The 446,320-nt window shown below is 40.2% G+C and overlaps 13 protein-coding genes and 4 long non-coding RNA genes across 26 annotated transcripts; 8 read left to right on the forward strand and 9 right to left on the reverse strand.

Moving 5' to 3' along the window:
• The first annotated feature begins 1,448 nt into the window (after positions 1–1,448).
• cpne5a (copine Va) lies at positions 1,449–180,973 on the forward strand. Of its 4 annotated transcripts, XM_057860861.1 has the most exons (22): positions 1,449–1,584; positions 18,142–18,345; positions 44,800–44,840; positions 53,285–53,331; positions 61,017–61,120; positions 70,738–70,777; positions 72,413–72,427; positions 72,599–72,675; positions 105,274–105,337; positions 118,896–118,999; positions 119,087–119,191; positions 123,517–123,558; positions 123,647–123,722; positions 127,567–127,620; positions 127,933–127,994; positions 148,089–148,135; positions 148,589–148,770; positions 150,038–150,165; positions 158,842–158,944; positions 175,176–175,233; positions 177,547–177,620; positions 177,716–180,973. In XM_057860861.1, exons 2-22 carry the CDS (start codon positions 18,233–18,235, stop codon positions 177,902–177,904), a joined length of 1,725 nt encoding a protein of 574 aa, XP_057716844.1. In that variant the 5' UTR covers positions 1,449–1,584; positions 18,142–18,232; the 3' UTR covers positions 177,905–180,973. The 4 variants fall into 4 exon arrangements, with proteins under 4 accessions (XP_057716844.1, XP_057716853.1, XP_057716873.1 ...); XM_057860870.1 differs by lacking the exons at positions 1,449–1,584; positions 72,413–72,427 and having other exon boundaries at positions 17,864–18,345; XM_057860890.1 differs by lacking the exons at positions 1,449–1,584; positions 18,142–18,345; positions 44,800–44,840; ... (2 more) ...; positions 72,413–72,427; positions 72,599–72,675 and having other exon boundaries at positions 70,746–70,777.
• A 19,879-nt stretch (positions 180,974–200,852) lies between these two features.
• On the forward strand, positions 200,853–206,451 carry lhfpl5b (LHFPL tetraspan subfamily member 5b). Its single transcript, XM_057822425.1, has 2 exons — positions 200,853–201,283; positions 205,597–206,451. Exons 1-2 carry the CDS (start codon positions 200,875–200,877, stop codon positions 205,839–205,841), a joined length of 654 nt encoding a protein of 217 aa, XP_057678408.1. The 5' UTR covers positions 200,853–200,874; the 3' UTR covers positions 205,842–206,451.
• Positions 203,148–249,325, reverse strand: LOC130907384 (SRSF protein kinase 1-like). Of its 4 annotated transcripts, none has more exons than XM_057822393.1 (16): positions 249,133–249,325; positions 238,811–238,865; positions 233,016–233,143; positions 232,786–232,894; positions 232,590–232,677; positions 232,385–232,472; positions 231,082–231,188; positions 230,686–230,851; positions 230,583–230,608; positions 229,943–230,168; positions 229,561–229,866; positions 229,374–229,474; positions 224,855–224,962; positions 224,614–224,683; positions 214,184–214,276; positions 203,148–208,515 (listed from the first exon to the last, which is right to left on the reverse strand). In XM_057822393.1, the coding sequence occupies exons 1-16, from the start codon at positions 249,308–249,310 to the stop codon at positions 208,331–208,333; spliced, it is 2,034 nt and encodes a 677-aa protein (XP_057678376.1). In that variant the 5' UTR covers positions 249,311–249,325; the 3' UTR covers positions 203,148–208,330. The 4 variants fall into 4 exon arrangements, with proteins under 4 accessions (XP_057678376.1, XP_057678369.1, XP_057678385.1 ...); XM_057822386.1 differs by lacking the exon at positions 214,184–214,276 and adding an exon at positions 214,014–214,106 and having other exon boundaries at positions 205,125–208,515; XM_057822402.1 differs by lacking the exon at positions 249,133–249,325 and adding an exon at positions 242,720–242,826 and having other exon boundaries at positions 205,126–208,515.
• Positions 249,326–250,565: 1,240 nt separating this feature from the next.
• mapk14a (mitogen-activated protein kinase 14a) lies at positions 250,566–278,731 on the reverse strand. 2 transcript variants are annotated; one of them, XM_057820492.1, is made up of 12 exons: positions 278,337–278,731; positions 270,737–270,866; positions 270,404–270,462; positions 263,112–263,223; positions 262,961–262,990; positions 262,541–262,588; positions 262,348–262,462; positions 260,073–260,144; positions 253,548–253,627; positions 252,684–252,762; positions 252,218–252,391; positions 250,566–252,034 (listed from the first exon to the last, which is right to left on the reverse strand). In XM_057820492.1, the coding sequence occupies exons 1-12, from the start codon at positions 278,453–278,455 to the stop codon at positions 251,970–251,972; spliced, it is 1,083 nt and encodes a 360-aa protein (XP_057676475.1). In that variant the 5' UTR covers positions 278,456–278,731; the 3' UTR covers positions 250,566–251,969. The 2 variants fall into 2 exon arrangements, with proteins under 2 accessions (XP_057676475.1, XP_057676486.1); XM_057820503.1 differs by lacking the exon at positions 253,548–253,627 and adding an exon at positions 255,281–255,360.
• Positions 278,732–285,567: 6,836 nt separating this feature from the next.
• Positions 285,568–317,089, reverse strand: elapor1 (endosome-lysosome associated apoptosis and autophagy regulator 1). The gene is made up of 22 exons (XM_057820479.1): positions 316,956–317,089; positions 313,340–313,460; positions 313,080–313,260; positions 311,181–311,328; positions 310,898–310,978; positions 310,472–310,577; positions 310,183–310,332; positions 303,929–304,017; positions 300,028–300,208; positions 299,825–299,953; positions 299,494–299,584; positions 299,307–299,412; positions 299,092–299,229; positions 295,977–296,261; positions 294,223–294,399; positions 293,987–294,137; positions 288,716–288,809; positions 288,448–288,549; positions 286,857–286,983; positions 286,368–286,546; positions 286,015–286,180; positions 285,568–285,928 (listed from the first exon to the last, which is right to left on the reverse strand). Exons 1-22 carry the CDS (start codon positions 317,025–317,027, stop codon positions 285,842–285,844), a joined length of 2,961 nt encoding a protein of 986 aa, XP_057676462.1. The 5' UTR covers positions 317,028–317,089; the 3' UTR covers positions 285,568–285,841.
• On the forward strand, positions 285,878–287,904 carry LOC130906324 (uncharacterized). Its single transcript, XR_009061294.1, has 3 exons — positions 285,878–286,023; positions 286,109–286,187; positions 286,912–287,904. It is a non-coding gene; the product is annotated as an uncharacterized LOC130906324 (long non-coding RNA).
• LOC130906319 (uncharacterized) lies at positions 308,069–321,150 on the forward strand. Of its 2 annotated transcripts, XR_009061293.1 has the most exons (5): positions 308,069–308,184; positions 313,315–313,481; positions 319,888–320,075; positions 320,195–320,593; positions 320,724–321,150. It is a non-coding gene; the product is annotated as an uncharacterized LOC130906319 (long non-coding RNA). The 2 variants fall into 2 exon arrangements; XR_009061292.1 differs by lacking the exons at positions 308,069–308,184; positions 313,315–313,481 and having other exon boundaries at positions 319,629–320,075.
• A 12,843-nt stretch (positions 321,151–333,993) lies between these two features.
• Positions 333,994–383,871, reverse strand: smc5 (structural maintenance of chromosomes 5). The gene is made up of 24 exons (XM_057826964.1): positions 383,501–383,871; positions 373,824–373,965; positions 373,638–373,690; positions 372,506–372,668; positions 369,910–370,044; positions 369,636–369,776; positions 368,147–368,308; positions 366,338–366,409; positions 363,495–363,750; positions 363,277–363,431; positions 362,698–362,811; positions 358,857–358,951; positions 357,326–357,458; positions 357,062–357,238; positions 356,482–356,651; positions 353,249–353,372; positions 349,295–349,417; positions 349,096–349,197; positions 348,900–348,995; positions 344,134–344,238; positions 343,926–344,045; positions 338,961–339,140; positions 334,290–334,385; positions 333,994–334,225 (listed from the first exon to the last, which is right to left on the reverse strand). The coding sequence occupies exons 1-24, from the start codon at positions 383,647–383,649 to the stop codon at positions 334,097–334,099; spliced, it is 3,192 nt and encodes a 1,063-aa protein (XP_057682947.1). The 5' UTR covers positions 383,650–383,871; the 3' UTR covers positions 333,994–334,096.
• On the forward strand, positions 379,571–379,948 carry LOC130909986 (uncharacterized). The gene is made up of 3 exons (XR_009061815.1): positions 379,571–379,619; positions 379,704–379,792; positions 379,875–379,948. It is a non-coding gene; the product is annotated as an uncharacterized LOC130909986 (long non-coding RNA).
• Positions 383,872–389,442: 5,571 nt separating the features above from the next.
• Positions 389,443–390,707, reverse strand: LOC130909086 (gamma-crystallin M2-like). The gene is made up of 3 exons (XM_057825163.1): positions 390,549–390,707; positions 390,106–390,348; positions 389,443–389,760 (listed from the first exon to the last, which is right to left on the reverse strand). Exons 1-3 carry the CDS (start codon positions 390,555–390,557, stop codon positions 389,488–389,490), a joined length of 525 nt encoding a protein of 174 aa, XP_057681146.1. The 5' UTR covers positions 390,558–390,707; the 3' UTR covers positions 389,443–389,487.
• A 1,144-nt stretch (positions 390,708–391,851) lies between these two features.
• LOC130906657 (gamma-crystallin M3-like) lies at positions 391,852–393,571 on the reverse strand. Its single transcript, XM_057821194.1, has 3 exons — positions 393,528–393,571; positions 393,179–393,427; positions 391,852–392,151 (listed from the first exon to the last, which is right to left on the reverse strand). The coding sequence occupies exons 1-3, from the start codon at positions 393,540–393,542 to the stop codon at positions 391,876–391,878; spliced, it is 540 nt and encodes a 179-aa protein (XP_057677177.1). The 5' UTR covers positions 393,543–393,571; the 3' UTR covers positions 391,852–391,875.
• A 219-nt stretch (positions 393,572–393,790) lies between these two features.
• Positions 393,791–394,778, forward strand: LOC130906644 (gamma-crystallin M3-like). The gene is made up of 3 exons (XM_057821170.1): positions 393,791–394,072; positions 394,165–394,428; positions 394,500–394,778. The coding sequence occupies exons 1-3, from the start codon at positions 394,037–394,039 to the stop codon at positions 394,776–394,778; spliced, it is 579 nt and encodes a 192-aa protein (XP_057677153.1). The 5' UTR covers positions 393,791–394,036.
• A 3,769-nt stretch (positions 394,779–398,547) lies between these two features.
• LOC130906649 (gamma-crystallin M2-like) lies at positions 398,548–399,573 on the forward strand. The gene is made up of 3 exons (XM_057821180.1): positions 398,548–398,558; positions 398,693–398,935; positions 399,304–399,573. The coding sequence occupies exons 1-3, from the start codon at positions 398,550–398,552 to the stop codon at positions 399,571–399,573; spliced, it is 522 nt and encodes a 173-aa protein (XP_057677163.1). The 5' UTR covers positions 398,548–398,549.
• A 1,399-nt stretch (positions 399,574–400,972) lies between these two features.
• Positions 400,973–414,670, reverse strand: elk1 (ETS transcription factor ELK1). 2 transcript variants are annotated; one of them, XM_057821159.1, is made up of 11 exons: positions 413,748–414,670; positions 410,470–410,678; positions 409,236–409,400; positions 408,986–409,150; positions 408,809–408,928; positions 408,303–408,716; positions 407,789–407,927; positions 403,731–403,849; positions 403,569–403,652; positions 403,399–403,500; positions 400,973–403,107 (listed from the first exon to the last, which is right to left on the reverse strand). In XM_057821159.1, the coding sequence occupies exons 1-11, from the start codon at positions 413,770–413,772 to the stop codon at positions 403,009–403,011; spliced, it is 1,641 nt and encodes a 546-aa protein (XP_057677142.1). In that variant the 5' UTR covers positions 413,773–414,670; the 3' UTR covers positions 400,973–403,008. The 2 variants fall into 2 exon arrangements, with proteins under 2 accessions (XP_057677142.1, XP_057677132.1); XM_057821149.1 differs by having other exon boundaries at positions 408,986–409,153.
• A 613-nt stretch (positions 414,671–415,283) lies between these two features.
• On the reverse strand, positions 415,284–420,588 carry uxt (ubiquitously-expressed, prefoldin-like chaperone). Its single transcript, XM_057829423.1, has 6 exons — positions 420,417–420,588; positions 418,391–418,472; positions 418,247–418,314; positions 416,655–416,762; positions 416,418–416,481; positions 415,284–415,861 (listed from the first exon to the last, which is right to left on the reverse strand). Exons 1-6 carry the CDS (start codon positions 420,515–420,517, stop codon positions 415,799–415,801), a joined length of 486 nt encoding a protein of 161 aa, XP_057685406.1. The 5' UTR covers positions 420,518–420,588; the 3' UTR covers positions 415,284–415,798.
• On the forward strand, positions 420,581–445,231 carry hdac6 (histone deacetylase 6). The gene is made up of 29 exons (XM_057829418.1): positions 420,581–420,658; positions 422,773–422,861; positions 423,049–423,177; positions 423,299–423,384; positions 429,584–429,668; positions 429,741–429,781; positions 429,883–429,979; positions 430,058–430,155; positions 430,232–430,336; positions 430,415–430,483; positions 430,577–430,703; positions 430,885–430,950; positions 431,046–431,105; positions 432,037–432,126; positions 433,573–433,679; positions 433,918–433,985; positions 434,296–434,428; positions 434,503–434,631; positions 434,915–435,083; positions 436,017–436,222; positions 436,295–436,487; positions 437,548–437,697; positions 438,807–438,984; positions 439,136–439,275; positions 440,520–440,741; positions 443,224–443,337; positions 443,413–443,559; positions 443,713–443,841; positions 444,057–445,231. Exons 2-29 carry the CDS (start codon positions 422,784–422,786, stop codon positions 444,123–444,125), a joined length of 3,285 nt encoding a protein of 1,094 aa, XP_057685401.1. The 5' UTR covers positions 420,581–420,658; positions 422,773–422,783; the 3' UTR covers positions 444,126–445,231.
• Positions 443,271–445,007, reverse strand: LOC130911833 (uncharacterized). The gene is made up of 3 exons (XR_009062485.1): positions 444,574–445,007; positions 444,045–444,115; positions 443,271–443,825 (listed from the first exon to the last, which is right to left on the reverse strand). It is a non-coding gene; the product is annotated as an uncharacterized LOC130911833 (long non-coding RNA).
• Positions 445,232–446,320: the final 1,089 nt, after the last annotated feature.

The following is a 446,320-nucleotide window of genomic DNA, read 5'->3' on the forward strand; positions in this document are numbered from 1 at the left end:
ATCACACACTTGACTTGCATCTATGCAATGAAATGAATAATGATTAAAGGGGATGCAACAAGGTAAATAATACAGTGGGGCTCATCATACAATTCCCAGTGCATAGGAAAAAGGTAATTGTTTTGTGAACGATTCCCACATACAGTATTCTTGAAATCGCATCCAAAGAAATGCCGTGTTATTGTTGTAACTTCATTTGGACTTTAGAAATGGTTGCGTCTGAAAGCAACACAAGACATTGCGTTAAAAGCAACATACAAAAAAATAATTTAGTCATTCCGCATGTCAAATGTTCACAAACGAATTATCCCTCCTCGTGATGTGGGTCATGTTGACCCATTTTAAATAAAACTAGATAAAATCTTAATTATTTCCATAGTTGCTTGTTGTGTTGTTTGATAAATAAAGTACTAACTGAATATTTGAGAGGGGGTGCCCTGGAACTTCGTCCAGCATAGCCACGAAATCATAGTCTTGTTGGTGGCTTTTTACACTCCTTCTCCTAGGATGCTGGGTAACTTGGAGACGCTATCCAAGCTGACTTTAGACAAGAAATATGGTCAACTTTGAAATGTTTTCCTTCCAGTCACAGAGCATGTGGATGTAAAGCAACCATTCAAACTCGCATTCAAGTGTGGGTTAAATCAAGGAATATAGTGGTAGCCGAAGTCTAGAAACTGAAACACTACATGCCATAAAATGTGTGAGCATTTTTAATGGGACAGTGGTGTTCATGGGGGAGTTTGAAACAGTCCTGAGAATTCTCTGTGTCACTCAACCATCCAGATATCTGTTTCTTAAAATGTTTTATTGTGACACAATGTTATTTGTTAGTCTGTCTATGACATTTACGTTTGCATTAAGCTTGCCAATTATAACGCAAAGTCGATGTGGTTGTTTTTAAAGCACAAGGTGGAATACTCTTTTATTTTTAGTTTGAATGTGAATTTTAGCTCAGAATAAATAGCTTCAAGTCTCTTTTGAACCATTGTTTACTATCTGCTAAAATGCTGCCGGGTCTAAAGTGAGTTTAGCAGAGTTGACTGCTACCATACAGTGTTCATATATCGTTTTTTCCCGACTGGGGAAAACAATGGCTGAGCGACGGCTTGTACCTTGAAAAACTCCTATCTAAAGGCACCATTGTACTTGGGGACCTCAGGTAAATAATGGAAAAGAGGCTATTTAATTTGACTGTTAAATCATAAAGGGGAGCAAACTAACAAAAAGCATTTTTTTCTTTTTTTTTTTTCTTTTTTTTTTTTCAGAGTTCCTGTGGCGCTTCCATGGTGGTGTACACCAGAGGCGTGGAGCTGTTATTTCTTTAAAAAGTGTCAGCTGGTGATGGCTACTCACTTCAGGATGAGCTCCAAAAGAAGAAGGCTTTTGGCTGTTTCTCCCCAGAGATTTTGTACCTCCAGAGGCTTACAGATGCCCTCCAGAGGCTTACAGATGCCCATCAAGCACAAAGCTTCCCACTGCTCCAGTAATGAAGAACAGTGTAATGGGAAGTCTGCTCGAAGTCCTCTGGCACGGTGGGGGTAGGGGGAGCGGTGTGAACAGATAGCAGAGGGGTTCCAGCTGGTGAGTGAGCCCTCATTATCTTGACGTGAGAAGGTGTCGCATTAATCGCATCGTCACATGTGCATCGACAGTAGTTCACAGCGTCACATGCGGATGACAACAAGCCCTTTTAGTTCTGACAACGGTGACATTTAAGCCCATCCTGCTCTAAAATTTAATATTTAAAGTAGAAACTGGCCTGAAGGTTGGATTTTTTTTATTTTTTTCCTTTAGTAATTATTTTCAGTTGTTTTGTAGGTACTGGGTATGTCTATCTATTTTCACATACTGCTCAAATGGCCATAAAATTCACAAAAAAATTGAAAAAAATGCTTGAGATCAATATCAAATCGAATCCAAACCTAAAGAATCAAAATTGACAGCTTTAAAAATATACAAATCGTGTACTCGTTCTGACCGGCCTATAGACCCTACTCACATGACGTCACAACCACGCCTCCGCGCCATGTTGTCCGTCTACTCGTCATGTTTACGCATTACCGCTACGTAAATTCCTCCTATTATGGCGTGTTTTTCTGCTCGTTAACATTAATAATCATAATGGTGAAGGCGTGTGTGGCGGTTGGTTGCAGTAACAGAGAAGATAGACGGAGAGACTTGAAGTTTTACTGTATTCCGAGAGACCCGGAGAGGAGAGCGAGATCGACTGCCGCAATTCCACGAGAAAACTGGGCACCAAACGATCACCACAGATTATGTAGTAGTCATTTTATATCTGGTAAGATGCATTTAATATACTGTATATTTAGAGGGTTTTGGGCTGACAACCACAATTAAGATCATTGCGAAGCTAATCGCCAACAACATACAGTTTCATATTCAAGATGCTTATTTCTTCCACCATCATTATATTTTGAATAATATTTAGCTGGTACCAAGTGAAAGAAGCTGGCCTCGTCTACGGATCATCAGTTAAACAGGTGTGTCCAAACCTTTTGCAAAGGGGGCCAGATTTGGTGTGGTAAAAATGCGGGGGGCTACCTTGGCTGATTTACATAGAACAATATATTTAAACAAATTTTAGCAAGCCCTTCTGTGTGTCACATTTGCTTTATTATTTTTTTAAATTCATAATTTCAACAATCTCGTCTTTGTGGCGTTCTCTTTCGACACTCGGGCTCTTGCAAAATACTGCTGCTGTGAAATTAAACTAGCTTCAAGTTGCTATAATTTCTCTCTGCGTCTCTTCCCTGTAATGTTGTCGTACATGTCAGCGTGTCTTGTTCGATAATATCATTATCACGTCACATCGAACTCTTTGAAAACAGCGACTGTCTCTTTGCAAATGAGGCAGACACAGTTGTTGCGTGTTTTATTGAAGAAATAGTCCAATATCCACCTATCCTTGAAGCGTCGGCCATCGCAGTCAACTTTTTTTTTAATGATTGTCGCCATTTTAGAAAATTGGAAGTAAAGGGTCACACGGGGTAATGTTGCTTAGAGTGCTGCTCTTAAAGTTTTTCAAACTTTTGTGAGAATAGGCTGATTTTGTGTGGACAAGATAGTTGTAGATATCAGGGTAGCAGATGTCAGGCAGAGAGGGTGAAGACAGCGGGTCGAAAAATGTCGATTTAGGCATCAGATATGGATCTGGCGAATGGATAGACTGAAGCTTTTCCACATAACGCCTTTTAGGCAACGCATCCAATGAGTTTACAGCGTCTGAAAGCACCGGGGCTTCCATGAATTGCACTGTAAATTGCACGACAAATTGAAACCTTTGAGAATACGGATAAACAAAGACGGACAATATGGCGGCCGGGTACAGCGACACATCATTCTGTGACATTGGTGAGTAGGGTCTATTGTTTGCATGTTCTCAATCATGTCTGCATGTGCTCATCATTGACTGGCGTCAAGAAGGTTCATTGTCTATTTATGCCCTGACACTGGCTTGTGACCAGTCTTATTTGTCTATATGTAACCTGTAAACTAGCCCCATGTGTCTTGACATGGATTACTGATGAGTCCTCAAACATTGGCTAGCAACCAACCCTGTGTTTGTCTATTTGTGCCATTATACTAACTGAAGATTAGTTCATTGTTTGATCCTAAATGTTCTGACATGACCCTAATAAGAAAGAGTGCTACTTTAAAAGTGGATGGATAAAATATTTTATTTTGAGTGTATTTACAAGTTGAAGGAGGTAGCTATGTCCACCAACAGACGGCAAGCTGGATCATTTATGATGAGTAGCGCTGAACTGCTCCTGGTGGATCTGGCTCAGCAGCCCCTTGCCGCATCTCTGTGTGGGAGGAACTCCGCCATTACGCCTCGGCGGTTGCACCTGCTGCGAGCATTACCTCTCGCACGTCCGTGGGCGAGCGTTCATTTCCGGTCGTACTCGCACACTGGGGATAATTGTGATGATTTGCATTGATATAGCTCTGGGAGAAAAGTGTAATGAATGTCCCTCTTGCACAAGATGGAAAGTAAACTTTGATCAGGAGAGCATCACAAGGGCAGTAGGCAGCACATCCACTAGTTTAACTACACGCATTTGGAAATCTTAAAGTGTTGATGTACGCATACTGGCAGTCATTTTCGCAAGAAATGAGATTAGCGGATGCGCTACCGTCACACGATGGTGATGATGCACGAATGGGGAGCTGATGCTGAAGAGGCCCGGAAGAGAAGATTCACGTCTAATGTATTTCCTTTCATTGATTTCAATCGGTGCCTGTGATGTTTGCCGCTTCCTTCAAGCTGGCAACCCAGGAATTTTCCTGCTATGGATTGTATCGTATAGTTCAATGGAAGGCACTCGCTCTCAGAAAGTGCACGCATGTCATCTTTGGATTGGCGACCTTTTTTTGTGCAAATAATGCACATTGTGCTCATTTTTTTCCTGAGGAATATCTTATTGCTATGCTTAAGGTTAGTTTGACTTTTCAAACAATGGACCGTATATGAATAGCTTTGTGTATGTGTCAAAAGTGTATTAAGGTAAATGTGATGCATTACTATAACCAAAAATTGCAGAAGTTAGGGCTTTGCAACATCACATCAGGATCAAATGAATAGAGAGATTAATTGAGATAGCGGGGCATAGAGGGTGGGAAGAAATGCATAGAGGGGAGGCATTGAAACCATACATCTGTGGGAAAAAAGGATGGAGGTGAAGCAGGAAGAGAAGGAAAGGTTAAAAGACGGTTTGAAACTGGGGGAATCATTACAACTTTCCATTGGGGAAAGAGGAATGGAGAGAGAGAGGACAACATTAGAGAAGAGGCAGAGTCAGTGAGGGAGTGAGAGTGGGAAACAGGTATAGAAAGCCGGGAAGAGAAATGGGAGACTGGGTGAGAAAGGAGCTTCATAACCACTCTGTAGGAATAGATAGGGATCAAGAGGGAAAGAGATAATGTTTGAGCGTAGAAGGGAGAGCGAGCGATATGAGTAGAATGTGGGAAGGCTGCTAAAGAGAGGGAGCGAGACATTGAAACACATTAAGAAAAGAGTAATAGAGAGGGATATTGACAGAGGAAAGTGGGAGAATGAGGGAAGAGAGCTCCACAGTTCTAGAGGTGTTACAACGGGGTGTTTGGTGCCAACCCATGGTCAGGATGGACAAACGCATCTGATGTCAGCGGCTAGTTATTCCAAAAAGACAACAATCTTTTCTCCTGCACTCAATGGGCATACTTGTGTGCAGGAGAACCGTACGTATGCATATGTATGGAATGCAAGTGTGGCAATGCCTGGGCCGAGGCCAAGCTGAACCCCAAGAGAATCTACCATTCTGCTCGGAATTGTAATAAAAGATGGCGATTCTTCCGTCTGGGCTATGCAAAATATTAGCTGCTAGGATCATTTCAAAGCAATAGCCTTTAAATAGAACAAACGGCCCATGTTGAGTTCCACTCGCATGCAGTTGTGGCCAACAGACTGCGCTTGAGTTCCGCACCACTGCAGTGCAGTAGCTCCTCTACGAAGAATAAAATAGGAGCATGAAGGGGTGCAGGACTCTTGCCCTCAGAGCGTAATGCAGTTCTATTTACATTGGACAAACCTCACACTATGGAGCCATCGTCGAATCCGTCTGTCTCGGGTCCGTCACTCAGTAGTGATGTGGCCAAAACTGAAAGTCTACTAGCTTTAATGACTGGCTGACTGTAAGCCATTGGTTTTGTTATAATTCAAATTTTGAAAAGCATGAGAATTTTTTACATTCCTGCACACATTGGTCAAAAAAATTGAGGTTGTTGGGCTTTGGTTGTTTTCCAAACAAAGGAGTCTGCCCGATTTATTTCCACATGAATTATTGTTTCCCTTTTTTGTTGAAAATAATGTATCAATTCTTAGGATAAGTATGAAAAAGTAATTGAACCCTTGGAATTTGCTCCTTCTTTAGCAACAATAACATGAGGCAAAGATTTCTTGCAGCTTCAGATGAGACATTCACAATCATCAGGATGTATTTTGGACTGTTCCACTTTATCAAACTGCTGTATTTCAGCCAGATTCCTTGGATGTCTGCTGTAAACTGCTCTTTTGAGGTTATACAAAAACATCTTAGTTGTGTTGCAAAGATGGAGATTCCTTCTCAATACACAAGTGAGGTGATGAATGAGCAGAATTCTATGGGGTCAGATTAGTCTCATAAGTACTCGTACATACATTGTGGGATTCGTAAACACATAGCACGCGAAACACACACGCATTGTGGGATTCATACACACATAGCATGCGAACCACACGCAATTGTGGGATTCGTACACACATAGCACGCGAACCACACACATTGTGGGATTCGTAAACACATAGCACGCGAAACACACACACATCGTGGGATTCGTAAACACATAGCACGCGAAACACAAACACATTCACCAAATGTGTGTGTGAATTGTTTTACGCGCATTTGCAACGTGCTTCCAATTACAAATTCCCACTTACGAATACAAATTCCCACTTACTAATGTGTGGATCGTTTTGATACCCGTCATGCGCAACTGAGAAGAACACATGCATTTTTTTAACTGGAGCCCGTCTTCAGCCAATCAGACGTCTTCTTCTTAAACAGCCAATCACAAGGGCTGGGCTGTTTCGTTACGTCACTGCTGTGCGCTTTCAAGTCCGGTGTACTGAGTGACAAGTGACAAATGGGGAGCTTTTGTAAAAGTAGGAGCCCCGTTTTTGACAGCTCAACTCGACCGCGGGGACTATCGATGCAAGGTGTCCCGTCGAACAAATGTAGCGTACGTGTAGCATACGTTTAACGGTTTTGCCTTTCTCTGTCATTGACAGCTGAAGACGTCCCATCCATTTTGAGTGGGAGGACCTCCCATGCACTTCAAATGTATTGGATGTCAACTGGTGAAAAACTCATTGAACCGCTCAGCAGAGGGATGATGAGAGCAAGATTAGATGTCTAGTACTGTACTATATGTGGCACATTTTTAACAGGCTTTTTTTCCGCTAAATAAGTCTTTTTAAGATTACTTTCTCCATTTCAAGCCTATTTGAGAGTCATACTTGGGAAAATTCAGACTTCTTAATGTATGATTGTGATGTCTATGCTTAAACCAATTTAAGACCATTTTAAAAGGAAAAAATAGACATTATAAGCCTGTTAAAAATGCTACCTACAGTGACAGTATTTAAAGGATGGTAGTCTATTACGGATATAAAAAAATATATTTTTTGAAAGACTTGGAGCAACAGAGCTTTCTTGCCAAATGAATCACATTTGATACACTTAGGATTTAGAACTCTTTCCTCAAAAAAAAAAAAATTAAAAAAAAGGATGCAAGTCAACTCATGCATCTGCATGTTCCATGAGAAAAACAGGATTTAACAAGGAAAATAGATATTAGAGCGCTTATTACACATTTTTCTTTACAAATTTGGAAAAAAAAAGGTTTAAGACCTTATTTTTCACATTTTGTGATTCTCTGACAATTGCTTCATATTGCAGGCATTAAGGGGTTAAGACCTGCCACATGAATTTTACTACCTTTTTAAACACTTTTTTTTATTGCGACAAACCTAATAAGTGATCAATGATGGCAAGAGAGGATAAAGCGCAGCAGCAAATCCTCAGATCTGTTCTTTGGATGCCTTTGAAAGTAAATAGTGACATTGAGAGCAATCAGGAGTTCAATTATGTGAGGTGAGGAGACCAAGTAAGTTTTGAGACATTTTTTTAATTTAAATAGACATCTCAGACTCCCAGCCTGTAGGAGGGCACAGGCTAGATCTCCTCGAGCCTTCAGAACTTCGGGAAGGTGGGTCTGGTTGTGCCTGAGATCTCCATTGGCCATATACTCTTCCGCAAACTGAAATGGCATTTTAGGCATTCTGTTACATATCAGTGCTAAACAACAACAGCAGCAAAGTTTTACTGCAGAGACTCCGAAATCTTAAAATCATTACCTTTAATGTGAAAACCCCACAGCTACTGTTGTTCTGCTGCTTGTTATGGGCCACAGTTTTGGTAGTCCAAGTTTCTATTTGGAACTCACGGCCCGCCAACCTCAAGAAGTTCCTAATTATTGTTTTATAAGCAAAACAATGAAGATGAACATTGAACTATTAACTTCCATATTAACATAATACTAGGAATTTAAACTTTCTGAAGCGGTTACCTCCAATTCCGCAAGATTTTGCTCATATTTGTCCTCGTTACTCAAGGGATCGTTGATCACCAGTGTTCTCTTAGAAATGTGGACAATCTATAAAAGGTTAGTTCCTTTGTGTAATTCTGCACAATGACAGATTTATGTAGTTAACTTACTAATGAAATTTAACTTCTGTATGGCATCAGCTAAATTAATAGCTATATATAATACATTCCAGAATCGGTAGGTCTTAAGAAAATATAAGAAACCCACTAACCACTAAAATCCAATGAGCGCATACAGGACAGGACAAATACACTTTTTTTTTCAACAGGGAATTTCCTCTGAAGAACATACAATACCAAATTATTGTTATTTTGGGTTACTGGCGTTAAAATAATATAGCTAAATATTGGCATGAAATGGATTACCTTTCTAACAGGCTGAAATTTTCCCAAAAGCAGACTCCCAGCTACCACAGCAGAGAGTTGGTGAATGGGCTCCTGTTAAAAAAAGGGGTAACAACATTACAACTATACTCCGGCAAAAAATAAATGCATTGAGAAAAACTATATCCAGCACTTGGCTGCTGCCTTTCAATGAGGATATGCATGTATGCATCAAATACTTGCATAGCAAAATAAAAAAATTGGCAAAAGGCAAGAATCTTTGTTATTTGCTAAACACTTATTGCTCCCACTGACTTCATCAGACAGCCAGCCGTTGCCTTTTAGCGTATGAAAAGATGTGTCGTATAATTTATACGGTCCAACGACAGCCTCCACCTTGCCTTGATCCTCTGCAGCCCACAGTAATTTAACTGAAAACACAACATTGTTAAATCAAAAAAGTTATTATTTACGGCACTTGACCAGATGACCATCCGGTCAAAATTATCTACTGAATAGGCCAAACCACCAAACAAATCCTGTCGGTCGTTCACCAATTTTGTAAGAGCTGTACGAAGTAGAAGGGTACAATTAGATATACATTTTAGAACACCAACAACAACTTGCCGTTTTATGTTTGCTATTTGTCCTCTCATCCAGCCCATTCGTCTTAGGATGATATGCAGCTGTAACACTCCTTTCAATGCACAGGAGGCACAAAGGTTATCGTTGAGCTGAAAAATTGATACATTGTAAATAAATCCAATTAAAAAAATAAAAAATAAATAAAAAAGGGGGAAAACAACAATGCCAAAATCCCACTGTGAAAATAATTTAATGCATTCAGATACCTAATTGACAAATTCTCTTCCTTGGTCGGACAGGATTCTTTGGGGGCATCTGTGTCTATAAACAATTGAGCAGATACGTTATGCCACTTCTGATGCTGTTTTGGTTTTTAAAGGAAAGGCCTCAACACACTTGGAAAAATAATCGGTGGCAGTAAGAATGTACTGAAAGCCATCCTTGGTTTTTGGGAGAGGCCCAGTCAGGTCTATCCCAACCAACTCCCAAACAGCAGACACCTGTGAAAGGCAAATCCAATATTGAACATATCTCTTACAGCTATTCCTACAAAATCTGAAGAGCACCATGTTTTATCTTTGAAGTTTTTAACTTAATCTGGGTAGATGGCTCCCACCTTGATATGAAGGGAACACATAAAAACCTAATTTTCACGCATGTCCAAATATTAAATACATGCGTGACATTAGACAAAGCTGTTTCCAATTTTTCACGCATGTAATAAAAACCAGAAATACATTTCTTTATTTGATTACACACGGTCACTATGAAAATATACCTTAATGCTTTGTAATGGCTGTGTCACACACAGCCAAAGAGTTACCAGTCCTCTGACATCCGTCGCATTCAGAGACCTTAAAACAAATCGTCATGAGAAACGGGTCAGGTTAATAAGATCTGAAATAGCTCACCAAAATTAGTTAGTGACAAAATGCAGAAATAAACCATCACATACCCATCAGTCAATGTCCACCGTCATGCCATCCCAATAATTTCTGGAGTACATTGAGGATCTGGTTTTAACAGTGCCTGTGTGTGCACCAATTGAAGCCGAGTGTACTTCATTAAACAGTGATCGTGCTTCTGTTTGGGACTGGATCACATATAAACACAAATACACACAAATAACAATTATATAGCTGTATACACACACACACACACACACACACACACACACACACACACATATATATATATTATAAATAACAGCAACATCACAAATACTTTGCCTACTCACCCTTCAGTTTGAGCTTCTGCATATATCTTCTTAAAGCACATTTCTGAGATTCACTATAAATTAGGGAATTCACCCCTAGACATAAAATTGAAATCTCCTGGAACCTCTTCTCCATGTTGTACACCAACTGTAAAGCACATGCACAGAAAGACAAATTTGAAAAATGACTTCCAAATACTTTATACATACACTCCCGAAAACAATGATTAGCAGTTAAGCTTTTTTGAAAAATTTTAATACATATAGGACTTAGCCTTCTCAAAATATAATGGCTTAATTGGGTCACTAGCCATTTGTAGATATGGTTAATTTCTGTATGATTTCAAGCACGAAACTCCATTAAAACCCAGGTGACCCAAATGTTTAATGCTTATATCATACAATGCTAACTTCCGTACGCTGTTAACCGGCTATAATGTAAAAATATCTCTCTTGAACAATAACCGAATCGCCATTAAAACTTTGGCGACCAACATGTTTACTGCTTAGACGTTAACTTCATTACGCTTTTGTCTTGCAATATCATCAATATTCCAATTCAGTCTTTCGTGTATATGTATTTGCTTACAGAGGTTAGCGGACAAAACGCACTATACAATGAATATACTTTAGAAATATTACTCCCTTCCAACGACAACAATAGAAGCAAGGAAGCTAGTGTTTACTCCTTATCATGAGACGTTAACTTCGTTACGCTTTCGTCTTGCAATATCAACAATATTCCAATTAAGTATTTCGTGTATATGTAATTGCTTACATAGGTTAGTGGTCAAAAGGCACTATAAAAAGAAAATACTTTAGAAATTTACTTACCCGCACGACAACCGCATGAACTGCGTTGTAGTCTAAAAGGAATCTCCAGCCGGACTTGAAGGCGCACAGCAGTGACGTAACGAAACAGCCCAGCCCTTGTGATTGGCTGTTTAAGAAGAAGACGTCTGATTGGCTGAAGACGGGCTCCAGTTAAAAAAATGCATGTGTTCTTCTCAGTTGCGCATGACGGGTATCAAAACGATCCACACATTCGTAAGTGGGAATTTGTATTCGTAAGTGGGAATTTGTAATTGGAAGCACGTTACAAATGCGCGTAAAACAATTCACACACACATTTGGTGAATGTGTTTGTGTTTCGCGTGCTATGTGTTTACGAATCCCACGATGTGTGTGTGTTTCGCGGTCTATGTGTTTACGAATCCCACAATGTGTGTGGTTCGCGTGCTATGTGTGTACGAATCCCACGATGTGTGTGTGTTTCGCGTGCTATGTGTTTACGAATCCCACAATGTATGTGTGTTTCGCATGCTATGTGTTTATGAATCCCACAATGTGTGTACGAGTACTTATGAGACTAATCTGACCCCATAGAATTCAACATTGTTAACATGTCAAAATATTCTCACCCCTTCCATTATTCTTTTCCATTTTCTGGCTCTTTGGTCATCCACCTCTTCAACTGTCAAGCCACGGTTTAATGGTTCAATGAAAATAATACCGTTCAGTGCGTTCAATATGGACAATTAGACCCTGATATAGATACAGTATAGAAGTTAATTGTCTGTTGCAATGTGGCAATGAGTCGTCAACTATGATGTTTTTGATGGTATGACTGTTTTAAAATACTTTAGAAAAGGCAAAAATATAAAAGCTGATGATCGTGACCACAGGATACTGATTTTGAAACTCAATAGTTTGACAAAAACAGGCAAATCATATCTAAGGTGACGGACTGTCAGTGTCTGTGTTGCATTTGAACTTGCCTTGCATGCCCGAGGCACAAGTCTCAGACAAACAGAAAACTCATGACTCTAATAAAAGTAGTGACTGAATTTAATGATTTAAAAGTAATGTGTCTGCTCTACCAAACGCCCATGTAAAAGTAATACGTATGTTAGTATGCACTCATAAGAATGTAACGAGAACAACTTATTTGAAAGGTTAGGGCAATGTTTAAATGTACCATAATACATTGCCTGTACAGTTATGGGTAGTTTCAGGATGATGACATTTTAGACCCTGGAATGAATTACAAATGGAATTAACCACAGTGGGCAATTTTGTTGGAATGTTGACCAAATGAAAGTTGGAACAGTACTATAGTTTGCTGTGTTTTTCTAACTGGCAACTAACCTAACACTTGAAAGCATTCATTTAAAACAACAAAGTGCTCTTTAACCATTAAAGCACAAATAAAAGCATTACTATGGAACACAAACAGAACTAAAAAGAGTCAATAAAACTAGAAGATAAAAGCACAAAAAGACTAAAAGCAGTATTAAACTAAGTGCACCTTTGAAAGTGATTTAATGATTAAAGTTGGCTGGGACAAAAGCGTATCAAAGTTCTTCCAGAAGGTGACGATGGCAATGATTAGCTGCCAATCATATAATTGATATAATTTTGGATAAACATAGCCGCAAGCAGAAAATAACCAGACCTCATATTCCCTTTAGGCAAAATCAGTTTTAAATGTACATTTATATTATGATATTCTGTTAATATATGACTGTATGTTCTCTTTTTTATTGTTCTATTTACAAATCATTGGGCTATTTGTTTGATGAACAAAGACTGAGATTGTCAGCATATCATTCACTCAATCACTAGGTCTCAAGTCATTAAATTGTCGGCTTTTTCCTGCTTCACTGCAATCACGCTTTGAAGATCAGCGGACTATGAAATATGATGATTCCTGCATGCATGACAGTTCTCCATAAATTGTTCATTTTTGTGGTGTATATTGTGAAGTGGAGGGGCGGCAGCTATGATAGGTGAGAATCGCTAAGTTACTCATGTTGGACGTGCGGAGCATTTCAATGCGAGTCATCATTTCAACCTTTTTAACTGTACTGCACATATGCAATGCTTTATGTCACACTTAATTGTGTCAATTTTCATTCAAGTAATAGTAAAAGCCCTAGGAAACAATTCAATTCTCTGGACCACACATGTCTGAAGGATATCATATTAAAACCTAAGATTTACAACTAAGAAGTCATTTGATTGAAGGTGAAACATCTGCAACGGCAAATAAGAATTCCTGTTGCCTTCCCAATTGCCTTGTTGCTGTTATGTTGTAGCACACAACATAATCATGTATCCAGCTCAGCACGCATTTTGTGTTTTGTTGATTTATCCCAGATGAAAATGACTCATACCGAGGCCATAGTGAGTTACCTTCAAACGGCTTAAAAATCATTTAGATGCTCCGCAGGCATGTAATAAACAGAAGCGTTTTTATGTCGTTGCCACGACAACCATGGATCGTCTTTCCAAGAACATTGGGGATGCACACATCCTCAAAAATTTCCCCAGGGGAGCTCCCTAGTGTGGGAATTCCAGATCTTGACCAGTGGCTGTCATTTTGCTTTGACTCGCACGCAGGGATTAGCACGCTTACTGGTGGGAGTGAACTCAATTTATATATTTCCCAAGCAGCAATCTGGCTGCTTGTTAATAGTTCTGGTTTAAAAAAAAACAACAACAAAAAACAAAAAAAAAACAGCCATTTTAAATTTGCTCCGAAACAGAATAAATGAATGTGTATAATGTGAAGTAATGTAAACAAGATAAAGAACAGCATTTACTGTGTGTGGCTGTGTCAGACAGAGCGTATAACACAACTCATGAGCTGACATTCTTAATCCTCTCCATAAAAAGGCTAATATTATTACAGGTTTCTGATTACCTACAGCATTTTTTTAATTAAGCCCTAACTTTTGATAATACGCCTTCACCCAATGTTTTCCAAGCGAACGCTTGCACTTTAGAGTATGCAACTGCATTTATGCAGCTCTTCAAAAGCATGTATTAGCTTGATACAGATTTGTGACAGTCGTGCTGTAACTCCTCACAGTGACCTCCGTGAAGTTGGCACCCCTTCAGACGCAAATTTATATAAAAGTTATGTCAACCGTTTGTGCCACGTTTGTGCTTGTTTGTGCTGTAAAAAGTTTCGTTTGTGCTCCGATTTTTTTTTTTTTTTTGGATTAAAATGGGGGTCTGGTTGGCTAAAATGGCGTCAATCGTTTATGCTTCATTAGTGCTATAAAAATTTTCGTTTGTGCTGCTATCATTTTTGGAGATATTGAGATATTAATTTCGAGTGATGACAGCATACAGCCTCCCATTTATTGCAAAATGGGCCGGAATTGTTGCCATTCATTGATGCTACGTTTATGCTGTAAAACATTTCGTTTATGCTGCAATCATTCTATAGATATTGACATATTAATCTTGAGCGATGAGGTCACTCGCAGTATCCTAATCCCACAGTTGACAGAGCGTACTAATAAATATCTCAAAAACAGTAGCAGCACAAACAAAATATTTTACAGCACAAACAAGCAAAAATGTAGCACAAACGATATACATTATTTTTATACAAATTTGCCAACTTCATGGAGGTCTCACTGTGGTGTAAAAAAGATAGACTACTGCCGGCTACTGTACTAGTTTTACTCTGGAGTAGTCATATACAGTAGTCTTATGGTTTTATTAAAACCATACTTTTCCTTTTTTATTCTCTAGAAATTCAGGGAGTCGAGCATATGTCTCAATTTCCCACCGCACCTCTAGTGTGCATTCAGTAATGGAGTCAAAATGAGCAGGATTGCGAATATTTACTTTGTTAGTTGAGGTAAAATTTTATGCCACAAAAATTTCAAGATTGCCACCACTATGGTGTCCTGATATGTATTTACAGTATGCCACTTTGTGTTTATATATTGTGTTTGTGTGTCTGGATGTGTGCGTATATGTATCCGAATATTACATCCAAGTTAAAATCCTTCTATTATACATTCTATTAAACACATAATGAATGTTAAGAATTTAACATTAAAAATTCATCAAAAGGTCTTTTTCATTCCAAGGTAGTTATGTTTAATTGATGTTAGGATAAGAGAGGGTCCTTGGCAAAGTCACCTCTGTAACAGATTTCTGAACTTATAGATGTTCTGCAGTGTACACCTGTCACAAATAAAGGTCCCCTCATTCAACCGTGTAAATCAAATGTGGTACTTCAGCACAAGTTGAAGGTTGAAGAATTTTCTGTTCATTTAAAAAAAATAAGCCCACTCTTGCGCCTATGAGTCCTCAGCCAGTTACCGTAGATCTCGGACGTCAAGCTCCACGTTGCACCACGTAAATGACTGCTGCAACGTTTTTACTCTTCCCAGAGCTGTAAAGCACAGTTTAATGAGACAGAAAGAAACAAAGACAGAAGGGAACCTCACTTGATGATTCCAACTATAGGAAAGGAGTGTGAAGCTTTGGGAGAGCAAAAAGTATACAGTCAAAACAGCATCAAAGACACTTACGTTCGAGAAACAGTAGTCAGACTGTTTTCACTTAATTTTGCCTCAGGTAGGTCATTTGAGAATGAGCACTCTTTATTTATTTTTTAAGAGACATGTTGGACATTTTGTCTCTATTCAAAAGAGTTGGTAAATGCCTTTATAACTTCAATAAGAGCATAACTTCGGCAAAATACCCCAAGGACTATTGACAATAGTATTTTTAGTTCTTCCGATGGTGAAGTTTCAATGGTGTGCTGTGTATCTGTCTCATGCACTCTCAACGTGGGACCTGGCCATTGATTTTCCGGAATCTATACACCAAACCATATGTTTGTGAATCAGCCTGCCTTTTTTCAATGGCTGAGCAATTTTCTAAATTGTGTAAAAAGGGTTCAACCGACAACAAGGCGTACTCTACATTGCAAGCGTTCGCTTGGACAACATTGGTAGAACGCATGTTATTACAGTTTCCCTCAATTGTTTTGGAACGTTTCTGTGATCAGAACTGAAATTCTCAAAACTACTTCTTCAACCCTCACAACATGTCGCACAAGTAGCAAAACAACATGGATTACCTGCAAAAGCGATTTTTTTGTGAAAAAAAAATGTGTCTCGCTCAAAATTAAATTTCTGTGTCAATGAACATGTCAGTGCTGTCAGAATGACAAGTCCTTGTTTCATTGTGTACGGACAAGACAGTCAAATTGCTTAGTCATGCTCTCAATTGAACAGTTACTCTGGTGGAAGGCTCTGATGCTGAAGATGGTGTATGTAAGATTTGATGAAAATAGCAAGTTACACCTTTGTGTGTGGGAAATGGATTGCAAGAGACTGGACAAGATTCAGTTTACACTTTTATTGTTTTTACAATGTCACTGCAATACAGAAAGCAAAAGGCAGCACTGAGTATCACAAAGAAAAAAAACAAAAGCAAAATTAGAAATTTGAACATAAGACACTTGGCACAACTACACTTTGAGTGCTTCATGTCAGGGCCCCCCCCCCCCCCCCCCCCCATTCTTTTTACACATCTTGACATTCCTCATTGTTGGGCCACAAATTTTTATCCACGTCACAAAGGATGTCCTCCCTTGCTATACATCGTGGAACGAATCTTCTTGAATGCCTAATCCAGCCTCTGCAGGCATCTGCTGTGATGTCACTGCATGATGCATTCATGCCATCAAGAAGAGTCATCTGTGTGAGAGGCTGGTGATCATACACTTGCCATCTCCTTGTGGAGAAAAAATCTTCTATGGGATTGGGGAATGGGGAGTATGGTGGGAGGATTCCATAACCATTCTGTTGTGGGTTGAAAACCATTCCCTGATTATGTTGGAGTGGTGGCAACCCACATTGTCCAATACTATCAAATATTTTGGCAGCTTAAATAAGTTACGTAAAATAAATAAAGAAAATGCTTAGAAACAAGCACATACATGTTGACATATTCTGACATGTTCATCGATTTTGCATGTAAAGATGTATGCAATGAAGTAATGACTAAATGTCGTGGGTGATGAGACTATTCAATAGAGAGCCTGGGTCATCCATTTTGACCATCATGACAGATACAACTGATAATGTAGGAAACAGCAGAGAATTGTACAAAGGCATCTGCATGGATGCATGCATAAAAACATCCCCAGCTTGCTCAAAGAAATGAGAAACTGCTTTTTTGATGTTTTTTGATAAGAAGTAGTTCTGAGAAATTCAATTCTGATCTGAGAAACATACCAAAGCAATTTAGAAAAACTGTAGAAGTTGGGGCTTTAAAAAAAAGAACGCACATGTGGTATAATCGCTTTTACACTGGCATGCTTAAGGTTTTATTTTGAAGGCCTAATTTATGACAGGATGTGTTATTCCAGTGTTGTCCCAACCTGCATGGGTGTTGCCAAGCTGACTGGGAAAGTTTAGTTTGAGGTTAGTTTTTAGTTTGAGTTTTTAATAAAAGCTTGTTTTGTTTAATACACTTTGTTAATAATACTGGGGTCTTTCACTATAGTCTTTGATATTCAATTTCAAGCTCCCTTTTTTAAAGCACTGCATGGTGGTATTTTCATTTTTTTTTTAATATGTATATTTTTTATGGGAATGAACTGATAAATTCACTGATACTTATCAAAGTCCAATTTACTTGCTGTCTGCAAAATATTCCCCTTTTATGGACGAACAAACATGAGAGAAATCAGGCATGCATATAAATCCCAAAGCCCTTTTCCTCCCGTTTATTTATTTTCTGTTCCAACCAATTTAAAGTCCCGTGACGATCCATAAGAGTGAATCGATAGCTTGGATGTGCGTCTGCATTCATGTAGGGGAATGCACACAAGGAGGAGGCAGCGGTGGTGGAGGAGAAAGAGGAGGGTGGAGTTCGCAGCTTGCCCTCCACCACCGGCGCACCTCCGCGTCAAAGCGCGCGTTCGCAGCCTGCCGAGCGGTACTGAGGCTGATGTTAGCCTGCTTCAGCCGTCAACTTTCCTAGGTCTTTCTCCCACGGGCAGCACTTCGGAGGCTCGACAGTACCGGATCTCAGAGCTCGATTCCGGGCACCCTGGGCTGGCTCTCCCAGCAGCATGGAGGGCGACGTGATGGATAAAGTGGAGTCCACGGCCACGACGGTGTGTGACTTGGACCCCAGCAGCGGGAGCATCCCGGCAACCAAAGTAGAGATCACCGTCTCGTGCAGGTCAGTGAAAGCATGCCATTATTCAAATAGACTTTTACACCACTGCAATTTGCTTTATATTTCATTTTAAAAAAAAAACTCCAGGGAAACTCTTGGCATTTGATAATGCTCTGATGATTTTTTTATTTTTTATTTTTTAGTTTAAACATGACTACAATGTTAAATTATTTTGACCATAAGAACCTTTCTTACATTCATATTGTAAAGGTTTAATTACATTTCACGTTTCATTTTCTGTCTTGCATGGAAGCGGTGCCAATGTTAAATTGCAATATGTTATAATTTTATTTGACCATTTACGGCATTTGGTTAGAATGTTTACTCAAATTGATCTCAATAATTAATCATTATCGTTATATTTCAATAATCTGTCATTTAATTGGTATTTTTTAGAATTATTTTCACAACTGTTTGCTTTTTCACGATTGCATTGCAATGTCTGAACCATTTTCTGGTGTAAAGTTGTCCTGTTGACCAATATTTGGTTCCAGTGATTTGAAATATATGTATATAGCCTACATTTGAGTATCTCCAAGTTGATTGCCATATTTGATCAAATTTGTGTCAAAGTTGACCAGTTCTTAGATTTGATTGCAATATAAAATTATCTTGGTACATTTTGGCTATGTCTAAAATGTTATTGCAGAATTACATCATTTTTATCACATTTGGAACATTATATTGCAGTATCATATCCAATTTGAAGTAATAATTTTCAGCATTTGTCCGTGTTATATAACGTGTTTGAGTGTTGATGGTATCGACCGTGTCAGAGTTTGGTTGCCACACTGCAGGTGGGCTCCCCCAGCCCTCCTCCCCATGGGGTCGTAAGTGCCTCACAGGCCTGGGAAGCATTTGACATACAAGCTCAAGCGCTCAAATGGTCCATCTCTCATTTTGAATTCAGACTCCACTAGACCTCCCCTTCAAATATAAGCTTGCATGCTGGCTGCGCAGGGTGGGGCAGGGCTGCCTCGACTGCTGCTCTCCATCCTCACATTGCTTTGCGTTTAAAACATTTTAGCTCAGTGTACTCGCTGGGCTATGATCATGTATACATTATTCATTCATAGACCCATAATGGATGGGTTTCATTTCAAGTATAAGAAAGACATGCACGAGAGGAGCCGAGAATGAGTGTCACACCTTTCACTGTCTCTATTAGCCTCTTGTTGTTCATCCTCAGATTCCACCGATTACTGGTGTGGCCCGCTAACTTTGATTGAATTGCTGTGGTGGAAACCAACAGCGAGCAGATGTGTGGTGTGTTTGTGTCAGAGCCTGCGGGAGGGTAAGAGAGTATGTGTGTGTGTGTGTGTGTGTGTGTGCGTGTGTGTGTGTGTGTGTGTGTGTGTGTGTGTGTACTTTCAGGTATACTAGTCAGCTAACCAGCTCTAAATTATGAAGCATTTTTTGCCTACACTCTAATATGGAAGAGCACGCCGTCAAAGTTTTTTAAATGAGCATGTACGGATTAATTTGGTACTTGTAAATTGAGCAGAAATGAGCCCTCGACACTTGTTTGACCAAGCTACTCAAAATAAAGCACACATGCCTTGATGCATATTAGGACATAGGAAAAATATTCAAGGACCCATGCATGTAATTGATAAAAAAGTTTGACATCTTTGGCTTAAAACAGCCATTTTGATCAAATTCTTCAGTGGGGCACTTCTATTGCAGAGGCCCAGAGGCGACACAAAGGACATAGAAAAAAAGTCAACTGAGAACCAGACGAGGAGGCCAACTTTTGCTGGTCAGCAAGCCAAACAAGGTGTTTCTCAGCCAGCCAGCAAGGTGATAAAGAACGGCAGAAGCTGGAGGTAGTTAAACAAGTTAGCCTAGCTGCTCGCCAAAAAGAAATTACTGCAATGCTTCTCAATTGTTTTCTGTTAAACCCCCGCCCCTCCACACAGGAAGACTTAAATGTTTCACGACTCCCCAACTCCCTGTCGTCACTGTAAATTGTGTCACTTGTCTATAAAATTATTACAAGTACATCTCAGCAAAAAACTGTGTCTTTATTAACACGAAAGAAAAAAAGTAATATTGATTGATTTAACATAAAGTATAACTTTATTAACATTGTTTTGTTTGTAATAGAAAAGATTTAAAGAGCATCAATTTGCCTGTATTAACAAAAAAGTCACATTCAAACTAAACATGCACTCAAGGTACACTTTTTTGAACATTTGAGACTGTAAAACTTTAATAAAATCAATACATAATAAATTCAAATTGATTAGCAACAATAACTCAAGAGTACAATATGCCAACCAATTTGACCGTGAAAAAAATGATATTGTCATTGGACCGAAGTTTTTATTTTTGCTGCAGGCAGTATCAGCTAATTTGCTATGGTGTGTGAATTATTTTGTGTCAGGCAGGTGGACCCAAATGCAGGGAAAGGGAGGCGAGGCAGATGAACGAACGTTGCAAAAATGATTTAATTAAAGCCAACAAAAAACAAAGTACAAAACAAAGGCTGTAGTGATCCAAAGAAAGCACAGAGGCAAACAAAAATGTCACTAGCAAAAGACTGGTTTAAAAAAAAAAAAAAAACTTACTTGGAACACGAGGGCTTGGATAGACGAGAATAATGCTGACCAGAACGTGGACATGAACATTGACAATGACGCAACAAGGAGTGAAAAGAAACTGGGAGCTTATATGCACACACAGACAAGGAGTAACCAGACAACGAGGAACAGGTGGGTGACACAGGAGGATGCAGGTTGGAGGATACACTAGGAGCAGCCACAACAGGTGAAATCAATGGGCAATCACAGGGACGGGACATACTAGGAGGTAACCAACACAAAACCTAACAGTATCCCCCTCAAAGGACGATCCTAGACGTCCCAAAGGAAAACAAGGTCCCAAACACGGTGGGCAAAGGGGTCCGGAAGAGGGAGCAACGCCAGCCCATCAGGGCTAGTCAGGCGGGCGTCCGGGGCACCAGACGTGGGGCGATCGCACGGGTCGACCGTGCGGGCGTTTTGGGCGCCAAACATGGGGCGACCGCACGGGTTGATCTGGCGGGCGTCCAGGATGAGGTAGGACTCGGTTGTTCATGCTGCCAAGGCGTGGCAGGAAGCGGGGAGCAACGTTGTCAGTGCGACGGCCAGGAACCAAGTCGTCTGTCGGGTCAGGAACCGAGTCATCAGGAACTTCGGAGTCATGTGGCGGACCAGGGATGCCGGAGACGTGTGGCGGACCAGGGACGCCGGAGACGTGTGGCGGACCAGGGACGCCGGAGTCGTGTGGCGGACCAGGGACGCCGGAGTCGTGTGGCGGACCAGGGACGCCGGAGCCGTGTGGCGGACCTGGGACGTCGAAGTTGTGTGGCAGACTAGGTACATCTGAGTCGTGTAGCGGACCAGGAAAGGAGTCGTCGTCATCGCCTGCTGGCTGACCAGTAACGTCGGAGTCGTCGTCGTCATCTGCTGGCGGACCAGGAACGTCGTCGTCGTCGTCTGCTGGCGGACCAGGAATGTCGGAGTCGTCGTCATGCGGCGGGTCAGGCATGGAGAAGTCGCCGCCGTCGTAGTCGGGCGGACCAGGCACAGAGGGGTGGCCGTCGTCGTCGGGCGGACCAGGCATGGAGGAGTCGTAGTCATCAGCGTCGGGGTTGCGTCTGCTGGCGAACAGCAAGGGGGTCGCCGAGGGAGCCAGGAACAGTTGGCGCGGGCACTGGACTGCGAGGAGTTGGCGCGGGCAGCAGACTGCAGGGAGTCGGCGCAGGCACAGGGCTGCTGGGAGTCGGGGCGGGGACTGGACTGCGGGGAGTCGGCGCGGGCATTGGACTGCGGGGAGTCGGCGCGGGCACTGGACTGCGGGGAGTCGGCGCGGGCACTGGACTGCGGGGAGTCGGCGCGGGCACTGGACTGCGGGGAGTCGGCGCGGGCACTGGACTGCGGGGAGCCGGCGCGGGCACTGGACTGCGGGGAGCCGGCGCGGGCACTGGAATGCGGGTAGTCGGCGCGGGCACTGGAATGCGGGGAGTCGGCGTGGGCACTAGACTGCGGGGAGTCGGCGCGGGTGGCCGGGACGTCAGAGCGGACACAAGTCGTCGCCGATGACGAGCACACCGTGGCTTTTGGATTGTGCTCTCAGATGGCAGAGGCGGTAGGACAACACAAGCCTTAGCCACATCATGCCACCATGAGCCTTGGGGAAGCCGCAGACCACCACGGGGGATCCCTGATAGATGACCCAATGGGATCCAAGGTAAATGTCATAGGCGGAGATCTGAGAGTGGGACACCGGACGAGGAAGATGGACAGAAAAACGGTCAGGGGAAATAGAGGGCAACTCAAAATCGGGGTCAGAGTCAGTGTCAGAAAGATCGTATAAATTGGGTTAGGGTTAGGGAAAATCTTCTTCAAAATCAAAAAAATCAGAATCCAAAAAAATGTGGCGAGGCAAAACATAATCAGGGGAACAGGGGAATGGTCGTTGGCGTGTACAACGGTGCCGGATTTTTCCCGCTGGGTCCACTATTGGTTGCGTCATTCTGTCAAGTAACGCGGGCAGACAGGTGGACCCAAACGCAGGGAAAGGGAGGCGAGGCAGATGAATGTTGCAAAAATGATTTAATTAAAGCAAACAAAAAACAAAGTACCAAACAAAGGCTGTAGTGATCCAAAGAAAGCACAGAGGCAAACAAAACTGTCACACTAGGAGATAACCAACACAAAACCTAACAATTTTGCACTGAGCAACTTGGTATGCCGCCTTATACAGTGAGGAAAATACGTATTTGAACATCCTGGGATTTTGCAAGTTCTCCCAGTTAGTAATGCTGGACGGGCTTGAAATTTTCATGGTAGGTGCTTGTCCACTGTGAGAGACAATCTAAAGAAAAAAAAAATCCAGAAATCACAGTGTATGATTTAATGATGTAAACCATTTATTTGTATTGTACTGCTGCAAATAAGTATTTGAACACCAGTCTATTAGCTACATTTGTGTGCCTCAGACACCTGTTAGTCGCCTTTAAAAAAAAAAAAAAAAAAAAAAAAAAAGTCCAACGAATAAGTGGAGTGGAGGTGGACTTTTTTAGTCTGAATTTTTGACCTGTTTGAGGAAGTTAGCTGCATATAAACACCTGTCCACTCCATACAATCAGAAAGACTCAAATGCCTAACATGGTCAAGAACATAGAGCTGTCCAAAGACACCAGAGACAGAATTGTAGACCTCTACTAGGCTGGACAGGGTGACGGGGTAATTACCAAGCAGCTTGGTGATATAAGATTCACTGTTGGAGCAGTTATTAGAAAATGGAAGAAGCTAAACATGACTGTCAATGTCCCTTGGACTGGGGCTCCATACATGATCTATAACTCGCAGGGTCAATGATCCTAAGAATGGTGAGGAATCAGCCAAGAACTACACAGGAAGAGCTGGTCAATGACCTGAAAGGAGCTGGGACCACCATTTCCAAGGTTACTGTTGGTAATACACTAGGACATCAAGGTTTAAAATCATGCATTGCAAGGAGGTTTCCCCTGCTTAAATCAGCACATGTCCAGGCCAGTTTTAAATTTGCCAATGACCATTTGGATGATCCAGAGGAGTAATGAGAGAAAGTCATGTGGTCATATGAGATAAAAATGGAACATTTTGGTCTAATTGCCACTCATACTGTTTGGAGGAAGAAGAATGATGAGTACCATCTCAAGATCACCATCCCTGAGATTTTGGGGAATAACCTCCTTCCCTCAATTACAGCATTCAAAATGGGCCGTGACTGGGTCTTCCAACATGACACTGGCCCGAAGCAGACAGCCAGAATAACCAAGGAGTGGCTTTGCAAAAAGCCTATCAAGGCTCTGGAGGGGCCTAGCCAGTCTTCAGACCTAAACCCAACAGAAAATTTTGGGAGGAAGCTCAAACTCCGTGTTTCTCAGGCTACGTCTGCACTAGGACAGATAATTTTCTCCACGGTATTTTGCTGATTATATTTATACCTGTCCACACTTCGTTTAAGGTGCGTTTCTGGGCTCCCCTGCTTCTGCAAGGTACGCCTGCACTTGCCAAACTACGCATGCGTAAAAAGGAGAAGCCTCGTGTGTTACGTCATCGCCCGCACGGTATACCTCTGAACCGGAAAGTCATTCCTCGCCCACGGCAAATTTCGAAATTACTACACCTTCTAGACTGTCATTATTTTGTGATCACTGTTTTTTCCGTGACCGCAATCGGACGCATCATGCAGGAGCGAGAGTGGAAGGGAAAGCACGCTCGGCTTTTACGAGCAGGAGCCGAGTTGTGATTGAAATAATCTTTATAAAACAACGAAAGCCTGACACCATTACTTGGGATGTTACAATCGATGCTCAGTTGCGCTCTCACCACTTGGAAAATAACAAATAGAAGCATATGTTGCCGCCAACCAGGCTGCTTGTGTATAAAAGTGGCGATCCTGGAAGTGGCAACAGTTTTGACAGGCAGAAATGTCTTGGGAAAAAAAACTGATCGCTCGCCTCTTTGAATGGGGGTACCACGCAGGTCACTTTTCGGGGTTTTTTCCTTTTTATATACAGTACGTATGTTCGGTCGGCATTGAATTGGGAGGGGCCAGCCCCGCAGCTGGCTGATGTGTGACAACTCGGGGAAACGAGCTCTGTAAAAAACGCTCATCTGTACGTCATCCGCGATGGGAGGACCTCAAATGGGGACTGAATTGAAGCATATTATTGAGACGTAGTTTGAAGGTTCAAGAAAAATGTGTGGAGAAAGAAAGAGCAGGAATCATCCGCCTCCATTGTTTACATGCTCTCATGCCGTACTAAAAACAGCGACGGCGTGACGTCCCTTCCTGAATATCCGAATGTTGTACGGAGACAGCAGTCCATATTAGGCGCCGCGTAGGCGGCGGGTAACATTACCCGCCTACATTATCCGTCTAACAACTAATCCGGATAGTAGGCATACTAGTGTGGCTGACATGCCGTATAGTTTAACTAATTACACATTTAAGGTAATTATCCGTCCTAGTGTAGACGTAGCTCCAGTGACAGCCCAGAAACCTGATTGATCTAGAGAAGTGTGTGGAGCAGTGATGCAAAATCACTGCTGAAGTCTGTGCAAACCTGGTGAAAAGTTACAGGAAACGTTTGACCTCTGTAATTGTAATAAAAAGGTTACTGTACCAAATAGTAACATTGAATTTCCCAGGTGTTCAAAAACCTATTGTATACAATATAACAATATATAATAAGTAATACAAATAAATTGTTAAAAAAATCATACAGTGTGATTTCTGGATTTTTTTTTCTTTAGATTGTCTCCCACAGTGGACAAGCACCTACCATGAAAATTACAAACCTGCCCATTATTTCAAAGTGGGAGAACTTGCATAATCACAGGGTGTTCAAATACTTATTTTCCTCACTGTATGATGCTAACAGTGCTCGCTGGTTTACTGATGTAACACTCACAAAGCGATTGTCGGCAATAGTCATATTCAATATTCGCTGAAAAATATCAAGCGGCTTACCAATATGATTGGGGTCTAATGACTTTAAGTGACGTCTTAATTGATTTGGCTTCATGTTGTCTGCTGCCAACATTTTTAGACACAGTAAACATGTTGGTCTTTCCTCATCTCCCACTGTATTGAAAGTTAAGCCAAACGCTACACACACTTCATCATATTTCCTCGTCTTAACTGTTCATATCTCCTGCAATTTGCTGTGTGCTCTTCTTTTGTTCAAAAATACTGTGCACATTCTGAAAATGAGAGTGCCACCGCCATCCACTGAGTGGATGTGTAATTACGCTTAATTCTAGTACGGCAAAAAAAATATGTTCTCCAAGGTAACATGTGCCTCCCCCAACATCGCAGGGGACGCCCCACTATTTGAGAAGGACTGAATTACTGTAATAAATTAAATGTGGCGACCAGTACACAACCAGTGTCGGTAGGAAAAATAAATGAAAATGCTATCATTACGTAGCTCCCGACCCGGTCTTTTTTCACTCCACTTGCTTGCTTCCCCCTAAGTCACAGCCCACATGTCCAGAGCATTTATTAAAGGTGCCGCACATAGTTACGGACATTACATTGATATAGCATGATGTTTAGTCATGTGTTTGCATTTTTAAATAAACACACAAAAAATTTATATATATTTGAAACTCACCTGGAGGAAGTGAAACTGAGTGTGTGTAGTAGAAAGTGAATAAACTCCAAGAAAACTGTAGGCCCCCCTTATTTGTGTATGGGCACACAGATGCACTGTTATAAGAACAGTACAGGTTTAAATCAGGCTATAAGCATAATTTATTTGCTAAATGCCAAACATAAAATTATTTGGGTAGTGTGTGTGCCCTGTTCTAATGTCACAAAGCAGGCTTATTCATATTGGGTTTTTTTTTTTTTTTGTTTTCATATTTAACCACTTGCAGCAACAATCGTGCTTCAAAACGAAAGAATAAGAAAATTTAAGTGTTTTGTTAAACATTGCTTGTTTGGAAAAGGTTGCTATTTATTTAAATATATAAATAAATATGTAATTACATCAGCTGTGTGTTTTATTTCTTTTATGAAATCAGATTGTTCCATCAAGGCAGCCGGTCTGGTAGTTATGTACGATGCAAAATATGCCCTTTTCCCCCTCTGAGCACCTGCCCCCCAAATTGTCGACGCACAGGAGTCAAATTGTGGAATTCTGTATCGTTCCAGCCCTAATATTTTGCTCATACCCACTATGTGTCCCTTCTGGCCCATGATTATTTGTTTTTTTTTTCCCCTCCCTTTGTACTTCAAGCTTGCTATCTGAGTTTATGCCTAGGAGCATTGTCAGTCTGAAGCTCCCTTGTTTGTCATTAATGTCTCTCCGAACAAAGACTTGCCTCTGGCCACACTTTTTCCAAGATAGAAAAATAATTTCTGCTGCCTTGAGTAAGACAGGAGAAATGGACTCCAGCGTTACAACTCATTTCCATGCTGGTCAGATCTCTGGGGAGCAATGCTACACACTAAAAAATACAGACAGCAGTGGTGCCTTAAGATAAGAGTAACCCAACTAATGGAGTTTTGAAAGGTGATGTTTTCTTCAGGATACTGGCTTTTGTGTAATGTGTGTGTTTTGGGACATGTTGCGACCCCTGAAATCAGAATCTATTCCCCCCTGAACTGTCCATGGACACCACTAGGTGAGTTTTGAAGAAAATAGAATCTTACTTTGTCAGTATGATATGTACATATACGTGCTTGGTGAAAAGTTTCAGGCATATTTATACCCTCCAAAATTTGAATAACTGATACAAATAAATAATAATAATAAATGACAATAATCTCAACACAAAGTGTCAAAGTACAGTATATATGGAGACAAAAGAAGCAAGTGGGTGTTGTGTGGCTGAGAGGCTACACACTGCTGTGTTATTTATTTTGTCAGTCTGAAACTCCATGATTGCAGAGCGCTTGGAATTGAATTGTAGCGTGCAGCCCTGCAGGCGATCCTGTATTATCTGCCAATATTGCAACAAGAGACCCTTGGAAGAAAGAAAAAGTGTGACGAAGGGTGGGCGTCAGACAAGAGTCTTATCAAAGCATGTGCATATCACCATAAAGACACATTTCTCTGCGTCGAGGGTTCTGATTGGTTCTGCTCTCAGGTCAGCCAGTCATCCTAGCCTTGAGCGTCCGCCTCCTGGTGCCGAGGGCTTTGCTCGAAGCTGGCATTAACAAGGCTCATCACGCAGCAGGTTCGACAGTCTGGTCTCCAGAAGTGGAGGATCAGGTCACATGACTTGACTTTGACTTTCAAAATAGTATTCATGAGACTTGCCTTGAATTAGACCTGAACTACATGACTCAACACATTTATTGTGTCATTTTGAGAACCACTATTTACTGTACTAGTCCACGACCCTATTTTCAGTCCTTGGTTTGTTTTTTGTTTCATCATCACATCATTATACATTTTCATTTTGTTTGATGGTGCGCCATGACATTTTTCTAATATCCAATACGGTTTGTGCCTTGGCTCACTAACACTGGAAACTTGGAAACACTGTGCTTTATAACCATTCAGTCACAGTGATTGATTGATTAGAGCAGCCCAGCATCCAATCAATACATTCCATAGCTGGGAGGAGAGAGGGTGTGGGGTAACTAACACAATCAATCTGCTCCCGCGGGAGTCATTACCTTGGACGTGACCGCCAACTGGAGGAGAATCCTGTCTTTCCCGCTGACACTTCCTAGGTTGAACAACAATGGAGGTTTCACTCTGTTCTGTACACAACTACCGGAACACAGTTATTTAGCATGCCTTACAGTTAGAAATACTGTATATCTGCGATATTTAATAATTTACTCTACTGACTGTTGTCCGTAACTTTCATGATTTTAGCGTGTACATAGAGAGAAATTCCAAAGTACGGCATTAGTGTGGCACCATAGTCTGCCATATATTACAATGTCTATAATATTTTGGTTAAATAATTGTCAAAAACATCAAAATTGCTTTGTATTATTTTAATACACTGATTGTGTTAAACTTGCCCATAATATTGTATTAAATCAGTTGAAAGCCCCAGGATCGACATGAATTGATGCGGAATTTGTATTTTCGGCGAATGCCTTATCATTGTCCCAAGAATCAATATTTTGTCTCATATCATCATGAATTTGTTTGCCTATACAGTGTGATCCCTCGTTTTTCGCGGTTAATGGGTACCAGAACCCACCGCGATAAGTGAAAAACTGCGAAATAGCGACCCCACCCCACCCCACCCCTTTTTTTTTTTCTTTTTAACTTGTCCTGTTCAGCTGCTTGGATACAGGAGAATTTTATTTTATGTATATTACATTCTTTATATATTTTTTTTGTGTATACAGTACACTCCTTAGAAAAGTAAATGCAATATTAATATACAATAACATGCATAAGATGAATAAAATGTACTCACCACCACGCTGATGATCTTGATAAATGAAGAAAAACTCAAACAATGGATATGAAGGTGAAGAGGATTTATTGAGAAGCTTGAGAGTCGCGCGATCTTTGAGGCATTTTCCATTTTTACAATCGTCTTGTTGGGAGGAGTCACGACTCGCTAAGTGTCCCTGGAAAACAACATTAAGGCGGTCTTTCGGATTTTCACCTCGTCTTTTTTTATGTAACGAACGGTTGATTCGTTTAGTCCGTAATGGCGTGCAACAGACACATAGCTGTGGCCAACTTTAAGCATGTCCAGTAATTGAACTTTCTCGTGCACCGTCATCATTTTTCTTTTCTTCTTGGGTTCGCTAGAATATTGAGCAGGCGGAGGACGCTTTGGAGCCATTTTCCTTCGATAGCAGCAAGGTTAAACACATCTCGGCCAATCAGCTTGCGATATTCCCGAGTGATTACTGGCCAGCGAATCAGAGCGGTGGAATATGAGTTGGGCAGGCTCTCGTCGCCTTCTGTTAGGGAACGCGCAGATTTTACACCATATATTCTCCATTACAGTATTTTAAGTTTTTTATGCATCTATATGTATTTTTTTGACTGAAAAAAAATCTGCGATAGACTGAAACCGTGAAATTTGAAGCGCGAAGTAGTGAGGGATCACTGTACACGTCCTACTCAATACTTGGTGAATTAATTTCTGGTCATATTTTGCCTGGAATTTGGGTGGTGATCAGTCTGTTATGCCTGTGCTGACTTCAGCTAGCAACCTGTCCATAGTCTACTGTATGTGCTACATGATGGCTGGCGACCAATCCATTGATTGTCAGTATCTGCGAAGACATGGACTGGAGGTCAGTTATTTGCCAATATGTGTCTTGACAGCCTTGTCTGCAACACATCATTTGACCATACAATACTGTATGTGCGCTGACATACTGTAGGGTTGATAAGTTTCTACCATGTTCTACTATTTGGGGAAAAAAAAAAAAAACACCCTGATACCAAATGGTGACAAGTTCATTTCTTGTCTAAGTGGCTTAAAGGTTTTTTTTAGCTCGCAAATTTGATGGTGTTAAGGTCGCTGGTCAAAGGAGTATGCAGCATAATTAATTAATTAATTAATTAATGATTAATGAATAAATCATGCATGAGCGATAGCTGTATACTGTACATACAGGTGTCAATGTTTTGAATGCAAGGATAGAGAAGTTATGGAGCATGAATACGATGTCAATTTGTTCAGTGGAGTTATTAGTGAGAATAGCTTAAGTTGACTACTTGATGTCACCCTACAATATAAATTCAACTACACACCTCCATAACTGTTTACAGTGCTTGTTGCTTCATCTTGTATCATTTGTAACACAGAGCAGTCGGAAAGTGTTGACAAGAATGACAGGAAAAAGCCAAGAGTGGAAGCAAGGCGATCCCTCTTGGCTCAGTGGGCTCAAGCTGCTTTTGTCACTATTTTCAAATAGCCCGAAGGCTCAAGAGAGTGTGTTTTTGGACTCCCCACTGGTTCAGGAAATGTGAAATGACTGACAGGTTTACAAGTGTTACATCATTGGAAAAGGCTTTTCCCTCTGTGGCAGCTTGAACTTCTCAGAGTCAGCGGATTTGTACACAACAAAATCTCCTACGTTTTTTCACATTTCACTCCATCAAAGTTAGACAATAGCCAACAGGGCATTTCTGTCTAACTGGCTTAGAACATGCACATTGAGCCTGCTTTATTGAAAGGAGAACTGAAGTCTTTTTGGGAGTGGTTGGGTAAAAATATGTTTAAATGTCCAACAACAAATAAAAACAACAAGCTACAATGCAATATTTTAGCAATTGTGGATTCAAACTACCATGTCATCAACCCGGAGCATAAACGTGACTAGGTCTTGTTCCATGACATTAGTGAGGCCGATTGTGATATTAACATCTGATGCCGGCATAGGGTAATATTTGTCATGGCAGCTCCATGGGATTAATGAAGCTTGATTAATGATTCGGTCCATTTGTTTTTAGGTTTTTTGCATGTAAAGACTTTCTTAGCCAAACTATAAAAATTGCTATGCAATTTCTTTTACGTTTTAGCCTTTAATAATGCAACGCAAATTTCCATGGAAAACCGTCATTTTAATCAGACAGGTTCCAACACTATTTTACCTGTTACCTATCATACATGCAATCTCTTAGCTTGACTAATTAAGCTTGACCAATTAAACATAAGTTATTTGGAATCTTAGGCTAGGTTCATACCACAGGTCTCAATGCACGTATCCGATTTTTTCATGTTTTTCCGACTCGAGTGAGGCATTAACTTGGCGGTCTGATCGTGACAAGTCTCATAGAAGTGGACCATTTCAAATCCAATATGGGTGACATTTTTCCAGAATGTGGCGGGCGCTCTGAACTGTCAAGTCTTCCGAATCGGAATACAGTACATGCAGCAATTACGTCAGCAAAGAGCGAGAAAGACGGTGCTACGGTAGCAGTTAGCACCTTGCCAGCCTTGAACACGGCTTTTGGGGAATGGTCGGGCTTGACAACATTCATCAAAAAAATAAAATGGGTTTAGGATAAGCCTGAGAATTCTCGGTTTTCTCTCTGTTCCATATGAGCAATACTTCAACTTGCTTATACGGCCGAGAGTCGAGGCAAACTGTCCGTTTGTGTGCGTGTCATACACGGACAGTGCGTGCATGCTACGAATCCATATAAACTTTCAATCTACGACTAAACGTGGATTATTTATGTCAGTTATTTGTGTCCTCTTTTTGGAAATCAAAATATGATCACCTTTGAATGACGTTGAGCCAGCATGTGTGGTTATTTGTTCTGATGCTCCTGCGCATGCAGGTCAGCTTCCTCAGCGCATCTCGGGCTACGAATTAGTGTGCATGCGTGATACTTGAACGGGCACGCCAAAATAACAGATATGACCAAAAAAATCGGATTTGTGCATCAAGACCCTCGGTATGAACCTAGTCTTAGAGAATCAGGATTGAAACAGAAGTTAAATGCAAAATATTTGCTTATTTTATGAATATATCAAGTACATGATATATTAAAAATGCATTCACCAATATGACACGTTCAAATATTTTTTCCCCATAATTCTTGTGTGCAGTATTTAAAATGTCATAATGAATGTTTGCTGAAATTCTTCTGTCAGAACACAAAAAGAATGAAGAACTTTAGCGAATTTCTAAAATTACTGTTTTGGTAGGGTTGTTGTCTCTCAATGCAAATGTTGAGTATGTTTTCTATTACCATGACAACCAGGACAAGAGAAAGGGTGTTGCGCTGAAATGAGGGTTGTTTAGTCCTGCCAATTTAGTGAATCATTCACCTATTTTATCCACGTTTCTGACCCTACAAGCAACAATTTTCCAAGAATAAATAAGTAACAACATAAACAAAAGCGGCTATCAACAAATCTACCTACTTTTTCTGATGTTATTGGAGACTTGTAGCAACTCTGGGACTACCTTCAGAAATGTTCTCCCTTCCACATCCACACTGCAAATGAAGCCACGCCTGGGTCATTCAACCATATCACTCAATAAAACAAGCAACCATAAAGATTCAATTGTATTCTCAGTCACAGTGGCGGCACTTCATCACCAAACCTTCAAATTACATTGGCAAGTGCTGTAGTGTAGTCCAATGGTCCTCAGAAAACATTTATACTAATTACCACCTAAAAAAACTTGGTCAAGTAGAGGAAGTAAAATAGTATTTAATGCTAATGTGAGCCAGTGTAACATTAAACTCCATTAACATTAACAGTGGAAATAAATATGGGGGTTGGGGTTGCAGGTTACGTACATAACTATACTGTACTTTTAAAATTATGATTGCAAATATTTGAAACCTAAAGGTTGAGTACAACTGAGCTTACTTAGGGATTGATTCTCTCATGTAGCACTGGTGGTACTGGTTTCTGCAGAAAGTTGTCAAGACTTTCCCTTGGAGATTGGGTGACAAGGGAATAGGGAATCAGTAGGGAAGCACAGTCAAAGTAGAAGAAGAAGCCAGATGGGGTGGCTCAGGCAACTGATCAGGATGCCTTCTGTATGTTTCTCTGGTGAGGTGTTCTGGGCATGTCCCACTGAGAGGAGGTCCCAAGTAAGCCTGTCGCAATATGCAATAATTACATTTATCGCGCGATAAATAAAAATGAAGGCGGTAATTTTTCCGCTGCGATTTATCACCTCGCGTGCACGTGCGTGCGCGCGTGCGGCAGACGTGCTGTTAAAAGTTCGGATTCCTCGTTACCAACTGCGCAAAACGCATCTTCGTTCCAGCTCCGGCAAAAACTAGCGCCGGAGCCAATCTTTCCCAATATATACTTTTGTTCAACGTATACCGGCCACGTCAGTGCTCCGTAGTGACTGTGGACCATCTATGGTGCGCCGGTGTTGTTGACGTGTGGGCGCTCCTGTCAGGAGTGACATTTCACGCGGGGCGGCTATTTTTCGGCACAACGCCGGATATTTACAACGAAGTCCGCCAAAACATTGTTACCTACTTGGCTACTACGAACAACCTCGCTTTGACAACGAACAGCTGAATGAAATTAAGAGCGCTGTGCTTCAAACTCATCCTGTTTATGAAAGTCAATTGTCAGTAATGCTGTTGTTGTGTAGAAATGAGCAGATGTGACTTCAGCGGCGCTTGCTAACTTTTTTAATGCGCGCACACACTCGATGTCATGAAATGGCAAACTAGATGTGCTACATTCCATGCCATTGGCTACGTGAGCCCAGAGTCACTATGGGACACGTAGTCCATATACCACATCGATGAATTCTAAACTGTCATGACTGAATGGAAGTTAAGAAGGCAAAATCAATCCATACCAGTGACTATAGATAATGTTGCAAAAACTGTTAATTCAGTACGTGACACAGATGGATTCGGACCACAAATAAGATGTCTTGCTCATGTAGTAAACCTAGCTTCTAAGAGCTGTAGCAATCAACAGTGTGCCCTGCCTCACTTTACAAACAGTAAAGATTGTTCTCAGCACTTTTATACAATTTTTTTTTCAGATCAGTAAGAAGTAAGCACATAAATATTATGCACTAAAATGCATGTTTATACGATGGCAATTTGATTTTTGCTCGTTAGCAAAAAAACAACAACAACAACCAAAAAAACGAAACAAAAAATATAATTGTTATTTTTTTTTTTTTTTACAGAGCATTAAATGTATTTAATCAGATCGAAAATCGTGTCCCCCGTATCAAAAATCGTACCGAACCATGACTTAACTGTATAGTTGCATCCCTATCGAACACCATTGCAGAAGCTATGACGGGAAAAGTTTTCATTTGCCTAAATGCTTAAGTTATTAAGTGCAATTTTTTTTTTTTTAATAGATTTTATTTATTCTGTGTTTCTGTGCGGTATCAATATTGTTGTTTTTTACTTAAGAGGCATGGTCTATTGTTTTTAGTTGTGATTTCTTAAATATTTACCCTTAAATTCAAAAATACTTTTTACCGCGTTTAAATGGGTGTACTTGATCTATTAATATATACTGTATTCTCACTGTGTTATTGTAAATTGGTTAAAAAAAAATTGGGGGGGGGCGCAATAATTTATGAGAATAATTATCGCGCACTAAAATTTGTTATCGCGACAGGCCTAGTCCCAAGACATGTTGGAGAGTGTGGGTCTCCCGATTGGGCCAGGAATGCTTCAGGGTCCTCTCAGAAGAGCTGGGAAAAGTGGCAGGCAAGAGGAAGTCTCTACTTACCTTTTAAGGTTGCTGCAACAGTGACCCGACCTACTATAAGTGAATGAATGTTGATGGATGAATTGAGGAAGGTTAAAAGTTCACAGCAGTCATGTTCATGCACACACTGTTGTATGAATAATACAGTACATGTAGCATGACAAAAAAGCATACTTGAGAGCAACGTACAGTATCATGCTTTTAAAAATGTTTGCTTAGCATCTGTATGGTCCATGTGGTTACTGAGTAACCTGAGACATCAGTAATGTATCTTTTCTAAATCCTGCTCTTCTTTCATGGAGAGTAATGGCTTGCCATTTTCAAGCACCTCGACTACGGCTGACTACTTCCAGTACAATCTGCTGCCTCATTGGCTCTATGAAGGACAAACGAGGGCTTGAAAGTCAAGAGAGTTGGAAAGTTCTCTCCTGACATTAGAGACAAGGGGAAGACAATGAAAGAGGTTTGCTTTTCCTTCACTTAGCTTTCTTCTGCACCCCGCGGCCTTCTCTTTCCTTTTCAAGTGAGCACAGACAACGCATCTCTACTCACTTAGTGCTCTCTCAATGGAGCTCAGTCTTTGTCCAACATTGCCTCAAGCAGCTTGGGAGCAATCAAAGTAAATGGGAGGGATGGACTAACAGACGGACAGTCAAACCCTGGTGGAGGTCAGCTGAGCCATTTGTAGTGCACATTATTTTATATATTCCTGTTTGCCTCAAGTTGAATTTTTTTAATTCAGCAAAAATATGAATAAGTGAGAAGGGACATAAATGAAAATTGAGGGAATAAAAAAAAAATGTCTGTTATTAAGTTTGAAATGACTGAGGCATAGACCTATTGTTTTCCAGCTCAGACTGATCTACAATTAAGCACTCTAATCAGTTTACATGAAGTAGAGCAACATGGTGGTACTTTTCGTTTTAATGGTACATATTCCAATCCATCCATCCATTATCTTCCGCTTGCTCCGGGGTCGGGTCACGGGGGCAGCAGCTTTAACAGGGAAGCCCAGATTTCCCTCTCCCCAGCCACTTCAACCAGCTCCTCCGGCGGGATCCCAAGGCGTTCCTAGGCCAGCCAAGAGACAGTCTCTCCAGCGTGTCCTGGCTCATCCCCGGGGCCTCCCGCCGGTGAGACATGCCCGGAACACCTCACCGGGGAGGCGTCCAGGAGGCATCCGAACCAGATGCCGAGCCACCTCAGCTGGCTCCTCTCAACGCGGAGGAGTAGCGGCTCAACGCCGAGTCCCTCCCGGATGACCGAGCTTCTTATCCTATCTCTAAGGGAGAGCCCGGACACCCTGCGAAGGAAACTCATCTTGGCCGCTTGTATCCGGGATCTTGTTCTTTTGGTCACAACCCACAGCTCGTGTCCATAGGTGAGAGTAGGAACGTACTGTAGATCGACTGGTAAATTGAGAGCTTTGCCTTTCGGCTCAGCTCCTTCTTCACCACTATTCAACCTTTTTTTGAGTAATTAACAGCTTAAATCTAAAACATCTTTAAAAAATATATATATTTATTTGCAGTAGTTTTTATGAATTGGAGTGATCCAACTCACAGTATTTCACTATACGAGGAGTCATTCAGATGATTTTTTTTTTTGTGTGTGTTGATGTGTGAGCTGAAATTTAAAATATGAGTGCTGTATGGCGGCAGAGGTTGGGAGTAGAAAGTAGGACACCAGTGTTTCGAATGTGATGCTGCAACGGAGGTGAGTAATCTATCTGAGGGGGAAAAAACTGAATAGGCATCTTGCGCACGCGTGGAGCTTGAAAAAGGACATCATCATTATGGCGGGGATTCCTTGAAATGGAGAAAATGAAGCGTGTCAAGGGGGAACACCGGGATCCCTGCTTGTTGTATCACACTGACTTCAACTACAGCTAAAGCTTTCGCTGCTGCAATTACTACCAGAGTACCGAGAAGCAGAGAAGTACAGTGGGGCAAATAAGTATTTAGTCAACCACCAATTGTGCAGGTTCTACTACTTGAAAAGATTAGAGAGGCCTGTAATTGTCAACAAGGGTAAACCTCAACCATGAAAGACAGAATGAGGGGGGAAAAAAAAGAGAAAATCACATAGTTTGATTTTTAAAGAATTTATTTCCAAATTAGAGTGGAAAATAAGTATTTGGTCACCTACAAACAAGCAAGATTTCTGGCTGTCAAAGAGGTCTAACTTCTAACGAGGTCTAACAAGACTCCACTCGTTTCCTGTATTAATGGCACCTGTTTGAACTCATTATCGGTATAAAAGACACCTGTCCACAACCTCAGTCAGTCACACTCCAAACTCCACGATGGCCAAGACCAAAGAGCTGTCGAAGGACACCTGAGACAAAATTGTAGACCTGCACCAGGCTGGGAAGACTGAATCTGCAATAGGTAAAACGCTTGGTGTAAAGAAATCAACCGTGGGAGCAATTATTAGAAAATGGAAGACATACAAGACCACTGATAATCTCCCTTGATCTGGGGCTCCATGCAAGATCTCACCCCGTGGCGTCAAAATGATAACAAGAACGGTGAGCAAAAATCCCAGAACCACACAGGGGGACCTAGTGAATGACCTACAGAGAGCTGGGACCACAGTAAGAAAGGCTACTATCAGTAGCACAATGCGCCGCCAGGAACTCAAATCCTGCACTGCCAGACGTGTCCCCCTGCTGAAAAAAGTACACATCCAGGCCCGTCTGCGGTTCGCTAGAGAGCATTTGGATGATCCAGAAGAGGACTGGAAGAATGTGTTATGGTCAGATGAAACCAAAATAGAACTTTTTGGTAGAAAAACAGGTTCTCGTGTTTGGAGGAGAAAGAATACTGAATTGCATCCGAAGAACACCATACCAACTGTGAAGCAGGGGGGTGGAAACATCATGCTTTGGGGCTGCTTTTCTGCAAAGGGACTAGGACCACTGATCTGTGTAAAGGAAAGAATGAATGGGGCCATGTATCGAGAGATTTTGAGTGAAAATCTCCTTCCATCAGGAAGGGCATTGAAGATGAGATGTGGCTGGGTCTTTCAGCATGACAATGATTCCAAACACACAGCCAGGGCAACAAAGGAGTGGCTTCGTAAGAAGCATTTCAAGGTCCTGGAGTGGCCTAGCCAGTCTCCAGATCTCAACCCCATAGAAAATGTGTGGAGGGAGTTGAAAGCCCGTGTTGCCCAACGACAGTCCCAAAACATCACTGCTCTAGAGGAGATCTGCATGGAAGAATGGGCCAAAATACCAGCAACAGTGTGTGAAAAGCTTGTGAAGTTTTACAGAAAGCGTTTGGCCTCCGTTATTGCCAAAAAAGGGTACATAGCAAAGTGTTGAGATGAACTTTTGGTATTGACTAAATACTTATTTTCCACCATGATTTGCAAATAAATACATTAAAAATCAAACAATGTGATTTTCTGTTTTTTTTTTCCACATTCTGTCTCTCATGGTTGAGGTTTACCCATGTCGACAATTACAGGCCTCTCTAATATTTTCAAGTGGGAGAACTTCCACAATTAGTGGTTGACTAAATACTTATTTGCCCCACTGTATCAACTAGGCAAATGATCCCAACATGATTCTTTCTATTATACATTATTTCTTCCATACCGCTTATCCTCACATGAGTTGCGGGCAGTGTTGTTAATCTTACTTTAAAAAAGTAATTAATTGCAGTTACAAATTACTTCTCCCAAAAAGTAATTGAGTTAGTAACTCAGTTACCTTAATGTAAGAGTAATTAATTACTTGGCAAAGTAAGTAGTGTTACTTTTCATGTTTTTTTTCCATTTAAAAAAAAAAAAAAAAAAAGAATAAATAAAAAACATAAGTCACACTATGTTAAGTTCAAAGTGTTTTTGGGACAATTCACCCTAGCCCAATTCTTTACCCTAAACTTAGACTAGACACAGGGACATTGTGGATATTGTGATAACTAGATAGTAACATTTGCTATGTTTGGAAGTCATTTAATGTTGTGAATCAACATTTAAAGTTGTTAAAATTGTTCTCGTTATTTCATTCGTTCCCTTCTGTCTACTTTCTACATGTGAAAGTTTTAAAACTGTTTCATCATTTAGAGATAGATTCAAGTCAAGATTTTGCTGATTTAGGAGTATTTAGATATAAAGTTACGTAGGTTCGCTAGGAAGGTTCTCAACAACAGAGCCACCCGCCGGCAAGTGTATCATTTTGCATCTACTTCTCTATACATTTGGTAACGCCGCCAAGTCTGTCATTTTGCATCTAGTTCCATATACATGTGATATCTAACATAGCATCATGTGGGCGTAGATTGTAGGCTGTCGGGTACAGTCAGGTATTATTGGAGCCACCTAGCCTAGCATCGCGTTTGCCAGTGTTGTCAAAGATTACTTGAAAAAGTAATTTTATTACTGATTACTCCTCAAATAATAATCTAGTTACTCTACTGATTACTTCATTATCAAAGTAACTAAGTTACTTTTAAAGTAATTTATTAGTTACTGCTCCCCAATATCTCCCTTTTCTGCCTCAACATAAAAATGACAACAGAAAGATTTCATCGCATGCAATTGAATTTTTCAGATAAGGCTTCATCTTCGACTTAGCAGGGGTTTCATTAGTCGATGGAGTTGATTTCAACCACCATTGACTTGCGCTAGCTTAGCCACTCTGGAGCCCTAAAACTAACAAATAACTGACATACTGCATGGAATTTGTTCAAATAAACTCCAACGATTAATTAAACCCCTGCTAACTCAAAAATGAAGCCTAATGTAAAAAAAATCTGAATTTCCCCTTTAAAATAAAGACCTAGCCGTTAAAATGCTGTCTATAAAAGTTGTAAAGCAATAAAACAGACGATAAAAACGAATGAAATGAACAAGAATCCTACAAAGTATTTCATAATGGATAAAAAATATTTTTTGAACAGCTTATGTGACTAGAACCTTTGAGACTGTTGTTTGCGAAAACTAACAAAATAGTAACGCGCAGGCACTAAGGAACCTAACTTTAATCAGATCACTGGCTTGTTGTCAGTGGCGCCTTACAAAGTAACGCGTTACTGACAACACTGGCGTACTCCCTTCTCTTCTTCCCACTCCCGATCTCTCTCCATGGCTCTCACTTTTCTCGCGTCATTCAACCAATGTAGTAAGCATAGTAATGCACGCCTTTGTAACCTCAGAAACTGTAACGGCGTTGCAAAGATGAGAAAAGTAATTAACTAGATTACTCACTACTGAAAAAAAATAACGCTGTTAGTAATGCCGTTATACTCTAACGCCGTTATTAACAACACAGGTTGCGGGTGTCCTGGAACCAATTCCAGCTAACTATGGGCAGGTGATGAGGCACACCCTGAACTGGTTGCCAGCCAAACCAAGGACACACATTGGTAAACGATCTATCACACTAACAATCACCCCAAAGGGGAAATTTCAGTAGTCAATCAACCTAGCATGCATGTTTTGGGGAAAGGGGAGGAAATAGGAGCACCTGTAGAAAACCCACGCAGGTGCGGGGAGAACATCCAACTCCAAAAACTTAACAGGAAGACTGAGATTGAACTCTTGATCTCAGAAAAGTGAGCATCGTCTTAACCAGTCAGCCCTGACATGATCCTGATTTGTATGTCTCCATGCTTGAAAGGTGTGTTCTTCTGATTGCATGACTTCTCACTGTGCTGGCTTTTCAACGTGTTGTGTGTCAAAGCATTAACAATGGTGAGACAGACAGTTAAACTCCTTTTCATACACCAAGAAGAGTGTCCTTGCCTCTTTATTTGCTTCCACAAGTTGACTACAATGAACTGTAATGAAGCAAAACAAAATTTGAACACAAAAACTGATTCACCATTACAATACATGACTTGTAAATTCCATCCGGATTTCACAACAACACCAATGTCCTACTGGTAGTTCTTTTCTTGCTCACAAACATAGCCAAATGTAATTAAAATGTCACTCTTTTATATCACTAACTTACAATTATGACTCAGTCATTAAGTTCTGAAAGGACCACATGAACTGAGAAAGACACAAAAGCACACAGCGCAAGGTGGTAACTATGCAGTCACTTTTGTTTTCATTCCATAGATCAGCAGCCCACAACCTTATTTATGCCATGTGCAAGATTAAATTCCACTTACCATTTCACTGAATCTAGTCAAATTTAGTTGAATAATCAGTGTTCCAGGCTGCCCCTAAAATTTGACATCGTTCAAGTTAATTGCAGATCTACTCGCACCTGTGCGAGCAGAAAATTGTCAGATAAAATTAAATAATAATTATTATCATTAATATTAAGGAATATTTTTGGTTGCTGACAAATCACTGCACCACATTAAAGTCGCCAGTTGTTGGCAATGCAAAGTACTGTATTTATCAGTAATACAGTGAAATGGGTGGCAATGAAAATATTACCTATGTGAGTTCATTTATGTTTTGCTCCTTTAAACTTTGTGCATGCACCCCTAAAATATTAGATTAGGGACAACTGTGCTCGTAGTAAAACACAAGTTAGTCTGGAGTCCAGAGTAATGATGAATAATGTTATTAAAAATTACTGCGAAATCACTGAGTATTTTATAAATTTCTAAACCTTTGCGTGACATACTTTTGGAAGTGCCCAGGGAAATCTAGTCATCGGGGGGAAGAAATTGTAATTCATCTTTTTATTAGATGGGATCGCTTACAGTATTTTCACTTAAACAGTCCCTCACTGAGCGACAAATGCTAATGCAGAGTGCAGAACATCTGCTGATCTATTAGCCACAGGGACATCTGTTCTCTTGACCTTCATTGTGGTGGCACCAGGTGTCTCCTCCTTGCTTGTCTCCTCCCACATCTCTTAACTTATTTGGGTTTTCTTTTTTATCTCTCTAGGTCCTCAGTTGCAGTAACTCTCAAAAGAATGTGAAGAAATCTTTTTTTAAAAAGAAAAAAAAAGTTGCTATTCTGCCATTTTAAATATGGAATGCAAGGGAATTTGATTTAAAAGTGACTTTTTAATATAAAATCTGTCTGTCTGTATCCCAATCTAATTTCTAATCTAAGAAATGCTAATAAAATTACAATTAAATGCAGTTGAGAGTGTACTTTTGCTTAATCTGTTGGGAATCCATTTGTTCCAAGCAGTGCAACAAAATCTCTTTCATCTATCTATTCCTTCACTTTTCAAAATCAAATCCATTTCAATTTACAGATAACACATCTTATCAAATAGCACTACTGGTGTAAAAGACCAATAACAATAAACTCTCAGAGAATATTTACAATCTTGTATGCAATTTGGAAGGGAATTATCATTTGAAGGGTTAGCACAACTTTATCCAGTTTGACATTGCCAACGAGAATTGGTTCTTCCCTTACTTGGATATATAAAGCTTAAATAATTAAATAATAAAAGTTAGGGAACAAAAAAAGTGTGTTTGCCAAACTCTGAGAATAGTAACAATGAGTGAGGGATTCAAGCAATGTTTACAAAAATAAATAAAATCTCTAAGTTCAAAACTACATGAAAATTAGCTGCGAGAAGGGGTATTAGGTGCAGGGATGTACGAAGTGAATTTATACATTTGCGTAAGAACAACTCGGTGCATAAATGTGTTTAAACTTGGTATATTGACAGCATGGTGACATACAGTATGCTGTTTTTTTCCTTTTCACCGTTCAGCAGTCGTGTGTTCAAATCCGAGCGCTCACCCCATTTCCCAAATACGTGTAGTGGCCAAAAATGGCACACTGACATAATAATTTAACATGTGCAGGTATGTTCCGAATAAACTGAACAAGAGGCTAGGACTGGATCAAAACAATGTATTTATTTTGAATAAAAGAAACAAAAGGCAGAAACGGGAAAGTGCATGTGCAGAAGATCCTTGTTAGTGGGGCTGGTATAATTTAAAAGCAAACAATTTTAATAATCAGTGGCCTGCTTAAAAGAACACCGAAAACACTGCAACACTACAAGCCACTTTGGTTAAAATCACAGCAAACGCCAGCCCCACAAACCCTATAAATTGCACAATCCCATTAACTTCATAAACAAATAAAAACTATAGACTCGTAAAATACTAATTAGAAAAGGGAAAAAACAGTGACATGCCAGGGTCCTATTAGATTAAGCAGAAATAATCATTAAGGCATTTACACAAAATATTAAAATACATTGCTTAAATACCTCCTTGAAGAATTGAGAACACACATTTTGCTGATGAGGCCAAACAGGTGCCTGGATGCTAAAATTGAATGCCCAGATTAAGTTAATAACTGTGACAACAATTTCAAATAAAAGAAAATATTACCTTCTGCTATCTATAGTGAGTATAGATCCACGAACGCCCCACGCAGCAGTCTTTGGCGTCCTCGATAGCGCACCTGTTGTGAATTGCTCTCTCATAATCGCGGGCTTGCCTCAAGAAAAGTGAGTCAGCGCCCCTTGCTGGTAGCTCTCTTTTTAAGGGTTCCCCTGGGGCACTTACGGCCACAAGATTTCCCCCAAGGTCCTAGTGCCCAACCAGTTACATGCGCACTCTCGGTTAATACAAGACACACAATTGTCCATAGGTAGGAACATGAGTGTTAGCAGTTGCTTGTCTATTGGTTTCCACCGATTGGCTGGCGACCAGTTCAGGGTGTACTAACGCTAGTGAGGATGGATGGATGGATGGATGGATGGATGGATGGATGGATGGATGGATGGATGGATGGATGGATGGATGGATGGATGGATGGATGGATGGATGGATGGATGGATGGATGGATGGATGGATGGATGGATGGATGGACTGTATACATTAGGTGTGAAGGTATTTATGTTGTTGTAGGGTATATGCTATACTTACTGTTTCCAATTACACTTGTTGATTGAAAAAATAATTAACATAGATAATGGTAAACGGGTAGTATTAAAATAAGTGGGTCTCTACTGTATATTGTTCCTTGATGGACTAGCAGGTTACAATGTTTAAGTGTGAAATATTCATATTCTCTTTTTTGGTTTTGTTTTTTTTTTTTTTTCCAACTGCATGTACAGTGTTTAAGTGTGAAATATTCAAATCCTCTTTTGGGGATTTTGCTTTCAACTGCATGTTCTAAATTGTGCATTTCCTCAAATATGTGGCTTTAATTTTGGCTGAAGGGATGAAAGTGGCAACTCTGGAGGGCATTGGATGTCAAGGTGATACACAGCTTTGCCTTTTCTTGTCTCCATTGATAATGACACTAACAATATGCAGGAGTCAGGTCGTCCCGTGGCTAATACCTCTAAAGCCGCTTCCTTTAGCACCGCACACGTTTCTGTGGCAGAAGAATTGGGAATGACAAGAATGCCAACAGTGCCCTGTTGCTTTGTTGGATTCTGTCCGGAAATCTCATCTCTATTCATTGAATTTTCGCCGGTCTTGAGAAGGGTGAGGATTGTGTTGCGCTGCCAGCAATTTATTTATTGGTACGCTCCTCTTAAAAGTCCTCACTGAGAACTGGATATCACATTACAGAGTTGATAGCAGGATCCCTGAGAGTGAAAGACATCGTGTCCTTTTGTAACTTTATCATTTAGTCTTTTTTATGTACCCCCACCTCCCATCTCAGTTCACACCCAAAAACGAAGGTCTGTCATTTGATATGATGCCAGTTGATTGACACTAGTAGCGGAAATACACAAATATGGGTTTGGGAAAAAAAAAAGAGAGAGAAAAAAGTCAAAAACCTTGCAATGAATTCTCTTTGTTGTAAAGTGGAATGTTATAATCAATTATCATGTCAAGCATTGTAGAAAGGACCATTATGACCTGATTCTCTTCCTCTTCTCTTGCAGAAATCTCTTGGACAGAGACACCTTCTCTAAATCCGACCCATGTAAGTTCTTGTTTGTTTTACAATGCTAATTGCAGTTTAGGTTTAGGTCTTTGACAAGCCGTTTCACGGTCACAGATGAACCGGTCTCACTTTTGCTGAGCTTCACTTTATTCCAAAGTGTTTCTTTGACACATTCGACATATCATTTGAACAGCAGATCATATTAATTCATTATAAATTAGTATTGGTCACTAGGGATGGGAATTGATAGGATTTTTACGATTCCATTATCGATATTGCTTAACGATTCGATTCTTTATCGATTCTCTTATCGATTCTAATTTGGGGGGAAAGAACAAACGTTTTGATTGGCATCGAGTTTGTTTATTCAGAAGTCACAACCTTACAAACTCACAACGAGATCAAAAGAGGCCCAAAGCCTCAATGTTAACTGTGGCAATAAGTGGCAAATACACAAGAATGTGTAACATTTTACTGAAACATTTATCTAATAGAAATAAAAAATATTGGTATATATTGGCAGATAGGTTTTTGCTCTGCCTTGGGCAATATGTGTTAAAGCAGGGGTCCCCAAACTTTTTCCTGTGAGGGCCACATAACTTTTCCCTTCTCTGATGAGGGGCCGGGGTCAGTTTGTTACAGAAAAAGTGTGACGATTGCAGAAGTGCATAAATGTAAAAAATTATTGTTTTTCAGAAAGCCACAATCAAATAACCCTTTCTGGATTCTTTATAATAATAATAATAATTAATAATAAAAACACTATTAATTAAATAGATAATAACCAAATAACCCTCTCTGAATTCTTCAAGGAAAAGGCCAGAAAATAAATAACACGATTGAGAAAAAAAAAAAAAAAAAAATTCAAAATGGCCGGACCAAATGTGGAGGCGGGCCGTAATTGGGCCGCGGGCCGCAGTTTGAGGACTCCTGGAGCGCGCATACACCCAAAGAAGAAATGCCGCATCCAAGTGAGTGAGAGAGGGAAACACTTCTACGAGCCTACGTTCTTTGTTAATGTTAATATCTACAGAGGCAACGCCTATATGTATCATCTTTTGTATTGTTGTTGTTGTGTTTCCACTCGCGATCGGACACTTAAATCCAGTTGTGTAGTGGTTTGAACGATGTGCTAATGCTAGCGAACGAATGCTAACCATACTGTTATTAGCAGCTAATCATCGCTGATTTACGTTGATGCAAACCTGTTTGTTATTGGGGGCGAAATTGATTTGTTTCATTTCTATTCTTAGTTTCACTCTTCAAGTGATGGTTGAATAAAGTCAGCAAATTATACCAACGTCTTCTGCATCGTCATTTGGGAGTTTAGCTAGCTGTATAGCCGGGACTTTTTTTTTTTTTTTTTTTTTTTTTATAGCCAGGACTGAGCCTTATCCTCTCTGTGAGGACAGCGCAATCGTATTCCCTCCCGATGCAGTTATCTCCACCTTGCAATGACTGCAAGTCGCTTTGTTGTAATTTTTCCTCGTGAAGTGAAGACACACTTTCGAGCGTTTGAACTTACGTGCTGTCATTGTTAAGGCCGAGTTATACTTCTGCGTCAGACCTACGCCGTCAAGGAAGAATCGAGTTACGACCCTACGCCGTAGCCTGACGCGCACCTCTCGATTTTTGTAACCTTCGCGTCGCGTAGACGCGTAGACGTAGCGAAAACGGACTGTGATTGGTCCGCTCAGACTGTTGTTTCCGGGCGAAAACACCGCCATTGTAGAATAGAATCAAACATTATTTTCTACACGCAAAAATGCACCAAGCCGACGGGAGTATCATCGAAGAGCAAGTCTCGTCAAGAAATTATTATTGTGACTGCCAAATGGCAAGGTCGGCGATCGAAAAAATAAATAAATGGAAGAACCACCGAGACGTGGGTGGTCGGAATCGAGTGGCCACACGAAGCGGTGACACAGTCGGCCAAAAACTGCCAACTTTTTTATCACTTTATGTCGTATTTTTGGTTGGTGCACTTCATCATTTACTGTGTACATATGTTTCAAGTATATGAAGAATAAAGCACAGATTTGGTGTCAAAAGAGTTGTTTTGATCTTTAATTTTCAATAACAGACAGTTCACACACACAATACATCATCACTGATTGAGAGTGCCTCGGTGCTTTTTATGATAACCTTAAAATCAAGCCTCCCAACGCAGTTTGGGAAGTTCCCTAGACGCCAGAAATCTGCTATGGCTTCCCACTGGCTGGTTGTAGGACACGGCAAACAAATCAGGCTGGAGGGCTTTGCAGACTTTGAACGCAGTGCTCGACTCCAGTTTGAAGCTAGCCGCCACAGCTAGCTCTCTCCACCCGAGTCTCTGTGCGGCATCAAAAGTCGGCCAGACCGCCTCGAAACCGTCTTCTGCGTCGCCTGCCCGTCAACATTTGTATGTTCAATATTTATTCAGTGTTGATGAGCAGAATATTTACTTTCAAGAGTTCCATCTTGCATTGTTTATTTTTTCTCCGACTAGCGGAAGTAAACGAGCACGCCCCAAAACCGTACAAACATAACGCCACATCCCTCTAGTGGCTTGGCGGTGAATTACAGAGCAACGCGTTTCCTCACCGCAGAACTATCGAATGTCGAATGACGCCGTAGTCGCTACGCCGTCACCGCAACGCTGGAGTATAACTCAGGCTTTATGTTTATGGCTGCAATGCTCGTGCTTACCCGTCGTAACCTTTCATTTTCACACTCTTTCCTGGTGAAGTGTAGTCAAACTTTGGAGCGAGTGGTTCTTGGCGCCATGCTAGTTCGATGCGTCTGGACAACAACTTACACGTCACGACGCAATACGCGTCTTTAGGAATCGTTAAAGGGATCGTTAAGGCTTTTTCATTGTGATGTCGAGGCCTCGAAACACTCGGAACCGGTTCCGAATTGGAATCGGATTTCGATTCCCATCCCTATTGGTCACTATTGCAGATGTTTATTTGAAAACTGGCATATAATTTGCACAGAGAATACATTAGTAATTAATATTTGTTATTATACATGTTATTAGAATGTACTGTAAGCCTGATCTTAATTCATTTCAACCGTAGATCAAAATGATCTAAGAGCATTCAAAGGTTAGTCTAAAATTGATCTAAAATAATTTACAAGTCAGCTTAAACGTGATCTAAACATGTTTTAAGAGTACAGTGGTATGAAAAAGTATCTGAACCTTTTGGAATTTCTCACATTTCTGATAAAATTACCATCAAATGTGATCAGATCTTTGTCAAAATCAAACAAATACAAAATAGCGTCTGCTTTAAATAAAACCACCCAAACATTTATAGGTTTTCATATTTTAATGAGGATAGCTTCTGCAGCTGGGGGTCGGACCGCCAAGGCCCCCGCCTTTGGCTGCCGCCCAACTCCCTACGCACCCGACCCCTTTGGCCCATCCCACAGGAGGTGAGCCCATGGGAAGGGGAACCCACGTTGCCTTTTCGGTAGGGTTGGGAATCTCTGGCATGAAGCAGATTCGATATGTATCTAGATACACAGGTTACGATTCTATTAAAAAAAGGATACATTTTTAAGGCCGAGCGATTCGATACGATTCGATACAGTGTAAGAACGATACGGTTCGGTAGAGTGAAAACGATACGGTAGTAAATATTTGTTGTGTGTTTTTGTACAGTATTTTAAACATATAAAAAGACCACATTTCTAATATAGCAAAATTAAACAACAAAATTTCATACCGATGTTATGTTTTATTTTTTTAATGAAAAAAACAAAAAGGCTTACTATATGACCGTCATTTTGTTGGATGGGATTGATAATAAAATAAACTCGTGACAGACAACAATAAAGTGCAGTATTTTGATTACTGTATTTCCTAGTGTTTTTAACACAAGCGGTAAGTAATTTAAGTGCTTTCAACTTTCAACGTAAACATCATACAAACAAAAAATATTAATTATATGCAGCAGCTCTAGAAAAAAATGAATTAAACCTGCTAGTGTTATCATAAATAAATAATAAATTATGCTTTACGACTGGTATAATTGGGGGAATAAAAACATGGCAGTTTAGACAGACAGGCCAATAATCATTACTTTAACCTAATACACAGCAAAGTCATTCACTTATGCCTGTGCTTCCTCATTTTTTATTCCTCATCACTGTCCATATCATTTTTGAAGGTCAGATTTTTCATGAGGAAGATCAACTAATCCACATCTTCATGTTTAAGTGGACTGCGTTTCGTGGAAACAATATGCCGCCCTTTCCACCATTGTAATGGGTTATTTTTCAGGGTTAAAAACTCACGATCTCTGTACCGCTCCACACTTCACACAAGCCCTGTCCCATGCGAACAGATCTGGCTGCCTTCATCACTCCAAAGTCCGACTTTTGTTTTCCTGGGTGCGTTAAAAATCAATCGCTGCACGTCGCTGGCGTCGGTGATCACACTGTCCATTGCATTGCATGTTGCTTCGTTGCCACTACTAGTTTCGTTTTGGGTTGTGAAGAAAATGCTACGGAGCGTGCGTTACAGTGGCTTCGTTAGCTCTCGCGTTGCTATGACACGCCCGTGACGATCGGGTAATGACGGCGACTAGTAGCGGTTCTGCCGAAATGCATGGGAAGTTGAGGCAACCACGACTGTGAGTAGTGCTTGTCCATATTATTTCATGCGTGCGGTCTCGATCTAAGTGCGCTGTGTGGTGAATGACACAAGTGCAGCATGTGAAGTAAAAACTAAATTATTATCATATTAAGCAATGCATTGAACTAGGCATTAGAAGCCGATTCTTGTGCTCGCGATAGCCGAATTCTATCTCTACTATCGGTTCATTGAATATTTATTGGCTGATTACTGTCGAATGGTAACTTTACTATCGATACATCTGTATCTCTCATCTGTAAAACCGGATATCCGGTCTTATCGGTTTATCGTTCTCAAGCTTACTTTTCGGGCTGTGCCCGCCGGGTTAGAAGTTCGGTCAACCATGAGGGACTCTGCGTCGAGCCGCTACTCCTCCACATTGAGAGGAGCCAGCTGAGGTGGCTCGGGCATCTGGTTCAGATGCCTCCTGGACGCCTCCCTGGAGAGGTGTTCCGGGCATGTCTCACTGGCGGGAGGCCCCGGGGACCACCAAGGACACGCTGGAGAGACTATGTTTCTCGGATGGATGGATGGATGGATGGATGGATGGATGGATGGATGGATGGATGGATGGATGGATGGATGGATGGATGGATGGATGGATGGATGGATGGATGGATGGATGGATGGATGGATGGATGGATGGATGGATGGAAACAATAGCCACGTTTACATGCTGACTTTTATTCATACCGATTCAAATCATTCCGAATGGAAATTTCAGATCAGCTGTTTACATGTGTCTGCCTTTATTCCGAAAGGGCGTTTGACAACTGCCGTCTGACATGCACAGATTAATCAAAACAAAGCGTCACGTTGCAAAACATGGAAATCGATCGTCGGAGTGCTGCTGTTTTAACTTCAGAGAAGAACTGTCCCCATCACACAGTTCCTCCTCAAAACCCACGTCCACGCCGTGGACATCGACGTTGGCCAGTGGTCGTCCTCCCATCGCTTCGTCCATCGGCTCGAAGAACGGAAAGTTTGTGGGGTCGTATCCACTTCTGCTGTTTTGCTCTTTTGCCTTGTAGTAGCCGGTTTTCAGCGTTTTCCACCGGTTTCTAATCTGGTCAACGCTCCGGTCTATTCCGGCTTCGTGTAACCTCTCGTGAACTTTTTTAAATAGTTCACTGTTCCTCGTTTTACGCCCGTCTAAGCGAGCAATTATATTCAATTATTTTAAAGTTTGAATTAAATACAAACTTTCCGCCGGACTCCAATTAGGTGCACTGTGCTTGGAAGCCATGTTGCAAGTGACGTTACTTACGTCACCAAGTGACGTCACCATGTCAGTAAGGAGCATGTGCAGAAAGAACGCAACCAGACACCATTCCGCTTCCTTGTTTACATGATATAATTTTACTTCTAATCGGTTTGGGAAAAGGAATATTCCACCCCTGTGAAACGGAATGAAATTCCATTCGGTTTGGGCCTGTTCATTCCGAATGATGTGTTTATATGGAACACATTTATTCGGTTTGAACATCTAAACCGATTGTAATTGGAATATTTGGCTCCATGTAAACGTGGCCAATGTAAGAAGGGGGGGAAATAGGTGCCTGTGCCTAAGGAGACTTAAAGAGCAATTGAAACCAGTTTTTACAAAACAATTTAAGTCAGGTGTGTGCGCAACCACTGATGAGTGGTTTAAAGCTGCCCTGCCCACTATAAAACACACTCCTGGTAAGAATTGCCTTGATGAGAAGCATTGTCTGATGTGCATCGTGGCCCGTTCAAAACAGCGGTCTGAAGACCTGCAATCAAGGATTGTTGATTTGTATAAAGCTGGGAGAGGATACAAAACCATCTCTAAAACTCTGGATGTTCATCATTCGACAGTCAGAGAAGTTGTCTACAAATGGACCGAGTTTCGCACTGTTGCTTCTCTCCTAAGGAGTGGCCGTCTACCAAAGATGACGCCAAGAGTTCAGCGCAGAATACTCAGAGAGGTAAAAAAAGAACCCCAGCGTGTCTGTTTAACACTTACAGAAATCACTGGCACAGTCCAATATCTTGGCACACTTCAACTACATGTAAAACTATGGCCAAGAATGGTGTTCATGGGAGGACTCCAAGGAGGAAGCCACTGTATGGGAGTAACACACAACGTCATGCGTGGAGGAAAAATGGGACAGCTCACTAACATCAACACCTCATCCCCATCGTGAAGCACGGTGTTGGTATCATGATTTGGGGCTGTTTTCCTGCCTCAGGGCCTGGACAACTTGCAATCATTAATGGAAGAAGTTTATCAGGATGTTTTGCAGGAAAACTTGAGGCCGTCTGTCAGACAGTTGAAGCTAAAAAAAAAAATGGATGGATGCAGCAACAAGACAATAACCCAAAACACAGAAGTAAATCACCTTCAGAATGGTTTCAGAAAAACAAAATACAGGTTCTGGAGTGGCCAAGTCAAAGTCCATACTTGAACCCCATTGAGATGGTGTGCCATGTCCTAAAACAGCGAGTCATGCCAGACATCCCATGAATCTGACTAAACTACAGCAGTTTTGTAGAGAAAAATGGGCCAAGATTAGTCCTGATTGATGTGCCAGACTGATCTGCAGCTACAGGAAGTGTGTGGTTGAAGTTATTGCTGCCAAAGGGGGGCAAAATATTAAATGTGATGGTCCATTTGCTTATTTTCCCCCTTCTGTCATTGTTTGCATACTATCCTCATTAAAATATGAAAACCTATAAATGTTTGGGTGGTCTTAGTTAAAGCAGATAGTTTTTTCATCTGTGTAATTTTGACAAAATCAGATCAAATTTGATGGTGACTTTATGCAGAAATGTGAGAAATTCCAAAAACTTTAGATACTTTTTCATACCACTGTATGTTGAACCTGCTTGCTGCAGCGCCAGCCCCTCTCCCTATAGCTTACCATAGTTGACACTCAGCACAAACCCAGTATACTCCAAATTCATTTGATTTGTAGTCTAAAACTATTCTAAACCAATTTAAACTTACCCTGACATTGATCTAAATGCAGTCCATGGTCTCATTTAAAAATCTGCCTCAATTGAAATTGACCTATTTGAGAGTCAGTCTCAACGTAATCTTAATTTATTTGAGACTCTGTCCATACCCCGCTCAAAAGCGTTTGAAATACGTACAGCCAAAACCTAAATTGGATCCATTTGAAATGCAGTTTGAACGTGACATAAACTCATTTGGAAATTCTCTCAACTAACGTGAGACACTAAAAGGGCTGTTACAGCACTTCCTTGGATTCTTGTAGCAAGATGCAGAACGAGGGTGACGTTCTACATAATAATAAAAGAGATTTCGAATCCTTGGTGAAGCCGTGGTGAAGAAAGATCTAACAGTCAACCTAATTTGTATTCAACAACGTTGCGTTTAGCCCTTCTCTACTTCATTTGAAGTCGTAAAATTAAATAGGAGGCCAAGGAGTCCCACCGTGAAGAAAATGTGTTTTGATTACACGCCTTTAGTTGTGGACACAGGTGGCCTTGAAGCAAGTTTGCTCGCTCGCTTCACATGACTTTGATGCATTACAACGTCACAAGACGTGCGGCTTCATTGGGTGTGGCATGGTAATGAATAAAGAAAGTCTTCAACAAAGAGGGGGAAAAAGTGAGCTTGGATGAGATGTGTGATTTATTTTCAATGTTGCCGGTCGATAATGTGTCAAATAAAATAATGTTCAATTGAAATAACCCAACTTTTTGCCAAAAAAAATCACTTGAATTGTCCTCCCCCAGCTTAGAGTAATAGCAAATGGCAATGACATTTCTCAAAAGAGGTTTCCTGTGGGCAGTGTAATAAGTAAATTGTGTCTACCTCACACTTTTGAGGGTCAGAATTTTTATGTTTTGGTTTCTTCTTTCTCCGCAGTGGTGGTGTTGTACACACAGGGTGTTGAGTGCAAACAGTGGCGAGAGGTAAGACCCCGAACCACTCACACCTCCCTCAGCTCAGTCCACATGAATCCCCTCTATATGACACATACAACTGCCTGTTCTGTGTTTGCATGTGGTAACTGTACAATGCTGTGTAATTACTCCAATGTGTGCCTCAGCATAAGAATCTCTCATGCGCTCCCCCAGGCTATTGGCCACTGGGCACCAATAAACACCTGTAGTTAAATTATAATGACGAGGAGGACATCTCTAATTGAACAAAAGGCCAATTAACGATTAAGGTTCTTGTTCGTCCCTATGGAAGTACATTAAACTACTAATGGTCAGCACATGTGCCTTTTCAATATAAGTGGACTAAGTCCTAGTTGGACTTCTAGCCAGTATGGTAGATACTCTTGTCATGAAAAATGATATGATTTGTAGCTTGCGTGACTGACAGTATGTGATGTATTTGAGTTAATCTGTTTGTGATGTTTGACAAGAAGAAGAACCGAATGGAGGTATAGACTTCTAAATTAGCCTCTAGGTAGTGAACTATCATATGCTTGTTATCGGTGATCGAAAAGGAGAGTGGTTCATGCTTCAGTTATGTTTTAAATTGTTTTTCTGACAATAAACTGTGTTACTATATTATGTTCAAACTGTCACATGCTACACACGTTTTTTTTTTAACTACTCTGCTATTTTGATGGATCATGGTTTTACAGTACATTGTTTCTGTATCGATTCCTCCAGTAACATAAATTGGATTTAAAAAAATAAAAAATAAAAAAAAACAACTAATAAATAAAATAAATTATATTTGGGACCACCTACAAAGTTTCATGAAGTCCTTTAGACATTAAACTGCAAAACAAACAAAATATAATTCGACAAAAAAAAAAAAAAAAATGAAATCATGCTTGCCCAAATGTTTTTAATATATTTATTTTTTTAACTGTACAGTCTTGTTCACCATTACTGGTGTGATGGGTACACGCAGGTCCACGTGTGTGAGGTGGTGCGTGAAAAACCTTCCCTCCGATGCCTTCAAGTCGGGACGCTGCCGGCTGTGCCGTTGGCTCGAGCCTTTATGGCGCAGTGGTTAGCGTCTCTGCACTGTTGATATGGAGCATGTTGTGCAGCGCGGCGTGGGTTTGCATCCCAGCCTGGTCAGAGAAGTGGGAGCGGATTGCGTCGGGGCGTGGTGCGTTTCAAAACCGGTTACACTGGTGCCGTGACCCGGATCGGCAGTGAAGGTTTTCGGGGGGGGGTGAGTGTGATGGGTACACGCAGGTCTGCGTGTGTGAGGCAGTGCGTGGAAAACCTTCCCTCCGATGCCTTCAAGTAGATACGCTGACGGCTGCATTGTTGGCTCGAAACTTTATGACGCAGTGGTAAGTGTCCCTACACTGTTGATATGGAGCGTGTTTTGCAGCGCGGCGTGGGTTCGCGTCCCAGCCTGGTCAGAGAGGTGGGAGTAGATCGCGTTGGGGTGCGGCGAGAGGTGGGAGTAGATCGCGTTGGGGTGCAGCGCGTTTCAAAACCGGTTACACTCGCACGCCTTAATTGTTCAGAAATGAATAGAAATGTGCTAAATATAAATAATATTTTAACTGGGGGTTTGCATGTTCTCCCCGTGCCTGCATAGGCTCTTACCAGGTACTTCAGCTTCCTCCCGCATCCCAAAAACATGCATGGTAGGCTTATTGAACTCTCCAAATTGTCCGTAGGTGTGAGTGTGTGCGTGAATGGTTGTTTTTCCCTATGTTCCCTGCGACTAGCTGGCAACCTCTTCAGGGTGTAACCTGCATCCTGCCCGTTCTTTGCTGGGACTCCAGCACCTCCGTAACCTGTTCAGAAGATGATTGAATTAATATTTTAATTGGAGGTCCAAAGAATTTTAACAAATGAAAGAGAAAAAAAATGTTTCATGATTGATTTAATGATTCATTTTTTTTCCCAGAAGATATTCCACATTATTGGACTTCAACGTCATGGGTGCCAACAAGAGTGAGCAGGACTGTATTTGATTGTTTAACTCGACAGTCACCCATTGAGCTACTTTAATAGATTCTCATATTAATTAATGTACACTGGTAAAACGTAGGTGTTGATTAGGAATTTCCAATGCAGTATTAGAAATATTTTGGATTTTTTTTCGCCCCCTAGATTCATCTAAAAGAAAATGCCATCCATTCATTTTCTCCTGCTTATTTGAGGTCGGGTCGCAGGGGCAACGGCCTCAGCAGGCAAGCCCAGACATTCCTCTCCCCAGCCACTTCATCAAGCTCTTCTTGAGGGAGGGGGGTCCCAAGCCATTCCCAAGCCAGCTGGGAGACATGGTCTCCCCAGCGTATTCTTGGTCGGCCCTGCGGCATCCTCCCAGTGGGACATGCCCCGGAGGCATCCGAATCAGTTGCCCGAGCCACCTCATCTGGCTCCTCTCATTGTGGAGGAGCAGCGGCTCTACCCCATACCCCTCCTGGATGACCGAGCTTCTCACCTCATGTATCCCTAAGGGTGAGCCCGGATACCCTATGGAGGAAACTCATTTCAGCCGCTTGGGTACAGGATCTTGTTATTTCGGTCATGGCCCACAGCTTGTGACCATAGGTGAGGGTAGGAACGTAGTTCGACCGGTAAATAGAGAGCTCCGCCTTTCGGCTCAGCTCCCTCTTCACCACGACGGACCGATGCAAAGTCGAAGAACCATTCGGACCGAAAAAAGCCAAGCATAGATTATTCATACTTCTGTTTTCTTTAGTTGAATCTATTTAGATGACCTTGTTTGAGAGATTAAGTCCGAGACCAACCTATCTCAGACCGCAGTTAAAGTCAAATAAGTATTTACACAAACAATCAAACATATAGTTCATATATATTGTATATGGATGGAGATATGGCTAGAGATAAGCGCACAGAGAGCATGCAAACTTTATGGACCCAGAATTGAACCCGAAATGAAGAACTGTTGTACAGATGTTTTAACCACTCGCTTAGGGTGAAAATTCTCCACCTGGAGCTCAGAACCTTTAGGCCTGCTGTTGCTGCTGAAAACCCAGTCAAGCTGTGAGTTATTGATAAAGCTGAGTGGGCCGTGTAATGGGTTTTTTGTTTTTCTGAAGGCTTTGTGGGTTTGTTGGAGTCTCTTTGGCTTAAAACCAAGCCATGATCCAATTATTTTTCTGGACACCAGGCCCTCCAGTTGGCTGACATGCTTGTGGACATTTTTTAAGCATGTTTGTATAACGATTTTAGCTATTTCTTTTTTCAGCACATAATTTATTGCTTTTAAATTTGAACGCAACCACTGGAACAGAGTCTCAGGGCCAGAATAGGTGTTGCATAAGTGTATTCAGCAACAACAGCTCAATGAGTAGATATGAGGACTGGTAGAAGGCGATGCATGTATTACAAATGAGTATCCTGCCTAAATTCATGTCTTTGTCTTTCTGGGGTTGCTTTACAAATCATGCAACCCACCATTTTGTTCCACTGCACTAAAGTAATGATGATTTTATCCCAAGTTATTTACAGATTATTTAGTATTACAGTAAATCTGCGACAGTTTAGTTCAATACAAAGCTGATATACCAACAGATGCTATGATTTAATCTGGTGTATGAATCAAAATAGATTGGTACACAGGTGTACTGTACATGCATGCACCACATAACAAAAGAGCATAGATAATAGCGTAGATGAATGAACTAAAATCCTTTTTAGCGCAATAACCTCCCCTAACTCCAAAGGATAGTGACAGTCCTGCCATGAATAGCAAAATCATCCTCGGTAAATATATAAACTATTATCCATTAATCATTGCAATAATGTCATTATAAAGTAATTTTCCGTTACCCTAAATAATAAATGACTTACAGATTGTTACATTTTAAATTGTCACCTGAATTTTGATAAAAATAACAATTGCCAAGAAAAAGGTTCGTTGTTGCATTTCTATTAGCAACTCAGCATCACAAAAATACACACCCAGCAATTTTTTTTTTTTTTTGTAACTTCCACTAACAACCAATGCTAAACATATCTCCTCCTAAACATCAAAAGGTCAATTGAGATACTATACCACTCTAACATAGTACCTGAACTCACTACTTTCCTACTAGCCGGGGATTTAATGCAATCCTTTGGAATACAGTATTCAGCCTCTTTCAGACATGCCCTGAAGTCCAGGAATATGACAATGATTAAGCGGTTCATGCTTACTGTATGTGTGAAAAGAAACTGCAGACTCCTCTAACATGGTCATTTACTGCCTAGCAACCAAGTCACAATCCAGATCTTTTGCGGTTGCTTTGTTGTCTTAATGCAGGCGGTTATGTTCTGCTTCAGACCCATAGGTTAATAAAATAGCTATCATACCATATCAGCGCACGCTGAAGTACTCAACATAATTTCCTTGTTCTTCTTCACCGCAACACGGAATAACAACTTTTGACACGCATTAAGCAAAGACTATAGAAATGATCAAGATAAAAACTCCAATAACAGGTAAGTCTAATAACTGCTCGATCTTTTTCTTATAAGAAAAAGACAGCACTACCAAGCAGGGGGGGAAAGTAACAAATTACATTTACTCTCATTATTGTAACATAATTCCCTTTCACACACTCCGAAACACCAGGGATATCGCGGGATTTAACCGTGCAGCAATTGTATGTGAAAACAATTTCCTGACATGGAGATTACGCGGACATTTCACGGGTCGCATCTTAGTATATTGTCCGGGACTTTCCCGGGAAGTGCTGTGCATGAAAGCAGGCGTTAAAGTACCCGGTCACAGCACAATGGCTGATGACGTAAATATCCTAGCGAGCCCATTGTCGAGGAAGAGAGTCCATCGTCCATCTTTGGAAATGGATACAAAAGTGTGGTTTATGTTGTTGCCGATGTTAGGGTCCTCAACTGCGGAAACAAGGTTGTACCTCAAAGCAGAAAACAGCGGAGGGAAGTGTTCAAGGGTTTATTAGATACAAACAAAAATACACACGATCGCAGAAAAGGGGGAATAACACAATGGGTCCGTGATAGTAGGTCGACGGGGATCAATAATACTAACCAAAGCGGTAGGTAGAGAGCCGATAAGACAACAAAACAAATACACTCAAATACCGGCACATCGCATGGGTTTTCAAAACAAGGGCGGAAGAGGTGTCGTATGGCGCCTAGCAAGTTAATACCTGAACACCCTTCTCTTGGATTGCCTGGTCTTAAATATATCTTGATGAGCTTGAATTGGCTTCAGTTACGTTGTCGGGAATGCACCCACAAACGACTCTGTAAAAAAACACGATTTGATTAACATTGTGGCAGCAGATGCTGACAAAAAATGGCGTAATGTCCAGGGTTATAATATCGCGCCAGCAGCCCTCCCCGCACCAAGAGCGCTAGTGGGCAACACGGAACAAGTGTGTGAAAATGTCCAACCCGTGTTATTCTTGGGACATCTCTACAAGCGTGAAAGCAATGAGGCGAATATATCCCGCTTCACCTTACACGGGAATTTCCCTGGATATATGTGTAAAAAGGGCTTTAGTGTTTTTTTTTTTTTAAGTGTAACTTCAATATCAGTAATTTTACTTTACCCAAGGAAATGTTAATGCCCGCTAAAGGAAGGAACATTTCAAATATGGCGAAACATTTATGAGACTATACTACCTATTTCTGTTTAAATAAACTCAAAGGATATCAGCAAATATCAGTTGCAACCAAAAAGGAGTTAATATGTGTCTAGCTAGAATTGGTGAAACGAATGCCGAGGGACATAGCATTGCTAATTATACAGCAAAGAAAAAGGACGTTACTTTTGTGATCATTTTATGAGAAGTTCCTATTACGTCTGTTATTTTGTTTCTCATCCCAATTTTTCTTGTTGTTAAAAGAAGGAACTTTGCCCCAAAACCTGTGTTATTGTCACCCACACACCCCACCACCACGAACAAAAGTAACAGAAGTAGCTTGCGCTACTTTTACTTTGCGTAGATTTTTATATCAATAGATTTACTTGAGTAAAATTTCATTGATGTAACAAAACTTCTAATTGAGTAGATTCTTTCGGTATTCTGTCCACCCCTGCTACCAAGAACCAAACAACAAACAAGTGTTCATCGCAGAAAAAGCTCACTTTGTGAGTGCAGTGTGTGGTATTTATGGTGTGTGTTTTCTAAGAGCTTTATTTTGATCAACTTTGTTTGTGAGAAGGTGTCATTGTTCAGTCTGGTTTTAGAGTGCACATCTAAGGAGAGCACAGGTTCACGCCATCATATTTGAAAGGTGTTGCTGAGCCAGGAAGCTTATGGAATATTGTGCTATATCTGAAAAGAAAAAAATCTGTAGATTCTGGGTTGCATTACATGTTGATGTTGCTGTATTTATATTTTAAAGTGGCTTTAGTGAGTTAAAGAAAGATAGGTTCCATGCAAGAAATGTGAATTTAATAATTTTAAAAATTATATACTCTGCATATGTTATGTTCGTGGGCTGATAACCCCAAAACAGGCACGTGAGATAGTGAGGGTAGGAATTGAAGCAGTTTATTATTCACAGAGTTGTGGAATCTGTGGCGTGGAGAGTCGGAGTGAAGGAAGCATAAACAAGTGGCGTAGACGAGATCCTGGAACAAAGCAAATAGGTTGATGATCAGATGAGTCCACACAACGTAAATAGTCACAACGTGAAAAGGCACTAACAGTGAACTAAAAGAGACGACCCAGCGACGTGGGATGGGATGGCAGACACACCGACACACTTGCCCAGCCAGGGGCCTAACAGTATATTTCATAGAAGATGTTTAGATTAAATAAATAATGATCTAACAAATTATATGAAACTGGATAATTTCCCTCGGCACACTCTCTTCTTATGGTGCTTCAATGCCCTAGTGATGATCTTGGAAAATAGATTAACACATCATCTCTCACTTGCCAGTTATTAAAAAGGCAGAACACTCCTTGATTTATCTGAAGCCAAGCCTTCAGAAAACAGGACAAACAGTGTGCAGAACGACGTGTTACTTCCTGTGCTCAATCTGCTGTTGATTGCCTGTTTCCTTCTCTTTTGCCGTCCTTGTTGCTGATGAAGTCTCTCCTGGTCAGCACTGTGGTATCGCTAGGAGCGAAACCACACATTTATGTCTTTCTCCTTTTCCTAAAAGGAGTAGAGGTTACATTGTAACATCCTCGGACTTGGCAACATCCCAGGTGCCGTATAGTAACAGCATAGTCTAATGTGTAGTTCACTCCACTGAGCCTTGCTAGGAAGTGATCAGGCAGCAGTGGTGTCAAAGCACTATTAATTAAATTACGGTAGTGTATTTGTAGCCTGTTAAGTGTTTTCCTTTGCATCGCTTTCTTTCTGCAATTGGAGAGTCATTGAGTGTCACTAATCCAATCCCAGCTGATGAATTCACACTGGAAGGGGTGGGTCAAAATATATACTGTGCTATACAGTCAACAGATACATTCAAGTATACAGTAAACATTAAACTAAAGGTTTTGCAGAATTGTAAGTGAAATATAAATGCAATGCACTTTTACCACTCCATGTATTCTTAAAATTTTAATTAAAAATTTTGAATTCTGAATGCCCCCATTTTCACTTTTATGGATATTGTGGTCTATTTTATTATGATACTGTACTGTCGTTGGCAGATTATTAAAAATATGGTAGTCTTACTGTATTTGACATCTCTCTGTGTTTTGATGCAGTTTGGAAGAACGGAGGTCATAGACAACACGTTGAACCCGGACTTTGTCAGGAAATATATTCTGGACTACTTCTTTGAAGAGAAGCAGAACCTGCGCTTTGACGTGTAAGTTATCCACTTTGATGTGCTCCTCTGAGGACACGCCAAAGCAGAGGTCTGCGTAAGCCGCATGTGTGCGCTACTCCAAGTCTTTTTTTTACAACAAATTCAATAACTTACCCTCTTGTGTTTGCTCACCCGCAACGTCTTGAGAGAGTTAGTTAATATCCATCCATCCATCCATCCATCCATCCATCCATCCATCCATCCATCCATCCATCCATCCATCCATCCATCCATCCATCCATCCATCCATCCATCCATCCATCCATCCATCCATCCATCCATCCATCCCTTTTCTGTAGATTAAAGTGTGACACGAAAAAGCATGTTTATTTCATAATACACGCGGTATTTTATGCTCCTGAATGAAATGGACCACTTGGATGTGTGTGGAAGCGATCACTATATTTATTTAGTTTTTTGAATCCCGCGCCATGAAAATGAGTGACTTCCGGCAACAGTCTGGAGTTCAGAAAGAAGGGGCTGTGACGTGTACGGAGCAAGGAGTCCTCTTCACTATACAGCCGTACTGTTGTATGAGAAGGACTAAGGAATCTGCTGATTTTGCGGATTAATACCTTTTTTTCTCGCATCATGCCAGCCAAACGGCTGCAGAAAAATTTGCTGTAGGAGTGTTTTGGGGTTTGGGGGATTCAAAAGGTTCCCATTCACCGGTGGATATTGGCCAAAACAAGCCCTACTACTTACGAAGAAGTGGGTAAAAATCGTGTTTTGTATTATGTCAAATACTTGGATCATTTTAATAAGTAGGTGGCTTGCATTTTGTGACATGCTACATGTCCCCTCGGCCGACAACCGGCGGCTTTTCACACATCCCCCGCCGGAAGAGCACTACTAGTATACTCGGCTTATTCCCCTCTTCAAGTGCCCGGTGTTCTGTCAAATTTTCCAACCGATCAGAAATTGCAACTTTGAGTTAAAAGCAGCCGCGAATACAGCGATTACAAAGTAAACACAAACTTTCTTTAAATAAAGGACGACTTACATTTGATCATGGATTGGCATGTAAATGTTCAGCGGTCATTGTCCAGCTGCTTCCTCGGCGAGCTCTCCTGTCCGTATTAGCAGGGGAACGAGAAGTAAATTGCCCTCCGTCGGGCGGTTTGCCGATCGGCGAAGACATTCAACAACCCAGTCGTCATGTGAAATTATCCGGGCTAGTTATGTGTGATTTTCCGCTTCGAAGACTTTGAAACATCACTCGGTTCGGGTTAGCGTTTAGGCTAGCTGACACACCTCTTGGTTAGTTTATATTCTCCGAAGCCGGGGAAGGGAAATGACATAAGCCCGATTTAGGTGGCATAAAATATCGTTCGGGAGGTACGACAGCAAAGGTGACGTCGACAGTTTTGAACATTATGGAGTAATTTTGCCATGTAATCTTGAATAAATGCATTTTTATTATTTCATATTCCATTCAGCACAAGACTGTTATTTGTCATGAGCATGCCATTTATTTAGCTATTGGGGAAAAAAATACTTGGATAAAAAGTAATATCCTGTAAAAATATTGGAGTAGAGAGACTGAAACAATAACATTTTGCGGCTCTCTTCGTCACATTTTCCTCGTTCTGAATAATTCCCCCTCAATGGGCTGACTGGTCCTTCTCAAGCCATTTATTTAGCTATTGGGGAAAAATACTTGGATAAAAAGAATATCCTGTAAAAATATTGAAGTACAGAGACTGAAACAATGACATTTTCGGCTGTCTTCGTCATGTTTTCCTCGTTTTGAATAATTCCCCCTCAACGGGCTGACTGGTCCTTCTCAAGCCATTTATTTAGCTATTGGGGAAAATACTTCGATAAAAGAATATCCTGTAAATATTTTGGAGTAGAGAGACTGAAACAATGACATTTTGCATCTCTCTTTGTAGCGTTTTCGTCGTTATGAATAATTCCCACTCAATGGGCTGCATACTAAATCAGATGAAATCGTGACTCTGCTGACGTCATCCACCTGTTGGGGACCCTAGAGCCCTATAATGGTAGGTGTGGCTAACCGGCAGATTAAAAGACTAATTTCTCGTCATCTGCGCTTTGCTAAATTGTTGTATATAGTCGAATCGTCTCAAAATATGATTCTAATTCACATAATAATCCTATTTATGACTTTTTTTCTCGTGTCGTACGCACTGAATAGGACACAGTTGACCATTGAAAACAGGCTTATATACAGTATTTATTATATCATTATTATATGAGGAAGATTTATGTATATACTAGTACACGAAGGCTAACTGAATATGCAATTTACAGTCCATTGTAAGTAATTATGACATCGTGAAGTCATAATGTTTTAAAATTGTAAACTGCAATATTTCTCTTCTTTTAAATTTGCTTCTCTTTTTAAAATTTGCTTTAAATGACTGATATGAGCATTGATGAGTAACTGTCCTGCCAACAAGGGGTCAGCTACTGCACATAACAGTGCTCCAGATATTGCAGTGCATTCTGGAACTAGATAGTGTTTTTAGTGCTTAAGTTACGTCCTGATTTGCCAACTGGCCAGTTAAATTTTAGTTTAAATATTAGCGGTCAAAATTATTGACTTACAGTTCTGCATCTCATGATGTTAAATATACCCCTGTGTCCTCATTCACTCTTCCTCTAACCTGACCCTCATTTTTTCTTCCTTTCGCTTCTCTCCTGAGGAATTATTCATTGGCACTGTGTCTCAATAGACAGCTATGCGGGTGATACATATTTCATATTAACTTTTATCCTTAATCTCTCCCGCTGTCAAATCTACGCAAGTCTTAAAGTTACCAAGATCCCTTGTGCAGACCCTTTTGCACGCACCACAGACAGACAGACAGACAGACTGCACATGTGCATACAGTTCGTACAGACACATGTACACACACACCCCTGCACATTTACCAATTTATGCATTAAAGTTGGTCAGATTTGTTTTATTGTACAAGCTGCAAATGAATATGACTGACAGCGATAGTCGTCCAATCCATCTGGACCTTCCCAGTCCAAATGGATGTCTATCGCAGTCAATGGCAACCACTGATCAATTCATGATATAACAAAACAAAAAAAAAAAAAAAACGTCAGAAAAGTAGGTAGGTTTTTTTTTTTTTTTTTTTTAAATTCAGTTTCACTGTTTAAAATGTTAATATTCTAAAGTTACTGTGTAATTGACCCTACCATTATTAAGTGAATTATTTTAATTATTTTCAGACTTACATTTACTCCTTTTTCACCTGCTGAATGTGCCATTCCCTGTTTTTTTTTCCTCAAACGCACGTTTGATTGGCTGATGACTTCACCCCCGTCCCTCCACTGCCCCTCTACACATGCAACTCTTACAGTACAGAATTACATTACACGGGAGGGATATTATAAGTTTTCTTTGTCCAGCAGCCCGGTGTAAGTAATGTAAAACGTAATTGTTGTCAAACACGCCACTAATTTTTTTGCTACTGAAAGTCCAACCTGTATCACAGATTAGCATTACCATTACGTTAAACTGTGTGAGCTTGCTAACGGAGTAGGAAGCTCTAGGAGAAGTGTCCATCTGTATGTGTATTCTACTATGTTAACGTTAATTAAACTGTGAGAAATATAGTCAACTCTGCTCAGCTGTAAGAAATTTAATGTAGCAAGGTTTACCCCCCTCTCCCCAGTTTTTATTTTTGTTTTGCTTATGTGGTCTTAAAGCAGCCCAATGGAGCTTTTATTTTTTTGCTGAGTTTGGCTGTGCTTGTGGACAAAAGTAGTTGTGTTTTTCCTGAAAGAAGGCTCCATATTTAATTATTTTTGTTATTCCCCGAATTTTTTTTTTTTTTTTTTTTTTTTGTATTTAATTTATTTAGACAGACTATTTTGAGTGGTATTAAGACAAATGTGTATTATCTTATTAATTTGCCTTCCTGGATACTTAAGAGATGATTAACAAGTTTGTCTTTCTTGAGTATGTTAGTATAATTTTTGTTCAAATAATGCAATATCAATTTGCTAATAAAATCCGGACATTTGTTCTGGAAGTTTTCAAAATGTTTCTTTTGCAGTTTTTGAAAATAAAGGTTTGAATCAAACGGTGTATCACCTGAACCAACACATATGTACTGCAGAAATCCACCTCCTTAAAATTGAAAAAAATAATAATAATAATAATTAAATTCCCTTGTTTTCAGTTTAAATCTGCTAGAAATACTGTAAATGAAATTATTTGCTAGTGCCTCAAGTAAATTTTACTCAGATTTCTTGAAATAATATAAAATAGCCAGCTGAAAATAAGCTTAACAGACCTATTTTAACTAAAAAATATTGGATATTTAATCTTTAAAAAAAAATGTTTGCCAGAAATGTTCTTAATTCTGGCTAATGATAGCACCAACATATTCATAGTGGGTGCTGGCGTTCAATGTATTTGTTGTTGTTTGTGCTTCTTCTCTCTCTCTCTCTCTCTCTCTCTCTCTCTCTCTCTCTCTCTCTCTCTCTCTCTCTCTCTCTCTCTCTCTCTCTCCCCTTCTTTTCTTCTGTTCTCCTCCTGTTTGCTGCTTTCTCCTTAGTAAACGAGGTACATTGAATGATCACAATGGGAGTATGTCAGACTCCCATGTGATATATTAAAACTGCTTAGACCAATTGGACACTCAGAGCTCCATTCTCTGTGACAAGCAGGTGAGCAGGACAGGTCACAGAAAAAAATGAAATGTTCTTAACTCAAGAATAGATATAGTTCAAAACATTATTTGAAAGCATCTTTTTCTTGATTTAGGTGAAAAATGACCGACTTTTAGATGTATAGGCTTAATAAGAATAAATGGTAATATTTACTCAAAGTAAGTGGAAGAATCTGACGCATTAATATGTTAACTAGCCTTTAAAACTCAAAACAAGATGAAAAATTAACAGATTAAGATGTTATACTGTAAACTTGCAGTGTGAAAGTTAGTATAGGTAAATACAGATTTATTTTGCATCAATCATCAAGCCTATCAATTAATTAGGTTCTTATTAGACAGAAATGTAGCCTTTCACCCAATCTGTTTAGTGTTGTTTATGTCCCGTCCCCAGCAAAATGTGTACATGCAGGTTATGATTAAGGTTATATTGTCCCTACCTACATTGAGACCAAACCTACACCCTTGCTGTCAATGGCAGCCAATGGCTTAACATATAAATTCCTGTATGATACTCATAATCCGAAGGCCACCTCAGGTGGTAGGAGTCCCATTGAGCAGGTCAGTTAGGTGAACTTTCATTTTCAGAGCCTCGAGAACCAAACGAGGGCTCAAAATTCCTCCTGAAACTCAGAGGTATGTTACACAGAGTGCCTCCTTTGCGGCACAAGGTCCCTTGTAGACTCGAAGATCTCCTGGGAGTTTTGTTCACTTAAAGAATTCATTTGCATGCTATCGTGATGGAAGTGCGGATTTGGACAGCAGGGAACCTCTCCCTTTACAATTAGAGGGACTCATTTACATCTCTCTTTTATCACAGGAAAAGAAGGAGGGGGGCAAGGCCTTCTGGAGTTTAATTACTTTTACTTTGACTGGCGGACAAGTGACTTAAGGCCTCATTTACACAGGAATCATTTCTTTTTTTTTAAGGGGATAGATTCTGCATTTTGTCTGTCTGCCTTAAAGCGCAAGACAACATATAGTATAAACGACATCCATATACAACACATTTGTTCAAAGTATATAAGTATGCAAATTGCAAATTTCTTAAGATGCATTCGCAACAGCCGAGTTTTATTCTCGTCTTGTGATGGATTTCCATATAAAGCCCATGTAATCACATGTTGAAGGGCGACAGGAGACCTGACGACCAGCGATGCGCATCAAGCGCGAGGTGAAATCACCGTTTTGACCAAATAAGCCCCGTCCCCCAATGTTACGTGATGAATGTTCACGCCACAAGAAGTTGGCCTGGGGTTATCTTTCTGCGACGGATTGCAGTGATGATGATGAGGAAACGGCCAGTCAAATACTTTTTCTCAGTCATGTGACTTTAGCCGCCACGTAACTAGCTGCAGGACAACATTCGGTGAACAAAGTACAACAGTACAACGAATGAAATCATAATATTACAAGATTAATGTCACAATATTACCAGATAAAAGTTTTAATATTAGGAGAATAAAGTCATACATTGTAATAGTTCGGGATTAATGCCCTTATATTACATATTTTTACGTAATATTACAAAAAAAAACAAAAAAACCTTTAATGTTATGTCATTTAATTTACATAATATTACGAGGAAAAAGTCATAATATTATATAACTTTTTTTACTATAAGTTGCACCTGAGTATAAATCGCACCATCCATAAAATGCCCAATGAAGAGGAAAAAAACGTATATAAGTCGCACCGGAGTATAAGTCGCATTTTGGGGGGAAATTAACTTGATAAAATCCAACACATAGAACAGATATGTCATCTTGAAAGGCAATTTAAAATAAAAATACAATAGAGAACAACATGCTGAATAAGTGTACAGTATGATAATGTTACATGATGCATGAACAATGAAATGTGAACGTGGCCGTTAATATAACATAGCTACTAAGAGTTATTCAGATAACTATAGCATAAAGAACATGCTAACAAGTTTACCAAACCATCATTGTCACTCCAAAACACCAAAATAACATGTGAAATGATATAATAATGTGTTAATAATTTCACACATAAGTCGCTCCAGAGTATAAGTCGCACCCCCAGGCAAACAATGTAAAAAAAACTGCGACTTATAGTCCGAAAAATACAGTATATATGTATATTTTTCAAATCTTACATAACTTTAATCGATTCAATCTTTTAATAATACATAAAGTTGTTACATAACCTATTTTTACGTTAAGAGAACTGCAAGTTTTTTCTTTCTTTTGTGGACTTTGACTCTTGGCGACGTACAAAACTGCTTTTGGCTATTTGCATATCGCAAGCAACACATTTTCATGTGAAAATTTAGCTTTGGTGTGAACGCAGCTTTAGACTTCTGATAAATGAGAAAATCATTTCTAAACACAAAAATGACATTTTGTGATGTCAGTTATACCGACCACATACACACTGTAGACTCGAGCCTAGGTGCATACAAGAATGACATAACAAGAAAGAAAGTAAAGTTCAGGATACTCATATTTCATCCGCTAAAATAGTACCGGAATTGATATAATGTGTGCCCTCATGCCACTTCCTGGTAATAATGGCTTTATTTATGTTTTTCTCCACTATTACACTGCTGGCCAAAAGTATTGGTACCCCTGCAATTCTGTCAGATAATGCTCAATTTCTCCCAGAAAATGTTTGCAATTGCAAATGCTTTGGTAGTAGTATCTTCAATTATTTTGCTTGCAGTGAAAAACCACAAAAGAGAATGGATTTTTTAAAAAAAAATCATTATCATTTTACACAAAACTCTGGGCCGGACAAAAGTATTGGCACCCTTTGAAAAATCATGTGATGCTTCTCTAATTTGTGTAATTAACAGCACCTGTTACTTACCTGTAGCACATAACAGGTGGTGGCAATAACTAAATCACACTGCAGCCAGTTAAAATGGATTAAAGTTGAATCAACCTCTGTCCTGTGTCCTTATGTGTACCACATTGAGCATGGAGAAAAGAAAGAAGACCCAAGAACTGTCTGAGGACTTGAGAAGCAAAATTGTGAGGAAGCAAGGCTACAAGTCCATCTCCACAGACCTGAATATTACTGTGCCTACCGTGCACAGTGTAATCAATAAGTGTAAAGCCCATGGCACTGTGGCTAACATCTCTAGATGTGGACAGAAAAGAAAAATTGACGAGAGATTTCAACGAAAGATTGTGCGGCTGGTGGATAAAGAAACTTGATTAACATCCAAACAAGTTCAAGCTGTCCTGCAGTCCGAGGGTACAACAGTGTCAACCGGTACTATCCGTCGGTGTCTGAAAAAGGGACTCTACTGTTGGATACCCAGGAAGACCCCACTTCTGACCCAGAGACCTAAAAAAGGCAGGCTGGAGTTTGCCAAAACTTACCTGAGAAAGCCAAAAACGTTTTTGAGTAATGTTCTCTGGTCAGATGAGACAAAAGTCTAACTTTTTTGGGAAAAGGCATCGACATATAGTTTACAGGGGGGAAAAAAACAAGTCCTTCAAAGAAAAGAACACGGTCCCCACAGTCAAACATGTCGGAGATTTTCTGATGTTTTGGGGTTGCTTTCTACCTCTGACACTGGACTACTTGACCGTATGTATGGCATTCTTAAGTTTGAACACTACCAACAAATTTTGCAGCATAATGTTGGGCCCAGTGTGAGAAAGCAGAGGTCATGGGTCTTCCAGCAGAACAATGACCCAAAACACACTTCAAAAAGCACTAGAAAATGGTTTGAAAAAAGGACTGGAGAACAGACAATGAGTCCAGACCTGAATCCCATAGAACACCTGTCACCTGTAGAGAGATCTGAAAATGGCAGTTTGGAGAATGTACCCTTCAAATTTCAGAGACCTGGAGCACTTGGCCAAAGAAAAATGATCTAAAATTCCAGCAGGGCATTGTAAGAAAGTCATTGTTGGATACCGGAAGCGGTTGTTCGCAGTTATTTTGTCTAAAGGTTGTCCTACCAAGTATTGGACTGAGGGTGCCAATACTTTTGTTCAGCCCATTTTTGGAGTTTTGTGTAAAATGACAATGATTTAAAAAAAAAAAAAAAAAAAAAAAAAACATCCACTGTCTTTATCCCTGATAATGTTTTAATTTTTCTTTCATTCTCTTTTGTTTTTTCATTGCAAGCAAAATAAATGAAGATATTACTATTAAAGCATTTGTAACTGCAATCATGTACACATGAGAAAAATGATATTCTGTATTTTTATTAATTTATTAAACAAGATTCTTCCCACTGGGATGTACATTAGAAAGGTGTTAACTTTCTCTTAAACCCTTTCTTACTGTTTGGGACAAAAAAATGACAGTTTAATTGTCTTTTCCCCACCCACTTTATAACATTCCATAGGGTTACCCAAAAACACACACAAAAAAATATATTTTAAATTTCATTCTTTTTTCAGGTGATACAAAGTTTCTGCACATTGAGCTTTACAAGGTCAACCATGACCGGTATCCACTACAATAGATTTCAAACTATTATATAGAGCTAGAGGAAAATGTTGAGAATCTTGAAACTATCCCTGCCATAAATGTTTATATTTTTATGGAGCAGTGGTGACAACAATCAAAATGGAACTAATAACAATCCCAAAATCGTACAGTTTTCACCACAGTTACATAGGTTGGCATAGAAACATGTACCTGTTTGTCTTGGGATGATGAATCTCAAAAGAATAAAACAGCAAATGAATGATCATACAAGCTAACTAAAAGGAACTGTTCTTCTTTGTAGTTGCTTGGGGAAAAAACAGTTCTTCACCCAACCTAGTCAAATTGGTCATCACAACTGAGCTCAGCTAACAAATATTGTCTTGGTTAATTAATTGTGTAATAAATGGGTATACCGGTGCAGGAGATATAAAATTTTTTGCATAGTCTACAACACATTGAACATCATGTTGAATGGTTCACAGCCCTGTTGGTGCAAAATAGAGCACTTAACACGCTGAAGTGCTTTCTTTGTGATTTCAGGTTCGATATTGATTCTAAAAGTCCTGATCTGGCCAAGCATGTAAGTAAAATGCTTTATCTGTGGACGTGGAGCTTAAGTGCATGTTGGAGCCCCTAAATGTGATTCATCATGTCTTGTTTTGTACGTGCTTGTCTCAAACCTTTTGCCCTGCCAAATCATTTCCATAGTCTGGTTCCTTCAAATTTCAACATCGAGAAAAATATATTCTTTTTGCTCTAAACGCCACCACAATGGATTTGAAATGAAAAAAAAGCAGATGTGTTTTCAATGCAGGATCATATCAAAAAACAGAACAACAGTTTATAGCACTTTTTAACGGACCAAAACTATTGGGACATGTTAACAATAATAAATTAAATTAGGACTTTTTGTAACATAAATTTCACCTGACAGAGCTTTTCATCCCTGGTGATGCTCTGCCAGCCCTGTACTACAACTGTTCATAGTGCATTTTCATTCAGTTTTGTCTTCAACAAACAAAATGCACGCTCTATCTGATGCAGCTTATATGATTGATTAGTTATTGCATGACATTCCACTTCTTTGCCTGAAAGCAACTAATGAGCTTTGAAGTATTTGGCCAAATATTAGCTGGTTATATTGCCCTGCATACTTCAAAATCAAATCTGCCTTTAAGTTTGTGAACGTTTGTGTCATTTCAATTCACTGTGATAATATTTAAAGTTAGGTTTTTTTCACCCAATATCCCAATATTTGTGGACCTGACTGTATTTCAGACAACAATGCCTCACATGTTAAAATACGTCATCAATTCAAAGTTATAGTTGGTGCACATACTGAAGCACTCGCAATTTCCTCACTTTAATTTGAAAGGAGAAAAGCTCCGAGCATGATTGCAGAAACATTTCAGCTCGTTTGCTTTCCAATTTCATTGTCGAGGAAAAAGAATTAAACAATTCTTAAAAGGATTTTATGAAATAATTTATATTTAGAATGAAAAATGTACAAATGTAGGTCCATTCCAACCAACTTCAGTCCAAATCCATTGTTTGTACCATTTAGCCTCATTAGCCGACCAACCAAAAGAACAACTGATCTTCCTATCCACCAACCTACTATTTAATGTCCATACTGAACCAACCTACCTAATCAACCACCACCCATATAATCTCCATAACTAACCTTCACTACCATTGACGCCAATCGGTGTCCATCCCATTTGAACTGCGAGGAGTGGCAGTCAAAATGAATTGGATGTCTATCGCGGTCCATGGCAGCAAATGAGTCAACTATTTCCCTTCCTCACAACCTTGCTACCTAATGTGTATTTTGATAGAATAACTTTAGCTTTGCATTTGACCAAACAGTCCAACATCTGCCCTTCCTTTTTTTTCTTGTGGATTGATGTGTATATGTGCTATGGAGGCAGATGGCTGCTAAAGCCTTTCCAGCCTCAATTGCTTCGTATGCTGCTTGTCATTTCCTCACACTTCCTATTGCACCCTCATACACAAGACCTCAGCATTATGCCAACCCAATCTTTCCCAAATCAACCTTTTTTCTCTCCGTCATGCTTGATGATGATTTGAGTGGCTTGTGCCTTCTGTTCCATGATATGCTCTCTTGTGTCGCTACTACTGCTGCCCGGTCTCTTTCTTTCCTTCTCTTCCTCATCCTACTCTTCTTCCTCCTTCTTCTTCACTTGGGAAAAAGCCGGCCGACTTTAACGTACGTGTCTGCCTCAGATGTCTTCTCAATTCTAACTGTACAATGCCTTTAACAATGCTCAACTCCTCTCTTTGTTACTCCTGCCTGAACGTACTGCCTGAACATGCTGCCCGCTCCTTTGCACCAACCTGCACCCTTTCTCCATGGCACTTACTGTCCCCCTCATGGCAGGACTTCCTGGGACAGGTCCACTGCACACTGGGGGAGATTGTGGGCTCTCCTGCGAGTCGCCTTGAGAAGTCTCTCACGTGAGTTTACGTTTATGAACCCAATTTCCACTAAGCAGTAAATTTCAACACTGGCTGGTGAATGCCTTGTAACATATTGTTGAATTACAACCATGTTCAGCCTCACATCTTTTATAATGAAGTCTCAGAAGTGTTTTAAAACCCTCACAGACATTGGCCACTGGGTCTTGCTCCTTTGGCTCTATACTGAGCATTTTTCAATTTAGCCCCCTTTCTAAATACCCCTGTTTTGCCGTGAAAGAAACCAGTTTAAAGCCTGTTACAAACTTTGGATTTCAACTCTATACAACAAATGTAAGGGGGCTGACTTTTTGTTGTTGTTGTACCACTAGTCATAATCAAATAAAAGATGAGCGGGTAGGAGCCTCTTGAACATTCGTGATATCTTTCTAATCTTTACAAAGTCGGCCTGTTCAGGTTCCTGCCTATAGACTGATGTAGAGAACATGTACCGCAATTACGCCAACTATGGGCTTCATAAATGCCGAGAGTTAAACATGGCAGCTGTCACGGCGACGCTTTTACCATTGAAAATTGTGCTTTAATTGGAAGCCAGTGCTCTCTATGGGCAACATAACAATGAGTTTGTCAGTTGTATTTTAGAGTCGATGAAATGTTGACATACTAATGTACGTTATGATATGATATTACTTAGATAGACGTCCGATCCATTTGAACAGGGAAGGACTGGCAGTGAATGATTACTGCAAGCCCTCCCAATTCAAATGGACAGAACAGTTTTTGTCGTCAATGTCAATAAAACATGGTCATTCACTGCTATCCCTCCCTGTTCAAAATGATTGGATGTCTTTCCCTGTTAATTGCTGCCAATAAAATAAATGGTTTCGGCAAACATATCAGCCCTCTGAGGGAATAAATGAGTTTTAAAGTTTTTCAAAAAAATCATCAATCAAGTCCGTGCTGTGTAGTTTTTGCTGGATGTCAAGTTTTTGCAGTCAGGATAAAGTCAAGGCAATTATTAATATGTCTGCACAATACTTGTACCTATACCTTTCTGCAATATTAGACCATGTGCTTTTGAACAGGGTAGCTAATTGAACACGACCGAGGACTTAAACAAAGAAATGACTGTCATTAGCAACCCAATGTAGCGTAAAGACTTGATTTTAAGCCACTATGAGCCACATACTGCAATGCTGCTTGATAGGTTTTTTTTCCCTTGTTTGAAAATGCTGACTTTCCTTGGATGTGGTTGCCTTCACGTATTAGGTGTGATGGTCTTTAAAGGGTATTTCCAGTTGGATGAATTGATGATGTACGGACGGAACAGAAAATTGACAGACAGACTGATAGATAGACGGACAGATAGGATAAACATTTACACTCAGTTCATCTCTATGCAATTTCCCTTCTCCCCACAACAAAATACAGTTCGCGGATGCTGTCAAGAGGTCTTATGTAAGTGCCCTATGGTGATGATAAGAGTATGCGAGGCAGCACACCTCAGGCTGCGAACTCTTCAGTTTGCATTCTCCTACTCAAATGACGCCACATTTGCCCATAGACTTCATAATATATTGACATGACATGGGGCGCAGGGCTGACCTGTAAGGGGCCTATTTTCAAAAACTTCAAATGCAAATATTTTAAAAACCAAAGCTGCTACCGGCCTAAAACCAAAACAAGCACCTGACTTAGGCATACAATACCGTTCAAAAGTTTGGGGTCTAAGCAGGGGCGGACTGGGACTAAAAAGCAGCCCTGGACTTTGACTCAGCCCAGCCCACAAGAATCGCTATACGAAGGGAAACACAGACCCCCTAGGGGTCCGGGGGTATGGGGGGCATTCCCCCCCCACACACCCACCCCACCCCCGGGAAGACTTTTTTTTTTTTTTTTTTACATTTTACTGTAAAATGTATCAATTTCGTGCACTTTGAGAGAAAATGAAGAAAATGTGTCTAGACTGTGACTGTCTGACTTGGGGCACTCAAAGTACTGCAAGGCTGAACTGGAGTTGGGTTCATTTTCTGTACTAGCTCTATGATCAACCTGAAAAAACAAATGAAAGAATTTATTTTTCAAAGCAAGTTTTATGTATCTAATTTATTATAATATATCTCTATATATCTATGTCTATAAAATGATTTCATTGTTAATGCCTTAATTCAGTGGTCTCTAAACTATTCCACATAGGGCCGCAGGATTTCATTCCAACAAAACAAGTCAACACCTATGCACCAATCTGGTGTTTTACAAGTGCACTCAGGTGCTGCTTGTTTTAGCAGAAACTTCATTGGTTAAACTATCGGTACTCGATCGGTTGAAACAAAAACCAGGCCCCACAGCGGCCCTTGAGGACCGGTTTGGAGACCCCTGCCATAATTAATCTTGCCATACAAATAATAAATTTCAATGAAAATACCAATAAACATTTCAAGACAAATCCTGGATACATAACCTTCATTGGAAAGTATTAACCAGAAAACAAAACGATATATACATGATTTAAAAAATATATCAATTTATCTTACTAAACTTTAAAAGTAAAACCATTCATTTTATTAATATTTTGTTATATTTCTTATGAATTAATATTGCTGCTGCGTGTGCATACATTGTTTTACAGCTAAAATATTTTTCTTTAGGAGAGTGATAGGAGGACTAGCATACTGTAACTTGACACGATTGCAAAAGGACTAGCTGGCACTAACCCTTTGATTGTCATTTAAAATGTAGCTACCTGGTGGATAACAATTGCCAGTATACCGAGCAAGTGACCCTCTTCATCCCGTTTTACTTGCCCTGCGCTTGTCTGGGGAACTTCCACCAGCTTATCATTACACCCTTCCTCTTCTTTTCTCTCTCCCTGCACCGGCTGCACGTCAGAGCGGCTCCCGCTACCCCTCTCACCATTGCCGGGGGCTAGGCTGCTGTTACCCGACGTGGCCGTTGCAGCCAGACTGCTGCTTGCGAAAATATTTCTCAACTTAAGACATTTTAATGCTTTGCTCTCCTGTTTCTTTAATTTTTTTTCTCCCTAACCTTCTCCGCGCCACCCTTTTTTTGCCACCACCATCCATATTGTGCATTAATGCTCGTCGCTAGTTTGCTTCCACAAAGAACCAATGAAGGGTACTTTGTGTTTTCTTCGTTCTTCTATCAGACTGGCGATGAACAGCCAAGTGCATTGCTGCCACCTGTCGGATTGGATGCGAACTGAGTCTGTAGATAATGAGAGGCTAGAGGGGATAAAAACAGTGATGTATAATGAATGGCGGCCGCCGGCCGTCCAGGGCACCGGCCGTTCTGTGATCCTCCAGAACCCACAGATTACCAGTCCGCCCCTGGGTCTAAGCGACCCAAACCTTTGAACCGTAGTGTACATTAGGGATGCAACGATACAGTTAAGTCACGGTTCGGTACGATTTATGATACAGGGGACACGATTTTCGTTTCGTTTCGATTCGATTCAATACATTTAATGCTCTGAAAAAAAATAACACTTGTATTTTTTGTTTTGATGTTTTTTTTCTATTTTCCTAACATACAAAAATAACATTGCTATCATATACACATGCATTTTAGTGCATATAATTTATGTGCTTACTTCTTACTGATCTGAAGAAATTTTGTATGAAAGTGCTGAGAACAACCTTTACTGTTTGTAAAGTGAGGCGGGGCACACTGTTGATTGCAACAGCTCTCTTAGCAGCTAGGTTTACTACATGAGCAAAACATCCTATTTGTGGTTCGAGTCCATCTGTGTCACGTACTGAATTAACAATATTTGGAGCATTATCTATAGTCACTGGTATGGATTGATTTGCTACAGGTCCTGCTTAACTTCCATTCAGTCATGGCGGTTAATAATTAATCGATGTAGTACTGGTATATGGACTACGTGTCACATGATCACTCTGGGCTCACGTAGCCAATGGCATTGGATCTAACGTAGCACATCTAGTTTGCTATTTGATGATCTCTAGTGTGTGTGCGCGAGTTTTGTTGGCGAGAGCATTAAAAAAGTTAACAAACGCCACAGAAGTCACGTCTGCTCATTACTGCACAACACCAGCATATGACAATCGACTTTCATAAACAGGACGAGTACAACAGTACAGTGCTCTTAATTAGCCACTCATTGTTCATCATGTCCATCCAGCTGTCTGTTGTCCAAGCGAGCTCGTTCGTAGCAGCCAAGTTGGTAACAATGTTTTGGCGGACTTCGTTGTAAATATCCAGGAAAACAGTCTTTGTGAAATATGTACAAGAGGGGATAGCGTATCAGCAAACCCAAAATGCTGCCACACAGCAGATCTGTACGACGCTGAAGCCACCTCTCCAAACTTCTGTCTTTCCTCGCTATCCATGATTGTTGTGTCTGTTCCCTCAGCCACAAACAAATGCAGCGTGCTTCACTCCGCCTTCCACACAGTTTGGGGGAGGAGAGGAGGAGGAGGGCTGCTCGCGAGGAGGAGCTCAGAGTTTTTCCAAGGCACAGCCCTCAGTTTTCCATGCACCCCGGGAATATCAGCGAGCGCACGCAAGAAAAAAATTGGAAAATACATTTTGGGAGCTTTCCATTTGCATCGAATATTTTTGCGTATTGAATCGAAGAGGGCGTATCAAATGGTTTAATATAAAGCCGAGTATTGTTGCATCATTAGTGTACATAATGAAAAATTCCATGTGATACATTACAGTTCAAAAGTTTGGGGTTGCTTAGACCCAAAAATTTGAATGGTAGTGTATATGAGTCTCAATGAGCAGTGGCATCAAAAATTCATTCCCTGATAAAATCCCGATTAATTATTTTTTATAATAGTATAACAAAACTTAAAATGGCTATACATTTCTCAGATTTTACACTAGATGCACAAAAAAAAACAAATGCAGAGACAATCACCTATATTTTCAGGATCAATAGCAATAGCAACTAGTTTTGAACAGCTAGTAAACTCACTCAATTTTCACATCAGTAAACTTAATACTTGAGGAAAACATAGAAAATCAATTATAAATAATGTAAGATTATTAATCAAATCTATATACAATCACAAAATAGAATAGAATAGAATAGAATAGAATAGAATAGAATAGAATAGAATAAATTAGAATAAAATAGAATAGCCCTGTATTGTCATTATAGAGTTGTACAATGAAATTGTGGGGCATTTCCCTTTACAGCGCAGGATAAGTTAAAAACTGAAGAGTATAAAGTATGAAATCTAAATAAACATCAATATAAAATGCATATAAGATATTCCAATAATCGATGTGGTGTTACCGGGATGTGAGCCTCGTCTTTCAACAATCACATAGTCTCTTTCTATGCCTTGCGTTTTCTGGTCAGCTTCCTCGACTTGTACAAGTCCCTGTTCCTCGCCGTCTCCTTTCTGCCCTCCTCGACTCTGCTTCTTTTCCTGCCGGTCGGCCACTCCAAGGCCTTGTTCTTCCTCGCTTCTTAAGTCACATCCTTGGAGAAGTTCGCACCAAAACAGTTGAAGAGGGACACCCAGGAACTCCAGCAGGTGCCTGAAGCCTAACCCTGCGCTCCTTCTTGTGCTTCCTGCACATTAGGGAGTCCCACAGCGACATTCCGAAGGACGCCATGTGGCGCATGGGGAGAGATGGCCGCATGAGGACAGCCCGGCCCGTCTCCAGCTCTCCCTGGTCCACCGGAACATCTCCAGGTCGTCGGCCGTGTCCCTGTGTTCCTCCTTGCCCGTGGTCATGGCGAGGAGCCTCAGCCCGGCGAACGTGTTTGACGACCGCCATGACGAGCCCGACGCTGTTTCTCGATCGAAGAGCGCACCAGCACCTTCTGGGTTAACTTGTAGCTGGCCTTGACAGACTTGTAGTTCTCCCACCTGGCCAGCACCTTCAGGCTCGAGAATCGGGCTGTCCTCATCCTCTCAGGCTTCTAAAAACATGTCTGTTATAGAATGATAGGTGTTTTGAGTCATCTTTTTTATAAAGTGAATAATGTTGGCCACTCACTAATGTGCAGCTAGGTAAGTCACTGTGGCGGCCCCCTTAGTACAACAAAGAGCTTTTTCCGCTGAAAATTATTGTAAATTAACGCTTAAATCCCTGACTTCCTTATAGATATGGACATAAAACATTCTCAATTCTTGTTTAAAAGCAAAAAAAAAAAAAAAAACGGGCAGTTAGTATTTGTTTTATGTAAATATGTCAAATATGCTGCTAGTTAAGTCAGTGTGGCGGCCCCCTTAGTACAACAAAGAGCTTTTTGAGTTGAAAATTCTCGTGAACAAATGCTTAAATCCTTTGGAGATATGTACGTAAAACAGTCTTGATTCTTGGTTAAAAGCAAAAAAAAAGGCAGTTAGCAGTTATTTTACGGAAATATTGCGAAGTATAATGCCAATGCTGGAGCGGCTAGTTTCTCCCATTGATTTTTTTCACAACATTTCAAAATGCATGCAAGGTATGAAAAATATAATAATTACCTTGAATCCTCAGACAAACCACTCCTGATACAACTTTTCCTGTAAGTATGCAGTACAGCTTTCGTAACTTTTTCTAAAAAAAATCCGGTGTTACATCGCTGCATGTACCAACTGCTAATAAATGAAGCGGGGTGTGCTACGGCCCTCTTCGGGAAGGCGTGGCACAGTGAATGGCAAAATGAGTCAATGTCAATAAAATTATGAAGTCTATGATTTGACTTAATAATAAATCAGTTGCTAACCAGATAAATATAGTTTTTGTTAGATTTAATTGAACGTGTTCTATTATGAAAACATGAAAACCAATATTTCTTGATAAACAATAACTGAGCTTCATTTCCTTGTCATGTATCTTAGCGTTCTGAAATGGGCTTCCAAGAAATGTAAGTAGTGAGGAAATGTGTAAGCCTTGCTTTTAAGGCAGCCCTCTCCAAGGCACGTTGCATCAATGACCTGCTTTCAGAGGTCCTTTTCCCCCTATTTTACACACTTCACCTCTCATTTACTCTCCCCTCTTATAGGCGCTTTCCTGGACCACTCTATTTCAATGTGCTTTCTAAATCCACACCCTCTCACCTCCATTTTATTTTTTTTCTCCTGACCATCATGCGTATTTGTCCTCTACTATCAGCGCTGTAATAATAAGTATTAGTAGCATTAGTATTTGTATTAGTATTCCAAAAATTATTGAGACAAAATATGCTTGGCGGTGACCCTAATTAAGATAAGCACATAAAAAATGGATGGATAAACCACGGCATGAGGTTTTTGTGATATCGGCGTCCTTCAATCTAACACTAGAGGTAAAGTCATTATTCAGTAATCAAAATAACAGGGTTACATATTAATTTAATGTATAAGGAAAGAAATGAAGCTAGTGTATAATTTGGTGTTCATGGTTGTTGCTCACAGTTGAGCAGCTAGAAGGCTAAATGAAAGACTGAAGCAGGTGAAAGAGACATCCAGTGGTTGGAATGCTGTGTGTAGCCCGAGGGAAGTGTTTGCATATGTTACATGATAATGGAGTTCATTATACAGATGGCATTAACCTTTTACTGCAAATTACATACGCACGTTGGAACATATGAGTGCCTCTGAGAAGAACATGTATATGAAGCCAATTCAAATGCTGTATTGAGAGGTTATTACTATTTGGTTTTAGTTCAAAATTTGTTCTCAAGGAACATGATGTATTTCATGAAAATGCCTTCTCGTTGTAAAATTACTTATTTTTTGGTTCATAATTCATTCTCATTGTAGCCCGCCTTTTGCCCAAAGTCAGCTGGAATAGACAAGGCCGGCCCAGCCTATACGCAGACTGTGCAGCTGCTTAGGGCCACCACTAGGGGGCCCCCAATCTGGCAGCCTCGTTTTATACGTTAATAGAGCATCGTGAATAATGTGGCGCGCATTGCCGTTTATCTATGCAAACATCCATTTTCTTGTCATTACAATCTGGCAACCTGGGGAGTGACGTTGAACCTGCTTTGCCATGATTGGTGCTCAAACTTGCTTGGAAAATAGATGCACGAATATGTGAAGAGAATTTATTCTGGAGCAGAGAAACGAAAGAAGAAAATCGGAGAATAAAAGAAACAACAGTATCAAGGTAATAGAGCATTTTGTTGATGTTGTTGTTGTTGTGCAAGACAGTCCGACTTGAAAGTTGTTGTCAGCTGAGCTTGTCAATATGTCGTACTGGTAATTGCCATTAGCCGCAGGGTGAAGGCCCGGAGCTAATCAAGTAAAGCCGAGCAAGTTATCCCCTGTCGGGAACGGCAAATGTAAGGCTTCTGCTGATTGTAGTCAAACTAAATATTGGCATAATATGCATTTGGACTGGAGAGTGTAGATATAGGCTACGTCTACACTAGGACGGATAATTGCCTTAAACGTGTAATTACTTGGGACTATACCACATGTCGGCTACACTAGTATGGATAAGTTGTTAGACGGTTAATGTAGGCGGGTAATGTTACCCGCCGCCTGCGCGCCGCCTAATATGGACTGCTGTCACTGTACAACATTCGGATACTGAGCAAGGGACGTCATGCCGTCGCTGTTTTTAGTGCGGCATGACAGCATCATAGACAATGGAGGCGGACGATCACGACGTGGCATTGCTGCTCTTTTCTTTTCCACACATTTTTCTTGAACCTTCAAACTACGTCTCAGTAATATGCTTCAATTCAGTTCCCATTTGGGGTCCTCCCATCACGGATGAGGTGGAGATGAGCGTTTTTTAGAGCTCGTCTCCCGAGTTGTGTCCGATCAGCCTGCTGCGGGGCTGGCCCCTCCTAACTCAATGCTGACCGAACACGAGTACTGTATATCAGGGCCGGCCCAGGCCATTTGGGGGCCCTAAGCAAAATAATGCAAAGGGGCCCGTATTTTTGGGCCACCTTTTCGTCACAGTATACTGTGAAACCCATACATGCAATCCAACCCATACGTCCATATTTTGTATATTAATCAGATTTTGTTGCACTGTATACTTAAAACTTCTCCTCCTAAATGATTGTCAGTACTTACAATAGATAGCGCCAAACCTTTTTCTAAAAGAGGAAAGAAAGAAGTTAAGGAAGAACTTTTTTTTTTTTTTTAAAGCTTGTAATCAAGTATCAAAACTCACAAAATTCAAATATAGCAAACTGTATTTAAAAAAAAAAAAAAAAAAAATGCCAGATTGGGGGCCCCCAAGTGGTCAGGGGCCCTAAGCAGCTGCATAGTCTACGTATAGGCTGGGCCGGCCCTGCTGTATATAAAAATGCGTAGAGGAAAATAAAACCCCGAAAAGTGACCTGCGTTGTACCCCCAGTCAAAGAGGCGCGCAATCAGTTTTTTTCCTAGACATTACTGTCTGTCAAAACTGTTGCCACTTCCAGCAGCCTTGTTGCGGCTTCCAGCCACCCAGCGCCACAACATATGCTTCTATTTGTTATTTTCCAAGTGGTGAGAACGCAACTGAGCATCCATTATAACATCCCAAGTAATGATGTCAGGCTTCCATTGTTTTATAAAGATTTATTTCAATCACTAACACGGCGCCTGCACGGAAAAGCAGAGCATGCTCTCCCTTCCACTCTCGCTGCTGTGTGATGGGTTTAATTGCGATCAGGAAAAAAACTGTGATCACAAAATAATGACAGCCTAGATTAGAAGGAGTAGTAATTTCGAAATTTTCCGTGGGCTAGGAATGAGTTTCCGTTTCAGAGATAAACCGTGCGGGCGATGACGTAACACATTAGGCATTCTCCTTTATACGCATGCGTAGTTTGTGCAAATGCAAGTGTACTTTGCAAAGTACAAAATGATGATTTCCCCAAATGTACAATTCAAGGTAATGCTTGGCAATGTTGTGTACATAGTTATGAGATCAAGAATCAAGAAAGATGCATATTAAGTTACAATTTTAATACATATTACAAAAATATGGGCCCCTTGGCATTATTTTGCTTAGGGCCCCCAAATGGCCTGGGCCGGCCCTGGGTATAGACGCTAGCAACCCACGAACCTGCCAAGGACAGACAGTGTGGAACAATTGGTCGATGGATTCATAGTAACATTTAGGTTGTGCTCACTGTGTAAAATGTGTTGGGGTTTTTTTTGTTTCGGTTTTTTTTTTCCATACACGTTTGTGGGCCGGTGGTGAAGAGGTCCCATCCCATCATCTGGCACAAACAAGCGCTGAATTTGACAATCACCGCTCATCAATCTACCTGTATAATTTGCACCAAAATGAAGCGAAGATTGTGAGCTATAATTTTCTTGAGGTGCTGTAGAGAGGGCAAGGTGACCCTATGTAACATGATATGAATTCCCTTATTCAGGCTGACACTAAGGTGAGGGTAAAGGCTAAAACACGTCAATAAATAAAGAAGTTCTGTAATATCAAAGAAGAAGAATGACTTTCAAAATGTGGGATGTTCTGCCCTGTCGTAGGGAATTGAAACCATGTCATGTCGTTCTCAGAAGCAGTAAGGTTCGCGTACAGCAGGAGGAAAAATTAATGTGAACTCCTTTTGAATTACTTTGTTGCAAAAATTGGTCATAGAAGTTGGTTTAGTCTTCATTTAAAAGATAAAAGGTTTGCTTAAAAGAATACTGCACAAACAACGATGCTTCATGTTTTTAATGAAGATAACATAAGTATTTGAGGGTTCGGGAGCAGAAGACGAGTTAACCCTATTGCACTTTACCAAGTGTTTCCTTTAGTTGCTGAGGAGACACAACCACCAGGATGAACAGCTCTCTTGAGGTTATGCCACCTCAAAGCTTACGTGTCAGTGTCTTTGCTCAACACTTTGTTGAAGCACCTTTGGCTGAAATTACTGCCACACCTGTCTGCTTCTATTTGGGTCAATTGTCCCATTCCTCTGTGCAGCTCCTCTAAAGCTCCATCAGTTTGGATGACGAGTGCATGTATACAAAAAATTCAGAGCTCCTCAGTGATGTTCTATCAAGATTCAAGTCTTTGCTCTGACTGGGCCACATTCACAGTGGGAAAGTAGATTAGTGGTTTAATCCCTCTCTTGTGCCTTGTGGCAACCTTGTGGTCTCTTCTTGGGGTGGGATGCGGCCCTGAACGTTTACTGTGGCACCAAGCCAGGTTTGCTCCCCACCATGCCCTCTAATTTAACGCTATCACCGTTGGTCATATTTGTTCACAAAGACCAATGTTGATTCATCACCTGAGCCTTTGCAATGAAAACATTTTGTTTGGGGGGCCACTTTCGAATTTAATTGGTTCTGGAGTTGGAGTCACTCCACATGCTTCAAGCCACACAATTATTTTTATTTAAAAGGAATGCATTTGACTTGTTAATGTTTGTATACAAATAGTTGCCCTACCCATCAAGTGTGAAATTGAACAAAAAGGTGAATCTTTAGTTATCCGCTTATTTCTGAAGAATGATTCTGAGAAAAAAGACATTGCAAGTAATAAACATAACAATCACCCGCACCCTGGGTTTCTAAACCAGTGACACATGCAGCCAAGCTGGCCGAAAAACCACTTTTACTTATCGTCTGAAGCCCGCGCATAAGATTGTTGCCAGGTTTCTCATTTGAGAATGATTTCATAATGCAATAAATAGAGGTGTGCAAAATTTCCGATTCTTAGATTATTCGCGATTCAGCCGTGGAAGATTCGAGAACGATTCACAAACATCCAAATTCCGATTATTGAAATATGCCAAGTAAAGCAGAAGTACGACACACTCAGCGCGCCGCACGGTCTTCGGTACGCATTTAGGGACGGAGCGAGAGTAGCTAAACATCATGCTTCTCATTACCCGGCCCCTCGGGTAACACCAATGCTCAACTCACGGCTCTAGCTCAACTCATGCCACGAGATTAAAAAAAAAACAACAACAACATATCTGACTGCTGCCGAAAAGCTGCTACAAAGTACATCCACATTATGTTACGGTAGATATCGTTTATATAGGACTAGATGCAATTTAGATTCGGTATCTTTAGCAGCACATCTATAAAAAGCTAGATACGGTCGTTAGTAAACGGCCGCCATCTTAAAGCAGTACACTTCTCTGCAAGGCTGTTGTAGCGAACCTTCCAAGTGAACCTAATTACCTTTTTATCTAAAATACTCCTAAATCTGTAAAATATTGACTTGAATCTATCTTTAAAATAGTTTTAAAACTTTTACATGTTGAAAGTAGACAAAAGAGAAATTATGGAATAACAGGAGCAATTTTAACAACTTTAACAGTTGATTCACAACATTAAATTAAGTGAAAGTAGTTTAAAGCTGCTGTTACAGAATGGGGACTGGAGTTTTTTATTTACTGTTATTTTTGTATATTTGTTTACTGCTATATGTTAACTTGATACTGAAATAGTAGTTTGGTTTAGCCTGAGAGTATTTTTGAACAATTTTGGAACTATTGTACAAAACAATTTAAAAAAAAAAAAAAAAAAAAAAGGGGGGGGGGGTGCATCAATAATCGTTTTATAATCGAATCGGAGCCTCTGAATCGTAATTGTAATCGAATTGTTAGGTGACCAAAGATTCCCAGCTCTAGCAATAAACAATGTTGTTGGTAAGAGGTAAAATATTACAGTGGTGGCAGGGTAAACAAAGATGCAATGAGTTTTATGGGCTTTACAGATTAACAATAGTTATAACACCGCCACATTTGTTTATGCATCCATCTATGGTGTTTCCTATTACTGTATGTACAAGCAGAGTGAAAAGGGTATTCTATGTGGTTGTTTTAAACACACAATTTGCAATTATTTTTGTTTTGTTTGACAGTAAAACCTCAACTGGGTTTGTCAATAAACAGTTTGGAGCTTCTGTCTCTACAATCTGCACTGCTTCTTATTGTTTTATTTTTTATATTTTATTGTTTTGTTTTTTTACGCTGGATGGAAAAACAATTTTAATACCTTTGGGACATTTTTACAATGACAGTAAAGCCAGTCTGATTCTACCAATTTGCTCCTCATTGAAAAAAAGATTTGAGTTCGCTGTGACTCAACTTGACTTCAAAAGTCCAAGCATAAAATAACCCGTACAACAAATAAAACTAAACTAATAAAACTAAACCTAAAAACTATTGCATTCGATTCAGATCCTTCTCAAAGCACCATTGCATATAGACAAGTTTCTGAGGTACTTCCGCTTTATTTCCTTATGTCTGCCTACCACTTCCGTTTCAATTTTTTTTTACCATTGAATTCAATGGCGCTGAAGTGGCATCACTCACTAAAAACCCTGAAAAACCACGATTGGGAAATCCTTCTGCTATCTCAACATGGGAAGACAACATAAACAAGTGGCCGAGGGTAACCACATGTAAAATATTATTGTATTTTATTTACTCTATGGCAGTGGATGGAGCGCCGAGGCATTCCAGTAACTCCGCAGCCACAAAGTTGTCTGTGTCCTCATACATGAAGACGGAAACTTTTGTCTTCATAAAGGCAGATGTAGAACCAAGCCAGTGCCTTAATGCTCCGTACCACAAACCACTGTGGTCAAGCCAGCCTAACACCGGAGGGAGACGTCCGAACTGCAGGCTGTCCCGCGAGTCCCGGTGTTCTGCAAAGTTGCATTTTTTGATGGGGAGCAAAATTTGTCAGAACACCGGGCGTTCGTGTAGTCATGCTGCCGCTGTCTCATGGAAGGTATGTGCTCCAAAAATACGGAACCTAAAATCTGGTGCATGAAACGATTTGTTGCCTTTGCTATTGATATTACGATGATGATTGTAATCATGATCTTTAAAAATATTTACTACAACTACTGCTGCTAGCCTATTGCTAATCAGTACATGTAGGATGGCTCCCCATAAAAGCAAGCATTACAAGTTTTTTTTTTCATTTGTTTACAGGTGGAAAATGCTGTTATACAAGGGAATATGAGTTGATGTGCCTCACAGCAACACTTACTGTACGTTGATGGACATATATCGAGCTTACGTCATTCTACCGGGGTTGGGGGGGGGGGGGGGGGGGGGGGTTGGGGGGTTGGGGCTGGAGGCAGTAGCTTGCCTTGAAGCGGACCGTCAGCTCGATCCTGAGATCCAACTATGAGCTTTTTAACTGCCGCAACTTTAAGATATGCTATTGGAGTTGAAATTACTGAAGACAGCGGGATAAAGTCTGTCTGGATACCGCCGAGGGTCTCCGTGATGTCAGGTGAAAATTTGGAGAAGCTCCCTTAAGCTCTGCTGTCTGATAACACATTCCTCGTATGCTCAACCTTTGTTAATATTTTTCTAATAGTTTTATAAATTGTGATTTACTGACCTGATTTGCTAATGCACCAGTCGTTTTAGATAAAACAAGAAATGGAATCATGTTGTCTAAATGTTTTATTGCGATCAATGTCTGCAATAAAAAACAATGATATACTATTTTTATTTATATGATATGTATATACCTTGTAGTATTTCCTTGTAAAAACAAAATCCGTGTCAGCCCTTCTGCATTCGGCAAATGTAATATAATTTGTAATTTCACCTCATTTTGATCACTCAAGTGGCAGGCGTATCAATCTATACTTCACGTCAACACAGGTTGACAGGTTGTTATAATTTTGTCGACGAATGATCAACGAAGTGATGAGAACAATCATCCGATGTCATCTACGTCTCATCTAGGTTGTGCTGAATCCATTTTTGAAGATTCAATGGGTTCCTCTGGTTTGATTTCGCAGTTTTAACGGCGTCAACACACTGCTAACTGCAACCGCAACTCAGGAGGTTTTTCTAAACCGTAAGTTCAAGGCAGACATTGTCCAAGATGGCGCCACCCATATTTTTGCCCAGGAAACTTGTCTTTAGCATTGTGTATTTCTGTGGCTAGTCTACGCTTCAGCTTACAATCTTTATGGACACTATCATCTTACCCAATTGCTCTCTACAGTTGAAGGCGTGATAAGTGCTTGGTCTCACACTTGGGCACTTGCTTGTTTTTCATACTCTTCTTCCACTTATTGAGGCAAGCAGCCAAAATAGCAAGGACAACAAAACGATAATATAACAAATGTCCAATGGGTCAATTAGTGTTACCAACATAACAGGAGGCTTAAACCAGTCCAATGAACACATATAATGTGTTGTAGGTGTATGATTTATAAATGTATGATGGATTATGTGAATTATGGATTCTTCCTAGCATGTTAACATGTTAACACTGCAAACTTGAAGACCACACCCCGCACCAGCTGCTATATTTAAAAAAAAAAAAAAAAAAAAAATCATCTTTATCTCTTGCACGCTCACACTCGGACCGTTGAGCAGACAGCCCTCCCCTCTTCCTCTAGCGTGACACATTGCAGCATTGTTAAATATCAAGAGCATCCCTCATCTTAATGACCTCGTGTGAGCAGCATCAACAATTGCTTCCTTCTCTCTTCCTCTTTAATCTCAACTCCAACCACGTTTCAGTTCAGGAATTTAACCATTGCCAAGCCCGCTGGCCTAACATGGGGCTGTCTGCAGATGATAAGATTACAAAATTGGAGCCTATGGGCAGAAAATGTGCCACCAGTAATTGAGTTGGCATTGCGAATTGAATAATTTGATATAGTAGAGCCTTCATCATTTCTGAAGGGTCAAAATAACACATTTATCATGTTAATCTCCCCTCCGTGAGTCATCACCTTATCGTGGTGGAGGGGTTTGCCTGTCAATGATCCTAGGAGTTATGTTGTCTGGGGCTTTAAGCCCCTGGTAGGGTCACCCATGGCAAACAGGTCCTAGATGAGGAGCCAGACAAAGTATGGCTCAAAAAGACCCCTATGATGAATAATATAAATGGACTCGAGTTTCCCTTGCCCGGACGCGGGTTACCGGGGCTCCCCTCTGGAGCCTGTCCTGGAGACGGGGCTTGAAGGCAAGCATCTGGTGGCCAGGCCTGTCCCCATGAGGCCCAACCGGGCACAGCCCGAAAAGGCATCGTGGGTTCCCCTTCCCATGGGCTCACCACCTGTGGGAGGGCCAAAGGGGTCGGGTGCGTATGGAGTTGGGCGGCAGCCAAAGGTGGGAGCCTTGGCGGTCTGACCCCCAGCTGCAGAAGCTACTCTTTGGACATGGAATGTCACCTCTCTGGCAGGGAAGGCGCCTGTGCTGGTGTGTGAGGCAGAGAAGTTCCGACTAGATATAGTCAGACTCTCTTCCACACACAGCTTGGGTTCTGGTACCAATCCTCTTGAGAGGGGTTGGACTCTCTTCCAATCTGGAGTTGCCCACGGTGAGAGGCGCCGAGCAGGTGTGGGCAGACTTATTGCCCCCCGGCTTAGCGCCTGTACGTCTAAGTTTACCCCGGTAGATGAGAGGGTAGCCTCCCTCCGCCTGCGGGTGGGGGGATGGGTTCTGACTGTTGTTTGCGCTTTATGCAACGAACAGCAGCTCAGAGTACCCACCCTTTTTGGAGTCCTTGGAGGGTGTGCTGGAGAGCGCCCCCTCTGGGGACTCCCTCGTTCTTCTGGGGTACTTCAACAGTCACGTGGGCAATGACAGTGAGACCTGGAGGGGTGTGATTGGGAGGACCCCCCCCCCCCCCCCCCCCCCCCCCCGATAAGAACCCGAGTGGTGTTTTGTTATTGGACTTCTGTGCTCGTTACGGTTTGTCCATAACAAACACCATGTTCAAACATAAGGGTGTCCATATGTGCACTTGGCACCAGGACACCCAAGGCCAGAGTTTGATGACGGACTTTGTCATCGTGTCATCGGACTTGCATGTTTTGGACACTCGGGTGAAGAGAGGGGCGGAGCTGTCAACTGACCACCACCTGATGGTGTGTTGGCTCTGATGGCGGGGGAAGATGCTGGCCAGACCTGGCAGGCCCAAACGTATTGTGAGGGTCTGCTGGGAATGTCTGGCAGAATCCCCTGTCAGAAAGAGTTTCAACACCCACCTCCAGCAGAACTTCTCCCTTGTCCCGGGGGAGTTGGGTAACATTGAGTCCGAGTGGGCCACGTTCCGCACCGCCATTGTTTGGAGCTGTGGCCTTAAGGTGGTTGTTGCCTGTCGTGGCGGCAATCCCCGAACCCGCTGGTGGATACCACCCGTAAGGGATGCCGTCAAGCTGAAGAAAGAGGCCTATAGGGCCTTTTTGGCCGGTGGGACTCCGGAGGCAGCTGACAGGTACCGGCTGGCCAAACGGACTGCGGCTTCAGCGGTTGCTGAGGCAAAAACTTGGACATGGGAGGAGTTCGGCGAGGCCATGGAAAACGACTTCCGGACGGCTTCGAGGAAATTCTCCATCCACCATCCGGCGTCTGAGGAGAGAAAAGCAGTGCACCATTAACACTGTGTATAGTGAAGATGGTGTACTGCTGACTTCGACTCGGGACGTCGTGAGTCGGTGGGGGGAATACTTCAAAGCCCTCCTAAATTCCACCGACACGCCTTCCTTTGAGGGAGCAGAATTTGGGGACTCTGAGGTGGGCTCTCCGATCTCTGGGATTGAAGTCACTGAGGCGGTTGGAAAGTTCCTCGGTGGCAAGGCCCCGTGGGTAGATAAGAGCCGCCCGGACTTCCTAAAGGCTCTGGATGTTGTGGGGCTGTCGTGGCTGACACGCCTCGACAACAGCGCGTGGACATCGGGGACAGTGCCTCTGGATTGACAGACCGGGGTGGTGGTCCACCTTTTTAAGACGAGGGACCGGAGGGTGTCTTCCAATTAAAGAGGGATCACACTCCTCAGCCTCCCTGGTAATGTCTGTTCAGGGGTGCTGGAGAGGAGAGTCCATCGAGAAGTCGAATCTCGGATTCAGGAGGAGCAGTGTGGTTTTCGTCCCGGCCGTGGAACAGTGGACCAGCTCTTCACCCTCGGCAGGGTCGTCGACGGTGCATGGGAGTTCACCCAACCGATTTACATGTGTTTTGTGGATCTGGAGAAGGCGTTTGACCGTGTGCCTCGGGGAGTCCTGTTGGGGGTGCTTAGGGAGTACAGGGTACCGAGCCCTTGGTAAGGACTGTTTGGTCCCTGTATGACCGGTGTCAAAGTTTGGTCCACATTGCCAGCAATAAGTCGAATTCGTTCCCAGTGAGGGTTGGACTCTGCCAAGGTTGCCCTTTGTCACCATTTCTGTTCATAATTTTTATGGACAGAATTTCTAGGCGCAGCTAAAGCGTTGAAGGGGTCCGGTTTGACGACCTAAGCATTGAATCTCTGCTTTTTGCAGATGATCTGGTGCTGTTGGCTTTATCAAGCTGTGACCTCCAACTCTCACTGGAGCAGTTCGCAGGTGAGCGTGAAGCGGCTGGGATGGAGATCAGCACCTCCAGATCCAAGACCATGGTCCTCAGTCGGAAAAGGGTGGAGTGCCCTCTCCGGGTCAGGGATGAGATCCTGCCCCAAGTGGAGTCGTTCAAGTATCTTGTGGTCTTGTTCACGAGTGAGGGTAGGAAGGAGCTGGAAATCGACGGGCGGATCGGGGCTTTGTCTACAGTAATGCGGACTCTGCACCGATCTGTAGTGGTGAAGAAGGAGCTGAGCCGAAAGGCAAAGCTCTCGATTTACCAGTCGATCTACGTTCCTACCCTCACTTATATCACGACCCACAGCTCGTGACCAAAAGAACAAGATCCCAGATACAAACGGCCGAAATGAGTTTCTCCCGCAGCGTGGCCGGGCTCTGTCTTGGAGTTAGGGTGAGAAGCTCAGTCATCCGGGAGGGACTCGGTGTCGAGCCGCTACTCATCTGCGTAGAGAGGAGCCAGCTGAGGTGGGTCGGGCATCTGGTTCGGATGCCTCCTGGACGCTTCCCCGGAGAGGTGTTCTGGGCACGTCCCACCAGCAGGAGGCCCCGGGGACGACCCACAACACGCTGGAGAGACCATGTCTGTCGGCTGGCCTGGGAAGGCCTTGGGATCCCGCCGGAGGAGCTGGTTGAAGTGGCTGGGGAGAGGGAAGTCTAGGCTTCCCTGTTAAAGCTGCTGCCCATTCGACCCGACCCCGGAACAAGCGGAAGATGATGGATGGATGGATGGATGGATGGATGGATGGATGGATGGATGGATGGATGGATGGATGGATGGATGGATGGATGGATGGATGGATGGATGGATGGATGGATGGATGGATGGATGGATGGATGGATGGATCATGTTAATCTTTACATTTATGATTTCATTTTTATTTTTTCCTGAAAGAACGAAATTCAGCTAAATTTAGTCATTTGAAGTGAATATGTTCCGCAGCGACACTCACAACTATGAAACAGTCTGTGTTGAACATGAACGAGTTCAATAAAAGTAAGGCCATTAACTTCATATTCCAGGTAAACATGAACTGAATGTGGTCAATTTTTTCTTCGTTAATGTTTTTGTGAACGCGCTAGTCTTGTGCATTGAACAGATGTCAACTTGCAGTTTGTTTTAATGGGCGGATAAATGCCAGTGTATGGCACCCGCAGCCAGCAACAATCGCGGAGTGCTTCATCAAAATGCAATGTGTGCTACAATGGCACACTTAATTGGAACTCACAGTTGCAGCCCCATTTCCTCCTGTCGCAGGGAACAATAAGATATCATCCATAAATACAGTCAAGAATGTTATGTGGTTTGTCCATTCGGTTTCAAAAACCAAATACGGACTCCACTTATAGCAGTGTTTTTTCAACCTTTTTTCTGAGTCACGGCATGTTTTTACATTGAAAAAAATCTTGCGGTTGGAAGAGAGGAGCATAAAATAGGATTGTTTGCAGACGTCATATTGGTCTACTTACAACAACCAAATGAAAATTACCGAAATTGATGAGGCTATTGGAGGATTATGGGAAATACTCGGGGTATAAAGTCAATATATCCAAAACACAAATATTGTCATTGAACTATGTGCGGTCACAGGAGATAAACGATAAGTACAAAATAAATTGGAAAGCTGGATCAATAAAATACCTGGGAGTGAATATAGTGAAGGGACTAGACATCTTATTTGAAGCAAATTATATAAAAATCAACCAAGAAATATGAAAAGACTTAGAGAGGTGGTCGGACATGATTACTGATTTGAGCTCAAGGACAGAAGTGGTCAAGATGAATGTTTGCCAGAACTTTTGTATTTGTTCCAGTCCCTTCCAGAGAAGGTTCCAAAAAAACAATTTGTAAAATGGGACAAGTGGATCTCACGGTTTATTTGGAGGGGGAAAAGACCAAGAATTAGGTTCAAGACTCTGCAGCTGCCAAAAGAGAAAGGCAGACTGGCTTTGCCAAGCCTGCAAGAATACTTCTATGCAGCACAAATCAGACCTTTGATTTAATGGTGAAAGAAAGGTTATTCTGCAAAATGGAAATCTATAGAACTAGGGAAAATAACTAATGAGATGCGGAATTTAATAGCTCATAAGGAACAGATTTTTTTTAAAAAAACTAAGTAACCATTTGGGGGAGATTACTAAGAATACAATGGATATATGGAAAACTGTGATGGAAAGATATGATCTGGAAAGGGAAACAAAAATTCTGAGTGGGTTTGCATTCGATGAAGGTTTCACACCAGGACTAAATGATAAAGGGTTTAAGAGTTGGGCAAAAAAAGACATTACAGCACAATGTAAAGTGGTCAGAGGAGGCAAGCTGCAGAGTTTTGAAAAATTGAGGCAGAGATTTGGACTGGAGGAGAATAACCATTATAGATATATACGATTAAAAGACTATTATGACAAAGAGGTAAAGAGTGTAACTGAAAATTAGATTATTAAGGTGTAACTGAAAATTAGGTCATTAAGGTGTTCAAGAAAGCTTATGATGGGGGAAAAATGTAAAGTTATCTCTGAACTTAATGAAGCATTCATGTCATGTAAGACACACACATCTCTATAAAAGAAAAATGTGAGAAAGAACTCAAAGTACAAATAACTGAGGAAGAATGGTCAAAGATGTGTGAGACAATGTGTGAGACACAGTGCACATCCACTAGGGCCAAGGTTTGGAGAGAATTTCTAAGTTCAAAAGTTTGCTTTACTGTCAATTCTACAATTGGAAAAACATCGTATGGTTCTTTATAACCCCTTTGCTAAGAAAAGAAATTGCATCTGCCCAACAACCGTGCTGGAGAGCATGTGGGCATATGCATGTGGGACACTTACATATATTCTGGTCTTGTAAAAAATTAAAAGACTATTGGGATACAATTTGGAATTATCTTAGAAAAATAATAGGATATGGGATTCCAAGAACATTCAAGGTACTTTATATATGCAATCTAACTCGGGAAACAATACAAAAGGACGATGAGTACCTTGTCCAGGTGTTGCTGACAGCAAGCTAAAAAGTAATCACGAGACTGTGGTATAAAGCTAACCAGCCAACTGAGGAACAGTGGATGTGTAAAGTGGAGGAGCTATGTGAAATGGAGAGAATGACATTTTAACTACAAATACAAGAAAGAAAATTCGAAGACAAATGGAAGAATTGGAAAGACTTTAGAAAGAGAAAAATAGGACACCAATTTTAAATGATAATAAAGAACTTGGACATGTGAACAAGATGATTAAGGAGAAACTGAAGGTTAGGTCATGATACTGTAAATTAGTGGTATTATTTATTTATTCTATTTTTATCTTTTTTTTTGGTTAGTGTGTTTTGTTTTGGTTTGGTTTGGTTTGGTATTTGCCATGTCAAGACACTGGGTGTAAGTGTGTTTGGGTTTCAAAAATTCAATAAAAAACAAGTTTAAAAAAAATAAAAAATCTTGCGGCACACCACAAACCAGAAATTTTCCAAAACTACTTTCTGCACAGTATATTTACGTAATTATAAAATCATTTTTCATTATTTGATGATGACTTTTTAGCTTGCTTGGCACCATGGCGCTGTTGGATAGCTGCTCGTGTCACGTTCAAGAACTGCTCGGATTTCTAGCCATCAGCCACCTTGCTGTCCTCAACAAGGTGTTGGAATAAAACAAGGGGAGGATAGACGGTCGTCACATACGGATTAAATGGAAAGGGCACTTTCTTGACAAGTCTAATGAAATGATGTACAGTAGACGTGCTGGGTCCACATTGTCGCGGACAGCAAGGTGGCTGATGGCTAAAAATCGGAGCACTTCTTGAACGCGACATGAGCTCATCTGCACATGAACAAAACCTGCCACCTACTCCTTCCTTCCTATACTGCAACTCTGCCCGACGACGTGAAAAAAAAAAAAAAATGCAATATTGGATAATTTCTCGCGGCACACCTGATGATCTCTCACGGCACACTATTGTACTGCGGCACACCGGTTGAAACAGCATACCTGAAAAAGCACATGGATTTATATTATGCAGATAGCTTTTAATGAAGTTGACTGGAAAATCAAAGGACATGGCAACGGCGAGTCATACCAGACTATTTTCCACCTTAAAAGCCTCATTTGTCATTTTCTAGCTTCAGCTTGATGACCTGGTTTTGCCGTGTATTGATTGTGTGACAACAGTGGGAAATGCCTGCGATTTTAGCGGAACAGCTCACATCAACACATTGGGGAGGGGCTAGAAAGGAGTTCATTTTTGGAACCATAAACTTAGTTTAAAAAATTTTAATGATCATCATTATTTGAAAATTTGTGAACCGAACTTAAAAGGTTGACGTAGAAAATGGAATTTTCTAACACCTAAAAGTCTTGTAGATTTTACCATGTTCCCCTGTTGCAATCCCGCTAATCCATTCCAGAGTCACGAAAAATACTGTCATATTTTACAATATTTATTATAGGGCTCCATGATATTACACCTCGTAAAAACATACCGTTCTGAAATATCCATCCATCCATCCATTATCTTCCGCTTGTTCCGGGGTCAGGTCGCGGGGGCAGCAGCTTTAACAGGGAAGCCCAGACTTCCCTCTCCCCAGCCACTTCAACCAGCTCCTCCGGCGGGATCCCAAGGCGTTCCCAGGCCAGCCGAGAGACATAGTCTCTCCAGCGTGTCCTGGGTCGTCCCCGGGGCCTCCCGCCGGTGGGACATGCCCGGAACACCTCTCCAGGGAGGCATCCGGGAGGCATCCGAACCAGATGCCCGAGCCACCTCAGCTGGCTCCTCTCTACGCGGAGGAGTAGCGGCTCGACGCCGAGTCCCTCCCGGATGACCGAGCTTCTCACCCTATCTCTAAGGGAGAGCCCGGACACCCTGCGGAGGAAACTCATTTCGGCCGCTTGTATCCGGGATCTTGTTCTTTCGGTCAGGACCCAAAGCTCGTGACCATAGGTGAGGGTAGGAACGTAGATCGACTGGTAAATCGAGAGCTTTGCCTTTTGGCTCAGCTCCTTCTTCACCACTACGGACCGGTGCAGAGTCCGCATTACTGCAGACGCCGCACCGATTCGCCTGTCGATCTCCCGCTCCCTCCTACCGTCACTCGTGAACAAGACCCCAAGATACTTGAACTCCTCCACTTGGGGCAGGATCTCATCCCCGACCCGGAGAGGGCACTCCACCCTTTTCCGACTGAGGACCATGGTCTCGGATTTGGAGGTGCTGATCTTCATCCCAACCGCTTCACACTCAGCTGCGAACCGCTCCAGTGAGAGTTGGAGGTCACGGCTTGATGAAGCCAACAGCACTAAATCATCTGCAAAAAGCAGAGATTCAATGCTGAGGTCACCAAAACCGGACCCCCTCAACGCTTCGGCTGCGCCTAGAAATTCTGTCCATAAAAATTATGAACAAAATCGGTGACAAAGGGCAGCCTTGGCGGAGTCCAACCCTCACTGGGAACGAATTCGACTTACTGCCAGCAATGCGGACCAAACTCTGACACCAGTCGTACAGGGACCGAACAGCTCTTACCAAGGGGCTCGGTACCCCGTACTCCCGGAGCACCCCCCACAGGGCTCCCCGAGGCACAGGGTCGAACGCCTTCTCCAGATCCACAAAACACATGTAGACTGATCGGGCGAACTCCCATGCACCCTCGAGGACCCTGCCGAGGGTGTAGAGCTGGTCCACTGTTCCATGGCCGGGACGAAAACCACACTGCTCCTCCTGAATCCGAGATTCGACTTCTCGGCGGACTCTCCTCTCCAGCACCCCTGAATAGACTTTACCAGGGAGGCTGAGGAGTGTGATCCCTCTATAATTGGAACACACCCTCCGGTCCCCCCTCTTAAAAAGGGGGACCACCACCCCGGTCTGCCAATCCAGAGGCACCGTCCCCGATGTCCACGCGATGCCACAGAGACGTGTCAGCCACGACACCCCTACAACATTCAGAGCCCTCAGGAACTGCGGGCTGATCTCATCTACCCCCGGGGCCCTGCCACCGAGAAGCCCCCCAACCGCCTCAGCGACTTCAACCCCAGAGATCGAAGAGCCCACCACAGAGTCCCCAGACTCTGCTTCCCCAAAGGAAGACGTGTCGGTGGAATTGAGGAGGGCCTCGAAGTATTCTCCCCACCGGCTCACGACGTCCCGAGTCGAGGTCAGCAGTACACCATCTTCACTATACACAGTGTTAATGGTGCACTACTTTCCCCTCCTCAGGCGCCGGATGGTGGACCAGAATTTCCTCGAAGCCGTCCGGAAGTCGTTTTCCATGGCCTCGCCGAACTCCTCCCATGTCCGGGTTTTTGCCTCGGCGACCGCCGAAGCCGCAGTCCGCTTGGCCAGCCGGTACCTGTCAGCTGCCTCCGGAGTCCCACAGGCCAAAAAGGCCTGATAGGCCTCCTTCTTCAGCTTGACGGCATCCCTTACCGCTGGTGTCCAACCACCTTACGGCCACAGCTCTGATCGGCCGCCTCAACAATGGAGGTGCGGAACATGGCCCACTCGGACTCGATGTCCCCCACCTCCCCCGGGACAAGGGAGAAGTTCTGCCGGAGGTGGATGTTGAAACTCTTTCTGACAGGGGATTCTGCCAGACGTTCCCAGCAGACCCTCACAATACGTTTGGGCCTGCCAGGTCTGGCCAGCATCTTCCCCCGCCATCGGAGCCAACACACAACCAGGTGGTGATCAGTTGACAGCTCCGCCCCTCTCTTCACCCGAGTGTCCAAAACATGCGGCCGCAAGTCCGATGACACGATTACGAAGTCGATCATCGAACTGTGGCCTAGGGTGTCCTGGTGCCAAGTGCACATATGGACACCCCTATGTTTGAACATGGTGTTCGTTATAGACAAACCGTGACGAGCACAGAAGTCCAATAACAGAACACCACTCGGGTTCTGATCGGGGGGGCTGTTCCTCCCAATCACGCCCCTTCAGGTCTCACTGTCATTGCCCACGTGAGCGTTGAAGTCCCCCAGTAGAACGAGGGAGTCCCCAGAGGGGGCGCTCTCTAGCACACCTTCCAAGGACTCCAAAAAGGGTGGGTATTCTGAACTGCTGTTCGGTGCATAAGCGCAAACAACAGTTAGAACCCGTCCCCCCACCCGAAGGCGGAGGGAGGCTACCCTCTCGTCCACCGGCGTAAACCCCAACGTACAGGCGCCAAGCCGGGGGGCAATAAGTATGCCCACACCTGTCCGGCGCCTCTCACCATGGGCAACTCCAGAGTGGAAGAGAGTCCAACCCCTCTCGAGAGGATTGGTACCAGAACCCAAGCTGTGTGTGGAGGAGAGTCCGACTATATCTAGTAGGAACTTCTCTGCCTCACACACCAGCTCAGGCTCCTTACCTGCCAGAGAGGTGACATTCCATGTCCCAAGAGTTAGCTTCAGCAGCTGGGGGTCGGACCGCCAAGGCCCCCGCCTTTGGCTGCCGCCCAACTCCCTACGCATCCGACCCCTTTGGCCCCTCCCACAGGTGGTGAGCCCATGGGAAGGGGAACCCACGTTGCCTTTTCGGGCTGAGCCCGGCCGGGCCCCATGGGGACAGGCCCGGCCACCAGACGCTTGCCTTCGAGCCCCACCTCCAGGCCTGGCTCCAGAGGGGGGCCCCGGTAACCCGCGTCCGGGCAAGGGAAACTGGGGTTCATTAATGTTGCTCATCATAAGGGGTCTTTTTGAGCCATACTTTGTCTGGCCTCTCACCTAGGACCTATTTGCCATGGGTGACCCTACCAGGGGCTTAAAGCCCCAGACAACATAGCTCCTAGGATCATTGAGACACGCAAACCCCTCCACCACGATAAGGTGATGACTCACGGGGGGTACAGCGGAACAGCTCACATCAACACATTGCTCACATCCATTCAAGAGTCACGAAAAATACTGTCATATTTTACAATATTTATTATAGGGCTCCATGATATTACACCTCGTAAAAACATACCGTTCTGAAATATCGCATCACCAAAGCTATTCGTTAGCTGTCATTTACAAGTTACAGTGCCCTGCAAAAGTATTCGGCCCCCTTGAACCTTGCAACCTTACGCCACATTTCAGGCTTCAAACATAAAGATATAAAATTTTAATTTTTTGTCAATAATCAACAACAAGTGGGACACAATCGTGAAGTGGAACAAAATTTATTGGATAATTTAAACTTTTTTAACAAATAAAAAACTGAAAAGTGGGGCGTGCAATATTATTCGGCCCCCTTGCGTTAATACTTTGTAGCGCCACCTTTTGCTCCAATTACAGCTGCAAGTCGCTTGGGGTATGTTTCTATCAGTTTTGCACATCGAGAGACTGACATTCTTGCCCATTCTTCCTTGCAAAACAGCTCGAGCTCAGTGAGGTTGGATGGAGAGTGTTTGTGAACAGCAGTCTTCAGCTCTTTCCACAGATTCTCGATTGGATTCAGGTCTGGACTTTGACTTGGCCATTCTAACACCTGGATACCTTTATTTTTTAACCATTCCGTTGTAGATTTGGCTTTATGTTTTGGATCATTGTCCTGTTGGAAGATAAATCTCCGTCCCAGTCTCAGGTCTCGTGCAGATACCAACAGGTTTTCTTCCAGAATGTTCCTGTATTTGGCTGCATCCATCTTCCCGTCAATTTTAACCATCTTCCCTGTCCCTGCTGAAGAAAAGCAGGCCCAAACCTTGATGCTGCCACCACCATGTTTGACAGTGGGGATGGTGTGTTCAGGGTGATGAGCTGTGTTGCTTTTACGCCAAACATATCGTTTTGCATTGTGGCCAAAAAGTTCAATTTTGGTTTCATCTGACCAGAGCACCTTCTTCCACATGTTTGGTGTGTCTCCCAGGTGGCTTGTGGCAAACTTTAAACGAGACTTTTTATGGATATCTTTGAAATGGCTTTCTTCTTGCCACTCTTCCATAAAGGCCAGATTTGTGCAGTGTACGACTGATTGTTGTCCTATGGACAGACTCTCCCACCTCAGCTGTAGATCTCTGCAGTTCATCCAGAGTGATCATGGGCCTCTTGGCTGCATCTCTGATCAGTTTTCTCCTTGTTTGAGAAGAAAGTTTGGAAGGACGGCCGGGTCTTGGTAGATTTGCAGATGCTCCTTCCATTTCAGTATGATGGCTTGCACAGTGCTCCTTGAGATGTTTAAAGCTTGGGAAATCTTTTTGTATCCAAATCCGGCTGTAAACCTCTCCACAACAGTATCTCGGACCTGCCTGGTGTGTTCCTTGGTTTTCATAATGCTCTCTGCACTTTAAACAGAACCCTGAGACTATCACAGAGCAGGTGCATTTATACGGAGACTTGATTACACACAGGTGGATTCTATTCATCATCATCGGTCATTTAGGACAACATTGGATCATTCAGAGATCCTCACTGAACTTCTGGAGTGAGTTTGCTGCACTGAAAGTAAAGGGGCCGGATAATATTGCACGCCCCACTTTTCAGTTTTTTATTTGTTAAAAAAGTATAAATTATCCAATAAATGTTGTTCCACTTCACGATTGTGTCCCACTTGTTGTTGATTCTTGACCAAAAAATTAAATTTCATATCTTTATGTTTGAAGCCTGAAATGTGGCGAAAGGTTGCGAGATTCAAGGGGGCCGAATACTTTTGCAAGGCACTGTAGAGCAATGTGGTTGTTATTAGTTCACAACATGTAATTTTTTTATGCTACCTGTTTTCCTGTCATAACTTTTAGCTTGAATAAACAGTGTGAGGGTTTTTTTCAGGTTCACAAATGATTGCCAAACTTTTGTTACTTATGAAATGAGATCAATCTCAAAATTTATATGCAAGTCAAAACAAAAATCGAACTCTTAGGATTTATCACATATCAAAGCAAGACTCTATGCGCACTGCTTATGTAATCCAAATACAAGATGTAGTTACAGAGATAACCCATGTTAATAGAAGCAACACCTGGCCTAATTTAGTGATGATTCTCGATAAAGATCTGAATTTTAAGTAGCATAAAAGCTGCGACCAAGTCTGTATTTATGATACCACAAGAGGAACCTCTCTACAATCAGTGTCAATTACATAATGTCCATGACTATTATATTAGAAGCGGCGAGTACTCACTATTTTTGTTTTTATTTTGTTTTTTTAGCAACTTTCCATTGCCTGAATTGCCTGTTTTTTTATGTTAGCTTTGATACAGTTGACTGCATTAGTCACGTAGCGTATTTAAATTGTCCTTATTTGATATACAGTAACTACATTTAAGGATTAAGGGTGAAACCGTACATGTATTTGTGTTGAACCGTTTCGGTATGGGGTACTCGGTTCGGAATGGAGGCGTACTGAACGAGTTTCTGATGTCATGTAACCCTTACTTTTCGAGGCTGTGAGTTGATCGGGTTACAGTTTCTTTGTGTAGATTATTTTTACTTCGTCTTCTCTACTATAATGAGGACCAACACGGTAGGACAGTATGTAACCCAGAAACGTCAACGGCGCGACAACGTGGCCGCCGCGAGAACGCAGTGAAACGCAGGCATTAAAGTCAGTCAGCCAATGCACACCAGTCGCAGTGTGGCCGCGTGTTAGACGCGTCCCAGAAGTGGCTCAACGCGACGCACGCGAAAAAAACCGCAGAGTTTATTCTTTGACGCGAGACGCAGCCCTCCTGCGTCAATACTTCTAGCTAGGATCGGGCAGACCTGAAGTCACTCGTGCAAAAATACGGTGGATCCGGTCAATTTTCAAACTAATATGCAATCGTAACCCACTTTTTGAGTCCATCGGATCTCTTGAGCGGTAGATCGGGGCAAAGTTGACTTGTCTTTGTTGATTTACTGCTGTCTTCTCTGCTATAATAATAACCAACACAGCCCCGTGTTCAATACAAAACCCTCCTACCACAACAAAATAAGTAGGAACTAATATTCATATAGGAACTAAAGTTATACAACATAAACTATACTGTACAAAATAAATGAATACATCACATTTGTAAAATATAAACAAATAATAAAATAAATAATAGCCCATTTAAATAAAATAAATTGAAATGAGCTAAAACACCTGTAATTAAATAATAATAATAATACACAGATCCTGCTTACACAATTAAATTTATTAATTTCTGTGTGGCGCTTTAACTTGAGAAAATCCTCCAATAAAGCTTTTGAAAACTGTTCATAAGGGGGAAAAATGATTCATTGAGGCATTTCATTTGTAAAATACATGTTAAAATCTTTGTCATTGGGATTGCTTTTCTCTTTAGCACAGGACTTCTCTTTTTCTTCTTTCTTTCAGAAAGAAAGCTGACCAATACGCGGGGTCTGAAAGGCAAATTGTTGTTGGATTATTATTTTTAAATACCCGCTACTTTTTGAGCAGAATTCTAGCTTTGTATAGGCTAATGTTCCTATTGTTGAAAGCACAAAAGTGTGTAATAAACAACTAGCACATTTATATTTTGCATTTTGTTTTCTTACTATACTGAAAATGAACCGAACCGTGACCTCAAAACCGAGGTGCGTACCAAACCGAGATTTTTGTGTACCATTACACCCCCATTAAGTATTTTGCCAGAGCCTGTATGCATCCAAATAAAACAAGTTTAGAGCGCACGGTAGTACTTTGGGTGTCAAATTCGACTCATGTAGACGTTTCGCCGATGTAGGAGATTTTGGCAGAACAACGGTCCAAATCTTTGCAGGAGAAGTTTTTTTGGGCCACTCAGAGTCTCGAGCCTTCCTGTGAGCAATTCATCACTACACTTCGAGATGGCATGACGAGTCTCGTGAGTAAAACCCGGAAAATATCTGCAATTTATGCAATATATGGCGAGGATAGGGTGGTGCTATATTTCCATGTTCAGAGTGCTGGCGAAGCCCCCTGGTAGTTACGTCATCAGGTAGCGGTCAGCAGGACGGCGCGTCCCTCGTTGCTAAGGTATTGCTATGGCCGTAACTCTAAAACTACGCGGTCATTTTTTTTTATTTTTTATTTTTTATTTTTTTTTTATGTGAGTTTTTGAGAGTGAATGATGTATTTAATACAATTCAACCGAGTTGAACACTCAAGAACGAAATCTGAAAAGCTCTTCAGCTGGCCTTTAAAGTCTGAATATATTGCACGGAATGCTGCTGCTCGAGTTGTTACTGGTACAAGGTAACTGGATCACGTCACATCAGTCCTAAAATGTCTATATTGTCTTCCTGTAAGTCAAAAAATAGATTTAAATCCTTACTGTTGCATTGCAAAGCTTAACCCTAAATATATTCAAGACTCCCAGAACTCCCAGGCTTATTGAGAGTTTCAAAATTCTGCTTTTTCATACATCAGAAATATGACCTCAGGTTTTCACCATGTGTCTTTGATATCATGTTTCATTTTGATAATATATGTGTTTTATCACTTTTACTGTTTTCTTTTAAGTTATCTTGCTATATGATCTTGAGTTTTGCCTCTGCGTATATCGTCTGTGTGCACAGAATGTAGCTTCTTGCATACACGCATGAGGGCACGCATGGGTGGACATTGCAAAACACAATACTGTATTACCGCGCTTCTGTAATGCCACAAAACTGCAGGCTCGGAGGGTTAGACTGCGTGTAATAACGCATGACTGAGCTCAAGTGCAGAGCGAACTGCTGAAGCTACAGAAGCTGTTGCCTTGCACTACCTGCAGCAGGCTACACTTGTGGAGCATCTCAAGTGCAGGAAGCTGTACGTTTCACATCATTTCATCATCAAAGTGTTGCAGGAGCGTTCACATCACCAGCCGACATTTCACAGAAGGCACAAAGAAAATAACAAAAGGAACCAGGTACACCCAGAGTATCTGTATTTACTGAATGAGTTCCTCTATATACAGGAGCTTTCGTCACATTATCTGAAATTTAAAAGCAGTCTAGAGTGTCTTAATATTTAGGTGAAGATGTTGCACGACATGCAGGTTCCTGTAGTCCATTACAAAGGTGTGAACATGAGTTTTAAGAAGGGTGAAAAGGTTCTACCAGTCTAGTGGTATTTGTTTTACTACATTTTCTAATGTTGATCCAGGAGGTTCAGGTAGTCTACTACATGGTTGTAAGTTGGCTCCAGAAGTAGTAGTGTTGAATAGCAGTTTTTCACACGCTATTGTCATTGTGTGCATGTTTGCATTACTTGCCATGGTGCAATTAGCTTGCGTAGCTAATTTTTCCAAATCTTTTTCTTTGTTTAAACATGTAAGAAATGGACAGGTAATTTGAGATTAACTTGAACATTTGATTTCACATTTAAGTGGGTAGGCGCTCCAGAGTCACATCTATTTCATTGCATAACTTTAAAAACTTTAAACTTTAAAAAGTCCTACATAATATTTCTTTTTCACACTCAATAACATACAGCCTCTTGAAAAGATCCTTTTAATGCCGACTCATCTTAACGTGACCGTGGTGACAGCTCGGCCATTATGGCTTGGCCTCAGCAGTGAAATGTTTACTAGCTCTTTGGAGATTTCCATCTAACGATGACTCGTCTGGAAACATCAATAATTCAAGGGCACTTAATTCACCTTGAAAAGGGTCCCTGTGGAGCTTGAAGAAGCAACTAGAGAGTGTTTGCCGTCGATGCTTCATTTGGTATTCTCGTTTCATTAAAAGATCAGGCGTAGCAGGGGCGTATTTGAGATTTGTAGTATTAGAGCTGCTTAGCCCCTCATTACAATGTCTAACACACAGGATCCTAATCACGTCATATTTTCTGATCAGATGAATCCTGGGTACATCAGACAATGTCACTTTCAAAATGGATGGTGTTGTGGTATCTAAAAATATTCAAACGTTTGTGTAGACTACAAATGACTTTTATTCCCTCCAACACAGAGGCCACTGTGCTTGATTATGTCAGACATTTCCTGAAAAGGCTTCTAGTTTTAAGATTAGGGAATGGATTTCTTCTTGGACTCCAGCTGACCCGTATACCTAATGAAGACAAGCACTATAGAATAAAGCCTTTTTTCTCCGATGTCTGAAAAACCCTACTAAAATAAGCTTGGAAAAGTGGCTAAATATGAATTCTCTTTGGAGCAATTGATATCTTAATTCGTTGTTGGAGTAATAAGATTTTAAAGACACCATAGCCGCTCTGGTGTTCAAATAAGTCTTCATACAGATTTTATCAGGAAGATAGGGATCATATGGGCTCATCTGTTTCACCATTTTTCCACCACATTGCGTCAAGATGAGGACGGGGTAAAAACAAGACATACGTCAATGTAAATGCAGCTGCTGTGCTGAAGCCAAATCATGCGCTCATTAGAGCTGTCGCACGATTTCGCCAGTGTCTTCTTGTTGCAGTTTTACATGACAAATGCGTGCCTGAGAACGAGTTACACTGCTTTAACTCGCCATTGTTTTCTTTACTTAACTGTCCGCTGTGACATATGCCCTGGTGATTCTAATCATTTGTGTTTTTCTTTCTTTCTGCAGTGGAATACCCGGGAAGAAATGTGGGACCATTATCCTGTCTGCTGAGGAGTTGGGAAACTGCAGAGTAAGTTTTCAGCTCAAAACATTACCCTTTCAGGGACAGTGGTCACTACAGTGGACATCTATTCAAAAGTTGTATTAGCATAATTTATTCACGGCTAGCCCAGGTCACAGAGTATGTGTTGTGATAATTAGTCAAAGATGGAAAATGTTATAGAAAATACCAACTGACAGCAATGAAAATCCAATCCATTTCAAGTGGGAGCGGGTGGAAGCAATCACTTCCAGACCTTCCCAGTTAAAATAGATAGGGCGTCTATTGCCTTCAATGGCAGCCAAGGAGTTCAGCAATGGGATTTATAAAACAAAACAAACTAAAATAAAATTGCCAGAGCAATATACACTCATTTAAAATGGTCTTTGTTCTTCTCTGTATTTTTTACAATTTGTTTTAAATTCTTTTTTGATTTTTTTTTTTTTTTTTTTTTCAATTTAATTTCAATGTATTTACATTATTTATTATGGGTTTTTTTTGTTTGTTTTTTTAATTTTATTTTTTTACTGTTATACTGTCTAAATAATTATTTTATTTCCAAAATGGATCCTTCAATTCATTTATTCATTTTTTTAAATGATTGATTTTAATTGCCAATCGCAACACTATACTACAATTGAATGTCATATGAGAGCCACAAAATATTGTCCTTCGGGCCACAGTTGGAAGCTGGGCGGCAGGTTCGAGTCCCCTGTCCTCTATGAATGTCTTTTTTTTTTTTCTTCTTCTTAATTAAGTAAAATTTGCATTATTCATGCACCAAAGGGTTAAATGGAAACATGATGCATAGGGCAGCATTCTAGATGAGTAGTGGGTGTGATGCCCAGTTCTGTGATACTGGGTTTTAATCTTAACTTTGACACTTAAGAAAGCTTCGAAAAATAATAATACAATTAAATTAACATATTTATTTCACCTTTTAAATGAATGCCTTATGGGGCACTTACTTTCTGTATGGAAATTTTGTCTGTTGTGAGCTAGATTGGTTCAATAAGGGTGATTCAAAATAAATCACATTAAGTGCTGCCCGGGAAGCCCTGGAAAGACTTAATGTTCACAACTAGTTTCCTTCGCTCTTGGCTATAAAATTGTCTATGGTGCTGCATGCATTTACTCCTTGAATGTTTAATGATACAAAGACAAGCAAGCATCAAATGATTCAATATTTTCATTTTGGATACACAAAGTGTAGCTGCTGTAGTTGTTAAAAAATCTCATACCAATACTCAATGATTTTTTTAAACAATCTCTTAAACTGATGGATTTATTTTTCACACATTTTTATTGAACTTGTTTAAGCTACACAGCGAATCCCTCCATTATTCACAAATTCCACTTTCTCTGTTTTCTTCAATGGAACCTGTCCTGCTCTTAAATGTGGGTTTCTACTATTTTTACTAGACCCATGCCACATGACTGCCTTAAAGTCCTGAGTAATACAAAACAAGACTGCTTTAAAGTCCTGACCAATACCAAAGAGAGAATTTTGCATCTCAATTGCAAGACTAGGCGTAGGTATAATATAACCTGGGTTGTTTACAGAATTCATGAACAGTCTTCAAAATTTTCAACGTATTTGCTGCCATTGACAGCACTAGACAGATGAACGTTTGTTCATCTCCCAGCTTTAATAGATTGAACATTTACTAGTGATAAACTAATTCAAATTTACAGCCGAAGGATGAAAAGCGCCAATATGATTGGACGTCTATCATTGTCAATGGCACTGACAGTGTTAAGAGTCATGTCAAAAGTTTAAAAATTTATTAAAGTGTTATGGGTCATATTTTGTGGAACAGTATTTACAGTTTAGACCACATGGGCCATATTTTCATACACCTTCTAAATTGTGAACAGTGCGAGTGCGAATGGGTGATTTAGACAAGGTTCTGGCCATTTTGTGGACTGATGCAAGCCTGCACTTTGGAAAGAGAGCGCGGCTCATTCGCACCCAATCACCAGGCTTTATTTCATTCCCTTCCTAGGTGGTGTGCTTGTAGGTGCAGCCCCTTCCCATTTGAAGCCTTTCACCTGATCACTCTTGGCCATATGTGATCCCCCTCACTGACACTCCCGCTCCAATTTTGCCACAGCTAGTAGTATGATTTTAGAAAAACTGTGTAATAAAGATAATTATTATGTGGTAAATGTACCTATTTTTACAGTGATCTAGCGGGTTTAAATGCTAGTACGTTGGTGTGTTAGCCCCCCATTTCTTTTGCTGTCATTACTAACCATGCTACCACTCTTATTTACCCTTTCCTTTACCAAAATTGTTTAAACAAAAAGGAAAAACGGAACATTTCAAGATAGATCTTGGCCAGATACTGTAGATGAACTGCTTACCTAAGTAGATTGCGGGCTTTTGTCCTGGAGGTTGAATGTTTTTTTTCCTTCCCACACATTTTCTACCCAAAAGCGAGGACTCTTCAGCCCTTTTCACACATGCTGAAAACACCGTGAAAATCGCGGGAGTTGAACGGGCAGCCCTTGTTTGTGAACGCAATTTCCCGGGTCGACTGACACGGATATTATGCGGAAATTTCACGGGCAGCGTCTTAGTATAATTCCTGTGAAAGTCCCGGAACGAGGCTTATGTGACAGCAAGCGTTAAATCCGCATGTCACAGCATGATGGCTGATGACGTAAATATCATGGCGGGCCGATCGTCACTTCCGCTTTCTTTGCAGTAAGACGAAAAGCGGTAAATAAACGTCGCAATAATCAACATAGCAATTTGGAAATAGCTAACTTAAAATGAAAGCAATGAAATTAAATTGCTACTGGATCGTAGAGTCAAGGAAGAGAGTCCATCATCCATCTTTGGAAATGGATGAAAAAGTGTGGTTAACGTTGTTGCTGAGTTTAGGGCCCGCAACTGTGGAAACAAGATTGTGCCTCAAAGCACAAAACAGCGGAGGTAAGCGTTCAAGGGTTTATTAAATACAAACAAAAATACACACGATCGCAGAAAAGGGGGAATAACACAATTGGTCCGTGACAGAAGGTCAACGGGGATCAATAATAATAACCTAAGCGGTAGCCAGACAGCCGATTAGACAACAAGGCAAGGCAAAGCAAATTTATTCATATATCACAATTCAACACAAGGCAATTCAAAGTGCTTTACATCACATGAATATCATAAAAATCACATTAAATCAATAGAACGTAAAAACAAAGACAATCGAAACAAGAAATTAAATTATACATAAAAATCGCATTTAATCACGAATAGAATTTTTTTTAAAAAGTACGACTACTATTAATAATAATAATAATAATACAATTTTGTTGCTGACTAGTGAAAAATAAATTTCATTAAAAATGAACTCAAACGTCATTGACATTTTTATAGGCTGAAGGCTTGTCAAGTTGCCACATTGTTCAGCATGTGTACACTATCATTTTTCGAAGCCTCCAGTTTTGATTCTGAATCGATTCCGCCGTTATTTGCAAATGGATTACAATGAAATTTGGTAGGTATGTACTAGTATATTCTAAGGATCTGTAAGCATTCATCCATGGAACCAGATTTTCTTATTTTTTTGTATCAGGGCTGATTAATTTATCTTGGACTTAATGATGCCTGTAGGTTGGGAGTTCGCCAATAAAGGGGCATGAGTGCTGTTCATCACAGCCTTCAGCCTGTTGTAGCACACGAGTGCTTGTGTTCAAATTTGTTTCCTTGTGTGTTTATAATATTAAAGGTTTGTTCGTTCCAGAGTCAGTGTTGAAAAGGTTTAACGTTACATATGTAGCGAGAAGGGAAAACTTGCTCAATCGTTCTCCATTTTACAAAAGTTTGGTTCACAACTTTGTCTTAACTTTTAATTTTAAGCCAACTGTACATTTAAGTTTGAGAGCGCTGATTAGGACTATTGAAAATAGCACATGTAAGCATTTTTATTCAGGGGGCATCCTGTCTTTCAATGGCATTGTTTCTTTTATGTCATTTTAGGGTATTTGAAAGGGATAGGTAATGCACCAACCTTGTCAGGCTCCTGAAGGGTGTGTGTGTGTGTGTGTGTGTGGTTTCCCGGGAACATTTAGGAAAGGCTATGCTGCATGATTCAAGCCTGTGCCAAAGTGATTTAATCACTGATGAAATCACTTGTAAATTCTTTTTCAATCTCCAGGGGTTAGTTAATTTATCCACTTAGCCACATTTTGTAGAATATCAACCTGAGGCTGCGACTACACGGGTAATTGACTTGGCTCTTTGCTAATATTTCCTATTTTAGTGCTCACTGCTAATACACACTTCCTCTTGCATCCTTCATAACACTGCCGGGATTTCTGGAGGATCTAAATACGAATAAAACAGGATGACGCCCAGCAGTTACAACACACAGTCATCATTTGTTTTCACTTGTTCAGAGTGTGCTGTACAGCTTAGGGGCCATTCCATGTGAAGTCATAAGTCATTAAAACTGTAATTCAAGTACACATCTTTGAACAAAACAATTGCTGGACACTGAAGACAGCGTAAATGGTTACAACACCTAAAGTTTGTCCTAATTGTTTTTACCCACAGAGTTGAGGAGACAGCTCTTCTTCTAAATAGTGTCCATATCAGAGACCAACATCAGTCATTTTAAAAAGCATAATATGAAATTAATTCACAATGGGGATTATGTGTGTACAAGCATAAGCAGAGTTTAAGGGGGGGGGGGGGGGGGGCCTGGTGGCCGAAGAGAGTCATTGCATGTAATTGACTTTCCTATATATATAAGTTGTAAAGCAATAAAACAAACAACAAAAATGAATGAAATGAACAAAAAAGATTTTTATAAAGAGTCAAAATGATTTTTTGAACAGATCATGTGACGAGCACCTTAGACGGTCATTTGCTTTGCATATTATTTTCCACAAAAAAAAAAGTAAAAAAATTAGGGGAGGGCAATTTTATTTTTCAAACGATTTTTTCCTTTGAAAATATATTTTTGATTGAAGCAACTTTTTGGGGAATTGAATTATTTCGACACAAATGTCATACAAAAAGGATTGCTCAAATCAAAGAAAACTGACAACATTAAGCGTTCAAATGCAAATATTTGAGTCTCAAATATTTTTTCCCATTCAAACTTTTTTCTATTATTGAAATTTTTCTTTATTTGATTGAAGGGATTTTCTTTTGAAAATATATATTTTTTTGTTTGAAGCAACTTATTTTTTAATTGAATAATAAAGACACAAATGTCCTAGCCAAAATGTGGCCCAAACGCAAAACAACATTACTTCAATCAAATAAGTTGCTTCAACCAAAAAAAATTTGACTTCGACCAAAAAAAAATACAATTTAAAGAAAAATAGCTTTCAAATGCATTTTTTTGTGTTTCAAATTTCTTTTTGCATTCAAACACTTTTTTTTTTTTTTTTTTTTTTTTATGATTGAAGTGACATTTTGTGTTGAAAATATGTATTTTGATTGAAGCATTTTTGGATCGAATAATGAAGACACAATCTACCTCCATATGGCTCCGCCCAGGGGATACAATTTTTTTAATGGGGTAACTACATTGGCATGACACCGGCGGGCGTACCATATTCAATGGATGACGATCTTGGCGAAAAGTATAGCTGTCCTAAGCAGCCTGATTTAGAATTCCCCTCAAGAATGATGGGAAACAAAAAATGGTCATTTTCAATTTATCATTAAAAATATTCTTGTAAGTTAATTTTATTGCTGACACTGCTTTTTGGGGTCATCAACATGTTGTGCCCCCCCTACCCCAAAATTCAAACTCCGCCTATGTGTACAAGTGCCCCATGCTAACTTTGATCAAATTTGACAACTGTAACTGGGTTTATGGATACTTACATTTAATAGGGCACTTAAACATCATATGTGTCCTTTAAATTATATTTGCCAACATAATGTAAATGGGTGGATGCTCAATAGGACAATTAGAGAATGTGAGATCATAGACAACTTAAAAAAACTTAAAACTTTAAAATTCAAAAATTTTCAAAACCAAAGCCGTTAGCAACCTAAAACCAAAACAGGCACCTCTCTTACACATATATGAGTCTAAGTGAGCAACAGCATAAAAAATTCAAAGTCGTTCCCTAATAAAATCCCGATTAATTATTTTTTGTATAACAAAACTTAAAATGGCTATAAAATTCTCAAATTTTATGCTACATGCTCAAAAATCACCAAATTTAGATATAATCACCTATATTTTCGGGATCAATAGCAATATTTAACATATCTTATAGGTTTTTGCCCAAATAGCGACGTTTTCAACAGCTAATAAATCACCCAAATTTAACATAAAAAACTTAATACTTGACGAAAGCATTCAGAATCATCTTAATTTTACTCAACAAAGGCAAATTTTGCAATTTTCTATATACAATCACAACTTACAGTGCCCTCCATAATTATTGCCACCCCTGGTTAAGATAGCGAATATAAGCGAAACAGTTGAAGCGGTCCCAGTTGAAGCCTGGGACCGTGTGCTTTGGTCAGATGAGACCAAGATTGAGCTTTTTGGAACCAAACACTCTAATGCCCCTTTCCCACTGAAACTAGTGGGTCAACGCGTGTTTTTTCCAAGCCGATGCTACCCGCTAGCAACTGGCATTTGGCACCTTTCCCATTGACAAAAAAAAGCCGTGTCTTTTTTTTTTTTTTTTTCACCCATCTAACCCCCACTCCTCCTCAGCCGTGCTTAAGGTTACGTGACATCACCACGCTAAGATGCGCGACCGAATTCATTCGGTTCAAGGAAGTAAACAATGCAGAGCAACATGGCAGTAAAGGATCAACACTCTGCTTGTGCTGAGGCAATGTAGGCGACGTGAATTTTGGTTTGAAATTGAAAGGAGTCTTGTAAGTCACAGAAGGGGAAGAAGAGCCTTTGTTTCATCTGTTATGGCTATTGCTAACGCTGCTACACCGACTGCTCGCCGTATGTTGATCCGGCGACTGGCACGTTGTTATGACGCATCACGTAAGAGCCTACGTCACCACGTAGATTAGGGTGTTGACTGTTGACCCGGGGTTTTGCTTTCACACTGCATGACGATCAGAGCCGAGGTGATTTTAACGCGGGTCGCTTGGCGGGTTGATTGACACGGCTCGAGGCGGGTCGTTGCACCTTTCCCACTGCCACCAAAAGCCGATTGTTAGCGGGTTGACACGGGTTTTTTGGCCAGTGGGAAAGGGGTATATGTGGGTCTGGCGTGCCACAAAAGATGCGCATGCTGAAAAGCACCTCATACCCACTGTGAAGTATGGGGGTGGGTCAGTGATGCTGTGGGGCTGTTTCGCTTCCAAAGGCCCTGGGAACCTTGTTAGGGTGCATGGCATCATGAATGCTTTGAAATACCAGGACATTTTAAATCAAAATCTCTTGCCCTCTACCCGAAAGCTGAAGATGCGTCGTCACTGGGTCTTTCAGCAAGACAATGACCCTAAACATATGGCCAAATCTACACAGAAATGGTTCACCAGACACAAAATCAAGCTCCTCCCTTGACCATCTCAGTCCCCAGACCTTGTTTTGTTGGCAAAAGGGGGTTGTACAAAGTATTAACACCAGGGGTGCTAATAATTGTGACACACATTATTTGATGTCAAATAATTGTTTCTTTATGTGGGATTTTTTCCCCACTGAATAAATGCACTTGTATTGAAGGTTGGATTTTTCTCTTTTTTTCCATTAAGGCCCCATATTATTTGAATAAAAAAATATATTAGAAGCTAAAAAAGACATCTTAACCAGGGGTGCCAATATTTATGGAGGGCACTGTATTTAGGTTGAATTCCGATGTCACGATTTCCTCAGCACGTCTTTCTGGCCGGCTATGTGGCCCTCGCCGGTTTTGGATTGAAATTTTACATAAAATTACACATAAAGGCCGATATTTTTTTTGTATGCACACAGAAATGTCTAAATTACTATTTTTTTGCCCAAAAACGGGCAGTTGGCTGAAAATTACCTGATTTTTTTTTTTATGTAAAGTTACGCTATTGTGAATGGATACAAAATCCAACATGGCGGCCATCACAAAACAAAGAGCTTTTTAAGTTGAAAATTCTTGTAAATAAATGTGCAAATCCTGGAATTTCTATACATATTTACGTAAAACAGTTTAGATCCTTGTTTAAAAGCGAAAAAAAAAAAGGGCAGTTATCAATCATTTTACATAAATATTCATTCATTCATTCATTTTCCATGCCGCTTTTCCTCACGAGGGTCGCGGAGGTGCTGGAGCCTATCCCAGCCAACTACGGGCAGTAGGCAGGGGACACCCTGAACTGGTTGCCAGCCAATCGCAGGGCTTTTACATAAATATTTCAAGCTAAAGTTACGCGAATTATTTCCATTCATTCTTTTCACAAAGTTTCAAAGTTCATGCATGGTGGTATTTTATATAATAATTACCTTGAATCCTCGGCCAAATCACCCTTGAGACACTCCTGCCTGCTTGTATGCACTAAAACTTTTGTCCAGTTTCCACCTAAATCAGGCGTTAGAATGCAGCGTGTCTTTGACTTTATCGCAGTTAATGCTGCTACGACGCTCTGCCTGGCCTAACCCCCTACGGGAAGCCGTGGTGCAATGTCTGCAGGAACTGTCTTGTCAACTGATAGTGAAGCCTATGATGAGATGTTCGGTGAATCAGACACAGAGGGAGATTATGAATTTGTGAGAATGGATTTATTACTTGACCGTTACAGCAACTCGTGATATAGACCTTTACACTATTGCTGGCAATGACAAAAATGAAAAGGAAAAAACACATCAAAGATTCTGATTCATTTTGCCACCACTGACTGTTTCAATCCGATTTTGAATATTTTCAAATCCCTGCTGTGATGACTGCAAACATAAATGTATGAGTGGAAATAATAGTGATGGTGTGGAGAAGCTTTAATGAGTGTGATGAAATCAGCATTCTCTCATTAATATGGAGGACAGTTGGAGGTGTCAGATAAGCTGCTCAATCATTGCCTTACTGATGCAGGTGTGTCACCTGCGCACTCCATCATTGCATTCAGCATGTGAAACCATAAAACGCAATTAAAACAAGATCACTTCTCTTGACTGCTACAATCATCCTGTGGTCACATTTTAAGATTTAGCAATATGGCCTTGAAATGAAATTACATTTTTTTCTCCCTTTGCATGTCGAAAAGTTAAATGACATTCAAAACAAGTTTTTCTTGTCTCCCACTTCGAGGCTTCTACCCTGTGACTGGTTGACAATTTTTTAACTTGTAGTCACAGATATGAATTTGTATATGGCGGAAAACACTCAGGTTACTTGAAGTTCCGCTCTGAGACCCCCAATTTGGCCAACATGTGTGATATATCATTGGAAAGCCTAAAATCTAAATTTTCTGGGGGAAGAAAAATTTTGAACAGGAGGGCATTTAAAAAAAACATTTTTTTTTTACATAGCAAAACCCTATTTGGAGGTGAGAGCACGCAAGAGCAGAATTAAAGACGCCATGACTTTAACAAGATATTATCGCGTACTTACCTTGTTTCGATCCAAAAACTCCATGTAGCATGTATCACCAAGTGTCAAGACTCAGCTGTGAATGGCCACTGCTGGATTTTGGGGGGGATTTTATGGGTGAAACATTGTAATATAACAAAGGTCGCGATGCAGAAATCGCAGACATCAAGGAGTTTGTTTTTTTTTTTTCTTTGTTTGGATCAATTATTTATCATCTAACATATCGTAGAAAATGCAACAGTAACAATAAAAATACAATTAAAGCGATAGTTATGGGGTAGATACAGTATCTGTGACTTTTTTACAGACGCCATTTTTTTCATTGTGACGTAATTTGGTTAAATGTGAAAAATATGCGAGTGAATAATTTTTTGAAGTCTTTTTTTTTTTTTTAAACGAAATATTAGACATCAATTAATGATTCTAAGCTAAAAATGACAGCAATTTTGAATCATAAATATAATTAATTACCTACGTTTTATGGCTGGGTTGAAACAAAAGCGGTTGAGCGACGTCTGTAAACAGGGGTTTCCAGGGTAAAACGGACAAATTAAAAATTGTTCGCGGGCTTAATGCGCCATTAATCTGCTATGGCACCATATAGGCATATTGTTCTATCAAAGTTGTTCAATCAAACAAGAGGTCTTTTGGCTTAAAATACAGCAGTTTCTTTTAAAGAGGAGTGCAAGAGGATAAACTGCTTTTTCAGTCTTGTCTGTGTTTTCCGCCACATACAAATACAAATGTCTACTCATCCATAGTACATCTTTTTGACAAAAATTGTACTCCATACACTTGATTGCTGCCACTGTGCCCATATCAAAATCCGTATTGAGTCATTACTGCATTCCAGCTCAGCAAAAATACAGCAACATTATTTTTGTAACATGTTTTTTTTTTTTTTTTAACGACAGAAAAATACCTCTCTATTGTAAATACATAAATATAAAACCATCTTAAAATCTAATGAAAACGAATGCTGGCAAATAAACTTGTTTTATGAAGCACAATTAAACCAAAAGCATCCCTGCAGTCACAGTAGATCAGCGGTGTATCCATGCATTGTGAGTGATGTCAAGTGCTTTGACTCCTGCTCTGGTTGGTCATTTGCCCCGCAGCTAACATCTGCTCCGTGCTCCTATCGTTTTCTCATTTTGTATTTTGGTGTTAGGGTGCTTTTCCCGTTTAATAAATGGATGAAAGTGCCTTGACTGGTGACCTTCTCTATTTTCCACTGCTCGTCGACAGTTGTTTAGAAGCTCAATGGTCTCTGTATGGTGTAATTAAAAAATTTTTAAAAACAAAACATTGAAGCGGTATGTAGCTGCGGTCCACTGTAAGTAGACTTTTGGGCTTCCTTGTTTACCTGTTCACCACACTGTCTCATTAGTGCACAATATCTAATAGCGTGACCAGCATCTGATTGCAAGAGAGTTTTAGGGCCAAGTTCTGTCTTTTTTGTCTTTGTAATGGCAGCCCACATTGAAATGGTGCCCAAATGAGTGTAATTACGCTAATGCCAGCCTTTCCGATGTATTATTATCTACACTCACACGTATCCTGTGCATTGTGTAAGGAGGTCCCTCCTCCATACACACACGGGTGCTGACATATTCTTTTGTGACTGTGATCAACAAGGTAATTCCCATTTAATAGCCCTCATCCTGTCTTTTAATGTATTAGCATCTTGATATTATAATAGTAACAATAAAAAAAAAGTAAAATAATGTATTACTAATGGTTTGATGAATAGTAACTAATTACATCACCTCTGATTTATAGTATTTTGATTATATTATTTGTCAACAAGTTTTCGTTAGTATTTAAAATATCTGTTACTATCCACTGCCTAAATGATAATTGTTAACGGATCTATGGCGTTTATGTTAGCACTAAGCTAAAAGGACATATAGTGTATCACAAAAGTGAGTACACCCCTCGCATTTTTGCAGATATTTAAGTATATCTTTTCATGGGACAACACTGACCAAATGATACTTTGACATGATTAAAAGTAGTGGTGGTAGTACCAAATTTATTTATTTATTTTATATTACCCTAACCCTCAAAATAACTCAAAACATCTAAACCCCTGGCAACAAAAGTGAGTACACCCCTTGGACGGGTGGGCTTTCTTGTGTACCGTCTTCGGAAGAGGCTTCCTCCTGGGGTGACAGCCATGCACACCAATTTGATGTAGAGTGCAGCGTATGGTCTGAGCACTAACAGGCTGAGACCCCCCACCTCTTCAATCTCTGCAGCAATGCTGACAGCACTCCTGTAACGAGTCACATGACATTTTGGAGTGAAAATGACAACAGTACTCAATTTAGACATTTAGGGATGTACGCAGGGGTGAAAGTGGGCCAGAACGGTCAGGAACGCAGTTCCGGTATAAGACTCAGGGCCAGAACGCAGTTCCGGTATAAGATTCAGGGCCGGAATGCTGTTCCGGTATAAGATTCAGGGCCGGAATGTTGTTCCGGTACACTGTTCTTTGATTCCGAAAATATGACAGCAACTGTCAAAAACGCTATGTAAAAAAAAAAAATGCTAAGCTGCCACACATGCATTTCATCTCCAAGAAAAAAACAATCTACCATCAACAGATTTATATACACAAGTGTTAACAACAAGCATAATAAATGCTTTTGTAGCGTAGTCCAGTTCCACCAATATTTATTATTGATTTTATTCCACGGACGGCATGGAGGTTTCCCCAGCTGCTGCAGTTATCTGAGTCTGATGATGATGAGTCACGTCAATGTGCAAATGCACGCAGCAAAGCAAAACGCCTGGACTCATTTATCCGTTCAATTGACTGGGATACTGAGATGGTTAGCTCTGATTGGTTCAAATCTGCATTTTTTCTGGAACAGCAAAATAAAAAAATTAAAAAAGTTTGTTGAATTGATGCGACAAAAAAAAGGGCAATGCAACATAAAATGGATAAAATCTTTAAGAGCAACGAAAGAGTTGAGGAGGCTTATTTATTATATTTAGTTTTATTTGCTCTGATGGGGAGGTTCAGAACATCTTAGCTGTCAATGTGCACTTTGGACTTATACTAGTATTTGTTCGTTTATGTTAGGCTACTTATTCATTTCCTTATGATTTAAAAAGTCAATGTTTGCGCGATCTTCAAAATATATATATATATATATATATATATATATATATATATATATATATATATATATAATTCCATTTTACTCTGCATGATATACAGTTATTTATATCTTTATTATTCAAAAAAAAAAAAGGTAAATGTTTACATTGACTTCAATTTTAATATACATCCTATGTTCTTAAGTAGGTGAAATTGAGATTTGGCATTTAGTATTTGAGGAAATGAGGGAAAATAAAAATTAGGAGATGGAGGTTGGGGTTATTGCTGCTTTTGTTAACTTTTGTTTTGCAAATCATTGAAAAAATACAATTTTGAATGAAAATCGGTTTTTATATGTGTTATGGAAACGACTGTGCTAAAACAGTTTAAGAGGTTTGACACCCCCCCCCCCCCCCCCCCCAAAAAAAAAGGAAGAAAAAAATAAATAAAATTTTGGGCTTCGGGGCGACCTTCACGTCGGGTAGTTCCGGCAAGATAATCAAATGGATGTACTGTACGTAGTTTCTAAGGGGTGTACTCACTTTTGTTGCCAGGGGTTTAGATATTAATTGCTATATTTTGTGTTATTATGAGGGGAAAATAAATAAACTCTATTATATAAGCTGCACACAGACTACTTTTCATTGTGTCAAAGTGTCATTTTGTCAGTGTTGTCCCATGAAAAGATATACTTAAATATCTGCAGAAATGCAAGGGGTGTGATACACTGTATGTATCATATGTCATAGTATATGATGCATGAAATATATCATGCACACAAAATGTTAATTTGAGCAAACACCACAACAGAACAGAGACAATCGAGAAGACTGTATGGCAGACATGCTAACCACTGGGCTATTGTGGTTCTTTGGTCTAGTAATGTTCAACAGATTGGACCACTCTCACCATCAATGGCAGCCAATGAGTGACAGTGAAAATTCTTTGTAATGTTCCTTTGTCTTTTTCCTCTTGAAGGACTACGCCAGCATGCAGTTTTGCGCCAACAAGCTGGACAAGAAAGACTTCTTTGGCAAGTCGGACCCCTTCATGGTCTTCTACAGGAGCAATGAGGATGGCACGTAAGTTTGCCTCTTGCTTTTCAGCGTAGAAGCTAAGTCAGAGATGGGGACATACTTGAAGAAAGCAGATGTGTTTTTGATCTTCAGATTCACCATTTGCCACAAGACTGAAGTGATGAAGAACACACTGAACCCAGTGTGGCAGCCCTTCTCCATTCCCGTGCGGGCGCTCTGCAATGGAGACTATGATAGGTAGGTCCAAACATACCACATCATTTTGTCACAAATTAGTTTGCAGAACCAAAAGCCACAACTGGCCGATCCACTCAGTTTTACAACCGTTGTTCTTCACTATGAATGCACTGAAGTCACATTGGCTGATACTTAATTTTGTATCCACATTTTGAAGACGGAAAATAAGAGGAGAGTCATAAACAATGTGTGTGCTTACATGTGTGTAAGCCTGACGGTGGTTAGAAGTGGTCAGACCTTGCCATCTTTTGCATGCTGGGTGTCACGAAGTGGTTTTTTGCTCTGTTGCCCTCTCTGCTCACCTGCGACTTAATTGGGTCAGACAGATGGAGGCTAGCCCTGACGACACCTTTGAGGATTTGGAAGAGCTGAAGGCTCCTCTGTCATTTACAACCTTGCCTTCTTTTCCCACACTAATGTCTGACTGGTTGCCGTTGTTGTTTGTACGCTATGATTATTTAAGAAATGTAAATTCAGTCAAATGTTTGAATTGTTCTAACCCAATTTTTCATTTTGTTTTTATCTGAGACAGCATTTTGAATTTAGGTCAGCAATACTTTTATGAAATGTCTGTGTTCTGCAATACATTACCTGACAATGAAATTTTACCATGCTCTTGCTACTCCATTTCTAACATGTCTGCATGTAATTTATCCTATTCCACACCAAGGAGCACATCGAAAAGTACACTGAAGAATATAAATGAATTGTGGGGGTTTAGGTAAATATTTATAATTTATCAAAAAATGTTTTTATATTTTGTGATTAAAATGCCTACTTTTTAAAATATTCAAAATGTACTTATCTTTTAAGATATGTAACAAGTCATACATAGTTAAATAGACTGTTTTGTGAAAAAGGCAAAGGCATAAAAAAAAAAAAAAATGGCAGAAAAAAAGCTTTTTGTGTGTGTGTGATGATGTTTTTTAAGACAAAGTTGTATTTCACATAATGATTTACTATCATTTTTAAGGGAAACAAAACACATGTAACACATGTTTTTAGAAAAACAAAGCCTTTTTTCAAGGAAACATTATTAAAACATTACACTGATAAAAATAAATTCACACCAAATAAAAAGTATGAATGAATTTTGAATACATCCATCCATCCATCCATCCATTATCTTTCGATTGCGCCGGGGTCGGGTTGCGGGGGCACGGCTTTAACAGGGAAACCCCTTTTAAAGAAGACTTCGCTCTCCCTAGCCACTTCAACCAGCTCCTCTGGCGGGATCCCAAAGCATTCCCAGGCCAACCTAGAGACATAGTCTCTCCTGCGTGTCCTGGGTCTTCTCCAGGGCCTCCCGCTGGTGGGACATGCCCAGAACACCTCTACAGGGAGGCGTCTAGGAGGCATCCAAGCCAGATGCCTAAGCCACCTCAACTGGCTCCTTGCAATGCTGAGGAGTAGCGGCTAGACACAGAGTCCCTCCCGGATGACCGAGCTTCTCACCCTATCTCTAAGGGGAGCCCGGACACCCTCCGGAGAAAACTAATTTCGGCCGCTTGTATCCGGGATCTTGTTCTTTCGTTCATGACCCACAGCTCGTGACCATAGGTGAGGGTAGGAATGTAGATCGATTGGTAAATCGAGAGCTTCGACTCTCGGCTCAGCTCCTTTTTCAACCGGTGTAGAGTCCGCATCACTGCAGACGCTGCACTGATCCACCTGTCGATCTCCCGCTCCCTCCTACATTCACTCGTGAACCAGACCCTAAGATACTTGAACTCCTCCACTTGGGGCAGGATCTCATCGCCGACCCAGAGAGGGCAGGTCACCGTTTTCCGACTGAGGACCATGCTCTCTGATTTGGAGCTCACAGCTTGATGAAGCCAACAGCACCACATAATCTGCAAAAAGCAGAGATGCAATACTGAGGCCACTAAACTCTGACCCGCGACAGGACACCCCGAGGCACACGGCCCAACGCCTTCTCCAAATCTTAACAATGTATGATATATGTGGGCCGAAATAGAAAACAAAGAAGAGGGCAATTTACTCAACCCCGATTTTGGCAGACTTGCATTGGCTGTAACAATGTATTGCACAAACAGTTGAGGGCTAAGAGTGGTGCCCACATGAGGTTACCTTCTCTGGGCCTGATGATTGACAGCAGAAGCAGATCACCCAAACTATCCTGAAAGCAACTCGAAGAGTGTCAAAGTCTTTGCTCATTCCCAATGAATGCCCCCCAGCTCGCTTAGTGGGTTACCAGCCCCCGAGCCCAATTTATTTAGGAAGCTTGCAAAATATTCTTTCTCCCATGAGGTAGTTTTCTATATTAGGCTTTTCCCCAATCTTACTCAGTTTTTGTTAGTGTGTTTTGAGTTGCAAAGGCCTGGCAAATTTCTACAAAGTTCTCACAAAGTCTCTGGTAAATTTCCTAAAGGGGGGTTAATTAAGGGAATTTGGAAAATATTCTAGATTAGATAATTAACGTGGAGAATAGTTAATGCAGAACGACAGACATGACTGTACTTAAAGATGGGTGTTGATTATTATACTGTAGGTCGGCCAGTTTCAGAAGGAAGCCTTCGCCAGTGATTGTTGCAGTCAAGTGTGTAGACCTGTCAATGGCCTGTCTCTGTCTTTGAAGACTTGACCAGGAGCTCATTTAACTCATTGGCTGCCGTTGGCAGGGAGTTAATATGGAATGGACATCAACCACTGCCAATGACAGGCAATAAATTAAACTTAGATTAAGGATTGGTTCAAGCAACCATAATTCTAGTACACGCACCTGTTATGAATTTGTATGTTGAACATGGAATTTTCTGATATTTGGATGAAAGCCGCCTCTCAGTTTGCTTTAATTTCGAATACCTAATATGGAATTAATTAGCTTTTACCTGAAACAACAGATGTCAAAAATACTGTATTATTTTTCTCAGTTCACAAAAAAGTCGAGCTCCCCAAGTGGTAGATTAAAAGAATTGCATTGTAAAGTTGAGTTTTAAATATTTTAGTAATGTTTTTAAACAATGGTTTGGTCCGCATTGCTGGCAGTAAGTCGAATTCGTTGTGGGGGTCCGGTTTGGTGACCTTAGCATTGCATCTCTGCTTTTTGCAGATTATGTGGTGCTGTTGGCTTCATCAAGCCGTGACCTCCAACTCTCACTGGAGCGTTTCGCAGTCGAGGGTGAACCGGTTGGGATGAAGGTCAGCACCTCCAAATCAGAGACCATGGTCCTCAGTCGGAAAAGGGTGGAGTGTCCTCTCCGGGTCAGGGATGAGATCCCGCCCCAAGTGGAGGAGTTCAAGTATCTTGGAGTCTTGTTCACAAGTGAGGGTAGGAGGGAGTGGGAGATCGACAGGCGGATTGGTGCAGTGTCTGCAGTGATGCGGACTCGGCACCGGTCCGTAGTGGTGAAGAAGGAGCTGAGCCGAAAGGCGAAGCTCTCGATTTACCAGTTGATCTACGTTCCTACTCTCACCTTTGGTCACGAGCTGTGGGTCACGACCAAAAGAACAAGATCCCGGGTACAAGCGGCCGAAACGTAGGGGTGTCGGGGCTCACTGTTAGAGATAAGGTGAGAATCTCGGTCATCCGGGAGGGACTCGGTGTCGAGCCGCTACTCCTCAGCATTGCGAGGAGCCAGTTGAGGTGGCTTAGGCATCTGGCTCGGATGCCTCCTGGACGCCTCCCTGTAGAGGTGTACCGGGCATGTCCCACTGGCGAGGGGCCACGGGGAAAAACCAGGACACGCTGGAGAGACTATGTCTCTCTGCTGGCCTGGGAACGCCTTGGGATCCCGCCCGAGGAGTTGGTTGAAGTGACTGGGGAGAGGGAAGTCTGGGCTTCCCTGTTAAAGCTGGAGCCCCCTCGACTGACCCCGGAGCAAGCGGAGGATGGATGGATGGATGGATGGATGGATGGATGGATGGATGGATGGATGGATGGATGGATGGATGGATGGATGGATGGATGGATGGATGGATGGATGGATGGATGGATGGATGGATGGATGGATGGATGGATGGATGGATGGATGGATATGTTTAAACAAGCTTTTAAATTGAACGAGTCAAAGATCCACATGACTTTTATTATCGCATGCACTTTGCGTCTTATGAGTTGAGCTCAACATTGTATTTTTGACAGGTTGAAAAACATCAAGGTACCACTTCATTATTTCTTTTGAAAACTGTTTTAAAAGATGTTTTCTTTGTGTTGTAGTTTTAATAAATGTAGTCTAGAGTGAGAGTTCATTTTTCTTGCCATGAATCACACTTTGGGGCAGCCTGTTTTGCTTTAGTGTTACACATTCTCGCCTTGACAATAACAAATGTGTTCATCCTGTTGTTTGTCATTTTCTTTACAGGACAATCAAAGTGGAAGTATATGACTGGGACAGAGACGGAAGGTCAGAAAAACACACACAGACACACACATTGCTGCATTGGCTTGAGCTGTTATGAATGCCATTTTTTGTGTTTGTCATTCTCTACCAGCCATGACTTCATTGGCGAATTCACCAGCAGCTACAAAGAGTTATGTCGGGGTCAGAGCCAATTAAACGTCTATGAGGTGAGTACAGATTTACACGGTCAGGAAACACACACGTTTACGCTCTTGGCCTGGACCAGGCAAACTTTTTTTGTTTTGTTTTGGTAGATGTCAGCTCATCAAGAGTTATCAAAGAGAATTAAGTACATTCCAGGTCCTTCCAAAACCAAAATTCATACAATGTGTGTTTAGTAGTGTACTAATCAAATAGGATGTCAAAAAAGGAAACCGTTTTTACATATTGATTTAACGCTTCAATTCAGTTTATTGTGCTGCTCCTTCTTGAATGTCTGCCTTGGTCACTGTAGGGCAGTATCGAAGTGATGTGGACACAAAAGAAAGAAAAATAATAGTTTCACAATTACTGTGACTCTGTAAGTTACTGTAGTTTAGATCATTTTCACACAATACATTTTAAAGTACTGTAGTTTTTAGTCATGATAAGTCTCCAAAATGCCATTTATTCTGAAATTTGTGAGAACATATGTAAGTAATCATACAATTTTATTTAAACGTAGGGCTTTTGGAAGAGGTTATCCGAAAGTGATTGTGTCAATATGACCCATAACAGGAGGGATAAAGAAAGCATAGTCCAACATTGGAGTACCTTTCATTCGCATAGATTTTATTCCAAAGAAGGATATCCAGCAGAGTTTGTGCCTGGAGAGATCAATCTCCACAATTTCTGTGTGCTGAATCCCAAATGGCTTCTTACTTTAAAATCAGAGCCTACTTTGCCCTAGGAAGGTGACAGTGTCGTTACACCCACATTTAATGACAGAGGACTCTCTGGGTCATGCTTATTTGAGCTAACCTATTGGAAATGAGCATCATGCCGCTTCTTCCCATTTACCCTGGCAGAGGTTAAGTGGACAGGGCAGCTTTGTACTGCAATGTTCTAATACAAATGAGCAACAGAGCCGTGCGCCATCATCGAACTTGGTTGGGTTGCCCTTGAGGATACAGTTGAATACCTATCCAACCTTGCTAACGGAGAGGGATGTGACAAAAAACATGAGAGGAAAACATGACGAAAGCATAACAACAAACCTTTAAAAAAACAATGCCACAAAAACAGAGGTTTTATGGAAAAACATGACAGGAAACGTTTGGAAAAAACGTGATGAAAAAAATGACTGATAAACAAATCAGAACATCTGAGACCAAAACGTAACTTAAGAGATGAGGGGAAAAGTGTTTTGACGGTATGTGTGAGTGTGGTTGTTATGTACACACAGCTTGGAAATAGTTTAATGACAATAGCATTCGATATGTCAATCGTAGCTTTGCAAATGACATTAAGTATAAGCAGTATATGAGTACAAATGATTATGCACCGCTTGGAGCGTGACTGTTTTGACGACAACGTATGATTGTTATGCCTCACTCTCCATGGAGCGTGATTGCTTTGACAACAAACAAAGCTGATTGTTATGCTACAATAGCCTTGTGGGTGATTGCCATGACAGCTTGGAGAGTGACTGTTTTGAGAACAAAAGTGTGTGATGGTTGTTCCACACAAAGCGTCGAGTAAATGTATCATTGACAAGAGTGTGTGATTGTCATGCCAGACAACATTCTTAATTAATTGTGTTTAATTTCTAGGACATAATACATATAGCACAGGGGTGGGCAAACTATTCCACAAAGAGCCGCTGTGGGTGCGGGTTTTTGCTGCGAACCCATCAAGAGGACACCTTTTCACCAATCAGTGGCCTATTCTACGAACCGAGTTCAACCTCCCCAGAAGTAATCCAGTTTACCATCGGGTAACCGGAGTTGACAAAACCTGGTTGTCTAGTTTGTGGTCAATCGGTGCTACGACGCTGATTATGAGGTTGATTAGTCGAACCTGTGTCAACCCAGAGTTACTGCGCGTTCACATAAAAGGGGGCGGTGACCAGAGTTAAACACTACTTGTGACGATGGCACGGGCACCTTACTTCACGGAGGAGGAATGCGCGATGATCACCGCGAAATCCAACACCGCTTCGGCGAGTAGAGCGCAACGGGTCTGTTGACAGCGAATTTACAGATCGTGTGATTTGTGAATGCGTCAATATGCCAGTTTACTTATGTCCATGAAAAGAAATAAAGCCTGCTGTCAGGACAATAAAATAAGATTTGGTACATTAACAGTAAGAAATAATTGTCACACATCACCACACGAAACAGGATGATTGTATGTTTAGTCCCCTTGACTGTACGAATACGTATGTTCTTTTTTTTAGTGTGGGCCTAAAAAATCCAGCCCGACCCGACCCGAGTCCGATCAATAAACTTGATTTGCAGGCCCGAGCCCGACAACCCCCCCCAAAAAAATTATGTTATATTTGTGAGGACTCAGGAGAAGAAGGAAATGCGGGGATGCGATGCGTTGTTGCGTAAATAAAAGCCCGTCTTTTGTAACGATTTTTCACAGTTAAACAAGACTGTAAGATGCATATTCAATAAACATTTATATCTTTTATATTTGTGCGTCTGTCCTATCAGTGGATTTGACATTTAATTTAATCTCCTCGAGTTGGCAGAAAAAAACGCAAGTTTTCTCAATGTTTAAATAGTCTACATATTTCTATGATTATTATAAATGCATCAATTTGAAGCGTTTCCATACCCCACTCCGAATCGCACGGCATACAGTGTTCTTACGCAGATATTCAGCATCACCGATGGAATACATATATTGTCCCTGGCGAAAGAGAGCACGGACAGGCACACACAATCTGCGCGGTTGTGAGGGCCTGACTCGGCGGGTTACATTAGTGACGTCTGACTAGATCAGTTGGCACAGGTAAAGAATTCCCTCAGCTGAAAATCTATATCTTTCATGGAGAACATCTTCCGGGTACGCCAGCGGATTCTGGCGGTCCCGAAATACCCATGCCCTCCGGAGAGAGCCCCTCACAATCCGCGCGCCAATGTCGTATGGGTCGTCCAAGTACGCTGTCATTGTCAGGAGGACACGTCCGCGGAGGAGTGCTGTTTAAATAGAGCGTGGTTAATTGGAATCCTGATGTTAAGCAAGATCTAACTCTGACACGACCAGGTTTGGCGTGTGGCGTGTGTTGCCATGGCAACACTTCTCGGTTCCAACATATCCACCTTTCGTAGTCTCGTATAGCCGCGAACTTACGTCGCACGTGATAAAGTTACTCTCGAAGTTACCCTGCTAAGCCAGAAAACCGGCTTCGTAGTATAGGCCACAGATATCTCAAGGAGAAAACAAAACATGTTTTAAGGTGCAGTAGCCCTATGCTGGATTTCGACCTACTTGAGCATTGTAGGTTGTTTTTTTTTTGTTTTTTTTTTGTTTTTTGTAGCTGAGCTAAGACTGATGCCCACCCACACCTGGCATCCTGGTAACACCACTGGTTGGAACAAAAACCCCTGATATAGCATGAACACATTCATTGAATACAGACTTTAATTGTAACTCAAGAAATAGTTGCCTGCAATTTATTGCTTTATCTCACTATGGCAAGAAGCCTTGTGGGAGCCGGCAGTCTTCTGTTTTACTTTGCTCCAAGAACAGGCAAACCCTTTTGTCAAGGAAAGATTTCTCCATCGCTGAAGCAGCTTGCTTTGCTTATCACCTCGATGACACATCATGTGCATTGTTCCTCACAATATGATTTCACAAGAGAAGCACACCCCTGCAACTCTGAATAATGTAGGTCTTGCTGTGCGGAATGATCTATGCTATCTAATCCTGACGCCGCTATTGGATTTGGTGTATGCTTCATTACCCCTCCTGCATGGCACAGGAGGGCAAAGATGTTTTCATTGTTTATGGCCCGAGGCGGTAAAAAAAGAATCGTTCACATAATCATTATCCCACTTTTCTTCCCTGTCTATACACAAGGTGGTGAATGCCAAGAAGAAGCTCAAGAAAAAGCGATACATCAACTCCGGGACGGTGAGTACTCCTCACAGCAACCTCAGCTTTGTTTTAAATCCGCTCATTCCCAATGTCACGGTTTACAATGCCGACAGTTGGCAGGATGTTGTAATCATCCATAATGATACTCGTGTCCGGGGCCAAGTGTGTGTTGATGAACGCATTAGTCATTGATATATTCATCAGGGATTATAACATTAGAAATTCTAGCCATGCATCAAACTCATTTAACATGGATGAAGTGTTTTGTGCGAATGTGTTTATGTAGATGAGTAGGTTTCACTCCAATTAATGAGCAAACATTAAATCTTTTGTCTCCCCAATCATCAGGTGTCCTTGATGTCATTCAGTGTCGAGTCAGAGCACACGTTCTTGGACTACATTAAAGGAGGGTGAGTTTTCCGGCTTGTCTTTTAACCGCAATGGTGGGTCTGGGAAATTCGTTTTTATACATTAACTTCAGCTTATCACTCAGGATCAACTCTGATGAGGCTAAACAGTATAGAAAAAAAGTTGGAAGGATGTTCTTCCAATTCCAGAAGGTGGGGCGTGGTCAAGGGTTAGCATTGGATCTATCTATAAAGAAGAAAATCAAGTAGCAGGGGTGTCTGCCACCTTGTCTTTTTTTTTTTTTTTTTTTTTTTTTGTTTATGTTTTTTGTGGGGGGTGGGGGTGGCAACTACAGTCCTCATGTTTGTTGAATTTGTTGTATTTTTTCTTTTTAAACTGGGAAAATCACTGGTAATTTTGCTGTGAGACTAACAAACCATGGTGTTTTTAAGAGTTGGCTTGATTAGTTATTTCTTTCATATTTTTGTCATAGTTCATGTCAACTCCAGTATTCTTGGTCTTGGTTCATTTGTTCCTTGATTAGAGGACCAGTCAAAAAGGGGTGCTCGCAGAGAGCACTCTAAGGGTTGATTAGAAGTTAGCTCATCTCTGGCATCTGGAAGCTCATTAGCTGGTGCTGTGAGACGTGTGACTTGACTGTGACAAATGCAATAGCAAGAAAGTTCACAATCAATAATGTGGATTTTAATTGAGTAATCTAGTCTTTTCAAATACATTACTTGTAACTCATCACAGCATCTGCTGCACAGTATGGGCTGCCGAAGCACTTATGCTTCCATGGTTTCTGCCCCCAATTTGAGTTAATTTTTCCTCAACATGATGAGAAAGCACTTTCAAGATGTTTGGAATTCACCTTTACGCACAGTTGTATTCAGAGCCGGCCCAGGCCATTTGGGGGCCCTAAGCAAAATAATGCCAAGGGTCCCATATTTCTGTAAAATGTATTAAAATTGTAACTTAATGTGCATCTTTCTTGTTTCTTGATCTCATAACTATGTACACGACATTGCCAAGCATTACCTTGAATTGTACATTTGGGGAAATCATCATCTTGTGAAGAGGACGGCACTCCACCAAAATTTAGCCCAGGAAAATATTCGTCAACAAAAACGTGTACTGTGGGGAGTGCACAACTAATTAAGTAAATTCCCCATGGGCTGATACATGACATACTACTTGATAATAATGTCTGATATAAATGAAATGACCACACTGGGACAGTTAATTTTCTCCAGGGTATTTTGCCGACTATTTTTTTATACTTGTCCACATTTCGTTTAAGGTGCGTTTAAGGATTTTCGATTTTCTTTTTCTTTCGTTTCTCTGCTCCAGAAGGATAAATTCTCTTCGACATATTCGTGCTTCTATTATCCAAGCAAGTTTGAGCACCAATCATGGCAAAGCAGGTTTAACGTCACTCCCCAGGTTGCCAGATTGTAATGTCAAGAAAATGGATGTTTGCATAGATAAACGGCAATGCGCGCCACATTATTCACGATGCTCTATTAACAACGTATAAAATGAGGCTGCCAGATTGGTTGGCCCCGAGCGGTAACCCTAAGCAGCTGCATAGTCTGCGTATAGGCTGGGCCGGCCTTGGTTGTATTGTAATCAAGTCTGACTAGTTTTGATATTTGACAGAAATTTAAAAATTGGTTAAATTTCGTTCTTTCACCCTAAAATTTGGTTATTTAAAAAATTAATACATTTGTGGCGGACCCATATCTATAAAAAATCGATTTAACATATTGCAGTATATTTCAGATCAGAGAAATTGCCGAAAATTTTGAACTGTGATAGTGTCCATGCCTTTAAAAAAAATGTTTTTAGGAAATTGGTAAAATTGTATAAGAAGTAGCTTGATGTGTGTCCATCTTTGCCTGACACAATTATTTGTTCACAAGATGCTATAAATCATTCATTAGAATATCTCCTTTTAGCTCAGTCCAGTTCATCTCCGATGTGAATGACAAAAATAAATGATGGGCAAGCTTGAAATAAAGGCCGGAAAACCAGTTGCACATGGACATGTTTCTTTGTGCCCTGTTTTTACCTGTCTTCCGCCTGGCTGTTCAAGGTGGAATGTCCCAGATCTGTCCTATTTCTCTCTCGCTCGCTTGTGATCTCGCTCACTCTTACATGCACATGCACACGCACGCATACACACAACATTTAATAACTGTTTTATTCCCACTACTGCCTCCTTCTGCTCCAATTTGTTCCATCAAGTTGGAGCTCAGAGTTGGGCATGTCATACAATACAAATTGCTAGTGTACTGTCTTCTGAAAGTATCATAGTTATTTATATTAAGATATTAGCATCTCCGTATTGTGATTTCTTACACTGATTCTGTACTACTTTTGAGTTGCTTTTACCTGGAAAACTGTAGAAGGGTTTGTCTTCAATATATTGATGGTACTTAACAAGATAACAAATACAAAATTTTATTTGCGCATTTTACTATAGCTACTTTCACTTTAATAGCTTTTTTTTAATGAAATCCATCTATTCATACATTTTCTGTTCCGAGCCGCAGTGTTGCTGGAGCCTATCCCAGCTAACTATGGGTAGAAGGCAGGGTACCCCCTGAGCTGGTTGCCAGGAAATCACAGGGCACATATGGACAAACAATCTTTCCTACTCTCAATCACACCTGTGGGGAATTGGGAGCGTCCAATCAGCCTAACATGAATGTTTTGGGGATGTGGGAGAAAACCTACACATGCAAACTTCACATAGGAAGGACGCTACCCAGGAATGAACCTTTCAGAAGTGTAAGGCAGAAGTCCTAAACACTAAAAGCCGCCAAATCCATTTACAACTTTGCAATTGTTTAACTATTACCACAAAAATAAACACTTTGAATTTTGTTGCTCCAATTTGCTTTGTTGCTCCAATTATTATTGTTATCAATATTTTTTTTTTTTTTTTTTTTTTTTAAAAAGACACCCAAAATGTAAGTGCGAAGTATGTACCCTCTTGTACTCGTCATGTACCCTAATTTTATGAACATTCCTCCAAATCATAATGAAACTATAAAATCACGTTCCCCCTGCATTAAAACAGTGGCGGATTCTGGTATTTCAAGGAGGGGAAACTCAAAGTGTGTCCGCCTGTGAATGCTTCGTCACGGTGGAGGGGCTCAACGGCACCTACTGCTTAGTAGGGAGAGAAACTAGAGTGACAGAAATCAGTCTACAAACACAAGCAGCTACAAAAGAAAAAAAAAACACCAGAAATTAGAAGCTCGATTTTTCTCTAGTCATTTTTAACAAAGAAAGTGTCATTAGGATGATTAGTAAAGTCTCAGAACAACGAAATGAAAATTGAAAAACCCTTCCCGCGGCTGTTCAACAACAAGATCGCTGATTCACTGTTTTCACTGTCAGTCAAAAAGGGATTCAGCCTCAGAAAGCTCATCAAATCATCATGCAGAGAAGATGAACGTCCGGGCCAGCCAAGCCCCGCCCTCTGCCCATAGACCTCCAGAGACGCACAGCTTCTATCGGGTGGGACAAACCCAGCCTTTATCCAATGACTCATCTTATTTCGCAATAGTGGAACAATGCACTCTCATCTCTGTTTACCAGTGGATTGAACAGTTCAAAAGCGGTCGAGGACAAGGAACGAGCAGGACACCCAGCCGCATCCACTACTGATGCAAACATTGAACAAGTCCGTGTCTTGTTTCTGAATAACTGGCAACTGACCATTGATGATGTGGCAAACCATATGTACATTAGTCTTGGTTTTGCATATGAAATTATGCATAACGAACTCAAAGATTCCTTAAATGGCCGTCGTTTTGCCATCCATCAACAGGTGAAGGAGGCTGTGCATACATTATGTGGCTTGATGCTCAACTGAAAACTTTTCTTTCTGAACGGCAAATTATCTCACTTTTGAATGGATGTAAAAGACTGGACATAAATGGAATTAGTGACAAAATTTGCCAGATGACACTTAATGACATCTTTCATGAGCATTCCTAAGTGCCCATGATAGTGCCATGTCGTATGACAGTCTTAAGGCTGAGTTATGCTTCCGCGTCAGACCTGCGTCGTCAAAGAAGACCCGATTTACAACCCTGCGCTGTAGCCTGACGTGTTCCTATTGAATTTTCAAACCCTAGCGTCACGTCGACGCATATGACGTGGCGGAAATGGACTGTGATCGGTCCGCTCAGGCTGTTGTTTCCGGTTCAGCGCGAAACCACCGCCATTGTAAAATAGAATCAAACATTATTTTTCTACACGCAAAAATGGACCAAGCCGACGGGAGTATCATCGAAGAGCAAGTCTCGTCAAGACATCATAAAGATTGCCAAATGGCAAGGTCAGCGATTGAATAAAAAAAATGAAAGAACCACCGACACGTGTGTGTTCGGAATCGAGTGGCCACACGAAGCGGTGACAGTCGGCCGAAAACTGCCAGCTTTTTATCACTTTATGTTGTATTTTTGGTTGGTGCACTTCATAATTATTGTGTACATATGTTTGCTGTCAGTCTGTGACTTATTTACGTGTCACACTTCAAGTATCTGAAGAATAAAGCACATGTTTGGTGCCAAAAGAGTTCAAAAGGGGTTTCAACAACAGACAGTTCACACACGATACATCATCACTGACTGAGAGTGCCTCGGTGCTTTTATGATAACGTTAACATCAAGGCTTCCAACGCAGTTTGGGAAGTTCAATAGACGCCAGAAATATGCTATGGCTTCCCACTGGCTGGTTTTAGAGCACGGCAAACAAATCAGGCTGGAGGGCTTTGCAGACCTCGGACAAAACGCTGGACGCAGTGCTCGATGCCAGTTTGAAGCTAGCAGCCACAGCTAGCTGGTTTCCACCCGAGGCTTGAACTCTCTATGCGGCATCAAAAGTTGGACGACCGCCTCGAAACCATCTTCTGGAATGGAGTACCAATACTTATTTGACTTACCCTCATAGATCCAGTTACTTTACACCAGGACAAGTGTGTTTGCAAAAATCTTTGCGTTTTCGGGCACATTGAGCCCTCCAAAATGCCAGTTATTTGTTAGAATATGCTGTTCGTGTTCTAAATTGCAGATGATCGTTGATTGTTGTGAGGATACGCGATAGATTGATGGATGTGTTCAAAGTTGTTGTCACTCTAATCATTGTGTAGATGAGTTAGGAGCAGATTCACTGCTAATCCTATGGACTGCCAGGCTGATTAGCGAAGGGATCAAGATGATGAAGAGACGTGACGAGTGAGGTGCTTCGTGATGGAACAAATCAAGGCGCATTATCACGGCAAAGCAAACAACAGACGTCCATGTTTGTTCGAGGCTAGATGAAATTGAGGTCTCGCTTCCTTCAACCATCAGCACTTTGTCTAATTACATCTTATTTTTTCTTTGGAACACAAACCAATTAGGGAATGTGTGCAACCTTTAATAACTGCAGCCATCTCCAAGGCCTACACACAATACTCGGTTGTGAAATTAAACCTTACTCCTGTGATCTAAGAGTCTCTTCAATGCTCATTAAAAAAGAAAGGATTTGCCCCATGGGACCGGCAAACGTGTAATGGGTGCATAAAGGGGCCAATCTAGATTACGCGTATGCCAACAGTTGAAAGAACAACTATTAAAGCCCTTTGGAATGAGCTGAGTGAATTGGTAATAATTCAAGCCACAAATATACTAATGTAGTAAAATACAGTTTGTTAACAAACAGAAAAATTGTATGATTTTTTTTTTATGTTTGTGGGGCAACATACTACTTAAACCTGTAGGGTCAAAACTGTGGCCTTGGGGAGCATCTTCGGCATACCACCCTTTTTATAGCAGCCTGCAGCAGATAATAAAGACTGTCTCATTTGCCTGCAGCTTAATGAACTGCTGCCTTAAGAGAGAGTGGCTTACTTCCAGGTTTTTCGAGATAGGAGATGTGACTTGACCTTTTTTTTTGTTTGTTTGTTTGTTTTTGTGTTAAAAGAGTTAGAAGTGCAATTCAAACCCCCACCGACTGAAGACAGCAGCACGTTTCATAACATCAGGTCACTGTCGATTCACATTGGTTTCCTTGCAATGGAAGGACAATATCATTTGGGGACTGTATGCACCTTTAAGTTGCAAGGAAAAAGAACAAAGAAGGACAATAAATTAGATAGTTGTTGTTCATGCCCGTATTTTCTGTGTGTGGCTGCCTTTTGAAGAGGTTGTGTTTTTATACAGAGCAAAACAGTTGTGGGGTATTTTACTTGTGAAAAAAACCTCTTAAATTTAGGATTTGGGGTGTTTTTTGAGGGTGCTTAAAATGATTAGTTACAGCAGCTAAAAGAGTGATTGCTCGCTCCACTTCCTGCTCCGTGCCATTCTTTCAGTGTGTGTATTGCAAAGTTTTCGGCCCCTAACACACTTCAAGCCATTTTCACACCCTACGCCATACCTTACATTTGTCACGCAAATAAGCAAAACTCAACTATTGTCATAACGAAAAAAAATCATTGTGTTTACTTTTGACTACAGCCATCTTTAGGTCTATGACTGCCAGAGAACCACGTATACGTAGACACTACTATATAGAGTATCGTTGAGTAGGCCTGCCTAATGAAGCCTTCGTACCAGACAGGGACTTCTATCTTGATTATAGTGCATTTAATCATGCTGTAGAAATAGGTGCTATTCCACTTGAAACTTTACGACTCTGCTACTAACATCAGGAATATAGGGCTAATTCTGCAACTCTCTACATAATGACTTCTCCAATAACTAATTGGAGACAAAAAAAAAAAAATGTCAACTAAGAGCTCAATTCATACTGTATGTCACAGACTATCTGTGCACAAATGAAAACTATTCTCTTATATTCCCTTTTTGACGAAGGAGAATTTACATGTTGGTGTTAATGTGACGTTGTGTGTTTGTCTTCACGTATATATAATACATACAATCTAAGGGCGTATTCACACCGTCACTGTTTGGTCTGGACCAGAGCCATATAGAAAGAGGGTTGTGACACTCCCATAGGGATCCATTTAACGATTTTACTTCGGGGTTTTCTGAGTAATGGAGCCTCGAAAAGTTCCAAACATCACTTCGATGAGGGCGGACCCCAATCAGATAATCAAACAACTACGTGATGTTATCAGTTTTTACCATAAATGTCGCAATTGGCCTTGTCAGTTCCATCGAAAACCATTACGGCGCTGCTTGTGCTTGGAACTTTTCTGGCCTACATGAACCATGTGACCACCCTCGGCAAAATCAGATCGTGTCGCAACTCTTTCTACCTGGCTAGGGTCTGGACCAAACCAAAAAGGTTTGTGGTGCGCACCTTTTGGGCTGGTGTGAATACAAACTAGCAAACTCTGGTGCAGACAAATTATCCGTTCTGAGGCCTCGCCGGAGAGGTGTTCTTGGTTCGCTTCCAAGCGGACTGTGGTGCGGTTCGCTATAGGTGTGAAAGCAACAACACCGTGGTCCAGACCATAGCTGAAATCACATACCTCTTTGAACGTAACAGACTTCCGTAACAAGGAAATGTTTGGTTGGCATCACAGTCTGTGGTTAGCAGTACATCAGCTAATGAGTCAGGGTTCAACATGAAGCAAAGAGGAGCTGATTGTCTACTGTCCTTGTAAAATGAGCGTGACATCCAAGGCCGCCGATGCCCCAAATTTACCACAAACACTTGTAATTGGATAAAACAAATCATTATGAGCACATTTGCAGTACTCTGAAGCTCTGTGATTTTTTTCCTTTCTTATTTTACCGTGTTACCCAACCCAGACCATTTTGCCCAATGACTAAATGATTTTTGCACATGCGTAGGTTTGTTGTCAAATCCTGGGATGCTTGCTCAAATTGCAATGTGAAAAGGAACAGCATAAAAAAAGTCCAGACCAAATTTGTTTTGGTGCGGACCAAAGAAAGGGAACTATGGCCTCTCATCGTGTAAATACACTCCAAGATCCGTCATTCACATTTTAACCTTGACGTTAGTAGAAGCTCAGTTAAAAACTCTTTGTCTTCCTGCATCATCTGGTAAGTGACGGCAATCTGCTCACGAGAATGTTTGTCTTTCCCTGCCAGATCACAGCACATAGGTGTAGCTGTTTTACCATTCCACACCTGGAACACATTTTCAAGCCTGGAGGGCGTTCCCGCTTCAGAGACTACAGCATATTGTGTTTGTCTTAGCGGAAAACAGGAAGTCAAAATGACATCCGTGTTGTATAAGACACAACAAGCTGGTGCAAGGATAGGATTTTAAATGGGAAGTATTGTATTATAAATACAACAACTTAGCAGAGTGCAGCTTGGGTTCAAACAAGGCACTAACAGCCAAGGCAATGGCTTACTTAACCCAAAATTGGAGCACATTTTGGCTTAAAAATTTTTGAAAAATAGGTATTAACTTTTCTGATTTTCTGCTTCATATTCATCGATAATAGGTCAAATAAAAACTTGATTTACTCATTTTACAGATCAATGGTTATGAAAGGATGTTTGGGGTATTTTAAATATTTGGCATAATTCCAAGAACAACAGGAGTTGTTTATTTGTACTAATGTTATCTTTTTCTCAGGGGTATAAGCTATTTATCTAGCTGTGACTGCTCACCAAGACGACAAACTTACTGATGTAAATAAAGAAAGAAAAAAATCAAACATAATTGTCTTATCTGATTTATCGACAAGTTTCCGAATTACTTGAGCTCAATTTCCGCATTTCTGCTCACGACTTCCATTTTACACTTTCTCCATCCAAAGCAACAGTTGAGCTGGAGTAACATTACCTATCAAAATCCCTCAAAAAGGACTATTTCGAAATATCGCATCCATCTGCCGTCATCATCATGGGAGGACAACATGTTCATGAAGGTAGATGTGGAACCAAGCCCGTGCCACCACAATGAACGGGTGTTTATGTAGCCATGTTGCCGCTGGTGTTATGGAAGGTATGTTCTTCCGATCCCTGCATTTTCATGTGTCCGGTGCTCAAAAAATAGTAAAGCTAAATTATTTCGCGTGAAACGTCTTGTTGTCCTTGATATTGTTATTACGATGATGATTGTCACACAGGTGAAATGTTGTTATAATTTTGTCCACGAATGAAGTGATAAGAACAAACATATAATCTTTAAGGTCGATCCCTAGGTTTGAAGCACATCCTTAACTTATTGTCTGCAGCTGGTTTCGATTTAAGGCTTATGGCGAGGTAGATCCACACTGGCGCTTTGAAGCTGGACGCTGCTGAAAACATTCCACTTCCAACCATATATATATATATAGGCGCTTCCAGGAGTTCTCGCACAGCATAGAAAGTCTCAGAGTCTCATCTACATCGTGCTGAATCCATTTTTGGAGATTCAGTGGGTTCCTCTGGTTGGATTTTGCAGTTTTAACTTTGTCAACAAAATGCTTACTTCAACCGCACTTCATGTTGTTCTGTCTAAACTGGAAGTTCAGAGCAGAAATGATCAAAGATGGTGCCGCCCATGTTTCACTCAGGAAACCTGTCTATATGCATAACGGTTGCATGAGGTTGAGTAATACATTCATTCAAAGATAACTATTTTTTAAGGATATGAAAAACAGAAGCAAGGAAATTAATTTGCTGTCAGTTATTTTGTAATACTGTCTGATGTCAAGTCTTGCATATCATATGATTACTGCTTTCTTCTTTGTCTTCTTCCAACATGATATAAACGTTATGGTGATAGGGTTTCATGCATGTCGTGGAACACACGTTCCACAGATAATAATATAATAACTCATTAATTTATCTTTCGTGCTGTTAATTCTCACAATAGTCAAGGGGGTGCTGGAGCCTATCCCAGCTAATTATGGGCTGTAGGCGGGGTACCTCCTTAATTTTTTGCCAGCCAATCGCAGGGCACATCGAGACAAACAACCTTTCACGCATACACTAATACCTTCGAACAACTGGGAGTCGTCAATCTGTATAGAGTGCATGTTTTTGGGATGTGGAGGGAAACCAGAGTACCCGGAGAACATGCAAACTCCTCGCAGGAAGGCTGGAGCCCGGGATTGAACTCTTGATCTCAGAACTGGGAATCTGACTTGCTAACCACTCAACCAACATGCCAACATCATATCATATTGTATCGCGTACCTGTCAAGTTGTATGGTTTTGGCGTAATTCGTACAAGTGAGCACTGATTTTTAAATATGTACGCCGTACGTTCGAAATCTGTAAGTTTTTCGCGCATTACATTTTTTTTCTCCATTCGGATTTTGTCACCGTTTTGGCAACGAGACATTGTGCGTTACTATGCGTAACTACGTTGGTTGAATGACACGAGATAATTCAGAGACACAGAGAGAGAAGAGTGTTTGTTGTGACGCTGTAGCAAACGCGATGCTAGGCTAGGTGGCTCCAATATTTCCTGACTGTAGCCGACAGCCTACAATCTACGACTAGATATCTCATGCATATAAAACTACATGCGAAATGACAGACTCGGTGGCGTTAGTAAAAAGCCACTATTTAAAAGCAGCAGACTTCTCAGAAAGGCTCTGTTGTAGTGAACCTTCCTAGCGAACCCAAGTAACTTTTTATCTGAAATACTCCTAAATGGGCAAAATCTTGACTTGAATCTATCTTTAAATGATGAAACAGTTTTAAAACTTTCACATGTCGAAAGTAGGCAAAAGGGAACTAATGCAAAAACGGGAGCAATTTGAACAACTTTAACAGTTGATTCACAACATTAAATGACTTCCAAACATAGCAAAGGTTACTATGTTTTTTTTTTGTTTTGTTTTTTTTGAGGGGGGTGGGGGTGAAAAAAAAAACATGAAAGGTAACACCAGTTACTTTGCCAAGTAACTAATTACTCTTACATTCAGGTAACTGAGTTACTAACTGAATTACTTTTTGGGAGAAGTAATTTGTAACTATAATTAATTACTTTTTAAAAGTAAGATTAACAACACTGGTCATAAAGATGAAGTCTGCAGAATGAAAAGTGAAGAAAGCGGAGATTTTATTCTGCCAATTTGTTGCCGAACACAATTTGCTCACAACTATTGCTGATCACTTCTCAGAATTAGCAAAAGAAACGTTCCCTGACTCAAAGATTGCATCGGTAAGTTAATTTTTTCAAATGACATTTTTTTTTTTATAATTGGACACACTAACGAACTACCTTCAAGTCAAACTGAATTGCGAGCTGAAGTACCATAAAGTGCAGCCATCAAAATACATGATAGAAATTGCCAAAAGTGCTACATACAAATATAATAAAAGTCACTGTTAAATTTTAGTAATCGTGATGTAGCTGGAGATATTGATTGTTCTTTGTTTGCACCAGGTTATATGTTACAATATTACCCATAAATTCATATTATTTAAAAAATTGAGTTTTTGTTTCATATTGCACACTATATACAACGTCGTAAGATTATTCACGAATTTGTAAGGGCATACGTCACTATTTGTAAGATTGCCAACGGCCGCGGGTTGACAGGTACGGTATCGTATCATATAATGATCTCCATGTGCTATGATGTTTGCAGATGACATTGTGATCTGTAGTGAGAGCAGGGAAGAGGAGGAGGAGGAGGAGAAACTAGAGGTGTGGAGGTTTGCCCTGGAAAGGAGGGGAATGAAGGTTAGCTGTAGCAAGAGGGAGTATGTGTGTATAAATGAGAGGGATCCAAGTGGAAGAGTCAGGCTACAGGGAGAAGAGACCAAGAAGGTGGAGGCATTTAAGTATTTCGGCTCTACAGTCCAGAGCAATGGAGAGTGTGGAAAAGAAGTGCAGAAGCATGTGCAGGCAGGCTGGAACGGGTGGAGAAAATTGTCAGGTGGGATGTGTGATAAAAGGCTTTCAGCTAAACTGAAAAGAAAGGTTTATAAAACTTTGGTGAGACCTAGCGATGTTGTATGGTCTGGAGACAGCGCCAATAAGGAAAAGACAGGAGGCAGAGCTGGAGGTGGCAGAGATGAAGATGCTGAGGTTTATGGTTGTAGTTAATGAGGACATGAAGGTAGTTGGTGTGAGAGCACAGGATGCAGAAGACAGGGTTAAATGGAGACAACTGATTCTCTGTGGCAAACCCTGAAGGAAAAAGCCGAAAGGAAAAGAAGAAGAAAAATATTTGAAACGTATGTTAAAACAAATGTTCCGATAGTCACAAGAGACAAAATGAAACAAATAACTCTCAAAATACTTTAATTTCAATGTTATTAGTAGTTCTAGTTTAAATTAATCTTGTACATTATTGCAGTGTCACAAAAAAAGAATTTTAGGGAGGTACTTTAGTTGTTTTTTGTCTGTTTGTTTTTTTTTTTTTTCTTTAATTACTTTCAGGCGGCAGCAGAGTGGTTAGCATGTCCGCCTCACAGTTTTGGGATTGGGGGTTCAATCCTGGCTCCGGCCTTCCTGTGGTGTCCTCCCATATCCCCAAAACATGCATGGCAGGGTGACTGAACACTCCAAATTGTCCATAGCTGTGAGTGTGCGTGAATGGTTGTTTGTCTGTATTAGTCCTGCAATTGGCTGGCAACCAGTTCAGGCTCCAGCACCCCCGCAAACCCTCGTGAGGATAAGCGATTCAGAAGATTTCAAGCATTTCATTTTTATAGATTTTGTCTCAGTATAAGTAAATGTACTCAGAAACTGCATGTTTTAATATTTTGTATGTAGAATATGTGAAATTTGAGGGATGACCCGGGAAATTTCCCTCAATTCTGGAATAAGCCTTTACTTGACTGGACTTTCTTGATTTGAACAACAGACACAAGGGACTTGAGATGTGAGACCTCATTATCCAAGTATTATGACACTCAAAAGCTGTTTTGTCCCACTTATGTAACAAGTGTGGTCAGAGAACCAATTCAACTCCAGCCCAGTATACGGCATTATGTTTTTTAAATCTCCGGTTTTGTTTGTGAGTGTGAGGAATTCACAGACGGTATTTGCTCTACTCTAAGCCAAGTATAGCAAATTCTGGACAAATAGACACATGTGCACGCCGTCCTGTCAAAAATTTGTCACTTTCTTTTCCAAGGCTTTGGCTAGTTGAGAATTGCCATAAAAATGTGAAAGGAGGGCGCACAGTGTTCTCTGCTGGGGGAAGCAATTTGATACATGTGTTATGATCAGGTAGCAGGAAGTGATGACGGCACATTTATTTGTCTGCGGTGCACAACATCAGTCAAAGAAGATTCTCCATGACTTTTATAGTTGACTAGCTAGGGAGGCAGGATAAAAATAGTAATCCCAGTTTGGCCATTAGTTGTTTGCAATAAGAGCCAAAAGCCAGACAATCCTGCAGCATCAGTCAACATCGTTCCGCATTGATTTTCCCATCGTGGAATCATTTGTGGGCTCAGCTCCTCAACTAATCCCCAACGCACCTCAGAAGGGAAATTAGGAAATCCGCCTGCGAACGCCAAGACAGCGTATCTGCTGTTGATGTATGTGCACATGCTGATCCCAGTAGGGCCTGAGCCTTCACCAATCTCCTTTCCTCTCGATGACCGGCATGTTCCTGTCATCCACAGAAAGTCCTTCCACTTTAAGTCATGAGTAATGTAGAAACACACATTCCATAGAGAGATTGTATGTTACAGTGTAAGGATCATTCAAAATTGGAAGTCAGGGACTGATCTGTTAACCACTTTTTCATCATGATAATGATTCAAAATGCATTTCTGTAAGATTTTTAGGATGAAATGGAAATGTATGGATGGTTTTGTAATGCATCATTTGCCCCTTAATTACATTTTTTAAACCTAAATCTATCTTATACCCAGCAAACACAACATGACTAAGAAGTCTTTGCCTGTAGTTGCTGCAATAAATTCTAAAGAAAATACAGTATAAATAAGATCCTTGGTGTCTGCTGGCATTGGCAGTAAACGCAATGGAAAGTGTCACAGCTCTGCTGCACGAAATATATTTAGTGTATGAAGCCTGGAAATGATACTGCAATTCCATCACATTTTTTTTTCCAGAGAGATCATATTCCGAACAATTCATATCATTAGCAAAATTATCAAATAATGCATTTTTCACATTAAAAAATCGACTTATTTATGTCAAAACAACAACCAAATGGCGTACCGCAAGCAACACGTCACTACCGCTCATTAATATTCATGACGTTAGCTACTGTTGCTAAGGGAGGACACGTCACCTTTTGTCCCCAGTAGGAAATGAATGGAAATCGTGTACGAAGGAGATGTTTATAAAGCTAAACCTACCAATTCTCTCCGAAAATGATGTCCCTGGTGCCAAATTCACTTGCAAAGATGTGGAAGTACATAAAAATGTTCAGTTAAAGAGATGGCTTGAGTGTCGAGGGCTGAAAAAGACAAAAAAAAACGAGCCGACCTTAGCATAGTCTTAGCTTTTTTATCGACACCTTTTTCTTACACGACTGACAATGACATTCTCCTGTTTCAACAAGCTATCCTTTACCACCAGCCCCGTCTTTCCTATATATTATATCCTCTGGTTGTCCTACATCTCTGACCGTTCTTGGGGGGAATTTATATTTTGTGTAGCGATCGCAAATGCTACTCCGTGACAGCCAACGAACACTTATAATTTTTTCGTTATTAACAAATCTTAATTCTATAATTTATTTACACTTCCTCCTTACTAAAGTTGTTTTTTTTATTTTGTTTTGTTTTTTTACAACAGAAACGCTAACAGTGGCACTCAGATACCATTGTAATTGTTTTCAGATCATTCATTGTCAGACAGAAGCAGTACGGCACAACGTCATGCTAAAAAATAAATTAAAAATATGGAAATGGCTTACCTCTTTGTCATCTGAAAGACCATGCCAAGCCAACAAAATGTTTACTGCATATGAAATGTGAATGGATTCACCGAGCTGGTGTTAAAAGTCCGCGCAAGTTGATTCAGTCTTCACATTTTTTCCTCCAGAGTTTTTGGTTTCGGGAAACGTGTGAAGAAAACATCCTTCGTATGTCGTAATGTCTAGAGTCGTTTCTACAAGTTCCAAAAAAGCAATGTGTGATTGGCACGTTCGTTTTTGATAAGATTACCAGAGAAAAGTAGCACAAATAACATTGTTTCTAAGCGAGGGCAGGTCTATAATGTCCCACTTTGGCTTTACTTCCGCTTTACGATGAGACGTCACAGTCTAGAAATAGCATGCGTGCGGTACGCCATTCAAAAAGCACTTCCACATAAAGTACCCCGCGCTCCTTTTTTGGCATATTTTAATAGAATAATTCATTCCATGGTTGAAATGTTAAGCTCATTAAGCCCATTAAGATATTATTTGGTGTGTTCCAAGATTTCATTTTCTTCACCACAATTTTCAATTCAAACAATTCCAACTTCATGTTGTTAAGCCTCTTAGAACCTTGACATGCTCGTTTTGCTGCCTGTTTGCAAAGCAAATACAACTCAATGGCAGAGCAGAATATAACAAAAAAGCCTGATAATGAGACATAGTGCTATATCAAATAAGGTTCTATCATAGTAGCCTACAAAGTACAGCGGTACCTCGACATACGATCGCTTCGACACACAATCTTTTCGACATCCAACGTAAAATTTGACTCGCGATTTGTTTCTACATCCGACGAAATGCTCGGAATACAACGATTTATGACAGCATCGCAATTTCATTGTTTTCCCGCAAGACGGACGCACGGCAGATTTTCTTGAGAGAGAAATCAACATGGGTTTCAAAAATGTTAAAGCAGGTGGTGAAAAAAGAAAAAAGGTGAGGCTTACCATTGAAATGAAGATGGAAATGATAGAAAAATATGAGCGTGGGGTGGGCGTCCGTGAACTGCTAGACAATACTCCTCCGACCTCCGTTCGCCAGTCTTTATAAGTTAAGGTGACAATTATTATTGTGGTACCATCGCCAAAGAGATCGCTAGCTTCGTCAGGTTTTTCTCATTTCTCATTTATGTCAGGAATACGCGGGCAGGCAGGTTGTGTGTACCCAAATGCAGGAAAAGGGAAGCGAGGCAGAATGGCGGTGCAAAAGGTTTTAATTAATGCCAACAAAAAACAAAGTACCAACAAAACGACTGGGGTATCCAAAAACTCTTAACAAACAAAAGTCAAGCTAACAAATCAACTTACTTTCAAAGCCTGGCGAGTAACACGAGGAACTGGGGGAAAAACGCAGGCATGAACGTGGACAAGTACATTGACAATGAAGCAACAACGAGTGACAAGAAACTGGGTGCTTATATATACACACGCAGACAAGGGGTAACGAGACAACGAGGAACAGCTGGGTAACACAGTAGGATGCAAATTGCAGGATACATTAGGAGAAGGCAGAACAGGTGAAATCAATGGGCAATCACAGAGACAAGTCACACTAGGAAAAAAAACAACACAAAACCTAACAGTACCCCCCCCTCAAGGGACAGATCCCAGACGTCCCCTAGAAAACACAAACATGGCGGGCAGAAAGAGAGCCCGGCGGAGGGAGAAACGTATGCCCATCAGAATTAGTCAGGCGGGCGACCTGGTCGCCAGACATGGGCCGACCGCAAGGGTCGATCGGGCGGACGTTTGGGCCGCCAGACGTTGGACGACCACACGGGTTGATCAGGCGGGCGTTTGGGCCGCCAGACATTGGGCGACCGCACGGGTTGATCAGGCGGGCGTCCCAGACGAGGTAGACCTTGTTCGTTCATGCCGCCAAGCCGTGGCAGGAAGCGGGGAGCAGCGTCATCGGGGCGAGGGCCAGGAACCAAGTCGTCTGTCTGGTTAGGAGTCCTCAGGAACGTCAGCGTCGTGTGGCGGACCAGGGGAGTCAGGGTCGTCGTCGTCTGCTGCTGGTGGGACAGCAGCGGCGGCGGCGTCAGAGTCTGCTGGCGGGACAGCAGCATCGTCGTCAGAGTCTGCTGGCGGGACAGCAGCGTCTGAGTCTGCTAGCGGGACAGCAGCGTCTGAGTCTGCTGGCGGGACAGCAGCGTCGTCGTCCGAGTCTGCTGGCGGGACAGCAGCGGAGTCTGCTGGCGGGACAGCAGCGGAGTCTGCGTGGAAACTAGGAACGGGCGGCGCGGGCAGTTGACTGCGGGGAGTCGGCGCGGGAGGCACTTGACTGCGGGGAGTCGGCGCGGGAGGCACTTGACTGAGGGGAGTCAGCGCGGGAGGCTAGGACGTCAGCATGGTAGCTTCGGGAAGCACGACATCGGCACCGCAGCATGCTGTCGGCATTGACGACCACGTTGAGGTTTTTAGAGAGTGCCTTCAGGTGGCAGGGGCGGCAGAACAGCCTCATTAGGCCGCCTTGAGCCTGGGTGACCCTGTAGACCACCCCGGGAGGGTCCCCGATAGATGGCCCAACAGCACATGTGTCAAACCGATTCCAGAAAGGGCCTAGTGGGTGCTGGATTTTGTTCCAACCGATAACGTGTAGAGAGTTTAACCAATGAACTTCCTGCTGAAACAAGCAGCACCTGACAAAGTTTAACTGATTACACATGTAAAAGATCTAATTGGTGAAAAGGTGTCCTCTTCATTGGTTGGTAAGCAAACCTGCACCCACTAGGCCCTTTCTGGAATCGGTTTGACACCTGTGCCCAACGGGATCCCAGGTAGGAGTCTCTGGCTAGGATCTCCGAACGGGACGCAGAGAGCGGAGGGTGGAAAGAAAAATACTCAGGGGAGACACACGGCATGAAATCAACTTTAGAATCAGAGTCCGAAAGAAGATCACATAAATTGTGATCTTCCTCAAAATCAGAAAAATCGGAATCCAAAAAAATGTGTCAAGGAAAAACATAATCAGGGGAACGGGCGGATGGTCGTCGGCGTGCACGCCGGTGCCGAAATTTTCCCGCTGTGTCTACAATTGGTTGCGTCATTCTGTCAGGAATACGCGAGCTGGTAGGTTGTGTGGACCCAAATGCAGGAAAAGTGAAGCGAAGCACAGTGGCGGTGCAAAAGGTTTTAATTAATGCCAACAAAAAACAAAGTACCAACAAAACAACTGGGGTATCCAAAAACTCTTAACAAACAAAAGTCAAGCTAACAAATCAACTTACTTTCAAAGCAGGGCAAGTAACACGAGGAACTGGGGGAAAAACGCAGGCATGAACGTGGACAAGTACATTGACAATGACGCAACAAGGAGTGACAAGAAACTGGGTGCTTATATATACACACACAGACAAGGGGTAACGAGACAACGAGGAACAGCTGGGTAACACAGTAGGATGCAAATTGCAGGATACATTAGGAGAAGGCACAACAGGTGAAATAAATGGGCAATCACAGAGACAAGTCACACTAGGAGAAAACCAACACAAAACCTAACAATTTATTTCAGAACTTGTGCAGCACAACGGGCTAACTGTCCGTAGCAGTTGACCGCATCAACAACAGGACGTTAAAAGAGAAAGTAATATCTCAACTGCACTCTCTCTCACTCTGTCGTCAGCCACGTGGTGCGTTCAGGTACAACACGCAAAATACATCTGCCACATTAGAGCCCGATTTGTTAAATTATTACAGCTTTTATTATTATTATTATATTATTATTCCGATTTTAATTCATAATTTATTTGTTTTGCTCTTTGTAACTCTGTTTGCAATAGTAAAGGCAGTATTTACAGTATTAAAGATTTAGTGTAGGTCTATTAAGGATTGAATGTAGGTTTTCGAATATAATGGAATTATAATGTATTCTTATGCTCAACATACGACAAACAAGGTCCTGAAACAAATTAACTTCGTATGTAGAGGTACCACTGTATACAGCATGTTCGCATAACAACTCTTAGCATTTTGGTAAATCTCATTTACTCTAAAAAGCACAAGACGATGAAAATTTATGCTACTGGATTCCAAACAGCATCGGCTTTTCCCCTGGTTAGCAAACACACAAGTACAGGTATTTTACTATTTCACTTGTTTTGTTTTTTTTCTTTACATTTTCTTTACATTTCAACTCTTTTTGTCCTTCCACAATTCTTTTCTGATTTAAAAAATTCAAAAGCTCGAAATACAGTATTCAAGAACATAGCATTTGTTTTTTTAGTTTTTATTTTCAACACAAAAAAATACAATTGATTAAAAAAAAAAAAAAAAAAAAAAAAAAAAACATATTCAAGTGAACGAAAGCTTTAGCAAGAACGTTCTCAATATTTCCCATTCAAACTAGATCGCACATTCAGGAAGTCTTTTTTCAAATTCCCCAAAATCCTGAAACTAATAAAGATATTTAACACATGGACCTAATCCTTCCACATTTTTCAACTACTTCAACTCACTGCATCTTCAACATGTTTAGCTTATGATAGTAGACAGATGCACACATTTTTCAGTGTTCAATTCCATTGAGACTGTCTTTTAACTTTTAAATTTGTGGTTTTCAGTCAAACATTCAATATTTCTAACCTTTTAATTAATTCTCCAGCATTTCAATTAAGCCCTAGCCTTTTATTATTCATATGGAGTTCCTACAATTACACTCTGTAGTTTACGTATATCAAAAATGCATCTGAAAGCTATTCTGACAGGCCTCTTTTAATCCAGACACCTCAATCAAGACTCTTTCCCTCAGAAGTGTCGTCGTGTTGAATTGCGGCGAATCAGGGAAACGGGATGCCTGATTTCTAATCGGCCATGCTTTTAAAAAAAATCACTTCATTCAATTGCAGAGAGAGACGTACAAGTGAGGCTATGCTGCGAGAGCCCATGTTAATGGTCTCACTTGGCCTAGAAATGTCATGAAGGTGTTACTTAGGAGCGTATATGAATAAGCTCATTTAAGAGAGCAGCCATGCACAGGCACTGTCTTGCTTTTTATTCCTGGGGGGGTGGAATGAGAGCTGAAAGTGGTTGGTGTTTCACTCACATCTCCCTGGAGGTTGGTTCTCTGACCAGACTGTTGAATGGAAGGTGAAGAAAAAGAAGAAGAAGATCCCCATTAGGTCATGAAAATGCTATTCGTGTCCCTCCTTCTTCCGATGACCCAAAGCCAGGTGCTCAAACTCTTTCTGCCTGAGCAGAAACCATGGATAGCTGGCTTCTTTAGACATGTTGTCTGTTTTGGATGGATGAGTATCAAAGTGTGCTAAATAAAAGAACAGTCAGTAGTTGTCGTTATTTGATGGATGAATCCGACTTCCTTTCTGATTAAAACAACATCTCTTTATGCTTGTGACTTTCAGAACACAGATTCACTTCACGGTGGCCATTGATTTCACCGCATCCAATGGTATGTGTTTCTTTACAAACTGATCACCATACAAGTTTTGTCATGAATAGATTTGGAATGGGAACTGTCCTAAATTTTCCTTTGTGCTTTCATTTGCACTCATTTTAATTAAAGCTCACGCCGACATGAAAGCTGTGTACTGATATGGTAATTAAATAAAGCCCTCACTGGGGATGAGATCATTTGGTTTTGATGCCTTTGAACGACTTGAAGTTGTTATGTGAAGAGATGCATATACAGTCCCGACAGTGAAAAATTGAGGTATTCTGTAATCGTCCTGGTGCAGCAGCTGTCATATTAGTGAAATGTAACAAGTAGAAACCTTCCCGCTAATCATATCATGCACACTCGGTTCCGCTCGGTGCGAGCCGCGCCAGTGCCGGCGTCTGTCTGATCCCGCGTTTGCTTTTGAGGGCTGGCATCACATCATTGCCTATTCTCTGGATTTGACAGGCAATCCGTCTCAGTCCACTTCGCTCCACTACATGAACCCTTACCAGATGAACGCCTACGCCATGGCCCTGAAGGCAGTGGGCGAGATCATCCAGGACTATGACAGTGATAAAATGTTCCCTGCTTTGGGATTTGGTGCTAAGCTGCCCCCTGATGGGAGGGTCTCCCATGAGTTCCCGTTGGTGAGTCACCTTACATGTTGAATGTGTGACCAAAATTTTGTCTTCAGCCATGCTGCTTCAATTTTTTTCTGTGCCACTTTTCAAAACAAAAGTTGCCATTGAATCCAACTCATTCTTGGGTCAAAACGGTCACTGTCATTAAACATAAGCCACAGCATGCCTTTGGTGGCAATTGCCGTCCAACTCATTTGAACTGAAAGAGGTCAATGGTACGGAAACAATCACACCAGCCAGTGTACAGTATATATATTACATTATGTTTTTATATTACTATTCCTTCTGTTCCTTCTTTCTCTCTGTCCTCCCTAACCCCATTTCTGCCCAGCTGCATTCTCTAAATAAACAACATAATATAAGCAACTTCAATTGGAGTACACCAAACTCCCATTTGGCACATTAAAACTGCTTCAGCCTTTAAAGACAGTCATTTACCATGTCTAAGCAGCTGAACAAAACAGAACCCAAAAAGGATTGGACATATAACTTTGCCAATGGCATTTTTCATGCCAGCTCTCCCTCTCAGCCCCAATCCAAAAAAAAACAAAAAAAAACGCTACGAAGGAAATTTGATGGCCAAATCATATGTAATCATCATTGACTTAATCCTTTGATGTTTGCTGAAAATGAGGTCTTCTGAGAGTTTTTATACCCTCATCAGTATACATACACGGGCAATTGGGGATATGTGTGCTTTCCACGTATTCTGCGCATAATTCCAAGTAAATGTATCATACGTCTTTTCTAGTGTAAATGAGTTTCTGCCGGGCTGACTGGTTTGTGAAATCAATTTGCCATCTCTCAGCCGGTTGCTGATTGTAGACGCTAATGAGGGGCTGTCGGCATCTGCATCGCGCTGTTTTCATTCAAATCAACAAATTAAGATTCATGGCAGTGTATCATTATAGGCTTTCTCTGCCACTTCCTGTGAGTACCTTTCAAAAATCAACGTTCATTCCTGAAATCCAACGGCGAATTTATTGATTATTTTGTATGCTTACATCATGTTCTTGCATTTTTACTCATAGAACTTTTTCAATGTGACAAATATTTAGGGTCAGGCAGCACAGTGGCTTAGCGTTTAGCATGTCTTTCTCACTTGGTTGGTGTTTAAACATGTGAAGTTTTTGTTCTTTTTGTTTGCCTGGATTTCCTCTCCTTTCGTCTCTTATCAACAATGGCTTGACCATGACTAGTCAATGTCAAGGCACCTATGGGTGTAGACCAAGAAGTTTTTATATGTCTTTGCTTATTTTTTATTTTTCATCAGAATGGCAACATAGAGAACCCCTACTGCAACGGCATGGAAGGGATTCTGGATGCATACCATCAAAGCCTTAAAACGGTGCAGCTGTATGGACCCACCAACTTTTCTCCTGTTGTCAATCATGTGGCGAGGTAACAACACAGCAACCTCTCGGTTCGCTCAGTTGTGATTTCAATCGCTTAACAAAAAAACTGGACATTATTTGAAAAATACGCCGTGCAGAAAATGCTCATACATAACTAGATTACGATTGTGGAATTGTTTTGTTTTTTTAACGCTGTGTTGCATTTGGCAGCCCTTTTAATTTATGTCTTTGTCTTTTGGACGTCTTTTGTCAACGAAATTTCATACAAATTTCGTCTAGTTTTAGTCAACAGTTACTCAAAATTTTTTCGTCTGTAAAATTCAAAAGTATTAATTGTAGCGTCTACAAGGACAACGACAACTTTGTGATGATAATACACACGCAGCAGGAAAAGGAGTTCATTATTTTCAATTAAACCCGCTTAGAAGCCACGAACTGTATGTAAAAGAAAAAAAGTCCCAGCATTTAAGAGGATGCTCACCATGCTAAAGTTAATGCTAATGGTAACGCGAATGCTATGCTGACACGACTGGTTACATTTAGTGTGTGATGTTCACTTAGCAGAGACCTTTAAAGGCTAAAGCAACATTGCATATTCTCTCTTGCGAAAATAAGATAATAAATCTTACCATGTGTTTCCAAACAAGCAAGATGGAGTGCAGCCTAGCTTGAAACACATCCTAAACTCCAGTGAGGAGAGTGAGAGAGGCACATGTCACATAAGTGAAACGACCCAAACACTTCTATGATGCAAGCTGACGTTGTCCACATACAATATGAAAATGCGTTAATTCACGCATTGTGAAGATATGACAGAAAATATGTTGCTTTTTTTGTCTCACCAGATGACAATTAGCATTAATTTCGTTATGTTCTAAGCTCCAAAGCCACATTTTTAGCTTGTCATCATCATGAAAAAAATTGTTCGTCAACAATATATTTTCGTTATCATCACTATTGACGAAAACAACACTGCTGTAACATGTCAGAAAACAGGGAATGCAATCTTGATTATTGTTTTCTCATAATAAAATAGATTTCATTTTTCTAATGAATTATTTTGATTAAACATAGATCATTAGTTTGCTTTCATGGAGGATGACATAAATCTGCACATATTTCCTACCCAGATGTTGAAATTCCGAGGATTCGGCAAATTTGGAAAATGGTTAAATGTGCATAATTTGGACATTTTTAATTGGAGGTGTTGTTTTGTGTCATGTGTTCAGATATTAATGTTATTTTGAAGGAGCGGTAAGTTTACACTACTTTATGAAATCTCCACTTTCTATTGCAGCAATTCAAAGATAGGATAAAATATTGATAGAAATGTACAATATAATATAGTGTGTTTATATATGGAGGAAAAACAAGGTTGTCGTAATTATATTATATTTTACAGAAATATATTTTTCTGGAGCTGTAAAAGGGGCCCACTCGACGTGTAACATATCATGCTTGTTAATGCACACTCAAATAAATGAGCTTATAATGTGACTGAGAACACCGCACGCTTGATTCACCTCTAATAAGCATTGAAAATGAGGAAATTAGCAGCCAATGAATTTATTGGCCGGATACCAAATTAGGAGGAAAGATGAGTGACCGTGCAATAAACACGCCCTATTGAGGTAGAATTTGGCATCATTAGGAACTGTCATATATGGGATCATTTAATACTGCACTTCTTAGCATATGTAGTCAGAAATTTCAAATAAATGTTGAATGTGTAATTGAATGCTCTAGGTGAAACCTACTTTTTTTTATAGGTGAGAGACATATGTAATGATGCATTTTTTTTTTCTAGACTAGAGCATCTTGGATATGGTTTCTATGGCAACAGATGACATGGTTAACATGTTATAAAGAAGCTTTATTGTACGTAGTGTAAAAGATTTTTATAATGGAACACACAGTGCAGAATTCCATTTGAAATGCGTGGTATAAATTATAAATTCACGCAATTCATAAATAAAGACTGGATGTGCAAAATGCATATTTTGATTCTAGGATTGTGAAGCAAAACAATTAGAATTGATTATTTTACCCTTTGTTTTACCCTTTATTCAAAATAGTACATGCTGTAAAAGACAATTCAAAAATTTAATCTGAGAATTGTATCATTTTAAGGGCAAAATATGTTGATTTTTAAATTTATGGATCAACAAATCTCAAAAAGGTTGGGATAGGTTAGAGGGTGAAAAGTCATTTGCACATATAATGGAAAACTACAAGACCAATTACCACTAATGAGGTCTATCGGACGCATGATTGAGTATTTAAAGAAGCGCTTCTCAGAGTGACAGTGTTTTTCTGAAGCCAAGATGAGTCGAGAATCACCAATTCCCTCTACGTTGTGCTGCTGCGTAAATTATCATATATTATTATTACAGATGCTTTCTCTGGACCATTGGTCATTTAAAATGGAGTGTTTCAAAGTGGAAAACTTTTCTTTGTCAGATTAGACGAATCACGATTTGAAGTTCTTTATGTAAAGCTGCAATGCCATGTCATCCGGACTAAAGAAGACGATGAAAACCTAAGCTGTGATGTTATGGGGTTGCAATAATGCATATGGCATGGGCGGCTTGAACATCTGGAAAGGCACCGTCAATCATGGGCACGTAGGAAAAGGATTTGGGTATTGAAAAGGTCAGCGTGCAGTGCAGATCTTTCACCTATACGAGAAAATTTGGTGAATCATAAAGCATAAGGTGCGGGAAAAAAAAGGCCCAAGACATTTCAACTGTATTAGATAAGAATGGGACAGTATTCCTATTTCTAAAGATGAGAATTTTCAATGTTGTACTCTGAATAAAATATGTATTGAAATATTGCTGTTCGACATCATTGCAATCGATTTGTATTCACAGTTTCCAAAACTTTTTGGAATTCGGTTTGAAAGTGAAATAGATTTTTTTTTTTTTTTTAATCTTAAAAAAAGGAATTTTGGCATTTTCACTCAAATATGATAACAAAATGGATAAATGTTTCTTTACGCATCTGTGAATATTGCGAAAGAACTGCATTGTTACATTTTTGTAATCATTGGACAAATGTCCTAAAAATGTACGCATTCAAAATTTTCTCCTAAATATTTAAATTTCATGGTTATCTATCCATGAAATTGCTGTCATCATTGGCAAAATAGCATGTATTTTCTTTCCCCTATGATTCTCTTTTTTATCATATAGTGGATGAAATACTCTGGGATATCATGCATTGGTTTGGGTGCATTATTTTCATCATAGTTAACAATGCATAAATGCTCACATACAGTATACACTGTATAGTCAATGTTCATAAATTTTTCCAATACGCTGTAATTGGTTTCTCCCAATATTGATATTATTACATAATAACTTTTTAATTGTGTTGCAGGCCTCATTGGTAAAATATCGTTCACATTTTTACATCAATTATCCCTGTAACCTGAGTAATAATAATAATTTCAAGCAAAATTTCCCAATTTAACACAGCCCCAATACTCGCTATGTTGTGGTACAGTATTTGTACATGTTTTATTACTTATTATTAAGCAGCACTTCAGTGTCATTATCATGTCTGCTTTACTTCTCAATATCTGGGTCTGACTCGTAGCAAAAAAAATAATAAATAAATACCCTATTTTTCGGACTATAAGTCGCACCTGAGTATAAGTCGCACCAGCCATAAAGTGCCCAACGAAGAGGAAAAAAACCTGAACGTCTGAAGTATGCTCAAACTGTTAGCTCTTTTAAATCCGGGCTAAAAACGCTTTTGTTTAGCTCTGCACATCCATAACTGTCTATATATTTCAATCTACTTGCTTTCTATTCCTCTTGTGCTTATCTCCATTGCTGATTTCAATTATTATTAGTTGTAGTAGTTTTTGTTTTATTTTTATTTTATTTTTATTCTATTTGTGATTAAATGCGATTTTTATGTATAATTTTATTTCCAATTTTGATTGTCTTGGTTTTTACGTCGTATTGATTTAAATTAGGGCTGTCAAAATTATCGCGTTAACGGGCGTTAATTGATTTTTTTAATTAATCACTTTAAAATATTTGACGCAATTAACGCAGATGCCCTGCTCAGAGAGATTTAAATGACAGTACACAGTGAAACGCTCACTTGTTGTGTTTTATGGAGTTTTGCCGCCCTCTGCTGGCGCTTGGGTGCGACTGATTTTATAGGCTTCAGCAACCATGAGCATTGTGTAAGTAATTATTGACATCAACAATGGCGGGCTACTAGTTTATTTTTTGATTGAAAATTTTACAAATTTTATTAAAACGAAAACGTTAAGAGGGGTTTTAATATAAAATTTCTCTAACTTGTACTAACATTTTTCTTTTAAGAACTACAAGTCTTTCTATCCATGGATCGCTTTAACAGAATGTTAATAATGTTAATGCCATCTTGTTGATTTATTGTTATAATATACAAATAGTCCTTATGTACCGTATGTTGAATGTATATATCCATCTTGTGTCTTATCTTTCCATTCCAACAATAATTTACAGAAAAATATGGCATATTTTATAGATGGTTTGAATTGCGATTAATTACAATTAATTAATTTTTAAGCTGTGATTAACTCGATTAAAAATTTTAATCATTTGACAGCCCTAATTTAAATTTGATTTTTATGATCTTCATGTGATGTAAAGCACTTTGAATTGCCTTGTGTTGAATTGTGCTATATAAATAAATTTGCCTTGCCTAACCGGAGTATAAGTCGCATTTTGGGGGGAAATGTCTTGATAAAATCCAACACATAGAACAGATATGACTTCTTGAAAGGCAATTGAAAATAAAAATACAATAGAGAACAACATGCTGAATAAGTGTACAGTATGACAATGTTACATGATGGATGAACAACGAAATGCGAACATGGCCGTTATGTTAACGTAACATAGCTATTAAGAGTTATTCAGATAACTATAGCATAAAGAACATGCTAACAAATTTACCAAACCATCAGTATCACTCCAAAACACCAAAAATGTTATGTGAAATGATATAATAATGTGTTAATAATTTCACACATAAGTTGCTTCCAGAGTATAAGTCGCACCCCCGGCCAAACTATGAAAAAAAACTGCGACTTATAGTCCGAAAAATACGGTAAATACTTTTAGGTCACGAGTGTGGTCACACAGGAAAACATTATCATTTCTCTTATACTTTTGCTCAAAAGCAAAGCGGTGCGAGTGTCAGTCGTCGCAATGCGTTTTCACGCGTTATGAATGAGTTTCCGAGCTGACCCAGTACAACCGATGTCACTCGATGCTGATCGCTCTCACTGTTGAGCACGTGTGTCAATAAAATGCTCTGACTCACCCTTGGATCTCTCCACAGTTTGTTTTGTCCCTTTGCAAATGTTTTCAGAAAATGAGAAGGAGAAAGTAATACTGCAGCACTTGCATAAACAGTTGAGTCAATTATTCATAAGCCAGCCAACACGAGGCCATGAAAGTAGGCCACATTTACTGAGCTACGTCTCTGCTGGCTTCGCTAAAAGTGCCTGGAAAGACCTCAGCGACACGGAGGCTACGGCATATATCACTTATTTACATACCATAGTACACTTGTATAGCATTGCTAAAGGAATTGATGTTATATGTTATTGATACTCCTCTCACATTCATGCGTTTCTATGAACTTACTGGAAACTGGAAACGTACTGTTTGGTCTACTTTCTAAAATAAACTGCCAATTGGTATCAACTTTTAAAAACATGTGTTAAGTAGCATTTTAACATTAGCTCATTCACTGCCCTTGACAGTAATAGATGCAACATGCATTTGAACTTGGATGGCTGGCATTGAATGATCATGTTCTAGTGCCAATGAGGAGATAAGACATCTAATCCACTCGGACTTGGACGGACTGGAAGCGATCGAATTATGTCCTTGCAGTGCAAATTCTCTCTTTTCATTTTAAAAACTATTTTTCAAAATATACATTCATACATTCTTTTCCCAAGCTGCTTAGCCTCAGGAGGGTTGCGGCAAAATACATATTTTAAAGAAAAAATTTCACTTATGGAATAACAGCAAATATTCTTTCTTGTTTTGTTTTTTTATTTAAAAAGACAAAAACAAAAACAGTATCTGTTGTCTTGATTCTGTTGTCCTTCATGAAAGCAGACTGATTACACCTTGTTACAGAAAAAAAAAATCCTGGTTTGTAATCATTTTATTTGTGTTGCACGGGTCCAAATTAAATGAAAAAGTACCACTAAAAAGGTAAAAGTTCAGTTTTGCTTAAATTCGAGGATATATTCAAAGTTTCATTTTTTACGTCCTATTTATGCAGAAAATATTTATGTTAAATGTCATTTCTTCGTGTTTCAAGTCAAGCTAAGTCTAGAAAATACAGAGGAAAATGTACATATATAATTAGAAAGTACAACAGTTAGGAAAAGTGGAAAATAGAATTTCAAAGTCGTGACCGCAAACCCAAAGTATTTGGAAAACAAAAGTGTTTTTATATGTCATTGCGACGAAACAAAGAAATATCACTTTGAACCTGGGAACAATCATATTATTATTTATACATTAAGTATGTAGTTTATGTTATTAACATTTTGACATTTTTCAAACTATTCTTTAATGTTCTAATGATAACATGCATTTATCAGGTTTAATATACACTTATTGATATTATATATAGAGTGAGGAAAATAAGTATTAGAACACCCTGCGATTTTGCAAGTTCTCCCACTTAGAAATGATGGGCGGGTTTGAAATTTTCATGGTAGGTGCTTTTCCACTGTGAGAGACAATCTGAAGGGGAAAAAAATCCAGAAATCCCAGTGTATGATTTTTTAGACATTTATTTGTATCATACTCCTCCAAATAAGTATTTGAACACCTTAGAAAATCAATGTCAATATTTGGTACAGTAGCCTTTGACTACAATTACAGAGGTCAAACGTTTCCTGTAACTTTTCACCAGGTTTGCACAGACTGCAGCAGGGATTTTGCACCACTGCTCCACACAGATCTTTAAATCAATCAGGATTCTGGGTTGTCACTGAGAAACACAGAGTTTGAGCTTCCTCCAAATAATTTGTTATTGGGTTTAGGTCTGGAGAATGGCTCGGCCCCTCTAGAACCTTGACATGCCTTTTACAAAGCCACTACCTGGTTATACAGTACTGGCTGCAAACTTCAGGCCATTGTCATGTTCAAGGACTCAGTCATGACCCATTATCAATGCTCTAACTGAGGGAAGGAGGTCATTCCCCAAATCCCACAATACATGGCCCTGGTCATCCTGTCCTTAATACAGTGCAGTCGTCCAGTCCCATGTGCAGAAAAACAGCCCCAAAGCATGATGCTACCACTCCCATGCTTTACAGTAGGGATGGTGTTGTTGGGAGGGTACTCATCATTCTTCTTCCTCCAAACACAACGGGTGGAATTAAGACCAAAAAGTTCAATTTTGATCTCATATGGCCACATGGCTTTATCCCATTACTTCTCTGGATCATCCAAATGGTCATTGGCAAACTTAAAACATGTGCTGGTATAATCAGGGTAACCTTCTGTGCCATGCATGATTTTAAACCATGACATCTTAGTGGATTACCAACAGTAACATTGAAAATGGTGGTCCCAGCTCCTTTCAGGTCATTGACCAACTACTTCTGTGTGTTTCTTGGCTGATTCCTTACCATTCTTAGGATCATTAAGACCCTACGAGGTAGATCTTGCATGGAGCCCCAGTCCGAGGGAGATTGACAGTCATGTTTGGCTTCTTCCATTTTCTAATAATTGCTCCAATGGTGGATTTTATATCACCGAACTGCTTGGCAATTGCCCCGTAACCCTGTCCAGCCTTGTTGAGGGCTACAATTCTGTCTCTGGTGTCTTTGGACAGCTCTTTTGTCTAAACCATGTTAAGAATTGGAGTCTTCCTGATTGTATGGGGTGGACAGGTGTTTATATGCAGCGAACCGCCTACAACAGGTAAAAAAGTCTGACTCCAAAAGTCCAGGCGATAACAGGTCTTTGAGGCTCACAATTCAAGCTAATAGACAGGTGTTCACATACTTATTTGCAGCAGTAGAATACAAATAAGTTGTTAAGAAAAAACATATAGTACACTGTGATTTCTGGATTTTTTTTTTTCTTTAGATTGTCTCTCACAGTGGACAAGCACCGCCCATGAAAATTTCAATCCCGCCCATCATTATTAAGTGAGAGAACTTGCAAAATCACACAGTGTTCAAATACGTATTTTCCTCACTGTATATACACAAAAAAAACTGTTAAAATTGGGGGGCGTGACTCTACTTCACGAGTTTTCACTTTACGGGGTTGGTTCTGGTCCCCATTAACAACGATAAGTGAGGGATCGCTGTAATCAAAAGGATAACTTTGTAAATGTATTCTTTTTACTTTGGAAAACAAGTATACAATTCTGTTAAACCTAGCATTAATGAACTTGTTTTTTATGAGTGAAACAAATCGTCCTCAAATCACATACAGTAAATAATCAGTGATTAGTCAATTTTTTAGAATAATCATTTGTGGCAGCCCGAGTAGCGACCAGTACAGTACATAGTGTACTTTGAGCGCCTTGAAAGGTGGAAAAGCGCTATATAAGTATAACACCATTTACCATTTACAAGCACAGATGTTATAGAAAAATGATGGAATGGAATGGAAAATGGATGTTGAGTTTTTAACGTTCCACTGGTGTGATGGTGACTCTCCCTCAGATATGCGGCAGCAGTGCAGGACGGCTCCCAATATTTTGTGCTTCTCATCATCACGGACGGCGTCATCTCAGACATGGCTCAAACCAAGGAGGCCATCGTGAACGTAAGTGCAGCCGTTGGCTTTGCTTGACTTTTGAGGGCTTCCCCTTCGAGTCACCGGAGATAGGCGACTTTTTTGTTTTCTGCTCCACTTGTTTCCTTACACGCTTGTCGTTGATGTTTCTTTTCATCCAGACCAGTGGGGAGCCTGAGGTGTCAATTGGACTTTTATGGATTAAAATACAGCACCTAAAGGGAATTTGTTTCATTTGTCTAAAACGGAGTCCATGTGTAGTGCGGGGGATTGTTGCGGGCATTGTTGGTCAAGTTGCTTCTAATTAACCATTACTGTAATAAATATAAAACATCATAAGTACAGTTTTTTTATTTTTCATTTAGGTGTTTCAGATATTTCTTTAGAAATATTTCCATTCCAAATATGGCTCAAAATTACTATGCATTACTAATGTGATACTTGTACACACACTGCGGGTGGTGTCACAGTAATTAGTGGTGCAGCTATAAAGACTGAGATCTCTCTTGTTCAACGATGCATGAACAGGGACTGAAAAGCATGACAGCATGTTCAGTTACTCAATTAGAAACTCAATTTCATAAGGAGAGCAGGAATGTGTGTTGACCGAGAATTAGTTCACAATAAAAAAAGAAACATGTAAGAGAGGGATTGGTCATCACGTTGTTAAATATGAGTTGTAACCTGAGCGTGTGGATTAAATCACGGAAGATGCACATGACTTCCCATAGACCCCCAGCAGACTGGGTTTAAAGGGAATTTGCGACTGTTAATCAAACCATTGGAACAGCCACACCTTCCTTTTAAGATCTTGTCTGCTGCTCTGCTCAACGTCGTGCTGCTTCACCTGGAACTCAAACGTTCACCTCCGACAAGCTATCATGCCTCTTGTGTGTGTGTTTCTGTTACAAAGCATATTTGATACTAATTTAGCCCTGAAATATTGATTCAGTTCTGGTTAATATATTCACATCTATGAAGGCAGCCTACAGGGTTTCTCGCTATCTTTGATGTTTTCCCAAATTTAGCATTGTAGATGATAAGATCTCTTGCCGACTCTGACGACGCATTTGCATGCAGAAATGAAGATGAACCCAAGTAGACCTGACTTGCAAATCAGATGTAAAGCTGTCATGAGCCACGAAAGGCTGATATGGATAGCAATCTTTCTTTTTTTTTTCTAGTTGGACACCGTGCAGAATTTTTAACTCTTTCAGCGCTATTGACGATGATTGATGTTCAATCATGAGGCTCCTTCTGCTGTGAATTTACATGAATTTGTCACATTCATTCATTCCCTGGCAGGTCTCCCACTTCAAATGGACTGGACTTCTGTGGCCGTCAATGGCAGCCCATGAGTTAATCACTTTGAGGGGGAACACAGTTCTGTGCATTTTGTTCCTTTTTGTACAGTAAGCAGTGTTGTCAGTAAAACGTTACTGTAATCTGATTACTTTCTTTCAGTAACGAGTAATCTAACGCGTTCATTTCTCCAAACCAGTAATCTGTGTGTTACTATTTTATTATTGCCTCATAATATATGTAGAATGAAGAGTACTGTAGTCATGTACAATGAGCATTTTGAATAGAAAATGCTAGAAAAAAAAGTTCCCGGTGTGTGTTTTCTATGGTGACCGCTCGAAGCTACTTGCTGTTTGGTCTCGAGTCACTAAGTGTTAGTGAGTCGCTAAGTGTTTTGGGACTGAGAAAGGCGTGGGCCATGCTGCCAGTGCAGGTGCACATTTGAGGCGAGTGTTGAGATGTGCAAGGGAATGATGATCTGTGTAGATCCATGAATGAACAAGAGTATTTTTCCTTCATTCTGGAGGGTATCAGCAATAGTTTGGACCCCCAACATGCGCGGCCGTTTCGTAGCTTTTGTTGCAAATACAGGCAGTCATCGCTCAAAGTTGGCAAGCATTGTTTACATCATATTCGTGTTGCACATTTATGCTGTGAGGTGACGTGTTCCTTTAGAATCTTTGGGATGTGGTGAAAGTCTGATTGAGTGCAATGTGTGCCACGTTTTGTGGCCAAATTGACAGCGTGTGTGTATGGCGTACTTCCGGGTTGTGCACATGCATCCACGCCCGCTCCCACCTTTGTGTTTATTTCATTGTGCAATTCATTTGTGTGTTGTTGATTACTGTGCAGTCAATTTGCATTGTTTTACATTGGTACTGATATGCTGTTAACTCCTAAACCCTAACCCGAAGTTCAGAATTTTTGACATTACGGTTAGTCTTCGAGTTAACGGGGATGTAACTAGTCGGTGGAATTGATTTCAACAAATTCCATGGAGTTTGTCAGTCATTTGTTAGTTTCAGGGCTCCGGAGCTGCTAAGCTAGCGCGAGTCAATGGTAGTCATATATTTATAAGTCTAGGGGTGCACGATATCCATTTTTTGAAACCGATATCGATAACCGATAATAATTTTTTTTTTTTTTCAATGTGTATTTACAGTTGTTGAACCCCTGGAGGTTAAAAAAAAAAAAAAACTAGTGGGGGATTCAACATAGATTTGCCTTTGACCTAACCAGATATTTCATGATGACATGAACATTATTATAATGAACAAAACAAAGACAAAAACAATCTCGACTTTAAATAAAATGCCAATATTTATTTTTTTAAATAAATGTAATTTGAGTCATTCACAATCAATTAGTCAATATCATTGAAGAGGAGTTCCCTGAACAATGAGTACTGAACTAAAACATAAACCCAACAGGTATTGTGCTTTGTCATTAAATAAAAACATATGGTGCTACAGGAGAGGAGACTGTTGTGGTCTTGGTCAATGAAACAACTTAACCTGGCAATTATGGGACAGCAAGCCTGTCAATAACCAAAAGGGCTCTCGATAACATGTAAAAATAACACTTTAAAATGCAAATGCAAACATTTGCTAATTGCCATAGTAAGGTTCATCACTCAATGATAGAAAAATAAGGCCTCTAGAACAGTAACAAAACTTTGCATAAGACAAGGCTAGGATTCAAGTAAAGAAATTCTTACAGGCAAATGTTTATAAATTTAACTGAAACAAAAATTGCATTAAGACGCTTCACAGTATCCAAAAGTAAATAACTATGACACTGAAACGTTATAAATTTAGTGAAAGCGCATTCCTCATTATCAAATATGGCAGAACAAAAAGCATTAATGGCTTGCCTTATAATAATCCATATAAACGGCAGGGAGTGTACCCATTTTCAATAAAGCATGAGGTTTGTTCTCTGCACAGTACAAAATTCTTGTCCAGCCACTGCGCCGTCAGACCAAGCATGCTGACAGGACTAACATTACACGTACATATGTCCGTGGTGAAACCTACAGTATATGTGCCGAGCATGGTTGCCGATCAAAGTATGGAGGAGTCTGGCATTCTCATCATATTTTAAACATCAAACATAAACATTCATCTAAAAAGTGGCGGGCGGCTTTGAGTGATGAACGTGGGCTCCAAATGACGAAGTAGCCGCCTGAATCCTATGTTTTATACAGGGGAAAAGGGTTGGTCGTCTAGCACCAACATTTAGCCACACAGCTGGCTTTGAAATTGGATGTGCAGCTTCATTTGCAGCCCGTGCGTCGTCGTACTCTTTTAAAACACCTTCGAAGCAATCGTGAGCTTTTAAGTGGCTTATTAAGATGTGTTGAAGCTCGACACCTTTTTCCCTCCTCGTGGAACTTCGGCTTTGCATGTGTTACAAATTGCAAGTGAAGCGTTTTCCACTGAAAGATCCCACACTACCGACGCCATGCTAGTTGTTTTTTTAGCCAGCTGTGCTGCACAGTTTTGCCGTCACTTGAGCATTACAGAAAGGCAGCACTTGATTTCTTGTATGACTCCCTCTTCCCAAACCACACACAGTCACTGATACGTTGTACTGGCAAAACAGGAGTGGAAACAAACGCACACATCCCAGTCCGCCAACACCGTGCCAAAAATATTATACGCATATTATCGTTCCTATTAATAATGTTATGGGATTTATTGGGATGATGTCATCATTTCTATTATTGGACTGATAATTATCGGACCAATAATTATCGTGTACCTGTAATTATAACAACAGTTCATATAGATACTGTAAGTTTGCGCTGAGAGAAAAAAATATGTTGTTTAAAAAAAAAAAAAATCTAACAAAAATAAGCAGTAACTCAAAATGTTACTCATTACTTGAGTATTCTTTTCAGTGGATACTTTTTTATTTGCACTTGAGTACATTTTTTGGATGACTACCTTTACTCTTACTTGAGTAATATTATTTTGAAGCAACGCTACTCTAACTTTAGTAAAATTTTTGGCTACTCTACCCCTCTGCTTTTAATACAGGTGAGACGAGGAAAGACCAGTCCGTTGTTTACTGTGTCTAAAAATGTTTGCAGCAGACAGTAGTAAGCAAAATTAAATAAGACGTCACTCAAAACATTACACCCCAATCAAATTTATAAGCCGATTTTTTTTTTTTAACAAAAACGTGCCAAATATTGCCATCAATCATCCCGCTTTGTGTTACACCAATAAACCAGCGAGCACTGTTAGCATCAAAAAAGGTTGCAAACCATGTTGCTCAGTGCAAAATAACCCCACACCGTAGCAAAACTTTACTGCCTGCAGTAAAAATAAAAACTGTCCCTTTGTCCAGTGACACTGTCATTTTTGTTTTATTCATTTTTGCTTTTTAGGTCAAATTGTTTGGCATATTGTCCTCATGAGTTAATATTGCTAATCAAATTGAATTTATTATTATTTTATGATTTTATTCAATTTTATTTTTCAGTATCAAATGGTCAAAAAATGTACCTTGAGTGTATTTTTACAGTTTGCATGTGACTTTTTTTTTCTTTAATCCAGGCAAATTGATGTGCTTCAAATCTTTTCTGTTACGAAAAAAATAATATTAATAAAGTTACACTTTATTGTAAGTTGATCTACTTTATATTACTTTTATCTTTAATATTAAAAAGGACACAATGTTATGCAGAAGTGAGTGTACTTATAATAATAGTAATAATAATAACTTTATAGATAAATTATACTATTTACAGTGGTGGCAGAGGGTTGGGGGGTGCAAAATGCTTATGTCGTTTGTGGTCATTTTATATATATATATATATATTATATATATATATATATATTTTTTTTTTTAGCAATTTAATCGGGATTTTTTTTTTTTATATATATTATGTTCTTAAAAATAAAATTAGATGTAAATGTCAAATTAATTAAATCAAAATGAAATGACACATTGGGTCAGGCCCCAAGTATCACTTTCGAGATACTGTTGCCCCTACCAGTCAAAATGGATTGGACCTCTATCACAGTCAATTGCAGGAAATGAGTTAAATGAATGCCATGTAAGGGTTAAAAAAAATCACTCTATTCCAGAATACACACAGTTTTAGGATGTAGGCCAAGTTACAAATGCACACAGGCTGAATATATTATCTCAATATGCTTTCTAAGGATGCAATCTATCCATGGAAAAGCACCATAGAAGGGCCAACGAAGCGATGTGAATGTAAATGCAAGAGTTAGAAAATAAAGATGGAGGAGATGTAGGGAGAATAATACTGTGGACATTCTCCATCTATTGTTAACAAGCAATCTCCCCTCCCTCCCCCAGCTCTTCTAGCCCCCTCGGGAAGGAAGACTGACCTACTTTTATCACTTTAAATGTATTTCCACTACAAGCGTATATCATTCATTTACAGCCTCATTTTAAAGGGCTGAATTCACGAAGACTGTGTGCACTGCAACTCAAACAGAAAAAAACATTTCCATAAATCATTTATGTTCATGCTAAATGTTGACCGTTTTACAACTGAACTACATATTGGGAGATTGACAAACAGCGGACTAATTGACTGCCAATTTTAGGCCAGATCAAGGCCGGTTGTAGGCAGGCACGTATTAGGGGGGCAGTTAGAAATGCATAGGGGGCATCATATGTGGGCACAGCGAGGCACTTTTGGAATTTCTCACAAGCAAAAACATTTTTACCACTTATCTGTCACAAAAAGTCAGAAATGGCGCTTTAAACTACAGTGGGGCAAATAAGTATTCAGCCAACCACTAATTGTGCAAGTTCTCCCACTTGAAAATATTAGAGAGGCCTGGAATTGTCAACATGGGTAAACCTCAACCATGAGAGACAGAATGTGGAAAAAAAACAGTTTAATTTTTAAAGAAATTATTTGAAAATTATGGTGGAAAATAAGTATTTGGTCAATACCAAAAGTTCATCTCAATATTTTGTTATGTACCCTTTGTTGGCAATAACGGAGGCCAAACGTTTTCTGTAACTCTTCACAAGCTTTTCACACACTGTTGCTGGTATTTTGGCCCATTCCTCCGTGCAGATCTCCTCTAGAGCAGTGATGTTTTGGGGCTGTCGTTGGCAAACACGGACTTTCAACTCCCTCCACAGATTTTCTATGGGGTTGAGATCTGGAGAATGGCTAGGCCACTCCAGGACATTGAAATGCTTTTTTCGAAGCCACTCCTTTGTTGCCCTGGCTGTGTGTTTGGGATCATTGTCATGCTGAAAGACCCAGCCACGTCTCACCTTCAATGCCCTTGCTGATGGAAGGAGATTTTCACTCAAAATCTCTGGATACGTGGCCCCATTTATTCTTTCCTTCAAACAGATCAGTCGTCCTGGTCCCTTTGCAGAAAAACAGCCCCAAAGCATGATGTTTCCACCCCCATGCTTCACAGTGGGTATGGTGTTCTTCGGATGCAATTCAGTATTCTTTCTCCTCCAAACACGAGAACCTGTGTTTCTACCAAAAAGTTCTATTGTGGTTTCATCTGACCATAACACATTCTCCCAGTCCTCTTCTGGATCATCCAAATGCTCTCTAGCGAACCGCAGACGGTCCTGGACGTGTACTTTCTTCAGCAGGGGGACACTTCTGGCAGTGCAGGATTTGAGTCCCTGGCGGCGCATTGTGTTACTGATAGTAGCCTTTGTTACTGTGGTCCCAGCTCTCTGTAGGTCATTCACTAGGTCCCCCCGTGTGGTTCTGGGATTTTTGCTCACCGTTCTTGTTATCATTTTGACGCCACGGGGTGAGATCTTGCATGGAGCCACAGAAAGAGGAAGATTATCAGTGGTCTTGTGCGTCTTCCATTTTCTAATAATTGCTCCCACAGCTGATTTCTTTACACCAAACGTTTTACATATTACAGATTCAGTCTTCCCAGCCTGGTGCAGGTCTACAATTTTGTCTCTGGTGTCCTTCGACAGCTCTTTGGTCTTGGCCATAGTGGAGTGCAGAGTGTGACTGACTGAGCTTGTGGACAGGTGTCTTTTATACCGATAATGAGTTAAAACAACACATTCTGTCTCTCATGGTTGAGGTTTACCCATGTTGACAATTACAGGCCTCTCTAATCTTTTCAAGTAGGAGAACTTGCACAATTGGTGGTTGACTAAATACTTATTTGCCCCGCTGTATATAAAATCAAATCAAAATACAAGTTCCTATAAAAAAGTGATGTTTTTTTGTGTTTTTAAGTCATCTGTATTCCAAAACAAAAATTGGGACATCCCTTGATGATAGTCAATTCACCTCTGCTCATCACCCTCCAGCTCTCCTTCACCTCTACCTGCACTACTTTGGACAGAAATGGGGATGCTGTATATCACTCTAGCTGTTTTGCAATTAATCAGTGTTTCTCAACTGGTAATTTGTGACCTAAAATAGTTTATGTTACCTAGGTGGGTTACCTAGCTTACTTCTCTCATTCCTCCTTGCTGTGAGCAAATAACTTTCTAGTATCCATTTGCAAGAGTAATGGTGTTTGAGTCAAATACAAATAAAAATAATACAGCTTGTTACAAATTATTCTGACTGATGTAACAAATAAAATGCTTGTAAAACAGCTGGAAATTATGATGAGCTCACATACAAAATTATTACAGGTTATATCTCAAAGAGGCAATTAATCCATACAGATTGATCGATTTTGGTCATATAAACAAATAGCAATAAATAGCATCAGTATTGATATAGCTCAAATACCACATACCATATTCACACAGTTTTAGACAAAGCTCTTGAGCGAGAGCCTCTGACTCAAACTGCATTTTGCATATAGCCAGTAGGCTAAAAGACGGCAGATAATCTGCTACTTTAATTCAAGACCAGAGTAGTTTACCTCAGTTAACTGCCTGATAAGTAAAGAGTAAAGAACCATTTAAATTCACAATTAATTGGAATAAGCGACCAAACAAACATCAACACGTACAGTAGGTAATAAAAACGATCAACAAGGATGGGCAATTTATCTGGCTCTAATCTGAAAAGCAAGTGGGAAAATGTCATTTGGACCAGCCATCGACTATATGATTAGCACATGCTAATATTGATGCTGCTTTCATGTGTTGGAGTAATCGAAAAAATGACTTTCTATTACATGGTGTCTATAAAAAGCGCCAAACAGTCCCTCAACTAGTGATGTATCGTTGGAGTATTAAAATAGGCTACACCTATTTGTAGCAATTATGTTTTTATCCCACATTACGACTTTACAGTACATCAGAAAAATTTCCCAACTTGGGAACTCAGATCTACCCAAACACATTCACACAGCATATTTCCTGAACGTGCGAACAGGAAGTGTCAACTCATGCCTATCACAGCCAAAGTTACGTGCATAAATTACCATATTAAGGAGCCATGTGCAGATTTTGTATATGGAGTGATTGTACTGTATATTGAGTGTAGATCAGTCTGTCAGTTTGTCATATATTAATTTTGTGAGTGTATTAAAAATTTCCTTTCTCAACTTCTAAAATTTTGATTTTAGGGGGCACTGCCCCCTCTTGCCCCTGCGTAGAGCCGCCCCGGTCCACTCATACCAAGTGCTACCACTAGTGTTAGGTAAATTTCTACCAGGAAAAAGTAAGCGATATGATTATTATTTTATTTCTTACAAAAGCTGTCAAAAGTGTCAAAGAATTTTGATTTTCAAAGGTGTATATTACATGACAATTGTGTCAAGTAAAGCTGCGTAAACGGGAACTCATTTACGTTAAGATTTCTTGGACCTCAAACCACAACTGCCAGACAGTCGGCCTTTATGAAAGAATGTCTTCCCTATTAAAATTTTAGTACTTTTATCTCAGTGTCAAAAAAAAAACAACCTTGTCAAACAGCTTCTCGCCTGTTGGTACATTGAAACATGTACTGTAGTGAGTGGTGTGTGCCGCTGAGAGATGTTTCATCAGATAAGAGTTCTCACTAGAGACAAGGACAAACAAGCATTTTCTCTGAGACCTTCTGTTCATTTTGCATGTGTGTACTACTGGTATTTCCATCTTGAAAATGCCACTTTTAACTTGACAGACCATTCTTTTTGCGCGGTTGTTTGAGCGTCATGAGGCTGTCAACAGCGACACTCATCTCACTGAACTGATTGGCTGTGCAGGCAATCTAATTGAACCAGGACATTTATTGCTCCAAACTATTACCTGCAGGTAACTTGCTCAGTTTTTTTGATAAAACGGCCATTTTTTTTTTTTTATCGTAAGAGCCCTGAAACATTTGTTTCATTAACTTAGCCATTTTTGAAAAAAAAAAAATTGGTATGAATATGTGTGTGTTAATTTTCTTTTACTCATTTTTTTATTAAATTATCTCAATAATTTGCCGTTTTTATTTTGAATAATGAAATCAAAATGATTACTAGAGTAAATAACTATAAATTGACACTTCTATACAAACCTGTCTGTATGTTCAAATTTGGTCAGTTTTATATTTTTAACCACTCGTTGGTATTAGCCTGTCCCCACATTATGTTATCTTAGCACTGTATAAACCAACTAATAGTGTTGGATATAATTTGAGAAAAAAACATTACTGACACTGGAATCATCATGAAAGTCTATCCCACTCAGCGGGACTCATGCAGCATGACGTTGCTTCAAGACTGAAAGTTTTAACAGGTGAAAATAGTCAGCTCAGATACATTTGAGGAAGCCTTCTTTGCTAAAAATGTGTAGCTGGACTTATAACGAGCAGAAGGAAGTGCATTATCAACAAAGGTAAGTGTGTATATGCGCCATGTGCTAAACCAGAGGTTCCCAAGCTATGGCCCGGAGGCCAACTAAGGATACTTTTTAATTGGCCTGCAGCAAATTATGAAAACATCATTGAAATGGCTAAGACAAGAAGCTTAAGTTCAGCACTAGATGGAGGTAGTAACTTAAACAGTGCTTCTCCAATAGTTAGGTGTCAAAACCTGACAACACCTTTCCGATCCTGTGATCAGATCAGGGAATTCCTGTTAGAAAAGTTCATTTTCTACATGAACAAGTTCAAATTGCAGTTCAGAAATTTTAAAATGAACTCTTCAGTTCATAGTTCATAATTCAAAATTTTGAAGTTAATGGTTAAAAAAATGAATTTTTGTAGTTCTTCCCATTAATTGCTGTAAGCAATTATTGACAGTCGAAATTAGAACCACAGACAGCAATTATTTTATCCACTTAAACACTCAAACTGTGTCAGATTTATCTTCATAGAGTGGTATGAAAAAGTATCTGAACCTTTCAGAATTTCTCACATTTTATGCATAAAATCACCATCAAATGTGATCTGGTCTTTGTCAAAATCACACAGATGTAAAGAGTCTGCTTTAACTCAAACCACCCAAACATTTATAAGTTTTCATATTTTAATGTGTCGGACCGAGACAACGAGGTGGACTCAGTTGCGGAGTTTCGGGCAATTATTTTGATAACAGAGGTTCTTCCGCTGACATGCGGGGATGAGAAAAAGTACAAACAGTAAGCGCTCCAACGGAGGGATGAGTCAGGATGACTAGAAACAAAAAAAGTTCAAACACAAAGTACTCCAAAAGGGAGGAAAGGTAACACCATAAAATGCTCCAAAAAGAGGAAAAATTCAGGATTACTATGATCAAAATTTAAAAACACAAAGCGCGCTAAATGGAGGATAAATATACAGGATTACTATGAAAGCTATGACAAGAGGCTGCTGTGACTTACTTGAGTAGAATGACACTTCGCACTGGACAAGGGGAGCTAAGGCAATACATACATAGGAGGTAATGGGGAACAGGTGTAAACAATAGGTGATTAGGTGACCACAGGAAGGGCAAGTACGCAGACACGAAGAGGGTGAAGCCTTCAAAATAAAACAGAAAATGACATGACATAATGAGGATAGCATGCAAACAATGACAGAAGGGGGGAAAATAAGTAAGTGAACCCTCTTGACTTACAGAGCAATCGAAACCGATTAGTTACCAAACAATTTAAGTCCGGTGTGTGCTCAATCACTGATGAGTGGTTTAAAGCTGCTCTGCTCACTAAAAACACACACCTGGTAAGAAATGTCTAAAGGTATAATGTATAAAATGTATAAAGGTGGGAAAAGGACACAGAACCATCTCTAAAAGTCTAGATGTTCATCAATCGACAGTCAGAGAAGTTGTCTAAAAATGGGGAGGGCTTGGCACTGTTGTTTCTACCCCAAGGAGTGGCCATCCACCAAAGATGACGCCAAGAGTTCAGCGCAGAATACTCAAGGAGGTAAAAAAAAGAACCCTAGAGTGACTGCTAAAGACTTACAGAAATCAGGGGCACAGTCCAATAGCTCTGTGCACACATCAACTATATGTAAAACTATGGCCAAGAAGGACTCCACGGAGGAAGCCACTTCTGTCTAAAAAAAACATTGTTGCTCATTTAATGTTTACAAAAAGGACACTCGGACCAGAGATTGCGCTAGACTTTTTCGTTGTCTGTCATTTTGAATGACAGTGTCATAAAAATCCGGTCATAATCTATTTTTACCCGTCACTTACATTTTTAAAATGATAATAATGGCATGTTCAATAGTATTTAGTTTTCATTCATTTTTAATTAATATTCTGTCCGAACAAGCTTAACAAGAGGCAAACAGACAGCGAAGTGCACCAATCAGCGACGGGCAAACATGCCGTTAGCAAAGCGACGAGGGCAGGACGAGGGATGAGGAGTACGGAATTTATTCAACATGGCTAGCGCGAGACACTGTTGTCAATGTCTCGTGTCGATGTGTTTTAGCTAGGGCTGTCAAAATTATCGCGTTAACGCGCGGTAAATAATTTTTTGAATTAATCACGTTAAAATATTTGACGCAATTAACGCACATGTCCCGCTCAGAAAGTATTCTGCCTTTTGCTAAGTTTTAAGGCAAGGCTTTTTGCGCTGTCCAACAGCGAACTCTTGTGGTCGCTTTGCGACATGGTTTATTATTTTCTTCTTTTCTTTCTTCATTATGGCTGCACGACGTCTCGGGCTGATAATGTTGTGCTTATATGATCCTTGGACAACATTTGTCCGTAAGTATGGTTGTTGTAAAGAATGTACATATTATGTTAGTAAGCGAAATGTTATATTTTTTGTATGAGACGCTTTTTGTTTATGTTTAGTGAACCTGTATAGCGTGCAAAGCTAAAGTTGTTGCTAATGCAATGCTTGTGTACTTTTATTTTGTAGTTTTACGACGGTCTAAAGAGGACAATGGTTTGAGGCCATTTTATTAATAAATCAGATGAAAAAGGAAGAAGTCTAATTATTAAGGCGTCGTTCACTAGCTGTCTAGCTTTGGAAAAAGTAGACGCTTCGGAGTGAGGACAGCATAGACAGATTTAAATGGCAGTAGAGTGAAATGCCCACTACAGTCCTTATGTACCGTATGTTGAATGTATATATCCATCTTGTGTCTTATCTTTCCATTCCAACAATTTATTTTACAGAATATATATATAATTTACAGAAAAATATGGCATATTTTATACTGGACTGTCTCAGGAAATTAGAATACACAATATTCTAATTTTTTGAGACAGTCCTGTGTATATATACAGGACTGTCTCAGGAAATTAGAATACACAATATTCTAATTTCCTGAGACGGTCAGGAAATTAGAATATTGTGTATTCTAATTCCTGAGACAGTCAGGAAATTAGAATATTGTGTATTCTAATTTCCTGAGACAGTCCTGTATATATACACAGGACTGTCTCAAAAAATTAGAATATTGTGTATTCTAATTTCCTGAGACAGTCCAGTAGATGGTTTGAATTGCGATTAATTACGATTAATTAATTTTTAAGCTGTAATTAACTCGATTAAAAATTTTAATCGTTTGACAGCCCTAGTTTTAGCTCATTTAAAACTGAATTTACCGCGGATTGGAACATATTCTCGGCTCTCCCGCCATCCGTGTTGTTGTAGAGACGACTTTCGGCGCGCAAGAGTGACGTTGCTCGTGAAGAACACGTCACGCAAATAAACAAATCTGATTTGTCGATTTATTTTTGTACCTACTCGAGAGGCTGTGTCCCAGACTTTTCTCTCTGTGTTTGAAAAATACAGGGAGAACAGTCTGGCCGTGCCAGGCAAACACTCAGTTGCCTTGACATTTTTCCGAGTAAGGCCAACAACGTCATGCATCAAGAGAGACAATAGCTAATTAATATGCTCACTCGCCACCATGTGGTCTGGGGTGTGAATTGCAACCTGTCAAAATGACGGATGGACTTCAGTTTTTTCCGTCACCGTTTTAAAAAACCGGTCAACGACGGAAAATATTCGGTCAACGCGACCCCTGACTCGGACACTCAACAGAAGTTTTGGCAAAATATTTGATGGACTGATGAAACCAAAGTTGACTTGTTTGGGAGTAACACAGAACGACATGTGTGGAGGAAAAATGGAACAGCTCACCAACATCAACACATCATCCCCACCGTGAAGCATGGTGGACGGAGCATCATGATTTGGTGCTGTTTTGCTGCCTCAGGGCCTGAACAATTTGCAATCATTAATGGAAGAATTAATTCAAAACTTTAATAGGATATTTAGCAGGAAAACCTGAGGCAGTCTGTCAGTCACTTGAAGCTTAAAAGAGGATGGATGCTGCAACAAGACAATGATCCAAAACACAGAAGTAAGTCAACTTCAGAATGGTTTCAGAAGAACAAAATACACGTTCTGGAGTGGCCAAGTCAAAGTCCAGACTTGAACCCCATTGAGATGCTGTGGCATGACCTAAAGACAGTGATTCATGCCAGACATCCCAGGAACCTGACTAAACTACAGCAATTTTGTAGAGAAGAATGGGCCAAGATTAGTCCTGATCAATGTGGCAGACAGAGCTGCAGTTGCAAGCGCCTGGTTGAAGTTATTGCTTCCAAAGGTGGGGCCACAAAATATTAAATGTGATGGTTCACTTACTTTATTTTTCCCCCCTTCTGTTATTGTTTGCATACTATCCTCATTAAAATATGAAAACCAATAAATGTTTGGGTGGTTTTAGTTAAAGCAGACATTATTTTCATCTGTGGGATTTTGACAAAGATCAGATCACATTTGATGGTAATTTTATGCAGAAATATGAGAAATTCTGAAAGGTTCAGATACTTTTTCATACCACTGTATGAAGATTAATCTGACGTAGTTTCAGTGTTTGGGTGGGGAAAGTGGATGTTTTTCATTTCAAATCTGCGTCGCTGCTGACCTGTTCGTAAAACTCACTTAAATATTAGTACTGTGCCAGTGTTCTGTCAGATTTTGTACCCCATCGGAAATTGCAACTTTGTGGTTCTGCACATTCGCGTAATCTTACAAATGGTAGCGAATCAGTGATTCCAAAGTAAACACCAAAAACTTTCTATGAATAAAGGAATTATGTACTGACGTTAGGTCATGGACGCACATGAAGGAAAGTTCTCTCTCACCACGTCTTTCCAGTGCTGTTAAGCATTTATTTACACAGTATTCATGTTGCAGAAATATGTTTATGATGCAACTTGTTCAAATATTATCCAAAGATGCTAAATAAAGTCCAACTGAATGTGAGTGAATGGTTATTCGCGGCCATAAGAGCTTCGGGAGCAAAAGCTGCCATATTTGCAAAACAACACAGCTGTGACAGCCTCAGGCAGCTTGAGTTGCCAGGTTGGATAGTTTTCTGCCATTAAGGCTTTTTGTTTTTTTTTTAATAGTGTTTTTAGTCTATGGGCCTATCTGCAGTTTTGTCGGAAAGGCTCCAATTCTGAACTCAAGAATGTGGTATGCGGACTACGTGTTCTTTGCTGAAAAACACCAGTACTTCACAATGAACGAGGTTACGAACAACGCTCACAACCACAAGAGAGAGCGCGTTCACAGCAACGTTCATCAGACAAAAATGTGACGCGTTCAGTTCACGTTCGCCCAAAATATGAACGTGTTCATGAACAATCGCTCATTGAACGCGTTCATGCACAGCACTGGATATACAAATATACATACTGTACATATACATGCATACATATAGTACATATTAGAGCTGTATGATATGACGATGTACTGTATATCGTCATGTTTAACAAATCAAAGTGGAAGGATCTCAACTTGGCCCTTCCATCTTTCGATTTTTCTGAAAGCGTTTGATAACCCCTACCCCAAGTACTAAATGGAGGACTATTGGCCATCTGCTATTACAGGGCCTAATCCCTGATTTACAATGTTTATACCTAAATGAGTTTCCTATTTTCCATTTCAAAATCTACATAATTGAAATACTTAACGGTGGTTATAAAGCCACACTTTAGGGCCCTTGTTGCTCAATAATGTATTTTCTTTCAGGCCCCCAGATGCTTCAGACTAACTGTGCTGTAATGCGCTCTGAAACGAAGCCATGAAACCTTTATGATATCATCTATCATTCATGTTTCGCTCCTTTTGTGTCCATTATTGTTTGTTTCTGTTCTTTCCATGGGAATCCGTCGACAGTTGTAATCCTCTAAGGGCCTGATTCACTAAGAACTCAATAACCCCTGTGGTATTGTGTGTTTACTCTTGACTGTTTGTACATGCTTGTTGGCAACAGGTGTAAAAGAAGTGGCTACTTTAGGTAGCTTTAAGGGTTTTACACCGTGGAACATTTGGGAGAGTTCCACAGCGACAAGAGGAAGATTGAAGTAAAGTAATTGGAAGTGTTAGAGTTGGAGGCAAATATTGCTGAACTACAGAAATCGATCATTCCAAGTATTTTAGAGAAGCCAATAACTGCCTAAAAGCCAACGGGTATGTGACAATTGGATATTTCTAAACAATTGAACAATGTTCTCTCATAGTTGCTCTGGCCTGACTCCTACTTGTGACAAGCTCCAAATCAGCCCAATGTGTATAACGTTTTACAACCACTGTATTAAAATAAACTTTTTGTCACTCCCCACAGGCCGCCAAACTTCCCATGTCAATCATCATTGTCGGGGTTGGACAAGCAGAATTTGACGGTGAGTCAGCCAATCACCAATCATTGATGGTCCCTGTAACGTTGTATGGGCCCAAATCCCCAACTAATAATAATACAGGTAGTCACCGGGGTACGAACGAGTTTCCACATAAATCGGAATTAACGCTTTACGTGCACCTAAATACCCCCTAAACCTCAAAATAACCAAAAACAATCCAAAATCATAATCCAAAAACATGTATTACCCTATTGGCCCGAATATAAGATGTTTTTTTCATTGAAATAAGAGTGGCAAAAAGGGGTTTGTTTTATATTCGCGGTCTAGACATTTTACCCATTCACGACGCTAGATGACGCCAGATATCATTGAAGCGATGTTCTGTTATGACAGATCACAGCTAATCTCCCCATTCACGGCGCTAGAGGGCGCCAGATATCAATGAAGAGATTCTCTGTCATGATAGATCTCAGCTACTAGTTTACCCGGTTTGCATTATTTTATTGCAATGTTTTTCCTTATTAAGATTTGTTTCAAGACTACAGTTACAGTTAGACTTCACTTTGATGGTTAATGGTTGCAATTTTGTTGTTTTATCACAATAGATTGGTTTATTTATATTTCAAAAACCAGAAGCCATTCATTAATGAATGTGATTGCACTTTAGTTTACATATTTAAATGTTCAGATAGGCAAAATAACATGCTTTTTTCTCTCAAATATATTGTTAAAATCATTTATTTCAGATGTACTGTAATTATTTTCTGTATAAAAATTAATTTGGTGTTCAAAAAGTCTTTTTTTCACACTTGAGTCTTGAAAAAGAGGGGGTCATCTTATAATCAGGGCCGTCTTATATTCGGGCCAATACGGTATATGTCATATTAATAAAATAAAGTAAAAAGTAAGATACTGTCTTTACCATTAATACTGAGAGGTGGCTGTACAAGACACTAGCCACTTTCAAAAATACACTGAACTCCAGTTAAGTCCCAGGATTTAACTGGGTCGCCCTTATGTCTGAAAGCAATTTCCTATGTCAACTGACACGAACATTAACCAGGTATAGTTTAATGTCCAGGGCTTAACCAGGACGCGACATGTAAAAAAACAGCCGGTCAAGTCTCGTTTCACAGCGCGAAGGCTGATGGCATATATACTGTATATTATGGCGGGCCGATCATCATTTCCTCTTTCTTCGCAGTAAGATGAAAAGCGGTAAACAAACATCGCAATTATCAACTTGGCAAACTTGGAAATAGCTAAATTAAACTGGAAAACATGACAAAATTAAATTGCTACTGGATCTTAGAGCCGAGGATGAGACAGTCCATTTTCCATCTTTGGAAATGTGTGGTTTATTTTGTTGCCGATACCGACCAAATATGATGTAATGTCCAGGTTATAAAATCCCATCCCCTGCCCCCCCTGCCCAGAGAGTGACGAGTCGCACAGGTCTGAAAGTGTCCAACCTGGATAATTCTTGATACATCTCTGTCTGAAAGCCATAGCGCAGGCAAATCCCGCGTCACATTACACGGGAATTTAGAGTCTAAAAGGGGCAACTGCAGACTCTGCCCCGGTCCGTAGTGGTGAAGAAGGAGCTGAGCCAAAAGGCGAAGCTCTCGATTTACCAGTCGATCGACGTTCCTACCCTCACCTATGGTAACAAGCTGTGGCTCGTGACCGAAAGAACAAGATCGCAGATACAAGCGTCCGAAATGAGTTTCCTCTACAGGGTGTCCGGGCTCTTCCTTAGAGATAGGGTGAGAAGCTCGGTCATCCGAGAGGGACTCGGTGTCAAGCCCCTACTCTTCCACGTTGAGAGGAGCCAGTTGAGGTGGCTCAGGCATCTGGTTCGGATGCCTCCTGGATGCCTCCCTGGAGAGGGAGAGGGGTTCTGGGCATGTCCCACCGGCGTGAGGCCCCGGGGACGACCCAGAACACGCTGGGGAGATTATGTCTCTCGGCTGGCCTGGAAACACCTTGGGGGAAAAAAAATAAAAACGACTGGAGACAAAATGGCGGACGAGATTCCAGCATCGTAAAGTCGAAATCCCGTAAATCGGGTATGTCGTAACCCAGGGATTATCTGTATCACCATATGGTGAGAGTACGTATAATGACAGACTATTAGCTGCATTGCTATGTCACAATAAATGGGAACACATACATAAATGATATAAATATAGGAGGTTTATTTTGCTAATATGCTTATTTACCTTGTTTATAAGATAATTAATTCCATGTTGTCAACCCTCCCAGTTAAAACTGATTTGACCCCTGTCACCGTCTGAGGTAGCGAATGACTTATTTCCAGATGTTCATTCAATGCCGAGTTCCTTTTTTTTGTAGCCATGGTGGAGTTGGATGGTGACGACGTCAGAATTTCATCACGTGGGAAATTGGCAGAGAGAGACATTGTACAGGTAAAAAAAAAAAAACAATCAAGTTGTGTTTACTGTAATGTATGAAGTGAAGGGTTGCCGTTCTGACAGGTCTTTTTTCTCCTCGGACATTCCAGTTTGTCCCCTTCAGGGACTACATGGACCGCACAGGCAACCACGTGTTGAGCATGGCCCGGCTGGCCAAGGACGTCCTGGCTGAGATCCCAGACCAGCTCATATCTTACATGAAGAGCAGAGCCATCAAGCCCAATCCTGTCCCGCCGCCATATTCACCCTGCCAGCGCTCCCAAAGCAATGCAGTGTGAAGCCCCTTACTCCACTTCGTAGGGAGAAGAATGGCTTAGTAATGAAAATTCAAATCAAGGAGCGATGAGACTCCTTTCCGGAACAGCTTGCGATGTTGAGACGCTCGCAATGGAGCATGTATTGTTTGCTGTCCAAGTGGTGAGTGAAGTCACGGATTCCGAGAAAACATGGCGAGGAATGGCGTTAGTAGATTATTAGAATGTGCCATCTTGTATCATGTTTGTGATACTTTTTGCAAATGATCCGTATAGAAATTCCAATGTATTGTTGATTTATTCTCTTGGGGTGAGCTTTTAGACAGTAAGGCTTAAGTCTTTTTTCCCCCTCTAGTTTTCCATCCTATATTTTATGGCTTGTCTTATTATAATATTGATCCCACTAAAATAGCATTTTCTATTTTGATAAGGACTGTAATATATATACATATGCATATATATTTAAAAAGCATGTGATGAAAAAATATACCGTACTGAGCATTTTCTGAATTTTTTTGCAGCATTTTGAGTGCAAGTTGTTATGAGCTGTTGACATACAGAATCTTAATATTATTTCAATATTCTAATATTAGTATTGATTATATAATATTCTAATATTTTTATCAGAACAATGCACTACCCAAGTCAAAAGCACAAACGTTACGATGTTGATAATAAGCTAAATATTCCTCTTCACCAAAAGGATGATTTCACCATTCTTGGCATTTTTTGATTGCTCTTACACACAGAAACAAATTCAAATGCCAATTAACTGACCTTTTGCAAAGCACAGTTTGCTCAATCACAGCGCAGAAGGGACAGGGCAAAGGTTTCCAGGAAATATGACTGTCAATAATTTTTCTTTGGCATTTTTTAAAGAGTCACATAAACCAACATTGAAAAAGTGATGCCAGTCCCACAGTTCCAATTGATCTCACTCTCCAAAAATAATGACATCATTTACATGTTTTAAGCAAACAAGTGTCTAAAAAGACACATATATTGATTATTATTTACCACATTTAGCAGCTTACGCAGACGCTACAGCACATTTTATGTTATTTCTCCAACAGCGAACAGTACAATAGTACCTCAGACAGCGCGAGAAGCAAACAGCAAGTGTCTCAAAGACATTCTGCGACCTTCAGGTCATGTTATGCCGCAAAAGTTGAATTAAGGACAAAATGCCCTAGACAAAAACTCAGCTGAAGTGGAGTGACGAATTCAGTGACCTCTACATTGGAGAGACAAGTAACCCATACACTGAACATGAAAGAGCAGCCTTCTCGGATCCGGAGCGAGCGGTCTATTTGCATCTCAAAAAGAAGAGAAATTCTTTTGAGGACGAGAATGTACACATGCAGGGTAGATAGGGCTGTCTGGTTTGAAACAGGAATAAAAAAAAAAAAGGTCATCTTTGTGAAACTAATCCATTGAAATCGAGGGGGGAAAGCAGTGGTGTTTCTCATTCAGTGCCATTGACAACAATAGACGTCCAATCCGTTGACTTGGAGAGCAAATGATCACTGCCAGCCATTCATCTATCACCGTTAATAGCAGCCAATAATTTACGACTAAGAAGATTATGCAAATCACTATGCAATACAACCCTATTTTTGAAATTGCGTAACTAGGAGGAACTCCACATTCAGTATTCAGAGGTGGGTAGAGTAGCCAAAAATTTTACTTAAGTAACTTCTGCGTTACTTCTAAATAGTATCACTCTAGAAAAAGTAGTCATCCAAAAATTTACTCAAGTACAAGTAAAAAAAGTATTCATTGAAAAAAAATACTCAAGTAATGAGAAACATTCTGAGTATCTGCTTACAATGTCTGATTTTTTATTTTAAAAAATTAAATTAAATAAATAAATAAAAAATAATGGTATATTTTTTTTCTCAGCACAACTTCGTCTTTAAGAACTGTTATTATATTGTACTATAACCTATTACATGACACTTTAAGGCCAGACAGATGACACAAAAACCACCGAATTCAGCCCAGAACAACACTATGAATCATCACCATTCCGAAGAGCATGAGTGCCCTCCAGTGGGGAAAAAACGTTGTTACCTCTGATTGGTATTAAGGAGTATTGTGGTTATTGTTGTGATGTCTCATTGGTGAAACTAAGACAGCCACTGTCAGCATTTCTGGCAAAAATAAAGTCCATCCATCCATCTATCATCTTCCGCTTGCACCGGGGTCCGGTCGCGGGGGCAGCAGCTTTAACAGGGAAGCCCATACCTCCTCTCCCCAGCCACTTCAACCAGCTCCTCCGGCAGGATCTCAAGGCGTTCCCAGGCCAGCCAAGAGACATAGTCTCTCCAACGTGTCCTGGGTCGTCCCCAGGGCCTCCCGCCGGTGGGACATGCCCGGAAAACCTCTCCGGGGAGGCGTCCAGGAGGCATCTGAACCAGATGCCCGAGCCACCTAAGCTGGCTCCTCTCAACGCGGAGGAGTAGCGGCTCAATGTCGAGTCCCACCGGGATGACCGAGCTTCTCACCTTATCTCTAAGGGAGAGCCCGGACACCCTGCAGAGGAAACTAATTTCGGCCGCTTGTATCCATGATCTTGTTCTTTCGGTTACGACCCACAGCTCATGACCCTAGGTGAGGGTAGTAACGTAGTTCGACTGGTAAATCGAGAGCTTCACCCTTTGGCTCAGCTCCTTCTTCACCACTAAGTACCGGTGCAGCGTCCACACCACTGGAGACGCTGCACCAATCCACCCGTCGATCTCCTGCTCCCACCTACCCTCAATCGTGAACAAGACCCCAAGAAACTTGAACTCCACCACTTGGAGCAGGATCTCATCCCCGACCCGGCGAGGGCACGCCACCCTTTTCTGACTGAGGACCATGGTCTCGGACTTGGAGGGGCTGATCTTCATCCCAACCGCTTCACACTCGGCTGAGAGCAGCTCCAGTGAGAGTTGGAGGTCACGGCTTGATGAAGCCAACAGCACCACATCATCTGCGAAAAGCAGAGATTCAATGCTGAGGTCACCAAACCGGACCCCCTCAATGCTTCAGCCGCGCCTAGAAATTCTGTCCATAAAAATTATGAACAGAATCGGTGACAAAGGGCAGCCTTGGCGGAGTCCAACCCTCGCTGGGAACGAATTCGTCTTACTGCCAGCAATGCGGACCAAACTCTGATACCGGTCGTACAGGGATCGAACAGCCGTTACCAATTGGCTCGGTACCCCGTACTCCCGGAGCACCCCCCACAGGACTCCCTGAGGCACACGGTCGAACGCCTTCTCCAGATCCACAAAACACATGTAGACTGGTTGGGCGAACTCCCATGCACCCTCGAGAACCCTGCCGAGGGTGTAGAACTGGTCCACAGTTCCACGGCCATTACGAAAACCACACTGCTCCGCCTGAATCCGAGATTCGACTTCCCAACGGACCCTCCTCTCCAGCAGCCCTATACCGGGGAGGCTGAGGAGTGTGATCCCTCTATAATTGGAAGACACCCTCCGGTCCCCCTTCTCAAAAAGGGGAACCACCACCCCGGTCTCCCAATCCAGAGGGACTGTCCCCGATGTCCACGCGATGTTTTAGAGGCGTGTCAGCCACGACAGCCCAACAACATCCAGAGCCTCTCGGAACTACGGACGGATCTCATCGACCCCCGGGGCCTTGCCACAGAGGAGCTTTCCAACCACCTCAGTGACTTCACCCCCAGAGATCAGAGAGCCCACCTCGGAGTTCCCAGACTCTGCTTCCTCAAAGGAAGGCGTGTCGGTGGAATTGAGGAGGGCTTCAAAGTATTCTCCCTACCGACTCACGACGTCCCGAGTCGAGGTCAGCAGTTCCCCATCTTCACTATACACAGTGTTAATGTTGCACTGCTTTCCTCTCCTCAGACACCGGATGGTGGACCAGAATTTCCTCGAAGCCGTCCTGAAGTCATTTTCCATGGCCTCGCCGCTTGGCCAGCTGGTACCTATCAGCTGCCTCCGGAGTCCCACAGGCCAAAAAGGCCCGATAGGCCTCCTTCTTCAGCTTGACGGCATCCCTTACCGCTGGTGTCCACTAGCGGGTTCGGGGATTGCCGCCACGGCAGGCACCAACCTCTTTACGGCCACAGCTCCGATCAGCCGCCTCAACAATGGAGGTGCGGAACACTCGGACTCAATGTCCCCCACCTCCGCCGGGACAAGGGAGAAGTTCTGCCGGAGGTGGGTGTTGAAACTCTTTCTGACAGGGGATTCTGCTAGACGTTCCCAGCAGACCCTCACGATACATTTGGGCCTGCCAGGTCTGGCCAGCATCTTCCCCCGCCATCGGACCCAACACACCACCAGGTGGTGATCTGTTGACAGCTCCGCCCCTCTCTTCACCCGAGTGTTCAAAAGTCCGATGACACGATTACAAAGTCGATCATCGAACTGCGGCCTAGGGTGTCCTGGTGCCACATGCACATTTGGACACCCCTATGTTTGAACATGGTGTTTGTTATGGACAAACCGTGACGAGCACAGAAGTCCAATAACAGAACACCACTCGGGTTCTGATCGGGGGGGCCATTCCTCCCAATCACGCCCCTCCAGGTCTCACTGTCATTGCCCACGTGACCATTGAAGTGAATAATAAAAATAAAATAAAGTCAATATGTAGAATAAAGAGGAATAATGTAAGGACTCTAGAGTAGTCCAAAGTAGCAGAGTAAGAGTAGTGTTTCTTCACAAATCTACTCAAGTAAAAGTAAAATGTATTGCGCGGTAAAACTACTCTAAGAAGTACATTTTTCTCAAAAAGCTACTAAAGTAAATGTAACGGAGTAACTGCAACCCGTTACTACCCACTTCTGTCAATATTTAGAAGTGAAGAAGAAAACTCATCAATTAAAAGTGAAACATCTTCAATAAACAGCAAGAGCCCTTCGTTCAACTTTTGTGGACTAACATAGCCAGCTATATATACAGTATGAAATATACTCACTCACAGAGGAACACAAACACCCCCTGGCTGAAAGTCCTGAGGGTGTTAAAGGGAAAGATTTTGAGTGCACAACAAACACACATAAAGTATTGCGAGGTACCGCTGCATTTCACAAATTTGCTTAAATGATTCTATTATTCTATCTCAGTCACTCGATCCAAATGTGCCTAAATATATGAAAACATATCCAAATTCATGCAGCCAGGTGTTATTATGCCATGTGGAAAATGAGACTGAGGATCAAACTGTTGAACAATGACGGCGTCACAAACACACACGCACGCACCCACACGTCAATTTTTTTTAAATATACAGCATATACTTTCTGCTCTTCACTTATACAAGTACAATGAAAATAAGAGTTTGGCAAAGCCTTACTTGTACAATACTGAAAGTCAAAACCTGTTTACAATTCAACTGTGGCTATTGATAACGTAAGCACTTAGGAGGGGTTTGTTTGGGGTTTTTTTTTTTTTTTTTAACAAAATAACTAATTCACAGTAATAGGACGATGTCATGTTGTATCATTTGGTACACTTTTTTTGGATCTTTTTTGTAGGGCATTTAATTCTGATGCTGTCCATATTCTTGCATAACAGAACATATGATGAGATTCTTTATTTGCTAAGATTCATGTGTCAAATAGGGCCACGATGTATTGAGACTGACATACACAAATACCTCGACCAAAAGCCATTAAAGTAGGTAAATTAGATGAAAAATCATGAATAAGAATGCTAACAATTCAATCTTTCTATGTCATGGGCAAAATAAGATATTTTAAAGGAAAAAAAGCTTTCAATAAGGAATATTTTAATAAATTTGACTTTTTGGAATGAGGATGAGAATGTGGATGTCTGAATAGATTGGTCATGAAAAAATGTGGACGTCATCAAAGTCACAACAATAGACAAACACAGTGTATATAAACTAATATCACACAAACACAATGATGTTTCATGTTTTACTGAAAACATTCATAATGCAGTGTAGGATTAGGAATTAATTAGACTTTAGCAATTACCATTCCGTTATCAATGCTTACTTATCGATCTTATTCCATTTTGACTCTTATATTAATTCTTACTAGGTAATTTGATGAAATAATTGCTTCCAACTCTTGAGTAATTGTTGAGTTACTATATGGGACAATAAAAAGAATTGATAACCAGTCACGCAAGCAAACAAGCAATTCTTGGGAATTGTTTTTTGATTGATTTGAAAAGTGTGTTAATCCCACGGAGCTCATTGGTGTCAGCCATCTCGAAATCCAATTCAAGTGAACCATTCAGATCTGGCAAACTGTGTTTAGCTGGAAATCTTTGCAAAAGGATATCTCCGAGCATTGATGTTCATCAGTCCATGGGAAGAACGAGATTTAAGCCCTATGGGTTCTCTTTTGTTCATTCTGTAATCAATAAAATCATGGGAAATCCATTGTTTATGGTATTAGTTTGAGAAAACTGGGTTTGCTGTGACTTAGATGATCAAATCCCATTTTGGTGACTTAATAATGTTGAACTCCAGGTCATTCCAAATGATTCATATCCTTTTTTTTGGCAATGAAATCCTTAGAAATGCGGTAAAAATAAGATTATTTTTTCTTGATAGTTTTAGATAAAGAAACACAGGAACATTACGTCTGTTCTTGACAAAAAAAAAAAACGTAATAAACGTAATAGGAGGGTCTTCTTTTGTCCACATTCAATTATTAGCTCCAACATACAACTATTGTTCATGTTGCCATAGAGAGTGTGTAACAAGCAATTTGACACTTATGCAATTTCAAAGCATTACATGATGGTGGGGAGAATTTTCATTGTACGTGTGAAGATGTCAGTCCTTCAATTGACTGAGCTGTCAATGTGTACATAAACTCTGCAACTTTTAGATCTTGTGCATGTGTGTGTGTTGGCAAAGTTGGCAAGTCAGCCCTTCATTTTAGCCGATGAGCACGTCGGCCATATTGCTTGACTTCTTCTTTTAGAGATAGTAAGTTGCCGGATGGAGCATGTCATATCTCTTCCTCTGTTCTCTAGTGACACAATTGCAGTAGTTCTCAAGACATTTTACCCAAGTACCACCTAAAATATAAATAAGCACAATTTGAACAAAAATATAAAACGGGATATCATGATTCAATTAAAATATGCACGCAAGGTATGATTAAAAATTGTACTGAAATAAATGCGCCTGCGTGCCACACTTGGAGAACCACTGTTTGTACTGTACGGCTTTTCCACACCACACACTCCTGATTTTTATCCCGGCTGTTAGCCATACCTCTCCAGGTCTCTGACTTGCATGCTGATTAAATTTCCAAGCCAGATGTTGGACATGATTGTCGTCATGCTGTGGTTTGTGAAATGCTTTGTAATGGATTGCCTTAACCTCAGATTAAAGACAAATGTTGACCATTTTGCTGATTGTCGTCACTATGGTCAAACGGGATGTGGGACAATATAGCGATAGGCCTAATATGAATGTCAGTGTACAATGAAATGAGGAATTTGCCTCCCCTCCAGTGTTGTCTTCATCAACGATGATGATAAGGAAATAATTGCAACAACTAGCACTTTTTTCATGACGATGACGAGACGATAACAAGCTGAAATTGTGTTTTGGGAGACTAAAACATAAAGAGACAACTGCAAGTTTTCGTCTGACGAGAGGAGAACAAGACGAAAATGCGACATAGTTTCCGTCACATGTTCACAATGTGTGACATGTTTTGTGTAGTCAGCCTGCATCGTAGCAGTGTCAGGTTGTGTCACTCATGTGACATGCTGCACTCCCCCACCTCCCACTCCCAATTCGCCAGTGTCCTCTGTAATATTTGTTTTCTTTTCTTCCCCAGAGAGAATATGTAATATGCTTTAGCCTTTAAAGGTCTGTGCTGAGTGATCATCACACCAAATATAAGTCGTAGCGTTAGCATAGCATTCAAGTTAGCATTAGCCTTGTGCTAACGGCGAGCATCCTCTTAAACTCTCAGACAACTTTTTTTACATACAGTTTGTGGTATCCATGTGGGTATAATTAATTGAAAATACAGGTAGTCCCCGGGTTATGACGTACTCAACTCTATTTCCACTTCACGATGCCGGAGTCTCATCTGCCATTTTCTCTCCAGTCGTTTATTTTTTGTTTTGTTTTTTGTCGCATAGGCCTAAACAGTACCTTATTGTACCTCAAAGTATCTTATTTTTTTATTTTACTTTATTAAAGGGAACCTCGGACTTAAAGACTTGCAGGCTCTAATAAGCCACAATTGTTCTCCTTTACTAAAATATGTTATTAGAAACACATAAAATATTGCCATTGATTGAAAAATCTAATATTAGTATATGTTTTGACATACGTAGGGCGGTATGATTTATGGACGCTCGGGGTGATTGTCACTGGTACTCGACGAATATTACCGGGTTATTGCAATTCCTTCTACGCGGCGAGATGTCCAACACATGCGCTCATCGGTTAAAAGCAGCGAGTAGTTACTATTTGTGTTTTTATTAAGTCTTTTATGACCTTTTCATTTCCCTCTCATACTTTTAAGCATTGTGTTTTCTTGTGGTAGCTTTAAAGCAGATTGTTGATCTGTTAATCACGTTAGTCATGTAGCATATTTAAACCACCTTTATTTGATATTACTACGTTTAAGTATTTTCTTAAGGCATCTTTAGTATGTTCTGTCTTTATACATCTAAACAAAACAAGCTGAAAGCGCACGGAAGTACTTTGAGGTTCAAATTCGCCTGTTGTAGGACGTTTCACCTGTGTAGCCCATTTTGGCAGAACACCGTTTTTGTCCCTACTCTTGTCACGTCTCATCCCGTCTTTCCTGTTCACTTTGCTTTTGCTGCTCAATTTGTGGGATATCGAAAGTTCTGTCATGCTCATTAATGTTCCTCTCGGGTTCAAATTGAAAACATTGAACAGATGACATGTTAATGTCGCGAGAGTCATACTATGGAAACATAACCATGTGACGTCATCGCCCTGCCACATCAACAACAATGGCGACCTAGTAGTTAAAATAATTTTACAAATTGTAAACACGTAACATAAAAACGAAAACGTCAAGAGGAATTTCAGTATCAAATGGTTTAACTCGTAATAAGGTTTATCTTTTAAGAACTACAAGTCTTTCTATCCATGGATCCCTTTAATATGACACATTCTGTCCTCACTAAATGTGAAGTTGTTCAGCTTGACAGACAGCAAACAAGGCAATTTTGCTTTTTGAAGCTTTTGACTTCCTTCACTTTTGACAATTTCTAAAGCTGTAACACACATATATGTACACTAATGTTCAAAACAACACGCATTTTAACAATGAAACAGTTGACACTAAACAATTGGTGTTCGAACATCCACCTAGTCTGACCAATATGTAAATTTCATAACTTAGCCGAATTTGCCTAAAAAAAAGTATTTACAATTCTCATCGCAAATCGCTCAACCATCACTCCACAAACTGTAGCTCTAAACTTAATTACAAATGCATACACAAAAATATATTAGCGAAATTATTATTAAACAATTTACAGCCTTATGTGGGCCAAACCAGAGCGCAGTTGTTCTTTATCCATGTCAGACGAGAGTCTGCTCGTCAGTCATAAGGTGACAGTCCCGCCAGACCCAATGCTGCCACCAGAGGGCAGTGTATCTTCCATCATTAAACAAAATACAATACTTTTGGACTTTTTGGATCGTTATTTTGAGATTTAGGGTTATTTAAAGGATTGATTCCGATTTACGCAGAAATTCATGTTCGGTCGTCAACATAGGAACGGAACTCCTTCGTAACCCGGGGACTACCTGCAATGTACTGTTATCCTGCTGAGTGTGTATTATTACTAAGTTGGCGTTGTCCTTGTAGACGCTACAATATGAGCTCGTCATGTTCAGTCAAAATAGTTGGAAACCTTTATTTATTTGATTATTTATTTTTGGAGTAATTTTAAAATTTATTTTAAGGACGAAAACATTTTTGGTCAACTTCGACTAAAACTAGACGAAATTAGTCTTGGGTTTTCGTCAACAAAAACTAGAGGACAAACACATTTTGTGATTACTAAAACTAATAAGTACTATCCAGGGGTGAAAGTGGGCCAGAACGGTCAGGAACGCAGTTCCGGTATAAGATTCAGGGCCGAAATGCTGTTCTGGTACACGGTGCTTTGATTTTGAAAATATGACCGCAACTGTCAAAACACTACGTTATTAAAAAAAAAAAAAAAAAATGCTACGCTGCCACACATGCAATTCAGCTCCAAGAAGAAAACAATCTACCAACATCAGATTTACATGCACAAGTGTTAACAACAAGCATAATAAAATGCTTGTGTAGCGTAATCCGTTTCCACCAATATTTATTATTGATTTTATTCCACGGACGGCAAGGAGGTTTCCCCAGCTGCAGCAGTTATCGGAGTCTGATGATGATGAGCAGCAAAGCAAAACGCCTGGACTCATTATCCGTTCAACTGGCTGACATACTAACATGTGATCAGCAGAGATGGTTAGCTCTGATTGGTTCAAATGTACATGTTTTCTGGAACAGCAACAACAACAACAACAAAAAAAGCTTATTGAATTGATGCGACAAAAGAAGGGCAATGCAACATAAAATGGATCAAATCTTTAAGAGCAACGAAAGCGTTGAGGAGGCTTATTTATCATATTTATTTTTATTTACTCTGATGGGGAGGTTCAGAACATCTTAGCTGTCAATGTGCACTTTGGGCTTATATTTGTTCATTCATGTTAGGCTACTTATCCATTTCCTTATGATTTCAAAATTCAATGTTTGCGCGATCTTCAAAATACATTCCATTTCACTCTGCATAATATATGTCATTTGTCCTTATTTTTCTGATTGAATATTATTCATATCTTTATTATTATTAAAAAAAAAAAAGGAAATGTTTACATTAACTTCAGTTTTAATATATATCCTATGTTTTTAAGTGAGGAAATGAGGGAAAATAAAAATTAGGAGATGGAGATGGGTTATTGCTGTTTTTGTTAACTTTTATTTTGCAAATCATTGAAAAAATACAATTTTGAATGAAAATCAGTTTTTGTAAGTGTTATAGACGTCACTGTGCTAAAACAGTTTTCTTGGCATTTCAGTAGTTTAAGTGGTTTGACACCCCCCCCCCCCCCAAAAAAAAAAGAAAAAAAAAAAATCAATCAATAAATGAGTACAATTTCACATCGGGGAGTTCCGGTAAGAAATTCTAGCCACTTTCACCCCTGGTACTATCGCCCAAAAGACAGACACATTTTAAAAGGGCTGCCAAAAACAACACCGACTCCCTCTCAAAAATTTACCATTTTTGCATTCTTTTACCACTTTCATGTTCGCCATCATCAAACATGTAAATATCAGACCCGGATAATCCAAGTAAACATTCGGAAAATGCAGTTTTGTAATTGTGATTTCATTTATCGAGGGAAAAAATGTTATCCAAAACTATACACCTGTCTGAAAAAGTCATTGCCGCCGCAACCTAATAAGTGGTTAGAAATTAATCTGTCACATCTCGAACTGCACATTGCTAAACCTCTATAATAGGCTTTTTTACAAAGCCAGTGAAGGTCTCTCTGGTTGCCTACACTGCACTGAACTGCAGCTAGGCCATGAAAAGTTTCTTGACGGTCAATCAAAATCGGGAATATAGAAACATTGCATTATTCATTCTATGAAAATTCTTTTTTTTTTTTTTTTTTTTTAATAAAAAGCGAAATATTAATTATATCCCGAGAAATATAATACACTTCAAATAAGGGGTGTGACAAAATATCGAAATGGTGATATATCGTGACACTTTGTATTCCAAAAGGTTATCGATTGCTCCTGCAAGAATCGAGATATCATTTTAAAAAGGTGTCAATGTCTTAAAAAAAAGGAACCAACAAATTGCCAAGGCTGCCTTGACGGTGCTCGACACCCAATCCATTTAGACTGGGAACGTTCGTTCATTCGTAACCAGAGCATTCAGTCATTCCATTTGTAGGTCACTTGCTGTTCATTTAAGGGCATTTCCAGGTCATTTCCTGTTGGGTTTGAGTCACTGCCTATTCATTTGGGTGATTCCCAATTCCATTTTATGGGTCACTTCCTGTTCATTTTGTGTTACAGAACAGGAAGTGATCCATAAAATACCCCAAAATCAACAGGAAGTATATGAAAATCAACAGGTAAATGACCTCAAATGGCCCAAAATTACCACATTGCTTGGCATTGGCTGCTACTGACGGCCATAGACGTTCAATCCATTTGAAGTGGATTGGACGTCTACTAGTGATAAACTCATTCCAATTCACAGCAGAAGCTTTTTTTTCTGTTTATTAGTTGTTTTTAGAATATCCCAGAAGGATTTCCTGACCAATGTTTTGATAATCGTTGTATCGCCGTATCGTCACATCATCGTTATCGTGAACTTTGTATCGCAAACCGTATCGTATCATGACGTACCAAGAAGTTCCCACTTCTACTTCAAATATTCACTAACAAAAATATTTTTATGTGGAAGAAAAAGAGTGATTTCCGTAGTTGCACTAAGTATTGACTGAATGGTGTTGGAGGTTTTGGACATTTTTTTTAACACAATGATAAATACTTACAAATTCCCTGCCTAATGTTAGCTCATAACATAATTGATACAGGTGAGTTGGGGATTTTTAGATCTTGACAGAAACAGTAAGTAAATGACCAATTATTTGGGCAATTTCTTTCACAAAATTTTTGACCACGTCGCAATGTTTATTTCATGGGAAGGGAACTCTAAATCGATGAAAGGAGAAGAATTTAATGGAACCTTTATTGAGGGAATGTAGATTTTTAAAACTTTGACCAACTGAAACAGTTTTGCCTAAATCTCTCTCTGCGACTTGTGACTCATTTTCCTATGCCGTGTCACATTTCTATGCTTGTCATTCTACAAAGTCCTCCAAGCGAATTAGCTGAAATGAGCCCCAGTTAGAAGCGGGTATTTTTTTCAGATGGGCCATTGACTTCACTATCAGTTGCCACGTTTACATGGAGCCAAATATTCCAATTACAATCGGAATATTTGTTCAAACCGAATAAATGTGTTCCATATAAACACCTCATTCGGAATGAACAGGCCCAAACCAATGGAATTTCATTCCGATTCACAGGGGTGGAATATTCCTTTTCCCGAACCGATTAGAAGTAAAATTATATCATGTAAACAGGGAAGCGGAATGGTGTCTGGTTGCGTTCTTTCTGCGCATGCTCCGTACTGACGTGGTGACGTCACTTGGTGACGTAGGTAACGTCACTTGCAACATGGCTTCCAAGCACACGCACAGCGCACCCACACAACTTTTTAAATGAACGGCGTATCATTCTGAAGTTTTGTTTCCACTCGAAAAGTTAAAACAGCAGCTGATCTGACGATCGATCTCCATGTTTTGCAACGTGACGCTTTGTTTTGATTAATCGGCGCATGTCAGACGGCAGTTGTCAAACGTCCTTTCGGAATAAAGGCAGTCACATGTAAACGCTGGATCGGAATAGATGAAGTGACATGTAAACAGCTGATGTGAAATTTCCATTCGGAATGATTTGAATCGGTATGAATAAAAGTCAGCATGTAAACGTGGCTAGTTGACGGGACACCGGGCTCGGGGCCGATCCGTAGGGGGCCTATTTTCAAAATATTTAAATTCAAATATTTTCTCGGAGTCTCCGGGCCAGAAACAGCAGGCTCAAGGACAGCTTCTTCCACCAGGCTGTCAGGGCTCTGAACTCCCTCCCTGCACTACCCTTTCGTACCCCTCTACCTTCTGCCAAATAAGGTAACCCCCCTTCCATCATTCCCTGCCACCCAATGCACTACCCTACTTTAATATTAACTCAGGACTGTTATATTCAGCTGCTATTTCGTTCTCTCTTGAAAATGCACTACCTAACTTCAAGTCACTTTTGTACATATCTTTTGCACCATATTACATTTTTAAATTATTTTCATTTTGTTTGTACATAGTCCATTTGCTATTTTATTTATTATTATTTTTATCTACAATTATTATTATTTCTTTATTTTTTTATGCTCTGTGTTTTTATAGGCATGTTTGCCCGTGGGAGAGGGGAATACAATTTCATCTGTGCTGTATGTTCTACGTATATGCATATTTGACAATAAAGCTAAACTTGAAAAAAAAAAAACTTGAACTTGAAACTGCTAGCGACTTAAAACCAAAACAGTATTATTAATATTATTATATAATTTTATATATAGTATTATTATTATTATTCCCTTAGGCTTATATGAGCCTCCATGAACAGTGACATAAATAATTCAAAGTCGTTCCTAATAAAATCCCAATTAATTATTTTTATACAAGTATAACAAAACCTAAATAGGCTATAAAATTCTCAAATTTTACACTGAATGCACAAAAATCACCAAATGCAGAGATAATCACCTTTATTTTCAGGCTCAATAGCAATATTTAAATTATCATATACCGGTAAGTTTTTGCCCAAAATAGCAACTTAAAATTTTTCAGTGCAAGTGTTCAACAACTACTAAATCACTCAATTTTCACATCAGAAACTTTAATACTTGACGAAAGCATGTAGAATCATCTTAATTTTACCCAACAAAAGCAAAATTTGCATTTTTCTATATTCAGTCACAACTTATTTAGGTTGAATTCCGATGTTACTATTGCCTCAGTACGTCTTGCCGGCTATCTGTCCCTCGTTGTTTTTAGATTGAAATGTTACATAAAATAAAACACGTAAAAGGCAAATTTTTTTTGTATAGATGCAGAAATATCTGAATTACTACTTTTTTGCCAAAACACAGGCAGTTGGCAGAAAATTACCTGATCATTTGAATGTAAAGTTATACTAATGTGTATGGATACAACATGGCGGCTATCAGAAAACAAAGAGTGTTTTAAGTTGAAAATTCTTGTGAATAAATACGTACATCCCGGAATTTCTATAGATATGAACATAGAACAGTTTAGATTATTGGTTAAAAGCAAAAGAACGGGAAGTTATCATTCATTTTACATCAATATTTCAAGCTAAAATTAAGCTATTGTGTAATCCAACGTGGCGGCCATCGCAAAATAAAGAGATTTTTAAGTTGAAAATTCTTGTAAATAAATGCAGAATTTCTACAGATATGAACATAGAACAGTCTAGACTCTTCGTTAAAAGCAAAAAAACGGGCAATTATCATTCATTTTACGTAAATATTTCAAGCTAAAGTTACGCAAATTTTTTCCATGCATTTCTTTCACAGCGTTTCAAAGTGCATTCATGGGGATATTTTATATAATAATTACCTTAAATCCTTGACAAGATCATTTTTAAGACACTCCTGCCTGCTTGTATGCAGTAAACCATTCGTCCTTTTTCCACCTAAATCCGGCATTTGAGCGTGTGTTTGAGTTCACAATGGAAGCCAAACGCTCTGCCTGGGTCGGCCCCCAACGGAAAGGCGTGCCGCAATGTTTATGGGAGCTGTTAACTGATGGTGAAGTCTGGATGGGCGACATCGTGTTGCCAAGTGTTTTGTCTTATGTGAGAAAAGAATAGTGTCAACGCTTGGTGATCATTAGGAGGATTTGCTAGGAAAGAAGCAGGGGTGACAGCTTGCTTTTTATTGTGTGCAGCTTTATTTCCCCGCCCCCTTGTTGGATGGTCTTACATATGATGGTATTATTGCCAAAATATATTGCAAATTCCGTTCCCATCCCGAATATTCTATAGGGATATTTGTGTTGTGAACAACATTATAAGCACATTATAATGAGATTTTCATTGCATTGTAGCATGTTTTATTTATATCTCTATAAAACCCCTCTGAGAGATGATGAGCATTGCACTTTGCATTGCATACAATGTTGTTTCTGCCCCTAATGAAATGCACCGTGAACAAATCAAGGCGTACACACACCTGGAAAGTGGAAGACTGCAGTGGGAGCCATAAATGAGGAGCTTTAGCTTTTCTGTCTTTACATGGAGCTAAAACCTCCCCTGACCACCCACCTATTTTAGGCCTCAACATTGACAAGCAACCAGGAAGAAAAACAACAGCTAATAACATAGAATTAAATTCTTCTTGTATAGAACGTTTTACATGTGCAATACAAGAAAAACAATTGACGTCATAGTCAATTATACCTATTGCAAGGAAGTCATCTACTCTTAGTCTATTTATTTGAAAGAAAAATATGGCATAACCTTTGAATTTACTAGACATTTCTGCATAAAAATGCTACAAAATGTGGTCTGATCTTCATAATGTTTGAAAGCACCGATTTCCTTTCACCATCCAATATAGAATCAAATTTAAGCGAGTATCATGCCGATACAATACAATATGAATACAATTCACGTCGTAAAGTTTCAAGTACAGTATCTTCATGATAATGTTACACCAAGCTTGACTAATTCCACAATTTGTTTATGAGCATATTTCTTTCATTAATCATTTTTCAAATGTACTTATGTATTTGAAAATGCAGCAGCAGTGTTTGGTGTAGTTTAAAGCTCCACGTTTTCTCTCTTAACCTGGACAATTCTGGCTTGCAATGCCTCATCATAAATGCCTTGTACAACCGCTGGCAAAACTTATGGAATCACTGGTCTCAGAGGATGTTCATGCAGTTGTTTAATTTTGTAGAAAAATAGCAGATCACTGGCATCAGGCCCGGATCTAGGTTTACCCACCAGAGTGGGCACTAAGAAATCTTGAGGGGGCACCCCCAATGCAGGCTTTTTTTTCCCCTCTGCATTTCTCTGGGCTTGGGACCGGTGCAAGGAGGACACTGACTTGTGTCCCGTTGAGGCTGCATTAATTTTTGGGGGGCTTATTTGTTGTTGTTTTTTTGTTTTGTTTTTCCATTCATCTATCGACTTATTCTCGCAGTCGGCATGATGTCACGATGACGTCATCTCGCATAGCAACGTGTCGCCATTTTGAGATGGGGGCACGCACAGATAAACATCCGTAGACAAACGTCTGAAATTCATAAATTTCAGCTATGTTTTGCGTCTTTTTTTCATAAAACGTCTTAAACACGACTTATCACGAGTCACTGCCAACAGACGCGAGGAGGCGATACAACTTAAAATTAGCGTGTATTGGCCTGCAAATCTGCCCATACAAAGTCGCAGCTGATAGCTGGATAAACAATCCAAAGGAATTGCCTGCAGTGGAGTTCGGAAACATCTACAACTACCTCAAGTCACCCAGTAAATTGACCTTTATCAATTACGTGGAATATGTACTGTGTGGAACTAAGAAAACTGGTAGTATATATAGAGTGATTATTTCTGCCGTAACCGGTAATTCGCCTCCAAGCGTTATTTAGCCGTGAACACGTCACGGCAAAATAACCAATTCCCACCAGGCCAATAACATACCGATTGATCGATCAGAGCATTTCACGGCAAAAGAAAAATAATGCTGGTAATAAAGGTTACGGTAATAATAACAACTGCCTAGTCTATTGAATCCTAGCAGCTAATTGGGGCAACAACAAAAAAATGATTAAAGTTTACTCACCAGTAATAAAATGTCGGCTGCAAACGTAAATATGCCTGGATTTCGGTTCACACTGGTGAGAATTGTCCATGGAACCGTCTTCTTTTGCTTTTCCTCGATTGATTGCTTTCAGCCATTTGCTTGTCCTTTTCTTCTCACGAGGAAGAATGAAGAACCTCAAATGCGGCTCCAAACTCTTCCTTGTGTGACAACCCGCTACACGGCAACTTTATGTTATTCCGACGGAAAAAAGACCGCAAATAAGACAAAAGTGCAACGCGTTTGTACTACAATGCACGACAGAGCAACTGCTTGTGACTGTTTTGCCCCCATTTCAATATGGCGACGCTTTGTTGTTGGTGGTGACGTCTTTAATGCCCGGATGTCCGACTGCGAGAATGTGTCTGGAGGAGAGAGAGGAAGTGCACGGATAACAAACGAGGTTGGAAAAACAGCTTGTTTTAGTGATTGCTTGTTCGGCGTGGTTGAGGCCCCCCCATACATCCGGCCCCAACTGGCATGACACAAAACTAAATTCATTTTGAATGGCAACTTTCTGGCTTTAAAAAACAGTGAAATATATCAAGGAAAATAAAAAAGATGTGGTTGTCGATAAAAGTTACTTTTTAATACCAAGATGAAGGGGGGAAAAAATGGAATCACTCATTTCTCGTCTGCTGTGACAACATCCAGTGGTGTTACCAGGATGCCAGGTGTGGGTGGGCATTAGTCTTACCTGGGGGGGCAAAAAAAAAAAAAAAAAACAAGCGACATTGCTCAAGTAGGTCAAAATCCAGCATAGGGCTACTTCACCTTAAAACATGTTTTGTTTTTTTCCTTGAGATAACTGTTGTTGTGATTTGGTCTAAACAAATAAAAGTTGATTTGATTTGACTTAGAACACATCCATAACTAAACAGAATGAACATGCAGGTGACAATGATTTTTTAGGTAACCTATAGTGGTTCCTTGGTTTTATTATTATTATAGTTATTCTTTGTTATAGTTATTCTTTGTTCCGCAGCCCCTTTGAGCTCAATTTGATCGCCTGAGAATGCTTCAAAATGCATCAACATCGGCAGGCAGGTCAAGACAGGTGCAATCTTTGTTTCCATGTAAAGACAAATTCCAAGTACACTATGTAGTACCCCCTAGCAATCATTCTTTGTCCCGCCGACACTTTGAGCCCTTCTTTGACCCCCTCAGAATGCATCAAAACTCACCAAACTCAACAGCCAGGTGAGCACTGGTGAAAACTTTGATAAATGTAAAAAAAATAATAATAATAAAATAAAAAAATCAAAATATACGTAAATCTGCGACCCTCGTGAGGAATAGCGGTATGGAAGATGAATGAATGAATGTGTGTAGCGCCCCCTAGGAACAAAACCAACATTTCTTTTTTTTTTTTTTTTTTTTTTTTTTTAAAGGTGAAAGAGGAGGTAACAACGCAAAGGTTAAAACTTAGAACACATCAGTACTATATGAATGGGATACCATACGCGGTGCCCAGACTGCCGTTAGAACTACATTCAGTTTTCTTTGGGTGGGCAGAGCGTGTCCGTGGGTGGGGACCCCCCGGTAACACCCCTGATGACATCCGAATCAATTTTAGGCCTGCCTAAAAAATCCTGGCAAAAATCCAGACAAAAAAAAGTTTCTGGCTATAACTCACGGATTCAGCACTCAATTGTTCTCAGCTTGTAACACAACGTGGCTAAAAACATACATTAGGCACAGGGAAAATGTAATTCATTATATGCTGCATCAAACTTTTTTTTAACAGCGACCGCTCCTAAAATGACAAACATCCTTGGTCGCAGGCATAATGAGTTCTTCTCCAATCGTGAAAGGTTTCTTGGCTTTAGCAATATGGGTCGCCATTAAGTATAATGCTCTCAGTGTATTTGTTTTTGTTGCCTCGTTTGCTAGCTTTTAGCCACATATTATGCAGAATGGACTTGGATTAAAGGCCCCTCTTCTGTTTCAGCAGGTGTCCTTTTCCCCGAAAAAAGCTCTCCAATGACGTCGCCGCTCGCAGCACACAGCCAACAGCAGTTAACGTTACTGTTTAAATTGACTGAAGCTGGGCTGCTATAGGTGTGCAAACACCCCAGTAATGGCGGCCAACCATGAGGTGGCGAGGTAAACAAATCTGTACTTTTATTAGTCAATAGAGTAGACAGGCATATTGATGTGTCAAGAAGAGGCACATGCCAGATTGTGGTCTTTAACAAATAGTTTATTATTTCTCGATGGCCTGGTAGCATGTCACTACAGACAGGTACCGGTCCCCGCCCCGGTGGTTGGTGATTACAGCAGTTGTTACCACCAAACTTGTTACCACCAACCATATATCATTTATCAAAAGTATTGATGTTTTGAACTGAGAATTATGTGCTAATTCTTAGTGCAATGTTAGAAAACTTAAGTGAACCCCTGGGTTAATTACTTATCCAATAGTTGTACAGTAGTTGAGTTGTAGATCCAAGCTATTGTAGTTGTTAAAACACATTCGACACACACAAAATATGAGTGGAATTGTCACCTTTTAATAATGTTGTTCCATTCCATCTAATGATAATTTGCTTGCACAGTGGAGACATTTTAGTGCCTCTACTGCTGCTTTGTACTCATCAAAACAGGCACTAACCTGACTGGCTCGTTCCCTCTGGTTCTGAGTACATTTAGAGCTACACTGCTCCCTTCTGGACAAAATAGTCAATGAATAAAAGAAATAGAAGTCTTCCATGACACAAGATTTCCACATGGAAACCCTCCCAGTTCAAATGAATGGGAAGACAAGCACCGCCAAACATGAGCATTCACAGCCAGTCCTCCCAGTTTACATGAAGTGGACATCCATCTTGTCAATGGCAATAAAGGAGTTAAATACTGTGAATTTGAAACGTAATCATGGCAAGAAATTAGTTAAATACTGTGAAATTACAAAGCTATTTACATTAATAATCAACGACACTCAATTAGTTTATACTTTTTTTTGTTTATATAAATATATATATACAGTGGGGCAAATAAGTATTTAGTCAACCACCAATTGTGCAAGTTCTCCTACTTGAAAAGATTAGAGAGGCCTGTAATTGTCAGCATGGGTAAACCTCAACCATGAGAGACAGAATGTGGAAAAAAAACAGAAAATAACATTGTTTGATTTTTAAAGGATTTATTTCCAAATTAGAGTGGAAAATAAGTATTTGGTCACATACAAACAAGCAAGATTTCTGGCTGTCAAAGAGGTCTAACTTCTTCTAACGAGGTCTAACGAGGCTCCACTCGTTACCTGTATTAATGGCACCTGTTTTAACTCACTATCGGTATAAAAGACACCTGTCCACAAACTCAGTCAGTCACACTCCAAACTCCACTATGGCCAAGACCAAAGAGCTGTCGAAGGACACCAGAGACAAAATTAGACCTGCACCAGGCTGGGAAGACTGAATCTGCAATACGTAAAACGCTTGGTGTAAAGAAATCAACTGTGGGAGCAATTATTAGAAAATGGAAGACATACAAGACCACTGATAATCTCCGTCGATCTGGGGCTCCATGCAAGATCTAACCTCGAGGTGTCAAAATGATAACAAGAACGGTGAGCAAAAATCCCAGAACCACACGGGGGGATCTAGTGAATGACCTACAGAGAGCTGGTTTGCTAGAGAGCATTTGGATGATCCAGAAGAGGACTGGGAGAATGTGTTATGGTCAGATGAAACCAAAATAGAACTTTTTGGTAGAAACACAGGCTCTCGTGTTTGGAGCAAAAAAGAATACTGAATTGCAACCGAAGAACACCATACCCACTGTGAAGCACGGGGGTGGAAACATCATGCTTTGGGGCTGTTTTTCTGCAAAGGGACCAGGACGACTGATCTGTGTAAAGGAAAGAATGAATGAGAGAGTTTGAGTGAAAATCTCCTTCCATCAGCAAGGGCATTGAAGATGAGACGTGGCTGGGTCTTTCAGCATGACAATGATCCCGAACACACTGCCAGGGCAACAAAAGAGTGGCTTCGTAAGAAGCATTTCAAGGTCCTGGAGTGGCCTAGCCAGTCTCCAGATCTCAACCCCATAGAAAATCTGTGGAGGGAGTTGAAAGTCCGTGTTGCCCAATGACAGCCCCAAAACATCACTGCTCTAGAGGATATCTGCATGGAGGAATGGGCCAAAATACCAGCAACAGTGTTTGAAAAGCTTGTGAAGAGTTACAGAAAACGTTTGGCCTCCGTTATTGGCAACAAAGGGTACATAACAAAGCATTGAGATGAAATTTTGATACTGCCCAAATACTTATTTTCCACCATGATTTGCAAATAAATTCTTTAAAAATCAAACAATGTGATTTTCTGGATGTTTTTCCACATTCTGTCTCTCATGGTTGAGGTTTTCCCATATTGACAATTACAGGCCTCTCTAATATTTTCAAGTGGGAGAACTTGCACAATTAGTGGTTGACTAAATACTTATTTGCCCCACTGTATGTATGTATGTATGTATGTATGTATGTGTATATATATATATATATATATATATATATATATATATATATATATATTTTTTTTTTTTTTTTTTTGGGACCGCCAAGGCCCCCGCCTTTGGCTGCCGCCCAACTCACTACGCACCCGCCCCTTTGGCCCTTCCCACAGGTGGTGAGCCCATGGGATGGGGGAACCCATGTTGCCTTTTCGGGCTGTGCCCAGCCGGGCCCATGGGGACAGGCCCGGCCCCCAGACGTTTGCCTTCAAGCCCCACCTCCAGGCCTGGCTCCAGAGGGGGGCCGCAGTAACCCGCGTCCAGGCATGGGAATTATTTAATTAATTAGTTTAATTATATAATTAAAAAATTTTTTTTTAAATAATTAAATTAAAAATTTCAAAATTTCAATTCAAAAAAACGTTTTTGTCCCCCCTCAGGTAACGCACACCTGGTATCCTGGTAACACCACTGGTTGAAAATGAAGGAAAATATAACATTGATTCAGTGTTGTTCCAATATTACTAATAATCGAAGTGACGTTTAGGTTTTTTTAAGGATGCCATTGTTGAAACAACATTAATGGAGAGTGCAAAAGTGATGACAAATCAACGTCGGGTCTTGATTCAACAATATAAGATTGACAGCAGAATGTTGATTCAACATCATTTCAACGTCTGTCTGCTATCTGGGTAATATTTAAATTTTTGCAAGTGGCCTTTTCAAATAAATTTTCAATTAAGAATAAAGAATATGAAAACATTGTTGTATCTTTAATTCGTTGAGAAAGTTATTTTTGTTCAAATTAGCCACTCCCGCACAAGCCAAAGCATACATTCAAATTCAACACACACGCCACACAACACCATGCAATAACCACACGCCCACGTCACACGCGCCACTTCACGCCTCTGTCCAGCGTGCTGAAAGCTGACGCCAGGCAGCCGCGAACTCAACAGGTGTGCAATTGACGGAAGGGCGTCCAGGCGTCAAAACGACATGGACCTGCTTCCTGCCCAGGAAGCGGCGCGCATCTACCACACAAACTACGTGAGGAACTCCCGGGCCATCGGCGCCTTGTGGGCCGTGTTTACCACGTGCTTTGTCATCATCACGGTGGTGGTGTTCATCCAGCCCTTTTGGATTGGCGACAGCGTCAACACGCCGCAGGCGGGCTACTTCGGCCTCTTCCATTACTGCATTGGCAACGCGCTCACCTCGGAACTCGTCTGCAAGGGCAGCCTACTGGATTTCGGTTCCATCCCGTCGCCTGCCTTCCGCACCGCCATGTTCTTCGTGGCCACTTCCATGCTGCTGGTGGTGGGCACCATGGTCTGCTTCAGCCTCTTCTTCTTCTGCAACGCGGGTAGCGTCTACAAAATATGCGCCTGGATGCAACTGGCCTCAGGTAAATAGGCAATTTACAAAACAAAATAGAAAAAAGTTTTTATTTTATTTTTATTTTATTTTTTTATTTTTTTTACTTTTTCTTCCTTCCTGTGTGGAGTACCTTTGCATATTCTCCCTAGTTTTGCATGGGTTTTCTCTATGACACAAGCTTCCTTCACCTTTCCAAAACATTTATACAGTTTATCCGAGTAAGTTTTATCAGTTAAACTTCATTTCAATGCTTCATATGACAGTGTCGTAAGGCTATCACAATCACGACACCTGTCATGATCTGAGGCTTCGTGTCCCGTTACGCAAACCAGGCAATTGCCAAGGGCCCCCAGCCAGCAGGGGCCCCCAGAGGGCCAACAGATTTAGCACACGCTTTATGCACTGTCGCAGCGACAAGTGTAGGGAGGGTTTCAATACCATGGAATCATTTGGCAGATTATCTAACGATTCTGTTATCAATCCCAATCAGCACTAACCATGTCACGTAGATTACACATGTTTAAGAAAGTCCAATCAGCTATTGATACCACATAATTTTTTAAAGAGTGACTCGCCAAGTACTCTCTAGAAAGTCCTTGCCGAGTTGTTTTACGTTGATTTTCACAGGCCACCTCATTATTGATGTGACTACTTAAAGAAATGGTGATTTTTCCAAAAAAGACTATTAATGGGTCTATCGTATTCCTCGTCAAATACTCTATAAGAAAAATATAACATACAGTGGGGAGAACAAGTATTTGCACCTAAAATAATCCTGAACGATTTTATTAGCAATTTTAATATGCCTTTTAGCAAGGTTCTTTGGGTATGCGTACGTTCCAATAGCAACCAGTCCTGTTATTGTCCTACGTCACAAGCGCTCCGTATTCTGGGAATGAGAATAGGCGTAAGGTGCGCATTTCGAGCAGAGGATGGCCACCTGTTAAAATGTGTGCGTCGATGAACAAATGTAATTACATCCATATGAGTCAGTGTAAAGTGCTTAGTTTTCGCCACTTTTATGGCCAAGATGACCGAACGTGCACACAGCGCGCACTCGCACCCCCCCCCCACCTTTGTGTTCATTATACTGTGCAAGTTATGTATGTGTGTCACGTGACTCAGAGTGAGAGTGGGAGGGGATCTGGTCTTTTTTTAATTGGCAAAATGAAGAGAAGTTATCCTTCTGGAAGTGAAAAAAAGAAAAAAAAACAGAAGAGGAGAAAAGGAAGCAAGACAGCGGTGAGTGTACTATGTTACTGTAGTTTTATGTCCTAATATAGTAGAAGCACTGCAGACTAGTAGTAGTATTTTAATTTTTAAAAAGCGCTCTATGAGAGCGAGGCGTTATTAGACTTTTATAAAATATGCTATTGCTCCAAGTCCAACTGTCCACCCTTACTCGCACACGCTCGAAGGGCCCCATGTTGCTTGTTGCCTGGGGCCCCCGGGGAACCTTGCTACGCCTCTGGTCATGATTATATGAATGAATGAAGTTATGTTAAATGTCAAATTATATCACGATTATATGAATGAATGCTAAGTTATGACAAATGTCAAATTATGTCACTTTTGATGCAAAGTTGACATTGTTTCAAATGTGTGGTTAGATTAGGCAAATGTTTTTGGTTAGATTAGGCAACAACACATCGACACACATCGGTGGAGATCAAATCCACTTCAATTGTGATGGCTGGCATCGAGTGATCATGTTTAACTGACGGCGATAGACATAAATCCTATTTCACGAGGGTATGATCGCTGGCGGCCCTCCCAGTCAAAGTGAATTGGACGTCCTTCGCTGTCAGTGACAGCTGTAAATTGAGGACATTTGTCATCAGCATTCATGTTTATTGCTGGTGTCATGCCATGATTATGACAGTCACAAGAAGCATTCAAATAAAGTGTTGCCATTTTTAGGGTGTTCGTGCATCCTCTAAGATGAAGTTGGCTCTCAACATGATCTTTACTAAGGAAACAAAGGCGAGGCATACTGGCTTCATGTTGCAGGAATGCATTGTAACTTTGAGCGTCTGGTTACAGTGCGCACACTAACACCTCTGGGGGGTCTTTAGTTACATGTTAGTCACCTTCAGGTGTCTCTTCAACACATTCGCACCTCCAACAATACTGTGATGACAAGACAAAAAGTCACAACCTAAAGCTTCAAAAACATTTCAATCCCTCTGACAAAGCTATTGGCTACTTACCATTGTGTTAAGATGTAAATATTGTACTGTGATATGAAAAAGTATCTGAACCTTTCGGGATTTCTCACAATTCTGCATAAATTCACCATCAAATGTGATCTGATCTTTGTCAAAATCACACAGATGAAAAAACGGTCTGCTTTAACTATAAACCACCTAAATATTTATAGGTTTTCATATTTTAATGAAGATACTATGGAAACAATGACAGAAGGGGGAAAAATAAGTAAGTGAACCATAGATTTAATATTGTGTGGCCTCTGCTTTGGCAGCAATTACTTCAACCAGACGCTTCCTGTGTCACGTTCTGCTCCTGGTCAGATTTAGTTTTTTTACAGAGCCGGCTGTGAGGGCGTTCCCGACATCGCACCTGCAGCTAATTCTTGCTCATCAACAATAGTATAAAGACGCAGGCGATCCACTGGAAGGGCGCAGAGATATTTCTTTGCTGGTCGCCATTCGACATGTTGTACTTTCAAGTAGCCTTGTATTTTGTTATTTTGCCCCAGGCCTAGGGTTTTTGACCGTCTGCCGCCTTAGTTTTGTATTCCTCTACCCTGTGCAGGCACGTGACTGTATTTTGTTTTATTGGCTCTCTGCCTACCACCTAGGTTTACCCTCGCGTTTATATATATTGATCCCCGTCGACCTTCTGTCATGGACCCGTTTTGTTACTTTCCATTTTGACCATGACTGCGTGTTGTTTTGTATTGTATTTAATAAACCCTTGTACGCATCCCTCAGTTGTTTGTGTGAGGTCCAACCTTGTTTCCGCGTTTGCAGATCACAACATCCTGTAGCTGCAGATCAGTCTGGCACATCGATCAGGACTAATCTTGGCCCATTCTTCTCTACAAAACTGCTGTAGTTCAGTCAGATTCATGGGATGTCTGACATGAATCGCTGTCTTTAGGTCATGCCACAGCATCTCAATGGGGTTCAAGTCTGGACTTTGACTTGACCACTCCAGAACATGTATTTTTTTTATTCTGAAACCATTGTGAAGTTGATTTACTTCTGTGTTTTGGTTTATTGTCTTGTTGCAGCATCCATCCTTTTTTTTTTTTTTTTTTTAACTTCGACTGACTGACATACGGCCTCAGGTTTACCAGCAAAACATCCTGATAAACTTTTGAATTGATTCTTACATTAATGATTGCAAGTTGTCCAGGCCCTGAAGCAGCAAAACAGCCCCAAATCATGATGCTCCCTCCACCAAGCTTCACGGTGGGAATGAGGTGTTGAAGTTGTTGAGCCATTTTTACTCCACACATGACGTTGTGTTAAGCCCAAACAATTCAACTTTGTTTTCATCAGTCCACAAAATATTTTGCAACAATGTTTAGACAGCAGTGGCTTCCTCCATGGAGTCTTTCCATGAACACCATTCTTGGCCATAGTTTAACATATCATTGATGTGTGCACAGAGATATTGGACTGTGTCAGTGATTTCTGTAAGTCTTCAGCAGACACTCTAGGGTTCTTCTTTACTTGGGTATTCTGCGCTGAACTCTTAACGTCATCTTTGGTGGACGGCTACTCCTTGGGAGAGAAGCAACAGTGCTAAACTCTCTCCATTTATAGACAACTTCTCTGACTGTCGATTGACAGCTTTGTACAAATCAATAATCCTTGATCGCAGGTCTTCAGACAGCTCTTGTGACAGAGCCATGATGCACATCAGACAATGCTTCTCATCAAGACAATTTTTTACCTGGTGTGTGTTTTATAGTGGGCAGAGCAGCTTTAAACCACCCATCAGTGATTGGGAACACACCTGACTTAAATGGTTTGGTAAAAATAGGTTTTAATAGCTCTTTACGTCTCCTTAGGCAGAGTGTTCACTTACTTATTTTCCCCTCATTTGTCATTGTTTGCATGCTATCCTCATTAAAATATGAAAACCAATAACTGTTTGGTTTTAGTTAAAGCCGTTTTTACATCTCTGTGATTTTGACAAAGATCAAATCACATTTGATGGTGATTTTATGCAGAAATGAGAAATTCCAAAAAGTTGATACTTTTTCATACCACTGTATACTGCAAAAGCAAGACCCCTTTTGAGGAAATGACAGGCATTTGTTCGAATAATGAAAATACATGAAGCAAATCTTTTAAATGTCGATGGTAGCTGTTTTGATGGTGATGGGGTGCATGATCTATCCTGACGGCTGGGATGCCCCTGAGGTGAAGAGGATGTGTGGCCAGCGGACCGACAAGTACAGCCTGGGGAACTGCACGGTGCGCTGGGCCTACATATTGGCCATCATCAGCATCCTAGACGCTCTCCTGCTGGCCCTTCTCTCTTTCACACTGGGCAGCAGGCAGGACAAACTGCTGCCAGAAGATTTTGAGCTGGATGGTGCAGGTAGGTAGGAGCCCCTTAACGGCCTTTGACGCCAATGGACTTCCAATCCATTTTGACTGGGAGAGTTGAGCGCAATCATTCCCTGCTAGCCCTCCTAATCAAAATTAATTGGGCATCTATTGCTGTCAATGGCACTGAAACAGTATGCTTTGGGTTATTGTCCATTTGAAAAGCAAAGTTGTAGATCAGTATTTGTAAATAATGTGCTTTGCTAATGTCATGTTTATGAAGAGCACCATTCCCTCCTAAAGCAAAACCCCACATGGTTCTGATATTCCAGTTCATCTTCCTGATAGCTTATTTGATATTTAGATATTAGTATATTTTCTTTTCCATGATCCTAGTCTTTCATGAGTAACGTCAAAAGCATCCAGATGTTTCCCATTAACTAAAATGTCCATAAACCAATCAGATTTGTCTAAAGGCATGCTTAAGATGTTTAAATTTCCTCAGTAAACTTCAAGAAATGGGAAAAGGCCTTTTGAATATACTGTTTAGCAACATTGTTTTACTAATTTTGCTGCCGAAAAACATCAATCTGACAAATTCTAAAACACTTTTTAGAAATATTTCACTGTAATATTCAAAAGAAGTACTAAACACATTAGGTATAATGAATCAAGCCTATTTATTGCTGAACGCTTCATCATATAAATCCAGAGCCAAAAACATGGTGTCCACATGTACCAGGTTGCCCCCCTGGATGTACTGCTCTTCCATGATGAGACATGAATCCTTAGTACCAGTGTCCGTTTGAAAATGCTCACTTGCAGGGATTTATGTGTTCATGTATTGTAAATTTAACACAATGACTTCACAAGGCCCTATTATTGAATACATATGATTAAAACTTGGAGCAAATTTGTTACGTCATTCAAGTGAATCAACTGATAGCTCACTGTAATCAGTTGCAAAATAGTAGTTCTTTGTTTAACATAAGTTCTCTGTCGCCAGATGAAAGAACACTTTGTTCATTTGCCCACCCCTGCACTACAAGAGGTGTTATCTACATTACTTTCACTCGTATTAGTATGCCATTCCACTAACTTCTCCATTGTCCTCAGTGTTCTGTTTCACGTACTCAACACGTGATATGTGAGACACACGCTTAAAAACAATGCAGACAAGATTACTGAATAACAAAAAAAGAAAAATAGTCCAGACTAATTTTTTTTTTTTCCCCACTTTACAGAAAACCCCTGATGGACCTGAGAGACGTTGTATGCAGCGATGTGATATTTTTTAGGATAGAACACTTCACATGACCTGGTGCTGTAAGCAACATTTTTATTCTAGGCCGAGCTTGTCACTTTTTCTCACACATACACACACACACACAATGGTCCTTGTAGGCCACATATATGCACCATCACCAAACATCAGTCTGTTTATTAAAACACAGCTACCCAGCTATGTCACGTTATCTAAGATATACGATTTGTCCAAAACTGTACATAACTGTAATATATATTCATAGAAAGGCAAACTCTTTGGTACAGATATACAGTATACACCCCCACCCCCAATTCGATGGGCTTCCTGTTGCACTCCTGAATTGTCAGTTAATTCCCAACTAAACAATTTAGCTGCATGCATTTACCACAAAACACATCTTTGATCAACTATCTATGGCAGTGACATATACTGACAGGAAGAACTTTTAGTTGTGTGCATTTTTTTTTCCAATAGAAAATATGTGCCTTGGCTCAATTAAGGTGGGGGAACACAGACTCTGGAAGAATACCAGCATTCAACGACGATGAAAGCGCTTCTTTATTCTAGGCTAAATTGAATTATGGCTAAAGAAAAACACCAAATAAATCTTGAATGTGTGGAAAAATACTATATTTGCAAATCCTTTCAGAGTACACTTTCAGGTGAATGCAGTTCAAGCACAATGTTAGTTGCGCTCATTCACATATATTTGCACCATTCTCAAATGAAATGGAGTTGAAAGGAGTTCGCAAATTATTGCAACCATTATTAACTATTACAGAGCATCAAAACATCTGAGGAGGCTTTTGCATCAAGAGACAAGAAATCCGTGTCTAACCACAATAATTCCGGGAGAAATGTTGCAAGATGCAATGTTGCAGTCAGTGTAAATGCCATCCCCGTGTGCAATTTCCTAAGCCTTCTTTGAAAATACAAAAAATGTTTATCATACAGGTTTAATTGAAGATAAAAGACCCAGTTAAAAAGAAAGACAGCACTAACGATGCTGCGGGGACAGTACGGCTACATACCCATGGTTTGTCTGGGTTGGTTTTAGTGCAGGAGTAGAACAAACAAAGAGGAGTCACTAGCGATACAAGAACTGGTTCTCCAGGTCGATCACAGCAGTCGAAGCAGACCGGGTAACATCCCATCACGCTGAGGGAGAACCGACACGCATGGAACTCAAAGAACAACAAGAGAAATAAATATTCATATGATATGCCCGAACTGGAAAGTGATCTGTTGCATTCTCCGCAGAGATTGGAAGGGAAGAGGTCCACTAGAGGGCCAGCCAGGGGTGACGGAGGCAGTCCGCCGCTGTGGCCCTCTTGTCGGGAACCAGCTCTAGCATGGGAAGCAGAAAATCGGCAAAGCATTCTGCCTCTTGGCGGGGCCATTCGTACTTGTCCACCAGCACCTCTAGCAACCCCCACGGCTTTAGCTTGGTGATATGTTTCAGGTCCCCTGCAGAAATACAAATACTTTTGAATTCCATTTACTGTCTGAGGGAAGTCATTTACTGTCAGAGAGAATTGTTTAAATGTAGTTAGCCTTGCACAATATATTGTTTGAACATCGCTATCGCAATGTGCACAAGTGCAATAGTCCCATCGCAGGATGTACGATAGTTTATCCGTTTAACAGGCAAACTCAGGCATGAAAATGGGTCAGGGGTTTAAAAAGGTGAGAAGGGTGTGGGGGAAATACAGTTCTCCCACTTGAAAATATTACAGAGGCCTGTAATTGTCAACATGGGTAAACCCCAATCACGAGAGACAGAATGTGGGGGAGAAAAAAAAACAGAAAATCACATTGTTTGATTTTTTTTTTTAAATTATTTGCAAATCATGGTGGAAAATAAGTATTTGGTCTAGACCAAAAGTTCATCTCAATACTTTGTTATGTACCCTTTGTTGGCAATAACGGAGGCCACACGTTTTCTGTAACTCTTCACAAGCTTTTCACACACTGTTGCTGGTATTTTGGCCCATTCCTCCATGCAGATCTCCTCTAGAGCAGTGATGTTTTGGGGCTGTCGTTGGGCTACACGGACGTTCAACTCCCTCCTCACCCCGTGGCGTCAAAATGATAACAAGAACGGGGAGCAAAAATCCCAGAACCACACGGGGGGACCTAGTGAATGACCTACAGACAGCTGGGACCACAGTAACAAAGGCTACTATCAGTTAACAAAGGCTACTATCAGTAACACAATGGACTCAAATCCTGCACTGCCAGACGTGTCCCCCTGGTGAAGAAAGTACACGTCCAGGCCCGTCTGCGGTTTGCTAGAGAGCATTTGGATGATCCAGAGGACGACTGGGATAATGTCTTATGGTCAGATGAAAGCAAAATAGAACTTTTTGGTAGAAACACAGGTTCTCGTGTTTGGAGAAAAAAAGAATACTGAATTGCACCATACCCACTGTGAAGCATGGGGTTGGAAACATCATGCTTTGGGGCTGTTTTTCTCCAAAGGGACCAGGACGACTGATCTGTTTAAAGGCAAGAATGAATGGGGCCATGTATCGACAGATTTTGAGTAAAAATCTCATTCAATCAGCAAGGGCATTGAAGATGAGACGTGGCTGGGTCTTTCAGCATGACAATGATCCCAAACACAAAGCCAGGGCAACAAAGGAGTGGCTTCGTAAGAAGCATTTCAAGGTCCTGGAGTGGCCAAGCCAGTCTCCAGGTCTCAACCCCATAGAAAATCTGCTGAGGGAGTTGAGCGTCCATGTTGCCCAACGCCAGCCCCAAAACATCACTGCTCTAGAGGAGATCTGCATGGAGGAATGGGCCAAAATAGCAGCAACAGTGTGTAAAAAGCTTGTGAAGAGTTACAGAAAACGTTTGGCCTCCGTTATTGCCAATAAAGGGTACATGACAAAGCATTGAGATGAACTTTTGGTACTGACCAAATACTTATTTTCCACCATGATTTGCAAATAAATTCTTTAAAAATCAAAAAATGTGATTTTCCGGGTTTTCTTTCCACATTCTGTCTCTCATGGTTGAGGTTTAACCATGTTGACAATTGCAGGCCTCTCTAATATTTTCAAGTGGGAGAACTTGCACAATTAGTAGTTGACTAAATACTTATTTGCCCCACTGTATGTTCAACTGTACAACTAGGGCTGTCCTAAACGACTAAATTTCTCCAGATTAGTCAGCCGACTATTTTTACGATTAGTCGACAAATGACATAATCCCCCCCCCCCTTTTTTTTTGGGACAAATTGAGCAATGAAATTTTTGATGACACTTATTAATTCACAAAAACTCTTTTGGAACACCTAAATTCTTTAATAAAGAACAACAATAAATCACAAATAAACAATGAGGTCAAATGCTGATAGCATTCACGCTTGCAAAAAATGGAATTTAAACCGATTCAGAATACTGTCTTCGCCTTTGCAACATGATTCAAAACAATTCTTAAAAAATATATCTAGCATTAATATTATAGTACACAACTATACAGTATATAAAACTATTAATCATTGCCAATCAGATTTTTCATAAAGGGTGTAGTAGAATCTGAATTCTGAAGTATGTGGGATTAACTCCAGAAATCGTTATTTATATGACGAATATGACATGCTTTTATTTTGAAATGTTCAACAGAGGTACGTTCGCTAAACCGCTAACAGTTAGCTTTACACTCAAAAAAAGCTCTTTTTGTCATTGCATGTGGTGTCAGTAATCAATTTTTTTTGTTTGCAAATGCTGTTAACCAGCGATTTTTAATGTTTGAAGTGTCACCTTTTAACCGCAAGTTTAGGTTTTGGAGAAGACTGCCAATGTTTTATAGCAGGCTAAAGTAGGTTGTCTTTTTTTCCCCATTAGCCTCAATGTAGCAATGCTAACGTTTTCATTATGTGTGTGTGTATGTTTCCTTATTTTGTATGTTTGAACTTTAATTCTACAGCGTGTTGATGACCAATAAACTTCTGTGAAAGGAACTTGAATCTAATATGCCATCAAAACGCACGCGTACACGCACGCGCATATGTATGCACGCACGCACATGATGATTTAACGCAGCCATGAAAAACACTGCCCTCATTTTTATTTACCGTGCGTAATTCTCTCTTTTTGGTTCTCACTGCCCAGACTTTTGCTCTCGATGTCAAGCTTTCTCCGTTGCTGTAAATCTACTTGACCAGTGAGGATGCACTTGACAAAGCCCGCCCCCCGTTTTGTATCAAATTTGCAATCGCAAAAACTTGGAACGCACAAGAAAAGACAAAGCCAAAATCTATTTTGTAAGGAAAAGTATAAGGCGGCCTAAGCAAGAAAGCTTGACATCTAGAGCAAAATTCTGGGCCACGAGAATAAGTTTTATGTTTAGATGCATTTGTTTAAGTTCAATAATTTTACTTAAAGGCCAAATGTGAAGTAAGGTTGGCCAACCATGTTTTTTAATAATATCAATGGCTAAACAATTATAAGCATTTTTTTTTTTTTTTAACGGAACCCTTCCAGATTCTGTGTTTAATCCATAGCAATGCCCTTGACAACGAAAATCCTTTTCGTCGACATTCTTCGGAATTGACGGCACACAGAGAACTGCGAGGGAAGTCCGCCATACACACAGTATTGTTGCATTGCTTCTCGGTAAGATGCCACGGTGGTGTGTGGCGATGTATTGTTCTCAATCTAAAGAAAAGTTGTATGAGTGGCTGAAGGATAGCAGGGCACGTAAATGGACATCTTTTGTTCGTACTAAGCGAATGAATTTCACGCCATTATCGAGTCGTGTTCTCTGCTACAAGGACTTCGAAGATGCCTGCTTCCTCAACCGGTCCGCTTATGATCAAGGATTTGCAAAAAAGTGTGATTTTTGGATAGATGACTGATGACTTAGTCAAAGCAGAGCTGCCAACTGTTGCGGAACAGTGCTTAATTTGTAAATCATAAGGTGCCGGAACGCAAAGTACATATGACAGCGCAGGGATGACGACACGTGGACAGGTCCCGGAACATATTGTAATAGCCCGAATAGGGAAATAGAAAGGAGAGGAGTGAATGATGGCTTCCTTCACTTTATTGTGGCAACAGTTAAATAACAAATAACTAAAATAACAGCGGACTGCTGCAGCATGCGACCGCCAACTTCGCTCTCACGCCGCACTCTTCTCCTCACTTTCCGCTACGTCACCACTCTGCTGTCCGATGGCCCCTTCACGAGCCCGCAAACAGTTACGGACATTACATTATGCAGAAAATGGTGCTGAAAACAAAACGCAAATGCCCACTTGCCATGCTGTGAGACTTTCCTCTTTCTTTTCTATGTGCTTTTCTGACTCGTTTTGAACCATCTTCCTTCTTTTTGAAAAAGACAGTAAATGCAAGTCTTTTTGGCATGTTGAAATATCGTTTTATCCTGGCTGCTTGCTCCCAAGATGCCGCAAATTTCAAGTTTTTTTTTTGTTTTTTGTTTTTTTAAATGTCAGGAGTGTGATTTGTTGGTCCAGCTTCTCAGTGCACCATTATTATTTTATTCTATACTGTAATGTCGACTTGTAACTGCGTGTAATATTCTGTTATGTTTTTCGAGGTACCCTGAAGTACACGAAACATTCCTTTTGTTTTGGTCACGTGACGCGGGAGTGTGATAGAGAAGCACAGGCTCTATCTATCGCTCCGCACAGCCTTCCGAGAGCCCCAAGCTGTGTTCGTACTGTTAGCGCCATGTGTTAATAAAGAAACAAAGTTGTCAGCACGTCGTGTGTTCGATACCTTTGTCAACAAAAAGCTCATAACAAGAAACTATGCACGAACCGTTTAAGAGACGCTGGGACTGGAGAGCTGTGAGTAGTAGGAGGCGAGGGGGAGATGATGAGAAGCAAAACTTTGCGGTCGAATGTCGAATGGCAGTCCGCTATTATTTTGTTTTCTTACTGTTGCCACAATAAAGTGGAGAAAGCCATCAACGACTCATCTCATTCTTTCCCCCCAACATTCTTATATTAGTATTTTATATGCACGAGAGCTGCCGGAGCTGCCAAAATGAACATGAAGTCTGATTTTTTTTTTTTTTTTTTTTTTTTAAACAATGTCATCAGATAGACAGAAACATAAAATTATGTGCAATTGCCTGCATCTTCAAATCATGAAAATAATAACAGCCTATATCTTACCAATCTTGTAATCTCGATGGGTCTTGTCTCCATTCCATGTCAGGTAGTCCAGGCACATTGTTTGCATCCTGATTAGCGTCTGGCTAATACATGTTAGGTCCAACATAAAATTCCAACCTCCTCTTCTTCCTCCAACTCTTCAAAAACTTGGATCTCCGCCATTGCACTCGATCTATCGCTTATATCACTGTTTGAATCATTGTTTGAAGGGCTTTGTATGGCGGCCGTATGGAGCGCTGCCATCGCTGTTCTCGGTGTGCCGTGTCACTTCCGGGTTCGTCCCCTTTCAGGCTCGAACTTCGGAAACGCGATTATTTTGTCAAATATACAACATATAAATTATTTTTTTCATGCTTTATTTGTTGGACAATGTTTAATTACTTTAATTGTGACCCTATTTGGCATGTTATGAAATTACTTCACATTTGGTCGTTAAAGGATAATTTTTTGCTTGGAATTTAGGAAGTATTGTTTGAATCTTTTTTGACAGAAATCTAATTCCATAACGCAATATATCGAAAACTCACAAAGAGTCACAATGTCAATTTTTTCCCCAATATTAATCAGCCCTATAAAGTACAACTTTGACTTATAAGCACACTAACTTTCAGAACAGGGTTATTAGGTGTCAACAATTGTTTGGAGTCTTAGTGTCTTAGTGTTAAAAATGTTATCGTCAGGTGCTGTTGAAAAAAGCTCTCTAAGTTCCACATTATTTAAAATACAGAACTGCATTTAACATTTGAGTGACGCTATTGTTTGTTTGTAAATTTGAATATCGTACATGTGTATTTTATTTAGAGATATATATTTTTACCTTTCTTGGTGAAAAAATCCTTGGAATATTTTCCATTCATTATGAGTTTTCGTGGGACACTCCCCAGCAGTTCAATGATTAGCGCTATATGGTCTAAACCACACAGTGGTGGAAGAGGGGGAAACACAAAGAAAACATGGACAACAGTCAGTAACAGACAAGTAGCATACCTTTTTTTGTGAAGTATTCCTGTGAGTATTTCCCACTCAGAGCATAATGGCGAGGCACTGTACCGAGCAGCTCGATCATGAGCGCAAGGTGGTCTGGAGACAAGGCCCGTCAGAGGCATAGCAATGAGGAAGGGATGGAGAAAAGAGATGGCAAAACAGTCATGTGTAGAGTGCTTGGCAATGGATGAGGATGACAGCTTGACATGTAAGCAGTGCATGAATTGGAGGACTGAACTCTCCAATGGCATTTGAGTATACAGGAAAATGATTTCCACTATAGATCCAAAACAGTTGCTAAAAAGTAGGACCTTTGACAAGTCATTTCCAACTACTGTACTGTGTGGTTTGCTCTCTGAAAGAAATGGCCACAAGTTTCTCATTTCTTCTCAATATCGCAATAAAAGTACGAGACATGTTGGTAACTCTCATGAAACTCTGAATTAATAATATTATATCTTGTTGGGAAGGCTAGGCTATTTAATTATGGTGAGAAATAGGACGACCTTCATGATATACCAAAGGGGGAATGAAAAATTGTTATTTATATTAGTTTAGCCAGTATTGTACTGGTTTGACCACAATTTATCCTTGAAAACAGATGTTTAATTAGTGTTAGAATTTTGATGGAGAAGGCCTGAGGGAAAGGGCTCTATGAGGACTCTCTGTTCTAAAATGTCAAGGATAGTAGAATCAAATGTTGAGGTTTCCGAGAGGAACACCTCTAGGAATAGTGTTAAAACCCATAGAGCTAGGAAAACAGCTCAAGACATCTGCTCTTTGTAGCACAATGTAAGGTCTGGGGAAGAAAAACGTTCAGTTCTTGACAGTGCTCTCACACCTATAAAAGCTGTATTTCTTCGACCGTCGCAAATAAGTCATGCATGCACAATGTTCTCACCATTCCTACTTTACACATATAACATTTTACACTAATGGTTGACCCCTACTTAGCAATATATTGATCACAAACACATCTTTATGTTAGCAGCTACCGAGCTAAGTTAAGCTTCCCTGAGAGACTTCCACGTCCAGAGGTGTCACACATAAGTACGGTATACACATTCACTATTATTATTTTTTCACTCCTTGCCTTCCCATAGCTATTCTATCTTCAATCAAAAATGTGCTTAAAAAAAAAACATGCATACAGTTTTGTGCCAGTCCAACCCAAGCAGCATTACAGAGTGGAATATGTATATGGGTGCATGGACAAGATACCAGGGGGGAAAAGAAGGATGTCTTGGTGAGTTTTCTATTGTATGCTATATGAAATTAAGCTTGCTATAGGTTTGATGGACTGGCATACAGAATTCCTAACCCTAATTCCAAGTTATTGGGTTATTATGACAGATTTCTAACACTTGCCCATATGTCAAAAGAGTGTGATTTATTTTATATTAAATACTGCTGCTTGTCTAGCAAACATATTTTTCCAAGTATCTTAGGGTTATATTGTAATTTTCTGTTTTACAACACACCATGGCATGATTAGAATGGTCAGTTTCTGATTGACCAGGGAATAGCCTGATACCTAACATCGATGGACAAATACAAATCTCAATGGATTGTTTCATTGTTTCAACACATTTAGCCTTGGTGGATGTATATGTTATTCTTCAAAGCCTTCTAGTAGTGTATGACCATGATTACTAGCGATGTCTCGATCACATATTTTTGCACCATAGGCCAAGTCACCAGATTTTGACAATCTGCCGATACAGTCCCGATTCGATACCGAAACAGGCATGAAAATGGGTCAGGGGTTAAAAAGGTGAGATGGGTGTGGAGGAAATATGTTCCGGTACACTGTACAACTAGGGCTGTCCCAAATGACTTATTTTCTCCCGTTTAGTCAGCTGACTATTTTTATGATTAGTCGACCAATCTAATCATTTTTTTCCTTTTTTTTTTCCTTTACTAATTTAGCAATTTTTTTAATTCAAAAAAACATTTTGGAACACCTAAATTCTTTATTAAAGTTTAAATAAACACATAAAGAACAACAATAAATCACAAATAAACAATGAGGTCAAATGCTGATAGCATTCACTCTTGCAAAAAATGGAATGTAAACAGATTCAGAACACTGACTTCGCCATTTCAACATGATTCAAAACAATTCTTTAAAAAAATATATCTAGCATTAATATTATAGTACAGTACTATATATAATAGTATTATAATCATTGCCAATCAGATTTTTCAGAAAGGGTGTCAGTTTAAAGCTATTCTTAGTGTAGACTCTGAATTCTGAAGTATGTGGGATCAACTCCTGAAATCGTTATTTATATGAAGAACATGAAGGGCTTTAATTTTGAAATGTTTACCGGAAGTACATTCACTAAACCGCTAACAGTTAACTTTACACTCGAAAAAAAGCTCTTTTTGTCATTGCATGTGGTGTCAGTAACAGGGGTCGCGTTAACCGAATATTTTCCGTCGTTGACCGGTTTTTTAAAACGGTGACGGAAAAAAACTGAAGTCCATCCGTCATTTTGACAGGTTGCAATTCACACCCCAGACCACAGGATGGCGAGTGAGCATATTAATTAGCTATTGTCTCTCTTGATGCATGACGTCATTGGCCTTACTTGGAAAAATGTCCGAACTAGCATTCAGGTGTAGCAAACACGGAAACGTTAGGAAGCTTTGGAGAGCATTGTCTAAGGCTACGTTCATTCTACAGGTCTTAATGCACGAATCCAATTTTTTCGTGTTTTTCCGACTCGAGTCAGGCATTAACTTGACGGTCTGAACGGGACAAGTCGCATAGAAGTAGACCATTTCAAATCCGATCTGGGTCATTTTTGTATGTGGTTCAAATCCGATCTGGGCCACATTTTTCCAGACTGTCGCGGCGGACTGTACCGTCCAGTGTCCCAAATCCGATTTCAGCTGTGCGTTATTGGCGCCTAGCTTGCAGTGAACACGGCTTTTGGGGAACAACAGTCATAAAAAAATAAAAATGGGTTGAGGATAAGCATGAGAATGATCGGTTTTCTCTCTGCTCTATGTGAGCTATATTTCAACATTTCCAAACGGCCGAGAGTCGGGAGAGGGGTCTGGCTGCAGCCCGTCTTGGAGAGTCGGGGCAAACTGCCCGTATGTGTGTGTGACATGCACGACAGTGCGTGCATGCTATCGATCCATATAAACTGTGAATATAAGCCTAAACGGGGATTATTTATGTCTGTTATTTGTCTCCTCCTTTTGAAAAGCAAAATATGATATCCCTGGAATGACAGATGACTTGTCATTTGTTTTGATGCTTCTGCGCACCAGCGCGTGTCGGACTGCGAATTAGAGCGCTTGCGTAATACTTGAATGGTCTCAATGGACAAAAGCAGTCTGAACGGGCACGCCAAAAAGATGGATATGACAAAAAAATCAGATTTGTGCATTAAGACCTGTAGTATGAACGTAGCCTAATTGAATGAGCAGGGAGAAACAGCTTGGAGTCAGAAGTACGTGCGCTATTCTCAAACCTGAACGCACCCCGAGTCTTGGATGACAAATCAACAGAGCAGAGAGTAGACACAACATGGCTGGTAGTTTCTTCAATTTATTCAGAGTTGAGTAAGTAACGCACCGCTTTTGACCAACACTACTATTGAATATGTCATTGTTATCATTTTAAAAATTTAAGTGACGGGTAAAAATAGATTATGACCGGATTTTTATGACCCTGTCAGTCAAAATGACAGACAACGAAAAAGTCTAGCGCAACCTCTGGTCAGTAATCAATTTTTTTTCATTTGCAAATGCTGTTAAACAGTGATTTTTCATGTTTGAAGTTTCACCTTTTAACCGCAAGTTTAGGTTTTGGAGAAGACTGCCAATGTTTTATAGCAGGCTAAAGTAGGTTGTCTTTTTTCCCCATTAGTCTCACTGTAGCAATGCTAACGTTTACAATGTTTAACATGGATGTTTCCTTCTTTTGTATGTTTGAACTTTAATTCTATGGCGTGTCGATGACCAATAAACTTCTGTGAAAGGAACTTGAGTCTCATATGCCATCAAAACGCAGGTGAACACGCACGCACAAATGTATGCACGCGGCGATTTAACGCAGCCGTGAAAATTATCGCCCTCATTTTTATTTAGCGTGCGATAAATGAACTCATTGCATATCAAGACAGGCTTAGCAACTTCAATAAAACATGTCGTTAGTTAGTTACATGGACTAACCAACTGGGTGACGGCGTTTAGGTGTTCGACAGTAAAAAAAATCTCCCACCCCCCCTCCCCCATAAAAATTTTCTCCTCAAGACTAACCCAATTCAAGTAGGTCACCCTATTTTTACTTCAAAATGGCGAATTTCGCCGAAAGGTGAGGGATTTTCATGCCTGCCTAAAAAGGAAGTGTGGTTCAAAAAAGAAAAAAACATTTTTAAACATCGTATCTTTTGAAAAGTAAACATCTTTGTGAAAGCAGGGTCCCCCCAGGATTGATAAATCTAAATTCAAGACTTTTAAGACCTTTTTTAATGCCATTTCAACTGAAAATTAATACTTTTCTCGCACCCATTGTTTAGATCATATTATATTATATTAAATAAATAAAGCACTGAACATCAAATTTAACCTCAATTACTAAGTGTGTTTGACAAAAGAATGCACATATATTGAAGATACAACTAAAACACATTTAAAGTAACATTACAAAGTCTGTCAGAATTGTTTTAAACACACACACAATAATTATGGACAGAAAGAGGAGGAGGACAGGACTCAGACCAGCTATCTTCTGTAACAGGCTAGACGCTAATGCACCTGCCAAGACCCCAGTGAACATGGCTAACTCTCGAGTTAAAACGGCGAAATTCACATTCATTCGAAAGGCAAACCGAAATGTTTAAGCAGGTCCACTGCCTTCGCATGACCCATAAACTGCAACCTAAAGTATCTGGATGTAACTTGAGCCCCATCACATACTCCAAAACAACGGGAATATCGCGGGACTTAACCGTGCAGCAGTTGTGTGTGAAAACAATTTCCCGTGTCGACTGACATGGGAAGCAGTGTGCGTGAAAGCAGGCGTTAAATTTCCGGGTCACAGCAGATGGCTGATGACTTAATATCATAGCGGCGGCCGATGTAACTTCCTCCCTCTTCGCAGTAAGAGGAAACGTGGTAAACAAACATCGCAATTATAAACATAGCATGCTGGAAACAGCTAAATTAAACTGAAAACATGACCAAAATTAAAATGTCAATTATAGCATGCTGGAAACAGCTAAATTAAACTGAAAACATGACCAAAATTAAAATGTCAATTATTACGTAGGGCCGGGCCAGGGTTCTTTCTTGCTAACTTTTTGGAATAACTATATATTAACGATGTATGAATGATAAACTAAGGAATAATTGTTATATAATAAATAATTTGGATAAAAAAAGAAGGCGCTGTATGGTCATTGCAGAGCCAGAGCGTGCCTATACGCCCTTTTTAATCTTCCCCTCTGCGAGTCCGCAAAACCGCATCTGTTTATTTATATTTGACAAACTTTTCCAGCGTTATTTCGTTGTGTAAATAAATTTATAATAATCATAAAAATATGTAGTCTATTTAAACATTAAGAAAATGTGCGTTTTTTTTCTGCCAACTGAGAATTCGTTATAAAAAGAAAGGCTTTTATGCAGACATCGTCACAAATGTTATCACACAAAACGTGGGTCGGGCTTTAATACCCGGGGACCAGTTCGGGTCGGGCTGGACTTTTTAGGCCCGATTTTACCTCTATCTTAAAGTCTTGATGAGCTTAAATTGGCTGCAGTTACGAAGTCGGGAATGCTCCCTCCGGAAAAAAAAAACATGATTTGAGCAAAATTATGTTTAACAAACTTTTATAGCGGTATTTCATTGTGCAAATGCATTTATAATGGTCTTAAAAATATGTAGACTATTTAAACATTAAGAAAATGTGCGTTTTTTCTGCTAACTGAAAATTCGTTACAAAAGACAGTTAAAACATCGGGAACGCTCCCTCTGGAACAAAACGCAATATGACCAACATTGTGACAGCCGATGCCGACCAAAAACGACGTAATATCCGAACAGATCCCCAATGGACTCATTTGAAGTATATGAATGGTGGTTATTTTTGGTGTTCAGAATCCACAATACCTCTGCCTGCAGGGTTTTCGTTCCACCGACAAACGGACGCATTCCCGATGCAGAGGTGGATGGATTCTCCGTTTCGCCGGTTGCATTGGTTTGGCACGCACGAGTTGCATTACGATCGGTAGTGCAGTGCATCGTAAAAATTCTATGCGTCATCTTCGTTATGGATTTAAAAAAATAAATAAATAAAAAAAACTTTGTCACGGATATAATTTTAGGTTGCACTGAGATGTTCTTGAAAATTAAGACCACGGTGAAAAAATTCCAGACTTACAACAGCTAATTTAATACTTTTAATACCTTTAATAATGGAAACCTAAATTCAATGCTTTTTTAATATTTTTAATAACCCGCGGGTACCCTGGAAAGTGCACTCCTGTGAAAAGAAACTTCATCGTATTCAAGTTCAAAGACTGATATTTATATATAAGTTAAAAATAGCCCTGTGAGAAATTCATAGCAAAGTTAATTGAAAGTTCATATAATTTTAAAAATAATCGAGAAGTTAAGAAATTAATATAAAGTAGGGCTGTCAAACGATTAAAATTTTTAATCGAGTTAATTACGGCTTAAAAATTAATTAATCGTAATTAATCGCAATTAATCGCAATTCAAACCATTTATAAAATATGCCATATTTTTCTGTAAATTATATATATATTCTGTAAAATAAATTGTTGGAATGGAAAGATAAGACACAATATGGATATATACATTCAACATACGGTACATAAGGACTGTAGTGGGCATTTCACTCTACTGTCATTTAAATCTGTCTATGCTGTCCTCACTCCGAAGCGTCTACTTTTTCCAAAGCTAGACAGCTAGTGAACGACGCCTTAATAATCAGACTTCTTCCTTTTTCATCTGATTTATTAATAAAATGACCTCAAACCATTGTCCTCTTTAGACCGTCGTAAAACTACAAAAAAAAGTACACAAGCATTGCATTAGCAACAACGTTGGCTTAGCACGCTATACAGGTTCACTAAACATAAACAAAAAGCGTCTCATACAAAAAATATATCATTTCGCTTACTATCATAATATGTACATTCTTTACAACAACCATACTTACGGACAAATCTTGTACAAGGATCATATAAGCACAACATTACAACGTAGGCGTCAGCCCGAGACGTCGTGCAGCCATATTGAACTGGCAAGAAAACAATAAACCATGTCGCAAAGCGACCACAAGAGTTCGCTGTTAGACAGCACAAAAAGCCTTGCAGTAAAACTTACCAAAAGGCAGAATACTGTCTGAGCAGGACATGCGCGTTAATTGCGTCAAATATTTTAACGTGATTAATTAAAAAAATTAATTACCGCACGTTAACGCAATAATTTTGACAGCCCTAATATAAAGTATGCAATTTTTTTCACTCTGGCTATTAAAAGAATCAGAATTGAGAATCGTTTGGAACCGTAATCGAAACGTGGAATAGGAATATATAATTCCAATATATCCAATATGCAATATATTCAAAACCCGATCCTTTTCACCAGATTCCGATCCTCTGAAAAATGGTGGGATCGGCCCGATTTCTGTTCACGTGACCGGATCTTCCCTAATAATTACATTGAAGAAACATTGAATATGTTTGTGGCCCAAGACTGCAAAATACAGTAACGGATATATTGTATATGAAATGTAAAATGGTTTGTTTTTATTTGTTCTGCGTGTTAAAAAATTTCAAATGTAATTTTTACTCGATGAAAGTTGTTTTATTAGTAACCGTACTGTCTGTGTGTGTGGGGGGGGCATAAATATGTATATATATATTTTTGTTTGTTTAACTGTCAGCTGTTATTATGTTTTTACCTTGGTATCAATTCTGGTATTAGTACTGAGGTCAAAATGTTCTTGACATATATAGACATATATTTAGTGTTTTGTCAATGATGTTAGTCTCAAGTGAAATACAGCAGAGAAACAAAGTGAGTGTATGCTGACACGCTTGAGCAAATCAAGTCAGAACAGAAAGCATGAGGTTGAATGAACAATAATAATGATGATGAAGAGAAGGAGGACAAGAAAGCGTTCAGCAGTGGTAGGCGAGGTAATGAAGCAGTTGATGGCCCTGTCTCCGGCATTCAAGTGGGGTGATAGGGAACTCACAGGAATAGTGGCACACCATAGCATAATTTTTACTCAATAAAATTTCATGTACTGTTAACATCTTTGAAGTGAGTAGTAGCAGGGAAATCATCAATTAAATACCCAACAGTAACATTCAGGTTTATTTAATTGTGAACTCAAAATGTGTTCAGTCCACTGCCCGACAACAACAACTTGTTATATAAGCATGTTTGCTCTTTGAGCACAGAAAAGACATGTCATGTAATTTATGTACAGCAAATGAACGCTGCACAGCAATAACAGGGTTTCCAGGTATGAGCAAATATCGTTTAATGCTTTTTAATGCCAAAATAAACTAATTTAATGCCCAATGCATTTAGTTTCACACACACAAATTGTAAGTAGAGGTGTCCGCTAATGACTTTTTAACTGATAACCGATATCGTCCAACTCCAAAAGTCTGATACAGACATCAAACCGATAACTATATATGCGGTTGTGGAATTATCATATTATGGCTAATTGTATTGTGATGCCCCACTGGATACTTTAATAATGATAAATGTAACAATTTCAAGGTTTTTCAATAAACATCTGTAAAAATTAAAGAAAACAATTTCAACTTAAGTCATGGGGAAATAGTTTCACTGCCTATATTGCACCTATACATTTATTGTTGGAATCAAAATAATGCAAACATCAGATTTTTGGATCAAGTGCAAGTGCAATGTGCCAATAAGGCACTGCCATATAGCACATGCCTCAAACAGTGCTTCAGGCTCAAAATAACAACAAAGGCACACAGCTTCAGTGCAGTGAATGAGCTGTTGAGAGTTTATAATTGTTCATTTAAATTTTGCACCATGACTGCAAATGGTCTGCTCATAGAAAAAATCCCGAGCTTGGAGAAATCTTAAGGTCAATAGGCATAACTGCTGTGTTAAGTAGTGACCAGCCCTTGTACAAAGGCAGATGGCTTCTACACTCACTTTGAAGGCAACATGCATATCGGTATGTCGATATTAGCCTATATCATTTTAAAATGCTTTCATCGGTCGATATTATCGGCTACCCTATCATATGAAACAACTCTAATAAATTAATTTCAAAAACGGTTTTGTAACTATGAAGTGTATATAATATCAAAAGCCTTAAACATTTACCGTAATTTCCCGAATATAACGCGCACTTTTTTCCCCCCAAAATCAACTTGTAAACTCATGGTGCGCATTATAAACGGGTACATGGATGGAGACAGAAATATATATGTATTACATATATATATATATATATAAACCGATTTTTTTTCATCGACACGGCCACGTTGTGTTGAAGAAACGTATGCGGCGACCCGTTGCCGACCATTACGGTACGTGACGTCACCATTTTGTTTCGGTAATACTTCACTCTAATCGGCCGAATGATTTCGTCTGTGTTAAATTCTGCTTTTTTCACTCTTCATAAAGCACAGAATTTAGTTTCTTGAACTCATTTGAGTCGACGTTTATAGCAGCTCCGCAATTCGGGCCATAACAAATGTAAGGACACACACTTCCTGTGTCCGTCAACTATATCGGTCCCTCGGGAAACTCAAACCCAAATAACAATAGTGCTTTTTGTTACTGTCGTGTTGACAGCGATGAGCGCTCTCGGATTTCCGACTTACGTTCTCACTTTCATTTTACCGTATCAATCCATGGAAGAAAGATTTATTCATCATGAGGAAACGAGCAAGTTATACAGCAGCCTTTAAAAGAAAAGTCACATCTGTTTTCTTTTCTCCTAGATTCTGGTAAGTTGGAGAAGTTGTCAAATCATATTATTACCGTAAATATTGTCAGTTTAGGGTAATGCTTTGAACTACCAATGTGCTATGCTTGTGCTGTGTTTCACCAGTCAGTAAAATGACATCTCTGTATCTGTACACGAGCTCTGTTTTCTTGTATTCTTCTATTTATTGGTGCTAAAATTAGGGTGCGCGTTATAATACAATAATAATAATAATAATTTTCCCTAGATTTTACAAGTAAATTTGGGGTGCGCATTATACACGGGTGTGCCTTATATTCGGGAAATTACGGTAGTTTCATGCTTTTTAAGGCCTGAATTTTGACAAAATCCATTTAATGACTTTTAATGCTTTTTAATGACCCGCATAAACCCTGTAAAGGACAAAATAGGTAAATACAGGGAACGGAGAGGAAGAGTGCGTCTGAGTCATACCTTCATCCCTGGAATAATCTTCACCAGAGTGTGGTTCAAACAAGTAGTCTCCTGTAGCGAGTTCAAAGGCCTGAGGCGACAATATCATCAGCATCATTATTAACAACACAATAATTCATGAAGCTTGAATGCCTACAACGACTACTTCCCTCTCCTGTACCTGCACTAGTGTAAGAGAACTTGTCAGGTTGCATTAGTTTAATGTCTATTTTTTGATGGAAGGTCCAATGCAGTCTCTTACCATGCACGCTGAGCTCCAAATATCTGCTGGTGTGCTGTAACCGGCTCCAATGAGCACCTCTAAGGAGCGGTACTGTCGTGTCTGGATGTCTTCGGTAAAGTGCTTGTGCTGAGAGCAATGCAGGAAAACAGAACAAATATTATCTCAAAGTGGTCCAGGTATCTTTTGCCCATTCATTTTTTTTCTTCCAATTTCAGAAAAAGAAAAACAAGTACTTTTGTTTTATGTGTGTCAACAAAAAATGGCACATTGTCCTGCGTTTTCTGATTCAATAATTGGTAGGCTACTTGAAAAAATGAAAATGAGCATTTATGGCTTGTTCCAAAGAGTTTTGTCTGTTTATTTTTTTACACAAATTGGGAAATAAAATACGACCTTTCTTTGTTTTCCCATGTTCACATTGACGTGACCCAGAACACCTTCTTAGGCCATGTCCACACGTAGTAGGGCTTTTTAAAAATGTGTATTTTGCCACAACCGTCAAGAAAAAAAAAACAACGTCCACACCACCTCGTTTGTAGGAAAAATTTCCACACTCAACCATTGCATATTTCTCTAATGAAGGCTCATCCCTTTTCCTTCGTTGATAGCACAGTCCCTGAATGTAAACACAGGACGCACATACGACGTTTGAACATTTTTTGTCATAGGCAGTAACATTTCGACTGTTAAAAAACCCTCACTTTACCTGAGTTTGTAAAAAACCTTGTTTTTCATGCCCAAAATGTGCACCTGTGTGTGGATGATAGGCCAAACCAACTCTGAAGCCAAACCGCCAAAAAACGTTCTTCTTTTTGGGAGATACCCTGCTACATGTTAGAACATTAATTATTTCTGAAAAACCCTGCGGGTCACGGGATTCCCACAGGAGTCCTGCGGAATGGGAGTCAAAATTTTATCAATCCCGTGATTGGGACAGGACAGCAAAAATAATCAACGGGAGCGGGCCGGAGCGGGAACACATATAGATGATTTTTACCTGTGTTTAAGGACCTAGAGGCGTTAAAAAAAAAAAAAAAAAAACTGGAGTGGGATGGGACTGGGAGTCATTTTGACTGGGAGCAGGAGGGGACAGGATGGCATTTACTTTTTAACTCAGCCCTGGGAATGGGAATTTTTTCTCTGGGAGTTGAAGGGAACAGGAGTGAAAATGCACTCCCGATTCATGCTCTACTACGTGTAGACATGGCCTTACTCTGCGGCTCCATATCTTTTTATTAGCTAGGCCGATGATTATGAGTCCTCTGCTGCCCACATCCCGATTAAATGAGGCGCAGAAAAGTGTCGTACCTATTGTTTCATTGAAAAAAATATTTAATTCTGGAAGATGACATGACTGTGGAGAAGATCTGCCTAATTGTTCAGGTGTGTTAACACAACATTTAAAAGTTGTTGCACTAGCTAATGTTAACACCAAGGGTCGGCAAGACTCTGCTGCAGCCACAGAATAAGCATCATCAGCAGAAAAATAAAGGTCTTCCGGGTAACAGCAAAACAAATACAGGGACGACCAATAATGGTTGTATTTTTTTTTCTGACTTCTACAAAAGAAACTCACAATGGAACATCGCATAACGGCATGTTTTCTGTTTTTCCATCGACCAATTATGAATTGGGAAACAAGACGATTTATTTGCAGTTTTTGTTGACACACATTAATCCAGAAATATAGAAGTGCTGTTTCTGTTTTTCTTTTCCAAAATTAGAAGGACAAACCAATGGCCAAATGGTACATGGACCCAAAATGGACAATGGGCAATAAACCCTTCAATTAATCAATCTGGAACTACGCTTACGTACTTTACGCCATGCATCTATGCAGTTTGTCGATTGGATGCAATTGCCTTTGCAAATCAAACATTTCTGCACTTTCTGGCTAGCTTGGACAGCCACCACTGCCTTGCACATACAAAATACAGCATAAATGCATACACCCCACAAATATACTCAGTGGTACCTCTACATACGAAGTTAATAAGTTCCAGGACTTTGTAGGTCGAAATGGTCGAGCAGGATTTTCCCATAAGAATACATTATAATTCCAGTTATTTGTTCCACAGCCCAAAAACCTACACTAAATCCAAATAAATGCAAATAGCAATTACACAGAGCAAAATTAAATAAATTATTTATGAAAATCGGAATAATATAGTAATAGTAATAATACCTGTAATAATGTAACAAATCGGGTTCTAATGTGGCGAATGTGTTTTGCGCGGTGTACCTGAACGCACTGCGTGGCTGACTTGACAGAGAAAAGTGGACTTTTTACTTTCACATTTTATGTTCAACTGCGGCGGACAGTAGGCACGTTGTCATGCACAAGTTCTGAAATAAATGATTAAAAATCTGACGAAACTGGCGATTTTTTGGCGATATTACGATCATATTAAATGTTAACTTATACTCGCGAACGGAGGTCGGAGGAGGACCGTCGAAATCGTAGACATTCTACTGCCTTATTGTCGAGCCAGTTCACAGACATGGACACCAGGCTCATAATTTTCCTTTCCATCTTCATATCAATGGTAAGCCTCACTTTTTTCCTTTTTTTTTACAACCTGCACTATTATTCTTGGAACCCATGTTGATCTTTTCTCACAAGAAAATCTGCTGTGCGTCCTTCTTGCGGGAAAACAATGAAACTGCGGCGCTGTCATAATTCGTCGTATTTCGAGCATGTCGTCGGATGTAAAAACAAATGGCGAGTCAAATTTTACGTCAGATGTTGAAGAGATCGTGTGGCGAAGTGATCGTATGTTGAGGTACCACTGTATATATCATAAAAATGAACGAGAGGTTTTGTTTCAATTTTGTTCGTCACCCAGCCCTATAAGAAGACTAAAGCTGTTCCATTCTAGCATCTGGAGGATATAGTGTTTGTATTTGGAATGCCGTATTTGTAACAACGAAATCCCTCAGGTCACGATTAAAGATGCACCGATACCGATACTAGTATCGGCAGGGGGCGCCGATCTGGCCCGAAATGGTGGTATCGGTATCGGCGAGTACCAACAAAGACAGCGCCGATACCATTTACCGGTCCATTATTATAACATTTGACCACAGCCTTTTTCTCCTCCTGGCGCTCACTACACTCTGTCTCTGTGTTGTGTGATGACACGTGAACACCAAGCAGCTATCGCTATTGGCCTGCTCCAGACCAATGAGAGCGGGCCAATAGCCACTCCTGACCAATCAAAAGGGGGCTTTTTCATATGGACGAAAAACAAACCAGGAAATATGGCGGCGGTCGGGAAATATTTCCAAATAGAAATCCCGTCGATTAAAATCAATGGCTGCATGCAAGATTTGCGGCCTGAAAGTTTGGAGATGTGGAGTTAAATCGGCCAGTTTCAATACCTCGAACTTGATAAAACATTTGAAGACGAAACGTGAATGAACACAACGAGTTTGAGCCTGCAAGACCAGGACTGCTATCCAGAGGAAGAAGGCCGCTGGACCGGAGCAACAATCTCTGGTCAGTTCACTTCGTCTACTTTACTTTTATTGTCTTTTACTGAAAGAAATGCCGCAGTAATTTGGGAAGTGTTTCCAAAGTATTGTTGCCACCTTTCAGAAATAGAAATAAGGGACTCCCACCTCCCGAAAAAAAGGAGAGACGGGATGCTGTGGTCAATTATTATTACTTATAATTGTTAGCGTCCGCAAATGCGGAAACAAGGTTGAACCTCGAAGCAGACAACAAGCGGGGGATACATAAAAGGGTTTAATGATTGCAAACAAAAAATAACACGCGATCGCGGGATAGTAGAAATAACAAAAGGAGTCCGTGACAGCAGGTCGACGGACAAACTAAGACGAAAGGCAGCGGTTACAAACGAGAGCAGCACACTAACAGAAAAACCCAGTGCAGGGGCATAAAAAGCAAATGTAGCGAGATTATTGTGCCAGATGTCAAATAGCGATCAGCAAGGCAAATATCTCGGCAGCCTTCTATGAGATCACCTGTGCTTAAATGCTTCATTGATGAGCCTGCATTGGATTCAAGTGCCACGCCCCCACGCCCAGCAACAAAACACAATCTAACCAGCAGCAGAATGTGACAATAATTTCATGAAAGTTGCACTGTTTGGACTTTGAGAGGTTTAAAAAAGTTTATTCAGTTATTCAGAGTTTATTATTATGAATTTATTTTTACTTTCTTACTGTTGGGCTAGTATTATACATGTTTTATTAATTTCACAAATTTAGCACTATTTTGGCCTTTGAGAGCCAAAGGTTTATTCAACTATTGTCTACTAGGGTTTAGTGTACTTTTTCCTATTTTGCAAAGGTAAGCAACAGCCTGACAAAGCCTTGATAGCAATGATTTCACATCCAATTATGTAGATCTTTGGGAAAAAAAAAAAAATTATGAAAAAAAAAATATATATATATATATAAACGGGGTGGTATCGGTATGGTATCGGTATCGGCCGATACTGCACAGCCAGGTATCGGTATCGGGGCCAAAAAATGGTATCGGTGCAACACTAGTCACGATAGGACGACTCACCACCCAGCAGGCATTTCCCAAGTCTGCAATCTTGACCTTGATCTTGTCTGCATTTATTGGCTCAAGGGGGTTGACCAGCAGGGATCCCGCGGTTTGCTTGCCTATATCAAACAAACTTGACAAGTTAGCGCTAGAAAGAATACTAATGTGGCTAATGCAGCAGAAAAGTGACTTTTGTATAACTGACCATTTTGCAGACTTTCCTCGCTTCCATCTTCTCCCTGCTCTAGACAAATGTTCCCTTTAAGCTCCTGCTCCAGACCGGCAGACAGGTGCCTGGCCGACACCTTGCTGCAGTGAGCTCCCTCGATGTCAGTGTGCATCCCCTCCTTAAGGTCGGCGCCGTCCAAACCATTGCAGATTGTGTGGTGCTTTTTCTCGACAGAGTTGCCGTTATGTTGGTCTTCCTCCATCCACCGGGGGAGTCTTTGTTCCACCTCCACATGCCCGTTACAGCTCAATTCACACAATCCGTCTTCATTCACGTCGGTCTCTGAGACCATTGGGAAAGAACAAAGTAGTAGTATTTCCTTGCAGAATTAAGTGATTCTCACCAAATGGCATCTAACCATGTACGTCTTGTTTCCCCATATTCTGTAAAGATGTCTGCCTCAAAGGCGCACAGGCTCGGCCCTTGGGAGATGCCGGCTCCTCATCGACATCGTCATCTTCGTCCCGCGTCTCTGTGATTTTTTCCATCTCCTCTAGATCCATGATGCACTTTTCCAGCAATGCCGCTTGTCGCTTTTGCTTCTTTTTTAATTTCTTCTTCTTATTTTTTGACATTTTCACACTCTGCTCAAATGAGGTAAATAGAAAAAGAAAAGCTAACATATGAATCTGTAATTATAGCAATTAGAGATGCACGATTTACATTTTGCCATTTCCGATCAGTTACATAAGTCCAAATATTTATCGATAATTATTGTACTTTTATATAATTTTTTATGACTAAAAAAATTATGATTTAATAAAATGTTAATTAGAAAAAAAATCAAGAAATCAAAATGAATAAAAAAGGAAATACACTCTGGTTACGGTCCCCAACAATTTTTTATTTATTTATTTAGGTTTTTTTTTTTATTTCCATAGTATTTAAATCATTGCCTGCACGGACAATGATAGACAAATTCATTTATTCTAGGAGGACTGGCTTTGAATTCAGTAAGGATATTTTGCACATTGGACAAATAAAATTTAGAGCTGTACCTGTTTTGGAGCAGGTGCGGTGCTAACTGTGAAACAAACAACACGATTAGTTACAACAAAAATGTCAGCATACATGTGTGGACATCAGAAGCACATCTCATACTTGCTGAGCCCGAGGGAGGTGGGGCCCCCGCCCGCTGCCATTCTGTGGCTTCTGCTGCAAGTTTACGGACATAAGGCTCTTCAACACTCATCAAGATATTCTCAGGCTTTATGTCTGTGTGGATGATCTGACACTTTGTGTGCAAGTAGTCAAGGCCTTGGAGAACCTGAAAGAAAAGCAGGGGTGTGATAAACCAATCCAAATTGAACAATACTTTTTAAAAGTGCCAGTAATATTTTGTATGTCCGGCTTAAACAAATATGCCACGCTAGCTGGAAGTTTGGACAAAAAAAAAAAATAAAAAAAAAAAAAAAAAAGAAAGGTGTAACTTGAACCTGAAACACTGAGTCTCCAGCGCATTAAGGGTGTGACAGTGCGTGGTTTTATTGTGCTCACCTGGCGAATGATGCTCTTTACACAGGGTAGGGGCAAACCCTGGTAATTTGATTTGATAATCCACTTTAGTAAGTGATGGCCCAAAACCTCAAACACCATGCAGACATCTGAATGGAAAAATGCTAAGATTATAACTAGGGTCAAGTATCGTTTGGATTTCATCAGATACTGGTTACTACTTGGTACTTTTTAAAACACCTCATGAGTTGGTTTTCAATAAAATATATAGTATACCTATACTTTTTTGTGCTACCAGCCTGTAGCTCATGAATAGCACCACTGATGTCACGCTCATTTATGGAACAAGCGGGTGGAGTAAAAATAGAAAAAAAAAATTCTTGCCAAAATGTTCATTTTTATTCAGTTCCATGACTACAGTTTTTCGGAACGTGTACCAAGTGCACGCCCAAGTCAATGAAGCGTCTTGTATCTATTGTCTATGGTTGCGGCTTGCTTCAAACAAGAATAACCAATGGGCGTGACCTTGACCTTTGATGTCACATGTTAAGATGAGAGGAAAACTGACCAAAAAAACCATACATGGATAATTGTGAAGTATTTCTAAAAAGGACATTTACGCAATATCATGAAAACTGACAGTCAGTATATTGCAATATGCTTATTATGTCACATCCTATCCAAATATACCAGGAATATTGCATCATACAAGGGATATACAGCTAGTTTCACTCCAAAATAGATTGATAGTTTTGACATTTCGTTGTACCCTGCTGATCCAGACAGCAAGTGCCAGATTCAACTAAAGGGCCTCCAACAAAGCTAAGCAGCTAGTGTTGGAAATCTAATTGTCTACGCCATCTTCATAAAGGTTTATCTTTTCAAAAATGAAGTAGCTCATAGTTAAGTTTTTGTTTTTTATTTGATGATGCATGCACTGTTCGACTTTTGGTGGCCACGTTTCAATTAATCAACTTTTTTTGTATAGCATACATAAAAGATCCACGAGGGAATCCAAAGTGCTATATATAAAACAGGAAAATAAGTTGACAAAAATGTATTTTTAACCTAAATTAAGAATAAAGTGGCGTTGAAATCCGTCCACTGATATCAGAAAGAACGTTTTCACAAAATTGTTCACGTTACTCCAAAACATGAACAGGAATATGAACGTGTTCATAGAAGTAATTTAGGTACAATACTGTTGCTATCTAATATCCTTATCATCTGTCTTTTGCAGTAAAGTTACTTCTGGCTATAATCTAGTTCTTTTTAAGACAAAAACTGAAAGCTTGATGTGTCTAATGTGATGGATGAGTCAGGCGATGAACAGCAATAAGGATACGGGTTCCATTGACACCAGAGATCTTAAAGTCATCCAACATCTGGACCACCATCTCCCGTTTAGGATCATCCGGATCAGAGTTTCTTACCTGCACACAAACAACTGCTATTAGTACAACACTGGCATAAAGGTATTTTGTGTTTGAGAGTGAAATATTGTCAGGGGTGCGTTTATATTTGTCATAATGCTTAAATCTTTCACTTACAGACTTGAGAAGTTTGATCTCGTCCACAGCTGTTTCTGTGTAGTGTTCTGCACTCTTAACCACCTTCATTGCAACAAACCGTTTCATTCTATGAAGCAGAGGACAAAAACTGTTTTAAGGTCCAGATTTCTCCAGAAGCCATTTTAGCATAGATAATCTAAATAGCGCAGTGAAAATATATAGCAAAGTTCCCTACTGGATGTCCCAGGCGAGCCACACAGTTGAGAAGTGTCCCCAACCTAGTTTTCGGATGACGTGATATTTTCCATTGTAAAGGTCGCCTACTTTTACATGATGGTAACCCCCTGAAGAGAGAATAGTGTCGGAAAGATCAGTCTGACAGAACTTTGACAAAAGTTTTGAACTCTGGGATACAAAGAGGTCACTCTAATGTTTAAATTGGGCTTAGCAAAACAGAGGACTGACCTTTGCAATAGTCATTGGGATCCTCCTGTTCTTCATCGTCAGAGCCGAGAATTTCCTCGGGTTCTTCAGGTTCCCGAGGCGAAGCTTCATGTTGGGCCTGCTGACGACTTCTGGGATTTGCCGTCTGCCTGTTGAAAGTAAATAATTCTGCCTTTACAAAAGCTAATAATGAGCACTTTCAATTTACACTGTTAGAGATGTATCCTTTGGTTTACAACTGTACTGCAACATGCCGAGAGCTTCTTCAAGGTTTTCCTTAGCACATTTGCTTAAAAGCAAAGCAAATAAGTCGAATAACTCAAATATATATATATATATATATATATATATATATATATATGTTGACGGACACTAAATATCTGACTAAGCTTGGCAGTCACCATTTTACCACAGGAACTAATAAAGAACCACAGGGCTTAACTCACTAATTCTCTAATATAGGGTATCTCAAACAGCCTGCCACTACGCCAAGCTAACAGTAGGCAACTCTCATAATACCTGGTCATCACACAGTTACGGTTTCCCAAAATACTTTTTATAAGTACATGCGGTCACCATATTCTAATTTAATCAAATCGAAGACGTAAAGTCAAATTTAGAAGGATTGGAACAGATTCAACAGTCGCTAAAGCCCTGCTGTTGGATCAATCAATTCATGTTATCTAGTAGGAACCAACACGCCCAAATCAAGCTGCAAATCCTAAGCAAATGTACCACAATGAAACCAGTTGAAGGATAACGCGGACTATAAAAAAATTCACATTGATTGACTTTTTAAATTCCAATGCTATAATTTCAGTCATATCTGTTTTTGACAACAGTTGAATATAGTGTTGTAAACCCAAGACAGACAACCAGTCAGACATTACTTCCACCAATGAGATTAAAGTCCCTATCTCTGCAGGAGGCCAAAGCTTAACTGTGTGGTAGCTTAAACTAACGCTAAATTCAGGGATTTTCCTGCATGGAAATTTTGGAGATGCCCAATTTCTAGCCACTTCTATGTCTAAATCCTCTTACATTAAAAAAAACTTATTCGATAAGCAATGCACTATTTTTTTTTAAACTGCAATTGCAGTCCTACACCATTTGAGCGCCTTGAAAGGTGGAAAAGCGATATATAAGTATAACACCATTTACCATTTACCATAGCAACTGAATGTGCACTCCATCACTAAGTAATTTGGCTAAAGGGAAGCTCTATGTCGACAGATTAGGTAGCTACAATCAAGCTACGCATGTTTTTGGGATGTGGGAGGAAATCCTCGCAGACACACCAGGATAACATGCAAACTTCACACAAGAAGGCCGGAGCCCGGGATTGTACCCTTGATCTCAGAACTGTGAGGCAAACGTGCTAACCACTCGGCCACCCTTTAAAATTCTTCAACAATATTGAAAAGCGCTACACAAATTCAGTCCATTCAGTCTAGAAATTACTACCAATACACTTGAGAAAGTGGAAGTAGAGAAGGTCTTGGGCTGAGTGAATAGCACAATTTTCTGATTAACCTCAGTTTTTTTTTTTTTTTTTTTAAATATTAACTTTAATACATGACAACGCATTACGAGTACCGTCTTTTTTGGACTATAAGTCGTAGTTTTTTTCCCCCATAGTTTGGCAGAGGGTGCGTCTTATACTCTAGAGAGACTTATATGTGATTATTTACGGTCGGGCGACTTCTCTCTCGCTAACTTCTTTTAAAATAAATATATATATATATATAGATAGATATATATATAGATATATATTCATATATTTATACTAAAACGATGTATGGATGTTAAATAAAATAAATACTTTGGATAAACCAGAGAAGGCGCTGTGCACGCCTGCGCACGTGAATGCAGTGGCCCCGCTCTCTTTTCAATCTTCCCCTCAGCGAGCATCCTGGTATTATATTTTTTAAATAATATTTTTTAATAATAATTGTGATTATTGATCAAATATGATTAGTGTTTTAGCCATAATCATGTAGAGCAGGTGTGCCCAAGTCCCATCCTCGAGATCACCTATCCAGCTTTTTTCCATGTTTCCGTCCTTTAACACACCTGAATCCAATGATCAGCTCACCACCAAGCTCTGCAGGAGCCTGATAACTATTCTGATGATTTGATTCACGTGTGTTGGAAGAGGGAGACATGGAAAATAGGGTGGATAGGTGATCTTGAGGACTGGACTTGGACACGTAGGATATTGACCAAATCCAAACTATCATTAAAGATTCAGAGAACCGAGAGAAATCTCTGATTGTTTGGAATCTTATTGGTGTCATGTTTTAAGCGCAAAGTAGGAAAAGAACCATCCGGATAGAAATCAGCCTCTGTGATGGTATGGCATAAGGCCGAATGATTTATGAATTTTAGGCCAAAATCGCTAAATCAGTCAACACGATCCTAAATCACCAAGAGTTGAATTCACAATAATATTCTTAATATGTCAGAAGAAGCAAAATGTGTGGTGGATAACAAACCATATTAGTCGTTAAATCTTCATGTATTTTGAGGAACAGAAACAATTATCCAAACATCTCAAAGGTGGAACTGAATCCACAGCAGTGTTTTTGGCCTTTTGCTTCTACTTCCTACAAGTGCCAAGAAGGGAGGAAGACATCATAAAATTTTGCAGATACTGTATGTATCTTTTAAGTTACACATGCAACTTTATTTTGCAATGCTGAACATCCTGCCATAAGGTTCAACAGTTTTTCCAGAGGAACATCATGCTCATGTGGCTCAACATAGGATTCTCTCACTTTATACAAATTGTTACATAAGACCACCAGAGGATGTGTGAACTACAAAAGTGTAAGAACCATCATGATAATTTCCAGTAGTAATTAAAAGTTAAAATAATTTTCTGACCCGTCAAGCTACTATTATAAAAAATATATATCTATAATTAAAAGGGTTTTTTTTTTTTTATGATATAACATTTATATTAATACATGTGACAGTTTTGTTTTAGGTCTGATAGCTGTTTCCACCAAATTTTTGGGTGCAGAATCCAAAACTGATCTTAGTTTTTCTTTATCACGTCACGTTTTAAGATCCACGTTTCCTTAAAAGGTGACATGAAAAAACTTTAGGGTACTCAATTTTTTTTGCATGACTGCAAAGTTTATCAAGCACTATGCTTTTACAAAGGATAAAGCCCGGTGCACACGAGGCGCTGCGCCATCTGCATAGTGTGCCAATGGCTCCCAAGAGCCGACAGCACCGTTCCCTACACAACAAGCGCCGTTGGCACTGCTGCAAAAAGAAAAGAGGCAGAGAGTCAGAGCTGTTGTTTGAAAAGCGCATGTGCAGAGTACAGGTGCAGCAGTTTTACCAGAGTGGAATGGTTACTGCCCAATGTGGCTACTTTCAAAGATTCGGGGCTGTGGAGGAATGCATTGGGCGGCATGCTAAAATGTGGGATACTTTTAACAAAAACCTATCATAGACGGGATGTTGAAATTTGGGCTGTAATTTTATTGAACTAGGAAGGTTTTACAGCGTGACCTGGGTGGACACGGTCTTTCTGATCTAACAACATTGAGGTGCAGTACAAATGTTTCCTGTTCCTCGCACACAAAGCACTGAAATTATCAAACATGCTTGATAATTTTTGCCAACGGCACTCAAAAAAAACCCACACACAAGGTGTGGATGGCAAAATACTGAGCGCGGATGGTGCTTGAGCGCTAGTGGTGTCTCATGTGCACCGGGCTTGGGGCTAGTTGCATGCATGTAGTAACAACATAGTAAGTAGGTAAGCAGTGAAGACAGAACTTGATTTGAAAGAGAAAAACTGTGATCACTTTTGGATTCCGCACGCCAAACATGGTAAAAACTAGAGGTGGGAATCTTTGGCCACCTAACGATTCGATTACGATTAGGATTCAGAGGCAATGATTCGATTGTAAATCGATTACTGATGACTCTCCCCAAGCTATTAGCTGCTTTTAGTGTTTCGTACATTAGTTACAAAAATTGTACAAAAGGCCTGTCAGTCTTAAATGAACGACTATTTCAGTATCAAGTTAACAGTTCAAAATAGTAAATAAAATACTCAATTCCCCATTCTGTATCAGCAGCTTTAAACTACATTCCAGGGTTTCCCCTACACATTAGATATTGTGGCGCACCGCCACACCAAAATAAAAGCTGCCACGCCGTGCAAAAGAGATTTTTTTAAGGCCGTTTCAAACTAGCGGCAGCCCAGAGTAAAGGGTTCAGCGGCAACATATTCATTGTGTATTGTAATGTCTGTAACAAGGCACGGCTCACTTAAGAGACGATTGGATGGGGAACTGTGACGTGGAGGGAAGCGAGAAGGAGAACAGGCGAAATAGCAGTCGCATGTTGTGGAAGCCCGCTGTTATTTTGTTATTGTTTTTCTTTATTATTGTTTCCACAATAAAGTGTGTAAGCCAATACAGACTCCTCTCCTTCTTCCCCCCATCCGGGGCATTACAGTATTTTGGATCGGACTTTTCAGCGAAAGTGAGCAGTGGACTGCCGTCTTAGACGGAATGGCAAGTTTGAATGAAATTGCGCCGAGAGGTGGGCAGAGCGCTGCCGTGGTAATGTCAACAATGCATTCAATAGCAGAGGGGCAGGCGTACTTATATCTTTGCTATCAAGCTGTTTGAGAAGACGGATATTCGCAATCACGGCTGACGAAATCTTGATGTGACTTTCATACTTCTCCTTGCTGAGCTAATTGGCACTTCGATGTGTGTTTGGGTGGAAATGTAGTTCACGTACAACAACAAAAAAAACTATTCATCTTCTCACCGAAACTAGTAAAACTCTTTACACAGCAATTAAAATTTACCCCTGCTCCTTGAAAGGGGTCCATTACAAGGGCGTAGGTTTGGTGTCAATATTAATTTGTCATAATATGACGCAATTTTGCCGTGGCACAACATGGTGAGGCGGTCCAACTCCGATGCAGCCCACCACCACAGCTTCAAAAAATCCAAGGGGAAACCCTGCGTTCAATTAATTTAATGTTGTGAATCAACCGTTAAATTTGTTAAAATTGCTCCCGTTATTCCATAATTTCCCTTCTGTCTACTTTCGACATGTGAAAGTTTTAAAACTGTTTTAAAGATAGATTAAAGTCAAGATTTTGCCGATTCAGGATTATTTTAGATAAAATGTTAATTAGGTTCGCTTGGAAGGTTCGCGACAACAGCCTTCCAGGGAAGTCTACTGCTTTAAGATGGCGGCTGTTTACTAACGCTGCCAAATCTGTCATTTCCCATCTAATTTTCAATACATGTGCTGCTAACGCTGCCGAGTCTGTCATTTCGCATCTAGTTCTTGATACATGTGTTATCTACCATAGCTTCATGTGAACGTAGTTTGTAGCGGCTGTCGGCAGCACTTAGGTATTATTGTTTGTTTATCTAGCGGCATAAGTTGAGCCTGAGCCGTGAGTTGAGCATTGTCATTATGTTTACTCTCTGTCCATTCCTCATTGCGTCCCGAAGACCGTGCTGACTATGTTTTAGTTTCGCTTTACTTGACATATTTCAATAATCGGAATCTGGATGTTTGTGAATCGTTCTCGAATCTTTCACGGCCGAATTGCGAATAATCTAAGAATCGGAAATTCCACAGACCTCTAGTAAAAACAGCTGTCAGATGTAAAATTACTTTTTTTTTTCCTCCAAATTGTTGCCTAGTATAATCAATTTACTATTCTGGGCAATAAACAGAGAGAACCTAATAAATGCAACCAGCACAACGTACTGTAGCACACAGAGCAAGAAGTAAAACATCTCAAAGATATACAAACTCACTTTTTGCAGGTCTTCTTGGCTTTGCCCCTCTTTTTCCTCGCCTGAAGAGCCAAAACTGAGGAAATAAGAGGTAAGTTTGCTTTATTGTGCTTGGGCTGATTTACTGTACCACACTGACGCACACAAAAAAGAATTTACGTTAGTGTTTTATTAGCACTGAGAAAATATAACACATTAACTTTTTAATATTTGGGTGCAAATCTTTTTTTAGTCAATTCCTGCCGTGAAGCCTGTGACAAAAAGATATAATCAGATGCTGGAATTTATCTCTTCACCATGCTTTGCCAGAACTCTTGAGTCCCTGCTTTTCTTAGGGCATTTTCCCCTCAGTTGTGTCTCCACCAAGTTAAATCCATGCTCCATCAGATTCAGGTCAGGTGATTCATTTGCCTGTTGCATAACATTCCAATTTGTTGCCATAAAACAATAAAAATAAAAACTCGTGGTTTGGTTTTGCAGTATGCTTCAGGTTGCAATTGGAGTTCTGAAAATTTTGTTTGAGCAGATACTACTGCCCCTTTTGTCAGCAATAAGACTAACAATAAATACGGGAATAAGCCTGTCGCATTATGCAATAATTCCATTTATCGCGCGATAAATAAAAATGAATCGCCTCGCAAGCGGCAGACGTGCTGTTAAAAGTTCGGATTCCTCGTTACCAACTGCGCAAAATGCATATTCGTTCCAGGTCCGGCAAAAACTAGCGCCGGAGCCAATCGTTCCCATTATATCCTATTGTTCAACGTATACCGGCCGCGTCAGTGTTTTCGGAGTGACTGTGGACCATCTATGGCGCGCCGGTGTTGTTGACGTGTGGGCGCTCCCGTCAGGAGTGACATTTCACACGGGGCTGCTATTTTTCGGCACAACGCCGGATATTTACAACGAAGTACGGCAAAACATTGTTACCGACTTGGCTGCTACGAACAACCTCGCTTTGACAACGAACAGGTGAATGAACTTAAGAGCGCTGTGCTTCAAATTCGTCCTGTTTATAAAAGTCGATTGTCATATGCTGGTGTTGTGTAGAAATGAGCAGAAGTGACTTCAGCGGCTAACTTTTTTAATGCGCGCACACACTAGATATCATGAAATGGCAAACTAGATGTGCTACGTCCCATGCCATTGGCTACGTGAGCCCTGAGTGATTATGGGACATGTAGTCCATATACTACATCGATAAATTCTAAACTGTCATGACTGAATGGAAGTTAAGAAGGCCAAATCAATCCATACCAGTGACTATAGATAATGTTGCAAATATTGTTAATTCAGTACGTGACACAGATGGATTCGGACCACAAATAGGATGTCTTGCTCATGTAGTAAACCTAGCTGCTAAGAGAGCTGTAGCAATCAACAGTGTGACCTGCCTCACTTTACAAACAGTAAAGATAGTTCTCAGCACTTTTATACAATTTTTTTTCAGATCAGTAAGAAGTAAGCACATAAATATTATGCACTAAAATGCATGTTTATATGATGGCAATTTAATTTTTGCTAATTAGCAACAAAAAAAATGTAAATATATATATATTATTTATTTATTTATGTTTTTTTTTTTTTTTTTTTTTTTTACAGAGCATTAAATTTATTGAATCAGATCGAAAATCGTGTCCCCGTATTAAAAATCGTACCGAACCATGACTTAACTGTATCGTTGCATCCCTGTCGAACACCATTGCAGAAGCTATGACGGGAAAAGTTTTCATTTGCCTAAATGCTTAAGTTATAAAGTGCAATTTTTTTTTTTTTTTAACACATTTTATTTATTCTGTGTTTGTGTGCGGTATAAATACTTTTGTTTTTTACTTAAGAGGCATGGTCTATTGTTTTTAGTTGTGATTTCTTAAAAAGTATTTTTTAATTTAAGAGTAAATATCCGCGTTTAAATGGGTGTACTTGATCTATTAATATATACTGTATTTTCACTGTGTTATTGTAAATTGATTTTAAAAAATTGGGGGGGGCGGGCGCAATAATATCGCCTATCGCAATCATTTATGAGAATAATTATCGCACACTAAAATTTGTTATCGCGACAGGCCTATACGGGAAGCAGTTTACTATTTGGCCAACAGTGGTCCTGTAAGTTTGGGTCTCTTCAAAATCAGAAACCGGTAATGCTTGAATCAGGGTACTCAAAGAACAGCAAATAAGCCTCAAGTGTATGTAGTCAATATTTAGGGAATTTTTTAAACATGATTAAAATCTACAATAATTTTGGAATCATTATTCCTGCTTAGCTTTCTGTGAGGCTGTAATATAAATTGCAATAAAACAATTATTTGGCATCATAATTGGTGGAATGTTTTGCCTTTAACCCTATAAAGTCGCGGGGCTGGCCCACGCGTCCTGCGCACATGCCATCTTTGAGGCATCGTCACGCTGTAATTAGTTGCGTCATCCCTGTGCTGCTGGTTGCTGTTGGACCATTTGTTTATGTCTATAATTTCTTGTCATTTTTCAAAATGGAAAGCACCACAAAAACTACATATCGCTGGAGCCATTGTGAGGTAACAAAGGTAGGACGTAATGCGAATTTTTTTTTTATATCTTGTCGAGCGAGGCGTCATCTAGGCGAGGGAGGCAACGTAGCGAGCGATGGCCAGTTGGATTGAGCGAGCCACTTTGTGAAATGTGCGGAATGAATCGAACACTAAACTTAGCGTTAGTTCATCAACTCAAGGAAGAGCATGGGCAAGATTTGGTTAGTGAAGAAAACAGTTTGGTTATGAAGGTTACAGTGTCCTGAAAAAAGGGACCCAATGGTGAGCATTTTTTTCCTTTTAAATATGAAGGCAAAATCAAAATCATGCAAAATCGGACAAAATAGGCCTGGACCTTAGAGGACAAAACTTTGCTGACTTTCTCTTCCGCACAGTGTTCCTCACAGTAGAAACTGACAGTGGAAATCTCTGAGATAGCTTTTTTTTTTTTTTTTTTTAGCCTTCCCCTAAATCACAATACTGAACACTTTCTTTCAGTTCATTAGGAGCTGTTTTGAAGGCCCCAGTTTGCCACTCTTCGCTGGAGATTAAAAAAGAAACACAACATGCAATTGCACACTTTGAATAAATTTTCTTATGATTGCACACATCTTTCCATATGGTGTAAAGCTTGATAAACTCACACAACAATGTTGGTTTCCAATGCTAAAAAAATTCTGATATTTAAATCAACATAATGAAAAGGGAGCCCAAATATTACACCTGTGTAAATTTGTTTTGATGAGTATCACACATCTTCCATTCGTACAATAAACCTATTTTCAGTTCTGAAATATTACTCTTTTCATCAAATTTTGATACATAAAAAATGAATCTTAAGATCCTGACACCTAATGTTTATAAATGAAAATAATGGAAATTGTCAGATGTACCCAGTTTTTTTAAATACCACTCTGTTAAATGTAAGCAATCCACAAATTCTAGTACTGCGAAGAGCAAATGTTGATTTTAGAATATTTCATGATGGATGATTTACTGTGCAAAATTAATCCATCAACTGTCTGACACTGAAGCAACCCTGCTCCTTATATTTACATAATAATGTACATAATAGCGCAAAGATAACCAGCCAGATGCCGATACGACAAGCTCTAGAGTCGAGTACATGTCATTAGTAATTGAATGACATGTTGACGTAAAGCTAGAATAATATAGGGGAAAGGCATCGTAAATGTCACAGTAACAGCGAGAAGCTTCTCTGAAGCGGGCTAATCCTGACACGGCTATTGCTAGCTCGCCGCGGTTCACTACACGGACAACACACACGCGCGCGCGTTCGACTTAACATTAACGCACGTATTTGTGCAACAAACTCGCTCGTATGCGGAGACGATAATCGCTCACAATGTCGTCAAACTCGCCGACCAATGTTTTTTAACAACGTGGGCCAAAGGTTTACCTTTTCTCTCCATGTCGTAGGCGGGAGCCGAAGCCTAGTTTAGCTGCCTGTTACCCACACCGCCAGTGACGAATGCCTTGCGCTTGCGCACTGCGCGAGGGAGCTCAGCTGGTGACGTCAGTTGCTCAGTACAAGTGTTCGTACATGATTTTATTAAAAACAGCAATAGAGATATCACATATTTTGAATGCAAAGATACTAACATTAACTAAATCATTGACTAAATCATTTTTTAAAACTCCTGGGAAAATTTCACATCGATAGAGCCAAATTCTGTTGAAATTGATTGTTATTGTGACTCAAGTTTGTTAACGCATGGTTAACGATAAGAAAGAAAGTAATTTTCTGATAAATATATTCTCCAAAAAAAAAAAAAATATATATATATATATATATATATATATATATATATATATATATATATATATTAGGGCTGTTAAACGATTAAAATTTTTAATCGAGTTAATTACAGCTTGAAAATTATTCATTCATTCATTCATCTTCCATGCCGCTTTTCCTCACAATTAATCGTAATTAATCGCAATTCAAACCATCGATAAAATATCCCATATTTTTCTGTAAATTATTGTTGGAATGAAAAGATAAGACACAAGACGGATATATACATTCAACATACGGTACATAAGTACTGTGTTTATTATAACAATAAATCAACAAGATGGCATTAACATTATTCTCTTAAAGCGATCCATGGATAGGAAAACTTGTAGTTCTTAAAAGATAAATGTTAGTACAAGTTATAGAAATTTTATATTAAAACCCCTCTTAATGTTTTCGTTTTATTAAAATTTGTAAAATTTTCAATCAAAAAATAAACTAGTAGCTCGTAGGGCTGGGCGATATGGCCTTAAGTACGTATCACGATAAATTGAGCAGATTTACCTCGATAACGATAAATGACGATAAATTCGCCCAAGCAAACTGTTATATAATTTGAAAATTTGAATCAATGCATGGAATACAAATTAAGTTTCTCATTAAATTTATTTACCAGCTTTCAATTTAACAATTGCACCTGCAGTCTAAACATTAAGTATTAAAAAAAAATCTTGTAAACAATAAGAATTCTTGTGTGAACATTTATAACAGCTTGTATGACTTGAAAAATATCATCACTTGAATTTCATTAAATTCATTCCGCATTGTTATACACTAGATAGTGGCATACGTTTAGATATTTAGAATAGATACAAATACGACACATCCACCCGCCCCCCAGAAATTATACTTAATTAAAAAATAAAATGTTTCACAAACCTTTCCTTTCTTTTATTCGGCTCAATTATTTACATCTTATGATTTTGGAAATCCTTACAGTATGCAATAAATAATATTCCTGTTCCCAAGCACTGTGCTTACTGTAATGTAATTTTTACAAAAAATAAACAATACATAGTTACTCCCCTTCATCTAGGACGAGCCACTTACAAGACTAGCACTGTCGTTTATTACAAATACTGCTTTGAACACATCTTCACAGACAAAAGCAATGACACAGGCTTAAAGAAGTCAACTTTAATTGTGTAAATCACACTTAATAACGACACGATCTCCTGGTTGAAATAGACGACATCCACTTAATTCTATTGAAGATATGTAATGCTGAGGCAATTTGTCAACTTTACTTTTAAAAAGAAACGTGCACTGTTTATCCAGTAGATGGGGCTCTTGCAGTGTGTCAAACAGTGATTCAATTTAGGGCAATTGTCTTAAAAGTGGTTCATTGTTTCAGAAAGCCTCGGTTTTTCCATCCCTATCTGGAACCCGTCAAAAGTTTACTTAATGTCGGGTGAAAGTTTGGCGAAGCTAACTTAAGCCCGACTTCATCCCGTTTACTTGTAGCGTTAGCCGCTAGCGTTAGCTGCTAGCGTTAGCCTACCGGGCTTCTGTTTGATTGGCTTCCTGACAACCATGTGACTCCAAACGTAAGCACACTGTCTGCTTTCTTAAAGGGGAATGAACATAGCCGAACAACACAGAGTCAAAGCGGGATGAAAAGACTATATTTTCTTCTTTTATTAAATTACCGAATTTACCGACATGGTCAAAATTACGTCGGTCATCGTGAAGAATTTCGGTAATGATAAATTTTCGGTTTACCGCCCTGCTCTAGTAGCTCGCCATTGTTGATGTCATTACACCATGCTCACTCCCCAACCCATAAAATCATTTGGACCCAAGCGCCAGCAGAGGGCGCCAAACAACAAAAAACAAGTAACAAGCGGACATTACACTGCTGTCATTTTAATCTGAGCGGGGCATGTGCGTTAATTGCGTTAACGCGATAATTTTGACAGCCCTAATATATATACATACACATATATATATATACACACACACACACTGTATAGATACACTCACCGGCCACTTTATTAGGTAAACCTGTCCAACTGCTCGTTAGCACTTAATTTCTAATCAGCCAATCACATGGCGGCAACTCAGTGCATTTAGGCATGTAGAAATGGTTTAAGACAATCTCCTGCAGTTCAAACTGAGCATCAGTATGGGGAAGAAAGGTGATTTGAGTTACTTTGAACGTGGCATGGTTGTTGGTGCCAGAAGGGCTGGTCTGAATATTTCAGAAACTGCTGATCTACTGGGATTTTCACGCACAACCATCTCTAGGGTTTACAGAGAATGGTCCGAAAAAGAAAAAATATCCAATGAGCGGCAATTCTGTGGGCGGAAATGCCTTGTTGATGCCAGAGGTCAGAGGAGAATGACCAGACTGGTTCGAGCTGATAGAAAGGCAACAGTGACTCAAATAACCATCCGTTACAACCAAGGTAGGCAGAAGAGCATCTCTGAACGCACAGTACGTCGAACTTTGAGGCAGATGGGCTACAGCAACAGAAGACCACGCCGGATGCCACACCTTTCAGCTAAGAATAGGAAACTGAGGCTACAATTTGAACAAGCATATCGAAATTGGACAATAGAAGATTGGAAAAACGTTGCCTGGTCTGATAAGTCTCGATTTCTGCTGCGACATTCGGATGGTAGGGTCAGAATTTGGCGTCAACAGCATGAAAACATGGATCTAGAAATTCTATCCATAAAAGTTATGAACAGAATCGGTGACAAAGGGCAACCTTGGCAGAGTCCAACACTTACTGGTAATGAATCAGACTACTGCCGGCAATGAGGACCAAACTCTGACACAAGTCAGTCAGTCAGACACCAGGGGCCGAATAGCCCTTACCAAAGTGCTCGGTACCCTGCACTCATGAAGCACCCCCATAGAACTCCCCTAGCAACACGGTCAAACGCCTTCTCCAAATCCACAAAATACATATAGACCGGTTGGGCAAACTCCCATGCACCCTCGAGGACCCCACCGAGGGTGTAGAGCTGGTGCACTCTTTCCATGTCCCAAAAGTAAGCTTCTGTAGCTGGGGTTCAGACCACCAAGGCAATCCCACCTCCAGGTCTGGCTCCAGAGGGGGGCTCTGGGAACCCGCGTAAAAACTACAATACTAGTATTATCGCAATTATTGATTAAAAGCAAGAAGAACTCATTGTTTTATTTTATTCATGAATTAATTAACTACAGTTAGAATACATGTATTTATTGGCGATACTAATCTGTACTGGGATAGTCTTTGTACTAATCTTTCATCATTCTTCTTATCACCAGTATATTTCAATCAGGGTATTTATTAAGTCATTTGAAAAAAAAAATTACATACGGTTCCAAGATCAATGCATAAACATACCTAGAATATACCTACCAAATTTCATTGCGAACCATCCATGAAAAACGGAGATTTAATTTTAAGTTCGCAATTAACCTAACTGATCAGACCTGAGACCCCCCCACCCCAAACTGGGGCTCAGAGTAGCCTAAATTACAACTACCTACCAAATTTTATTGTGACCCATCCACGAATAATGGAGAAGTAGCACTTTCAGTTAGTGTCCTCCTAAAGAAGAACAAAGTGAGATTTTGTGACCTTGCTCTGGGTGGTCGAAAAATATCATTGGCTCAACAATATAATAATGCAAACAAAAGCAAAACACTTTTTTTTTTTTTAACCTGTCCTGTTCAGCTGCTTATACACGGAGAATAGGGATCGGAGTGTCCTTATGGTCCAAACAGTATTAATGTTTCACACATGAGTTTGATATACTCCCATCCCATACACAAGCAAAATCTAAAAAGCAAAAATCCAGGGTGAGCTAAAAAAAAAAATATCCATCATTTTCTCAAATGGCATATTTTAAGGTTTCAAATACTGTGAACAAAATATTTTTTCTTCCCTCACTCTTGGTTTTACTAGTCCTTCTCAAAAAATTTGCATATTGTGATATAGTTCATTATTTTCTGTAATGTACTGATTACTGACATTAGACTTTCATATATTTTAGATTCATTACACACAACTGAAGTAGTTCAAGCCTTCTATTGTTTTAATTCTGATGATTTTGGCAAAAAAAAAAAAAGTCAAGAAAAAAACAAAAATCCCTATTTTAAAAAAATAGCATATTTCATCCGACCAATACATAAAAAGTGTTTTTTTATACAAAAAAAGTCAACCTTCAATTAATTATATCAGCTATGCACGCAATACTTGGTCGGGAATCCTTTTGCAGAAATGACTGCTTCAATGTGGCGTGGCATGGAGGCAATCAGCCTGTGGCACTGCTGAAGTGTTCTGGAGGCCCAGGATGCTCCGATAGCGACCTTAAGCTCATCCACAGTGTTGGGTCTGGTGTCTCTCAACTTCCTCTTTACAATACCCCAATTGCCCAATTGAGCATAGTAATGCCATGGTCAGTAAACCTGTGAGCAGGTGCCAGGTCGTGCTGAAAAATAGAAATCTTCATCTCCATAAAGCTTTTCAGCAGATGGAAGCATGAAGTGCTCCAAAACCTCCTGATAGCTAGCTGCATTGACCCTGCCCTTGATAAAACACAGTAGACCAACACCAGCAAATGACATGGCACCCCAGACCATCACTGACTGCGGGTACTTGACACAGGACTTCAGGCATTTTTGGCATTTCCTTCTCCCCAGTCTTCCACCAAACTCTGGCACCTTGATTTCCGAATGACATGCAAAATTTGCTTTCATCTGAAAAAAGTACTTTGGACCACTGAGCAACAGTCCAGTGCTGCTTCTCTATAGCCCAGGTCAGGCGCTTCTGCCGCTGTTTCAGGTTCAAAAGTGGCTTGACCGAGGGAATGTGGCACCTGTAGCCCATTTCCAACACACGCCTGTGCACGGTGGCTCTCGAATCGGCCCTTCTCCACAATCTTTCTCAGGGTGCGGTCACCTCTTCTGGTTGTGCAGCGTTTCCTGCCACACTTTTTCCTTCCCACAGACTTCCCACTGAGGTGCCTTGATACAGCATTCTGGGAACAGCCTGCTCAATGATGGCCTTCTGGACAGCAGTCAGGTCGGCAGTCTTGCCCATGATTAGGGTTTTGAGTAATGGACCAGGCTGGGAGGTTTTAAAAGCCTCAGGAATCTTTTGCAGGGGTTTTGAGTTAATTCGTTGATTCAGATGATTAGGTTAGTAGCTTCTTTAGAGTACCTTTTCATGATGTGCAAATTTTTTGAGATAGGGATTTTTGTTTTTTGCCAAAATCATCAATATTAAAATAATAAAAAGGCTTGAACTACTTCAGTTGTGTGTAATGAATCTAAAACATGAAAGTCTAATGTTTATCAGTACATTACAGAAATAATTAACCATCACTATAGACCCTACCCACCGACGTCATAAAACCACGTGCTCGCTGTATGGTTCCGCCCACTTGTCCGTCATTTTGTCTCTGTATTAGCATTGGTTTCAATTGATCGAGGAATTTAAAATGCATTTCATGGAAGACCCGGTGCTTTCTGATGCCGTAAACTCACTGGATGTGTTGCATAAAAGGCATTATGTGGAAAAGCTTCGTTCTATACAGTCGCCAGATCCATATTTGATGCCCAAATCGATGTTTTTCGACCCACTGTCTTCGCCCTGTCTGCCTGACATCTGCTACGCTGATATTTACAATTATCTTGTCCACACAAAATCAGCCTATTCTCACGAAAATTTGAAAAACACTTTAAGAGCTTGGAGGCTTATAAATACTTCGTTGTTGGTTGGGTGAAACATGTCCTCGTCCACGAAAATTCGGCAGGAATCTATCTTGTGCTTGGAAAGGTGAGTTACGAAATTTTCAATTCAAAATCTTTTGTTATTGCTAACATCCACTGTCAAGTCTAATGTATTTCATGTCGTTTGTCAATGGAGTTAAGGCTTTTAATGTTTATATGGTTTAGCGATAGCACTCTCACTACATACATACGTGTATGTTGTCGGCGATTAGCCTAGCAATGATCTTAATTGTGGTTATTTGTCAGCCCAAAACCCTCTAAGTATATCTTAAATGCATCTTACCGGATATAAAATGACTACTACATAGTCTGTGGTGATTTTTTGGTGCCCAGTTATCACGTCGAATTGCAGCCGTCCATTTCGCTCTCCTCTTTGGATCCCTCGGAATACGGTAAAACTTCAAGTCTCTCCTTCCATCTTCTCTGTTAGTGCAACCAACAGCCACACACGCCTTCACCATTTTGATTATTAATGTTATGGAGCAGAAAAACACGCCGTGAATAGGAGGAATGTACGTAGCCGTAACAGGTTAACACTATGTTTTGACGGACAATTGGGCGGTACCATTCAGGAGAGTGGAGTTGTGACGTCACGTGGGTAGGGTCTATATGCAAATTTTTTTTAGAAGGACCAGTATTTGTTAAAAGTTCCTGGGTTTTTTGGTCAACCTGTACTTGAAATATTTCTTCAGTAACAACACAATGAAAAGTTAAGATCCAGGTACTTTTAGTATATTTATGTATCTATCTAAGATAAGCAGCAATGTAGCACAATGTCACAGCTACAAATCAAGTCAGAAACCTTGGCGTAATTATTGACTCAGACCTAAAATTTGATAGCCATCTAAAGTCCGTGACTAAATCCGCTTATTACCACCTAAAAAATATAACCAGAATTAAGGGGCTTCTGACTCAACAAGACATGGAAAAACTTATGCATGCATTCATTTTCAGCAGATTGGACTATTGCAAAGGTATATTTACGGGTCTTGATAAAAAATCAGTCAGGAAGCTGCAGCTAGTACAGAATGCTGCAGCCAGAGTCCTCACAAATACAAGGAAGCTGGACCACATTACACCGGTTTTGAAATCGCTACACTGGCTTCCAGTGAGTCAAAGGATAGACTATAAAATACCACTGCTCGTCTACAAAACACTTAATGGCCCTGGACCAAAATACATGCTTGACTTGTTTGATTCCTATGAGACATCTAGACCCCTAAGGTCGTCTGGAACCGGTCTTCTGCATGTTCCAAGAACAAGAACCAAGCAGGGTGAGGCAGCATTTAGTTATTATGCTCCTCACCTCTGGAACAAGTTACCTGAACGTCTGAAGTATGCTCAAACTGTTAGCTCTTTTAAATCAGGGCTAAAAACGTTTTTGTTTAGCACTGCATATCCATAACTGTCTATATATTTCAATCTACTTGCTTTCTATTCCTCTTGTGCTTATCTTCATTGCTGATTTCAATTATTAGTAGTAGTTTTTGTTTTATTTTTATTTATTTTTTTGATTGCGTTGGTTTTTACGTTGTATTGATTTAAATGTGATTTTTATGATCTTCATGTGATGTAAAGCACTTTGAATTGCCTTGTGTTGAATTGTGCTATATAAATTTGTCTTGCCTATCTTCCCTGTGAATACACATCAATTTTTAAATATTCAAGATATTTTTGTTCGGTATCACATTTATCAACAAAATCATACAAAAGAGATGTCTTAAAAATAGTCTTTATTTTGCTTTTCAAATGATGCAAATTGTTACTCTGTTGGATTGAAAATAGATGCTGGGAGTTCTCATTTATAAATACATCCTCCCCTAAGTATAAATAGATCTGAAATAGCTCTTTTACATAAGTAGTATTTCTATTGCTGCATTGTGACAATATAGCAGTAAAACACTTAAAGATATTTAAACACATTGTGGACTTTGACACACATTGCATTTTAAATATGGCACATTTGATTCATCAGTTTTATATAAAGCCCTTTGTTGAAGGTGCAATGAAATACAAGTCAATTTAAAATGATAGCAGACCATATTTCTGACACAAATCCATCAAAAAGTGACAGAAAAGGCTTAATATAGATATTAGTCTTCCTTTGTCAGATGCCTTTACCCAATCCTCTAACAAATGTCCAAAAAGATGTGACACCCAGAATGAGTTGCAGATTTTTTCAATCTGCGAGCATGGTATCCAGAGGCTTTCTATTCTGTTGTTGCTGCGTAACTGTTCTGTCATTCTGTCACACGTACTAGCTAGCGCAGCACTAGAAAGCTATTCATGATCTTTAATTCTGGTTATGATGTCCCACCCAGAATTTGGCCATTCGCTAATGCATTGTTTTGGATGGAATAACTATGAAATTGTATGTGAAATTACATTTTTGCAGCCATTTTCATTCTATGACATGGTCACCATTTCTTAGGACATTTAACTCATCGGCTGTCATTTATAGCGATAGAGGTCCAATCCATTTCAACTGGGAGGGCTGAAAACAAATTAATTTATTCGCTGCCAGCCATCCTAGTTCAAATTGATTGTACATCTACGAATGACAAACTAATGCAAATTCATGGAAGGATGAAAAGAGCCACATGATTGGTAGATTATCGTCATCAATGGTACTGAAAAGAGCTAAATGTAAACTGAATTGTAAAATGATATACTACGTGTCACTCAACTTTGAATTTACAGAAATTGTCAACATTTAAGATCAAATGGGAAATGCTGGCTAAACATTGTCAGAACAACAGTTCTAAACGTTGAAGCTTCACATGCTGAGCAATAGATAAATCTTTTTTTTCCCTCACGAAAACAAAATACTTGCGAAAACAAAGTAGCACAACTAAAAAGTCCAGGTTTTTCAGCATCCGTGTGTCATGTGACTCATGTCACAGTGAAAAGTCAAAATTTTAATTTTACCAAAAAGGGCGAGAGGAACAATAAAGCTGTTTCACCGATGACAAATATTATATTTAGTGGTTTGGCGTTTTGCTCCGGGAGTATAAACCTGGTGGAAAGGCTGGTTGCTGTGTTTCAGGAAAGGTTGGTGGCGAATGGAAAAAATGTACAAATTGTCATATGGGGTAAGTATAATGGCAGAGGTAAATTCTGTTATTCCATGTCGTCCTCATCAAAGATGGGCGGCTCGAAACTGCACACCTCCTCGTAGGTCAACCCTGCAAGTCATGACAACGTGTGAATTTCACTCCAAAACGGATTGGACATTGTTTGTCATTAATTGCAGCCAATGAGTTGAATGACTGCCCTTTCAAGGGTTAAATCACACGCTCCAATATCAAGTTACCGTATTTGGTAAAAAAGGCATCGGAGTTAAATGCTGAAGATGAAGATTAACATACGTTTCCACTCTTCAATTTCAAGCTCGCGGCTCTCAAAGCTCTGATCGTACGGCTCGGCCTCAGGCTCGTCATCGGGGTCGTGGTACTGAGAAAAGTATGGGTGAGCCAGCGCCTCTGCTGCAGTTATCCGTTTGTCTGTGTCCAGAACCAACATTTTCTCCAGCAGGTCTACAGCTTGAAAACAAAAGGCAAGAGAATATACGTTTATTATCATTTGTCAGTATTTACACAGCCTTATATTATGAAAAGGGGATCAGTAAATGTTGGCACAAAATGGATATCACATGCATGACAATGCTCATTTGATGTTATCAAAATATTTATTCATGGCAACAAACTAGGATTAATGAGTGCACAAAGACTAATTTGAAGGTTGTGAGTAAGCAAATGGAGCAGATCTTTGCTAGAAACCTGGTTGGCCATACAGTATTTATGCATCTGTATTTTTCTAAACGACCCAAATTACCTAGAGGATTGGCGCCAATAAATACGTCAGCAAAATTCCTCTTGGGCATGTGTGGCAAGGAGCTGATGTAGTTTCTGGCCTAGAAAAAAAAATACAAACAGCTACATCAAAACATTTTACAAGCAGCAAAATGTTGCTCACATTCAATACAGGCACATGACTTCATGCTCCATGCATTTACTCGTTACTACACGCTTACTTCTATGAAGTCATGGGCAATACAATCAATTTAGAGACACACTAGAATTTATTTCTCAGTACGGTTTCTGTATTACGTAAAAAAAATAAAAAAGCAATGCAATTTGCTAAGAAACTGAGAATCTCTTTCACATTGTTTGTATTTGACCAGAAATGGTAAATGGTGTTATACTTGTATAACGCCTTTCCACCTTTCAAGGCCCTCAAAGCGCTCTACACTATCTTGCCAGCCACCTACAGGTGACGCAGCACCAGTAGCAACGTGGGGTTCCGTATGTTGCTCAAGGACACTTAGACGAGTTAATCAGGGTGGAGAATTGAACCCACAACCTCTGGATGGGGGACAACTACTCTACCACTGAGCCACACGACCCAATAAAAGGAGGCCAGTGGAAGAAATCACAGTCAATTGCACTGAAAATTGCCAAAGACATGAGACTAAAAGTTTCACAGCCACATGTTTGAATCTTCTGAACCTGTACTAATTTTTTTTGCCGATGTCACCTCACCAATAAAGCAGTGGGGTGCCTTGTTACTCTTGTACGACACAGATATTGTTAGCCTACGAGCATTGTTGTCCAAACTTACACTTGAATGTTTTCCTATAAGAAGAATTAACACAATTTTCGAAAGGGTCTCCAGAGAACCACCGCTCTCTGAGCTCACCTCGTGGCTGGGCATCCTGTTTATTAGTGACGTCGGCGGTGTTCCCGTCAACCGCATTATCTGCTGAAGCTGGTTTATGTCTATGAAATTGTTGTCAAGGGGAGTATAGCGACAGGAGCAGAGTATGTTAGGGGAGCCTCTTCTCAATGTAAAACTGTTATTACAATGAGAAGCAAACTCCACGCTTGTAAGCAATTGGAGAAACCAGAAGCAGACGAAAGAAGAAAGAAGACCGAGAAATTAAAGCCAGCGTCCATCACCAACATTGCACAATTTGGGTGTGTTGGGAATCTTTCAGTCATTCTGTAAATCACACGGGATTTTTACATAGAGGACCATATATTGCACTCAACACCAAAATAATAAAATAATAGTAACTTGTCATCATAAATCAAGATCCTTTGCTCGACCTCCGCTTCTGAATTTTAAATAAATTAGGAATGCCCCAGTCACAAGTTTTGCACCAATTACAAAATTGAGAATTTCCCAATATCAACCCCAATCCAAGACCTCAATAAATGTATGACTCAAAGGAGCTGTGCAGTTGGTTGCTCGGTGCTCAGTTCTGTTCATCTATAGTCAAAAGCAGCTGTCATGGCATGTTTACCGGTCACAAAATAATTCACAAATGTGAAGATTTTCTATTTCAAGGTAAGTAGATAAATGCCTCACAACTGCTTAAATTTCCTACTACAGCTGTTTGCTGAAACTATAAATTATCCCAGGTTTTGCTATTTGGCTTACCATATTGGCCCGAATATAAGACGGCTCTGATTAGAAGACGACCCCCTCTTTTTCAAGACTCAAGTTTGAAAAAAAGACTTTTTGAACACCAAATTAATTTTTATACAGAAAATAATTACAGTACATCTGAAACAAATGATTATAACAATATATTTGAGAGAAAAAGCATGTTATTTTGTCTCATTCAAATCTTAATATCTGAACACTTAAATATGTAAACTAAAGTGCAAGCACAATTATAAATGAGTGGCTTCTGGTTTTTGAAATGTAAATAAACCAATCTATTGTGATAAAACAACAAAATTGCAATAACTGCATTAACCATCAAAGTGAAGTCTAACTGTAACTGTAGTCTTGAAACAAATCTGAATAAGGAAAAACATTGCAATAAAATAATGCAAACTGGTTAAACTTGAGAGTAGCTGAGATCTGTCATGACAGAACATTGCTTCAATGATATCTGGCGCCATCTAGCGTCGTGAATGGGTATAATGTCTAGACCGCGAATATAAGACGACCCCCACTTTTTCAGTCTTATTTCAGTGCAAAAAACACCATCTTATATTCGGGCCAATACAGTAATTTGTAGTAACTTTCAACTAGCTATGATGGTCAGTCGATCCAGTTCAGTTGAAAATTACGTTGGAATTATTATGAAGATCCGGTGCAGATTTTACAAAAATTTTACAAATAAATGTCTGTGCATCTGATTTATGATGATATGAGGACATTTTTGCACCATGGAAATCTTTGCTTTTCAATTAACCATTAGTTATTCACTACTTTAAGAAACAATGAGGAGACTAAAGCATCTACTGACTAGGCTTTGAACCCCACTCCAAAAGGCCTCATTGCATAGCAAGCAACTACCAAGCAATTCCCAACACAGCCTCTTATGGATGAAGCGAGGCAAACATGCGGTCAGTGAGGCAGCACGCATGGGCAAAGTGTCGTCGTGCAAAAGCCTCGGCATCACGTCGGCAACTCACAGACTCTGAAGAAATTTTCATCAAGAGCTCAGGCCCCGGCGTCCCGACCAGCAGCATGATTAGCTTCAACTGATCAATATCTACCGGCACATGTTAAAGAAAGACGTCGACAGATAAGACAGCGGGCCAACGGGACCTGCGCAGGAGTCTTCTGCCTCCTCGCCATGTCTGCCGCCACGCCACTACTCTACAAACGTGTTAAAAGAAGATAGGCAAGGCGCATCGGGAAGTATCACTGGAGAGACTGCAAAGGGGAAATAAGGAGGCGATGTGGCTGCGGAAGGGGGACGAGAAGGAGAAGGAAGAGACTGAGGATGGTATAGAGAAGAAAAAGTTCAAGAGGAAACAGGAAAAAAAGGAAGTGGATGATCAATTAAAGGAACAGGTGGAGAAATGAGAGGTGGTGAGCGAATTAAAGGTGGTTGTGAAGGAATAGCGCCGACTACTGACCGCAAAGACCCTAATATATAAGTGATGTCAAGGGTTTTGTCAGATGAGATATAGTTAAAGGTAAATGAGAATATGGATTTAAAATACATGGTTCAGACAAAAAAAAAAAAAAAAAAGAATAAATTGAAGAAAAATGTGAAAAAGTAGGCAGCCAAGGAAGCAGAAGGGCCATTTTGCAAAATGCTTTATTCCTAGTACTCCTGTTCTTGTGGACTTATAAAATCAGTGTCAGAATTAGGCATGTGACGGTATGATATTCTGACGGTATGATAACCTGAAACCAAAAATATCACGGTTTCACGGTATTAAGATTACATCTCTAAAATGTGTTACACTTTGAGATATCTAGGTTTAAAAAAAATTTTTTTTTTTATTAAATAATAAAATAGGAGGATATGACTTTTTTCCATTGAACAGGATTTTTATTTTTCAAAATCCATCCACCCATCCATTATCTTCCGCTTGTTCCGGGGTCGGGTCGCAGGGGCAGCAGCTTTAACAGGGAAGCCCAGACAGACTTCCCTCTCCCCAGCCACTTCAACCAGCTCCTCCGGCGGGATCCCAAGGCGTTCCCAGGCCAGCCGAGAGACATAGTCTCTCCAGCGTGTCCTGGGTCGTCCCCGGGGCCTCCCGCCGGTGGGACATGCCCGGAACACCTCTCCAGGGAGGCGTCCGGGAGGCATCCGAACCAGATGCCCGAGCCACCTCAGCTGGCTCCTCTCTACGCGGAGGAGTAGCGGCTCGACGCAGAGTCCCTCCCGGATGACCGAGCTTCTCACCCTATCTCTAAGGGAGAGCCCGGACACCCTGCGGAGGAAACTCATTTCGGCCGCTTGTATCCGGGATCTTGTTCTTTCGGTCACGACCCAAAGCTCGTGACCATAGGTGAGGGTAGGAACGTACTGGACTGTCTCAGAAAATTAGAATACACAATATTCTAATTTTTTGAGACAGTCCTGTATATACAGGACTGTCTCAGGAAATTAGAATACACAATATTCTAATTTCCTGAGTCAGGAAATTAGAAATTAATTTAATTTAAATTAGAATATTGTGTATTCTAATTTCCTGAGACAGTCCTGTATATATACAGGACTGTCTCAAAAAATTAGAATATTGTGTATTCTAATTTCCTGAGACAGTCCAGTAGATCGACTGGTAAATCGAGAGCTTTGCCTTTTGGCTCAGCTCCTTCTTCACCACTACGGACCGGTGCAGAGTCCGCATTACTGCAGACGCCGCACCGATTCGCCTGTCGATCTCCCGCTCCCTCCTACCGTCACTCGTGAACAAGACCCCAAGATACTTGAACTCCTCCACTTGGGGCAGGATCTCATCCCCGACCCGGAGAGGGCACTCCACCCTTTTCCGACTGAGGACCATGGTCTCGGATTTGGAGGTGCTGATCTTCATCCCAACCGCTTCACACTCAGCTGCGAACCGCTCCAGTGAGAGTTGGAGGTCACGGCTTGATGAAGCCAACAGCACTAAATCATCTGCAAAAAGCAGAGATTCAATGCTGAGGTCACCAGAACCGGACCCCCTCAACGCTTCGGCTGCGCCTAGAAATTCTGTCCATAAAAATTATGAACAAAATCGGTGACAAAGGGCAGCCTTGGCGGAGTCCAACCCTCACTGGGAACGAATTCGACTTACTGACGGCAATGCGGACCAAACTCTGACACCGGTCGTACAGGGACCGAACAGCCCTTACCCCGTACTCCCGGAGCACCCCCCACAGGACTCCCCGAGGCACACGGTCGAACGCCTTCTCCAGATCCACAAAACACATGTAGACTGATCGGGCGAACTCCCATGCACCCTCGAGGACCCTGCCGAGGGTGTAGAGCTGGTCCACTGTTCCACGGCCGGGACGAAAACCACACTGCTCCTCCTGAATCCGAGATTCGACTTCTCGGCGGACTCTCCTCTCCAGCACCCCTGAATAGACTTTACCAGGGAGGCTGAGGAGTGTGATCCCTCTATAATTGGAACACACCCTCCAGTCCCCCTTCTTAAAAAGGGGGACCACCACCCCGGTCTGCCAATCCAGAGGCACTGTCCCCGATGTCCACGCGATGTTGTAGAGACGTGTCAGCCACGACACCCCTACAACATCCAGAGCCTTCAGGAACTCCGTGCGGATCTCATCTACCCCCGGGGCCTTGCCACCGAGGAGCTTTCCAACCGCCTCAGTGACTTCAACCCCAGAGATCGAAGAGCCCACCACGGAGTCCCCAGACTCTGCTTCCTCGAAGGCGTGTCGGTGGAATTGAGGAGGGCCTCGAAGTATTCTCCCTACCGGCTCACGACGTCCCGAGTCGAGGTCAGCAGTACACCATCTTCACTATATATTTTTCAAAATGTATTAGCAAATTGGAACATAAGTATAATGTTAAGGTAAAAAAAAAAATCTAAATAAAATTAAAATAAAGGAAGTCCTTTTGGTGAGTATAAACCCACAGCCACAGCTCAACATTATAACCATCAGAATAAAAATAACGGAATTATTTTCCACATAAAGCACGTGTGTATGACTCATAACATGTTTACATAATACACACTCTCTTTCTCAACACAGACATTGGCCAGAGAGAAAAAAAAAAAAAACCTGTTGTTTTACCACAGTTAGACACACTAAACACGCTGCAGTTAACTCGTAGCTGGTGGGAAACGTTCACGACAGTGTTTCTTAACATTCATTTTGTATAAAAGCGAAATCATACTGGAGGTATTGCCTCCTCGGCAGACACCCTCCGCAAACATGTTTTACATGTCGGTTAGCCCTCCTCCTCTAAACTGCGGCAGTCTGTAACTTTTCTGTAGCCGATGTATTCCTATACCAGTAATTTCGTTTTCTTCGATGCGGGAAAAAGTGCAGGAGTTTCACCTCCTCCAGCCATCGTGTAGCACAGCAGACTCACTGACACTGAGCAACAACCAGTGGGGGAGGGTTGAGCCTTGCAGCTGCAAGCAAGGGATTTCTCCATACATTTTTGGGACATAAAAATAGCTAATACCTTAGGGACGGTATGACGGAAAATGTTTGCGGTTTTGAAACCTTGACGTTTTCATACCACGGTTTACCTTGAAACCGGTAATCGGCACATGTCTAGTCAGAATCAGTGTCAGATCAAGTACTGTTTTAATTCAAAGGACTTGTGTAGCATTTGGAGAGATCGATCCAAGAATGCAGTTTGCATTTTTAAATGTTTTTTTTTTTTTTAATTAACAAGTTTGAATTTGCCGTACATGGTATTTAGAAACATTCACCGTCCTCCTGTCTTCAGATGTTCATTCTTTCCACTGAATTTCCCAAGTGCCGACCAGGGAATTCACAAGTTCGAACTTGCTTTATTTTGGTATTGGGAAACGACCAAAAAGGAGAAAAGGGTAGCAGCAGTGGAGGAGGAAGAGTAGAGGGTGAGAGAACTCCAGGAAAGGCGAAGGAGGACTATGGATTAAACTGGGTAAAGCAAGGAAAAGGAACAGTAGAGAAAGTCAAGGAAGAGAAATACAGTATAAGAAGGAAAGAAAATAGGCGTATAACTGGATGCAGATAAGAGTAAGAAGAGGGAAAGTAGAAGAGGGAGGGCAGGTTCGTGAAGAGAAAAATGGAAGGTGAGAACATGTTTATCAATGGGGAGGAGGTGGAGGGAGTCCAAGAGGGGTGGAAATGGAGGTAGAAAGTGAGGACGAGAAGGTGAAGAAGTACAAAGGCAATGAGTAAAAAAGGAAGGGCGAAGGAGGACTCCTGTGGTGTCTTTCGAGCTTAGCCATTAGTCTGAAAGCTTTCAGGCTAGGAGTTAGCAACAGTGACTGTGCTGATCTAAGATAGCATGGTGTCCAAGCAATGGAGCATGCACCATTTGTAGATGTTCTCAACTAGTGGACTGCTACCGCTCACACATTTAAAATAAAGGTTAAGTGTGCGAATACAACCCCCACCCCCTTTATAAAAATTAAAAAGGAAAAAAAAAAATATATATATATATATATATATATGTGTGTGTATATTTGCAAATGGTTACCTACCATATATTCACAAAATCCTTTCCATTCTACCAGTTGAGACCACATGTTGTCAACTTAATGAAGTGAGATAGTAAAACATTGAAGTGGCGAGCATGTGGTGTGAAGGGAAGTGAGGAAAAATAGCCACTATAAGCGTCAAACACTCATCAACACCTCAGGCTGCATCAAATGTGGAGGGAAAAGCTTCAGAGTACAGATAGAGGAACCTGGGAGGAGTTCCAGCACAAAAACGACCTTTTACAAAACTAACAACGGACACAATCACAAAGCATCACCACCTAAAGGGGCATTCTCCTGTGAAGGATACGATCTGTTCCTGGGAACAAAGTTCTTCCTGTGAGAAGTTCGGCCATGATGCAGCCCACTGACCAAATATCCACTGCAACACAAACACGTATATAAGAAGTTGTCATTGAGAAAAGTGGGTCAAAATTTTATTATTGCTCTACTGATATTGCAACATAATGAAATCACAGTTACTAATATTTTGCTCAGTATGATGTAATTCTTTCATATGTTTATGTTGACAGAACAAACAGGGAAACTTAAAATTGGTCAAAACTGTTCAACTTCACACAATTTGAGCGTATCGGTGATGATGATGGTGAATACATCCTAATAAATCGCCCATTCAAATGCAATAATTTTGTTATTCTTAAATAAAACACAAACCAAATTAAAAATAAAACAAAATGCATAACGAGTCATTTGAAAGCTAGCTAAGTGCAGAATATGGGAAAGATGAGCAAACCAATGCCATTTTTGTTGTCTGCAAATTAGAGCCGATTAAAAGTATTTGATCCATAATGACTGTCATCTTGTCCTGCAAAGTCATGTTAGCAAATTTGAAGCCAAATTATTCTATGCCAATCAAATTTTTCATAATGGGTTTCCTCTTAACAGCTATTCTTTATGTGGGATCATTTTACATGTTGAACATGGCGTGCTTTTATTTTGAAGTGTTCACCGGAAGCAAGTTCGCTAAGCCGCTAACTTTACACTCAGAGGGAAAAAAGTGCATTTCTCTTTTAGTCATGCACATGGTGTCAGTATTACCGTATTTTTCGGACTATAAGACGCAGTTTTTTTTCATAGTTTGGCTGGGGGTGCGACTTATACTCAGGAGCAACTTACTGTATGTGTGAAATTCTTAACACATTATGATATCATTTCACATTTTATTTTGGTGTTTTGGAGTGACATTGATGGTTTGGTAAACTTGTTAGCATGTTCTTAATGCTATAGTTATCCGAATAACTTAATACCTATGGCCACATTCGCGTTCTGCCTTTGGCAATGTGTGTTCAATTATATTATTGACTTTTTTATATTGAAATGCATGCTTTTAGTTTGTGGCGCTTTCACACCCACGTGGGGGCGCACTTGCACTTGCTTACGTGAAGAAGAGCGCTCACACGCCAGAAGAAGACGCTAGAAGAAGCTACGTAGCTGAGTGAGTGGGCGAATTAGCGAGAAAGAAACATGGCTGCGAACCTAATTTCATTGTTTATTCTTGTAAAATATCTCTACAGAGGCAACGCCTGTATCATCTTTTCTGTTGTTGTTGTGTGTTTTCCATCCGCGATCGGACACTTAGAGCCAGTTGTGTGGTTGTTTGAACAATGCGCTAATGCTAGTGAACGCATGCTAACTGTTAGTGTCATGTCATTGCTGTAAAAGCACCTAATTATCATTTATTCACGTCGATGCGAACCTGTTTGGTATCGAGGACGAAATTGATTCAGCAAATTATACGGACGTCCAGCATCGTCATTTGGGAGTTTAGCCCGCTGAATAGCCAGGACCGAGCCTTAGCGTCCTGGTGAGGACAGTATATTCGCATTTCGTTGTCCATGCACTGTACACTTATTCAGCATGTTGTTCTCTATTGTATTTTTATTTTAAATTGCCTTTCAAGATGACATGTCTGTTCTATGTGTTGGATTTTATCAAGTAAATTTCCCCCCAAAATGCGACTTATACTCCGGTGCGACTTGTATATGTTTTTTTTTCTCTTCGTTGGGAATTTTATGGCTGGTGTGACTTATACTCAGGTGCGATTTGTAGTCCGAAAAATACGGTACGTAGATTTTTTCCCCCCACATTGTTTGCAAATGCTGCAAACCCGCGGTTTTCATGTTTGAAGTGTCACCTTTTAACAGCAAGTTTGCATTTTGGAGAAGACTGCCAATGTTTTATAGCAGGTTAAAGTGCGCAGTACATTGTCTTTTTTTCCATTAGCCTCAATGTAGCAAGGCTAACGTTTTACAATGTTTAATATAGATGTTTCCTTATTTCGTATATCTGAACTTTAAATCTACGGCATGTTGATGACCAATAAACATCTGTGAAAGGAACTAGTGTCTCATATGCAAACAACATGCACGTGTGTCGACTGCAAACAAACACACGCACGCAGAAATGTATCCACGCACGCACAAGGCGATAAATTGCAGCCGAGAAGATCACCGCCCTCATTTTATTTACCGTGCGATTAATTGACTAATTGCATATCGCAACAGGTTTAACCAGATGTATTGCTAGGTTGATATTTTATACCAAAGGTTTCAATGTTACACTACCTGTCATGTTGTAATGCATCCAGTTCAACATGATCTCTGGAGCACGGTACCAGCGGGTGGCCACGTAGCCAGTCATCTCGTCGTTGGTGTGCCGCGCCAAGCCAAAATCCAAAATCTGACGGGCAATTAAGGGGTTCGCTCAACAACCATAAAAACATCTTTTGCTTTAGGTTATCACAGTAGGCTGACTCACCTTCAGTTCACAATCCTCATTTACTGCCAGGTTGCTGGGTTTCAGATCCTGACATTAAGAAAATGCAAACATGGATTCTTTTGTGTGGGGCCACAAATGTTATTTATTGACACTGTATCTTGGTCACTAATCACATGCCAGTGACTGACACCAGCTATTAGTTAAAGCAAGAACAGTGTGAGTACCAGACATCACTGATTATGTCAAGTATATTTGTTAAGGTGATTTTGCCGCAAAACTTGTTCATCATAAATCAGATTTTAAAGAAATAAATTGCTTGCCATGTCATATATCAAGGCTTTTTTCTACTCCAGAAAAGAACAGTCAAGGTTTCATCTTCAGCTCCAAGAGAACAGCTCTATTAACCTCGGCGTACTTATAAACTTAGTAAAAAAGAGACATAAACACCATTGTACTTACTCTGTGAATGATGTCTGCTGAGTGGATGTACTGAGAAGAAACGTAGAAGAAAGAATGTATTAATGTGCAGCATGGCTTCAATTTACATAATTTGCTGCCATTTGTTTAAACATGCACAAAGCTATAAAAGTTTTGAGATACTGTAACTCACCTTTAATCCTCTGAGGATCTGGTATATGAGGAACTGCACGTGGTCATCTGTCAGCTTCTGACATTTCACGATATTGTTGAGGTCCGCGCCCATTAAGTGAGTGACAAGGTACCTGTCGATTAATGACAGATTTACTAAATGCATGGCTAAAAGATCCCAAACTGCACTAGCCACTGTTTTTCACGTTATGAAACAACACAGACACATAAAATAATTCAAACTAAGGATGCTCCGATTGCATTTTTTTGCACCCGAGTCTAAGTCAACCGATTTTAAGAATCTGCCAATACTGAAATACATTTTTTTTTTTTTTTTAAATAAACAAAAGTGCCAAACGTTTTACAGTACTGTTCTGTTTACAGAACTTCCTCTTCTGCTTTTCCGGGCGTGTTGCAGTGTATAAAACATATATATTTGTTTCTTTTGGCAATGTCATTGTATTTTTTTTTTTTTTATCATTTTGTTATTATTAGCCCTTAAAAAATATTTTTTAATTAAAAATCCGATCCCATCAGTAATGATTCAAAATCAAATATACAATATCAACATTGTGCTTGAATATGTAGATATAATAGATTACAGGAGGATACATGAAATATGTAATATCTTCTCTTAAAGAATTTTGAGTCTTTAAAGACCACTTAAATTTGCGATCAGTGCTTATATAGTTCACACACACCAAATTTACCAAATGGAAGAAAAGAATATCTTTTTTAACCAGGAAGAAAAAAACAAAATCTCCCCTTTTCTGTTCTCCAGCAATCAGCTGCAAAACATGGGTTGCTTTACTTAAAACATTGCTATTTCTCCCAGGACTCACAGAGCTGATTTCATATCGAAAACATCACTACCTGATAGCAGATGTAAAGCATCAAAATTGTTCCAAATCTTAAAATCAACAGTGAAGCAGGGCTAGACCCTCTTAGCTGTAGGTAAAAGTCGCTGGCAAGTACACTTATCAACGGCCATGAATGAGGTATGTAAATATAATATTAACATGCCACGAGGGCTGTCCCAAACGACTAATTTTCTCCCGATTAGTGAGCCGACTATTCTTACGTTAAGTCGACTAATCTAATAATTTTTTAAAACCTTTTTTAAACTAATTTAATAATGTTTTTTTATAAAGATTATTTATTTAATTATTTATTAATGTATAAATAATAAACAAATATCAATAATAAATCACAAACAATGAGGTCAAATGCTGCTGGCATTAACTAGTGCAACAAAAAAAAAAAAAAGTAAACAGAAACACTTTGACTTCACCTTTTTAACAGGAGTCAAAACAATTCTTACTCTTTTTGTCGTATCTCTATATTGTTCTAAATGTTAAAATGAATTGCAATCGGCCTCATGTCCCGGACAATCAATTTCAGAATACTTTGTGTGAGTTCAGGTGCTCTTTCTGGTGTGCATTCCGCATTTTTGGGGGAGGGAAAAAAACTGTTCATCTTTTGTTTGTTTTAACCCTTAAAATAGATAAAGCAGAAGGCACACTGAAATATTACCACAATTATTTAGAATCAAAGGCACACATTGTCATAGTAACAAAAATTAAATATATAGTATTTTTTTTTGGAGAATACTCCTATATGTATATACACAATAATACTTTATAATATAAAGTAATTAACATTAGTGCAGTCATGGATTATAGTAAGCAGGCCAGCGCTGTGTTTCCAAATATATTTTTATTATATTATGTACCGTATTTTTCGGACTATAAGTCGCATTTTTTTTTTTATAGTTTGGCTGTGGGTGCGACTTATACTCAGGAGCGAATTATGTGTGAAATTATTTACACATTATTATATCATTTCACATGTTATTTTGGTGTTTTGGAGTGAAACTGATGGTTTGGTAAACTTGGTAGCATGTTCTTTATGCTATAGTTAGCTGAATAACTTTTAATAGCTATGTTACATTAACATACCGGCCAAATTCACGTTCTGCCTTTGGCAATCTGTGTTCAATTGTATTATTGACTTTTTTATATTGAAATGCATGCGTTTAGTTTGTGGCGCTTTCATGCCCAAGTGGGGGTGTACTCGCACTTGTTTACGTGAAACGCTCAGACGTCAGAAGAAGACGGACAGCTACGCAGCTCTGAGCGAGTGGGTGAGTTAGCGAGAGACAGAAAAACACGGTTGCGAACCTACGTTCATTGTTTATGCTTGTAAAATATCTCTACAGAGGCAATGCATATGTGTATCATCTTTTCTGTTGTTGTTGTCTGTTTTCCACCCGCGATCGGACACTTAGAGCCAGTTGTGTACCGTAGTTGTTTGAACGATGTGCTAATGCTAGCGAATGCATGCTAACCGTTTTTGTCATTGCTATAATAGCAGCTAATTATTATTTATTTACATTGACACGAACCTGTTTGGTATCGAGGACGAAATTGATTTGTATTATTATTTTTAGTTTCACTCTTCAAATGATATTGTCATATCGACGGCCAAAATACAGTCAGCAAATTATACGGACGTCCAGCATCGTCATTTGGGAGTTTAGCTCGCTGTATAGCCAGGATACTGCTGCTGCAGTCTCGCAGGAGATACAGGGCGATGAGATCACGTACAACTAGACTCAGAGACAGTTTTTTTCCCAGGGCCATCCGCGTTCTCAACACTGAACAGCACTAATTGTTCATGATGCTGCTATGTAGCGACTTTTGCACAATAATTTATTCTTTGTCTTTTATTCAGTAGTATGTTTAAGTTGTGTGTTATTTTACTGTCTTGTGTTTTATGGTCCCACAGAGGAGCTTTCCAATTTCGTTGTTTGCTTGGCTTGCAATGGCAATAAAGGAATGGAATTGAATTGAGGACCTAGCCATAGCGTCCAGGTGAGGACAGTACAATCGCATTTCGTTGTTCATGCATCATGTAACACTATCATACTGTAGACTTATTCAGCATGTTGTTCTCTATTGTATTTTTATTTTAAATTGCCTTTCAAGATGACATATCTGTTCTATGTGTTGGATTTTATCAAGTAAATTTCCCCCCAAAATGCAACTTATACTCCGGTGCGACTTATATATGTTTTTTTCCTCTTCGTTGGGCATTTTATGGCTGGTGCAACTTATACTCAGGTGCGACTTATAGTCCGAAAAATACGGAATATATATTTTAGGTTGTTTATGTTTATGTTGTTGTTTTTTTCCCCAAGTGGGAGCTTCCATGATCCTAGTAAATACAATCTGCATGCCGTACACTGAGATGTCCAGATCTACAGCTTTCGGGAGCAGCAGCAGAGTAGATTAAAAACGTGAAGTACGTGGAGGGAAAAATGACGCATGTTGATACGACGCACATAAGGGCAACTCCAATTTTAAGAAATCGTTAAAAAAGTTGTGTGGACTTATGATCTGCTAGCTTGTTGTTTCTTCTCGTCTTCCAAAATTACACCTGCGTGACGGCGCTTCAAGTGTTCGTTCATAGCCGACATGCTACCGTGGTATGCGAGCTCAGCTTGGCAAAGAGACACACAGCGGCACCCTCCATATTTTCCTTGAATTAATTCCAGGTTCTGGCCATTCTGGTCCGCTTTTTTGGCTTTATGCCGCTTTCACCGCTTGCATGGCGAGTGTCCGCCATTCTAAACTTTATCCGCATGTAAATTTTTTTTTTCAAACCAGTCATTACCTGTCAACTGTATGTTGTGCCCGTCGATGCATTTGCGTCATCGATGACGTCGACAACGTGGACTAGTCGGGATACCTCTACATGCCATTACTACATAAAGTTATTAATAGTGCAACTCTCAGCAAAGTTAAACCACATAACACAAAACTACCACATAAATAGAAGCCTCCTCCGATAGAATGCTTCTCGTAGCTGACACTGAAAAGCCTCACCACAGTATTCTGATTCTGAGGGCTATTTTTAAAGCTTGTGGAGGACACACAACTTCTGTGACTAGCCTGTGTTTCATTTTGAATGTTTAGAGAGAATGTGCAATGCTCCGATTGTCCCAATCATTTGATTGTGGAGTCTTTTTTTAAGATAGCAGCATAATAGAGTAAAACAATCACAGTTTAAAAGCTATGTATAGTTGTATGTGCAGACTTTAAGCTAGGTGTATGAAAAATACGGCCAGTGTAGTAGTGTAATATGTTACATTTTCAGTCACGTGGGTGAGGAATGCAGCAAATGTGGTTCGACAGGACTTAAAGAGTAAAATGGGTCATGGAACTAAATAGAGGGGGATTTTGGTTAAGTCACATGCTTATTTCCTCTCAAAGTGTCTTCACTTATGGTATGAACGCTTTTAAAACCAGTAGTATAAAGAATATTGATCTTCTTCCTGTTCTGCTAGTATCAGGTCCTTATTGTAGAGCCATTGTCTCATTATGTCACATGCCAAATTGCTAACTTTGAACTCAAGTTGCACATACTGTATGCTGTCATTTCCCTTTTTAATTAAAGCTCTCCGTTTTTCATACCTGAAATTATAAGTATGAACTGAAATGTATATTTTAGTATTGATATTTTATTTTAGAAAAAAACTTTGAATCAAATTTTGCTGCTCCGAGGATTCATTTAATTAGAGTGAGGTTGTAATGCTTTGTTTTGAAAGTGTTGCATTTTTATTGATTAGGGTGGATACACTGACCTCTAACGGATACAGTGAATATGCCATAACTCATCTAACATGGCTGAATCCAGCTGCTCCCTGTTAAGACCAACAAAAGGTATTCTTTTGTTTGAACTAATATGTTTGTTTATGCATTCGTATTTAGTTTAGAAATATATTTAGCAGTTTTTTTGTGGGAATATGTTTTTTAACATTTTGTTAAGATCATTGTAATCAACGTTAGCCCTTTATAGCATTTAAGCCAGCGGACTTTTGATTTGCAAGTTAGCTAATTGTTCTTTTGTTGCGCTTGGAATCTTGTGTTTTTTAATATATATATCGTTTGAGGCTAAACTCAGGTATTTTATTTTTAAATGCATTTATTGCTCTTTTGAAATGAAAAGTGCAATTCTGCATAGTTTGAAGAAACACTCAGGAATTTTATTTTGTATTCGCATTTAATGCTCTTTTGAAAGTGTAATTTTAGCAAGCCAAAATAAATATTGCAAGCATAAACACTTGTTTCACATATCCTAAAATTTATTCTGCAGTGCATAAAATGTTCATAATCCGATTCCTCGTAGAGGTTAGATTTTGTGCCCGAACCCGAACCCGACCCGACCCGACCCGACATTCGGGTCGGGTCGGGCCCACATTTTAAGCATTCACGTTCGGGTCAGTTCGGGTCAGGCCGCCATGCCGGACTAATAAATTATTTAAAAAAAAAAAAAAAAAAATTGGAGAGCAGGCTCTCTGTATTGCGCTTCTGCTTGTGCGTGTGCACGAACGCCGTGGCGCCGGCCGCTTTTTCATTTCCTTGTCAGAGAGGCGCGTCCATGTGAGAACAATATTCCACACACTCAGAAATATGTTTAACAAACTTTCCCAGCGTTATTTCGTTGTGTGAATGCTTTGATAATTCTCAAAAAAATATGTAGATTATTTAAACATTAAGAAAACTTGCGTTTTTTTCTGCCAACTCGAAGAAATGAAAATAAATTGCTGCTGCTGCGTTTTTTTCCGCGTCACTCCAAAAAAAAAAAAAAAAAAATGGAGAGCAGGCTCTCTGTATTGCGCTTTTGCTTGTGCGTGTGCACGAACGCCGTGGCGCCGGCCGCTTTTTCATTTCCTTGTCAGAGAGGCGCGTCCATGTGAGAACAATATCCCACACACTCAGAAATATGTTTAACAAACTTTCCCAGCGTTATTTCGTTGTGTGAATGATTTGATAATTCTCAGAAAAATATGTAGATTATTTAAACATTAAGAAAACTTGCGTTTTTTTCTGCCAACTCGAAGAAATGAAAATAAATTGCTGCTGCTGCGTTTTTTCCGCGTCACTCAAAAAAAAAAAAAATAAATAAATAAAAAAATCGGGTTTTTCGGGCTCGGGCCTGCAAATCTAGTTAAGTGATCGAGCTCAGGCCGGGTCGGGCCTCAATACCAGCGGGCCGTGTCGGGTCGGGCTGGATTTTTTAGGCCCGAACTAGGCTCCAATTCCTCGATTATTCAAACTAAGGCTACGTTCATACTACAGGTCTTAATGGACGAATCCGATTTTTTCGTGTTTTTCCAACTCGAGTGAGGCATTAACTTGACGGTCTGAACGTGACAAGTCGCATAGAACTGGACCATTTCAAATCCGATCTGGGTCACTTTCGTATGTGGTTCAAATCCGATCTGGGCGACATTTTTCCAGACTGTCGCGGCGGTCTGTACTGTCCAGTCTCTCAAATTGGAATTCATGCAGTAATTACGTCATCAAAAAGCGAGAGAGATGCTACGGTAGCGGTGCAGCTAGGCGTTATTAGCGCCTAGCTTGCCTTGAACACGGCTTTTTAGGAAGGGTCGGACTTGACAACAGTCATAAAAAAAATTTAAAATGGGTTGAGGATAAGCCTGAGAATGATCGGTTTTCTGTCTGCTCCATATAAGCAATATTTCAACATTGCTTACACGGCCGAGAGTCGGGGCAAACTGCCCGTATATGTGTGTGACATGCACGGACAGTGCATGCATGCTATCGATCCATATACATTGAATATAAACCTAAACTGGGATTATTTATGTCTGTTATTTGTGTCCTCTTTTTAAAAAGCAAAATATGATATCCCTGGAATGACGGATGACAGCCAGCATGTGTGGTCATTTGTTTTGATGCTTCTGCGCATGCGCGTCGTCTTGCTCAGAGCGTAGCGGACTGCGAATTAGTGCGCCTGCGTAATACTTGAATGGTCTCAATGGACAAAGGCAGTCTGAACGGGCACGCCAAAAAAACAGGTATGACAAAAAATCTGATTTGTGCATTAAGACCTGTAGTATGAACCTAGCCTAATCAATAATCGATAGCTACAGCCCTAGTATTTGGTATTTGAATTTGCCTCAAGTGAAAATGTTTTTCTACAAAATAGTTTGCCGACAGCCACAATAGGAATTTGGGAAATATGGTTTATTATATTTAATAAATGAACCCTACCTTAGTCATGCTTTAGGGCTTGAGTTCAAAACAGAACAGTCAGCAACAAAACATTTTTAAAGGAGCTATAAAGGCGTTAGCAATATATTATGACTGGTCCTTGGGATATTCCTACGAAATTATACCAGACCTGTCATATTTATGTTCAAATGCTGATGAGGTGGCACGAACAGACAAAGAAACCTCAGACGAACACAGGTGATTTGTGTATAACTTGTTTTTTTTAACTTACACATCTGTGAACTCCTTTAGAGACGTGGCGGGGCTAAACACATCCAAGAGGCCGATCACCTGCAAACAGATGCATGAAATCAACAACACAACATAAACAGAGAGGGAAGCAGGGCTAAAATCAAGTTTTGATGAAAAATGTAAATGGTAATGGGACAATATTCTAAACACGTTCTTTTGATGAGCGATTTTTTTCTGGTTCAATCATTTTTTTCTTCCGTATTAAAAATGCATGAACTTTCACAGAATAAATTGACTCAATTTACAAAATCAATGAATCACCCGGCCTTAAATGACACACATAGAACAGGAGAAAGGGAAGCAGCAGACTCACATTTTCATGCTTCATGTGCTTCAACAAGCGTAGCTCCCTGTATGTGCGCTTGGCGTGGATGATTGACTGAAAGGGTCGGGAGAGCTTCTTCACAGCCAATTTCAAACCGCTCTTCACGTCGTAAGCGGAACTGTTGGAAGAACAATCATTTGCATATAGCCTTTGAAAATATGGCAACGTCAGCAAAAAATGAATTTAAAGAAACATCAGCTCTCAGCTTGCTGTCTTAAAACTGAAGTGATCATTACTTCCCTTAAATAACCTTCCAGATTGTGTGAAATCACATTGTACTGTATTGTATTGTATTGAAGCCTAGAGACGCTCAGGATTAATTAATTAATTCTCATAATATTATGTAAGTGACCACAATTACCTATATTTGTGAGGAAAACGACTCATCATTAGTTGTTCTTTTTCAAATACAGTGGGGCAAATAAGTATTTAGTCAACCACTAATTGTGCAAGTTCTCCCCCTTGAAAATATTAGAGAGGCCTGTAATTGTCAACATGGGTAAACCTCAACCATGAGAGACAGAATGTGGAAAAAAAAAACAGAAAATCACATTGTTTGATTTTTAAAGAATTTATTTGCAAATCATGGTGGAAAATAAGTATTATGTCAATACCAAAAGTTAATCTCAATACTTTGCTATGTACCCTTTGTTGGCAATAACGGAGGCCAAACGTTTTCTGTAACTCTTTACAAGCTTTTCACACACTCTTGCTGGTATTTTGGCCCATTCCTCCATGCAGATCTCTTCTAGAGCAGTGATGTATTGGGGCTGTCGTTGGGCAACACGGACTTTCAACTCCCTCCACAGATTTTCTATGGGGTTGAGATCTGGAGACTGGCTAGGCCACTCCAGGACCTTGAAATGCTTCTTACGAAGCCACTCCTTTGTTGCCCTGGCTGTGTGTTTGGGATCATTATCATGTTGAAAGACCCAGCCACGTCTCATCTTCAATGCCCTTGCTGATGGAAGGAGATTTTCACTCAAAATCTCTCGATACACGGCCCCATTCATTCTTTCCTTTACACAGATCAGTCGTCCTGGTCCCTTTGCAGAAAAAGAGCCCCAAAGCATGATGTTTCCACCCACATGCTTCACAGTGGGTATGGTGTTCTTCGGATGCAATTCAGTATTCTTTCTCCTCCAAACACGAGAACCTGTGTTTCTACCAAAAAGTTCTATTTTGGTTTCATCTGACCATCACACATTCTCCCAGTTCTCTTCTGGATCATCCAAATGCTCTCTAGCGAACCGCAGACGGGCCTGGACGTGTACTTTCTTCAGGAGGGGGGCACGTCTGGCAGTGCAGAATTTGAGTCCCTGGCGGCGCATTGTGTTACTGATAGTAGCCTTTGTTACTGTGGTCCCAGCTCTCTGTAGGTCATTCACTAGGTTCTGTGGTTCTGGGATTTTTGCTCACTGTTCTTGTTTGCATTTTGACGCCACGGGGTGAGATCTTGCATGGAGCCCCAGATCGAAGCAGATTATCAGTGCTCTTGTATGTCTTCCATTTTCTAATAATTGCTCCCACAGTTGATTTCTTTACACCAAGCGTTTTACCTTTTGCAGATTCAGTCTTCCCAGCCTGGTGCATGTCTACAATTTTGACTCTGGTGTTCTTCGACAGCTCTTTGGTCTTGGCCATAGTTTGGAGTGTGACTGACTGAGGTTGTGGACAGGTGTCTTTTATACCGATAATGAGTTATAACAGGTGCCATGATTAATACAGGTAACGAGTGGAGCCTCGTTAGACCTCGTTAGAAGAAGTTAGACCTCTTTGACAGCCCAAAATATTGCTTGTTTGAAGGTGACCAAATAATTATTTTCCTTCTAATTTAGAAAAAAATTCTTTAAAAATCAAACAATGTGATTTTCTGTTTTTTTCCCACATTCTGTCTCTCATGGTTGAGGTTTACCCATGTTGACAATTACATGCCTCTCTATTCTTTTCAAGACGGAGAACTTGCACAATTGGTGGTTGACTAAATACTTATTTGCCCCACTGTACATTTGGTATACATGTTTGGCCTGCCTACATGACCCAAAATGTGATGTCCACATATGTGGACACCTTGACAAAATGATATTTTTTCATTATTAATCATAATTTTAATACGCTATTTTTACAACAAAATTATCCATCCATCCATCCATTATCTTCCGCTTGTTCCGGGGTCGGGTCGCGGGGGCAGCAGCTTTAACAGGGAAGCCCAGACTTCCCTCTCCCCAGCCACTTCAACCAGCTCCTCCGGCGGGATCCCAAGGCGTTCCCAGGCCAGCCGAGAGACATAGTCTCTCCAGCGTGTCCTGGGTCGTCCCCGAGGCCTCCCGCCGGTGGGACATGCCCGGAACACCTCTCCAGGGAGGCGTCCGGGAGGCATCCGAACCAGATGCCCGAGCCACCTCAGCTGGCTCCTCTCTACGCGGAGGAGTAGCGGCTCGACGCCGAGTCCCTCCCGGATGACCGAGCTTCTCACCCTATCTCTAAGGGAGAGCCCGGACACCCTGCGGAGGAAACTCATTTCGGCCGCTTGTATCCGGGATCTTGTTCTTTCGGTCACGACCCAAAGCTCGTGACCATAGGTGAGGGTAGGAACGTAGATCGACTGGTAAATCGAGAGCTTTGCCTTTCGGCTCAGCTCCTTCTTCACCACTACGGACCGGTGCAGCGTCCGCATTACTGCAGACGCCGCACCGATTCGCCTGTCGATCTCCCGCTCCCTCCTACCGTCACTCGTGAACAAGACCCCAAGATACTTGAACTCCTCCACTTGGGGCAGGATCTCATCCCCGACCCGGAGAGGGCACTCCACCCTTTTCCGACTGAGGACCATGGTCTCGGATTTGGAGGTGCTGATCTTCATCCCAACCGCTTCACACTCAGCTGCGAACCGCTCCAGTGAGAGTTGGAGGTCACGGCTTGATGAAGCCAACAGCACTAAATCATCTGCAAAAAGCAGAGATTCAATGCTGAGGTCACCAAACCGGACCCCCTCAACGCTTCGGCTGCGCCTAGAAATTCTGTCCATAAAAGTTATGAACAAAATCGGTGACAAAGGGCAGCCTTGGCGGAGTCCAACCCTCACTGGGAACGAATTCGACTTACTGCCGGCAATGCGGACCAGACTCTGACACCGGTCGTACAGGGACCGAACAGCCTTTACCAAGGGGCTCGGTACCCCGTACTCCCGGAGCATCCTCCACAGGATTCCCCTAGGCGCACGGTCGAACGCCTTCTCCAAATCCACAAAACACATGTAGACTGGTTGGGCGAACTCCCATGCACCCTCGAGGACCCTGCTGAGGGTGTAGAGCTGGTCCACTGTTCCACGGCCGGGACGAAAACCACACTGCTCCTCCTGAATCCGAGATTCGACTTCCCGACGGACCATCCTCTCCAGCACCCCTGAATAGACTTTACCAGGGAGGCTGAGGAGTGTGATTCCTCTATAATTGGAACACACCCTCCGGTCCCCCTTTTTAAAAAGGGGGACCACCACCCCGGTCTGCCAATCCAGAGGCACTGTCCCCGATGTCCACGCGATGTTGTAGAGGCGTGTCAGCCATGACAGCCCTACAACGTCCAGAGCCTTTAGGAACTCCGGGCGGATCTCATCCACCCCCGGGGCCTTGCCACCGAGGAGCTTACCAACCGCCTCAGTGACTTCAACCCCAGAGATCGAAGAGCCCACCTCAGAGTCCCCAGACTCTGCTTCCTCAAAGGAAGGCGTGTCGGTGGAATTGAGGAGGGCTTCGAAGTATTCTCTCCACCGACTCACGACGTCCCGAGTCGAGGTCAGCAGTACACCATCTTCACTATACACAGTGTTAAAGAGCATACGACACCAGAAAAAAAGTCTTACATGGCATTATTATGTGAATTAGAATCATATTTTGAGACGATTTGACTATATACAACAATTTAGCAAAGCGCAGATGACGAGAAATTAGTCTTTTAATCTGCCGGTTAGCCACGCCTACAATTATAGGGCTTTAGCGTCCCCAACAGGTGGATGACGTCAGCGGTAGACTAGGCTCATCGGTTTTACTATTCAGCCCATTGAGGGGGAATTGTTCAGAACGAGGAAAACGAGACGAAGAGAGCTGCAAAATGTCATTGTTTCAGTCTCTCTACTCCCAATATTTTTACAGGATATTCTTTTTATCCAAGTATTTTCCCCAATAGCTATATAAATGGCTTGAGAAGGACCAGTCAGCCCGTCGAGGGGGAACTATTCACAATGAGGAAAACGCGACGAAGAGAGCGGCAAAATGTCATTGTTTCTGTCTCTTTACTTCAATATTTTTACAGGATATTCTTTTTATCCAAGTATTTTTCCCCAATAGCTATATAAATGGATTGAGAAGGACCAGTCAGCCCGTCGAGGGGGAACTATTCACAATGAGGAAAACGCGACGAAGAGAGGGGCAAAATGTCATTGTTTCTGTCTCTTTACTTCAATATTTTTACAGGGTATTCTTTTTACCCAAGTACTTTCCCCAATTGCTAAATAAATGGCATGGTCATGACAAATAACTTGTGCTAAATGGAATATAAAATAATAAAAATCCATTTATTCAAGACGACATGGCAAAATTACTCCATAATGGTCAAAACAGTCGACTTTACCTTTACTGTCACACCTGCCGAACGATATTTTATGACACCTAAATCGGACATATGTCATTTCCCTTCCCCGGCTTCGGAGAATGTAAACAGACCAGAAGGAGTGACAGCTAGCCGACATGCTAACCCGAACCGAGGGATGTTTCAAAGTCTTCGAAGTGGAAAATCACACATAACTAGCCTGGATTATTTGACATGACGACCCGGTTGTCGAGTTTCTTTGCGGATCGGCAAACCGCCCGGCGGAGAGCAATTTACAGTTCGTTCCCTGGAGGAGGGTGGCTGGAATTGTTGTGTAGCTAACGTGCTAACAGCTAACTGCTAATGAGCGTGAGGATAGCTTTTTACATGCCTATCAATGATCAAACGTAAGTAGTCCTTTATTTAAAGGAATTTTATAGTGTTTACTTTGTAATCACTGTATTCGTATTTGACATAATACAAAACAAGATGTTTACTCACTTCCTTGTAAGTCCAATGGTCCCACAGTAAATATCCACGGTGAATGGGAACCTTTTGAAACTCCAAAAAGGCGCATACGCCTCTCCCGCATACAGAATGATTTTTCTGCAGCCGTTTGGCTGGCGTGATGCAAAAAATAAAAGTATTAATCCGCAAAATCAGCTGAATCCTTCGTCCTCATACACAACAGTACACTGTAGCATGAAGAGGACGTCTTCTACCGTACACGTCACAGCGCCCTCCTCCTCAATGCAAGACCGAAGCCGGAAGTCACTCATTTTCCTGGCGCGGGATTCAAAAAACTAAATAAATATAGCGATCGCTTCCACACACATCCAAGCGGTCCATATCATTCAGGAGCATAAAATACCGCGTGTATTATGAAATAAACATGCTTTTTCGTGTCACAAGCACTTTAATAGTGCACTGCTTTCCCCTCCTCAGACGCCGGATGGTGGACCAGAATTTCCTCGAAGCCATCCGGAAGTCGTTTTCCATGGCCTCACCGAACTCCTCCCATGTCCGAGTTTTTGCCTCGGCAACCGCCGAGGCCGCAGTCCGCTTGGCCAGCCGGTACCTGTCAGCTGCCTCCGGAGTCCCACAGGCCAAAAAGGCCCGATAGGCCTCCTTCTTCAGCTTGACGGCATCCCTTACCGCTGGTGTCCACCAGCGGGTTCGGGGATTGCCGCCACGACAGGCACCAACCACCTTACGGCCACAGCTCTGATCGGCCGCCTCAACAATGGAGGTGCGGAACATGGCCCACTCGGACTCAATGTCCCCCACCTCCCCCGGGACAAGGGAGAAGTTCTGCCGGAGGTGGGTGTTGAAACTCTTTCTGACAGGGGATTCTGCCAGACGTTCCCAGCAGACCCTCACAATACGTTTGGGCCTGCCAGGTCTGGCCAGCATCTTCCCCCGCCATCGGAGCCAACACACCACCAGGTGGTGATCGGTTGACAGCTCCGCCCCTCTCTTCACCCGAGTGTCCAAAACATGCGGCCGCAAGTCCGATGACACGATTACGAAGTCGATCATCGAACTGCGGCCTAGGGTGTCCTGGTGCCAAGTGCACATATGGACACCCCTATGTTTGAACATGGTGTTCGTTATAGACAAACCGTGACGAGCACAGAAGTCCAATAACAGAACACCACTCGGGTTCTGATCGGGGGGGCCGTTCCTCCCAATCACGCCCCTCCAGGTCTCACTGTCATTGCCCACGTGAGCGTTGAAGTCCCCCAGTAGAACGAGGGAGTCCCCAGAGGGGGCGCTCTCTAGCACACCCTCCAAGGACTCCAAAAAGGGTGGGTATTCTGAACTGCTGTTCGGTGCATAAGCACAAACAACAGTTAGAACCCGTCCCCCCACCCGAAGGCGGAGGGAGGCTACCCTCTCGTCTACCGGGGTAAACCCCAACGTACAGGCGCCAAGCCGGGGGGCAATAAGTATGCCCACACCTGCCCGGCGCCTCTCACCATGGGCAACTCCAGAGTGGAAGAGAGTCCAACCCCTCTCGAGAGGATTGGTACCAGAACCCAAGCTGTGTGTGGAGGAGAGTCCGACTATAACTAGTCGGAACTTCTCTGCCTCACACACCAGCTCAGGCTCCTTGCCTGCCAGAGAGGTGACATTCCATGTCCCAAGAGTTAGCTTCAGCAGCTGGGGGTCGGACCGCCAAGGCCCCCGCCTTTGGCTGCCGCCCAACTCCCTACGCACCCGACCCCTTTGGCCCCTCCCACAGGTGGTGAGCCCATGGGAAGAACAAAATTATAAATGAATAAATTGTTAATTTATAAAGCTAAAAAGAACAAAAACATAAATACAGTCTAGTTATGGCTCCAAATAAATAACATTCTATATTTATAAGTTGTTATTTACTATCATTGCCTGCCATTGTCAACAACAGATGCTCAGTTCATTTAAACTGAGAACACTGGCTGTGAATGCCAATGTTTCAGTGCCATTGACGACATTAAACGTCCAATCCATTTCGACTTGGAGGTCTGGCAGCGCTTCCAGTCCAGTCAAATCACATTTACATAGTCCTGAATCACACAATGTCAGCCAATGAGTTAACCAAGTGTCATATAAGAGTTAACATGCATATGGCCACATGTTTTTGTCTCTTGCATCAAATATAACTAATCTAATGGGCTGCACATTTGAGCGCGCACTAAGTACTTTGCTGTCTTCATCGAGAGCATCATCGCATCCATACGTCAGCTACTGAATGTGATGCTAACCTACGCCATTAGAAATGGAACAAGGTTCAACCAAAATGCTTAACTAGAAGATTGTATGACTGTATATAGGCACGGACCACGTGTGTTAGCCCTTTTAAATTAATTGCTTCCTTAGAAAAGGTTTTTCTTACAAGTAATGGACTCGGCGAGGAAGCGCTAAACTTTAGCTCGGCGATCGTAGGCCTCATTAAAATGAATGGGCGGAGGCTTAAGTTGGTTGAGACACACACACAAAAAAGTAGAAAGTTGTTTACCAAACCGATCCGTAAGCGCCGGAGCCGACTGGGGATAGGTTCTGGTAGCGCTCCGGGACTTCCCATATGGCTTTGTTGACCTCCTGCAGGTAAAACTTGGGTCTCTCTTTCTGCGACATTGCTGCAGACCACCGACGACCGAGTTGACTCGCTCACGTCTGGTCTGCAGGATCTAGTAGGACCAGACCTCAACTTCCCCAAAACTTAGAAAAACCGCAACAAAAACGGGATCTGCTGTTCCTCCTCGTCGTGCAGCAACTTTAAAGTTGGGTTTGTCCTCTTGCGAAATGTTGCAAAATCCCCTTTTGATTGCACGGGCAGATTCTTAAAAGGTTCACGATGTTTTCGACGGCTAGACTTGGCCCGCTTGCGCCGGTTCTCGCGAGAACTCTCCCAACTCCCAACGTGACCGAAACGCGCTACGTTCAAGTTTCAGGTAGAATGTGGGAGACAAGTTTTATTTTTTTTTTTTTTTTTATTTTTTTTTTAAATAAACAACAACACGAAAGACAAAAGAACAAACAACAATACAAACCAAAAATAGAAAGAAAAACAATCAACAATACAAACCAAAAAACTAAATAAACACAAATATGCCAGGGGTATGAACAGTCCAATCATTGCACATCAAAGAAGGGAAAAAAAATGTTACAAGTTTTTTCTGCTTTTTAGATTCTTTGATTTTTTTTTTTTTTTAACAGATTAATGTAACACACACTTTCAGTATAAAAATTAGAAAAAGATGGTAACAGCTCGCTAAATTTACATTTGTGGAGGTATACGTTCGATTAAAAAAATGAGTGGATTAATAATAAAATATGTTCATCCTTGAGTTTTTTATAGAAACAAAAATTGACATTTTCCCATTGAATTCTTTCCAAAACTTATAGGAAAAAGAGCAGGTCCATAAAGGTGCTGAACTGTCTCTGGATGATTTCCACAGAACGAACAGTTTGTATCAATGTCCCACTTGAATTTTTTTCATGTCGCGGTTTGCAGGATAGTATCTATGGATGATTTTGAAAGAGACGTCTTCAACCTTATTAGTCAATAGAAACATGTTGGGGATCGTTCATACCTTAGATCAAATGATATATCCAACAAACTGATTCAAAACGTTTTAACACACGGTGTAGATCCAAGCTTATTCCGAAATAGAGATCGAACATATCTATTTGCACTTTTGTTATGTAGCAAACATAATTTCCTCACACTCGAATTTAGTATGTTTGAAGGACATAAAGTTTGTAATGGCAAGTTTACATTTCTCCACAGCGTAATGATACCTGAAGGAATTGCATCAAAAACAGTGGCATATTGCTGAGGTCTAACTGGGAACTGTTAATAATCCAGAAACTCCGCATAAGACATTAGGTGCCCGTTGCCATCAAAAAGTTGAGAGACAAAGACAATTTTCTTCTGCATCCAATTGTCCAAGAATAAATTTAGTTCCTATAAAGAATTGTTCTGTTATTCCAGATTATGTTTGTATGTGGTGAAAAGTTATATTTTTAAATCATGGTCCATGCTAATAAGACTTGTGAAACATATAGAGACCTTTCCTGCCAATTTGTCAACATCATAGTTGCAACTCAGAATAAACATCAGGCCACCATTTTTAGAAAAAATAAAATGAGGGATGAAATTCCAAATTGAAAATGGATTTTTAAGGAAGTGTTTGGCCCAATTAACTTTGAAGGAGAGTTTCAAACTAGAAAAATCAATGGTATTCAGTCCTCCCTATTCATATGTGCTCACAATTTTATTTTTTTCTTATGTAGTGAGTTTGGTTCTTCCATATGAAGTCATATAGTATTGGGTCAACATCCTTACACGTTTTAGAATCTACATGAAGAGAATAAGAAGCATAAATTAGCCTGGACAGCCCTTCACCTTCAGAGAGTAGGATACGTCCTCCTAATGATAAGTATCTTTGAAGCCACTGGTTTAATTTGGTTTGGGGTTTTTTTAATGATCGGGATAAAATTTGTAAAAAGTCTCAGCTTTGAATACTTCGAAATGAAGATTCCCAAATAATGCACTTCTTTTAACACGCTAATGCCACAAATACTTAAAGTGTTACATTCTTTAATTGAGATGAGCTGACATTTATTTAAGTTCAACGTTAAACCAGAAGCTTCAGAAAAACTGTTTATGCATTGCAAAGCATCAACTACTTGACTGCTATTTTTTAGAAAAATTGCAGTGTCATCTGCCAGTTGGCTGATAAGAATATCCCTTCCTGCTATTTCAATTCCTTTTAAATTACTCTTATGGATGTGTGAAGCAAGAATTTAAGAGTAAATTATTCCTTTTAAATTACTCTTATGGATGTGTGAAGCAAGAATTTAAGAGTAAATTAAAAAGAGGTCAAGGCTCATTGGACACATTTATCTGATACCACGGTTAAGGTTGAATCTGGTAGTTGTGCCATGTTTTAGTTTAACAGAGCAGTTAGTATATAGAGCTTTAATCGCTTTATAAAAGAAATGACCGAAGCCAAATTTTGATAGTGTTAAAAATATGAATTTGTGGTAAATTGAAATGAAGGCTTTGTAGAAATCTAAGAAGAGGATAAAGGAATCGTCTGTTATCAAGTCGGAGTAATCAAATGACATCCAAAAGAAGCGTAATGTTTGAAATGTGCCTATTTTTCATAAATCCAGACTGTGTTTCATCAATTACAGAGTCAAGGGCGCGTTTGATCCTATTAGAAAACACAAAAGCTATTATTTTATAATCATTGCTGAGCAAACAAATTGGTCGCCAGTTGTCAAGGACAATGGGATCTTTGTTTTGGAATTAATGTGATTAGGCCTTGGGTTAAACTAGGAGGGAGATGTCCTTTTTCAATACCCTCGTTAAACACCTGTAATAGACAAGGTGTAAATTCCTCTGAAAAGTTCATGTAAAATTCTGCAACCAACTCATCAACGCCTGGCGAGGTATTTTTCTTAAGAAGGGCAGTGGCATTACGGTAGTTATTTCTTCAGATGTAAGAAAGCTGTCACAATGGTCCTCATCTGTAGTATTAATTTTTCGCACATTGACAGAATCAATAAAGTCCGTAGCAACTGCAGCAACATAATGAGATTCATGTAAAGATTTATAAAAGTTGTAGCAGAAATTTGAGATTAATTTGGTATCATCTGTAACTGTGTCATTTACAAGAAGCCGACTAATGGTGTTGGTTTTGGAAGATGTTTTTCAAGATGAAAAAAAAAAAGGCAGAATTTTGTTCGCTTTCTTCCATCCACTTTTATCTAGACCTAATAAAAGCACACTCTGCTTTCCGGCGGTAGAGCCCATCCAGTTCAACTTGATATATCCTCAGATTTAATTTGTCCTCCTCAGAGATGTCACTCGGATGCTTTTGGAATATACAGTAGAAGTTATTTGGATAATCAAAGATTCTTCTTCTGCAGCTTTGGCTTTTGCATTTTTTTGCGCTGTATCGTCTAAGAAATTTTCCTACCCCATATTTCAAAAGCTCCCATAAGAATTCTCCTTTTTAGCTTTGCTCCAAAAACATTCAAAATGTTTTTAAATTTCATCTTTAACCACTGTCTGATCTAAAAGTGCACTATTTAGTTTCCAATAGGATTTCCTACGAGAAAAGTTTGCACCAGAAGGGGATTGTATTTTGATTAAAATTGCTCTGTGGTCAGTTAACTGAGTAGAAAGGAAATTGACCGAAACATTTTTGTCGGGAACATTACTTGATAATAGCCAGAAATCAACACGTCAGGAACTAGATAATGATTGGTTGCTCCAAGTATAAGATATCTCATCAGGAAATTTTTGTCCCCAAGTATCCAAAATATTAAATTTTTCTATAAAAGTTTTTAGTTTAACATCAGGAGTTGAATTCTTTATCGGGGGCCATCTGTCCAAATTATTATCTGGAGCAATACTGAAATCACCCCCAATCAGAAGAATGTCATGCGGATATTTAGCAAGTCAAAAAAATAACCTTGTTTATTTAAAAAAAAATTTTTTTTTACTGTCGATTGTTGGCGAGCACACTGGCATGACGACACTCCAATTGCCAAATTGATTAGAGGGGTACTTTGATTTATGGTTAACCACGGGGTGGGTAGGAACGCGTCACATGTACTCCTTTACATTTACTTGAGTAACGTTTTGAGAAAAATGTACTTCTAAGAGTAGTTTTACTAAGCCATACTTTGTACTTTGACTTGAATAGATTTGTGAAGAAAAAAACGCTACTATTACTCCGCTACTTTGGGCTACACAAGTGTCGTTACATTTTTCCTTTTTATTCTACATATTAGATTTTTTTTTGCCAGCGATGCCAAGAGTAGCTCTACCAATTTCACCAATGAGACCTTGCAACAATAATTACATGACTTCATTATACCAATCAGACGCAGGCTTGCCGTTCTATGATCACGCCAGCCTGTTCAATCACCTCGCGTCTTTAAAGCACCGTAAAAAATGATGAATTTGACATAGAGTACTGCCCTCAACATGACTCGAAAGCATGGTTTTTAACCTCTCTCCCAGTTTTTATTTGGCGCCGTAAAATAAAAATAATGGTAATTATGAAGAAAGTATTCACCATTCAAACTAGGACCTATTTTCTACATGAGAAGGCACTCATGCTCTTTGGACGAATAATGCTTAATTGCTGTCATTTTTTTTTCCTCTGGGCAGAATTCATTAATTTTTTTCCTTTTTTTTGTATTTCTTTGGCTTAATGTGGTTATGTAATGGGTTATTGTACGGAATCATTAAAACAACAATTCATATTGATAACGTGTTAATAATAAAAACAAATAATAATACTACCATGTTTTTAAAAAATCTTTACTTGAGTATTCTTTTCACCAAATTGTTTTTTTAATTTGTACTTAATTACATTTTTGGATGACTACTTTTACTTTTACCTGAGTAATATTATTTTGAAGTAACGCTACTCTCACTTGAGTAAAATTTTTGAAAGTTACATTTTTGGCTACTCTACCCACCTCTGGTTAAACATTTCGAAACTCAACATCAACATTCCACATTCAAAAAATGAAAATCTCAAATTGTATCAGCCTGCAAACGTCAACAAACAAGTTTCTCAAATTTAGAAATAGGTATGCTGTCCCTTTCTAGTCTATCACAGTCCTCTATAACAGTTCAACTGTCTTGGGCCTTCTTTTCTGCATCTTCCTCTTTATGATATGCCAAATGTTCTGTATAGATAAATGAGAGATATTGATCGCGGGACGTTCATTTCCATACGCTGATCCTTTTCTATGCAGCCATGATGTTGTAATTAATGCTGCATATACGACTGTGGTCTGGCATCATTATGCTGAAAAATGCTTCTCTGAAAGAAACGAATTCTGGAAGAGAGAGTTTGATGTTCAAGAATCTAGAACATGAATGTACCTTTCTGCATTGACAGCGCCTTTCCAAATGTGCAAGCTGCCCTCCTCACATGCACTCATGCAACTCCGTATCACAGATGCAGGCTGGAGTAACCGCTGAAAACAACTTGGGCTGTCCTCGTCCTCTGTAGTACGGATGACATGGTTTCCCAGTTTTACATAAAGAACTTCAAATTGTGATTCTTCTGACCGCAGAAGTTTTCCACTTTACCACGCTCCATTTTAAATGACATGTGGCACAAGAAAAACCCCGGCTCTTCAGGGTCCTGTTTAGAAATGGCTTCTTTGCACTGTAGTTTCACCTGGCAGCGGCGGATGAGTTGTGTTCACCGACAATGATTTATGGAAGCATTTCTGAGCCTATTCCTTTTTGTGGTGCCATGCTAGCCATTGAAGAGCCCAAAGATCACAGGAATCCAGTATGTTTTTTCAGCCTTGACCCTGTCATTGCACTGCCAATGCCACATTATTGTCACATTTATCTCACTAAGTATATGCTCTTGGACATCTGTCTCAATCTGGGTGCAGCAAAATCTGGGTACAGTATATGCCATATTTGCACAGAAACATTATAGCATTTTTGCGACGTTATATTAATATCTAAGCAAAAACTGTCATTTGCACTATCATATCGGGTCAGCCATCTGCCTCCTTGTATGAGTACTGTAAATTGTCATATACACACTTTTGCACTCTGTAATATTGCCACTACATCACTATTGCTGCTTGTCACTTTTTTACTTTATTCCTAATCTGTATGCACTGTAACCTCTGTTTTTATATACGCCTTATCGTACTTTGCTTTTGTTTTATGTGGTGCATATAATGGCGAAGCTTTAAATCTCGTTGTACAATGACAATAAAGGCTTTCTATTCCATTCTGTTCCCCACACAGATTGTTCTATATTCTCTTTATCTTTGGGTTATGCACTGTAGATGATGAAAACATGAAACTAAATTTTTTCACTGAGACACAACTTTCTGATATTGCTCCACTTTCTGCTCAGTATTGGGGGAATTGATGATTCTGTACCCAACTTGGCTCCTGAGAGACACTGCCATTCTAAAAAGCTCTCTTTATACTCAATCATGTTGCCAATGGACCCAATTATTGGTAGTTGGTCTTTCAGGTGTCGATTATATCTGCAATTTAAACCTTTGATCTGTCATCTATTTTCTATTTTGAACAAAATATTGAAATTTCCACACCATTGCATTGTTTTTATTCACAATTTGTGTAACGTCTAAACTTTTTCCAATTCCGGTTTGTATTACCCTCAAAACTGTCACAGTTGCTTGCAAATAAATGGTAATGTTAAAGTGTTATGAAGGGGGGAAATGTATTTTTCTGTAAATATGAGAAGGAAAACTTTGTGTGACATGTTTTATAATGTAAGAATATGAACAAAAGACTTTCCTTTGTTCAAAGATATAGTTTCTGCTGTTATTAAGCTGACATTTTTCCTCTCGATTGCCAAAAAGTTGTCAGTAAGGGTTGCATCGGGATGACTATAAACAAGTATAACTCTTGAAAATAAGACTTTTAAAAAATGTTTACACAATTACAAATAAGACAGCAATAAAAAGTTTTTTTTTGTACTTTTTCTATATGTATAAATTGATGCCTATGTTGAACACCGAGAGGTTGAAATGACTGAAAAAGTTAAAGGGGTACTTACAAGCTAATTACTCCCAAAAGAATCATATTTATCAGTCACCTTTACAACAGCTACAAAAATAAATTTCCTCCGGACAACTATTCGTACGTGCATTGTTTTATAATTTATACCTTTATGTACTGATCAAACGGACACCAAATCTTGGGAGGATTTTATTGTACAAAACACATGGAATACATTTTCACTATCATACAATATCAATGTAGCCATCAAAGCTAAGTTAAAATTATTTGACATTGTCAAATAAAATATTACGTGGCATAACACAATAAGACCACATTCCATGTTTTACGCTCACACAAATCTTTGAGAGGATTGTTTACATGAAATTGATATTGTTAAAAAATAGCCTTGGATATAGCAGTGCATTCCCTACATGGCCATAAACAAAAACTTTTACCACAAGTGTAGTCATTCTTTTGCATCACGCATCATCAGAATCTTCCTGCTCTCTTTGCAGGTGAGAAGAGGATGACTTCAGAGGCACTGAATCAAATCCATCAGATGTCCTCTGGGAAAAAAAAAACTGAAGATGAAAGAAAGGCACCACTCAACTCAAGCTGTGGTGAGCCTCTGCGTGCAGGGGGATTTACCAACCTCGTGCGGGTACGCTTTCATTTTGGTGAAGAAATTCTTGTGGGTGATATGTAGTAATTCGTCCTCGGCATCCTCTCCTTCCATGATTGCGCAGCTGTCTGCGGTGGGCAGCTCGCATTCTTTGCCGCCAGAGCTCATCATCAGCTTGGAGTACTTGTACTCCAATCTGCAGGGTAAGAGAAGCAGCACAAACATTTTGTCCATCTTCATGTCCGACACCAACTGTTCAATATTTTAGCACATTTTGTACAAACTTTTACACATAAGAGGATCTTAAATGTTGTCTTAGGGTCCTTCACATGTCAAATAATCAAATTCAAGACCCATAAAATATGTGCGATAAGTCATCTCACTTGCGCGTCTTCTTCCAGAAGTAACAGATTAGGGTAACGAGTAGTACGGCAGCAACCGTTCCCGTGGAAACTCCGATTTTGAGCCAGAAATCCAGAGTCACGCAAGCATTAACTTTCTGGGCTGGGAGAGCCTCTCCACCGTAACACTGCAATGGTTGCTTCCAGACATATGTTGTCCTCTAAAAGACAACACACAAAAATAAAGCCTACAAGACTTTGGTCAACTATTAGTTATTAAGATGACCGACTGGTTGCCAGACAACGGCCCAAATGTGATTTTGTTTTCATTGAAAAAATAAAAAAATAAAAAATAAAGCCTTTTCTTCTAAAATAAATAAATAAATAACACTATGGCATTGAAGGCTAGACTTTATAGGTATGTTTAACTGCTCCTTGAGAAAAGAAAATCACTGGACCCATAAAATTTGTCCACGAATAGTTACTTGTACTGAAAAATCAAAAGTCCCTTATCATTGTACCCCTACCTACCTGTATTCCTTGTTCACAAGCGCTAACAATCACCCTGTAATTGTGTTTGGTGCAGAGTGGACATGCATGTTGACTCTGCCAAAGGAAGTGGAAAGTGCAGCCATCACAAGTCCCTTCGGAACAGTTACTGTGGAGGAGATACCATACCAAAGGTTGTCGATTTATGCATGTGTACACCAAAGTTATAGGTCTTGGTGATAGAACCTTAAAATAACATTCTCCATTTTTTTCCTGACTAAAACCTGATTTCTCATTTAATCATAAATTCCACCTTTTTGTTCCGGTAAAGCAAATGACAAATATTTGAAAAAGCTCTACTGTTTTCCTTTTGGGTTTTGCTTTATTTCTCAACTATAGTTGATGAAATGTTTATACTGTAAATATACCACTAAATATGATTCTGAAACGGTTATATATTTTCAAATTCATCTTAGAACATTACCCATAACAATAAACACAAAACAATCAGTATTATAAAATGCAAACAAAAAGAGATAACCGCAGAGCAAAAAAAAAAAATTGTATTTCGCACATCTCGTGATCAACAAAAAAACCCAGGATGCCATTTTATTATTCTGGACCTAAACACTTAAAAAGACCTTCACATCTGGTCATTTTGACCTTCATGGTTTGTTTCAAGCATTTTCTTCATCATGTGACATTTACTGTAATTATATTGGTGTACAAGAAAAATGCTTGCTGTCACAGTACATTACTGACTTTGGGTCACGAAAATGGGAAATTGAGGTCAACAGTGTCAATTGGCTATAGTTTTTGAGCTACAGTATCGGACCCAAATGTTAAAATCCAACCAATTTAGGCGAAAATGGGTATTAATTGAAATGGAAATGGTTATTTCTGTGTAAACATATTTGCCTATAAAAATGTATACCATTTCAGAATATAATTGTGTAGATGCACGAGCTTTGACATAATATGCTGTTTTCAATGTTTATGCATCAATCCTGGTGTTTTGGAAATGGACAACATTCATTAATGTGGACACATTTCATAAGCGGTGACATATGTATACCCATCTCATGTCAAATGTAGCAACTTGTAAAGCTGATATTATATAAGTACACCAATCTATCTTTGTAATTAAACATTTGACATTAAATATCTTGGATAATTTAGCAAACCAGCACTAAAATCTTTTATTTTCCAATCCATGTTACCACAGCAAGTATGATTTCCTCATTTTTATTTCTGAAACGGATATTTTCCAAAATTTTGGAGACCACTGTTATAGCCCTACATCATCCAAAAGGGATCCTGAAAGGCTTCACAGAAAATACATATCAGCAAAAAGTAAACATTAAAATATTAAGGAAATAAGCCAATCATCTCATACAAATTTATAAGATTGTTATATCATGTGTGAAAATCTATTCATATCTTTAAAAGCAACCTGTTTCAAACTTGTAGTAAGTGAATGAGATTTAAAGCACCACAGCAATTTATAAAGGTTAATGTACTTCATTTGAAGTGTACTTTACACTCAAATGAATAATCAACGAAGAGGTTTAATTGCTCAGCTCTAAGCAAGCCTTGCCTGAATGAGTGAGAATTTGGTGACGGCAAGCATTACCTGGGCAGAGAAATGTGGTCTGTGGCGCTCATTGTTGGATCGCATCTCAGCCTGATGGTGGCCGAGCGGCCTCCTTTACAGGCCTGTGTTGTCTCAGTGGATCTAGCAAACAGGACAAAATCACTGCTGTTGTTTTCAAAATACGACTATCAACATACTAAAATAACTCACAACGCAGCAATTAATTACCGTTCTAACACCCGGCAACAAAAGTGTGAACGCCCCTATGTGAAAATGTCCAGAGTGGGAAAGTGATTAATTGACTTACTTATAATAGAATATGACATCTGGTAGGTCAGACATTGAGGGGAAGAGCCACGGTGGCGAGGAGATATTAGCCAGAACTGTATCAGTACTTACACCTGTAACAAAGAGCAAACTTTACTGGAACAAGGCCTTCTATCACAGCATAACAATAGAGGCTTAAAGTGCTTATGACCGCAAAAAGCATGTTTATTTAATATTTCACATGGTATTTTATGCTCCTGAATGAAATGTACAGCTTGGATGTGTGTGGAAGCGATTGATATATTTATTCAATTTTTTGCATGCCCCCGCCATGAAAACGAGTGACTTCCTGGATTGACGAAGAATGCAAATGTGACGTCAGCAGGATAATCATCTTCAGTATACAGCCAATACTACAGTATGCAGAACGACTGCGAATTCAGCTGATTTTGGGGATTATTTCGTTTATTTTTCGCTTCACACCAGCCCCATGTGCTGCAGGTTTTGTTGCTGCACCAGGGAGAGGCGTGTGAGCATTTTTGGGTTTCTAAAAGGTCCTGTTCACTTCGGAAAATGGCCAAAATAAGTCCGACAACTGTGAGACCATTGCGAGGTGAGTAAGGTACGTGTTTTATATTATGTCAAATACTGGGATCATGGCACACGTTTTAAGTAGGAGGTGGCTTGCATTTTGTGGGTGACAATGCTGCTTGTCGACCACAAAGGCCACTCGGCCGACGACCGGCGGCTTGTCACACACCATGGTCTCTTCCACTCCCTCGGTCCTATTCACATGCCCGCCGAGAATGCGTTTACCTTCTTCCTGCCTTCAACGGGGGCGGACATGTTTCCTCCCTAGTCCTGCTATCTTTGTCAGTCTAGTCTGTCTGCTTTTTTTGTATTTTTTCCTCTGTGGATCAACTGTTGCTGGGGTCTAATACAAAAATGGATTTGATTAGTTGGTCTCTCAGCGCAATTGACAAGATTTTTTCAACAAGACACGGTGCACCAGGAGAGCCGTCTTGCCCAGATGGGACCTTTGCCGCTGGCTATGTGAGATTAATGGGATCATTGGAAGCCAGCCTGTCTCACTGTCCTATCTGTGGAAGATATCGAGGATATTTGGCGTTTTGGCGTAACGGTTGTGGGGTTCCTTCTGCTTGGCTGAGGAGGCGTCCTGCTCTACCGGAAAGTTTCTAAGACGGCAGCTTTCAAGGAAATCAACAAATTGACCACGGATCGGATCAAACGGTGCGATTCAAGACATTGGAGAACTGCGTCGAGGCTCGGATTGAGAACTGGCTCCGTGGACTCACGGTTCAGTCCGAGGAAAGATGGAGAAAAGTGGATGCTACCTGGTGCCAGGTGGCAAAATTGTCGAGGCAGACTGCGACTATTGGCAATGGCTTAAGGGACCTGAGGTCTCACCTACGCCATGAGGAGCACGATTTTGACTGAAGACCAACTGTATTTGGACATATTAAATTGCTTATTCAGCTTAATTTGATTATAATTTTCCTTTCCCTTTCCAGAACACCCTTATCCCTCTTCTTTCTCCTGAAGAGAGCCGCACAGATGGCCCTATCTCTTGCCATTGATTCAGTTACCAAGGACGGTCGCGGGGCCCTGCGACTCCGATTTTGTCTACAGACATGTATAAATACTGATAAACTTCTGCATACACACACTCACACACAACCTTCCCCACTTCAGCCCGCTTGGCCCTATTCGTGTGCCCACTGAGAATGTGCTTTCCTCGGCTTGGCCACGGGCAGCCCCCTGCGCCGACGTCGGCTGGTTTGTCCACCGAGAATTGGCTATTTTTGGCATTCATTCCCAGCGACAAGCACTGCCAGCCCGCCGTGGCCGCAGCAGAATGACAAGCCGTAACTTGCCCGCCGACGGGGGCTGGCCGATCGGTGAAGACAATCAACCCCGCCGCTGTGTGCGACATGATTCGGGATAGTTTTGTGCGATTTTTCGTTTTCGAAAGGCGAGAATAAGACGTGGAAAAGCTGCTCGGTTCGGGTTAGCATGTCGGCTAGCTGCCACGCCTCCTGTTTTGTTTACCTCTTTCCTCCGTCTCCCAAGCCGGGGCAGGGAAATGACAAATGCCGGACTAACTCCGGTGGCATAAAATACCGTTCAGGAGAGAAAGAAGTCGGCAGTTTTGACCATTATGCATTAATTTTGCCCTGTTGTAGATGCATTTTTAATATTTCATATTTTATTTAGCTCAAGACTGTTATTTGTCATGACCATACCATTTATTTAGCAATTGGGGGGAAAATACTTAGATAAAAAGAATATCCTGTAAAAAAATATTGGTGTAGAGAGATTGAAACAATCATGACATTTTTCTCATGTCGTATTTTCCTTGTTCTGAATCTTCCCCCTCAATGGGCTGAATTCTAAATCAAATGAAATCGTGAGCCTGCTAACGTCATCATCCTGCTTGGGGACGCTAGAGTGCTATATTGACATGCAGGTCTGAAGTAATTTCTCGTCATCTGCGTTTTGCCAAATTGTTGTATATAGTCGAATTGTCTCAAAATATGATTCTAATTCACATAATAATGCTATTTAAGATTTGTTTATGCTGTCATAGGCACTTTAGGGTACTTCCCCCCCCCCCCCGCCCCCCCAAAGATTTTGATAACTTATTTATTTTTGAGGTTTATGTTGTCATATGAGTTTGAATTTAAAATCATAGTTTATATTGTACAGTGTTTCTCTGCAATTGGCTAGGGATAGCAATCGAGCCTTGCCATGAATAGCGAATATCCACAAGGCACTTAAGACCACCTAAAATATTTTTCAAATGCCTATGACTTACTCAAGATGGAGAATTCCAATGAAGTTGGGACCTTGTGTTAAAAGTAAATTAAAAAAACCTTATAAACATGATTTAACTTGAAAATAATCATTAACTTAGAATTTTATGGCAGCAATAAAAACAATTTGAACATTAAATATTATGTCTGTAGTGTATTCAATTAAATATAGGTTGAACATGATTTGCAAGTCATTGTATTCTGTTCTTATTCATGCCTAATCAGACGTCCCAACTTTATCGGAATTGCGTTTGTACGTGAGAGTCCTCATCTCACTTAAATAAAGCCCTTTTTGGGCCAAAATGCCATCAGAGACATACGTTTGTATCAGCTACACTTGTGTGTAGACTAGAGCAACAGAGTACTAATAGCCAAAAATAATCATCCTCTTAATCTCACCCTCTGGCCACATGAGATGGAGACGGGATTGCTATATAATGTATATATAAAAGCTTTGTCCCATCTGACGTCTCAACACTCAATAACCTCCCACGATAACCCTGTAGGGGCAGGTTTTCTAAGTGTTCGCTTTCTCAATCTTAAATGTTGTGTATTAGGAATTGATGTGGCTTTGTATTAACCTTGATGATGACAGACTGTGAAAATGAATTGCCGTATGGGACAATAAAGGCTATCTATCTATATATCTATATCACCCAGTTTCGCTCAGTCAAAAGAAAATACAAAAAAAAAACCATAGGGCTGTCAAACGATTAAAATTTTTAATCGAGTTAATTACAGCTTTAAAATGAATTAATCGTAATTAATCGCAATTCAAACCATCTATAAAATATGCCATATTTTTCTGTAAATTATTGTTGGAATGGAAAGATAAGTCACAAGACGGATATATACATTCAACATGCGGTACATAAGTACTGTATTTGTTTATTCTAACAATAAATCAACAAGATGGCATTAACATTATTAACATTCTGTTAAAGCGATCCTTGGATAGAAAGACTTGTAGTTCTTAAAAGATAAATGTTAGTACAAGTTATAGAAATTTTATATGAAAACCCTTCTTAATGTTTTCGTTTTAATAAAATTTGTAAAATTTTTGATCAAAAAATAAACTAGTAGCTCGCCATTGTTGATGTCATGCTCACGGTGCTGAAAACCATAAAATCAGTCACACCCAAGCGCCAGCAGAGGGCGACAAAACACCCAAAAACACAAGTAACAAGTGGATATTAAACTGTGCTGTCATTTTAATCTGTTTGTGCGTTAAATGCATCAAATATTTTAACGTGATTAATTTAAAAAATTAATCACCGCCCGTTAACGCGATAATTTTGAAAGCCCTAAAAAAAGAGTCAGTGAATGAAAATGAGTAGATAATTATGTATATGTTAGATAATGCTGTATAGCAGTGTTTTTCAACCTTTTCTGAGTCACGGCACTTTTTTACATAGGAAAAAATGTTGCGGCACATCACAAACCAAAAATGTTCCAAAATTACATCCTGTACAGTATATTTAATTATCCAATAATTTCTCAATATTTATTCTAACTCAGTGTGACTTGAGCCTGTTTAGATGAACACAAAGCCAATATCCTGGCTGGAATTGAAGAAAGAAACACACAAAGCTCTTCTTCAACAGGTCTTTGTCTCCCTGTTTTTATTTTTTTATCGCAGGTAGGCTTGAAAAGCTCAGACTTATCAGACGGGGACTTTAGCAATGTCTTTAACCGCATCAGGGCCAAGCATCTCGCTGACAATTACATTGCAGGCAGGTAGTATTAATTTCTCTGCCACAGTGTGGGACTTTTTAAATTCAGCAACAAGTTCAGCAACAAGGCTTTGATGGCTCTCTGTTTCTCTGTTGTCACGAAGGCAAACAAAATAGTCCATCGACTTGTTTTGAATCGACGGGTGTTTCGTTTGGAGATGACGTTTAAGCTTGCTTGGCACCAAGGCGCTGTTGTGGAGTTGCTTGTGTCGCATTCAAGAACTGCTTGGATTTCTAGCCATCGGCCACCTTGCTGTCCTCGAGAATGTGTTGGAATAAAACACAGGGTGGGGATTGACGGTCGTCACATATGGAAAGGACACTTTCGTGTATATCGACACTTGACAAGTCTAATCCAGTGACGTACAGTAGACGTGCTGGGGTCCACATTGTCTCGGAGAGCAAGGTGGCTAGAAATCCGAGCAGTTCTTGAACGCGACACGAGCAATACCTCGCTCATTTGCACACAACCGAAACCTTCTACCTAGTCCTTCCTTCCTTCCTTCTGCAACACTGCCCGACTATGTAAAAAACAAACCAAAAAAAGGCAATATTGGATAATTTTTTGCGGCACACTGGTTGAAAAACACTGCTGTATAGTATTAGAATAATTTACTATAACTGTCCCTCTGAGGCCAAAACTTTAATCCATGACACAGCAGCAGCATTTTTGTAAAGTGCAGACGGTAAAGACAATTTAGCCCTTTTTGACTTGATTCAAACAAGCTGAACATGAATGCGTACCAATGAGGGAGTCACCAATGATGAATGGCTGTGACGCTACCATGTTTTGACTCCTAATATCCGAGGGAACCACGAGGGACTGGCACACGCGTCCACGGACAATTTGGCCGTGCTCCGTCACATTGTCCAAGCAGGTCGCCAGCGCTTGCCCCTATGAGACCGAGATGGCGGATGCAACAGAACAGACAATAAGCCGCCAAAAAGGTGTTGACGTGCCCAACAGAGCGGTGCATCACCTCTTTGCCGCAAAGAGCCACACTGAAGTGATGGAAGTAACGCAGGCCTTTGCTGGTGAAGCGTGGGCCGCTTTGGAAGGAGGTGACATTAGACAGCAGAGAAAAGTCGTAGTGCAGCAGCGTGCCACTCATTGTCTGCACTTTGGCCGTACAATCATTGAAACATTCTGTGTAGGCCTAGGTAGGAACAATATAAGTACAATATAACAGACCGGTCACCAGTCAATGTGAGGGCACATTTCTATAGTCCTCAAATGTTTGGGTGCAGCCATTTTGTGACGTCAGTTATACCAAAGTATATGCAGGATTATAGACTCGACTCGAACTAGGTGCATATGATAATGGATAAGAATGACATCAGGAGGAATATATTTTATCAATTTGTGATACTCCCATTTGATAAGCTATAAAATGTCTGCCCCAATGTCGGATTGCCACTTCCTGGAAATATTTTTTGTTTACATTTTTTTCTCCACTATTAAATACAAGAAAAAATATACTGTCATTTTTAAAATCCATTCATTAAACAACATTTCCCCTGGGATGGACGTGATAAACGTGTTTGTTCCTTTTGAGTGGTATTACACCTACAGTGTATCACAAAAGTGAGTACACCCCTTGCATTTCTGCAGATATTTAAGTATATCTTTTCATGTGACAACACTGACAAAATGACACTTTGACACAATAAAAAGTAGTCCGTGTGCAGCTTATATAATAGAGTTAATTTATTTTCCCCTCAAAATAACTCAAAATATAGCCATTGATATCTAACCCCTGGCAACAAAAGTGAGTACACCGCGTGGGAACTACGTACATCCCTATATGTCGAAAATGAGTACTGCTCGTCATTTTCCCTCCAAAATGTCATGTGACTCGTTACAGGAGTGCTGTCAGCATTGCTGCAGAGATTGAAGAGGTGGGGGTGGTCAGCCTGTTAGTGCTCAGACCATACGCCATACTCTACATCAAATCGGTGTGCATGGCTTTTACCCCAGGAGGAAGCCTCTTCTGAAGACAGTACACAAGAAAGCCCGCAAACAGTTTGCTGAACACATGTCAAAAAAGCACATGGATTACTGGAACAATATCCTATCGTCTGATGAGACGGAGATTAATTTGTTTGGTTCCGATGGTCTCAAGCATGTGTGGCAGCAACCAGGTGAGAAGTGCAAAGATAAGTGTGTCATGCCTACAGTCAGGCATGGTGGTGGGAATGACCCCCCCCCACACACACACACACACCTCTTCAATCTCTGCAGCGATGCTGACAGCACTCCTGTAACGAGTCAGTTATTTTGAGGGGGAAATAAATTAACTCTATTATATAAGCTGCACACAGACTACTTTTCATTGTGTCAAAGTGTCATTTTGTCAGTGTTGTCCCATGAAAACATATACTTAAATAGCTGCAGAAATGCTAGGGGTGTACTCACTTTTGTGATACACTGTACAGGTTGTTTTTCAATTTTGCAAAATATCGATTTCTTCAACATTAATGTGAATTGTTTGTGATTTCAGTTGAATACAACTGAACAGTAGGCAGAATATGTAATTCTTTTGCACGCCACAAGAGTGAGCCCGTGTACCTCTGGTTATACTAGTACCACACTTCAAGAATCACTGCTATAGATAATAAATACATGGATGTTGCTTAATTACACTCCTAAACAGTTCATCAAGTTTTGAGTGAGACCAGTTGTCAATAGCACTGTATTGTTTGCAAGAGCAATAGAGAAAAGGAAAATGGGAACCTGGTTGTTGTTTGTGTTAGGGCCACACGCTACACATGTCGGCTCTCCTGTAGGCCACTCTGCTGCAACAATTGAGTTTGGCGGGCATCGTTGGCACTTTCCCGTGGTTCCCTCGGCACCCTTTTCGCTGACTAAGAGATGGCCCGGCGGGCAAGGTACGCAGGTCGAGTCGTCACCAGGGTGAGACGTGGGGGCACACTGGCGACAATGTGAGGCCACACCTCCTAGCACGTTAGTAATGTGGATGGAGAAGATCTTTGCCACATCAGTGCTGTACCTCCTCTCCTAACAGGGGGCACAATTCAATTCAGTGAGATTTCTTTTGCCATTATTTTTTTTTTCTTTTTTAATGCTGCGTGTTTCTCCTTCTCATTACTATAGACAACGCAATAGCTTTTTGTTGTAATGAGAAATACATTTTAGCCGGCTGTGTGTATGCCATAATAATCTCTGCTTTTTAGGTTAAAAGGACAGCCCAGTCATTTGGATAGTTTGTTTTGAAATACATGACATATGTTTGAAAAGAAATTATGAAAACATGCACAGGCTGAGAGCAATTGAGTGCTGAATCACTGTTAGCTCCAAGAATACAACACATTTCATGGTTGCATTGACATGCTTCCGTCTCCATTTGATCAATGTTGCAATTCTGTGCGAAAACAATGTAGTGTTCATGCCAGGCCCTAGAGGGCAGTGTAGTTCTACAAGGCGGCAGCCAATGATGCACTTCCTTGTCAACAACCTCCTCAGCCCGGAAGACAACATACCCGCTTACATGAAGCAATGGGGTCCATGTGGTTTTCTTTTGCTTCAAAAGGCACAAAAACGCAAACATAACATATATTTGAATTAAAAAAAAATAAAAATATTATAATAAAAGTACATCAAAGCCGACGTTCCACCATATTTGCTGTTGACATGTCCGAGTGCTGACGTCATCGGAGCGATAGCGTTTCATTCATATGGTTGCAGAGCAATCCTCGCAAGCGAATCGTTCCGCTTTGGAGGCCAGAATCAAAAGTTTGCATCTTTGCCTTCCGTTTTCGCCATCATAATGTAAAGGGGAGGCCATTCCGCAACACAATCGTTACATCTTAGTGTCTCAGCGTCTCCATGTAAACGGCCTATATGCGTCACTGGCTATTCGGCACAGTTGCAACTTCCTCATTTACTTGGTTATCAAGCTGTGCTGCCAAATTACAGTACCCGATCTCCCAAATACAACATCTCTCTTATGTACTAGTCCTTCTCAAAAAATTAACATATTGTGATGAAGTTCATTATTTTCTGTAATGTACTGATAAACATTAGACTTTCATATATTTTGGATTCATTACACACAACTGAATAGTTCAAGCCTTTTATTGTTTTAATATTGATGATTTTGGCAAAAAAAAAGTCTAAAAAAATTAGCATATTCCATCCGACCAATACAAAAAAAGTGTTTTTAAATACAAAAAAAGTCAACCTTCAATTAATTATATCAGCTATGCACTCAATACTTTGTCGGGAATCCTTTTGCAGAAATGACTGCTTCAATGCGGCGTGGCGTGGAGGCCATCACCCTTTGGCACTGCTGAGGTGTTATTGAGGCCCAGGATGCTTCGATAGCGGCCTTAAGCTCATCCACAGTGTTGGGTCTGGTGTCTCTCAACTTCCTCTTCACAATATCCCATAGATTCTATATGGGGTTGAGGTCAGGAGAGTTGGCAGGCCAATTGAGCACAGTAATGCCATGGTCAGTAAACCATTTACCAGTGGTTTTGGCACTGTGAGCAGGTGCCAGGTCGTGCTGAAAAATAAAATCTTCATCTCCATAAAGCTTTTCAGCAGATGGAAGCATGAAGTGCTCCAAAATCTCCTGATAGCTAGCTGCATTGACTGTGCCCTTGATAAAACACAGTAGACAAACACCAGCAGCTGACATGGCACCCCAGACCATCACTGACTGTGGGTACTTGACGCTGGACTTCAGGCATTTTAGCATTTCCTTCTCCCCAGTCTTCCTCCAAACTCTGGCACCTTGATTTCCGAATGACATGCAAAATTTGCTTTCATCTGAAAAAAGTACTTTGGCCCACTGAGCAACAGTCCAGTGCTGCTTCTATGTAGCCCAGGTCAAGCGCTTCTGCCGCTGTGTCAGGTTCAAAAGTGGCTCCAGCACACGCCTGTACACGGTGGCTCTGGATATTTCTACTCCAGACTCTGTCCACTGTTTCTGCAGGTCCCTCAAGGTCTGAATCGGCCCTTCGCCACAATCTTTCCCCGGGTGCGGTCACCTCTGGTTGTGCAGCGTTTCCTGCCACACTTTTTCCTTCCCATAGACTTCCCACTGAGGTGCCTTGATACAGCACTCTGGGAACAGCCTATTCACTCAGAAATTTCTTTCTGTGTCTTAGCCTCTTGCTTGAGGGTGTCAATGATGGCCTTCTGGACAGCAGTCAGGTCTTGCCCATGATTGTGGTTTTGAGTAATGAACCCTGCTGGGAGTTTTTAAAAGCCTCAGGAATCTTTCGCAGGGGTTTTGAGTTAATTCGTTGATTCAGATGATTAGGTTAGTAGCTTCTTTAGAGTACCTTTTCATGATATGCAAATTTTTTGAGATAGGGATTTTTGTTTTTTCTTGGCTTTTTTGCCAAAATCATCTATATTAAAACAATAAAAGGCTTGAACTACTTCAGCTGTGTGTAATGAATCTAAAATGTATGAAAGTCTCATGTTTATCAGTACATTACAGAAAATAATGAACTTTATCACAATATGCTAATTTTTGGAGAAGGACCGGTATATGTGTTTTTTGTTATTTGGGCCTTGTACACTGCAGGCAGCACTGCTGGTTCCCCACAGCTGGCAGGACATTCATTCGATGCCGATTGGTGGTGGATGTGCAGTCGGCTACAGTATTGGTATGGTACTACAAGCTACAGTTAAGAAGACATTTGACACTTGAGCGGGGTGAGGTTTGGGCAGTGGATACACATACAGTGTAATTAGCAATGTTCTCATTAATTGAAATTTGGCAGAACTGATAACAACACTGATTTGTTTGCTCTAATCAAATATTCTATTAATGTTGACTTCAACTAGACTGTCCCTTTAAAAAAGAAATCCTGACCGTTGTGAAATTAGCTGTTCGTTGGAAAGTCCAGGTGAAGCCGACGGTGGTGTTGCTGTGAATCAGGTATGAGTACGACTGTTTCCTGTTGGTACCCTTCCACAATTCCACCACTTTGTGGTTCCACCGATGGAAACCCTGGCGAGAAAGACCAACTTAACACTGTAAAATTTCCATTGTTGTATTTTGTCACCAGTCAAGGCGAGACATCCTACCACCATGAAAAGTAAGGTGCAGTCTGCTGAACATGATGTTTCAAAGACGAAGCTGATGCGGGACAGTTCACTCTGCTGGCCGTCTTTTGCCAGAGACTTCAGCAGCCTGTAAAGGTAACACACCATGTGCATAAAAAATAAAATTGACGAATAGCGAAGTGCAATGCCATCCGGTGAAAAAATTCACCTGTATCCTGGGACGGTTAATCTGAGCATGAGGTAGTCAGTGTCTCGATCACCGGGGGTAGTGTACACATACTCTCCAGCCACCTCCCATGCTGTACACGGAAAACAATCTGAGATATTGTCCAGTGCATGGTTCTTTGTACATGTTTAGCCATCATTAATTTATTGTTTTAACTTCATTTTATACTTGCATGACAAGTCGTGATGTTTAACTATTAGACTACTTACAGTACAACAGTTATCATGTAGAGTTCACTTGTGTTTTAAGATGATAACTTATTACTGTATTGACAGGGTTATTTTTTCACATATGTTTTGATGTGTTCACTCACCAGTGTGGCGCACGGAGTCATCCAAATCTGCCCTTATGACAGATGTTATCATGTTGCTTGGCATTGTGTTCCACCATTTGTACTCCAAACCAACCACTGCTTCTGTGCCTACAGGACACTTTTCACACGCTGTTAACCAAATGTTGAGGTCATTTAAAGCCCAGGTACAATACTTTATATTCTGTATGTACAGTGTAGAATACCTGTTCCATTTGAGTAAAAATTGTCAGCACAGGCTTGGCAGGTCCCAGAAGTGTTGCTCATATAAAATCCTGGATTGCAGGGCGGACACGTTTGCTTTTCTCCTGACGCAGGCAACTTCACTGACCCCTCTGCGGTCTCGCTGCAGATTTTTGGCTCAATCCATTTGTACATCAGCTGCGTCTGAGGCACATGACATACAGTACATCTGTACAACTCGTCAAATTAAAAATAATAATGCATCAACATCCAGCCATCCATCTAGCTATCTGTATTGCTGGCTCTTATTTTGGTGATGTTGGGTAGTGTTAGCTAACCTGTAGATTTTGGTATGGTGTGGTACACTGTGGTGTGCTCATGGAAAACAAGTTCAAATGAACTATGACCACCTCCCTAAACATCTCATCACACCAGAGACATTACAAGCACACCTGAAGAGCATGCATGCCCTCTACTGGCTAACTCGGAACCTACGAGCAACAGTAAATCTGCAATCCATTCAATTAATTAGCAGAGACAAAAAAAAAAAAAACTACTGAAGATCGATGCATGTATACATCCCTAGAATATACCTACCAAACTTCATTCTGATTCATTTACGTATAACGGCGGAGTAGCCATTGTAGGTACTAACTGGTAGTGTATTTTAGTTAGTGCCCTCACAAAGAAGAGCAAAGCTAGTAAAACATTGCGCTCACCCTTCAGGTGGTCTAAAAATGTACTTCTGACCAGATAATCGCAGGGCAAATATGAACAAGTAATGAGCTGATCACAAATTGCCTTCATATTACACAGTGAGGAAAATAAGTATTTGAACACCCAGTGATTTTGCAAATTCTCCCACTTGGAAATGATGGGCAGGTTTGAAATTTTCATGGTAGGTGCTTGTTCACTGTGAGAGACAAACAAACAAAAAATTCAGAAATCAGAGTGTATGATTTTTTAATAATTTATTTGTATTGCACTTCTGCAAATAAGTATTCAAACACTTGAGAAAATCAATGTCAATATTTGGTACAGTAGCCATTGTTTACAATTACATACATTTCCTGTAACTTTTCACCAGGTTTGCACACACTGCAGCAGGGATTTTGCACCACTGCTCCACACAGATCTTCTCTAGATCAATCAAGTTTCTGGGCTGTCATTGAGAAACATGGAGTTTGACTTTCCTCCAAATATTTTCTGTTGGGTTTAGGTCTGAAGATTGGATAGAACCAGAACCTTGATATACTTTTTACAAAGCCACTCCTTGGTTATTCTGGCTGTCTGCTTCGGGCCATTGTCATGTTGGAAGACCCAGTCACGACCCATTTCAATGCTCTAACTGAGGGAAGGAGGTAATTCCCCAAAATCTTGCAATATATGGCCCTGGTCATCCTCTCTTTAATACAGTGCCGTCGTCCAGTCCCATGAGCAGAAAAAACACATCCAAAGCATGATGCTACCACCCCATTGCTTCACAGTAGGGATGGTATTCTTAGGATGGTACTCATTATTCTTCCTCCAAACACTACAGGGTGACCCCAAAAAAAGTTTACACTCAGTTGACTGCTTGTTTAAAAGCCATTGAAACATATCTAAATAGGTTGTCATGCTTAAGTGATTCATTAAGGTCACTCAATGCAGCTGGTAATCTCTCGTCTCTACAATTCCTGTGCTTCTGCTGAAAATGAAGAAAACTTTAGCTGTACCTGAATTGCTGCGTGCCGGTCTGACACCTACTGAGATTGCAGCAAATCTGAGAACATCCAGATGTGCAGTCTACAAAGTTAAAAAGAAGCTGAAAGATACTGGAACAGCCTCACGAAAACCTGGGTCTGGAAGTGCCCGATCTGTGGGGACCAAAAAGTTGATTGGCAAGGTGATATGTGGCCACCCAGAGTCCAGATCTCAATCCCCTGGATTATAGCATATGGGCAACTGTGGAGGACAGTGCCTGTAAGAAGCCACAAACTTCTGTGGCCGCCTTGGAGAGGTCCATTGTTAGATCTTGGGAAAAGATGACAGCATCCTACATAAAGAAGACCTGTCAAGCGTTCCGCAGGCGCCTGGAGGCTGTTGTGACACTTAAGGGAGGACACATTGAAAAATAGAGTGTACTGTACATGTTCTTTACAATAATGTATAATTTCTGATTAAATTCTAATTCTAAGATGAATAAACATGGCATTGAAGTTGTATTATGGCAGTGTAAACTTTTTTTTGGGTCACCCTGTATGAGTGGAATTAAGACCAAAACGTTCCATTTTGATCTGATATGACTACCGTATATGACTTTCTCCCATGACTCCACTGGATCATCCAAATGGTCATTGGCAAACTTAAAACAGGCCTGGACATGTGCTGGTTTAAGCTGGGGAACCTTATGTGCCATGCATGATTTTAAACCATGAGGTCTTAGTGTGTTAACAACAGTAACGTTGGAAAGAGTGGTCCCAGCTCCTTTCAGGTCATTGACCAGCTCCTCCTCTGTAGTTCATTCTCCTCACCATTCTTGGGATCATTAAGACCCTACGAGGTAGATCTTGCATGGAGCCCCAGTCCGAGGGAGATTGACAGTCATGTTTAGCTTCTTTCATTTTATAATAATTGCTCGAACAGTAGATCATATATCACCAAGCTGCTTGGCAATTGCCCCGTAACTCTTTCCAGCCTAGAAGAGGTCTACAATTCTGTTTCTGGTGACTTTGGACAGCTCTTTGAGGTGTATGGTATGGACAGGTGTTTATATGCAGCTAACTGCTTCAAACAGGTCAAAAAGTCAGACTCAAAAAGTCCACCTCCACTCCACTTTCTTAGGAGAATAAGCGGAGGTGGGTTTTTTTAAAGGCATCTAACAGGTCTTTGAGGCCCACAATTCTAGCTAATAGACAGGTGTTCAAATACTTATTTGCAGGAGTATAATGCAAGTAAATTGTTAAAAAATCGTACACTGTGATCCCTGGATTTTTTTTTTTTTTTTTTTAATTGTCTCTCACAGTTACCTTAAAAATTTCAAATCTGCCCATCACTTCTAAGTTGGAGAACTTGCAAAATCACATGGTGTTCCAATACTATTTCCTCACTTTATGTTAGCATTAGCATTAAGCGGACGTAGCGCTTTCGCTATGGGATTGACTTATGTTGAGTTTGAATGTACAAATTGCTGCATGTTGTAAAGAGAGTAGAGTTCCCAGCTGCCATAAAGAATCCCAAGATTCTGCTCGTAAGTCAAAGCAAAGCAAAAATCTACACTCATATCTCAACACACCTAACTCAAAATGTCCATCTGCCATGTATGTGTATTTATCTTTCTATCAATCAATCGATTATCATCTATCGCCAATGATAGGGGTGTCCAAAGTCTGGCAGTACTTCAAGATAAAACATTAACGTAAGTTGCAAAATATATTTTTTTGTTTCCATTATTGCCTATTTAAAAAAGAAAAAAAAAGATGGAATTTTATTTTGCCCTTTTTGGTCCTTTAAAATTGTACATAAATGTGAACAACACAAAATGTCACACTAGTTTGAGATTAAAATACTTATAAAATAACGAAATTATTATTATTATTTTTTTTAAATGAAATCAATATTGAATTGTTAACATGTGTATTATTTGGGCTTTTGGTTTTCAGTTTATGGCCAGGTGTTTCCAATAATCGCTTTCGGCTATCAATTTCGGTCAATCCCTAAGAAAAAAATGTTACAAACCCGACAGTATTTATCAATGATCAACAGTGCATACGGTCATGGGACTGACAAATAATCATTCATATCCATATACCAGATTACCCAGAGACAACCCAAGCAAGCACAAGAAGAATATCCAAACAGACCACAGACTTGACAGGCTTCCGAACTTCAATTTTTTTCTTTGAGTGGCCCTAAGCATGAAAAATTTGTGAAAGATGAGTGTACCTTTCCATTAGCGTCACAGGGCGTGTGCGTGTAGAAGTAGTCTGAGTTTGTGCATGCTGGTCTCAATTTGCAGCTTCCTGATGAAACCTCTGCAAAAGATACCAAAGAGAACGATAGTTCATGTTAAATTAGCCACAAAGCCATCAAGAAATATATAATACAGTACTGCTTTTCTGAACACAACAATAAGAAGCATTGTTGTTTGTTAATAGTAAATGTCACATACTATTTTTTAAATGCTTAATTCATTACTTAATTTTAATTTAGTGAGTGATATTAAAGGGCAATATCTGAAATTGCATATCCCACTACTCGTACTTGAGTACAGTTTTTGACTTTTTGGCCACCAATGCCCAATGGCCATTTTTAGCTTGCTGTCCTTTAAAAAAATTAAATAACAACATTTACATATCAGCTTTGTTTTAACTCTTTCAGTGTCATTGGCAATAAAAGACTCCTGAAAGTTGTGGTTACAGAGCCACATTAGGCTCCCTCATCCTTCTGCTGTGAATTTTAATTAGTTTATCAGTAGATAGTTTATCACAATCAATGGGAGCTAATGAATTGAACAATTCATAGATATTTAGGTTGAGATGTTCAAAAAGTTAGATTTTCCCACGACATTTAGATTTGCGGATGGTCCTTGAAAAAATAAAGGGCCCCTCAACCTAGAGCAGGGCGGTAAACCGAAAATTTACAGTTACCGAAATTCTTCACGATGACCGACGTAATTTTGACCATGTCGGTAAATTCAGTAATTTAACCCTTTAACACCGAACGTGTCGGATGCGACACGTTTACGCATATCATCTTTGAAGCCTCGTAACGCTGTAATTACGTCACCCACGTGCCCCTGGTTGCTCTCATTTGAAAGTACGGAAGTTGATGTCCACACCAGTTTTTATTTGAAGTCAATCGACCAAGAAAAACGGGAGATAATGTCATTTGAGTTTTATAGTTTTATTGCACTCATAAATGTGCATTAAAACGCTGCATGGACCATGTATCTATCTCCATATTTCCATCATTTCTTGTCCTTTTTCAAAACCGATCCTTTTTCAAAACCGAAGCAGCACAAAAGACTACATATCCCAAGAGCCGTTCTGATGTCAAGAAGGACGAACCGAATGTGATCATTTTTAATAAATTTCCAAACGAGGCGCCAACTAATGAAAGGGAGGCATGCCACGCAAGCAACGGCCGGTTAGTTTGAGCGAGCGACTTTGAAACGTGCAGAATGAATCGAAAACTAAATTTAGCGCAAGCTAATGCATTATTTCATCAACTAAAGGAATAGGATGAGCTCTAATTGTCATTGTTTTCCTCGGATCAGTCGGCGTCTCAGCGAGTAAAAGTGACAACAGCGCGCAAACGGCGGATGAGTAGGCTGTGTGACGTTGTATGTGACGCAGCTTAGTGACATGTTCAAAAACAAAACTTTATTGAGTGCGCAAACAAACAAAAAAAAACTATTGGGTCGCATGCTTAAAAAAATTTGAATTGAACTGAACTACTTGTCAATATTTTCGAAAATACTTTTTTTTCAATGTTTGTTATTTTTCCTTCACTATGAATCTTTTCAATTTTTATATAGATGTGTGTTCGAGAAGCTTGATTGCATGTACATATATACCTTTGATAAGGTGATGGGTACAATACCTGACTTCACAAAGAGATATCCTCCAAACCCTTTTTGTGTTGTGGATAATATATATTTAAAAAAACATTCTCACTATTTTGCACTGTATATAACATGTTTTGACCATAGTATGTGTGAAGGCCAAAAACGCCTATGACCATAGCTGCTGTTTGTGTTGAATTGTCAAACATAAAACTATTCAATCTTATTTTTTTCAACTGAATGTTTATCCTAGCAAGTTAAATAAATATTATCAAGCTTCAAAACGGTTGGTCGAGCATGTTTGGTTGTCATTGGGACTTTAACATTACAAATTTTGAAAAAAGATTTTGGGAGTTTTTTGTCTTTTTGGGTCCAAAATGTGGATTAAAGTTGGTCAGTGAAAAAAACAGTTTGGACATGAAGTTCAAGGTATCCTGAAAAAAGGGACCCAACTTGGCCATTGTGAACAGTTTTGTCTTTGAAATATAAAGGCATGCAAATTCGGCCAAAATAGGCTTAGGTGTTAAAGGGTTAATAAAACAAGAAAATATAGTCTTTTCATCCCGCTTTGACTCTTTGTTGTTCGGCTATGTTCATTCCCCTTTAAGAAAGCAGACGGTGTGCTTACGTATGGAGTCACGTGGTTTTCAGGAAGCCAAACAAACAGAAGCCCGGTAGGCTAACGGTAGCGGCTAACGCTACAAGTAAACGGGATGGAGTCGGGTTTAAGTTAGCTTTGCCAAACTTTCACCCGACATTAAGTAAACTCTTGGCGGGTTCCAGACAGGCTTTCACCCGCTGTCCTCCCTGGTTCTCACGATTTCAGGAGAGGATGCTTTCAGTGCTTTCTTCTGGTAGCCAAGCCACAAGCTAATGCTAGCGGCTAACAGCGGCTACATATGAACGTGATGGAGTCGGATAGCGGCTCTAACCTTGTCAAAACGGCTTAAATTAACGAGTGGACTGGGCACAGACTTCATGTAGCAATCATTATGTCGCGTTATTTGGTATCTGTGTGATTTCTCTGAACGCTTTCATGATGGCAAAGCACTCAGTATAAAGTATAATTCAACAGTGAAGCCCATATATAATACGACAGTTTAATGGCCACAGCTATTTTTCTGTATGTGTTTGCTTTATTCTGCCATCATAAAATCTTAAATGTTTCATTGGCATCAGAGCAATACAGCTTTAATCTGGTTGTGTCTCTGTGGGGGGTGCATGTATTAAAAAATGTTCTGGGGAAAAAAAAACCTGAAACCTTGACGTAAACACTTGTGTTGAATAATTATGTCACAGCAGCCATTACCAATAAGTAGTCTGAAGTAGTGTTGTATCGGTCGTGAACGATTCGTTCTTTTTGAACGAATTGTTTGGGTGAACGAGACCGAACTAATCATCTTCTGCACTGATTCGTTCTATGAATTTGGGTCCCTTGTTATCTGCGTGGGAGGGCGTTGAGCAAGCGGCAGCGTCTACTGACATAGCACACGACCAATCAGACGCCAGCCTCATCGCGGGCAGGGGAGGGAGCGGAAACAGAATCAGGGGGTCTGTCACTCACTTCCACGTGTGGCCAATAAGCAGCCAGCATGCAGGCAGGGGGCAAGGCTGAGTTATGTCACTTCCCGTTCACTGACTCTCCGTCCTACCGAGAATGCTTACATGATTCGTTCTGCTAGACTGCTACGCTAATTTATAGTCAGCCTACACCGGCAGTCACGCAGCAGCGCTGCGGCAGTGAACGAGCTAAGGACTGAAAGGAAAGGGCTTTATCACATATTCTTTCATGTTGAGCCTATCATATGCTACTCAAATGCACAAAAATCACCACATAAACACAGTGAGCAAAGTTTACTGTGCTTTTCTCGACAGACTCGAGACTACATATGACCAGTGTTGTTAATCTTACTGAAAAAAAGTAATTAATTATAGTTACAAATTACTTCTCCCAAAAAGTAATTGCGTTAGTAACTCAATTACCTTAATGTAAGAGTAATTAGTTACTTGTCAAAGTAATTGGTGATAATTACTTTTTTTTTTTTTTCCCCCTCAATAAAAAAAAAAAAAAAAAAAAAAAAAAAAAAAAAAAAAAACATTGGCCACACTATGTGAAGTTTTTTGTGAAGCTTTTTGGTACAATTGGCCCGAGCCCAATTCTTTACCCTAATTTACTCTTTACCCTGAATCAACTGTTAAAAGTTGCTAGAATTGCTCCCATTATTGCATTAGTTCCTTTCTCTCTACTTTCGACATATGAAAGTTTTAAAACTATTTCATCATTTAAAGATAGATTCAAGTCAAGATTTTGCCGATTTAGAAGTATTTTATATAAAAAGTTACGTAGGTTCGCTAGGAAGGTTCTCTACAACAGAGCAGTCCTAAAAAGTCTACTGCTTCAAGATGGCGGCTGTCTACTAACGCATTTAGTGCCATGTCTGTCATTTTGCATCTAGTTATATCTATAGACAGTACATGTGTTATCTACCATGTCTACCATATCTACCATAACATGCGGGCGTGGTTTGAAGGCTATCGCCTACAACATGTATTATTGGAGCTACCTAGCGTCGCGTTTGTTCGGCCTCACAACTTTCTTGCCTCCTCCACACTCCTGCTCTGCTCTGTCGTCTCGGTGAGTCCGTCTCCCTCAGACTTTTCGTCCAATATAGTAACGCATAGTAACGCATCCCTTTACGTCCTCAGTAACGGTAACGGCGTTGCCAAGATGAGAAAAGTAATTAATTAGATTACCCACTACTGAAAAAAATAACGCCGTTAGTAACGCCGTTATATTGTAACGCCGTTATTAACAACACTGCATATGACGACATTGTATCCACTTTACAGTACGTTAAAACTTTCGCCAGTAGCTATTAAGGCGATAAGGCTGAGCTATGGATACGTCGCGGGGGCGGGCGAGAAAGCTGTCAAGAGACTAGCTGGACTTCATGGCAGCTAAATTTATCTAATCTGTGCCCATGGAAAATGACTATTTAGTATGATCACCATAATACTGATTTGCTATGAAACGGTAGTTTCATGACATATTTTTCCGAGTTTCTTTTTTTCCCCCCGTGTCACAGCTTGTCGGGTTGGGGCGCAAATTAGTTAACGTTGAGTCCATCAGTCCATCCTGTGCGACTAAAGCGTCCAAAAATTAAACGCGGGGACGTAGGATGTATATATACATGTATGTCTCCACTTTCTTAACATACCAATGAGAGTGGAATGGTTACATTGTAAAGAGCAAACGATTCTCTTTTCGTCAGCATTTGGTGATCTGAGATCGGGAGGGGATGACTGCGTGGAGTTGATGGGATTATTTATATATTAATACCAGTGCAAAAATGACATTTCAAAACGATTTTTAGGTAATATTTTTTCGAGTGTTGTTTTTATTTATTTATTTTCGTGTCAGAGAAGCCAAATAATAATAATAATTATAAAAATACTTTTATTTATAACGCTGATTTAATATTTATTAATATACATAATGAATTGATTATTTATTAATATTTTTTATATGTTCTTATTTGTGTGCAATAAATCCCACTCAACCGGAAAAAATAGCCGAAGACAGTTTATTTAAAACTCCACATTTATTTGTTCTTCAGCCGAAATGATTTGGTGGTATATCAAATGGCTTTCACGAGCAGCCAGCTCACGTAAACACGCATTTAAACTACGAATACGGAAGGGAGCGTACACGTAATTTAGCGTGATTGAAAAAGTTTGTGCTTAAAAAAAGGGGAAATGTTTAACCGTTTCCTATATCAAAGTGAAGCAAGCACAAGCCATGGCTTTGATCCCATAGAAATATGATAGACGCGGAAATTCTCATTGCTGAAGCGGCTGGGCTGCAAAGACGAGGCAGTGAAAAAAAAAGGAAAAAAAAACACAGTCTGTCACTCACTTCTGAATCTACGAAGAGAGCGGCCAATGAAAAGCCTGTGTACTGTGCAAGAGGGGGAGGAACCAAGCCTTCCTGTTCAGTTATATATCCTAAGCGGTCTTTTGGTGATTCGTTTGGCAACGTCACTTCCCGTTCACTGACCGAACGATTCATTTGGGCGGCTGTGGGTGGGGGGGATGAGGAGGGCGAACGATTCGTTGAACGATTTGTTTGAACAAATCTTTTTACTGAACGAACCGGAATTGATTCGTTTCCTCAGGTGAACGACTTTTCCCGTCACTAGTCTGAAGTGTACTGTTAAAGCTGCAAGTCATTTGTGTTAGAATGACATGTTTGCACAGTCGTCATATTGATTTTTATAATGTTGTACATTTTTCAAGTCATACAAGCTGTTATAAATGTTCACACTAGAATTCTTATTGTTTACAAGATTTTTTTTTTTTTTATACTTGATGTTTAGACTGCATGTGCAATTGTTAAATTGAAAGCTGGTAAATAAATTTAACGAGAAACGGTTAATTTGTATTCCATGCATTGATTCAAATTTTCAAATTATATAACAGTCCGCTTGGGCGAATTTATCGTCATTTATCGTTATCGAGGTAAATCTGCTCGATTTATCGTGATACGTACTTAAGGCCATACCGCCCAGCCCTACCTCAACCCCATTTTTTTAAGAACCTCAGCTCCAAAGTAAGTTGACATTTTGGAGTGTACCTGCATACTTATCAGGCTCACACTGGTGGCAAACGGTGGCCCCTTTGTTCGAGTAGGTATCAGCGGGGCAGGGGGCACAGCGGGCAGCCCCTGGCTTAGAGCTGTAAGTTCCAGGCTTGCAGCGAAAACACTCGGATGTGTAGGCAACGCCTTGAGAGACAGTGTCGAAGACACATGGACACAAAACACAGTGATGACATTGTGCTGTGGTCGTAAAATGTGCCACTGAAAATGATAGTTTTACTTAAATAGTCTAAAAATTGTTAACTACAGAGAATCGGCTGAGTACCTGAGATGGCGATGTTTCGCAGCAACACAGCATTGTCAATCCGGCCATGCAGCGAGTAGGCGGTTGTTCTCCAGAACAGAACATTGTTTCCTTTGTTCAGCTGGACCTGCAGCATCAGTGTCAAATAATACATATATCAACATAGTAATCATAGCAATAGCTTAGCCGTGACAGTGTCTTTCAAGTGAACTACACTCTTCCTTTATACTGTGTATGGACAACGCCTGGATCAGAGGTGAGAAAAGTTCTGCTTGCAGGCCAAATGTGGGCTGTTCTATTCTATAATCCAGCCAATGGAGCATTTACGGAATCAATTTTTCGTCTAAAATGTGTTAAAATACGTTTTATGTTTATTTTTTGTTATTCCTTGATCACAAATGCTTGTCCACCGTGGTCCTCAGTATTGTAGAATGAACCCCTGCAAACCTCATGCTGGCTCCAGTCGCTCTCAGAGATCTTCATCCAACGGCTAGTGGTGTCAGTGGACTGACATAGGTCATTTTGGACCTGTAAAGGAAAGAAACATGATTCAATAGCAGTTTTCACACTGCTTTTCCAAGCCTTTTTTTCTTCAAAAGTACTGACAAAGCTGGCTACACAAAATTCTGAAGAAATAAAACCAGACTGTTAAACATTTGGGAAAGCCTGAAATAAGATTACCGTAACTACTGTATTTTAACAAAGAGCTAACTCAATTTAGTCCACTTACATAGAATTCAAAGTAGATGCTGCTATCGGAATATAAATAATCAAAAGACACGCTTCCTGGTTTCTTCAACTCCACAGAATACGAGAGCGTGGCTGTGCACTCGTCTGTGTTCGAGGCAATGTAATCGCCCATCGGTGTCCAAGTGGAGCTGGAAAGAGGAGTGAGGATAAGATAGTCATCATAATATCTAAAGAATTAGGTTAAACTGAAATTTCAGACTAGTTTGAATAACTAACAGTCAATGGCATAGCCTTACTTGGGTGCCAGTTGAATGTCAATGCGCTCTAATGTAAAGTGCATGGTCAAAAATCATAGCCACACATGTTTTTCTGCCATTTAAAATAAATTGAAAATTTCGACGTGCATAGCTGTCAATGGCATAGCCTTACTTCGTTGCCCGTTGAATGTCAATGTGCTCTAATGTAAAGTATATGGTCAAAAATCACAACCACACGTTTTTCTGCCATTTAAAATGAATGGAAAATTTGGACGTGCATAGCCGTCAATGGCATAGCCTTACTTGGGTGCCAGTCGAATGTCAATGTGCTCTAATGTAAAGTGTATGGTTACAAATCACAGCCAAATATGTTTTCCTGCAATTTAAAATGAATGGAAAATTTGGACGTGCATAGTCAATAGGATAGTCTTACTTTGGTGTCAGTTGAATGTCTATGCGCTGTAACGTAAAGTGTATGGTCAAAAATCACAGCCACACGTTTTTCTGCCATTTAAAATGAATGGAAAATTTGGACGTGTATAGCCGTCAATGGCATAGCCTGACTTGGGTGTCTGTTGAATGTCAATGCACTGTAATGGTAAGTGGATGGCCATAAATCACAGCCACACGTTTTTCTGCCAATTAAAATGAAAAGAAATTTGGACGTGCACAGCTGTCAATGGCATGGACGTGTATGGCTGCAAAACTGCCATATACCCCCCAAAATTGCAATTAACCCCCCCCCCCCCCCCAAAAAAAAAATGCCACAAACCAAAATGCATTTTCCCATATACAAAAAAAAAATGACATGTCAAAATCCATTTTGCCACATAGCAAAAAATGCCACATGGCAAAATGTTATTGCCACATGGCAATAACATTTTGCCACCAGGCAATAAAAATTTGCCACATGGCAATAACATTTTGCCACCAGGCAATAAAAATTTGCCACATGGCAAAAAAAATGTCACATGGCAAAACCCATTTTGCCACATGGTAAAAAAACACCACATGGCAAAATCCATTGTGCCATATGGCAAAAAAAAATGCCAGATGGCAAAATCCATTTTGCCACATGGCAATAAAAAATTGCCACATGGCAAAAAAAACGCCACATGGCAAAAAAATGCCAGATGGCAAAATCCATTTTGCCACATGGCAATAAAAATTTGTCACATGGCAATAAAAAATTGCCACATGGCAAAAAAATAAAACGCCACATGGCAAAAAAATGCCACATGGCAAAATCCATTTTGCCACATGGCAATAAAAATTTGCCACATGGCAAAAAAATGCCACATAGCAAAATTCATTTTGCCACATGGCAAATACCACTTTTGGTTCCTGCTGTACCTCCCATTTTTTTTTAGTTTTGTCTAAAATTGTGTCAATTTTGACTTTCTTTCCTCAGCTGTTTTGTGTTTTTTCCAATGGACATCCATAAACACATTCATTCTGAAAACATTTGTAATTGCATTAATTTCTGTGAGAAATGCTGTATTTTCTGGAAAAATTCCAGGGGTGCCAATAATTTTCTCCATGACTGTAGCAGTTGTCATTTGGGTTTTGGCACACGGAAATACTCATATACATACATTCAATAGCTGTCTTATATTAAATGGATGGATATTTTTGAGGGTGCAAACATTAAAGTGTGTAACTCCCCATTGTGTGGAACTAACTTGGAGCAGTCCGTGTGGACGTCCCATCCATTTGTGTTGGTTCCAAACGTGGCGAAACCAGTTGGCAGGTGGTCCCACTCATCAAAGGCCACACCAGAACCAAGAGAGTGAGTCCCAGCTGCGCACTTCTGGCACAGCTGAGTTTGCATGTCCAGGAACTCACCTTCATTGCAGGAAAAAGCTACCAAGAGAAATGAAAATGAACCGCCAAAATATATTTGATGTTTTTTTTAAGCATAACCTCAAAGCGAGACACTCACTGCACTGAGTTCCTCTAACTGGATCCGGGAGGTCAGTGCAAGTTTGGGCCTTGTTGGGAATCGCCACCCTCCAGCGAGACCCCAGAACGTCACACTCGGTGTACTCAAAGTGATAATCTGACTACACGGAGAAGACAAACAGGTGGGGTCACAAAACAAAATGTGACATTGAAATTTGTTAGAAATAATGTCTTTGTCCTTGCCTCTGTAAGCAATTTAAGATATTTTATTAAGATTAAGAAATCAGACTTTAGTGGTGAGAAAAATGGTGGATTTTATTTTAACATTATATCACCCATCTAATGGTTACATGATGAAGAAAATGACAGTACAATTAGAAGGAAAGAAACGGAAAAAAAAAAAAAAAGGTTTTGACTATAAGGATGAGGACAGCCTCCTTTCCAAATAAAAGACAATGCTAATATTTGCCCAGGAGCTTGTTTCAAATGTAGTTTTAATCTTACTAGTTGAGGGCGTAAACTGATCCAGCCCCTTTGTCAACAATAAGCGGCAGAGAAGCCAGCACCTTCAGCTCTATTATCTGTGGGGCCTTAAAAGTACTTAGTAGGTGGCTGACAAACAACATAGCACCTACATAAATGTCATTTAGGACAGAACCAGACTGTTATCTTGTTATTGGTAGACTGGCCTGAAGCTGGACTAAGCCATGCAGGATTAATAGTTAACAGAAACAGCATCAACAGGAGTGGGTAGGTTTTCCATTAGGCCACGCTTTGAGGGAGCAGATGGGCCTCGAGCCATGGTTCGTAATGTTAAAATGCATCCCATTTGACACATGCCAGGGGGTTTAAAGGTCACTTAAGCAAGTATCTACGGTAACGGCAGTCAGGAAAAACTAAAGAAACAAACATACAGTGGGGCAAATAAGTATGTAGTCAACCAACAATTGTGCAAGTTCTCCTACTTGAAAATATTAGAGAGGCCTGTAATTTGTCAACATGGGTAAACCTCAACCATGAGAGACAGAATGTGAAAAAAAAAAAAAAAACAGAAAATCACATTGTTTGATTTTTAAAGAATTTATTTCCAAATTAGAGTGGAAAATAAGAATTTGGTCACCTACAAACAAGCAAGATTTCTGGCTGTCAAAGAGGTCTAACTTCTTCTAACGAGGTCTAACGAGGCTCCACTCGTTACCTGTATTAATGGCACAAGACCAAAGAGCTGTCGAAGGACACCAGAGACAAAATTGTAGACCTGCATCAGGCTGGGAAGACTGAATCTGCAATAGGTAAAATGTTTGGTGTAAAGAAATTAACTGTGGGAGCAATTATTAGAAAATGGAAGACATACAAGACCACTGATAATCTCCCTCGATCTGGGGCTCCAAGCAAGATCTCACCCCATGGCATCAAAATGATAACAAGACCGGTGAGCAAAAATCCCAGAACCAAAACGGGGGGACCTAGTGAATGACCTACAGAGAGCTGGGACCACAGTAACAAAGGCTACCATCAGTAACACAATGCGCCGCCAGGGACTCAAATCCTGCACTGCTAGACGTGTCCCCATGCTGAAGAAAGTACACGTCCAGGCCCGTCTGCGGTTTGCTAGAGAGCATTTGGATGATCCAGAAGAGGACTGGGAGAATGTGTTATGGTCCGATGAAACCAAAATAGATTTTTTGGGGTAGAAACACAGGTTCTCGTGTTTGGAGGAGAAAGAATACTGAATTCCACCATACCCACTGTGAAGCATGGGGGTGGAAACATCATGCTTTGGGGCTGTTTTTCTGCAAAGGGACCAGGATGACTGATCTGTGTAAAGGAAAGAATGAATGGGGCCATGTATCGAGAGATTTTGAGTGAAAATCCCCTTCCATCAGCAAGGGCATTGAAGATGAGAGGTGGCTGGGTCTTTCAGCATGACAATGATCCCAAACACACAGCCAGGGCAACAAAGGAATGGCTTCGTAAGAAGCATTTCAAGGTCCTGGAGTGGCCAAGCCAGTCTCCAGATCTCAACCCCATAGAAAATATGTGGAGGGAGTTGAATGTCCGTGTTGCCCAATGACAGCCCCATAACATCACAGCTCTAGAAGAGATCTGCATGGAGGAATGGGCCAAAATACCAGCAACACTGTGTGAAAAGCTTGTGAAGAGTTATAGAAAATGTTTGGCCTCCGTTATTGCCAACAAAGGGTACATAACAAAGTATTGAGATGAACTTTTGGTATTGACCAAATACGTATTTTCCACCATGATTTGCAAATAAATTCTTTAAAAATCTAACAATGTGATTTCCTGTTTTTTTTTTTTTCCTACATTCTGTCTCTCATGGTTGAGGTTTACCCATGTTGACAATTACAGGCCTCTCTAATATTTTAAAGTGGGAGAACTTGCACAATTAGTGGTTGACTAAATACTTATTTTCCCCACTGTATAACATACACACACACATATGTGGTATATGTGTCTGTGTATAAAAATGACCAATTACATTCAAAATAATTTAAATGGGAGTCAGTATGCACCTGTACGCATATAAAAAACCTCCAATAAACCCCACATAAATTTAAGATGTTCTAGTGTGATTTTCGGCACTGTAGCAAACCGTCCTCTTTACTTTTTTGGCCAAAAAGTTGAACATTTCAATGTGTGTTTACGCCAGAAGAAATTTTTTGGTCAGGCAAATGGACGCTGCACCCATAGGGTTCAAAGATACAGTTAAACTCAAAACAGGCTCAGCATATTATATTATGATGCTTCATTGCTGGGCGATTTTTTTTTTTGTATTATTAAGCCATTAAATCACTTGCTAAACTGTTGTTGTTGTTGTTGTAGGTCGAACTGACAAATGTTCATAAACATTGGATGATCTGGTTCATATTATACTGTACATGACCTATTTCTTTGATTGACAAATAATTGAAAAAGCAGTAAAAGAAGAGAAGAGCTTAAACACTATCACAAGCACTAACCTACATTTACAACTTAAGATGAATCGACACAGACTTATTATCATTGATTATTTTGTAATGTGATTTTGGCAGGATTAGAAGGTTTGGGTCTCAAGTTTCCACTTAAGGCCCAGGTCTGAAACACCTGCCACGTATACACTTTTTTTTGTATTTAATTAGATTTTTTTCCATTAAGAAATACAGGATAAACACACTCTCATTATGATTAAATTCCATCTCCCTCATACACGCCTATTGCACAACAATTTAAAGACTTTCCAATGATTCGATGTATATATGTCGGAATCCTAAAAGTGTAATAACATATTTTATCGACAATATTTTCAGTAGGTGTGACAGTATTTAACCATAATGAACATGCTTATTGCAACAAAGAAATGAAGCTAATAAGGGTGTTAAACACAAACTGGAGCACCATCAGCTAAACGATGATTTGACAGTGTGGAACATATGCTCCTTTCCCACACAGAAGAGCACACGCACTTCCACATTAAAAGTATCCAATTATGACGTTTACAATTCAAATTGTTTGCTTCCAGTTCACTTGCAAATCTAGGAATTCTTACTTTTTAAGTGCTCAGGTAATGCATGATGGTCAACCAATAACACGTTTACATGCATAAGAATATACCCAACACACAAAAGAGTCACTGGAGCTTTACTAAAACTTCTTACCTCCTTACATATGGGCAAATCTGCGAACGCGTGCGCCAAAAACAAGCAAAGCAGAATATGTCGGGGGTGCATGGCCGCCTGCAGTTAGGGTCCGAGTGATGGAGTTGCAGGTAGAGGAGGAGGAGGACTGTCCCGCCTCGGAGCCTTCAGGTGCGGCCTCGCTCTAGACAAACACATTTGATGAGTCAGCCTTCACTTCATGGGTGGCAAACGTACACTGTGTACTTAAGAGGGGGAAATGCTAAAATTACATGTAGGCTACTGATTCATCTCCAACACTTATCATAACAGTGGGAAAAATGCCAGTTCTAAAATGAGTAAAAAATTACTTGAAATGAGATATTATTTGCTTATAACAAGAAAATTCTGCCAATTGAACAAGCATTTTTTGTCTTGGTAAGTTTTCTTAAAATAAGACATCCATTCAGGATGAATGAGATCTTGAAACTAATGATATTTTACTAGTTCAACAAGATCTTGAAACTAGTTAAATTTTACTTGTTCATCCTGAATGAATGTCTCATTTTATGAATTCTCACCAAGACAAAAATTGCTTGTTCAATTGGCAGAATTTTCTTACTTGCTATATGCAAATCTTTTATCATTTTGAATTATTTTTCCCTCGTTTTAGAAGTGGCATTTTTGCAGTGTTGGTAAAAATGAGGGCGCCTGCCAGAGGTGGGTAGAGTAACCAAAAATTTTACTCAAGTAAGGGTAACGTTACTTCAAAATAATATTACTCAAGTAAGAATAAAAGTACTCGTCCAAAAAATGTACTCAAATACAAGTAAAAAAAAAGTATTTGGTGAAAATAATTCTAATGTAATGAGTAGCATTGAGAGTAACTGCTTATATTTTTGTTGGATTTTTTAAAAAACTTTTGTATTTTTTTTCTGAGCACAAAGTTATCTTTATGTACTGTTGTTATAATGATACTGTGCAACAGGGGTCCCCAAACTTTTTCCTGTGAGAGTCACATAACTTTTCCCCTTTCTGATGAGGGGCCAGGGTCAGTTTGTAACAGAATAAGTGTGACGATTGCAGGAGTGCCTAAATGTAAAAAATTATTGTTTTTCAGAAAGCCACAATCAAATAATCCTTTCTGGATTCTTCACGGAACAAAAGTAAATAAAATAAAAATAATAATATAATATAATAATAATAATAAATAATAATAACACTATTAATTAAAAAGATAACCAAATAACCCTCTCTGTTAAAAATGCCAGGTTTGCATGTTGCGTGTTTTGGATCCCCCTGGTGGTGAGTTGCAATTTATTGTTTTTCTGATCAGGCATATTTTGGCCACCTAACGAAAGTTAAGACCCACGTTAACAATAGACCCTACCCACGTGACGTCACAACTCCGCTCTCCTGAATGGTACCGCCCACTTGTCCGTCAAAACATAGTGTTACCTGTTACGGCTACGTACATTTCTCCTATTTACGGCGTGTTTTTCTGCTCCTTAATATTAATAATCAAAATGGTGAAGGCGTGTGTGGCTGTTAACAGAGAAAATGGAAGGAGAGACTTGAAGTTTTACCGTATTCCGAGGGATCCAAAGAGAGCGAAATGGACGGCTGCAATTCGACGTGAAAACTGGGCACCAAAAAATCACCACAGACTATGTAGTAGTCATTTTATATCCGGTAAGATGCATTTAAGATATACTTAGAGGGTTTTGGGCTGACAAATAACCACAATTAAGATCATTGCGAGGCTAATCGCCGACAACATACGACGTAGTACGACATAGTTTCAAATTCAAGATGTTTGTGACTTCCCTTTCTTCCACCATCGTTATTTTTTGAATAATATTTAGCTGGTACCAAGTGAAAGAAACTGGCCTCGTCTACGGGGCTGACAAATAACCACAATTAACATCATTGCGAGGCTAATCGCCGACAACATACGACGTAGTACGACATAGTTTCAAATTCAAGATGTTTGTGACTTCCCTTTCTTCCACCATCGTTATTTTTTGAATAATATTTAGCTGGTACCAAGTGAAAGAAACTGGCCTCGTCTACGGGGCTGACAAATAACCACAATTAAGATCATTGCTAGGCTAATCGCCGACAACATACACGTATGTATGTAGTGAGAGTGCTATCGCTAAACCATATAAACATTAAAAGCCTTAACTCCATTGACAAACGACATGAAATACATTAGACTTGACAGTGGATGTTAGCAATAACAAAAGATTTTGAATTGAAAATTTCGTAACTCACCTTTCCAAGCACAAGATAGATTCCTGCCGAATTTTCGTGGACGAGGACCTGTTTCACCCAACCAGCAACGAAGTATTTATAAGCCTCCAAGCTCTTGAAGTTTTTCATATTTTCGTGAGAATAGGCTGATTTAGTGTGGACAAGATAATTGTAAATATCTGCGTAGCAGATGTCAGGCAGACAGGGCGAAGACAGTGGGTCGAAAAACATCGATTTGGGCATCAAATATGGATCTGGCGACTGTATAGAACGAAGCTTTTCCTCATAACGCCTTTTATGCAACAGATCCAGTGAGTTTGCGGCATCAGAAAGCACGGGGTCTTCCATGAAATGCATTTTAAATTCCGCCATCAATTGAAAACAATGCTAATACAGAGTCAAAATGACGGACAAGTGGGCGGAACCATACAGCGAGCACGTGGTTTTGTGACGTAGGTGGGTAGGGTCTATAGAAAGAAGAGAAATGAAGCATTGTTGAGGAAGAGCAATTTTTTTGGTCTCATTAATTCGGACGTGCATAATAGGGAATGGGACGTACTACGTCATTGTTTGGACGCGCCTCCATGCTGGCAATATGATTCACTTCCGGGTCGGCAGACTCAATGCGGATTGTAACGTGTGGTCGTGCTAAGCTAACTCTTTCGGTGTTTTAGAAAGAAATTATGGGTGTGTATTGTTGTGTTACCGGGTGCAACAGCTTCTCCTACGACTAAAAAAAGGGCGAGGAAAACTGGACTCGTTTTTCACCGTTTTCCTGCATGGAGGACCAAATATCAGATCACGAAGGCACGACGGATGGCTGGGGCGCAGCGGTTCGTTGGAAAAGCATTTCTCTTGATCATATTTCTGCTGGAATGAGAGTGTATTCCCCTCATCTCTACTCTTGTAAGTTGAACGATTTATCCGTTTTGGTTTCAATACGTTTTGTGTTTTTTTTAACTGTTGTGTAAATCTGCCTCGGTAGCAATGCTAACCTTCTCCTCACCTACCTGTTGTGTTACTAGGAAAACCTGCATATGAAATGCTGACAACACATCCCAATAGGGAATGGGACGTACTACGTCATTGTTTGGACGCGCCTCCATGCTGGCAATATGATTCACTTCCGGGTCGGCAGACTCAATGTGAGTTGTAACGTGTGGTCGTGCTAAGCTAACTCTTTCGGTGTTTTAGAAAGAAATTATGGGTGTGTATTGTTGTGTTACCGGGTGCAACAGCTTCTCCTACGACTAAAAAAAGGGCGAGGAAAACTGGACTCACTTTTCACCGTTTTCCTGCATGGAGGACCAAATATCAGATCACGAAGGCACGACTGATGGCTGGATTGCAGCGGTTCGTCGGAAAAGCATTTCTTATGATCATATTTCTGCTGGAATGAGAGTATTCCCCTCATCTCTACTCTTGTAAGTTGAACGATTTATCCGTTTTGGTTTCAATACGGTTTTTTTTTTGTGTGTTTTTTTTACTGTTGTGTAAATCTGCCTCGGTAGCAATGCTAACCTACTCCTCCTCACCTACCTGTTGTGTTACTAGGAAAACCTGCATATGAAATGCTGACAACACATCTCGATTGGTCACCATATCTCTTCTTGGGTTATTCTGAGGTCAAGCGCAGCACATCGGAGCGTTATGAGAGGTTGGAAAGGCGAAGAGTGCACGCTGAAACTTCAGTTTGCTCTGCTCTTACAAACACGATCCCAAGTGTTGTTGTGAAAAGTCAATAAAATATGAATACCAAAACATGACTTGAACAACTTCTTGACAAACTGTAACTGCTTGTTGTTTACTTCAGGTCTTCATAATAAACAGGTGTAATAATTACAAAGTCAGGTGACTTAATTTTGTTATTCTATTTGGAATATGCATTGACAATTTTTGGACAGTGTTGTAGACAAGAACTGGGACTGATAAGTTGCAATAGATTTATTTCAAGTAATGCAATTTCTCCAATACGATATTTTAATTGTTATGTTACAATATGGATCCAAACACAGACTTTGAAATTAGAAGTATTTATTACAAAAAACGAGAACAAAGGGAGCACGCCAAAGTAACGCGAGTAAGAAAATACAACTGAGAGAGCACGCTAAGTAACGCGGGTAAGAAAATACAACAGAGAGCACGCTAGAAAACGCGGGTCAGAAAATACAACTGAGAGAGCACGCTAGAAAACGCGAGTAAGAAAATACAACTGAGAGAGCACGCCAAAATGGCGTGAATATAACAGTACAAAATTATAATTACAAAATCCCAATAAAACACAAAGGTAAATGAGATCAAACCAGAACACGATCGAAGAATGTCGGGAAGCACCAAGGGTGACGATGAGCACACAGCGGTAAGCAAAGCAGGTAACAAGCAAATGCAATAGTCCGACACTCGCAGACGGTGACAGGAGTCCTTAAATAATGAGCGCTCCAAATGTGCCACAGGTGTGCAGCACAGCCCCGCCCATCCAGCTGCATAATGTGCTGGAAAGGAAAGAAAAGAACTGAGAAGGCACATAAACATGACAGAACCCCCCCCTCAACGGACGCCCCCTGGCGGACCACCTGGTTTCAACGGATGGAGGGAGTGGAAATCCCGCAGAAGTGACGGGTCGAGAATCCAGGAGCGGGGTACCCAGGAACGTTCCTCAGGGCCGTAACCTTCCCAGTCGACCAGGTACTGCACCCCCCTACCCCTCTTCCTGGAATCGAGAATGACACGCACCGTGTACACTGGTCCACCGTCGACTATGCGAGGAGCAGGAGGAGGCACTGGCGGAGGGTTCAGAGGACAGGTGGAGACAGGCTTGAGCAGCGAGACGTGGAAAACGGGGTGAATCTTCATCGAGCTGGGAAGCTTCAGCCTGACTGCGACAGGGTTCACCACAGAGTCCACCGCGAAAGGGCCCACGAATCTAGGGCCTAGCTTCTTAGAAGTCCCAGCAAGGCGTAAATCCCGCGCCGACAGCCAGACCATCTGGCCCGGACGATAAGCTGGAGCGGGTCTCCTATGGCGATCAGCAATCAGACGGTTGCGGGCTGCCGTGCGGACAAGTGCCGCCCTAGTGTCTCTCCAGACCCTATGGGCTCTCCGCAGGTGCACCTGGACAGATGGCACAACGACCTCGGCCTCCTGAGACGGGAATAGCGGCGGCTGGAACCCATATGCGGTCATGAAAGGTGACCTCCCGGTGGCTGAGCAAACGAGGGTGTTGTGAGCGTACTCCACCCAAGGGAGGTGTGAAGACCAGGAAGCTGGGTGCAGGTGACAGACGCAACGGAGGGCGGCCTCCAGCTCCTGGTTGACCCGTTCAGTCTGCCCGTTGGACTGTGGGTGGTAACCAGAAGACAAACTTGACGTGGCCCCCAAGGCTTTGCAGAACGCTGCCCAAACCCGGGAGACAAACTGGGGGCCCCTGTCGGAGACGAGGTCACACGGGATGCCATGAGTCCGAAACACGTGCGTTACCAGCAAGTCAGCGGTTTCCAGAGCCGAAGGCAACTTTGGGAGAGCGACGAAGTGTACCATCTTGGAGAATCTGTCCACCACTGTCAAGATGACGGAATGACCCCTGGAGCGTGGAAGGCCAGTGATGAAGTCAAGTGCAACATGGGACCAAGGGCGAGATGGAACAGGCAAGGGACGCAAGAGTCCTGCTGGAGCACGGTGGACTGCCTTGCCCCGAGCGCAGACGGAGCAAGCAGAAACATAGTCCATGACGTCCTTTCTCATACCTGGCCACCAAAATTTTTGGGAAAGTAGGAAGAATGTGCGGGACACACCCGGGTGGCAGGCGAACTTTGAAGTGTGACTCCACTTCAGCACTGCTGCACGCTGAGCAACCGGAACAAATAGCCTGCCAGCAGGACAGCCTCCAGGCACCTTAACGCCTTGCAGGGCCTCTTCCACAAGCCGTTCGACCTCCCAGCGTAGCGCGCCGACTATCAGGTTTCCAGGAACAACAGGCTCCTCCGAAGGCTCCTCCCCCGCTGGCTCATGAAGCCTTGAAAGTGCATCGGGCTTCCCGTTTCTTGAACCTGGACGGTAAGTGATCACGTAGTTGAATCGCGTCAGGAGTAATGCCCAACGGGCCTGGCGTGAGTTGAGACGCTTGGCGGCCCGAAGGTATTGCAGGTTCTTGTGGTCGGTAAGTATTTGGAACGGTACCTCTGTGCCCTCCAACCAGTGCCTCCATTCCTGCAAAGCCTGGACTATAGCGAGCAGCTCCCTGTTGCCCACATCGTAATTCGCCTCGGCAGGGGTGAGGCGGCGGGAGTAGAAGGCACAGGGGTGCAGTTTCTGGTCGACTGAAGACCTCTGGGACAGGATTGCCCCCACTCCGGAACTCGACGCGTCAACCTCGACCACAAAAGGAAGATCTGGGTCAGCATGGACAAGGACGGGCGAGCTCGTGAATGACCGTTTAAGACTTACGAATGCGGCCTCTGCCACTGGAGACCACACAAAGGGGCGTTTGTTAGAGGTCAGCCTGGTCAGGGGCTCAGCCCTCATACTATAATTTTGGATAAAACGCCTATAAAAATTGGCAAACCCAAGGAATCTTTGTAATTGCTTACGTGAAGTGGGAGTCGGCCATTCTGCTACTGCCTTAATTTTAGCTGGGTCAGGTCGTAGCTGCCCTTTTTCCACAATAAAACCAAGAAACTGGATTGACCCTTGGTGGAACTCACACTTTTCAGCTTTGACAAACAGTTTATTTTCTAGTAGTCTTTGCAGAACCATGCGGACATGTTGGTGATGTTCCTGCAGGCTTCTAGAAAATATCAGAACGTCATCTAAATAAACAAAACAGAACACATTTAGCATGTCACGCAATATATCATTTATGAGGCTCTGAAAAACAGCAGGTGCGTTAGTTAGGCCGAAAGGCATGACCAGGTACTCGAAATGCCCGAGCGGGGTTTTGAAAGCGGTTTTCCACTCGTCTCCCTCACGAATCCTGACTAAGTGGTAAGCGCTGCGCAAGTCTAATTTGGTGAATACTGTGGCTGATTTCAACGGAGCAAAAGCCGAATCCAACAACGGCAGCGGATATTTATTTTTGATAGTGATCTCGTTGAGACCCCGATAGTCGATACACGGCCTAAGACCCCCATCTTTTTTGCCGACGAAGAAAAACCCCGCCCCCAAAGGAGAAGATGACGGGCGAATAAGGCCAGCAGCCAAGGAAGAGGAGATGTATTCCCTCATTGCCTCTTGTTCCGGTTTAGAGACCTGGTATAATCTAGAGCTAGGCAACGCGGCATTAGGCAATAATTCAATTGCACAGTCGTACGGACGGTGCGGTGGCAGGGTCTTGGCACGCTCTTCGCTAAAAACATGCTGGAGGTCATGATATTCGGCCGGAACATTCTCCAAATTGACCGGCTCGATGGCCGCCTGCGTTTGACCAGGAAGTAAACATGCAGAACGTAAGCAGTGCGCATAACAAAATGAGCTCCACGTCACTACTTGTGTCTTGGCCCAATCAATATTAGGGTTATGCACTTTTAACCAGGGGAGCCCAAGTACAACTGGAGCCAACTTGCACGGCATCACTAAAAAACTACGGATCTCAAAATGATTACCGGAAAGCTTTGTTTTGAGCGGAGGCGTAATAAATCTCACGTCCGCCAGGGGTCGCCCATCGAGATCTAAAACCTTTTTAGGCCGAGCTAGTTTTATCAACGGACATTTAAGAGAGTCAACAACACTTCGGTCTATAAAGCAGTCATCCGCCCCCGAATCAACTAAAGCAGTAAACCTAAAATTAATCCCACTATATGACACCTCTCCCGGCAGTTGCAGTCTCAAATCACCTCGAGGGTGTATTGGTTCATTTAATTTGTCGCGAGGCAACTCGTTCGATGGACTGCGGTCATGCCTGAATCTCGTTCCCCCTCGGGCGAGGGGAGCCCCAGCGGCCGAAGATCCGAGGCGACCTGAAGGGATCGCGTCACAGGCGGCGACATGGTGCCCCGGCAAGCCGCAGTACAGACACAAACCCGTTGTCATCCGTCTCCGTCGCTCCGCTGCAGAAAGACGACCGCCACCGAGTCGCATAGGCTCCACTCCTGTCGAGCCTGGACCCCGCGTCGGCGTGGAGACAAATGACGGCTCGACGAAGCCATCTGCACGGTCCGCTGTCGGGCCGCCCCGCGGCGAAGGCCAACGACGTCCCCGAGTCTCCATGGCTCGTTCCCTCTCGCGCTCCTTCAGACGATTGTCCAAAAGCACGGACAGAGAAATCAGGTCCTCCAGACCCGATGAATCATCCCGGGCCGCCAACTCATCTTTGACAGCAGGCGACAGCCCCCGCCGAAAAATACCACACAGAGCCGTTTCGCCATAACCGCACTCCGCGGCCAAAATGCGGAACTGAATGGAGTAGTCCGCCACAGACAGATCGCCTTGAAAAAAATCCAGCAGGCGGCTGCCTGCCTCCTTGCCTTTAACCGGATGGTCAAAAACCCTCATAAACTCAGTCTTAAAAGTCTCGTATGACTGACGGATCGTGGGTGTAGAGTTGCTTACCGCCATGGCCCACGTAGCAGCTTTACCGGCGAGGAGACTCATGGCATATGCTACACGGGAGCTATCACTCGCAAATGTGTATGGCTGTTGGTCAAAAACAAGGGAGCACTGGTGCAAAAATTGTCGGCAAGCACCGGGTTCTCCCTCATATCGATGGGGGTGTGGCAACACCGGCTCCCGAAAGGACGCCGGCGGACCCATCGAAGAGGGAGGGAGCTGATCGGGCGCCACCGCAGCGTCAACTATGCCACAAGACTGTGAAGGTGACGTCATCTTTTCTACTCGTGTAATTAGCGAGCCGATCGCGTTTGCTAGTTCACGCAGTGACTGTTCGTGCTGGCTGATCACGTGACCGTGACAGGCGATTACACGACGAGTACTTTCAGAATCTGTGGGATCCATGGTCGGACTATTCTGTTATGTTACAATATGGATCCAAACACAGACTTTGAAATTAGAAGTATTTATTACAAAAAACGAGAACAAAGGGAGCACGCCAAAGTAACGCGAGTAAGAAAATACAACTGAGAGAGCACGCTAAGTAACGCGGGTAAGAAAATACAACAGAGAGCACGCTAGAAAACGCGGGTCAGAAAATACAACTGAGAGAGCACGCTAGAAAACGCGAGTAAGAAAATACAACTGAGAGAGCACGCCAAAATGGCGTGAATATAACAGTACAAAATTATAATTACAAAATCCCAATAAAACACAAAGGTAAATGAGATCAAACCAGAACACGATCGAAGAATGTCGGGAAGCACCAAGGGTGACGATGAGCACACAGCGGTAAGCAAAGCAGGTAACAAGCAAATGCAATAGTCCGACACTCGCAGACGGTGACAGGAGTCCTTAAATAATGAGCGCTCCAAATGTGCCACAGGTGTGCAGCACAGCCCCGCCCATCCAGCTGCATAATGTGCTGGAAAGGAAAGAAAAGAACTGAGAAGGCACATAAACATGACATTAATTGACAGTTTAAAATCTTTAAATTAGTGCAAACAAGGCCCACCCTCTGACAGTGGCAGCAAATATTATATAATTATAAGTAATACACAAATACAAGATCACAATAAACGTGTCTTTGTCAAAGCAGTTTAAAACACCATTTACTGGCCTTGGGTAAATTGCCAGACAGGATAAATATGTGCTTTAAAGTTCTTGCATTTCCATTTTAAGTATTGCAAGTACTAGTCTCCAACACAGTATTTGAACTGACAGTTTAAAATCCTTTTAGTACAAAATGGCCCACACTCTGGCAGGGGGCAGCAAATATTATAATACATAATACATTATAAAAAGCTATATACTATATAAATACAAGATCACAACAAAACCTGTATTTTTTCAAAGCAGTTAAAAAACATCCAGTGGCCTTAGGTAAATGAAGGTGTAAAAATATGTACTTTACAGTTCTTGCATTTCTATTTTAGGTATTGCAACTTTTCCAACACTATTTGAATTGACAGTCTAAAGTCTCCATAAGTGCAAATAAGAATATTATAATTTAAAAATAATAATAGAATATATAAATTCAACATTACAATGAAACGTGTCTTTGTCAAAGTGGTTTAAAAAAATAATAATAATAATAATACGTCAATGGCCATAGTTAAATAGCCAGGCAGAATAAATATGTGCATTACAGTTCTTGCATTTTCACAAGTTAAAAGCCTGCAGTTCATCGACGAGAAGGGCAGACCCAGATGGCGTCTGCAGCAGGGGCTTGTTTGAGTCCGACACAGGACAAATGGAACCACTCCATTGAACGAATTTTCTTTGTCAAATGATCCAAGAAGAGAGATGGTGACAAATCGGGATGTGTTGTCAGCAGGTTTACCTAGGAACACAACAGGTAGGTGAGTCGTAGTAGGCGAGCATTGCTACCGAGGCAGATTTACACAACGGTGTAAAAAAAGAAAAACGTATTGAAACCAAAAGTGGATAAATCGTTCAACTTACAAGAGTAGAGATGACAGGAACACACTCTCATTCCAGCAGAAATATGATCATAAGAAATGCTTTTCCGACGAACCGCTGCAATCCAGCCATCCGTCGTACCTTCGTGATCTGATATTTGGTCCTCCATGCAGGAAAACGGTGAAAAGTGAGTCCATTTTTCCTAACCCCTTTTTTTGTCGTAGGAGATGCTGTTGCACCCGGTAACGCAACAATAAGCACCCATATTTTCTTTCTAAAACACCGAAAGAGTTAGCTTAGCACTACCACACGTTACAATCCGCATTGACTCTGCCGAACCGGAAGTGAATCATATTGCCAGCATGGAGGCGCGTCCAAACAATGACGTAGTACGTCCCATTCCCTATTATAGTTCTAACCGGACTATCTGCAGTGGTATCCAACCTTCATCACATCAGCCCAACTATATTTCAGACTCTCCGAGTTCTTCAAAGAAAAAGGCCAGGAAATAAATAACACTATAGAGAGAGAAAAAAAAAAAATTCTAAATGCTCTCTGGTATTGTTCAGGGGGCCGGACCAAATGTGGAGGCGGGCCGGCGACCCCTGCTGTACAATAACACATTACATAACCACATTAAGATAAGAAATATCATTAAAAATTATTGAATTCCAATGAAAGAAAAAAAAAAAAAAATAAATGAATGAGGCATTAGTCATCTATTGAGCATGAGTGCCCTCTGGTGGAGAAAATACTTCCTAGTTTCAATAGTGAAGAGTTCCTCCATAATTACTATTTTGAAACTAAAAGATCATATCCCCGGTTTTCCGTGGTCAGTCGGTGCCAAATAATAACTGGCAGAGAGGTTAAAATTCGCGCTTTCGAGTCATGTTGAGGGCAGCGCTCCACATCAAATGTGTACATTTTTTACAGTGCTTTAAAGATGCCACATGATTGAACAGTCTGGGGTGACGATAGCACGTCAAGCTTGCATCTGATTGGTGTAACGGAGTCATGTGATTATTGTCGCGACGTCTCATTGGTGAAATCAGTAGAGCTACTTGCTGCCACTACAGCTGCTACAGCTACTTGGCATCTCTGGCATAAAATAATAAATCTAATATGTAGAATAAAGAGGAAAAATGTAACGACTCTTGTGTAGCCCAAAGTAGCAGAGTCAGAGTAGCATTTTTTCTTCACAATTCTACTCAAAGTAAAAATAAAAAGTATAGAAGTATATTTCAGAAGAAGAAGTATATTGTTCTCAAAAAGTTACTCCTGCCCGGCACCTGCCCCTTTTTGACTGGGCATTTATTGATGTGTAAGTGTGTGCTGACCGACTGTGCAGACACGCCACCGAGTACTTCACTTGAACACCGAAAACACGTTTTTTTTTAATGAAGAGAAAAAAAGAAAAAAAAAAACTGTGCCGCTAAGCCACCGCATATGCCCCCACCCCAGCACACTGTTCCTCTTTGACCTGGGTGTGCAGTGAGGAGTCCGAGAACATCTGGTGGTAGGAAACAAACGATGTCAACCTTATAAACCATGTTGGAGCAATTAGTGAAAATTCTTACACCAGGTTTATTGTGGGGATTTTTAAAAAATAATAATTAATACGTAATTTCTCTTATATAGTTTTCTAATTTAATAATTACCTCCCCACACCTCCCCAAGGCTATTTCGATCCGTGCTTCTCTACTCTCTAAAGGCAACCATATTTGTCCATTATCTTCACAACGTTATCTAGAAAGTTACACATCTTTAGGTTCTCTTTTCAATCTAAATTTAATATTTGCAACACATCCCGTAATTTCAATTACTGTGATTCCAGTGTTTGTATGAATCTTAATGTGATAATGTGGTAATTCCGTTTCTATGTATTTTATGGTAAAAATTTATATTTTTGTATAGTTCCCGCTAGTCACCCTTGTTAAGTGTTCTGCCTTCTCTCTCTCTTCACAGTGTTATTGAGAAAGAAATCAAATTAAGATTAATATTTCATTATGTAGACATGCCTTGTAAGGAACAGAGGTTGAGGGATTTAAAAAAAACAAGGAGCTGGATGAGGCTACTAAAGGCAGTGGATCCCTCATCAGCGGGGTGAAGAGCACAATAGGTAAGAATAACACTTTGCAAAGATATTCATGTATAAAATCCAACAATTATAAACACAATTACAATGTTATTGTTCTATAACATTTTATATCATTACATTTTTAATCATTAGGTGCTGGAGTTGTCAAATATGGATAATAATGAAATAATAGTTTTGAAAAAAAAAAAAACAACAACTGCTGAGTGGCTCAGTGAGCATCTGATGTGGTTTGTTCTCAGATGAACAACAAATTGAGGAAGGAAGTTTTTATATAGAGGTTGAAGGAAGAAAAGAGGCAAAGACTTGAGTCACAGTCAGAAAGTGTTGATGACAGTGTTGATTTCTATTCACTATTCCCCGCTCCCAATTAAAGTTTGTCACAGTCAATTATACTGTAAAGCTGGTTAAACTGGAAGTTATGCTGTTGTAAGGTGTATTAAATTCTTGTTCATGAGCCTATTTCGACCTATGAGCACCTGCCCCTCCATCAGTCTCTGCACGGCCCTGTTAAAATGTATGTAGTAGATAATTCTCGAATGTCAAATATTGACAACAAAACTACATCCTAAGCCAGGGGGCAACCCGCGGCTCTTTAGTGCTGCCCTAGTGGCTCCCTGGAGCTTTTTCAAAAATGTTTAAAAGCGAACTGGAAAATGATAGGGGAGGGAAATATATTTTTTGTTTTAATATGGTTTATTTAGGAGGATAAACATGACACAAACGTTCTTCTAATTCATTAATACAGGTAGTTTCCGGGTTACGATGTGCACGACTTACGTGATTTTGACTTTATGACGCCGGAGTCTCGTCCGCCATTCTGTTTCGAGTCGTTTTTTTAGTCGCGTAAACAGTACCTAGTTCTTCTATTTTATTAGTATGATGTACAATACATGTTTTTTCAGTTATTTTGAGGTTTCAGGGGTATGTTGGGGTACTTTAAGGGTCAATTCCAATTCCAACTTACGCGGAAATTCGGGTCACATCGCCAGCCTAGGAATGGAATTCATTTATAACCTAGGGACTACCTGTATTGTAATGAAGTTAAACTTGAGGGGGCATCGTACAACAGAGTAGTCTTGTGGTGCGTCATTCTCTAAAGGATGCACTGCAGGGAAAATAAACATTCAATCATGAACACTCATTTTGTATTTGTAGCCAACTTGGGCCTTTTGATTTCTAGGCTAAAAAAGCTGATATACTGTAGATCTATACAACATGTGTTGCCTTCATTATAAAGCTTATATAAGGATTTTAATTTTTTCCAGACAAATTTGTCTTTTTGGTCCAATATGGGTCTTTCAACATTTTGGGTTCCCGATCCCTGTGACCTATGCACAAAACAGTATCGTCCTTTGTAATTTGCATAGAGCTCACATCAAAATGTTTATTGTACATGTAATACATATCTGACTCTTCTGTAGGCAGTGGCTCACTAATCAAAAATAATCATAAACGATGATATTGCGATACAACAATTATCGATACATAGGTCAGGAAATCATTCTAAGATTATCCACAATACAACTGAAAAACACGTTATTTCATTCTTCTGCTGTCAATTAGACCGAGTATCACTAGTAGAAGTCCAATTTGTTTGAAGTGGGAGGGACATTCGCTGCCACCCTTCATTTTAAACGGATTGGACGCCTATGTCCATCAGTGGCAGCCAATGTTGTCAGTTGATCTGAAACAACTGCAACAGGATTCTGCTCCTATTGGTCCATGTGACCAAAAACTACTGCACGCACTGCAAAACCTAGTCCACCTGTGTAAATTATGGAGGACCAGGAGTACAAAAATTCAATAAATAAATACACAATTAAATAAATAATTAAAAGTGTCATTAAAATGCTTCTATTTCAATATTTATTTATTTCAATATTTATCTATTTCAATTTATATTTATTTATTTCAATATTTATTTATTTATTTCAATTTATATTTATTTATTTCAATATTTATTTATTTCAATTTATATTTATTCATTTCATTTTTTATTTATTTAGTTCAATATTTATTTATTTATTTCAATTTATATTTATTTTTTTCAATTTTTATTTATTTATTTCGATTTTTATTTATTTCAATTTATATTTATTTATTTCAGTTTATATTTATTTCAAATTTTATTTCGATTTTTATTTATTTATTTCAATTTTTATTTATTTATTTCAACTTTTATTTATTTCGATTTTTATTTATTTATTTCAACATTTATTCATTTCACTTTTTATTTATTTCATTCTTGCACTCTTGTTCCTCTGGAGGTGCAACCATGAAATAATTTTATCTGTCACGTTTGCTCGTCAAAGTTTCTAACGTCTGATTGGTTGCTCAGCAAAGTAAGTCTTAACTAGTCAATCTCGGATAATAGATTGACGCCTGAGGCATTGGCTAATTTTTATGTACACCCGATACATAAGGTGGCAGTGTAGATCCGTATAATCTGAAAAATCATTGCTCCCTCAAAATCACAAAAACGACGAAGATTAGTAGCGTCACTAGCGTGGTCAGTGTAGCGGTAGTAGGCTTTGACGCATTTCGTGTGTTGTCCAAGCAAAACATACATATGTCCAAAATGTGCCCAGAGCTGCCCAGAGAAGCAGCAAATTTAATCGAGGACACTCTGAGGAGAACTCCACCAGCAGCCCATGGTGGAGTCCAGTCTGTGGCTTCTACATCGCGCGGGCCAGCGCCTTTAAACGGGCTGATGTCTGCATACGGGAAACTCTAGTATAACTCAGAAGTGGAACGGTCCTTGGATATTGACCAGATTTTATTTATTTATTTATTTTGATCAAGTTTTGAAATAAGGCTAAATGACAGAAATAACTAGCAGTTTTCTAAGTAGTTTTACTCTGAACTCCGACATCATTTTTACATGATAATGATTTAGTTTGGGTCTAGGGGTGCTCCAGTGTCTCTCTAAAGTGGACCCGTTATCGAATAGGTCACAGTTTTTTCCCCCATATATTTAATAAAGGGACTTGCGCTCTGAAGCCAGGTCATTGCATTCTGAAGCCAGCGCATTGCATTACCGTAATGCAAACAATAATCCAAATGAGGGGCGGCTGGTTTGACTTCGTTTTTACGAGTGGAGGCTGGCTTGACCGCAGTTCTAAACTATAGAAAACCCTTCGATCAACATCTTGATCTGACAGAGCCGAGATGATGCCAATAACGTTAATTAATTGCTCTGTTTTGTAGGACACGTACTCAGGGTCCAAATGTCCTGCTTCAATTTGTTCTGAGAAATCTAACATGTCCCAAGAGAGCTCATGCAAAATCTCAGATAATGCCGCCATGTTGGGAAGAAATAGGACGAAGCAATCGCTTATTACTCGATCAACTCTCTCGATCAACTCAAACCCCGCCTAGTTCACGCCCGCCCACCGAGTTTGATGAGCCAATGACAGATAAAATTATTTCATGCGGCCACACGGGGAACAAGAGTGCAAGAATGAAATAAATAAAAAGTGAAATAAATAAATGTTGAAATAAATAAGTGATGAAATAAATAAATAAAAATTGAAATAAATAAATAAAAATTGAAATACATTTTGAAATAAATATAAAATGAAATAAATAAAAATTGAAATAAATAAATAAAAGTTGAAATAAAAGAATAAAAATTGAAATTAATAAAAATCGAAATAAATTTTGAAATATAAATTGAAATAATTAAAAATTGAAATAAATATGAATCGAAATAAATATAAATTTAAATAAATAATTAAAAATTGAAATAAATATAAATCGAAATAAATAAAAATTGAAAGATAAAAATTGAAATAAATAACAATAGATATAAATACTGAAATAAATAAATAAATATTGAAATAAAAGCATTTTAATGACACTTTTAATTATTTTTTTAATTGTGTATTTATTTATTGAATTTTTGCACTCCTGGTCCTCCATAGTAAATATCACTACGCCACAGTAAAAGAAAGACCGACAGAAAACCGCTAATTATTATTAAATGACTGGAAACTGTGAGTAGAACTTTGGGGTACTAATAAGCAACAAGTATATTTTATAAAGCAGATTGAAGATCTACTTGACTCGAACAAACCAACACAATCAGGCTCCTCCATTATCGCCCTATTAAATTGTTAGTGGCTGATACTGATTGTTCAATTTCAACGTTAACATTTACCTTTGAAGCGCACATTTATGATGCAGATGGGGTGCGCCCGTTATTGTTTTGGCGGTTGTTACCGGGCAAGTGCTGATGGCTGTTGAGAGCAATGAATAAAGGAATGAAACTGCAACGTTCGTTTTATTGGAAATTAACATGCATAAACTCTGAACTTGACAAAATTAGCCACGGGGAACATGGCCATGCTATGACATGCTGAAAGTCTCACGCCTGAGCGTTCTTCTTTTGGCGCCAGTGCCGAATGAATTCTCTGTTGTCAAACTCTGACATGTGAGGGCCGTTGTGGACAACCAGGATGGTTATCTTCTCTGTGTACTTGAGGTTCTTCAGCAGCTGCAAGCCAAGACAATACAGGGTCAGGACAAAGCAAAGTTGACTGAGCGGCTCAAGCGCTCACTTTTGGTGTGATGACGAAGTACTGCGACGTTCCTTCTCTGCAAGCAGTGTGGACCAGAATCTCAAAGGCTCTCCTCTCATTAATGGGATCCATTCCCTAGGTAGGATACCACAATGCTCATGAGAACTAGTGTGAGATGGGACAAAGTCATGTACTGTATGTACAAATCATGAATCTTAATGCTAGGTTACATTCATAAAAATTAATTAAATTCATAAAAACACTCCAGTGAATTCATTATTCACAAGGAATAGTATTATCTGATCTTAAGAGTGCTACCAGAAAGTTTAGCAGAGATAAACAGAGACTAGAAGAGCAAAATAAAGACATAGAATTGGAAATGTTGATGGATTTTGTTATTCGTGGCACTGAAGATAAGCGGCTTGAAAAATGAACGAGTGAATATTTTAAAAAAAACAAGTTCAGCAAAAAGTACTGAAACATTGAACACTGAATTAAATCTTGTTAATGAGCTAGGGATGTCCCGATCGCATATTTTTGCACCAGAGTCAGTCACCTGATTTTGAGACTCTGCCGATAGTCCCGATCCGATGCCGGAAAAGGTTTTTTTTTTTTTGAACAAGAGTTCCAAACATGTTACAGTACTATATTTTTTACAACACTTCCACTACCGCTTTTTCCGGGAGTGTTGCGGAGCATAAAATGTATATGGCGGAAAACACTCAGGTGACTTGAAGTTCTGCTCTGAGACCCCTAATTTGGCCAAATTTCAAAATTGTCCGATATGCATGTGTGATACATCATTGGAAAGCTTAAAATCTCCATTCTCCACAGAAAATTTTTGAACAGGAGGGCATTTTGATTAAAAAAAAAAACAAACAAAAAAACAGCAAAACCCTATCTGGAGGCTAGAGCACGCGAGAGCAGAATTACAGACGCCATGACTTTAAGGAGATATTATCGCGTACTTACCTACCTAACTGGATTGATTATTAATCATCTAACATATCGGAGAAAATACGACAGTAACAAAAAAAAAAAAAAAAAAAAAAAATTAAGTGACAGTTATGAGGTAGGTACGACGGCGCAGTGGCTGGACAAGAATTTCGTACTGTGCAGAGAAGAAACCTCATGCTTTATTGAAAATGGGTACACTCCCTGCCGTTTATATGGATTGTTATAAGGCAAGCCATTAATCGTTTTTGTTCGACCATATGTTTGATAATGAGGAATGAGTTATGAACCTTACTGTATGTTTGCATTTTACAGTGTTAGTTATAAGTTAGTAAGTTATTGAGAGGCCTTTTGGTTATTGATAGGCTTGCTGTACTATAATTGCCAGGTAAAGAAAGTTGTTTCATGGACCAAGGCCACAACAGTAGTGTGTAGTCCTGTAGCACCAAATGTTTTTATCTGATGACAAGGCACATTATCTGTTGGGTTTATGTTTTAGTTCAGTGCTCATTGTTCAGGGAACACATCTTCAATGACATTGACTAATTGGTTGTGATTTACTCAAATTATATTTGAAAAAATATATATTGGTACTTTAGTTGAAGTTGAGACTGTTCTTGTCTTTGTTTTGTTCATTATAATAATGTTCATGTCATCATTTAAAAAATGGTTATGTCAAAGGCAAATCTATGTTGAGTCCACCAGTATTTTTTTTTAACCTCCAGGTGAATATACATTTAAAATTGATATATTTATTATCGGTTATCGATATCGGTATCTGCTTTGAAGAGCAGGAAGTCATCGATATCGGTTTCAAAAAATGGATATCGTGCACCCCTAGCGCGCACATACATTTTTCATTGCATCAGCTTTAACTCCATACTTTTAATCACTCTCCATAGCATTCATATAATTTCATTCACTCTTCTTCTAAACTGCTTATCCTCACAAGGGTTGCAGGGGGTGCTGGAGCCACAGCTAACTCAAGCCAGAAGCTGGGGTACAATCTAAACAGGATGCCAGCTAGTCTCAGGGCACATTTGGACACACAACCATTTACGCACACACCCACACCTACGGACAATTTGGAGTGTTCAATCAGCATTCCATGCACCATTTTGCGGATTGTTGCAGGAACCTGAAGAAAAACCCACGCTTATTTTTAAACAAGAATAACGTAGAAAAATACTTTATCAAATGCTTTATTAAGTGAGTCCATTGAAATTTACTCACATTTTGATGCTCACGCTGCCGAGAATAGCCCCTCGACAACAAAGCTTGACTAAACCATTATTAACACATTTGGGCCCTTGGTCGTAGAGCTACCGAGCCTTTCTCTCATCAGATCAAAGCTACAAAGTCAATCATCGCTAACTTTAAGTACCAAACACCAGCTGCACTGGTGAGCAAGAAAGCAGCAGGAGGGAGGGTGAGAGGGTGTATGAGCATGAAGCAGAATAACGTAAATATATATTTAGAGGTGTGCATCGACACTGCCCTCACGATTCGATTAGATTACGATTCGGAGGGCCACGATTCGATTCGATTCGATTCAGAGGGTCACGATTCGATTCGGTTCGATTCGGCAATGCATTGCGATGCATTAAAGCCTGGGATGCATTAAAATTCTAAAGCAAAGCGTATTTTTCGTGAATCGTGAGCCAACACAAGCGGACAGACATTAAACAACTTTTTATTGGCTCTTGTGTCACTCCTGGTTGAAGTCAAATGAAAATAGTATACTTTCATATATATATATAAAAAAAAAAATCAGATCACAGCATTTAATTGCTTTGAATGAGACCAGGGCTTTCTCTTTTTTTTTTTTTTTTTACACACAGTAGCAGCCTTTCACACAATGCAACATCTGAACTCCTGTGCAAAATCAGTAATAACAGTCACTGTATTTTAGTCACAACGACCCATCAATAAAAATATTCAAGTAAATATTAAAGAAAACGACAAAGAAAATATTGTAGTGCATCAGCATCTTTATCGCAATATCAATCCAGGGATCAGTTCAGTTCCAAACAAAACATCAACTAAATTGCAATGTAGAACAAAAGTAAAATGTAGGCCTAGCCTATCTTATATCTATAATATTTCTCGCTCCCTCTTTCTCCGTTTCAGCCATTGTTATGTTATGTCCTATCTCTCTGCTCTCTCGATTACAACTGCGCTTGTCTGTGACGTTACTCCGGTGAGGAAGTGGATTTGGGTTCCTCGTCCCCCTTGCATAGAGGTTCGATCTTGTGCCCGAACCCGACCCGAAATGTTAAGCATTCACGTTTCGGTGGGTCGGGTCGGGCCGCCGCGCCGGACTAATAATTTTTTTTTTTTTTTTTTTAAATGCGCAGAGGTCTGTGGCGCAGCCCTCTTTTTCTTCTTCTCCTCCCGTTATTTCGTTGTGTGAATGCTTTTATAATTCTCATAAAAATATGTAGACTATTGAAATATTGAATAAACTTGCGTTTTTTTCCTGCCAACTGAGAATTCGTTACGAAAGACACTTTTATTTATGCACACAAAGGCAAATGTGATCCTTTTGAATCTTCTCCTCTGTGTGTCTGTAAAACCTTGTTTTTTGTTTTTAATTAAACTTTCCCAGCGTTATTTCGTTGTGTGAATGCTTTTATAATTCCCATAAAAATATGTAGACTATTTAAATGTTGAGTAAACTTGCGTTTTTTTCCTGCCAACTGAGAATTCGTTACGAAAGACACTTATTTATGCACACAAAGGCAAATGTGATCCTTTCGAATCTTCTCCTCTGTGTGTCTGTAAAACCGTGTTTTTTTTTTTAAATATTAAACTTTCCCAGCGTTATTTTGTTGAGTAAATGCTTTTATAAGTATCTTAAAAATATGTAGACTATTTAAATATTGAGTAAACTTGCGTTTTTTTTCTGCCAACTGAGAATTTGTTAGGAAAGACACTTTTATTTATGCACACAAAGGCAAATGTGATCCTTTCGAATCTTCTCCTCTGTGTGTCTGCAAAACAGTGTTTTTTTTGTGTGTTTTTTTGTTGTTGTTTTTTTAACTTTCCCAGCGTTATTTTGTTGTGTAAATGCTTTTATAACTCTTTTAAAAATAAGTAGACTATTTAAACAGTAAGAAAACTTGAAGAAATGAAAATACATTGCTGCTGCTGCGTTTTTTTTTCCGCATCACTCGGCTCGGGCATGCAAATCTATAGTGAATTGATCTGGCCGGTCGGGCTTCAATACCAACGGGCCGTGTCGGGTTGGGCAGGAATTTTTTAGGCCCGATCTAACCTCTACGGGCTTGCTTTGAATGTAAAGTAGCTCTCTCTACAGGTAAACATGAGAATAACAATACAAATGGGGAAACCAAATCCATTGCATCACCGGAATTGCGCAGGGAAGATTTTTGAACGTACTTATATATTTTAAAATGCGCTGAATCGATTCAGCGTGTTGCCCGCATCGAATCGAATCGTCCCTGCCCCGCATCGGGATGCATCGCCGCATCGATTATTGTTGACACCCTTATATATATTTTTTTAATTAAAAACTTTATCCTTTTCACCTGATTCCGATCCTCTGAAAAATGGCGTGATCGGGCCAATTTCTGATCATGTGATCGGATCAGGACACTCCTAATAGGAGCGTTTTAGCTTCCCCCTGAAGTAGTATTTTTTAAAAATTGTGTTTTTAATGTAAAATTTGGATTTGTCTCAGTGACCCCAACTTTTAAACGACACTTAACCCTTGTCAATTTATGGGTTCTTTACCTGATTGATCTCATCTACCACTCTGAAGGGGCAGCGATTGAGCTCCTGAAGGGCCATTAGGTACAACATGGTGGACATGCTGCGCTCTCCTCCGCTCTGATGGAATCGCGTCAGCTCATGTAGCTGACTGCTCTCGTGGAACTTGACCCGAATGGTGATGCCATACTTGTCATATTCCTCCTACATAGGACAAGCAGCAGAAAATACGTACAATCTTGAGATTGGATATTGATTAGTGCCTAAAGCAAGGTACACGAATACCGATTATTTGGCCCAAAATAAGAATTTACTCTCCGATATTCCTATCAGTTATCAAAGGTCAGATAGTGTACATCAGAGATATCAGCAGAGACATCCAAACGACATCCAGTCATTCCTCAGGTTGTCAATCCAATGAAAGCCAGGTTTGCCATTGGCTAAGCATAACTCTTACTGTGAAAAAATTTGACATTTCTCTCTTCAATATTTCCGATGGCAAATCAATGTGCTGTCAATAACCACAACTACTAGAGGTGTGCAAAATTTCCGATTCTTAGATTATTCGCGATTCGGCCGTGGAAGATTCGAGAACGATTCACAAACATTCAAATTCCGATTATTGAAATATGCCAAGTAAAGCAGAAGTACGACACACTCAGCGCGGCGCGCGGTCTTTGGTACGCGATTAGGGACGGAGCGAGAGTAGCTAAACATCATGCTTCTCATTACCCGGCCCCTCGGGTAACGCCAATGCTCAACTCACGGCTCTAGCTCAACTCATGCCACGAGATATAAAAAAAACAAAAACATACCTGACTGCTGCCGAAAAGCTGCTACAAGCCACATTATGTTACGGTAGATATCATTTATACAGGACTAGATGCATTATAGCTTCGGTATCGTTACCAGCACATCTACAAAAAACTAGATGCGGGCGTTAGTAACGGCCGCCATCTTAAAGCAGTACACTTCCTGCAAGGCTGTTGTTGCGAACCCTCCAAGCGAACCTAATTAACTTTTTATCTAAAATACTCCTAAATCGGTAAAATATTGACTTGAATCTATCTTTAAAATAGTTTTAAAACTTTTACATGTTGAAAGTAGACAAAAGAGAAATTATGGAATAACAGGAGCAATTTTAACAACTTTAACGGTTGATTCACAACATTAAATTAATTGAAAGTAGTTTAAAGCTGCTGATATAGAATGGGGACTGGAGCTTTTTATTTACTGTTATTTTTGTATATTTGTTTACTGCTATATGTTAACTTGATACCGAAATAGTAGTTTGGTTTAGCCTGAGAGGATTTTTGAACAATTTTGGAACTAATGTACAAAACAAATTAAAAAAAAAAAAAAAAAAAAAAAAAAAGGAGTGGGGTGCATCAATAATCGTTTTATAATCGAATCGGAGCCTCTGAATCGTAATCGTAATCGAATCGTTAGGTGCCCAAAGATTCCCAGCTCTAACAACTACTAAAGGGAACCTCAGTCTTAAAGACTTGTAGGCTCTAATAAGCCACAATTGTTTTGTTGCTGTTACTAATATATGTTATTCGAAACACATATTATTACCATTGATTTTAAAATCTATAATATTTAGTATATGTTTTGACCTCCGGAGGGTGCCATGTTTTATGCGCGAAATGCACGCTGGGGGTGATGACACGGTTGGAATGGACTGGGAGAACAGTTGTGCTAGCTAGCAAACGAAGCTAGTACGACGACTGGCATGATTTTGTCACATTCTGCTGCTGGTCAGATTGTTTTGTTACAGAGCAGTGGGATTGAGTTCCCAACGTCATACGTGTGTCCAATTACAGCTCATCAGCAATATCTTTAAACCGATCCTAGGCGGCTTGCCGAGATATTGACTTACTGCCATTTGACAGTTTTTATTCTTGACCCCTTCGTTGAGAGTTGCATCTTTGCCTTGGTATTTGCATTTGTCTGCCGCCCTGGTTTTTGGAATCCTCTACCATGTGCAGGTATTCTAGTGCATTATTTGATTTTGCCTTGCTTTTACGGCCTCTCACCGCGGTTTTCCCTCTGTATTTTTTGGGGGTTTTTATCCCAACCTGCTGTTACGGACCCTATTTTTGTGTCCCTTTTCGCGATCGTGTGTTTTTTGTACGTGTTCAATAAACCCTTGTACGCAATCCCTCTGCTATTGTTATCTGCTTTGTGGTCAAGCCTCGCTTCCGCATTCGCGGACTGTTTGTTGCTTTTCATCTTTTTATTACTATGACTATGTGTGCCTTTCATTCAAAATCATTGTGGTAATATTTTCTGTACGCCCTCTGCTTTATCTGTATATTTTCAGTTTTTCCAAACCTGGCTCCTCCGGCCAGATTATACCTGGCATTGCCTGCAACTTCAACACCATCTGAGCGTCTTTTCTCAGCTGCTGTGAACATTGTTACCAAAAAAAGGGCTAAATTTACACCTGAGCATGTAGACATGCTCACCTTCCTTCATTTTAATGTTTAGAAAAATATAGACATACCACAAAAAGAGATAGTAAAAATTGCTTTGACTGCTGTTAGAAAGGTGAAGTCAGTTTAACCGTTTACATTCAATTCTTTTGCATTAGTTAATGTCAGACGCCTTTGACCTCATTGTTTGTGATTTATTATTGTTATTTATATGTTTAATATGGTAAATAAAACTAAACATTGATAAAGAATTTAAGTGTTCCAAAAAGTTTTTTTGTGAATTACTAAGCATCAACAAAAATTGCAACAATAGTGTCAACAAAAGTTGCTAAATTGTTTTTTAAAAAATGTATATATTAGATTAGTCGACTAATCGTAAAAAAAGGTCGGCTGACTAATTGGCAAAAAATAATCGTTTGGGACAGCCGTAGTTTAAGACATTTATTCATTCGTTTTCCATGTCGCTTATTCACTGCCACGCAAGTTTCAGGAGCAATATCTGATAAGTCTGATAAATCTGAAAACACCGGCATGATGATCATCAATATGGCTCATCAATATCGCTTTGACGTGATTAAAAAAAAAGGTAAGATGTCATTAGACGTCTCAGCAGGGGCAAATTGCATCAATGTTTCCGTGTGCTGTGATGTACGGGCTATCTGCAAAAAATATCAAACTGCTGTGTTTCACTGTACACCCTATTCATATGTAAAGCACACGATAGCTCTGGATGCTAACTATCTCCATAATAATATTGGAATAAGTTGAATCACACAATAGTATACCGTGAAGATCTGCGAACAACAGTGATGTCACAGCCCAGAGTGCATTGCGTCATCAACAACAATGGCGACCTATTATTTTAACTAATTTTCCAATTTTTATTAAAACAAAAACATTAAAGGGATCCTCTATTTTTAAGACAAGTAATTCTTAAAACATAAATGTTAGTATGAGTTATAATAATTTGATATTAAAACCCCTCTTAATGTTTTTTGTTTTAATAAAGTTTGTAAAATTATTTTAAGTTATAGGTCGCCATTCTCGTTACGTCGCAGTGCGTGACGTCACTGGCCCCGAATGCCGAAATTCCAGCTTGTCACTCGTTAGCTTTCCCAACATGTCGTCAGTTCTACCCTTCCTATTTGAACCAGATCTGAAAAGTGAAGAGCAGGACAGCACTGTCGGTCGTTCACAAGACGAGTTTCAGGGAAAAATGCGTGCAGCAAATACCTGATAAGACAAAAGTTGGGCAAAACTGGTGATGTGAGAGAGTGCTGTTGAACTCCGGTTGGGAGCAAGAGTGCATGCTGTTTGGATTCGGGAACTCCGGTTTTATTAGCAGATATTCAAGGTAAGCATATTGCATTTTCAAACGTTTTCCCAATATCATTATGTAGATTGTTAGCATCCAGAGCTGTCGTGTGCTTTACATACAGTACAGGCCAAAGAGCACACCCTGTGTAATCCAGGTCTTGTACATTGTAACGCGTGGTAGCTAGGATACGTGTATAAAAGTACCAGAAAGGGGAGAATACGAGAGCAGTACGCAAACACGCATTCCCTGACGAACTCCAACATTGTTGTAAGGTCCACGTCAGAGTCACTGTCGTCACTGTAGCGTTCCATAGTGCTTTAATCATTTAGTATGATTTGGGGAAAACTCCCACGAAGAATAGTCAACAAAAAAGATAGCAATACTAATCCAAATCCGCGTTTGTTACTCACTCGAAGATCCAGGAATTAGACCGATCCCATGGCAATATCGCAGCCGTGATTAGGCCGTCAATTCGACAAAATAGACTGATCCGAAAAGCCGCTGTGGGACCGACGAATAAAAATAAATGGACAGATCCAAAACCATTAGTGCAGACGCGATGGGACCCTTACTTGACTGAGGATCCAGGAAAAATATTCGGGCGCCAGTTGTAACGCGTGGTGGGTAGGATACATGCATACAGGGACCAAAAAGGGGGAGAAGCTTCCACTTACGCACATTTATTGACTAAAAATAATAATTCCACCTTGACCACTCACTTCACTCCCCTTTTTTCCATTTGACTGGAAATTGCATCGAAAAGCAGCACATCATGGTATTTTACTTCGTGAGTTTAGGCAGCAATAAGCAATTGTTGAACACGCTACACATTCGGAAAGATACCAATTACATCATCACTGCGAGCCCGCAAACCATGGCGCCAACTAACGGTCAAAATATGGACTAAATATTATAAAATATTGCCATTGATTTAACATTTTATGTGTTTCTAACAACATATTTTAGTACAAGAGAACAATTGTGGTTTATTAGAGCCTACATGTATTTAAATCAGAGGATCACTTTAAGAGGGGTTTTTAATATCAGATTATTATAACTCATACTAACACTTATCTTTTAAGAACTACATGTTTTTCTATACGTGGTACCCTTATGGTATCAATCACTGTGTGGGTTTTCTCTTCAGTATGTGAGTAAAGGGGCAAACCAGGCACGCTTAAAAGGAAAGAATCAGAGGTGGAATTGTCCAGAGTTTGTTTTAAAGTGCTCTACCTCATTTTCAATGTGCAAATCCACTTCTCCTACACACTTCATGGCGCGAAAGAAATCGCTGAACTTATCGTTAATTTGTTCCACCAGCTGTTTCAGCGGGTTGAGCCAGCTTTCTTTAGCCTGCAAAACAAATAACATACATACAGTCTGCCCATTTTTTCCTGCTTGTCTGAGGTATATCTGAGAAACAAAGTGGTGTAACTCGTACCTGTAACTTTTTCTTTCTTAAAGATGCTAAGGCTGCATTCTTCTCAATCAGCTCTTGTTCCAGCTCTTTTATTTCCTGTTCTCGCTTCTTGCACTCCTCAACAACCTCGGACACAAAAGCAATTAAGATTACACACAAAAAAATGCTTGTGGAGGTTACGTTAAAAACACTCTTTAAAGCACTGGTTATATACTATTTTCCTTAACTTAAAATGGGACACATGAAGTAAAATTTGTAAAAGTCTTGAATATAATACCAAGTTCAGCTGAGAATAGCAAAAATGTTTAGATTTACCTCAATTCTTAATATGAACTGTAAATACAGTATACTACAATATTGTTTTTAATGTTGCTTACAGCGCGATGAAAGTAAAGGTTTAACAGATACAGTATTTTGATACTCTCAGTGGCTAAAGTGTGATTTACCATGAGCTGCAAGTGACACGGCCCTAAAAATGTTTGAACTGTAAATATACTACAATATATTAGTCAAATTTTTTTTTTTATCCCAGACAATAGTTATAGGCGGTTTAATTACCTGACATGTTTCGCTGAACACTTCCGTAAAACATGTCAGGTAATTAAACCACTATCGTATCGACTAATCTATAAGTGAAGAGAAAATTAACTCAATGCAAATACTACAATATAGTTTAAAACGCTGGATATAACATGATCAATAAAGGTAAAAGATTTTACACATTATTTAATTTTAAAAAACTTTCAATGACTCACTGAGTTTTACCACTAGTAGTAAGTTCCCTTGCCCTAAAAATGTTTAGAATGACTTCAATTATGACTTCAAAATACTTGACCTGACATATTTGCCATTCACTGTGTCACGCCTTCCCATAGCGGGCTGTACCACACTCCGCTTCATTTATTAGCAGTCGGTGGCAGTCAGTTAAACTGTCACACATAACCCAAGCCGGATTTAAGCCGGATTTTTGAAAAAGTACGAAAGCTGTAACACATACAAACAGGACGGATTGTCTCAGGAGTGATTTGTTCAAGGATTCAAGGTAATTATTATATTTTTCGTACCATGCATGCATTTTGAAACGTTAATAAATTAATCAATGGGAGAAATTGGCCGCCACAGCATTGGCATTATACCTCTCAATAATTACGTAAAATAACTGCCAACTGCCCGGTTTTTGCTTTAAACCAAGAATCGAGACTGTTTTACGTCAATCTCTATAAAGAATTCAGTGATTGAAGCAATTATTCACAAGAATTTTCAACAGAAAAAGCTGTTTGTTTGCACATTGCGGGGGCTAATTTTCGTAACTGACTAGCCACATAGTTCGCAATATTTACACAAAATAAATGCGACCTGCACGTTTTTTTTTTTTTTGCTTTTAACCAAGAATTGAGACTGTTTTAACTCCATACCTATAAAGAATTCAGTTATTGAAGCATTTATTCACAAGAATTTTCAACAGAAAAAGCTCTTTGTTTACACATAGAGGCGGCTAATTTTCGTAACTGACTAGCCTTACAGTTCGCAATATTTACGTAAAATAAGTACTAACTGCCCGTTTTTTTTTCAGCTTCTAAACAAGAATCGAGACTGTTTTACGTCCACATCTATAAATAATTCAGTGATTTAAGCAATTATTCACAAGAATTTTCAACAGAAAAAGCTCTCTGTTTACACATGGCGGGGGCTAATTTTCTTAACTGACTAGCCTTATAGTTCGCAATATTTACGTAAAATAAATACTAACTGCACGTTTTTTTTTCTCTTTTAAACAAGATTGGAGACTGTTTTAAGTCCATATCTATAAAGAATTCAGGGATTTAGGCATTTATTCACAAGAATTTTCAGCGGAAAAAGCTCTGTTGTACTAAGAGGGCCGCCAGAGTGACTTACCTAGCAGCACATTTGACATATTTATGGAAAATAAATACTAACTGCCCGTTTTTTTTGTTGTTGTTGCTTTTAACCAAAAATCGAGACTGTTTTACGTATTATATATATATATATATATACTGTATATATATACAGTGCCCTCCATAATTATTGGCACCCCTGAAAATGATGTGTTTCTTAGGTTCTAATTTTTTTTTTTTTTTTAATTCAAATAATATGGGACCTTAATGGAAAAAAAGAGAAAAATCCAACCTTCAATACAAGTGCATTCATTCAGTGGGGGGAAAAAATCCCACTTAAGGAAAAAATTATTTGACATCAAATAATGTGTGTCACAATTATTAGCACCCCTGGTGTTAATACTTTGTACATTCACACAAAAATACACACGGTCCCAGGCTTCAACTGGGACCGTGTGCTTTGGTCAGATGAGACCAAGATTGAGCTTTTTGGCAACAAACACTCTAAGTGGGTCTGGCGTGCCGGGAAAGATGCGCATGCTGAAAAGCACCTCATACCCACTGTAAAGTATGGGGGTGGGTCAGTGATGCTGTGAAACTGTTTCACTTCCAAAGGCCCTGGGAACCTTGTTTGGGTGCATGGCATCATGAATGCTTTGAAATACCAGGACATTTTAAATCAAAATCTGTTGCCCTCTGCCCGAAAGCTGAAGATGGGTCGTCACGCGGTCTTTCAGCAAGACAATGACCCTAAACATATGGCCAAATCTACACAGAAATGGTTCACCAGACACAAAATCAAGCTCTTCCCATGGCCATCTCAGTCCCCAGACATTGTTTTGTTGGCAAAAGGGGGTTGTACAAAGTATTAACACCAGGGGTGCTAATAATTGTGACACACATTATTTGATGTCAAATAATTTTTTCTTTACGTGGGATTTTTTTCCCCACTGAATGAATGCAGTTGTATTGAAGGTTGGATTTTTCTCTTTTTTTCCATTAAGGTCCCATATTATTTGAATTAAAAATATATATTAGAAGCTAAAAAACAAATCTTTTTCAGGGGTGCCAATAATTATGGAGGGCACTGTGTATATATATTCTATAAATACAGGGATAAAAGCATTTATTTACAAGAATTTTCAACGGAAAAAGTTCTTTGTGTTTCCACTTGGTCAGCTTTGGCCACACCAAAAATGCTGGCTACTACGCCAGCCTTGAGCTCCCCTAGGGAACCTGGTCCTACACCAACCCCTTTGTCGACGGCAACAAGCAGATCTTCATCTACTTTGACCCCGTGCACCTTTGTAAGAACATCTACAGCAGCTTCCACAACAAAGGCTGTAAGGTGCTTCCCAGGTGTCCTGGGGTTAAAGTAAGTGGCCAGTATTATTCACTTTATTAAAAAGATGAATCAAAACACCTATCTTTCTAAAACAAACAAACAAACATGTTTTTTGGCAGCCTGAGAGAATGAGGACGGCCCGATTCTCGAGCCTGAAGGTGCTGGCCAGGTGGGAGAACTACAAGTCTGTCCAGACGGTGCTGGTGCGCTCTTCGATCGAGTAGCAGAGCGTCGGGCTCATCATGGAGGTCGTCAACGCCAACACGGTCCCCGGGCTGAGGCTTCTCACCATGACCACGGGCAAGGAGGAACACAGGGACACTGCAGAGTTCCTGGAGATATTCCAGAGGACAAGGGAGAGCTGGAGACAGGCCTGGGGTCTTCAAGCGGCCATCCCTCCCCATGGCCCAGAAGGCGTCCTTCAGGATGTCGCTATAGGACTCCCTGATGTGCAGGAAGTACAAGAGCACCTGCTGGAGTTCCTGGCTGTTTTGGTGCGAACTTCTTCAAGGATGTGACTTCAGAAGCAAGGAAGAACAAGGCCTTGGAGTGGCCGACCGGCAGAAAAAGAAGCAGAGTCGAGGAGGGCAGAAAGGAGACGGCAAGGAACAGGGACTTGTACAAGTCGAGGAAGCTGACAAGAAAACGCAAGGCATTGAAAGACGAGGCTAACATCCGGGTAACAGCACATCGATTATTTGCACTGCCTGAATTATAGGACTAACTCATACGCTTTTTATATTTATGTTTATTTAGATTTCATACTTTATACTTCCATGTCCCTTTTGAGATTTATCTTATCCTGCACTGTAAAGAAAGATGTTCCACAATTTCATTGTACAGCTGTATAATGACAATAAAGGGCTATTCTATTCTATAATAAGTTGTGAATGTATAAATAATTTATTATCAATCTATTTATATATTATTTATCATTGATTCTGCATGTTTTCCTCAAGTATTAAGTTTCTGATGTGGAAATTTAGTGATTTATTAGCTGTTGAAAAAAAAAAAAAGTTGATATTTTGGGCAAAAACTTATATGTTAAATATTGCTATTGATCCAGAAAATATAGGTGATTATCTCTGCATTTGGTGATTTTTGTGCTAGTGTAAATGTAGTGTAAAATCTGAGAATTGCATAGCCATTTTAAGTTTTGTTATACTTTTATAAAAAAATAATTAATCTGGATTTTACAAGGGAACGACTTTGAATTTTTTATGCCGCTGCTCATGGAGACTGATATATGGTTAAGGTAGGTGCCTGTTTTGGTTTTAGGTCAGTAGCAGCTTTGGTTTTGAAAATATTTGAATTTGAAGTTTTTGAAAATAGGCCCCCTACGGATCGGCCTTGCGCCCCGTGTCATGTCAATTATTATGGAGTTTATGCTTCAATTTAGAAAAAATTATTCCATTAGCCATTTTGCCAAATGTCTCCAAGCAAGCCACAGTTTTGTCACAATCAACAAACAAAACAAATGCATTTAAATTATCCAACCACAGCTAGTTTCTCTGACATTAGCCTGCTAGCTGGGCTGGTTGAAGGTCTGTCTTTCTTTATTAGATGTGATTGTCAACTGCGCTTACCTTTTTACTGAGTCCGGGAAAGCAGTCGGCTCTGGCCTGTTGTTCATTCAACATAGCTTCCAACTCATTCAGCGTGTCAGGCAGCGTATTGAAAGCCTGCATTCACAGAAACACATAAAGCATCGCAAAGGGACCCACATGGCAATCAAAGTCAAGTGGGATATTTGGTGGACCCCAAACCTAACTCCACACATACTTTTGGTAAAGCCTCATCGGGCTGCATTCCGCATTTCTTCATGAGCTCCTTGCATCTTTTGGTCAGCTGGACTGTACTTTCCTCTAGCTGGCGACATTGCTCCTAAAATAAAATAAAAAAAAAACACACAGTTCAAGTTTTACATTAGCAACAGATAGCTAGTATATGGTGAGCAGATAATGGAGTGTCCAATATTCACCTTAAGGGCTTCGAATCTGCTTGTGTCTTCTCTGCAAGCATTTTCCACCTTGGTCTTCTCTGCCAACAGCCCCACCACCTCCAGTTCCAGGTACACCTTCTCCATGGTCAGCTTGGCTTGCAACTAAGGGATGTGGGTACATGAGGAAAAAATGACATTCTGATATTAATAATAGGCAAGAGCCATAAAAGAGCGGGTTACTATTCGAAACATTTGAATCAGAGAACCTTAATTACGGAGGCCATGTCCACAAATAGCAAGGCTTTCTAAAACCGAGTACAGGTAGTCCCCGGGTTAAGACGTACCTGACTTAAGTGATTTCGACTTAACGACCCAGGAGTCCTGTCCGCCATTATGTCTCCAGTCTAGGCATGTGTCGTATGAGATTCTGACGGTATGATAACTTAAGCAAAAATATCACGGTTTCACTGTATCACGGTGTTGCAATTACAGCTCTAAAATGTGTTAAGATGTCTGGGTATTAAAAACAAAACAAAAAAATTTTCATTTGACAGCATTTTTATTTTTCAAAACATTAGCAAATTGGAAAATAAGTATAATGTTAAGTTAAAATAAATGTGATAAAAAAATTACAAAATTATTCTAAACAAAATCTAAAAAAAGTTCTGTCCTTTAGATGAGCATAAAACTACAGCCACAGCTCAGCATTATTAACATAAGAACAAAAATAATCATTTTCCATAAAAAGCATGTGTGTATGACTCGTATCATATATTTACATTATACGCATACTTTCTCAACAAGCACAGTTGCCAGAGAGAGAAAAACACCACGTTTTACCATCGCTAGACATACTAAACACGCTGGAGTTAACTCACATAGCTGGTGGGAAACGTTCATGACAGTGTTTCCTAACATTTAATTTTGTATAAATGCAAAATCATATTCAAGGTATTGGGTCCTTGACAGCCACCCTCCGCAAACGTGTTTTACATGTCAGTTGGCCCTCCCCCTCTAAGCCGCGGCCGTCCGTAACTTCTCTGTAGTCCAAGTATTCCCATACCTGCGATTTCGTTTTCTTCGGTTCAGGTTCAGGAGTGTTACCTCCTCCAGCCATGGTGTAGCACAGCTGACTCACTAACACTGAGTAATGACCGATGGGGGAGGGTTGATCACTGCAGCTGCAAGCAAGGGATTTCTCCCTGCATTTTTGAGACTTGAAAAATAGCTAATACATTAGGGACGGTATGAAAGAAATTTTTTGCGGTTTTGAAACCTTGATGTTTTCATACCACGGTATACCTTGAAACCGGTAATCGGCACAAGTCTAATCCAGTCCTTTTTTTTTTTTTTGTACCTAGTTCTTGCCATGTCAGGATCCCTTCCTCCCCCAGCAGCATAGCTGCCATCCTGCAGTTCCTGACAGTGTCAGGTCCCACTTCCTTTTCTAATGCTGCTGTTTCCCTCGGGCGTGGATTCCTCTTGCGAGTCCTGACCCGTTTTTTGGAGTTCGAACGGCAGGCTCGCATTAAGAAAGGGCACGCTGGCAACCTGAGCGGCCATGATATACCCCTTCTCTCGCCTCCCTACTCTTTCCAGAGTGCCCTTTTCTCTCAGCAAGACGACTCACTTGCGAGTAAAGCCTGAATAACGGTATATATATATTTTTTTTTTATTTATTTAATTTTTTAAACGCTCCAAGTCATTGAATATAACAACATTTAACACAACGTATCTCTCAGTGTCTCATTTTTTACTTTACATTATTAATATGATGTATAATACATGTTTTTGGACAGTTATTTTGAAGTTTAGGTGGTATCTGAGGGTACTTAAAGGTTTAATTCCGACTTGCCGGAAATTCGGGTTACTTCACCAACCTAGGAATGGAAGTGGTTCGTAACCCAGGGACTACCTCTATCTTGCCTTACCGCCTCAGTCTAGAAGAAGAAAAAAAAAAACGTCCACACCACATCATTTTACTGCACCCAAGAGCGAGAGTTTTTTTCTTTGCATATTTCTTAAGCGTGTCAAGACTCTCTACATAGATTTAGCTGTTACAAACCTTGGGTTAGCGTGACGTGTGCCACCCCATGGTGTACTGGTTAAGGGATATGCCAAAGCCACAAGAATGAACATTTTCTCCCGTATTTTGGTTCTTGCATTCAATGAGAAGCATGTTTTTAATATCTTTTATTCTGTGCTCAACATGCAACTAATAAATCAATATTTCGCCATGTCTAACTAACTCTGACATTTCCTTTTCCTTATTTGTGCAACTTCACCGACATTTGGACATTAAAAAAAAAAAAAGAAAAACAGCATCTGGACTACAAGTGGCGTCAATTCCTCGGAGCGTAAGCGCACCGTCTCTGAACATAAACACGGGTCGCACTTATGATGTTTGAACATATTTGGTCGCCTGTTGTGGAGTTTTGACTAGAACTGAAACGATTACTCCAATAATTCGAGTAACTTGATTTTAAAAATGGATCAAAGCACTTTCTCCACATCGAGGAATCGTTTAATTTTGCCAGCTCAAAGCATGACGTTTTGCCTGGACTACTTTTAATGCGGCACAACACGCTAACGTCACATGCGTACAGGAAAAGTAAAGAGGCAGTGGATACATTTGATTTCAACGATGCATGGATATAGAGGTTATGACAAAGAAGCTGAAGAAAGCGAAGAAAAAGGCACCCAAAAAAGTAGAAAATGTCAAAAGTGTGGTAAAATTTAAAGCTGGAAACCAAGGCGAACACGGTTTCATGAATTTATTGCAAGACAGCGCTTGCATAACAGTGTCCCCGCCCGGCCCCGGCTGCCCGCGGCACCACCGACGCTTCCGCACCACTGGCTGGACCCCACGATCCTTGACCACCCCCGAAACACAGGCCGGGCGCCACTGGGCGCCACCACGCGACCCACTTGCCTAGCCCCCGCTCCACCGAAGGCACCCCACTTACTCTGAGAACGGAGGAGCGATACTCAGGACAAGGTAAAATTAAGTTAATGTAGCCCTAATAAATAAGGTTAACGTTACTGTACCTTGCTAATGTAACGTTAGACCTGTGGAGGGCTAAGTTTCTATTAATTATGCCTATTGTTGATGCGTGGCTAACGTGTTTTTCATACAGGCTTTATTTAATCTGTAAAAACATAGCGCCGTAGAGAGATGAGAGTGTAAAATAAAAACATAATAAAGCTAACTGTCAATTTTAGCTCGGTGGTCATTGATGGATAAAACACCAAGTAGCACTGGTGCCTAATGTGCTCCAAAACAGCAGGCATCATACATTTATTTAGAACACTGCAATAACTCAAAATCCTATCAGGACTAAGAATTTAAGACTTCAAACTTAAATAGCATTTAGAAATAGCTCAACACAAATGGAAATTCAGTTGAAAAACGAGGGAAAAACACCAAACTTTTAAGTGATGTGTGCTGTCAAGCGTGATGACATTTTTAGGTAAGAATTCTGATTTTAAAATAAGATCTCAGGTTTTTTTTTAGAGAAAGCAGTGAATTTGTTGTTTTATTTGTCTAGTCACATCTGAGATGCAATTTCTGGCTGTTTTCAATGATGTACATCTAAAATAAAGACATTGATTGTCTAAAATTTGTTCAATATTAGGTGAAATGTCTTGTTTTCGTATGTATATTTATAATTGCTCTTTACCTAAAAAACAAATATGTTTTATCCGATTTCTCGATGGAATTTTCAGTAGAAACTTAATTACTGAAATATTTGATAGCTGCAGCCCTAGTTTTGACTGTTAAAAAAAACCTCTTTTTTAATGCACAAAATGTACGTCTGCGTATGAATGATAGGCCAGAAAAAGTTTTTTGCTAGATACCCTGCTATCTGTGGGCATGGCTTAACTGCACTCTTAAAGAAGTAGTGTTGGCAGAATATTTCAAGCATACAATGTATAAACATCAGAAGAAGTATGAGTGTTGCTGCAAGAGCATTCCAGTTCACTTAATTTTACCTTAATTTGTTCCAATAATGCAGTGACCATGGATTTCTTCTGGGACTTGACAGAAATTAGTTTCTTTTTTGTCTCCGCCTCAGCCTTCTTCAAGTCAATTCTACTGTTACTCAAATGCTTCAGCCTAAAAACATGGAAGTAGTAGTAGTCATTCACAAGAATGTTAAATTCGTTAAATCCCGAGAGCACAACCGTGCACAAGCCATAACCACTAAGCCAGTGCTTCTCAATTATATAGTTGCCCCCTCCCCCGCCCCCTGGAAAGCAAACGTTTCGCGCCCCCTCCTCAACTCTCTGCCGCCACTGTAAATAGTATTTGGTTAAAAATTATTACGTACACCTTTGCATAGCATTGTGTACTTTTGAGTATTTAACTGTAATACTTGAACCCAGGGTCAAACCTGGGACCATTAGAGCTTCAGTGGAAAGATCTCCCAGTTATTTTAGCTCACCTTTTTAATATTAAAAGAAAAAAGTACGGATATATATATCAACTTAATTGTATATTGGTAATTCAATAATAATAATATATTTAAAACAATAATGTACACCTTTATTAACATGGTTTTGTTTGTAACAAAAAAGAAAAAACCCATAAATTTGCCTGAATTAAAAAAAAAAAAAAAAAGTCTCATCCAAACTGTAAAAATACACTAAAGATACATTTTCGACCATTTGATACTGAAAAATTTAATAAAATCAATAAATAAAAATAAATTCAAATTGATTAGCAAGATTATCTCATGAGGACAATATGCCAAACAATGGCTGAAAACACAAAATTTAATAAAACAAAAACAACGATGTAATTAGACTGAGGGACAGTTTTTGTTTTTGCTGCAGGCGGTATCAGCTTCTTGGCTTATGGTGTGAGGTTATTTTGCACAGAGTAACTTGGTATGCCATGTGCTAGCTGGTTTACTGATGTAACACCGACAAAACGGGACGACTGTTGGTTATATTCAGCACGTTTCCACTGGAAAAAAAAAAATCACGCAGCTTATCAATGTGTTTGGGGGGTCTAATGTCTTTAAGTGACGTCTTAATTGATTTGACTTACTGCTGTCCACTGCAAACCTTTTTAGACACAGTAAACAGATTGGTCTTTACTCTTCTACTGTATTAAAACACTACATTTGCTTCATCATATTTCCATGGCTGCGTTTCAATAACACTTTCGAGTCGCCCTTGCTCACTTGCCCTAGGCATTTGCTATGACATCACACAGAGGCCACTTGGAGGGCGAAGGGAAAATGGGTGGAGGGGGAGTGAAAGATGTAAATGGAACACACTTGCCAGACAATCATGGCTCAACCACATGTTGTTAAGGTGGCGCTATACTGACTACAGTGGTACCTCTACATACGAAGTTAATTCGTTCCAGGACCTTGTTTGTAAGTCGAAATGGTCGTATAGCGCAGGGGTTTTCAACCCAGTCCTCAAGGCACACTGTGGGTCCTGGTTTTTGTTCCAGCCGATCCAGCAGAGACAGTTGAACCAATGAGGCTTCTGCTAAAACAAGCCACACCTGACTGCAATCAACTGATTGCACTTGTAAAACACCAGATTGGGGAAAAAGTGTTGTCATCTTGTTTGGTAAGAATGAAATCCTGCACCCACAGTGTGCCTTAGTGGAATAGGTTGGGGACCCCTGGTATAGCGAGCAGGATTTTCCAATAAGAATAAATAGTACTCCCATTAATTCGTTCCACAGCCCAAAAAAACACACTAAATCCTTGATAAATAATGCTGTTACTATTGTAAATAGCAATTACAAAGAGCAAAACAATTATGACTAAAAATCGGAATAAAATCGGAATAATAATATAAAAATAATAATAATACCTGTAAAAAAATGAATCAGGTTCTAATGTGGCTAATGTATTTTGCGTGGTGTACCTGAACACACCGCGTGCCTCATGTCACAGAGTGAGAAAGAGTGTATAGAGTTTTTACTTTCACTTCTCCTTGTTTTGTTGTTGGGAGTCAGCTGCGGGGGGACAGTAGGCAAGTGAAGGCAAGTTCTGCAATGAATGATTAAAAACCTGACCAAGCTGACGATTTCTTTGGCGATGTTACAATAAAAATAATTGTCATCTTAACTTATAAAGGCTGGCGAACGGAGGAGGACCGCCAAGCTCGTAGCCATTCTATGGCCGTTATGTCGAGCCAGTTTACGGACGTGGACAGTGGACACCACGGTCATATTTCCCTATCTTTTCAATGGAAAGCCTCACCTTTTTCCATTTTTTTTTAACCACCTGTACTAACATTGTTGGAAACCATGTTGATTTCTCTCACAAGAAAATCCACTGTGTGTCCGTCTTGTGGGAAACCAAAGACACTGCCGGGTTGTCATAAATCGTCATGTTTCGAGCATGTCGTCGGATGTAGAAATAAAATGGCAAGTCAAATTTTACGCCGGATGTCGAAAAGATCGTGTGTCAAAACGATCGTATGTCGAGGTACCACTGTATTCAAAATCACACAAACAATACGGAGACTCATGTCAATAAGACCAAGATGTATTCCACACTTGATGGCAATATGTCAGTACCAGGGAATTATCAGAATTATTTGTTTTGTATCAAATTTTATTTATGCAATTCTTTATTTATTTATTTGTCTTTACCTTATAATTTGTAGACAGATTTGTTGTTTAACTACATTCAACCTACTTTAAGTTTAGTTAACATTAGTTTTACTTTCAGTCCCTCCCAACGCCCTTTACCGACAGACCATTCCTTTCGTTAAAAGCAAAATAGAAAAGCCAAGCGAAATAGAAAAGTCAGTGACAAAAATTGTCATTGTTTTTTTTCCTTTTGTGATTTTTAATGACAAAAGTGAAAGTCAATAAAAAAATATATATTTCTATATTTTCATTGATTTATTTATTTCTCCTTATATTTATTTATTCATGTTTTTTTTTTTTTGGCACTCCTGCGATTCAGTATGTTCTGCCTTAACTTAATTTTTTTTCCCATATTAACGACTTCCTTACACATCACGCATTAACCATTGTTTTGGTACATCGCATCTGGTTACTGATTGCCGTCACAGGATTTAAACCGGGATTAAAACTCAATTTTGTGCTTATTTGGTTTATTTTAGAAAGACAAAAAGACTATGGGTTGTGGCTCAGTGAAGTCTTCTCTTTTCAATTCAGTAAGTACCCCATGAGATGACAGTCGGACTTTAAAACTCATAAGTGGACCGAGTGGGTTCAATAATACCTGTCCTGTTTGATTTTGAGTTTTTGTTCCAGATGTCTCTTTTTGCCCTTTAATTCTGAGAGGGTCTTCTTCTCTGACAACAGTTCGTTGTCACGACGATCCAATACGGTCGATTCTTTTTGAATTGAATTCAACTGCTCATCAATGTTTCGCAACCTTGACTGGCAAACCTGTGTAAAGGGTGGCGATGAAATGTTTTACAATACATTCAATTATTAATTCGTACCAACGCTGACAAATAAATTTGCGAAATGACGTCCCTAAGTGCGAGCAACAGATCAAAGGACACAGTGCTAGCACCTTCAAGACCAATTACATGTGTGTATGTGAAACAGCTCACGTAAACAACAAAGATGATGATTCAATGAAGATAAAATCCATAGCCTTTGTCCACTCATTACTGTGATGTAGGGAAAAATTAACGCTGAAGTTATGGTATACGTACTCACTATTAACAGTTTCTGAATTCAAAAGGACAATAAATTGCGAACTTAAAACATGCATGAACTTTTCTAATTGCGGTTTGCTTTCAAACCTTTAATCTGTTTGAGCGCATATGAACATCGCAAATGTCTCACACCTTCATTTGTTGCTCCAGTTGCCTTTTCAGCTCAGCATCCACTGTGACGCTTAGGTATTTGGGTGGATTTACTGTTGTGTTTCTGGTAGAGGTAAGCTTGGAGTAGAAAGATTGCTTCATTTCATATTTCTGGTCACCTGCGTACAGTACTCTGATGTTGCGGAGCTCCTTTGTTATCTGTAAAATATGTACAGAATTCTAAGCCCCATTTTTGGACCTAATATTACAAAAAAGTTCAATTATTAAGCGGTACAAAATTAACACCTCTGTTATCATGGATTCCGTCTTCTCATTGCCTATGGGGATCTCGTGCACTTTAAGTTGCATACACAGGTAACTCATAACCTCTTCCGGTGCGTCAAAGGTGTCACGCAAATAGGTAAAGAACCCAAAACGCCTGCAAAGGCAAACAAAAAAACGGCAGTCAAGAAATAAAAGCACAATGCTTTGTTTGCACCAAACACACTTTTTTGGAATTACAGCAAAAAAGTTCAAACTTGGTATCATTGGACCATATTTTTCCTCCCACATGCATTTTGGCAATTACAACTGCCTTTGGAAAATATTCAAAGCCTTCTTCTCGTCAAACACAAAATATTGCGAAAATTACTCCTCTCATATATTCGATTTTTTAGTCAGAACGAAAGCTGCTACAGTGGTTAGAATTCTTAGCAAAACAGACTGTCCACTTGTAAAAAAGCTCATTCCAGTTCACAGCTATGTTTTTAGCGCAAGTCAGCAGGTACGGAAGCTGCAGGAAATAAAAAATAAAATGTTATCAGAATTTTAAAAACATCCTGAAAAATACACACCAATTGATTGATAGTATCAGTCACAGCCGGGGTGTCCCAACTTTTCCACATGGGGCACAGTGGAGGATAGGATTTCATTCTAACAAAAATTGATGATGCCTTTTCACCAGTCTGGGCTGCGTTTCAATAGCAGTTTTATTCGCCCTCGCACACTTGACCTGGGCACTTGCCCTTCGGGGAATCCCCGCTGCCATCTTAAGGGCTGTTCCATTTCTCTAAACAGCTGAAGCGAACTTGGTGAGATCGACCCTTTGAGGGCCGATCGACAACAATGGTCACTTCAGAGCTCCCTATATCCCACAATGCATGGCAGTGGTGCACGGAAAATATGTCCAATGCAGTGGTGATAATGAAGCTCAAACAGAGTTGGCTGCTGTCTATTTAACACCAAGGAAGAAAATGAATTAAGGAACCTTTCGAATAGTAGAAATAATCATTGTTGTTATAAAAAAATTGACTGTCCGTCTATTATGTCTTACTTTTTATGGGTTAGGGCGGTTGCGCAGCATCTCTAAACGGAGGTCTCCAGGGTAAAATGGACAAATTAAAAATAGTCCGGGGGCATAATGTGCCATCAAACTGCTATGGCAGCATATAGACTTACTGTTCTACCAAACACAACAGTTTATTTTAAACAGGGGTGCAAGAACAGAAGCTGCTTTTTCAGCCTTGTTTGTGCTTACCGCCATATACTTTTGAAATTATACTTTGGGGAAAAAACATGTCTTATATGTATCTTTTTCCACTGCAAAATCTGAATAAATACATTGCACACACACACACACACACACACACACACACAAAAAAAAAAAAGGATTTTTTTTTAGGGGGAGGGTGCGCTACTTTGCGGTTTTTCACTTATCGCGACAGGCTCTGGTCCACATTAATCGTGAAAAACGAGGATTCACTGTAATCGTTTCAGCTGTAATACTATGTCATGTGTGTATATGTCTTCAAAATGATGAAAAATGAATGACTCTCACCTCAAGGACTCAATAGGCTGTGATGAAGGAGTTCTTGCACACGACTCAGCTGGTGCAACAATCGCATTGACTCTCAATCTCATGTTGTCACGCACCTATAGTCAGAAACATTCACACAAAATATAACCCCGATTCCAATAAAGTTGGAACGTTGTGTTAAACATGAATAAAAATAGAATACAGTGTTACCTCGACATACGATCGCTTCGACACACAAGCTTTTCGACATCCGACGTAAAAATTGGCTCGCCATTTGTTTCTGCATTCGACGACACGCTCGAAATACGAAGATTTATGACAGCGCCATAGTTTCTTTGTTTTCCCGCAAGACAGACGCACGGCAGATTTTTTTGTGAGAGAAATCAACATGGGTTCCAAGAAGTTTAGTTCATTCATTTTCCATGCCGCTTATCCTCATGAGGGTCGCGGATATATTGGAACCTATCCCAGCTATCTACAGGCAGTAGGCAGGGTACACCCTGAATTGGTTGCCAGCCAATAGCAGGGCACAATGAAACAAACAACCATTCACGCACAGACTCATACCTATGGACAATTTAGAGTCTTCAATTAGCCCACCATGCATGTTTTTGGTATGTGGGAGGAAACCAGAGTCCCCAGAGAAAACCCAGGCAGGAGAACATGCAAACTCCACACTGGAAGGCCGGAACCCGGGATTGAATCCTTGGTCTCAGAAGGTGGTGGAAAAAAGGAGAAAGGTGACGCTTACCATTGAAATGAAGATGGAAAGGATAGAAAAATATGACCGTGGTGTGTGTGTCCATAAAGTGGCTCAACAATACGGCTGTAGAATGTCTACGATCTCGACGGTCCACCTCAGACATCCGTTCGCCGGTCTTTATAAGTTAAGGTGACGATTATTACTGTGGTAACATCGCCAAAGAAATAGCCAGCTTAGTCAGATTTTTAATTATTTATTTCAGAACTTGTGCAACACATCACGCCAACTGTTTGGAGCAGCCCGCGCCAGCAACAGAACATGAAAAGTGAAAGCAAAACCTCCAATGCACCTTTCTCACTGTCACGTCTGCCATGCAGTGCGTTCAGGTACAGCACACAAAACACATCCACCACATTAGAACCCAATTCGTTACATTATTACAGGAATTAGGGCCCAAGCACTTCGCGTGCGAAGGCCCTATTGTTCTTCGAAGGATTATTATTATTTCTTTTTTTTTTTTCATGGCAAATGAAAATGGCCAATTTGAAGGCCTGAACATGCTCAAAAACTCACAAAAATTTGCACATAAATGCGGCTTCGCGTAAATTTTGATAATTTAGCAACGTTAAAAATTTTTGTTTTTCAAAATCAAGAAATGGCTCAGTGGCGCCCCCTTGCAATTTTAAAAATGCCCTTTGCTTTGATGTATTTCAACGTAGAGCGATGATATATTACTGTTCCGGTTTTTATTTATAATCTATTTGTTATGTGCCTTGGGAAGAGTGGCTGGACATATCCCATCAACTGAAGAAAGCCAAATACCAACATCTGATTGACGAAGCAGCTTTAAAAGGCTGGCAGGCAGCCATCTTCCCCATAGAAGTCGGCTGTTGAGGGTTTCCAGCAAAGTCCATTCGCTACTTTCTCTAGGGATTCGGGTTGGATGCCAAGCAGCTAAGGAAAGGAAGTGGAGACATTGCAGCAGCAGCTGAGCCCAGTTCAAGATGGCTTTGGCTTAAGAGAGTCAATACCTGGAACACTTCTGCAGGTGAAGCCTCAATAGTGCTTGCTGCCCCACTCAGGCGAGGCGTTCAGGTTAAGGGGAGAAACACCTAAGACCTATTTTATGTTTCATAATACGCCAAACATTTTCAATGCGAGACAGGTTTGAACTGCAGACAGGCAAGGTCGAGTACCTGCACGCTTTTACTAAAAAGTCATGCTGTTGTAACACGTTCAGAATGTGGTTTGGCATTTTCTTTCTAAAATGAACAGGGGTGTCCATGAAAAAGATGTTGCATGAATGGGAATGTATGTTTCTCCATAACCTTTGCGCACTCTTCACAGATGTGTAAGTTACCCATACCATTAGTTAGGATGGGATAGCGTCCCAATTTTTAATAAAGAACTTCAAATTGTGATTCGTCTGACCACAAAACAGTTTTCCACTTGGCCACAGTTCATTTTAAATGATCACCAGACCAGAGAAAATGCCACTGCTCCTGGGTTCTGTTAAAAATGGCTTCTTCTTTGGAATGGAAAGTTTCATCCAGTAGCCATTGGTTTCTGAAAGTATTGCTGAACCAATTCTGCAACTTTCTTGACAATACCATTCCTGTTCCTGGTACAGTGCTGTTAAAGGGTCCGAAGATCATGGGCTTACAGTATGGTGTTATGGCTGCCGCTTAAAAAGAGTGATTTCTCCAGATTCTCTGAAACTTATCATGATCTTATGGACAGTAGATGAAATCCCTAAATTCCTTGCTTTTGTATGATGAGGAACATTGTCTTTAAATTGTATGACTACACCAACCTGCTCCCAATTGGCTTGTTCGCCTGTGATATGTTCCAAACAGGTGTCTGATGAGCATTCCTCAACTTCCTCAGTTCCAATATATGTCTCAGCTCTTTTAGAAAGTATTGCGGCCATAAACTTCTAAGGTAATGATCACATTGGTCTACAAAATTTTGGAAAATATCTGCTTCAGAGATAAAAATTACTAAATCATACTGCTGTGGTGACATGGATTGGAAAATAAAAGATTTTAGTGCTAGTTGGCTAAAGTGTCAAGATATTTAATGTTGAAGTTTGATTACAAAGATACTCTGGTCTGTAGATATCAGTATTACAAGTTGCTACATTTTAAATTAAATGGATATATCAGTGTGTGCCATCGCTTATAATATGTATCTACTTTATTGTATTTTGTCCACTTCCAAAACACCAGGATTTAAGCAATACATTGAAAACAACATATTATGTCAAAGCTCTTGCATCCACAATTTCGGCCAGATCCTGTATCTCAAAAACTTTTCTGGTGACTTAAATTTAGTAAAGTTTCACTACTTTTATCCAGGAAGTCCTCTGCTTGTTGACCAGTTTTATATGCTAAAAACAATTATGTTTCTCATTTTGAACATTAAATATCTTTTTTAATTCCAAGACTGAAAAATTAACTTACTTTCAGGTATTTTTTTTCATAAATATTTCATTATCCACCACCAGGGTTGGCTTTTGTCTTAGAATTAAATCAAATTTATTTATATAGCCCTTTACAAAAACCTGAGAGGTCCTCAAAGAGCTTTACAAAAATGCAAAATACAGTACATGATAAAAAAACCAAAAAACAAACAAAACAAAACAAAAAAAACAGGCAGGTAAGTACTGTACAATAAAATTGGGGGGGGAACAATGTCACGCTAAAAGTCATTACAACAAATGAAACTATAAAACAAATAAAATCCAAACACAGTAAAACCCTAAATTTTTGTTTTAAAACAGGCTACCCAGAGAGAAAAGGCTAGTCAAAAAAGGGGGTCTTTAACCGCAATTTAAAAAGGCTAGTTTCATGATGGTGCAGATGTCCGGGGTCAAGCTGTTCCACAACCTTAGTTGTGGAACCTAGCAACCGCAAAAGATCAATGACCCCACTGTTGAAGAACCATACGATTTTCATTCTGATTCCAAAGGATTCTCAATAGCGATTATTTTTGAGGGAATGGCCATAAAAGTCAGTGGTTAGATGGATGGAAAATGCATTTTTAACATGCATAGCTTTTCCAGGTTTTAAAAGACTCTACAAATACTGGCTTAAACTTCATTGGTATTTTGTTTACTTGGAAAACTTTGTAATCTACAGTAATCAAAGACGTCCTCACCTCATCCATGAACTTTTTCATGTCATCTTTCCTCTGGAAGACAAACGCCCTCAAGTCATTGAAGGAGATGTGGCTCTCCAGGTACTTGGCAAAGCGAATATCTTTCATGTTGATCTGAGGAAGCAAAATAAAGCATAAGAATAAGGGCCGGCCAATTAGCAATATTTTTATGGTGGATTCTTAGCACTTGCTTTTTGAACTTTTATTACTTGTACCACCACAACGTCTTTACACGGAGAAGCTTGTTTACAAAAGCAGATTCAGTGTTGACAACTTGGTGACTGACTTCTTTGGCGATAATTTTCCCCTAAAGCGACTAAAAAGTTTAACTTCAGCATAGAAAAACGTAAGTGGAATCAACTCCGTCTGCCCTGAAGGTATGTCAGGCTAGCAAAATCTTATCGATGGTGTATTTATTGAGCATTTTTTGGGATGTGCGTGTGTCTGAGTGTAGACATACAGTATCACACTGAGAGCATTGATTTTCAGTCAATATTGTCCAATCCTACTTGGGGATAAAAGTTAATTTATGGTAAACTTTCATAACATGTCTCCTTTACGTTAAGAAGTCTGACCCACCACAAGCATCAAAGGCTCAAAGATGTTTCCAGCGAATAGGTGTCTGTTCTGCCTCAACCACTGCACAGCTGCAAATGTGTCACTGTGGCATCTACGCAGGTTCTCCTCTTTAACCTTCATCATGTTATTCATGTCACTGAGCTTTTTCTCCAACACTGTCAATCAGCAGAAAAGAAAATGATTTGGTGCTCTCAACAGCATGTGTCGTTGAAGCTTACTTCTTAACTCAGCAGTCAGATTGCCCTTCTCTCTGCACATGTTTGCTTTCTCTTCTTCTACCTTTCCCCTCTCCTGAAGGATTTGCCTCAACTCGGCATTGACCTCAGTGATCCTCGGTGTTACGTCTGGTTGGTTTTCAATTTTGGCAAGCTCTACTTTTAGGTTTTCGATCTCCTTTTTCATCTTTACGATTTCCTTCTTCTGATCTTCCTCTTCTGTCTGCTTCATTTTGAAGGCATGTTTTATGTCTTCGATCTGTGGAAAGGATCAGTCATTTTAGTTTATACTTAATGCAACTTCACAGTACTCCTAAAAAATTTAGCATAGAGGTAGGCCATGGGTTACGACGTACTCAACTTACATGATTTCGACTTTACAATGCCGGAGTCTCGTCCGCCATTTTGTCTCCAGTTTTTTTTCTTTTTCTTTTCTTTTATTTTTTTCGCGTAAAGGCCCTTAGCAATTAGAGATTACAAGTACCAATTTAATTTACTTATGTTTTCAGTTTATTTTTTCTATCTTTCCAGTTTGCCATAGTGATAATTGTGATGTGTGTTTACAGATTTTCATCTTACTGCGAGGAAAGATGAAATGACGATCGGCCGGCCATTATATTCATGCCATCAGCCTTCACGCTGTGACCCGGGAAATTAACCGGCTGCTTTCATACATGCCGCATCCATGTTAAATCCCGGACATTATACTTGGACGTAACCCGGTTAATGTCAGTTTCATCTCGAGTTAGTCAACCCGGAAAATTGCTTTCAGACATACCGTATTTTTCGGACTATAAGTCGCACCTGAGTATAAGTCACAGCAGCCATAAATTGCCCAACGAAGAGGAAAAAAACATAAGGCGCACCGGAGTACAAGTTGCATTTTTGGGGGAAATTCACTTGATAAAAATCCAACACATAGAACTGATATGTCATCTTGAAGGGCAATTTAAAATAAAAATACAATAGAGAACAACATGCTGAATAAGTGGACAGTATGATAATGTTACATGATGCATGAACAACGAAATGGGAACGTGGCCGGTATGTTAACGTAACATAGCTATTAAGAGTTATTCAGAAAACTTTAGCATAAAGAACATGCTAACAAGTTTACCAAACCATCAGTGTCACTCCAAAACACCAAAATAAAATGTGAAATGATACAATAATGTTTTAATAATCTCACATGTAAGTCACTCCTGAGTATAAGTCGCACCCCCAGCCAAACTACGAAAAAAAACTGCGACTTATAGTCCGAAAAATACGGTGAGTGTCACCTGTTTAAATCCCAGGACTTAACCGGAGTTCAGCGTATGTCTGAAAGGGGCAGTAACACCAGCATTGCATCGGCATCAGCATTGATGGTAAGTACAGTATCTCATTTGTTTATTTTATTAATATAAAATAAAATACATGTTTTTGGATAGTTATTCTGAGATTATGGGGGTAATTAGGGGTACTTAAAGGGTTCATTCCGACTTGCGTGGAAATTAGGGTTATGTCACCAGCGTAGGAACGGAACTCATTCGTAACCCGGGGACTAACTGTATTGTGCTTTCAAGTTAAATTTCATGATGAACATAGAACTTGAAGGGGAAACGATATCGTCATCGCACACACCATATAATTGTCTGCATTAGTCTAACACATATATAGTCTAACACATACATATGACACCGTCTAAGTGTTTGCACTACTCTAACACACGTAATATAATTAATCAGGAAATAGTATCATTTTCATATTTACGGTAGGACTACGCTACTAATATAAAATAAATAGAACACCATAGTTTAATGGGAGGAAATAGAAGAGATACACAATGCCGTCTTATCACAGGAGTGACGCACCAACTCTGGCAAATCTGCTCTCCCAGCAAACTCCAAGGACAAAGCGCTTTGTCCTAAAACAAGCACAACCAGCCCGGACAGCAAAGTTGATAGCGGGCGTCCCAATCCGCGCACGAACCTAAGCCGCCCAAAACCGGCCACAGCAGGGGCGGCCCAAAAGCAACGCCCAGAAACGCCTTCGACAAGACCCGCGTCAGCAAAGACTTCAAAAAGACTGGACACTGAGATAAGACAGATTTTCTTCTGCTCGGAAACATGTAGCCTTGTTTTGGATCCAGAATTGTCCCTCCGTCGTCTGTTTTTGCCTTGTTTTTTACCATTGTCGACGAATAAATTGTCAACCTGTTTTTGGCGAGTGTTCTTCAAGCTTTTGAAACATGGAGTCAGTGTGCAAAGGGTTAACACAGGAACGCGCGGAGTTTAGCTTCCTCCTGGCCTGGCTCTTCAGGGGCGTCGAGCGGCGGAGCACATTTCCGTTCTGTTGCCGGCCTCCCCGTGCGGTTTGGGCTGGGAGGACTAAATTCCTTCAAACTACAACTTTACAGCTAAACTTAACTGGACCAAGTTTTTACCGACATAATGCCCAACTAGTCAAATTACCTCACTTGTGCGAAGTTTCGTACAAGATGTTGTCAAAGGAAAGTGACCACTGATTAAGTGTATACATGAGTAAATATTGTAGCGGTGACAATTTCATTTCCTTCAGAAGGTGAACTCCAGCAGAAAACACACTTTATTATCAAACAGTAACATATTTAACAGCATATTTTTGTGTGTGAATATTAAACGTATTACGGCTTTTTACTGTAAAATGAGTGGGGGAACTGAATTGTTATTTATAAAATTTTAGCCTAAATATACTAGAATGCGCCCACTTGAAATGTAATTGCCCTGATGTAGAGTATGTATGGACTGGCCTTTACACACAAAACATATTATTCTTTTTATGGAATGCTGTGTGTTCCAAATCTAGGTCTGTCATTTGTCACTCACCTCTTGATTACTTTTATCCAACTGATCTTGCTTCTGTTTATGTTTCAAGGAAGTTTCTCTGATGGCAGTGCTCTGAAAAGGAAATTATTCTGAAAAATGAGATACACGCCTTCTACAAAAAAGAAAATGCAAACAGCAATAAAATCAAGTTCTGCTTTTGGATTGTTTTCCTCTTCTGTGGTATGTTTCATTCTTCCTGAAACCAACACTTGCCTAGGTGTTTTTTCCAGCTTCCAACTTGAACTGAATGAAATATAGGTGCATTTAACTCATTAATATATGCAATTACAAAATGTAAATACATCCACACCATATTTTCTTGAAGAATCTATATGCAAAAAGAAAACAAATTGATAGCAGTGTTGTTTTCGTCAAAGATAATGAAAATATTTCGCTGACCAGCATTTTTTTTCATGACGATGACCTGACAAGATACGAAAATGTCTTGGATGATTAACATAACGAGAGGATTTCCAGTTTTTGCCTGACGACACCAAAATGTAACTTAGTTTCTGTTATATTGTTCACAATGCGTTTCATTTGCTTATTGTACGTGTAGTTCGACAGCAGGGGCCAGTACTGTAACGTGCCCTGCCACCACCCCCATAATAATCTGAGGCAGCACCTGAAAGTTCAACATGCTGACATTTATTTGAAGTTGTCAGAAGTCATTTTAACGCCGTTAATGCAGACATGCTTTGGACTCTATGTCGCAGCCTGACGTACGCCTCCAAAAAATCCTGACTACGCTCACGTCAACGCGTCGTGACATGAACGTCAGAGGATTGTGATCGGTTCGCTCAGGACGTTGTTTGAGGTTCAGCACAACAACACCGCCATTTCAAACATTCAAACACCTCCATAAAACGTCTTCTGCGATGCCTACCTTTCAACATTTGTATTAACAACATTTGTTGTTCAATATTGATAAGCTGCATCTCTAAATACACGCGTTCCATCTCCATTGCCATTGGTGTCCAAAATCGTGCAAAGACAAAGCCACACCCTTCTCGTGACTAGGCATTGAATTACAGAGCAACACATTCCCTTGACGTAGAATTTCGAATGCTCAAGGACGATGTATAGCGTCTACGCCGTTGCTCCGCCATCAACGGAACGCAGAAGCATAAATCACTTCGAAGAGATCATAAGTATTTTTGTCCAAAATACGCAAGTTTAAGGGGCTGCTAAAAATAACAGATCTACAGTAATATGAATATCATTTTTTTCTTATAAAGTACAACACTATTACTAGTTCATGCAGTTACCTCTGAAAGTAAAGAATTGCCTCAACTTACAAGTGTCCGAAAAGTTTCCCAAGTTGCGAGCTGTCACTTGGTGCAAGCTAACACTTTAAGGGTATTAGCAAACTTTACTAAAACTAAAATTTAGGTGGAATCTCCATTTTTGCTCACAAACTTTTGGCATTGACACAGAAGCCTTTAATTGTACTTTCTATTACCCAACGTAAATGCCATTTGCCCTGCACTTCACACATGGGTATCCATATTTCTTAGATCTTTTTTATTGTTATGAATTATCCCTTCTAGCTAAGCTTTCGAGAAAGTGAATGATACATACCCTGCAAAATGCCTGCATTTGTAGCGGGTACAGCTGAGGATACGGGGCGCCAAGCATTACACATAATGCTTTCATTGAATTAATTTTTCGGGTAAAAACAAGCAGACGCCATTGAAACAATCTTATTTCTCTTTTAATCTGTTATGCTGATAATATAAAACGTAAAAATAACCAGAGGAGCAAAATGTACGGCAGTAGAATATTTGTTTCGAATGTTAACTGAGTCACCTGTGTGTTGATTTTTGCATCATTGGACGTTAGCTGCATTGCAATTGATTGGCGCTTTGACAACATGGGTGTTTGGTTCTTCTTCAGGATGGCTAGCCGCTGTTTAACCTCATTTCGTTCTTTCTTCACACCTTCAAGCTCCCGGAGGCTGGTTTCATACTCCTAAAAGTAAAAGGAATACAAAGCTTGGATTTTTTTTTTTTTTTTTTTTAACATTCTCATGTACAAGGATACTAAAATCCAGGAAGGGACACAATGAGGATTTATGGCAAGAATATTGAACTGAACATTCATGTTATTATTCTTCAATGAAAGAATACTCTTCATTTGAACATTTAAAACTTTATAATTACTCGTAAAGCATGCTTAATTTTACTCCTATTGTTCGACCAAAAAAACGGTTCCTTTCATGCATAACTAGGAAGTACTTATTTTAAATTACCCTCAATTCCCAGTTAATTTCTATGGATGTCCCGACCCGATGACATGATCAGAAATCGGGCCGATCGCACTATTTTTCAGACGATCAGAATCGGGTGAAAAGGATCGGGTTTTTAGCATAAGAAATATATTTGTTTTTCTGCTTCGTGTTCATACAGCCTCTCACTGTCCCTCCTGCTACTTCTCTTGGTCAGCAGTGCCCTGGAGTTGGCCATTTAGTTAGCCTCCTCTTCTCTTCATTATTTATAGTCTCCTCCTTGGTTCCATCTTCCGCAAACATAACATTCACTTCCACTGCTACGCGGATGACACCCAGCTCTACATTTACTCAAAACCAACCTCTTCCCTGTTCACACTTTCTTACCCACCACGATCCTTATCTCAGTTTTATCCTGACCTCTTCAACTTTTTATTTACTGTTATCCTGCTTTTAATCTAATTTTATGATTGTTATGTTATTCCTGTTGACCTATTGTGTTCCCATCATTCTTGTAAAGCGTCTTTGCGTATCTTGAAAAGCGCTCTAGAAATAAAATGTATTATTATTATTTAAAGTTAACGGTGATTGACAGGGGTGATTGCTCTGATCTTGCCAGAGAAGCTCTACCATCAAAAGGGCCAAATGTGTCAATCATCGTTTAGCTTGTTGAACACTAGCAGTAGTGTGCTGTGGCAACTCATTTTGTAAGTTAAAGGCTGTTCTTAGCAGTGTGAACAGATTTGAGTGGACTCACTCAATGAAACATTTAATAAAGACAAGCATTTTTCTACTCTATTTTCCTTTAAAAATAATTCACATTATGAAGGCGGCACGGTGGGACAGTAACATGTTTAACTTTTTTTTTTTTTTAACAACTTTTTTTTCGGTATCGGACTGGGACTCTGTATCGGCAGATCCTCAAAATCAGGTGACACCGGTGCAAATATATGCGATCAGGACATCCCTATTAACTTCTATAACTCCCTCTGAAAATGTTATACAAATCCCAAGCTTAACTTCCAGTGGAAATTTAATGCAATCCTTCCACCCCTTGCAACATATACTTACCACCCAGAGTTTCTTCTTCTCAAGCAACTGAATCATTTCCAGATGCTTCTGCTTCTCATAGTAATGGTTCTCGTCAACTTTATTTGTCTCGTATATCTGCTTGGTTTTCTCCAGGTAGCTAGTCCTCTCCTTTATCGCGTTCTGAAAAAAGGAACAATAAACCCTGTCATTCCTCATACAGAATACAAAAAGCAAGGTTAGTCAAATTAGGACTGCTCAGGTTTCATCAGAATGCCATGCAGAACAAAGTCGAGGCTTTGGTGTATGGGTTCACCTCCATTTCTGTCTCCTTGATGCGAACGTTTTTGAGATCACAGTGATATTCAAACATCTCCGGGGGACCCACAGATTTCTCAGTTGCCTCAAGCAATTCAATTTTGGACATTTTGGCAAATTGACCCACTTTTTCCTAGGAAAAAAAACAAACACATGAACAGAAAGTGAAAATATTGACACAAGTATTCTGCAGGGTAAGGATGGGAATCAAGAACCGGATCCTATAGAGAACCGGTTCTGTGCATTTCAATGCCATGGAATCATTTGGCAGTTTATCTAACGATTCTCTTATAGTTTCCATGCAGCACGATTCACGTCACGTAATTTACTCATGTTACACACGCTTGATTTAGCAAGTAAGACTACGTGACCATTCAACAAGTGACCACTCACCAAGCATATTCTAGAAAGCCGTCAACGAGTGATTTTGTTTTGATTTTCACAGGGCACATCATTATTCATTAGACTACTTTAAAAAATTGTGATTTTTCCAAAAAAAAGTATTATTAGGTAATTACTACGCACTGTTCGTTGTATTTGACAGTATTTATGTTTTTATTATTTTTGAGTGCTATCATCTAATATGTCCTTTTAAAAAGGATTTTTTAAAAATTTCTATTAGAAAAGTGTTTCAGTAAAATGTTACACATTCTTGTCTGTTTGCCACAGTTACATATTGCCACAGTTAACATCGAGGCTTTGGGCCTCTTTTGACCTCATTGTGAGTTTGTAAGGTTGTGACTTCTGATTCAACAAACTAGATGCCAATCAAAATGTTAGTTCTTCTTTTTCCCCAAATTAGAATTGATAAGAGAATCGATAAAGTATCGAATCGTTAAAGCTGTAGTGTGAACTAATTTCTTCACATGCCAAATAGGGTCACAAGTAATTAAACATTGTCAACCAAATAAAGCATGAAAAAATAATTTATATGTTGTATATTTGACAAAATAATCGCGTTTCCGAAGTTCGAGCCTGAAAGGGGACGAACCCGGAAGTGATACGTCACACCGGGAACAGCGTTGGCAGCTCCATACATACGGCCGCCAAACAAAGCCCTTCAAACAATGATTCAAACAGCGATATAAACGATAGACCGAGCGCAAGGGAGGAGATCCAAGTTTTTGAAGAGTTGGAGGAAGAAGAGGAGCTTGGAATTTTATGATGGATCTAACATGTATTAGCCAGACGCTAATCAGAATGCAAACAATGTACCTAGACTACCTGACATGGAATGGATACAAGACCCATCGAGATTACAACATTGGTAAGATATAGGCTGTTATTATTTTTATGATTTGAAGATGCAGGCATTTGCACATAATGTTATGTTTTTGTCTATCTGATGACATTGTTAAAAAAAATAATAATCAGACTTCATGTTAATTTTGGCAGATCCGGCAGCTCTCGTGCATATAAAATAATAATATAAAAACGTTGGGTGGAAAGAAGGAGATGAGTCTTCGATTGCTTTCTCCACTTTATTGTGGCAACAATAAGAAAACAAAATAATAGCGGACTGCCGCCACATTCGACCGCGAAGTTTTGCTTCTCGCCGATCTCCTCCTCGCCTCCCACTCCAGCGTCTCTTAAACGGATTGTGCATAGTGTCTTGTTATGAGATTTTTGTTTACAATTGTATCGAACACACGACGCGCTGACAACCTTGTCTCTTTATTAACACATGGAGCAGTTCTTATGGAAAAGTTAGAACACAGCTCGGCACAGCTCTTGGCAGGAATTGGCGTCTAATGGCGTGAGGAAATGTAGTTTTTTCACACAAGCGAACAGATTACAAAGCGCCACTTCAGTGTTGTCCCGAGACTACATTTCCCATGATTCATTGCGTGACCTGCGCGCTCGCTGATTCGCTGTGAGATTGACTCAATGGCTACGCTAAACCAACACGCTATTTTTCAGCTGTCACCTGTCAGCGGCTCTCATAGCTTATACTGTTCAATTCCACAACAGTAGGCAGCTATGCTTTGACAAAGTCATCAGTCATCTATCCAAAAATCACACTTACTTTTTGGCAAATCCTTGATCATAAGCAGACCGGTTAAGGAAGCAGGCATCTTCGAAGTGTTTGCAGCAGAGAACACTACTCGATGATGGCGTGAAATTCATTCGCTTCGTGTGAACGAAAGATGTCCATTTACGTGCCCTGCTATCCTTTGGCCACTCATACAACTTTTCGTTTGAGCGAGAACAAAACATCGCCACACACCGCTGTGGCATCTTACCGAGAAGCAAAGCAACAAACAATACTGTTCTATGGTGGACTTCCCTCGCACGTCTAGGTGTGACGTAATTTCCGAAGATTTCCGAAGAAAAGCATTTTCATTGTCAAGGGCGTTGCTATGGGTTAAACAAAGAATCTGGAAGGGTTGCATTAAAAAAAAAAAAAAATGAAAATATGCTTATAATTGTTTAGCCATTGATATTATTCAAAAACATGGTTGGCCAACCTTACTTCAAAGTTCCCCTTTAAGCGATATCGAAAATGGAATTGGAATCGTAAAAATCCTATCAATTCCCATCCCTACTGCAGGGTGATGGTTATTTTTGTCCATAGAATACAGACTGACACATACCTGGGGCAGGAATTGGCAAAGGTTGTTGACTTGAATATGCAAAGCCTTGACCTCCTCCTCCACTATTTTCTGATTACAAGATCTTCCGTTCACCCTCCACACTGACTGGTTGTTCGCTGCGTAGATCTCTCGGTTTATTATTACATTTCCACCACTCTTAAAACTAAAAAAAAAAAAAAAACATTTGAAATCAGGCAGACGTTAACCCTTTCAGGGACAACAGTCACTACAGTAGACAATTATTCAACACTTGACGATTAAGATCTTTAACCCTTTACAGAGCAAGTGGCTATTTTTGTTCATTTAAAAAAAATTAAAAATACAAGCAATTATTATTATTATTATTATGACATTATAATGTTTTAAATAATAACTAATTTATCATATTATCGTTTCATAATTATAAATAAATTTATGAATTAATACCAAGTTAATAAAAACAAATTAAATTAAAAGGAGTAGAAACAGCATTTCACACTGGTTACGGCCCCAAGTAACACTAATTTTTTTTCACATAGTAATTAACTCATTGCATGCCCATGATAGCAATAGACATTCTATTCACTTAAACTAGGAAGACTGGCAATAAATATTCAGGTTTGTAGTAGTGCAAAGCAGTTTTCGTAGATAATTAAATTCTGAAGTTTTATTGGAAATACACTTAATTTACTCATTAAAAGAATATGACGAAAAGGATTTCTTGACAGTATGTGATGTTTTTGATTTTCCGCGAACAAATACGTCTTACTGTGGCTTAATGTGGATTGGTCGCCTCCTGATAGCGAGCCAAACACAGGTAAGATGTGGTACCTGCAGACTTAACCAGGAAGCGACTATCTGCTTGAATTCTATGGCGGAATGCAGTCTTTTTGTAGAAATATACCTAATTTACTCATTAAAAGAAGAGCAAAGAGCATCACTGAAAATCTTTTTTTTTTTTTTTTGACAGGAAACAATGTTTTCACTAGTGTGGCGAGAAGAGCCATCGTCCAACCAGCAGACATATATTTTTTTTTTTAAGTTCCTCCCATGAAACAGGTCTTGACTGGATCCTGTCCAGATTGATATGTGTAAAACATTCATACCGGCTATAAAAAAATAATCAATCTGGCATGCCAAATTAACAACTTACAGTTCAATTTCAACAAATCCTCTGTCATGTCCTCTTTTCACATAGCCTCCAACCTACAACACAAAAAAAAAAACGTTTTGACACTGGCATGACTTCCACAATGATTTGAAGAAAATAGTGTATTTGAAGTGTCATGTCATCGTTTGTTCATTTTGAACGATACAAATAGCAGCCGTGACTTTTGACCTTGTCGCCTCTATCCAAGAGGGTGGTCTTGCCTGCCAGACTCAGACAGATGGCACAAACAATGCTGGATTTGCCAGTTCCGTTTGCTCCAATAACCATGTTTAGGTTTGGTCCGGGGTGAACCGTGGTATAGTCATAAGTCCTTTGAGGGCAAAAAACACAGCAGTTGTTATTTCAATTCAAAATCAATTCAAAACGATTCCAAAATCAAGTGTGGTGGTGGGGGGCTATCATGATCATACACAATTTTTCAACCCCCCCCCCCAAAAAAACACATGTATCGAGGCACTTTACCACTATATCATGATATAAAATGGACTGCAGAACAACGTTTTTTTTTTTCATATCACACACTACTGTGCTGTGTCACATTAGTAGTGTTGTCAGACAAGACCGGTGTTCTACAATTCCTTCCTACGCGGTGAGACTTGCTACATCCACACAGTGCGCATGCATACACATGTGCAAACCGTTGACTCATTTTCCCAGGAATTAGGCTACTTTTTGTTCTACATTAACGGCGTTGACACTAGGGCTGTCCCAAACGACTAATTTCCTCCCGATTAGTCAGCCGACTATTTTTACGATTAGTCGACTAATCTAAAATTTTTTTTTTTTTTTTTTTTACTACTTTAATGATGAAATTTTTGTTGAAGCTTATTAATTCACAAAAAACATTTTGTAACACCTAAATTCTTTATTAACGTATAAATAAATAACATAAATCAATATAATAAATAATAATAATAACAATAAATCAATAATAAATCACAAACAATGAGGTCAAATGATGCTGGTTTAACTAGTGCAAAAAAAATGTAAACGGAAACGCTGAGACTTCACCTCTTTAACAGGAGTCAAAACAATTCTTTCTCTTTTTGTGGTATGTCATTGTCTATATTGTTCTAAATGTTAAAATGAATTGCAATGTCCCGGACAACCATTTTCAGAATACTTTGTGTGAGTTCAGATGCTTTTTCTGGTGTGCATTCTGCATTTTGGGAGGAGGGGAAAAACTGTTCAACTTTTCTTTGTTTTAACCTGAAAACAGATAAAGTAGAGGGCACACTGAAATATTACCACAACTATTTTGAATGAGAGGCACACATACTCACAGTAACAAAATTAAATATATAGGTTAATTTTATAGTATACTACTATATGTATATATACACAATGATACTTTATAATATAAAGTAACTACCATTAGTGCAGTCATGGATTACAGTAAGCAGGCCAGTGCTGTTTCCATATATATTTTTATTATATTATTTATACAAAGGATGTATGTATATATTTTCCCCAAGTGGGAGCATCCATGATCCTAATTTAATAATAATTTTAAAAATATATTATATAATTATATATAATATATAAATTATTTTATTAAATAAAAATGCACGTTGATACGACGCACATAAAGGTAACTTCCATTTTAAAAAATCGTTAGAAAGTTGTATTGACTTAAAATCCGCTAGCTTGTTGTTTCTTGTTGTCTTCGAAAATTATACTTGGGTGACGGCGCTTCAAGTGTTCGTTCATAGCAGACGTGGTACCGTGGTATGCGAGCTCATCTTAGCAAAGAGTACACAGTGGCACCCTCCATATTTTTCTTGAAATTATTCCAGGCTCTGGCTATTCTGGTCCGCTTTTTTGGCTTTATGCCACTTTCACGTGTCACCAATTCTGCCCTTTTTGGTAATTGGCGGTGTTTTCAACTCCTCGCCGTAATGAGGAGTGAACCGGCGATTCACTTGGCTCGTTGTCATCGGTTCGGCCAATTTCCTCCTCAGGAAGGCGGCGGTGTGCATAAAAACACCGAGAGGCGTTGGATGGCTCTTTATAGATACTTTTATTGACCAAAACAAAAACGTAGGGGCTGCAGTCACTGAACTCTACGCTACCTGCGCACTTTCCCAAATCACCGATCTCACTCCCTCTCTCTCGCTCGCCCACTTTCTTCCTCTTTGCTCAATCTGACAATGCCGGTCACATTGAAATAACAGCGGTCCCCTTAGGGGTGTTTGTAACAACCGCTTGAATCGCGAGCGCCCGCCATTCTAAACTTTATCCGCAAGTAATTTTTTTTTTTTAACCCGTTATTACCCGTCGACGGTATGTTTTGCCCGTCGACGCATTTACGTCATCAATGACGTCGACAACGTTGACTAGTCGGGACAGCTCTAGTTGACACTTCGTTTTGGCAAAACATCAATTAAAAGCGGTTAGTACTGAATATTTTCGCATGATATATCGAGTCTTATTTGACTTTTTCATTGATTCAAAAATACTTTTGGGGGTATTTTCTAGTCGTAGCTTTTAAGTATTGTGTGTTTTCGTGTGGTAGTGTCAAAGCATCGTGTTTATTGACCACGTTATACCACCCTCATTTGATATTGGTGGTATAAGCTATGTTTGTAATAATTCTGAGTATCAGTCTTGCTGGAAGAAGACAAAGTTAATGATGCTTATGAAGCTAGTACTTTTACAACGTTGCACAGATATGGCCTGGCTGAATATGCATATGTTTGTGTTCCCTTCTTTTCCTTTTAATGTTAACTGGACCAGAAAAAATAGTTTACAAATGTCTTTGTAGTTGAGGAGAAGAAGTGGAATGAAGTCCACAACGTGCTTTTTACTGGATCATACAGGGTATGACAGAAACCAAAAACAAAATCTAAGGAGGTATGCCTCAAAATTTCATCTGAAGGCTAAGTATTTCCTTTGTAATCAGTGTAGTTGTGTAGTTTAGTGCATTAGTAATTTAAAATTATACTCTTGAAACGTTTTTCCAATGTAGATGGTGAGCTCTTCTTTGGGTCAATGTGAGCAATTAAAAGTCGAGCGGAGACCAGGGGGCTCTTTGAAGTTTCACTCTTCTCCTATCGGAGGCCACACTGGCACCCGTAAAACCCTGAGTGCCATAAATTCCACTTATTACTGGTATGGCATGTCCGTGGACATTGATAAACGGGTATGTATTACTGTACACAGGTTTTACTGCAGTACTTTATTTATTGTATTTACAATCATTCGACATATAAATTTTGTGTTTGTATTTCTGTCTCTGTGCATATTTTTTTCTTATCTGCTTTTCAAAATACTACTGGAATCCTAATTTCACTGGGGAAGTTTCCCAAAGGGATTAAAACAGTTCTATTTAATCTTAAATCTAATCTTAAACTTCTTAATCTAAACCCAGGTTTCATGATGCTGTGTAGTGACTGTAGTCATCCATATACAAAGTTAAAAAGTTATGATACATTATGTTGCCAACACTAATAATATTGTCTTTAAGACAAGGCCAGTAAGTGCCAAAAAGTTTGCAAACCTTTAACTGTTGCACAGCCACTGCAATGTATTAAGGTGACTTTTAATAGTCTTAAACAAGACTGGCAATGAAAAACATTTCCAAAAATTACATGAAGAATTTAAAAACAAAAAAAATCTCTTATGAGGTTTCAGGTGTCTGGGAGCTAATTGGCATTGATTTGACTGGACTGCTTCCGAAAACTGAAAGCAGATTCCAGTATATCCTGACAGCAACGGATTATTTCTCAAAATAGGTTGAGAAATGGGCATGCCCATTAGTGACCAAATCTACTGCTGATGTTTGGCTTAATATCTGTAAAATTATATATAGACATATTTGGTGCCCAGCAATAAATGTCGGACCATGGCAGAGAGTTTGTTAATGAGGTAAGTCTACTAATCAGAAAATGCTCATCTTTAGCAATGATTTTATGATCTGCTTCAGTGATTTTAAGGAACTTCCCAGCATTAAATGTTAATACCCTTTGCTTGAATTTTTTTTTTCCATCAACTGCATCATGTGGTGTATTTTTAGACTAAGAATAACGCTATTTTTAAAGCATTACTTTTGGAACTGCACTGCACATGCATAAAATGTTGGGAATGTTTTTTTAATGTAGTCACAGCAGCGGATCATCCTCAGACCAATGGACTTGATGAAAATACCAACGAAAATGTAAAAAGGTATGCTTATCATTTTACATCTAAAATCTCCGTGGCTTTCGCAATTTGATGTTTTTTGAACTTCACAATGTGTGCTTTTAGAGCCTTCAGAAAATTGGTAAATGAGGAGAAATATGACTGGGATTTGAGGTTCCTGCTGAATTGCCAGCTAGTATTTTGAGTCCTTTCTGTCCCGTCACTGCAATGGAATTAAAGTGCAGTAATTTTCAGAGTATTATATGTTTTTAGGTTAGCATAAGAAATTGGAAATCTTATAGTAGTTGTTTATTAGTACTGTTTCACCAGTTTTCACACACCAATTATACACAAATGTAGAAAAAATGTCATGCTTACGGGTCTTGAGTGTTTTTTTTTTTTTTTTTTTAAGGCTACACATGTAAATTAGGGTTTGTTGCTTTTGTTCTTTATTGTGACAGAGATGAAAGTTACAGATAATTATCATTTTGTGATTGTTAAATTATAGATTTCTACCATCATACTCCCCGAGGTATGTTTTTACGGTGAGTTAAGAGAGTCCAAAAAACTTGCTCAACAGGAAGTGAAGAAGTCTGCCGAACAAAAAAATCAATAATTAAAAAAAAAAAATCTGGATAATCAGGTGGAAGCATACGCCAAAAGGGTCCATAAGAAGTACAAAAATGTGATGTACAAAGCTAGTGATGAGGTCCTTCTGCTAAATATGCAAAAGCATTTGGAAGATTTTATTGCTCCCTATACTATTATAAACATATCTGGCGTAACATTGCAGAATGTTAACGGACAGTTACTGAAGACCCAGTACAATATCATCCATAAGCATTACAGAAGACCTGATGTAAACGCCCAGTTAAAGATGAGCCGCTTTTGTGCATATCCAGAGCGTCAGTTATTCAGTTTGCCCCCAAAAGTGCTCCTTAGAGAGGTACACTCCCCGTTAAAGTCCCCATCTGATCCTTCTACTTTTCCAAAACACCGCACCCAAGACAAAGGTGACCTTTATAAAAACATTTTGTTCTTGACTGTTCAGTCATGTTGCCAGATTGGCCATACTGGGTTAACTGTTGCATGAGTTGCATTGCTGTGAATGTAAAAATTGGTCTATGTTTAACCTTTAAGGGTTTGTAGGACGAAAGGCTATTGGGGGTCCATAAAATATTATATGGAATGTTGAAAACCTTACAACCCTAAAGGTTCATGACATGTTCCGCTTTGGCCAGTTAGCCTTGAGTTCTGTACTGGCCCGTTGGCCTTGAGTTCACCTTTTTGAACTAGTATTATTGACTAAACTAACTCAATAACTTTTAGTACACAGGCTCTGGACATCAATTGATAATGGCCGTGTTGAGGCAGTTGTTGGTCCATTCAAACTGTACGGTTCATCATTCAGAAGGCTTCATGGAACAGAATGGCTGGCAACATTGTTTTATTAAGTTGATCACAACAATGCTTGTGCAGTATGATGCATTAACATTCCTTTGCTCACAATTTAGGTCATGGATGCCTTGAGCTCCACAATGAGGCATTGCAGGTATGCAAGTAGAAAAGTTATTATTATAGATGGAACTATTTTATACGTACTGAATATATAATCAATTATATTTGTTTTTGGCTTTAACAGAAATCGGTTCATCACTTGTCTACAGTTGTTTCAACGGCATTGTTTTGGGGAGGTTTCGACATCTCTGCAAGGTTCTGAATTTCTTTGGATGTGAAGTATATTTCTGTCATTATAACCTTGTGTGAAACATCCTACAGATCAAATTTGCAGTTGAAGACGTTTGGTTGTGCCCTGTGAACATCTCCGTACACTGGATTCTTGTAGTAAGTGTTCACCCTGAATTTAGTTTACACAAACTGCTTCAAATGTAATGCTTAGTTTAATTAAATTTAAATTACATTGTCAAGATAATCAAAATCCCAATGAGGACGCTGATCCTGAAAGATCCCATTGGAAATGAGGACTATTATAAGCGGCAAATTCTTCGCAACTGGAGGTACTTTTGTAGGCTTAAGTCATGATTTACAGAGTAATATTCTGGCTTGATTGTAAACTGGTTCCTGTTTTGTTTTAACCAGAAACTTTCTAAAAGAAGACGGAAAGGTCAGAGGAGTCACAGCAAATAAAGACCCTGGAACATCATAAACAGCAGGACTCCAGTAGTTGTGGAGTTTTGGTGCTTGAGGTATTATTTGATCCTTATTATTTGTTTGAAAAGTTCTGAAGAACTAAACTGATTGTTTTTCTATCATTTGAAAATTTGGTGAATCTCCGAATAATATGTAGACAAAACCATGTACTGCATTACAGTTTGCCAAAAACTACATCTTCTTTGGTGAGCTCAAGGAGCTGCTAACCACAGGCGAAGCTGCTGAGCAGGCTTGAGAGCAGACAGCCTGTACCCTGCTAGATCATCAGGGTAAATATAGAGCTTTTACAGTTCGCCATGCATAGCCCCAAAAGGCAAAGCAGAACCTCCTTGCCAGGGGGCGCACAAAATATTGGCATTGAAAAAAAAAAAAAGGCTCTTATAATCAAGTAATTACACACCTTAGCCAAATGCCCGTTATGTTTTTGTAAGCAACACAGAAGACTATTGTGTGTTGTGCTCCATGACTGAAAGTGATGGAGAGTCCAACGTGATTGAAATAGCAAACATAATCTTATGTATAATACTTAAAATATCGTGTTTTTGTTTAGCTGTTAAATGTGTTTTAATTTGTTCTTATTGTTGCATTTCTAGGTGCAGTGTAATAGGTGTAACAGGTGGGCCCATTTTCAATGTGCCCAATATTTCCCCCAAGATGGCCAGAACAACAGTCATTATTGCTGTGATAAAATAAATGGAAATAGTTGTGAACAAAACAACAATGACCGTTTCTGACTGTCTGACTGAAAGATTGTCTTCCATCTTCTCTCAAACCAAGATTTGGATCTGCATCATGGATTTAGTTACTGATCATTGTCCGCACTTTATCAATCCTTCCTAACATTTTTGTCGTCTTTATTTTTCTTTACAACATACGTAAAAATATTAATTTTAGAAAAGGTTTTGCAACCACTCAATTTGATTTACCTGTTAGCCATTACTTTACCCTGCTTATATCCATCGTGTACTCTAAATGGGCAAGATCAACTGCCAGAACGTCCTGCCTGTTTGCATTTACTAGGGGTGCAACGGTTCAGTTAGCCCACGGTTGGGTTTGAACCTCGGTTTTGGGATCACGGTTTCGGTTCGGTTTTGTTTTTTTTTTGTTTTTTTTTTTTTAAAATAAAAAACTGCCTTTATTTTGCTTTTAAGAAAGTGAAATAAATACTTAAAAAGTAAACATTTTCGACTGTTAAAATGCCTCTTAGCTCTTTGGCTAGTGTAGTGACTAACTACTGAAATACACATACAGTAGTAAAAAAGTTACTTGGCAAAGTAACTGGTGTTACCTTTCATGTTTTTTTCCCATTTAAAAAAAAAAAACAAAAAAAAAAAACAAAAACATAGTAACCTTTGCTATGTTTGGAGGTCATTTAATGTTGTGAATCAACCATTAAAGTAGATAAAATTGCTCCCGTTTTTGCATTAGTTCCCTTCTGTCTACTTTCGACATGTGAAAATTTTAAAACTGTTTCATCCTTTAAAGATAGACTGAAGTCAAGATTTTGCCAATTTAGGAGTATTTTAGATAAAAAGTTACTTAGGTTTGCTAGGAAAGTTTACTTCAACAGAGCCTTTCTGAGAAGTTTACTGCTCTAAAATGGCGGCTGTTTACTAACGCTACCGAGTCTATCATTTCATATGTAGTTCTATATGCATGAGATATCTAGGCGTGGATTGTAGGCTGTCGGCTACAGTCAGAAAATATTGGAGCCACCTAGCCTAGCATCGCGTTTGCTACAGCGTCACAACAAACACTCTTCCCTCTCCGTGTCTCTGACTTTTCTGGCGTCATTCAACCAATGTATTAACGCACATTGTCTCGTTGCCGAAAAGGGTGACAAAATCCGAACAGAGGGGAAAAAACGTAATGCACGAAAAACGTACACATTTAAAAATCAGTGCTCACTTGTACAAATTACGCCAAGACCGTACAACTTGACAGGTATGAATTATAGTGGACCGTCACAGTTAGGTAGTAGCACTCTGTAGCATGGGACGTCCAACTATCAGTGGTCAGGGCAAAATTATGTGCTTTAGCGAAATCATCTTCGATGGTTTTGCGTGCCATTTCATAAATGTCGGGGATTACGTTGTTGGAGAAATATATCCGCGAGGGAACAATGTAACGCGTGTCAAGCGTTGCAAATAAATTAACGAAGCCCGCCGTGTGTTTTCCCTGGTGTCCTCTTCGGGGTAGTCCTGCTCTGAGAAAGTGATATCTGCGGGTGATGTCGGCCGCCTGAGGTGCCGGAGTCATGTTATAAGTGTTGCCATTAGCATAGGGAACAAGCGCTGCAATGTTTGAAAAGTGTTTTTTTTTTTTTTTTCCAATATTTTCTCTCCCTCCGCATTGTGATCCACGGGGAAACCGAAATGTTGCCACATCGCAGATTTGAAAGAGGCCGGTGCTTCCTCACCACTCCTCCGCTTGTCATAGTGTTTTGTTTTCTTTCTTGTTTCACTTTCATTTCGCTCGTAAGCGAGAGAGGCCGTTTCTGTGCTTCTATTACACAGCTGCTTGATAGCGATTGGACATTTACTCGCGGAGCGGGAATTTCTCCGCAGCTGTGCTTCACGTCACACACAGGCACACAGAGCTCGACCAATTCATTCCACAAGCGTTCGGAATAAATTAATTGCAAAATCGAAAAGGCGCGGATCATAAATGCGTATTGGACCGTACAGGGCGGACCGTACAGGGCGGACCGTACAGGGCGAACCGTACGGTTCGGCTTTGAACCGCAAACCGTTGCACTGCTAGCATTTACGTGTAAGTATTTTTCTTAAGATATTAAACACTTAAAACATATATTTTGGTGTTCAGTGAACTTATAGCAGTAATTTAATGTATAATTCATAATTTTCCTAAGAAGAAAATGGTTCTTGGGTTCTCCAGGGTTAAAGTATATCCTTCTTATATGCATCTCCAAAAAAAAAAAAAAAAAAAAAAAAAAAAAAAAAAAAAAAAAAAACATAGTAAGCTGTCAAATTCGCTCTCAGAGTACGAAGGAATTCCAGAACACTTGTAGATGTTTCACCGTTGTAGGACATTTTGGCAGAACAGTGGTCTTGGACTCAAAATTAGTCTTGAGGCCACATTTTGATGGTTTATTTTGGATAGTGCATCTTGATCATGCTGAGGGTTAGATAAGGTGGCAACATTGCCATGATTTTTGCTACAGTTTCAGTTTGTGAGGGAGAGAAAACAACCTTGAACTAGTTTATTTTTAGAACAACGGAGAAAATAGTGTGTGTGTTCATGTTGATGTGCTGGCGTCCAAAAAACGTGTAAATTGACGATATTTTTTTTTTTTTAATAACTTGTTTCTTAACATTTACAATTTCTTGTTCGCGCGCCGCCATTTTGAAAAGTAAAAGGTCCACCCATCAGGGAAACACGGACATCATAGTACAATACCAGGTGAAAATACGACTTGAGGGGGCGTTCACATGCAATTTTCCACAGACATCTGATACTTTACATATTTACAACACTACATGCACATCAAGGCAGAATGAGTTTAAGTGTACAATTCATAACGAGAAACTTACAGGAAGTTTTTCATTGTGATGCGAAGTATGGCACCCTCCACAAAAACACCGTCTTTCCCGGCTTCACTTGGCTGGCAGGACGTGGACACGCTAGCAGGTGAGCTTTGGTCAGCATGATTCTTCCGAATTCTTTTGGGTACAAGTGCCATAACGACTGCAGAGCGAGGTGAGCCGTGACAATGTTTTGATCTAAGCGCTTGTTCTTCTTCGCTTGATTCTTATTAGTAGTCAGCAATTGATGTTGAGGCGCATTACCGCCTCCTCTGAGTGGAGTGTGAACAGGATACTGTATTTCTGCTACACATGGAAGTTAAAAAAACTGGCATACACTATTCATTTAGTCATCTTCTGAACCGCTTATTCTCACAAGGGTCCCGGGGGTGCTGGAGCCTATCTAAGCTAACAACGAGCAAGAGGCAGGGTACACCCTAAACTGGTTGCCAGCCAGCCGCAGGGCACCTGGAGATATAGCATACAGTATTTATTCCTTTTAAATAAAGCATATATAAAGCATATATATGTGTATGTATGTATGTGTATGTATATACATATACATACATACATACATACACACACATATATATATATATATATATATATATATATATATATATATATATATATATATATATATATATATATATATATATATAGACATCATATATATTAGGGTGTCCCAAAAAAGTAAATCCAGGAAACTAATCTCGCACACCCTCTCAATGCATTCCACTTCTTCCCAAAGTACTGTGAGAAAAAATTCACAATGATCGCTTAATATTTAGGGTTCCCTCAGAGCACATGTAATGTCTGCTATGCCGTATACAGGGGCCAGCCATGTAGGGGCGTCATCCTGATCTGTTTTCAACTGTCCATTTGCACTCACATGCATAGAACGTATGCGGTGTTGCCTTGACCTGGTTTTGACAGTGGCCGATCCAGAAAAGCTATCACCGATTTTGAAAAAAAAAAAAAAAAAAGTCTTTTTCTGATAGAATGTGACTTTACTTCGAGAAAATCGCACTTTCAAGCGATTTTTTTTTTTAAACTGGCACTAAAGGGGGGCCATGGCCCCTTTGCCCCCCCCCCCCCCGTGTCCTCCGGTGGGTGTTGAAGCTGTTAACCATTGTGCAACATAGCAGGAGGATCATCTGCACTGCTTGTTTGTAGCAATTTATGCTTTCTTGAACTGCTCTAAAGAAGTTCCGTGGGCAAATCTGGTACTTGAGCGAGGACTTGGCCCCCCTGGCGATGTTTTCAACGAAGACCGAGGAAGAGGAGAAGGCCAAGATGCTGCACCACCTCTACGAGGCTCAGGAGAAAGGGAAGGAACTGCGGCAGCTGGAAGGAAGGAGGACCCTTACTCAAGAGGGCTTACCTGGGAGACTTCATCACCCGGAGGTCGCAGGACCTGTTCCACTGCCTGAAGCTGCCTCTCCCAGCCACAGTCGCGGATCTGCGAGAAGTTCCAGTTGTCGCGTCCGAGCTGAAGTCGGTGAATGATGTTGCCGAGCGAGCGGTGAAGCTGGCGACCGACTTCAACCAGTACCTGACGAAGGACGAAGACGAGCGGCAGCTCATCTTTCAGGTCGTCGAACATCACCGCCGCCAATTCTCCACGGCTGACAAGGCCAGCTTCCAGTAGTGCAGCTGTCACTTCCCTGTCTTCAATTTTATCGCTACTATCCAGTTATATTGCACTTCAGTTGTATTGCAGCAGTGCATGTAACACTTTGTCCAATGTGAATTGTGCAAGGTATACAATCGGTCTGGGAGAGAGGCGATCATTAGTCAGAAGAGTGCGAGACCGACACGTTAACCACTGCCAGTCCAGTAGGAATGTCAATGAGGGAAGCCTTAGCAACCAGCTATGGGAGTGAAATTTCGTGTGCTCTGTTCTTTTAGCAAGTGGAATACAATGAAGGGGTGTGCGACTCCAAATCTGTTAATATGTGATTTTATATAGGGGGCCTGGGACACCCTATATATAGTCATCATATACATACATACATATATTAGGGCTGTCAAAATTATCACGTTAACGGGCGTTACTTAATTTTTTTAATTAATCACGTTAAAATATTTGACGCTATTAACGCAGATGCCCCGCTCAGACAGATTTAAATGACAGATATATGTATATGTATGTATATGTATGTATGTATGTATGTATGTATGTATGTATGTATGTATGTATGTATGTATGTATGTATATGATGACTATATATATATATATATATATATATATATATATATATGTATATATATATATATATATATATATATATATTAGAGCTGTCCCGACTAGTCGACATAGTCGACGTCATCGATGACGTAAATTCGTCGACGAGCACAACATCCCGTCGACGGTTAATGAAGGGTTGAAAAAATATATGCACGGAAAGTTCAGAATGTCGGATGCTCTGTATGCAAGCGGGGAAAGCGGCACAAAGCCAAAAAACCACACCAGAGTGTCCAAAACATTATTTCAAAGAAACAAAGGAGCGTACACTCTTCCGTCCTGTCTCTTCAATGCCAAGCTTGGCTAAACGTCGGCCGTGAATAAACACCTCAAGCGCCGTAACCCAGTTTGTAATTTTGTTTTTTCATTTTTTGTACACCAGAGAGTGCTGTCGCCTTACTAAATAATAATGTTTCATTGAAAATGGGCCTGTAAGCGCTATTAGTATTGTTCTTAATGCTAACTGAAAGGTTTATTTCATGTTATGGTTTATTTTATAGTATAGAAAATTATATAAGGTGAAAAGGTCATAAATATATACAGTATATACAGTGATTGCACTTAAGGGAGAGATTGTCAATGATAAGGTAATAAATTAAAGTAAAGGCAATTCATTGATATATAAATAAGGTTTAAAAGGAAAAAGGTGAAAAGTTTTCGTTAATTTCTAATTGTGTTGATTTATTTGTGTGCACCGTAGCTTTTACAGTGTGATTACATCAAGGATGGAATAAAAGTTGTAAACCATCAGTTTAAGAGACCATCTTTTCAATCAGGATGCTACACTAGTGAATTCTATCAGCATTTCAACTCATTGTTTATTTGTGATTTATTATTGTTATTTACGTGTTTATTTGTACTTTAATAAATAATTTAAGTGTTCCAATATGTTTTTTGTGAATTGATAAGCGTCAACAAAAATTTCATTGCTAAATTAGAAAACAAAACAAAAAATTTTTTTTTAAATTATTAGATTAGTCGACTAATCGTAAAAATAGTCGGCTGACTAATCGGGAGAAAATTAGTCGTTTGGGACAGCCGTAATACATATATATATATATATATATATATATATATATATATATATATATATATATATATATAAGCCATGTAAGATGACTCTGTGTATACAAAATTATTTAATGTTATCATAAAATTGTCCTAAGATTGAACACTAACGCAACATGTAAATACCAGAAAATTAAAATAAATTCTTCTTTATTACTTATTTAATTAAACTTTTTTTTTTGTAATTGAAGTTAAATAGAGACCTTACTTAAAACGATGTTTGAATACAAACATTTCTTGAAAGTTAAATGCAAATGTATCCAAAAGCAAGGGTCGACCTTGAGTCGAACATTGGGGGGTGAGATTTGACATGGACAAACTGAACTGAAAAAGCCTTTTGCAAATAAAAATGAAACAACTTCAAGCAAAGAGCAGTTCCAGATGCCCCCAATCATCTTTTGTGTATTACCATGACTCAAATGATTGACAATCTACACATACCCTCTTTATTACAGACTTCCTTGGCTGATCAGGCGGCATGAGCGGATGGTGTCATTAAAGCCATTCCGGCTTGGGAAATTTTCATACTCGCCATGCACTAGCACGTACTGGTAACCCATGTAGTCGGGGCTCTAGTAGAGGACCCAGGTGCTACCAAACACCCAGATGGAGTGTCAATGGCAAAAGTGGGGGGTGAGCTCAGGACACTTTTTAAAAACACATCAGTAGTTTTATCTTCTTACTTTGTAAAAATAGACTCATTACATTTTTTCACATCCATAGATGACAGTAGATTGTAAACAGAAGATATAATCACTGGTTAAAAGGTCAACTGTGATTGAGCTATTAATTGAGTAATCAATCAAGATTTTGACAGTCTTTTCTGATGGACGGAAGAAAGTATTAGAGAAGATATACTGCTAAAAAAAAATAAAGGGAACATTAACATAACACGTTGTAGATCTGAATGAATGAAATACAGTATTTTTATTAAAAACTTTGTTCTTTCCATAGTTGAATGTGCTGACAACAGAGTCAGACAGTCAAAATTATCCATAAAAATGAAATGTATCAACCCAGGGAGGTCCAGATTTGGATTTATACTCAAAATGAAAGAGGAAAAACACACTACAGGCTGATCCAACTTTGATGTAATGTCCTTTAAAGAAGTCAAAATGAAGCTTAGTAGTGTGTTTGGCCTCTGCGTGCTTGTATGACATCCCTGCAATGCCTGGGCATGCTCCTGATGAGGTGGCGGATGTTCTCCTGAGGGATTTCTACACAGCTCTGGACCAGCACATCGCTGAGTTCCTGGACAGTCTGAGGACCAACCTGTTATCCTGTAGGAGATTCCAGGAGACAGGTAGTTACTCCAGAAGAGCTGGACAGGGCCGTAGAAGATCCTCAAACCCTCAGCAGGATCGGTATCCACTCCTTTGTTCAAGGAGGAATAGGATGAACACTGCCAGAGCCCTACAAAATGACCTCCAGTAGGCCACTGGTGTGAATGTTTCTGACCAAACAATCAGAAATGGGCTCCATGAGGATGGTCTGAGGGCCTGACATCCTGTAGAGAGCCCTGTGCTCACTGCCAGTCACCGTAGAGCTTAAGAGGCATTTTCCATAGACCACCAGAATTTGCAACTATGCCACTGGCTCTGTGCTCTTCACTGATGAAAGCAGGTTCAACCTGAGCACATGCGACAAACGTGGAAGGGTCCGGAGATCCCATGGAGAACTTTATGCTGCCTGCAACATCATTCAGCATGACCGGTGTGGTGGTGGGTCAGTGATGGTCAGGGGAAGCATATCCCTGGAAGGACACACACACCTCTACAGGTTAGATGATGGCACCCTGACTGCTATTAGGTATCAGGATGAAATCCTTGGACTCATTGTCATAATCTGCGCTTGCGCGGTGGGACCTGGGTTCCGCTTGGCCCACAACAATGCCCAACTTCATGTGGCTGTAGTATGCAGCAGTTCCTGAAGGAAGAAGGAATTGCTAACATTGACTGGCCCCCACGTTTGCCTGACCTAAATCTAATAGAACACCTCTGGGACATTGTGTTTGGGTCCATCTGGCAGAGCCAGGTTGCTCCTCAGACTGTCCAGGAGCTCAGTGATGCCCTGGTCCAGATCTGGGAGGAGATTCCCGAGGACACCCTCTGTCATCTCATTATCAGCATGCCCAGGCGTTGTAGGGAGGTCATCCAGGCACTTGGAGGCCACACACACTACTGTTCCTCATTTTGACTTGTTTACATGAAAGTTGAATCAGCCTGTAGTGTGTTTTTCCACTTTCATTTTGAGTATAACTCCAAATCCAGACCTCAATAGGTTGATACATTTGATTTTCATTGATAATTTTTGTGTGATTTTTTTGTCAGCACATTCAACTATGGAACGAACAAAGTATTTAGTAAAAATATTTCATTCATTTATATCTATATGTGTTACGTTAGTGTTCCCTTTATTTTTTTGAGCAGTGTATATCTGTCATAATATATTTATATCCGTGTGTGAATTAATAAAAAGGAAACTATTTGGTGCGCAGAAACATTATTTTTGTGGCAAGTATGCAACACTTTCTGAACACAATATATACTTAAATTCACTGATGGCTTGGTGCGCAAATGTTTGTCTTTGTGTAGTTGCAAATATTATCTGTCAGGAAAAATGAAAGCAGAGTCTGTGCTAGTTGATCATTTATTGATGCTTAATGCATTGGGAGAGTAGACTAATACTCTGTGATCCTGCGGAAGGAACCTATGCCAGGAGAGGAGGCCGCCCAGTCAGCGTGCTGCCGATACTCGCCCTGCTCCAGGAGGTACTGGTGCCCCCTATAGTTGGGGAGGTCGTAGAACACCCAAGCGCCATCGGTTACCACACAGGAGTAAGCCTCGCGAAACTTGTAGGTCTCGTACACCGAGGGGCAGTCCTCGGTGCATTCCACCATCTGGCCGCCAAAGTTTGGCCTCTCGTACAGCCTCAGCTTCCAGTTGCCATAAACCTGAGAGCAGGAAGTAGGGATGCTGTGATTCCATCTGTAGTTGTATCGCTCCAAATACACATATAACACATGCAAGTCCTGTAAACATACAATCTAGTGAGGGCAATTTCTAAGAACAAAGATCATCCTTTTGGAATGATCTTCTTGGAGTAAGAAACTAATAAACTACAAACAACTTAATTCCCAGTTGACAGAACCACTGTCTCCCTTTGAAGAACATTAAACTTGATTCCTGTTGGCTTTAAATAAACTTCTCTTTCTTAAATGAGGGTGATGACTTAGGGCATGAAGTAAATCTTATTTGACTTGACGTGACAAGGAGTTTAGATCAGTGAAAACTCTTACGTTCTTAATAGTACGGCATGATTTGACACTGTCGCTGAAGGCCATCCACTGCTGGTTGTCGGCATACTCGCCCGGGTATAGGATGTACTGAAAGCCCTTGTAGTTGGGCCTTTCGTAGATCACCCAAACACCACTCTCCACCCTGATAGAGCTGCAGCGGGTGAAATACGAGTGCAGGTCTGCGCAGTCGCTGCTGCAGTTGTAGCAGCGGCCCTGGAATTTCTTCTCCTCATAGAAGGTGATCTTTGGCAAAGAAAGCCAAGTGACACTTAGAGTTAAGTGTCTGGCAAGCTCTATAAGTATTTCTCAATATCCTACACATGCGCTGGAAAGTCATCCTCATGAGGATACAAATACATGGAAAAATCAGCAGAATAGCAGGATATCAACCATGAATGTTTAAATAGTTTGTCATAATATTGTTTCAATAAGTTTCATCTCACCTTCCCCATGTTGATGCTCGGCAATGGTCGGTCCTTACTGAAGCCCGTCAAAGTATTTATCGATAAACAAAATGTGCAGAGTGAGGGGGAGCCTTTGATACCCAGATGAAGTGGATTTACATATCAGCAAAATGAGTCAGTGCCATTTGATGGGCTTTTGTTCCATGTTGTGATGATGAGCTGCTATCAAATGTAGGCTGGAACAGTGGGGGCAGCAGCACCCCTTGATGGGGGACTGGGTGGGTGGGAAAAAAATCTTTTGTTTTCTGTGTAGTCACACGATGACTGGCAGGCATTGGGGGGGGGGGGCAAAAATGAACTAGAAGTTACAAACGTGCCTCAAACATCGCTTGTGAATGCTGAGAAATGCTGTTGACTAGCCAAATCGGACTTAACTGATACAGCCAAACATACCACCCAGTACTTGCTGTACATTCCATAATGATGGTATTTGATCAGACCACTTGATAACTATCGTATGTTGTTCTTTGCGACAAAGGTAAACAAATCAGAACTACTAAAACTTCCATTCTTCCATTTTCAACATTTGCTAGCTTGGTCAGGGCAACAGAGTGCTGGAGACAGTCCTAGATGAATTGGGGGAAAGGTGGACTACACCATGAACTGGTCGCCAGTTAGTCACAGGGCATCTACAGAAGAGGGCCTACCATTTGCTTTAACAGTCACGCCGTCACTGAGCAGGAATTGATCTTAGCCCGGCAAAATTATCACTGCACCATCAGACTAATAAAACCCTATCCGGAAAAATATAACTCATGCTGCGCCATGTGTTTCAGGTTCAATTTTGAAACCTCAGATATTAGCGTGGTTGCCAGTCAATCTCAGGGCATACACACAAACACAATACACTGGTTGTATGTCAAAGTACATACAAACAATGAACCGGTCATAAGTCAATATCAAGGTACTTACAGACAATGGACAGTTAGCTAGTCAATGTCAGAACAACTAGTGTGTACTGATAATGGACAAGTTGACACTAAACTTCATGGAAATGAATAGACTGACTGCTTGCCAATGTTAGGACACATACTGAAAACAAACCCTGCACCTGCCCCCTTTCAACTACAAACAGTCTTCATTCTCAAAGATGCTAATTTATTACTGTTTCAGAACATTGGTGGCAAAACAGACTCAAGCACTGGCGGAACATGCAAATCACTCACATGAGGGACCAGATTGGGACCTCAAACTTTTTAGAACAAAGCTAAGCCCCATGAAAAGTGTCACATGGAACAGTTAAATGATGACCTGAGTTCAGTGATAGATATTTCAACTTGCTTTATTCAACAAATGAGAGAAGAAGCTAACAGGAGTCCATGATGCGTCGGATGGAACTCAGTCTGAGGATGTTGCTGGCTCCCAACTCGCGGAGGTTGCGGTGCTCGCCGGGCTTCAGGTACAGCATCCTTCCCCGGAAGTTGGGCTGCTCGAACATCAGCCAATGGCCCTCCATCACATTGCAGGACTGACAGTCGGACATGCGCAGACGGTCCACGTTGTCGCAGTCATCGGTCAACTCGTGCATCTGGCCACTAAAGTTCTCCTTCTCGTAGATCCTCACTCGGAACGGTCCTCTGTGCTGTGGGTCGGGTCAAAACATGTTGATAAACTGATCCAAACAAGCAGTGACCAGAAATGCAAGACGGCAAGTGCAACTCTAAACACTTTAGGTAGTGCAAAGCAACAAAACACAAGTCCTGTGTACTTTATTTTAATAGCTAGATTTTTACGGTATTTGCATTTTGAGGATTAAAAAACAAAATATCTGTTACGCGGTGCCATCAGCGGTGTTGATTTACAGTATGTTCGTTCCTATCCTGTTTTATTTTGGTGTGTTCATTTTTTACTTTGTGTTTAACTTGTCATCTTTGCTCACCCAATTACCTGATTGCCACCACACAGTTACCATTAGCCCTACTCCTTATATACCCCTCTTGTTTCTTGTCCAGTGCCAGTGCGTTTTCGTTTGTTAGCGAGTAGTAGGAAGCTATGTCACCGTTAAGTTGTATTTTGCCTTGTTTTGTTTTGTCTACCGTCCTTGCTTCTATTTGCCAGTTGGGTTTGGTGCTTTGTCCACCCAGCAGTGTGTAGTTATTTTTGATTGGAAATCACGAGGACAAATAAGGTGGAACATAAGCCAGGTTCCATTTACGAATATGCATAAAATTTAGAGGAGAATAATTGAAATAGTGGGCTTTCCACACCAATAACTAAGAACTAACTAGCTATTTACAAATGTTTGTGTGTTAAGTTATCCTACTGTAACTGCTGTTCTGTATAACTAACGGTAAAGAATTATTTTACGCTCTAGTGTTGTTGTTTTTTAATGCAAGTTCGTGCAGGAGTTGAATCAGTACTTCCACATTTATCTAATATTTATTTTGGCTTTTCCCACCCAACCAATCAAATGACTAAATAACTAGCCAAACATTTTACTAACATTTTGACTAATTAACTAATTAGTGGATCAACCAACAAACAAATTCATCAACCAATGGACCAGTCATCGATTAACCCATCAATCAACTACCTCTGAAGGCTTTCCAACCAGTGGTGACTTTCAAAAATTTTAGCTGATGGCTTAATCGTGCTTTGCGTGCACTTACCAAAGGGATCATCCGAGAAGATCTGATGCAGTCACTCATATTGACACCCATCAGACGCTGACTGTCCGGATACTCGCCCCTTCTGACCAGCACCTGGTGACCCTTAAAGTTGGGCTTTTCGTAAACCATGAAGAGGCCGCTCTCCACTCGGCAGGAGTTGCACCTGCTTAGGTAGGTGGTTAACTCAGGGCAGTCGCTACTGGTCTCGTAGGAGCGACCCTGGAAGTTGCGGTCCTCATAGAAGATGATCTGCCAAACAACGACATTTGTGAGCGGAAAGCCGTCCATAAGATCCATTGCATTCTTTGGGATCCAGATTGTGGTTTGTGCTTGACCATTTCTCACTTACCCTTCCCATGGTCATGGTATTTGTGCGATAACTGCAGATGTACAGTTTGGCCAACAAACCTGCTCCCTTTTTATATATCTCACAGGCCTAATGCTAAAGCCCTAGAGTCATCACTCTATATTGTGTGCCAGCTTGTATCACTATAGGGTGACACACTGTACTGTACTGTATGTCAGAATGTGGCTTTTGTTACAATCGGATGTTTAATGCTGCAAAAATCAACTATGGAGATCAATGTGGTTACCTGACACAAAAGGCCTCAAACCAGCTGGAAACTCCTCCATAGAGGATACGTTGTACAGTTAGTAAGAGGTCATCTGAGGAGCGTGGAGCTTCTGTGATGAGCTTGCATTCCCTCTCCAAAATGCAGCCTGCGTACAATAACAGCTACAGCGGTCTGCAAAAGAATGTGGGCCCACTGCAATTTTGATGAGTCATGAGGTTTCAGACAAAGGTGCCCAAGGGTGTCTGAAGCCGAGGGTCACTATAAAAGGGGTTCAGTTGTTGGCATGGTTGCAACAACTACAAGCGTCATCATGGGCAGGGTAACATATGTCTCGTCATTGATTGCGCCTTGATCTCAATCACCTGACAATGGCCTTGTTTTTCATCTTTGGTACTTTGTTTCTCCCCGCAGATCATATTGTTTGAGGAGAAGAACTTCCAGGGTCGCTCTTACGAGTGCAGCAGCGACTGCTCCGATATCCACCTGCACCTGAGCCGATGCAGCTCCTGCCGGGTGGAGAATGGCTGCTTCGTCCTGTACGATCGCTCCAACTTCATCGGCAACCAAGTTTTCCTGAGAAGGGGAGAATACTCCGATCTGATGCGTGTTGGGAGCATGACTGGCGTTGGGGCAGTGATGATGGATACCGTTCGTTCTTGCCGTTTGATCCCCATGGTAAGAACAACTCCCCAGGGGTTGCGTTTCCAGACTGCTTGGACCACTCTCACAACTGTCTGGTCCAACAGCACAGGGGACAGTTCCGGGTGAAAATCTACGAGCTGGAGAATTTCGGGGGCCAGATGCAAGAGCTGCTTGAGGACTGCGAGTCACTGCAGGACCGCCTGTACATGTCCGATTGCCAGTCCTGCAATGTGCTGGAGGGCCACTGGCTGCTGTTTGAGCAGCCCAACTTCCGTGGCCGCGTGATCTACGTGAGACCCGGAGAGCACAGGAGCCTGCGGGAGAGCGGCCTGAGCAACGTTATGAGAATCAGTTCCATTAGACGTATCATGGATGTGTGCTGATTACCATTCGTGTTGAAATAAACTCAAAAATGAAAACCTCAGGCCTTGTTTGGATATGACTGCTTTCTTTGTGTGGCTGAAACATCAATTGACTTCATAGGTTAGTCCCACATTGACAGTCTTTGTTAGATCTTAGATCATCCATATTCTCAACTGCAACAGATTATAAATCCTGATGTAATTGGTAGAAGGTCCAGTGACACGTGATATCTTCTGAGAGCAATGCAGCGCTTTGTGTGAAGATATTGAGAATTCAGTAGCGATACATAAATTAAAAGTTTGCTAATCAAGCTTTAAACAGCTTTGAGATTTACAATTTTAAGACAAACATCATATTAATATAACGGACTTTTGAATAACTGTTCAAATACTAAATTGATATGCCTTTGGTTTTTTTTTTTTTTTTTTTTTTTTTTTTTTGTCCATGCAAAACATGGTGTCATCACTTTGTGCAGTTAGCGGTTGTTCTCGTGTAGCCGTGCTCTGAGTGGCCTTCACAATGGATACTGAGCAAACAAAAGCAAGCCTGCTTGGAAACAAGAGCAATGTTGCGCTGACGCTCCAAATCCCAAAATGTGCCCCATAGGATAGACAATTGTAGAAAAACTGCTGTTGCTTGTTGAGCAGTCCTCTTGTTTTTTTCTCCCAATAGATCAAATGAATAGTGTCAGTATAAAATACAGTTTTGTGCATACTTTATGACATTATAATAATGTATACACTTCCCTACAAGAGTACTGGAAGTTTGAGCCCAACTTTTTTATCTTTGCATTTACCGTATTTTTTGGACTATAAGTCTCCGTTTTTTTCATAGATTGGCTGGGGGTGCGACTTATACTCTGGAGCGACTTGTGTGTGAAATTATTAAATGGTAAATGGTGTTATACTTATATAGCGCTTTTCCACCTTTCAAGGCGCTCAAAGCGCTTTACACTATCTCGCCATCTACCTACTGGTGACGCAACACATTATTATATCATTTCACATGCTATTTTGGTGTTTTGGAGTGACACTGATGGTTTGGTAAACTTGTTAGCATGTTTTTTATGCTATAGTTATCAGAATAACTCTTAATAGCTATTTTACGTTAACATACCGGCCACGTTGTTCATGCATCACATAACATTATCATACTGTACACATATTGAGCATGTTGTTCTGTATTGTATTTTTATTTTAAATTGCCTCTCAAGATGACATATCTGTTCTATGTGTTGGATTTTATCAAGTAAATTTCCCCCAAAAATGCGACTTATACTCCGGTGCGACTTATATGTTTTTTGGGTTTTTTTTCCTCTTCATTGCGCATTTTTGGGCTGGTGCGACTTATACTCAGGTGCGACTTATAGTCTGAAAAATACGGTAATGTAATTGGGAACAGGATAACACTACACAGTATAAATTGACACACAGTCAATAATGTCTAAATACTGTTGATTAAAACAAAGTGATGACACACCTAAGTGATGAAAATGTCCAAGTCTCATTTCTTCAAGGGGAAGAACATGTAGAGACTCTTTCTGAGATATATTTTTTTCAATAACCTCTTCATAAACCAAATACCAACTCAAGGGAATTACCATATAATATATACCCCTAAATGTGATAAGAATAAAATAGATAACATGCTGCAAATATAAATACTAATGGAGTTTTTAATGTTATGTACATTTTTTAAAGGAAAAAAAGTTGTAATTTTATAAGAATAAAGTCAAGAATAAAGAACAACAATGACAAAAGAGAATAGGAATTTATTTCTGATTAAAGAAGCTTTGTACAATGTCCTTTTGCTCTAAAAAGAAAGAAAGTAAGAAAGAAAGAATGAAAAGAAAGAAAGACAAAGACAGAAGCTGTGACCTGTCGTCCTTATCTTGTGTTAGAAATCAGCCTATATTTTTTGCTAGTGAATTAAAATTGATCTGTAAATTAACTTGGCCTAAAAATACTAAAACTATGCAATATATTGTTTTTGGGTCATGACTGACCCGTTTTCAAGTTTGGGTGTGCAAAAAGTACCGTTGATTTTTGCATACGAAAACACAATATGAGGGTTATATCGAAGACCTGAATATGGATAAATCAAAAGTAGGTAGGAAGGAGTATCTTTTTATCAAGGTTATCAGGTTCCTCTTTCTTTGCAGTGCAAAACGAAACGATTCCAGAAATTAGTGGCGCTGGAAGTCACTCACAGTAGGGGGTGCTGAGGATGTTATTTTGTTTTTTCCATCCAAAAACAGCGATTTAGGTCCAAATTTGTCATTCTAGTGCCTTTTCTCCATACAAAGCATACACAATGGCAGTACACACGCATGGTGAATAATTCACATACTACTACTAGGCAACTACAAAGACAGCTTTCTATTTCACCTACGTTCAACTTCGATTTTAATTTCAGAAAATTTCGCCGGTTTTATAGAGAAAAACAAAATTGATAATTCATTTTTGCGCCATGTTTACACCTCCTCTATCAACAGTTAACTTTTCCATTGCGATAGCGCCAACGTGACCTGGTAGCAAGCAAGGTGTCAGGTAGTTAAAAGGTTATTAACAAAAAATATTTTTCAACATATATATTTAATCGCCAAAGATAAATACGCTATTGTTTCAATGTTTTAGTTATTGATTTATTTTTAACAACAAAAAAAAACTATCAAACCACTTTTTTTCCTTTCCAACACCAGGGGGTGCTGCAGCACCCTAAGCACACCGCTTCCCGCGCCACTGCCAGAAATTATTTATTCCTGCTGCCATAAGACTGTACAACAGCTCAGTCTGAATATGTGCATATTTTAATAACTATACTTTAATACTACCGTTAGCATCTTTTTCTTGGCCCTAATTGAACGTGTATTTGTGTAATTTTATGGCTGCCGGACTCAAGTTTCCTCTCTGTAGGATTAGTGACGTATTTTTACCTTATTTTATAGCTACAGGAACCATTAAATGTAAATATACATCCATTTTTTGTATATTTCAAAAATTCCACAAACTAATAATAATTTATTAACAAATAATTTTAAAGACACTCAACAATGGCTCACAGAGTCTAATTTGAGAACCAGCTATTGTGGGTATAATTTTCTCCCCAGCAGATCGCAGAGGGAAAATGACTCTCCACACCATAGGATAATCATCTTTCAGAGACATCTGACAAACAGGGCTCTGCCGACTTTGATCGTAGCCTTTATTATTGGCCTTAGTTGCATCTGAATCAGCTCAGCCTCAAAATCTGACGGTATACGAGCTCACGCAGTTTACGTCGCCGGGTGTCTGAAGATCATCTTGCTCAATGTGTGGGTGTTAATTGTCAACATCTTTTTTTTTTGTGACGTCATTCCAAGTTTGATTCAGACACATCGCACATTGAGTCCAGGCAACAGTTTTTTTTTTTTTTTTTAGCCAAGCAATTAACGCTACTTAACTCTGAAACAGGTTTTTAAAAATTCAGAATTTGCTTTAAGGCTCTTTAACTTTGTTACGTGTAAATGAACATATGGTATGTTTAAATGCATTAAAAACTTTTCCAGGGGAGTGTAATGTATAAAAATAATGTCTAGAGAAATATGTATCAAGCTACACTATACGTATTGAATATGCTTTAGCAAAGGAAAAGCAAAAAGCTCCACAAACTCACGAAGTACAAAAATATGTATTGTTGGTGGGAAAGTGCTGACCGGCTCAGGCATTGTCGGAACCTACAATGACACAGGTCAACGACGTGTTATAAAGGGCCAGAAGCACTGGCTGAAGTGCGACCGGGTCAGTGACACAATGGGCAAGGTGAGGATACTTGTCTCTGGTGTGCATCTCTTCAGGTTATTTACCAGTGACGTCAAATGTAACATTGTATGATCCAAGACAGATGTGCAATCTGTCTTGTTTTCTCAACTCTCCTCTCCCCCCTCTGCTTCTAGATCACTTTTTACGAGGACAGAAATTTCCAGGGTCGCTCGTACGAGTGCAACGGCGAATGTCCCGATCTGCACTCACACTTCAATCGCTGCAACTCCATCAGAGTGGAAAGCGGGGAATGGATGGTGTACGAGAAACCCGACTTTTCTGGTTACCAATACTTCCTGAGGAGAGGTGACTATCCGGACTACCAACGCTGGATGGGATTTAATGACTGCGTGAGATCCTGCCGCGTGATTCCGAAGGTAAATCCTTGCGGTATTTAAATCCACATCGACCGTTATTCAATATCCTGCTCGCGCTCAGAATTGTGCTAGCACACTTGTTTCCCTGACTGGTAAGACTTGTATCATGAAAACCTTAAATCAGGGTGCTTTTAACTTTCGGTACCTGTATATTAAGGACAATTCAGTTGTGATTGTCTCGTAGACAAATGCTTGTTTTCTAGTCAAGGAACATACTAGTAGGCTACAGGGCTGGCAGTGATTAGTGAGGACAAAGACCACTGTAGTCCATGAAGACTAAAGTGCAGTAATGAAGTAAATGCTCCAATGCATCACGACCATGACTTCTTTCTGACTACAAGTAACAAATCATTCCTTGGTTTCCCTAGCTTCAAGGTTCTCACAGACTGGTCATCTACGAGCGCCCTGAGTTCAAAGGTCAAGCCATGGAGCTGACGGACGATTGCCCTTCATTGTACGATCGCTTCCGTCGTGATGAAATCCACTCTTGCCACGATATTGAAAGCCACTGGATCCTCTATGAGCATCCCCACTACAGGGGGCGCCAATATCTGGTGCGTCCTGGGAAATACGGACGCTTTCAGGAATGGGGGAGTCCTAGTCCGAGGGTGGGTTCCATTAAAAGAATTAGCCTGTAGAAAGAAATGGCTCTTTTGTCGACATGGATGCCTGTTAATAAAAAAACAATTAAAATACTTAATGAGAGCTTTTGTGGTGTTCAACAAATGTCAAATTTTATTTCATGTTTTACAACTACTCAAATGTAGCCACCACCGGAAGAACGGACAACATTAAGCTGGTATGAGAACTCCTCCCAAACATGCTTCAGCATGTCCCGGTCCACCAATTTAATTAAGTAGGTGTTGTTTTAACTGTTACCCATAATGGATAGGTCAGAGGTCAAGTCGAAAGTTCATTTATAATGGGCGACAATTATAAAATGACACCCTCTTGTGGCCAACAGTCTCACCAAACAACTTCCCAGCAAGATTCTCAGATATTCATTTGACCTTGGGCACTAAAATCCCCTCACAAAGGATTAATCTTTAATATATGGATGCACTTGTAACCTGTGGCCATGTGAATCATGATATGATCAATCATACATATTGTTAATCAGTGTGTAAAATGACTTGTGTCAAAAAAATATCTAAGTACACTTGACACATTTGTAAAATTCACACACTTCATGAATCAACGCTAAAAAAATGATATTTTTGTTTTACAATTCATTCAGTGTACAGCTTATATAACACTAAATTTCTCAACGTCTCAAAACTGCAGCACACCATGATTCATGTCCAAACTGCTAGCAGCATATATAAGTACACCCCTGAATGAAAATGTCCAAAATGTGCTCAAAGTATCAATATTTTGAGTGGCCACATTTTCAGTCACTCCTCTAGCACATGGCCTCTGACAGGCTTGACTATTTTGTCAAGGTTGTCCTATGGAATGATATATTTACAAAATTGTGAGTAAATAGTACACTCATACATGTAGGTGCATGCATAAAACCGTTAAACTCTCGTATTTTCTGGTAGTGAGCAGTGTTTAATCTGAGTTCTTGTAGTGCAATATTAAAATGGACTTTTTTGTACAAAACATGGTGGCACAGTGGCATAATGATCAGCACATCCGCCTCACAGTTCTTAGATTAAGGGTTCAATCCCAGGTTCCGGCCTTCCTGTTTGGAGTTTGCATGTTCCCCCTGTACCTGCATGGGTTTTCTCCGGTTTCCCCTCACATCCCAATATTATTCATGGTAGGCTGATTGAACACTCTAAATTGTACCTTTATATGAGTGTGTGCGTGAATGGTTGTTCGTCTTCTTGTGCCCTACGATTGACTGGAAACCGATTCAGGGTGTACCCTGCCCACTGCCCGTAGTTAGCTGGGATTGGCTCCAGCACCCCTGTGACCATTGTGAGCATAAGCATCTCAGAAAATGAATGATTTAAAACATTTTTCATTTCGGCTTAAATGTCATAGTTGGATTTCTAAATCTTAAATCATACATAAGTGATGACCCAAGAGTTTGGATTTGACACTTTTATTACATTTTACCCACGTGTGTGCGTGTTTTTGTACATGTCATAAAAAACATCTGTACAACATTAACAAACACAAGCGGGGGGACATCCCATACAAAATAATTTGTTTTCTTTATATTTCCAGTATAGACGAATAACTAGTCTCAGAAAAAATAAATTCTCCCCGCTTTTCCATCAATAAACTCCTCATCCAATGTTAGACAAGGAAGGGCGAAGATCAAACAGGATCTGACACAAATAGCTCCAACTTTATACATTTCTCCCCTGTGCATACACAACACTAACACTTTCATCTCTGTACACAAAAGACTGGAGAAAAGGTCTTAATTTCTGAAGCACCTCCACCCTACAAGTAAACATGTTATAGCACAAATGAGACCCAAACAGCCAATCCTGAAGAGGCTCCTAAGTGACGTCATCTGTATAAAAACATTCTTCCTGTTCTGCTGGTGAAAGGAAAATGGTGTCCAAAACATTTTGCAATAAATGGCTTGGTTTAGGGCATGCCCACTGGGAAATGGACAAATCCTTGACGTCACATCCCTCTGTCTCCGATTATGTCTTTAAGGCTATTTTTTTTTTTTCAAAGTATTCCTCTTCTCTTCCATAGACAAAATAAAGCAGCGGCTCTCTGCTAGAAAAATACAACAGTCGAACGCAATGGCTTCATGCTGCGTTCAAGAAAATGCGAGACAAAACCAGTCTCCCTCGCAGTTGGGGCAAAAACTGCACTTGGCTCGAATTGGACATCTTTGGCAGCTTCATTTTGGGGACAAAGACGCACATGCTTTTAAGCGGAAGGGAGCAAAACCGAGCGATTGACAGATGGACCAGCTAAGGTACAAACATTTTTTAACCCTATTTTGAAACTATTTCGAATGAATCTTTATTGTATTAATGTACGTATATTCAAAATATTTAAATAATTCGTAAATTTCTATTATATTATTAAATTCATTAATATATGATTAAAAGTTTTGTATTACAAATTGAATGAGATAAAGCAATACAACAGATACAAATGAATATATACAATACAATTAACAAAATATAGGTGGGAGAAAAAAAGCTAAATAAATGCACCAAATATTCCAGGACTCTTATATAAATGCTTGGTGGTCCGATAAAAGAACAGAGTGGTTGTGGCCAGGCCAACTTACACTTTCCCATCCCTGATTTAGAGGCTTTCCATTTCTTTTTTTTTTCTTTTTCATCCAATCAACACACGCAGAGGGCATCAGGGTTCCATGCCCAAAGGGCTGAAATAAACAGTCAGAATGTCACTCAGAGTCCAAAATGTTCCAGCTGTGCGTGTGTACACACATATGGAAACACAACAGTCAATGTCGGGTTGCCGTGGCGACTATGCGAGCATCATAATAAACAAAGACATGCTCTTCTGTCCTCTGTGATGCGTTCAAGCACACCACAGACACACCAAGCGTCATGTTTAACCCTTTTTTGGTCAAATTCGTTGTCAGGTATGCAAGGACACCGCGGAGTTGAGAAGGTGCAGCGGCAAGCATCATCCACTGGGGGCACCTAACAAACCCGCAGATGGAATGACACCAGCAAAGAGCCCAGCGGCGACCCTTGAGGAATGGGTGCAGACTCCCCAAAATGAAAAATGTCTTTCAACAAGAAAATGTGGTCATTGTCGCCATGATTGTTGTCATCCTGGTGTCCAATAGCACCACAGCAGCAAGGTGTGGCCTAAAATAACTCCCGCAAAAAAGGTTGAAGAATCAATTGTTATTAAAAGATGACGTCAGCTCACAGGGGAATAAATAAGTAGAAAAGAGCACTCCCTCTCAACAATATTAATGAGAAGGAGGAGCTTTATCGTTCCATGGAAAAAAATATTTTCCTCTTCGCCAACAGAAAACATTCTAGGTATCTTCCGAATGTAGGGTCAATCCAAACGGAAGGCGTTCACATCACGACGGGTGATTGCTACACCATAACCTCTTGCACGCGGGGCAAATAACAGAGAAGCCTTTTGATGTGCAAACGTAACGTTCAGGGCTTCTGGGGACCAGGGGACAGAACCACTGGGGTGGAAAGACCATCAACACTCAGCGCCGGGATGTGAATCTGGTTACTGCCATTTGTCGGGAACTGGAGAAAACACAGACAATTATGGTCGACACTAGCCCATTTGCAAATTGCAATCCTGTACACGCACCAGAACAGGTAAATGACAGAACTCGATTGCAGGACAGCAGGGCAAAGAGCGCTATTAGGAGTTATCAACTGTTAAAAGTTATTTTTTTCTTTTACACAACATGTCACACCTGTTGTTTACACTAATAATATAGGATTAAAAAAAAAAAAAAAACTCCGCTAATAGTAAGTATCTTGAAGCTGCTTTCTTTCCAGCAAGGAGCGGAAACAGCGATGACCAGTTACCTGGAAGGACAGCTTGGCTGGCGAGCGAGGCGCGATAGGACTGAGCGTGCTCCAGAAGTGGATGGTGGAGGGAAGTGGACTGGGAGTTAACAGGACGGGTGTCTGAAGGACCACAAAATCGGCGTGTCAGTGTCACTCGTTCACTCGCTCACCAGCAAGTGTTGTCTTACCAGCGCATGCGAGGTGATGACAGTGGGCGTCAGTGTGTTGGTGGCAGACCCGGGCGCTAGCAAACTGTTGACAGCAGCGTTGACCTGCCGGAGATAACAGGAAAGTGTGTGTACAGTATGTTTGAATAACATCAACCTCTAAAAGGATGAGTGTGTTATCACCTTATCGAGGGAGAGGCCTGGGGGAAGGGATGGTAGCTCCAAGCCTCGAGGCTTCTTCGGTTTGGGAGGAATTACATCTGAAGTGGAGATTGGTGACGTCACCACGGGCACGGATGAGTCTAAGAAAACACAAGCATCCGGAATTTAGGTTGGCCTTTTTCTAAATTATTTGGACTTCAGTGCATTTTAAAAAGAGGAAGCCGATGAGTAACATTGAGAGTAACTGTTGACCATGTCTGTTTGTTTTTAAAGAATGGTACATTTTTTTGTCTCAGCATAATGTCATCTATATGAACTGTTATTATTACGCTGTACAAGAAAAGAAGAAAGTACTGTACTAGAACAGAAACATCACCCATGAGTGCCCTCTAGTGGAGAAAGCAATTCCTACCATGGAATTAAAATAATCATATCTCCGATTTCCGTGGTCTATCTGTGCCAAATAAAAATTGGGAGAGAGGTTGAAAGTCACGCTTTTGAGTTATGTTGACTATGTCAAATACTTTCATTTTTACGGCACTTTAAATATGCCATGTGATAAGGGTGTAACGGTACATGTATTGAACCGTTTCGGTACGTAGTGCTAGGTTTGGAACGGAGGCGTACCGAACGAGTTTCTGACGTAATGTAACCCTTACTTTTCGAGGCTGTGAGTCAATCGGGTTACAGTTTCTTTGTGTAGATTATATTTACTCAGTCTACTATAATGAGGACCAACACTGTAGGACAGTATAACCCAGAAACGTCAACTGCGCGACAACGTGGCCACCGCAAGAACGCAGTGAAACGAGGGCGTTAAAGTCAATCAGCCAATGCACACCAGTCGCAGTGCGGCCGCGTGTTAGACGCGTCCCAGAAGCGGCTCAACACGACGCACGCGAAAAGAACGGCAGAGTTTATCATTTGACGCGAGACGCAACCCTCCTGTGTCAATACTACTACCGGTAGCTAGGATCGGGCAGACCGGAAGTCACTCGTGTAAAAATACGGTGGATCTGGTCGATTTTCAAACTAATATGCAATCGTAACCCACTTTTTGAGTCCATCAGATCTCTTGAGTGGTAAATCGGGGCACAGTTGACTTGGCTTTGTTGATTTACTGCTGTCTTCGCTGCTATAATAATAACCAACACGGCCCCGTGTGCGATACAAAACCCTCCTACCACAACAATACAAGTAGGAACTAATATTCACATAGGAACTAAAGTTATACAACATAAAATATACAATATAAATGAATACTACATCACATTTGTAATAATATATAATATAATATAAACACATAACAAAATAAATAATAGCCCATTTAAATAAAATAAATTGAAATGCACTAAAACCCTTGTAATTAAATATTAAGAATAATACACAGATCCTGCTTACACAATAAAATTTCTGTGTGTTCCTATTGCTGAAAGCACAAAGGTGTGTAATAAACAACTAGCACATTTATATTTTGCATTTTGTTTTCTTAGTGTACCGAAAATGAACCGAACTGTGACCTCAAAACCGAGGTACGTAACGCACCGAGATTTTTGTGTACCGTTACACCCCTACCATATGATTGAACAGGCTGACGTAATAATCATTGGACTTCTGACTGCAAGCATGTCTGTGATCATGTGACTGTATTGTTGCGAATGATTGGTATAATGGAGTCATGTGATTATTGTTCCAACGTCTCATTGGTGAAACTGGTAGAGCCCTGATCGTCTTCTCTGGCAAAAATAAACTAAAATCTAATACTGTAAAGAGGAAAAAATGTCACGACTATTGTAGCCCAAAGTAGCGGAGTAAGTGTAGTGTTTCTTCCTCACAAATCTACTTAATTGAAAAATATGGTGTATTACATACAACTCCTCTTAGAAGTACATTTGTCTCAAAAGGTCACTCAAGTAAATGTAACAGAGTACATGTAACGCGTTACTACCCACTTCTGTCTACGACGAGGCTGCTATGCTAGCGTCGACACACGGCTAGCCACTTTCATCAAGCACTCGGGATTTAAGGGCCTCAAAAGGCGCCGTCCAAATGTTTGGAACCATTACAGAAGAACAAGTTACAAGAACAATGTAAGGCTAGCTATGTGTGGTTTGACAGATTTAATACAAAGGGACATTGTGCTACAACAACGCTGCTATTTAAGGGCGAGTACAAGCACTCTGGGCATTTTAAGCTCAGAGTGCTTTTGTGGTTTCAGAGTAGGATTGGGACAGTTTGTCTGCCCTTACAGGCATCTGCATATGAATGATGAGGAGGCAACTCCACATGTTATTATTATATATTTCGTTAACAAACCTTTAGCTCTAAAAGAGCATATGACACGAGAAAAAAAGTCTTAAATGGCATTATTATGTGAATTAGAATCATATTTTGAGACGATTCGACCATATACAACAATTTAGAAAAGCACAGATGACGAGAAATTAGTCTTTTAATCTGCCGGTTAGCCACGCCTACCATTATAGGGCTTTAGCGTCCCCAACAGGTGGATGACGTCAGCGGTAGACTGGGCTCATCGGTTTTACTATTCAGCCCATTGAGGGGGAATTATTCAGAACGAGGAAAACGCGACGAAGAGAGCCACAAAATGTCATTGTTTCAGTCTCTCTACTCCAATATTTTTACAGGATATTCTTTTTATCCAAGTATTTTTCCCCAATAGCTATATAAATGGCTTGAGAAGGACCAGTCAGCCCGTCGAGGGGGATCTATTCACAACGAGGAAAACGCGACGAAGAGAGCGGCAAAATGTCATTGTTTCTGTCTCTTTACTTCAATATTTTTACAGGATATTCTTTTTATCCAAGTATTTTCCCCAATTGCTAAATAAATGGCATGTTCATGACAAATAACAGTATTGTGCTGAATGGAATATGAAATAATAAAAATGCATTTATACAGGACGACATGGCAAAATTACTCCATAATGGTCAAAAATGTTGACTTCACCTTTACTGTCGCACCTCCCGAACTATATTTTATGACACCTAAATCGGACATATGTCATTTCCCTTCCCCGGCTTCGGAGAATGTAAACAAACCAGAAGCCGTGACAGCTAGCCGACATGCTAACCCAAACCGAGTGATGTTTCAAAGTCTTCGAAGTGGAAAATCACACATAACTATCCTGGATTATTTGACATGACGACCCGGTTGTCAATTGTCCTAGTGGATCGGCAAACCGCCCGGCGGAGAGCAATTTACAGTTCGTTCCCCGGAGGAGGGTGGCTGGATTTGTTGTGCAGCTAACGTGGTGCTGCTAATGACCATTAGGAGAGCTTTTTACATGCCTATCAATGATCAAACGTAAGTAGTCCTTCATTTAAAGGAAAGTTTGTAGTGTTTACTTTGTAATCGCTGTATTTGTTTTTGACATAATACAAAACAAGATGTTTACTCACTTCCTCATAAGTCCAATGGTCCCACAGTAAATATCCACGGTGAATGGGAACCTTTTGAAACTCCAAAAAGGCGCATACGCCTCTCCCTCATACAGAATGATTTTTCTGCAGCCGTTTGGCTGGCGTGATGCGAAAAATAAACGTATTAATCCGCAAAATCAGCTGAATCCTTCGTCCTCATACACAACAGTACACTGTAGCGTGAAGAGGACGTCTTCTACCGTACACGTCACAGCGCCCTCCTCCTCAATGCAAGACCGAAGCCGGAAGTCACTCATTTTCATGGCGCGGGATTCAAAAAACTAAATAAAAATAGCGATCGCTTCCACACACATCCAAGCGGCCCATATCATTCAGGGGCATAAAATACCGCGTGTATTATGAAATAAACATGCTTTTTCGTGTCACAGGCACTTTCAATTTTCCAGGTCAACAACTCACTATGTAAATATCTCAGATCAAAACGTGGACACCTGCTAGGTAGAGTCTGGTGTTTTTTTAAATTTACATGGTGCTGCTATTTGTCAGCTGAGCTCAACAGTGAGGAATTTATGGTATTTATTTGTACTAATTCTGTGGAAATTGGGAGAGGGGAGTGTTTAGAAGAAAACCTATTGAAAAAGAAAAAAAATTCAAGCTTGTTTGATATCGTATTACCTGTTTGTATGTCTGTTTGTGTGTCCTTTCCTTCTTCCTCTGGTCTCCCCTCCTTGGATTGGACGCTAGGCGGAGGCGTAGCATCAACGATGGTGATCGATGTTTGTGGGTCACCCGTGCCACAAATTAGTTGAGGAAGCTGACCAAGGTAAATGGACCATAAGATGAGCAGATACTCAATTTGGGGCTTCCTTGTGTTATCAGCACAATCCTCAATATTAAAAGAAATAAGTACTTGAAATATGTCAGTGGATGTGAAATGAATGTGTAAACGTTATAGAAGTGTCACTTTTGGAATGGAATTACAGAAATTATTCAACTTTTCCATGATATTGTAATCATATGAGCAGCAACTGTATTCACTATCTGGTAAACTGCTTCTTATTTTGAAGTCAGCTGAGTTTGCTGCAACCATACAACATCGAACATTTTGACTTGCAATTCAAAGAACAGCTCATATCTCATAGGCCGTATCTTGAGGAACCACTGTAATTTTTTACAATTATGCTCTCACCTCCTCCACCTGTTTCTCCTCCATCGTTACAATCTCCAAGAGCGCCTCCTCTGATGGCAGGGTCTCCTTCTTGATCACAATGGGCAGCGGGGGCGGTCGTGCTATGGATGGTACAACAGAGGGAGGAGTGGACGACACGGTGCCGCACTGCTGCTGTTGTAAGGGGGGAGGGTTGATGATGACCAAGACAGGCTGAGAGGGAGTCTGGTGGGGAGGGAAGCCAGCGACGCTGGCCAATCCTCCGCCATCTTCCTGCGGTGGTGTCTGGGGGCCGACGGATGCGTGCAGAGGCTGGACGGGACTCAACGAACCCCCGACGGGTGCCAGTGGGAGGAGGGGGTTGAGGGAGGATGGGTCCCTGACGCTGGTGAGGTAAATGTGGGGATGATCGCTTAGAGGAGGCACAGGGGGATTCTAAAACACACACAGGACACCCTGTCAGCACGTTTTTGAATAGACACGAGCATGAGGCATGTCTTCCTGAGATGAGAGGGCCTAACACTGACCTGTGACTGGCTGGGAGGGTTGGCAACTGTCTGGGGGCTAACAACAGGAGTGGGACACGGGGATGGATGAGGAACGATCACCTGGCGAGCTGGATCACTGACCACTGATGGAGAGGAAACCTGCAAGGAAGCGGAAGATTACGAGTGTGATGTCCAGCGTTCCTGTGCTGTTCTTACCTCTCTAGGCGCACGGTCTAGCTTGGGAACAGGCTCAAGCAGCAGTTCCGCTTTGACGGGCCGAGGGTTCGGCGCGGCCTGAAGCGACTGGATGGTGAAGGTGGAGTAGAGGCCCGACTTCATGTAGTCGTTTCGAGAGCTCTTTTGTGAGTTACTGGGCGACGACTTCTGACGATCAATTAAAAAAAAAAAATCAATCCATCAATTGAGTTATTTACACATTCAATTATGTCAATTTTTCTGTACTCACCTGTGCTACATTCTTGGATAGACAGGTTTTTGATTGGCTGTTGACATCAAGGTTGTCTCGCCTCTGGCCGTCTTCAGGTGCGTGAGTCCCGTCAGGCAGGGACGGGTCAGGTTGGCTCACAAACCTGTACACGAATTTCTGTCCACTCACCTTCTTGATGATGTTCTGGAAAACACATACAGTACATAAAACATACACACAAAGGAAACAAAATACTGTAGAATGTTAAAGAAACAAAATAAGACATGCTTGTCTGCTACTTCTCACAGGTCTTTTGACAGTGTTTCTTCAAGTCTAATTGCAACTTGTGAATGATAACTGATAGCCCTCACAGTTCCAATGGACTGGACATATATAGCTGTCAATGTCAGCCAATGAGTTCATGACTTGATTATAATGTATGCCCTGTGTTACTAAGATGCCCTGTGTACTGTGTGTACTGTACACGATATGTATGCACTATATGTATTCATTCATTCATTCATTTTCCATGTCGCTTTTTCCTCACGAGGGTCGTGGAGGTGCTGGAGCCTATCCCAGCTAACTCCGGCCAGTAGGCAGGGGACACCCTGAACTGGTTGCCAGCCAATCGCAGGGCACAAGGAGACATACAACCATTCACGCGCGCACTCATACCTACGGACAATTTAGTGTTCAATCAGCCTACCATGCATGTTTTTGGGATGTGGGAGGACCCCAGAGTTCCCGGAGGAAACCCACGCAGGCACGGGGAGAACATGCAAACTCCACACAGGAAGGCCGAAGCCTTGATCTCAGAACTGTGAGGCGGACGTGCTAACCACTCAGCCACCGTGCCGCTATGTATGCACTATATGTATAATAAAATTAAATACTAAATGAAATGTATAATTGCCCAACTGACAAACGTTAAAATGGAGAAAAAAAAAAACTTTGTCACTAAGCAATTTTTTGAAATACTGTAGTAGATTATTTAACAAAAGAAAACCACTCATTAACAGTATATTTTTGTATTCATAATTTCTCTTTAATCAATCAAAAATATAGTTTATCAGACTACTTGATTATCATATAACGTAGAATATTCAGGACAGGAGGCTACTCACTACTGAAATACCAAAATATCAGACACCTGCATAGCCTTTCTATTGCAATTTGATCATGAAACCCTTGCTTCCTAGCAAAAATGGCCTCTCAAACTTTGACAGCAGCCCTTCAAACAAAAAGTTATTTTGAGCCTTTTATGAGGCATCACCTTATCATAGTAGTATCTGAGTGCACGGCTGAGTTTGTCGTAGTTCATATTGTGTTTGTTCTTGCGCAGCCCCCATAGTCGAGCCACTTCTTCGGCGTCTAGCAGCTTGAACTCGCCATCCTCGCCGGTCCATGAGATCAAGTGACGCTGGCGCTGGTCATCCAGCAGGTGGAGCAAAAACTGCCAGAGCGTGATGGATGGGTCCATGGCTGACAGGGCAAAAATCCATCAGGGATTGGTTGATGATTTGTTAATTCACACAGTCTCCCAAAAGAACCATCATCACCATTCACCACATCGTCACATGCACGCACATGCAAATGAGCAACACTGTTGTTGGCTTACGCAACACACCCATCCATCTCGCAAAACATCACCATAGCGACCTGTAACCATGGAGACAGAGTCAGGCTTCTCTGCTCCATGGCACTTCAGCAGCAGTATGAGTTAAACCTTGGTGATATAGCATGACCCCAGTTCAGTCTCAAGTGGACTACCGGATTCTCTTTTTTTTCCTCCACTTCTCTGCTCTACAACCCATTCAGAGCCCTTGGATTTCCTCACATGGATGCGTCTAGGGATGCAACTAACGATTATCTTCATAATCGATTAATCTGACAATGAATTAAACGATAAATCGTTTAATGGGATAAATGTCATTTTTTAAATAATCTTCACAATTGACCTTGAAGTTGCTTGCGGCATGTTGTAAGTAGGCATGTGCCCATATGAGATTCTGATGGTATGATAACCTTAAGCAAAAATATCACGGTTTTCCGGTACTGCAATTAAAGCTCTAAAATGCTTTATTTTGTGATTTCTGGCTTAGAAAACAGGATTATTTAACCGGATTTTTATTTTTCAAAGCAACATACAATATTAGGTAATTGGAATATAAGTTTAATGTTAAGTTGAATAGAAAAAAATATATATATATTCTAAATAAAATTGACTTACTAATTAGCCATGTTATCTACCTCGTTAACAAGCTTACGTTACAGTATGGTTTACCATTGCTAGACACACCACACGCTGGAGTTAACTCTCGTAGCTACTGGGAGACATGACAGCGTTTACCAACCTTCAATTATGTATAAATGCAAAATAATATTGGAGACATCTCTGGTAGCCACCCCCCACGAACAAGTTTTACATGTCGATTGGCCCACCTAAGCTGCAGATGTCTGTACCTTTTCTGTACCGAGTATTCCCATACCAACGACTTAGTTTTCTTTGATGGGGTAAAAAGGTCATGCGTTTCATGTCCTCCAGCCAAAGTGCAGCACAGCTGACTCACTGACACTGAGCAACAACTGGAGGGGTACGGGTGAGGCCTGCATTTTTGGGACATAAAAAATAGCTAATACCATAGACCAGTGTTGTCCAAACTATTCCACATAGGGCAGCAGTGGGTGCTGGATTTCATTCCTACACAACAAGACGACATCTTTTCACCAATCTTGTGTCTCACAAGTGCAATCAGTTGATTGCAGTCAGGTGCTGCTTGTTTTAGCACAAACTTCATTGGTTAAACAGTCTGTGCTCGAGTGGTAGGAACAAAAACCAGGACCCACAGCGGCCCTTGAAGACAGGTTTGGACACCCATGCCGTAGACGGTATGAAACAAAATTTTAGCAGTTTTGAAACCTTGACGTTTTCATACAACGGTAACCGGCACATGCCTAGTAGTAAGTAACAATGACAACAAGACTAGGGCTGCAGCTAACGAATATTTTAGCAATCGAGTATTCTACTGAAAATACAATCGATTGATCAAGTAATCAGATAAAAAAATTTTAAATGTAAAGAGGAATTATAAATATACATGAGAAAACAGGAAAAAACAAAATAGCAGAATAATAATGATATATAATAAATAGAAAAATAAAAACAAATTCACTGCTTTCACTCAAAAAACTTAAGATCTTATATATAAAAAAAAATAAACTTGTTTCTTACCAAAAAATGTCATTACGCTTGATAACATCACTTAAAAGTAGGGCTGCAACTGTCGATTATTTTAGTAGTCGATAAATCGCCGAACTAGTTAGTTCAAATAATCGGACAAGGGACATAGAAAAATTAATATACCTGAGCTCAAATGAGTCTGAGTCTATAACGGTATAAAAATAAATAAATGAGGATCTATGTACAACAAAAGAACAATTGGCCAACTTGCATAGCAAAACTCAGCTACCTTAAATGCTATAAAATTCATTCATGCTAATGTTATTTTACAATGTTATTAACAAATGGTTCAGACACATTCTCACGAAAAACGGCTAAATATACCTATTAACTAAATTACGAAAAAAGGTTCAAACAAAAACTTAGCTTATGTTGGTCTTAACATGGAGCAGCTGGATTCAGCCATGTGAAATGAGGCAGACTAGAGGGCAGTGTATCCACCCAAATCAATAAAACTAAATGCACTTTGAAAACAAACCATTACAACACGACTTTAATGAAACGAATACTCGAAGCAGCAAAATTTTGTTTGAATTTTTCTAATCAAATACTCGAGTTAATCGATTAATCGTTGCAGCACTAAACAAGACAAAATGGATGACGATTTCCTTAAAAATAATACTTTATTGCAGCTTCCTGACTTAACTGTAGTAAACAACTGTATCGGTTAGCAACTAATGTATTCATCGATTTTAATCAACTTAATCGATTAGTTGTTGCAGCCTTATTAAGAAGCTAGTTTAAGCGGTAAGATGTCCGGAAATTGGTTATACACAAACACACGTCCTATTCAGCAATGCTTTGTCAGCGCAGCAATAGGAAGCCCTATACAATACAATGAAGCACTGCCTTGTGGTAGTCACAGGAATGTGACCATACCTTGTGCTATGTGATTGCAGCAGGCGGTGATAGTACAATGAAGCATCACATAGGAGGCTTGTCATGTTACAGAATATTACGAAATGCCATCAAGTCTTTTCATAATTGTCCACGTAGCCTAGTGTTTGAAGCTCTGTGTGCTAGTGCCATGTCACACTAGTACAGTACTAGGAGTTGCACTATTCTGTGGTCCCAAAGGTCAAAAATGGGTAGCAGCCGTCGCCATGGCAACAACCAAGTAAAGACGAAAGTTTCCTTGCTTTGGGAGAATCCCGCAACCCCTTAATGCTTTGCCGACATCACACTCAGACACAATGTGACAAAAGAACAATGACGACACTTTGCACCGTATTGAAATACCTGGAACGGAATGTCACTCATGCACACATGCAGCAGCAGAACACAAAAGAGACGCGCATACGCCTCCTCACCGTTGATGAGCGGATTGGAGTCCATGTTAAACCGCTCTAGTTGTTGTTGTCGTTGTTACGTGGACACCAGTCACCTCAAAGCTCCTCCATATTGTAATGTGTCGTTCCTCTTCTTCTCCCCTTGCAGTTTGTTTGGGTGTGTATTTGTGTGTATGCGTGTCCGTGTTTGCGGCTGTCAGAGCGGCAGCTTGTCCGCGGACTTGCGGCTGTTATGTAAGCGCTGCGAGGCGCCGTTGCTGGGCTCCGCAGCGTCCATGCTAACACCCAAACTCCGAAAATGCCAAAGTTAACGAAATAAATTCACAAAAGACGCGGCAAACTACGACCCACTCTCACCGAAAACAAAAAAGTAACGCGTGGAGGTATTTGCGAATCTAATAGAGGTCCATGTGTTATATGTGTTCACTTTAGCATGTTTGTATGCGGACGTCGATCGAGATGTTTTCTTCTGCGTGTTGCCATGCTATGCTAAACCAGCCAGAAATCCAAATCTTCTTTCCCGTAGGATCTTGGGGTACATCTTCGAACGCAACTCAAGTATTTTTGTTATTTGTTTTTATGGCGGCCGCTAATCAACATTCGGTTTTCCCCGTGTATTTAGTCATCTGTAAGCATATTGTGCTAACACCTAGCCTGTTAGCCTCAGCTCTGGTGGTGACAGCTCTCCCACCAGTAAGTCCCCCGCCTCCCGCGTGTGCGTCAAAGCACCGACGCCGCTCGATTGCGGGGGCTGCGGCCGCTGTGTTCACTCCCTTGAACCGTCAAAACTCTTCCCCCAAACCGTGAAAAAGTTGTAAAAACGTCCTGTTCTGATCCCGACTGAAACTAATCTAACAAATGAGGATTTGATCAATGTTTTTGTTGTTTTCCTTCTTCCGGTTTGGGCAAACGTCTCATCCTCACTACTTTTTACCTGCGTCAAATCCCGTAGATTACAACATTTGCGTTTCCTTTTTTTACTTTTCAGAGTAAAAGCTTTGCTGCAGCAGAGCGATTTTGTTTAACCTGACAGTTTCATTAAAGGACACATAATTTTAGACTTTTCAAACTCAAGGCTTTTTCATTATCTAAACTGTGTAGATGTGAAACGGAGTACGTTCCAAAAATATCGAGCCTAGAGCCCTCTGGGAGAGGGATAAACTCGCAACTGGAGATGCTGTGAACAGGCCAGCAGGGTGTTTGACGGATGAAAAGTGATGTGCGTCAAGTCAAGGGTGCATCACGGAGACGGAAAAAAAACCAAACAAACTATATGGAGATAGGAGAGACAAAGCGCTCAAAAGATTAAAAGCTACTATGCAGGTGTCTATGAGCACTACCTGATAGCAATCCGGTGAAAGTCGGAGCACCAAACTCAGATTTATATACATTTACCCGTCAGAAAAATAAAATGGTAGAATCTAAGTACTGATTCAACTCCTTTACTCTAGTGAACGTGAAGAACTCCAAAATCAGAACATACAAAAAAAAAAATCTTTTGGCGCGAGAAAAACAAGCCCCGCAATTTCCTTTCTTTACTTTCAGTGTCCCTTTACAAAGAAAAAGCCAGCTAGGAGCTATTGTGTATTTTATTTCACAGGTGTTGCAACTTGCACAACGTAGAACATATTCACAAAATTTCACAGGTTCTGTTTGGTAATATACAAATCATATTTTGAAAAATATGGGACTCTCATTTTATTTACACCTTAATACCACACAGAATGTTTTTAATGCCAAGTTACAAAATTCAACGTAAGCAATCAGTAGCAACAAATTTACTCAAACCTTATCGCCCCTGCCCCTTTTGGAAACAGTGCTGATTCAGCATTGTGTCACCATGGCAACTGTCCGCACGTGAATGCCAGAGGAGCACTTTCTTCCTCATGTTGCATTCAATGCATAAACTCAGTCCACATACAGACATAGTGAGACAGCTCTTCGCTTGCAGATGATAGTTCATAAAATCTGGTCACCATGATAGAAAAACCACAACATTTTTTGGTTCATCCTCTTGATCACGTGATGGCGGACCTGGTTCCTCCTCAGAATAGAACGAAGAAAGGAAACATCTAAAAGACTTCTCTTCTGCTGCGTTCTGGCAAGTCCACCAGGCCCTGAAGTTCCCGTAGACCCTGAAGGACAATGAGACAGACAAAGTCAAGGGTTCCCAATTACCTTCCGGTTTCAGTCTTATCTCACTTAGCCCTAGCCTTCAATTTTAATGCACTGAACAAAAAAAAAAAAAAATTACACTGACACGGTACAGGGACCATAGAATGCTGATTAGTGATATGGTGGGAGGTGGGACTTTACTCAATTTATTGGTGATTGATCATTGCCATCTGCGTCTCAGAATATCCATTCCCTCCTTCATCCTCCCTCATTCAGTTTTATCAAACGTGCAACCTCAAAATTCAAGAAAGTCAGTTTTTCTCTTGCAGATGATGAGTAGGTATTTTAATATACAAAATGTAGAGCCAATTGTATTGATAGAATTACACATTAGAAGGAAAACACATGATGCTCTAATAAAAATAATTTTCAGATTCAGGCAGGATAATTTTACTTGGTGGTGGGTAATACAGCAGACTCAACTATTTCCGACATGATTGTTCTTATGAAAGCTATTCATGTTTTTAGTCTCCGTTTCATGATGATTACGATGATGGTGGTGGTAATGAAACTGACCTCAAGCACCAGGCGGATGTTTGCTTTAATTGTGGCACAGTTGTTGGTCAACTGGTCTGTGAAACTAAAATACACACAAGCAAAATGAACAGGGGCAGCATGTCACGCTGGGAAAAACCATGGACAAACTAGCCAGCACTGCGATTACAAGTGGAAAAATGTTTAAAATATTAACTGGATTTTTATCAGCTACACATTCTGTCTGATTTCCTGTAAACTGTGTGAGTCTTCACTGACGCTGTTAGTTGACTGGTCTTTTTGTCGATGAAGCGAAGAGCTTCATCGTGCTCCATCTCCACAAAGAAGCCAAAGCCCACTAACACGTAGATCTTGGACGAGTCCTCTCTGTGGAGATGAGGACAATTGATTAGGTGGCATATTTTTCTTCCTCAAAACTATTCTTTTGCACAGCATTTGTATTGCTAGTATGAATTTCCAGCCGTTTCAACATTTCTGTGGAATGCTTTTGGAAGAATTAGTTAATTGATTTTTGTCGAAGTACCAGTTTAGTACTGGTATTTAAAGGGAACCCTTGACTTAAAGACTTGAAGGTTCTAAAAAGCCACAATTGTTGTCTTTTACTAAAATGTATTATTAGAAACACATTATTGCAATTGACTTAAGAATCTATTTATATTAGCACATGTTTTGACCTAAGAGGGGCACCACGTTTTACACGCGCAATGCACGCTGAGGGTGATGACACGGCTGGGCTGGGAGAATAGCTGTGCTAGCTCGCAAGCGAAGCTAGTATGACGACTGGCATGATTTTGTCACATTCTGCTGCTGGTCAGATTGTTTTGTTACAGAGCTGTGGGATGAGTTCCCAATGTCGTACCTGAATTTAATTCCAGCTCATCAGCAGTGTCTTTAAACCGATCCTAGGCGGCTTGCCGAGATGTTGACTTACTGCCATTTGACAGTTTGTATTCTCCATCCCTTCATTGCTCTTTGTATTCTGTTTTTGTTTTTTTTCATTTGTCCGCCGCCCTGGTTTTTGGAATCATCTACTATGTGCAGGTATTTGAGTGCCTTATTTGTTTTTGCCTAGCTTTTACGGCCTCCCACTGCAGTTTTCCCAGTTTTTTTTTTTTTTTAATCCCGACCTGTCACGGACACTTTTTTTTTCTCCCTCCCTCCCGCCGCGTGTTTTTTGTGTGTTTTTGTGTGTGTTTAATAAACCCTTGTACGCAATCCCTCTACGATTGTTGTCTGCTTTGTGGTCAAGCCTTGCTTCTGCATTTGCGGACTGTTTGTTGCTTTTCATCTGAGGACTTGAGTTAGTGATTACAGCTAATGGATCAATAAACAATACACACACGATCGATGTACAAAAAATATAACATGGTCCTTGTGGTGTTCGTTAATGTTGCTAAACAGTGTGGTCTTGAATGCTCCCTTAATGCAGCGCCAGTGCGGAGTTTAATAAAAAGAGAATCACGTTTGCTAACAATGTGTCTCACATGATTTAGGTACATCGTTTTTGTGCCAGTGAAAGCTATACAGACCCCTTCAAGAAATAAAAGAGGTGTCATTCAATTAGTCGTCAGTTGACATACCATCACAAATGTTATGAAAATATTTTATTAAGGTTGAAAAGTTACCTGGTGTTGCTTTAAGAGGGGTTTTAATATCAAATTATTGTAACTCATACTAACATTTATCTTTTAAAAACTACATCTTTCTATCCGTGGTACCCTTTAAGGTACCTATCACACTAAAATCCCAATTTTTGTATCCTGGCATCACTAATGGAGATGCAAAGCTACACTAAATGCAGAATTATTATTAGTAGTAGTGCTGTATATGAGGGACATGTACAAGCTTACACTTGAGCCTGAGCATAGAAGTTACATCCCAGGTCAACGTCTGCCTTGAGGCATTGAGAGTCTGTGCCCTATATGCGCACACACAAAAACACATGTATGTCACACTTGATGTCTGAGAAGATGTGTGTACGTGCGTGCATATACCTGCAGAGCTTGCAAGGTGTTCTTGAGCTGCAGGTAATGCGATATTTGTTCATAAACAGCATCTCGTTGCTCCATTACTCTCCTGAAAAATAGCACACAATAAGTGTTAAATAGACAGTGTCTCAAAATTACAACTAAGCAGCCAACAACTCTGTCCACCATCTTTCACCAGTGTTAAGTTTATTCTTGTCTTGGTGATGAAATCGCACATGCAGTTTGACCGCTAATCGGCCTTTGTCAGGTGACGTAACGCTTGCCAAAGCTGCAGTGCATTGTGGGTTAAATCGCCATTTTGGGTGCATCGCTCACTTGTTGAAAACAACTGAGCAGTGAGAATAGTCTTTGCTTTCATCATTGTCTTTGATAAAATGGGACACTCGTGTTGTGTGAAAGGCTGCCATACTAAATCACACGACAAAAATTACAGCAAAGTTGACCACCACGTAAGATTTTTTGGTTTCCCCACTTGGAAAACAGGTTATGGACGTCAGGATGAGGAACTAACGAAGAGGCGTCGGATGACCTGGCCTGGGTCGCAGTGGTTTTCTTGATAATTTGTTACCTGGGGACATTGTCTTGGCTGACAGAGGTTTTGACATACAGGAATGTGTGGGCATGTTGTGTGCAGAGGTCAAACTCCCAGCATTTACAAAAGGCAGCTGTCAGTTAGCAGCTAGAGATGTGGAGGAAACTCGGAAAATAGCACATTTGAGAATCCATGGTGAAAAGTTCATCGGAAATGTTTGTCAGAAGTATATGATCTTAACAGGAACCAAATCCATAAACATGATTCTTCCATGTGAAGGTGAAGAAGCCACAATGTTGGATAGTAATAATATGTCTGTGCAAGCAAAGTTTTATATGTTTATAGATGACCTAAACCTGTTTAATAAAGTATGTCAATGACAATTTTGAAGTCTTCTCGAGTCTTTGCCACTACATCAAGAACTGGTGTTAGTTTTGATAATGAAAAGTAGTTTTATTAATTACATTCAAACGATGTTGTGGAGATAAACACTTTATAGGAAATACGATGTTTGCTAACAAAACAGGAAGCATGACAGTTTTCCTTTTTTTTAAAGATATGTTTTACTAAAATTCTCAAAACAGTAGCAGCACAATGGTTAACGGAAAATAGCAATACAAGGAAATATAAAATATGTGCATACTAAGTAAAATAACACTAGTTGTAGAATAATGTGTTCAAGTAAATTTGTCCCACTTCACATGACAAGTCCTGCATTGAGAGAAATGCACGTATTTGCATGGCAATGTCAACACTGAAACAGTATATTGTGCAATATACATGAATTTGCATGACATTATGACAGTTCCTTAACCTGTTTTAGTCATGAGATGTTTAAGATGATATTCAAGCTACAATTCAATTTCAACAATGTTGAAGTAAGCGCTGTATCATGTTTCTGAGAGGAGCAACGAGAGTGACGGCTGTGTTTTCGCAGTCCTGCGGTCGAAATGAGAAGAGATCCTGCACCCAGCCATTCGTGAAATGTCCGTGAGCTTCGAGACATTTATAGTTTTTAAAATGTAAGCGCTGATACCATAAACGAGGGAGTTTTTTATATCCAGCGATGAAGTTGGAGGCGTCGGAGCTACTCCTGTTCTGGTTTGTTTACATCCGTGGTACACTCAAAATGGCGCATGGAGGCGTGTCCGCTAGTTTAGGGAAGGGGCCTGACACGACCGATAGGTTAAAAACAAAAAACAAAAAAACTATAAGGCTGTGCGGTGTTGGAAATGGATGGATGGATAGATATTCTTACATTATATTTTGACAAAAACATATCAAACATGAGATCAAGTCAACAGTTAACCGTTTCAAATTGTGAAGCATTTAGGTGAATAAATGGTCTATGCCGAGAATGCGCGCCCGATATGCAGCTTAAAGGCGCTAGGAAAACCTGTTGCTTTCAAATATGTGCAGTAGTGTGTGTAAGTACCAATTACAATACTGCAACTATCAAACGAGTTATGAAATGGACAACCACAGCGTTCAGTCACTTACTGTAAATCTTTCTTTAGTACTTCGTCAATAAATTTTTCATACTGCAGCACTTTCAAATCCACTGAATAAGAATTGGTGTCGGAATCAGCTGGAGGCGACATGACCACTTGTTTTCTGTATTGTATTCTACTGACGGCACACGAATTTGACGTCACGGCGAGGAAGCGCGCTGCGTTGTGACGTCTCTGTTGTGCGACTTTTCGTTGGCGGTCAAGAAGGGAAAAAAACGCAAAGAATTTCCTGTAAGTCCGTTCATGTTGTTGATTTCTTTTAGCCTAACCTAAATGAATGGAAATATTTGCGTGAAAGTTTACAGTTAGTTTTTTTTTTTATCTTGTACTCTAGTTAGCGACTCACATATTAGCTGACCATCACTCGTTGTTCGTTAATTAAAAATTAATATACATCTACGTATCTAAATCTTAATATTGGATTTGATTTCTAGTAGTGGCATCTGAGGTTTCCCAATGGTCTGTAGTTGGCCCTAAGCGTTTTGTTGACATTATCAGTGAGTTTGTCCCCATATAGCAAATTCTTTTGGTTAAACTACTTGCTTATAGTAGTCGTTTTAAGTGACTCAAGCCACTGTGAATTAGGGGTAGTTTATCAGTGGTCTAAAATGAGTTATAGCATTAGTTGAGTGACAGCAGCGTTCATAGAGAAGCAGAATGCCTAGCTTTCCTTTCTTTTTTTGTTGTTTTTTTTTTTTTTACTTAATTGTACAAAAATGTCCCTTACTCTCTGTCATATTGTGTTTGATTTGTTTATGTTATACTAAAAGATTATTAATGCCTTAGTAGACTTCAATCCTTCAGTTGTTCTTTGAAAAAGTGTGGAAAGTTTGTTGTTATCAGACGAGTCCATAATTCAAGTTGTTACAGGAAATCATGGATGTCTTGTCCTAAAAGTAAAAGGGACATGTGGGTTGTTATCAACACAAAGTTCAAAGCCAACATCTAGGGCTGGGGCATTTATAATTTGCAAATCCAATAAAAGCACCTTTAATGTTGAAAGATACATACGCTACAGGTTTAGGCAAAAATATGCTGCCATCCAAGCAATATGTTTTTCAGAAATCAGCAGGGACACTTCACATTACCACAACATAGCTTCGTAGTAGAAGAGTGGGCCGCCAGCAGACCAGGCCCATCTCTCGTTAAAAATGTGTGATGCATTATGAAGCACAAAATATGACAGTCTGAGCAACCTCTACATGAAAGAAAAATGGTTGAGAATTCCACCTATACATCTTCAACAATTAGTGTCCTCTGTGATGGATTACGTCTAGGGGTGCACGATATCCATTTTTTTGAAACTGATACTGATATTGATAACTTCCTGCTCCTTAAGGCCGATACCAATACGATAACCGATAATATATATATAGTTTTGAAATGTATATTCACCTGAGTTTTTGAACACCTGGAGGTCAAAAATACTAGTGGTGGATTCAGTATAGATTTAACTTTGACCTAACCAAATTTTTCATGATGACATGAACATTGTTAAAATGAACAAAACAAGAACAGTTTTGACTTCTAATAAAGTGCCTATATTTATTTTTTCAAATATATATAATTTGAGTCAATCACAATCAGTCAGTCAGCCAGTGTCATTGAAGATGAGTTCCGCTGAACAATGAGCACTGAAATAGAACAAACATACATCTAACAGGTATTGTGCTTTGTCAGCAGATAAAACATTTGGTTCAACAGGAGAGGAGACTGTTGTGGTAGTGGTCCGTGAAACAACTTTCCTAACCTGGCAATTATAGGACAGCAAGCCTATCAATATCCAAAACGCCTCTCAATAACTTGTAAACATAACATTCTAAAATACAAACATTTGCTAATTGCTATAGTAATGTTTATCACTCAGTGATGGCAAAATACAGCCTCTAGAACAGTAACAAAACTTTGCATACTGGCAGAAAAGGAGTGGAAACAAACAAACACATCCCAATCCGCCGACACCGTGCCAAAAATATTATTCTGCATATTATCGAGGCTATTAGTAATGTTATCGGATTTATTGGGATGATGTCATAATTCCTATTTTCGGACCGATAATTATCTTGCACCTGTAATTACTTCATCTCGGCAGAGCCAGTGACCACTAAGGACTAGGGATTTTTTTTTCTTTCTTGAGGCTTCTGAAAGGAGCTAATATTGGGATCTTAGTGTGGCCTGGTGAGTGGGAGTTGTAATTTCAGTAAAGACGAAAGACCAAAGGCACATTTTAGTTTGAAAATTGTCAGTTAGTGAGCCGGCATGTGGAGTGACTTAGTGCGAGTTGGGGTTAATAGCAGCTCTTGTACAAGTATTTGTTAACTAATAGGGTGTTATACTGTGTTCAGTGGAGTCTGAGATGTCATCTGGAGCTGATCATCCTCCAACATCATGCGGACCAAAGTCAGTACGGCGGTCTCCTCGTCTCTCCCCTCAGGTAGCTCAAGTGAACGTTGGTCTGCACAGTGTTTCATTCAAGAGTGTAAAATATGGGTGACATATTAACATGTCATACACTGAGTGTTCTTGAGTAACACTCATCTTTGTTAATTTTTTACAAGTTATTTTGATTGTTAGCACATTGAACACAACAGATATGTGTGTCTATGTGCTCATGTGTGCAGGGAGGCGTGGGTCAAGGAGAGCAGCAGAGGAAAAAAGGTGGAGGTTTGCAGGAGGCAAAGAAGAAAGGGAAAATGCTAAGGAACCGAGAGGAACAGAATGAGGAGTTGCATGTCCAACTCCAGCAGATGGTGAGTGGAACAAATTGCATCACAGCCAAACCTTTTCTTCACTGTGAATAAGAATACCTGAAGGGCCCATATAATGTTATTTGATTTTGATATATGTGTGTGTTTGGGTGTGCTTAACTAGGACCTGTCCAACAGTTCGCCTGTCACTGGTACAGGTTTGGTCTATTCAGAGACTTTCACTCTTCATCAGAACCTGTGGGATTCCAAGTAAGATCACCTGACATGATTATGCACTGTACAAATGTATGTATGTCACATGATCAGAGGTGAGTAGTTATGCCCACAGGTCACTGCGATCCCTTTAGGTGCCCTTAAAATGAAAAGCCAGATTGTTGCTCCCATCCTTCCCAGATATTACCCGAATAAGCATGCATATGCTAATTCAATAATAACACATTTTCAAACAGTAATGACCGTGCCCCCTAAAAAATGAAGGGAAAATACTCAATAGAATATCTCAGAATTAAACTATTTGAAAATGCTCAACAATGCATTTAAGACACAAGAGATATTTCCCCTTGACACACTGCTGAATGTTCTGTTAATGCTAGGTGTGAAATGAACAATCAATATCATAACCTGAGCTCTCTTCAACACCTTTACTTCGATTTGGTAAGTAAATACTGTGGTAAGCGATGTGGAGAAGAATGACAGACTGGCTTTTGTTTTTAACATTTGCTGTTCTTGTGCCCCATACACCACACGACACAAAAAAACCCCCAGCACACTTTATTGAACAGAACACACGACATAACAACAGCAATCACTACCTCACACTCAGTCGTGGTTGCCACTACTACCCATCATCCATTGTGGTGGCACAGATACAGTGCCTTGCAAAAGTATTCGGCCCCCTTGAATCTTGCAACCTTTCGCCATATTTCAGGCTTCAAACATAAAGATATGAAATTTAATTTTTTTGTCAAGAATCAACAACAAGTGGGACACAATCGTGAAGTGGAACAACATTTATTGGATAATTTAAACTTTTTTAACAAATAAAAAACTGAAAAGTGGGGCGTGCAATATTATTCGGCCCCTTTACTTTCAGTGCAGCAAACTCCCTCCAGAAGTTCAGTGAGGATGTCTGAATGATGTTGTCCTAAATGACCGATGATGATAAATAGAATCCACTTGTGTGTAATCAAGTCTCCGTATAAATGCACCTGCTCTGTGATAGTCTCAGGGTTCTGTTTAAAGTGCAGAGAGCATTATGAAAACCAAGGAACACACCAGGCAGGTCCGAGATACTGTTGTGGAGAAGTTTAAAGCCGGATTTGGATACAAAAAGATTTCCCAAGCTTTAAACATCTCAAGGAGCACTGTGCAAGCCATCATATTGAAATGGAAGGAGCATCAGACCACTGCAAATCTACCAAGACCCGGCCGTCCTTCCAAACTTCCTTCTCAAACAAGGAGAAAACTGATCAGAGATGCAGCCAAGAGGCCCATGATCACTCTGGATGAACTGCAGAGATCTACAGCTGAGGTGGGAGAGTCTGTCCATAGGACAACAATCAGTCGTACACTGCACAAATCTGGCCTTTATGGAAGAGTGGCAAGAAGAAAGCCATTTCTCAAAGATATCCATAAAAAGTCTCGTTTAAAGTTTGCCACAAGCCACCTGGGAGACACACCAAACATGTGGAAGAAGGCGCTCTGGTCAGATGAAACCAAAATTGAACTTTTTGGCCACAATGCAAAACGATATGTTTGGCGTAAAAGCAACACAGCTCATCACCCTGAACACACCATCCCCACTGTCAAACATGGTGGTGGCAGCATCATGGTTTGGGCCTGCTTTTCTTCAGCAGGGACAGGGAAGATGGTTAAAATTGACGGGAAGATGGATGCAGCCAAATACAGGAACATTCTGGAAGAAAACCTATTGGTATCTGCACAAGACCTGAGACTGGGACGGAGATTTATCTTCCAACAGGACAATGATCCAAAACGTAAAGCCAAATCTACAATGGAGTGGTTCAAAAATAAACGTATCCAGGTGTTAGAATGGCCAAGTCAAAGTCCAGACCTGAATCCAATCGAGAATCTGTGGAAAGAGCTGAAGACTGCTGTTCACAAACACTCTCCATTCAACCTCACTGAGCTCGAGCTGTTTTGCAAGGAAGAATGGGCAAGAATGTCAGTCTCTCGATGTGCAAAACTGATAGAAACATACCCCAAGCGACTTGCAGCTGTAATTGGAGCAAAAGGTGGCGCTACAAAGTATTAACGCAAGGGGGCCGAATAATATTGCACGCCCCACTTTTCAGTTTTTTATTTGTTAAAAAAGTTTAAATTATCCAATAAATTTTGTTCCATTTCACGATTGTGTCCCACTTGTTGTTGATTCTTGACAAAAAATTAAAATTTTATATCTTTATGTTTGATGCCTGAAATGTGGCGAAAGGTTGCAAGGTTCAAGGGGGCCGAATACTTTTGCAAGGCACTGTAAATAAGAGTCCCTACAATATTTTACTCTATTATAAACTGTCGCGTTGCCTTCGACCAGTACTTCTCAAATAGTGGGCGGGGGGCGCAGAGCGATGCCGGGGGTGGCGCATGTGACTTAGGGGAACATACTTTTTTGCCATACTAGAATAAAGTGTAATGGCACATCCACTCAGTGGGTGGCAGTGGCACACTCATTTTCAGAGTGTGCGCAGTATTTTTTAACCAAATAAGAGCGCACTGCAAAAGAGATATGAAGAGCTCTGCGCTGTTTTCGGGCCAGGTGTTGTGCCGAAAAATAGCCGTCCCCCGGCAGCCGAGAATGCGCCGTTTTCGGGCAGTTTGGCTTTGACACTGTTTACTGTGTAGCGGACAGCGGGAAGCCAAATCGATCAAGACGTCGCTTAAAAAACATTAGACCCCAATCTCATTGATAAGCTGCTTGATTGTTTTTGAGCGAAAACGTGCTGAATATTGGCAACAATCGTCCCGCTTTGTCAGTGTTACATCAGTAAACCAGCATGCACTTTGTAGCATGCATACTGCCTGCAGCAAAAATAAAAACTGTCCCTCTGTCCAATGACACTGTCGTTTTTGAGCTATTCATTTTTGTTTTTTCGGTGAAGTTGTTTGGCATATTGTTACCATGAGTTAATGTTGCTTATCAATTTAAATTTATTATTATATATTATGAAATTTTATTTTTTAGTATCAAATTGTCAAAAAAGTACCTTGAGTTTATTTTTACAGTTTGGATGTGACTTCTTTTTTTAATCCAGGCAAATTGATGCGCTTTGTTTTACAAACAAATGTTACTATGTTACTTTTTTTAATAGAAAAAAAGGACACAATGTTAGGCAGGGGTGTACTTATAATTTTATAGAACAATGATACTATGTACAGTGGCGGCAGAGTTGGGGGGGGGCGGGCGAAACATTTACATCTTCCTGGGGGGGCGTAACAGAAAATAATTGAGAAGCACTGCCTTAGACATAGTCAAATATTTACTTACCAAATCAATGTGAAGTAAATAAGTGATGGTGCAGAAGAGAGCTCTGGTTGACAGCGCGATTCACCGTGGACGTGTGCAGGAATGTTTTGGTGTCAGAAAAGCGGCAATAGACAAGTCAGATCTGTGCATGTCTGAAAGAACGCCAAAGAACACGGGGTACAAAAACAATTTTTTTCTAAATTGACTTAACTGATATACAAGCTAGGCATGTTTTCCAGCCCCAAATTAATACTTCCTTATGAAAAAGTAGTGTTCACAACAGCTTCAAAAAATTGAGTTTGGTTCCCTTTTCATATTACACCGTATTTTTTGGACATTAAGTCGCAGTGTTTTTTCATAGGTTGGCTGGGGGTGCGACTTATACTCTGGAGTAGAGCTGAAACGAGTACTCGAGCAACTCGAGTAACTCGAGTTTAAAAACTGATCCGAGTAATTTTATTCACCTCGAGTAATCGTTTATTTTGACAGCTCTAAGCATCACGTTTTGCTCGGACCACTTTTAATGCGGGACAACGCGCTGTCACGTGCGGAGAGGAAGAAGGGGGAAAAAAAAAAACTTACTGCAGCCGACAGCCGCCACAAACGACGCCGACGTTGCTAAATACTAGCCCGCACGATGCTACGTTGGTACAGGTAGCGTCTCATGCGTCTCATAGAGATCACATGTATGTTGAACTAGATGCTAAATGACAGACTCGGCCGCGTCTGGGCAGCTTTAGTGAACAGCCGCCATCTTAAAGCAGTACAGCGCTAAGCACTAATAAAGAGCGCTAAGCGCTAATAAATAAGATTAATGTTACTGTTCTGAAGTAACGTTAGCCCTGCGGAGGGCTAGGTTTCTATTAATTATGACCACTGTCGGTGCTTGGCTAACGTGTCTTACATACAGGCTTTAACATAACATAACATAGCATTGTGGAGTGATGAGGGTGTAAAAAAAAACTTAATCATGCTAACTATCAATTTTAGCTCAGTAGTCATTGCTGGATAAAACACCAAGTAGCACTGGTGCTAATGTGCTCCAATACAGCCTGTATCACACATTTATTTTGAACACTGCAAAAACTCAAAATCCTATCAGGACTTGCAGTTTAGACTAACTTAAAACTTAACTAGAACTTAAAAATGGCTTGACACAAAGAGAAATTCAATTGAAAGACGTGGGAAAAAATCCAAACTTTTAAGTGATGTGTGTTATCAAGCATAACGGCATTTTTAGGTAAGATATATATAATTTTTTTTGTAATAAGATCTAAAGTTTTTTGAGTGAAAGCAGTGAATTAGTCTTTTTTTTTTCTTCTTTTTTTTTGTAGTTCTAGTTCCATCTGAGATGCAATTGTTGGCTGTTTTCAACAATATACATCGAAAATAAAGACATTGATTGACTGAAAATGGTTCAAAATTAGATGAAATGTCTTGTTTTCTCATGTATATTTATAATTGCTCTTCACCTAAAAATATATTTGTTTTATCCGATTACTCGATTAATCGATAGAATTTTCAGTCGATTACTCGATTACTAAAATATTCGATAGCTGCAGCCCTACTCTGGAGCGACTTATGTGTGAAATTATTAAGACATTATTATATCATTTAACATGTTATTTTAGTGTTTTGGAGTGACACTGATGGTTTGGTAAACTTGTTAGCATGTTCTTTATGCTATAGTTATCTGAATAACTCTTAATTAGCCATGTTACGTTAACATACCGGCCACGTTCACATTTCGTTTTTCATGCATTATGTAATATTATCATACTGTACACTTATTTAGCATGTTGTTATCTATTGTATTTTTATTTTAAATTGCCTTTCAAGATGACATATCTGTTCTATGTGTTGGATTTTATCAAGTAAATTTCCCCCAAAACTGCGACTTATACACCGGTGCGACTTATATATGTTTTTTTCCTCTTCATTGGGCATTTTATGGCTGGTGCGACTTTAACTCAGGTGCAACTTATAGTACGAAAAATACGGTAGTTGTGTATTAGCATTTACAAAGTACCTGAGTGGTAATCGAACACGTGTCGCCTGTATAACAGGTAAAGTCCTCCGCCATTTGATCATTTGGCCTGACACCCAGCAATTTGAGCCAGACGTTTTTTTTTTTCCCCACAAGCAAACCATTTCATTCGAAAACTGCTTAAACAATATAAACTCGTTCTTCTGCTGTCCAGGATGCACCCTCTTACCAATTGTGATGAACATGTGTGTCATAGTTGCCAAATAAAGCCAGACAGCCAGACAAATTTTGACTTGAAATGGTGCCCTTTGACCACATGGGGCACCGATGCGCAGAGCATTACTTGTTGATGCACAACACAACAGGTGTACTAAGCATACCCATTCGTCAGAACACCGGCTGCCTCAAACGTCTTTACACGCACACATTCATTCCAGCGTGCGCTTCGTTCATGGAGCAAGTGCCTAACAAATTAGACCATTATTGAAACATGCGGCGCGTTTGAAGTCCGCTTCTCTGTTAACTTTAATCAGCAAGTGCCGCAGAGGAACAAAGAGCTGGGAGAGGGAGGGAACGACAGTAACACTATAGGCTATCAGCTCGGGATAGGGAAAGCATGAAGCAAAGAAAAAAAATTGTGGATTAAAAAAAATTCAATAAAATTAACCATCGTGCGTCCTTGCGATGGGACTATTGCGCATGCGCACATCGCAATGGCGATGTTTAAACAATATATCGTTCAGACTTAGCGGGTACTGTATTATTCTAAAGTGAAAAGTATTTGAGTACAATTAGTGGCCACTCTTCCTAACGCTGCGCTTTTCTGCATGTTTTTCACATGAAGAAATTATGCCCTTTCTGAACCATTTGGACAAAATCCAAGAAAATTTGCAGGCAAAATAACAACATTTACACACAAATTGGAACTTTGATACACACTATATGTAACCTGACTAATGATCGGTCTCGGTGTTCAGTCATGCAGAAAGCCCAGACAGACTGAGGTTCATCATGGAGGAGCTAGAAAGACAAGAGCTTTTGTCTCGCTGCGTTCGAGTGCAGGTGTGAGCGCCGCTTGACCGTTTCCTGACTTCATACAAAAGCAGGAGAATCAGATGTGTGTGTGTGTTTCAGCCCAGAGCAGCCACTGATGAAGAGCTGCTTTTTGTTCACACGTAAGTTCAAAATTACATGAAACCTGAACATGAAATAACCATTTCATTTTTTACATCTTTTATCAACTTCGGTTCCATGTGTGTTCATGTCCTTCTCATAGGAAGAACTACATTGACCTGATAAAGTCCACTCAGCAAATGTCTGAAACAGAGCTGCATCAACTTTCTGACAAATATGATTCCATATTTATCCATCCAGTAAGAACACACTCACACAGAAGCACACACATACACATTACTGTCTGTTACGTACGTTCGTGTCTGTGTGTTTTACAGGAGACCTTCCATGTGTCGATACTAGCGGTGGGTTCAGTGCTACAGCTCGTTGACCAGGTTTTGACATCTAAACTTAGGAACGGCTTTGCTGTTGTCAGGTTCGTCAGACAGCTGTTAATGATGGAGTCAGGTGTCTCAATAATAAACAAATACCTGTATGTTTGTTTGTATCAGGCCTCCTGGTCATCATGCTCAATCAAACGAGGCCAACGGGTTTTGTATTTTCAACAATGTGGCCGTTGCAGCTCGTTATGCTCAGAAAAAACACAGTGTTAAAAGGTTTGTCGCTTATGTGAAAAATTAAGACATTTTGGACATTAGAACTCATCAAGTTAAGTGTATGTGAATGTTTGTCAGAATTTTGATCGTGGATTGGGATGTTCATCATGGTCAAGGGATCCAGTATGTTTTCCAGGAAGATCCCAGGTGACGCCTCTCATGGTTAAACAACACAAAAATGTGGCATTACCAAAAGTGCTGAGCTGTTTAACTGTCTTTAAACGTGTATGCGTGAGTCAGCGTGTTGTACATGAGCGTACACAGGTTTGAGCATGGTGCATTCTGGCCTCACCTACCTGAGTCTCACAGTACTTTTGTCGGCTGCCCCCCTGCCGAAGGAAGGAACATCAACCTGGCATGGAGCACGGTCAGTCAAATATCCTCTAATGCAGCTTCTGAATCTTTATTGAGTCAAGGCAAGAATCCAAAAAATCTAATGTAGTAAAAATGGTTTAAATGTTTTAGTAAGTAATTCTGATGTACAGTATGAATGACAACTGTGAATTGTACCTTCTGTCACCCAATTGAAGAGTTTGGCTTCTTTTCAGGCAGGAAAAAGCGACGCAGACTACGTGTGTGCTTTCCAGCAATTGCTACTTCCTGTTGCCTACGAGGTAACTCCCACTGCCCTCTCTGCAATTTCTCTTTGATGTCACACCTTTAAATTAAAACATTGTTTCCCCGTGTTTGTGTATGTTTGTTTCCTAAGTTTCAGCCAGAGCTTGTACTGGTCTCAGCAGGTTTTGATGCTGTATTGGGGGATCCCAAGGTACAACAGGGCTCGTTAGAGCTCACTTATGTGAAGATATCACTACCTCATTTTATATTTCTTGTACTAGCTCTATTATAATTAATACTACTACAGGGTGACCCAAAAAAATGTTTACACTGCCGTAATACAACTTAAATGCCATGTTTATTCAGTTTAGAATTAGAATTGAATCACAAATTATACATTATTGTAAAGAACACGTACAGTACACTCTATTTTTCAATGTGTCCTCCCTTAAGTGTCACAACAGCCTCCAGGCGCCTGCGGAATGCTTGACAGGTCTTCTTTATGTAGGATGCTGTCATCTTTTCCCAAGATCTAACAATGGACCTCTCCAAGGCTGCCACAGAAGTTTGTGGCTTCTTACAGGCACTGTCCTCCACAGTTGCCCATATGCTATAATCCAGGGGATTGAGATCTAGACTCTGGGGTGGCCACATATAACCTTGTCAATCAACTTTTTGGTCCGCACAAATCGTCACTTCCAGACCCAGGTTTTCGTGAGGCTGTTCCAGTATCTTTCAGCTTCTTTTTAACTTTGTAGACTGCACATCTGGATATTCTCAGATTTGCTGCAATCTCAGTAGGTGCCAGACCGGCACGCAGCAATTCAGGTACAGCTAAAGTTTTCTTCATTTTCAGCAGAAGCACAGGAATTGTAGAGTTGTAGAGACGAGAGATTACCAGCTGCATTGAGTGACCTTAATGTATCACTTAACCATGACAACCTATTTAAATATGTTTCAATGGCTTTTAAACAAGCAGTCAACTGAGTGTAAACTTTTTTTTGGGTCACCCTGTAGATACTGTTCTTATATAATTTTACATCCTCAAATAAAACAAAAATTTTTTTTATGACAGCAGTTTTTGAAAGAATTTCTTTTTTCAAATTTTCATTTGTCAAAAAATAGCATTGTTATGTTTCCAGGGCGAGATGTGCGTGAGTCCTAAATGTTTCCAGACACTCACGCACATGCTGATGTCTTTGGCAGAAGGTCGACTCATTCTGGCACTCGAGGTAAAAAAAGAATTAATAATAATAAAACATTCGAACATTCATATATATAAACTAGGGCTGTCAAAATTATCGCGTTAACGGGTGGTAATTAATTTTTAAAATTAATCACGTTAAAATATTTGACGCGATTAACGCACATGCCTTTCTCAAACAGATTAAAATGACAGCAGTGTAATGTCCGCTTGTTACTTGTTTTTTGGGTGTTTGGCGCCCTCTGCTGGCGCTTGGGCCCAAATGATTTTATGAGTTTCAGCACAGTGCGTGAGCATGGTGTAATTATTGACATCAACAATGGCGAGCTAGTAGTTTATTTTTTGATTGAAAATTTTTCACATTTTAATCAAACGAAAACATTAAGAGGGGTTTTAATAGAAAATGTCTATAATTTGTACTAACATTTATCTTTAAAGAACTACAAGTCTTTCTATCCATGGATCGCTTTAAGAGAATGTTAATAATGTTAATGCCATCTTGTTGATTTATCGTTATAATAAACAAACACAATATTTATGTACCGTATGTTGAATGTATATATCCGTCTTTGGTCTTATCTTTCCATTCCAATAATAATTTACGGAAAAATATGGCATAATTTATAGATGTTTTGAATTGTGATTAATTATGATTAATTAATTTTTAAGCTGTAATTAACTCGATTAAAAATTTTAATCGTTTGACAGCCCTAATATAAACATAACGAGAAAGCTGCCTTTTTCTGAAATTCCAGTATTTCTCAAGATATAATTAATGTCAAAATGATTAGCTAAGCCTAATTGCTTTGACGTACCGCATTATTAGGAATATAAGTCGCAGTTTTTTTCAAAGGTTGGCTGGGGATGCGAATTACGTGTGAAATTATTAACACATTATTATATCATTTCACATGTTATTTTGGTGTTTTGGAGCGACACTGATGGTTTGGTAAACTTCTTAGCATGTTCTTTATGCTATAGTTATCTGAATAACTCTTAATAGCTATGTTACGTTAACATACCGGCCACGTTCCCATTTTGTTGTTCATGCATCATGTAACATTATCAAACTGTACACTTATTCAGCATGTTGTTTTCTATTGTATTTTTATTTTAAATTCCCTTTCAAGATTACATATCTGTTCTATGTGCTGAATTTTATCAAGTAAATATCCCCCCAAAATGCGACTAATACTCCAGTGCAACTTATATGTTTTTTTTCCCTCTTCATTGCGCATTATTGGGCTGGTGCGACTTATACTTAGGTGCGACGTATAGTCCGAAAAATACGGTACCTGTGTTTGTTTGTTTCAAACCTAAGAAGTCAATCAAAATAACTGACTTCATGCAGACTTTGTCTTTGAATACAAACACTATGTTAAAATTTTTTAAGTTAAGGCCATCATTGAATAAAAAGACCCAATTCACTTAACCCTACATACTGCACATATAATGTGTTTTTGCATATGTTTAGGGCGGTTACAACCTACAGAAGACTGCAGAGGGTGCTGCTGCTTGTGTTCGAGCACTTCTGGAGGGAGCCTCTGCACCAAAGGGTCCAGCCACTGCACCTTCTGACTGGTACCAGCCACACATGCAGACACTGTTGCACTGATATTTATGCATTACAGTTTCTGTTTTCTATGTCTGACCTTTTCAGTTGTAGAAGAGAATTCATGTAGTTATTTGGAAAGCTTAAATCATTTTAAATGGTCATAATACAAACATTTTTAGACTGTCAGTCTTTAGCTAAACCAAGGCAAATTTGACATTACAGTATTTTATTTCGAAAAAAAAAATACTTGTCTCTGTGTGTCAGTGCCCTGAATTCCATCTCTGAGACCATCTCAGCTCTGTACCCATACTGGACCTCACTACAAGTGTTGGGTAAACACACACACAATCACGAAGCTTTTTTCTATAGTTGATTCATGTTTCATTTCCATTTGAACTTTTAACATTCTCAACTGCCATTTAGGTGAAGAATAAGGTCTTTTGTTTTGCCTTTCACCATTTGACATTGGCAAAAATAGATGAACAAAATATCGTTGTTTGCAATAATACTTTTTGGGTCAATTAAGTGAAATTTAATCGTTTTCCATGAAACAGTATTTGGGAATCACCGCTCCAAACAAAGGATTGCTTTATTTGTAGCTAGTATGTTCTCATTTTTGCACATAATTTGTATCTTCTGTAGAGGGTGATATATTCGCCGAAGAATGTGCTCTCAGAGACACACCGAATAAGGAGTGCACACTGAGTCCCAGTGTCACGACAACTGGTCTGGTGTATGATGAGAGGATGATGGAGCATCTGAACATGTGGGATAGGTGGGTCTGTTTGTGTGCATGGGGTCCTGAGCTGGATTGGCGGAATGACATGGTCTTCTATACTTTGTATGCAGGCATCATCCTGAACAGCCACAAAGAATCTTCAAGATCTTCTCCAGGCATCAGCAGCTTGGACTGGTAGAGCGTTGCCGCCAAATCCCTGCTCGCTATGCCACGGAAGAGGAGCTCGCCATGTGTCACACGTATGTGAAAGTGTGACAATGCACATAGACAGACATTGGACTGGGCGAAAGTCATTTGCAGGGCTCAGAAATGAACAAGCATTCACACTTATGGAAAAATACATCTTCTTTAGTCTTCAATTATAATATTTTTACGAAAAACACACATTTAATCAAATGGTGACCATACAAACTCCAAATAGAAACACCAAGGCAGACATGCTATCCACAGACTGCATTGTCAACCATTTCCATCTTTCTACTTTCACAATGTCCATTCTATGTGGTGACAAAACATTTTTAGCATGGAACATATCCAGCTGATGAAGTCCACCGCTACGATGAAGAGCAGAGATCTGCACTTATTGGGACAAGAGTTCAACTCCATCTTCATCAACTGTCAGAGTTATCAGTGCGCCCTGCTGGCTGCTGGATGCTGCTTCAATGCTGTAGACCACATCCTGAGTGGACAGGTACAGCACATCTTTAAACAAACCTCTGTACTGTATATTAACATCCTTGTCTTGAGGGTCAAAGGGTCAAGGGAGAACCAATGTCATGCCTGGTCTACAAGGTGCCCTTTCAAACACATTCAAAGTTGTTTGAAAGGACAAACACAAACATGCTTTTGAAATGTGGGAGGGGACAAAAAAAATGAAGATTTTTTTTTTTTTTTCACAAAATCAACTTTTTCTACGCTTACTTGTAAAGGCGACAATAAATCTAAAAATTAGCGAGAACTGAAAATAAAAACTGAAATATAATTTAATTAAATGAGGGCAAAAGTACCCACTGTTATTAAAATGAAAGTGCAAAAATTCTGTTTTAATTGCATGACTGCTGCTTAATTCATTTACAGCTGTCGACAGCAATACACATCAAATCCATTTTAACTGGGATGGCTGGCATTGAACGATCATGATTCAGCACCACTAAAAGCGATAGACGTCCAATTTATTTGGACTAGGAGGAGCTGGCGAGCGATCATTGGATCGCTGCGAACCCTCCCAGTCCAAATCGATTGGACGTCTTTGTCAATGACAGCGAATGAGTTTGTAGATGAAATGACATTAAAGTCATTAGAACAGTAGCAAGATTTCACTGTTGTAATATAGCAAAGTTAATCAGTGATTTATGTAAAAAGAGTTATCTCCGTCAACAGAAGCAATGAATTAATTAGCGGCCACAACTATAAAGTAATAAAACAACACACATGGTTGTGCTATTTGGAAAGACAACAAGTGTCTCCCTTACGTCCGTACTGCATTCAAAATAATATATTTAAAATGGATTCATTCTGTAGGCCTAGTAATTCTCTATGACATTGCTGTAAAAGGGGTTTACTATGACACAAATGTTATTGCCACATGTCCATACACCAATTCATCCTGGATTTATGTGCGCAGGTGAGAAGCGGCGTAGCTATCGTGCGGCCCCCAGGCCATCATGCCGAGAGAGACTCTGCTTGCGGTTTTTGTTTCTTTAACACTGCTGCGCTCGCAGCTCGCTATGCTCAGAAAAACTCCCACGATGCACCTGTACGAGTCTTAATCCTGGACTGGGATGTTCACCACGGCAATGGCACACAGCACATGTTTGAAGACGATAATAGGTACCATGTCGCGCGACCAGGGAGTGTCATTTCAACGGTCAGTACATCATTGGTGTGGCTTCCTCTCTGCAGCGTCCTTTACATCTCTCTCCATCGCTATGACAACGGGACCTTCTTCCCGTCCTCGGAGGACGCCGCCCCGGACCGAGTGGGTGTGGGCCAGGGAGCGGGTTTTAATGTCAACGTGGCCTGGAGCGGCGGGCGGATGGGAGACGCCGAATATCTTGCCGCCTTCCACCACGTCGTCATGCCCATTGCCGCTGAGGTGACCGTACACTCACGTACACACACACAATCGTGTGTAAGGCACAGTGGTACCTTATAGTTTAATGGCAAAAGACAACACCTAGTGTAAATGATCTTCATGTGAAAAATGGTTGCTCAAAGTACTTAAGTATGCAGATGGCAAATTTCTTAAGATGGATTTATAATTGCACGTCCATCGACATGTTGACGAAGAGCAACAATGTTATGTGTAGTTTACCTTCACATTCGAGCCTAACCAAACGCTTTGTTTTGAAAATGTGCAGCAGTTTCATTTCTGGAGGTGCCGCTACGACTGCTATTAGCTATCACACCACATCCTGGACAGAAAAAAAATAATACATAAAAAAATGTGACGCTAGCTTGCGCTTATTCTTATTATACGAATGTCTGTCATTGTGAGTTTTTTCCTTTGTTAGCACTCCTACACCTCTTAAAAACACAGTTGTGGAAATTTCACACCAGAGATTTGCTAACATTTGTGTATTTTTCATATGTTTAGTGCTGTGTTTGCACAAGTATGTATTTCTTTTTAAATATGGCAGGCTCGCAAAGCATAGCCGGGGAAAGATAAGTACAGGCCTTTTCACATTAGTGGCAGCCCAATGTGAAAGGGCCACCTGTGTTTGTGTGTGTGAGCCACACATGAGCCCCTTTTCGAGTGTCCCAAAGCTCAGGAAACTTCAAGAAAGCACATTTATGGTGGGAGTTCGTAGCTTAATGCAGACACGAAAGGGAGCAAAGTGTACGCACTGGCTCACACAACACAACACTTCCAAGACTTATGGCGCTCAGCTGAAATGCAAAGTGCGCATTAATGACACTCTCACACAAATCACAATATTTTCAGTTTTACAGCGCTCGAGCTTCTGTAGGAATGTACTAAAAAGTGCCTGACAGGAAGAACAACCCGCGGGCTGGAATGGACCGCCTAGCGGGTCAGTTCCAGCCTGTGAGCCATTGGTTTGACACCCTTGATCTTTGTCAATGGTAGCCAATAATTTGGTTAATCATGATTTCTTCACCTATTTAAAAAAAAAAAAAATGCATTGCCTTAACAGTTCAATCCAAGTTTGGTGTTGGTGTCGGCGGGATTTGACGCTGCACGGGGAGACCCTCTGGGAGGATACCGCGTGACCCCTGAGGGCTATGCCCACCTCACGCACATGCTGATGTCGTTGGCTTGTGGGCGGGTATTAGTCATACTGGAGGTGAGTGATGATGTGAAATTGAGCTGGGCTAAATCGACTTCAAATAAAATCTCTTCATTTTTCACAAAGTCTAAGATTTCAAAATTACCATAATTTCTGGACTGTAGAGCGATCCTGACACTATAAACCACACTACCCTATACGTAGCACCTGACTATAAGCTGCCGGTATCTGTGTCTTTGTATGGGATATTTACATTGATAGATTGACACACTGAATTGCGTCTTCCTCATTCATTTAGCAATACGGTTCGCCATGAGGTATGCGCTCAGTGCATGCTTTTGTTGCCGCGTTTGGTAGCTTTTAGCCACATATTATGCAGAATGGACTTGATTGTAGGCTCCTCTTCCGGCTCAGCAGGTGGCCTTTTCGCCGTAAAAAAGCTGTCCAAAGACGTCGTCGCACACAGCCAACAGCAGCTAAAGTTACTGTTTACATTGACTGACGCTGGATCAGTACCGGTCCGCGGCCCGGTGGTTGGGGACCACTGTGTTAAAGGAGGGAGACATAGCAAACAAGCTGGATAGGGGCTCTCGAGGAACGGACTTGCAGACCCCTGACCTATAGTAAAAAGGCACGATTCAGTTATTCATGAACACTGAAGAGTACTTTTCTAAAAATTGCTTATCTCTTTTTAAAGTAATGTTGCTTATGATGTGACACTTAGTGCTTGGCCAGACTACAAGTGTGAGGAGTCATGTACTTTGTCTATATAAATGCACATGAGTCACACTGTTTGCTAATGTGAGCATCTTTTATTAAACTGCCTCTATGTAGAGGCGCTGACTCTGAAACGAAAGGAAACCGCAGATTTTGAGATAGAGAGAGAGAAGGGGCAGGGCATGTTTCTTAAAGGGACAAGAATCCAGCCGTTTGAAATAGCCATGATGCAGACAAATTTTTATTAGAAGTTGTTTATAGACACATACATATACACTGTATAGGTTTCACAAATCAACTCAAGATAAAATTGTTACTTGAATATGCTGTGGAATGATACCCTATACCTGAAAAATAGAGGAGAAAGCCCTTCCCTCTTTGATATATTAATCACTCAACCTTAATGCCAACAATCACTTTTACCAGCTACCTATCATTTCACATCACAGGGTGGTTACAACTTGACGTCCATCTCCGACTCCATGGCCATGTGCACAAGTGTGTTGCTTGGCGACCCTCCTCCTTTCTTGGTGAAGCCTCTCCCCCCACCTCACCACACTGCAGTAGCTGCCATCAACGAGGTCATCCGACACCACGCCACATACTGGAAGTCATTGAGGATAAGAAGTGAGTACGGCAGTCCTACTAGAGTTGCTACATACTTGCTGTGTGGAGAGCTATACTGCTTCACAATGTATAGCTATACTGTTTCCAAATGAAATGGGACCCTTCCACACCAAAGTTATCCTAGCCCTTGTTTCACTCCATTTGATTTTAGTCCCAGAGTCCGTACGAACAGCCATACCTTCCCCAAGTGTTCATCGGAGACGTAGTGGTAAAGGGAAAGGCAGGAGGTCAAGACAGAGTGGACCAGACAAACCACCATCACCACCCACAATGGGATTGAAGGACACCACAGTAATAACACCATCAATCATAGACTTCATAATGTATTGATGGGGTGCGGGTCTGATTCATAGGGGGCCTTGCTCCGTCAAAGCTGACCGAGTGGAATCACAAAGAGCTTTTTCCCTTGAAAATTTGTGAATAAATGCTTAAATCCCTGAATTCTCTATAGATATGGACGTAAAACAGTCTCAATTCTTGGTTAAAAGCAACAAAACGTGCAGTTACCATTTATTTTACGTAAATATTGCGAGGTATGATGCTAGTCAGTAAGCAAATTAGCGCCTGCCATATCACACACAAAGAGCTTTTTCTTGTTAAAAATTCTTGTGAATAAATGATTAAATCCCTGTATTCATTAAAAATGTGGACGTAAAACAGTCTCGATTTTTGGTCAAAAGCAAAATAAACGTGCAGTTAGCATTTATTTTACGTAAATATTGCGAACTATGATGCTAGTCATTATGCAAATTAGCGGCCGCCATATGTAAACAAAGAGCTTTTTCGGTTGAAAATTCTTGTGAATAAATGCTTAAATCCCTGAATTCTTTATAGATATGGACATAAAATGGTGTTAAATGGTAAATGGTGTTATACTTATATAGCGCTTTTCCACCTTTCAACAGTCTCGATTCTTGATTGAAAGCAAAAAAAAACCCAAAAAATAACGGGAAGTTAGCATTTATTTTATCTAAATATGTCGAATGTGCTGCTAGTCTTTAAGTCACTGTGGCGGCCTTCTTAGTTCAACAAAGAGCTTTTTGCATTGAAAATTTGTGTGAATAAATGCTTAAATGCCTGAATTCTTTACAGATATGGACACAAAACAGTCTCGATTCTTGGTTAAAAGCAAAAAATTGGGCAGTTAGCAGTTATTTTATGTAAATAATGCTGTAGCGGCTAATTTCTCGCATTGATTTTCTTTTACAACATTTCAAAATGCATGCAAGTTACGAAAAATATAATAATTACCTTGAATCCTCGAACAAATCACTCCTGAGACAATCCTTCCTGTTTGTATGCAGTACAGCGTTCGTACTTTTTCAACCTAAGTCCGGCGTAAGATCGCTGCATGTGACCGACTGCTGATAAATGAAGCAGAGTGTGGGACGGCCCCCTTCAGAAAGGCGTTACGCTGTGAATGGGGAATGTGTCACGTCAATACATTATGAAATCTATGCATTAATCACATTCATTCATGTTTATGCTATATGTAAGAAATCGTTGACGTTGTTTTTTGTGTTTTGACCGTCTAGGCAGATGCCGGTTTGGACAAGCTCACACAAGGATTGGCCGGCTTGAATATCAGTAAGAGCATGCACACGCCTGAAGCAGATGAAACTCAGGCCAAAATGCACTGCGAGGGAAACGATAGGGTGGAGTCGGAAGAAATGACATCTGAGCAGAGCCAATTGAGGGCGGAGAGAAGTGAAGTGACACCTAAGCAGAGCCAATTAGCAGAGAGCTTGCTGCCGGAGGTGAGTTTGAGTATTTAGCTCTACAACTTTGGCTAAAATAGTTCTTGGTAACATTTAATGCTTTTTTTAACTACAGAAATTTCAGTTGATTTTTTCCCCCCCAGACTATTGTTTTAGGTTGTTTTATTTACCTGACATGTTTCGGCGACTATTTCCGCCTTCATCAGTAGTCAGAACAAATACATGAACGTACGACAATAATCACGGACCCGGATGACAGAACACAGGGAGGAAAAGGGTACAGTATACAACATGCACTAAAAATGTGTCAGTATCCACAGTGGGCAAGCACAGGCTAAAAACAACACAACACGGGGGAGGGCGGGCAAACAAAACAAGAACACAGAGATATAGTGTCGTTGCCATACGTGAGAGGAGTCACGGAATGTATCCAAAGAGTCATGAAAAAATACAACATAAACACACCGGTCAATAACACACACAACACCCCACCAGATATTGGTCCATCCAAAGGACAAATTCCACCCAGAAAACAAATACAACTCCATTTATGAAATTCCATGCAAATCATGCAATAAATCATACATCGGTGAGACAGGCAGGAGCTTCATTACAAGAAAAAGTTATCTCCACCTTGCAATGACTGCAAGTCGCTTTGTTGTAATTTTTCCTCGTGAAGTGAAGACACACTTTCGTGCGTTTGAACCTACGTGCTGTCATTGTTATGTTTATGGCTGCAATGCTCGTGCTTACCCGTCGTAACCTTTCATTTTCACACTCTTTCCTGGTGAAGTGTAGTCCAACTTTTGAGCGAGTGGTTCTTGGCGCCATGCTAGTTTGATGCGTCTGGACAACAAGACACGTCACGACGCAATACGCGTCTTTAGGAATCGTTAAAGGGATCGTTAAGGCTTTTTCATTGTGATGTCGAGGCCTCGAAACACTCGGAACCGGTTCCGAATTGGAATCGGATTTCGATTCCCATCCCTAAGAAGGAGTGTGAGAAGGAGACAGCAATAAGTCAAACAAGGCTAATAAAAGAAGAAGCGCAACAGAAACACCAATAGTCCGCCATCACCGACCACTGCAAAAGGGAAAAATCACATTTCGGACTGGTAAAAGGCCAGAGTCATCCGCACCGAAGAAAACAAGCATCAGCGCTGGATCAGGGAGGCCATTGAGATTCGCAAGCGGGGGCCGAGGACCATCAACAGGGACGAGGGGGCTTACATGCTCTCTACTACCTGGATCAGCATCCTGGAAAAGTGAATGGTCAGCAGAGGGTGTGACTCGCCTGTCAAATCTGACAGGTGAGTCACGCCTTCATCCATCAGCTGATAAAGACGCATCACACCAACATTAGTGACACTCTGATGAAGGCGGAAGTAGTCGCCGAAACATGCCAGGTAAATAAAACAACCTAGAACAATTGTCTGGGATAAGAAAAAAAAATCAAGTAATCTATAGGTGTAGACAAAATGAACTCAAAACAACTATATGGAAATTTTGATAAATTCACCAATTATTACATTTACATCTATTGAGCCATATCTGAATTTCTTCTCCTCATTTGGTTGTAGGTGTACAAGAGCCTAAGTCCATTGATTGCTCGCCAGCCAATCACAGGTTTAAAAACCTTGTGTCGTTTATTTTAATAATGCACTTTACATAAAGGCTAATTCTGTTGTTTTGATCTTTATAGTTAATTTAATTGTTATTTATTCACCAGTTATTAATCTTAAAGTGAAATATGGTTTGGTGTGGTACTAATCAAACAAATTATTACCATAATTTTTGGGCTATATGACACACCTGACTATGTTATTAATCTTTAAGTGAAATATGGTTTGGTTTGGTACAAATCAAATAAATTATTACCGTAATTTTTGGGCTATAAGGCACACCTGACTATAGGCCCTACCCACCATATTTTACGTGAAAATTGAATTTTTTCTAAACTGGGAGGACTGATTTTTGACCTTTTAATTAAAATGCATTAATCATCTAGCACTGTCGATGGCAGCCAATGAGATAGCATAGACACTATTCTAGTAAAAAAAATGGTTTGGTGGAAAATTTTGGTAGCAACCTGTTGGTTCATTTATTAGTCTGTGACATCGTTTAAAAATAATATGTTTATTCTTGGCGGGAGCATATCAATAACCTATTGGGATACAAAGTATCACGATACATCACCATATCGATATATTGTCACACCCTTACTTGACAATATTAGTATTTTTATTTTCATTTTATAACAAATGATAATCTTTTTTAATCAGATAAATGAACATAGAATGAATAAATAGTTAAAATTGTTAGCAACTCCAAAATCAAATTAAATTTTTGCAACAATTATCACAGGACTCCTGATAATATAAATCCTCGTTAAGATGCAGGATGAAATATTGGAACGACCAAACTGTGGTCAATGGGCGTATAAAGTTCTGGTTAACTTGATACCTTCTTTCTTTCTTTATTTATTACTCTCTGCCAAGTTGTCTCTTATCAATATGCTTAGGTCGATGTCGCCGCACCAGCAAACATTGACCCCGGAAATAAGCCAGAGCCAGAGGGAGCGTGTGGTTGGTCGAAGCCTGAGGGAACTTTGGAACTGACATGTGGACTTCAGATGGTTAGTCAGGACTTTAGTACTGCTGTAAAATTTCTTAAAGTGATGAATTTGTTATGTGAGGGTGTCTGTCCTTAGGCCGGAATGTTTGTGGTGGACCCTCTGTCCTGGTGTCCTCACCTTGACACCGTCAAGCCCCTGCCCACGTCCGGTATTGATGTCTTCATGCCTTGTCAAGACTGTGGCTCGGAGGCGGAGAACTGGATCTGCCTTAGCTGCTACAAGGTGACATTGCAAAGGACAGATGGATGGATGTGGTTAAAAAGAGAAGCAAATAATTCAATTAATAAAAAAATTTAAAATATACATGTACTCTGATACGGTAAATAAGATTTCCCTGTGCGTATCTCATGATGTGACACTTGTTTTCCACGTCAGGTGGCATGCGGCCGCTACATCAGTGAGCACATGTTGATGCACGGCATGATGGCCGATCATCCTGTGGTGCTGAGCTTCTGTGACCTCTCTGTTTGGTGCTACGCATGCGAAGCCTATGTGCACAACCAGGTGAAATGAAAAATAGCTGATACAATCACCACATTCCCTATGTGCAACATATTTTTATACATTCTTCTGAACTAGTTAATGCTTGTCCAATTTTACTCAACAATTTAATGATGTTGATGTTAACCTTGTCCAGTTTCACCCAACAAATTAATTATGTTGATGTTAACCTATTACATAATGCAATATCATAATGGTGACCTCACTGGTGCGTGCAGGTCTTGTTTGAAGCAAAGAACGCCGCCCACAGTGCCAAGTTCGGAGAGGAGATTCCACCCTGGAGTTAGAAAGAGGAGATAGACGATGGACTTGACCGTAAAGACTGCTCAGACTTTTGGACGTTTTAAAATCACTACAGTCAACCTAGTAGCGATCATTTTCAGCAACTTTTTCATGCTGTTAATTAAAGTGCAGCTCCTCCATTAGTGCTCACCAGCACATTGCTTCACAACCAGGTTCTACAATGGAGGCTTTTAAAGAGGCACTTAAGTGTACATATATTTTTTAGAACCTCGGATGTCATTTTACAAGGTTTGCACAACAATTTGCGATAAAAGTGCCCAGAATGGGCAGCTGACTGGATGTAATTTATATACTGGCCGTCGATGGGGTGGGTGTGTGAGTTGGAAGCTTGTGGGCTTTGGCAAATGTGTGTGGTGACTTTGACTACAAAGTTTTTCAATGATACAAAGCTAAGCTATTTTCCTTTTGTAGAAAAATAGGATAATCACTCACCTCACACCCTCACTTCAGCAGGGATCCGTGCGTGCAGAGGAGTATTTCAGTCAGAAGGCAAGACTTCCTGGTTCCAAAATGCTTACATGCTCCTTTAATCTACTGTATGCTTAATGCGACACATTTTAGAACCAGGAAGTGGCCACTCAAAACAAGCTTGCCTACCTACTCAATGCACATTAGTGGATGTGGAAGAAAAATGAAGAGGGCAGGTACTTGCATGATTGGGCACGGTGGGATGTTACCCTGTGACCGATTTCAAAACCAACAATTTACAAACAAAACAAAACAAAAAAATACAAAGATGACAAACTTCAACGGGCACTCTTCCATTTCAACTTAACTCGAAAACATTAAAAAATGACTTTAGTGCCTCTTTAAATTTCGAAAATGCCTGTGAAAAGGGGCTGCCAAAAACTAAACGTGATATAGGGGTTGGGGGACTTAAAGTAAATTTAAATTTAAATGTAATGTTTTGAGGCCGTCGTGGCCTGTTTGTTGTGCAATAACAGTGTTCTGTACACACATTAAAACATTTTTTAAATGTTTTTGAAGTCAAACGTCAATGTTTAGAACAAGATGTATAGTTGATTTTCTCACGTGATGAAAATCAATAAAAATAGAAGTGGTTAACGGTGCATGTCAGAGGGGAACTAAAGCCAGGGGCAGTTTGTCAATTTGTGAAATACAATGAAAACATAGAATGGACTGGTCCTTCTTAGAAAATTAGCACATTGTGATAAAGTTCATTATCTTCTGTAATGTACTGATAAATATTAGACTTTCATATATTTTAAATTCTTTACACACAATTGAAGTAATTCAAGCCTTTTAGTGTTTTAATATTGATGATTTTGGCAAAGAAGTCAAAAAACAAAAATCCCTATCTAAAAAAATTAGCATATCATGAAAACGTATTAGATAGATAGATAGATAGATAGATAGATAGATAGATAGATAGATAGATAGATAGATAGATAGATAGATAGATAGATAGATAGATATAAAGAAGCTACTAACCTAATCATCTGAATCAACAAATTAACTCAAAACCCCTGCAAAAGATTCCTGAGGCTTTTAAAAACTCCCAGCCTGGTTCATTACTCAAAACCGCAATCATGGACAAGACTGCCGACCTGACTGCTGTCCAGAAGGCCATCATTGACACCCTCAAGCAAGAGGCTAAGACACAGAAAGAAACTGCTGAGCGAATAGGCTGTTCTCAGAGTGCTGTGTCCAGGCACCTCAGTGGGAGGTCTGTGGGAAGGAAAAAGTGTGGCAGGAAACGCTGCACAACCAGAAGAGGTGACCGCACCCTGAGAAATATTGTGACTCGATTCCAGACTTTGGGGGACCTGCAGAAACAGTGGACTGAATCTGGAGTAGAAACATCCATAGCCACCGTGCACAGATGTGTGCCGGAAATGGGCTACAGATCCCGCATTCCTCAGGTCAAGTTACTTTTGAACCTGAAACAGCGGCAGAAGCGCCTGACCTGGGCTACAGAGAAGCAGCACTGGACTGTTGCTCAGTGGTCCAAAGTACTTTTTTCAGATGAAAGCATATTTTGCATCTCATTCGGAAATCAAGGTGCCAGAGTTTAGAGGAAGACTGGCGAGAAGGAAATGCCAAAATGCCTGAAGTCCAGTGTCAGGTACCCATAGTCAGTGATGCTCTGGGGTGCCATGTCAGCTGCTGGTGTTGGTCTACTGTGTTTTATCAAAGGCAGGGTCAATGCAGCTAGCTA

The sequence above is a fragment of the Corythoichthys intestinalis genome, chromosome 2 (assembly GCF_030265065.1).
Source record: "Corythoichthys intestinalis isolate RoL2023-P3 chromosome 2, ASM3026506v1, whole genome shotgun sequence".
Lineage (NCBI taxonomy): Eukaryota > Metazoa > Chordata > Actinopteri > Syngnathiformes > Syngnathidae > Corythoichthys > Corythoichthys intestinalis.

Coding starts and splice junctions, on each gene's coding strand:
- cpne5a (XM_057860861.1), top strand. CDS start 18,233: ATGGAGGGCGACGTGATGGATAAAGTGGAGTCCACGGCCACGACGGTG. Junction 148,136..148,588: donor TGATTTCACCGCATCCAATG/GTATGTGTTTCT, acceptor TGGATTTGACAG/GCAATCCGTCTCAGTCCACT. Junction 177,621..177,715: donor CAGAGAGAGACATTGTACAG/GTAAAAAAAAAA, acceptor CGGACATTCCAG/TTTGTCCCCTTCAGGGACTA.
- lhfpl5b (XM_057822425.1), top strand. CDS start 200,875: ATGGACCTGCTTCCTGCCCAGGAAGCGGCGCGCATCTACCACACAAAC. Junction 201,284..205,596: donor CTGGATGCAACTGGCCTCAG/GTAAATAGGCAA, acceptor TGTCGATGGTAG/CTGTTTTGATGGTGATGGGG.
- LOC130907384 (XM_057822393.1), bottom strand. CDS start 249,310: ATGGTGAAGGCGTGTGTGGCTGTTGGTTGCACTAACAGAGAAGATGGA. Junction 232,473..232,589: donor AGATCAAACTTCTCAAGTCT/GTAAGTGAAAGA, acceptor GTTTGTGTGCAG/GTAAGAAACTCTGATCCGGA. Junction 224,963..229,373: donor TGGGAAATGCCTGCTGGGTG/GTGAGTCGTCCT, acceptor CATTGCTCTCAG/CACAAGCACTTTACCGAAGA.
- mapk14a (XM_057820492.1), bottom strand. CDS start 278,455: ATGTCGCAGAAAGAGAGACCCAAGTTTTACCTGCAGGAGGTCAACAAA. Junction 262,589..262,960: donor CAGCAGACATCATTCACAGA/GTAAGTACAATG, acceptor TCTTAATGTCAG/GATCTGAAACCCAGCAACCT. Junction 262,463..262,540: donor ATGAGGATTGTGAACTGAAG/GTGAGTCAGCCT, acceptor ATTGCCCGTCAG/ATTTTGGATTTTGGCTTGGC.
- elapor1 (XM_057820479.1), bottom strand. CDS start 317,027: ATGCACCCCCGACATATTCTGCTTTGCTTGTTTTTGGCGCACGCGTTC. Junction 310,578..310,897: donor GCGACTGGAGCCAGCATGAG/GTTTGCAGGGGT, acceptor CTGATGCTGCAG/GTCCAGCTGAACAAAGGAAA. Junction 299,230..299,306: donor GCACCTTACTTTTCATGGTG/GTAGGATGTCTC, acceptor CTTTCTCGCCAG/GGTTTCCATCGGTGGAACCA.
- smc5 (XM_057826964.1), bottom strand. CDS start 383,649: ATGGCACTTGTACCCAAAAGAATTCGGAAGAATCATGCTGACCAAAGC. Junction 363,751..366,337: donor TGGATAAAAGTAATCAAGAG/GTGAGTGACAAA, acceptor TCCTTTCCACAG/ATCGAAGACATAAAACATGC. Junction 353,373..356,481: donor CTCAAAATCAAACAGGACAG/GTATTATTGAAC, acceptor CCATGTTTTTAG/GCTGAAGCATTTGAGTAACA.
- LOC130909086 (XM_057825163.1), bottom strand. Junction 389,761..390,105: donor CATGCCGTACTATTAAGAAC/GTAAGAGTTTTC, acceptor TCCTGCTCTCAG/GTTTATGGCAACTGGAAGCT.
- LOC130906657 (XM_057821194.1), bottom strand. Junction 392,152..393,178: donor CTTCTCGGATGATCCCTTTG/GTAAGTGCACGC, acceptor CCCGACCCACAG/CACAGAGGACCGTTCCGAGT.
- LOC130906644 (XM_057821170.1), top strand. CDS start 394,037: ATGGTTGCAACAACTACAAGCGTCATCATGGGCAGG. Junction 394,073..394,164: donor CAAGCGTCATCATGGGCAGG/GTAACATATGTC, acceptor TTCTCCCCGCAG/ATCATATTGTTTGAGGAGAA. Junction 394,429..394,499: donor CTTGCCGTTTGATCCCCATG/GTAAGAACAACT, acceptor CTGGTCCAACAG/CACAGGGGACAGTTCCGGGT.
- LOC130906649 (XM_057821180.1), top strand. Junction 398,936..399,303: donor CCTGCCGCGTGATTCCGAAG/GTAAATCCTTGC, acceptor TGGTTTCCCTAG/CTTCAAGGTTCTCACAGACT.
- elk1 (XM_057821149.1), bottom strand. CDS start 413,772: ATGGACTCCAATCCGCTCATCAACG. Junction 410,679..413,747: donor CTCCAATCCGCTCATCAACG/GTGAGGAGGCGT, acceptor TTGCCCTGTCAG/CCATGGACCCATCCATCACG. Junction 408,929..408,985: donor TAGACCGTGCGCCTAGAGAG/GTAAGAACAGCA, acceptor GCTTCCTTGCAG/GTTTCCTCTCCATCAGTGGT.
- uxt (XM_057829423.1), bottom strand. CDS start 420,517: ATGTCGCCTCCAGCTGATTCCGACACCAATTCTTATTCAGTGGATTTG. Junction 416,482..416,654: donor AAGACCAGTCAACTAACAGC/GTCAGTGAAGAC, acceptor TGTGTATTTTAG/TTTCACAGACCAGTTGACCA. Junction 415,862..416,417: donor ACATCCGCCTGGTGCTTGAG/GTCAGTTTCATT, acceptor ATTGTCCTTCAG/GGTCTACGGGAACTTCAGGG.
- hdac6 (XM_057829418.1), top strand. CDS start 422,784: ATGTCATCTGGAGCTGATCATCCTCCAACATCATGCGGACCAAAGTCA. Junction 436,223..436,294: donor ATGTTTGAAGACGATAATAG/GTACCATGTCGC, acceptor TCCTCTCTGCAG/CGTCCTTTACATCTCTCTCC. Junction 443,560..443,712: donor TCTGCCTTAGCTGCTACAAG/GTGACATTGCAA, acceptor TTTCCACGTCAG/GTGGCATGCGGCCGCTACAT.